This window comes from Falco peregrinus, chromosome 9 (assembly GCF_023634155.1).
Source record: "Falco peregrinus isolate bFalPer1 chromosome 9, bFalPer1.pri, whole genome shotgun sequence".
Classification (NCBI taxonomy): domain Eukaryota; kingdom Metazoa; phylum Chordata; class Aves; order Falconiformes; family Falconidae; genus Falco; species Falco peregrinus.
Genome location: NC_073729.1, coordinates 1,201,969 through 1,712,592, shown reverse-complemented (window position 1 = coordinate 1,712,592; position 510,624 = coordinate 1,201,969). Strand labels below are relative to the sequence as shown.

The following is a 510,624-nucleotide window of genomic DNA, read 5'->3' as shown; positions in this document are numbered from 1 at the left end:
CCGGGGAGCCCGGCCCGCCGCCCCCCGCCGCCCCGCCTCCCGCCCGCCCCCCGGGCCGCGCTCCCCGCCCGCCGGCGCCGGGTGCTGGCGGGGGTCCCCCGGCGGCAAAGGGGGGTGCCGGTGCCGCCCCCCCGGGCGGGCGGCGTGGCCGTGGGGCGGTGGGTGCCTCCCCGAGGGCCCCGCCGCTGCTCCCGCCGTGGGCGGGGGGGACGGCAGCCACCCCGCGGGGGGACCCCGATCCCGCGGCCCCCTCCCCAGCCGCCCCGTGTGTTCCCTCCGCCCAGCCGGGATGACCCCCCCGCGGGGATGGGGCCGCTGTGACCCGCCGCATCGCCCCCCCCCGAGCAGCTCCCCCCGAGCCCTCCCGGCCGTCGCTCGGGCCCGCACCGGCGGCGCACGCTGCCCCCCGGGCCCCGCTCAGCCCGCGGGGGGGGCTGCTGCCATCGCCCCGGGCACCTGGGCTGCGCCCCCGGCCCGCTCACCTCACCCCCACGGCGCAGCCGGGCCCTGGCCGGGCCCGCATCCCGCCGGCTGCGCACCGCGTCAGCCCCTCCTGCACCCTTTCCTAAGGGCACCCCACCTCTCCAGTTCTGCACTAGCACCGCACCCCTTATCTTTTTTGTTGCTCCCTGCAATCACCTGGTTTATCCCATTTTCTTCCCCCCCCAGCTCACTCCCTCCTCCCCAGGAAGGCACCACAGCTGGTTACAGCCCGGCCGGTGCGCAGCACCACAGGCAGATACGTGGGCTGCGGCGGCTGGAGGTGATGTTTAAGCAGCACGTGCAGGCCCACGGTCCCTTCCTCTTGTGCCATTCATTTTGTCACCCTTTTATGACAGTTGACACAAGGCTGAGCCAGCTTCCTAGCTGTTGCCTCGGTGCCGCAGCCAAGGGCAGGGCTGCACGTAACGAATGCACGCGCGCTGTTTCTGAAGCAGTAGTTGCTCAGCTGCGTACGTCGCGCAGCACCCCGCTTTGGTCTTCGAGCCCCATTCCCCCTCCACCATCTTCCTCGAATGACTGACACCTCCGTAGGTGTTTGCAAGCCAAGCCCCAGGGGTGAGCTCACCAAGCCAGGCTCGGCCCCTTTGAAGAGCCTGGCGGGGCTCCCAGGCCCTCGGAAGGGTCAGCAGCCCGTTAACGGACCGGCGCTACCGCCGAGCCGCCTCCGCCGCGGATCACTCGTCAGCTGGAGTACAGGCCACGCTTTGGCCGCTCAGGGCAGTGCGCACATCTGTGGGGAGGGCTGGAACACCGGTGGGCTCCGTGCGCCGCCGGGGGGGTGATGCATGAGCTGGGAATGGCTTCTCAGGCGGGATGGGCTGGGCACCGCTCTGGGACCACGGCACTGGCTGTCACTGCCGGTGGGCTGGGGGTGCGACCACAGGCGTGCGCGGAGCTCTGTCCTGGCATGTGAGGAGCAGCAGGCTTTCCCCGGAAAACCAACACTGTATCTCGCTTTTGAGCGTGATTTAGTCTGTTTTGGTGAGGGATCAGCCCGAATTGACTCACAGTTGGGCTGCACATCCACATTTTCTCGACAAACGCTGGCCTGCTCTGTAAAACGAGTTCCTGCCCAAAAGGCCCTGTAAGAGTAAGGGAGCTGGAGCCAGCCAGGAGCAGAGCTGGATCTTAAGCAAAAATCATTATGATGTTTTTAATTGGGCTCCAAAATACAACAGGGAATTATCTTTGTGCACAGGAAATGGGATACCACTTCAAAAAGAGCAAAAAACAAGGCAGCAAGTCAGGAGCATGCAAGGAACATCTGGAGGAAGGCTCCCGGTGTGGAAAGGCTGCAGGACTTGGCATGTCTGTGCACACCTTGCTTCAAAAGGTCCAGTAAAAAAGACTGAATTTGCTTTCAAATGAAACTCCCATCTGTGGATGCGGGGTCAGCAGCCCACTTTGGTCTCTCTGTCTTTCTGCTTTTGCTTTCATCGGAGTGATTTTTCTTACAAGTTTATCCATCATTTTGAAAAATTCAAAGCCTCCCCCGACTGTCACTGCAGTCAACTTGTTTTAACACTGGCCAAATCAGAAAATTGCTAGAAAAATAAAAGATTATTATTGGGGGGAGTGGGGGGGGTGGGGGGAATAGCAAAAAAAACCTGCTCACGGTGTAAGAAAAGGTAGGTTCTTGCAGAACTGGGACCCTTGTTTCCAATGTATGTCCATTGTAGGAAGACTCGGCTTTTTTACATAGCATGGGCTTGTTAAGTAGATAACCACCTAAAATGACAGTCCAGTGCATTAAAACACCGTGATTTTAGGTCTCTGGCATTGTGACAGTGCAAATATTCTGTAAAGTAGGTTTTAAAACCTGTTTACTGAGACAGAAAGCAAAGGTGACTCTAACTGAACCCAAAGTCGAATCAGGGGCAACCTCTACGGGGACGTGTCTCAGGAAAGAACGGAGAGTTTCAAGGAGCTCAGAGCAATCTGACCTGGGAAGCACATGGCAATCATTTACAAGCAGGTAGCACAGCCCCAAGCCTAGAGCATGCCCTAGTAGCTGGTCACTACTGTTCAGGTATACAGCACTAGCTTTGCTTGGAAAAAGAAAAAATGTGTATACTGCCTTATTTTGTAAATAATAAGGGTTAATAGCTTAGGTGAGAAGCTGACAGCAGAGTGCTGATTTCATCTCCAGCACACTTGAGGAGAGGTGTAGGAGATGCAGTGCGGCCCTACACCATACCCTGGCACCGACGCTTGGGACAAGTATGAGACGAGTGCCACAGGGTGGTTTGAGTACGTGTAGGTAGTGGGTGGCTTTGATAATTAAGGGCCACAACCCAGCTTTAGCTAATATGAGCTCTGGGAGATTGCAGTTTGGGTGACTGCTGCTGTCTCTGTCCAGGCTGGGGCTGGTGGCTGGGAGAAACCTGTTGCCGCCTTTAGTTCAGGTTTAGTTTAGTTTGGTTTAGTTGCGTTACCAGCAAGAGATGTTTTTTTCTTGCAACCCACCACGTCGCTGTGCCTGTGCCTTGGCAGCGCGACAGCTCCCGCACGCAGCCACCATGGCTGCCATCAGGAGGGGTCGTCAGGCACCAGCTTTACATTACCCCCAACACACCGAATACATGAAATCTGCAGGAATTTGAAAATTTTGGAATTTGTCTCTCCTTGCAGAGGGGCGGGTGGGTAGAATAACACAGTGGGGCGCGTTAACCAGGGGCAGGTGATGGGAAGCGCATGCACACTCATGCACTGGAGCCTTGTCCCACGTGGCAGGCTCCCTCTGCCCGCACTCACCAGGGGTGCTGGTACCACCCTCCGCTTCGCCCCAAAGGAATTTCTATGCTAGTAAGGGCATTTTTAAAGGACTACGTGGCAATTTGGCATGGAAGTGTGGCTTCAGCCCTCTCCCCAGTGAAGGTGAAGGGAATTAGGGTTGGATCACTGTGGCAGGGGAGGGATGCGCGTGTGTGTGTGTGTGTCTGTGTGTGCGTGTGTGTGTCTGTGTGTGCGTCCGTGTGTCTCTGTGTCTCTGTGTGTCTCTGTGTCTGTGTGTCCATGTGTCTGTGTGTCTCTGTGTCTGTGTGTCCGTGTCTCTGTGTGTCCGTGTCTCTGTGTGTCTCTGTGTCTGTGTCCATGTGTCTGTGTGTCTCTGTGTCTGTGTGTCCGTGTCTCTGTGTGTCTGTGTCTCTGTGTGTCTCTGTGTGTCTCTGTGTCTCTGTGTGTCTCTGTGTGTCTCTGTGTGTGTCTGTGCGTGTCTCTGTGTGTCTCTGCGTGTGTGTGTATGTGTGTTGTGAACATGGCTTTTTTCCTGGGTGTGGGATGGGGTGGCCACGCTCAGCCTTGACGGATGGGCTGGTGGCGCCAGCTTTGGCAGGCTGGGTTGCTGGCTCTGTCACGGCACATGTCCCTTAAGCAAGTGCCTGCTCCAGAGATGGGATGTGATCATAGTTTCGGAGTCTGAGCTGTCATGTACCCTGCTGCTGGCAGCATCGGGTTGCCTTAGCTACACGAGTCATGGTAACACAGCACAGCAGCCACGCAGGCGCTGCAGGAGGAGCCTGCGGTCTGAGGTCAAGGCTGAGGATGGGTAGGGCTCACGCTGAGGAAAAATGCAAAAAAATGGGGTTTTGGCGATTTACCTCCTCTGGGCTCTCCCTACATGCCCATGTGCAGGACCATCTCCCGGGAGATGTGGAAACTCACACTGCAGCGATCAGCCATTGCAGGGTATCGGTGCTCCTGCTGCCGTGGTGTTCTTATTCCTGTTGTCACTCTGTAAACCCTGAGATGTGCATCTCTTCTCCGAGGGGTCTGTCCCTGGAGAAGGATCCCTAATTTTGCTGGCGTTACACCGGCATCTCAGCAGCAGAGGGAAGGGGAGACTCAAGGCCATATAACATAATGATTTAAACATGACATCTGTAAGGAAAAAAACTGGTTTACAAGATCGACATTGTAATCCTGCCAACTGAGGTTGATTAGCAACAGAGAAGCAAGTACCCTTGCATCGTAATTGTTGCCCTCCAAGTTTATGCAAGGGTGTAGCTGTATCCACAGGCACGTATAGCTACAGCTCTGTATAGTGACCACTGGGTCTCCTAGGAAATTGTACTCAAAAAAATAACCCCAAAGAGCCATAAGTGAAGGGTGTGGGTTGCTACTGCAGAATGGTTGTAAGAAGTAGTAGGAGTTTCATGCTTTTCAAATTTTTTCCCATTTTTTCACATTTTCATACTCCTTAAAAATGTATATATATTTTTTTATTTTTATTTTTTTTAATTAGGCTATTCCAGATTATCTCTGGGAAGTTTTTGGTTCCTTATTATTCTTCTCCTTCAGAAATGTCCTGGGACAAACTGGTGCCGTTGGGTCCCCCCCAGACGCCACTGGCCAGGTGGTGGGCACCAGTGGCTCTGTAGGCAGGACCTCCTGGTGGGACGAGGAGCCCATCCGGGCAGCTGTCCGAGATGAAGATGCCCTGGGGTTGGAGGGGCTCAGTCTCACTTTGGGGGCATTCAGTTCTTTCCACAAGCGCAGAGGGAGCTCAGGTACTTCAAGATGGCCAAGCTCAGGTGAAGAAGCTCTGCTCTTAGGGGCAGTTCGTTTGGAAAGGCCTCAGCCAGGGAGATGAGGGCCCCCAAGGTCGTTTGTTTAATGATTACAGCAAATGAAACACAGCAAGGCTGGAGCTTTTGGGTTAATTTAAACAAAGGCAGCAGCATAAGCATCTTTGCTCACTCCGTGAGAACTTTTTCATACCGTACGCAAGCCGTGCATTAATCAGCAATATCACATAGCCCCGCTTGCTCAATTTACTAATATTTATCTAAGACTTTTCTTCTCCTAAGCAGCTTGAAACACCTCATCCCACTGACTCAGTGTGTTACTATTACATGTTGTAAACTGCTGCAGACAGTCATGGAGGAGGCATGAGGGGCTGGGGAGAACAGATGTCATTTCCAGTAAGCTGGTCCTCGGTTGTGCTCTGAAGACGACAGCCAGATAAGGTGGGTATGTGCCAGCTCAAACCCGCCTGCAAGGACTTCAGGCACTTAGGTTCGATACTGGGATTAAAAATGATGGGGCGGGGGCCGTATCACGCTGTCTCTCCCTAGCAGCCTGGGCATGGCTGTGTGTGTAGTATGTTCCCTACTCCTGGACGTTGTGTAAGTGTTTAGTTTGGTTAGAAAAAAAAAAAAAAAAAAAAAAGGAAAAAAGAGGGCTTGTGTTACCTGGTCTTTTGACCTGTTGGGGTCATGCAGTTCCCTGCTCTGGTCCCCCACCTAATACACATATCTGTGAGCCTCTCAGCCCAATCTCAAGCCCGTAACACAGAATTATAACAGGTGGAAAGTCACTGCATAGCTTAGCACCGTGCTTGGAGGTGTCCGGATGCATCCTCACACAGGCAAGGAGGGGGGTCTGGTTGGGTTTGGTCCAGGACTGCTGTCTAAATGCTGGCAGGCCTGGATATAGCCTGTTCTCATGATTGCCTTTACAATGTGGCTTGCTGAGCATCACGGGGGAGGGTGGGTAGTGGGGGTAGTGGTGATCCATGAACACCTTGAGACTTATGTCAGTAGAGAGGAGAGAGCCACATCACACGGCTGCCGTGGGACCCATGGTGACCCAGTATTTCCCCTTCAATACAGACATCTGCTGAGGGATGGGAAGCCCAGCAGCTTGCCAAGTGCTGCCCCAAACTATATGATTATTTACTGGCCCTTTTGAATGCCGTCAACATTTTTTCATGTCTAATGATCTCAGGAGATGGTTTAAGCTACAGTTCACAACTTTAAAATGATGGGAAATTCCCCCTCCAAAGTGTTCAATTTCCCAAACAAAGTCTGCTGGGATAAATACTTGGGATAAATATCTGTATTTTGCAGCAGCAGTAATAAATGGCTGAGCCCTCAGCCCTGACTGATGCTGGTGAGCTCTTTGCGTATGAAGTCTCCGGTGATTACAGCTCATGCCATTCAGCCTGACATTGCCTGCCTGCTACCAGCCAGCCGTTTATTACCCTGCTGTGTTACAGCAGCAACATTTACCAGAGATTAAGAAGGGCCAGGCTTTGTAGCAACATGCTGACACCACATACCAAACGGAAGGTCACCGCTCCGGATAACCTGCCCTTCGGAAATCTGCAGAGATCAGTAAAGTGGCTTTTAACCATCTTTTCCCCATGTTTATCTCTGTGTGGAGACTCTGGCAGGTCCAGCACTGACAAGCGCATGCAAGCAGGATGTTCTGCATCATGTCTGAGAGCATTGCTGGGCTGCACTGCCCGGCGTTAGTGTGACGTGTGTCCCAGTGTCCCATCCCAGCCATCCCACTGGCAGATGATTGAACTCTCTGTTTGGCACATCCTTCTGGCCCTGCTTTCCGCTGTTCACCATTTTTTGAACTGACAGTGTATAAACTTTAAAAGTAAACACTGAAAGGCGTCACAGGACCACGTAACCAGAAAATCAGCAAACTTGAGGGGGAAATGAGGTCACGGTACTGTCCAGGTTTGGGATGTTTCCTGTCTCCAGGCAGGCTGGAGAGCCATCCACAAGCAAAACCCTCCAGTGCATCATTCCCAGCAGCGGCCAGAGCCTGGTGGTGGGGAAGAGCTGGAGGAGGAAGAGCCTCCTTTCCCCCCTGGGCAGCTGGTGTGCATGGCAGGACAGACAGTAGTGCTGATGTCACCTTTCACACTGTCCTTTGACCACCAAATTTTCTTTCTGAAGCCAGGACACTGCAGTGTGGCAGGAGAGAAGGGAAGTGGCCTGCAGTGCCAGCTGTCCTCTCCTGAGGCTTTCCACCTCCCTGCCAGTGTTCTGGCTGCCGTGACCTTTACCTGCTACCATTACCCTGCTGCTCCCGGCTAAACCCACACCCGTGGGCAGCCCTCCACTGGTGCAGCCAGCGGGAGCTGAGGGTGCCAGGCTGCCTCCCTGGCAGTGCCTGGGAAGGCTGGAGGGAAATGGGTGTCTGACACGGTGGCTTAAAACCCACAAAAATACTCTCCATGCATCAGCCTCAGGTGCTTCCATGAAATCCAAAAACCATGGGAGAGAAAAAAAAAATAATCCTAAAACTATGGCATAAAAAGAAGAAGGGCATTCAGCAACATGTATTTTTCCAGTTTCGATGGACTTTCCCAAGGCTAACCTGTCATTCCCCACTCCAACCACTAAATAAAAGGGCATGGACTGAGTTCAACAGCCCTGAGCCATAAAATTTGGTGTGTATAAACTCCAGGTGCCACCCAATTTGTACCTGTCCTTTGCCTTTTAGGTCATACAGTGGGGGATAGCAGCAGCCCACTTTCTCCGCGTTACCCAAGTAAATATTTGCTGATGGGGCTAATACGTAAAAGCCAAACTTTCTTTTTTCCTGCCGGTTACTCACCCTGTGTCTCATGGTCGAACACCCGGCCCCACCTCGGCAAATATTTGCAATAAGGAGCTGAGGGCACGCCGCAGGCCTGGGTCCCGGGCTGAGCCCAGCTGTGCCGCTGTAGCTCGGGGGGGGGCTGGGGGCTGGGGAAGGGGCGAGCCTCCACCGGCCGCTCCCCTCCTCCCCACAGCCCCCGCGCTGCTTGGCTGAGCCAGGGGGTCCGAAAGGGAACTCTGAAGCCATAAACCGCTGAGGATTTGATTTTCTTCTGCTCTGTTAAAGAAGCCATGGTTCAGCGGCAGGGAGAAACGGGGCTGCAGAAACCTCTGTGCCTTTTGTGCAGGGAGCAAAAGCTGGCACTTCTGGAGATGGAGATGGGAATGAGCCTGGTGGCCTGGTGGTCCAGTGGCCTGGTGGCCCAGGGGCAGCCTGTGCCAGAGCTGCTGGACGCACCACTGACTGCAGCCTTTATGAGTGGAAAAAAAAGATGAAGCGAGAAAGTTTGTGATAAAGCAGGGAGGCAGTTAAGGGGAGGAAATGAGGGCGCCCAGCACGTAACCTTGGCTGGGCTCCGCTGCCCCAGGGACGAGCCAAAAATAAATTTCCCTGGAGCCAGGGCAGCCAGCGCCCAGGTCCAAGTCCCTGTGGGATGAGCTGGGACAGGGAGCAGCCACGGCACGCGTGGGGCATCCAGGGGGGCAGAGATGTGTCGCTCGGCCGAGGGCTTCCCGCTCCTTTACTGGGGGCGGGTTTGTCCTCCCTTCCTAGGGGTTTCTTCGGCAGCCTGGCAGTCCCCTTCCACGAGCCCTGCCTCGGCTCAGTGGGGCTCCAGCCTGGTGCCTGGTACCACTGTGGGGGGAAAACTTCTTTTCACCGAGCTGAAACCACAGGAATCCTCCTAATGCTGTGTAATAGCTTAAACCACAGAAAGCCCCTTACTGTGGAGTAGTCACTGTGCACTCGCTGTAGCTATTAACCCCAAATTACTGGTGTCCTTCAGAAAAGGGGTCCCTTCTGTGAACAAAGACAGGTAGCGCTGGCTGGCATTCACCACCCCGTGGTGGGTTTATCCAAGCTTTTCTGGAGGTGTTGTAACGACAGAGGTTGCTACAAGGGGGGTAAAATGCTTTAAATGCCTTGTTTCCTCAATCTATTTATTGGCTATGGGATATTTAAAGTATTGAGTCCTGCTGGAGCTGAGAAACAACCTCCAAATGGAGCAAAATGAGTTAAATGCCTTGGCAGGCAGCTGGGATGACTAAGTCATTCTTCCAGCCTTACTGGAGCGGGAGTCAATGTCACGGAGCCAGACACATTTCCCATAATTGGAAACCCTCGGCCAGAACCACGAGATCCAGGACTGCAGCAAAAGCTGTGGTGGGCTGCAAGCGGCCGGTGGGGCTGTGGGCAGGGCAGCTCCACAAGGGAGATGGACATCAGTGAGTGTGTGTGCTTTGCAAAAAACGAAACCAATGAACAGTAATAGCAAAACATGCATTTGGCCAAAATAGTGGCAAAAGAGGCTGGAGTCTGGACACTGCCAGCCCAGTTTCATGGCCAAGGGTCTTTCTAAAATTCTCCTCAGGCTTACACAGGCACCTCTCCATCCTTAGCTTTTCTTACGAGACCATGAAGTGTGATCCTATGTGAGGGCAGGACAAATGTTTGCTTTCAGCAAGCCCATCTCCTTCCTTTCTCCTCCTCCTCTGTCCATGGAGGAGGTATGCAGCGGCGCCTGTTGTTTGCCCGGCTGTTGTCAGGATCACTCATTCCCTTCCCTTCCGGATGGGACTTATCTGTGGCCACGCCAGCAATGCATGAAAACAGCCAAGCGTCCCGCAGGGAGCCGCGCAGGTGCTTCGCCACCCACGGCTTATTTGACTGCCCCATCGGCGCCACTTGGCTCGCAGCACCACCAAAAGCCATCATCATCATCATCACACACTGCTGGGAAACCCGCGATGGAAGAAGAAAACCGGGCAGTTGCTGCCAGTATCCCCTGGTGGGCCACCTGGGTGGAGGTCTCCCCGGCGCTGGGATTTTTGGCTCCAGCTGCCCTCTGAGCACATTTCTTCACAGCACGCCCAGCCCGCAGCGCAGCGCAGCGCAGCCTCTCCTGTGGCTGATAAGAGAAGGAGCTTGACCTTTATCTTTGGTGATTCATGGCTGCTCCTGCTTCACTTGCACATTACAGGCTGATTGCCTCCTCTGTGGGAAAGCTCCTAAGTGTTGACCGGGGGCAGGCAGAGCACAACCACACCTGCACCCAGAAATCCCCTTTGGCCACGGTCATTCCATCACTTATCACCCTGCGGTGCCTCGCTCGCTGCTTCTCTCACAGTGTAAAGCAAGGCTATAACAGTGGTATTGCGGGACAGTTTGCTTTACCTCTGCTCAGAACTGAACGGCAAGTGTGCTGGCACAATTATTAACTAAAAATAAAAATCCTCTTATTTATGCCACAGGCCATACCCAGGTGACCAAGGTCTTGGGTGGCCAAAGTCATTGCATTTTTCCCAATTCCCGAAAGGAATCTCCAGGTGTCCCAGTGCTGTGGGCTGCTCCCGGTTCGGAAGTGGGGACACCAGCCCACGCCACCCAGCTCTGTGGCTCTGGGGACTTTGATGTTTTCCAGTGGAGGGAAGGCAGGTCCCCAGGTCGGGATGGGGTGCTCAGAGAGGAGCACCATGGCCCCACAGGAGGTGCAGAGTGTTGTGTTGCCATGGAGGAGAAACACCCTCCCAGGCACAGCGTGTGCCCGGTGTGTCACCACCCCAAGCATGTGTGTCACCGCGATGGGCAGCAGGGATGAACTTTATACTTCACACCAGGTTTCTTAGAAGCATGTCTTCTCCCAAAGGCTATTGCTTCCGAGCACACACACGTTGATATGTGCAGAGACCAGCACCGTGCACACGGGGTACCAAGGCAGGAGCCCGGGACCCCCTTGCCTACACCAGCATGCCAGCCACAGGTGATGGCCATGCATGGAGGAGGATGCGGATGTGGATGAGAATGAGGATGAGGATGGATGAGGATGAGGATGAGGATGAGGATGAGGATGAGGATGGGTGACGAGGGGGCTGCCCTGAGGAAAGGCTGGTTGCTCAGCGCTGCTGACATACAGCACCCTGCTCCCCAGCCTGCAATACAGGAGGGTGGGTTTATTTTCATTCCACAGAAGCAGTTGCTGCAACTCATCTTGAATCATAAGTGATTTCTCATCTGACAGCAACGAGGGAAAAAGAGTGAAAAAGGCCTTCACCTCATGAGAAGTCTGGGAACGGGGATGGGGATGCAGCCGGTCCCACAGGAGCAGGACTGCATTTCCCCGTGAGATCAACAGGTTGAGTCACTGCAAAAAAGTCCCCTCCACAAAGCCAGGCTGGGATTGATGCTTGCTGTGGGCATCGAGGCTGATGAGCTTTTGTCAAGCATCTGGGACCGTGGGGCAAAGGGAGCAGGAAGGCAGGGGGAGGTTTGTGTTTGTGGGGGGCTGGCGGGGAGCCTGGAATGGGGTCTCAGCCCCGACCAAAGGTAGGAGGCTGCTGGCTCGGCACTGACTGATGAACCTGTCCCAGCTCTTGCATGTTGCTCCCATCTGGGTGTTTAAAAAAATCAGGTTTCACTTCTCTTTGGTTAAAGGCAGCTTTGTTCACTCTGGCGCAGGGCTGGGGTGGCCAGCAGCAGCGGGGTGACTCAGCTGTCCAGCTCTAGCTGTATTTGCAGAGCAGGTGAATCAATCATTGCACAGAAAGACTTTGCACCTTGCCTTTTCCCCCCTTCCCCCCATCCCCCGACCTTTCCCTGCCGGGAGTCGCGCTGCCTCAAGCGAGCGAGCGGCTGGCACCGGCCCGGGGCCGGAGCTCTGCGAGGCGGCCGTGCGCTGGCGACCCAGCTGGGGCAGCCTGGCCAGCAGCTTGGGGGTCCTGGGGCCACCTGCCCCTGCAAGCCGAGGGCAAGCTCGAGGAGCTCACCCAGCGCCGGCCAGGGGCGGAGGAAACACCAAGGGTGGAGGAAACACCAAGGGCGCAGCGCAGCCACAAAGCCGCCAAGTTTTTGTCTTAATAATTTTTTTATCTCTGGCAGGAGGAAGTCATAAAGCGATTACGTTTCATTGAAACAGGAGGAGGAAGGACATCCCAGTGCATGGGACTGAGTCAAGGCCAAAGCTCTGGTGTCCCGCCTGCCAGAGAGAGCAATAAAACATAAAGGCATTGTGGAACTAAGCCGGCAGTTCGGCCCCTGTAATTATCACCGTTTCCCAAGGGAGATGTCTACCACGTGCCCCCATTTTTTCCTCCCTGGTCACGCGTTGGGACAGATAGACAAGGTGGTGCCTGCGGGAAAGGTGCCCACGTGGGCTGGGTGGGTGAGTCCCACCTTGGTGCTTGCTGTGCGGGGTCACAGGGAGAGCGTTGCTGTCAGAGGACAGCTGCTCACTGCTTGGCATTGATTAGAATAGAATAAAATAATAAAATAAATATTTTTTGAGCTCCTAATCATGGTTTTGCTTTAGTGTCCTGACACCCATTCCACTCCAGCAGCTCACCCGCTCGCCAGCAACCACCCCATACTTTATCCAGGAGGTGTTTCTGGATGGTGCCGGGTGTTGGGAGGCTTGGTTTGGCTTTGGAGGGCTTTTTGGGTTTGGGGTTTGGTGGTTTTTTTTCAAGCTATTCATGGCCCCTTTGATGTGTTGGCTCCGACACCAAAGCAGCCAATTGCAGCTTGCTTCGGGGTGCTGGGGCAGGATCTGAAAGCGCTGGCAGCGTGGCCGGGAGGCAGCCGGCTTCAATGTGCTCCCCCCAGTCACCCCAGAGCCCCCCACGAAGCCCTGCCAGCCAGGGCCTTGACAGGGGAGCTGCCCCTCCCCCCCAGCCGTACTGCACACCATGCCCAGAGATCTCCCGTGGTGCCACCAACATGCTTGAAGGGGGCTGGTCGTCCCCCCTCCCGCAACTCCCCCCTTTAATTAAAAATTGAAATCATGTAATTGCCTCTTCATTAAAGCCAATTAAAGCCCGGCTGACAAGGGAGGAGGCGGCACATTTTGCAACTTGCCACAGAGATGAGAAAGCACACACCGCAATTACGGTGTCTGTTTGCTTTGCCTTCACCCAACGTCTCCATCAAGGTTGGCTTTGAAATTGGACCCCAGGTGAAATGGCGCTGGCGGCTTCCCACTCCCAGCAAACCCCGCATACTGGTCGGGCCAGCTGCTGGGAGAGGCTGCCGTGCTGCAGTGAGAAAGGGAGGCCAGGCTGCCTCCTCTTCCTCCTCCTCGCCCTGCGTCTGCAGATGGGGCCAAGCGCGGAAGAGGGATGCTCAGGGGGATGAGGGATGGAGAGCAGGACTGGGGGCAGCGCTGCCCATGCCCACCGTGGAGCCCCCCGCGCCGGGGGCTCCCTGCTGCAGCTCTGCCTGCCGGGCCCCTCTCTCAGGGATGCTTCAAAGCTGGTGGCGACTCTGCCTGGGCCAGGAGCAGAGCGGGTGCTCCCCACCCCCTGCTTGGCTTTGGGCACCGCTCTGACCGCGCCCTGGGAGGTGGGGGTACATGGGCAGCGTGTGCCGGAACAGCAGTGGGGTCACAGCGGGTCAGTCCCAAATGAAACGGGGCGTTCGCAGCCTCTTCGGCCTCGCTCGGGGAAAGAGTCTGAAACAGCTGGTTCCCGGGAGGCCAAGACGAAGCTGGGGGCGGCAGGAGGGGCTCCTTCCCCTCTTCTCCCTGGCAGCAGATCCTGAGCCAAGCCGCGCCATCCTGCCACTGCAGGAGCTTCCAGCCGGCACAGCTTTACCGAGCCTACAAGCGCGGAGCGGAGCACACACGCGGTGCTGCAGCACACGATGTCGCCGCCGTCATTTACCCTCCTGCTGCCCTGCTTTGGGTCGCCTGAGCGAGCAGCCCTTGTGAACACTTCGCCGCACACACCGCGTTTGCCTAGATTTTGACCTGAACTGTGCTTTTAAATTTTTTTTTATAATAACAGTCCAGTGTTCTTTGTAGGTGATCTGTCTTCAAAGATCTCCTTTTTGATCTTTTCATAGGCTAAGCAACAATTCATCCTATATAAATCTCAGATTGAAAGTACATAATCTGTTTTTCCCTGCTTTTTTGAAGCGGTAAGAGATGAAACGGCTTAGGGGAATGTCAGCAGTAGTTATATCTTAATTGGTTTTTCTCTGCATCAGAATGTCTTGAACTATTCACTTGTGTGCAGGAGCTCTACGTGACCTTTACGGCAAGTGCTTTAACTCCCCTAACAAGTTATATCCCATCACCGACTTCAGGCATTTGCTTTGGTAGTGGCTCCAATACTGATTTTGTACCCAAACTGCCTCTCTCACGCTCCTTCTGTCCTGGCAATTCAAAGAGTTTGAAATGTGCCTTAGGTCAGGAGCATGAAAAGAAAGAAGGAAGACTAAGTAATTGGCTGGAATAAAAAATAATATAAAGAAGGGGAAAAAAACCCAAACCTAAACCTCTCCTAAGTGTGTGTGACCTTGCCACTGTTGGTCAAGTAGGTGTTAACGCTAAAACACTGAGGTAAGTTCCTCCTTCACCCCTAAAATGTGGATGAACACGGGCTCAACAACCGCAGAGAGAATTTGCTTCGCAAAAAGATCAGTTTAACAGCTCACAAGGAATATTTGCACAGCAACAAGATTTGCATCGGTGATCTATCAATGGTCCTTTTCCAGCACCATCCTATGCTGTTTTGTTTCTGCCCCAAGCAGGGGCAAAACGCTATTGTATGTATATTTTTTTTCCCCTCTTTGGGTCATGCTGCATAATAGGTAAATTCCTCTCCCCACCATTTCCCTTCCCTTTAGCCCTTAAGCTGGGATGGCTCTGGCAGAGGTTACATTTAACCTGCAGATGCTGGGGCAAGCGGCAAGGCAGGGGCTCGTCAGCGAGAAGCCACTGCATCGCTGATGACGGCTCCTTTGGGAAAGGAAAATGAGCTCGGGGCTGGGGGGGGGTGTTGCAGCGCAGGACTGTTACCAGGAAGGCTGGCACAGGCCAGGAGCTGCGCAGAGCCACCCTGGCAGTCGGGGCACACGCGGGCTGGGTTGTGCTAAGCTGGTTCGGCATACCCACGAGGTGTCCGGGTTCCCACGGTAAAAACCAGAGGGTAAGGCGGCTTGTGCAAGAGGCGAGCGCGCTGCTGGGTGGAGCGTGTATTTTTGCTTGTGTAATGGTGAGGTGAACAAGCAGAGAGGAAAGCCGGTCTGGAAACAAAAAGCTGGCACTTGCCAAACAGCTCAGTCGTTATTCACATGATGCTTTATTAACAGTATATGCGCTTGGATATTTTTTTTTTTTTTTCTTTTTGGATGTTTGTCAAACCAGAGTGACTTACAGCATTTATTGGCCTGCAAGAGGTTGGAGGTATTTAGGACAGCAATACGAGCACGTGGAAAAAAAAATAGCTGTGCCTGCAATTAGTGTGATGACTGTGAACTGTCTGGGAAAGGGAGGATGAAGGCTCTTCCATCCGCAGGTCACAGCTGCAGTGACAGAGCTGTTTGCACACTGGTTATGGTGAAAACCACAGGCAACAAATGTAGAAAATTCATAATCTTTCAGGGGAGGAGTCCTGAACAGGTACCATATTGACACAACATCAATGCCTCCCAGGCTTTATGGGGGAAGTAACACAGATACTCGTCCATAGGAAGAGGCAGAGGATTAAGAAGCGTGAATGTAGCACTTAATTTCTTTTCATACATTGCTATTTACAATAGGCTATCAAGAGGCAATTTGCAGGAGCCCAAAGCATACTTCATGATTTCTAAAAGCCACACTGTGGACACGGAAGCCACGGGAGCAGGTGAAGTTGAGCAGTGGCAAGGCTTTGGGGCACATAACACATGCTCAGCAGCAGGAGGCAAGTCTCCCACCTAGCCGCCTAATTCACTGCTCGTGCTTGCAGGCTCGGCTAGGAAGGACATTTCTTCCATTTTCTGGCCGAGTTGTAATTGTTTCCAAAAGGGCTCAAGCCAGGATGCTTCAGAAAAAGTTGCAAATTTCAAGCGCAGGTTCGTAAGGTTACGTGCTACCTCAGTGTAATGTCAGGCAGCTGGGGCACACCTCACATCTTAAACTCACCTCCTGAACTGTCGAGCTCGCAGGGAGCGAGCAATTTTCTTGTGTGGTAACTAGTCTGACCTCCTCTTACACGCTCTCTCCTGCGCAGGCCTCCTCTGGACTGGGCTGTGCTGAGCTGGCCTCCTTGGCCAGACCTCATTTGTTTTAGGAACTACCGTCAAGGCAGCATTTAACCGAGGACGAATTTATTACAAGTCTCTTTTATTTTAAAACAGGAAAAGCCTGTTAGGAAGGAGAGCAGAAACACACACAGACTACTCTAACTTTTCCAGCTACCACAAATCCTGAACAGATAGCAAACCCCAGATAACCGAACATACTGAAATCAGACAGAAAGCTCCCAGTTGCGCCAGATCCCATGCTGCCAGGAAGGTACCCTAATGCCACATGTAAGACACCCGAGAAACCACAGACCATCCCGTCTTCAGCTGGAAGCAAAGTACTTGCCTCTTGTTGCCGTATCAGATAGGGCAGCGGGGCAGTACCTCCAAGGCTGCCTTCCTAGACAACTGAGGCGCTGAGAAGCCATTCATCACACTGCAGCCCAAGCAGGCAACACGCCAAATTAATCTTGCTTACAGCGCTTCCAGCTGCTTCAACTTCCAGACCCAGAAATGAAGCTTCCCCCCCCGAATGAGAAGCTACTGACATGAAGACTGCATCAAAAGAGCGTGTTCCCACAGACGGAACTTCACAGTTCCTTTCATCGGGTTGCCATGATGGTAATCAGGCACATATGCACGTAGACTCACTTTTTGGTATCACCTCACCATTTTTTAAACTTCCCACCTTGGGTTTTGCATAGGGCCCCATGTTTACATGTCTTAAGGCACAGCCTTCAGAAAAAAACAATATAGATTTTAGTTTTCCAACAGTTACTCGCTCACCCCCCTTTTCGCACAACCATCGTGACATTCTGACAACCAAGCCATCAATCCCTCATACTGCTTCACCCTGCTAAAGGAACGAGCTGAGCCATTCACGTACCTGTTTGTTACTTTTCCTGGAGTCTATGAAATGCTCCTTTTTGCCATTATCAGCTAGATCTGTAGTGGCTCAGTTTTGACAAGATCTGTTTGCTATTAGGTTGTATCAACTGGCATTAACTCTGCTTTAAGAATCCCAGCTCAGCTTTCCCATCACTTTCCCCAAGGATGAACATCTTGCTTGGCAGCTTCATTACCAAGCCATCTCATTTGTGCTCCCTGAACGCTGGCACATTTGCTCTATGTGTTCTGGAATTTCCCGTTTTCTCAAAATTAAAGTTAGCCTTTCAGGATTCATGCACATAAATTACTTCAGTGTGTTCACTTGCAGATGTTTATCTCTGAGTAACAGCACTCCCGTTTAACCATGTAGTGGAAAGTACTTGTTTAGGATGGGGGAAACTATAATTCAGTTTCTTTTGATACAAAAAGAAGCAAAGCTGGTAAAATAGCTGGTAAAATAGCAAAGCTATTAGAAAAGCAAATAGAAATATTTCTATTTGCCATGCCAAGCATCACCAGCACTGTCATTAGCCAGTCTGCACATGGGTAAACTCCACTTTGCTATTCCTCCCCTTGTCAGCATGCCTTTACACTGTTCTCTCTGCATGCTCTGGTACACTTACAGTCTAATGACTGGTTACAAAACCTCATGTTTCCCATTTGTTTTTTCAAATAAAAGCCCACAACCTACCCCTATTCTTGCCTTCTTCCCCCCTCCCTCATTCCTGCCTTAACACTGCAGCACATCACCTGAGTGTCTGTGCCCACATCTCTCGACTGCAAGGTACCGATGTGGCATTAACAGGTCATAAACCAGTTTACGTCCCCCAGCATCTCATTTATTCCGTGACCAAACGGCACAGATCACATGGAATCTTTAACAATGATGCTGCCTCCCCAAAGTCTACAGAACATCCCTGACCATTTACTGGCAAATTGAGCAAGTTTGTTCAGATTTACATAAAGAACTCCATAATGCACTACTTACAAGGGCTCCTTTCGTTGGCTTTTGACAACCGAACCTAGCAGGATGCTCAGAAAAGTGGTGTAGGAGGCCAAACAGCTGGTGTGCCCCTCATCAAACAATTCACTGATCACTACTGAAAGTCAAACGGATGTTCATTTAACCTAGGAAGCATTACGGACCAGACAAGCACCAATGATAATGTTTCACAACTTTAATAGAATATTCTATCTATTCTGTACAAATTGAAAACACCGTATTAAGTTACAAATGTGTAAGGTAAGGCTGGAGCACTCTACATGCCTGGTCACAGTGTTGATACAGCTGCTATTCAACTGCTGCCAGAGGTTGGCAATGGATGCTGAAACTAGAAATGTGTACCTGAAGTGCCACACAACAACAAAAGGTAGTTTTGAAGACTTCAGAGCTTTAAATAAAACAAATCGTGGAATGGAATAATTTCAGTGTTGCATGTAAGACACCGAAACTTCAGATTTATTGAGCTGAATTTTGATAAATTTCCGTGTTCATAGTGAAAGGTCCTTCCATGCTAGACACCAAGCAATAAAACTACTGGAAATTTTCTGGTTCTTTGGCTGCAACCCACTTCCATCAACAGCAACAGTTTGGCCTTTGCATTTTGACCTTCACCCAGAAGAGTTGTCATTTTAATGCAAGTTCGTTTCGTCTGTCTGGACTACTACATTGAGACCAACTCAAATTATTTGTTTTACAAGTACCCATATCGTATGCAAAAGAGAAAGATTTTCAAGTATATTAAAAACTATTAAAAAGCACTAATTCTGTCAAAGTACTTACAAACATGAATAAATAAATAGTAAGATGAACAACTAAGTCTCAAATATGACACCCCCTTCAATGAAGTAAAATTACTTCAATTCAGTTGGTTTTACTGAGATAATAAATATGACACTTAAAGCTGCTCAAGCACTAGTTCAATCTGTAGGTTGCAAGAAACATTAAAAAAAGGGGGGCGGGAACTAGCAAAAGTCATATTGCTCTATCCGTTTCAGCTACCATATGTGTAATCCATTTACTTTAGCTTCTCAGCGCATTGCTATTCTGCAGTTTTCAATGTTTAACAAGAAAATGGATAATCCTCACCTGGTAGTCTGGACTACTGCCCTGTGCATAGGGCAAAAAAGGCTCCGAAGGCCTACTGACATACTTAGCTAGTGTACCAACGGCTGTAGAGTGTGCTTTATTTAAACCTCATATTTCCCAAATGCATTGAAGTTGCCACTGTACATGTTAAGCAATAAAGAAAAGTTAGTGAAAATCATGCATTTTAAAACAAATTAATTTTAAGCATTGTTAATAAGATTGTGCTGCAGCAATGGAATATCCTGAACTGCAGGCCAGGTACCCAAATATTTGTTACAAGTTGTTCAAATATCACTTCCAAGTGGTATTTCCTTATTACTGTTGTTTGCATTCAGCAGGTTGGCTGGAATCTTTCTGGATAAAGGGAAAAAGAAAAAAGAACCAGTTAAAAATCAAAATGGTGTGCAAGAAAATACAACAAATAAAAGAAATTTGCTACGCGGTTTTGAATTAGCCAGAGGTATCATTAACGTGTACAAGAAGAGATACAAGTAAACTCAGACTAGATCATAAAGGTCTGAACAGCAGTCACCGTATTTATCGGGTTTCCCCCCTATCCCCAAACTGCTTGGTACCCCATAGTATTTTTAATCTACATTTGTGTTCTTCATGCTCCATCCAGTAGGCCAAGGTTCAAACAAACAAGAAAGCAAACCACCTCCTACTCCCCCTCAACCAGAGGCTCAATTTGACTTTCGGTTCCCATTAAACAGTTTAACAATAAACTGCTGCCACCTCACTAACTGAGGAGGGAGGGAGGGAAGGCAGGCTGCTTATTCTGCAGCACATTTGAGTTTTTCCCTTAGAAGCCTTGCCCTTTCTGCCAAAGTGATAAAAAAGTAATTAATGTGTTGATTTCTTCTAGGTTCTGCATCACCAGCAGGTAACTATTCAACAGTTTAACATGTGGACTTCTTGCCCAGTGTTAATCTGAATATGTAAAAGTAGAAACACCTTCATTAGGTAGTAAAACAACTTCCCCTCTGGCAAAAGGAAGTGTATTTGGGAAGGAGAGCAAGTACTCAGACAGCTAAGAACTTCAGGTTTTACACGGCACTTCTTGCTTTTTTGTTGTAAAATAGGATTCTTAGAAAGCAGGATAATTTATTCAGTGTATTTCCAGTTTGCTTCTCCCTTTAGCATTCTTAATATAGTTTATTACAAACAGCCAGCAGTCACAGACACCTGCTGAATTCTAGCAAAGAAAAATACAGGTATAAACCACGACACCTTGAATGTCACTGACCGCGAAATAAAATCTTAGTAACTTAGTAACAGAAGTAAACATGCAAGAGTTCATTACACATCAAGCAACCAAAAGCTAAGGCAACTTAAGTACTTTTCCTGTAGTGAGGAGAACCAGGTGCAACAAAGATTCCTTATCCTAAGTTTTGTCCTTGACAACCTGCACAGAACCCAGACTATTTTTCCTCTTCCTCACCTAAACTGCTTTAGGGTTACAGCGGTCACTATCATTCCCACTGGATTAAAGCCAAATGCTGCCTCCTCTGCACGGATATGCCAAAGACCTTTCAGCCTTCTTCCTTGTGGTTTTCCTCCCACAGCACACATCTCACTAACATCAACTTTGTACTCTCTCATCTGCCTGGGATTCCACATAACACCGATGTGAATTCATGTTCATTAATTCCCTCTTGGAAAGAAGGATATGTTTACACAAAACACAAAATTAGCTAGCATTCTCTCTCTCAGAAAGCAGAAGTCTGATGGCCCCTGGTAATACCTTGCATGGTACTGCTTTTCATTTAGAGGCAGGCAAAAACTAGCAACGTTTTTATCAAAAAGCTTTCTGAAAGTATCTGTTCTTCTTGTAACTGCTTTGTATCTGAAGGTGGCCACAGAGGAGTACACAGCGTTACTTCTCCTCACTCATGCATTCTGGGTAAGAGCCCTAATCAAGCAACAAACCCATTATTTAGAAAGTACTTTAAATCTTTCCATCTCCCTCCTTCCTTCCTACTCACCTGTTATATTTATATTAGACATACTTAGGCTGACCACTGCAACCATTTCCACTGAATTTTAATGATCAACCAAACCCCTTGTTATATTTTCCAATAAACTTAATTGCCTTTTCTTTGTCTTTATTTCTGTAAAGATTTAAATAATATTATTGCATATAAATCTTTATCCTGTAAAAACTGAGTCACAGGGATTACAAAGTTCCTTCTTAAGGACCTTTCAGTGTTGATTACTGCTCTCAGACAAAGAATACAGTTTAAGGGGTTCCTGGATACGAGTTAGTTGTTGGAGAATTTTGAGAGAAGTACTGCTAGTTTATGCTATTTTTAGCTTATAGTAGAGGGCCTATCTATCTTGACCATACATGTAAAGTGTTTCAGCAGACTATAAGCAACAAGGCAGTATCTCAGATCCAGACTCCAACATAATCAATTTTCTTCCACCATTTCAGTAGTACCTCACTGCTCTTGCTAAGCAGGCCAGCACGCAAGTTCCATACCGCCTTCAGCTATCAGCCAGCCGCCTACAAAGCATCTCTAATCCCAAGATGACAACAACACAGATAGATGACTACAATCTTCTTCACGTTACAGCTGCCCTATCAGGCACATGCATGTTGAGACTTATCTTTGACCTCTAATGGCTCCTGTAAGATCAGAGACCAGACCCTAAACTGCAAGCAAGATACTACATCCATACACCCTCAGACAAGGCTGTTAAGCTTGAGCCTGCTCTTCCTGCAGTGCCCAGACATTTGGTCAGCCAGCCAATGTGGGATACGTTACATAGACAAATGGGGGTCAACCCATTTTTTGGCCCTAGACAGATCTTATGCTATTTATCTTCCTCTTCTAGCAAGATTTCCATTCATGTTGTACTTCGCTAAATTAACTTCCCAAGATACTTAAAAAGGTGGTGAGTGCACTGGCCAGGCAACAAAGACCAAACAGAAAGACTTTAACTGGCGAAGATAAGGAGGAATTGTATCTTAAACAAATTCGGCAGCATCACATGTACTGAAGTTTACTACCAGCACTACACAGACAAGTAAGAATTGTTCTTCTTGTAAAGAGATTCTCTACAGCAGTCATGAGCAATGACTTAAGTTCATAAAAAAATCCTACCACTTTTCATATTTGTACATCTTCAAACTATTTCATAATATGTACAAGGAGTTTAAACTACTGTGGGCCTTTGATTCTTGTTTAAGAGGCTGTTATAATGGAGCTATACAAGCTAAATCAGTGAGACTCCCACCTCTTTTTTCTTTCGCTAAAAAGCATCAATATAAAGCTTTTTTGACCCTGCCTCTTTAGTGCATCACTTGCCCAGAATTAAAAATAAAAATACTCTTGCTACAATGGACATGAAGATTTTTCTTCTGGCATTTGATTACCCAGAACAATGCAAGAAACTTGAGCTAATTAGCTCATGTACAGACCACCTGCTCAAACATCAGCAATCACATCAGGTAAACTGCATCAGCTGCTCAGGGACATAGCAGAGACATCAAATTTAAAGGAAATTTCACTTAAAATCTGCAGGATCGTAGGGCTAACATGGAGAAGAAAAGCACGCTTGAAGTAACACTGTTTTCATGACTTCCATACACACAGCTCACTGCATCTACCCATCCAAATGACCTGGTGTCCTAGAGGATGGGAGTATAAGCCCAAAGTATCCACACCATTTAGGTTAGCAATTTAATCCTTTCAAACCGTATCTTTTTCACACAGTTACTGCTGAAAGACACTGAGTTTTTATTAATCTTCAATGTTTAAACAGATTTAGGCAGGATACATTCCTAGGTGATTCAAAGAGCAACTGAACCTTCACCTCCTTACTTTTACAAATCACTTTTTGGGAAGCTTCCCATCCACTAAAGTAGGTGTGCAGGCACAGGCAGCCCACCAAGACCTCACTGACTCCCAAACTTTGCTGCCAACAGCAGGATCAATGTAGGCAGTAGGCAATAACGCTGATGTCCTTTCTAGCACAGAAGGAAGAAAGCTTTTCACTACTTCAAATGCCTTACCATGAAATAGTTCAGCTAGGGGTCCTAAAGCTAAACCTTATCTTTGTTAATTTTCTAATCTATGTTATGGAATGAGAACAGCAAAGGTATCAAATACATACATGGGAAGTAAACTCAGAGCTAACTGGAGTTAAGCAAGCAAGTGGTCTGAACTGCCTCCTCCACAAATGAACAGAACACTTCAAAGGTTCTGAAAATGAATCTGCTGCTAACAGGCCCTTCCACCACTGTTACTTAAAAGATAGACTAAGCACCCTGAAGCACGTGCAGTCTCTCCCCACAGCAGCTTTTCAGTTCATAATTCAAAACTGCATTCTATATTACTGTGCCAGGTATTTCTCAATTCAAGCACTGTCAGTAATGTGAGATAAAGGCAGCTAAAGGAACAGGGTATGCAAGCACATAGAAACATATACTAGACAAAACAAGCTACATTATCTGCTTCTGTAGCAACTTCTGAAGCTACTTCCAGTCATCCGACTGCTCAGGCTTCCAAAACCACAACTCTTACACCAAGCGCTTATGCTATATATAAAGTTGATAACGATCGGGTTCTAACTGAACAACTCATACTTCAAAACTGACAGAAGCGAGAGGAAGGAAGAAAAGTTAACAAAGCAGAAAGTGTCGATAATTATGTAGCAAACGTAGCACACCAAGGAGGAGGTAACATGGAAATGACTGACGAGGAGAAACTGAATTTAGAAGGAAAACAGACCAAAGAACTATTATTTTTTTTGTGTACATGAAAAGGAAAGCTATTCTAGAACTAAGAAAAGCAGGGGGGGAACTGAAAGGCAAAGAGAGGCACGGGACAGGGAGAAACAGGACGAACAGGAGGAATGGAAAACATGATTAGAGATATGAGTCTCAAAAGACAAAAAACCAGAATTCCAAGTTGACTTGAAAAACTGAAGCTGGCAGCTGACAATTCTTAACTTTATGAAGGGAAGACAGCTGTGTAACAGACTGTAGCAGATACAAGCTGTTGGGACACATGGATGTTGTGCCACTACACATGAGTAAACAGTGCGAGTATGCTGAGGCAGTGTGGCTGGCTTCTGAAAGCATGTCAGATCAGAAAAAAAAACAAAACCCAAAACCACAGCTCAATGTTGAGTTTCACAAAGGCAAAGGGCATTATCTACACACAGAGGGAATGAGTTGGAAAGATTACAGTTTCTCCTAAGTAATTAAAGAAAAAAGAAACAAGCCTAAAATAGAGGGGAGAAAAAAGCATGGAGCCTGTTGGAGGCATTGTTCTCTATGAGGCATGGGATGAAAGGCGAAAGATGACAGCATACAACAGAAGGAACTTCTTTTTCTTCTTTTCAATAGAGACAGGTAAGCAGGAGAGCAGTATCTGTTCAGAAACATGAGAGTGCTCAAAAAAAGTCCTCCAAGAGTGACTGACTGCCTTTTCAGAAAGCATAAATAGTATGTCCTTTCCAGCATTAAGTAAGCTGGTTACAAGAGTTCAAGAAGAGCAGAGGAGATATTTAAGAAACAATCTGCATGTACACAAAAAACAGTAGAGACAACATCAAATCAGAAACAAGGGGAAAAAAGTCTGACAAGTCTCAGTTTCTCCTGTCGTGAATATATGAAGTACAGCTTGATTGCTACAAAGGTAAAGCAGAAGTTGTGCCAGGAAGGCAAGAGAGGTCATTCTGAAAAAATCTGATTTATATGATTTAAAGGCATTCATCTCTATACACATTTCTTTCTATTTTTTGCTGATAAAACCTAAACGCTGAAGTCACAATTCCCCCATTTCTTTTCCCCATACAAGGAAAAAAACAACAAAAAAACCCCAGAAAACCCTAGAAAACACACCACATTGCATGGCTACAAATGGGACTCTTGGAAGTTAGGTATGAATGGAATTCCACCTTACCTAGAAATGTATGAATGATAAACAGACTTAAATTACACCTAAATGGGAAAAAATTGAAAGGAACTGTCAGCATGAATGAAAAGTGAAATGCACAAAATAATACAGGAGGCAACAACCATAACCTTCCAAGATACCTTAAGCTGTTTTTCTACAGAATACCAAATCCTTTAAAAGGGTATTTGATGCTTATCACAAATATACCTCAACTTAGAACTAACATTTTGTTTCTCAGCTGTCCAACTTTTCCCATTACAGGTACCCCACTGCATTTTGATCCTGCAGAGCAGAGTCAGAATACTCATTTCTGCCACTCTAACCCTGTCTGATCAATCTTTCCACAAGACAGACTGTCCTTACTATACAATATTTCCCATTAAAGAAAAACAAGCTCAGTTCTCGATACAGTGACAAATTTCATAGTAACATGATGACGTACATAAAGCTCTACATCAGAAAAGAGATACCTTAAGCTACTGTTAAAGACTTCCATCCAAAGATCAAGTAGTTTTGCATGCCTTTCACTTTTCATCTGTGCCTTTATAAAAAATTTAAAGCCAATGCTTTAAGAACTAAACGAATGCAAGTCTGTCATCACTGTCCCAGCTTCGCTAAATATAAGCATTAACTTTACCATGACTGAAGGATTGAAAAATACCTATCGGAAGAAGCACTAACCCTTAAGGCTGATTTAAAAATCAAGTCTAGTAAAGTTTAAAATTCAAAGTTGGGGACTAACTTTTTTTGATTTCTAGCAGAGTACAGATGTGCGGAGTCTAACCTGCAGGCATGAGGACAGCCAAAAAAAGCACAAAAAACCAAAATAAACAAGCTAGCTGAGATTTTTCAGACTAATCCTAAATTGAAGTCCAGCCACAGAATACTTGAATGTGACCTTTCCAAAGGAAAAGAAATATGTAATTATTATACAGAAATATCATTACGAAGTAAAGGCACACAGTTTGGAAATTATCTTTTTCTTAGTGCAGGTTGAAAGACAAGACCCACGCTTTCTCAATTTATGGAAACACTAAGGGCCACTTGAGTGCTTAAGAAGGCAGAAACACTGCAGTCACAAGCTAGGGTGGTTTTTGTTTGGGTTTTTTTTGTATGTAATTTATTAATATTTTCACAAACGATTATAACCTTAATTACACTGCTCATGATTGCAGTCTGTGATATGACTGCTCACACTAAAATCCTTACCTTAGGATCACTCTCTGCATCTTCCTCTTCTTCTCCCTCCTCTTCCCCCTCCAACTCCTATGACAAAATAGAGATAAACTAACAGAAATTAAAACAGGTTAAAAGTGCAACTTTTTGTAATGGAGAAAAAACAAAACAGCAAATTTAAAAAAATTACAGTGTTTCAGATGTCAACATTAAAACTACTTAGGCTGACTTAAAAGGATTCAGCATCTTCAAAATCTTAGAGCAAAATCTTAAAGCAGAATCTTTAAAAGAAGATTTAAACATTGATCTGGAAGATTCAGCATGGCTTAAGGCAACCCTTCCTATGTAAGTTGCCTATGTAACTTCTACCCAACAAATTACTTGGAATTTTACAGTTCTGGTAAGTATATGTCTAATTTTATTCTTTGTTTTGACCTCTTCCCAAAGAGTCTCCGTTTATTTGGATTACTGTTGACAGGCTATATATTCCTGCACAGGGTTTCGCAGTATTTCCACACGCTGTTGTATACATGCCTACATCTAAGTAGTAACACCTGGCACTGAAAACAGATTAAAAATACATGTCTATTTCTACCAAGACTCAGCTTAAAAAAAAAAGAAAATTTTTTATTTACTCAACAGCCTAACAGTAACAACATTACTCAACATTGCAACTTGTAAGGAGAAAAGAGACTGGTGCTGAAGGCTGCCAGCCCACATCAGAGCACCACCTCAGTAAGTTCTGATGTACTCTGCTATGGTGATCTCAGTGACAGTTAGGTATGCACCTTTAACCAAGCAGCAAAATCACCACAGTAAAATAAAAATGTAAACCTCTGTAAAGGGTATTAGTTCATGTAAGTGTGGTATCATTCGGTGGCTTAGTGCAACGCCTTTCACGATATGTTTGTATACATACAACACTAGTGTAAACTGATCAGACCTCTTGATATACTAGAAATTCTGTCCCAAATTAAGCCTTTATCTTGAGCAGTTGCACTCTCCCTTTTTTACTTTACGTTTAGCACGGCCCAGTCTTCAATCTCACGACAACTAAAAGCTGACAGCCGAATTCCACTATGGCCTAAGTTAGCAGATATTTAAAAATAAGACTGAAGGTTCTTGTCATTCAGCACTCAAGAAAAAAAGAGAGTCAAAAACTAAAGATGAGCTTAGCAGAAAGCAGCTTTCGAAACAGTAGAAAAAACCCAGGATTAATGTTCTTGCAGACAGTAATTTTTTGAAGACTAAACACAGCCACAGATTTTGTAAGCCAGGAATGCCAAATTTTTTTGGAAACAAGCATCATACACAAAAGCATTTATGAACAGGGTTTTTTTTGCTCCCTATAGGACTATTTCTGGAACTGGAATGCAGTAGGTAATTAGTTATCTATAAAAGATACAGTATGCATCTCACCTCCTCTTCACCTTCTTCATCTTCTTCGAACTGAAAAACAAACCCAAGGTTTTATTAGCTCTGCTAATATTTGCATAAAATCTTCTGCAGTAATAGTTCTAGAATATTCAAACACAGTAATTGAAACTAAGCCCCTTCCAGAAGCAAAGATTAAACACCCATAGCAACCTAAATAATTCCTTCCTATTCCTAAGCAACAGGAACCTCTTCAGGTTTGTTGCTGTTCTCATGCAATTAATACTATATACTAAGCCAATCAGAAAAGGAGGTTTCTATCTACATGGTGACTAATAAACAAAATGCTGATAGCATACATACGTTATCATCATCCTCTATAGCTTCCCCAGTGAAATAAAGCACAGCACGAGGGACTATCCTTTCACGGAAGAAGTGTCCAATTTCAAAATCTGCTGCTAAAGTAAACTCTGAATCTTCATCCTGTAAAGTAAGTCAGTTTGATTTTTCTACCAGTAACGTGGTATGCTACAGAGGAGTAAACAAAAGTATTCCAAAGTTACAGGTTTCAGAAACTTCACATTGTCATCAATATCAACCTTCATGTCACACATACTTTCAGTACACTTAACTTTGTAACAATAAAAGTAGTATTGCAAGTCTAAATCCAGGTTTTCAGAATTGAGATTTATTTTAGAAGTTTTCTACTTTCTACACACAAGCTACTGTCCTGCTGAAACACTTTCTATTAAAAAGGCTCATTCTAACACCTGATGTTACAGAATTTTTCAGAATGCTTCAGACTGATTTTTTTAGAAAACCAGACACCAGCCAAGCCATAGTCCTGAGTAGCTAGAACAAATAGCTACTTCTTCCCAACAGTGATCATTGTAGAAGTACTGGATCAGCAAGATATGCAAGAAAGAGCAATATGTCAAGGGATTACTTGGAGAAGTCAAGAGTACATTTCTTTTTATCAGGATGAAGCCCAGCTTTAGTAAAAGCAAGAATAATGATTAAAATACACTGTATTTAATAAAAGAACCAAAAGGGTCACCAGAGATGCTTAGCAAAAAAGATGGCAAAGAGCAATCATGGAATTTCAGAAATGAAACTTACCAATGACTCTCCATCACCAGATACTACAAGAAGAAAAGACAGGAAATTTAAGAAAAGTTCATGTAGCCTAGCCCACCTCAATATTCAAGATGACAAAACACAGTATAAAGACCTCCTCACACCAGAAAACACTGGGGCTATAGTGTCTTCAGAAGCTATTAAAACCTTTAAAGACAATTCAGATTAATCTTAAACCCACAGAAATTGCCTTTTCAAGAATTTTATGTGCAATAAGCACATGAAAGCTGCCCATTTTGATGTCAAAGAGTTTTGCACAAGAAATACTTTCTACACAGATAGGTTCACCAGGTATGCAGATCACATTTCTTCCTTCAAAGAGCAACATATTTTGTTTCTGTATTAATGCTGTGATTACAGTAACTTTATTTTGCTGGAGTGCTACAAACCCTCCCCTCTCCCCAAACACAGATGCTACCAAGTAGATTTAACATTGTCAGGAATTGGCAAAGCATTGTTGACAAAAGGCCTGGTACTGTAACCAGTGAGAAACAGTCTGGGGTTTTTTTTGTTTGTTTGTTTAATTAAAAAACCCAAACCAACAAAAACACAACATAAAACAAACCAAAACCAGATTCCCCTCCTCTACTCCGGTGCCACAGTACTGTGAAATCGGTAATTTGGCTCAGTGTTCTCAAGTGAAAATGCAAGCAACAACTGCCAGCAGATGTCACAGTTACATCTTTCTTACATAGCTACCTCTAGAGTATGTCCTTTAAGTGTTTTAAAAAAAACAACAGAAAACCATCATGAGGCCAACAAATCTCCACCCCTTTCTGAAAGAACAAACTACTTGTAACAACCCCCCCCCCCCCCCCAGAACAATGTTATGTTAAAGAACTTTTTGTACCAAATGAACTCCAACTTTGGAAACACTTATCACTTGTCTCTTATCCCCATGTACACAGGAATTTGCAGTGGTACTCAGAAGGGACAGACAGCTCATAGTAGCCCACAACTGAAACAAGAACCAATGTCCATTCTGTTCAGTACATCTCTGAAGACCAAAAAGTTAACTGTTTCTTCCATCCATGTTTGTGGGTGGAAGAGTACAATGGGAGATGTACCAAGAAGAATGTTTCTGGAATCCATCTAAATTGTTTTAGGTATATGAGTACACATCTACCGTCAGATAAGTAGGGAGATGAGGAAGGTATGTATGGGGCATTACTGATCACTAACTAATCACAGAAGAAACCACAGGAAGTTCCACCACTTAAACAAAGGTTTAAGCGAAACCAATATGCTGTAACTTTTCCAATGTTGGTTAAGATTTTTTTTGCATGTTAAAAACCTCAAAATGATGCATGGAGCCATCCTGTGGTAAAACAAGTTAAATTCTTTAGGGGTTTCTACATAAGACACTTGCCATACTACGAATCCTGTTTACGCAGCACACCTAATAGCCAAATTCTACAGAATAACATCAGAATGAAACGATCTGTTTCAATGGGCTGCAGTTTGCTATCTTCCTCTAGTAAGAAGAAAGTATACGATGCAGCAGCATAAACAGTTTGTATGTTTAAGCTGTATAAATACAAACACATAGAAATAAAACACATTTTAAAGAAACCTAAATTCTTGATTTCCACACTTACCCTTTATTGGGCTGAAGAAGTTAAAAAAAGAATCATTAGGTACTTGTTTAGTAATTGTCCGAACTGTGCCTCGACCCTTGTGTTTCTGTTTTTTCTTGATTGTTTTAACTGTAACATTTTTTCCTTTCATCCAGTCAATAGTACACCTAGAGACAAGATGTGTAAAACAGCATTTTAACATAAGACACCAGTGAAAATAAGGAAATGAGCATTACAGCAACTAACAGCAAAGACTATCATTCTCTAGATCAAGCTAGTTTTAGACACACTGGCAACTCAATCTACTTGACAAGATGTCAAGTAGATGATGCATCGTAGTGCTAGAGACTATGTGGATGCTGGACATATCAAATACTCCCCTAAATGAAAAAGCTGAATAGTTTGTCTTCGCAGAGTAATCGCTACCCTCATCCCCCTGATATTTCAATACCTCTGTGCCCCAGCTACTGGAGTTCCATAACCAAGGTCATGATTAAGCTATTACACAAAAATCTCAATGGTTGAGAACTATTCTTCCAACAGACAGACCAGTCCAAAACCATTCACTGCAGGCCAACGCAGTATCCAGCTACCCTAAAAATAAACGTACAAAGAGTGGCCAGGGAGAGGCACATTTTAGCAGTGCTCAGACTTACCTGGCAGTCAAGTACAGCAAGCTAGAAAGAGCTTATTTTTCAGTTCCTTTCTGCTACTGTGCAAACTGACACTTTTATCTCTATTAAAAATCTCTCTCCATCCACTCATAGTTTTACCCCAAACTGCATGGGGCAAAGACAGAGGTAAACACAGCTAGTTCTCTTCTAAAGGAAACAATGGTGTCACAGTAACCCTGAAGTGCCTCAAAATATCTTGTCCTACAGATAAATGGCCAAAGTCAGCCGCAATGTCTTCCCGCTCTACGTGTTCCAGTATCTATAACCTTCATCACAAGACATGAATTGACATAAAAGTTTTTGACAATTTTAGGAAGCGACTCCTCTAAGACTTTAACAGAAAACATTTTGCTGTAATTAACTAAAGTTTTCTTCAAAACAGACTAGGTTTTACTTAGGTACAGTTTTCACTAAACGTGCAAGTACATGTTTTGCCTCACTGCCGGTGAATACTCAATTCAAAAGCCAGCATGTAGCACTAAAAGACAGAAGGTTTTGAGGTTGTCAGGGTGCCTTCAAGAAAGCAAGTATTTGGCATTTCTTTAGTTTTAGTTTAAAAACAAAAACCAAAATAAAAAGAACCCCCAAAAACCTTCCCACCAGAAGCTAAAAACACACCCTTGGCAGAGGGACTGGAACATAAAAAACACTAAGTAAGCTAAGAAAGCAAAGGTACAAAAACATTTGTCAGTTGTCTCAACTCTGCTCTGGTGTGCCACTGAACACTGGCTATGGAGCAGAGATCAGTGAGGAGAAAAGGTTAGGTTAGACAGAACAATGCTTTATCCAAAGGAAAACTCTAGCGCGCTGTCCAACTCACTAGACTTCCAGAACATGGGTAAGAATTCACCATCCCACAGCCTGTTTCTGAACACATTTTGCTAAAATAATTGCTGCCTTAAGCTATAACTGCCAGAACCAAACTGTGTGGCCAGTATGTTCCCACCTCAAAACAGTCTGAAAGAACAGAGCATACATATGACCAATTCCTATCAGATTCAAAAGCACTGCTGGAATAAAAATTGCCGAGGAGATGAGCAAAAGTCCAAGAGAGTCTAAGGGTACTTATCAGACTGAGAATGGGGGTCTGTGAAATGTAATGGCTAAAATGAGTTTACCCAGTTATCTGGAAATAAAAGGCTTGTTACCTCATTAGTAATCTATTAAGTTTGAAACGTGTAAGATTTAAAGTGCACGCTATATTAAAAAGTATCTTTGTCTACGTTATCTGTTCTTCCTGCATGCTGAAGCAAAGATCATCACCATTATCCCTACAAACATTCCCAGCTTTTAAGTTATCAAACACTGTATTTTACCTTCATTAATCATTATCATAGTAAGAGAAAACAGCATCTAAAAAATACAGACTATTACTTCAGAAGATTTTTTTGAATTTCAAATTTTCCTTACCCCTCACAATCAACTATTTCAGGTCCTTCAAATGAAAAGGGATCTGTCTTGTCCGGCTCCGACTTCATCTTGTACGTTTTTGTCAGGACTGAATTAGAAAAGTAGTCATTGGGCCCAAAGTGGAACTCTAATGAGAAAGACTGGAAGAAATTTCCATTATAATTTTATATTGCCACTTATTTTTATCTTTGAAATAGTGCATTAGCAGAATTACCATTAATCACACTCTAAATACAGGAAAAGCTAGGAATTTGTTGATAAACAAACCTTTCCAAACTACAGCACAAGCAGGAAATTAATGTCAACCAATTCTTAATGGGCAGGAAATCTGGAACAACTGTGGCTACTATTAACATTCAAATTATAGTCAGGTAATTACTGTATTTCCTTCACCTCTACATATAAAACTGTTGTCTTAAAGCAACTTTGATTTTTATGTCAGAGTAACATCAGGTTCCATTACTGCCCCCACTCTGATCACTCAACGTTATAATCTTGAAACTGAAACAGATTATATTTCTAACTAAAAAGAATTCCAAATTACAGCAATCCTGATTTAAACAGTGCACTCCACCACGAAGCAGAGGGATTTTTTTCCATTGGGTAACAGAAGATCCTGCAAAAGAACACTTAATTTCACAAACTGAAACCCAAGATTATACGTCTTAATAGGCTACAGTCTGAAGCAGGTGTTTCTGCTTATGTTTGAGCCTCCTGTAGCACATGAAAATCGTTTGCAGAAATTCAGTTTCTTACATGGAGAATAGAAGGCTCCAATTATGGAAAACTGCCACATACACAATGCACCACTTTTTAAACATGTAAAGACTTCAAAACTGCTTGCACAATGCTGTGTGTACCCACTTTGCACTCAGGATCAACTATGCACTATTTGAAACAAAAAAAAGTCAAAACCTCCAACATCGCCATACCTGCTGCAAGGCCATAGCATGCAGAGCAGTTACTGTAAATATTTTATTCACTCCCCCAGCAACAAGAACTAGACCTAAGGCGCATACAAAACAGGTAACTGCTAAAACCACTACCCTTGAATATACTTCCCCAGGCCCTCTTCAGACTCAGGCCAGAAAATGGTCTGTTATCACTCAAGTCTCCCTTGCCATCTTCTCTTTTTGAAGGCCCACCATGTGCAGACAGGATAAATAACTCTGGGGACCGCAGCCTGTTCACAGATACATATCTGTCACTCACCACCCTAAGGTCCCTTAGTCTTTCTAAGGCCCCATGAATCTCCTCACATGACTGAAATCTAGAAAGACAGTGGCCAAGGAGTGATGAAGACTGGTGCAGCCATCCCAACCTACACACGCAGTTTAAGGAAATGAAACCACTGGGAACTAGATGTGGACTGGAATATCTACACTGGCTTCACATAACCTATTTCAGCTTTACTGCCATTTTACGGCAGTTCAAGACAGCTAGTACAGTTTGGAGGGTGTCTCCAGCCAAGGCAAATCTCCCTCTGGCAAACGTGCAGGGGAAGTTACAAACTTTGCTTATCCACCACCAGCGGCTAAAACTCGTGCCCAAGGAATCCCACAAACCATCACTGGGGCTATGAATAGGTAACCAGTGGCACTACTTAGCATGCAGGGTCCCAAGGACGAGCAAGACAGAAATACCTGCAGAGACTGCATTTCAGTATTTCATTCTGTATGTGCTAATGAGGAGACAATAAGAAGCAGCTTCAAGTTTCACATACTATTAGAAGTGTTGTAATAACCTTTCCAGCAGTCTTTATTTGGACATCTTTGCTTTTGATATCAGCTTACCTTTGTACCATGTATTTTTAGATTTTCCCTGTAGTATGAGGTGTTCTCATGAAGTTGAAAAAAAAAAAAAGATACATCTTCCTGATTTTAAGCTACTTATTTAAGTTATACCCAGATGTATCATGCAGGTGTGAAATGTGCTAGCTAAGTATCCTGATGGTCCAATAGATAATCTAAGCAGAAATCGTATTTATACAAACGGGTAGATTTGTTCATATGATTATAAATACGTAAAAGCAAACAGTAAGGGAATCACTTATGCTTTGTGAAGGTAGAAGCTTATATATACAGGCTATGGCAAACAGAACTTTGAAGCACTATTACTGTAGCCAGGTAAACCTACTTTTGGAGGACTGTAACTACAGTTAATCACTATGGGTCTACGGTAAATCAGAAAACTCCTATCTACCATGTATTTCTTTTAGCACCAAAACCTAATCCCCAGCAGAATTACTGTATTTATTACACAGTGGTTATGTGAACTTTTTACAGTACGAAGCTACCACTGCTGCACCAATTTTCAACTGCCAGAGAATTTCAGACAAGACAGTCACATGCAACTGGGGTAACAGGTTTCACTCAAGTAGTTAGGAATGCATCCTTTTGTCTCCAAATAATGACAGGAGATGGAGTTTGCCAGTCTTCTATTTACTGGTTTTCATGTAGCACTGGAATGCAACCTATTCACAGAAACAGGCTGTCAAGAGATTATGACTAGTGCAAGACAAGATAGTTCCATTGATGTTTTAAAAGCAGTTCTTCAACTTCAGGTACTGTAAAACAGAGGTGAATGAGAGAGAACACAAAAAAAGCTGCAGGGGAAAAAACACAACTATTCCCAAATCACCCAAATGCCACCAAACAGATATGCTTCAAGACAAAAATCAGCAATATCTTAGAATACTTTAATTGTTTAAGCACAGAGTAATTTTCTTCATAAAACTCATATCCTCTCCTTCAGGCCTAGCAATATGTAGGAACTTAATTCCCAGTTTTCCCTCTGTCTGTACTACTTCCCTGGCCTATTATCAGCTCAAGTGTTTTGTACCTAAGAGGAGAAAGACAATGAGGACGGAAAAAACCCCCAACCAACCAAAATTTTGCTTCAGCTGTTATTAACCTTTAAAAGGTATGTTAACAAAGTCCTTCCATTCTTTTTTATGGGAATCTTCAATGAAGTTTTTTCTTTCATTTGTGTTAGACTTTGTCAGAAGACTAATTCCGTAAGACAAAACAAAAAAAGCCAAACATAAGGAAAAAGGCACAAGAATGAAATTTAAAGAAAGGATGCATAGGCTCAGGTTCCATCCTTCTCCCCACACCCCCTCAAAAGGGGTTCAAGGAGTATGTATAGCCTGCACGAATTAAACAAGCAACAGAACAACTTCTTTTCAACAAACACAGTATCCCGTTTCTGTACACTGAACTTAAACAAGAAAATTTCCAAAAACAAGGCAAAATTGTACTTTAAAAACTACTAATTAGGTACACTTCTGAAAGACTAATTAATTTTCCTATCCTTTGATAGGCATAGTATCCATTACCATTTTTTATTAATATTACTAAGTCACATTTCTTCTTTTGATGAAATATTCAATATAAGAAGTAGCACCCAGCATTTTTTCCACAATTCATTTTCAAACCAAAAGCAGCCATGTAACTTTATGAGGAAAAGTACCTAATTTGGAATTTGAGAGAGAAAAAGTAAGTGAAAACTAGACAGAATTGAGCTAGAATTTTAATCTAGAAACTACAATGATATCTGAGATGTCCAGGCCAAGGATGAAAAAGCAAAGGGTCAGAGAAGCTGAAGATAAGTCTTTAAAAGGCAAAGTGTGAAGCTATTAGCTTAGAAAAAAACATCTCACACTTCAGGTGAAGAGTGTGGAATGGAAGTTTTGAAATTCTACAATTTTCATGAGAACCAACAAAAGAAAGCTCACCATAGGCTGTCCGGGTTCAGAAAACTTAACTTTAATATCCTGCAGATGTTTCAAGATTGGTTCATCATATTCCTAAGGGGAAAAGAGTTACTGTTCAGCAGGCAATATTCAGAAGAACAAAATTTTAAACCTAGCTTGCCTGTTCAACCTGTTTGTAAGAAAGAACCAAAGCTTGTAATTATTCAACAATTTCAGCTAAAAGATCAGATTTGGATCCCAATTTCTTCACCATAGTTGCAAATATCACCTACCAAATTCTTGATCATTAGGCCTCATCTTCAGTAAATAAAACTGTTATCACACTAGGTTGCGTGAACATTATTGAAAATAAAGTAACTTCATTCAGGATATTTATTGCTGGTGAGATTCACAGAAGGACATGCTTCAGGGAATTCTTAACAGCATTAAAAGCAATTAATATAACTGAGGGCAAAACTACATAAGCTATTTAACATGAATTCAACCAATCCATTGGCACACTTATAATATCCTTGCAAAAAGAATCCTTTATGGACTAAACTAACAAAACTACAGGGGAACAGCTGTTGTAAGCAGCGTAAAAGCTTGCATTTTAGTATCTACAAAAGTTGTTACAAGATCATATCTTAAACAATCCACAGTGTTTAACAGTTTGGATCAGCTGTTCTGCTTGTCCATCATAAGCCTTTCAAGCACCTTCATGAACAGTATTAGGGATTCTGAAGACTCAAAGGTTTGGTCTCACACACACTCCATAAACATTCACTATCAATTGGAAAAAGTGGCAATTCATTTAACACGACAAAAGGTACTCTCTTCAGTGGAGAAACTTACCTGTACTAATTCACTTAGCATATCTACATTCCTGAAGATAGTAAACCAGAAGTCTGGAATCCCTTTGACATTTGTCTCCCCTGCTTCCGCTTTTTCTTCTATTACCACTGCATTTTTCAGGTCTCCCTATAAAACAAATACAGAAACATTTAAATCCCTACTACTTGAAATATTTGATAAACAGAAGTAGATGTACGAAACATTTGCCATCTTTGAAGCTGTGTTTAAGGAACATTTAAAATTTACACTGTTTTTTCTCTGTAAATAAAGCTAACAGACACAAGGTTTACTTACACAACATATATACGTTTAATTCAGACTTACTAGCAACTCATTTGAAATTCTTCTGTATGAAGACTGAATAGACCGAGTTTCACTAACTTGACAAACAGAAACAATTTAAACACATTTCTACTCTTCTACAAAGAGAAAAAAATATATAAATACACTTCTATTTTTCTATTCACCTCACTCCTGTAGCTTCATGAGCCGTTTGCAGCGTTTCATCTAAAAATATAAAATGTAACTTTGCCTCCTGAAACAGTTTTAGCTTCCCAATTTTGCAGAATACTTGGTAAAGTTCGTTTTAATGGTTATTTTTCATTATTACACTGTCTTCAGTTATTTCTCTTATGCGGTACAGGATTCCCTACACATAACTGATGTCAAATGTTATAAAAAAGAAAGATGACCAAGTCACTTCTCCACCCCAAAAACCCCAGGAAATTGAGTCTGAATTAGCTGCATTGCACCTTTCCTTGTGCACCACTAGAGAGCAGCAAACACGCACGATCTTCGAACAGCGGCTACTTGGGCTGTGAGTAGCCAAGAACACGGAGCAGTTTACGCGCCATGTAACGTTTCTGATCCTGTAACTGCACGCAATATGGCCCGTCAACGCTGTATTTACACAAAGCCTAACAAACCTTTCTTGCTTATGCACATGGAGTTCCGTGTCATGCTCGATCTCATGAGATCAGTAAAACCAAAGAGAACAATAAGCTTTGTATACAGAACAGTGTCCTAAGGAAACTGAGGGAAACAGGCCAAGGAAAAAAACGCAAAGAAAACCTGACAGAATGGTAAACAGCATTGTAAGTAGATAGGTTCTCTGAGAAAAAGCAGCAAGCCATGAGTATACATCTCTAAAAACTATGTTAGGAGAGCAACAGGCAGCCTACAGAATATAAATCTAGGTAGGTCCTACTCAATAGACAAGTAGGAATCCACTAGCCAGCATGCATTCTATTAGGTCAATTCCATTTTATGACTAGGTGACATGTCTAATCTGTTTTTATAGAAAAGAAAGCTAATTATGTCCCCCAAAATAAAGGGGACAGGCAGACAAACAGCCAGCCTTATATTACCTTGGGGTATCATGTAGCACTGGAATGGAACCCATTATCAGAAAGATACTGTTAACAGGTTACGAACAGTGCAAACAAAAGCAACTTTGCAATTCACTCACTACAAACTTGAAAAATGTTAAACTAGAAGTTTAAAAGCTTTCACTGTACACAACAGTATTCATCACAAGCACATTACTGATAAAACTTTATTTCCAAAAAGATGAGTCTTCCAATGGAAAACACTGTACAGGAATTAATTCTGACAATCCAACATATCTGTAGTTCATTATCCAGCTTGTACTCACAGCTAGCTTTTCTTCTTCCTCATTTTCACTGTGCCATTCTGACTCTGCATCTGTGGGTTCAGCTTCCCCATTAATAAACTCTCTTCTCTGTGTTAGAAAAATCAAGAATGTAATTGAAGACGTAAAATTACATATATGTGAACAGAACTGACTCAGCTAGGAGACAAAGATTGCATAGCCTTCCCACCTTATCAAAAAGGGGTTGATAGAGTGCTGCGTATTTTCTCTCTAAATCATGTACTTCTTCATAGAATTTAGCTTCTATATGGGCACATTTCACCTGGAGCTGTTTCAAGGCATCAATTCTTCTTTTCACTGCTTTTGGTAAACTAAAAAGCAAACAATTCTTTAACATTACAAGTTAGTTGCCTCAGCATTACTTAATATATCACTGTGAAACAGGCTGCTCATGACCAAGTGCAATTTTAAAATAAAAGGCTTATGTTAAACATATATATATTTCTTCAAAACGTTTGGAAGAACCCTCTCCTACCCAAGTTGTTCTCAAAGGTGTTCCATTCCCTGGGGCCACTACCCCTCCCGTGTAGTTCAGAGATCTGAAATTAATACCTGTGTTTACACCTAAACTTTTGAGGCTAGAGTTGTACTGATCCATCTATGAAAAATAAGAACTGCGCACTCTAAAGGGAAAGTTTTGATTCATGGGTCATACTCAGAAAAGTATACTCTGCCCATCTGTATTTTAAATTATTAAGCTTTTATAGATATTCAGGTACAAAGAACTTTTTATAACACTTATGTGGTTGTTTGTGGTGTTTTTTTTTAAAAACAGGTCTACCATCTATTCCCCATCAAGAAATAAAAGCATAAATATCTAGTAAAAACAAAATTTTGAAGTTCCAGTGTACAGTTAATATAAAACTAAGCTTCCAGCTAGGGTCCTGAACTTTCTACTACATCCTGGACAGCAATCTTATAGAAATCATCAATCACTGCATGCCCTGACAGAATAAGGGTCACAGAAGGAAACAAACACAGCAGGGGGTGTGTGCATGTGCAGTTATTTCTAACCAAAGTGATAACAGCCAAGGAAAATACTGAATCAGACCAAAATTTGCAATTTTATACAAGTAACCCAAAACTTGGCTCTTCCTTCCACACGTAGGCCACTATGAATCATGGTTTAAGTCAACCATTTTTTTCAGTGAATAATTTGTTCTAATTTCCTACCTTAATTATACAGTAACAACATTCTGTTATGCTTTCAATCTTTCATTAATTTTATTATGCCCTGTTACTTACGTTTCAATGTAACTTGAAGGAGTAAGTGCTGTGTTGTCAAGCCGTTCCTGTAGAGCTGCCAGGACCTGTGGATTTTGCATCACCTGGTCTGCTAGCTTTTCTATGAAGACAGAAAACAACTTTTAAAACAGATTTGAATAAATTTATAGTGCTTTTCTTATGCTGTATGTCTTACAGCATTCACAGCAGAAATACAATTTTCCAGATCTCAAATAGCACCGGTATAGGTAACTAACACCTCGAGCAAAATTACTTCAGGATCAGATTTCAGAAAGGTAACATTGGATAAGGATCGAAAATGCACCTTTCTGTTTGAAAATATATCAAATCTTTGGTTTTAGAAGCAAGCAGTACATTGGTGACATAAAAGGGAAGACAGGGAATTTGCTTATGTAAGAAAGTGCAAAATAGGAGCTTCACTATCCTCCCTATTAGCTGTAGCTTATAAGCCATACATAAATTTGCAAGAGAAGAACCACTGAACTATAATTCCAAGACAAAAGTGAGTGTTTTCCAGCTAGTCTGGCTCCCGACAAAAACAACTGAGGAAAACTTTGTGTACCACACAACAAAGCAGCATAGTACTACAACCATTTCCTTGACAACTACTAATTTTTTACATCAAGATACTTCTACAATCTGTAAGACCCCTCAAACAGTCATCACAACAGTTCACAAAAGGCTATTTTTTCAGGAGGTCAGATCTAAATGCTTCTGGTTAGGAGTTAAAAATCCTTGCTAATAACAACACAGGTGGTCACAGTGGGAAGACACAGGCTTTTCAAATCTCTCCACCCTTTCTCACTGCTCTTCTCCCCAGACATTAAAACCCAGTAAGTTGCATAGCACACGCTAACTTGATGAAGCTTTTATATAGATGAGTGTGTGTTGTTTGTTTGGTTTTGTTGTTAGAGGGAGGCGTGGTGCTTCTTAATCCAGTTTGACTACAAGAATTATTCAATGGTGTCTACCAGTTCATATGTGATTTCCAATTGCTGGTCACACAAGCCTTGTTAAAAAACTGAGACCTAAAATGCATTCAGTGACCACATATGTGAAAGGTATTTCACTAACTTACAAAATTGAACATTCAGGTAAATAACAATGGAATGTAGCTTTTCCACACACAGATGTATTAAATTGAAAAGCATTATTCAGCAATTACCTGAATTACCTGAATAACGCTGACCTTCCAAGCTAAGAATAAAAACCTCAATGACACAACAGAGATGCATTTTCCTACAAACAAGATAGTAAAGAACTAGCGTACATCAAGGACTGCTCATTTTAATAATTATGCTGATAAAGATTACATGTTGTTAAAAGCTAGCCTATGCATGCCTTATTGCAAGCATCTAGTGGGTTCTTTCACGCAGTACTGAAGCATCCTAGTCAAAAAATAAGCAATAATACTTTCACTGTTACAAAAATACAGCCTTTATTTTGCTATTGGCTGCAATAAACATGGAAAACATCAGAAAGTAAACATTCAGCCTAGAAACCATTGCTTTGCTTTCAACAGTAAACACACCTGTAGTTTTGACTAAAGATTTTGTAACTGTAGATAAAGAACCTTCAATACACAGGACAATAAGCTTATTCCACCTTTGTAATGTTACCTACTACTATGTATTTCTTACCTTTTTTGTTGCTTGCATTTTTAGCAGCCTCCACAGAATCTGAAGCAGTTTCTTCTGTTTTACTAGAAAAATTAAAAATGTAGCATATTAAAAAGGCATCACTTCACAAAATATTAACATTTAAGAACAGAAGTATTCTGAATTTGCAGTGTTTACTACAGAAGTTTCATGAACAAGTATTCCAATAAAAATCATGTATTTATGTCTTCAAGTTTTTCAAAACTTAAGTCTGGATATGCAACTAGTTCTCCCAAGATGAACAGAATGCAAAGGAAAAAGGCAATCCCCCTTCCCCCACCAAACCACCCCAAAATAAACTAAAAAGCCCCAAAACAAAAAATACTTGACAGATAAATTCATCTTATTAAGTGAATGGCTGGCTTTTCATCTGTACTGGGTCACTCCGGGCAGGAAAATGTTATTACTCACAAGTGAAAATATAAGACACCCTTTTAGTGTAATGGAAAAAAAACCATGAGAAAGGATACAGGTGAGAAAGGAAGATAAACAACAGGTCAAAGCTTTTTGTTTTGAAAACACTCGCTTCTACTCCAGAGATAACCCTATCCTTGCTATCTCCCTGCTGCAATGTCTTCCATCACACTTCCACTGCTGGAGAAAGACAGGGCCTAGAATGAGTCAACAGCCAGCAAGCACACTCCCTGTGTTCCCTGCCAGTTTATAGGTCACAAGAGTACAGACTGGGTATTGCTGAAATTAACCCTAACTCAGATACAAGAGAAAAGATATCGTATATGCAAATGGGTATTACGAGTTACTGGGTAGACTAGCTTATCCTGCTTATCCTTGTGTACTGCAAGCCTCGAAAGCCCAGTATCACGTATGTCTTTACACCAGTTTAACACTGTTATTTGTTCCAAGAACGCTATAAAAAAATTAGAAAATAAAACAGAGCCTTTTGCAAGCTTAAAACATACACATTGGAGAAATATTGATGATCAGCATTATTTTCAAGTCTTTAGAGCATTTAAATAATGAACACTGAAAACCGAATCACGACAGTGCAAATTATGTTAAATGCCAGAACAGAGTAATTCTGTATCTGACACACAACCTCAGCTTCTCCTGTACCAAATGGGCACTGTATCCTTGCTGTAAGGAAACACAGTCTAGTAACAGAAAATATTACCATCGTATTCTTATCCAAGTTCAGTAATTCATTCTTCATATGTAAAAAGAAGACTCTCCCACATAAAACCAGATTATAGTCGGCTCTCCTTTAATTATTTCAAGAAAACACTTCAACATACCTGTTATCTGCCATCTGTGTGCCTGTATCCACCTGCAAGTTGAAATACCAAGTGTTTAAAAATAATGACAATTTGTTTACCTCAACAGAAATTGAAAATAGAACAGGTGATCATTTAAAACCTCAACAGAAATTAACAGCTGCTGTGTTTTCCAAGATATTCATCATGCATAAGCTCTTACAGTAAGGTGAAGAGCTAATACCCAATACAAACTGGAACCTGCTCATAGTTATAAACAGTCTGTTAGGTGCTTTCCTCTAAATCTTTTAAACTTATTTTTTCTGTGAAGTATGCCAGATGGTAATCCATTTCTACCAGATCGTAAGTCTTTGGCCTGAAGACAAGTATCAAGACTTTCCTAGACTAGCTCTCAATTCTATTAAAAAAAAAAAGGGAAAAAAATCACACCAAAGGGGAAGATGTATTATTTCCTAATTCCTTAACAGTATCATAGTAAATAATGAATTTTTAATCTCCGCATATCCTGTATTACTATGCCTGATCTGAAAGCAATTAAAGTTCAAATTAATTACAGCTTCATAATGACTTTCTTCTTATGTCACCTGAGCAGAAAAATATGCCTCACTTGCCTGTCTAATCAGGGCTATTTTTGTGAACGGCTGCTTCTGCTACACTACACTGAAGGACAACCTAAAACTGCTGCTAGATAAAGAGAAGCAAAACACTGAAGGAAAGAAAATTATTTACCAAGAGAAGGGTTTTTGACAGCAGCTATGAAGGCACAATCCCCTATACAGACGTTTGCCTTGAATTTATTTATTGGGAGTGAAAAAAACAAGAGGAAACATAGAAGTTTAAGTATTGGTATTAGCAATGATTGGAACCAAGTTTAGTGCAGCAACCCCAGCCCCCAAGATCTAAATTAGCTCTCCTGAGAAACCAGAAGGAGCCAGATTACCTAACCTGCCATTATTTCTTTAATGGGGAGAAATATCCAAGCTTATAGATCTATTTTAGTAACAGGTTGGATGCTTCCCCCCCCCCCCCCCCCATTCTAAACAGTTCATCACAAATCCAAGTAATCACTACATACCATACAGAAGCCTAGGTGGTGTTTTCCACTGTCAAGCTTTCAAGAAAGCAGATGTTAGTCTGCAAGTCAAATTTAGAATAAAAAGTACCTTCCATCATTCATGAGTCAACAGGTCTCATTTCTTAGATTTTACAAAAGCCAAGCAGGCCAATCTTTAACCCAGCTTCCAATACAGGCCTATCAGTGAAGAACCTAAGATGTCCTGAGTGGCAGCCAGGGTAGGGCGCCCAGAGATTGTATGCACTCTCCCATCTGGAAGATGCTGACTCCTGCTCCAAGCTGGGAACACCACCTTCACAACCTCTTTAAACGGACTTAAAAAGATTTGTTCATTTACAAAAGTACTAAGAAAATACCTTAGATTATTCTACAGGAAGTAGAACTGCTTAAAATCTACCAAAAAAGCGCATGAGCCCACCCTACAGAGTAAGTCCAGGAACAAAAGGGGCTTCTTGTAGGCTAGGTGTGTTTCAGCAACACAGGTCTATTATTTGGAAACACTTAATTCTTGCCTTAAACATCGTAAGAGAAAACGGCAATGCAAGCAACCATCTGCTAGAGCAAAACAGAAGAATCTTACTATCTCACAGCTGAAGAAATTAAGAAGCATACATGAGTCTTTCCTTTCATAGCAGACAGAAGGCAGGGGAAAAAAAGATACAATTGAAAAGTCAAGACATAGCAAACTGACCTAACAGCCAACACGTCATATGACCCTAGTCATTATTAGAGGAAGCAATAGTAAGAAACTAAAAATGCAGACTTGCATTACTTAAAAATTAGTCTCAAAGATTTGTCTCTTCCAACTGAGGCCCAGTGATAGAGCTAATGGAAAAAATCCACTCCACATACAAATTCTTCTGCTCGGTTTGTGCTTTATTTCCTGCACGGAACTACTTCTCATCCTTGCTGAGGGAAGACAAGATTCTCATTCTATCCTCATTTGTGTTTGGAAAACATAGAATAAAATTCCTATAACCTGAATAATTTTTAAATAGTAGTTGAATTAATTTCCACTGGAACAGAAATGAATTGGGCGTGTTCTGACAAGCGCCATTCACCTAAGTAACAAGAAACAACCACAACAAAAAAGAAAACACCATTCACAGCTGCAAATACATACTTTTAAGTCTTGCTGTGCTCCTCAAGTTGTTCTTTCCGCAACTAAAAAATAAAAAGAATTATATAAATAAGTAATTGGAAGCAGCTTTCTTATAAAACAGCTTGCAATTCCCCGTTGCATTACAGCGGCCTTCCAATGACTAAACTGCTGCAGAATTACTAACAAAACTGTTCGGTAAAAGCTTGTGAGGGCAGGGGAAGGAAGAGAGCAAAGTGATTTTAGAGAGAGAAAGTTAAATGCACAGCTAGTTTAAAAAGTACAGTAGCAAGGCACCATGCCTTCATATTTCTTGCCTTCGTTACCTTCCAAGCAAGTGAGCTCAGTTTAGACAATGAAGACATGAAAAAGCTATCAGAACTCCAAGAAAGCAGTAGTCTAAGGTATTGATATAACTGCTACCACCACCAATAAAAGGCCAAATTCATCTTACTTCTTCTGGACAGCTCACTGTTTTCAAATGACTAACGCAGACATGAAGCTTTGGGAAAGACGGGACTCCATCAACCACTCGTCCCACAAAGCAGGCTGCTGCAACTTGTCTAGTTCAAATGTCATACACCATTAATCACTTAAAACAGCAGGAAACCATAGACTCAATGCACACTAAGACAGCAGAAGTTCACTATAAGAACAAGTAATATCCTGAAGGATGCAACTTTAAAGGAAAAGTGTGTACGTTTAATGGCAAGACATATTCATAAGTAGAAGGGTACACAGAATAAATCTTCTCGGCTAAATAGCCTATGTCTGGTACAAAACTCCTAAATACAACTAGAATATGAAGCAGGAGACTAATGGACTCCTGAACTCACACGAAGACTACTACTGACAACTACTACTGGTTTTCGTAACTACAACAAATCAGAAGGGAAAGTTATGACTTCCATTTTAGAGCTGCTGTGGGAAGCCACAACGCAATAGTCTTACACTTCTCGTAGAGAAAATTAGGAGCAATAAGGAAAAAAACAGTCGAGAGGAAGAAACTCATTACCCTGCTCCAAAAGCCCTAAACACAAGCAATACTTCAGTTCACCTTGGAAGTTTTCTTGAGGGCACACTATTTTGATTCTTGCCTATTGGTTCTGGGTTTACCTGTAACTTACATACTACATTCTTATTTTGAAGCATCATAAACTGACGTTGCAGGAACAGAGCGAGAAAAGCCCCACAAACGCTGGCAGTATCTGCAGTAAATCATCGCAGCAACAGCGAGAGTTTTAAACGGACCCTTACTTGACCGACGGAGACCTCCGAAACGAGAAACCGAGCCCCCAAAATCCCCCACCACGCCGAGGGCACTCAAGATCGCGGATGAGGTCAAATGAAGGAATCCCGCCTGCCCTAAGCGCGAAGGGCCTGACCCAACCCGCGCGGCGCGGGGCGAGCGAGCCGCTGCCGCTCGGCACAAACAACAGCCCTCCCACCCTCTTCCTCCCCCACTTCCCCCGGGGGGAGGGGAAAGGGCGGGCGCGCTGCCAGGCTCCCCGGGGCGGGCGGGAGCGTACATGCAAGCGGCCGCAACGGCTCCCTGCCCCCCCTCCGCCGGACCCAGGCGCAAAGCAGCCTCCCTCTTCCCTCGGTCCAAACTTCTCGAGCCAGCCTTAAAATGGTGCCGGGCCGGGCCCAGCCCGCCCCTCTCCGCCAGGCGGCCCCCGCCGCCACCCAGCTCCACCCCGGAGCAGGCCCTAACGGCGGCCGCAAGCGCCCCGTCCCCGCGGCGGCCGGCCCGGGCCCTCCGCCCGCCCCGCCGGCTGCGTGCCGCCCCCAAGCCGGGGCTCGGCGCCGCGGTCCCGCCGCGCCCTCACCTGCCCCCGCTCCGCGTCCCCTCACGCCCGCAGAGGCAGCAGCGCCAGCCGCCAGGCTCCTCGCAGGCTCACTCGGGCTGCGCCGCCACCAAGAAAGCCCCCTCCCATTGGCCGGAGAACGGGCGCCTCCCTCAGCAAAGGCACCGCCGATTGGCCCCGGCCACGCCGCCACCGCCACGCCGCACGCGGGCCATGTTGACTATCCGACTGCGCGGCGCTCGGCCAATCAGAGGGCGAGCGCCAGCGCGCGGGGGGAGGGGGGGCTGGGGGCGCGTGATGCGGGGCGGGGGGCTGGCGCGTGCCTGCGCCCTTAAAGTGGCAGGGGCCGCGCGTGGTGCCTGCGGGCCGGGGCCCGGGAGCGCCCGTGCTGTGGGGCCGTGGCTGCAGTGGCGGGACCGAGGCGGGCCCCGAGCGGGGGCCCAAAGGCCGGTGCCCGGGAGCGCCGGCGCGGCGCTGTGCGGAGCGGAGCGGGCTGAGTGTTTGCGGGGGCCCGTGCTGAGGCCGGGAGGTGCTGCCCGGGAGGCCCCGGCGCGCCGTGCTGCGGCCCGGCCCCCGCCCGCCGCGGGGCTCGCTGGCTTGGCCGGTGCGCTCGAGGGCCCGCAGCGCTGCGTTCTAGCCAGGTGGGCGATGCGGCCGTGGTTTTAAGAACCCCTCTAGATCATCCGCATCGGTGAGACTATCAGGAGTTTAAAGGTCAACTAAAAATGTGAGTGCTTATTGTTAAAAAAAAAAGCGCCCTTCTCGGTGTTTCAGATCGAGCACCTCTGTGAAAATGCAGCTGTTAGCCTTTCCAGCATTGTTTCCTAGTCTAGATACAGGCATGGTTTTGGCTTCACAGAAAAGAAATCCAACAAAACTTCGGTAACAGCCCGGCGCTGGGCACGGGGCAGTTAGCAAGCAGCAGGTGCTGTGTAGCCTGGTGTTGGGCTCAGTGCAACTTCAGCATCTGAAGCCACTTACAAGTTTTGGTAACCTTTCACTTGACAGGAAAAACCTGTCACCCTTTATTGTGTCAGTGGATTCACTTGTTCCAAAAGAAAAGGTCGTTTTCCAGGTCTGCAATTTAGTCTTGGATTTTGGTAATTAACAGCTAGGGTTTATCATTACAATCCTTCCACAGGCAAAATTAAAATTTGGAAATGGTGAGACCAATGTTAACAACTAATCAAGACATTAATGTTGGAGTAGTTCAGTTATTGTAGGAATAACTAAGGAATTGTTGGCTAAACAGGTGCCAATAGTGTAATTAAATAAAGAGATAATTTTCAACTGCATTCAAACAGGTAAGAAACTGCAGGAGCATTGTAGAATTAATTGCACAAACAAGCAGATGTGATGGGCCAGAGGACATGCTCAGTGCGAAGTTCTTCCACTTTTTTTTCTTTGCTTCCATTGATAATGAATTCACTTTAGGATAGAATAAGCCTTGTAGTTAAAGTATAATGAACATAATATATTCTAATGAAATTAATAGCTGCACAACAAAAGCTGCTATGAAATCCTCTGTACAGCCCTGTACCAAGGCTAAGAACTTATATTTACTCAAAAATGTAGGTATAGTAATTAGGTCATGTAACCATAGTCTGAAAGAAATAATTAATGAAATAACTGATCAGAGAAGGAGTCTGTTTCTTTAACTTTCTCTAACAAGGGGCCTGCTTATAAGTTATCTCGAGGGAGCAATTAAAAGAAGCAGAAGAAACAGATGGTTGACAAAGACATAAATTAGCTCAGACCAATAAGAACACTGCAAACTGGCAAGATCATCACGTACCAGACAAAAGGTGAAAAGTACACCGTGAGGAAGACCTACAGCCTTCCTCCCAGAGACCACTGCCCACAATTCTTGGAAGAATTTGCGCAGGCAAAGGACTGATAATCTAATTAACATACGAAGTGAGAGTAGGCGGGATTAGGTAATGACTATGTATAGGCATTAATTGAATATTCATTGTTTTATTGTATAAATGTAAGATAATTAGTTACTCTAAACATGCACGTTAGGCGGAAGGATCCCCCGTGCATCCAGCGCTGCCAATAAAGGATACTCAGTCACTAAGAAATGTTGACTTAAAATTTAGTTCTTTAAATCAATCTGGCGACCCAGATGGGACACCTCTCTGCCGGGCTGTAGGACCCGCTGGGGATAGGACTCCCTAGGGTACCCCCGGGATTTCCCGGAGGGACTCCTTGACTCAAGGGATCACTGCGGCGGCAGACAAGGACCCCATTGCTGTAAGTGACGGTATTCTTTATTTTGGTTTGTTTGTTTGGTAGACCGGTCATTTGGAACTGCCCGTAAGTCAAAAGTTAAACTTCTGCAGGGTGATGAATACTTTTGTGGCTAGCACCTTAAGTATACGTTTGGTTGGCATTCAGTTGCCGTTTGGTTGGCATTCAGTTGCCGTTTGGTTGGCATTCAGTTGCCGTTTGGTTGGCATTCAATTGCCGTTTGGAGCCTGGCAAGTTCGCCTATAGGGCTCGTTTGGTACGGTCTCGCCTGTTACGGTTGTCCGACTTATTGGGTGTGAAATTTGGCTCTGATTATTGTTATTGTGATTTTGGCTATATTCTTGGTAATCTTGCTTATTAGAGTTTTCTGACATACTGGATGTGGAATTTGATTATCGTTATTGTGATTTTGGCTATACTCTTGGTAATAATAGTGGCTTTTTGATGCTGCTGTAGAAAGGTACCTGCATGTTGCATTTTGTAAGTGTTAAGTGTATTCTGTTAGTGTGAAGTGGAAAATGGGAGGAAAACAAAGCGGTGGGATTTTAAGGAAAAGTCCTTTAGGATGTGTTTTAAGTCATTGGAAGGATATTGGAGGATCTGCTGGTGGGAACGTGAATAAGAAAACATTGATAAAATATTGTAATCAACGGTGGCAGCTTTATAAGCTGGAATGCGGAGAAAAGTGGCCTTTTAATAATTATAAGGTTATTAATAATTGTTATACTCATTTATGCTGGAAATGTGAGAACATTTTTGTATTAAGTATATTGTAAATGTTGGTATGTGGTTATTGTCTTGAACATCCGAGGGATGAACGTGAACCTCTATATGTTATGAAGTGTATATGGTGTAAAGAGTTATTATGTGTATGGTGGGGACAAGAAATGGAATGCCCTAACTGTAAGGTTAGGACGCCTTGGGATAAGAGAGAGAGCTGTAAGTGAAATTAGAGTGGTCTGTGGCTGGGATAGCGATTGAGGTAACAAAGTGGCGGAATAGTAAGAAAGAGTCCGTTGGGATGTGTTTTAAGCCACTGGAAGGAAATGGGGGGGCAGCCTGGGGGAAGCGTGAATAAGAGAACTTTGGTTAAGTACTGCAATCAGTGGTGGCCCCTGTATAAGCTGGGGGACGGAGAGACATGGCCCTTAAATGGGACACTGAATTATAATGTTTTATTACAGTTAATGTTATTCTTGAGGCGAGAGGAAAATGGGATGAAGTAATGTGTGCTGATATGTTTGTGTGACAGAAGGAGTGTGGGATTAACACCACCTGACCTTTGATTATGGCTATAGAAAAGGATAGGGAAAAACAAACAAACAAACCCCCCCCCCAAAAAAAAACCAAAACCAAAAACAAAAAAATCCCCTGAGACCTAAACTAGAAAGATGTTCTTGTTGAAATATTTGTGGGGAAAAAAAAAAAAAAGAAAAAAAAAAAGAGAGCTCAGGTTGTGGTTCCTTCTGTGCAGCAACCAGAATGAAACACGTTGTAAGATAAAAACTTGTGCTAACGTATGTAAGATCTGAAGCGGGGGTGGGGGGGTGGGGTGGAGAGTCAAAGACCCTGTGAAAGTGTTGAAGTATTGGGGTGAGTTTGTACAAACGCCCGTACCCCCTCGAAGGTGCGGCTGAGTCCTGCGGGACGCATGGCAGGGTGTTTGCTGTTTGCCTGCGAAGGCTGATATGTAAGAACACAGACTTAAAGCAACAAGGAGCAGATTTGCATTCAGGGTCAGAAAGAGTTAAAACAGAAGTGCTGTTGCAGAGGCAGGCTTGTGTAACCTGCAGAGCAGGAAGAGCATCTCCTGCCCCGAACCCTTCTGCTGGTGAGGAGGAGGGGGTTGCTGTTGCTGAGGATTGAGCAGAAGGACCTGACAATGTCACCCCAATTGCTGCAGCATTTGCAGCACAACAGGACCCGTAACGGCCCCTCTAGGGCAGGCAGTGGGTCTGAGGAAAATAAAGGTGAATCTTTGATGGGGAAATTTAGGTGTTGGAAAGTTGGTTGTGAATAGGACTGGATAAAGGCTCGAGTTGATTGTTACTAGGTAATTGTGATGTAGAAAAGTTGGTGAATACAAAACCAACTTACTTGGTGTTGAACTTCAGTGAACAGAATTTGTTACAGTTGTGGGAGCTGCTGGCCACCAGGAAAACATCCTGAAACCTTTAAAGTACAAACTAAGAAAACAAATAAGAATGTCAAATTCACCAAAATCTTTGTTGGGAAGAGATTTATTAGAACATCTAGACGTTTAAAGAAGGGGAAATGAAACCAAAAGTTAAAATTAATCAATTTTAAAAGATCAATTAATTAAAATGTTGAGCTTATCTTTAATTCAACAGAAAAGTGGAAGAGAGGACCTCCCTGAAGTAAAAGAAATCTTTAACCAGGTATATCTGGAAGTAAATTCCAGGTAAGGGGAAAAATGCTTTCCCTGTTACAGTAAAAATGATAAGGGGAAGGCCTGCCTAGTTCAGGTAAAACAATATCCCTTGCTCAGCAAGGCTGTGGGGAATACTGGCAGAAAAACTGAAATAAAATACACTCTGTAGTAGTTCTACTAATGTAAATCTGTGTGTTTTACCATGACAGTGACTTGTTATGGGATGCGCAGATGAAACTCTGCATTGACAACGAAGTACAAGGAATAAGGTTGGTCAAGTGCCTCCTACCACAATCAAGGGCAAGACTGGGCTGGCCTCTGTGTTTGCCACCAAGAAGGATCTTGAGCTCTGCTGCTGGCTGCAACCCAGCAGGCGTTGAGCAGTGGGAACATGTGCCATGCCAGACCTTGATGTGAGGAATGGCCCCCTCTGTTATAAGAGGGTCATCCAGGAAGGAAGAACATAAGATGACCCATTGAGGCACTGATTTGGAAATTGGAAACTGCCTGGCCGACCATGAAGCCATACAAGTAGCAGAGGAGGTAGGAAAGGAGGAATTATCCTTAATACCAGACGGTAAAATCCAAACTGTAAGTACAGATCAGGAGCCAAATTATTCTAAAGAAAACTTAAAGGTAATTCAGGACATGAATGATAAAATAAATAAGTGGACTTATTTGAGGGATGGTCGTATAGTGGTACCATCCAATTTAATACGGACCACAGCCGTAACAGAACATAATGAGATGCACTGGGGAGCTGATAATTTATATAAAAGTCTAAATCAGAAATTGATAGGGCAGAACTTGTATACTGTAATAAAACAGGTGACTCAGCAATGTGAAATGTGTTTGAAAATTAGCCAGGGCAACAGTGGCAAGTTGATTTTTCCAGACTCCCAAGAACTGGGGGTACTGATATTTATTAAATGAATGGACACCCCAATGTATCATACAGTATTATGGACCTGCAACTTGGAATCCTAATGAACTCATTAACGGTGCTCGAGAACCTATCTACAATCTGGTTCGTATCATTCGTCTACAGGCTGTCTTGGAAATTATTACTAATCAAACAGCTAAAGCTTTTGATGTGAAATGCAATTTATCAACACAGGATGGTTCTCGATTACCGGCTAGCCGAAGAAGGAAGTGTTTGTGGTAAAGTAAATGTTTCCAATTGTTGTTTGAAAATTGATGACAATGGTGAGGCAGTTAAACAAATCACATCAGAGATAGGGAAGTTAGCCCATGTTCCCGTCCGAACTTGGAAAGACGAATACTGACTTGGACTTGTTTTCCTGGCTTCTCGGGAGCCCCTGGGTAAAACGAATCCTATTTTATTTGTTATGTGGATTAGCCACCTTATTGTTTTTGCCATGTGCTGTTCCATGTTTTATAAGATTAATTCAACACGTTATAACTAACATGCAATTTGCTATTATGGTTTCACCCGATGGCGTTAAACAAATGCGAGTGGTATGACAAAATGTACACACAAAATAACATTTTAATAGCCAACAAGAATTTGGAAACAATTGACTCTTAACAATTCAGATAACAATGTAGGCTGAGTAAGAATAAAAATAGAATAGCAGCAAAAACAACCGCCAGGAACACATAGACGAGGATATGGTAATGCCTTTTATACTTTTCCGCTTCCGCCATAAGTTCTTGACATGAGACAACAGAAAAACGCACCCTCTGCCTAAACAACAACAGGAAGAAAAAAGTTTTGATCTTCTTTCTAATGAACCATATAGGTTAAACGTTTTGAGAACACTCACCTTACAGAATGTTCAGAGGGGGAAATGTACACTCTAGACCCTTCTTCCCTGGCAGGTGACGCGGTGGTCTGGTGGTGAGAAAACATTACATTGAAAACAGGGACCTATTGTTTGGCCATAGTGCCATAAATGTTACCATTAACAGACTTACTGGAGTGGTAAGCTCGGGAAATGGGTTTGGGACTTCATCTGGGCACGCAGTAGCCATTGTTTATCACACGAATGATCCATGTATGCCTTTGAACATGTGCATGCGCGATTTTAAAGCCCCACGGAATGTGTTGGAAAAATCTGGAAAGACCGTGCATGTGAAATCCCTATAGTCTAGCCATGATAGTGATGCATGTAAAAAAAAAAAAAAAAAAAGTGTTAAGTAATAAAAATATTATTTAAATGAACTATAAACACTGTATTTTCTTAAGTGAAACATACAGCTATAAGTGTTACTTTTAGGTTTTGTTTTTGTAGGTTATTATTATATGTATTACCCAACCCTTTGGATTTATTTTGAAAACTGTGTGTTTGATGCAAAGTAACTTCAATGAACCATTTGACAATCAGTAAACAACAAATAACAATTTATTAACAAACATGAACTAGAAATTGAATAACAGAATAACAGTCCAGCAAAGTCTCATGTAACGTGAAAACAGACTTCTTCACTCGTGAATCCAGTATTTCTCTTCACGAAGTGACGAAGATGAACAGAAAAGAACGAGACGCTTGTATCCACTATTCAAGAGTAAAGAAAACTCCTGAGAAATCATGGGCCGTCACTCCGGCAGGACCCACAGGACTACGATTCTTCAGGTCATAATTATAGTCGGATGTTTGCCAAATTTGTACTTAACTCTGTGGAATAAGAATGTACATTTATCCCTGGTACAAGGCATATCTCAGGCTCTGAATAAAACTGATTGTTGGATATGTACACATGTGCCTGAATATGGAGGAAAGGGTATATCATTGATTGGCATTCCATTACCTAGGAATAAATCTTAGGAAAGACTGTGGGAAAATACCTCTTGGAGTATTGAAAATGATGAAATTTTGAAATTAGAGATAAATAGTCCTAAGGCGCAAGAGTCATACTATATGTGTGTTCAGAGATGTAATCCACCCAAAGGATTGGGAAACATGGACTGTAACCCTGTGACCTATGTAGGAAATCAAACTTCTTGTAATACAACTTTAAATATTGGTACCTCGATTTCTGTTAACTCCACAGCTTGGCCAGTACCAGAAGGAAGAGGATGGTACTGGCTGTGTAATGATACAGCCCGAAAGATATTACCAAAAAAAGGGATGGGAACATGTACCTTAGGAGCAGAAGGTCCTAATATGACGTTACATGATTCTTTGTCAAAAGGATACCTGAGAAATCATATCCGGAGAATTAGATGAGAAATAAAAAATCCTTTAATAGAAAAGCCAAGTGCTTTTCATAGCTTTGCCCGATGGTTTATCCCATGGTTAGGAGTAAGTGAACTGAAAAAAACCCCTATAGTCAATATATCAGCAATGATAGAAAACTTAGAAAACAAAACAATCGATGCTATAAAGACACAGCAAATAGAAATATCTAGCTTGTCACAAGTGGTATTACAAAACAGAATGGCTTTGGATTTATTATTGGCTGCTCAAGGAGGAGTATTTACAATTATTAATACCAGTTGTTGTATACGTAGATCAGAGTGGAAGAGTTTCCACTGATGTAGAAGAATTTTGGAAACAGACCAAAGAATTACACGAGATTACAAAAGATGATCTTTCTTGGGGATTTGAGGAATGTGGGAACAAGTTGACTTCTTGGTTACCTAACCTTCAATGGCTGAAGCAGATTTTTGTTGTAATAATCATTTTTTATAATATTTGGAATATTTGTATGTATATTATGTAGATGCATGCTTTGGTGTTTGAATGCAAGTAGATACATATGATGCAAAGGAATTTGCATGTACCTAGAAAAGGGGGGAATGATACTGAATGAATTCACTTTAGGATAGAATAAGCCTTGTAGTTAAAGTATAATGAACATAAGAAATATATTCTAATGAAATTAATAGCTGCACAACAAAAGCTGCTACGAAGTCCTCTGTACAACCCTGTACCAAGGCTAAGAACTTGTATTTACTCAAAAATGTAGGTATAGTAATTAGGTCATGTAACCGTAGTCTGAAAGAAATAATTAATGAAATAACTGATCAGAGGAGGAGTCTGTTTTTCTTTCTTTAACTTTCTCTAACAAGGGGCCTGCTTATAAGTTATCTCGAGGGAGCAATTAAAAGAAGCAGAAGAAACAGATGGTTGACAAGGACATAAATTAGCTCAGACCAATAAGAACACTGCAAACTGGCAAGATCATCACGTACCAGACAAAAGGTGAAAAGTACACCGTGAGGAAGACCTACAGCCTTCCTCCCAGAGACCACTGCCCACAATTCTTGGAAGAATTTGCGCAGGCAAAGGACTGATAATCTAATTAACATACGAAGTGAGAGTAGGCGGGATTAGGTAATGACTATGTATAGGCATTAATTGAATATTCATTGTTTTATTGTATAAATGTAAGATAATTAGTTACTCTAAACATGCACGTTAGGCGGGAGGATCCCTCGTGCATCCAGCGCTGCCAATAAAGGATACTCAGTCACTAAGAAATTTTGACTTCGTTCTTTAAATCACCATCCCTTTCCGTGTTTCCCCAAACCAATCTTTTATTCTAACAACAGCCAGTGAACAGCCTCCTCCTATTTCCATGGATTCTTATTTTGGGACAGCTTTACTCATGGCAGTGGCTACACGTAATTCTCAGTCCTCCAAAGAAGAGCATAATGAACTCTGAAAGAAGGATTTATTGGAAGGTATTCCTGCTCTATGCTTTTGTTCTGGTTGCTGGTTCATAGCTGTCAAATATTCTTTTAAGCTTTTTCTGTCAGTCTCCATTTGGTTAAAAGCCATTTCTCCTTTCCATCCAGAAGATGTTTGAAGTACGTATTCCAAACTTTGTCTCCTGCAAAGAGGAGGTTTTGCCTGAGTGTGTGATGTAGCTGCACTCTGCAGCCCCGTTCAGACTATTTGTTGCAGTACTGCATCTTCAGTGGTATGTGTAGTTTGTCCCTCTGAAGTAGTTGCTATCCATCTGTAAATGCAGTTCTCATAAATGCTGCAAACCCTGAATGAAATTAAAATTAGGATGGTCTTGTAAAAGTAGATTTGGTTTCTTCTGGAACAATTATTAAAGCCTTCGAACAGGCCAGAGTGCTGGAAGTCCCTGGCTGTCTTCCTCCACTGATATGTATTGAAGTAAACACACATTTAAATTGTCTTGTGCCCCTCTCCAAAGACATTAGTCTGCCGTGATCAATGAGGGGGTTTTGCTGACTTCTCTAACCTCTTGTAGCATGGTGGTGGTCTTTAGGACTCTGGATAAGGCACAATCTGTGGAGTCATTTTGCCATCAGGTGCTCCTACCCTGCAGAGAGCTGCAAAAACGTATTTGCTGACTCACCCTGGCTTGATTTAAACAGCCAGCCTAGCATACAAGAGCTTGGAGAACCAACACTGAGAGAAAGGATTGTGGCAGAGCTGCCAAACAGATGCACTAGACACTGGAGAGAAAGGCTGTGCTGAGGTTGTAACCGGCATTAGCATGTCTCCGTCTTCTGCCCTTGGGTGGGTATTAATAGAAGCTGCTGTCACTTGGGGAGATGCCAGCCATTCACAGCCTAATTTGAGAGACAAGACTTAGTTTTGTCAATGACTTTTTCTGGAGGGGGAGGAAGAACTTTGATCGTTGCTAAGTGGAGTCCTAGTACTAAACAGCTAATGTTCTTAATTAATTTGTCTCAGGAGGCATGTTAAGAACTATACATGTGGTGCAGTGTCTTGTATGGAAATTGCCCTGTGAAATCAGGGAGAGGAGTAAAAATTCCCTTCCGTATTTGTGTGGTAGAAATGGTGTCATTAAAGAGGGAGCTAAAGTTGGTCTAGCAAACTACCAGTACCTGAAAATGTTTAAACTTGACTTAAAATGTAGGAAAAGGAGTTGAAGGTATGTAGTGCATGGGCAGAGATTTGCTTATTTGCACGCTTAAAATGCATCAGTGGCTTCCTGGAACAGCAGACAGCAAATACAGGTGTTAGGATAAAGAGGTCACTGAGACTATCGTCAATGTAGTTAGGCACTCAGTTTAAAGTCTTTGAAAAGATTGGTGGCAACAAGACTAGACCGAACAATTCACAGATTTTTCTGCCAGTATCTGAACCAACTGAGGGATGGAACTCGTTCTCTTTAGTGGAGCAGTCTTCATGTTTGATGTTAGTATGAATGTTCACATTAGGAAGGCTGAAAGGCACACTGGGCAAAGTTGCTGCTGCCAAGTTTGGCCTGCAGCCAGGGGTCCAATTAAAAACATAAACCCCACACTTTTACCTTGCCTTGCATGTCCAAATAAAGTCTTTGATAGGTGGGAAATAAAAAGTTCAAATTTGCACAGACCAACACAAGGTCTGTGTCCTAGAAAATTAAAATATTAAACAATTCCAGGAATTTGCTCTGGGGATTTTCATTTTCATAATGCTTAGAAAATCAGTTCCAGGCTGGCTTCCCTGAGCCTGTGTATGCATACACACACATTTTACAATAAATAAATTAAAAATACTGTGGAGTCCTCACCCTTTCCCTTGCTGGGAGGGACAGGTGACAGACACTGAATGCAGGCCATTGCTGTTACATTCCCTTCTGGTTGCCAGGTCGCTCTCACCCAGTGCAGTGGAATTCACTTAAGTGCCACCTTGATGGATTGCCAGGGAAGAGGTACTGTGCTGAGTTTCAGCGATTCCACAGATCAATTGGCACACCTTCACTGAGAAAGTCAGCCTAGAACGTGTGCATCCAAGCCTGGCTGCAGTGATCTTTGTTTGCTAGCAAGCTTTCCTTCACCAGGACTTTATGCATACTGAATTAAGAAAAAAAAATTACTGATGGAGGAAGCAATGTGTGCATGTGGGAAGCATATGAAGAGGCTGGAAGATAACCTTTGGATAATGGAAGTCTGAAATGCTTCGAAGAGCTATTCAAGGAGAGTTGTCCCAGAAACAAAATGAAGCATTTGGGAAGGGAAAAGGACGTGTTTGTTTTTTTTAATTCTTCTACATTGATGTAGTAGATAAATCGTGGAATTGGATGAAGTTCTACTGAAAGTATAGCAGGAGAAAAACCAGTGCATGGGGGTGAAAGCCAGGATGTTATCATGAGATAGATGTCATAACTGACAACCGAGGACAGCAAGGGGTTAACGGTGTCTTCTCCATAGTCATATACTAACTAGCTTTAAGCAAGTGCTAACCTGGATCACCAAAAAAAGATTTTCTGTAAGCAAATGACAGTCGCTATTTGACATCAAATAGCAAGTTCAGAAGCAGCCCAGGCACGTCTGTCCTGGTTTCGGCTGGGATAATTTTTTTCTTGGTGGCTGGTGCAGTGCTGTGTTTTGGATTTAGGAGCAGTGTTGATAACACACTGATGTTTTTAGTTGTTGGTGGGCAGTGTTTGTGCTGGGTTGGGGACTTTTTGGTTTCTCAGGCCTTGCTGGCCGGAGGCGACACAGCCAGGACAGCTGACCTGACTAGCCAAAGGGCTATTCCACACTATGGGACATCATGCTCAGTATGTGAACTGGGGAGGGGGGAGGGGGAGGTGGCCGGGGCCTGGGGATCATTGCTTGGGGACTGGCTGGGCATTAGTCAGCAGGTGGTAAGCAGCTGTGTTCTGCATCACTTGGTTTCTTTTCTCCCTTCCCTTTGGATTTCAGTTATCAAATTGTGCTTACCTTAACCCCCAGTTCTTAAGAATTCCTTTCAGGTTCTCCTCCCCCATCCCTCTAGGTGAGGGGCAATTGAGCGAGTGGCTACGTGACGCTTAGTTACCAGCTGGGGTTAAACCACGACAACATCCCATCCCTTCATGGATATCTTGGGGGAGCATGCCGGGAAGAAAACGATGAGCTGATAATGTTAAAGGGGGTTAGAATACAGAGTGGCGTAAAAATGCCACTGAGCCTCTTCTGTTCATAGGCCAGAGGATGGAGGAGTTGCCCTCGTGGCTGTGGCCGGCTGTCTAAAGTACCACTGTGCAGTTTAAACACGTGTTTATACAATTATTTAGAAATTAGCAGAATAATCAAATACTAAATGCAAAATGAATTAAACTAGTAATAGCAAGCTAAAAGAAAAGTTCTGTAAACCACATTTTTTCAGAAAGATGGTTGTGGGATAAAGATAAGCTCTATATTCTTCCCACTATACAAAGGTCACATACAATTTATACTTTACAACAGATTTTATTTTCTGCATACAAGATGTATGTGCTTTACTGACCTTAACATTACATATGTTTTCAAAGGCAAATACAAACTAGAAAAAAACCCTACTAGACCTTTCTGTTACTTCTCAGAAGGAGTAATATAAATATAAAGATAAAGCAAAGATGTTTTAACTCTTAATTAAGGAAGGGAACACAGCCTAATAGTTATAACATGAACCTAAGAGTCGAGGGAACAGAGGTGTCACAGTATGATCTTCTGCAAGTCACCTTGAGGCTTAAGAATACTTGATGAAAATAGTTCTGCATATTGGGCACTTGGCTGTTAAATGCAGTCGGGAAGTGAGATTTTTTTAGAATTTCACGAACTTTGGTTCATTCAGCAGCTACTGCCAGTGAAACGCATTATTAGGCAACAGAGAACTGTCCTTGCAGACATAATGTGACCATACTACATCAGGAAGATTGTTAACTCAGGGTAAAATCATCACATTAAAAACATCCGGCTTGAATAATGAGCAATGTATAGCTGTATTTCCTAATTGCAAACCAATCCACAAACTGTATCTCAGTTAGAAACCCTGTGTTAAATCCCCATGGCTCTGAACTGGTAATTAGGTACTTTGGCAGCACTGCTGTTCCCTTTGAGGGATAGCTCCAAGAATGCACTACCCTCTGCCATTAGCCCTTCACATTTTTCCCACCACCACAAAGGCAGGTGCATTTGCCTTGTACTTACCCACTTCACTGCAGCTGCAGGTTAAGCAAAGATGATGACGTGCTCCCTTTTGCAACAAAGGGACTGTTAGCTTCTACTATGCAAAGTGTTCTGGGCATACTTACAAGAGGTTTTAATGACAGCAGCTAAAGTAAGTATCCTAGTGGAACTACCCACTTTTCCTGCTTATGTAAAGATACTAAAGTCATCTGGAAAATACTGTTCTTACTGTGGGACAAATTACTCAGCTCCCATTTAGTTGTAAATTTTGCTGACTGTGATATATTCCAGAATGCAAGCTACAGTGGGTCTTAGATAGAAATCAGTATGCAGGGCAAATTAACCAAAGCCTGGACAGCTCTAATAAACAAGAAACCTTACATAAATTTGCTGACTGAGCAGCACCTTGCCAAATAAAACTGGCAACCATTCAACCTGCTACTGTTGTTCTGAAGAAACTTCTTACAGGTTGGCTTTTTTTTTTTTAAGAATGGATTTTTATTGACTTTCCAGATGACATTACTAATCCACGTAAACAGGATTTTTACTTTGCACATAATAGAAAGTGTAAACAGAAATCTGAGCATCAGTATATGCTCACTTCTTCAACGGTGACCCAGCACTCACATTCTAAAAAATTAAAGTCCTGTCATTCTCAATTTGCACTTCCATTCTGAACCATTTGTAGATACTCCTTGTATAGCTTTTCTTGGGTTTCATAAAGTTTCTTTAGCTTCTTAACTTGTCCTTTGCTGAGTTCTTTGCCTTCTGTATCATGGGTGGGAAATCCCTGAAATATTTAAAAAAAACCCAAAAAAACAACACAAGAGAATATTTAAGACAAATTCTTGGACTGCTTTTGCTCCTTATGGAATCGTGTTTTAAGAAGATAGGGGGATAATGTCATCATGACAAGCTGTCAACATGGGGTACATCTTGGCTAAGTTTAGTCACCTAGAAGTTTGACAACTACCTCTCACTATTTGTGTGTGTTCCCTTCCTAGTTAATGACAGGGCAAAGGGTGTATTTATTTTCTGTCCTGTACTAGGTAAGGGGAGGTTAGACAACTAACTTCTAGATGGTTATAACTGTAAGAATAATGAATAATCCCTGAGCAGATGGTTAAGAGACGACTTCTAATCGCACCAGCATACAGAACCCAAGGCTTAAAGCAAAGTCAGTATCAGATTTGTGTTCTCAATGGAGAAAGTATGATGAGTTGTTATGGACATTCTCCTTGGCTTGCAGGGGTATTTTCCAGTATTTACACTCTCCATTCTTACTTGCCCCCAGGGCCTGAATTTGCATGGGTGATGAGAACAGGGAGAAACAGGATCCATGTTCTGGATCAAGCGCTGAACACACACTGCTTTGTGTTTTCTAGGTAACACGTTTTACCATCGAGGGGAGCAATCAAGAGCAAAGTTATCCATACAGCCCCTTCAGAGATCCTTTGCCAGGAGAGAGCAAAACAGTGGGTAGAACCAAAAGGAAGCACAGGACCTCTCTGAAAAACATCAGTTCTAGCAGAGTTGGGGAGTTTGTACTTGCAAGTGAATTCCTTGCCTTGCCACAGGGTAATAAAGCTGTGAACAAACATCATACATGTTCCTACCCACAGTATCTACAGGGAATTTTGCTCTGCAATGAGAGGGGCTAAAGGAGACTGACGTACAATGAAAAGACCCTTGAAATGATGGCTAACAATTACAGAACCTTGGTCCCCAATGCAAGATGTATGCAATAAAATTAATATATCACCATTTCTTTCTCTTCTTCCCTCCTCTTGTTACATAAATAGCACTGCCCTGGAGGTTCTGGAACAAGATCAGCTATGTACATAGACAATTGAGTAAGTGTAACTGGGGAAGGAAAACCACTCCCTATTTAAAGAAGTCTCTTACGTTTTCATCAAACATGGAATATTTGTCGTGCTCTGATTTAAACATTTCATGTGGTGGGATCTTCATTTTTGCCAGTTTTGCTGCCTGTAATATAAAATGTGCATTAACATCACAGTTAATTACCGACAACCTGTCACATATGCAAAAGGAAAAGTAGACTATAATTTGCAAATCAAGGAACATTTAATTTACAATTGTTTCTCATGTGAAAAGAAACTGAGTGAGGAACAACTCAGTAAGTCTTAGCTGTGCTAAGCAGGGAAAAAAACCCCAAACGATAGAGGTATTGCAGGAACTCAAAATAATTCACTTACATACTCCAAAACCTACATCTGATTTTTGCTGATTTGGTTCCTTAGTGCTTTAGGTGCAAACACAAAGGGAATAGTTGCTATGAGTAAAGAACATTCAGCAATTAACTCACTGCAAAGGGAACCACCTTTATCAGGAGTTTCCTGCTGACAAGCACAAGTTTCTGTGCAGGTCACAGCAGGATCAGGATGCAAGTAACTGTACTGAAAATAAACTGAACTGTCACTTATCTGTGAACAAGCACATCTCAGAATCCTTTCCAAGTGATTTATGCCCAATGCAAGGGAATCACCTTTTCGAAAGAATGCAAAAAGCTGCTTGGAATTTGTGGATGATAAATGCTATTTATCTAGTTTTCTCTCTGTACGTGGTGCTCTCTAAAAGTCAGCTTCCTCTTTCAACGTAGGAATGTATTTCCTGTACTGTTAGAGTCATCAGCATGGCAAACTCTTTTTCTTCTTATGAGTTCATCTCCTCTGGCTGTCTACTCCTCATCCAAAGGCTGAAACCATTTGAGCTATCTTAATTCCAATTGCAGAGATAAAATGTGTTTTTAAAAATCACTTCATTGCAGAGCTCAATCATAGGGAACAGGTGGATTCTTAAAGAGAAAAAACTCCATGTTTTCCACACATGCCTACTATATCTGAAAGGGAAGAAAATAAGCTTCTTTTAACAGGTATGTAAGATACTGCTTTGGCAATTGAAGTAATACTGTCTGTAGACTGAAATAAGTGCTACAAGTTTTTCTAAGAAGCTGTTGCAATCTTTAGTTGTGTTTTCAAAGACAGCTTCTCTGTAATAGGAGCTGAAAATTCAAATCTGAACTGCAAGCCAAAGTCATTCTGAGCAGGAAACTGTAGACAAAAAAAAAAAAAAAAAAAAAAAAAGAGGCCCAGTTAAGGCTGGGCAGAGAGCCTGTGTTCTAATGTAATCTTTCCTGCATGTGACTATTGCTGCTAACACTCTTCTTCAAGACCAGATTAAAAGGATCTGAACACTTACTTCCTGCTGTTGTTTTTTCCTGGCCGCTTCTTCTTTCTTCCTTTTTTTCTCTTCTTCAATCTATGAAAGGCAATGTTAATGAGTAAAAGGTAATGAACTATTTAATTTGATTGTTTTCTACAAATCTTTCCTGCATGCTTCCCTGGATATCAAATTACATACAGAACTGGCAGCATAACCTGCAGCAAACCACCATGCCGTATAATTAGGATAGTCTGATACTTCCCACTGTATGACTTTGATTTAATTTGCTTTCATTCACAGTTACACCAGTTTTAACTGAACAGAATCCATTTTGCATGCAAAGTGTATACCTATAAAAGAATACTTACAAAGCCTGCAAAAGAAATGGTCCTGCCATTTCACGGGGAAAAATGTTTTGCAAATGACTTTAAAAAAAGACTGTATTTCACTGATATTTTAAGCTCTAGCCTCAAACTGTGAAGCCATTAGTTTCTCAAGAAGTGGTTGTATCTCTTGATGTTCCTAGGGAAACAACTATCCAAATTTATCCAACCGAAAAAACTTAGAAAAATCTCATCTTGAACTTGCTTAGGAGAGACCCATCAGTTCTCCAAGAGTTCTGCCAGTACTGAACATAATACTGTTTCCAGGGAAAACGTATTCTAGCTGCAGGTTCCACCCAGCAGCTAAATACAAACTGCCCTCAAGTGTCTTTTTGATGAAAACATTTGGAATCAACTGAAACTACATTTTACTTCTCCCCTTTTCTAAAAAAACATTTACATGGAAGAAGAAATGTTGGAAAGTCTGCCAAACATTTCTAGCCATGATGGAATTTTACTATTTGTTAAAACTGAAGACAGACAAAAAAGTGTTACTCTAAATGTTATAAAGTCAGATATTAATGCTAGGATGGTTTCTGTGCAGACCTTGTGCATGTGAATTAGAATTCGCAGTCTTTATATGGTAACATGTGAATTCCTGCCCCCACACCCTGAATATGTCACCCATCCATACTACTTTAATTAAGATTTAGCCAGGGCATTTTGTTCTCGCAAATCAGATAAATATAGTCTAGTTCTATGGAAAGCATCAACTTCGTTTGTACAGAGAAAAGAAGTCTGAATTAGCTTCTCATTGGAATCATTCTTCCAGAGACATTAAGATAGTATGCATGCAATACTCAACATCTTTTAATTATATGAAGATCTTCAACAAAAAACCTTGGAGGTATTCATTAGGTCCTATACAAAATTTTCAGAAGCTGCTGTTTCAAAATTCTTTTCTGGAACACACTCAAATTTTAGTATCAATTCTCATATATTATTTTCCTTGTCGATAGTCTGTTAAGATTCTTCTTACAAGTTATCAAAGAAATGTAAAAGTATCCATAGCTTGCACATTATTTTAAATTTAAAAAATACAGAATGCTTAAAATAATAACCTTTTTCTTTTCTTCTCTTTCTTTCAACAACGTGTCCTTATCCACTAATTTAACCACAGTTGGAAGACCTGAAGAAGCAAAAACAGATGAATGAGTTTCCAGTGCTTGAATAGTCAAAGATAAAGGTGTTTAAGTTTTCTTATTGCAAGCTGAATGCAAATACAACTGAGTAACTACTCAGAAGTGATTAAGAAATTAGGTGCTATACAAAAAGATCAAAAAGATTGCAATGCATGTATTTACATTCTATACATGTATTCCAATATACAGTTCTAGAATATATATTCATACATCAGAAATATGATATGCTATAGCTTTGCAGTCCTTGAGTTTGTTGGATTATTCCAGATTAATCTTGACAGGTTTTTTCCCCACTTAGGAAAAGAGTAAGATTATAAAAACAGCTACCTACAAAGTTGCAAGACATAATTAGGTACCTTCATGATCTTCAAATCGAACTCCGAGTTCAGGAAGGATGTCATCTCGAAGAGCATCGCTCAACTGCAGCACTTCAGTTACTACAGAGAATGAAAGATACTTTTAGTGAAGTAAGATCTGCTGCAAATATACTTGCGTCCTGCTACATAGTTATTTAAATGCAATTAAGAAATTGTCACTCTCTCACATAGGCCAGAGAAAGGTCTTTTGTTTTAAAGTAATAAACCTTTCAAATAAGCTCTCCCTTCTTTCAGCTACCCAGAGAAGCAGCATGTTTCTTTGCAGGGACTTGAAATTAATAAATTTCTTCCAAGATACCCTCATTTTTCCTGAAGGGGAACAGAAAGAAAATCCAAGGCAGTTCAGAAACAATGCAACAATTCTACCAGGGTATAGTGGAAGGGTGTATGACTCAGGAAGATCCTAATGGTTGCTGCAGGATTTCCAGTAAGAAGAGTTAAGAACCCTATTGTAGAAAAAATCACTAATTAACATATCCTGTGCCACATCTAACAGTGCCTTTGGAGGACCACGATTTTGTTGGTTTGATAATGACATTTGTCAGAGCAACTGTAATCCAAACATCCTCTGTTTCTACACGGAGTTATCTTTACCACCTAGTCTGACAAAGCTGGTTTTTGCAAGTAAGCTAGTCGCAGCAGAACATAGAATTTTGATTTGGCTTTCTGGATGGTGATCAGGACATCATGACTAACGTTTTTTCTTTTTTGAGAATTTATCAAAGAGCCTTTGATGACACCAAATGATTAAGAACTCAAGATTTACCGGAAAGAGATGCTATCAGGGCCTAAGGGGAAAATAAATCTTCATACAAGATATTTACTTGGATGAGAAACTGTATCAGCCGAGAAGCAGCAGCCCAGTTAAGAGGAACTACATGCATCAAGAAGACCAGTATGTTGCTGTTGTGAACTTAATTCAGTGGCATTCTTTATGGACAGTGCTGCACTTAGAAGGAAATGCCTACCAAGTGTGACAAGATAGATACCTGGGTTAGATGACACCACATGCTTATAATGTGTTTTCCATTTCAGTAACTCTCAGCTGGTTAAATCTAAGAAGCAATAGGGGTCTCAAGGGCAGTAATTCTAGCAGGGGAAGCTGCCACCCAGACACTGTACTAGACACAGCACCTACCAGTAGATACAGGTACCATCCCTGAACCTTCATCCCTTCCACAATTCTCAGAGCCTCAGAGAGCTGAACAGCAAACAGATCACCAACTGGCCTAATACCATAAAAAGGAACAGCCACCCTATTTCACTGCATGGTAGTGTTCTGCAACTCTCTTTGTACAGGAAAGCATTGCAGTTTATAGAAGCTCTTTAGTCCCTCATGAACTAAGTTGTTATTTTTCTTGATCCAAAGCAGTTACACAGTTAACCACATTCATGTTTGATACAACTCTAAATAAGCCATAAAGATAAACAAGGGCTAAGATTACCTCACTGGCTGTTAACACTAAAAGGTGCTGACTCTAACCCAGGCAAAAGAATTACACATATCGTATCAAGAATGTATCAGGTACACCTAATGCTCATTCAATAAAACAGCATCTTTTCAGTTATAAATATTTACTTATCTGAAATAATGAATAATTGGAAGTTTAAGAAGAAGAAATGTGTTATTTAGGAAAGGACACATCCTCCGATCAATCCTTTGTCATCCAGAGAAGTCCGCACCAGGCTGCTTAAGGCTGAAAAGTAGGTTCTTTTCATGTGGTACCTCCAGAGCAAAGATGTTTTCGGATTGGGTAGGGGTGTGTGTTTATGGGCTGCCCTAAGACGTAAGTCATTATCCTTACTAAGGACAGTGACCAGGAAACCAGTGGATAGATAGAGCCTTATCACCAGTGCCCATGAACACCCGGACAGCTAGGCACACCTTGAGCCTGTGAGCATTGCCCAGACCGCTTTTCACATTTTCTGTGAACTTCAAGCCAAAGAGTCTCGGATGTGAAACAGATGTTGTGCTGTTGTGAATGGGAACACTGTGATGGAGAGGAAAAGGAGGAACTTAAAAAAAACCACCAGCCTGAGAATGCTCGGTGTTAAGACTGGCAGCAAAAGAAAAGAGCAGGCATGGTGACAATGATCAAATTTGTCCCAATCCTGGTCAACTGATGATACATTAGGAAGAGGGCAGAGGGCTTCCCCCGTGTCCCAGAAGCAGCTTAGAGCAAGATACCACATGACACCAGCATCCATGGCAGGAAATGAAGATGCAGGCAGAGTTCAGTCATGGACACCTTCACCACAGGGTAGTCAATTTAAGCAGATGTCCTAAAATAAGTAACCAACAACTGAAGAGACTTGCTCCTCTTTTAACATCTGAAGAATAACTTGCTGCTAATGGGAATTCTTCCCAAGTATTGGGGGCTGCACTAGAGCACGGATCTGCTCCACTGTGCATCCTTGCAGAGACAGCTATGTGGGGTCTTTGCAGTTGGTCAAGTTCTCAAGCAAAATGTTGGGATGTGCAATATAGAGATGCTCTGCCCAACTGATCGTTGATGTCTTTTGCAGAGGGTTTCTGCATTTCTTTCCCTTGTACAGCTAGCACAATGTTTTCCTTTTTCTGTTTACCATCATTGCTAGAGTTGTTCACAAATTAAGTCAAGACTCAACTGCAAGTAATCGGTGCAGGTCTCCAGTTTCAACACTAATAAGGTTATAAAAGACAGAATTTATTTTACTAATAATGTTTGAATGTTAGCCTTTCTGAGTGATGGTAGATTTTTTGTGGAGTGTATACATTTTGATTCTTACTGAAACCCATAGTTTTACAAATGCTTATTCTGTGAAATGTTTTGTAAATATGTATTTTTAAAAGTTCTGTGTATATGGATGGAGACATTTATATTGCTCTGCAGGTTTTACCGAAGCAGCATACTTTTTATTTAACCTGTAGGAAGACTTACAGCAATACAGATCATGTTAATTAATATTTAACACCATCCTGCCAGCATCAGGCTATGATGGGGAAACTCCCTTCATTTACAACCACATAGAGGCAGTATTTCCAGCCATTAATCAGAACAACTTTCACAGTAATTTAACACTTCGTGCAAGTAAGAATTTAATTGGTACAGGGAAATAAATCAGTACCACATCATCGCAGGTCCTGCCAACCACCACTCAGCTTCCATATGTCAAACAGTTTAATGAAAGGTGCCTCCCTGGTCAAACTGCAGTGTTCTGTACCCCAGCCACACCGCAGCTAGATCCAGTTTTATTCTTACTGCCCAATTTATTTCATGCAAAATATCAATACCTTCCAAGTAAGAAACTCAAGTGCCAGTAAGCAGTCTAGTGCTAAGTACGTTCTAAAAATGATCTACAAGAATCCCTGTAATATTTAAACGTTACCACTGTTAAGAGTGAGCAACAGTTTAGCTCAACCATCCAAAAACAAGGAAACCAGAAGCCTCACATAAAATGAATATTTATGTTAAATACCAAAAGACCAAAGGTCCCTTTTTTGCCTGAGGATATACACACAAACTTCTTGAATTAATTCAAATTACAGAAAATATTTGGTGTTGGAACTAACAAGCCTATTTCTCAGCATTAGTTAGGTCTATAGGAGTTTGACAGTAATAGCCGAGTAGTCACATTAACAAATATAGTTTTGTGCTTTTAAGGTAAACTTATTAGCCCTTAAGAAAAACTCAAAACAGTAGCAAAATTAGGGTTTGCATTCTTTGCCAGCTGAATAGGTTATCAACCAGACACTACAAGTAATTTTATATTTCTGCATAATACATGGGTTATTAATATCTATTTTATATAGAAAAAATGACTTATTTTGCCTTCAAGTACAAATCTCAGTGTAAAACAGTTTTAAGAAAACAAGAATCAAATACCTATTAAAGACATGTAAATTCCGCAGGGGACAGCAGAAAATGGTAACAGCTCCATTAGGAACTAATCAGTCGCTAAAATCAAAGATGGCTTAATGAAACAACCTTTTTTAACGCTGTATGGTTCTGCTGCCAACACACACAGCATGATTGATCAAAGCTTTTCAGAGGAAAAAAGAAGCGCCTGAAACAACTTCTAGCAAACTCCCAGATGAATTTTGCGAAGAAAGCACTCAATTACCATCAGCGGAGCTACAATTTCAACTACGCTAACAAATAAGAACAGACATCTCAAGCCAGTTAAACACAGACAGTATCATTGCGTAGCAATCTACACCTTTAAGAGAGCAAGCTCCCTGGGAGAAGAGATCTTGGGTACTTTATACCTACAAAGCAGGGAGTGCCCTAATCTAGAGAAACAACAGCCAGTCCTGTCATTCCAGAACTTTCAAATTCTTTAGGAAATTATAATAAAATTAGTTTAGCAGCCTGTAAAAGATTCCCAAATTAAAGACACAGGTAGCAGGGATGCAAATATTCAAGCTAATTCTGATTTAAAGATTTTATTCTCTAAGCAAAGAGAGCCTGCTGTATCAGCTGGCTCATGCCCCCAGTTTGATTCCTATAACCCGAGTCTCATATGCAACAATACAGGAAAAAGTGAACTCTCACCTTTCTTCTCTCTGGCAATCTGTCGCACTCCTTCTCTGAACTCAGAAAGAACTTGTAGGTATGGCATCACTGTAGATTCAACCTGCAGGATAATTATTTCTACAGTTAGCTAATCATAATTTAGATATAAAACGTGTCCTTACCCACTTCATATATATGTGCTGGTAAATGGAACCTGACCCTCAGGGCTGATGTGCATCGATAAAAATTGTCATTGCTGCATTGATGTCAAAGGACAGATGATCCCTTGCATTAGCTGTCAATTTTCCTTTTGTGCAGGTACTTGTGAAGTTCTGCCTGCCTCTCCCCGTTCCTTTTTTGTCTCCTTTCAGTTACAGATATATCAGTTCCACAGGGTTATGCTATAAAGCAGCTAACTATAATGCAGTACAGGGATAAAAAACACCACCCAGACGAATTTGCTCCTTCACGTTCTGTGTTGCCTGACTTGGGTCACAGTGTTTGTCAGACATAATACCAGGTGAAACTGATGTTAGGACTCATTTTCGTTAGAACACAGATCTGTTCCTCAGATGTTAGCTTATGCTAATTGTGTTTATTCCCAATACAGTGCAGTTGTCTGTATTCCTCACGTGACTCCCTACCCTACAAAACATGGGGAGAGATTACTGTTCAATTATTTCATGTATAAGTAAACGGTAGTTTTAAAAACTCACAGAAAAAATCCTGAGAATCCTGCTTTCGGTGGTAGTGAATAGCAACAGCAAACAGTTAGTGAACAGCAGTGAACAATTACAAGAACAACTACAGATCAGTGCTGTCTGCAGATGCTTTTCTGGAATCCCAAGAGGGGAAGCTAGGCACCCAGGAGACTGATTAAATTAAAAGTTTCATTAGTTTGGAGGGTGGGGGAGAAAAAGAAAAAACACACACTCTTGTCTCCCCTACAGTCTCCCTGAGTCTTTCCAATCTGTTAAATCTCCATGACAAATTCCTTTGCAATTAACAGACAAGATAGTCTGTTATGCTCAAAAAGTGCCCATATGAAAGGAGCTGAGGGGCTCCACTAGAACTTTTCATAAATGTGAATACTATGCAATCACCTTCACAACTGGAACCATTGCTGACAAGTCTGGCAGAAGAAACAGGCTCTGGAAAGTGAGCAAGAGTCATACCTTCACTACCCCCTCTACACTGAAGCTAGCTAAACATCCAGATGAAGCGGTGTCAGGAAAGCATGCGCTGTCCCTACTTTATCAGTCATTTAAGATTAAAAAATTTTATTTCCAAAATAACTAACTTGATAGCAACGCTTAATTCATTTGGAAAATGAGACTATGGAACCTGAGGTTTTCTGAATTAAAATCTCTTCTATCCCCTTTCACGTAAATTACTGAACCGCAGTAATTAAGCTAGTTGTTCTGTCACAGCTTTTGAAGAGGATTATGCATTTTGCTCCAATTTAGACAAATCAAAAACAGGCCTTCTGTAATTAATGAGAAGTTTTTCAACCTTGAATGTTCGCCTGGTAATTTCTCCAAAGAAAAATAAGTATCTGCATGGAAGACTGAAAGAGGGTATAATATTTCATGAAACAGCCCCAACATTTGTGATATTATGCATCTTTATATTATAATGCTTAAACGCAGTAATGTCCTAGGTGATAAAAACAGAAGTTTCTTGTACATAACAGGTGTTAGCACAAGATTCTTCTGACAACTGTGATAACAGGTGTTACCACAGGATTCTTTCTGCACAACATTCTTCTGACTCTACTATCCTTGGCAACGTTACTTTAAAGGAGAAAGGACTTAGCTTCCTGTACCAAGGTACTGCCAATCCTTCCATAAAGGGTTATCTGTTGTAAACACTGCCTGAATTAAGTGCTAAATACTAATTTAGTATTTTTCATTTTCCCTAAAAAGGTAAGTGTTCAGGTGCTGCCTGTCTCGATAATTCAAAATAATTCTGAGCTAAATTAAAATTCGCTATTGATGGGGTTTGGTATGAAATACTGAGTATCTTTCATATTATCTTTCTTTTATCATTACTGGAGATTTCCACAGCACAGTAATATAAGTATTTGCATGGGAAATTATCAGATGAGTGTTCATTCACATTCTTCAACCACAAGCAAGCTTTCCTCTTCCTTTCATTAATAAAAAGTTCAGATTTTTGTTACACTACAGATGTTTTAATTATTCCTTCTAAGAAGGAACAGAAATATATATAGTCACACCTTTGAATGCAGAAAAATACTTGAAAAACAGCACAGGTTTGTCCATGTCAGATTTTCCACATGAACAAAGACAGTAAAGTTGATAGCTTTCATATGGAGTTATTTCTCCTTCCTGCACCATGAAACATGACTGTTATTACAGTGCCCATCAGCACTTTCCTCAGGTATCTCCCAGGTATTTGCAGAAAAATTCTGCATCACATTGGAACTGCTGGGTGACCAAAGCAAAACAGCCTTCAAAAGCCAGATAAAACCTGTGGCTATAAAGGAGATCAGAAAAAAAGAGATTGAAATGCAGATAAAACTCCAGCTGCCTCCAGGTTGGTTTTTGGTGTACCACAAGGAAGTTTAATCGGTATAATTGTATTTTGAAACTACTTAACATACAAATACTTGTAACGAGTCTTTAGATGGTAGCATGTGCTGTCTGTAGTTAACGTGGTTTCTTAAACAGACTCATCATTCAGAAGACACGATAATTCTTTTTCTGGTTGCTATACAATTTGTCTCTCATTCAGTTAAAGAAACCTATAAAAACCCCCAACTCTCATAAAAGAAAAATCCTGCTTCCTAAGCCAGTTAATTATTTTAGATTAAAATGTTAAAAGCAGAAAGGATATAAGTCTGCTACATATCAGTAATGTCATCACTTTACCTAACCTAACCTCTTCACAGGTCACAGAGTGATTTTGTATAGTGTACTTTGTCCTTCACTTACATTTATGTTTTGACTACTCCCTCCAACAGGAAAACCAATTGCGTCATCACTTTCTATGGCACCAAAAATCTGGTGAACAAAAAAACATAAAAAGAAAAAAGAAAAGATTGTATACGTCAGGTCACAGGCACGTGAAAACTAAGCAGAATTAACATGTGCTAGGGTTTTGAAGCCACCTAGTTCTCATTTAACCCACAATTTGCTGCTCTAATAAGTTTTGGGTTTTAATTGATACAGAATACTAAGTATTTGCTTTCAGATTTAGCTTTAATCTGTCCGATTTGACACCCTGACTTCATATTTTTTCTACCATCTAATTTTCCTTGCATGTATTAGGGGTTCTCCACTATTCAACAAAACATTAGCTCAAATTAGAATGTAACATAAAGGACTTCACATTGGTCCTGCTGCAGCACGCACTGCAATCTGGGGTTGTTTTGGATGGGATGTGTGTGGAAGATCTCTAGTTTCCTACAAGATTTAAACAAAGACTGTACAGATCCCTACATACTTGAAAAATACAACAGTTATAATTGCACAGTGCAATAGCAACGTTACTACTTGCTATTACATACCTTTAGCATTTGAGTGAGATAGGAACTGATGTTTTCTAAAAGAAGTCTGTTTGGCATTTGTCTGGAAGATTTCTTTGCAGCAATATAGGAGTTACTCTGACTGACTAATGAACGCATTTCTTCTAAGACAGAGCGAGTGTCAATATTGTCACACAGTGCTTCATGAATTGCTGCCTTCTTGTCGTAAAAACTAAGAAGAAAAAGATTTTTTTTTACTATTGATGTCAGAAGTATCTGCAGCCTACTCTGAAGAATCTCAGAAGAGTAAGGGAACCTAAAAGTGAGATAATCTTTTGTTGGTTCATAATTTTTATTTGAAGGAAAAACAGATGAGTGAGAAAAGGGCATTATGATGCTGCCAATTTGCTGCTATGGACAAAGGCAGGCAGGATAAGCTAACTGGCAACAACTATCCAAACAAAATTACATTAAACACTTTTTCAGCAACCAGCCTTTTCATGCCGTTTTTTTTGAAGCAGTATAAATTGCTTATTTAGTACATTCTTGTGCTTAGTATTTGTTTTACAGTATTGCTCTCCTATCCCTATGTACCAGCCAAGTATTCTGTTTAGTGTCTTTCCATCGACAAGCACCAATTTGGAAGGTAACTTACCACAAAGTGAAGTGTTATGAAGCTGCTACAAGCAGATACAAGGAATAAAGTAATGCAAACCTTTGCAATGTTCGTGAATAGGCATAATAAGTAATACAATATATTAAAGTACCATTTCATCACACTAGGAGTACTACTGTTTCAAACGTACTTTTTTCCAGAGAAAAGAGAATGAAAAGTGGTAGAGAAAGGAAAACAAAATTATCCCTGAAGCATACCTTCTGTTCCTTCCACTTCTTTGTCCCTTTCTTTTGTCCTCTCTATTACTTACTATCTTCCCCCTTTTTTTAAAACAGGGTTATCTCTACCAACCTGAAGTTGAAGATAATATTTTCAGAGGACATCCTTCTACAGTCAACTTCTCTGTCCACAACAGTGAACTGAACTAGGAACAATTTTAGTACTGTAACATGAGATGCTTCTATTTAAATTTCACACATAATAGAAGTCACATAGGAAGCTGTTTGTATTACAAACAATAATGACAGCTTTGTTATAAAAACGAAAGACTGCAATATTGATATCACTGTCTCTCTGAATAACACATTTTCGAACATTGGCACTCTGAGTATTTGTGCTTTTAGTCAGGTTATTTAACTTCTGTTTGTCTTAGTTTGCTCACTGCACTTTGAAATGTGTAAAATACTATTTTCCCAGTTGTAACCACTGTGAATTATTGGTCATTTCTCAGACAGAAGGACAGCATTTCAAGTAGTGAAGAAAATGACAGATATTGAACAAAAAAATTCTCCTTCTCTTCACAGGGCAGTGAGGCATGCTGGTGTACTTAGCCTAAATGAAAGCGAAATTAACAATTTCATCTGTACTTCATAAAGGTGTTGCAAGATTAAATTCACTAGCTTGTATAGAGTTGGGTACTCAGTGGAAATGCTGCACTTACAATATCACTATATACATAGTAAGTCATTTTGCAAGCAAAAAATTAAAACACGTAGCTACACAATAGCTATTCACAGAGAAGTAGGAATGCTCCACTTACTTTTTGTTCAGCTCTGCTTCCTGATTTTCCCATTTCTGAAACTGGTCTGTTACATCAGTGGGAGCTCGAAGAATATCCTTCACATTTAAAAAGAACTCCTATCAAAGAAGAATATGGCTAAAAATCAGTTTATATTAGATACAACCAGCATTTACTACCAAAAAAGAGCATTATTTCTTAATTAGCCTCCAAAAGTTTTTAGTTCCAACACTGTTTCAGCCAGGATCTACTGAATGTCTGTCAAAGCAAGGAAACCCACACATTTTGCATAACTCTAAATCACAGCTGGACTGTAATTCAGCTCTGTCTCTTGGCTCTGCCACTGCATGATACACTACAATACTCTAAACACCATGCTGCTCAAATACAAGACTATTTTTTAAAACTCTAGGCAAGAGTTCTTATGGCAGATTTTAAAGTGTGTTGCTAACAATGGAAGCCGAAGAATAAAAATGGCTTTATAGCAAGGGCATCCATCTTGGTGAAAAGTCATTTTCAGTTATTCCATGGCCTGAACCAAACCATAAATGTTTTACATAAAAAGCAGAATAGCTTCAGCTAGAGAGACCAAGATCAACCATCTCAAAATGCTGTACAGCCTGCTTGTGGGAAACGTGGGTTTAAATCATGGTTCCAAAATAAGCAGGGAGAGGAACTGTGCCTGACCCCTCACATATGCCTACAAGGCACAGAGACAAATGATCGATGTATATGGTGAGGCGACAAGGTAGGAATGATACTCTCTCTTCTCCTTTGGCTATATTTGTATAAAGTCTGATCTGGTAGATGTGTTACAAGAGTGTCTGTTGGACTGAGTCCTATAAGCAAGCTGAACTGAGAAACAAATCTCGCGTGTAAGTGCCAAGCTGCTCAGAGATGTCAAAACCTGGAGAAAGCACCCGGCTGCAGAGGAATGCAGCTGTCTGTGGAATTTACCTAACTTGAACGTTCAATGGCAACTAAACAAATATTGTGACATCCCACCCCACGAATTCAGAAGGCAAACTCAAGTTTCTGGATATGGCCTATATATCCTTGGGTTCTATTCCTTGAAACACATATCACAACACAAAGCTTAGAGAGCTGGAGGAGGAATGGAAAGCTTACTTACATTCATAAACTTCTCATACTGAATAGCTGACTCCATGGTATTATTTGAATAATCCAGTGTATCCTTCCAAGAGTGCATGAGGAAAGCCAACCGTAACTGTCGCGCTATTAGGAGTTTCAAAATAAACAAGGAACATAATCATAATCTAAAGTATTTTTATGGCCTCCAATACTGCAGTGGCTAAGAACGTAATTTTTAATGTTGTTACTGTCAATACGTCTACCAAAAAAGCAAGAACGCTATTATCCATACAGATAATACCAACAAGGAACGGAAGAACAAGGAAGCTGTTCTCAAGTTAGCAAAGAAGACAGACACCTGAGGTGAGCCATTTTTGGAAACTCCACTATGTGCCTGAACAACAAAACTACCACAGTCACCACTCAAACTACATCAAAAGTGTTCAAATTCCGAAGCAATTTTTACCTGTATGTTTCTTCAGTGCATCTTTTATGGTAATGAAATTCTTCAAAGATTTGGACATTTTACAGCCAGCAATTGTTAAGTGGCCAGTATGCAGAAAATACCGAACCCAGTGATCATTTTCAAAGTATGCCTGCAGCAAAAACAAAAACCCTGAAGACCCAACACTGCTTACATATATACCAGCAAGTAGGATAATTCAAGAATAAAATCTGAGAACAAAAAAGCTATGCTTATACAAATCACACAAAGTTTTAAAACTTAATTGATGGATTTGTGTGAGTTGCAGTCAAAGCAAAGTGTGTTACTTTTTCAGCACTGAACTGAAGCCCAGTTTATTCACCTCTGACTGTGCCAGTTCATTGTCATGGTGGGGAAATCGGAGATCAAACCCTCCTCCATGAATATCCATTGACTCTCCTAGAATGGATCCAGCCATAGCAGAACATTCAATGTGCCAACCGGGACGACCCTGTTAAGAAAAAGACATTACTTGGCTCCTAGTTAATTGTCTTTCTCTCCTGCTTATTCATCATTCCCTCATTGGTCTGCTGCTAAGCAGTTACACACCTGAGGAAAGGAGACAGTGTTACCAAGCAAAAAATATTTTTAATCTCACCTTCATAAAAGTATACTGTTGGCTTTAAAGATCAAACATGGTATATACATCTGTGATGCCTCGATTATCCTGCTTATTATTATTTTGAAAATTACATTGATATTTTTGATCACAAGGAGAAAAAGGGATATAGAAATTACTGCAGATAAAGCCTGTAGATACAGGACAAACGACCAGCAACAGCCATCCTGAGCCTGCATGCAGACTTCTGTTTAAGAAGTATCAGACAGATTGATACACTTTCTAATTTATTAAATGACCAGAGCAACAGAATCTATGATTGAATACAAGATCCCCATAATCTATACATTATTAATATGAGGTGAGGCAAAGTATTTGTGTAATGCTGTTTACTAAGGTGGATGCTATTTACTAAGGTGTAGAAGATCTAAATCCTGATTATAATGTCCTTACCTTTCCCCATGGAGAGTCCCATGAGGGCTCTCCTGGTTTGGAGGATTTCCACAAAGCAAAATCATTTGGAGAATGCTTCTCACTTAAGCGATCAGCTGAGATGCTCAGGTCACCTTTCAGAAGAGAAAATGTAAATATATACATTTTGTTTGAACACCAGCATTACTGATTTTTGGCCTTGCTGTACCTCACATACAGTGAAAAAGGAAATAAATAAATAAAAGAAAAGAATTCAGCCCTCAAAATTCCTCATAATTAACCCCGATAGTTCTTCAGGGGTTTGATTAATGTGTTTACTGAGCATTTTGAGCTAATCCTATGCTACAGCTAAAAAACTAAAAAACAAATCTGTATTTGGATTTAGTTCAACGCCACAAGGTTTACAAGTAGGAGGAGTTCTCAGTACGAAAGAGGAACCCAAATATTTGTCATGAAATAGCCACAGCATGGTGTTGGAGAGCTTTCACCTGGCATGTGGAAGACCCAGCTTCAAGTCTTTCTTCCTCCTACTCTGAACCAGATGAACAGCCAAATAACTGAGCTGTAGCCAAATGATTGAGCTATTCACAATTCTGACCAAAAAACTCTCTCAAAGAAACAAACGAACTAAAAAACCCCCAAGCAATCCAAAACCACCCTAGAATTAACAACATTTCTTGGTATTTTCCAATGTAAAAGTTTCAGGAAAGTGTTGGCTCAAGCTACAAAACTTTGGAAAATAAATCTGTTGGTAAAGGAAGTGCAGCAGGTAAACTATTCAACTCTGACAGTGACTTTGATCCAAATGTCATTGAAGTCAGATGAAGAGATCAATACATCATCAGTTTATTCAGCAACTTAAGCAAATGTTATTTCCCCTTTTTACCTTCTCCCTCTTGAAGAGCTTTTTGATCACCTACAGCTTCAGGAACCAACTTGGCATAGGAGTGTTTTTCACTGGAATCAAACTTCATAGTATCAAAGTATACAGATCCATTGGACACATACCTGAGAAGTTAAAGTTCATTATTCAGCTAACTTTCTACCAAGACTTAACTGAATTTTATAACAAAAATCACTTCAGTTCTCTAGTGACACTACATACAGTACGGTACTGCTCAGTATTGTAAAGATGACTTAGGTGAGCCTAAGTTTTAAGGCCTGTCCATAAAGGCTTCAGACAAATTGAAAGTCATAATAAAATTGATCAAAGGGAAAACAACTAACATCTTTTGTTAAACTCTTAAGAGGCGAGACATTAGATAACAGTCCCAGGAGAAGAAATATTTACAGTACCTCTGGACCCTTTCAATATTTTGGAATAATATAATATGAATCATGTCTGTTTCGCAGTCATTTTGTCCCCCTTTACTTTGCTAATTTTGCCCCACTACAGCCATAATAAAAACTCTGACACAAAGGTACGTCCATAATAAAAACTCTGATACAAACGTTAAGTTTCAGGGCTAACAGAAATGCTGATAATTCAGTGCCAACAATTTTGAACTGCTGCCCCCTTTTTTAAAGAGAATTTTAAAATGTAGGTTTAAAAAGAGAAATTATGGCAATCTGAATCACAGGTTTGCTTTTTTTCAAAATAAAAATACATCATGTAGAAAAATTGAGGCAATTAATAGAAAGAGAACTCAAAACTTTCAGATGGGCATCTGTCATGATACTTAAGAACTTCCAGAATATTAGCTTGATATTCACAAATATTAGACAATAGCAGAAAAAAAGTTCATTATTACTTTTTTCCTTTTAAACTTCTGTTACTTAAAACTGATTTCTAGCCTTCTACTCAGGCATCCATTTCTGAAATGCCTTGTTGAAGGCCAGGAGTCAAACACAGTTAAAATGAATGGGACTTTGGCTATTTATTTTAATGAATGAGGATTTAATCCTATAAATTTAATAATTAACTTCTCTCTTTGTAAAGACATCAGAAGTACAGAATAGCACATTTTCATCAGGTGATAAATAACAGGTCTTTTGCAAAGGAACCTGAAGTTCCTTTATTTGATGAAACACTACTTCTGGAAAAGACTAGTACTGCATGTGAAAACAGAGGAAACAGTTCACAGTTAAGTGTTGAAAGCAATCATTCCAGCTCTAGTACAGTACAAGCGGACAACAAAAGCATCCAGTGGCAAACTTACCCGTAACCATTATCCACAATCTTTTTCACAAAATCCACAATTTCTGGCACATATTCACTAACTCGTGTTAAAACATCTGGAGGTAAAACCTATAGATAAAAAGTAGAATTTCATATTTATATAGATATGTATAAATTATGTAAACAAAATATTTATATAAAACGTGTTTTAGATATATACAAGAATAAATATAAATATATATATGCAAATAGACACTAAATATTTATAGTATACACTGGTTTAAAACTGGCTCAAAAGCAAGTGACACTAAGACTCCTGTTTCAAGCTTTCTGAAACAATGTGCTGTGGCCATTCTTCCTCTGCCCTTACGGCAATGTTAATAACAAACCACTGCAGGCGATGTCAGCTCTTCCACCTTCTGCACTTCTGACAGAACAGGCAATAAGCGCCTCTGATTTGCAGGTAAATTAAATAAACCTTCACTGATCTGTACCATTGCATATTACACGGCATTTCATCTGTAACAGACAAATCTGTCCTCGATTGTTATCATCATATAATTTCTTAGTGACTGAAGACCGGTAAGCAGTCGAATCTGAATGCTGAGGCTGGCAGGGCTGTCTTGTGCAGCTAACAGAGTCGATCTCAAACTTCCGGATCAGTTTATGATTATAAGCCTATGCTACACCAAGGGCAAGGGATGGAATGCAGACATCAAATGCAGACATCAAACTTGATCACCAGTTAACTGGCTCTAGTAACACACGCAATGGATTTAAGATTGTTGGGATGGAAACAGAACAGGTGCTAGCTTAACCGCTACACATTCACATTAAAAGAGGTACTTTAGCAGTAAGGCTGTAATATGAGGTTTTTGAAAGCTATTGAAGTAGCTAAATTGTATTCTAGGTATTATGATGCATGGCACGCACACTTGTAGAACAGAAAACAGTTTGTATACTCACGTTGAGTGCTTCCATATCTTTATGAAATTCTCCTTCCCAGAATTTGGGGAGCTTTGAGAATATGGAATTATCAGTCACCTGACTGCCAAATTTTGTGTCCAACCAGTCAGACAGCAAATCTTTGGCTTCTTCCAATAGTATCTATTAAACAATAATGGTAAGTGCAACCAATCAAAGACTTGTGCTGTTTACACTTCAGAAAGATCTTACTCTGACCAGAGAGGTTTGCTTAAGGAAGACAACACTTGGCTATGAATACAGAATAATTTTGCTTCTACCAGGTTTTTACCATACTGCCCTTCAGAAATATGGATGAAACAAACAGAGGAAGGAAGATAAACTGCTAAGTGATATCTGTTTGCATATCAATTACTTAAATAGGCATGTGGGACCTGCAGTTAAATCGCATCATCTCTTCCCCCCATTACTACCAGACAGTCTAGCAAAAGATTTACTGTGTACATTGCTAAAAAGTGTTTGAAAGACAGATTTGAACATCAGCAAGGATACACTTCAGTTAAAAGATGACATTTTTTTACAATAGGATATAGCCCAGGAGGTGCAATTGCTTAGATTTTAGTTGTTTTTAAAATTCTGTTAGGTCAGTATATATTTTTACAGAAGCACTGGAGGGCTTTTGTAAAGATAATTCAGAGAGTCTTCTCACGAAGGAGCACATACTCTATGCTTTCTACAGTAATTATCACAAATATTCTGAAAGCAAGAAAAGATGAAAGTAGAAACCAATTACTAAAAGAGAGTAGTTATACTGGCTGACTTGATTACTGGGACAGTACCAAAGCCCAAAAAAGGCAACAAGATTATTGTCACTAGATGTAATGGTCTTTGGATAAAAATTATCCTTAGCGTAATTTTTTGGGATGTATTTTCTTCTCTGGGCAGAGACAGAAACAACTACGTAGAAAACTCCCACTAGTATTGGAACGTGATAAATGCATGTTCAGTAATTTATACTGAAATTAATTCATCAAGACAAATAAGTCTAAGAGTAAATCTAAATATGTGCAAGAGAAAAAAAACCCATGGGAAAGGAAAAAATAACTGACTTATTATTCACAGTGGAAGGAATAATAATAAAAAAAAAAAAGTAATTGATAAAAACAGCACCTGAAAACTATATAGTTGAATTCAAGGATCAAATTTCCTCTACTGAATGCAAAGTAGTAAAAAGTCCTCAGCCATACAATTCCTCTATTTATGAATACAAAGTTCCATAATGTCTCAGGGAATTACTACAAGCAAAATATTTTTTAAACCCCTAACAATTATAAGCCAGATATATTTAAAAAGGAGCTCAAACTGACCTCATGACATCTCTTGATCTCTTCTGCAGGGTGTTTTGCTTGCACAGCTTCTTGTAGAGGGTCAAAAGCAGACTTCACTGCATTTTGAATTCTTTCTAACATTTGCTTTTTATCTGGGTCTGTTGTCTCATTTAATTTAACTGAAAAAAGCTACAATTAAAAAAAGAATTAGAAAAATTAGAAAGCAACTTGCAGTACAGTAGCACTCTGTTCTATACAAAATACATTATCTTTGCCACATAGTATCTTGCTAGTGACAATACATCATGCCACATAAAAAGCTTTGGTATCAAACTACTGAAACATACTCTTCATCAGAAATAAAGGTGAAGTCAAAAAAATTTAGTTCACATCTGAATTCAGTTTTTCAGAAAGACTTTATGAATTACTACATCATCATTACTGTTGTTTATTAATTTTCATTTTCCATGCAGCTGATCACCTTAATTACACAGCTGATTATCACAAATCTGAAAAGGAGAAGCTTTAATACGAAACTGCTATGCATAGGGAGTATGTCAGGCAATGATAGTTGGACAAGATGTCCAGGCTTCCTATTCCCAGGCCTGTGTTCAATGCATTAGACTGACAATCTTTGTGATCTGTAATCCTAATAATCACCTGCCCCCACCTTCAGTCCAGCATACACAATTTATTAAATCCCTAAAGCTTTGGAGACTTTTTGCTCTTTCCAAGGCCATCAATGCTACGAAAGAGAAATCTTTAAAAGATTATGGACATACCACTGTTTAAAAACTGTTTTTAAGGGTTATTTTTAAAGTTTTAATTTTAACACACAAATGTTGAAATGCTTTTTGAGCTTCTTCCCCAATACCCCAACAACAATTTGATACACGCACTCACAAACAAGTTATATGGATGTAAAAATCGGACATTCTTTTTACATGGATATTTCCTGTCAATTCTAAAACAATGGAAAAATCAAAATGATGTGCAGTTCCAATAATATTTCTGTGTGGTACCAGTTCGATAGAATAACTGAAACAAGCAGAAAGTTTAAGGAGGTAGCAAAGTCAGAGGCATTTTTTAGATGCTTTGTTACATTATTGAGTAAGAACTTAAGACACCAACAGGGATTAAATACCATGCCCACCTCTGAGGCAGTTTTAACATCTTCAAGTAGCTGATCTGGTGCTGATTTGTTTGCTCTATACCGTTCAAAAAGGTAATTCTGTCTTGCTCTCTTGATGATCTACAAAGCAGAAACATGAAAATATTTTTGTGAAGTGACACATAGTTATACAAAGTGCAAATAAAATCTATTACATACCAAAGGCATTTCAGAATCCCGATAAATTTAACAGGCTATAAGAATTTCATGTAGTAATACAAATTAAACACATCGTACACAGTCAATCAGCTACTTCAACAGAGTCAATCTGGTATCTCAACAACAGGCAAATAAAATGTTATCTTTGAAAAATGCTTGGTCTTCATTATTTATGATAACATTCATTTACATACAAGAATACAGGCTTTGCTACCATAGGAACACTAAAAAACTGAGAAACATCAATGACTGTGTACAAAATGTATGTCTAAGTTAATAAGTGTAAGATTTATCTTGGCTTATCAAACAGCAATTACATATGACTCTCTGAATTCCATGCTCAAAGTACAGTATTTTATATCACAATTTTAAAAGACCTTACCTTATCATCAATATCTGTAATATTCATACAATAGAAAATGTCATATTTAAAATAATCCCTCAAGATTCTTCTTAGGATGTCAAATGAGATGTATGACCTAAAATCACAAAAGATATAGGAGTGTTTTTAGCAAACACCTCAAGCCTGTTTCTATTCTATTCGCAAACTACTTTAATCTCAGAGTCAGTTATTTTACAGCAGTTTTAATTTTCCCTCACCTACTAATAAGTTTTTAATCACACAATGACATAATATTACAACATGCTTTTAATCTTACATCTCAAGCATTGAGTCTAACACGACTGTTTTCTAATAATACACTCATCTAAATAAAGTACCTTTTTCTATTAACCTTTTGCTTCCGATAGACACTGTTATTACCTATATCAAAATAAGTACCTGGCATGTCCCATGTGAGAAGCATCATAAACTGTTGGACCACAGCAATACCACAAAACTTTTCTTCCATTCTGAGGCTGAAATATTTCCTTAATTGAAAGGGAAGGTACAATGATCAGAAGAAATTGAAGGCATGATATCAGGCCAGTAACACCACATTTGGAGATTAGGACATGAAAACACGGACTATAATTACAAAAAAGGAATAGTTACTCCACTCCCAGTTTTACTGTAAAAAAAGGTCACCACTAGCTTTGTCATGTAAGAGAGGTAACAGAGTATGGCTGCTTATTTACCTGCACTCTTATCAAGTAAGGTATCAGATTACAAAGATTCAGACTAGGCAAGGTAATATTCAAGCTGTGTTTGTGAAAGGAAAGATCAGCTTTCTTCCGCACTGAAAAAGGTTACAGAGTAACACACACTTTGATACTACATCCCATATAACCTTAGTATTCTTAGTATTTCCTCTCTTTCCCAAAGAAGACCACAAGAAGTTTTACCAGTTTATATTACATAATATAATTGGCAAGATACTATTTTTTTTTTCTTCTACACAGACACCTAAAGAAAGAAACTGTGATTTTATCTGTTCACGTTGCTTGTACTTATGTGTATTACAGTTTAACCCCTGGCTATTTTGCATGATGGTAACTTGCAATTGGGAACTATATATTAGGCAATATCCACATATATACACACATTTGTAGTATATGTATATTTATTGTTTATATTATAACATCTGCCCAGCAAACACACTTGACTGACACAGCATCTCGCATGTGCTTGCTAACATTCCACACCATACAACACAGAAACCTGTCTACTGGTAGGGTAAACACTTCAGAAACAAACATTTGATGACTCCACTATTTGTGTTTCTATGGAAATCTCGGCTTTTCTTTCATTTAGTCACCTTGTTGCGAGTCAGGCTGTTGTAGAGGCAGAGCCTAGAATGTTTTGTCCCTTCAGGGGGAGACCAGGGAGGCTGCACACGCTTGCCTTTACCTAAGGGGAAAAGTAGTTTAAAGAGAATTGAAAAGATGCTTTCCACAAACAGATCTGTAATATAACATTTTCTCCTTATCATGTCATTATTTCCAAAGAAAAAACCCACATACAATTAGACAAAGCAGCTCCAATCCCAGTAGTCCAACTACTTTGTTAGTGCTTCCTACAAAGCCACTAAACCCAAAATAAATTATTCCAATCTAGTTTATTTTCTACTCCCTGAATTGCTACTCCTATTAACTTTCAATCCAAGTAACAGGAAGGAAAAGTCTATAAAAGTAAGCGCATGCAATTCCGTTAAAGCATTAACAAAAGCTTTGAAGTTTAATGAATTATTAATAAAGTGTTATGACAGTCCTGGGCTTTCTGCAACGCCACTGATTTTACCGTGACGGCATATCACAGATCTCATACAGAATTTGCACGAAGTCTCCAGAGAACAGTCTCTAGAGCCAATATTGACAGAGTATGTGTACTCAGCGTGAGAGGGAGGGGAGAGGGAAAGGTTTAGAAAGAACCTCAGCTTTTTATCCTGCATGTTGCTATGTACACAAAGCATTTTTGAACACACTCATTTACCACAAATATGCTCCAATTCAGCAAGAAGCTAAATTTTGCCATTAAAGAGAGCAGATAAAACCCACGGTAATATTAGCGACAATATTCTTGCATTTTTAACTTTTAAATTTTTAAGAAGCAACATAGTTGTTAAACTCATGGTTTTTTCATGAGTATGTCATCTGTTGAAGATCTGCACTTTGCTATACACAAAGCTGCTTGCAGCTGTAGTAATATTAAACTAATTATCACATTAACTAGGAATGAAAGCAAACCAGGAAATTAAAAAATACAGCAGGGTTGCCAGCTTAATAATACACACAGCACTGTCTTTAGGAGTTCTCACGGTATGCATTTTAACTGCAATTAAAATACTATATAAACTATTTGTTTTGACAACAAAATTTGCCTTCTCATCCTGTGTGTCAGGGTGCTCTTCACTTATTCATATGAAGATATTGGGGGAAACGGAGTATTATGGCTGAAAACCTTCAAGTAATGTAAATATTCATGGTATAAAAAAATTTAATCTCTTTATCTTCCTTGTTGGAATAACTGCCTAAACGTGAAAAAAATATATTAACTGCAGTACTTTGTCTCACAAATGGACTCCGCTTAATCTCCCTGTTATGGACCCACGGAAATATGTGTTTATTCTAAACATTTCATTGCATGTGGTACTCCTGGACGGAACACTTAAAGAGCAGTCTATCCATAACACAGACCATACAGTAAGGTATGGATTTGTTTACTCTGATTTACAAAGATTATGCTGCCATGCTTAATTGTGGCTAACATTCCCCTCAGGGAAAGAAGCCTATGTGGGTTAGTCTAATAAAAGATAGATCTGTAAAGCTTTATTTACTTACAACCACACTAAACATAAGAAAAAAACCAGATACTGCACCCTGAAGTTCTCAGCTTGCGAATTAGGTGTCACGTTGTATCTGCTATACAGACACCAAGGGCAAAGTAAAAGACATACTGTTTAGTCTGTTCAAATATGTCTCTGTCAGCTATCCTCTTCCCCCTGGTTGAACTGAAGTTCATTTGCTCCAATCCACCCCTGGAGCTCTCTGACACACCCAAGAAAACACTGATAAAATACCCAAGGTCTAAGATGTGTGGCAGATTCACGTCATTTTCATAGCGAACACTGCAGAATACCATTTCAGGAGTCCTGATTCATATGCACAGATGATGAAGACAATAAGACATAACCCTTCAGAAAAAGAGATTAACATGAAAGGTTTCATGGACCAGAAACCAGAGACAGTTTCTCTTCTTGTTCCACCCTGATCCATGAAAGTCTGCAGACAAAGTGTAGTTAGTGGCATGAATCTGCTCTCAGAGCCAGCAGTACAGCTGAGATCCCTTGGCTGTTGAAGGGCAATCGATAATAACCATCACAAATGCATGCAGGCACACACAGGTATACAGAATCTACTCGCAGCAGTCAGATTTTAACTGCTGGTCTGCTAGGAACTGAGAACACATTTGATGAGAGGTTGTGAGAATGGCACTGGAGTAATATTAGTCAACAACCATCAGCAAAGATGACGGACATTATGCATTCATTTGTAGGTATTGCAAGCACTATACAACAGCTCTGCTGTTTATTATTATTATTATTATTATTATTTCATGACTCCCTGAGCAAGGATCTCACTATAAAGCAATTATATTAGACTAGCTCATTGGAAAACAACTCAGGAGAGTGATGCAGCTCCCAGAAATGCCAACACCCATGCTTACACAATGTCCTAGATTAACTGGTTAGCATTTCCTCAAATCACCAGCAATGCCACGGTTAAAAAAGAAGCCCAAATATTCTTTTTGAAATTCAGCGTTAATAACAATTGTAAGAGGCAGTATTGAGTTTACTTTATTATGAATTTGTATATTATACAACAACTATTTAGTTATCCTTGCAGGAAAAAAAGAAAGCGAACCGAGCCAATCCTGCTATTTTAGGGAAGAAGCCAAAACCCACATAGCCTTTTACAATCCAGCAGCTAGCTTTTGAAAGAAAATACACACAATCGAATTCTGTACACTGAGGAATTTTAAAATCAAAGAAATGTGGAAACAGAGCTTAAACATTCCAATAGGTCATACAATTATACAGTAACTGTACGCAAGAAGAATTTTATGACCTTGAATACAAGTCAATATGGTAAATTTTAAAGCGTGCAAGAAAGTATGAAAGGGAACTTCTAGGAATTCCCAGCAATAAAAACCAATACAATGTCAGCTAGTCTATAACCTGCCCACCAGTTTAATATTACTCACTTGTTTGAAGTTTACAAGGCTCATTTTTTTCACTGCTGCCATCATAGATTGCTTCTATGTGTCTGTACCACCGGACAACATGGATATACTGGTCCACAGGTGGCCCCGAAAACTTTCTGAATACCTCCACATCTGCATGTGAAAATGTGAACCCCTGGATATAACTACGAGTGCTCAGGTACTCGTTCAAAGCCTTCACCCTGGCTTCCTCTTCACTAATGCTCAGAATAAAACTGTAGCTGGAAGCTGTAAAGAGAGGCACAGGATATTTGGTCAGCATTGAAAGAAGGAGGAGATCCCATGACCAAAATATATCCTTACACTATACATCTCCCCCTTTAAATTAGCTCTGACAACTGACAAGAAATTCAGAGAAAAATGTATTTAATACAAGGTACTGAATAAATATGTTTCCTATTAATAGATTATGTTCATGCTGTGGTGATTTTTTTGGAGACATTTTACGAAGAGTAATAAGGACAAAAGCACCGGTCCTTTTCATGAAGAAATACTATCTACTTGAAACCAGAGAAAATTCATACACAGCAAACCTAATCAGTCTGTCTTTTCCACATTTCCAAAACACTCATCCTGCAAATACTTAAATATGATTAATTTTATATGCTATGGATAGGCTGTCAATAGGTCTACTGAAGTTGGGCATAATTAAATCTTTGCAGGACTGGGGCCCACATGCAAGCTCCCAGCGTGATGCTCGGTTACTCCTACTTGCTTTAGCAACTCAAAACTTCAGTTGCTGTACCTTCCCATATTTCTCCTATGCCACTTCCTCTCCTCAGACATATGAACAATATTTAAAATGAGTAAGATCTACACAAATTAACAGAAAGAATATTAGATCATGCTCCTCCGTCACAATGTTTTATTTCCATGATTTATTTGGTAAATCATGGGTTCAATTAGGTCTCATCTTTGCAAATCCAGGGATGTTGAGGAAGCAGTGGAAGAGTTCTGTGACTTGGTGGGGATGCTCACAGGAACTGCAAGCCCTCCTCAAGTCAGTGGGTACAAAGCACTGCAGAGGTTATGGCATCTGGACTAGCGCTGACATTAGATAAACCTAGCATTCATATTTTCCTACAATGATTCAACAATTGTAACTCCGTTCACATTCAAAGTACTGTATAACACAAAGTGTAACAGCTAAGCCAAGACCCCGCTTAGGTAGTCAGCCAAGAAAGTAATTTAAGATGTTGTCAAGGTCATAGTGCAATCAAGTGAGAGAGCCAGTATGAGAACACCTGTTCCTGCTCCCAAACTCTGACAGAGACCACTACCACAACTGTTGTTCTTACACTACTACTAACATCTTCTGCACAAGTAGCTCCCAAAGCATTGGAGGTGCTCACAGACTAACGCTTTTGGAAAGGGAAGGATGAAAGGAGATGGGGAAGTGATGGCTATGAGAGGATGTGAGGGACTGCAGAATTAAGAAGTTTTTCAGAATATTATCGGTTAAGACTTTATGAGCAGCTCATTTCCTATATAAAAATCAGTTACTAAAATGTTCTAAAGGAACACAGGATGACAGGGAAATGGCAGCTAGATACCAAGTGTGGTTGTGTTTGACTCAAGTATAAATGAGACACAGTGGCACACCAGTAGAACTAATAAAAGAGATCAGTGATTTAAAAAATATTAACAAAAGGTCACAAAGATATTTAAAATTCATACACAAAATCAAAGTCAGATTCACATTCTTCACAGATTCAATTCTTCTCCAGGGCTATCCATGTAACTGTTCAGTATAAACAAAGAGTAACAAATAATGGTTTGTAACTAGACCTTAACTGCTCGCCTTACTCAGCTGAATAGGATTCAGCTTCAGCTCACATAGTTGAGTTTACCATAAACTTTTCAGGCTCCTAAATATTTACTGATGTTTATCATCATAGAACTTCATATGTTTATACACATGAATTAGTTTGAAATAGTTATGTTCATTAACTATGGAAACCTAAGACACAAGTCTTCCTTGAATGTGAATTTTGTATCCAGGAATCATATGAGGGAGAAGGCCAAAAGAAAAAAAAAATTTCAAGAATGATCTGAGTAGAAATGAAACTATATCTCAAAGAAAAGATCTTTAAAGATCTATCGCAAGGAAAGCAACATTCAATTTGCTAAGTATTATTAGGGTTATTACAACCATTATTCACACACCAGGCTGCTAATGGGAGGCAAGTCAGTATATCTGAAAAAATGTGCTTTCCAACCACATCTGCAAACCCATCTAAAAGGGGAGGTGCACAAACTTACACATAAATACAACAAAGATGACAGAACTCACACCAGCTAGTTTTGGTAAGGAGAGATGGCAAATACTGCCTGCAAATGTAGGTACCAGCTCAGCCCTGATAAGCAAAGCAACCAAAATTACTTTGAGCAATCTTGGCACACACGTTAATACTTGAAATTACGAAGTTTGACGTTATGTCTAGTTGCAAGAGCAACAGCAGACTTGAAAGTGTAGTACATCAAAGAAACCAGTTAGCCCAGGGGACCTAAGAGGCGGATGTCTTTATGTTGAGACCAGTCACTGACTCAAATTGAGCCCAAACTCATGTCCATGACTGCACACCACAGCAAATGCAGTACAGCATGAACACACCTGAACAGCTGTTGGCAGGATTTCTCAGGGCACAGAAGCAGCCGGGCTGCAGCAGTCTCAAGCTCCCAGCAGGCTCGCTGTACCAGTACAAGTTTCCCACACTGGTTTGACAGGCTGCGTTGAGCTACAAATTTCCTTTCCTAGACTGACAGCTACTTTTCAAACCATGACAGCTAGCTTAAAGCTAGCATGGATGTGTTCTACTCTCTGCTGTGGCCAGATGCAGAGAAACAAGCAAATTTGCTGTGTTTGAGAGAGGACTGAGTGATCAGTGCAATTCTGCAATACCGCTGAGCATCCTATTTCAGTACATACGGGACAAAATCATTCTCACTTCTGGCATTCTTGAGTAGCTCCAAACTGGACTGAATTAACAAAACAAAACCTCTTCTTCTGAAGCGAAGGATGCTCTCCTGGGAAGAAGGAATGAATATGGTAATACTGTCTTTTGGAAAGCGGTATACCAGAGGGCCATCTCTTTTCAAGTAAAAGTTTTTAATCGGTCAAAACTATCTTCACATAAAGTCTGTTCCAATTTAATTTATATCACTACTAAAAATAAGAGTAGTAAATCTACAGTCTTGTTTTCTTGTGAATTATATTCTGCACCCTTAGTCTTGTCATCGTGTCTCACAATGCCTTTAATTCATCACACACTCCCACTGAAATATTTCCTGGTATCTCCCAAGTGCTCCATCTCTTCCTCCCATGCACTTCACTATCCCCATCCTCCTGTACAGCCCCAACACATCTTTGCTCAGTCTGCCAAGTCTATACAAGAGGCAGCCCACTGTCAAACGTAATTAATACCAATCGATGCATTAAAAAACTGTTGAGGGAGAAGTGCCAATGGACGTATATAGGTCTGACCTGTTCTACCCTTGTTGCTTTAGGAAACAAGGCTAAGAAATAGCCCTTCCCTCTGACTGCGATGTTTTTCCCCTCCCAAAACAGAAAAATGACAGTTGCTACTACTCAATTGCATTACTAAGTGTCTTCTTGACAACAGAAGCACATAAAGTATTACAGAGCTGCTGCATAACACTAAATGTTAACTCATGTGAATGGAATGATCCACAGACACCAAATCATATCACTCAAGAGCAACTCTGTTCAGAAAACAAACACCGAGCATGAGTATTGGGAGAGGCAGCAAAATAACCTTGAAAAATCATAGATAATGTAACACTCCGCCCACATTAAAAGGTTGTTTCAAAAAAATTCCACTGTAGACATTATTTAAAACAGTTCTTTCACAATAATTGCCAGTGTATCATCTCTTTGGGCAATATAATTGTCACACATTCTTCTTCCCATGCATTTGGGAATTTGTAAGACTGCAGCAACACACAGACTCAAAGGTATAAGACTGCTTCTACATTTTATTTGCCCATTAAATACCTTTTGAAGTTTAATGTATAACCCACACAGTATCAAATTTGATGTAAATTTTTCACTTTTATTAACTTGAAAAGAAAAACCTCTGTTCCTTGAAGGTGTTAACAGCAAAGTAAATACAGAAAAGCCATAAAGTAGGCAGTAAGCTGACACAAAAATGGATTTACTTTGCTTCGGGGAAAATCAAGTTTCCTGGGCTTCCCTGAACCTGCTAACCTTGTCAGTCATAATTAGATGACAACCGCAATGTTCCAGGATTTCTGCAGATGCATTCTCTGAGGAAAAATCTTAAGATGTTTCTGAATATTTTAAAACGTCATTTCTCTTCCAACTTGGATTTCACAGATTTAAAACTACTCATAAAATATAAGCGTAACGGGTCTCATTATTAACACAGCTCAAAACCGGCCATTTATCATTCTGGCTGGCCACTCTGATAGCTTTGGAAGCAAGTCCAACTGTCTGCTCAGCCAAGAGGAATTATACATTTCCATAAAACATTCAGAAGAACTGAACCAACACAGCTATCCCATCCATGCAAGACACAGCACACACACAGCAAGGCAAAGGACTTTCCAAAACTCACACACGAGGATCAAGAGGCTTTTAGCAGAGCAGGGATTTTTAAGACCGTCATCTCCCACCAAGGAAGAGCTTAACAGTCCCAGTCACTTTAGCCCTGGAAGTTTCACTTCTACTTCTCCTGAACTGAAACTAAATGTAACAGTTTCAGTAAAAAGCAAATACTATTTGCCCAACAATAAATGTAACTAAAAACTGTCTTGAAGGACACCTCAACTGAGCCTTTGGTGGTTCCTCCTCCCAACCTCAACTAAGATACTGAAAATGTCTGAAAAAGTCAGTCCCCTAACAGCAATAAATGTTTCTGGACTCCCTTAGACAGGAATGTTACTTGTGATGGATAAAGAGCAAAGTATCTTTTGGTAACGAAGAAAAAGGTGCAAAATCTTTGAATCTACAGATGTTTAACTGGAATGACAAAAATTTCCAACCCCTTACCTACCATGATGGTATTTCATACCTGTATGACTGGTAATCCAAGTTTCCATTTGCTACAGTAGCGCCAAAAATTATAGGACTACCCTGGCCCTCCTTCCATATGGAAGGGCATAGTCTAACCCATCATTAAAACGTGACCACACAAAAAAATCTGGAAAAGTCAAAAAGTTCAGACGTGAGTTCAAGGGAGGACACCGATGACTAGGAAAGGCAGCAAGGAAGGCAGAGGCTTCTTGTTGCTGTTCTCTGCCCTGCTATCCCCCACTGCCGTGCTCCTTCCCAGAGCGGGGGGCTGCGACCAGCACCGACCGAGCGGGGGTGGCAGCCGCCGCACGCCGCCCTGAGCCCACCAGGCTGGCGAACTGCTGCTTCCTCGCCCCGGGACCGGGAAGCTCCCGGTTTTTTCCGCAGATCGCCGTGTGCCATCGTTAACCTTTACACTGGCGGCGAGGCACGATGCGGGTCGCCTCCCCTGGCCTCGCAGGGCACCGGCGGTCCCCTGATCCGTAGGTACCGGCCTAAGAGGCGCAACCGCCCCCCGCCGCCCCGCGCCCCCGCCGCCCCGCGCGCTGCCTACGTGTCACCCGCCGCCGAGGGACACCGGTGACCTCCCCGGCGGCAGGCGCCGAGCCCACACCTCGCCCCCGCCCCCAGCACGTCGCGGCGGCTGCCGGCCTGGCACCTCGGGGGCTCCCCCCGGCACAGCCTTGCGGGAGCCGCGGGGCGCCTCGCCGCCGCCCGCCCCGGGGAACGCGCAGAGCAGGCCGCCGGGACGACGGCCCCAGGCCCCCCGCCGCCATTTGCCGCTCCGCCGCTTCAGCAGCGGCGACAGGGCGGCGGGCCGGCTGCTCGCCCCTCGCCCACCGCCGCGGCGCCCGCCCGACAGCGTGACAGCGGCAGAGCCGCGGCGCCAGCCACCACCGAGCCGCGCCAGCCCCGGAGGACGCCCCGCCGCGCCCCGCCAGGCCTCCTCGGCGCCGGTCACCGACCTACCCTGCTCGGCGGCGGGCGCTGCCATCCTGCTGCCTCCTCCCCTCGCTCGCGAGCTGATGCAACAGCGCGCCCGGAAGCGGCGCCCCGCCCCGCCCGCCCGACGCTACTTCCGACGGGCGCCCCGCGTCACCGCGGCAACGGCGCAGCGCCGCCGCCGCCCCCCGGGCGGGCCGCCCCCTCAGCGAGGCCCGACAGCCGGCGCCGGTTCTGGCCCAGCCGGGCTTTTATTGCCGTGCTGCAAACGCGACGCCCCCGGCGCGCCCGCGCCACACACGGCGCGGCAGCTCCGCAGTCCGAAGCGCCGCCACCCCCGCCGGAGCGGCCCCGGCCCTCGGGCTGGCGGCACCGCGCGGCTCGGGAGGCCTCAGCGAGTAACACCAGCGGCGGCGGCGCCCCGCGCCAAGGTGAGGAGGGCATCACGTCCGCGCCACCGCCTTTGCCAGCCGCTTGCCGACGTCCTCATTTACAGGAAGGCCGTAGACATACACACATGTACACAGGAGCACTTGTGAAGTTCGTCGTAAATGTTAATCCGTGGCTTCTGACATACTTATAATGTTATTCATTTTCAAAGTGTTCAAGACCTTATCATAAGCCTCAGCATCTACATAATTTAACTCATCCAGTAATTTAACAATACATTGTTTCATTCCCAGTTTGTTTTTCCAGGCCAGAAGCATCTGATAGCATTGCTCTTCACTGTCACTAGGAAAGTCACAAATAATTTTATCAATATCGTTTTCCTGCAGATAACCTCTCATAAACTGCTTCCATTTATTTGGTGGTACTGCATTGATAAAGACCAAAAACGTATCTCTCAGTTCTGAAAAAAAGAAAAAACACCAAACACCACACACATCAGCTTAGATTTTAAAATACAGATATTTTTTTTCTCGTAACTAACATATACGCTTTCCTGTTAATTTTCAGCCAACACATGCACAAAACAAACAGCAGCAGCAAGGCCAGCTTTGGCACCTAAGAAGCTGCAGAACAAACAGGTTTCCTACTGAGTAATCTTGAAAGAAGCTAAAGGTATCAGTCTATGTATCTCAGGAGTAGTCTCTTAAGAGAGACACCATTCAGTAAAAGTAGTTTTGCGGAAGGTTTCATTGGCATTGCACATCGTCACTCACTTAAACTTGATAGGGCTACTCAACAGTAGGCTTTAACCACTTCACTATGCTGCTGGTATAGTTTGCTGCTGGTTTGCCACGCCAAGACCCGCATGAACAAAACCTGTCCCTTAGATATCAGCTTGCTGGGTACGGGTAGGTGTATGGCAATTTGAGGCGGTCTTCCATGTGAGTGGCCATTTGACAGAAAGATCTCCTGCTCTGACCTACACTGCACTCACTAAGGCAGAGTATACTGCTGCCATGCAGACTTGTTTAAAACCTATGAAAAAATTTTGTACCGTTCTTATTCTTAAAAGCATAAGCATGACTGCATTATACTCCTGTGCAGAAAAGCCATGCTTTAAAGTATAACAATTTACCACAGGGATTACAACTTCTCTCAAATGTAGTAATAATCCTGTTTCAGTATATTTTACAATAATCTGAAAGCCTTATAGCTCTAAGCAATATTCAGTAGCCTCCCTACACTATTCCTTAAGTAGACTAAAGTCAACAGGAAAAAAATTTCCAAGTACTTTATGTTTTTGGAATTTATGGAATTTTTGAAATTTATGGAATTATGAAAATTTATGGAATACTTACCTTTCTGAGAGAGATCGTTAACAATTATTTGACACTTTGGTTCTTGTACCTGTAATACAAAGTTGGACCGTTACTCCAACCTATCAGAGCACTTCACTCACGATTATTCCTCAGCTACTTGACAGCTCGCTTCCACAGCACACATACCAATAAGGGGGAAGGGGGCAGATTTTACAGCACAGCTGAAAGTATCTGAGTAAAAAACTTGCATGCTGAAACAGCGACACTGCCAGCTCTGAAGGGAAGCAGCAAGGCAATACATCTGCTGCCCTTGCGAAAGAATAGCTTCTGCGTAAATATTGAACAGGGACATGAGAGAGACAGAGCAGATTAAATGAGGCGTTGAAGTTTGCTTTCCCAAGATATCACTTCCCATACTTTCTATTACATCTTCAAGGCAAAGCCTCCTCTTCACTATCATTCTGCCTGAAAACAGCATCTATCACTCAAGGAATAGTTAAGAACTCAACTGAAATTACACATGTATCAGAGCAAATACAGTAATTTCACACACGTACACTTACCATACAATTTACTGGCATGCTACCACTTGGTACACGAGGTGGGTCATTCTGATGAAAAGCAAGAGTCTGCCCAATTTTTGCTGGTAGTGAAGAGTTAACGATCCTCCTCCAGCACCTTTCCATGCGGTATCGTCTCCAGCCCCTTCGCGGGACAGTGCCCCGCTCAGAAAGCACAATGCTGTTTTCCTCCGGTAATGTATTTTCTACTTCCAAGCTGACACTGGTTTGCACTTGGCCCTCTGGGCTCTCACCGGAGTTCCCACTCTCAGGGCTGGCTGTGTTAGTTGCAGGTGTCTCCACTTCTGGTAAAATGAGGCTTCTAGTACTGCCCTCAAACTCCTGTAAAGAGCGAGAACATATTTTAAGAAATGTTTCATAGGTAGGTCTTCAAGGACAGTCTGGAGAAAGAAAACAGAACACTTGAAGTCACCAGATGTCAGAGAAATAATAGGAGAGCTGCTCATGCAGCAAAGTTACAAACATGCAAAAGTTACAGCCTTTATAGACTTGGACTTAGAATCACAGAATCATTTAGGTTAGATCTTTAGGATCATAGAGTCCACTGCACTTCAAAAGGTTTCAGAGCCTAAACTTCCCACGTTGCTTGTTGCTTTGCTCCCACTGGACCGCAGGGTAAGGCTCACAGGTTACCTCCACAACAAACCCAGGAAATTTTTCCTGGTGTTTTCACCAGCCTGTATTGCTGCTTGCTCCTGTCACAGTACAGAAGGTATGCAGGAGGGAATCAAATGGCCTTGCTGCACCTGAGGTGACTTAACAGCAGCAGGGGCCTCAAGACTACTGCTGTACCAAGGCTGATGTTCTCGAGAGTTTTTGTCAAGCTAATAATAGCCTATCAGCTCTGTGTAAGTGCACTAGCTCAGGCTTTTTTTTTTTTTCCCCCTCCAGTTTTAGTTTTTCTGGCAGATTCACAAACTAGAACTAGCTGAAAGAAGCAGCAGTGCAGACTGTGTAGCTTTTGAGTGGACAGAGTGGGAAGCAAGTGAGGAGGGCTGCATCATTTTCAGCACTGTCAATACATTGAACAAGCACATGCCAGGGAGCGTAGCTCCAACTCATCAAAAACAGTATAAGTACAGCACAGACCAGCATCTATCTAGCTTATCAACTAATGCTAAAACTAGAAAGCTTTAAGATTTTTTTTTTTTATGAGTGGAAAATGAAGGCAAAGAGTGACTTGTTCTAATGAGACTTGTGTTTGTTAATGTGCAGCTCCCCAATGAGCATAAAACAGTGTGATTTCTGTTTGCACAAGGTCAGTGACCCACGTGTGACAGCACCATGTGTAAGTAGGGATGCAAGGGGAACCACCCCACACATCAAACATGTAGTTGTACATCATCCTTACTGAATCCACTTTCTGTCGAAGAGTGCAAACAGGTTAAACAAGTTGACCCTACTTATACAGAATAGTTCTTCAGTAGGTAACCAAGCAACTGAAGGAACACGGCATAGCTGACTAATAGAGCTGCTGCTCTATTGTGGAATGAAATAACTATCAGCAGTAATTTTATTTTATTTTATATTACAACAGTATAAATTCACTGGTTCTTTGGAAAGGACAGCATGTTGGCACTAGAACACCTGTTTTCAGGGCTGCATCAGCATTAACTCTCCTTAGCAAATAAGCTTTTTATTACAGTAGCATAAATGCTCCAAGTACACAGACATTACAATTCAGGTTGTGACAACTCTTACATCAGAGGTGTCACAATGTACTGATTATTCTACTGCCATTTTATTCTAATTAAAGAGATGATTTTTGCCTATTCCTGCGCTACAGCATTTTGACCAGACTGTCTGTCATGCTTCTTCATCAGCTTCTACGAATACACGAAGCGCTGCAAATCTGGCCAGGGCACGGGGGAGACACAACTCAACAAAAACCCACGCATGACTCATGTATTTGTGCCACTTACGAACCTTGAAAAAGAGAAGAGTTTAAAAGTGATGTTTGCAAAAGGTATTTCAGTTCTATTTCTTCAGTCTTCAAGTATTTGTGACATAATTCAGACTCATTTTATTGCTTGAAAAATGTCTAATAGTAAGATTAGCTAAAAGCTCACACACCAGGCAAGTAATGCCTGCACTGGGTGGGGGGGACAAGAAAGGCAGCAGGGAGAAGGTACTGTACATGTGCTACAAGAGGAATCTGGATGCTCATCAAGACAAACATTTGTTTTACAACTTGTGTTACACATCATTAACTATGCTAGTGAAGACTGAGCTCATTTTCACCTTGCTATGCTGTTAGGAGTGTAGCTTCTAAATAGAGAATCTAAAGCTAGACTAGCGAAAGACAAGCTAGCCTTTTATTTATCTTGCAAAAGGCTAGACTAGCAATAATCTTTAGAGTGAAACAGTAAGGTTCTGAAATAGCATTTGACTACAGGAGGCCAGGGTGAACCTAGCTTTAAAGTAGAACATAAGCCATCAGCCAGCCTGCGCTTGGTAAACCCTTTTCCAGGCTGTATTTCTGAACTGGTATGCTCCTGAACCCCTTGACTTACGGGACAGTCTAAGACCAAGGAGTTGAGACTGCCAGGTCCTGGCCTGTAGCTTGTGACATAAGCCCAAAGGCAGGAAGACTCAGTCACTTTGCTGGATGGAGAGTAGTCAGTCTGATGACCAAATAATGTTGTAGTCAAAATGCAAGGAAAGCTAGAACACCACAGTCCAGGCAAGCAGTAGCTGATGCTGCCTGGGAAATACATGCATGAAGCGGCAGACAACTAATTGGATCAAGGCATCACCTGGAGACAGCTTGAAGTGAAAGCTTGCACTTAGCCCAGTTTTTTTTCCCCACTTTCAAAACATCCTGGCCAGAGGTTCTGGAATGTTTCCAAGGGAAGTACTGGAAAGGGCAGCTGCAGTGGACACATACAGCTAATTAACACATCAGGCCCTTGCTAACATCTGGCTCTGTATTAATCAGAACTTGTTGCATCACAGGAACACATCCTACCAGAGGGTCTACAGTGAGACAAAAATTGAGAGCTGTGTATCAGGTACAAATAACCAGTACTGGCACAATTAAGCTGCACAAAACTGAGACAAAACACTTAATGCATCATATACTTACCAGACCTTTCTCTGCACCTTCAACTGAAGCAGCTAGAAAACAAAGATAATTTCTAAGAAGCTTTTAGGAATTGCAACAACTTAAAACACAGCTGAATTCTCACAAGACTGATACACAATAGACACATTCGTAACAAACCAAAACCGTAATACAAGCCATTTAGTTTCCTTGATCTGTCATATGTTTTGTAAGAGTACTACCCTCAGCTTCCACCTCCAGCATTTAGTAAATTAGTAAATTTACTTAGTAAATTAACAGACCACAAGATGCAGTTTGGATTTTAAGCCACTCTTTCACCCCACCCCATCCCCCCCAGCTTATGCTTCTTAGCATTTTTGTGGGCTGCCGCAATAGAAAGAGAAGGCAGAAAATTGTCTTTACTGCAATACAATCAGTAAGACATGATTTGAACAAAGTTAACTTTCAAATTGAAGAGTAATTTTCAACATTATTTTAACTAAACTAGTTGCAAGAAAAACTTTCATATGCAGTGGCAGAAAGAAGAATTCCCCAGGAAGATACCTCTGCTCCCTCTAAATAAAAATATGGAATTAATTCACACAGGACTTATCAACCTAACATTCATGTTAAAAGGTCTCAAGTGATGAAAGGGCAACAATTTGTAGAAAAAATTTCCACAGCCAAACACAGTGAAAGAAAGTAATTGGGGATCTAATTAGTTGCTGCTACTTGCCCCACACATCTGAGCTCATGGAGAGCTTTTTCCTCACCCTTTGCCAATACAATGCAAGTGGATAGGAAAATTCCTTCCAAGGACCTTACACTAATCTTGCTCTGAAGCACAGGCATCTGTCAGCAAAGTAAGGAAGCTCACAGTTAAGCTTTATGCATTTTATTTGCTGAACAAGACTAGCCACCATGATACAGGAGTTACTTAACTGAACCACACACTAAATGAGCCAGAGATTAAACAAGTCCCCCACAAAGTAACAAAAAAAGCCAGAGACAGCCTTAGCGCATGCTTTGCCCAGTTCTGGAAACTTTATGGATAGTAATTAAGCAGTTACCTTTATCACTCTTCAGGTTTCTAAATCTAACCAACAGCACCGAAACAGCCGCCACCACCACAATAATCCCAGTAATCACCATAATATAAGCAAAAGCTGGGCTTCCTGTGAAGGGTAAAGGAATGAAAAATTAGTACTGAGCAGTCCCCAAACAAGATATTCTGAAGCACAACTTGACTCCCTGCTGTCCTAGAGAACAACCTACGCTCCACAGTAGTACAATGACCTGGCTAGCTTGTCCTGGGTCTGTCAGCTGAACTGAATGTGCAAGTGCTCATTTGCACCGCACGTTGTTAGCCCAAAGGCAGCAGGGGATTCTGTACAGCTGCGACACAACTTAGCAAGTCTTTCTGAGGAGACCTTTAAGAAACAGGGGACACAAGTATGCAAAAGGTGACAGCAAGCTTCAGGTGCTGTAGCACTGGTAGTGTCAGTTCCTTCTTTCTCTACTCTGGCAGAAGCTCTCCGCCAGCAGAAGAGAAAGCCACTCTGTACACAGCTTCTCAGACAGAAAACACAGAAGTCTTTGCATTATCTGTAACTTTCAACAGTGTCACTGTTGTGACTTTGACAACCCTGGCAAGACATGCAGCTTTTCACCAGCTGAAATTTAAGATAGTTTGCCACTCCAACCCCTTCAAGAACTTGTCTTTAGCAAGTAATTCCCAGACCAAAATACAGAAGCTCTTAAACATGTTACATTAGTTCAAACCGCTGTTTTACAGACTGCTCCAATGTTATTAGCCTGAAGCCACAGACCCAACAAATCAAGCTGAGTGGTATTTGTGTACCAGACCTTGATCAGGTAGGCCACATCCTAGGTCCATAGTAGCATTGCAGTTCTGCACAATCTCTTTTCCTTCCGGACACCTGAAATAGGTGGCAACATAGGGTTGTATCAGCATCTCCAGAGCAACATGCAGCTCTGCCCAGGCCTTTTTCAGGCAGAGCTTAGAGACATGAACAGATCATGCATAAACAGGTGACTGTTAGTTACCCAAGGCAATACTATGAAACTGAATAGAAGCAAAGCAGATAAAGCTCATGTGTGTCGGCTTCTAAGTGGTGGGGAAAAAACCCACAGAGTAGATGCATTATTCAGGCACAGTTAATTTTCTTCAGCAGGTGGTTCTACCTCCCTGAAATTTTGGGCTAGGTGCTACAAAACTCATTCAAGGTGTGTATGTGGGGGAAGTACTGATCTGAAGACATGAAGAATGTAAGTTTACACCTGTAAGCAACAAGCACAAAACCAAAATCTGTATCTTTTAGGTCTCAACCTCATGTATTTTGACACCTAAAACTTAAATGCATGAATAATGCCATTTGGCTTCAGAGCCATTACTTACAGCCTAATAGCATGTGTTTGTTAGGTACTGGCACAGGTTGGGCCACAGCAATAACACTCCCTGGAAGGAAAACAGTTGCTTACATAGTTATCAAACTTACATTGTACTGCATCTCTGACATATTTCACAGCCCTCAGCAGGGCAGAAATACCCTTGTTTGCACTGGCATTCAGTATCGTGTGTCGGAGTACAGGGTCTCAAAGTTATCTGATCTAAAAATACAAATTACAAAATAAATATAGAAGCTTTGTATAGCTGTAGAGCAGGGGTCCTCAAACTACGGCCCCCCAGGGTCCTCAATCCGGCCCCTGGTATTTACAGAACACCCCTGTCCCCCGTCACCCCCCCCCCCATCAGGGGTTGTTGGTGGGGGGGGTGGGGTGGGAACCAAGCAGCTGCAGATGACTCCCTGCCCCTTCATCTGCGCCGGCCCCCGGTTTAAAAAGTTTGAGGACCCCTGTAGAGAGTCACAAGTTATACTCAGGCCATAAAGGCAATTTATATGTTCAATATTATCAATGACTTAGAAGTGCGGAAAGCCGGAGGATGAGACTTTCCACATTACGGAAGGGGAAAAGGGTTAAGGTTTCATCAAAATTGTGCTCGGTACCATCTTTGCACTGTCTGCATGACAAGCATCCTTCCAAGCCGTTCTCATGGGCAGTATAACTCTCCCCTTCGACGCAAGGGTCACATCTTCCTCTCAAATGCGGGGCACTACAGTGCTGAGCAACAAAAGTACCTGTGGAAGGGGAGAACTGGTAGCAGCAGCAGCCTCAAGCAATCATTTAACAGGCAAAGGACTACAACAGGATGTTACAACACAAGGCCATTTTTGGTGAAAGTTCAACCCCTTCTCATGTGTGGTGTGCCACATGAACCAAGCGGCGCAGCAGGGTCAGGAGGCACGTTTGCAGCTCGCCGCTCAGACAGGGAGCGGCAGCAAACAAGGCATCCAGCCAGGCCCCTGCCAGGACACACTGGGGAGGGTGACTGCAACAGCCCGAGTCACCCATGTGGCCAGTGCCACCTCCTCTGAAGGGACACAGTCGGAACAGGGAGAATTGCTCATAACCCCACTTCTCCTTTGCCCGATTATCTCTAAATGCACCCGACAAGCCCTCCAATACACTTCTTGGCACAAAGCTTGCTAACACCACACACATTGAGCAAGGAGAAGATTGCAAAGGCAGGCCGATGTTCTACCTACAGCTACAGAAATATCAGAATTCCCCTGGGCCCATTCTTTGTGCTAGCTAAAGCATTGCTTTTTGCTTGTTTGTTTTAAGCTGGGGGGGGGGGGGGGGGGGGGGGGGAAGACCAACACCATCCAATTTGGAACACTTCAGCGGCAGGCAGAGGTTTCCCGGCTCACTGCCAAGGCACCTCTCCCAGTCATCACCTATTGCACAAGGGGCTCTCACTTCAAAATGGAGCCCGGCCTTAACAGCACCGACCAGGCTTACACTTTCACTGGATGCAATGTTAAAAAAATAATAGTGACGCAGTAGTCTCCAAGGGATGAAAACCCCATGGCTGTTATCAGCCCTAACAGCCTGCAGCCTTACCAGCTGGACAAGATACGCAGCAGCAGCCTTCGTGTAAGTACTCCCCCTCCCCGCAGTCCTCGGCGCTGGCTCCAGGCATCATCAGCAGCATAACCTACAGCAGAGACAAACAAGCGCGAGTGATTCATCTTCCCGGGACACGATAACCATCTCGGGAAAATGATCCTGCAAAGACTTGAAAACACACTTGGAAGTTGACGGGAAGCCACAAAGGAAACCCAAGCTAATTTCTGCCTAAGTGTGCTGCTCACGGCGGTAGTGGCAATCACAAGGCTGGGGTTAAAGCAGCACTGTGCAGCGGCCGGTGGCTTTTAGGCCAACTATCGCCCCAGCTCCCTGCCTCCCTTTTAAACTTTATTTTCTTTTTACTAATCACTGCAGCCGAACTTCAGAGGCCGCGGCTCCCGCCCCAGGGACGTGGCTCTCCCTCCTCATCTCCCAAGTTGGGAGGGCGACATCCAGCATTCCTCACTGGCTCTGTCATCTTCAGCAGAAGGCAAGTGGCTGAGTCATTAACAAAAATAACGTGCTGCGGCCACAGGAGCTTTAGGAATTTTTATTCTTTTTTCCTGTTAAAGACGCCCGCGGCTACCCCGCCCCGGAGCCCGGGCCGGCCGCCCAGGTGCCTCGCCGGGGCGGGCGGGCCGCGACACGGGGCGGGGCAGCCGCGGGGCTCCGGGCCGCCACTCGCCACCAAGCGGCTGCCGGGGGCCCGCTGCCCCGGCTCCCTCCCCGGCTCCCGGCCCCGCGGAGCTGGCGAGCCCCCCCGCTACACGGCGCGGGCACCGCGAAAGGCCTCGCCCCCCGCGCCGGCTCCTGCGGAGAGGGGGCGCCCCGGGAGCGGCGGCACCTGCCCCCCCGCAGGGGCCCGGCCGCGGCCCGGCTCGGCTCCGCCGGCCGCGCTGCCTCGCCCCCGGCCGGGGGGGGGGGGGGGGCCGCCCGGGCCCCGGGCAGCGCGGAACGGAAGCTGGGGCGAGTTCCCGGAGGGGACGGCGGCCACCCTCGCGGGGCCCGGCCGCGCCGCAAGAGCCCCGCCCCGCCGCGGCAGCGCGGCCAACAGGTGGCGGAGGAGACCCCAGCCAGGGACCCCCGCCCAGCACTCACCAGCAGCAGCCTCACCGCCCCGCCGGCTCCCATAGCAGCGCCCGGCTCGCACCGGCCCCGCTCCGCGCCGCGCAGCACATCCAGGGGGCGGTGCCGCCGCCGCTTTATCCGCCCCGGGGCGGGCCCCCGCCCCCGCCCCCCGGCAGCGGCCGCCGCGGCCCCCCGCCCCCCGCGGGAAGGGAGAGTCTCCCGAGCCCGCACCGCCCGGGTGCGCACCGGGTGTCCCGAGCCCCGAGCGGGCTGCCCCCTTCTTCAGCCCACGTCCCGCCTAGAGAAATAACGCCCTGGTCGCGGCTGGCCTCAGGAATGCCGCTCGTCCTCCACGTGCACGCAACGGCATGTCGGAACATTCACCTCCAGATGCTGAAATTGGATTAAAATCAACGGCACGAGGAATTACAGATTGTTCCTTTTCGGATTATGTTTTTAATCCCCCGCGGCAGCAGCAGTAAACCTTGGAAACTTCTCTACTGCTGACGTATAATTAGTTTATGTAGCTTAATAAGTTTCTTTCATTGAACTGCTGCTCTCGTGCTAACAGCGTTTCTTTTATTTAACTGCAGGAACAAGTCCCAGTGAAATCCCTGTGGACGTGCAGTTTGGCAAAATGGAAACGGCCCAAAGAATGTAAAGCATTTGCTTTTACACCTACCAAAGGCTCCCTGTTCAGCACTGCTTCACCTTGGTTCAGGTGGGTTTGGGGACTTTTTTATTGTTTGGGTGAGGGTTTTTTTTAGTAACTTTTTCTCAAACCCAGAACACATTGGTACCCTAGAGATGGAACTACCCCTACAGAAGAGGAGCAGCTCCCATCAGCGACTCAAATACGTGGTCCCAAAGGGGGACGTGTGTGATGAGGGAGGCTGTGCTGACAGGCCAGAGGTGCACGGACTTGCTGAAGGATTCGAAGGGAGATTTAGGCAGGAAATGAGCAGATGTGTTTGAACGGCACAAGAAGCAAGCATACGGGACTTTGTGTAGCCAGGGAGGCATCATTAGCAGCTGGACATTTTTTCACAGGCAGAGAGGCAGAAGCCAGGGGCACCTCCTCTCACAGGGTTTTACACGGCGAGTGGCACGGGTGAGACCTCCCCAGGAAGGAATAACTAGGGCAACATCCTTTAAAAAAGTACCTAATGTGGATCGGCAATGTTGACATTCTTTAAGGATGATTCCCCAAGGATGAAGAACGGTTTTCTGGAGAGTGATGCCTATAACGAATTCACTCTCACCCTTTATTATTTGTGATCTATTTCTTGACCATCGGCTTCCAGATGCTGGCTCTCACCCCGTCTGTCCACATCAGAGACCTGTGGGTCTCTCCATGGAACTGCCTTACTCTCTGTCACCAAGTTACCTCCTTAATAAAAAGGTTTTCTAAGTCCAAGACAAGTTGGTACATTTACATGTACCACGATGAAAACCAAGGCAATCACTTTTCTTTCTATTTCAAGGGAAGACACAGAGAATTTGAACCAGAAAAGATCAAAATGCTATTGCTGTTCTAACATATGGCCTATGTTTGGGATTCCTGAAGGCCTTTTCCTCTAAAAAGCACAGCCTAAGAGTTGTTTACTTGTAAAGTGCTATAAAACAAACCTGAGTTCAAACACAACAAATGAATTGTCAGATAGACTGCCACTGAAAGTTGTGTGTAGTTTTATTTCAACATATCAAGCACAAACAGATTTCCCCTAACTGGGGAATATGATGAGGAATGTACTTAAAAATTTGGAAACATTTACATTGAAAGATAGCCCAGACTGGCACCACCACTAAGTATTTTAAGGCTGTATATATAGCAGTACTTACCACTTGGAACTACTTCAGGCCAGAAAAGAAAGGCTTAGTATTGTCTGCAGTCTACAGAAAATATTGCAAATCTTTAAAAAATGGTGTAAAATAGGAAGACTATCAATAGAGTTGAACAATGCAGTGGCAAAACCCTTCCTCCTTTCTGACCTTCGACAATAAACATGCCTAAGACCGAACACATGTACACCTATATCGCTCACATCCTTCTCACCTATCCTGGGGCAGTGGTTTTCTCTCTACAATGCTAGTGTGTGGTATTACAAAACAGCCATACAGCAAATAACAACAGTAAGTGACCCGGTTTTACAAACAGGCATGTCTGACATTACGCTGGATGGGCCTGATCCAGGACACCAGTCAGCTCTGTAACCAGACGAGGAGCTTTCACTGAACACTTCCTATTTCCTAAAGAGGAACGGCTCTAGGAAATTGTGCATATTTACAGTTCCCGTGGAATGGAAAATAAAAACACATCCTGACGTCCCATTCTGTGTGTGCTGACAAAACAAATCATGACTTCATATCCAGGGGCGTGGATTTTTTAGACCAAGTGTGCTCCCTCCCATAATTAAAGGCAGACGGACAGGCACTGTGGACATCAGTTCTTTACAGCTCTCCAACTGCACTCCCTCACTCGTAGAGCTATGACCCAGGCTGGTGTGACCTTTCCAGAACGCCAGGGTGTTTACCATTTTGGGGGTACCAATACTGCTGGGTAATTATTAATTGCATCAGAAAATGACAAGACATAGAAAACAAATTGCACAATTAAAGCTACATTTGGCTTCAGCATTAAGGCCCGTACAGGTTAAGAGGTCCTTGAAGATGTACATGTAAAAGGCAAAAATGACATAATCTGCAGGAACAGAGTTTTGCAGGTTCCTAGGTCCCTTTTTAACCTCGTTTCTTCAACTTTCTTCCACCTCTGTTGCGTTGGTTCTAAAGTGCTTTGGTGCCTCGCTGGGCTCCTTGCGCGAGTGGCCCCCCTCCTGCCGCCAGTAATCATTATTGCTGCCAAACGTAGTGATTTTATTTGAAGACATAATTAATGAATAGTTGACATGTAAGAAAGATGCAGAGGACAAACCAACAGCGAGAGTCCAGAAGGAAGCTTTCAGAAGAGACCTTCCTGTGGAAGGATTTTTTGTTCAGAGCACTGAGGTTTCTGGAAAAGAAAGCAGCACGTTTATGTACGTGTGGGAGGGAGGTGCGCTGTCACATGTGCGCACATACCCAGAGCTTCCACACCGGGAGAGATCCCCATACTTCAGAGACACCCTCACAGGTACAGCACTTGCCCCGCAGACTTTACCTCTCCGCTTTTTATCAGGAGGGCAAGTACTTGTGGCTGCTGCCGGACCAGGCAGGGCATGCTGGCTGGCACGAGAAGGTACAAGGGCACAGACCCCAAGAAATCTCTTCATCCAGCACCCACTCACAAACGCAAGCCCCAAACTTCCCAAATATAAGGACTTGCCCTGGACAACCCCAAGAGCAGCAAAGGAAAGCCAGAGCTCTATCACCGACAGCTCTGGCATCCAGAAAACGGTGGGCCTCGTGTGTCACCCCACCCCACCGAAGGCTCGGGGCGGGGGGGGGGCGGCTGGATAGTGCTCCTCATGCAGAGGGGAATCAGAAGGGCTCCCTGGGGCAGGTGTGGCTGTTAGTACCTCCCCTGCCCTCCCCACAGGAGTCGCAGAGCAAAGCCCTTTGCCAGCAGTAGGGTGAGCAGGTATACTCACAGCTTCCCTCAGACAGCAACCAGCAGTTTAAAGAAAAAGTGGGAATTTAGTGCTTCTCACCCATGGATCCCAGTTTTCAGACCACAGGCCTGCATGTCTGCAGCAAACTGAGCCAAGTCCTAACACACTCGATGAGAAAGGAGACCCCACACCTTCTTTTCCAGAGGAGATTTATTTATAGCCAGGACCTGGCCCAGCCCCTCCCAACTTCTGCAGCTGTTCTGGGGTTGGGAGTGCCAGGAGAGGCTTAGCGCACTGAGATGATGCTTTTTGCCCCATAAAGAGAGTCTTAAGAGGAAGAGATTTCCTCACTGTTTCAAACAGAGGGTGGGTTTGTCTCTGCGGTGTGTTAGTGGGCTACCTATTGAAACAGCTGCTGACTGCACCCCTGCGGCTGATAAGGTCGCTCCAAAGGCTGCAGTGGGGGAGTTAAATGCCACAGGGTTTTTTTAGCCCATTAAGATCATTGATTTGATGAGAAAAAATGGTTACCTGTGTATGTCCTGTTGGGCTCTCTGTAGGGATAAGACAGCTGAATGAATTTCCTTCAGGTGATTAATTTCTTTCCCACACTGAGCGCACAGGCTTTCAAACCCTATGGCGAAGCATTGAAAGTATTGAAAGTATCTGGCAGCGGTGATAAAACACAAACCAGGTGCACCCAGAAAGTGGCTGGCTGTGATCAAATTGTCACAGCCGGGGGGCTGGGGGGGGAACACTTTCAGGAGGAAACAGAGGGAGGAGGAGACAGGGGACAGAATCTTCCACCCTGCAGACCCAGCTCAGTGAGTCCTGTGTCACTGGCCTGGGGCCCCTTCTTGGCTCTCAGGAAACAATTTTTGCAGCTTGCTCCCCAGCAGAGGGGAGGGGAACGGAGTGCTCACACCTGCCCCCATCTCTGAAGTGCTCAAGGTCACCTCCAACAAAGGCTGAGAAAAGGGAATAAGAAACAAAGCTCGACTCCTATCTGTTGACTGGAATGTCAGTGTATTTTTCCAAAATGTTTGTGCCAAGAGTTGGGAAGCTCTCGTTGGCATGGGCAGTGCAAGGCAGAAAGAGGAGCAGCATGTACGGAGAACAGGAAAGCAGAATGTTCTCTGTGTCTGTCTGTGGACTATGGGCCCTCCCTATTAACTGGGCCAGGAGATGTCCCAGGGCTGGCTTGAGGAATAAAGTACCGAGGGAAGAACATTAAAGCCTGACCCAGTGACACCCAAATACTTGCCATCATCATCCGAGAGCTCCTGCACCGACTCTGGTGTTGAACAGCTGCTCTCTGTGTTCTGGCTGTGGTTGGACGGCTGATCACTGGCTTTGCGGCGCCTGCAGTCTTTGGTAGACCTCTGCGTAAAACAGGGATTAAAAGAGACTCAGTCACTGTCAGACTGAAGACTCTTACGTTTGGCTTTAAACAAAGCAGTTCAGGGTGCTGGGGAGTATCTGTGAGATTGGAAAGTTTGATTTCTCAGCAACTCCTAGGAGCTGGATTCCTGGCAGCTGCTTAAAGATATTACACGTGTCCCATACAGAAGCATCTCCTTGTATGACAGCATCCTTAAGACACCCATCCAAAGTATTCTTGCTGTAGATTTACCTGACACTTACTATTATGAGCCTTATAGTTCTTTCGTTGAGTTGTGTGCCCACCAACCAGATACATAAGAAAAAGGATGAAAGAGAAAAATTTAGAATGAAATTTCCTGGAGAAAGTTTTTCAAAAGGTGCTTGAAGGATTTAAACATCACAGAACTTTTATGCCTCATTTTGTGATGCACTTTGGAAAGTTTCTCTCTACCTCTCAGATGGGTAAACCAAACACATGGGTTTGAAATTCTCACTGGAGGGTCTGAAAAGCAGTTATGAACCCCAACTTTCCCATTGTTTCAGAGACATTCAGATTTGGGGTATTATAAATAAAAGAAGAGACTATGTACATAATAAGATAGGAGTTCTTCAGTGTAATATGGGTTATATCCACCTGGTTCAGTTCTACATTTACAAAGCATTTTATGAATGACATGTATTACTCCCACGATGAATGCAATAAAGTAAGAAAGCATCATCTCTGTTTAAGGGGAAGAATGGAGAGAGTCTTGTCTAAAAGGAAATGATAAAGGCAGATGGCAGAGACCGAAACTGAAGTTGCAGGGTCTCAGTGGTGCACTCCAAAACCTTGCTCACACACTCACTATGGGAAGTTTTCTGCTTTGGAAACACTGAACAGTGAAGTTCACCTCAGTCATGTGCAAAACTCAGCATAAGAGTCACTGTCACTAACACTGGGTGGAAGAAAAATGCCAAAATGGATAAGATACATCAACCAAGAATTACAGTTATTTGGAGTTTATGATGGTATAATACTGCAGGTCTAGAGTCGTAAGCTGTATTTACCCAAACCAAACATTTCAGCCTATGTTGTGCTTATATGAAAATGCTGCAGTATGTGGCTTGTGTATGTGAAGGGCTGTGTACCTAAACAATTGTAAAGAGTATTATATTCCCCAAAACAGGCTTATTACCTTGTGCCGTATGATTTGATTGTTTATACATGTTGTTTTGTGGTTTGACATCCTTGTGGTTAAGTGTCTTTCCATAGTCTGAAGTATGCCGTTCTTCTCAAATTGGGCAATATCGTTCAAAGGATCCCAGGGCCTTAAACTTTTGAAACCAAAGGAAAAAAACATCAGAAAAGCAAGAATCCCACACCAGGTGTGTTAAGAGCAATACATTAATTCCACATGCATCGGTGCAGGTGTTCGTCCCTGATGGTAACCAGTTTCCACAGGTGCAGTGTGAGGAGTAACAGATACTTCCCTCTATATTCACAGTTCCTAGAAATAACCGAGGGGGGTTCAGTCTCCAAAGGCTTCATGCTTCTTGCCAGGGGAGGAAAGCACAGTTATCAACTCTGCTCGCACAGCGCAGAAAATCTCTGCTAAATGGTTCCACAATTTTCTGCAGTAATAGGGATCTGTACCAAGAGCATGGCAGATTTTCCATTGGCAAGCCCTCATTTCCAGCTATTTCCAATTAGCATCAGGAATATGTATGCTAATAATGACATGGAGCTCAGAAAGAGCAAAAGCAGGGCATAGTTTGGGGAATGGCAGGACCCGAATTAGAGGCCTGTATCCTTGTTTGCATCCCTGGGGACTCAACCAGTGAGGTGTGTTCATCGCCCCCCAGCCCACCACTCACTCCTCGTATTTGTAGTGCCATTCATTAGTCGTGGCGTCATGCTGGAAAAGCAGTGGTTTCCATTCTGTGCCATTCTCTCTCCGCTCCTGGGCAGCATTCCTCTGCTCCTCTTCCAGCACAAATTTTTCCTGCGTTGCCTTGTGTTGATCACCTTTGTTTATTGCACTGGTAACGTGCTGCCAAAGCCTAGAAATAAACAGGGAAGCAAGTTAAACCACCTTAAAACCAACAATGCATTCTGCCACCTGGAATGTAAAAGCAGACGCTTTTCTGGTCTATTGATACTCCAGAGGAACTACAACAGCATTGCTCAGCCTCTGTTTTGGCTTGTAAATAAAAGGAACATTATGAGAATGGCACCCCTGAATGCTGTAAACAATGATCCACTGAAGAACAGGGGAATCTTCCCTTCCCATCACCTTTGCCTTCCCGTCACCTACAATATCCATTAAAATGGTGTCTGACCTCCTTGTGTTCTCCATGCTTTCAACTCAGTTGTTTCAATACTATCATCTTTTCCAACAAATTGTTTACTTATTTAACCGTGCTGAAATCCAGAGGGTCAACCCGCACACTCCAGAATGCTGCCCTGCACCTGCCACGCAGGTCCAGGAGTGCTTGTGGGCACTTTCCCACCTTGGGCCAAAGCAGACGCACAGCTGCTGAGATGCGTGACCCGCCACCCAAGTGTGCGTGCGCTGTCTGAACCCGCAGCCCCCCTCGCTGCACCCCTGCAAGGCGCCTTTCCTCAGGAACCCTGCGCTGCTCGGGGCCGGGATGGGGATTGATAAATATAAATCCCAGAGGAGACTGATATATAACGGAGAAGCTGTTACCTTCCTCACCCTTTCAATCATCTATGTTTAGGAGCCTTTGTGTTAATGTCTATCCCTGAAACAAAGGCTTTATATTTAAAGTTTAGAAGCACTGGAAAATGAACTCATGTGCATGGCTTGCAGCTGCATGTGCAATATTGTACTTCTGTATAGGAACCGCATAGGAACCAGATCTGTATGAAGCTGAACAAATCTGCAAGACATGGACACGTACTCATGCTCACAAACTGCGAGCATCAACACAGGTTTTCACTTGCACTTGTTTTCACCTGCCAAAAGATTCGTGATCCGTCATATAATGTCCCATAAGCCTCTGCCCAGAGGAAAGGATCTGCCTTTTGTGAGAGAAAAAATCATTACCTTTTTTTTTTTTTTACTAGAGCCAAGCTCTGACAGCCAAGCCTCTCCACAGTTCCTCTAATTAGAGCACTCTAATCCTTATTTCAGATGGGAAATACTTCTGAGATCAGCAACTAGCCCTCCCAAAACATTACCGTGTGGTTTAGCAGTTAGACTAGGCACTGGAGATCCAGGCTGTTCCAGTACTCCCAACTTCACAAAACACCAGTCCACCATTTAGAAGATGAATGCATTACTGCATTTAATTTGGACCTTGCTGTGAAGCTCTTTAATTTAAAATGGATACTGATATTTTAATTATATTTCTATCACCATACATTAACGCAAAACTTACAAAAAAGCAGCCTCTTAGATAATCTACTGAAGGCAGAAGAACACTTTCCTGTCCTTTTATACAGGTCACTCCCATTTTCCTGTGTATGAAACTTTTCTCCCAGAAACAATGGAAGGAAACTCCACTGAAACTCAAAGAGATGGGGGTGGGGGAGCGAGAGAGGAGTGAAAATAACAGCCTCAGAAAATACTGCGGTGGTGTAAAATCAGTCCTAAGGAATGCAGCAGTGTAAAGAGAGAGTCCTAATTCTAAGAACCTCAGAGGGACACGCACAGAAATTGTTTGACGAGGGCAAACCGCTCCATCAAGAGCTGCATGCGTCAGACCATGAGACCCTCCCTGGTGAGCTGCATAACAGTACGAGCTTCAGAGACTCTCCAGCGTTTGTGAAAACAGGTGGTTCTCAGCGCTGCAGGAAAGGCTCAGCAATTCAGACAGAACATAACCTGGATTAGATGTAATTTATTCATGCAACTGTCAGCATAATAAGGAGCTGGGTGGAATGTCTGTTAGGGATCTCCAAAATTTTCCTTTTACCTCCTTCCTCTGCACACATGTATCGTTATTAGTCTCTAATGTAGCAAAGGGAGCCAACTCCGGTAGCACCCTGGCAAACAGAGAAATGGAAATTCTTTGTCCACAAGACCAAGATTTCTCGTCTCCTTTAAAAGGATCTTCTCCAGGAGATTAATAGAGAAATGTGCTGCGGTCTGCTCTGTTCCGTGACAACGGCAACTGTGTGACTGTAAATTACAAATACAGACTTTATCGCCCTTCTATAATGTCCGCTGCTGTCCAGAACAAACTAAATGGTCATGTGTTTTTATTTTCATGCAATCCCTTTCTTCACCCATGAAAAGGGGAATCTTCTTAGTGTGATGCGATGCAACACCAAAATTAGGTGCCCACAGGGAAGTGGCCAGCGTACCGCAGACCCAGGCAGCAAACTGTGCTGGCTTGGGATGTTAGCTGGCACTGACTAGCCATACGGGTGAGATGGCAGGACGAGATGGTTCAAAGCCAGTGCCACATGACGTTGCTCTAACTGTTCTTGCTCAAGAACTGGCTTGGGGATGCTCACCGCATCAGGTAGTCATCCCTTCCATTTCCTAAGTCATGTGTCAGGACTGTGTTTTTAGGTAATCCAGATTACCATAAAAAGCCTGGTGCAGACTTCCTTGGAGATCTCAACTGAGATTGCAAGGCAGGGTTAAACACCTTTTAATTACATTCTCCTGAACATTAAGTGGTTCCGTGACTCCTGCATCTAAGTTTAAGAGCCTGCGATTGAAACAACTCTTCCAACCTTGCCAACAACTCAACCAACATCTTGCCCTTCCACAGAATGTTCCGACAGTTACAGAGAGCCTGTTCATGATCTCCGGAGTCCAGGGAGAGTTGTTATTTTAGCAGATGAAATGTATCCTACACTATTTCCCCGCCCGGCTCTCTGGTTATTTCAGAGCAGTACTTCGCGGAAAGACTCCAGAGTTAACAGACTGGAAAAAAACAGGTAAAAGGCTGGATAATATGCGCCACCCAAGTGGGTCACAGCTGTTGCAGGACTGTGCTGAGAAATTAGTCCCTTCTGATCAGAGCCCTGCTGCAGGGGAGCAGCAGTGAGATGTTCCGGAGCAACCTACCTCTCCGACTCAAAGTCCGTCTGCTCCTCAAACAGCACAATATGGCGCTTCAGTCTCTGCCTTCGTACCTCACAGGTTGGGTTCCAGAACATTTCTGTGTTCCCGTTTTTCAACTCGTTTATATGCACTTCTCCATCCTGAGAAGAAAAATCAAGTGAAAAGGTTAACGACAATCAGAAACACAGGCAGAAAATAATCCCAATAAATGGAAGCTGCTTCCAGGTGATGATCAGGCTGCTTTCCTTCTCTATCCCATTAAATCTCAATGAACACTTCCTGGAAGTTTCAAAAATGAATGAGGCAAGGCATTCCCAGAAACACTGGCTGAATTAAAAGGGACCTGGTCCATTTTGTTAGTGTTGTCCCCAGACAAGGGTACCCACAGAAGCCCTAAAATGCTCTTCTTTCCCCACTGTTCCTTCCAGGTACCACCCACCACATATAAACAAGATCCCTAGCTCCTTTTCCAGTCTTTCTTTTATTCCTCAATCTGAACGCTGAAACCTCACGCAGAGCCTACTGAAATACTATCCTCTCTAGAGAGGAGACCTCAAGCTGAGATCTTTCACTTCCCCCCCCCCCCGCCCCCTCCAGTTTAGCCAGGTTTTTCTATTATTGCTCCTGAACTTCATTTAGTATTTCAAAATGCCAGGGGTCTTTCATCCTTATTCCTTGCCAATTTACTTGGCAACCAAATATTAAGCAGCGCTTCTCTCATCTGAGGCTGGTTAGGCGATATCACTGTCTCCCTGCTTAACGAAGCTGCTTCCCAGCCTTGCTCAGAGACGCAGCACTACCAGGGAGCCAGACGGGGTTACAGAGCGGACAGTGAACAGCACAACACTGACTGCAAGCGGAATGAATCAAACTACAGCTGCCGAGCAGCATGTGCACCAGTGCCATTTCGCTGCCTGGACATGGTGTGAGTATCACGCAAACCTTATTTAGGTCACGGCTATCGGCTTTGCCTATCACTGCCCAATTTCTCTGTGACACAGCTGCTGCATTTCTTCCCCTGCCATGGTCCCTGATGCATGTCGCCAAGTTCACTTCCCACATCTTCAGCTGTGAAACTCCTTCAGCCCCAAGGGACTCTCATCCCTCCTCAAAGTTTTCCTTAAGACGTCCTCTGCCATGTGCCACCTGTACCATCCTGAGGTGCCAGTGCCGGGGCAGATCTTGGGTCCCCAGGAGTACCCCAGCTGTGGGCAGGAGGCAGCATGCAGGCATCATCAAACACAATTGTGTGCAACTCAGCTGCTGCTTTGATCCTGGGGCTGAGAAGCATTGGGATTTGCTCCCCTTCTTTATCCAGGTGGGTTTTCAGGTTCTAAGGCAGAGTTCAGCTGCGAGGGTTTCTGTCAGGAGGCCAATACCCCCAGCAGGGAGGGAGGATGGAACAAACCACTCCCCTACTGCTGCACAGCAGCTACTCTGTGCACAACACGCAACTGCAAACAGCGGCTGATGGAGCCACCCTTTCAAGCCATTTTACTTCTTTTATACATCATTCTAGTTTTGTGCACCACAACCAACCAGCATAAAGAACAAGGGAGGAATAAATTATTTTCAGGCTGATAAAACCCAAACACAGAAGGCTGGAAGCTGAGCAGCATGCAAACATGTGGCTCGGCGCCCCAGGGGCACCACTCAATTACATGCTCTCACGGGTGGTGGTCCCAGGACACACGGCAGACGAGGTACACCACAGCTCAGCACCACTCACGACTGCCAAAGCTCACTCTGCAGGAAAGGGAGCTCAGAACAGAAAAGCTACCCAGGCACAGGGAGCAAATCACCTTGTACATGCCTAGAAAGGGCAAATCTCCACATTTCAAAATGGCCATTAGCTTTTTATGTAAAAAGAGAGATCACCTGAGGAGAGGAGTCCAGCAGCAAAGGCTACACTGTGGTTAGGATCTCTCTATAGAAAGGGCTTTGTCCAGGCACATCTTACCTGACCTACTTTATATACCTCCTTTAGGATAAGACAAGTCTTGTCTCAGAAGTGGCAATTTCTGTGGACTGGTAAGGGAGCAGAGGTCAACTATGTGAAGATGTAGATGACTAAATGTAGCTAAATACCTAGAGTGCCCAACCCAAAGCCAGGCCTCGCTGCTTTTGCCTTGGTTACCACGAGTTCTCAGCCAAAGCTCTAGACTACATCCTTCACCATGCCACTTTACTCTTGCTGGATTTTGGCTTGAGGATGTCTCCGAGTGATCCATTTGTGGATACTAGGTGTGCAAAGGTGCTAGCTGCTCTGCTGACTGTTCTGAGCTGCCCATACATACAGACCCTCACCAAATCCACATCTCTGTCCGTCACATCACAAACAGAGGAGTAACCACCTTCTATAAATTTTTTTATAAATAAAAGTTTGTTGTGAAAATAATGGATTCAAAAACCTATGAAGTTCTTTCCTGATACTGCTGTATCTGGGGAAGTCTCAGACACCAGACAAAAGGAAGCCTCATGATTTTCATAATCACACATAGGACACACTGCGTCTCCTGCCATCAGTGCCTGTCCTGAGCCTAGGACCCTAAATACAGAGCCACGGGCTTTGAGGAAGCACTCCTCACTGTTCCCAGCTTTGTCCCAGCTCTGGGAGTGCAAGCGTTACTCACACTGCAGGGAAGTCAGAGGAGTAAATGACCAATGACCTTGAGAGGTGCTGCCAGAAAGCTCTGCTGCCTGCATGCTGCCTGCACTGCCTGGGGACCGCACGAAGCATCGAGGAGCCAGGACACGGGCCCTCGGTGGCCAGCTCCAAGGCAGGGAGCTGCCAAGGGCTGCCAGTCCTCCCACGCACCCTGCTGCCACGCACACTTAAAACTGTCAGCGACTTCGATTGTCGTATGTTACCCAGTGTCCACTGAGACTTGCTAACACTTCTTCTCCCGATTTAATCTTCCCAGAGATTTGATTAATGCTTGTGCTGCCACCGAAGAAGGGCTGTCAGGGGAGAACAGAAATAGAAAACATGATCAGTCTAGCGAGAACTGGAAGGGAGCCAAACGCAGTGATGAAGCAGGAGGGAAGGAAGGTGCAACTTGCTTGATTTCCACTATTTCTGGGGAAAACCAGAATGAATTCTAACATGGATTTTGACTGTCTAGCATTGTGCCCTGCTCCTTTTGTTTGCAATACCAAAATCACTGTAGGAGCTGCAGGAAGGGAGGTAAGCCTTCAGGTGCATTCAGCAGCACAAGGCCTCGCCTTCATTGCAAATACATTCACTGTCAGCTAGACGTTGGGACAAGTGTATGTGGGCAAGTCCTTCCCGTTGTCCAGAATCACATCACAGTTTGCACCCTTAAACTTGCAGCCTTGTCCAAAGAAAAAGGAGCAGCACTAATGCAGTTGGTGACAGTTCCTGCTTACAGGACAGCAACAGCAGTGTGGCACTGCTGATGGCTGCATCTGCGTGAAGCATCCAGTGTGAAGAAACTCTCATCAGCATCATACAAAACAGAAAACAAAAAAAGAAAAAGGGTATTTCCAGAGTCAAGAAAAAGATTTTCAGAACAATGGAAAATTCCCCTCACCTCCTGTCTGCCGAACACAGGAAACAGCAGTGACAGAGTGGCCAGCTCTTCCAGTCGTACTACGCAACATTTCTTCAGACATTTTAGCAGCTACTTTCCAATAACATTTGTGCAGGCGAACGTTTTTGTTTTTTAATAATATAAACCCACATTTCCCACAACACCCACGGGAAAAGAAATCACAAGTATCTCAAGAATCAATGTATGCAATACAGCAGAGAATCGGTACATATCCAAATTAATAACAAAATTATGCGGTTTACCTTTAACTTCTCACAATTCTACAAAAATGGCGGCTAAGAAATATTCAAAGCAGAGCACATAATTAAGCCATGGGGACCTTTCTGAGTCATGTTTGGACTAAGCATATTGTTTTCAAGCCAGAAAAGAATGGTCTGCATTTGAGGCTCTGAAGTGTTTGTAGGTTTGAGATGACACTGATCGAAGTTGGGGAGTTGGCCTCAACACAGTATGTCAGGCCTATGGGAAGAACAGGCTTGAAAGACAAGTATATACAAATGTTAAGGAAGTGCACAGGGCAACAGTTCACTTTGTGAGAGCAAGTAGACAGAAAATTATGATTTCCCCCAGAAAAATGCAGTCTGCAAAAGACTCCCCTAACTCCAGTACTCTCTCGCATTTACGTTGGCTAAGGCTGCAGCAATAAAGTCCCGCAGACTCTCAGTTCTGCCTCTTTCATTTTATGGCCAGGCAAGAAATTGTTTGTTGGAACAGAAGAGAAAGGGATGCTCCTTCAGAAGCAAGCTAACTGTCCAACAACAGTTACAGGTCATCACTTTCCCTCCCAAATTTTAACACGTAACTACAGGAATGCTCCAAGACGTCTCCATTTTATCTGCATACCATAAATTTGCAACACCAGGCTTTCTAGGGGAGGGAACAGCTACATGAAAAAGTCAGTACAAGGCAATGACAGTGTAGCGCATCAGGGTGACAGCTACTCAAAACTGTCTGCCTAGAAATGGGCTCTCACCGGGCCATCCAGGCACAGTTGAGAAACACAAGGTACGTGTAGTTCATTGTAATACCTGCAAAGGTAAGAGTACACATGTGATGGCTGCTGGAGAGCTACACTGCAGATCCACGTCCTAACTTGCCTCACAGTAGTTTGTACACCCTGCTGTATTTTGCAAAAAAAAACCCCTAATTGTACCTTTCTAAACAGAAGCCGCACTGGCATTGCCAAACATTCAGAACAGTTTGGCCAGCAGCCAGCTAGCTGGCTGTGAACAAGTCCTGTGTAAAGCTCAGGCTCCCTGGGTTCAAATCAAGTTGCACCAGGCAGAACTGGCGGCAGGATGATGCCTCCTCCCCAGGCAGGCCACCCCCTGGTGCATGCATACATTGCTGGTACGCAAATGATCTGGTATGTATGGTCAAACTTGCCTGGAGTGGAGGGGCAAGCCTGAGACGCATTCAAAACGGGGGCCACAATGTCTCTCACCTTTAGTTTGAATTCCAGTTCTGCCCTGTGGTTAGTTTTCTCACAGTTGATGGTAACTTTCCCTCCAAGCTCCATTGTCATGGTACCATATAAAAGTCCTGAAAAGGGGGGGGGGGGGGGGGGGGGGGGGGGGGGGGGAAGAGATTTAAGAGAGGTCCCAGTGGAAGCAATCTGCTTTCTCAACTCAAGCTGGTTCTCACTGACATGCTGTGAAATTTGCTGCTTGGCTTACAGTTTTGAAAACACAGAAACCAAAGTTTCTAGGAAATGGCTCTTTAATATAAGCATGAAGAATCCTCCCTAGTCTATATGCCATATTTATTACACCGACTAGGAAACAGCTTGACTCACAGGTGCTGACAGTACATCTGTGGCAAGCTGAAAGCCGGAAAGGAAAAATAAGGAAAGTCGTGCCCAGCAACCTCATTTATACTAGTGCTTAAACAGACCCAGTCACTTCTCACAGGGTGCATGAGGCAGAGAGAAGCTGTAAGAGGATTCAGCAGAATCTGAGAGACTAGCAGTCATGCAGGGGACTCCTTTTTACACACGCTTATCTTTTTCTAAAAAGGTCATTTGCAGAAAAACTGACAAAAAAAAAAAAAAAAAAAGACCTAAGCACAGGAATAGTTCACGGAGGGTATGATTTACAGAAGTTACAGTTTTCAGGTAGCTAGACCCTCCATAAATATTAGCTTAGAGGTCAACATGTCAAAACAAAAAAATATTCAAAACCCCAAATTGGATCAAACTGCTGCAGGAGTGATTTTATCACTGTGCTTGAAACGCCACCAACACTTTGCTTTCTAAGGAGAAATGCAAAGTTTCAGCCACGAATCAGCAGCCATCTCCTGGCCTCAGTTCATATTCAGCTCAACAGAGCAAAGCTACAGGGTAACAGGCATCAGCCTCACTGAGGCAGCTCATACACTGATGAGTATCACGATTAGAGTAACAAAAAAGTCAGAAGTCAGGAATTTCCATTATTCTCAAAACCCCCAAAAATATATTAAACAATTTCCATGTTAACATTAGAAAAGCTTTTTATCTTCAGAAGCTCAGAAATGTACTCTTACTCTTTCCAACTTCACTTTATCTGCAGTGTATACACATAGTACTTTTTCGTTTCTACGTTGTGTTAAAACCAACTTAGATGGGCCTACTAATTCTGTCCTCAGCTCTGCACAGACAAATCAGAACGACTTCAGTGAGGATTATCAGTTCTCTCCTGACCACTATGACTCATGTGGAGCAACGGCTCCCTGGAATTACCAGTCCCTGCAGCACCAGGCATTCCAGTGGGAAGAAGAGAGCCAGTGCAAAACTAGTCAGTAAGATATCATTATATTATTCTTTCTGTTTGCTTCCTATTTGAACAGCCATAACTTACCTTTACAGTGGGCGTATGGCATGGTAATTATATAATCTTCCCCCCTGTTTAGAAACATCAGCTTTGCTTTCCCATCCAACAGTGCAGAAAGTGAGTTACCTGGAATTTAAAAGAACAAATACAAAAGAACAAATATTAAAAAAAGCATGTTATACGTGGTCACTCATCCTACCTTAGAAAAACATTTCCATTTAAATGTAGGTCACTAATGAAAGAAGAGATACAAAATGCTAACAGTTCAGGACCCTGCAAATCATTTACTGTTGGAGGCAGGCAGTTCTAATAAACTCTCTGCTGTACAGCTCGTATTCGCTCTGGCATTCAGCCCCTGTTGCAGAAAGGGTAGTATACTAAATAAGTCATTAGTGGGAGGCAGAAAGCAGTTCCAGTGCTTGGAAGTTTTTCAGGTCCTTCTGTTCTCACAACTTTTCTATTCGTGTATGATCCCAAACAATGAATAAAATTGCCAGGACAGTAATGACAATTCCCAAGTGTTTCAGCAAATACATTTACATGTACAGTAATACATTACTGTAATAAAAAAATACAGGATAGCGCTTGAGAGGTGTTATTCTAAACAAAGAAATATTTCAAATAGCAACATGGTTTCAGAGCTTACAGTTGGGTGGCCTCCACTGAGTTGAAAAGATACGAGGACATTCTGAAGCTCTCTGGTTCAACTCTCAGAAATCTGGGAGCCAGATAAATGGTTACACTTATAGAAAGACTTTTGCAAAAGTCAGTTGGATGACCAGACAGCTATGAAGTGACTCATCTGTGAGCACATGCAAAAAGACAACCAACTGCCCATACGTTCTCATGAACCTTTGCTTTCTGAAAACCAGGTTTTTAAAGCTCTCCCTTTTTCTGTTTAGTTGGCTGGATTTGCTGGGTTTTTTTATTTGGTTGGTTGGTTGGTTTGGGTTTGTTGTTTGGTTTTTTGTAACATCAGTGAAATGGCAGAAATGGGGAAAACCCAGCAGAGCCAAGACAAGGAATTAGGGTGCCCTGGTGATAGATCTCTTAAGCATTTCTTTGTTCCTAACCCTTGACACATTCAGGAGCGATTGAAAAACCAACCAAAACCAATGCCACGATGTTACCTGAAAGATGTCTAGGCTTAATGCCTTACCATAAAACTTAGACCTAGCTAGAATGCTGCCAGTAATGCAGAACCCGTCCTTCCTGTTGCTGACATGAAAAGCCGACACTGGCGGATGATGGGAGACCTAGAAGCAAAACAGGCAGAGGTCATTTACAGCAGTCTTACAGGCTGAGCCGAGCAGGGGGTACATACACAGCCTCACACAGCGCTACACACGCTCTAGGGAAAGAGGCCACAGGACTGAGCTGAGTCCTCTAAGCCCCATCTGTACCATTAACCTCAGTGTTAAAGACGGGAACATTATATGCAAGACCATTCTATATGTAAACTTTCTCCCCTACCCCGTATTTTCTTGTCCTTGTGCGTCTGAAATCACTTTAGGCCAACAAGTACAGTGTCAGATTTTCAACACAATAAAAGTCAGTGCAGAACTTTTTGGCAGCATCTGAATAACCTCCACAGAATGGATGTAGTGGCCAAAATAAAATAAAACAAGACAAAAATTCTCTGATTACATAGGGGAAAAAAGTATGTGAAAGGGGGAGCCCCTGTACCAAAGTCCACGTGGTCCTCAGATCCCTTTATTAACACTGTAAATCTCAAACTAAATTTTTTCAGGCCAGTTTACTTGTGAGTTCTGCCCTTCATTTATCCCCAAAGACACAGAGACCAGCCCTGAATTTATTCCTATTAAAATCATTATAGAAAGTTTAGAAATAAAGTAAGGTAGGATTTGGTCATGTGTTTTATGCCCCTTTTGACAGAGGCAACACAAACCACATTCTATTAACAATAAGAAAATACGGGAGACCTGCTTTTATAATCTTGAATGCCCACCAAGCTCACATAACCTCTGTAAATCTAAGAAAAAAACCCATCAGCAGCTAGTTGACCCCATGTCCCACTCTGGATGTTTACACAAAACTCCCAAGTTCCTCTCTTAGGTGAGACAAGGAGCATGTTACTATGCACAGAGGTGCAAGCAGGCTGCTGTTTGCAACACCTCAGCATCCAAATAAAGCAACTTACCTGTTCTGCTATGTAAAATGTGTGGCTGTTTGTCTGAGGATGAAACCAACAGCAGCGAAATGTCTCTCCCAGAATAGGGTTGTATGGCTTTTTTATTCCCTGAAAAACAAAGTAATCAAAACCTGCTACAAACGAAGACTTGTGATCCAACTCTACAGAGATGGCCACAAAACAACACCGCAATTTCCTCCCTGATGTTTTAAACTAAGTCAATCCCAAGAATAAAAAATGAAGAACTAGTTACTATACCCTCCTAATCTAATCTTTTAATCTGAGCCATGGATTCATCTGCTATTCTCAACAACTTGATCTTTGATACTGTCTGATCAAAGCTTTACAAGATGATCAGACTTTATTATTTCTGCTACTATATGCAGCAGGTGCGTCCTGATGTAGAAACATGGCACTTTGGTACTAACATGCCTGAAAAGAGAAAGGAGATCCGCCTTCAGCAAAGGGACAAATCCTGTCTCTGAGAACATGCTGCTTGCTGACGACATGTTACTTGCTGACGACATGTTACTTGCTGATGACTAGTTTTGCCTTCTAACTGCCCAGTGCAAAGGCTCTGAGGTTGATCAACACTTATTTTGCACTCAGTATCTACTCTGAAACCAAACGCAACTTTAGTTTTAAAAGTAATGGTCAAAGTCTTCTGAACAATAGAAGAGGTAAAGTTTCAAAGGACAGGCAATAAAGAAATACAAAACCATAGCAGGTTTCAATGCCCGTTTGTGGGAAAATTACTTTGGGGAAGGAATTAGAGAAAACTGGGACCTAACAGAAGCGTAGTACTACAGAAAGCTCTTTAGGGTAAAACAAATATTGCTTTCAGGCTGGTTGGTGTGCATGGAATCTACTTGACCGTGGCTCCCTAAGCAACAAACCCTGCAATCTCAGCACCTGCTGACAGGAGTAACAGAGGGGGGAGCGGAGTGGAGACCCCATGGCCAGGCTCTGTTGTGCTCCCTGCAGGAAGGGGGACCTGATGGTCTCATAAACTGCATAGCAGTTATCACATAAAGAATATATGAGTTAATGTCTGCTGCCGAGCTGGTTGTTGAGCAAAATTACTTTCCTCAGATGAAATAATCTCATTGTTAATACTAACACACACCTCCATCCCAGCGTTACCTGCCTCCAAGGTACTACTACATCTCGCTGGGTACATGATACCAATCAGTAACAAAAATATGTATGACTAGAGCCGCTCAAGCTCCACCTAAATGTAAAGAAAATGGACTGGTCCTGAACTGAAATCTAAAGGGGGGGGGGGGGGGGGGGGGCGCGGGCGAGGAACTGTTGTCTAAACTCCAAAAATGCCACACTGATTTAGTGTCACAAAGGTAGGTCAAGCTGACCCACCCCCTAAAGCTGTAAGCTCCAGCTGACAAGTTGGTAAGGCGTCACGAGCCCCATACATCCACAGAAACGTAGCTGAAAGTAGGACAAAGGTAATTGTGGTAGTGGGAGATTGTGACCTCTGACTCAAATAGCCCCCTCAAAAGAGGGCAAACCCCTGCTTGGAGAGCACGCGGAGTTAGTGAAGAACTTCAGCAGTGCTGTCTGAGGCGCATGCTAATTAACATTGGAAGCGAGAAACTTTTAACCTGTCCTGTGTATGATAAATGAATATGCAATGTACTATGAAGTACAAAAAGTGTACAAATGAGGGGAGAAGTCAGGGAAGACTCCATGATAACTTCTGGGATCAGCCGATGGGCTAAACCCATCTTCTTTCCTAAAGGGATGCCTACTGGGCAAGGACTTTATTCTGTGACTAACTCATGCTAGCTGTTATTAAATGTATTGCTTCAAGCTTGTTTTGCTGTCGGTGTATTATCACCCGCAATCTTTGAACCTTACTCTGTCACAAACTTGTACTTTGTATAATAAAAATCTTCAGCTGAAGTTCATTTTGAGTAAGTCTCCAGAGACCTGAGCAGCTGTTATAAGGGATGTGACTCAGCGACGCTGTTAGCGGGGGTCCCCGGACAGGTTGGTTGAATCACCCCCCCGACACAGGGGGCTGTCAAAACGCAGGTAGGAGACGGGCTGGTCACACACGAGGGTCTCGTCTTTCTTGGGAAACTGACAGGCTGACCCACTGTAAAGGGTTCGAGGAAACGCCCCTTGTTAATGTGACACCGCAACGACCCCAACTTCACGCATTCTTTTACCTTTGGCTTCTTATAGAAGCCGGACAGATACCACCGCAAAACTTGCTTCATTCGACTGTATGGATCATCTTCAAGGACGGCCCTGCAGGACAGAACATAAAATGCTCTTCATACTGTTCACACTTCACATTCATTTCATACCAGTATAATAACACTAATTTAAATAGTATTTCCCCACTACTAAAGGGAAGTAAATTCTGTGCTTCTACCAGTGAAAAAGGTGTCTGCCAGCAGAAATAATTTTTTTTTGTAATGTACATCATACAACACACACATAAACTCTTGGAAGTGGCACCCCATACTGTGCACTCCTGCAAAAAGCCTAACAAAATTTCTGGAGTGTATCAAGTTTGATTGGATATTCAAGTATATTAACGTGGGACTGCCACTTACGCTAGCATTTAGTTACAGCTAACAGTACAGTGTGAGTCATAAAAACAGTAATACTAATGCCATCACAATAAAAGACAATTCTATTTCTCTTTTTCTTTGTTTCTCTCTTAAAGATCTTTAAGCTGATGTGCTACATGGCCTCTTTCAGTACTTTGAGATTTCATACAGTTATTTAGGTTGGAAGGGACTTCTCAAGGTCATCTCGTCCAACCCCTCCCCATCCATAGACGAAGCGGGAAGTAAACACATACTTCCTGGTTCCTGGTATTTCCAACCATTCAGTTGTATTTGGAAAACAACCTGGATAAGTTCTTGCAAAATCCATTTAGAAGGATCATCCATACCACAGAGAGGTTTAACAAACCCCCCCAAACCTCTTGAAGTGTTCTTAGACCTCAGCACTGAGGAGAAACATTTCCTTAACTTCAGATGTTACAAATATGACAAACAAGGCTTGAAAATGCCATGATTCTGAAATTACCCAGAGGCAGGGGAATAAACGTGAGTAACTAGTGCTGCTATTGGAATATTGCACACACTGGTTTTGAAATATAGTGGGCATATCTCATTGAGAAGGCTGGTCTTATTCGCAAGGATAACATTTTCTGTCTTCTGTTCTGCTGGTCCCAGCAGGTCTTGCTCATCAAATGCACGTTAAAAAGATGTTTCTTACTTGTTTATCAACCAACATAACTGTATTTCCTTTGGCGGCAGAAGTGCCTGACAATTCTGTCTGCTCTCTGTCCTACTCCCCTCTGTACACAGCTATGCCAGAAGGTGGCACAGCTCTGTTGCGAGATGCTCAAAGGCATGAGCTGAACCCCCATCAGTTCCAGCCAATGCTGGCAAACATGTGCATGTGCCAAGGTAGTTTTGTCTGGAGTTTAACTGTTTTCCTCGCTCCTCACTGGCAGCAGTCCATCTTTAAAAGGTCACTGCAGCTGGCACCTGGCTTAATTTACATTGAATCCAGCAGCCTGGGTATTATTTGGGAGCCTTTCAAGCACACAAACACATCCCAGCCAGCATCAAGCTAACATTTTCAAGTCATACATTTTCAGAAATGTAAGGGAAGCGCCCATGCTGGGCACACTCTGCACGCTGCTTACTGGGAAAGCAGGTCAGCGTGGTAGTAGTAATCAGAGAGTTTGTTAAGGAATGAGCGTGGCTCCAGGATGAAGGTGGGCAGCACCACCCGTGACAGGTCCATGCCGGGCCGCAGCTGCTTCAGCAGGATCCACATCAGGCTTTTGTTCTCCTCAGAGACAGTCTCCGTTTGAGACGATTCACCTGTCTACAACGGGAAAAGGGAAGCTCAGAGCAGAAACAGGAAAACCATTTCTTGCAGGTGCGTTTACCTGCAGGGTCCAAGCTCACCCAGGCACACCTGGCCCTGGCACAAGGGTGAACGCTCAGCTACACCACTGCGGAGACATCAGCTGTCTCAGAAGTGAATCCCCAGAGCACTAAAGCGAGTGGTACAGAAAGCCCCGGGCCTCCGTGAGAGCTGGCATGAGGCAGGGAGCGTGCCTCTGCTGTGCCTTCCCTCAGCCATTGCCTCCACACACCTCAGGACTGCGATGGGCCAACCGGGACCAACATGAACCAAGAGGACCCTGCACCGCAGTCTCTCAGGAGGTGTGGACGCGCTCATGGCTGTTACAGCATCACTGCAGCCTGGTGGGATGTATACAAGAAGCTCCTCTCAGTCCCATTCTCAGCAAATGAGAGACTGTAAGATTTACAGCCTTTACTACATTATTACATTATGATATGTGTAGAAAAATTTAGGAGATAAATGAGTAAACAAAAAATGGAAGCAGTCCTCCAAGTCCAAAATAAGACAAACTGGTAGTGCAAGTACGGTAAAGGCCCCACTGCCAGCCGACATGCACCGATACCCACAGCACCCCCCAACCCTGCTCGGTGCCCTTTGCAGCAGAAGTGCAGGTAACGGTAAAAAAGCCAGGGATTATGTTGTGCTTTCAGTTTCACCACCCGAGCATTCCCAGCATAACCTTTTTGGCTCCCAATCAGCCCTTCCACTAGTCATGCAGAAACACACTAAGTCTAGCTTGCGGGCTGAGGGGAATTTCAGACTGAGGAACAACAAAGCTCTTTTCATTTCATTGCTTTTCCGTTATCATGCCATTCTTCTTGTGACAGTCTGATGCAATACACAGCTTGAATCTCCAAGAAGAAATGGAAACCATTAAAGAATACAATACCACAGCGTCAGCTAGGGCTTGCAATACATACGGGTCTGTCAGAACTTTCATTATTAATCTAGATTCTCAAGTGCACATGTATTGGCAATACAAATTAATGCCATGTTGAAACTGGTGTACAAAGTCTTACTCAGAATGAATCCTTGCAGAAGGGATGAATGAAAAGGGAGGGAGAAGGTGGTGCAGGAGGACAAGAACAACTTCAAGTTGTTTCTGGTTTGCTTTCCCCTAAAATACATCACCCTCAATAATGCTTTTTATAACCTGCTAAAACTAAAAGCTTGGGAAAAATGTTTGGTTTTTTGTTATTAACCTATCTACTGAGGAGGTATCTTTTTTATATTCTAGACCAACTTTTACAATCTCAAAGTCATTCTGACACCTATCTCTGCCTTCACATTCCTACTGCAAACAAGGCAAAGCTGGAACATCAGATGCACATGCACAGACCTTTCAAATGCATACCGGTGCAGAGCTTTCAAACGAGCTTTCCAAGCCAAACTGAAAATTTAACAGTGACAGTTTGCATCTGTGACCTTTGTCATGCCAAATCTGAACCCTACACGCAGACTGAGAGGCAGTAGTTTCAGTTTAAGATGACAGCCGATGTTATTACTTGCATGTGTTTACCTCGATACACCTCTACCTGTTGCTGATAGCAAACCATATCATTGCATACAACGCAGGAGGGGGCCTGGGAAGCAGGACCCCAAGTAACAATCAGTTAGTTGAAAGGAATGTGCTCGAGCTTGTGGGTCACAAGCCCTGGTGATAAGGGACATGAAAAATTACTGAAGGGTATAGAAACAGGGACTAATCATCAAGTTGAGACTATACAAGGAATAAGGCGGTCGGTTTGTCAGATTGCTCAAGGACGTGGTTTAAGAACTGCAGACGTTGTTTTTATTGCTGAATTGCTAAATAGCTAGCGTGAGATCTTCACGCGAGCTTCCACAGTTACAGAATAAGCAAGTTTTTTGAACCGATCAGAATAAGATGTAACAATTGCTTGTGTGTATATAATCATGTTGTTAGGCTAATTAAAGTTACATTTTGCTTGCATCAAGCTGCGTCCCGTCTCTCAATCGCGGCGATACAACCTGCTTTTCCTTACGTTACAGTCACCGATGGGATAAGACCCAACCACCAGTCCTACCTGTGTGTCCCAGGTGATGACAGCCCCATCTCTGGGTCAATGACAGAAATCTAATAAAACACCTAATGGTGTCAAGGCTAAAATGCAATTCTTTAGAAAGCCCACTGGATGTTACCTCTGCCTGATCAGCCACACTACCATTAGCCTTATTTTACCCTACACGAAGTGTCACTCTACAGCAGAAATTTAGTCCTTTCCGTTTGGTTTGTACTGCATTGTTTTTTTATTTTACGTAAAACTGCAGAAATCTCTCACTCTCACCCACCCACATACAGACATCAGTGCTGCCTGTTCATTCAGACACCGAAGTATCAGCCTGCCGTACCAACACTTCTAAGACAAATTTGTCATGTGGCAAAAGGTAATTTCAGAATAAGCAGCTGATAGAAATTCATTTTGCTGTTGCTTAGCTACATTCAGAATCCCCTGTTGGGACCCAGTTACCATTTGCTGTGTGTCTGGGGTGGGATGTGAGGGAAGAGATACTCAAAAAAAGGAGCTGGTACCTTTTTATCTCTGTAGGCAACAGTTCTCTTTGCACGAACCATTTCTACAGCAGGGGCTTGCACCTCACACCTGACATCTGAAATGGCAGCAGACATATGCTACCTGGACTGGTGGCTCCAGACCACAAACTGCTGCGCTTGGGGGTGGCTGAGTTGTGGAAAGGAGGAGGCAAAACTGAACTCCTGTACCTCTGCAAGGTGATACGGCAGAGACATTCTTTTGTGGCCTCTCATGTAGGCTGTCCTGCTATAAGCAGTCTGTGGAGAAATAAGCAGGAGTAATACAATCTGTGTGTGGGACACCTAACCACTCTCAGTGTTTTAAGTTATCACTCAGTGAAACACGGAGTGTAATTAGTACAATTATAAAATTTATTATAATTATAAAAATTACGTTTAACTATATTTGTTTTCTCAATATTAGTAGTACACTTTCAGGAAAACATGGAAAGAGGAGCATAAGAGGCTGGTGAAGGGGCTGGAGCACAAGTCCTACGAGAAGTGGCTGAGGGCACTGGGGGTGTTCAGCCTGGAGAGGAGGGGGCTCAGGGGGGACCTTATTGCCCTCTACAGCTGCCTGAAAGGGGGTTGTAGGCAAGTGGAGTCTGTCTCTTCTCCCAAGCAACAAGTGACAGGATGAGAGGAAGCAGCCTCAAGTTGTGTCAGGGGAGGTTTAGACTGGATATCAGGAAAAACTTCTTCACTGAAAGGGTGGTCAAGCGCTGGAACAGGCTGCCCAGAGCCCTGGCTGCATCACTGTCCCTGGAGGTATTTAAAAGCCGTGTGGTGTAAACCTGGTGCTTAGGGACACGGTTTAGTGGTGGACTTGGCAGTGCTGGGTTTTCGGCTGGACTCGATCTTAAAACTCTTTTCCAGCCTAAATGGTTCTGTGATTCTCAGGAACAGCTTTCTAGCAAAGTGGTTTTCTTTGAAGCACCAACAAGACTTCAGCTTCCTTGTTCGAAGCAACAGGCAAGGGAGTGCTCAGAGCCCTCCCAGCGTGGGAGCAGAGCTCCTCCGCTGCCTGCCCAGACTGAGTCTCACTCAACACACTTGGTTCCCCCAGCTCTCCAGCACTGCCTTCCTCAGTGGTGTCACAGTGACATCCAGCTAACAAAGGCTCTTATATATATGGAACAGAAACGCATCCTCCTGCTGTTAAATGACATGAGAAATGGCTTTCCTACAGGAAACTGTCATTTCGGAATCAAGTGGCTCAAATGCTCCATTAGGTCACAGAAAAAGGATGTTCCATGCATAATGAAAAAAGGAAAGTATCATATTTTGCATCACAGAAGGACTGAGCACCCTAATCGGTCAGGACACAAGCCCAGAATAGTAATTCCCCCGCACTGGCTCCACAAAGCACTGTGCCAATGCTCTGTAGCTCTTTAATGCAATAACTGGTTAAAGCAGTTGCTGATGCAGGAAAACAGTAGCGGAGCTGCTGTTCATAATGCATAATTATTAGAGCACATGATAATTCAACGTAATTTAGCAGAAAGCTGTGCATTGCTTTATCTGTAAAACACCAAAACTCACAAAGCTAGTTCTTAACTGCCGTGCGTCTACAAGGCTGCATGACAAATACTATGAACAGAGACATTTTAACAGAAACAGGCAGCGATTAAATTTTTTTTTTCTGTTACCTCCCCAAATTCCTCATAGATCTGTTCAATGTAAGTTGTCCCTTTCCTTCCTGGAGAGACCTCTCCATGGACTTCTGACTGATCGCTCTCGCTTTCATTTGTCTTCCGACTGTTCTCATGGGTTTCATTCTCCGACTCTTCTACATTGTCTCTCTCTGACTTGTCTGAAAAAGCATCATTTTCCAGGTGGTGGTGGTTCTCCAGGGCTGATTCATTCAAACTGCAACACACAGTTCATTACTTGCTTCAATTTGATTTATGAAACCAGATTACTTAGGGCCTTTTAGATAAGGTAAAAACAACCTCCAGGATTCAAAATGGGGCATACATCCCAGGAGAGTATAAGACATCGACTTCCTGAATAGCAGGGTTTTTACCACGGAAACACTGAGATATTTTTCATCAAAATTCTCCCCTCCAAACTGCACTTTGCAAAATGTGCCACACAGCTCTACTTACCCACCCTTATGCAAAATTGCCCCTGGCTCTGGACAGGAGCCCACACCCCAGAGGGATACAAACACACACAGAACTGTACACTGCTGGTTAAAGAGCTGAAGTGTCAATCAGGAGAGATTTTTCCCCTTACAGAAGCAAGTCAGTGCACTGTAGCATATGGGAAAAATATGACATTATGGAATACATTTTATTTTCAGTGCTACTGCTACTTTATTTCAACAGATGGTGGTCCTAAGTTGGCCCTACACTAGTAAAGGCAAATTTAAAAATCAACAGAAGCAAGTATTTTCACACACACACAACGCCCCAACCGAACCTGGGGAATGTGCTTCCCCCAGACAATGCTTTATGGAAGAACTGAGTTGAAAGTATGGACTGGACAATAACACGTAAGAAGAATACTAGATTATAACAGCATCCAAGGGAAAGCATGGAAGGTGTAGCAAGCTTCATGCTCAGGGATCCACGCTTTAGAGAATGAGGAGAAAGCCAAAAATTCTCTCTCAAGTAGCCTACAGCATCTCCAGTTGAAAAAGCAGATGCAGTTAGTACGACAGATGGCAAACATGATTAGATGGGCCAGAGGTCAGATGCTGAAAAGTATTCATTAAATGCCCATTTTTTCAAGTGATATTTGGCATGGGCTTCAGTGCTCCCTACAAAACATGTCTTCACACACACGCTGCCTCTTTCATGGCCTACCCCAGCTCTCAGGTGCTGACCTTCTCAGCTTGACCTTCCTCTGAAAATGTCTTACCCAAGTTCTCATGCAAAATTGCTCTTGCATAGAGCAGTAAGAAAAGATTTCCAGCTATTCAAGGAGCTTTAGGGGACATAAACAGGCCCTGGATCGTGGAAGAGTTTTGCTACTTCCCATAGTCCGCCTCCCTCTCAGAGCAAGGTTTCTCTCCTCAGAACAGGAGAATGGTCCATCAAGCCTGAAGTCTCTCCATGATCGGCCTTTTCTCAGGCTATTCTGGACATGTTTCAACTTTGATTATAGATTAATGCTGAAAGTTCCCATCCCTTGTTCTCTCTTTTTTAAAAAAGATAATTAGGCACTGCTAGTTAGAGCCAGAATAAAAAAAACAAACAAAAAAACCCAACACAACAGAGGAGTCAGAACACAGAACTGGTAGCAGGTTTTCAGAAGATCTCAACTTGCAACTATGCACTGAAATAAGCTCATGATTTTTAACATGCCAAGCAAGCCACATTCTGACAGTCACAGCTCAGTTTCTGGAGAAGCTCAGTTTCTAGAGTTCTTTTGAAAGTGTTGTCTACAGCTTTCTGTGCCTTTAGAAAAACTTTCTTTTAACTCCATTTATATATGTATGCATATACGTCTATGTGTGTCTGTGTGTGTATATATATAAACTACAAGGTTTTATGATATATCATTTTACTGTAAAATAAACCTAAGATCATAAACCATAGAATCAACACTATACTCCAGCACTAAGAATGTGCTATTAGACGTTACGTGCCCTCATCGTTCTAGTGCTAGGATGTTGCTTCTTTTCTTTAGCTAGCAACCAGCAAGTGTAGTGACTGATAGATAACCAGATCCACTGGAAGTGTAGAGTATAGCACGTCCATGAGTTTAAGATAACAAAGGAGAAAAAAGTTGAGGAGAGAGCTGTCTAGAAGAGATTATCCCATGATTCCTCATTACAGATACTTCCTGGATGGTAGGTCCAGGAAGTTATTAGTTATCAGTTGGTGACCATTTAAATACCTGATTTATTTCTTAATTTTTCAAAGATCTGCTAAATACATGAGTGTTTGTCTGCGGTTGCTTGCTCCCTTACCTAGTGAAAGTTTTCTCAATCGGGTGAAAATGCTTGAAAGAACAGTTCACTATAAGGCTTATGGTTCATGGCTGAGAAGCGGCACTTGTTTCTATTTCACATTTGTAAGAAGAGCAAGTGTTTTTTCGTGTCAGCTGTGTCACATTTGGGAAATATCTGAAGTTGCAGTGGAGCAAATTACTCTTTTCTTAAGTTTTCTCAGCTCCCCCCCCCATTATTTTTTAAGGATTTCAGATTTAGTCCAAGAGGGAATTAAACTCGCAAGAAATCCCACTCAGCTGTGCACTGATTACTCACCAGCCACAGACAAGGCAAGACTTAACACATCCAGAGCCAAGGAGCCACTCTGGGCAACCAAAGGCAAAACAGATGTTCCTCATTCTGAGGAACAAACTTGAGATGTTGAAGTGGAGCCAGGTTCTTCTACCCCTCCAAACAGAACCACCACTGAATACGTACGATACGCTAAAAACAAAAGCCACACTATGAGCTTGAACTAAAATCAATGTAAAGATTTCCCAAGGGCTTCCAATGGGATTTGGACCAGGCTTGAAAAGCTGGGAGGGAATGACTATGCTGGAAGTCAACACTGGATTTCCACTCTGAACATGAGTAACTTGGCATTTTTCAGAGCTAATTTACTGCCTCAGCATACTGGAGCTCTTACACCAGTGCTTTATGCCCAAGGGGCATTCCTGGAAACTGCAGTCAATGACCTTTCGGTCATTGATAAAAGTCAAAACTTTTGGGGGTTTAATACCACTCTTCCACACAAAGCACTAAAAAGCCTTTGGCTCTTGTCAAACAAGTAAACCAGCCAGATTCTCAGCGTTGCTAGAGATAAGACATGGAATTCACAAGAAATACAACTTCATATTAAAAAGAAGAGTGCCTGGTGCCCTGAAGGCCTCTTAGCTAAAATCACAGGTTTACACAGTAGTTTAGCCTTCAATTCACTTGCACAGTTCTCTCCCTCTCATTTTTCTATGCAACTGAAGACATGGATTTTAAAATCACTGTATAATCTTGATTCCTTTCCCAGGGAAGGAGCAAAGCAGCCAGCAGACAAATGCAACTTTGGCTCAACGGATGATTTGCCTTTGCCAATTTCCTTGGGGTTTGTTCTCCCTATAATATTCATCATCTCTCTTTTTCTTTTCTTGACAAAGTAGTTTGGCTAATTTGAAGACAGAGTTAAATGTAATTAACTGCCCCTCTGACAACAGCGTGCCAATTTGGTTGGTAAGATTCCCTGTAGGGAAGGCATTTAATTAGAATGATTAAATCCCTATGAGGAAGCCACTGTCAGTGGCAAACCCAAACCCCTTTACTCAGCACACACAGTTTGGTTTTGCATTCTCTCTTGTTTAACTGTTCTTTATTCATCCAGGAACAACAGCAAGTCACCCCCCTGTTCCCGCAACCATCAAAATCCCCCGGGCTTGAAGCACTGGGGAAAGTCTGGATATTCATTAAAACCAGTGGCAGGACTCGTAAAGGAGAGTGTATTGTCCAGAAGACCAGATGCTAAACACGCAGCCTGAACCAGACTCTGCTAAAAACAGCCTGTCAGAAACATCTGGTTCCAGTTGTGGGTACTCTGAGAACTCTGCCACGTGTGCTGCTGCTGAGCCCCATCATCCAACAGGGTTTTTAGGGCTGAATAACTAAGAGGTGAAACAGAGGCATCGTTTAAGTGTCATTTAGCATCACAGTTTGAAGAATACTAATACAGTTTTAACTACACTTCCTTACAGTAGCCATGAGTCTGCCTGAATGTTCTCAGTGCCACAGGCTCCATTTTAATATTGGACTTCTGTACACATATATCCATTAGCTGAAAAACAAGTCCACTGCACTCCTGGATTCATTATCACAGCGAGCACAGTCCTAAGAGACTCTCTCTTAGGCAGAAAGAAATAAGAAAGTAAAGTGTTATCGAAAAAGCCCAAGAACAACAGAAGTATTTGCACAAGTACTAGGGCACATGCCCTGGTAACACATCAGATTTCCTTCTCTTCTCCCATTACTCTTCATTAAAGCTTTTCCTCAAACTCAGGACTGGAGAACACATGCTGGGAGTACCAGTGGCTTTCAGAGCAAAGGGCAGACTAAAATGGAACCAGAGATACCTCGACACCCTGAAGAGGACTCAGATCTCCGCTGTTGTTATAACAGAGCCTAAGAAAACCACTTAAAGGTGAGGTTCCACTGTGCAAGGCATCATCTTTGCAGATTGCAAGAACTGATACCCTAAAAACTGTGTAAACGACAGTGCATTTCTGTGAGGCCCAAGAGTCAAATTTGTATCGGCAGAACTAGAAATAGACACTACATCTCCCAGGTCCCGCTCCAAGGGCCAAGTGTCTATACCAAAGGGATTTCTGAAGTTGCCTGTTTAGCTATAAGCAATAGGTAAGGCCTAGTTTTTTTAATGCTTTGATGTGAGCTGTTCCACAATGCTGCAGCAATACTAGAAATATGAATAGAAAGAAGGCTGTGGGGACTTTTTTCCCCCCGTTTGTAAAATCTTATCTGGTGTATCAAAGAAGAAATTGGAAACCACTCAAAACCCCTGTAGAGAAAGAAAGTAATTATAAAACTAAGGATGCAGTGTGTGCACTCTGCTGACTATGACACAGTATTATTAGAAAACATTATTAAAAAATAGATCAGACTTGAAGCCATATGTGCTAGTCGACAGACAGACATCGTTAATGGCTGCATCTGTGTAACTACAGGGCTACTCCAGCAGCTCGATTCTGCAAGCTTTACCCAGGCAAGCCATTTTTCACACCAGCACCTCTGGGCAGCGTTTTGGCCCAAGCAGGGGACAGAAGAAAGTTGTTTATGTACACACAAACACAGCTGAGGTTCCCCCCGGTCTGTGCACTCAAGCATTAGGTGGCGATAAACCTCACGTGCACCAAGCCCATACATTAGTGACAGATGCAGCAGGAGAACACAGAGGCTGTTTTTTTTAAACAGGTTTCCTTACTGGACTCTGGCTAGATTATGCTGAAGCTCAAAGAATGACCAAGTGTGAGCCATGCAACACCACTCTGTGCATTAAGCAATAGCTCCATCTTACTGGAAGAACTCGTGGTCTGAGATAGTGCTTGTGTGCAAGAGGTGGCTGAGCCCGGCATGTGCAGAATCGCTCGAGCCGTTCATTTCTCCATCCTTTCCCTGCTTGGAGGCACTGAGCCGGAAGAGGCTGGAGCAACGCAGGGCAAGTTCCAAAGCATCCAGCCAGCATCGGCCTGTGAAAACAAAATGAATTATTTAAGCACAGGAGAGTAAATAAGACAATTCATGCACTGCTTCTCAAAAGCTTCTGGCCCGGGAGTAAGGCTCATTATAATTCAGGAAATGACTGTGTAAAATAATCTATTTCTCATATATAATACCTAGGTCATCTTGCCAGAAATGGCATGCTTTCATGGCTGCACGAGTGATATACTTCCGCACGGGTAATACAGCGGGAAGCTCACCCCAACTCCCCCTTCCCTAACAGCATCTCTTCCTCTCATCTCCCACAACCTGTTCACATCCCCTTTTGCCCCCTTCTGATTTTGTTCAGCATGCAGGAAACACATACAAGTGCTGCGGTGCTTTCAAACCACCTAGCAGCTTATCTCTGCAAGTAATACATCCCAAAACCACGTTCAGCATTTGGCGTTTCCACCACACACACACGCTACCCAACAGGAGGGAGATACGGAGGCACTGCACTAACAGGAGAGGCCCCTGCCTTAGCATGGGATCACTGAACTACAAGCTGGCTCAGGGGTCCCACACAGCGCGTAGGGCTGCAATAACAATCACTCCAAACAAGAGTCAGGATGATCAATACTTGCCAGAGTGATTAAGACTAGAGGGAGCTGCTTGTCGGGCTGATTATTTTTCCTCTTTCTATGTATATTTTTCCCTTTTCTCCATTCCTTCTCCCTGCTTCACCCATCAGATAATCTGGATGGAATCTCAGTTTTTCTTATCTTGCCACAAAAAAATCTTTACCTGAAGGGTCTACTTTGCAAATCCCAGAAGCTATACGCATGGCACAGAGAAAAGACAAACTGCAGTTCCTATGCACAGCCTCACCGGATTTCTTTAAGGCCTCTGTAAGTCCCACAGGCAGGTAGCAAATAAGAAGCATGGGAAACCAAACCGACCCTTGGCCCTTTTTGCAATGATCCATACAAGACTACAAAGCTGTGTGTTAGTGTTAAAGCCTAACCACTGCAATGCTGGAGTCACTGTATTGGAAGCACCTGAAAATAGTCTGCTTCTGTAGAGCAGTCATTAATGAGGCCAAGACACCTGCAAACTGGCTGAACATTCAAGAATTGAAGTATCATGGGAGTTATCCTCTAATTTCAAGCATGTAAAACGCAGCTCTTCATTACACTCCTCAGAATATATTTTGCAATAATTAGAAGTGTGCTTGAGAGGCAGTGAAGAAAACAAAAGGTTTTGCTCTGGCAATGGCAAGTGCTACAAACAGGTTTTCCCTGGACCACTTTCATTCCTAGGTCCCATTCGGGAAATCTTTCCATTACATTCAATTCTATCACACACTTAGCATCAAGCACATGCATAAATCTCACGGGGATCCTGCTGTTCTCTTGGGACAGAATTCCCATCAACTTCAATATAACCAAAATTTGGCTCTGTAAGATGATCAATGAGAGTTAAAAAAAAAAAATCCAGATCATATGTACATAAAGAAATGTTTATAAATTTGAGTAGCTTTCAGTGCTTGCTTTGATACAAAGCTGCAAGCAGTAAAACAGAGAGAGAAAAAATACCAGAGCTTTGAAGAATTGCACTTGAACACTGAGCCACAAACACCACAGAGCCCAGTCATTTACTCTAATTTCCTCCCATAAATTTGTTCAGCGCCAGCTTATGGGTTAACAATAAAACCCACACATAATGGTTAATAAAAGATTAGGAAGGTTGAAGCCTGTTGGAATTGATTTCACCTATTTTGTATTTAGGAAATATTCTTGCATTAAGGCTTTACACGCGGAGATTTATTCCCCTCTCGCCATGTGGAGGATTTGCATGGATAACCTGTTAGAGTTGGTGGCTGCACTAAGCACAAATCCGCTTCCTCCTACGTATCCCTTCTCCCCCAAAATCCACCAAGATGGAAACCTGTTTCAGGCTGTTCCACACAAGGGAGCACACCCCTGCTGAGGCTCACCTCCTCTGGCTCTCTCTTTACCTTTGCTTTTCTATTCCAGTTCTGCAGAGGGAGGACTGCAGGATCTGACATCTGGAAACGCTGCGTATGTCAAGGTACTTTTATATTCAGTGGGCTTGTAGAATCAGGTGCTTTGATAGGCAGCTTGATTTGCAGCAGCAGGAGCACTCTGGAGCGGGAAGGGAGGTCAGCTCCTCAGCGTCCTCAGCACTCGTGTTGTGTGAAAGACATTTTCTTACGATGGTTACAGCAATTCGCTGGCTATGTTTACACTTTCTAACAAGGGAGACAAGGGTGACCCCAAAGTCTCCCTCAGCCGTCTCCCTTCCTGTGCCCCTGCAGTACACCCCTCCCTGGTGCCAGCAGCTCTCCCCTCCCAGCACTCACTGGCACTAACGTGGGCTTACAGGCTTGGTCAGACCCTTGGGGTCCACCACATTACCAGAGGAAATTTCTACGTAACATATCTAGGCTTTTTATCTTTTTATATAACTCACTGGAAGGTGTTCAGAGTAACTTGAATCTTTTTTGAAACCTTATTCAAGAAGTCTAAATTAAAAAAAAAAAATTAAATATTACTTTTATCTATTCCAAGGCAGAGGCATAAAACTCGCTGTACGTTAGTAGTCAGCATTACTTCTCTCCCACAGAACACAGAAATGGCATCAGTGTTTTCATTTCTAACAGAAACTGAATTCAAGGGATGCACAGCATCCCCAAGCTAAGAAATGGGCCTTCAGCCGTCAGGTGGTGCTGTGAATCCAAACAAGTGCGTGCCACAAAACCAGACATAAAGTATGGGATTTCCTCTGGGAATGAAAAGGTTACATTCTGTCCAAGTCAATGGCGTGTTAATTGCAGCATAACACCGTAAAATTATACCCTCTCAATTTCAGGGATTGCACACAAGATAAACCTGTTTCCTTCCTAAAGGCCTCAATAAAATGTTTTTACGTTTGAGTGATCTTGCTATTGAGTGATATTCTTTATCGTGAAAATGATACAAAAATGCTAGAATTTGGATTACTTAATTGCTTACTCAACAAGTCTACTCACTCCCTCAGGAACTGCAGAAGGGGAAAAAAGTGTGTGGTCACATAATTAAAGGCTGTCATCTATAGTCATGGTAGTCTGCATGCAGGCTTCATGGTTACCTTAATTCTTACATTTTCTAATTTTGTGTGGTTGACTGAAGTCAGGGGTTTTTGTATGCAAGGTAATTAGATCAGAGAAGGATGCAAAATGTGGGTTCCTTCAGACAGGCATGGCAGCCTGGTTTGACGCATATAAAGGCAGCAAAAAGGAGCTGTGAAGGAGTTACAACGGTATTCTTTTAGAAGGTTTGAGGTTTTTCAAGCTGCAATGTAAAATACCGCAATCAATTATCCGTTATAATTTCCCACGAATTGTAGCTTAAAACAAGCACATGTTTAAATTCTGAAGGAAAACCCAAGAGCATATTGTCAGCTTATGGAAGAATCTCTCCATATGCTTTTAAGCTCTTCTTATATCAAATGATCTATTACTCTGTTGACCACAATGATCACTTCTGGACAATTTCTGCAGAGATCACGCTGTCTCTAAACCACCTGCATTACCTGTGGGAGAGTTGGATAGAGAATGTCTGAAGAGAGATGTATGAGAGGAGGATGGAGAATGTCTGATCTGGCAGGAGATGAGAGAACAGCTGAGTATTGTGAAGGAAAGTAAGAAAGATAAACAAGGTTTTATCTAGTAGTCAAAAGGTGTTTGCACGCTTGTAGTGATACATGGCTATGTAACTGCATGAATGGTTTCTGCCCTGAGCCTGGCGGTACATACAGCTGGAATTTGTATCCGGGCTCAGAGATATAAATATAAATATGAGCTTCTCTGTACAATAAAGTGTCTCTGGTTGCACCACAACCTGAGTCCATGCCTTCGTATGCCACAATTACCCCCTTCTGCTTGGGAGCTGTGAACTAAGTGTTCCTTTTCAAATGTTATATCTGAGCTTGACCCTTTCTTCATTGTATTTAGTATCTTGTCACTGACTTCCAAGGGACAGCCCACAGAGTAAGCTCTGGCTCTTACCTGGGCTGTTGAGGGAGGGTGAAAGATGGAGAGAGTAAAATAGTCCTTCTCTGGAGACATTCAAAACCCACCTTTTATCCAAGCCAACAGAATTCTCACTGAGGATAGTAACAGAGAGAAGTGACACCCCACCCCAGAAGGTCCCCAACTCAGATGTGAAGTCAAGTCCAGCTAGGTCGCTCGTACTGGCAGCTGGCACAAGGAGGAGGTTTCACATCACCCATCTTTTGGCACCTGAACTGGCCAGGTGGGTGTGTTGCCCAGCCACCTTTGGCTCTCCCCAGCAACAGTGAGGAAAGAGTGAGACTCTTGGACAAAGCTGCTCCTGAAGCACCAAAAGCAGATGTCCTACCGGAGTGCTAGTGCTAGCACTAGCTCTCTTTTGTAGCAGCAGCCTCTCCTCTTGCACTGATCATTGGTTTCAATATCCATTCCCTACATCACTTTAACAAATGATGATCACAGCATTTGGCATGTCACTGACGGCCTGGGAAAGTGGGATGTCAGCAGAACACATCTGCACATCATTCAGCTTCGCTCAATTAAAAATAAAAGAAAAAAAAAAAAAAGAAAAAGAAATGGAGGTGTCTTCCCTCAGTAGGCCTGTAACCCTTTTCTTCTGTTTTATGTGTTTACAATAAAATGACAACAGTCATCAGCAACAATTTGAAAAAGTAAACTCTTTGAAAAGTCAGTTAAACACAGCTGGGTTCCAAAGTTCCTTCCCTCTTCAAAGGTTTGGGAAAGAAAAAGCTACTAAAGGATGTGTGTTGCCTCAATTTCGTAAAAACAAAGCCAAACATGCATCCCACACTTTTTGAAACCTTCTGTATGCTTTCTCCAGGTCTTCTGACTCAGCAGGCTGGAAAAGCACCTTGTGGTCCTTTGAGACGACTCCTGCAGTACAGCTGTGCAAACGGGAATCACTATGGGTCCCTGTAGGATGCTTCCTGGGTCTGCACGTACTGCTGGCACCATGTGGAAACCTGGAGGCTGCAAGGCTGAACAGGAGCAGGCATGCACTCGCACCAACTTTTTTTTTCACAGAACTACTAAAACCAAGTGATGAAAACCACTTCTCCTCCCCCTTGGCAAAAAAAACCCCCAAAACAACTGAAGATTGCCTATGCTGCTAACCTAGGTTCAGTTCAAGGAATAACTTGAGACCGTCATAGTCTTCAGATCCAAATTACAACAATATCACACAGAATTGTATTTGCATTGAACAACAGTATTGAAAACATCCAAGCTATTCAGCTTTGAAATTCTTTACCCACCTAGGACAACTCATAATTTGATGTGCCAAGTCTATCTGCCACATCTTGCAACAGCTGATCCTAGAGGAGTAGCCAGTGTTCTCTCAGGACTCACCAATAAGAAAAATCTGCTCAAGATGGAATCACATTGTTGCACACCAAAATCTCAGTCTGGGACTATACTTTTTTTTCCATTGCATTCCTGTAGCTACAGAAGGTCTGGAATGAATCTCTTGTCAATTAAGACTTCAAAAGCCTCATACCTAGTAACCATACATTCCTCCAGACAGGCATCACTAAGGGAATATTATTCTTCTTGAATTATTAAAGTCATCCAGCTTTTGGCCTCGTGCCTCACACTTGCAAGATAGATGCTTTTAAAAATCAGCCTGAAGTAGACTGTCACCTGGAAACGATGAATATTGCTCAAGTGCACACAAATCACGAATGATGAAGAAGAGGCTGATTTGGTTCAGTCAGTGAACATGAAGGTCATCGTATTCAGCTGACTGCTTATTTTGATGTACAATGCATAATTTTTTACAATTTGGCTGTCAGGATGCAAGGATGCAATCTCTCAGTTAGCTGCAGGTACAGTTTATGCACTGAGCTAAATGAAGTCTGGTTGCAAATGCCTGGATTTTAAACTGCTGTGAAAGGTCTAAGAAATATGAAGGGCAGACATAAAGCTGAGAAGGTAAATTCTATTTTTCCCAGTACTGCCAGGATCCATTGATACATTTCATTGTGAACTTGGTATCAAATTGCAATCTTCCTCCTGGTTCACTGCTTCTGTGTGCGACCCTTATTTCAGTAATCTAATTTCCTCCCTAGATCAGGGCATCAATTCTGGGGGAAGGGCCAGTGCCTAACAATGAAATAACAACACTGTAAGCCAGGCCGTCAGGATTTCCACACAACTCCATCCACATCAGGCAACAGAGACTACCCAAAGCATGCCTGGAGGAGAGGACAGACACAGGGAACAAAATGTAAGTGTGGTTTAGAGTTCCACTGTTAAGCCTTCACCACTTGGTAATCTGCCACTTTGAATTTCTCTAGCAACCCCTTCGGTGGCACTGCCCGTGGCAAGGTGGAGATCCGCACTACGAGATTTAAGCAGGCGACTCAAAATGCTTAGGAGGTCTGGAGCACTGGTTTGGAAATCCCAGGGGCAGCTCTGGAACGGTCCAGTCAGGAAGCTTGGGACAGGTTTAAACTACTAATTCTAAGCCACGAATCAGCACAAACCCGAAATGCATATACAGTCACTGGTTTGGAAAAAGCAATTTTCTTTTCCGAAACTGCCAAGAAAGAAAGACCCTGTGCCTGTACATGTTGAGCCTGTAGGCTGACGTGACCTTCCACGTGTCTTTAAAACACATCATAAAGCAGACTGCTACTGTGGTCTCTGAGTGTGAAATCTCCTGTAGCTTGGCAGCGGTTCTGCAGGCTGTCCAGAAGTCAGGACCTTAAATCCTGCCAACAGTCTGTCACAGATGGTACAGCAGAGGGGGAGAAAGACATTCTGAAATGTTGAGAGAAGAAGTAGGACATGTAGCTGCTGATCATGATATAGCTGCCCGGATAGCAGAACTGTACATCTAACATACGCTGCAACTCAATATTCCCCAGTAAGTCAGAGGCCTCTATGAATTAATGTTAAATTTGCCAGATGCTCTGTGGTTCTTTTTCCACTAACACGGGAAGAAGATGGTCAGGACACCTCCTCAGAGATGCTGTAGATTCACACCATATTGCATCTACGGAGGAGATGTGAACATACTACAAATATACGCTAACATTATGCTAGGGAACAGATTCCACCTGCCCCAGTTGTGTCAGCGAGCTTAGGCTCATTCTGCCTTCAGCTCCTGCCTCTCTTCACCAGAACTGCATCCTGTATGTTTGTTCAGTGCGTTAAAGAAACCAAACAAACTCAGGTACACCTTCTTGGAGACACCTCTTTACAACAGGTAAAGCTATGTAACAGTCTACAGCCATTTCAGTAGTGTCTTCTGAGCTTAAAATCAAATTGTATTAATTGCAAAGTACAAGCCTTAATTTGCTGCAGTTTATACAGATTTCTTTAAATGTAACAGTTTCTATTCCTTGTGTCCTTGGCTGCATATGTTTTATACCACCTACTGACGTTAATAATGTTCCTAAGTCACTCACCTCTGAGTGTGACACCATGTGTTTGGCCATTTGTCAGCCTGTCTACACCGCTCAGTGGAGCAGATACCCCCAAAACTGCCCCCACAAAGGCTAACGAACCAAAGCAGCATGGCACAGTCGCGATGCCAGGACAGCTCTGGTGTTTGGGAGGGAGGCTGTCCTGGATGTATCAGCTGTTTCTCTCTCTTGCCTGCTGATTCACATCCTTCCCTTCCTGCACAAGGCACAGCCACCTCTCACAGCTCACTGACCTCAGCTGTGAAGTCAAATACTCTCATTCAGCTGAAAATTACACCACTTTTCATGCTAGCATTTCTGGTGCAATACTGTATCACATTTTTTTGTGAAGTCCACTGCTAAATGGACACATCCCAAAGCTTCACTTCATGCTGGCTTCCACGTCACCTCCTCAGACTGTGAGGATCTACCAGGCATAATGTGAGTGCTCCAAACCTGTGCAGGTGGCTCCAGGGCGTCACTAGTGCTATTCAAGAGCACATATTATTTCACCCTTAATCAAAGACCTAGTTATTTTCTACATACGTGTTTATGACATTTGATTGACAGGTATCACAGTTCCTCCTCCTTCCCTTGATCACATTAGCTTTCCATCTAACCTGAAGACCCTACTATAGAGAACCAGCACAGTACAGGAAAATCATACTAAATCCTAAACTAACTCTACTTCGATCTGTCTGGCCTCTGCATGCTCTCCAAGAATCTTGGCTTTAAAATATGTTTCAGTAACTCACTATTTTAAGCTTTTATGACACCAGAGACACGTAGTAATTCACTGGGCACAAAGCTTCCCGCAGGCATTTAAATATTGAAAATTCTCATGTCCCATATATGGTCCCTTTTGTGCTTTTTCAGCAGGCGTTGTGTGACCCAGACAGAGAGATTACAGCTAGAAAAGTCTTACCTCTGATGATGTCTTGGGAGCTACTGCTAGCTTGGGAGCCTTTATGGGCAAGGTTCCTTAGAACAAATCTAAAGCTATTCTACTCAACCTAACGTACGGCAGTCGTTGTAAAAGAGAAAGTGGAAGTTCAGCCACAGCTCTCTTTACCAGGCTGGCTTTAAGGTTTGATCATTAGGTCTCCACCAGAATGAAAGTTTTCATTTAGAAGGTAGCTGAAATGCCAGGAAAAAAAAAAGTACTTTATGAGACAGCAGTTTCTCTTGAGTATATACAATGACCACATTGGTCCCTTTGCACACTTTCTAATTAAGTTAATGGAAAGACAAGTTACATGGGTCCCTAAAAAAAAATAATAATTTAGAACGTATGGATTGACAGACAGTAGTTGAAGCTATTTGGTGCCTAAGAACTCTGTGGGACTGTTTCATATATCTATTCTGTGGGATATCTGTACATTCAGGATTTGAAATGCCTGTAACTTAGCAGCTCTACCCCAACAGCACTTTTTATCTCCAAGAGACTATTGTATCAAACTATCCTTTTCTAGACAGGTGGTAATCAGAGCCGGCTTGGAATCCTGTATTTCATTACACAAATAAGCTGTAATGTTCCATAAGCTATGAAAGCATAACACTGAAAGAAACAGACGTGCTTCTACGGCTCTACAAGTTCCACTTATCTTCATATCATTTCACTACACTGGCATCTGCAAGCAGCTTTGAGTGTCCAAATGGTATCCCTCCCTATCAACAGCCCTCTTTGCACAGTACTAGGAAGAAAAGCACACCCAGCCTGTAATGAAAGAAGGTTTCCTCCTACTCTGAGTGCCATGTCAAATGTGCACTTGACATTGTCCCATTTCCAGCCTTCAGGAAAACCTAAAACTTAACCTCTGGATCAGAAGGACACCACTTTCAAAGCCCACTGTGCTCCATAAAAAAAATCCTTGTGTCCTTGAAAGTTACTCTAGATGAGACCCAAAGGAGCACATGGGCTACATGAACACCCTTGGTGAGGTAGGTGAAAAATATCCATAAAATGAACAGCCTGGGTTAATTCACTATGGAAAAAAAAAATAAAATTACACCGAAGGTCAAATGGAATGAGTTTTAATCTTCTTATCTACTTATAAATCACTGATTTTTTAGGTCCACTAAAGTAATTTGTGGAGATTTTCACATAGCAAGCTGGCATGCCCGTTATGTATTGACCTAAATTTACCTTCCATAATTTTGTGAATTCCCAGAATGGTATTTTACATGTGGAGTCACCAGCATCTGGGCCTGCTATACTGTAAACCATGGTACAGCAAGTTGACAGGAAAATTCTGGTGGTTGAGAGAGATCTATCAACAGTTCTTCAGTATTACTGTATTATTTTCCTCCAACAGATCGCTACCTAGCATAAGACATAGGCAGATAACCCACTGAAGTCTCTGCTGAACTGAGGAAACAGTTAAGCCCTTCTCTCATCCCAATTTTGGGATCAACTCCGTTCATCCTTTAGTATACTATATACATACTGACTTAAGTGTTTTTTCCCCAGCTACAAGCCTAAGTCCTTCTTGCACACACATGCCCAGAAAGGTGGCCGTTCACTGAGGAATGCGAACTGTGCCTGTAGTATGCTTGACCTATTCCGACCATTGCTAATGAACGGCATCTCAAGCTGGGTGAGCAGCCACTTTTTCCTTCACATGCCTTTCTGTTTGCATCAACCTATTTTCTTAACTAGCACAGGGTATGCAATCCGGAGAAGGCAAACAAAGACCAAAACTTACCATCCGATTCAGAGGCTGCTCTGAAAATCAGGTAGCTGCTGGGAAGAGGCTGAGTGATCGAACCAACATTTTCTCCCTTTGGGCCCTGGAAATGCACCCAGACAAAAAGATGTAAGGCACAGAAGATGCAATGGCCTGTTCAGCGTCGTTCTACCCTTCCTGGGCAGAGTGTTGATGTTTGTGATAGGAGAGAAGGAAGGAGCAGATGGAGTAATTTATAGACTCATCAGTAATCATGATATTGCTGCTGCAACTCCAAAGCAGTAATGAACTCTGACGTAAATGGGGCTTGGTCTAACCAATGCTCAGTCCAAAACCTACTCTGTTTTATTCAGATCTTCAGGAATGGAAGAATCTCATTTCTGTTGCTTGGGACAAAAACAGTCAAATATTTTCTATTGGCCATCTTTGTGCAACACCTGAACAGAATGTCCCACACAACACGCACCGAGTCTGTCTGCAGCCTGGCAGTGTGGCAGAACCCACACCTTGCGCTGTGAGTGCCTCTAGCAGAGAGGCAATGACAGCTTTTCTGGAAGGAAACAAAGGGGAAACTCCATCCTGCAAACCTGTCTGTGGGAAAGGAGGAGACAGGGAAAACCACAGACTCGGGACCAAACGTCTCCCAGCATGGACACATGCTGCTGGGATGCAGCCCCCTTCACCTGTACGTCCAGACCCTTTGAGAACATTATGTTGTGGTGCCTGGGGTAACGGCCCCTTCAGGCTTTAACAAAAGTAGGCTTTGCTTGTTTATGTTGCCTTTGGTTTAAGAGCTGTAGCAAAAAAAAAGATTACAGTGTCTGGTAAACATCCTGCCACAATCCGTTCAGCGCAACCCTCCAGAAATGACTGCCAGGGAGGTAGAGTCCATCTTGGATTAGGCACTGCTTTGAGCAGAACCACAGGCTCCCACCTTGATCTCCTCCCTGTTTTTCCCCTCTTTCGAGCTCCAGAAGCTGCTAAAAAAGGCAGTTCCTGTACCCAGTGAGCAGAGCTTCATACTCCCATTGTATGGGCTTCATGCCACAACCTGGCTGAAATAAATAGGAGTCACTCCTCCTCCGTTGCATTTCCAAAGTGACCCAGCCTCCTTCAGCTCCTCCTCTTCCTCACTTTGTAACAAACATGAAAGCAGATCCTTTCTCAAATACGCAGACATCATGACAGAAATAAATGCAGAGCAGAAAATGTCACCAATACTCACAGAACCACTATGCCAACTGCAGGGTGGAACTGGGAGTCTGCTCAAATAAATATTTCCCTGAGTTTCTTGAGAATAGCACACAATGCTGAAAATCTGTAGACGTATTTTTGCAGTTTGAGTATGCCTCTCCTCCCTTACACGGGCCTTTGCAGTATTCCATTCTGCTCCCTGCAAGAAGGCCTTCTCCCTAGCGTTAGCTGGTGAGCAAGTAAACTGCTACCGAAAACTGCTCTGGTATACAAGTGTCTGGTAGTTAAATGGTGGTTTCATCTGGATTTTTGTTTCGGAGTTCCACCCAGAAAACCAAAGAGTTTGGTTTGAATGGAAAGAATAGAAGAGTGCAAGCATAGGACAAGCACCAAATTGTCTCTGAGTGTATGCCACAAAGATGTAGTGCTGAGAAGACAACAGTCTCCAGCCTAGCTTCTGGTCTTCACATCTGCAGGGTTCTGCTGCTGCCAGGAGAAACCGGGATCCTTGTTACTCACTTCTTTTCCCCTTCCCCTCTCCCACAAGAGTTTCACAAAATTAAGACTGTTTAAAGGCTTAATAGTGAGGACTGGCAAAGTTGAGATTAGATTAGTAAACCAGAACAGAGCAGCTTAAGACATTACTAGTGACATTAATGCAATCAGGCATCATTCCCAATGGCATTTTCCCTTTCGGTAGCTTGCAGCTGAGCAGGGTGTTTGAGAGCTGTTGACCACACCACTACTTGTGTTTTCAGCGCAGAGGTTGGTATTTGCTCTGTTGGAGGAAAAACCCACAGCCAAACAGTACAGATCCAGAGAACCATTACCAAAAAAAATGGAGCAAAGGGAAGAAAGGGAAGGAGGGAATAACATGAGGTTTTAACAGACATTTAGGCATGTGGATAAACACGAGGAGCAGCCAGGTCACTTTGGAAATATATTCAATAGTAAGGCATGGACATACATGGAGTGGCCTGTTTCCCACAGAAAGAAGAGGAAAAGAAGAGTAGGCCGTAAAAATAAAGTCAACATCTCCACAGAGAAAATGAGGCTCTGCATCTGCACGGCAAAGACGGTAATGCTTTCTGTCTCCCAGCATTTGAGCATCATGCCTGTTTAGAGTCTAAGACCTCCAAGACAATTATCTCTCACTAAAAGTTAATGTTTTCCCTGCTGCACTGGGACCCAGAGCTCAGCTGCAGCCTCTAGACAGCAGAGTGAAGAAAGGATCATCTTGAGATCATTCCCGTCTTTACATTTGATTTGAGACCCAAAAGGCATTATCAAACAGATGCTGATTAGGCTTTGGAAAAAGGAGTGGACTCACACTGTTTTAGATAGCATGACTAGTTTTGGAGAGTCCTAAAACAAAGCTTAAAAAAGGGGAAAGAATCCCTTTCATCAGCGGTACCATGGATAACTGTAAGGACGAAGATGAAACTAACTGTGTTATACTATGGAGTAGAACAAACAACTGTAAAAGTGGCAGCATAAGCCCATTACTAGAACTTTTTCTTTAAAGGAATGACTCAAAAGTTCTTAAAATCAGCAAAATTCAAATTATATATATTCCCAGATTCGGTGGGTCAGACCCCCACTCATTTAGCATTCTAAATAAATGTCAGAACAAGCTGCAGTCAATAAACGCCTTCCCACATCACACTGCTCAGCAGCTTCTGAGCAAGCTCAAAGGGAAAATGCAACTATTCCAGGACATTTCTGGGGGACAGCTGAGCAAACCCTGCCAGCTGATAGCCCTGTACTCCCTCTGCGAAGCAAGAGGACAGGCCCTCACACCCCCACACTGATCACCAGGTGTCCTGCAGTCATCTTGGCAAAAAGTGTCTTCCCTGAAGCAGCGTGGGATCCCGCCGCCTTCACGCAATGGACAAAGGGCCTCTGCGGCAGCACTCGGAGTGTGAGGGGGAAGCTTTTCTATTGCTGCTTGCGCAGCTGACTGATTTTGAGACTTTGGCAGTTTTGGTCTTGGGTTACAAAGGTCCAGGCAGAGCAAACAGGTTAAAGGTGTAATCCATTTGCACTGTGCAGGAGTTTCAGGATAAAACCACTGAAAAGCCAGGGAAGCAGTGTAGAACAAAGGACTCTCTCCCCTTAGCAATGTTTCTAAGATAGCTCTAGACATCTGAGAGTTTTATAGGAAAAACAGTTCCCTGGTGCAAATATTTAGCTTTCAACTATAAGTAGTGGTCTTACAGCTTACCTACCTGCCATTTGAAAGGTACCCCAAAATTTTGCCCTGCTCTAATCGGAGTTAAATGCCTGCCCATCAGACTTACTTGGCTAGCACAACTATAAATGCGCAGGGCAGTGCTTGAACCAGACATTTGTTCCAGGACTGAACCCTGCAGTTAGATCCAAAAACTGCTGAGCAGCCAGGCCAACATGTACAAAGGTGCTCATCAATTACCCTGAGTTAGCTGCAAGTCCACTGATGTGAGTCAAAGCTGGACCATCAACTCCAGTCTGGAAAACACCTGAAAATCTCACAAGCCATTTTAGCCAAAAGGGAAAGCTGTTTAGCCAGATCTTATTTCTATTGTGATGGACAGTAACTTGGGCTTTTTGCTTAAGCTCAGGCTAATCTATATTTCACGAGAAATAGGCTTTCTTTGCACAGTTATACAGAACCAGTGTACATCACTCAATTCTGCTCCAGTTGCTTTAAAAGGTGGCCATGAAATGACATAAAATGAAACAGTATTTTTAGCAGTTTTAGCCTTAAAACTGTTGTCAGAGTGCAGACAGCTTCTCTGACATCAAGCAGTTCACTGGTGGATTTCTTGATGTGTATTTTGGTGTTCACCTTGTGGCTGAAAGCATCTACCACACATAACAACCCACGCTGAGTTCAGGTTTCAGGGAATATCCTACTACGCAGCTCAGATGTTAACTTTCTAAATATTTGTCTCAAATGAGTTAGTGTATTACTTTGACTTTAAAATTAAAATCTCTTGGGACTTCCTCTAGTACACGAATGTTTTCAGAGATATATTCCCTTCATATTTAATACACTAATTCCTATTTCTGTCATATATTTTCTAAAAAGCGACAAGATTTAGATATACATACACACGCTCAGATACATATGCATATTGATAAAAGCTCCTCCTGCTTTTGGATGACTCGTATCAAAGGAAGGGCATTCTAGCACAACACTTCAGATATGTCAGAGACACTACTTTTCCGTACCTGGCTGCACTTTTGATTCTACTTTTTCACCACTTCACCTGACGGTCCTTCTCAGCAGAATTGAGTTGACCTGTCAAGTCACAAGGAATTGTTTTGTTCAGGGACAGCAAATGATCAGCAACTCTCTGGGGTGCATGCTCTGATTTAAAAAAGCATCAGAACTCTCAAAACTGAATAAGCAAGGTAGCAATGAAACCTTTGGGACTTAAAGCAAAAGCACTGCATCTAAGCAGAGATCAGAGCTGAGCTACTGTCAGAAAATAGCAGTTCTTACCCCTGGTTTTTGAGGTTAATTTTAATTCTCTCCTCCTACCTTATTAAAAATTGCAAGACTTTTTACAGTGATTGTACAGTTGTGTTTAGAACTGTTCAATTAACTGCAGGGATGAGCAGGAGTAAGCCTTTTGATCTGCTCCCACAGGGCTTCCCCTCCATTTTGTTAGATCTTCTGATGCCAATGACAAATGCCTTCATCGCTTTCACAGGCGTCTTTCCAAACAGATTTACTCTGCTGACCACCTTGCAGCAAGGCACTAGCTTGTAATGCCTTGCTTACACCGGTGATGTCTCCTAGAGAATTTATGTCTGCAGTAACTCTGCTGAGTCACTGTTTTTAATGGGGAAACAAGAATTCAAGAACATTTGAGTTTTGTCTTCAGGGTATCCAAGAGATGTTGCTCTCATGCTTCTCAGGAGGTACTGGGGTCTTGCTCTTTGCTTATAGGCATTAGATAATATTTTTTTTCATTTTGCCTATTTTTAAAGGAAAGAAAAAAAAAAAAAGAAATGCAGCTCTCTCCAATTTGCAGGGAGTTATTTTAGGAAGTGTGAGAAATTACTAATCATTTGCATTACAGGGAGATCCAGAGGTCACTGCAGGAGTTATTGTGTGTGTATAGGAATAGACTGTTTCAGTCTGTGGGTAACAACACGACTGAAAAACAACTCAAAAGTGAAGGGGAGAAAACCTCACTATTTCCATTTCAAAGAAGAGAAAACTAAGGCAACCTATCCAAAGTCACACTTTTCTGGAACCATCAAGGCTTGAGCAGACCACTGAGTTCCAAGTCCATCACAAACGCACGCAAACCTCAGAGGCACTAGAGAAAAAAGTCACATTATTAATCCGTTTTTTGTCACTTTGCCAGCCCTCTTCCAACGCTGTGCAAAGCATTCGGTGTTTTGTGTATCCTTGTTTCGCAGAAGTCAGTTAATTAAGGTTTATATCTCATCTCTTTTTAAAGATGTTGGCCATGGCTTGATATAGCTTCTAAGTATTGATCCTTTTTCCTGCACTAACGTGTTTCCCCTTTCTTCATTCTATGCATGCATCTATACACCAGGAATGACACATTTGTGTCACTACTCACAATGCACCACATTCCTCTGATGTCATATTATGACCAAGCTTTGGTGTCTTTAATCTTCTGATGCAGTCAATTCACCATCACTAACAGCAACTGAGTTACTGCAAATCTAGGTAATATCAATGCCAGCTAATACTAGTGCTCAGACTCTTTGGTGACCCAGAAGAGGTTGTTTGACGCATCAGGCTTGTTACCTTTACAGCCCAGATTGATTGATCCAAAGGATGAAAAAGTTTAAAACAGAAGCCATCCTTTTTGGAGGGTCTCTCGATCAGCTCACAAGAATGGAGCAAGATTGTCCCAACCCACTGTCCGATCTTTGGCGTCTTATAAATCAGCAGCACTCCTGGTTTCAGAACACACCACAGCTTGGTCCAGCTCTTCAGAGTCCCACGAATCTGGAGGGAAGCAGGGAGGGAACAAAAAATGGCACTTAAGTTGCTCCTTAAAAGAGAAACAGCATTTATTCAGTATTTATACAGTACTGCCAGTATACGTTTCTCCCAAGGCCACACTACGATGCACTTAGGAAAACACAATGCAGTATCTGAGCAGTCCTATGGTTCTCATGGCAAAATCCCAGACCTTGTGAATCTGGCTATCAGAATCTAATCTTCATATTTTTATTACTGGCTTAGTGTGAGCAGCTTGCTTAATATTTTAGACAACCAGCACTGCTGGCTGATGTGAGTGTGATTTGTTAATAATCATGGAAGACACTCCAATTAGAACATTGCACAGAAAAATGTTATAGCTAGTCTAACTTGACTTATAAGTCATTTTAATAGCATTCTGCATAAGAGAGGTGTTAATGGGTTTTGTCAAATACCCCATTTTTAAAAGCACTTTCTCCGGCTGGTTTACTCCATGCACTCTCTCTCCTGTAAGAAAACATTAACTCTGATAGTGTATATTAAAGATAACAGCTTTAAGAATGGGGAAGTTTCTCAGTAAGGTTAGATTTTGCCTAAGGTCTTCATATCTTCAATGTACATAGGCCAAGCTTCAAATTTTATGACACTGTTCTGTTTTTGTGGTCCAGCATTATTTGTTGCTGAACCAGAAATTTCCAGCCACAGCAAACAGGCAATAGGCATTTTATATTAAAAACAAGTATCTCTATATTTATCTATCATCAACACTAAACTCTGGACACATTTTATTGCCAATCTAATTTCTCAAATAAACCACATGCATCTCACTTTTCTGGCCTCTAATACTGCTCATAGAACAATGTTGGAGGTTTTCCACACCGGTCGAATGCGATAGTATTGTTTCATGAAATCCCACATTACTTTTTATTTTTAGAGCTATGTATTTAACGGTGTTTGGAAATTAAGTTTTGTCACGATAAAAGGGGCAATCAATTCACTATTAGTCAAGAAGACTAAATGGCCCCAAACAAGGAGAAAAACAGTGCTCAAAGGTAAGGTCTCTCAACGTCAATCCAAATTTATTTTGCACATACAAAGTTTCAGACTTCAATGAGAAGCTGTCACTAGTTGAGTCTTTGCACAAGAAGAAATTACAGTTGTCATCAGGTCCAATATGTTTCATTTTGTGCTGTGACAACACAAAATCCAACCATATATAGAACAAGCTGTATCTGCCCATTTCCAGGCTGTTAGTCTGTCTATTCCCCCTTCAGTACAAAAACAAATCTATGAGAAGAGGCCAGCAGATTCCAATTTCAGAGAGGGAGAAAGAAAGAAACGTTATCACTTCCTTTTGCACTATGCACTTTTTGAGACCTTTTTGCTACTTAAGAACATGATACAGATGGATTGAATTAGGTTAAGATGGAAAGTAAATATTCCCCATAACTCCACTTTTCTAGCCGTTATTTAAGTACGGCTTTACAGCAACTTCAACTCAAAATTATTCAGTCTTCCTTCAGTGAAAAAAAGTGCCAGTACAAGTCTCAGACACATCGACAACTTCTCACTTATTTTTTCCTACAGCCCTCAGAAGCAATAGTCTGTATTAAATACCTTCAGCCAGTCTGCTGTGATCACTACGCTGGGATCCTTTAGAGCACTGAAGAGTTGTTTGGTAGCTCTTTTCTTCTCCTGTCTGTAATTTTTTTTTTGTACCTGGTTGAGAACAGAGAAAATACAGCAGCTGTAATCATGGCCTCTTTCAGGGAGGAAAGAACGTAATGCATTAAGGACAGCCACATATAACACAGAACTTGACCCAGCACAGGTTCCCCAGAAATAAGCACAAGAAAGAACAAAAGCATAACAGGATAGCAGGTATTTTCTTTGTTCCTGAAGTTCCACTAAATAGAATCTAATCTGTTTTTTCCTTTGGGAGTAATGGAAAGAGATTGAATACCCAATAGTCCCTACCCCTGAAACTAAACAGATTAAATCTAATTTCATCCAAACCAAATTATTTGTACTTTTGGTTTGGTAGACAGGCAAGTGTTCAAGCAATAATTTGCTCAGACTGCCTAGGCGTACCCCTCCTAACAAGACCAATTGAAAGACTACAATCCTCCTGAGGTGCCCAGTAGCTCTGGAACATACAAACAACGTGAAATAATTACACTGATCTGTTCTGTTTGCAGTACATAATCTTACCCATATATAAAGCCTGTGAATGCCCTTGGCCTATAATGACTCCTAGAAGAGTCAGAGGCTTCTCTGAGTCTTGGGAAATGACTCAGAGTAGTTCCCAATGGTTTGTTTGGAAGGTACTACTTGTTTTGCAAAAGAAAGTCAGCTGATGCTGACTTGGCTGCTTTGCACATACCTTCAGTGTTTCCTTCTTTGTGAATTTGGCTGTTGGAGACACACACTCTTTGTCAGACCCATTGCAAAGCTTATATTCAATCTAAAAAAAGAAGAGAGGAAATACAAATGTGTTAACATGAAGATATTCAATTTATGGTCTAACGAAGAGTCATTTATATCTTCCAGGAACCCATGAAAGAGCTGACTGCAGAGTTCAGCAGCCGAACTCTAGGCAGGCACAGAAAATGCGTATTTGCAGTGCAGTCCAAACTTACTTTTTAAAATCCCCACCAAATTTTCTTCATATTTCTCCCATGCAACCATTCATCTTGGTAAAATACAACAAAACCAAACAACCCCCCTATTCTTATTCCTGACTTTGAAAACTGCCCATCTCTTTTCAGATCTGAAAGCATTTCAATTACTGGAATAAAAATTATGGGGAAGCTGGTACAGATCTTTCAGAACTAGACTTGACATTGGCAATGACTGTTGCCCTAGCTGAAATGTCCAGAAACATGAGTGGGCAAGAAATGACCTCATCATGTTACAGATAATACAGGATATCATCATCATCATCATCTTGGCCTTGTGAAGTGAGGTACAAAATATACAGTCACTTCAAATCACATTTGATAGTGGCAGTGCTGTTTAAATTCGTTTTCAGAGGCTACAGACTGATCTCTCGATTGTGCTGACGGGCTGAAAAAATGCTTTACTTTTGTTAGCCACAGTCACAATATTACTGTTGTGAAAATAATGTATGCTTAGAGACTACAGCTCTCTGGAGCCCAACTCACAACGAGGACCCCTACCTGGGTAACTACTGTCAGCAAAACGTCCAAAACCCGGGGAGGGCTAGTGACGTGAGAATTATGGTACGGTCTAGACTCTGCCAGTCTAGACTGTATTTTACATGACCTTGGGAAAGTTACTTTCTCTCTCTGTACCTCTTTTCCTTCCAGTCTTTCATGAGTCTAATGCATTCAGCCTGCGATCTTTTGGGGTCAGGCACTGGCTCTCCTGCTTACACATGACAGTTTGTGAAAAAGCTCAGCCCTTGGCCCCCTTGATCTAATGAGCATGACACAAAAATGAGTTGTACTAAGGAAAAAAAATTATCAAATGTAGTTCCCATCTATAAATTCACTGCCATGTGAAACAAATCCACTAGGCTCTCCAACTCTCTCTCCTTTATGTCATGAGTTGATGCAATCATTTTACAGCACCTTCAGTTTTGAGGGACCGACTTCCTTTTTCCCTTCCAGTGACACAGAAACCTCTTTGGCTGCTACAGCCACAAACCATGCTGAACACCAGGGTGCGCAGGAAAATATTTAATGACATTCAGATCAGTCCTTTTCACACAACTTAGATAAAAACACGCAAATGCATGACCAGATCACAGCAAACAGGTCATCAACTATGCTTTAGAGACCGTGGCCGGAGCAACAATGGGAGATAAGGGTGCATGCTCAGTTGAGCAAAACTCTTTGTGGGTAACGCAGGATTAGAAATCAGGGGCAGAAGGTGCAATTTGCAAAAGAGGCAGAGTCACTGTAGAACCTATTACTTTTTCTCAAATAACCCTTACAGCAGTCTTTCACTACAACCAAAACTACACGATACTTCAGAATAATTAGAGAAATGAAAACTCTACGATGGCACATAAAGACCAGTGAAGTCCCTCATCTGATCATCTGGTCTAAAGTCAACTTAGCAATGAAAGAGAAAATGCAAGCTCCTGGACTCCTGCAAACTATTCGGTATTTGCCATTTTTGGTTTAATAGAAAGCTAAGCCTGCCTCCTCTACCTGTAATGTAGTCTCTGATACATATTCTATATTTCTGTGCATGAGACTTCACTGTAAAAAACCACAAGATTTATGGTGGGGACCGCGGCACAGATATGACATTTCAGCAGAGAATTGTGCCCACAGGGTCTTTGTCACATTTCAAAGGGTAGTAGTAGGCATCTGGGAGGCATACTATAAGCTTTTCTTTATAAGGAAACATTTCTAAGTGCTTAAATGTCTCCGAGCAAGAATCCTTTGGATTTATTAGGGGATTATGCTTTCATGATTTGAGACATGTGCCCTCTGAAACTGGTCAGAAGAATTCTCCCCCTTTCTCCCAATTAGCAGGGAGAATGTCCTGTCCTTGAGACACAACTATGAGCCAACTGTTTATTGGTAATTTCACTCCCTCCAGCAGGAGAGATCAGATGCAGAGAGAAACGCTGTGTGCACTATTCCTAATTGGCCAGCGTGAGAAGCAGAAAAAGCACAGATGTCCCCGAGACTCTAGGAAATCCTGCTCAGGTGTCTGCAAAGCATCAGGACGTAATGAATGCTTTTTGCTCAACTAATTTAAACAAGCTACAGTTACTTGTTGTCTAGACAATTACACCTTAGCATTTATATAAAGAATAAAATTTTGGCCCCTAAGCTCACTTGGCTTGAGGAAATTTACTTGAAGATGAATTCGGAAAAGCTTTCAACAACTGCCACAAACCGTGTGAACCTGAGCCCTTAAACCTGCTGCTTGTGGAGAACCAGCATTAACACAGACAGAGGCACTCTTGACTGCTCTACCAGCCACCCCTGCCTCCTCCTCGGAGTCTCTCTAGGTCATACTAAAAATAGAGTTAAACAACCACAAGACTTCAAACCTGGGATGCTTACACAGAGAGACATTGATTCTGCCTGTTCAGGAGAGGTGACTCGTAGCTCCGTGACCAAGGACACCGCATGCCCGATGCCAGCCCACGCTGCTGTGTGTGTTACAAAGCCACAGCACGCAACAGCGGATGAAGGGATAATCTCCCCTTACACCACCATAGCCTTTAGAAGCTTAATAAATTCAGTGAAATTTGTCCGAAACTGTTACAAACTGGCCTTTCACTTGGTCAAAGCAGCTGGATTAACAGCCCTGGAGGCTGCTGCAGTGGGCTCCTGAACCAGTGTGCTGCTTCCTTCAGGCACTGCCCCCCCCAGCTCCACGAGCTACATCCAGACACGCTGAATTTGTGAACCTTACTTGTAAACGGAAGCATGGCCACAGGGATAGTGCACACTGAGGCAGACTTAAGAACGGATGAGAAAGAAGCAGTAGCAAATGTCCCTCGCTGCCTGCGTAAGAATTTCCAGGCACGGGAGAATCTGTGCTGCCATGTCCCAAGCACTGTGCTGTGCCAGCTGTGTGACAAATGGGGCAGCTCTCTGAGACAGTTGTAAAATGACCAAGCTTTATGAAGAGAGAGAAAAATTTTACTAATACCAAGACATGGCTTTATCTAGGAGCCATGGACAAGCCTTCAGATGTGTCTGACCTGGGGCTTCTGTTTTCAGAATCGTGATGCTGTTCCCCAGTTACTTGTTTAATGAAGCAAACTGATTGTTTCTTCATGCCAACTTTGCTTCTTGTTATGCTTATGAGAGTGCATCATCACAGATCCTAAACAGCAGTTTGCTTGCAGGTGACTTCCAGGTCTACAGAGTGAAAAGCATTGCATTTCTGGATCTGAAGTTCCTGCCTTTCCCCAGGAAAGGTGGGATCGAAAGCCCCAGCACTGCATACCACAGGCCCCTGTGCTGCTGATAGCAATGCACGGTTCTTCCAGATTTAACATGCTAAGTGACTTGAAGTAATATGATTTCAACTTTTTACATGCATCCATCTTAATAGTTTTGATTGTACCTTGTGGCATATGTAAGGGTCAGTAAACCTGGGCCATCACCTCTAAAGATCCCTAAGGTACAGCAGGGCCTTACATTGCTAAGACACATCAAGAGCATTTAATGATGCCCTTCAGTTGCCCTGCCTTTCTCAGCTTGGCAGAAACGAAGAGAAACCATTTGTCATCACAGCAAATCTTTCAAGGACACCGGGATAATGCTTGTGCAGGATATCAGAATCTGGCCCCTTCTCTCTGCAGCAACGGGTGAAGAGTATTAACCAGAGATGAGACTTTGTACAGTGGGAGGGTAGGGAACTGGTATCCTTTTAAATTTTTTTTAAAAAACCCACAACTGGAATATTCTAGTAAGAAAGCAATAGGTGTGTTTTCCATATACTGGTTCTCATAATTATAAGGAGTGAAGACTGTTAATCTGCCAAAACCTTTTACCAGGGCATGCAGCAGCACTTGCAGGGGTAGGAAAAGGTGGTGTCTCTTTAGTTCTCTCACCAGATCTGTCCTGTCCAGGACTGAGTGATGACCTTGCTGGCTGATGATGGGCTGTACTGTATTCAAGAGACATACTTTTTATCCCAGTTACGTTTCTGTTCCCTTCCATCTCAGTCATGTAGCTTTGCAGATCCACTGCTGATTATTAGCAGTCATCACAATACCCCACACTTCTGCTAGGCTTTGTAAGAGAGCACATAGAGTCCTCACAACAGTGCTATGCTGATGCAGTGTCTTTTTGGTGACTTCAGTTCCAAGAGGAACCAAGTCATTTCACAGAAAAACAGTCTGGGATCGACGCTGGTGGGGGATGCCAGCCCATCGGCATGCCGTGCCTTGGAGGACAGCAAGAGGAATATCCTGTTCTTGAGCACAAACAATCCCTGATGCATAGGACGGACACAAAAAATGTGTAATGAAAGAGAGACAGACAGAAATATTCCAAATCAGCAACATTTACAAAAAGTCATTCTCAGGCTGTGGTCAGTATGGTAACAGCAGTGACAGCTGACAAGTTGCTCTTTTTTCTTCTTCGCATCCAAGTGAGAGAAAGATAAAATCAGATGGGAATTTGAAGGCAGAACAAAAGTAGCCGGGGTCATAAGTTATGTTTCGTGAAAGCAAAAATGGTCATCACATGGGAGATTCATCCTTGCTCACAGATAATTTCTCCAGTATCTTTTCCATCATACAATTGCTACAGATCTGTATCACTGCAGAAATAAAAGAAATGAAGCAAAAGTTTCTGAAGTAGTATAAACACTATGGAAATGCCGGCTTCAACATTAGAAGTGAAGAGCTTTTGGTTACTGATGTGAATATTCACAGATACCTCAATTGCATTTAGACAACTTTGTTTTCAATTTACTATGAAAAGATTTTTTAAAAACTTTTTTATTTTGCTGTAAATTAACAGCTCATCCAAAGCAAAGCAGTCAGTGAAATAATTCTTACTGACAAACAAGCTTTGCATTAGGAAAGATTACCCATCAATTAATAGGCTGCTTTACAGCAAGTTGAATAATCGTCACCTAAAAATTTCTAGTCTGAGGTAAAAAAATTAACATACCCCTCTTATTTCAACAATGTGACATAGACATAGCAACTGTGTTTACAACACTGAAACAGCACAACGACTGGCACAAATTGAAAAGCCTGTACAAATAAATGGCTGACGTGACTGCAATATCTGGGGAAAATCATTGGTGAAATTCAGCAATTCCAAAAATCAAGTTATACAACTGTTTGGTGGAATGCTTTGCTCCATTGTGTCAGACTATAGTAAATAAAGGAAAAGTCACAGACCTCCTGAGATTTCTATTTGACCATTTCAGCGCACCTTTCATGGGAAGAACGTTCTGCAAGTTTATAATATTTAAAGAACACTTTAGGTAAGATGGGAAGTTGCACACTGACAAAGTGCTGTTTCACATGGCTGATACAGTTCATAGAATCACAGAACAGTTTGGGTGGGAAGGGACCTTGAAGGCCACCTCGTCCCACCCCCAGCCCCGGGCAGGGACACCCCCCCCCAGCCCAGGCTGCCCCCAGCCCGGTCCAGCCTGGCCTTGGGCACTGCCAGGGATGGGGCACCCACAGCCTCTCCGGGCTGCCCTCACGGGGAAGGATTTCTTCCGGATATTTAATCTAAATCTACATTATTTCACTTTAAAGCTGTTACCCCTTGTCCTACGACTACATGTTCCTGTAAAAAGTCCCTCTCCAGCTTTCTTCTCAGCCCCTTCGGGTACTGGGAGGTATAAGGTCTCCCCAGACCCTCTCTTCTCCAGGCTGAACCACCCCAGCTCTCTTGGCCTGTCCTCACAGCAGAGGTGCTCCAGCCTCTGAGCACCTCTGTGCCCTCCTCTGGACTTGCTCCAACAGGTCCACGTCCTTCTTATGTTGGGGCCCCAGCTGGAAGTCTGAAGCAAAGCTTTGCTTTCCCCTCCAGCTTTAGGGACAGCTTTTGTTCCTAGGCTGAATTTAAACAAACAAAGTGTGCAATAAAAAACAATTGGGACTTTCAGCTCAGAATATCCTTTGCTAAATTGTTTAATAAATCATTTCCATTTTAGCACCTCCCCCATCATAAACACTAGAGTAAGGAATTATGATCACCAGTGACCCAAGGTGACATGACAGGACTGCTGTGGCTTACCAGAAGTTATCAGCTTTGAGACATCACACCTGTGAGCGAACAGTTACTTCTGCCTACGTTCCCCTCTGTGAGGCGCCTGGGAGTTTCAGGGCTCGTATGTACCTACACGAGTTGGGGATGTTTCCTGCCTCTCAGTGCAGAATCCCACCCCTCTCCTATGCCATTTCCCCAGGATACTCCAGGCTACATTTCTGCTCACTTGAGATCAGCTGCAAAGCCCTCTGCGGACAGCAGCGATCACCCTAAAATGCTGCACATGGAATCGAAGCAGCGAGGTGTACCTGAGTCCGGGCACAGGAACCGAGTGTAACAACTAGCTCCAAGGTAATTCCATCCGCAACGACAGCGTGGAATACAGTAATGAAAAGCCAGCAAGGGTCCAGTTAAACATAACACCATCTAGAAGGGCCAGGTCATCCCATAAGCTGTGCTTGGCACGCTCAGGGGATGTTTCACTCTTCAGCCCCTCTGAACCAATTCCTGCGACATCTGGATCTCTCTGACAACTGACTCCTCAGTTTGCTGGCTAAGGGAGAACAGAGGGAAAGGTACCCTTGCAGGTTGCCAGAGTTGTGAATGATCTTTTATGATTGTCCCAAATGTAACCATGGATAGAATTAAGTCAGAGGTTAAGAGCATAATCCACAGATCTAGAAGGATGAGCTTGAGACAGCATGAGAGTCATAGCTTAAATCTCAAGTGATCGGTATGAGGTGTTTCAAACTACAGCTAAATTAAATTTCTAGCAGCCGTTTAGATTCATATTTCAGATTACAAATCACACAATAAAGACTTGAACAATCCAGGCATGTGGAAAAACTCATTTGTGATGAACAAAGCAATCTAATCTTTGCCCTCCCATACGTCATATAACTTGCACGTTAATAGCCATACTCCTGCAATGTGATCATTTTAGACTTCGCTGTGGCATTAGTGGGGGACTGAAAAAAGCAAAGTGCCACTGAATGCCAGCTTCAAGATCTTTCTGACTATCCCTTAAAATATACTTCAATTCTTTGTGGGCTCTGCATGCCTATCAACAGACACACACACACACACCCCCAGCTGCTCTCCAGCCAGTAGAATGATAGATAAGCACAGGACTGGAAGAAAGAGAAAATGCAACATGCATACCACAATAAAAGGTGCCTTAAAGGGCACTAACAGTGCCAAATGAGGCACAAAATGAGAAAGGCATCTCCTGTCACTATCAGGTGTGTGCTAACTGTACTACCTGGCTGCAGAGACAATCCTGAGGCTTAGAGACAGTTCTGTGATACTTTCACACACCCCACTATGAGCACTGGTCCCATAAGACAAGGCTAAAGGGCTCAAAAAAAAAAAAAAAAAGAGAGAGACTAATATGAGAAACAATCTGACATAAATAAACTAGTAACTTTTTTCTTCCTTTGGAAAAGGAGATGAAAGAGACTTCACTTAAAAATTTAAATAGGAGAAAATACGCCGCAGGAAAGTTGCCAATGTAATATGTAGCTGAACTGTGCCTTAAATTTGTTTTAGTAAAATCTGGGGTGAGAAGCCACACTTGAAATCAGAAATAAATACTGCTAAGAACTGCACAAACACACCGGAAACAAATGTCCAGCATCAAAATATTTTACTGTCTCTACAGACAGGGCAATCAGGATGTGTGCACGCCTCAGACACAGACTCGCAGTCCATCCCTGAGCGCAGGGCAGTGTGCTTGCAGTTAAATGGCTTCACAGCTCACAGGTTCACAGACATTTATAGGGGTTTTATGAGATGTTCTGCTTGGTGTCTGCTAACCTAGGAAACCTGCAGCTTGCTCCATCATGCAGTGTAGGTATGGCCTGAGTGAAGGAAATGTGAAACTGTTTCCACCTTGCTGATGAAGATGTGAAACAGAAATGCAATTAATCTGCTTGGGAAAATGCAGGGACTCCAAGTCAGAGCTGGGAATTCAAGGTCCCCTAAACCCTGATCCAGAGATCAGATTACTGGACTGGTTTTCTTTTCCTTCTCATTACTGGGTGAAAAGAGTCAGTGTGGTGAAGTACATCAAAATAGCACTGCTGAAGGGACACTGATGTCCAACAAGGTTTGTTGTATCCACTGTGCCAAAAGAAAGGTAAGTATTCATGGCACAGATCTGTTACCTAGAACTTTTACTTTTTAATCCATTAATTAAACCTACACACCCTACAATTTGGTTTCTAAAAATTATTCCCCCCCTGCTATCAGCAATATAAGCATGACCCAATTAGCACACACTCTTTCCTTTGGTTCAAGTAGGTGGAACTGCTATTTATTTTTAAACTGAAATACTGTGACAGATCCCTAGTTACAGTTCTGGATCCCTTTCATTTTCTAGCTTGAGAGCTGAGTGGATGTGAAAAATGAAATATTAAGCAAAATGACTACCAGTTTGCCTAAACTTCTAAGGTACAAGACATTTCACAATAGGGACTCCCTACTGTCACTGACACAGCAAAGCAAGACGGAAGAAATGTTATGTGGCTGGAGAAGAACAAGGTAGTGTGCAACACGGCAAGGCAAAGCAGAGTGAAGTGAGAACGACAGGTGCTACAGCACAGGTCCAGTGAGGAAGAAGGTCTAAGCAGAACATTCAGGCAGGAAAGAAAAACTAGCTCTGGCCCATCCAGTAATGAAAGCAACTGCCTGCAACACTGCAAATGAGTAGGCAAGTTGAAGTTTGGTGTTTTGGGGCCCTTGTATCTGTTTTGAGCCTATTGGTGTTTCAGAGCAATTTTGACTATTGTAAATATGAAATCTTGGGCTGGTGAAGTCAAAGCTCGTGTCCAGGTTCAGATCCCCAGATTGTTTTGAATCACAGATCTGATGCAGTTGTTTTGTGCTGTGCATTTTCTCTTATCTCCCCTTAACAACTGCTCTTGACACTGTCAAGGAGAGACGCCCCCAACACCTCCCAGGTGCACACAAAGCACGGCAGAAATCTAGTTGGGCACCCAAATCTTCCAAGGGTTCTTCTTCTTTCAAACATACACCTGTAGGAGAGTAAATAGCAAGGCAGGCCCTGAGGCGGGCAAAACACAGATGAGCTATGCTTTCACCCAGATACGTCTCATAAATACATTCCTACCTTTACGTTCACCCTGCACCTCAGAAATCAGACTCCCTTTTGGACCGCATTTCAGTGCTCTGAGTTGTCCTGTCCAGAAAAAGTCCTTCTTCTTCATATTCCTAAGTCAACTGGGAATTTAACACCACTCCTTGTAAGGCACACAAAACATCTGGCTTTAAAACAGCTTGCCAGGTCCCAGCAATAGCAAAGGACACGTACACGAGCCCTTGTGCTGCATACTGCCAACGCTCCTCTCATCACCTTCTCCCTGTGCTGACCTCTGCCAGGGCACCCCAGCAGAACAACCTGCAAGTTCCAGGCAAGCACAGCCAAGCCTATGTGAAGATGCAGAGCCTATTTTCATGTATTATAAGAAATCACTTGTCTGCTGCTGCTTCCTTCATGTTATATTTTCATTTCAGCTGGTGTCATTTGCATTTTATAGCTTCATAGCTGAATAAATTCAGTTAAAAATGTATTAACAGGCCTTGCTTCTATTTCCAGTTACCCTCCAGAAACATGTTAGGGAGCTGCAGCCAAAAAAGGCCTGTATATGAATCTTCAAAGCCAGATCTAATTTATAAAGTTGACTCCATCCCTACAGGAAATCAAACCCAGGCACTCCGTAACTCTAGATAGAGAGCCAGGTTTTGAACACCCAGATCCAGACTCTTTAGATCCAGTTTTACCTCTCCACAACAGGCTGGATGGAAACACTGTGTTGAGGAAATGCTGGTCAGTTCATGTTCCTCTCAAGACTAATTCCCAGTGTTCTCACCCAGAATCTCAATTCGTAGTTTCAGATGTTATGCACTAACTAAATATTACAATTTTCTCTTCCAAAACAATTAAGGTTTATGATTGCCTTGCTGATCAGGAACAGCAGGAGACACCTCTGCTGACAAAATCAACCTTTCAACTGTAATTATTCATATCTAATTACACTACCAAATGAGGCCCAAATAAACAGGGTTCTGCAGTAGGTGCTATCAAGTCAGGGGAAAGTGTGGGCTTATCTGTCATCCCAACCATGCAAAACCACTGATTTTCTTTCTCTCAAAAAATGCGCGCACAGTTACTGCAGGAACAGAGGGAGAGGATTTCTCAATGACTTTAAAAGTAAGACAGTAAGAACGATTAATAACAGCCTGAGAAGAAATGAAAGCAAGTCTAGGGATGGATGCCTATCCCACAGTACCTTGCTAACGGAGTTTGGAGTCTGTGGTGTCTCATCCTTCAGTGCTGATGGGCTGTTTGCTTCCACGTCTTTTCCTGCAACAAATAAATGTGATTCAGAAACAGAGGAATTCTGGGCAGAACCATGGCTACTCATGGCCTTAGAAGGGCTACTGCTAACAGCAAGCAAGAGAAGCTGTCATGAGCAGAAGCAGGCACACAAGGATCACAGAGAGGGATCCTGCAGAGCTTGAAATAACCCACATGTGTGGGCTATGCAACAAGTACTGCTTAAAAGTTAGGTCTCAAAACTTCGTGGTAAACCAACATAGTGTTGCAAAGTCCAGCATATGAAGGCTGGGAAAAAACAGAAATAAAGTTGCTTAATGCATCCTTAATCAGCTCCCTTCTGTGTCTGTATTATGATGCAGTCTTTAATTACGTTACTACAGTCTGTTCTTTTCTTACAAACCCCATGACTTATTCAATGTAAATAATAAATGGAATCCAGTTAATAAGCAGTTATTCAATATATTATCCTCCTTGGTCAGTATCTGGCAACTATACACAGATGCATTTGATAGCATGCTTTGTTTGACAAATCATAACCATGATCATAAAACATTACAGAAGACAGAACATAATCTAGACATAATCAGTAAAACAAAATAAAAAAAGCCCTGCAGAAGTTCAATGTATTCTGACCGTTATTTGTTAAAATAAGAAACATTTTCAATTAACAAGTAGTATTTATGAACACTATGACATTTTCCAATCATTATAGAGAAATATTTCCACTAGCCAAATACGCTGAACCTGCAGTACATTCTACACATTATGTACTAGTATGAGTGTGTGTAGTCCTAGTCCAAGCAATAAAATGTAATGACAGATTCTGTTCTTTTTGCCAACTGTAATCATGTCCTTACAGTACCAGAAGGCATAGAGCTTCTATTAACAAAAAAAGCCAGAAAATGGCATCTGATGAGATTGGATAACAATGACTATCTTGTCACTAAAGAGCTAATTTGCAATGTAGTTTTCTTCTCAAAATTGTTAGCAATCAGAGCTTCAGAATACTGGATGCAGTAAAGAACCACCAAGACAGTGAAATATAATCCATTTGTAGCACACTGCAGGCATGGGAACTGTTAAAAACGCTTTTAGACATTGTGTGGGCCAGTCTTGGAAACATCACCAAATCCAAAACCAGCAAGGGAAAATCCTGATTCTCCTGAAGACAGCAGAAGTTGTCACAGATGTGTCAGAAGCCACAATGTCTCCTGGAGTTTTCAGAGCAGCCATTTAAAAAAACTAAGCATCATTAGAAAAGCCTGCCACAGAAGCTTACTAAAAAATAAAATGTCCTCACGGTCATGTTTCTGTACTTCCATCACGGGACACGTGAGAGAACAAGCATGTCCCATTATAACCGGAGCTGCAACCGTGCTACAAGGTTTCACTGGTTAAGAGACAGGACAAAACCCAAGCCCTTTTCACAGGCATTAACAGGCAGCTTGGTGTATCAGCTCTTAAATGTAAGAAAAGGCTTTGTGGGACACCTGCCTCTAGAAGGTGTCCAGCTTTTCACATGATGACCCAGGATGGTGGAGCTTTCAGATGTCCTTCTCACCCATGGCATAGTGCCGCGCTCTGCCACGTGCATGTAGCCATCTGACACAAAGCAAACGCTTCCAAGGCTGGGAGAAGAGGGACAGCACGAGCATTGCGCACGTGGGGAACTGAGGCAGAGGAAGGACCTACGCAGTCACACAGGAAGGCAGTGTACCAACAGGGAACTTGTATCCTAACCTAGTTTCTTAACTTTCACTCCTCCCCTCGAAACACTGCGCCCTAAATAATGCACTCAGAAACCTAACGCCCACCAGCAGGAGAAAATCGCAAGCCGCTGGGTATCTGACAGTCCTCTCGTACTACCATGACAAGTGAGATGGCCATAAGCACAGCTGCGCGTGGATTAGGACCTGTACCTCCACACTTTTTCTTTCTCTGATGGCACTTTCCTCTCTACAGCCCCCACTCTCCTTGGCAGAAGCAAAGGTTGGAAATAAACTCCCAAAGCCATGGGGCTGCTGCACTGGTTTCCCACAAAGAGCTTTTTCTGCGCATGTATGAGAAATGAAAGTTCGAGTAAAGTTAATGGGAATCAGCTGCTGCTGCCCGCTCCAAGGGAATGGTGCCTATTAATGTAACAGAATTCACATCCATCCTTTATTATGTCTAATTTCTTAAAGAAAGCTTAACTTCAAGCTGGCATCCATACAAAAAGCCTGGATGTAAGAGATTTCTGCCTTTTCTCAGTAAAACACTTAGAAGGGTTTGCCATCTGAACAATGAGATTTTCGCTGTTCCTGAGGCTCTGTACCATCACGCTCACACAGTATTATGAAAAACGGGAACATGCATCTGTTCACTCTTTTACCAGTGTTTGTGAGATGTTTATGGAGCAGCATGTACTAGTTTCTCACTCGTCAAGCCTACTGGCACTTGTAAGGGAAAGGCTGTTTTTTGGAGAAGAGCTAACTTTGCCGTTTGCTGTCTCTCTCAAGCAGACTTGTGGCAGCCATGCAGAAGGACAGTGCCAGCCCTTGTCTGCAAAGCAAACTTCATTGTGCAAGTTTCTCAAAAACCCGCACACATACTTAAGTGCACAGAAAGCCCAAAAGTGGGAGTCCCACCCAGAGAACAACAGACACAGCCACCTCGAGAAAATAAATAGGAAACCACATAAAAACTTAAAAGAAGCTCAATATTAACTGGCTACAGAAGCTGGAGTTTTTATCTCCCTGACCAAGAAAACGTAATGCCCACAACAGAAATAGAGCTGAATCTCTCCTGACTTAAAAGTGCTGGCTGATAGCAGGGCATGCAAAGAAGGGTCCTCCACAAAGTAGCCCAAAAGTTTTGCACCAAACAATGAAAAAGATTTTGGGAAGAGAATCAGTGGTGCTTATGGAAACAGCCTTCATTCACCACATTGTGAAGAAAAGTGCCAAGACTCCAGTCTTATGGTTACAGAGTAGAATTATCAATACCTTCTTTTATCCCATTACTGTCATGCACAGGAAAAGCAAATACTTAGTTCCTTTGCAGAACAGTAACTATTCCTTTTCTTTTGTTTGCTGCTGGGCATCAATCCTACAAGTGCATTTGCTTTTCCCCTTTATAAAGGATGAGACAGCAAGCATGACCAGTAACAATAGGGAGTAAAATTACTGGGTTATTGAGGAAATCATGATTAACTCCATGCAGCATGAACTGTTATTTTGTAGGCTTTCTGACAAAGGAGCTGGATAACTACAAGATGAAAAATAGGCTCTGATGTGTGGCAAAATTATCGCAAATAAAACCTGTCACTGCTGTAAATATCTGCCACATAGCCTAATGTGTACACCAGACTGAAATTTAGTTCCATGAATCTATCACATTAAAATTCCCTTGTTCATGAAAGCACAACTCTTAGGATGTAGACAAGCTAATTTGAATTTTTATTTAAAGACACTGTGTGATCTCACAGCCTAGTCAAAAAGAGAGATTCTCTAGAAGTTCTTTTAGCTACTCCCCCCAAAAATTGCCTACCCTCCTAAAGAGAAAATGGAAAAAGATTCTCTCTCCTTATTGCTAAGTGAAAGACAGATACAGGCAAGGAACATGAATTCATGTCTCTCTAGTTTGTGAACTTCCCTTTATAGAGAAATGTCTTCCTCAAATTTCTTTTAGTTACCAGAATCACTAGCATTTTTTTATGCAAGCAAGAGGCAAAAAGTCTGACATGTTATTCCAGATACTGCCCTCTGCATTTCCCATATGTTCCCTTCAAAAAAATCCTCTCAATGAACTGAATCTTCATAGCATAGCTTGCCTGAGGTGTGAAGTCTGTCACTCACTTCTCACTGAATTATTTACTTGCACACCTTCATTGTTGGAGGGCTCATCCTAAGTGTTGACGTTGTGAGACCTGCAGCTCCAGCCACCTCACAACCCACCACATTTCTGGCAGGAAATCACTGGGCTTTGCTGCCCACAGCACCCATGCAACACCATCAGCCCAGTGCGCTTGTAAAGAAAACTGCTGGGGTCAGGCAGCAAAACACAGACCAACGGAAAAGCCTCAAAAACTGAAAACTCACATAAAATATAACAGAGAGAAATAGGGGACAGAAATATGGGATGCAACTTATGAGTGTAGACCTGTGGCTTATCTGCGGTGACAGCAACGTCCTTAAGAGCGATGGGAGAAGGTGGGGGGGAAGCACATGTGGCTCAGAGGAAAAGGAGCAGAAGCAGCAACAAAGCACTGAAAAGAAAGCCCATCATGGGAGACGGCCACTGAATGTGAAGAATGACAGTTACTTCTTATGGGAAATGTGAGGAAAACAAAGAGACAAGGCAGTTCTGTGGGGAAGAGAAAAGAAATGAAAGGAGTTAAAAAAAATATAAAGGCCAGACTTCTGCAAGAAATTCCCTGGCTGAAGCAGTAGCTTCTGTTTGTTTAAAAGAGATATTCTCTCCTTTACGAACTCTTTTGCCTATGCTCTTTTTTCTTTGCAATAAAGAGGGCTACTGCCCTCACTGATGGCAGTGCTGGAGGTTACTCAGGAGAACTGTGCAGCAGAACAAAAGGTCCAGCGTAGCTCAAGGCATTTGTTCTGCTCAGCCCAGCAAAGGCTGTTTGGTCTGGCTGCCAGCAGGGATCAAGGAGAAACAAGGAGATGGGGGAAGCTGAGGCAGAAACAAACTCTTCCAGCTACCTCCTCCATGCTGAAACTCTCACCTTTTCCTGGTTTGTGAAAGATCACAGCTCTGTGAGGAAGTCAGTAACTTGTTTAGCACTGAAAATGCTGGTAAGAACTCAAGAATGGGCAAACTAAGCTATGGCTCTCCATCTCCCCAAAGCAAGGGGAAGTGACTATAGCCTGAAGAATCTGCTCTCCAGCTCCCAAGGATGGCAGAAGTGAAACAGCTAGTTACTTACCACTCATTTGTACAGACTGTAATTATGGGCAGCTAGCTGTTCAGAAGTCCCTACAGGTTTGAAGTGTATGAGATTTCAGGTGTCCCATTTGAAGTTGCTTTCAAATTGATTACCAAAAGGTTGCTGAAGCTTCCAGTGACCTCAGTGACAGCCGGGATTAGTCACACTGCTGAAAATAGGCTCCCCATTGCCTTGAAGCAGACACTCACAAATAGAAATACCTGCAAAGTCAGAGGCCCTTGAATCCTTTGCACTTAGAGACAATTAGCTCAGGAAACTCAGACCTGGTTTTGCTCTGCATCTGCAAAGCCCAGAGAGTCTGTCAGGTGTTACATCTATATGAACACCGAAACCTTTTGACAGATGCTATGGTCTTTCTCTAGACAGCAGTGTTTTGAGAACTCCCAAAGGTGCTCTGAGGTTTGATTATTTAGCACTGACAATTGCAGCTGCAAATGACAGCTCTACGTATTCGTGACTGCTCCCTGAAGCACTTGTTTACAGGCTGGAATGGAAGCATTGTTTGCAGACTGCAATCAAGGAAAGACTTGAATGTTTATTGTGAGCAACAAATTCTGAAAGAATGAAATGAGCTCTATTTCCCTCAGCAAGGGTGCTAGGAAATTAAAAACAAAAAAGATGCGAAGAGAACGCATAAAGCCAATCTGCCATTCACCACAACCTGCCAAGATTCCTGGTACTTGTTGTGCTTGTAGATATTTACAGACCATTAACCACTGAAAGTCTGGTTTTGTAATATTTATCCTGGGCTTTAAACCTGAACAGGGAAACCTGCCATTAAACATCTGCAACTGGGGCCAGTAAATCTTAAATGAGTCCAATGCTTAGGGTGAAACACATCAAGTGCCTCGAAGTGGAAGCACCGAAAACATTAGTCATTTTTTTAAGCGTGAGGCCACGCAGCGTTCAAACAGTTAGGAACCCTAACTCTACCAGCCGCCGTGCCCAGGAAATGCTATGGCAATGAAAGCCCACAGACAGCGCCACGAAAGCAGCACTGTCTGCGATCCACCTACACTGCAACAGCTCCTCTCTCTCTCACACTAAGGCGTTTCTCTCTGTTTCCCAGCAGCACACTCAAGTACCTACTTGCAGTCAAGCACCCGACACACTACTTTCTGCACTGACACACCGAAACCAACCTGGGCTGAGCGGATAGATGTCATTGTCGGCCCCAAAGAACAGATTGCGTGTCAGCTTGCGAGGATCAACCTTCTGCGGGGTGGACGAGGCTGGACAGAGGGAGAACCTGCGGCGAAGAAAGTTCTCCTCCTTCATGGCATGAGCTGTGGGGGTTTTCTGAAAAGGATAGAAGTAACAGTTCAAGACACAGGAAATCAAAGTTTCACACCCGGATGACTCCACTGCTTCAAAGCTGCCTAATCCTATGTAGCATGCCAGATCTTTTTATAGAGTGCCAGAAGGCTACGCAGGGAAAAAAAGAAAGTGCTATTAGTTTGAAGCTACAATTACTGATTTGCTGACCCCCAGTATTTGCAAACTGCAGGGAAGCAGGACACTGCTCCTTGGTGATTCCAGGCAGTATAACACCCTCCTGCCTACAAGGATCTATCTAGGATAACAGCTACTTACTGTTTGTATCCAGAGCACAGTGGCTAAAATTCACTTTTAACTATTATTATATTGTTTAGGTTTTGGAGTCTCTTTCATACATGTAACTCTGTTGGTGTCAGCAGAGTCACACCATCTCCACAAAAAACTGCACTTAATCTGAGCTGCATAGAGGAAGACCAGCTGCACAGGCCTGCAGAACAGCAAGCAGAGATAACACCGGTGTCACTCCCTCCCTTATTTCCAATTACACATATAAATAATTTTAGTTTTCATTAAAATAGCATTTAGATCAGCCTTGCAGTTTGATGACTAAGATAAACCTTGCTGCTCTGTGAGGGTAAAGAACAGCAGCTGCCTACCCCAAAGCCTCCCTGCACCCCCGCAGAAGAGCCCGGTGGTACTGTGCTCTTTACCACCACGTGGCTAATGCATTAGACTATCCTGGCTGGAATTAAAGGTTTCTTTTATACCCACCCAACAAGCAGTTCTTTCTTACCCATTACAAACAGATATTATGACTGTCTCCTTTCTGAGTAACAAGCGTTACTCTCTCCCCGTGTGCAGCCAGAGGCAGGGCTCTTACGAGCAGCAAGAAGCATTAACCCAGCCTTTGGGTGGGCATTACAGACCACAGCGTCTGCTGCTCCTCTCACTTTACCTACCACAGTAATTGTGGTAAGAAAACCCCTTTAGGATGGCACACGTCTCCTGAAAAGAGACACCAAGTTTTCCCAACTTTTTTTAAGCTACTAGGAAAACAAAGGGAAAGAAGTCGCCCAGAGTCACAGTGTTCAAGAAGGCAGGACCAGCATGCGTGCAAGGTGATCTGTGTGGCACTTGGTTGAAAATGGGCTGATGATGGGCTAGAACACCCTGCCCCGCCCCTCCTGCTCCCAGTACCACCCTGGTGCCTGTGCTGGCCCAAACACCCCAGCGTAACGGGGAACCGTCAGTGGCCTCTTGGAGCTCAGCCTTCACAGCTGAGACACTGCACAGGAGGAAGGACGCAATGACCATGTCCCAGTGTAGAGAAACTCCTCTCGGGTTTTATCTGAGCTCTGCCCCTCCACCTGCCCTGCTAATCCTTGTAGAAGGCAGTCCCAATGTGTCAGGTTTTGACGTTTTTTTTAAATGTATTTACACAGCAGGCTGCATCAACTATATAAACTACCAATGATTTACAAGGCAAGAGGGAATCTGCTCCTTCTTTCCTGCAAGAGATGGCCTCAGTGCCCAAGAGTTTAATTTGATCTAAACGAGTCTGGACTCCAACAATCAGCATGGGTTACCAAAACCACTCTGAGCAGCACGTCTTTCTGAACCCAGCTCACCGTGCTGGGATAGGTGAGCCATCAGATGTGAGGGTCTGTGACACCCAAAAAGGGGCTAATGGCTAGCAGCCAGGGCTAGCCTGAGAATGGGACTCCCCCAGGCCACACACCTGCAAAGTGAAGGTGATACACGTCCCTTGCTGGGCCTGCGTCATCCACGCAGGATGACTTACGGTCTGTGCAGTGCTCTGAGGACAGAATGTTCGCCGAAAGCCCTACGTGTTATCAAGGCCCCCTCAGTGAAGCGGCTGTAAGACTACAGATTCGGCAGCAGCATTTCACCCTAACCTTCACACAGCTCTGGGAGAAAGGCTTTACATTTGAGCACCGAGACACGCCAGGCTGGATGGGGCTGCCACAGCCAAACCCGTCACACAGCACCTCACGCAAGGCTGTTCCAGGTTGATGGCATGTGATGACAGCTGGGTGAACGGGTGGCTGCAGCGCTTTCCACTCGCCGCTGCCCTGCCCCCCCGTCAATTCGACTGCCCAGCAAAATCGCCCTACAAACATACATCCAGGCTCAAAAAGTCCCCAGGTTCCCACCGCAGCCAATGACATCTCTGAAGCAGCAGGTAACTTATGTACCTAACATCTAGCAATGTAAATAACCCCTTTTTTGCATAGATACTCTTGACCGCCTACAGCTGGGTGCAGAGAATTTTTTTTTAAAAAAAAGCTAACTTTAAAAAAAAGAGAAGAGAGAAAGGAGGAAAATGCAAGTAGTTACATGTCTGAAAGCAAAATATTTTAAAATAATCCAGGTCTAAATAGCTCTGTTTGGAATGCTAACACTGAGCTATTTTCTGCCCTTGTTCCCAGAAAGGCCATCTCAATTTTCCGCCTCTGGAACTGCTCGTAAGTGGCTTGGAGCAAAAGCAAATCTGTGGGATACTCTCCCCAAAAAGCAGTGACCCAGCAAGGCCGAGCCAATTGTGCAGGAAGGCGTTCAGAAATCCCAGGTCCATCCAGTGGAAAGCAGGCTGGGGAACAAGTTACAAACATAAAATATCTGTCCATCCAGCTCTTACGCCCTGCTCTCATGGTGGAGACTCTTCTTGACAGGGCAACAGAAAGGGTGCATTTAGCATCATTTCATCTCAGCAATTACACAAGCCACATCAGTGGAGAACTTCCAGCCAGCTTACACTGCTGTTGGTGGCAAACCCCCTCCAGACACTGGAGCAAGAGCAGGCTGTATACCAGATCAGACGTACCAGGACAGAATTTCTTTCAACTGCTGCTATATTTACTATGCAGAGAGCGCCGTGCTCTGATTTCCCTCACCTATTATTGCACACTATTCAACCACGAGATAACTGACAGAGTTATTGTGCTGATGCTCTGTTGTTCTCACGCTTATTTAAGCCATGGCCTTGACAGCAAGAAACCTGGATGCCTTGTTCAATGGGGAACAGCCACTGCGCCATAACAAAGGAAAAAGCCTTTTCTTGAGTCCATAATTTGCTCTCGCTATTCTCTTATAAATCTTAATATAAACTTGTGGCAGCAGCTCACCTCTTTCTGACCACAAAGATCAATTTGAGTAATTTCCTCTTAACTGGATCCTTTTTGTCAGAAGGCCTCCAGTGACCCAAGCTCCCAGAGAAGCAGCAGCAGCGATGTGTCTGTCGGCCACACACACGCAACACACCACGTCACCAACATCCCAGCCTGTTTTTCAAAGGTCACCTAATCTTGCATTGCTCCAGCTCACAGGCATAGATCCTTCCTACATTTGACCCTCATCCAGACAGGCTCTTATGCCATGCGCATTGTCATAGGCTTCACTCCAACTAGAACCTGCTCTGACAGCAGCAGAGCCTCTCATTGAGTGCACTATATGGTATGCACCACTTCAACATACTTCTCCTTTACTCTGGGTAAAAGAGAAGAAATGCTGGCCTGCAGTTCATTCTACAAGATTGTACCATCTTTTAGGTTACCTTGCAATTTTTTCAGAGAAAGACTGAGATGGACAGACTCAGCCTACAAGATTTCACCTTATTCAGTGCAAAGTGCAGCACAAAATCAGAGAAATGAACTTTTTTTGTATTTTGGGGTTTTTCTATACATCACCTTTTTTCTTGGTGGGAGAAAATGTAGTTCACAGTATTAAGATTCTATAATACATGCGAAATATTTGGCTTGGTTTCCAAAGGATATCTCTGTATGTGTCTGCATCCGTATGTATGCTGTTCTATCCTCCCTCCCACCCAATGCCTTTTGTACCATTGGCAAAAGTCAAGGAAACCCAACAGGTGTTAGAAAACCTGAAAATACTAGCTTCTTAAAAGTTACGTGAGAATCAATGCCTAAAGAATGGAGGGAAACTGCATTGTTGCCCTCTGAAAGAAGGGTAGCACTACGAACCCAGCTATTAACAAATACCATCCAATATAAGCCACAAATCCATAAGAAAATGAGGCTTCATTAGCTCATTTATTCAGAGAGCTCCTTGTTCTGTCTGTCCATAAGGGTCTGCCTGCCCAAACTGGCTTCAAATTACACAAAGTTCGTGAGAGTTGTAGGGGATGCTGAACAGAAGACAGCAGGGGCAATTTTCTGAAGGGATGTAACAGGAAGGTGGAAAGTGCGCACAGCGTTTTTCACAACAGGGATTTTTAGACACCTAAATAATCCAGCCTCTGCCCAGAATCACCTGTGTGAGATAGGAGGGTGTGAAGGTTTTGAAGAATATAGCCTTGTACTATATCTACTTTTATACCATTAATGCATAATTATCTAGAAAACACATAAAAACTCACTAGCGATGAAGTACTTGTTAAGAAATATGCAACCATCCAAGAAACACTTCTAGACATAAGTGCCTTTGAGCCTCAAACCTTCCATGGACGATTTGAAGGCAACTTTGCTGTGAAACTCAAATCTACTTCTAAATCAGTATTTTGGAGGCTACTTCAGGACATGGCAGGTGCTTCACAGAAACCAGTTCCGTGGGGGCTTGGGGAATAGAAAGAAGGTAAAAATCAAAACTGGGCCAGAATTGCAGAAGGCCAAAAATTGCCATTATTTTACCAAACCACTTATGTAATACAAAGCAATAAATTTCAACCACTGCTCCTGTGTTCCCTCCAAATCTGGTAGACGAGATGGGGAAATCGCCCTAGAAAGACATCATGTGTTGATGTGGAGATGCCAACATGCAGAATCCATAAGCTCCCTTAGGAAGCTAATCTCATTGCAAAAAATCTTCACTCTAGCATTAATTTACTGCATTAATTTCTCTGGATGTTAGCAATCTTGGTAGATTAAAGTGCCCTTAAGTTTGCAGTACAGGTCATTTCTGGCCTTCTATTCTGTGCTTTTGATCATAAAAATGAAGGAGAGGTAATACAGAGAGTACAGAGCCACTAAACAGTATTTTTCAGGATTGCCCCTTTTGTATTCACAGCTCTCTAAGCACTAGTGGGCTATTAAACATGGGCTGCTAGCCAGAGCTTAAATAGGAATAAATAATTCAGCAGCAAGAAATAAACTTCTTGCTTAACCCTGTCTTTGAGACTACTTTATCTTTTAAAAATGAAAAATACAGGAGAGTATGCATCAAACCCCCATGCAACACAGGGCAGTAAAAGCGGTGGGTGAACTTAACAGGGTGCAATTGCCTAATGGGACTTTCACTTCCAGGCAGCTTCAGGAACAGCCAAGGAAAGAGCAATAGGACAAGAATAAAAATTATTTTATCAGCAAACCTCGTGGCTGCCATTAAACCAAATGGGAAATGCCAGCACCTTCTTCTTCTGGCACTGGACCCATTTTGGGTGAAGGCAGCAACTAATACACTTACAGATGATCAGCGTTGGTGCAGCGATGCCTTCCACATGGCTGCTCTGCATTTTGTGCCTTCTGTGCTTGCTGGGAAGATAGGGCAGCTTTCGGCTTCAGGCTCGAGCCTCTTGGGGATGGAATCTTCCTGGTTCCATCTTTAAATCTGCTAAGTTCCTGATATATAATTACCACACAACTAAACACTGTGCAGACATTACGCTGCCCCTACCCTTTGCAAACTAGTGGGTAGGTTGGTTTGCTTACTCTCACTTCCAGCATTTCAAAATAGATTGGAAATATGCACATTTCTATAAGGAGTTAATTAGGGGTTCCATATCGTCAGAAGGCTGTGCAGGGGAAGGGCGGTGGTGATGTGTGTGCTCTTAATTTATTCAAAGCTTGTCTCAAACAACCTTCTCTTTTTCTGGTCACTAACCATTTCCCAGAAATCAAATTAAACCATATTTTGTATTCACAGCAGTCATTCACTCCAGAATCTGCATCAATAAGGAAAACTAAATCTGAAGATACTGACGCTTCCTGATTCAATTAATCATGAGGAGGTAAAAATTTCATGAATGAAAAGAGAAGGCAAATTGTTAGCAGATACATTTCTAGCTATTACTGCCCTAAGTATTCAACAAGGAAAAACAGCAGCACAGATCCTCAGCAAAGGTAAATTAATAGTCCAGTGGTGCACTGGTGATTTACAACAGCTGAAGAACTACAATCAATTCAGAAATTCTTGTGAAATCTGTTTCTGGAAGCTATTCCTAAAACACCTATTTATAAGACAGGTAATTGGACAACCAACCCCCTACTAACAGGTGAATAAAACCTGATACAGTGAAAAGTGCCTGCGCAGGCAATTTTTTTTCTCTACTCCATCCATGGTTTTGGTTAAGGATATGGCAAAACATACATAGTACAGCTGACACTGAATGTTTTGGGCTCTCATGCTGTCAGCTGGAACCTGAAGCAATGAAGCTTCACAATAACTGTCAGCTATTTCCCAGAACTACTTGGGTCAGCTGTTTCTCTGTGCTGCTGGCAAGGGGACCTTTCCTCACCAGGGGTGGTCCTCAGTATGTTCCCCCTAGACCATGTCCTGCTCTGCTGGAGCCCAAACCAGCTCCAGCAGCACGATGAAGCACCACTCTTTCAATCCTTCACGCACTCCAGATGAAAACACCAAAATACTAGTACTGCGGGAGTGCTCCAAGTTTAAGGAATGCTATGTCCTCTGCTGCATGCCATGTTACTCAGTCCAGGCTCGAAAATCAAATAATACGGGTTTGCCGATGACACCCAACTGCAACAATGGAACGTTATAGAAAGCTAAAGCTACAGACAGCTTTATTAAGATTATATGCAACAGGATGGATTTCTCTCAGCTGCTTTAGCAAGCTCAGGAGTGTGGCCAGTTCATCCTTACAACCTAATTCAAAGCTCACATGCCCTGCAGAGTCCTTAAAGCTGCCTCTCGTGTGCTGGTTTTGTGGAAGTTGCCTACCACAGCCACCCCCAGCAATCTGCTCTTGCTTTCTCTGAGAACAACCATCTCTTTCTACTGCCTTCTGCTTCTCTGCCTGCCTTTTCCTGCACTGGCCAGTAGTAATCAGGAAACAAAAGTATTTCCTCCCTTAATTCTCTGTAAGATGCCTTGATTAACGTTTCCTTTGTATACACGAGAACATTGGCAGCTTTAGGCACACCATCAGCACTTACATGCATAATCTTCTCAGAACAAATCTCTCTCTACGGTAAGCGTTATGTACAAAGACCACAAACAGAACAACTACAGGCAAAACCAGGCACTGCGTGCCTACACTAGGAAAAAAACATCCCAGACCATTTGTTTTGAGGATCCCGAATTAACTCAGGACTAATAAACTTGAAGGTAGGGTCACAAAGGGCAAAACATTTTTATTTGACATGTAGGAAAACCTCATCTTTAGAATAATCTCTGGTTTGGATGAACATCATCTGTGAGCAAACAGCAGCCCATCACTAAAGCCATGTTGTGTTTGGGAAAAGGATCACTGCAAGCTTATGGCTTAGAAATAGCCATTGTAATAAACATTAAATACACAATCCTCGTGTGTTTTTTTGTCTTAAAACACTTGCAATTTACTCTGTAAACATTATGCTAGCGATTTCTTCTGACTAAGAATATTGAGCGGGTCATCAAATGAATGCTTAATGATTTTTACATCCACCTCCTCTGCCCTTTAAGCTGTAAATTGATTGTTATGCAGAAGGCTATTAATTTAACACAGCATATTAAATTTCCTACTACCACCGAGGGGCTTCTCCTGATTTGGCAATTTCACTGGTCTTTCCCCTTGCTAATGGCATAGATCATACCTCACTTGCTGTAATTACAACTAGTACATCAATTATTTCCCCAGTAACAGCAGGTGCATGCAGAATTGATGCTTTTACCCATACTACCAGAAGGATGAGAAAGTCCTCAGCGCTCAGTGAAAGACAGGAACAAGCACCTTACCTGCACACCTTTGTCTTAGTCCCTTCGCTTTACTTTCAGTAAATCGTATTTTGCATAAACTCCTTTAGGCCCTGATTTCTGAAGGCATCTCTACTGAGTAAAGCTCATCAAAGGTATTTTCTTGAAGCACCAATCTATGCAGAAGGGTAAGGTGCTTTCATTGAATCCTCTTCAGCCCTTTAATCCCATGTTCTAATACATTCAACTGAAGATGACCAAAAGGTAAACCACGCCTGTTAAATATACATGAAGCAACTGAACGTTTATCCGCCTTACAGATTTTTTATTTAAAGTTTACCATTATTTGGTACTGATAGCTCTAGTTAGCATTCTTTTAGGTAGGAAAACAAAGCCAAAATGCAGATTAGCAGACTCCCCACCAAAACATAATGTACAAGCACATGTGGAATGTATAGGAAGAAATGTGCCATCACAGATCACCACTGATTTCCTGATGCAGTTTTCGTTAACACATTAGCCAAGAAATTCCAGTAAGGATCCACTTTGAAACAAACTCAGGAACCAGATCTCTGCCTCTAAATTTCTGTTTATCTAGAAATATTTATACTTCTTTAAAAGTTTTATATAGATGACACAAGGATTCATCTGGCTATCATAGCTGCTTCTTGGCAGCGAACTCAAAAGGCTGTTGGAGATATACGTACATCAAAATTAAGGTACAAGCGCAACTTGGGCACACATACATAAATTACCCTTGGGCTACCTAGCTGGAGTGGGGCTAACTGTGTGGGCTACAGTCGTAAGGCATGCAAGGCAGGCTAGAAATCATACCTGAGAAATCAGACAAGCACCACATGGGCAGATCATTCTGAAATCCATGCTGATGTCTGCTACTGAGCAAGCTTGTTCAAGTAAGCAGATACAAGTCATCATCACACCTCACCGGCAATACAGACGCCCCTTGAATCCTTGCTGCTTGTGCTGCAAGTGTGGGCACAGCGTCTGGCCAGCCTGCAGCGGTTTGGCAGCACGTGCCCAAGCCAAAAGGCAATGCTCCCTTTGACCTCCATGGGTGTGAGGCTCGGGCACAGACACGGTATTATGAAATTCAATATAAAGAATATTAGGCCCAAAGGTAAAAACACTGGCTAGATGACTCAAAAAATCCCCACCTGAAAAGCAGATTTGAAGCGCTCTGCATCCTTTTTATTGTAGTTATTAGTACTGATAGCTCATACACCACTGACGTTTTTTGTTTGAGGCACACTGAACACAGTATCTCCAAGCCTGAGCATTTCAGGGACCAAGTCTCTGAGTCCCATGAACAGTATTAATGAGTTGCATAACAGTAAACCACATCCACCTTTGACACATTAAGCCTTCCAGTAATTATCCATAACTCAGTACACACACTACTTGGAGAACGGTTATCCCACAGCCCCCTGTGCCCTGAAGTTTTTACGTATGCTAATTGTTAGTAATAACCTCCGATGTCCTCCCATACAATCCTTTAAACTGTAGCTGACTACATAAGCAAACGACTTTTTAATAACCCAGTTTTTCTAGTGGTACCTTAGGGATTAGAGATGGAATCACTGTGATAGGCCTTGGGAAGAGGGAGCCTGTCCCTGCATGGCACCTGCCATCCCCACTGCCGGCAGGAGGGCTCCAAGGAGCATGGCCCTTTGCAGGGAGCGACAGGATTTGGGATAAGTCCAGGGCAGTGAGGGAAATATGGTATCAGGTACATGGAAATGTAAGTAAGAAATTCACTTAGTTGTTTTAGCTAAAGCCACTGGAGATTTAAAGCCAATGCAAGAACACATTGCTTTGGACAGCTGTGTAGTTACATCATTTGCAAGCAATCCACATCTTCAAGGTCAATTCTTGCCTCGATATTTTTCTTTAAGAAGAACATATTAAAAAGCATCATTACAGCCTCATACCACTATCTAAATCACATAATGAGATCATATTCCCTTTTAATGGAAGGATCTTACTTCAAGCTTTAATGACATTTAAAAAAACCCAGACGACTGCAAGTCTCAATGATGGCCTTCTATGATATCCACCTCTGCCTTTGTATAATTAAATCTAGAAAAGACTGTGCCTTGGGGATACACTCCCACCACACAACTACTAGGAAATACCAAGCTAATTTTAAGACCTGCTTTCATGCTTGATAGCATCCCCCTGACATTATTCCCTTGTTCGTGAAATATTGCCCCCTTGTAACAAAGTAAAACAAAATCAGACCTCTATCTCAAGTCTTGCTGAGCTATTTTCAGACTCAATCTCAACAGAGAACTTCAGCAGTAAGGCAAAGGCAATGGCAAGAAAGGGTGTTTACAAACCATCTTAGAAGTGCAGTTCAATTCCACAAAGATTTTCCACAATCAGTTCCAGATTATTTATGTCATGAGCATCCACCATCCCAAACACAAAGAACCAAAGGGACAATATCCTAAATGCAGAGACTTTTAGATTAGAAGGATATTTCTACCTTGACATCCTGGAAAAGCACAAACTATACTTGCACCCAAAGGCTCTGACCCCAAGACCACTAAATTATAGCTGACCTGGCTCATCTGCTTCTGAAGAACAGCTAAGCAATGGAGAAATGGCCACATCCCACAGTGCTCAAATCATGCTGAATTTTCTGCTCCTCTACTTTCTTGTTTCTTCTGTCGATTCAGACAGTCTGTGTAAACCTCAGGAGCCTTCGCAAGGAAGGCTGAATAAACAAGACCAACAAAATTTAAGGAAGTACATCAATTTTTTAAAAGATACCTCTCGTGTTCAGCTTTTCAGACTCTTGGGTGCTGTAGCACACCAAGATCAGTTGTACAGTTATTTACATTTAGCACCCACCTATACCTCCCCTGCTACAGCCACTCCCCCTGAAATTCTGCAGGAAATTAAAACACCATGTATTTTCACACAAACTTCACTGTTTCTCAGAGACAGGAGCATCAAGCTCTTCCTTCAACAATAGTTAAAAGATAGCGCTGCAGTTATTTTGGTCCTAGATTTTTAATTAAAAATCTCTGTGGGAGGAAGGAAACTAGACAACCCACAAAGAGCATCTAGGGTGGAATTTATGCTGTGTTAAATGAGCCCAAAAGACTCAAACAGCACACAGACTGATGCAGCACACACAACAAAACCCACTCTCAGCCTCAGTTATCAAGTCAAAAAACGTTCATGCCTACGTGAGTCCTTCCTTCTCTCCCAGTTTATCCGTGACTTTGCTGGTGAAAACAAGGAGACAGGATAAACTCTTTATAATCATAGAATCATTTAGGTTGGATAAGACCTTTAAGATCATCAAGTCCAGCCGTAAACGCAGCACTGCCAAGTTCACCACTAAACCGTGTCCCTAAGCACCGCATCTGCCTGTTTTTTTAAACACCTCCAGGGATGGTGACTCCACCACCCTTCCTGGGCAGCCTGTTCCAGTGCTTGACCAGCCTTTCAGTGAAGATATTTTTCCTAATCCCCAATCTCAACCTCCCCTGGCACAACTCGAGGCCGTTTCCTCTTGTCCCATGGCCTGTTCCTTGGGAGAAGAGACTGACCCCCACCTCTCTACAACCTGCTTTCAGGCAGCTGGAGAAAGCAAGAAGGTCCCCCCCAGCCTCCTCCTCTCCAGGCTGAACAGCCCCGGTTCCCTCAGCTGCTCCTCCTAGGACTGGTGCTCCAGCCCCTTCCCCAGCTCCGTTGTCCGTCTCTGGACACGCTCCAGTGTCTTTCTTCTAGTGCGGGGCCCAAACCAGAACACAGGATCCGAGGTGCGGCCTCACCGGTGCTGAGTGCAGGGGGATGATGACTGCCCTGGTCCCGCTGGCCACAGTTTCAGATACGAGCCAGGGTGCTGTTGGCCTTCTTGGCTGTCTGGGCACACTGCTGGCTCCAGCACCGCAGCCGACTGCTGTCAGCCAACACCCCAAGGTCCTTTTCCAGTGGAGGCCCATCAGTCCAGCCTGCCCAGGCCCCTCTGCAGAGCCTCCTGCCCTCCAGCGGATCAACACTCCTCCCTTGCTTGGTGTCATCTGCAAACTGACCGAGGGTGCACTCGATCCCCTTGTCCAGATCGTCGATAAAGATGTTCAACAGAACCGGCCCCAGTACTGAGCCCTGGGGAACACCACTTGTGACTGGCCACCGGTGGGATGTGGCTCCATTCACCGTGTCTCTTTTTTAGCTCCACCGGCCAACCAGTTTTTTACCCAGCTCGGTGTATGCCCACCCAAGCCGTGAGCAGCCAGTTTCTCCAGGGGAATGCTGTGGGAGATGGTGTCAAAGGCTTTGCACTGGTGCCTTCCTTTGATTCAGCTGGAGGGAGCTTTAGGCATGCAGGTGAACGGATACACCTTTGACATACAAATTTAACCGTGCATTTGTCTTTGCTGATCTTCTCCTACCTGTTCAAATACTACTATCCCAATATTTTTGTCACTGACTATTCTGCTACTTGTACAACTGTCCCACTACCAGATGCAGCCGTGTGCGTGCTGGGCATAAGCCAGACAAAAATTCCTTTTTAGTTATCAGCCATAAGCTATGGGCCTGGACAATCCAGGCTCCCAATCTCCTGGGCAGCAAACCTGACAATACAGCTCTTGACAAAAGGCAACAAATCTGAAAGCTGTGGAATTCAGAAGGAGTACCCTTCTTATCACTTTAAAGCTATCCTATACTGACATTGGCTTTTTCTTTTTTTTTTTTTCGTCACTGAATGGAATGATCCAGGCAAAAAAACCCCAAACCTGAACCAAAACAGTACTGCTTGGCTGCAAGCCCTCCTTGCTACAAGCACTGGAAATACAAAGGGGGTCTGAAGCACCCCTGCCTGGAGAGCTGGGAGTTCCCAGCTGGGGAGGGTAAAGAAAGCACTAACCACGCAGCACACCACCAAGGCAAGGATGCCTACACCAGCGCCAGCACTGCACAGAGGAGGGAGGAGATGGAGATAGAGAGAACCAGCGGCACCTGCAGACTCCCGTCTATAGATTTATAGATCACACTGACTTTCAACAGCTCAACATCGAAAGTGTTAAAGGTGGCTTTAAAGCAACAAACAAAAAATCCCTGCTTCCTACACAAACATGAGCTGAGGCCTGGCACAGAAGGAAGATCAGGTCCTCGGTGTCCAGACTGGCCCTGGCTGAAAGGAAGCCAAACACAATGCAGCCAATTCACAGCATTTTCTTTATCGCAGCACTATGAGCAGCCATACAATGCTTTCCAATAAAGAACACAGCAATTTATCACAGAGAGACAGGAGTTAGCAGGAAACACTCCCATTATCTCTGCTATGAAAAGGAAGTGGCAAGGAGAATGGTTAAAAGGTGACATACAGTTTTTATGAGGCTGGACTTCAGGCCCGCTCAGGGCTGACCAGCTCATCTTTTTCACACTAGAAAAAAAGTGATAGGCTTCAGCTGCGTGCGTCTTACAAAACAGGAGTTAGAGCTGCCACACTAGGACTTTTCAAGAGAAACAAACCAAGACAAAGGAAAATTCTTCAATAGCAATTGTGCTGCACCAGATGCCCAGCCTGGGTAAATCGGGGAAGTTCTGTGGCCTCCTTCACAGGGTGATGCTGACCTACAGTGGTGAGCACAGGGCTGGGCATCCAACAGGTAGGAGGGAGGCAATCTCAGAGAGACCTGCAATGCCCTCAGGAGGTGGTGAGGGCCCACAGTGCTTTCTGGCAGCTATCTGGTCTGGATTACAATAGTAGGCTTGAAAGTGGTTGTTGCCTACAAGCTCCATACACGTTTATAAACACAAGAGTCCAGATGGAAAAGGTTTGAAAAGTTTGGGAGGGAAACAAGGGAAGGAATAAACAAATATCTCTGAAATGAAGTAAGAAAACACTTAAAATGGCAGAAGGCTAGATGGTCTGTACAGATTTTGCGGTGCTTCTAAAAGGTACAAAACCTTTAACAGCCCATAGCTGTGTGCACATACCAAATTCCCCTACAGAGCATAAACACAGACTGCTATTACCAGCTGCCAGTAATAAATACTATTGCTCAGCCATTACCAATCCGTTGGCACAGCAACCAAAAGTGCTAGGAGCTGTACAAGCACGTAATGAATAATTGCCCCTGCCTCAAAAAACATATTGGGTTTCTAACTGTCTCAGGCAGTCCTTGGACCCAAACATATTTTCTAAAAGGCAATAGACCACACCAGCTAAGGTCTGAGTGAAGCAGAGAAAACTAAAGAGCGTAACGTTTAATGTCTTCTCCTTGATCAGGTCAGCTCACTCAGTGTCTTTCCCAGCAAAACTGATCTTCCACTGCAGTCATCTCTTCATCTTTAGGGAAATGTAGAAACATGGATATTAATGACTTCTCTCCTGCGCAGCTCACAACGCAACACCACAGACATCAGTGATGCGATTGCTGTAAGGATGACTGGGTGCTTTATAATGAACAATTTCATATGTGGTTAAAAGTGGAGGTGACGAGACAATAAAAAGAATCTTTTTAAAGCTGCTCACCAATGGATTCTGTGGACTCCTGAGGGAGCAGGGCTGACCCGATACTGCTTCTATTTGTCAATCTCACGAAAACCGTCCCAACTGCAAGCTTTGCTGCCAAGAACTGCAGGCAAGGACCTGTCTGATGCCGCTGCCTCTCCTTCCAGGACTGCCAACGTTGCTGGACCTTTTGAGGAGAAAGATCTGCTGTTGACAGCCTGTGGCTCCCACCCGATGCAAACACAGCAGGCAAAACCCACGAGTCGGCTCAGGGAGAGAAGTAATCTAAACCAGCAAGGGGACCAACACAGATCACTTTCCTCCTAGAAGGAAGCAGCAAAGGCCAGGGCAGGCTGGACTCTAGGCTGGGTTACAGCCTAGTGGCAGATTTGTCCAAGGTCAGCTGCTTGCTCTTGACACCAATACACCAGTTTTACTGACTGCTGCCCTGTGCCACCCTGACAGCCCTGGCACCACCCAGCTGCAGCCCCAGCCACAGGCAAGAGCCCCAGCCCAGCTCGGGGAGGGGGCCACCTCGGCCACCATCGTCAGAGTCATGGGAGTCAACGCGCTTGGGGAAAAAAAGGCAAGGAAGTTTTCCTCCCTGCTCTGCGAAACGAGCCCCTTGCAGTCGGGAAAGCTGTTTCCAAAGCAGTGCTCAGTCTGGAGGTAATGGAAGGTACTCCCAGCACTGAAACGGCACTCGCAGTAAGCAAAGGTGGGAATTAAATGAGACGGAGGTGACAGTAACTCATAGGAGGAAACTGTTAGGTTCTGTGAAAATTTATTTCCCTCAACAGCCCGGCAAGATAACTGTGCCAAACACCAGCACAATAAAGTGCGTTCCTCCTAGCAAGCTTTGCAGTCCCCTAATGGCGCCAGCTTCTCCTCCCCACAGACTGCTTCACCTCGCCATCACCTGCCTTAAAATAACTTCCTATCTTGCAGAAGAAAAGGGTCATATCCATTCTTTTACTCTGTGGTAGAAGAAAATCTACAGATTTTAGTTAGGTCCCATGTTTCCAGACACCTGTCAGCCATGCGCAATTTAAGACAGTTCCCCTCCAGGAGACCCCAGTCTGTTGGGGGCTCTGCCCTCCCCCAGCACTCTGAACGTGAAGGGTTTCCCATGACAAACGTGCTTCTCCTTTGCCTGCGAACACCAGGAGTCTTTCCTACACGGTTCTTGCTACAAGACACGTACTGATCACCTCGATTAGCAGCAGTAGTGGGAAAAAAAACATCAATAAACCATGATATCTGGATAATAGTATCTGACTGGAATTTTTTAAAGTTTCTCCCTGTGCCTGTTGCCCCTTGATCTCCGGACTGCTCTGCCCCGCTGAGGACCGAGGTAGATGACCACAAATACAAATACCAAGTATTCCACAGCCACCAGGCACTCACTTTTCACCGGCACAAGCGGCTTTTCAGGACCTAGACTTCCAGCATTGCTGGAACACCTCTGTGTTTCCCTGCCAGCTCAAAGGCACTTCCAAGTAAGCACTACTGGAACTTGCATCTCTGCCACGGCCCTCCTACATTGCCAATATGCTGCAAATAAAAACAAAGGTCAGCAACCAATCTGAAAGTGAATAAAGTCTTACGTACTTTATTTAAAAATAAACTACAGCCATGACTCACAGTCACAACTTTAGAGCCAACACACTGACCAGTTCTTAGTTTCTTAATTGTGAATACATAATGCCAGTAACACTAAGTCTTTTCCACTGTACCTCTAGTTACAAAGACAAGATTATAAATACGTGGCATATTCAGCACTCACTCATGAAGGAGTTATTGAGGCAGTCTGCAGCCCAAGACTTGTTCTATACATGATTTTGTACCAGTTACCCATGTAAAATTGCAAGTATTATTTGCTGGTATATTTCTGCCAATACAATGAAAGCGTGGATGTAGTCAGAGCCAAATAAAAGTGCTCTATACTGGAATAGCTTGTTCTCCTTTCCCACGGGGAAGCAAGCTATGCTGGTATAAGCATGTCCATGCTGGCATACCTGAATTCACATTAGGGGCAGGTTATATCAATGTTACAGAATGGAAGTTGAAAGTAGTGCAATTTGTTTACATAGGCAAAGCCTAATTTTGTAGAGGATTTGCTCCTGATCTTGAAATCTCTACTAAAACTCCTAATTCTACATGCCATCTAGACACAAAATAGAACTGGGCTGATCAGGGGTTGAGCTGAATAAAATACACTACAAATCAATACAGATCACTGAATAATAACAACAACAACAACATAAGGAGGCTGCATGCTTTCATGTGGGCTTGCTCTAATAAAGCCAGTTATATCTAGGGGACTCCATCCCTTTAGGAGGTGAGAAGTTACCAAAGTTGTTCAGCAGCAGAGGGCGGTGAAATGGCCAACATCGTTTTGTCAGACAAAATTCCCAAAAATGTCAGCTGATGAAGCAAATGACAGAATGCCACTGCCATAGCTGCTCCTAGCAGATTTCAAGCCTCAAGGGAGCTGAGTGCTGGTGTTTTTGAGCAGACAGGCAAAAATGCCACTAGGGTCTTCAGGTACTACTAAATCCATTATAGACAATTCCTGCCAGTCAACAGTTCCCAAAACATAAGGCTACACATGTTCAAAGAACCCACTGCATTTGCATGACACTGCGTCCAGCCTCAGAGGCACAGGAAATAAAGACGGGAAGACTGAAAGGAGGGGAATGAGAGGGGAGAATAGGAGGCTAGGTAAAAAAGGAGAGGCTGAAAGGCATAAAGAAAGAGTCTACGCAAAGGGAGGATTTTAGAGAGCTATAGGAAAGTAAGAAGGATGGCTGGGATCAGTCTCAGGGAAGGAGGAGAAAAGGACACTCACCGCAGTGCTCAGTGTTCTCAGACAGCATCCACTCTCCTCTCCCTCATGACACCTGTGTTCAGAGCAACCGCCCCTTCCCCAGATCCTCGCTGCTTGCTACAGGCACAGAAGCTTTCCCGTCCCCTCCTGGATGCCACACTCCTCCAAGCTGCAGATCAGCAGGACCCAGAGAAGACACCTGCACGCAAAGCCTCTGCTCCAGGGGCACATGGGCAATGGAACACACCTCCCACACGCTGCCAGCACGCTGTCTGATCCCAGCTCTCGCTCACAAAACCAGAGCAGCTCTCTAACCCAAAAAAAAACCCTGAAAAGAAGCACAGCATGATTCAACCCAGCAATATATCCTAAGAAAGCCTTAAACAGTAGCCCTGACAGGTGTGATCTGCCACTGTTTGTCAGGGGAAGTTTAAACTGCAATGCCCATCGACAATAATTTGTCAGTGCTGTTAACAGTTTCATTGCTGATCAAAGCAGCTGGGCAGCACCGAGAAAATTAGAGCCAGTTGCAGCCACTTACCAAAGCACACCAGCAATAAATAACGTGCAACTCTGTGACAGGCTCTCTTCCTGTCACACATAATCTCTCACACTCTGTTTCTTTTTAGTAGCTTCTTGGCATACAGAATCACTGTGCGATCGGAAGAAAAAAAACAACAAACAGTTCACTTTTTTCTGTAATTAATCTGTAAGCAATAAAGTAAATCTTTACAACAGTGGGCTGCTGCTGGTGGAAATCACTCGGTGCATTCTGCGCAGGGCTCAGACACGTTTGAGTTTGACAAAGATTTCTCAGCTGATGCAGATGAGCACAGTAAAAGCATCATTTCCTAAGCTGCGCAGAACCTAAACCTGCCATGCAGAGGCAGGTTTGCCAGGCACAGGCATAGACATCAGCCACACTAGCATAGTATCACTGCTTTAGCTTTGAAAACAGTCCAATAGATGTTGCTAGTTATAGTATTCTACAGCAATTGTACACATACTTCAGTACGCAAGCATGTTTAATTACAGCCCTGCTTCTTCCTACATCACTCTGCATCTGCAAAATATCCACAGGTTTTTCCTTCACGGGTTTTCCTGATACTGCTAAATTAAGTGATAAGCACAAAACACACACCTCAGCCAAAGCCAAGGCTATTTGTGTTGCTGCTGTTCTCCCCAGCATGTGTTCTTCCCTGGCCCTCACGCTCTCACAGTGAAGGAAGAGTTTTGCAAATAACATCTGTATCTGCTGGTGCAACCAGCTGCAGTATATCAACCTGTGTCTTTTTGTATACAGTTTTACAGTGACTTGTCTGGGTTTGTTTGAGATCAGATTCCTCCAAGACATCTGGCATGATGTGACCGCAAACAATACGAACTAAAAAGCTTTGGAAGAACTACTAGTTGCACTGATTTCTCATGAATAACTGATATTCAAAATGATGGAACACTAAAATGCCAGTTGTAACAATAAGAAACCAGCATTTCTGTGGTATTTTACACCTTCAAAGTACAGTGCAAATAAGGATTAAAATGTATGCATAAACACCACCTTCGAGACCTGACAGTCCATAGTTTGCTGAAGCCACAGCATCTGCTGAGAAATGAAGATCTTTTACTAGACATTTCAGCTATCAGAGACAGTGTCGCTGTAGGAAACTGTTGAAGTCCTTGTGGGAGGCAGTGCTCATGTGCCAGGCAGCATGAACATTGCTGGATCCTAACACCACCACCTTGGAGGAAGTGATACGCACTCCCATGCAAGGAGTGATGCAGAGGCCAGGAGTCTGCAGCCCCTCTGCCACAGGGGACTGGAAGAACCAGGGCACCCAGAGACACTGCCTACATGTCTTGGGGTAACCCAACAGGGGAGGAACCATATGAGGTGCACACTGTGTGCAGAAAGAAGTCCAGCCTCATTTAAGAGGGCAGAGAAATCCTGCAGTAAATTCTGGCAGTAAATGACAGAGAGTGAGAAGTAACATTTTTTTACTACAGGTACCACAGTTGGTCTAGGCAGGGGACACAGTAAATCCATCCAGTGCATTTGGGGTCTGGGAGCCAGTGTTCAGACAAAAGTGCGTATCTCACTTTCAGACAGTTATTAAAGAGCCCTCTGTGGTTGGGTATTACAAGCCAAAAAAGAAAACTGGGATGAATTTAAGAGAAAGGCTCACAAGCAACTGGCATTGCAAGGGGTCTGGGGTCTCCACTGGGACGAGGGGATGCAGGCAGGCTACTGGCTGGGAAGGACACCCTGAGGCCATGCTAGCTGTGAAGGCACAGGGGATTTTTGTGGGCACGTGAGACAAGGAGCTGCCAGGAACAGTTTTGTCTTGGGAAAGAAACTGGATGTTCTCTGTGGGTCCCTTACAGTCCTGTGTTTCCCTTGTTCATAACTTCTGCATTTTCATCACCTACTGCTACAAAGATAAGTCAGTCTTTCAGCACCTGCTCAGGCTGTTTAGCATTTGCAGCAGCACCAGCAAAGCCAACAGTGCCACGGCCAGCAGTTGCTTCTGAGAGAGGGTGGGGAATTTTTGAACAGGTAGATGCGGAGGCAGCTCTAAGCAACCCCTTCTCTGTACTGAGCCACTAAATGTCACAGCAACCTGGAGGCTCCTCACAGTTTTGGACTGTGGTCTGCCCTTGGTTCCATGCAAGGTATGACAATCCAGAGAGGGGAACTGCTGCTGCTGCATCATTTGTGAGCAAGGGCACATCTACCTCTGCCATCTCCGCCACACCAAAACGAGGAAATCCTCAGATTTCTTTCCAGAAGAAAGCTTTTATACCTCCCTTCTAAGATGTCCTGCCTCTTCCTTACACAGCCTAGTTCAGGATTAAAGCAGTAACAAAACTCACATCTGCAAACTGGTATGTGGTTGCTCCCTTGTGAGCTCATACAACTCGGCTGGACTTGGGTCACTGGTGACTTGCTTGGGGTCAGTGCAGACAGGATCAGCCTTAACACTTCTTGATCTTAAAGAAACTTGCTTGAAAGTTGTTTTCCACATGCCAGGAAATCACATTCCCACTGTCTCTTTCTTGTTTAAGCTCCGTTTCTGCCAAGTAACAGCTTCCTTCCTGTACTTAGAAAAGTACATCTGGGTCCCAAAGCTCATACCAGGTGATTTTCTTTAGAAGTCTGGCTGAACTGTTTGCTTTCCTAAAAAGCAGGCAAAACACCTTAATCTTAAAAAAAAAAAAAAAAAAAAAAAAAAAAAAAGACAACAGTCAAAATGACCACTATAAAATGCTGTTAGAAAAAGGCCACGTAGCCACACAGCTTTGTGTTGCTAAATTAACAATGTAAACCCAGATCTTAGAGCAGACTCTCACACTTAATATCCCTCCAAATTCAGATGCTTGCAACAAATCAACGGCCTGATCCATTTACAATTAGAAAACAACTGAGCTGGCACCTGGATTATGCAAGTAGGTTCAGCTCCCAGCAGCTCGTGGGCCAGCAGCAAAGCTGCTTTCAAAGACACTACAAGTTGGGAAGAGCTTGTTAACCTGCCCAGGAAAATCTCAGCGTGCTCCCGCCTCAAAGTCTCCACTGGCCATCTTCCTCTGGGCATGACTTACTCAGCCAAAGACAATGCCCAAGAAACATAAAAAACTGCTTTTTCCTGTGACCGAAGTAGCAAAGGCCCAAAGGCATCTCCATTTGTGTCTTCTGATTTCCTGCAAAAAAAAAGGCACACCTTTTTCCTTCAAACCTCTCTGGATCACAAAGCAGGCGGGCAGCCCTTAACCCTCTTCTGGCCAGGCAGCAGGACGCAGGCACTGCCGGGGGAGACCCCCTCCATCCCGGCGAGCAGCATTTGGCCATCCCAATGCCAGCCCTGTGCGGAGATGCCATGAGGTCTTCTCCAGTGGCTCTGACAAGGACAGCTTAGCACAGCCGAGCCTACCAGGCCTTCCCGTGATTGCACAGTCTGCACAATGCATTTCTAGTTCTAAAATAAACAAATCAAAGCAAACAAACCAGAAACAACTTATTTTTTTCTTTCTCATTTTAGACCTGGAATCCTCTTGAAACGTTATTGAGGTGAAAGAGATTTGGGCTTTGCATTTTTCTGTGGTTGCAGGGTGCAAATACACACATACTGACACAAAAGAAACATGCTGGGCTCTACAGTGCTGCTTTTCCATTCAGTGAGAAGGAGACAGAGGAAGAATTGCTTTCTGGTGTACACCTAGCCATGCTTTCTCACTGCTTCCAGACTCTGCATTAATTGCACATTTTCACAACTGCCCATTCTGGAATGACACAGGCAAGCCCTTGGTTTCTAGTATGCAGCAGATCAGACCATTTTATATCCAGAACAAAGAAAAAACTTTTCATTCTAAATTGCTGTTCTCAAACAGTCTTACAATATCTTTCATGCTACAACTTCTCATGCCATTCTCAAACTAAAGCTATTTTTTCCAAACAAGTGTAATTAATTCATCTATTATCTTAAAACTGCTTCCAAGATGCTCTGTAAATAAGGCCAAGTTTTAACCAGGTCCCTATCGTGCCATATAAAAAAGAAAGTGTAGAAACTACCATTTACTTCTTTCAGAAAATACCTGCTGTGTTGGTATGGGGTAAGACAATTCTATAGGTTATGTCAGTGGCTTTACCAATACGGCAGCCAAACCAATCTCCTGCTGTTTCCCTAATTCCATACACTCCTCTCAAGCCTCTCCTGTATTTAAAGTGGCTACTGCAGTTTTTATTTGACATTCAGATACATCAAGACAACCACAGATACAAAACAGAGGTCACAGAAATCAAGTAAAGATCTGCCAAAAACTTCAGCAGTAACAGCATTTCACACAAGAAGTATAATTTATCCCAATTCTTTCATTTAGTCCTGTTTCTCTCAGTTGTGTGATAACAGCCTGCTTCTGTGGCTTCACTGAGGTCACTCCTGATTTACACCAGTGACGAGGAAATCAGCATGCAGACGTTGCAGCATGGCACCATCTGGCCACACACTCCTGGCTCCCCTGAGAGCGAGCTCCTCCAGGAAGGGTCTACGGCTCTCACACTGAAACCCTCACAGCTTTGCTTTTGAGGAAGCCACAGGTCAGAGGGAGCAGGCTGGAGATATGCCAACCCTCCTTTATTATGCTAGAAATCCTACATGCTAAAGAGTGTCCTTTGCCTAAATATCACCCTTTTCTGTCTGCAAATTAATAGGGCCACAGCAGGTGAGTTATTGACAGTACTGAGGCATGCTTGCTGCTTTATGCAAAGTACAGCTTTAATGGGATGCTGCTTTTCACTAGCAATGCTGCCACTATCATCAATTTAGCTTGTGTAAAGAAAGTAACCTTTCTAAATTGCAGCAGTTTCATTCTTGAAGCATAATAGAGTTAACAACAGCACCGATCTCATAACCTTGCCTGAAAAGGTGACTGCAGGCTTTTCTGTGTACGCAGTCGCCTGAAAGAACACAAATTCAGAACTTGGCTGATTTGCAGTGTTAACATCTGTTACACAACACAGGAAATTCCCTGCCACTACCATTATCAGTGCATGTGATGCTTCACTATTTTGCTACAGAACCGACTTTCGGAAGAGCCGTATCTTCCTGCCTTCACAGGGCTCCACTGCACCTAAGCAGTAAAATGCTATAGTAACAGGGTAGAAAAGTGAGAAAATGCAAGGCGTTATGCACTAGCAGCAATGGAATCACATCATGAAATCTAATCAGATCAGAGAGGTACCATTTTGGAGATTCACAGAGAGACACTTGAAGATACCTTTTTTTAAGAAAGAGAGAGTGAAAGAATTACATCCAGTATTTCTTGCAGTTCAAAGAATCCAGGATCCCAGAAGTCAGAGGCATGCAAAGACAGCTAGCCAGAAGAGCACATGAAAATAAAAGCTATTAGAAAATAATAGAGAAACCTCAAATGGCAGCAAGCATATGTTCACCACCCATCCCTCTAGGCAAATTACTCTTCTCAGGATGTTTCTGGCTAACAAGCTAACCTTGGAAATACCTTTTTTACATTCTCTGTGCCTGTTTCTGGGATCTCTGCTATGAGAAATAAGCCTGCTAGAAAGTACAGGTAGGTCTGGGCCTTTGGGCCCTAGTTTAGGAGAAAATGTAACCCTTTTTCCAAATATGTGATTAGGTCCCATGATCCAGGAAGAAGCAAGAAGATTGCTAATGTGTGTTTATAAATCTTGCCACATCTGATGGCTGCTTCCAAACTCTCCATTTACAACTTGGTGAGCGTCCAGTAACAGAAGGTTTCCCAGGGCTAGGGCACTGAGGCAGTACCGCTGCGTGAAATGTGCACTATTGTAATGAAATTCCCAAGTGACACTACGTAGTCAAGACAGGATTTGTGCTTCACACCCAGTTTACCTGTATCACTGCTATGCTGTCAATAAATGACAATGCTTTGGTTTTGGGAGGTTGCTCTTTTTCCTCAGTTTAATAAACAAAAGCTGCAAGAAGAAGTCTTGCCGCCTGCCTTCAAGAAAAAATCTGCAGAGAAGAAAAGAATAGGGAAGAGCTTGTCTTTGTAAAGTAAAAGACACCACAGAACTGTGAACCAAGGCACAGTTTCATGTTCACAAAAACCATCAAAGCTCTTCAGCCAAGCTGGAAGGTACTGTGCACCCAGTGAGGACTCACACGCACAGAAACCTCTGCAGCACGGCCCAGGCTGAAGGAATTGCAGCAGGGGAGTTAATTCACAGGGAGCAGGACTGTGCTGCCAGAGCAACGCCGCCCCACAAAGATCAGCCCCATTGGGGGGAAACAGGAAAAGTAGATGGGCAAAACTCCAACTACGCAACTGCTGCCAGCAGGAAAGAGGAGAACTGGTAGCCCCAGGAGCTGCCGGGTTAAGAACCGGAGGAAAATGGCCATGGCTGGACAAGGTCAGCGAGCCACGGCAAACGGGGCACTAAACCAGGCAAACTGAGTGCTCAGCCTGTTGGAAATCAGGGCAAAGGCTACTGGGACCCATTTTGGAGCCCACTGCTCCCCAGCACAGAGTGAAAGCAGGACAAGGGTGCTGCTTACCCACCCAAGCGCCCTCCCTCTGCTCCCAGCAGCTACAAAGCACAACAGGAGGTATAGACTGAAAAGCTCCATATGGTGGAACACGTACAGGCTGCTACAGGGCAAAGTAAACTCTCTGAACACACTGAGCTATTGTTATTACATGCAATCCTGAACTGTTTGTTGTAACTTCAATTATTAAAACAGGTAGGAAAAAAATTCACCCCTTAGTTTTATACTAGTGGAGAAAAAGCCAGTAAAAGGGATGAAAAGGAAATTATTTTTCCTTGTGGCCTAACATGCAAGAGCTGAACCCTGACTGACTCCTGTAATTAAGAAGGGAGAATGAAAAAAAGTGTTGTTTGTTAAGTCGTGACCTTGCCTTCTCAGCAGTATCAGCATCTACTTCCATGAAACAACAAATCTCCCCACCTTTGGAAGGGGTTTGTTTCAAATCCAGTCACTCATTCGCAAAAATTTCAACTGCATCCACAGCTTTGGTCCATTTTCAGATTCACACTTAGTGCTTGGTGCCAATACATTTTGTTCTGAGTATAGTCACATACTACAGAGGACATCTGATAAGAAACCAGGACCACTAAGAATGAAATGGCACAAAAAGGCTTTTCTTGGTAGGACTTACACAGATTTAAAGAATTCCAGCAAAAGACAAATTTATCCAGCCTTTCAGAAACTGTTCAAAGATGAGCTTATTATCTGGAACTACATAAGCATAAGGTGCTTCATTTAACTAGGAAGGAAGGAACACCCAGAAAAAGTAAACAATGTCATTTCTTCCAACACTCTTCTTTTCATTATGACCTTTTACACAAACGTGGTGTATTGTAGCTCAAAATGAAGCCAGAACCATGGGACCACATAAAACATGACCGATGTGTCAGCTTCTTTTGAATCCAGCTATAAGCAACCAGAGGCAGAAACAGTCTATTCTGTTCCCTGTTCATGAACCCTTTTGCTTTAATGCTTCCAGATCTAAAAGGTTTTGCTTTTAAAACAGCTCCCAAGAAGAAAAAGATGTTATAGGAATGGTAAGAAAGCCAATAACAGAGCCAGATGCAGTGAGAAACAGCTGAGTCAAAAACCTCAGTAAAGGTCATTTTAAATACCATTATCTCTGCTGGTAAAGAACATACCAGATGCGTGGAGCCAGATTCGCAAGTGGTGAACTGACTTTGATGCAAGTGAGGCCATTTACACAATGTTTTTTTATGTTTAGCAGAAAGCAAGATCTGTTCAAGAGGACAACCATGAGGCTCCAGGCTGTCTTTGAAGAGCTAACATACCATTTCATGCTACAGATAGCTGAGTATCATGTGTTTCATTGGCTTCTGGTTCTAAACTGTGCTCCTGTGGTTAAGCACAGCAGCTGCACAGCAAGGAGGGAATGACTCACAACCAGGAGAACCACCAGTGTCCAGCCAGGAGAGTGCTGTAACGTGCCGGAGGATCAGGAGTACAACATGTGGCAGCTAACTCTGATAAGAGTGAAGACAATCGGGCTTGAATCCTGTCATTTAGGAAACAGGCTTCCCCTTGAAAGGGTGGACACCCAAAGGAAGGGACTCCATCCCCAAGCCTGCTCCCTGCATCAAAGGGCATATTTCTAAATCTACAGCAAGCAAGAGTTCTTGGAAGAAGTGTTCTGACAGAACAGGCCATTTTAAAATGGCAATGTAATGCCTTGCCAAAGGATTTCTTCTCTGAAACCACACCTGTTACAGCCTCTCCTGCCAAGAAAATCCACTTCTGCAGCTGTGCCATCAGTGACACAGAAATTCCCTGGGGCTGAGTCTCCAGACTTGTCCCATCGATGGCCCAGTTGGCAGCATGGGCAAGAAGGGGAGATCACCCCAAGAGGACAGGGAACCAGAAGCGACACTTACATCCAAGCCAGGTTGGCTTATGGAGTATTCTTGGTTGTATTACGCAGAGTGCTCACCAGCGAATGCAAGAACAGACCATGAGCTGGTTTTGCATTCACAGTTATGTCCCATAGCTGGAACACGGTGGTGAAGGAAGGGTAACACAAATGCCCTTTCTCTGCAGTTCTTAGTGATCTGCAGGTGACCACAGCAAGTGGAATGCAAGACCTGTGCAGTCCTCATGCCTGCTACTCCTGGTCTGGCATTTTATGGCTTTTCCAAGTGGTCTGACTTCACAGACTGCCATTATTCAGTTTAGGGTCTGACAACAGGAGACAGCGCAAGCAAAGTGCTTCCCTGTGGGGAGAGACAAGAAGTTGGCTGACCAAGGACCTGCTGGTGAAATCAATCAAATCAGGCTTCAAATCTTTGAGTTCACAGCTGGTGAACCCCAGGTCAGGATTTCCAGGGATGTTAAATGGGCCTGGGATAGCTAAACATGACCTAGGAGGGCCACATCCGCATTACAAACTTAGGACCAGAGCACGGCAATCGCTGCTTTGCAAGACCATGGCATCGAGACGGTGCTTGGGGAAAGACAAACCTGAAAAAAGCACCAGTGAACACGGCTGAAACGCGTTCAGTGCCATCTGCACCCAGCCTATCCAGATCTGCAGGCAGGACCAGCTGGCCTTACACCATCACAGTCTTCACAGTCGAGGCCTTCATCTCCCACCTAAAGCGCTCTGGGTAACAGCTGACACTGACAGTACAATGAAGGTGTCACACAGTGGAGGAAGTCAGACAAAAAAGTAGGCAGAGACTGGGGTTCTGCTTAGATCTCTATCTGGTAACATCCACCATACCCTAACGGTTCCGCGACAGAAGGATCCATCATAATTAAATACAAGCTCTCCACAACTGCATACATGTATACACGCACACACCCCAACACATGTATATGCATACACACCTGCATGGATTCAACACAATACTGATATCCTCACAGAAAGGCAGCAAAATCTACTGACAATATTAAGCTGCGGTGATGATATCCTGACTGCTATTTCAAGACACTGTCACTGGGAAAGATTTATAACTCTGTAGCTCTGCCTGCCCATGTAATTATTCTATCTGTGCCAATTATATAAATGGACAATGATTGGAAAATTTATATTTTTAAAAAATATCATTCACAGGAAGAAAAAATACCTATGTAGATACATTAACTGTAACAAAGAGAAAGCTCAAGACTGAGAAAGTTTAGTGCTATAGTACCCTGCATAAAAAGCATCAGAAATTTCTAATTACTGCCTCTCAACTCTTGCAAATCAAAATTTTCTGCTTCTAAACAAAAAAGATCACTGCAATTTAATCAGCAAGGAAATAGTACACATTAGCTTATGGCGTGTGGAGAGGCACAGTTAAGCTTATGAACATGCATTAAAAATAACTTTGAAGTGACAGAATCAAATCAGAAAAATCTGTCATGACTGCAAATATTTATCCTTCACAACAGCTTAATGTCAATTGGTAGGTTCCTCCAAGAAACCAAAATAGGAAATTCCCCTGTTGTGCACCTCTCTAGATGGACAAGCACTACTGAGACGCGAAGGAACTGCAGGCACCTTCAGGTGGCCCATGAGAAGCTCTGCAACCAGGCCAGACCCGGTCATGCCCCACCACAAAGGACGCAAAGCAAAAGCGAACATGCAGTCACCTGTGCCTTTCCAAGCGAGCACTCCAACAAAGTTACTCAGCTTGACTGAGGATTTGACCCCACACTCTGACTACTCCATTTTGCACTGCACAGGCTATAAATGAATATTCTTTTATTCATTTCATAGGAATTATGTTACAAAAATTAAAAATACCCGAACTGTGAAAAGCACTAGGTGTTCATTCAATAGCTGAATTTCTGCTGGGTCAAACAGCAGGTGGTTATTAATATTGTGGTCTCTGTCTGGGAGTAATAAACTTCCAGTCACTCAGCTGGCAAAAGCTCCTCTTTGGTCCTGAGTCACCAGTGAGCTACAGCAAGGCACTGAAGAGCAGTATCTGGTCTTTAATTCACTGCTAGGATTTGCACTATGAGAAAAGAGCTTCCCGCTTCTTCCCTCACCTCACCTCACAGTCCTTACATGACATTCACACAAAACAGAGCTCCAGCTTCACAAAATCACGTCGCCTTGACATCCCACCAGCATTGTGCACTGAGCTGACTTACCAAAGCAGAAGAAAATTTCACAGCAACTTTGCTTGATCAGACCACTCAGCTCAATCAAACACAGCAGGAACCAACAAAATGAGGCATCTTCATCAAAGCAAATAAACCAGTAACTATAAATGCAGCTTCTTCCAAAGAGCAGCACATCAGTTATCAGAGCGCCATACTGGCAGATGTAATTTATTTAATCCTTCATCAAATGCAAAGCAGGTACAGCATTTCAGCAAAAGCAGAAAAACATGAATATACGAGTATTTTCACAAAGCATCGGGGTTCAGACCCTGCTTTGGTGAAAGCTGGATGGAACCACAGTGCACTATAAAACCCACCCAGCTTTTTTACCCAGGACAGCTTGAGTCCCTTTACCTATATTAAGAGCAAATCGGTGGTTCCTAAGCTGCCACAAGTGGATGCTGCTCCATTGAATTCACAACGCGTTTACAGCAAGGAGTCTTTTTTACAAATGTTCCCTGAATAAATGAAGTGATCCCATTGGAAACATTCTAGCGCAAGAGAAATCTTTTTTAATAGGGACCAATCTCTGATAATCTCGCACACAGTGAACAATGCTGTACTCCACAAATAGCCTGACTGATCTGAACGGGTGGTTATGGTGAGTAAGGTACTACTCACAGTGAGCAAAGGTGATAAAACATCTGTTTCTCTCAGGTTGTCACAAAGAGGTGGCCTTCTACTGCTGCGTATGAGACAATGGCATGTAGGGAACTGACTCATGTTTTTTAGGTATGTCTTACCTTTAGAAAGACTGTTATGCCAAAAAAAAAGTCAATTTTTACTTTGTATACAGCGTGTATTCAGTGTCTTTAGGTAAGCAGGCAATGCAACTGTGTGTCCTCTGCTTTACACATTTCAAATTATAGATATACACACACAGGTAGGTTGAACACACGTGACGGCCTGCCACAGACGTTTGCTGATGCATATACCGAGTCAGTAAGCTTCAAACATCTAAAATGGGCTTTGGGCATGGAAATAACCCATCCTGCAACTGATCTGATACTTCCTGCTGTCCTTACACCAAATAACGTCCTGGGTCCTGCCCTAAGCAGTCACTTAGCTGTTCCCCCACAGTGCCCTGAAGTGGTCTGAGAGCAAAAAAGTATCCTGTCTAAACGCCCACAACAGCTTTTACAGGACACTGGAGTGATTAACACCATCACTTTACAGAAACATAATGGTTTTGCACATATTGTCCTACATGTATCTATTACTAATCTATTACCATGCAGTACAAAAGCAAGGACCGGAATAAAATGAACTCCCCCAAATCTCTTACCAGCATGATAGGTACCGATATTTCAAGAAATAACGTGAAGTCAAAAATGAGACCACATACTTTGCTTTAACTTTATAATACAAGGAAAAAATATGTCCCGCTTCTGCTTCTCTCACAGCTTCATTCTGAGCACTTCAGCTATGTTTGCTCCAGAACGTTTTAAGTGTGACTGCACTTGGGAGGGGTCAGCTGGTGTACTCAGCACTGATGCTCAATATCCAGATGACCACACACACGTGGCACCTTGCCATACAGATCTGATGGTCTTGTAGATGTAACGTGGGACTGGAAGTTAAAAATAAAAACCCAGACCCAACACTTCCTGCATTTCTGTTTTCTAGTCCATCTTTAACTCTACAAACATGCAGGGTGGGGAATTTCACTCTTCCTGTTGGGCAATGCATGAGCTCATTGAGTTTCTGATCTCATGAGAAGTCTTGATGTAGTCAGGCGTGTTCACAAGGGGTCTTATTCCAAAAATGACAACCCTGTGCAGACGCCTTTAATTTAGAAGAATGACATTTTGAAGATGCGTTCATCACCTAAATGACCAGTCAGGTAGTGACTCCTTGCAATTATTTTCCGAACGTGGTGGGCTTTCCAAGCAAAGACAAGCTAAGGTATGCCAGCAGCTCAGCTCTTCATTTCCCAGCTTTCTTCCTCCTATCTGAAACTCTTACTGACACACAACATAAGGCATTCCCAACAGCCCTTTCTTCACACTCACCCTACTCTTTGGCGGTAAACCACATCCCCAGCTCTCAGGCTGCTCCGTTCACAAATAAAAATATACATCTGAGGCTGTAAAGAGAAAAACTCTTAAACTGGAGAAAGAGTTGAAAATATTAGCAGGTGGAATAGACTGGACTCTGGATGCATCTTATGCAGCATCAACAAGACAACTGATGGAAATCAAGCAGCAACCCAAATCCTGCCCCACTCTTCTTCGCCGGCTCCCTGCTCTGCACACAACTCCAGCAATAGGGGAACTAAGGGGCAAAAAGACTATTGCTCCAGCCTGCGGGGAAACCACAGTTATCAACAAAAATGATATCCAGGCTTTCCAAGCAGACAGCTTCTAGGAGCAGACAGGACCTGGGAAGATAAGCAGTACTAACACACATACACCGAGAACAAACCCAGATACACACCAAAACCCAGGAGCCTAAGTTTGGTAATAGCCAATGGCAAATTCAATGCCAGAGTAGTTATGGCAGCTTTCTGGCTGCTGTGAAGCATGCCCCACCTGCAGCAGGCTCCAGAGAACTGTACATCCAGTCGGTAAGTATTCTAGCAGTGCTCTTTCAGGAGGATCATTGTTGCTGGTATTTACACCTCCCAACTTCTGGTAAACAATTATGGCTCCTAAATTACGAAATTAGTGTCTCTGGTTTTAGTGGAAAGAGAGAGAGTCCTGCCAAGAGTGACTCAAACTCGCAGCCTCCCTTAGCAGGACACCAGTATCCTCTGCACTCTTAGGACAGGCATTTAAGTCAGACACCTAAAAGTAGCAAGTGAAAACACCCACTGAAGCTCCTTTCCATTCCTCACATATACCCTTTTCTGGGAAAGGAGCTCTACTTTTGGCTACACAATTTTGGCTCCTAAACAGCTGTTTAAAGTACCCTTGTACCTTTCTAGGACTGACATACTCGTGCAGGGATGCACCTGGGTCAAGGCTGCATTACTTGCTCTCTCCCCCAAGACTGGCTGCAGCTGCACGTGGAAGCCTCATGCACAAATGGAAATACTGGAGGGGAAAAGGGGAGAATTCGAACTTTGGAGGTTTTCAAGATCTGCAACACATGACTTGGAGCAGAATTTGAAGCAGCAGGCAAGACTACAATGTCTGAGAAATCCCACTGCAGTGACTCTTGATACATGCTGTGCAGCTATAAATGCAAGATGCAATCCAAAAGTGTTACCACTGGGTCTCCCTGTGGCTGCCTAGCACTTGGCTGTGCTTGCTGCCTTTACCCTCAGAAGTACAACCAAAACCAATCCTGAACACAGCAGATAATCATGCAGCTGCAGCTGCCCCAGAAGACTTCGATTTGGTAGGGACACAGCAACAAACACCAGCAGATCTGCTCTCCACCCAAATGCTTCCTTCAAACAGGGTGATCTCTGCTTTGTTCCACAAGAGCTGCCAATACCCGCACAAAGCTACAAGGCCACTCAGAAGAGCACAGCCCATTTGTTCGGCTTCCTGAAGCTGTACACTCGCTGTTGTCCTTAATCCACTGCATCTGGCAGGGAGGGCCAATTAACTATAGTTATGGTGCCTTTTTGATAAAGGACTGCAAGAGAAAGCAAATTACCACTTAAGGCAACATGCATTATGTAGGAGTGAGACACATGTAAGAAAATTATGTGAGATGGTTATTTACTCATGAATGCATTATCCTCCCATCCCAGGCTGAAAAAGATCTCAGGAAGTCCTGTAATGCATTTCTCTGCCAAAAGCAATGCCTTGCAGGTTATTTCTCCAGGATGCTCTTAAAGACCTCCAGTGAGGAAAACTGCACAGCTTTTCCCCTACAGCCTCTTCCAATGACTCTCATCTCTACAGTTACATGTTTTTTCCTAATGCTTCATCTGACTCATTTATTTACACTGAGAACACGAGTGCCATCGACAGTGGCAGACAAACTTATTAACATCACTACAATGGCTCATAATTAAAGTTACCCAAGACTTCTGAGCAGAGGACTTCTACTCAACTGAATTTTAACGATTTGTGTTGAAATTCAGCACCTCAGCCACCTGCCTTAGGGCTGGTTTAAAAGATACTTCAACCAGAGATAATAAGTGATTTCTATGAATGAGCAGAGATACGGTGTATTTTTTTGCTCACTTGCCAGAGACCTTCCCTTTGAAAACTTTAGTACTGAAACCCTCCCCTGACACCACCACCTCATTTGGAAGCAGGAACTTATAAATACAGCCTAGCACTGCTCCTATGGAAAAGTACTGCAATTCAGCCAAGCTCTGTGTTTTGTTTTCAGCCTTCCATCCCCCCACTGAAGGGGCTCAGGAATTAACTGCTGGTGCAGCCACTTCACAAGTCAAAGAAGGTAAAATCAATGGCAGCTGACCCTAGTTCATGGCAGCAGATCCAAACCAAGCCACAAACAGCTCAGAAACAGACACAGGTTGAACAGGGGACATATCTTCCTCACTGAGCCTTTCCAGCTATCAGCCGGGAGCCTGGCCTTGGCACACTGAAGGCTGGAGGTGTACCGAGAACCAAAAATGGAGTAAGATATAGGGGAAGATGCACCCAGAACTAAGTCTCCAAGAACACAGTCTAGGACCTGATGCTATTCACTCTGAGCTTGGTGGCGAACTCCCTAATAATCTCAGTGGAGCAGAAATTGGTCCCTAGTGTTTCGCTCACAATCTGCCCTTCCATCTCTCCTGTAATCCCTCCAGTTCAAAGATGAGGTAACACTGGCAAAGCAAGGAAGTAAAAAAGTGTATGTTCCTACCTGAGTATCGTAACCTGTCTGCAAATAAAATGAAGTACTGCAGCCGTGAGTGCTGTCATGTGTCTCTCTTCATTGGTATAAAGTTTATAAAATTAATAAAACAATCAAGATGAAGGACAATAAACTCCAATACACAGCTGTAAACTCAATCTCACAGATGTCTGATATACCACACTAAATCCCACTCTACCTACCTTTTCCCATTGCTCTCCACCACAAGGTACAGAAAGGTTCCTTACCGGCAGGCTGCCTGGAGGATCGTTCCACCCAAGCATCAAGCTTTCACAGCTGGAGCATGGGAAGGGGCATGAATCACACCAGCAGTTTTCAAAGGGACCACTCAGGAAGAAGTTCTCAATTTGCAGTCACACAGTGAAAGGGAAACAAATAAAACCTTAAATAGGCTAGCAGCAGCTTTGGGGACAGATAACACACCTTTGATCTCTTATGGTGTAATTAACCATAAAGTAAAAACATACAGGTAAAAAGAGGAAGATGAGCAAGGGCAGAACCCCTACAGAAACCCAGTACCTGGAGATACTGTCATCTACCTTGTCTACTGAAATGCTGTGTGACAGTTTGCATGTTAGGAGGATTTTAACAAAGACACAGCATTTCCAGAGGGCACACAGCAATGATTTTATTAAACTTGGACTAATCTCCCAACTCTTTTTCTTCATTCCTGGTTTTATATTGATGAGCATCTTCATTTCTGTGATCATTCCTCTGAGTTCCATCTACACCTGTACGTGAATGCAACATTATGTATGCAGGTCTCTGCATATATGAAGTTCTCTTTTTTTCACTTTGCTCCTGCAGGAATAATATCAAATGACAGAAAAGAATCCTCTTCAGACTGTGTTCGAGACAAAGGAGGGAGTCCCCTCAGTCTGTCTTTCAAACTAAACTGCCCCAAGTTAAAAAAATGAAAATCTTCAAGTGCTTTCCTGCCTAACAGACCTATTCACACCAGTGAAATTACTCAACTGTGAAAACATTTGCAAAAGGGGCCTGTCACCGTAAGCTTCCCACACACATCTGATTACAGAGCACAGGCCAATGAGCACATCCATTTGACAGCTCTCACATACACATAAAAAGCACATCCAGGGGCATTAGAATGTGTGAGGGCTGAAATAAGCACAGCTGTGCCTGGAGTCCAGCATTCCCCTGGAGAAACTGGCTGCTCACGGCTTGGGTGGGCATACACCGAGCTGGGTAAAAAACTGGTTGGCCGGTGGAGCTAAAAAAGAGACACGGTGAATGGAGCCACATCCCACCGGTGGCCAGTCACAAGTGGTGTTCCCCAGGGCTCAGTACTGGGGCCGGTTCTGTTGAACATCTTTATCGACGATCTGGACAAGGGGATCGAGTGCACCCTCGGTCAGTTTGCAGATGACACCAAGCAAGGGAGGAGTGTTGATCCGCTGGAGGGCAGGAGGCTCTGCAGAGGGGCCTGGGCAGGCTGGACTGATGGGCCTCCACTGGAAAAGGACCTTGGGGTGTTGGCTGACAGCAGTCGGCTGCGGTGCTGGAGCCAGCAGTGTGCCCAGACAGCCAAGAAGGCCAACAGCACCCTGGCTCGTATCTGAAACTGTGGCCAGCGGGACCAGGGCAGTCATCATCCCCCTGCACTCAGCACCGGTGAGGCCGCACCTCGGATCCTGTGTTCTGGTTTGGGCCCCGCACTAGAAGAAAGACACTGGAGCGTGTCCAGAGACGGACAACGGAGCTGGGGAAGGGGCTGGAGCACCAGTCCTAGGAGGAGCAGCTGAGGGAACCGGGGCTGTTCAGCCTGGAGAGGAGGAGGCTGGGGGGGACCTTCTTGCTTTCTCCAGCTGCCTGAAAGCAGGTTGTAGAGAGGTGGGGGTCAGTCTCTTCTCCCAAGGAACAGGCCATGGGACAAGAGGAAACGGCCTCGAGTTGTGCCAGGGGAGGCTGAGATTGGGGATTAGGAAAAATATCTTCAACTGAAAGGCTGGTCAAGCACTGGAACAGGCTGCCCAGGAAGGGTGGTGGAGTCACCATCCCTGGAGGTGTTTAAAAGCCATGGGACATGGCTTAAAAATGTAAAAGCTTAGGGACATGGTTTAGTGGTGAACGTGGCAGTGCTGGGTTAATGGTTGGACCAGATGATCTTAAGGGTCTTTTCCAGCCTAAACAATTCTATGATGCTATGACTGCTATGTGCATGTTCCTGATCAGACAGTGCAGGACTCAAAGGTCTATCATCTGGAAGAACATTGCCAATGTGTAAAGAGCAAAAGTGTTGCTGTACTACTGGGGATGTAGCTCATTTAAAAATCACATCTCAAGAACAACTTTCTACATACAGTTCAAGATGCCCGTCCTTGCTGAAGGCCATATTAAGTTTTACAGACAAGTTTTCTCTATTACTCAAATTTCTAAGCACAACAATGGGGAAAAGCATCGTCTGGTCACTCCAAAAACTCCAAAATAATCAAACACTTACTTTATCATGTTTTCTCCAATTAAAAAAACATTTGTATGAGCATGCATGTGAGACCCGGGAAGAGGAGCTTTTTGGTTCTAATCACTGCAGTGCCACTTCAATGCTGGAGAAAAACCTTTATTGAGATCTGTCTATCTTTGTAGGGAAATGGATGTAATCATACAAAAGGCCTTCTTACATTTTTCAACTCTTCAGCATATGCTCCCAATTATAGCACTGGCATTTTGATAACAGCCAGCTATTCAAGTTCTCCATTTCATAAACAAGCATCTTGTCAGCTTGGAACTACACAGAGAGAAAGCTGCAAAGCCAAAACCACACTCTGCACTACACTATTTTTAAGACAAGCAAATCAGAACCCACCACTTCTTCATGAGGGGAACTTGCCCAGTTTCAGAAGACACTATGACTGACCAGAGGGAAACATCTCTTACAGCAAACCATAGGGCAATTTAATGGACTTCAGCAAACACGAATTGTACTTTTGATGTACATCGTGAAAGCTGGCCTTTAAAATGAATGAGCAAGACAAAACCATGCAAAAATTATAAAAGTAGCAGTTTTCCACAAACAGCTGTTAGGTAGGTATTTATTCAAAACTTACTCAAAAATACTCCAAACTTGCAAACATTCCTCAAACATACCAACAGCTCTGAACACAGAGCAAAGTGAGAGCTCTTAGCTGAGAAGGCTGGCATTTCAGAAAATAAGCTGGCATTTCCCCAGCCTTGCCTCACATAGAATGACTAAGCTAAACAAACTGTATCTGCACACTGTCAATGTGAAAAATCACTGCAAAAGGTACTGCCAGTTTATACATGGCAGGGCACCCAGAACAGTAACAAGGAAAAGTTTAGGCTTTTGTTTTTAATGTACTGCCTGAGACAGAGGTTCCTGGCAATAATGAAAGGTACTGAGAGGAAAAGAGCAGCTGAAATGAAAATTAATCTACTTCTTCATAATGTGGTTGATCTGGGTTTTTTTCCCCTTGCAAGCAGTTACGATTACTGTAAAGCAGACAGAGTCCTAAAAATTAAATGGCAATATCTGTCTAAGGGCTGTGACTAACATACAGCAATGCCAGTTTGGGCAGGACCAGCCCAGAAAAGCTTCCTTGTACTTCTCTGGCTTTCATACCAGTTTTCTAGGGCAGCAGCACACGGTGGCACCTAACCAAGAAGCTCAGTCCAGAACACTATTTGGCTGACCATGTAAACTAATTTCCTAAGTAGGTCCCAAGTAGATACTTCGTAAGGCAAGTGAGACCCTAGGTCTTGCGCCTTTTGGTACCTTGAGTCAGGCCTAAGGGGACTTACCAAACAGAGGCAAACATTAGCTCACCTTTGTATTTCAAGTGACCAAGAAAACCTCTGCTGGGACCAGTGCAAGCAATGCTGTTTGCTAACAAAACCCCAGTATAACTGAGCTGGTGACTAGCAGTGGGTTTGCTGCCACACAGCTGGTAAAATTAGTCTGTGCACTGACAGAGCGAAATCTGCAACGTCAGCAGCAGTGTGTGGTACACACTACATTCAAAAATAGTTCTAGGATGTTCAAAGCTCCTAATATACTTCAAATCTAAGTTTCAGTCCAGGAATTCTATGTTTCCACCACAACCACCATTATAAGGATAGTCTCTGGCTATGGAGCTCTCTGGGTGACTGATTTTATGAGCCAGTTATCCTCAGCAGCCTGACATGGCTCTTCAGATGTATTTGGCTGCAAGATGTGATTGTTCCCTCCCTACTGTCACCCCTCAAGTCTCCTGATTGTATTTTTCTGCTTTCTCATTAACCTTCTGCTGCCTATGTTGTATCAGGTCCGGTCTATGACATGAAACTCCCTGTGGCAAGAGCTCTAACTGCATCCCTCAGGTACAAACTAATTTCTCTGCAGGGCAGTCACTAGTAAAAGTTATGACAACAATTACTGTGCAGTCATACTCACACAAGCATTAAAAAACTTTGGCTTATGAAAGCCTTAAAAATGCCTGCTATTGCAAACAACTTGCTTTCTGCTATTTTCCTTTTAGCAACACATGAAAATTATTAAATAGACCCATTTTGGTGCCCTGCTTGCTTCGTGACGGCAAGTGTTTTCTTTATACTTGATGATGTGGCTTTTTGATTTGGTTTGGATGAAGTGCAAAAGGAAGGAGTCATTCACTCAGAAGAGCAGAACATTTGTTTTATGTCTCATGCTGAACTGAAGGCAACATCATGTTGGTCCTGCATCAGGACTAACTCTCTACTTGCTAACAGCAATGAATGAGCAGTATTCTGGGATTGCTGTTTTCTACAAGTTAATTCAGCATCCCCTGCAAAAAAAAGCTTAATGCTGTAAGCCCATCAGCTTTGCTGCAACAGAAAGGCAAACTAGTAACAGAACACACCAGCAACCTCACAGAGTCCATTCCCAAGGCACATGATGAGTGGACAGTCAATCTTCCAGTGATCTTCCCAGAGGTATTAAAATTGTATCTGACTATTTTCACTAGCCTGAAATTGTTTGCATCTAATAACCAACTACACATTCTCCTAGCTCCACGGCAGTGCTCCCAACTCTAATCTTTCCTCTTGCCTCCTCTGAGGCACAACTCTTTCAGACCTGCAAATATGAAATGAGCTAATTGAAGTATATCACGTCTCTTCCCTTTTTCTGTATATAAACATAAATAAATATATGTATGTGTATACACACATATAGAAGAGGACATGAAGAAATACACTAGCACATATTCCTGCTCAAAAAGTTATTTTGTCCCACAGCATCTGTTTGCAAGTTAGCTATGAGTACGCACACCCAGGAGCTGTGACTATCTGCTTTAATGAGCCAGACCTTCAGCTCACACCATCCGCATTGGCTCAAAATGCCTGGCTCCTACAGAACTGCCCTCCATCCACACCAGTTGAGCAGTTTTAAGCACCTTACAGAAGCTTACAGAGACATGTCAAATAATTTTCAACTGCAGTTTAGCCTGGTCTCTTACATCTCCCACTGTTTTTCTCATTCCAAAGGAATCAGGCTGAGTTCAGTCATCCAAGGACCAGATCTATCCAAACACATTCCAAGAGGTGTGTTACATTCCAGATGAGCAGAACTGATGATTACTTGCACTAATTTTATGACAGGTTTTGTCCATTAAATCCAGGAACACTGGTCAAAGTAAATGCGCTTGAGCAGACACTTTTGCAACAGCTAGCGTTGATTAACAGAACTTTATACAGCACCACATCTGTAGCATTGTGTAGTGTCTCAGCGATTAATTTGTGATTTATGCTCCCATTCTGCAAAGACTGATGGTAAATCTCAATGCAGGACACCTGCATGAAGAATGCCCTCAAAAGGAGCAGGAATCTATGGATGCATTGCTCAACAAATGCAGAGATGCTCAAAGTAGCAGGACTCTAAAATTGGGGTGGGGGTGGAAATTGTAAAGTGCGTCATCTTCGCCCATTTGGCAGAAGCCAAAGCAATGTTGCAGCCACCAAGAGACAGCTGCCTATTAGGCTGCGACCAGAAATATCTTCTGCTAAAGCTTGAAATGCACTGTTTATATATATCTTTGGCTGAAATTATCTCTCCCATAGCTCATGCTGTATTTCAATGAACACAGAAAGAACTTTATCTCAGCTAAGACCACCTCTGCATAAATTTTGTGACAAGCTATTTACACAAAAAAGCAGACCCTTCAGTATTCTCCTGGTTACAACTATTTAGAAACAACAAAAAGGCTTTAGTGGTCAAATTTAAATTAATACTTCCTAAATGTGGCTCAGTCTCAGACAGCTATACATCTTTGGAGGTCTCCTCCTCTCTGTAAAAGTAATTAAAGATTTAATATCTCTGCTTCTGCCAGCTGTAGTTCATCTAGTGTAGCCCAGTGGGACTGGTTTACAGAGATTTGGTTTTGTTCTTTTCATTAATGTGTTAGTTATAAAACTGTACTTAGGATGGATCAACATTTCCATGCTAAGGACTCATTTTCTGAAATATGGAACGCGTTTTTACCTGATGCAAATGACATTCTTCCCTGGCTAAAACTTAGCATAGAGATTTTCAGCACCAAAAGACACTTTTTTTTATCCTGCCTGCTTTTGATCAAAAGAGAAACTAATCTTTTTGCTTCCAGTTTGCTCAGTTCATTTTCACATCTTCATTTCTATTACTACAATAAGGACATGCTTTGATGGGAGAACTTTCTCATCTGCTTTCCACATAAACAACAGCAGGGACCATATTCAACAAAACTATTTATATTCCTTATTTTACTATTGATTTCATTAGAATGGGTCTATTTTTTATTGGCTTTCCCATTTCATTTCACCAAGAATTAAGAACCTAAATAGTTTGTTGTATCTGGCCCAAAGTATCTGCTCCATTATCCTTTCCCAAATCATAGCCAGAAAAATCTTTCTCCCAGCTCTTAATTGTTCTCCTCTCCTATTCCTCGTTACTGAATTTCATTTGGAAATAAAACCCGAGCCTACCACTCAACAAGGGTGTCTCTTTACCGAGAGGGAGAGAGAGATATCTACATTAACACTGTTTTAGAAACTTGACAAACACATTTTGAGATTCTTTTCCTGGGATCTGAAGTGTAAGACAAAGAGTTAATTTGCTGCGCATTACTTCATTATTCACAGCAGAGGAATGGGGGGTACTGGCAAAATCCCAAGTCATTACCTGCTTCATATCTGATTGCCAAACAGACAGACATCTGTTATAAAAGCAAAGTTGGTCTTTGCATGAAGTTGTGTTTTTGTTTTTTTTTTTTTTACAATACATATTCTGAGAGCAAAACTCCTTGCTGGCATGTGAAAGGGGCTTCCAGCCAGAAAAATAATATAACAGGAAATGCATAAACAAAAGATGAGACTGAAGGATTATCAGCAGAATCGGAGAGCACGAGTGTTGGACAAAACCCACATCTCTGACATGAAACATGCTGCTGATAGAAGCAATAAGTGAACAATTTGGCTACAATCACTGTCCTCTAGGTCATGATTTGTGCTGCTGTCATAGTCTGCACAGGCCACAGAGTGTTCAACTCGTCTGCCAACATTGTCATGAAGAGAGAGCAACGAGACAATTATTCCTGAGCTCTCTAATTTAAGAAGTGAGATGATGCCCGATTCGTTACAGTGCAACAAATTCTTAATATGGAGCTCTGAAAGCACTCTCCACTCCCAGAATCAATAAGCAGCACAGATTATAGGTGTTGCTACCAGCTTCCTATTGAAAGGGTTAGGATCTGGGTAAGACCCACAGGAGACAGAATGTTTGTTAAGACCAAGCCAAGAAATGGAGCCCTACAACCTGGTGTGCAGGGCATGTGGGAATTCCGCAGAAGAGCTGCTTTGTATTAGGAAACTCCATACCACTTCACAGCAAGCCCAGGTTTGACAGCTCTTCACTGAGATCTTTGGCCCTGACTCTGCTATGTGAAGCAACACGAATTTGCAGGATGGAGCCTCTGTTTAAACAAAACCCCATAAGCATCCTATTCCAGGTGACCAAGATCGTTTGGAGCTTCTGTGCTAAAATGCAGCTCCCACTTCCTGTAGAAGTTCTTCCTAGAGAGAAGTTTCTCCTACTCTGAGGCACAACCAACGTGCTGAGGACAAAGGATATGTGTGTAAACAGTGCTTTTGAAATAGTTGCCATCACCTTCTGCAAGCAGACCAAGCAGCAACATGAGAAACGAAACAACAACCTGTTACAGAGTACCACAGCACTGAGCAAGAGAAATCTGCCCAGAACACGTAGCTCGTTAGCTAACATTATTTTCTGCATTCCAGTTGGAGACGTCAAGACAAGAGGGAGACCATCACAGAAGCTTAGAAACTATGCGGTTCCAGACACTATGGCCTCTTCCTTGGACAGAGACTAGAATTATGAGGTATATTCGTCCTTCGGCATGATGCCCTATGATTGCCAAGAGACTCGTGCACGCTCACAGAACTGCCAAGGCACAGCACTACACACTCATGAGTCAAACCACAGAACTCACAAGGCTAACTAAAACACACCCCAAAAACCATAAGAATTTAAAATATAATTTTTCTGTTCTTTGATTTCCTTCCTGTTTTTCAAGTAGGAGATGCAAGATATTCAAGATGTTTCAACACCGGCTGCGTTTCTAGGCAATCCTCTAGTTCCTAGAATCAGGGCCCAAAGGAAAACATTGGCTACCACAGGTCTAACATGACAGGGAAAGGAAAGCAACAACTTAGCAAGACACTCACCTGAGACAAGAGTATGAGGTTGGTTCTTGGTCTGTTGAAATCAGCTACAATTGTATTGTGCCTTGTAAGAGAAGCCTCCATGCCCCCAAACACCCAGGGGCAGGAAAGCCCCAGCAAGCACCACTGTGCTTTTTCTCCTGTCCTTGTCAAAACAAAACAAAATGCCACTTCAATAAAAACTGATCAACCTTTACAATAGTGTATCTGAGAATGTAACATTCACACAGGAGCTGCGCTCTGCCTTAAACAGGGGCACTAACTGTGCCCTGGCTTTGAAGAATTTCCTTGGGGCTGCTTAAGCAGTGTTTTTAGGCTGAGATACTGGATTTTTCACTGCAGCTGCTAATGCATGTTTCCTTCTGCTGTTTCTGTTATGGGTCCAGTACCCCTTGGAAAGAAACAGGAGCAGGGAGCGGTACCTTTTACAACTGCAGTAGCAAGATTGTCCAGAGCTCATCCACCAACATCCAGAAGATACAGCTCAGCAAAATGCTCGGGAAGATGACTGGACTGTGCAAGAGAAGACACCAATCACTATTTTAACTAGCCCTTAGCTAAACACAACTTAACTATTTTAAGAGGAGTTCAAAAGGTCAGGAGCGATTCATTCTTGCCCATATCCTCACTTAATAGCATTTTCAAGGGCTCATTTCAGAACTATATAAACTACAATTCCAAACTATATGCACAATGACTGGCGGCAATTACTGCACTTTCGTGAAATAGAGGCTGGGTTGGATGTTTACCTCTAAATATCGTATGTCAAAAAGCTAGGATGATCTGGAAGGCTGGTAAGTGAATGCCTGTGGTGGAAGGTTTCAGACAGTGAGATTTCAGAGCACACCTATGAAAGCTGGCTTTAGTTTGGAAATATACTCACCTTGGTCCCTTCTTTATAAATCAGCAATCAACTCCTGCAGATGATGGCTCAGAAAAGACTCCCAGTCCCTGGTCTGACCTGCCTTATAGCAGCAGTCCTCCCTCCTACCCAACTGACTGCAGAGGTGGTAAGAGTGGGTCTGGTGCACTCTCCCGAGCTTTTGGCCATCCATGGGAGCTCCTGTACAAAGCATCCCAAGGTGGGACTGCAAAATCAGTACACAGGCTTTGCCCCTGGGATGCAGGCTTCTTCACCCAACACTATGGTTTTGACTCTGAGCTACTCCCAAGAGGGGTAAACATCTGCTCCTCACTAGGAGGGAAGGAAGCTCTGAGCTCTTGCATCTTTGTTGAGAGGCACAGTGAGCTGATTCAGGGAGTTCAGTGATCCCAAAACAGTTTTATAGGACCTGTTTTTACGTGCACTGGTGCCAGTTCAGAAAAAGAGACAAGAGCAAATAGCAATGTAAAGCAAGGTCAGTGGAGGGGCAGCTGGCCCTCACATCAGCTGAGTGTGATATGAACCTACACCCCAAGTACTGCTACTATTTGGCACCTCTCTACAACAGATGGGATGGACGTATAATAGATTGTTTTATTTCTTTGCCTATGAGTAACAACTCTGTCTGCCACTCATCCATCAGTGCACTACACCAATGATTCCTCCTTTAGATATGGACAAGACAGATCCCACAGACACCTCATTTTACAGACACATACAAGTGGCTAGGTCTTTCAATAGTTTTAAATAAACTGCAAATTTGAAAGAGAAACAGACCTCACACTTCTCCAAATATAGCTAACCGTCTTTCCTAGTTATTTAGGGGTGGCAGTCATATTCCCTAGTTTGAAGAAAAAAAGAACGGGCCTTTTTTGTTTTATCAGTGGTGAAAAGCATCTTGCAACTTGGATGTCCAAGTGGAGAGAATCTAAGAGATCCTAATTTCAAAGAGCTCAGCAGCCACGTTTTGCAAGCCAGGATCTTCTCTGGCACTTCCAAATGGCACATCAAAGATTTAAGATACCCTGAAATCAGGACTGACATTTAAAAAATCTTGACCACTCCACATCTGTGAATCCTTTTCAGCTCATGCCTAAAAATCAATTTGTACGTTGTATTTCCCAGGAGAATATACTTCACTCAGTGAAGGAAAGCCACCTATTTGGAGTGTGGGTTTCAAGATTTCATGATGTAGCAGTAATCAAACTGAAATCCAGAAAAGAGGACATTGAAGGCTTGGGTCTGAGAAGAACAGTTGTGACTCTGCATTTAGACCTAATGAAAAGGAGACAGGGAAATGGGGAAATAGATCTTGAGACCAATAGTTCAAACCAAAATGTCCTCAGCTGAAAATTAACAGATGTCAGTCTAAGGATACATTAGAGTTTTATTTCTCTTAACAGAAGAATACAGTTTCCAAAAGTGTCTCAATTAAGAACTAAAAGAATTAACACAATATAAGAATAATGTGACAGAATGTCTAACTTTGAAAAACAAAATACCAAAATACCCACCACGTAAGTGCTAGCATAAAAGGATCCAGAGAAGCATCCTTCTCTGAAGTATTCACTGCAGTGTTTTAGAAATTATATGAACTCAATTTATACCACCTTTCTAGGTCAGCAGCTCATCAAAATATTCAAGTGCATGCTTAAATATTCCAGCTCAGCAAAACACAAGCATCTAAGCACACAAAGGCATCAGCAGCGTACAGGCTGATGCAGCCTATGCAGACTAAACTGTACATCAGGGGGTTGCAGAGCGTGACTGCTTCCTTGAATCAGGACATAAAAATGCCATCAACATGCCTTCAGCATGTAAAGGACTCTAAGATACCTGAGTTCTGGGATATCATTATTATTAGGCACCTCTTACAGCTTTGAAACATTCTCACCTTCAGTAAATGTTTCTGCAACTTCCCAAACGCTTAATATTTCCAGTCTTCCCATTAGTCTGGAAAGATGGGCTTCAAATGGATCTCAAATGTAGTTTGGGGCTCTTGTACTCAGTGTATTCTGTGTTACAAGGTATAACACTGCATTGAACAGGAAACTTCACAACTTTAAATTAGACTCTATTTTCTTTCAGTTCATACGCCCAAAGAAAGCCTACCTTTCCTCCTGGTACCTCCTGCTAAATTTTAAAAACACAAGTGCATAACCAAAATGAATGCTGGCAACCTCTGCTGCACTAATAAACATCAACACTTACAACCTCTCAGCTAGTACCACACTTATCTAGGTTACAATAATGGAATGATCTCTAAAAGCAAAAGATACTTCAGGAAAGTTATCAGGAATTGCCTTTTCATATAACTTTCCCCAGGCGACAGAAGAGAATCATGAAAGGATATGGTTTAAAATTTTCCAGTCAGTCTTCCTGTTTACCTTACTGGATCTTAGATTAAAGCATGTAGGAGTATACAGCCCAACCACACCATACTGGGCGGGGGCGGGTGGGGGTGGGTGGGGGGGGGGTGTGCGCAGAAAGAGAATTTTGTCAGTGTCTTCAGTTTGGCGCAGGTGAACACAAAGTGGAGAGGCAGACTGGGGAGTAAAGATGATATTGCAGACTTAATTACAGAATGCAATGCCCAAATGTCCATCTAACTCCATCTGCCCACCTGAACAAAACCAGTTTGGTTTTCAAAGGTCTGAGCAGCCACAGATTTTACCAACTCCAACAACTATTGCAAGAGTCAGCATTTCTGAAAACCAACAACTCTTATACAACTGCCTAAGGGACATCTCAACTCCAAGGCACCCAACTCTGAACATCCTAAGCTTCTTTTTTCCTATTGAAAAGTTCAGGCTGGTATTATACAAATACATTCATAAAATAAGGTGTTGGTATTGTACTATCTACTTGGTTCTGAAAACCTGCCATTTCATTTTCAGTTTAAAGGGATTCAGCTTATTTCCTCAAGTCTGTGTTCTTAGGGACACGTGAACATGAATGATATCAATTGTTATTTAAGAAAACATAGGCTCCTAGCTCTCATGATAACAAAAACATGAAAAGTGAAGACGTTTATAAAAAAGCTTTACAACAAACCCAGAGAGCTGATTGTTAAAACAGCTCAGGTGCTGCGGAAGCCTAAAGCATGCTTTTTCACTAGTATTGGCAATCCAGTATTTACTATTCTGCTTGGACTTGCAAAAAACACAACTGAAATACTGTAATTTGAAATCAGCATAGAGGCAAAAGAACTGCCCTGTGTACTGAAGCGTCATTTACCTGCCTGCTAATTGCCTGATTTGGCTACCATTTTCCAGACTCCATGTCACAACAGATGAGATGGAACGAAATTTAGTTCCATACAAAACTCACTGGCTTCAGCTACTTCTAGAAACTGAGGCGCCAGTTTAGCATTTGCATCTCGGCATACCTCCAGGGGGTGAAAACAAGCTGGTAAGATTATAACGGCGCAGAGAATCAATGTGAAAAGCCATAAGGTATCCTCACAGTGCCAGTGTGAGCTGTGAGCCTGTCTGCACAGAGTTCAATCCCATCAAAATCAAAAGATAGATGGTCTATTAAATGGAACTAGGTAAACACAGGAGAGAAATAAGTCATACCTAGATGAGCTGACTTGAATGTGGAAACAGCGGCACTTAATTTTTCTTTAAATGTGACCACTTAGATTTAGAACAACGAAGTGATTTTTACAAACATATTAAATACTATGTATCTGTATTAAAGTATCCTTTGTCTTGCCAGAAGAAAACTATGGGGTGTAATTCTTGATTACAGCAGCAACTGCTTTCCACTGATCTGTCTGTGAAAGAAGACATAAATGCAGTTTTCCAGATCTGAAGATCCCTTTGCCTTGCCAGAGCAACAAAAAACATCCTGAGAAAGATGTTTGCCTGGGCTTTTTTCTCCTTTTAAAGAGAATTAAAATTATGTTAAAATGTGACAAACAGGGAAAGAAACATAGCTAGTTTCTTGATATTCCTTACAGCATGAATTAATCTAAAAGCTGTTTCAATAACTAACAAAAAACGTACCCGTTAAAACCTAAGTAGAACTCATTGCAAGAGAAACACAAACAGAATCTGCAGTGGTCCACGCAGTGGAGCCTCTTCAGGATCTATCTGAAATTTCAATGATCACAGGAGGATTTCTGGTATAAATAGGGAAAAGGAACAGTAACAAATCAGGACTACAACTAGTGTTCACTTGAAAATTTTAAAAACACTCATAATTGAGATAGCTGGATTACTGGAAAATGAAAAACATGAAGCCTTTAGAAAAGATTTTGGGAGGGCCTTGGAAACTAGAGGCCTATATGACAACATTTGTATCTAGCAATGTTGTGAAGCCTGTAATAAAGGATAACAGATACCCACATAAATACAAGCTCATGGCAGTCAACACAGCTGTTGTAAGGGGGAGCCCTGCCTTTCCAGCCTCTTGGAGTTCCTGCAGTAACCAGAGTCTGCAACCATGTGGATAAAAGTGATTTATCTCACTTAATCTGTCACAACTCTTCTTGAAATCCAAACACCTTCATCTACAGCTCATGAAAGCTAAAAGTTGCTGGATAGGAAGGGAAGTCCTTGCATAGAAAAAATGTTTAAAAGTTAGGAAACATAGAACGGGAGTAAGCGTTCAGTTCCCAATGAAAGAAGGTCATCAGTGAAGTTTCATTAGGAGCCTACGCTGCAGTAGGAAAGATGACATTAAAAATCCACAGCTACTTCACACATTGAATACTACATGAAGGTCCAGTCCTGTCATCTGAGGAGACTCAATAGTCTGGAAAACACTTTATTTAGGGGGACAAAACAGAGTTCTGTAAAAGCATGGCTGTCATCAGCATGGATAGCAATTGCTAGCTTGCTGTGTTTTCCACGGCAGAGTCTATTAAAGTGAAGCGAACAGCATGTCTGTTCTTCAGTAAGCGGGATCACCCTACAGTGAAAGGACACTGTGGGTGCAAGAAGTCTACATAGGCTCAGGAGGAGACTGAATCAGGAAACTTGAGTTTTGTTGTTAAACAGAACACTGGATCTGAAAACTGCCGAGTTCAGTAGTTCCCCTGCTCAATCAGGGCTTTACATCTGATCGTGCTGCAGCTGGGCAGGTAAGCTGTTCAGGGGCTACTGCAGCATATGGACCACGCTAATAATGCCTCCTGTAGCGAAGTAAAAGAAGCCCTACACTGAAGCTTCTGCACAACACTGCATTCATCTTTACCTTCAGTTTAGACCTCTCCCTCACACCCATGGATGTACGCAGACATCCACGCTGAAATCTTTCCATATATTGCATTAGGGAACCAGCTGATGTTCGTTCTCCAGTCACTACCTGTAAGATGAGCAAACAGCACAACAGCAACAGCTGCTATTGCAGAATCATTTCACATCTCCTGGTTTATCCCATTTCAACTGCAAGGAAATCATAGCTTTGTCCAGTGTAATTTGAAAGCTGCAGTAGGCACTTCCCATAAATGCTGGTCACACTTCCACAGCTTCATCGAAGGCTCCCCACCGATTTAGAAGCGGAAAGCTCATTAAAAAACGACTTGTAAGTCTAATAGTTAACTTACAGGACAAGGGGAAAAGTCTGCATTAGCTCAGTCCAGAAGGTGGCTGCACTTAATTGCTTCTTTAAAAGACCTGTTTCTTTGTGAAGAATGGTAGAGAATTGCTGATCATTAATACCAATTTGCTTAGATACTTAAAACATCAATCTCCTTACAGAGAAAGCATTTGCTGAAATTATCACCATTTATGTTGTGTGATGAGCTTTTGCTCCTCTTTGCAATTTGGAAGTAGGCCACCCCATTAATAGATTCCTAGACAGGTTTAAGCAGGAAGGCATTAGTGTGTCCCTGCTAGTAATAACAGTATCATGGTGTAAGTACCAGTGAGCCTGCTGAAAGGCAATCACACAAGAGCCCAAAAGCTTCTTGTGCACCAGGGCTTGTGCAAAATTAAATTCCAGCCACAGAAATTAAAGTCAGGACTGGTTTGTTAGCTTAATGAATGGCTGAGGTCTTACAGAATAGTTCTAATTTTAATGAACTGAGGACAAAAACACCAGCAAAGTAGTATTTGACCCTGAAATAGAAAAAAAAGATGGTTCTCTGGTCCCAGCTGAATTAGGCAGGGGATGGAGCCAACAGCATAAAGATGACATATTTCAGTCCAGATTAATGCAATCTTATTCTAGTTGCCCATGCTAAGTATTACCCTCAAGAGATGCTTAGAGACCAGCAACAGCTCCGTACCCTTCGTGCCTCACTGAAGAGCCTGAACTTTAGGGGGAGGACTCTGGGCCTCCGTTCCTTTGCCTGACCTACCCCAAATCCCCCCTCAACCATGGCACTTGCTGATAAAGACAAACCAGCCACATTCCCAGGTCCTTTTCACAACTGTATCCTCAACAGCAATCATTTCAGCACAGGAAAAAGCAGCAGAGAGCAAGTGGTATCAAAACAGAAGAGTGAGATTCTTCACAAAGGGCAGTTCAGGAGTCATTTCTGCCATTCATCACTGCGCTGAAATGCCTCAGAATGCTAGAAGTATCCTTAGATCTTTCCCATGTCCTACTCACTGATGTTAAGGCCATAAGCAGGAACAGCATAATATGAAAACAAGAAAAGAAGGCAGAGGAGGTAATCGTCCGGGTGGCTGTTCTTCCAAATCCTGACTAAGCATTCTTCAGTACCCTGAAATCATTACTACCTTGTTCCTTTGGCAGCAACTCCTTTTGTAGCAGTTTAATTCCACTCAAGACTTACATGCCATGTTGGAAATCATTCAAGTAGCTACAACCACTTTCCTCCCACAGATCCACAGCATGTGAGACAAGATTCAAGGCTTCCTTCATTATTTTCTGGACAAACTTGTGCATTCAAGCAGCCACGTAACTGTCAAAAGACCTGGACCAGGTTCAAATGTAGACATGTCCAGAGCCAGAGGAGTATTTTGGAAATAGAGGAAGGTGGGTGCAGCATGCAGTTAGCTGCTGTGGCACAGGGTGCTACGCACCTGGCACAGCTCTCATGCAACCCAGCAGGCTGTCAGGCTCAAACCCCTTTGACAAAAAAGTGAGGGAGCCTTGAATATTAAATAAAGTGACCAATGATAACACAATACCTTTGCTCAGCTTTTGCTTACTCAAATATTAGCTACTTAAAAATTTAAGAAGAAAGAAACACAATAACCAGACACACAAGTAGACTCCTGGAGTTAATTGCTGTATTACCAAAGAACACTGACAAAGTTAAATAACTGCAAGCTTGCAGGCTACTTTTTAAAATGTGCTTCTAGTCAACTGTGGAGAGCTGTGAATTCCCCTACAGTTTAGATGTTAAACCTGAAGATATAAAGGACTTCATGTAACAAGCAGTTAACTGCCAGCCAATTTTTAAATTAATTAACACACATCCGAGACACCATTTGTCTTGTAATTAGTTATATACCACATTAAGTTTCTCACCAGCCTGTTCATTTTCAGCCCCTTCTCCATCTTGCTTCTCAACTCTATCCAAACAAGCCAGAAATAGTGCTCTCATTTTTAAAATGCCTCAGCTCCTATCTCAAATTATTTTGCAGTCTAAGAGCTACATAATACAGCCCTCCTGACTATAGTCCTTACAAAAGTATACACTAATCCAGTTTGCATTAGGGAAATTATCTCTGCTCCTCCGTTCATGCCATCTTCTGATGAGGAAGTATCTTTCCCTTCCAGGCTACAATAAAAGTTACTGCACCAGCATTTCACTGAAGTATGAAGACGAGAGGAGATGCATCAGGAGACCAGTACGTAAGTCAAGAAAGGAAACACGCCTGGGTGGGATGAGGTGACCCAGAGCTCTGAGAAGTAAAAGTAACTCTAGTCCCACATTAAGCCTGGCTGGAGGCTTCTGCTTCTAACTTCTCCTTGGGTCCACTGTCACCTAGGGTCATCACCATGGCAAGTAATGAGGGCATAAAAGAAGAAAAGCCAAGTGCCCAGCATGGCGGGGTCCAGGGATTCTGTGCGGTCTCATGCACAGCCAATAAGCCTCTGTTATTAGCTACTCTGAATAGCTATCCTAAAAAAATGCTTTCTGTAGACCTTCTGTTCTGTTTAAAGGTGGAGACACCTAAATTTGGATCTCTCTGCTAAACCTGGCACATCTCTGAAATTAAGCTCACCACCAGCAGCAGCAAAAGAAAGCCAAGTATGGGAGCCAGCAGAAAATCAGAAGTGAGGGCTGCACAGTTCCAAGGTGGAAGAGATGTTTGCCTCCTTGCTGGCAGGAGAAACACAACGTTGTTCCAAAAAAGGAAACAAATCAATTCCAAAACAAGACAACAAACCAAACCCGACCCTGCAAGCTTCAGGCACCCTCCTATTGGGGCTGATTATGCAAAAGCTGATTTTTTCCAAGGACGCCACCAGACTTGGGTGGACAAATCCTACTGGTACAGACAGGGTTGCTGAGAAGGCATTTAATACGGGGAAGATGAACATTCAAAGCCTCCATTCCCACAGGAGGGGAGATTTCCAGATTTCGTGCTTGCTGGGACACATTCAGCTTTCACTCTGTGGTACTCTAAAATTGTCTCAAACTCACTGCTGCTGCTTTTCTTACACACCGAATGTGGTCAGCAAGCTTGGGCCCCCTCAAGCTTTGTCATGACCGGGAGGGCACCAAAGGGTAGAAGAAAATACTAATCTCCTTCAATCTTCCGGCAATGCTGCTGCTCATAGTGCAGCCCAGCATGTAGTTTGCCTTGTTGACAATGTCGGCTCATCTCTGACATTGTGTCCGCATGGACTCTACTACAGTCCTTGGTAGGGCTGAACATCAACCAGCCTGTTCCCAACCCAGCTAATCCTACCGTGCAGTTCAGTGTATGACATACCCAGATTTATTCAAAACCTATATCCATTTAACCCTTTTAAGGTCGGTGATGCTGTCCCTTGTAACACAGTTGTAACACGCCATGTAGGAGTAACATGAGCCATGCCAACTGCTTTGCAGAAGTGATCAGAAAATGCCTGCAGTATCTGACCAAGGCAAGGACTTACTAAAAGCTCAGGCTAGGTTTTAATTCAAAGGAGTATATGTTTAACTAACGTTTGTCATACAAACTTCTTACCTGGGATCTTCTAATTTCTGGTTAAAGAAACCTCTTGTGCCCACCGACTGGTGAAGTTGGCTGCAATCCTGTCAACAGCAGCATAACCATTCTGTGCTGAAAAAGCACTGCAAATATTTTGCAGAGGCAACAAAAATGAAAACACACTGATAATTGCTGTTTTGCTGGGGAAAACATTTTCTAGCCATTATATTTTTTTTCAGGCACAAACCTTTGCCACTTCAAAACAAGATAGCTGGTGTGCATTGACCATTGCTTATTACATTGCATGTGAATGCTTTCCTGTTACCTTGTTCTGTCCCTTCTTGATATTATAAGGTAAGCCCATACAATCCTAGGACAGTGAATACTTGCCTTTAATAAACTAGGTCTGTGTGATATCTAGCAGGATGGAGCTTTGATCCCACATCAGAAGCTCTAGGTATTACCATACAAGTAAACAACAACATTCAACCAGGGTAACAACAGAAGCCTAGATAAGCAAGTCCTAGCAAATAGCTGTAGCAGGCAATTGCCTGGCAGAAAAACAAGCACACAAAAATGAAAAAAATCAACCCAAAAGGTTTAGACTGAAATTGCAAACTTCCTCTTGAATATTCTATTAGAACTGACAAAAGACTCAAAACTCTCTGAACAGTCTCTTTGTAAATCATATTTCCTAATATCATCTCCTAATAGCTGATGAGGCCCTCCAGCCCAGCAAGGCACGGCAGCCCGCTATCTGATCTCTGCTTACACAGATATTCAGACTGTTCTCTCAGGTTCGTAGGCTGCCTTGCCAGATAAACCAGAGCATAAATCACAGAAAATAACTGAGCACCACATTCCCTGTCACTTGGCTTTTCAGTCCTATTTGTATAAAACCACAGAGGACAGCAAAATATTTTCCTAAGTAGGAGAGGCATTTAACCATTGCAGAACAAGTGAAGTTGAAAGCCAGAAAACCACCACCCAGCCAAGCTGGCTGCAGAGCAGCACTGCTAAATCAGCAGGCCAGACTTCCTCCAAACAGCGACAAGGAAAAATCCGGGGGTTGGTGCTGTTTCTGAATTACAGCACTTGCTCCCACATTCATGCACAAATTCAGTCATTCCTGCATCATCTTTAAGTAATACAGGCAAGTTATAAAATGAATCAATAATTTCCAGATATTTGCCTAAAACTGGGTGATGCTCAAGCCCCCCTGGACTTTCGCAAGGCTTTTGCTTTCAATTCAGTGAGGAGACCTCAGTGATTCAGTAAGGCTTTGGAGCTATGGAAAACTTGTTGGCCAACATAAATGAGGCAGAAGGGACGAGCTGCCACTCAAGACATACTTATATCTGAATCATTTTGTAGACTTAATTGTGCTTGCTGGGACAAAACCATCTGACCTCATCTCCTTCATCTGTAGTAGGACTTCTGCTATTGATTTTCAAGGGAGGAATCTCAGCGTCTCATTTCACATACCCAGAAGTTCACATTAAATAGCCAGGGCCTTTTCTTGCAACTACTACCAAAGGAAAAATCAAACAAGATTCCTCCTTCCAATTAATTCCACTTCTGAATTGGCTGGAGGAGTCAATACTGAGCAGCACAACACTTCCCCACACTACGGAATATATCAACACAAATGCCAGGGCTTGAGTATGCCATTTACTCACATCAGCAAATACTTGTTCACGTAAGATGAGCCCAATTCTGGGAACACTACTTCTGCAAATACAAGCACTTCAGTGCAAGTGAATGGTGCAACAGGAAGACTGAAAAAGTGAGAGACGAGGGTATAAGCAATTTAAATCACTAAGTCTACACTCGTGGTACCTCGTGTTTCTCCACACAGAGCCTTTCTCCTCCCTCCCATCTCTTTTAGTACTGTTTACTCCCAATCTTAAAGGGCTGCCAAAGTCAGTTCTGAGGAAGACAGTGCCCTGACCACTACTCTCACAAATGGAAAGAAACTCTGCTTTAATTCTGCCAGCTGCTGCTCCAATGAGAAAAGGAAATATCAAACCTGATCCAATTTCTCAGAGCAGCATAATAAGACAAAGTAGTTTGTGAGCTTGCAGGCTAAGCGTTCAAGAAAATTAAGAGTAGCAAGAGAGACGTATTTTGGTCTGGAATCACATGGACAGCTTAGAATTAATATGCTGGCTGGCTCCTATCAACTATGATCAAAAGCGTGTCTTAAAACTCACCATAGCAACACCATGATCCGACCACTCACTATTTCTGAGAAGAACAGAGGAGAAAAAGCAATAAAGAAGCTAAGACACTACTAAATGCATTTAAACATTTCTGCTCCTCAAAGCACATCTCATTTACCTCACAGAGCTGGTGCAGATACAACACAGGGATGCAAGGAAGAACACTGTTTGCTCAGGAATTCTCCAGCTTGTATGTATATTTTGGATCCATCTTGAGATCGGATTGAGCCACGAAGGAGGGGGGAGATTACAGAGGAGAGGCCAAGGCAGCAATGCTATCTCATGCTTCCCACTAGCTTGCAATTGTAGGGATGTCAGACCTCTCAGCTCATACAGTCAACAGGTGCAGCTTTCAGATTTCCAAGGTCCCCATTAATCACTTCCCCCAGAGCTCCACAGTAGAAAGCTTCTTATTTCATGACCTTAGGGGAGTGGTAATTCAATTTTTATGATACATCTTCATGTGGGACCTTTCCCCATTGACACACCAGTATACACCTTGGCAGCTAATCAATAAACCCTACCACCACACAGATTCATTTCAGCCTTGAGAAGCAGCCTGGGTCAGCTGAGAAACGTACCTCTGGATTCCCAGGCTCCCAGAGGTAGCGTCCAGGCTCAGCATTGACCTCAGGTCACCAGTGTGTCTGGGGAAAGGGCTGACAGCTTCACTTTATTTTGTTTGAACTCATACATCTACTAAAAGAGCACTTCGTCTCCCAGGCTCTTCCATCCCCACAGCTCAGGAGAGGCTGTCTTTATTGCCAGCGCTTGGATGGGAGCCCCAACGCCAAGTTAGGGTTGCATTGTGGCCTCCCTGCTCAGCACCACTCCTATCACCATGAGGGGGCTTAAAACCTGGTGCTGTCAAAAACACAGAGGAGGAGAAGAGCCTTTGTTCCACAGTAATTACAGTTTGCAGATTTGTGTGTGTGGAGGGGTCCAGAGAAAACAGAAATGCAGAGACATAACAAGAGAGCTTCCTTTTATAATGCAGATTGAGAAAAAGCAGATTTACTTTCCAGCAAGTCCCAGAGATACAGAACAAAGGAAGGCAAATTCACAAAGCTAAGTAGCCTCATCCCACACCTACCTTGAAGCTGTTTGGTAGGTAGATATGCTGGCAACACTCAGATCCTGATTTTCTGAATTTTAATTCTCAAAAGTAAGCCAAGATCTCCAAGAATCCCTGCTGCTAATTCAGGCACCAGAATAATACGTGGAAGTATTTATTACCAGGCAAGTCTACCCCGGACACGGGCTATGTTGACATTCCAAAGCTGGCACTGAAGATGAGAAAAATAAACACTACTTTCAACCTTAAGGTACCTCTTTCTAGCGCCTATTTGTACTTGACATGAAATCAGCTTTGGGATCCATGTTTAAAATGGTTTTTAACAGTGTCTGACTGAGTAGCAACAGCCAGACTGTAGAAAATAGCTTTGTTTCTTAATTCAATTTGTGCCTCACAGAGGATGGGGCATTCAGCCAGCTGGAGCAAAGCCTACAGTACATTTTGCTGGGAGTTGTGCAAGGATAAGTCAACAAGCAACAACTTAAGACTACACCAGCCTGTTCCAGCCCAGCAGGAACAACTTTCTACTTGCTAACTGCCAAAATTAAAAAAAAAAAAAAACCCACACAAAAAAAAACCCAAAAAGACCCCAAACCAAAAAAACCCCCCAACCATTTAAAAGAAGAAGAAAAAAGAACATATTAAAGAAAAAAGGATCAGAGTGTTTCCTCACAGCAACCTATTTCTTGCAGCATTGTTTGCATTAATACATGGAGTGCTGAAGAGCAGCTCCATCATTACTCCTCAGGAGTTCAGCGACAAGCCTTGCTGCTTTCATTAATTGTAAATCTGCTCGTATAGATTCAACCTCAGAGCATCCTGTAGCTATCAGTCAGTGTTCCTGCTTGTCCCAATTTAAAACAGGTTCACCCAACATGAAAATAAGAAAATTCAAGCTGTTGATAAAAATGTAACCTTTTGCAGCTCACAGCTGCTTCTGGTCCATATGACATTTTACACCAATAAGGACTTTATCAGCAGAGAGCTGCAGCATAAAAAGATGATTTTGGGATTGAGGTCAGCTGGAGCTGTTCCACTAACACCTATGCACCTCACTGCAACCAAAAGGACCTTATCCCACATGAGATACAGGATACTAACATCCTTCCCCATGTCCTGGTGTCTTGGAAGTCTGACTGTGCAGCTCCTGTGTAACCAGAAACCGCAATAGGCCAAACCTATATAAATACGTGGGGGGTGGAGTGGGGGTGGAATCCTCTTTTATTCTACTAAAGTTATGCCTGGATGTGGGGCTTTTACTTACTTAACGTCTTCACAGAAATACACTCTTCCCTTCACGAGTCTCATCCTGGAAGCAAAAGCTGCTGGGTTTTCCTTTAACTTACTGGAAAGGGATGCTGGCACATGAAAAGGGGCCTTGCATAACATTTCTGAGAAGGGCATGGCAGCCTTGCTCAGAAAAGGCTACTCTCGTGTGCCCCTCAGTGCTGGATAGCCTGCCATTAACAGTGACACATCCACTTCCCTCTGGCACTCACCGGGAGTTACACAGTGCTCTTGCCCCCGATCGTGGTAAAGGAGGAAGAAGCATTTGTGTTCATACCTTAAAAAAAAAAAAAAGTGGAGGGTGGAGGTGGTTCGGTTGGTACACCTTCTTCCACAGAAGCGACTTGTGCACATGAAGCTAATCCAGAAGGGTAGAAGAATGATAAGATAAGAAAAAAACCTAAAACACATCAACCCACGCTTTCTTACCTGAAATTAATTGATTCAGGAAAGATTCCAAATCTAAGAGGAAAAAAAGCATATTTAGAGATTAAATTTACAAATTAATGTCTGCTCTTCATGCACTTTGCTGCCAAAATAACTTTCAGTATCCTGTGTTTCTTCTGTGATATTTGTTACTAATAATTACACTGAAACAGCACAAGAAATACTCTGACAAAGCATAAATACTGAACTCCAGGTTTGAGCAGGTTAAAAGCCCTCCAGTTTGCCCTGGAGCACAGAAAACCCATGAGAACAAAACTGAGCTCTGACATTTGTAGGTCAGAACTCAACAACATCAGTGACCACATTAAAAATGTCCCGCTCAGCTGGGGCTGGACTTAGAAGCAAGACGATAACCCACAATACTTCAACCCTACCTATTAATCTTCCACCACGTTGTGAAAGGCCCTCGGACAACCTGTCTCCCCCAGGCTCCCACACAGCACATGGGCCAATGACTTTAACACAAGGCTGATTTCTCCAAGACTGCTGATGGGCTGATGTCTTTCGCAAACATGAAGATCCAAACTCATGAACTGTAATTACTGAGACTGCAGATGAATCCCGATTAGGGAACCATGTTACAGGACAGGTTTTACTCTGGGCTGTCTCTTTTGGTTATCATCAGCACGATTTAGTTTCATCTGAAGGTAATCCAGTGTGCATAGTCCAGGACTGCTCCACAACATGAAACAGAGCAAGGAAGCAGAGATTACTCCGCAAGTGGAGACTGTATCTGCAAAGCACAACCGTTATCTGAACAAAAATCCTACTGGAAAAACCCTGAATCCACACCTACTGCACCATGCACAACACAGCCCTCAACCTCAAAACTAGATGAGAACTTATGTATGTATTACACTTGGTACGCGCTATATTCCTGGTGGTACAAGCATGTGCGTAAAAATAGTGACTTGAGTTTTCTTTCCTTTCTGAGACTTGTAACGCACACGTGGACCACACCTCATGTAATCAAGACTCAGAAAAACCACCACAACAGAGATCTCAGGGGGGATTGCAGCTCCCTCTTACTAACGCTGCATACTGTGGTTTTGCACAAGATCTATACATGCCTAATTCATGCAGGTAAACTGGAGGGACAGCACTCACTCTCCTAATCCAGTCACTGAAAAAGCAAATGTGACAGCCTGGGCCATGACTCAAGGCACTAAAAAGGGGAATTTAGGTTTTGGGCTTAGACACAACTGCTCAGTAGTGGCTCTCCCAGACCCTACATTCACAGCACTGCAGTGGGCAGAGAGGGGAGAGCATCTTAACACCCTCCTGGGAGTCCCAAAAGCTGCCTCAATCACAACTCAACTGTGCCTGCATGTCTTTGGCCAGCGACCTACTATGAAGGAGCCTTTCTTCCTAGCTGAGCTTCTCAGTGTGAACTGCCCAGACTCTTCTCCAATTATACTGCATAACACAAAGCAAAAAAGAAAAAATTCCATGTATCGTGTATGGAAAAAGAAGACAAAAGCCTATTTGGGGTGACAAATGCCTGACATTTCAAAGTGATGGATCTGTGGTCTTTGTGAGGAGTCAGCCTTGCAATTTGCAGCCCACATTACAGCACTCCAAAACTATTCATGCTGATTTGCCAATGCCAGTATTGTGCTTGCATGCTTGGCACTTCTGGACTATTCTGGGATTTCCCCCCATGCTGACTGGACACATTCTTCACCAAGCTAAGAAGGGGTGACCCATCGCCTCAGGCTGGGGGGAAATGTGGATAACTGCTTTTGAGAAGAACCACCACCACATTTCTAGCTCGTGTGGGGACATCTCAACCCTGCTCTCCCACCCAACAGACCACAGCAACTACAGTAGCTCAATGCAGCTGCACACTGCCTGGTATTTATAAGGAATTTGACATTTATGTTCTGATTTAGTAAAGCATTGAGCTCAATCTGTTCAAGAACCTGCTTTATCTGATTTGCATTGCCCTTCTGCCCAGTTGGCTTTGGTGCATGCGACCCAGCACTGGTGCTTGCCATGGCATGAGCACCGGTGTCCACCAGCAGCAAAGGGAGCCCCAAGCCTCCTCCTCAAACCTGCCCAGGCCCATCCCCTCTCAGGGACACTCACACAAGGCTTCTCAGAGCAATAGCAGATTTTCTGTTCACAAACAGTTAAAAAAACCCCAAACCTCAAAACCCTAACAACAATCCTACCTTCCAAAATATAACTTTAATAGACTTTGTCCCCTTTAGATCCATTCTGCATTTATGCAATTACAGGGTGCATCTGTACTCACACCTCTCCAGCACTGGCAGATCCCTGTCCAAGTGAGACGCTCCAAAAAAGCCTGGTTTCAATTATGTGTGAACAGTGGGCTATTTCCACTTTAAAAAAACCTACTGTTTGACAACAGTATTTTACCCCTGACCAAACACAGCCCTCCAGTGAATTTGGTACATATTAATTAAGCTCACAGTGCCTCAGTGGCAGAATGGGGTATCATCCCAAAGATGCAAGGGAAAAAAGGTACAAGACTGAGACAGACAGAAATTACTTAGAGATAGGTTAGAAAAGAGTCAAGCGGTAGCGACTTTCACTGGGATGGATCAGCAATAAGGAAAGAAGCTGCTGGGAGCGATTTCCCACAACAAATTAACTTGGAAGGACTAATTTATCAGGTTGCGCTGGAGAGCTCAGGGAAGAGCGAAGGAGAGAAGAGGCTGGCAGCCAGAGCACCCACGCTGCAAAGGGTGGATGACCCTGAGGCTGGTGGAGGGACCGGCCAGCGAGGCTGCCTAGAACACAGTAATCCTGTTTTGCAAAGGAATTCAGAGCTTCAATGTTTGCTTTCAGACTGCACTAGAAGTACTGATGGTGCCGAGCTCCAGCAATACTTCATATTTAAAGGAGCAATCCGTCCAACTTGTTCTTTGTAATGAACAAGCCCCTAACGCTTGCAGGTAACTATCTTTAAGGCCATCAACTCCCTTCCATACACACTTTCCAGGAGAGGCAAGTGTAAACTATACAAAGGCATTATATATACTGAGGCCTCATTCATTCAAGCACACCAATGCAAGTGGATAATGAAGTCAGCGACATTCCACATACATCCAAGACCTTACATGCTCATCTGTACAGGCAAGTGAACACATGGCAGTCTCTGCATGAAAACAGTACCATTTATATCAAGTGACTAAAAAGCTATATATAGAAAGCACTGTATTTATACTCTGCTATGGATATTAAAATACACGGTACTAATATGTACTAACATGGGTGTGATTATATATCGGCAATGCCAACATAATGAAATAAAGGGGCATCTCCTTGGTTAGCATCACAGACCACATGTCCTACAAACTGCGGTCTATCATGGAATTTATAGCATTATTTTTCAGAGACTAAAATGAAATGTCAGTTTCTGGATAGCCTATATAATACAACTGCCAATAACGGGGGGCAAGGAGGGATGACGACACACGACACAGACAGACACATATAACCCAAATATGAACTGAACTGAAAATGATTTCACAGATATTGAACAAAATGTCGACGAGATGGTGCCTGATTAGATAGAAGGTAGAGACAAAGAGCAAAATGACCTTGTTTTGCACAATAGAGTGATTCATATGGATGAACCAGATACCCCGAATTACCAGCTACCAGGAGAACTGTATTGAAATTAGCTGAACCTCCAGCATATCAAGTGCTGACTCAATCCTATCTGCAAAATGAGAAAACATGGACAAAGTAAAGTCAGTCACCTTTCTGAACTTGACCATTTTCCACCTGGTAAAAATGTAGCAGCATACTGAGCAGGAGCTCCAGGTGGTATAAATCAGTACAGCTCTGTTGTCGCCATGGACGGCAAAGGACAATGTATTTTTGCAGTAGTTGCTCTCCCACAAGATCAAGTGCACACATTACTTGATCTTCTCTGGCTGCCTGTGCGCATACACATGCACATGGGCATACCCACACTAAGACAAGTCTCACAAACCCCCTCTGTTACACCCCTGCAATGCTGAACCCTTCATCTGAGGGGGTCTTAGCTCTACTCTGCTACAGTCCTTTTCTGGGCATCAAGGGGAGACTATTACATGGATGACAGAGTTGGAAAAGCTCTGCACAATTTATGCAATAAAGATGTTTTCTTCTAAGGAGCTTTAATCTGCAAGACTGTAACTTTCACTCTCGAAATAGAGTTCAAATTCCTGACCTTGGCACAGCATCACAGAGGACTTATTTTCACTCACATGGATTAACTGTCACTGAACAACTCATCCAAGATAATTGGCATCGCCACTCCTCTTCTTCAAAGCTAGCGTTTCCTCACCTATTTTCCCTTCTTCCTCCAATGAGTACATAATGTACAACAGGAGTACATAATGTGTAACAGTGACTTTAATTACCACCACATCAATTGGCAAGAGTGTTATCCTGAATGAAGTCGGCAGATGGATTATATTAATTGAACAAAAGCATACACAACGCTGTATAAAAGACACCTGCAAGCACGCTGCTCTAAGTACCAGATGCAGTTATGCACATTGCTACGTACTCTGCCTGCCTCCTGAGGAAGGAGATGCTGCAGCCCAGGAGGACCACCCGCATGCACAGCTACCTCGCTTCCAGACCACAGGTAAGTGTGCTGGTAGACCTCTTCCTATGGACAAACCTATACCCATGCCCTTATCTGCATGTATCCACACGGTTTACATGCCAACAGAGAGGTCTACAATCCATTCATAATATTATGTTGGAGTTAAGTCCAATATATTTTGTTCTCCTACTGAGTAAATGGCTTTCTCTGACATTAAAGCTACTCTATTCGCAAACTTGAATGGTTTCGGGATTGTAAAAGAGGATACTAAAGAGATGTTGGCTCTATTTTGTGTTTTAACTAGGGCTGCTATGATTTGCCATTTTGTAATCAATTTCACAGTACTTTTTTTTCTTTTAAACCTCAGGGGATTGCTTTGAAAAAATGTCTGTTTGTTAGTAAAAGCCAGGGGGAAAAAAACCTCTTCTGGTTGGAGAGAAAAGCTTGGAAGTCTGCGTGGAACATAAGCTAGAATTTTTTAAAAATAACAGTAAAGAATGTTCCTTAGCACCCCTCCTTCCCCCATCTTGAGAAGTTTGTATTTTTAAAATGAGCGTCATAATTTCTAACAACTTCGGGATCTCCGAAATTGACAATATTTTCCTGGATATATAATATTATCCCTAACAAATGGATGAGCAAAAAACTTTTTGGGAAGCACTGTCCCAGCTATTTTGACTGCCCCTGCATACCAGAGCTTTGATTTTGAACATCTAGTTGCACGCAATCTGCCTCTCCAGCTTTGAGCTGTCTGTCTCATTTAAATTTAGAAAAAAAAAAAGCTGGAAGAACGGCTAGAAGCTCTGAAATAGGGCAGTCTTGTCTACACTCCCACCAGCAATTTTCCCAGGGCTGCAGTTCAATGCCCCACCCAGCCGCGCAAACCTAGGCTTCCCCCTCTCCCTCCAGCTGCACCCTCTCCCCTCCTGCCTTACATCCAGCAATCATGCGGCCCCCAGGGATGTCTCTTGGTTTATGCAACAGAAAGGAGGTGGGCCAGCTCTCCCGCAGATCAGCTCAAGCAGTTGTTGGATTTTATACATGGGATGCAGTGGGCTTGCACAACTGAGTGTGCAGAGAAGCCAGATTACTCTGGTGTAGGGGGAACATCAAATCACCTCCAGGAGAGTTAGGAACCCAGTGTCCACACCCTTTCAAGGGATCTATATAGCTCAGGAAGCCTCCCTTGGTAAATCCCAGCCCAGACCAATTAAAAAGCAAGCAGATCACAGAAATAAGTTAAATGCTGCTATTCTAAAGCACCTTCTTAATTTTGAGCACACCTCTGAAGCAAGTAGCAGCAATTAAAACACCAGTCTGTAATTACATTACAGCACAGGAGCCTGTCTGCCCTCACAGCTAGCTGCAACTGCTCTCACTTCTGGAGAGCTTCTTCAGCAGCCACACTCATCCACAATGATGCTCCAGCTCTCCATCCAGCTTATTAACATCCTCCACCCCCAGCTCTCGGGACCTGTTTGAGCAGCATCTTGCCCTGATCAAGGATAAGGACTTTGGCACACTACTGCAACACCAAACCTCAGCAGCAGCGTAACACGCCAAGCATCCTGTTTCAGATGAACTGAGGCAGCTCTAACAGGAAGGGAAGGAGCTGGGGGAGGTGTTCGTCACCACACAATGGAATCTTCCCTCACTTCATCCACCCAAGACAAAATGCTAATATGGCCTGCTCAGGGCCCTGCAATTATTTAGGTGCCAACCTGATTTATCTACAGAGATTTCTTTTCCTGCACCAACTGTTCAAGTCTCTGCTGGCCAACTTGATTAGGAATTTTGGGCCATTTCAACCACTGTATATTACTAGCTTCTCACAAATACCTCTCTGCTTGAGAGAGGAATGCTTATCCATCAAACACCTTGGTGCCTTCGCTGCTTGCCACATGCCGCAATTATTTGCTTTGGCGCAGCAGATCTCTGGACGTTGAGCAGGCACGCTGTTATTTTCCCCAGGGACAGCATGAAAAAAGGAAAGCATACAAATTATAGCAGTCTTGGGGCTGCCTTCATTTATCCTGCAAGGAACAGGATTTTTCTGTGTGTCTAGCGCTATTTTTTTTTGAAAACGGATGTTGCATCGCTGCTCCCAGCCGTCCTTGCCCAGAGAAGGGACAGTGCTGAATACATACCCAGCCAGCGCTGTCCAGTGTGCAAATAAAACTTCACGGAAGAAAACCTTTCCAGCACAAGGTACCTTACCTGAACTCTGTGTGTCCTGGGGAGGCAGGGGAAGGTTCTCTGCCCCAATTTTACACACACTTTGCATTATTTTTCACTTCCGGAGCAGCTGCTCTCTTGCACACTGGAAAATTCATAAATACCTAGTAAAGGTACTACAAACACCTAGAAACATGGCAGGTCCCCAACATTCTGCAGCTCCATTGCACCACACTGTCCATGACGCATGCACAGCTCAGAGAAAGCAAGACCAGAATGAAAGCTCAAATGTGTACGAAGATAATGCCTTTACATAGTCAAGCCATGAGTACAACCCATGGGCTTGATTTACTTCTTGTTCCCATTGTTTGTTTTGTGTGTCCCCCTCCTCCTGATGATTTCAATGGGATTTAGATTGGGGCCTAAATGGATAAACAGAATAAAAAAAAATCCATTTTAAGGCAAGGAGAGATTGGAAACAATTTACCACTTACTTGAAAGTATTTAGACCACCTCTCCTGGGAAGGACTGCACCAAACCAAGGAAAGTAACATACGCGTCGACCCAAGTGGGGTGTCTGAAGCAGCAGAAAGGTAGCTGTGGAAATAAAGGCTCCAGACTACTGCAAGTCGAATTAAACCTTGATTTAAATGAGGCTGCAATTTTTAATCTGGATTTTATTACTACTAATAAGAAGAGCTGCTGAAGCATTCCTTATGTTTCCTTCACATCATTTTATCTGGCAGTCCCTGGAATGTATTCAATGTCAACTGCTACCTTTTCCCTGGGACAGACATCTACACTGGCAGCTTCTAGCACTGACAAAACACATCAACTCAAAGGAAAAAATCACCATTAGCTAAAAATATCTGAATGAAAACAAAAAAAAAAGTGTTTTGAATGCCATGGTATTACCCTGCCTTCCTTTCTTTGGCTCCATCTTTCTTTTCTGTGACCAATGAGATGGCTTCTGACATTTGCATAACTGCCTGATTTATTATTAGGTTTTAAATAAAGTGGAAGACATTTCCTTTAATTACATTTTTGAAAAAAATGCAACTGATAATTGTTTTTTTTGCTAACGATCCATCCAAAGTCTATGAATACCCGGTGAAAATAGAAAGAAAAGGCCCAGTAAATCAATCGTGAATGTAAACAGTGGCAGACCATGACATACTTTTTTCCCCACTTTCCAGAAGCTGCTCATTAAGGCCAATTTTAAACCCGGGTGGAGACAAGCCGCAGAAATTCCCAGGATGAGATAACACTGGTATCTGATTAACAAGAAATGTAACATCAGACTCACTGGTACAAAAGATATCCCAGCCATGTGTACGCAGGCGCCAGCACTACACAGTGTGTCTGCCCCAGAGCGCCCTGCCCACCTGCTCCCTTCCTGTTCAGCTTGGACCTTCCTGAAAACAGGACCATTTCTCCAGTCTCATTCAAAGTTGCCACCTTTCTCCTTCAGCCTGCCTCAAGACACTGCTGGCTAAATAAAGACTTCAGGAGTAGAAATGACTGCATTTTGCGACAGGCATACGCCAGAAAGCAGGAGGACCAGCACGCAAACCCAAACAGAGCAGCGCTGGATGCTTTCACAAGGGAAATTGCTTATAGTAGAAATGGCCTTGGAGAGGACAGAATGACCTCCAGATGTAAGTCAACCCAGGAAAGAGACACTTTAACTTTAAAGCTTAAGGTTTTTGTACTTCGTGTGCTAAATGTAAATCCTTAGGTGTTTTCCAAGAAGTCTGTTTAGGTACCCTGCACGCATTTGCTGAAGAGCAATGTGTTTGGCAGAAAGGAAGTATAGAAACACCTTGTGTTGAACTGCGTAAGCACAATAAGCTTTTAAAACATTTAAATACAAAAGGCTAGAAAAGCAGGCATGAATGTGACTTCCCATATCCCTTGGGATGGCAGGAAGCTGGGAATCCTCCTTCAATCCTTGCAGAGCCAGCAGCTCACTCCAGCTCCAGCACATTTCAGCATTTTACTACGCAACAGCCATTGCCAAGACCAATACATGCAGAGTCCCAACACATACAATGCTCTCTATAAAAGTAAAACCTACTGAGCTGCCCAAGAGGACACTGGCTGAAGTAATTTAAATGGCAAAATAGCACTTTTTGAAATAAATCCATTTCAGGTGGACCTGGCTTGTTTCCAGAGCCAATTAATAGCAATATTGAATCCTTGGGCAGCTAAATATGCACCTTCTGCCCACTGGACGTTCATGTAATGACATTGTAGGATGCTAAAAAACCTGGCTCAGCCAGAGACTATACATGCTGTTTCCCCCAATCCAGACCTTTCAATACTCCCTTTTTTGAAAGCATTTACATTCAAATTCATTTTGAGGGTGGTTTGGTAGTAAGAACTGCAACACACAGTTCCTCTGCCCACTGTAGCTATATAATTGTTATAATTCAGCTCCCTAGGCATGCATTCTCAGATGTCTACAGAGATGCTTTCAGGAGGGATAGCAGCAAATGCCCAGTTACAAGAGAAACAAGCCAGCACTCCCTGGAAGACACTTTTGTTCATTTCCTTTAACAAAAATACACCAGCTGTGCTACCTCTTTGTACAAAATAACAAACTAGCCTAATTCACAGCACTAAAACCCATCAGCCTGCCACAAGTGCTTGCTGCCCCCACAAATAGTAACCCTGCAAGAAGCCAGCACCTTTCCCTTTGAGCTCCTGCAGACCTACCCAAGCTCCCGGTCGTGGCTGGTGTTACAGAACCTCCAACTTGACTGCCGACGCTCATCCGCTGCCCAACCACTACTGCTATATTTATGCCACAGCCTTGCCTCCAACAGTATGACTTCTGTATCAGTAAGGGCCATTTGGGGTTACAGGAAAAACAGCATTGCCATCTCAAACTGAGGCATCTCAGAGACAAAAATCAGTAAGTTTGGAAGCAAAGAAAAAAATAAGATGTAATGTTGTATTTCAGTGAATTACTATACTTGGGAAGTAACAGAGGATTCTTAATAGGTAACATGGAAAACCACTGCTAAAAAATAAGCATATATAAGATCTTGTGAGCCTGAGAGCAGAGAGATGACTCTAGAAGCCTTTTAAATCAACTTAATGTTTAATTTTCCAAGTATCGACTTCCCATCATTTCTTTTCGCTATTGTATTCAATGTTCAAGGCACATTTTTTCTTTCATCTTCCCTATACCCTACTTCACAAAAGGACAAGTCACTGGAACAGGGACCAGTGGCATACAAAGGATGGCTGGGAAAGCTGCTCTATCTTTTATTCCCATGTATTTGTACCAGCCGATAATTCACCTTTAACAAAGCTGTGGATCGCTGAAATTTCGTTGCAAGGAAACCATGGTCTGTTTAATAATAAGAACAATCAAATGCCATGATTTGTAGGAAGCAACTTTTTTCCTTGACCTTTTTATTACTGGCAAAACATCTGCAGATTATTAAGAGTGCAGAGAGCACAATGTGTGATAAATAACCTTGTGTTGATACATACCAGACCAAAACACCCCCTCCTCTCTTTCCAGACACATACCTTAGTTTTCCAAAATGGCTCTGGTTTACAAAGAATTACAGATAACCAACAGAGCCTGGATGTCAAGTGCAACACCATGGGTGAACAGGGCTTGCTCAGTTCCTGGAAGCATTAACAAGGGGGGCAAGGGGGAGGTGTGTGTGAACCAAAGCCAGCAAGAGCCAGCATAGAGCCTTACTTCTGCATGTGGCAGCTGCAAAATCACTGCTGGCATAACACATGCAATCTTTACCTTTACCTGAAATACTGTATAATGAAAAATTGGAAAGGACCCAGCAAAAAAACCACAACACTGTCTCCAGGTCTTAAATCAACTGCAATGTGAGATTTAAGGTGTTCAACCTACTTAACCAAACAAAGATACTTAAAGGATCATCTGATCATAGACTGCAATTACAGGGAAAAGATGTCAGAAAGCTGGAAAAAAATGAAGCTAAAAAAAAGCCAGATTAGAGGGAAAGTACACATCTTTTATTGTAAAGATAATTACCCTTTCCACACATTGCTGAAGAACACAAAAGAATCACCAACAAAAATCAAAATGCACTGCATGCCTAAGATATATGCTGAATTTAACCAGAAATCACTAGACATGAGGTAAGAACCCCAGGCTAAAATCCTGTGGCTTGCAGATGCGAAGTCAAGTAAGATCAACACGACTGATACTTTTGCCTTTAAAAATCCAGGATGCAAAAAAACCCTGAACTGTTCAAAAAAGCAGACTCCAGCCTTCCTGCCTGAGCCCACTTACTCACCACATAAGCACCTTACAAGATCACCACGCCAAGTGCTGCAGAGCCTTTTCTCTAGGCTGCCCGAGTGCTGCACATCACTGCACTACAAGCAGACAGCAGGGCAGCCCACAATGGGCAGCTTGCGTTGATTGTTAAAACTTTTCTAGCACCTAAACACTGCATTTAATCCCCACGTAATTCTTCTAAGGTCCATTTCCAAATTAGCCTGAAGAAAAAATTGTTTTACTGACTTCAGTAAAATAAAACTTTTTTTATTATTTCGTATGCTGTTTCATTTTCTGGTACTCAAAACTAAACAGTACAGGTATTTACAGTACTGGGCGTCTCATCTATGGCTCATCTAGGATGGACTCACTGAGCCAACAGCTTAGAGCACAGCAGGACTGCATATTAAACATACTACAGTACCATTCCAGGCTTCCTACGGGCACCATCTATGTATGCAGCTCAGCTCATTTTCAAGACATTATTAAGAGCTACACTATTTAACTCACCATTTAATTTTGACGTTAAATGAAAGCAAAGGGCAGGACAGAAAAGTGGCAGTGAAAAAAAAAAAAAAAAAAAAAGATAGGGGCGTGAAGGTTTCCCACTAGCTTTATTCAGAGAGTACGTAGGCATGCTCTGGCTGAGACAGGACAGGCAGACAAGGCCAAATGACACAGAGAAGAGATCAGACCCTCTCCCTACCCTCATAACAGTCTTGTAGGCCAGCAACACAAGAAAATAAATAAAAACGCAACCCCAGAACTTACTTTCTGCTCATTATTTTCCCAATGCAGACAGAGGTGCAGGGGTGTGAGCCATCTCCCCACAGCTACACAAGGCCTGCGATGGCAGCAGGAACCAACATCGGTCTCCTGGATACAAAGCCAAAGGCCTTAACCACAAAATCATCCTACTTTCATTGCCTCAACCTGTCTGAATCCAGAAATACCAAATTAACGGGGGGATGGAAGGAGAGAGGGAAGACAAGAAAACAGAACATTTATTGGGAATATTTCTGACCCACTGAGAAGCACACACCGCTTACAATGGTGTAAGTTTCCCATATTGCAATAGAAATCTGGAACAAGGTTATGAACTTTTAAAAATTTCAAAATACTCAGCTTTCTGAAGTTCAAGTAAGGCTGACACAGACCCTCTATAAAATCAAGCAAAAAGCCCCGTATTGCTTAATGCTTTTTAGGTAGGGGACTGGAACACTCAAGAGATTAAGTAATTCACACACTGCCTTTCCCCAGAGGTTCACATCCAGCCCAGACCACAAGTGTCAAGTACAATCACACACACTCTGATACACTTTAAGAGGTAAGAGAACGGCTCAAGTGTAATTCCCAGAAGACAAATGTTTGTACGGGACAAGCCCCTGGGGATCAGCTTGGCAGCAGCCCTAGCACGACAGCAAGAGAAGCCAGTGGATGACTTCTGCAGAGAAGTGGTGTCTCGGACCCCAAAGTACAGAGGTGAAAAACCAAGGAAATGCTCTGGTTTCCCCTTGACAGCTTTGACTTCTGAAAACCCAGTGAAATCCTGTCCCAAATAAATCACTTTTATGCACACGGAGAGCGAGAGCGTGCTTACAGCAGCTCCACATTAAAAGCATAAAGATGCCATTCTCATTTGCACCAAACATGCCAAAACAAAGAGCTGGTGAGTTTTCAGCCGATACACAACTCCGTGCACCTCATGACTTGCTCAGGGCCTCAAAGAGGAGGGAAGCGGCCTGCAGCCCGGCCAGCCCGAGCTGCTCCAGCTTGCCACAAGCACAACACAGCAGCAACCTACACCTTGCTCTGCAGCGTGGGCGAAGCGTGGAGGGAGCAGCAGCCTCTGGAGAGCCATGCTACAGCCCAGTGCTTTCAGAGCTGACTCCTGCAATAGCACTTCCCATGCAGTTCCCCTGCTTATGGAGCTCCAGGCTCGGCTTCAAGGTGCAATCTGCTCCTTCACTCGATTCCCACAGACATTTTCATTTGGAGCGCCTACTGTTTCCTTTCAAATATCTGCTACGTCCCTGAGGTACAAAGGGCAGAAAGCTATTCTAGCAAAACTTGGGAGTCAGCAATAGAGAGGGGAAAATAAATTATTAAGGACCACACTCAGGCAGACTACTTTCTCTCTGAAGCAAAACTTAAATCTCTTCTTTCTTCCCTCATTGTGGCTATGCTAATAATGCACAACTACTCATTATCCTCATATTAACTAGAAAAGCCTCTTTCAATTTAGCACTTAATATAATTATGGTAAATTACATAGTGTCTAGAAAAAAAAGTCTTACTTTTTCAGAGCTATTATCTTACCTTTATAAAACTCTATACAGTTAAAAGTGAATCTAGCCCTTAAACAATAAGGGTTTGTATCTATTCAGCAAGCATAAAAGTGAGATGTTCAGCTGAAAATTGTTCAAATTCTATTTCCAAATTCAATACCACATCTCCAAGAAAAAACAGGAGAATCTCAATGATAGCACAATGTTCCTTTCGCATTGGGGAGACAGTACTTGAACACCAATTCCCTGTTCACTTCATTCACCTCAACAAAGTTTCTTTTTTTGCATGAGGAAAGAATTTGCATTTTACAGAATAACAAGGCAAATGATTGCCTTTGTGTGCTTTCAGGAGAAGTTCTCGCAGGCTAGCGATGTATTATTAATGTGATTTCTCTGAAAGAGACAGGCGATAAAAAGCACTTGGTCGCCATGAAATCGACAGGAAAACACACAGACTTCAAGAGGGTCAGGATATCAAACACAAAACAGGAGGCCAAGAGGAAATCAGGTAAGAAGCCATGTACATTTACATATCTTCTAATAAATATACGGTCTAAGTGGTAAAAGCTTAGAAGATTCATTTCAGCAAACACTGACTCACACAAGTCCCTGTTTAGAGCAATCTCATTGCAGGCAAAGTAATTTCATTTGTGAGGACAAAGTGCAGACGTGGATTCCATGCCTACTCACATCTGTGCCACGGAAGGATGTGAAAATCTTAAACACCGATCTTCCCTAGAAGTTCAGTCTGTTTTAAAGCAATTAATTTCTACAATGCTACTCAGAGGGGAAAAAAAAAAAAAACCACAACAAAAAAACCGAAACCAAAGCATCTACAAGAAGTATCCAATGCAGGCTCTTCATAAATGGTCATTCTATGTTCTTATAAATAAATCAAACACTGGTTTGGTAATATTTGAACTGATAGTAGAAGCATTATTTTTAACACAATGTGAGCACACCAGACATCAGGAATAAAATACTAACCAGGAAATATCTTTATTATATTGTTGTTCAACAATCGGGAGAACATTAGCAAAAATTAGCAGCCAGCATAGAACTGCTCTCTAACTGTGTATCTTGTGGATAACAGCAAGGCTTATATTAACACAATGATGTCAGCTGACAACAGCTTTACAGCAGAGCGCAGCATATTATGCATTTCTGGGAAAAGGAATCTTTAGCACTGTAGGAATTATTGTGGTTAAATTGCTTCTGAATCACAGTTGGTTGTTGCTCAATGTTTCTCACTTGGTCCCTACCTACCTTTTATCTCCTCACGAGGATGCACCTGTTCAGAGGAGAGAATAAAACTGGCACTGTTGCACCCACTTTCTCAGATAATTTAGAGAAGTTACTCAGTATCTTGCTTACACAATGGGATTACTTATAATCACAGAAAGGCCCAGCAGAAGCCAAGGCCACATTGTACTAGATATTCTGTGAACCTACCACAAAAGATAGACCTTGACACCATAGAACATATAATCCAAGCAGACAGAAGATGAAAAAGGCATGGGAAGCTGATGCTAACACACCCTGGCCACGTACCTTCTTGGGGCACTCAGGAACAGGAGACCCTACACCACACTTCTCACATACGCTAATGGCTAGGGGATCCTCCCAGCTTCTCAGCACACTTCACCCTCTTGGAAAAGAATGCTTTCAGTACCTATACCGAGTTTCCACAAGCCAGAACTTGAATACCAGCTTGGAAAAATTAGTTTAGATGCCTGATAGTCTGGGCTTGGTTTACACAGCCTCCAGCCCTGTCCACAACTAGACCTCCCCAAGTCGACTGTAATGCATACATGTACGAATAAATGAGTATGTCAATGTGCCCCCCATGACCTGGAGTCCAGAGAGAAATTTGGGAAAAGCAAACAGCAGTTTGATTTCAGGCAACAAAGCCTGGGTGGATCATCAGCCAAAAAAATATGGGGCCTGGTTTGCATCCACTGAACCTGAATTAAAACAAAACAAAACAAAAAAAATCCATTTCTCTCTATTCTTATCAAATTACATCTCCCCTGTTACAAAGGCAGAGCAAGACAAGGAGGTTGGGCCAAATTAACAGATGTTAAAACAGAAAGAAGAAAATCTATTTTAAACCAAACTCAAAAATACAAAGACAGTGTATTTCATGCCTTACATACTTGTGTCCTGCTCTAGATTGACAATAACAGAGTCTATGGTCCATGGAAGGCAGCTTAAATTACTGCCTTGCCCACTAGTGTTGCAATTTGTATAGTGCATTCAGTGTTCACAGAAAGCCTTCGTAATCCAGGTAAGGATTTACAACTTTATAGGAAAAAAAATATATATATTGCTCAGACCTGAACTGTCTTTGATCTACATATGAAAGAAAAGGTCATTAAATGACCTGCAAACATAGATTTCTTTCCTTAGTAAGGTAAGGGGAAAAAAATTATTCACTGTATCAGCAACTGTCAAGCTTGCAGCATTGCACGAAGTTCTTTTCAAAGCAACACAGCAAAAGGCTGAAAGATTCATCTTATAACATGGAAATTTCATCTATTTGTATCCATTCCAGAAGGTTACCAGAATAATCCCCCCACTCCCCCTCTGCCCAGCATTAATCCAGTGGTTATTTCACATTCAGCTTCCAGGGATTTTACAGAAGAGCCAGCAGCAGCTCCCTGAGCCAACAGTACAGTGTTTGATAAAGTGTCAAAAATCCTTGGTCACCTCCTACTAGTACATAAAAGTGATTCTCTCCTGATGCATGCCAAAAAAAACCAAAGAAAAAAAAAGGCAAAAAGAAAAGTTTTTTTTTAAATTAAGTTGTTCTTTTCATTGTGCCAGGATTACCCACAGTGAGTAACAGTTACCGACACCATGCAATACAGTAGAGTTCCCTGCGCCTCCTCACTGGGACATGGCAATTGTTTGCTGTGAGGACAGAATTCCCTGTCATTATAATCTGAGAAAAGAACAAAGCAATTGAATAGTGCAATGTTAGTGTAGGCTTTGCACTCTTAAGCAGCATCAAACAACAAAACTAACAAAAGCCAAACTTTCTGCAGCACTGAAGGTGGGAAGAGGCAACAGAATGCAAACATTTGTCTGGAGCAAACTACATCAGCATGGAAGTTAAAGTGCCTTTTAGCACAATCTCATGTTTTTGCAGTGAGAAAACTGAAGGAGCACTAGCAGGATACTGCTTTTGCGCTTGAAGTGCTGGGATGCAGAAAGACCAAGTTTACGTTCAAGCTTTCCACTCAACACAGAACTAGACATTTCATCACTTAATGCCTCTCCTCTGCATCTTACAGATAAGCAGCAAGTCTGCTTTCATTTAGCCTCTGCTGATCAATTTAGACAGCACACCCTTCAGGACTCTACTACAGTAGTACCATTTTGGGATTACACACAAAACAGCTATTACATTATTCCTTGGGGGTACAATTTCACATTGATTGATTCACTAAAAGATTAGATAGGATGAAGCAGGCAGACTCGATGTTGAGGCTCCCCCCACCCCCCCAAGGATAGCTACACATGGCCCAGTTTATTGAGGATGTGTGTATTTCTCTTTTGCCTTTAGTTGGTTAATTTTACACTGATACTATAATCATGCCTAAGGTAACTGGCCTGCCAGAACACCCAAATTCACACAACCGTACAGCTGATCACCAAAAAAATCACAGCTTGGCTTGCAGTTTAACAAAACACATATAAAAACTCAAAAACTATTATCAAGAAGGCTGCCAGCATAAGGTTATTGATACTAGCCCATAGCACAGACCTCAGTGACAAATTTCAAAAAGCAAGCCCAGGTGTACACCTAGAACCAAGGAGGAGAAAAGAGCCTTTTCAATCGAGAGTTTGATTTACATTTCTATAAATCCTTCAGTCCAAAAGGAATATAAAGAAAATAATGGCACAAGTTGAACTGCAGCTCTACAAACACAACACAAAATTATCTGAGACTAGAGAACAAGGGATATGCCCATATTTTTTGAGGATTTTTTTGTCTGTTCCCATTCCCTGAGCTGCTGCTTGTGTTTCCTTTACCTTAGTAACCATAGCAGGCATGCACAAACACCTACAATGTGCTGCCAGAGACATCGCACATTGAGGAGCGGAGGCGTAAGGAGCAGCATTTCTGGCTGAGAAAACACTGCTATTAACGCTCAAAAGGCAGGGAGGTCAGGAGAAGAAACACTAAATGCAGCTTTTTCCCCAAATAAGAGACGAGATCAAATAGCACAACTCTGTGCAGTTCCAGAGGGACGTCTGGGCTCCATAGCTCAGAAGCTGCAGGATCCTACTGACACAGTTCTAGGCCGTCTCATTTTTGCCTCTTAAGCCCCTGATCCAGCCCTAAAAGACCTTTGCCACTGGCAACACCAACAGTCTCAGAGCTGCCTCCAGCAGGTAACAGGTCCCTTGGACATGAAGTGACTCTAACCCAATTCACATCAGATTCACTAACACGTTTATGATGTATGAACACAAGATGAATTATGTTGAGTCTGAGTTTTGCCCTAAACACAGCACACTGACTTCAAACACTGCCCATTACAGACCACAGGAATGGCCTTTCCCTAAAGAAATCCCAGATTGCAAACCGCAGCACCATGTTGGACACAGAGCCATTTCTTCCCTGCTGTAGTCAAGAAAGCACCTTGCTAAATACCTAACCCAGCAATGGAAACTGAACCACCTGCACTGTACAAGCCTCCCTCCCACTGACCTGATGAATCAGTCTAGCGATAAAGCACATGAAAATTAAATTAAGTACCGTGAAATGATTACAGCAGTAAATCCACCTTTCAGTTACATTCATGTCGCACCATGATTAAATCGTTCCTTAGGTTCACATTGTCCTCTTCAGACTAAACCAGGCTGCAGGCAGGACCAAGGCCTGCATTTTTCCCCTTGAACGGCTGAATTGTTGCCACCTCGATCAACAGTGGCACAAAGTAACCCCTGACGCTGGACCAGACTCCCTCACAGCCCTCACACCTTTTTGGCCCAGCTCATCCATCACTCTCCTCGCCAGGCTGGAGCAAGCACACTCTGAGGGCCACCTACCATCCCATCATGAGCTGCCCTGTGGAGAACACCCGTTCTGCACTCCTGGAAGAAAACTTACCATGCACAGAGGGGAAGATGCTGCTGAGTGTGACTTCAGGCTTCTCTCCCTCCCTCCCCACTCACACCTCTTTGGAAACTTGCTGCCAGGGAGGGAAGGTGGCAGCTAGGGACACATCCAATGCAGCGGCTGCTCTCTGTTGTACAGATGTTGCTGAATACTATTATTTTGTGCATCAGTGCAAAGAGAGGGAGGGAATATTTTGACAACAAAGATACTGCTGCAGCTGGATGAAGTTGAGCAGGTGACTACACAGCTTCAAGAAGTTTCCTCCCCACTTAAGTTAAACAATTGTTTCACACTACAGCACTTCAGGTTTGCATAGCACTCAGAAAACATGGTTTCTGATCCAGCGGACAGTTGTATACGCGTATATATTCATCTCTCCAGGAACGCTGCCTCGCTTCACTTATTGCAAGCTAAAAGCATTTCCAAACTCAGGTCTACCCAAGTTGGCTCACAATGCAAATGGTCTCCAGTATAGTATCTGTACAAGTGCCTATAGGAAAGACAATTACTATCCTCACTTACACGTAGACAGCATCAGTGCAGTCTCCTTACTATTTCCTCACCGTCCTTGAAGTACATTAAAAATGGGTTCCACCGACCAGGTACGTCCACACGTGTAAAGAAATGATGTCACCTTGACAGCCTGCAGCCCCCCCCCCACCAGCCGGCCAAGCCCTGGCACGCAGGGGTGCCAGGGGGACGGGGGGGCATCCCACAGCTCCCACCGCAAACCCCAAACTGCAACAGGCACCCACAGAAACGGCAAAGCTGCCTCGCTACCCGCAAACCGGGCACAAAGCACGGGCAGGGGCCGCGGGGTTGCCTTCCCAGTGCTGCCAACGCTCAGCCTCCAAACTGGAATCACTCTTCTCCTAAGATGAATCTGGGGGCGCAACGTTATGCTTAAAAATCGGCAGCCGGACTGCGCGGGGGGGCGAGAAGAAGGGCTGGCTTTGCGGGAAGAACGGATGGGGGGGGGGGGGGGGGGGGCGGGGGCGAGTACGGACACACGTCTTTGGTTTTAGAAGGTATTTTGGAGAGGATGGCGCGGGGGAAGAAGCGGCTTCTGGGGCTGAAGGGCTCCGAGACCGCCGACCCGGCGGCTGGAGGAGGGGGCGCCCGGCGTGGCTTACCTGCTCGGGGCGACCAAGCCCCCGCGGCGCCGCCTTCAGCACGGCGCGCCCCGCCGCCGCCGCGCCGCCCGCATAGCCGGGGCAGCGTGGGCCCCGCGGAGCCGCCGCACGGGAAGCGCGGAGCGGCGGGAGCGGCCGGGCAGCTGCGCGGGGGAGGCGGCGGCGGCAGGAAATACCAAAAGACTGATCCAACCGCGCCGGGGAGGGAGGGAAGGGAGCGGGGAATAGAGGGAAAAATAGAAGGCGGGGGGGGGGGGGAGGAAAAAAAGAAAGGAAACGTGCAAAATCCGGGCGGGATCGGCGCGGAGCGGGCGCGGTACTCGGCTGCAGGGGCCCGCAGGAGCGCCCCCCTCTCACCCCGCCGACCCGGCTGGAGCCCGGCTCGGTTTGGTTTATTTTCCCCCTGGAGTTTCCTTCTTTCCCTCTTCTCGACACAGGGAGAGGCTGAAGCCGAGACAAGAGTAAATAAAGCAAAAAAGCCAAACGCCCCAAAAAATTATGCAGACACCCCCACCCCCCACCCCAAGCAAGCAACTAGCCATCCTTGGGGTTCGCTGACGCCGTGTGCAAGGCAATGAAAGTCAACCTGGGGAAATCGCCGCGCTGAAGCCCTCCAGCTGCAGGAGCACTTTGTCTCAGCATCCAGCCATAAGCCGCCGCCGCCGTGACTCAAAGGCGCCCATGCAATATACAGCCCTGACACGCAGCCGGGCACGCTCGCAGCTTCGCCTGTGCATCCAGAGCGAAAAATCCATCCCACGGCAAGCAGGGACCCCTCAGCTCCTCCAGACGAGAGGACAGTCCAATCACCGCATCCCTGGCCGCAGCCTGCCTGCCCCTCGGGGGAGGCAGGACTCTACAGGCAGCACAGTATCTGGTAGAACATCAGACACAGAAAACGGCCCAGCCACACACGTTTAACTGATGCTTCCTCTCCCTCCACCCCGCGGGTCCCACGGGTTGATGCTGGACCAAGAACAGGAAGCCAAACAGGGCTTCACGCCTCCGCCATTGCCCAGGGAAAAGGTAATGCCAAAAGTCCACCCAGACTCGGAGCGGCAGCATTAAAAGGCACCCACACTTTATGAAACTACAGTCATATGACAGGAGATAACATGACCAACATGTGTGTCTGACTTCCATCACCAAGTCTGAATCACCCGTGTGCAGCTGAGCCCTTGGTGCTAAACACAGCACGCAGCTCAGAACCCAGAAGCGTTTAACCAGCTGCCTGAAGTGCTCTGCTACCCCACCCTTCACAGAAAAGGCTAGATCCTTTTTCACTGCAGGGTGTGCAGCCTCTAAACCAAGACAAAGACCCACCAGCTCTGATGTTCCTCATGCTACCCAGGAAGCCAGCTTCCAACTCTAAAAAGCAATAACTCATTAATTAAAGAGGTTTCCCAGATGTAAGAGAAAAATCCTGAATTCAACTAAAGCTGCAAGCTCAGTGTGGACCCCGACACACTTTCTTTCACTACCTCCAGCCAACTACAGCCCATCCACGGACAACATGGCTACACCCTGCATCACTTAAGTCCACGTACCTAATACTAGCTAGTAGAGGTAGCTGATTTTCTCCTAGTCAGCTCAGTAGGACATGGAACAATAGGCACTACACCTAGCTAGGAGTACAGCGTGGTACTGGAGAGAAAATTCACCATCTATTTTCGCTCTTTCCTAGAAGTTCTAGTACAAAACAGGGCTATAAACAGATTATAAACTAAATTATGAAGAGATCCCACAGCCTAAGCTATTCCTGCTACTCAAGAGGCACTATGGCCCTTCTCTGCCCATTAAATAAGCCCTTGAATTACTTACCTGCATAGGCAGGTAATTATTAAATTCACCTGTATTTGTAGTGATTTCTGCCATCCAACTGCAAGGCATGGAGAGTTGCCATGATTCCAGCTGCCTTCAAGTCAATTGGGATTTTGACTTAACCGTCCCCAAAATTTTACCCTGAGGGCAAGCCTGTACTGTGCCATGGTGCAGGGCACTGCACGAAGATGCCAGAACGAGCGTGAGCCAAGGCTTCTCGTCACCCTGGCTCAGGGCATCGCCATGCAGAGCCGTCCTGTCGGAGGCTGAAGCAGCTTACCTGGCTCATACTGCCTCTCCCTGCTGCCTCCTGCCCTGTTTGGTCTCAGCCATACCACGCTCCTCTCTGTACCTCACGCTCCCTTCACGCTGCCTGCTTTTAGGGTTGGCTCACTCAAATGCAGCTGGTAGTTTGCCAACACCTTGCCTGGTCCAAATGGCTTTTTTTTTTGAAACCATGGGCTTGACATTGATCCTGCTACCTGCATCTAGATTGGCTTTGTCCAGCCATAACAACAGAAGGGGCTCCTCGGCTACTTTGGTACAGAGATAGGGTGTCTAACATCCCTGCAGAAATCACAGTGGGACTCAGAGTCCATTTCCCAAGGATTTCTGTTTTAAAAGTTTTTAAAATCCTTTTAAAAGTGTTTTGACTGAAGTTTTCCACTAGATTATTTTCTTCTCAGGCAATCATTCTGTGATTATTAATATTTCATCTGTTCACTGCCACACAGAGCTCATTTGACTAAAAAACTGCGCATTCAAAAACTTTCTGTCAAAACAGTTAGAGATCCTTGTAAAGAATACTTTGTTTTCCGATGTGCTCTAAGGCAGTGCATGTGGCATTAGTGACATGTGTGGATACACAGAGCGAAAGGCTTACCAGTTAAACTGTCAGTATTTTGGGAAAATTTATATCAGAATGATGCTTTGCATCATGTAGCCATGGCATTTCTGACATGGTTCAGGGAGCCCCGAAACTGGATTTGCTGTGGCTTCAGACCTTGCACCAGATGGTCCTCTGACACTGACTTAGACAAGAAGAGCAACATCCATTACTACCCTGCCTGTCAAAGACAGGACCTGGACCCGTTCTCCCTCTTACAAATCTGCTACAGAAAGTGGGGAAACCGAACCATGCAAACACTAATATTTGTAAGGACTATTGTCCACAGCCCTCTAGTGTCTGTTCTGTTAACAGCCATTCAGAAGACAACATGGGTGCTCAGGCTCTGCTGGTTACGATTTCCTTGCCTGTGCCGCCTGCACTTTATGTGGATGTACCTACCCAACGGGGTAGGCTGTGCAGTACAAAGCTCATGACCCAGCTTCTGCATTTGGGGTGAGGTGTGCTGTGTGCACCAGCTTCCGTCCTAACACCACCTGAGCTCTCAAGCTAATTCATCAGTGACCCCCAGATATGACACATCCCTTTGATAAAAGCTCTCTGACGGATGTACCTAGCAGTTAGGGCTGAGGTCCCTTCTGGCTTCAATTCTCCTTTGCAAGAAAGCAGCCTTCCTTTTAGGTCTGCAGCTGTGATATTTTCTTTGGGCATTTGCCAGCGTTCGCAACACTTACCTTTCTCACCACAGCAATATAACTCTGTCCTAAGAGGGCTTGTAAACTGCTGTGAACTCTATCATAAGCAAGGGTAACAAAAACAGCAAAGCACAATATCCTGTAATTGTAGTGTTGGGAGGCTGAAGTCAAAGTGATTCAGTTGTGTTGCTCCAGTCCTTACAATCCAATAATGCAACCCAGAGAACTTAATAGTCAGGGAACTTAAAAACAGTATCTAACATCTTTTTATGACAACCCTAGCAGATGTGCAACAACACAGTGTAAGTGCTGTTTAAAAATTATGATAAAGGCAGATGGGGAGATGAGCTGCAGCAACAGACAGATCACTCAGTTCTTTCAGGTCAGCAGCCTGCTTTTTGCTCTAACAAATAACTGAAACTTTCCCCTGCATCTTCCTTTTTGAGTCCTTCACCTTTTGCTAACTGCTGAGTTCTTCTTCCCCGCAACAGAGATCAGATCCCACCTATGTGAAATGCAAATATATGCTCATTCTGCATTGTCCAGAAGACTTGCATTTTATGCTTCCCTGTATCTCACGACATATCTACAATAGTTCTACAAGCCCCCATTTATGACTGTAAAGGTTATTAAATACCATAAAAGCCATCAGATATATTTATTGGCCTCTATTAAAATAGAAATTGAGAGGAACAATCATATTCATATTGTCATAATTAGTACAATGTCTCTACAACCATAACCACATTAATCAGACATCATATGAACGATTCTTAGGTTGTTAGCATTTCAAGAAGCTCACTTGCCCTTAAGCTCATGGACACATAGCAAGACAAGAAGCGGGAAGCTTTAAAACAAATTAGTTAAAAAAGAAGTTACTGAACACAGGTCTTTATCATTATCCATAAGCTTCAACACAACTGTACACGATTAATGATAAGAAAAAGATCACTTTTACCCGCATGCATTTTCCACTGCAAAGTTCCTTAGCAAAAAGTTTTTAATACCATAGCTGGATAGAGCAGGAGTTTCTTGTTAAGAAATGGTAGTTCGTCTGTTTAGAGCTCTGGAAAATTAAGTCCACAGCTAAACATGTTTGCTCATTTTACATTTTGAAAAACAGAGCTGCTGCTAAACCAGGTTCCTAATTGCAAGTTTGCTAGAATGGGTCTCTGGGGAAGTTAGAAAAAACACAAATATCTCCCTGGGAGCCACTGGAGATTGAGGTACTCTTGTGGCAAAAGGTGAAGGAAAATTTTCAGCAACTGATGACTGCTGAAAGTTGGGACTCTACACAGGGGGCTGCACGCTGAGTAACAGATTCAGAGGGAGTATGGGCTTTGCATCAAGTTTCACAGCACATTGCAGAGCATAGAAGCAGCAGCATGAAGACTTTACATCTGGCCGTGGGCAAGCATCAAGAGGAGCACAACATCACTGTGTTTTGATACTGCAGACTGTGCTTCTGTTTACTTTAGCAGCTCCTGAACGTTAGTGTGTGTTCCCTGCTGAGATAATGTTTCTGGCTGAGTCTTTTTTTCCTCTGTTAGAAGAGGTAATTTTTCCTGCATGTTTTGCTAGCAAGAACTTACCTCCTAGCTAATATATTCACCATCCACTAACACAGGCCAGCTCCTTCCTTCTTGCCTGTCTGCTGCTGAGATGGGTAGATAACATAATTCTAAGATCTTGTTTAGATCCTGCTGCTTTGTATTTCATCTCCTTTTCTGCTGTCTTGTTTTCTCCCTGCAATAGTCCTTATGGACTTCCTTGAGTGCAGCTTAGGAGACATTTCTGTGAATGATGGATGTTGGCCATTGCAGCACCGTGCTCCCTGCCTAGAGCAGTACTAAAGAAGATGGAGTAAGTAAACAATCTGAAGGTCTTTCTTTATCCACACACTGTGGTCAGAAGATTTTCAAATGTCCACATCTGGGCTTTGGGTTACAAAGCAAATAAGTCTGGCTAGGAATTTCACCCAGTGGGCTAAGCCTCCAAAGGGCTCACTAGGCACTCACGGCTGTGATGGTCCTGTAAAAAAGGGTTTGAGCTTTCAGGAAGGAATCTCCAGCAATAGGTTGTAGTAGAGACTTCAGGAGGCAATTTTGAAGACCTGCCGGTAACAAGAAAAAAGATCACAGATGTTCTTACCTGCTTTGTTTTCTCTGTATGACCTGTCATATGCTTGGATGGTGCCCTGCTTTCTACAGCCTTAACCCCAAGGCTGTTTTTCAGGAGTCTAAACAGTGTCATTTCAACTACTGCTACCCAGACCTCATTCCAGAGAGGTCAATTGTGATCTTAGGTATCTCGTATTAAACAAGACTTCTTGGGCAGATCTCACTTTTCCTACCCTGCACCCGCGCTAAAAAAACCTTCTCTCTCAAGGGGGCTCACGTGCAGGAGTCCTAGATTAAGGTCTGTGCTGGGAGGTAGGACTGTTCTTCCATACACCTTGGTCTTGCTAAAATTGGAGTCAAATCAAGTTGAGTTGTGACTACCCAAGGTCCTAATTTCTTATGGCTTATCTGAAGGCTGTTCACATCAAGCACCATGAACCTATTTTATTCTCCTCTCAATGTCTAACATAGCAAATTAAGCCAAATGCTGCAATTATGGCTTTGGTGTGAAAACTAGATCAGTTCGGTTGCTATTGGTTTGTTCCTGCAGGCCTGGCTAGTAACTAACTGCAAATCTCCTCTCAGAGGGAAGCCCAACACGCTGACCTGATCTGGTGAGCCAGGTTCCTCCTGCAGCTAGCAGCAGGCTGGAAAGCAGCCGAGATATCCAGGATCTGACAAACTGTCCAGTGAAATCTGGGCTAGATTTCAAAACCTTTGATAAGACATGACATTAAACCCATTCGCTATTCAAAAACATTCCAACAGCCCTTGTTCTTGATCACATTTCAAGCTCATTGCAAAGCAAGTTAGCTGTTAGCCTTGAAGGATAAAATGAAAACTTATATGTATGTGTAAATATATGCATACATGCCTAGAAATATATATGTAAATGAACTTTTTGCATGGCTGGATAAGTTTGCAACATCCACATCAGGATGTGTAGCTGACATGATTTCCTCAACAGCTAATGGGAAATGTCCATATGAAGTCAAACTTCATAAACAGCCAGGGTTTTTTTATTTTATTTTTCATCCTGCCCCAGATAAACTTTTGAACAGATGACAACAATTTTAATCTGCCTGGACCGAGTGCTGTTCTCTTACAGGAAATATTACAATGGGAAGAAACATAAACATGTCTTTAAAAGATTTGATTATCAGACTTATATAGACAGATAGATCTTCATATAAGCCAGTACCAATCTCTCTACAGGTATCTATTTATTGACTGATTGATACTCTGTCCGGAGATAGATCTGGATCTGGGCAGACAGAAAGTTACAGCTTAGTTCTGCTTTGTTCATAACATCATCCTCTCCAGAGAGGGGCATTTTGACTGACAAATGATTGAATCTAGTTCCTGATACTCAGTGTATGCTATTGATCTGGAAGTCAGGCCAGAGAGTCACAAATCTGATCTATTAGCAGCTTTGTAATAACACTGTATCATATTTCCAAGCTTGCAGCTGCTTCCAAACATTACAGGATGTGTTTGTTTTCGTACTTGACCCCTTTTATTTTGCCCAACTCTTGACTCACTCTTGCAGCCAGCTCATTTCTGATAAATTACGGAACCTCTCACAGCTTCTTTCTTGCTCTGCTCTCTGAAATCCATCTTCTGTCTTCATCCATGATCAAGCAAAAATAAGTCTCCTTGACTGTTGCAATTCATTTTAAGGATTCTTTGTTACTGCTGATGCCTCCTATGAACAGGACACCTGCAGTTGCCACAAGGGCTTGAAGGAGATCAGGAAGAGAAAGTACAATAACATTTTCTGCTACTGCTGAAGGCCAGCTGTCTAACTGGTTTCTCTGCACAGAGGGATGCCAGTATTTTGTCCTTTTGCTTCAAACAAGGAGATCTGTCCAGTGTTCCTGTTGCAAATTACAACTGTAGAAGTAAAACACAAAAGTGAAGCCTAGAAGAAAAGAAATGTTTCCCCAGAACAGATAAAACACTATCAAAGACCATGCTCTGACTTACAGCCTCAATGGGCAACACACAAAGGTTTGTTCCAGAGCAAAACATCCATCTCTTTTATACCACAGAGGACCTGGATTTAGATCTGTGCTATTGAAGTCCACACAAGGTCTCACAGAGGATGGCTGGATTTAGCTACTATTTCAATCTTGAAATAGTGGAATAATACCCTGGGAATTATGATGGTGACCACAGCAAACTGTAGGCATTTGCTCCATCATTTTGCAAATAGAATTATTAATATCCTGGGTGTTTTCAGCCCTGACGAACTTGATCCACTGCCACTGTCTCCTGATCCCCATGAACAGTTAAATCAGGCTTGCTGTCAGTGTGTGGCTTTCTCGTGCTAATCCTACACCACCAAGCAGGAGCACATCCGTAGGGTGAACAAACTGTTAGTGAGGATGCAACATCTACAGTATTTGAATTCAGAGAGATGGTTTTAGACTAGCGTTCGTTTGGACCCATCAAATCAGCATCCATCAGCAGCTACAGTGAATTAGGATGTGCTCTTAGAGTAAGTACATCTTCCCATGTAGTTTCACTGAAAGGGAACCCAGGTGCATGAGACTGCTCTGGTTATGAATCAAAGAGCAGTAAATAAAGATGAACTGGAAATTTACCTCAAAACTACATTGCTGATGTGTCTCAAAAAAAAGAAAAAGAGTGACACATCTGAGATATGAGCAGGCTGCTGACTGAGGAAAGAGATATTGGTGGAAAAAAATACTGTGGAATGCAGAGACAGGTTTTTAGGATAACATATCACTTTACCTACTGACTGATAATAGCTCCCTAGGTTTGTACAAGCCCTGGAGCACATTGCTTAGCCCTTCTACCTTACGCTCCCTCAATGACTATCTGGCAGTGAGGGTTAGGCTACTCCTCCCCATTTCACACCTAGTGGGGGACGGCTGTGCCACAAATGGGGCAGCTAGCCTGCATGGGGCACCACGGCAAGCAGAACCCTCAGCCTCATATGCCACCCACGCCTCCACTGGGTGCAAGCCTTCCAGCGGGGCCAAAGGCTGCTTTCTTCAATCAGACACTGTCATGTGGTGGTTTCATGCTACTGTTTTGAAGACAAACCATGTTAAATGTAGCAGCCGTTCGCTTTGAACTGTCATGGCAAAGACACAGGGATTAAAAATAAGACCAAATTCTAAGAACAGATGCCTTTTTTAAAAAAGGTAGTCAGTGAAAAACATACCATAGTTTTGAACACAAATTGCTACTGAGAAATTGTAATAAATATACAAATATATGAAATGCATTAGTTTAAAGTGTTATTACTTGTATTTATATTTGCATGACCACAGGATTAGAGGAGTAATGCTGATGATGCATATTTGAATGAAACCAGAGTTCAAGACCATCAATGATTTCTTGCTACCCAGAACAGGAAACCCCCTGGGACTCTATGACATGCAATTAATCCTTGTCCTGCTTCCCATCAGATCCTTGGGCACAAAGGAGAGTAGAATAAAGAGCAGAATAAAATATTCTCTGTAGCTGATCTCTGGGGGACACAAATAATTGCATTTGGATATGGAGAGCTAAATTTGTATCACTTTCCGAAAGTACCTTAAATAACCCTGGGCAAAAGAGTTTTTTAAAGCAGAGCAGAATCCAAACGAAGCTTCATGGGTGTGGGGTCATATTAAAACCTTAAAATTCAGCCTATTTTCATCAGACCTGTGCCAAGCATCTCAGCCAACTGAGATGGTTCTGCAGCAAAACTGTGCTCCTCACAACTCTGTCAAACTTTCTAGTGAAACCAGATGAAACTCCATAGTTCTGGACTCAATCAGAAAGCTTATAGGGGGGCCTGTATCAGCAGCAGCACAGATATAAGGCTCTGCTAGTTAAAGCCAGAGTGTAGTCTAGCATATAGATTGGTTTTCAAAAATTCCACTTGCCAGTGGCAGGAAGTTCTTTTCATCAGGCAGCAAAAACATAACGGATTAGATCTGCAATCAAGAAATACCATTTGATGTCAGCTGGGGCTTGGAGATCAGTATGTATTCTTTTTCTTTGCCTGAGAAGGTTGCTCTGAGGTTGTGTCACTGGATTATTTTGAATAGGCGGGCAAGTTTTAGCTCTATTTGAGCAAAACTGTTTTCTCTTCTTCTCTCAAATACATGTCTTAGAAACCTGCTTATACATGTACACACTATTTCTCCCTGAACAGATGTTACTTTTCACAAAATTACGAGGCTATCATCTGTGATGAATACTAAATAGTTTCAAAGAGACTATTCTGTGAGCTGGTACAAAGCATAGAGCCCAAAGGAAAGAAAGGAGGGTCTGGTGAGGAAAACAACAGCCTCATCAGACCGGGTCCCAGTTCTGGCCTCTGCTATTGAATTTCTCTGTGCAAAACTTTAACCTACTCACAGTTGTTCATCTGCAGGATAGAGCCTGTGTCAAAGACTTTGTTTACTTACATTTAACATTCTTGACATAAGTGAATGTTTTACCTACCATGTCTAGAACTGCAGTTACTGCTATTCTGATATAAACAACAATATTTTTATTTCAGTTCAGTATTTCCATCACTTGTAGAGATAAACACATCACTGACTTGTTCTTCTCTATTGTTTTCTTGTGGATTCATTAGATTTTCCCTTAAAAAACCCAAGGAGTTTCTAAAAGTACCAATGAGTTTTTAGAACAGAAGATATTATCTTCCAAAACCAAAGAGACAAATCAGTCAGAAATGTTGTCTCCATTTCTGCGTTTAGGCTATTGCCTTCCTAAAAAAACCAACCTAATAAAGGTCTTTCTATGCTTCTTTTATAAGAAGGCCAGTAAGATACACCCTAAATAACATAATCCTAAAAGTATAAGGCCAAGAACTGGCAGTAATTTCTCTTCCCATCTCCTCTCTCTCCTTTTTTGGGTTTTTTTGGTTGGTTGGTTGTTGTTTTTTTTTAAACAGAAAGAAAAGCTGTCTTGGTATGGGAGCACTATGCTTAGTGGAGGAATGCTGGGGCTGGAAAGGTAGGGGAGTGCTCTCTGCGGAGGGAAGAGACTCGGTTCTTACTGACAGCACAAGTAAATGGCATCAGCTCCAGAAAACACAAAGGATTTCAACGTCTGGCTGTTGCTTGGCACACTCTCAGCTCACTTGTAAAAGGAAATTCAGTTCTGTTAAAATGGGAAGAGACAAAGTGAATATAAATAGATACCTGTGAGCTTGTCTATGCAGACATTTTTTTCCTGGTTATTATACTGGTCTAATTAAATGGTTCACGTTAGACCAGAGTAGACGTTCTGATTTTAGGTGAAGACTCTATTTTGTCAGGATAGCTTCAAGAATTCATGCAGCAACATGAAGTAAAAAGGGCAGGTCTTGATTTTAGACACGAAGTGTCCTCCTGGGAACTACTGGTTTAATTACAGAGGTTCAAAGTCTCTCCCTTTCCTTTTCTGCTATAGCTATCCCACATTGACAAGCCAAGTCTGAAGAGAGACTGAACTGATTGCCCTGCTGCCTGATATTCGCCTTCACTTGAACGGATGCCAACTCAGCTGACAAGTGTTGTAACTGTAATGCCAGTAAATATTAACTATTTCACTTCTCAACATAGCACCAAAGGAAATCAAAGGACCAAAGGATGTGGGACTGCAGAAACACTTCCCAGAAAACAGAGCTTGAAGAATACAGTAGTTTGGCTGCTGGGATGCGTAAGACTAATATATTTAAGTCTACCTACAGTGAAAGACTTCTGGCAAGGAAGTCAGGGGGAGGACACCAAATGAAGTAATTCTTCTGGAAGAGGTTAGAGGTGGGCTCAGCTTTCAAAAGCTAGAGAAGTAATACTTGTTAACATGGTTCCCTCTTGTTCCTAGAGAGACACCTCTCTTAGGCTCTGGAAAACAGGGCACTTCCACTGACCTGATGGGTGGGCAAGAGTTGTCATGGTGTTTTTAATGAGCCGCAATGACTTTCTTCAGAGACTTCTAGAGTTGTAGATGCTGAGAACAGTTTATCTCAAGGGGTAGGAGTGATAAAGGAAACAGGGACGGGTAATCTGCTGAATTCATTGCACTGTGCAGAAATCACACCTTGATGAACTATATTAACTGTCTCTTGATGAAAAAAGAGGTTTTAAAATGACAGAAGTAGGTAGTATTGACTGCTCTGGATGAATTATACTCCATGGTTTTGGAGGAATTCTGTGAGAAGCCTTCTCTGAAGGCTTCAGAGAATAATAATAAACTGCCAGTTTTCTGAGCATCTCACAATGTAAGAAGCAAAGCTGGAAATCACCTCTACAAAAGGGCATACATACAAAACACATATCACCAGCTAGGTCTGAATATAAGCTGTCTTCCACCTCCAGCTTTCCAAAGCCAGCACAACACCCAACATGTTCTCCAATGCAGAGAGGATACCTGTCACAAAGCAGAGCAAATTCAGCCCATTGTGCTGTAAAAAATTCCCCATGCAACTATCAGAGAAGTACACACAGTCAGCCACAAGCCCTACTAACCATCCAAAGTGTGGGTCTTAACTCTACAAAAACATGCTTACAGGAAATCTTCTGTCCCATAACAAACCTCCTTGAAGAAACAGGACAGCCCTCTGCAGTAGCTGTTTGACTCGCACCACACAAACACTGATTTACCGACTATACATTCCCCCCAACAGTGCTGCTTTTTGAGACTCATATTTCTAGCTAGGAAGGCAAATCTTAACGAGACAAAAGGAGAAAGTGTGATGGAAGGGCCAACTAGAGAGAGATGAATGGCAAACTAGAGATAGATGAATTTCACTAAAAAAGATTTAAATGTACAATAGCAAATGAATTTGGAGAGAAAATTAAGCAGTCATGGTATCTTATGCCTAATTGCTCCCATGAAGGCAGGGCTGGTGATTGTTCTTAAAGTGACTTAAAAATTAAGAGTCCAGATACCATGAGGCATGCCAGACCAGTAAAAAAAAAAATCAGCATAGTTCCCTACCACATCTTGCCAAGATCTGTGAAAATCTAGAAACTCTGTATGGAAACGGCCTGTTAAGCCAGCCCATTGTGTCTTGGTCAAAGATTGTTCCTAGTCCTTGATATATTCCCTTGGCCCCCCTGCTCCAGGAAAGCCTGGCCACAGCTACTCACTTGCAGCACGGGGCTGCAGTGGCTCAGGGCTGGAGACAGCGACTGGGGCACAGAAAGCCTGGAAAGAGAAGCTTTATTTTCTCCACACTGACAACCACAACCAAATTGAACTGAACAGATGCACTGTTCTGGGGTTAATTGTTTTTTAACATTTTTTTTTAAATAGACAGGACAAGGTTTTATTGTGTCTTTAAAACAAACTGAAAGAAGCAGAATTTCTGTCAGATAATACGACCAGCTTTTCATGCAAGCTGCGCTGGCAACCCTAGCTATGGCGCAGCAAAGCTCTCCCTCTGGTCAGATCCCAAAAGACATTTTCTCTGAAAGCGTTCAGAATCAAATGTGCATTTAACTCTTCTTTCCATTTCACACTCCATTTCTAGTGATTAATGCTTGTGTTCTAGATGGATGAAAGCTGAAACAGATGTTATCCACTCACAATGCCATTCTGCTAACCCTGAGCTAAAGGCTGAAATCCTTAGCAGATTAGTGGCTGACATAAAAAATGGATAAATAAAGTGGGGAGTACAGGTGAACAAACTCTTGTAGGTTTTACTTCTGTGGGTAACAATGCACACAGGCTATGTAATATCCATGCTAATCTGCCAGAGGAAGGATTAAATGGCAAAATTCCAGCACTGAGACCTGCCGCTCTCCTCTGCTGCAATGCCTCAGTATGACCACATACCTTTCCACTAGAATGTCACTGTGTAGACTCTACTACATTTTTTTAAGTGGGTTTTTTTCAGCTTGTTTTCTGTTTATTGAAACAACAGTAGCAGGTTTTCTTATACATTCCCAGGAGTTTATGCTATTTCTGCCATTAAATGTACTTGCAGCATTGTATGATTCAACCAGTGCTGAGGAGGTTAGGAAAATGATTTGAATTTTCACTTAAATGAAATTTCAAGTGGCTTTTATCAAGTAAGGCAGCACACGTTCTAGCGAATTTTGGACTTCTTTTTATATTCCTTCATTCAGACCTTGGAAGTCCTTCGGAGCAACGAACCTGGTGTAGCTCTGTCAGTCAGAGAAAAACTTAAGAGTCCTTTGTTCTGCATCTCAGAAAGCCAACAAACTGTCAAAAAGCTGTGGTGTATATTACAAATTAAATTACAGTTTAATAATGTACATTAAAACTGTAGGCAAGATAAACAAACTTGGCTGAGGGCATGCTATTGGATATTAAGAGAAAGGGACAAGATCTGCAGCGTCAGTACCCTGAAGAACAGAGAGCTGGCTAGGTATGTACCAGCTATATAGCTTGACATATCAACTAAACATCTTCCCCCCCCCCCCCCCCCTACATTTTTTATTAAAGACCCTCCAATTACTCTTTTTAAAACACAGGAATAGCAACATGGATGCAATAATCTAGTCCATTATCCTGCCTCAGACAGTAGCAGATGTTTCTGGGGACGGAAATAACAACCTTTAGTAGGCTGGTGTAAGGATAATCTTACCCTCACATCAGATCACAGCCTGGTCTTCAGTAGTTCAGAGACTGGCTTAAGTCAGGCTATTTAATATCCTTTTGAGAAGGTTTTCTACTCTGGCTACATCAATGACGAATTTCTTTGCAACATGCATCATGGAGGCAGGTACCCTAAATGCCCCTGCTTCATATATCAGATCAAATTTATAAGACAGTTAAAATTCGAGAAAAGACTATTAAAACAGTAACTCAAACTACTTTTTCCAAATGGAGAGGACATTCACCTTGCCATGTGTAAATTGTTGTTCTTGGTTGAATTCACATTGCAAGCTCCTTGAGGCCTCTTACATCACTGACAACTCCGTGCTAGTTCTGCATCTATCAATAATGCATAAGTCATAGCAAAGCAATCAAAGTCCCAGCTCTTCCTCCCATCCATAAGAATAAGCCTAAAGACCTAAACTTTGCAAAAAAAGGCTGCAAAAAAGCATTTATACTTTATAATGTAATGTTAACACAACAGGTATGAAATGAAGAGCAAGAAGGAAAACTATTCCTTCAAAGCTGTGCTATAAAAAAGGACTTCCAAGCTCGTGAACCTCTTCCCACCACCTACCAAGAATCATTTTGTTACAGCCCGTAAGATGACTTAGCTGATGAATAGCACAGCATTTCAAATGTGAGTATTCATTCTCTGATGCAAAAATCTTCAGATCTTCAGAACCAGGTAGCCACAGGGATCTCTGGCTACGTTAACCCTCCCCAGGCTCCACTTCACCAGGCAGCAGTTAAGACCCCAGTTAAGACTATTACTAAACCTGCACCTTTCCTAGCTCTTCAGTGACACCTTCCGGGACAAAAATAGACTGAGCCAATCTTATTTTTTCTGCAGCTTTTGCCTACGTGTAGGAGTCAAGTGAGATATTTGGAAGGTAGTTCTCAAAAAATAGTGAGCACACAAGAAACGCTACCCAAGTACAGTGCAGCTGCCTGTACGCAGCACCCTGAAAAGTGCGATCTCTGGAGACTGGGCAGGAGATGAGTCCCAGATGGCCACAAATCTGCAAGCTTTCACTTCTCCCAATGTATTTTGATTTCCTGAGATTGCTAACTGGGGGGGAAAGAAGTCACACTTGAACAGCTAGATCCTCCCTGTAAGAGCAGTAAAGATGAAGGTGGAAGTTTATATTAAAATATTTTATTGTTAGCCAGAGCAATCTCATCTTTGCTTGAGGGCAAGTTTTAGATGCAGCTGTGGTGTGACGTGAGGGCACAACACTTGCATTTCACTGCGGCAGAAGCAGCGTAAAGAGCTGGACCGCAATTCCCACTCCCATGCAACCCCAGTACTAGAGCACAGAGCACACAAAGGTTCCCCCAAACACAGGGGGAAAGATACCTCTTCATTCACTCTCCGGGGAACATGCTGGAAAGACGAACAGGCTGTGCTAGGCAGAGCATTAACTCACTGAATAGCCTGGAGCTTAGCTGAGAAAGACACCACGTTGAGCACTCGTGCATGTACAACCCCAGACTTCGGTGATACTGTGCAAATTTACTGCCAGTCAGACAAGTAGAAACATCTGAAATTCCTATGTGCACACTCCATCTCAAACAAGCTTACCTTTCATCACACTGTGCTCCACCAATGATCTCTCTGGTATATTTGGCATTTTCGGTCTGCCTGTCCCTAGCCTGTTTATTAATTTATTGATCTGTAACTTTTTAATGTCAAAACAGGCACCCTGGGCAACAGTTTTTCATGTCTTGTGCAGCTACTGTTTTGCAAAGAGAACACACAGTGGGTGAAAAAAAATCTGTCGTGCTCTTCAAGTCTGACACACAGTATGCTTTCACCTGACCTGAGCACAAGGCGAGCCAGGAGAAGGGCATCTTCTCCACCGAGGGCAGTCAGCAGTGCTGCAACACTGACATAAATACTGTGCTCCATACCCAAAGGCAGAAGGTCAGCACTAGCAATTACATTAGTGTGACCTGCTCTAGCGTGCCAACAAGCTTAGCTACCCTGTGTAACTCTTTCCACACGCCGGCCCAATGCTGACTGCTTTCATCAGTACACATTTTCCTGAAGCATTAGGGTTTCCTTGTAAAGGAGGTGTAACTAACATGACACACTGGAGCCTGGAGAATTTATTTGTAAATGGGGAGTGCTGCACAGACGAGAGCCACAGGAAAGGTTGGCAGTATGCAACATAAACAATGTGACTAGTAATCAAAGCAGAAGGCCGTCACTCATGTCTCCTCTGGACTGGCGCATTAATGATCCATGTCCTTCTGTTGGAGAGATGCTAATGTCACCCATGAATCATGCATAGCTTAAAAAGAAGAGGACTGAAGAATAGCTGCTATAGTCTTTCCCTTCATTTCTGCTCTGCAGTGGCCAAAGGCTGAGCTCTTTGTCTAGATGCTAAGAGCTGCTAGGTACACAGCCGCAAAGTTGAAAATAAAGGACAAGTCCAGATCTCCATATGCTTCCTCCCTGTCCTCCCCTTGAAGATACATCTAGTCCCAAACTCATCCTAAACAGATGAGTTCTTGCTGAATAGATAGGGCCAGATCTGGGAGTCGTCCTCTTGCTGTGATTCTTGGTTTGGACACTGAAGAAAATATTGTCCCTCAAAATTTCCCTATTTCCCATCCAAACCCAGAGTATTTTCTCCCTTGTATAAATCCCCAAATAGGTATTTGGGGCACAAGCCTGATTTTTCCTAGGCAAGATTATGTATTGGAAGCCACAGAGAGCTTTTCCTGAGTATTGGGGGGTGGGGGTGGGGGGGTTGGTGTATCAGAGCTTATCTGCACATCTGAACACAGTCTGCTGACACCCATTTTTTTCAGGGTTAAAAGACAAATACCACATAAATTGTAAACCTCTGTTATAACAAGAATGCTCAGCAAGAATATTTTCTGGCTTTTCTACTTTAAGGAGACAGGATCTCCTGATTATTCTTCACTCATGATACGGAGACGGCCTGACCCAAACTGAGGCCCCATCATGCTGGCTTGTTTCTATACATAAGCAGAATGAAAGCAGCTCATGAGAGTACAAGGCTTCCAAGGCAAAACATTAAGATTCATGTCTGACATCTTTAAAAATCGCTCTCAGCTGTCCTCAAGGACTTGCACATTTCTTTTTAGAGTTCTTTTACTAGCAACCTTTGCCACAGGCTGCATTCTGCTTCATTCCCCTGGAAGCATTGGTTCACTGGGAGCTGCACAGCTATGATTAGTGCTCCCAAGAAAGGGCTGGGGAGCACCTTCCCAGCCCACCGTGCTCCAACCTCAGAAGCCCCTTGTCGTGGACTTTGCTGTCTCTACCCTCAAAACCAGGTTATGCTTTCTTTTTACAAATAACTTAGAAGGGACACCCTTTCTGGTGTCTGATATACCTGTGCAAGAAGTAAGCATGCTTCCGTCCCCAAGTATAAATGTACTAAAGGGGTTGCAGCCTCTCTCCTGTGAACACTGCATTGGCTGCCCCGGCTGCAATGTGCTTCTCTGCCCCACTTGCGGGGACACGTCTGCCTTGGGAAGGCAAAAAATGTGATCAGACAAAGCTGACTGAGCTGCCTATGCCCACTCAGGGTCCAGTGAAGTGTGTGCTACCGGTGCATGTCATTTGGCTATCAACACATATTCTGGTGTGCTCATATTTCAGGCATCCTTTGCACAGATATGAATGAGTAGTTCGAGGGCACGGCAGCAAAGCACAAAGGCTTAGGGTAGATTTAGAACCACACTCAGCATGTCGTATTAAGCAGTGTGCCAGAGGACCTGTTACGGATTTATACCTTTTGCGTTGATATTTGCCATCGACTGTCACTGCTCAACAGGAAAGGCAGTGTGTTCTTAATAAATGTCAGGATAAGGGGTGGTTGAATTGCCCTGATTGCAGCAGTCCAGTGACTTCTGGGCAATGGTTATCTTTGTTTTCTCCACAATTGTAGATTGTGAGGGACTGTAAGCTGACCTGGCACAGGGAAAGACTTCCCGTATCTTACAATTAATCATTATTTACTAGCCTGGAATAGCCACAAAGTCAGTTCAATCCTCAGCAAAGTACCACGCCTGGAGATGAACGGAAAAGTTGTTTTCTGGGCTTTGTTCAGGTGCTCTACTGGAACTGCCAGCAAGAGGGCCTCTTCCCACCAGCAGGAACGGTGACTGCAGAACAGCGATTCGGCTGGAAGTACCATCTGATTTTACACCAGTTAACCACGGCTAAGCTGATCTCCCAGTCTGCCCACACTGGGTCCCTATGCTTTGGAAAACATCGGAGCAGTGGAGAACAGGTAAAGTGCTCCAATACTAGTGTGCTGTGAAAGCCCAGAGGCTTTGGCCTCCTCTCCTTACTCCACGTCTTTGAAGCAGAGGAGGTGGCTGCACTCACAAAGGCGTAAGCAGAGAGTTTGCCAAGTTCAGGCAGGCTTGGTATCCCTGTAGAGGCTCTGTGACAGTAAGTGCCCCATTGTCACTGATTATGAGGCTGAAGAAACCCAAAGAGTTAAAGCTTAACAGTCTCTGCAGACATCAATCTTTCCAAAAGGCATAACAAAAAAAAGAAAAGCTAAATAGAAGTTTTAGCAGTAAAACTGCTTTAACAGCTACTGTAGGTCTAGTAAGACTGATAAGGAAAGATAGAAAGCATATGGATTAAATTTATTGGCATTGGCATAAATCTGGGGACATTAACATAGCTGCAGAAAACGCCATCATCAAGTCTTTGGAAATCCAAAAAAAGATAGTCTTTCAGTGCACAGAAATGAAATAGAAAAAAAAAAAAAAAAAAAAAAAAGAGGAGATAGGATATGGTATCTCAAAAGAAACAGATACCTGTCTTATTTCATATGTATTTTTGGGCTCAATTTTCTCCTTGCATGAATTAGTGGGAAAGTCATCTTCAGCACCATATTTAAGTACATAATTAGCTTGAAGTACAGGCTTCATCCTGATTGAAATCAATGTGTGTTTAATCATATTTCTGCATTTGGGCCTAAATCAAAAGTCTACTAAGGCTCTTAAAGCTACACTGGTATAAAAGAGATGCAAGAGGTCAGAGTCAGGCGCTCTAGGGTGGAAGGTAAATTGCTACTGCCGATCGTCTGTTAAAACAAATGGTGTTATCTTCTACCAAGAAATTACACTGTGCTGTGTTATGACAAAGAGAATTTATCTTTTCAGTCATTTCCTACTCTGGTACTCATCAGCTGATGATGACTCTGCATGAGTCAGAGGCAAAAATATAACCCAAATTCTTGGGACAAAAGCTAAAATGCAGCAAACTTTGTTCATAACATTAAAAGATACATAATGAATGACAAGAACTGATTCCACAGATAAATGCACTAGCTGGTAATTGCTAAGAGTTATTCAGGCTGACCAGATATTCTTAGACTCTTATTACCGTAGAACATCAGAACGGATATTACACATATAAATCATAACTACCACAATTCAGCAAAATAGTTCAACTTGTTTTTCACTCTCATGGAAGTGGAGCTGAGATTAAACAACACCCCATTACGAGGTGGGTTATACCTTAACATTGCCCATTTCAGTGAACAATAACACACCAACTTCTTGAACTTACAAGAACTGGAGCAACAGCTAAGAAATCTGCCTTAAAAAAAAAAAAAAGAAGAAAACTACAATTTCACTACTTTTACCCATTACAAAAACCAGCACACATTCATATCAATGTCACGGATAGCAGAATAGATAATCATTCGACATTTAAATTGCCCTGTAAGTCAAGAACGTAAAAGGATCCACAACTTGTTTCAGAGCTAGTTTCTAATGGGCTGCTTACAGAATTGGCATGCCAGAAAGTTTCTTGGCAACCAGTGTTACTGTATCTTCACCTTGTTTTCCCTTCGTCATTCTTCAGTCAAGAGAGTCAACTTCCAATTTGCGAAAAGAGAAAATCCTCTTTGAATTCTACAGGAAAAAAGTAACAAGCCACACACCCCAAAACCCTTCCCATATACAGGATCTCCCCTCTTCTGAAAGCCAGACAAAAGTCTCCTTTCCCTTGACACCATTCAGGGAGGACAGAAGGCTAATATAAGCACCTCAGGTGTAGATTATTTGAAAAGTGACGTCAGCATCACACATCTGGCCAATGCCACACTGGCTGAAGACCCATGTTGACCACAGTCTCTTCAAATCCCTGTCTGTCAAACCCATGCTCTGGGAAGGACCTCCTTTTTGTTCTCTGTGCTAGACTAAATGCCATGGAGCTACTTGATGTTAAGTAGCCCAGCAGAATCACACAGCCAAGACCTCCCAGAGCAGCATGGTGATACTCCCCACTGTTACATACACCCGTGGCAAGCACCTAGAGGAGGGCCTAGGACCAAAGTGCAGGAGCAAGAGTGTGAGAGGAAGACAGCTGTGTGAGATGAAGAGGTGAGAAAGTGTTGTGGGTGGGGGAAGCCAGCCTTGGGTGTGTATGGAGGATGCACACACCTTAGTAAGTCTGGGTGGTATGTGCAAGCAGGTAATAGTAGAAAACATAATTGTTAACAATTAACAGAAAGAAGATAGTGATTAGCCCATGGCATTGGTCATTAAGCCTTGATGAAACTCAGCATGCACAGCTATCTTGGTTAATAGGTTACCGTTAATAGTGCATGAGTACCACTAATGTATTTAGGCACTAAACCACTCCAGAACACCACTGACACGGGAAAACATCCCTTAGTTTTGTCACACCCTTCATTCTAGGAAAGAAAAATCATGATAGGTATGGCATTGCACTGTAACTTTAAGAGTACAGATGGAAAGCCTGCCTCTTCCCAGGAGCTGTAATCTTTCACGTAGTAAAAAGTCTTTGAAATAATCACTCAGTACTTACATATTCAGGGTTTTGGACTGGCGTGTACTGCCCTGCAGCATAAAGTCTGCTTCAGCACTACTTGATCCCCAGCTAGCTAGAATAAACTTTTCTCAGGAGCATCTGTGCTTTGCACTCATTTATTCTACCTCACTTTCTTACACAGGACAAGGGCCTTAGCTCAAGCTAGTATGTTAAAAACGTGGGTTGCAATAAATTGGGCACATGTGCAAACACTCAACCACCTCATTTGTCCACCTGTAAAAAATTAGTTTGGCACTTCTGGTTCAGCACAGGCACATGTGGAGCTGTTGAAGCTTAGAGATCTCAACAAATGCTGAGGAAAACTGCCTGAAGGCTGCTGGCCTGTCTCCCCATCCCAAAAGGGGTGGGGAAATGCTGTACTTAATGTCTTCTGGATCCTGTATAGTCTAGTAGAAAGCTCTGCAGAGAAACAGAATTAAAAAAAAAAATAGGAAGGAAGCCATCAGAAACACTCCAGAAATGCCTAGCACAAAGTCTGGACAAAGCTTTGCTCTCTGAAACCTGCAATGCACTGGAGGACATCTTTCCTAGGAAGGCACTCTGGGGGCTATCGCTCACCCTGAGCTCAGTGCTCACTGAGTGCAAAGTGGAAGAAAATCCCATCTCTTGGCTGCCACCTGAGGGCTGCTCAAGTGCTGGAAATAAAAGAGAATAATGCTTTCAGTTTAAGGTGCTGCCTTCTACCTGTAGACTTTGTGCCTTTCTTATCTTTATTAGACATTTCTCTTGGGCATCAGGCTTGCCATGGTCACCACCACAGCTCTTTGCGTGACCTACTTCATAGTGATTTTGGCTGTCTCATGTTTAGAGATCACACCTGACTTCTAGAAAATGTTTGGGGTGAGACTAAAAAAAAAGTGAACAGGGAGGGTGCTACTCTTGCACATGAATGCTTCTGATTCTTCTTCTAAGCACATCTAGAAATGTCCTATGTAGTGAAACACAGCCCTGCACAGGGAACCCACACCTAGAAGCATTCAGAGTCAGAGCTCTGTTGGGAAGGCTTAAAGGGAGGGCTTAGGAGATTTGTAAGCTTTGTGCCAACCTTAGGACTGAGATAAATGTCTTTCCAGAATACAGAGCTCTCTCATTTTCCCTATGGCCCTTTTCTCCCTTAAAGAGCTTTTTAGAGAGGGAATATTATTCCAGCCCCAAAGAGACTGACTAGTACAAGTAGAAGCTAGTGTAACTAAACCTTGGAATTGCTAAAAAAAAAGAAAAGATAAATGAGACCCCAGTGCTACCAATTACCATACAATTAGATAGTTGTCACATGGGACTGTTAACAATAGATGCTTTTCAAGAATAAATCCTTATGCTTTCAAGAGATATGTCTTTTCAATCACCAGCTCTTTTAAGAGGCTTCAAGATAAATGAATGTAAAGCAATTTAACGGAGAACATAATGTAGTCACTTAACATTCCTGATATTGATTCCCTTTCATTAGCTGGTAAGCACTTTATACTCCCTCAGAGAGTTTCCTGCCTTCCTCAGGTATCTGATTATAAGAATAAAAATAACCTTAAAGAATCTTCCCCTTGGAGCCTACCTCTAGATGTATTTCCAGGACTACACCTTCATGTATTTTTTTTCTCAGTCAAGTAGAGATTTTAGTACTGAGAAGGGGATGTGACTAGTTTTTCTGCAGGCTTGAAGCATTTGATTTGCCTGTTAGAAACGCTGTCCATTAAACCTGCTTTGCAGTCCTTTTGTCCTTCAGTATGAGTGGCAGAGAAAGCCAATATATGTGTGTCAGGAGAATATTTACTGTGCCAAAATTAGCAATGGGTGTGTGCACATCAGTGTGTGTCTTCGAAGGTTGGCTTCCTGTTTGTGGAAGTCGTTCCAGGACAAAGCTTGAGCCTTTCAGTCATGTTGGCCATTTCACAAGGACTTCAGGTTTACTGAGTCAGGGGCCTGCATGTTAGCCAGAAGATGGCAAATTTGTCTTGCAGTGCAACATATACCAGCAACACAGCTTTTCTGCTGACCCAGCTGAAAAATGGAATGCACTGGCATCATTCACCACGGCTGTAGGACTTCTCTAGCATTCAGCATACCCTGTGCAAAACAAGCTTGCTATCTTTACACAGCCCAGTGCCGTATCATCTGTTGGTAGCATTAGCTTTTAAAAAGTCATAATGGGTCTCCCATGCAGAGCAGATGAATAAAAGAGGCCTGAAAAACATGTCCCTGACCAGAGAAAATTACTCAGATCTAGAGATGACTTAAGGTTAATAAGGCCTGATAAGAAAGGCTATATTGTTCAAGAGGATTTGGGGCATATTGAGATAAAACTTTTTTTTTCCTATTCCCTGAATTATTTGCAGAATCAACACAAATTTGCCAAGTGTTTTGCTGATTTTCAATTTGCATTTTTTGCTGAACAAGATTCACCCACTTCTAGCCCTGACTAGAATCAAAATGACAGAATAACTACAGGAAATTGCTTCTTTCTGCTGCTTTCCACAGCAAGTGGTTTAAATGCACAAAAATCAGCACATTGTTCAGAAATGGAAATCATCCAAGAAACAAAGGAAGTAAAATATGCCTTAAAAGACTAAATCTGTTCCATTATTTTCAAAATGGCGTGCAAGACTTGAGGTGCCTGACTCTCACTAGCAACAGAGAGAGTCACAACACTGCAGTACAGGTCTTTGAGATGAACATGTCTGAGATGTGATTTCACTAAGCTTTAAACCAACACTGCCTTGCAAGAGCTTACAGCTTTGTGGGAGTATAGATGAGAAAGCAAACAAACAAAAACAATGAGGAAGAAAATACTTGAGTAGCGAAGGCAATGTGTAAGGGAAAGGTAAGCAGAAATAACAGTATTATTTGCATTCATTACCTAGAAAATTGGCCACAATCAAGGTGATCAAGGTTAAGGCTTTTAAAGAATGGGTAATCTGACTTATATTCACCACTGTTATGAACGGCAGCTACACATACACCTTTTTTTTTAAAAGCACATTTTACCAGAGACAGACTGATTAAGCTGAACACTTTTTATAAGCACTTAAGCATACATGGTAAAGAATAAACATTTGGAGCGAACTACAGGCAACTATAGCCATCTAGTTGATGGTAGTTGTCCCAGTTAGTGCACAGTGACCCAGATCTTCACGGTGTACTTAATCCTATTTTAAAAAGGGCATCACTGGTGAGTAGAAAGATTTGCCTTCTGGAAATGTTCACTCTCCACTGACAATTAGGAGATTCCTACTAACCAGGAGTCTAACTAAACTCAGACAAAAACGTCTCTCAGCTAGTCTGACAAGGTAATTTAACTTCTGTAGAGTTAAAATTTGCCTGGAAGGCTTTTCTGACATGCTATTTTGGATTTGTTTTCATTGAAATGAAGATAATTTTATTATTTACTTCAATGGGAGAGCATTCATATTAATGCCAAAAATTTTGAGAATGTTGTGTTTGTTGTATTCAAGTGTAAAATCAACAGTCTTTAAGGGAGCACTATCAGAAAAAGAGCTGGACTTCCTCCAGTGATTTAATTTGGTCTGCCACAAACCACACTAAAAGACTCCGTTATATCCTGGATCTTCAGGCTTTTATGCAGAGGTTCATCAGATTTCACATCTCCACAAGAAAACCTTGGTTAACTGAAGGGGCTTAAAGCAGCTCCTCAAAAGGGGAACACTCGGAAACTTGTTTGATTGCCTTTTTTACTAGCAGGACACTAGACAACACTGCCTGGTACCTTGCTGCACAGTCTGACAGCCAGCTATGAAGAAGTCGGGTGTATCACCTGACTTTGAATTTCATGGGAAAATCATCCTTCTTACGCCAAATGCTTCTTCACCATCCTAAAACTATCACAGAAAGCAGATAAAGCTGGCTTTTCCCATAACACACTGAAAAAGAGATAAATAAATTAATTCTTACCCCAGTGTTGACCCACACATACAGCAAAATTCAGTCTCTCAAAAAAAAAGTCTGAGGTGAGGACTGCCCAGGTATTGCTGAAGAGGGTCATGGTAGAGTTTTTCCCTCTTCCATATCCTACCTGCTCTAGGACCTTCCCCCACAGCCAGCTCTTCAATCCTGAACAAGGGAAGGCACCAAGAACAATCAGCAATAAAACCTCCATGGCAGGGTCCTCTCTTTTGTGAGTAGCCAGTATCTCAGTTGCAATCTCAAGACTGCTGCAAACTGGGACTAGCTATCCTTGCATTCCCTCCCTAGGCTCTGCGCAAGGCCATGAAACACACACTGTCATGCTAGAGTTGAGACGGTAGTCTACCAAAATGATGTTTGTAAACTATGACGCTGCCAAATATTATCTAATAAAAATATTTCTACTATGAGGCCAGAGAAGAGGGTTGCAAGTTTAAAACTCAAGGCTAAGGGTACATTGTTCTTCAAACTAGAGGGAATATGAGGTGAGAAGAAGCTAAAAATCAAGCTGCAGAAATATTAGTGCCCCTGGGCATGTCCAGAAACAACTAAAGAGTGGATTGTCTTTTGTTCAATAGAAGGACTCTGTTGCTCAAATTAAAAACAACTGAATTGCATTTCTCTGAATTTACTTCAATACATTCAATATCTATGTCTGGCATAAATCCTGAAGTCATTGGAAATCACAGGTAGAGTAATTCATGTTTATAGCACTTGACAACTCAGCTCATTAAGTTTATAAGAGTTTTTGCAAAAAAGTTTATAGTAGACCTGAATTTGCATATTTGGACTTTTACTGGGACCAGTATCAGAGCACAACAGAGTGGTCTGTTCCCTCTGGGGATACACCAGGAAACCACAAGGCAAGAAATTAATGTGTGAGAGCTGATGTTTGACATTCTTAGGCCAGGAGCCAACCTGGCAAGCATAGCACCTGCAATGCCCAGGCAGAAAAGGTTTAAACTATACCTTAGCAGCTGCAAAGGCTTTTGTAATCCTGTCCTCCAGAAACCAATAACCTATTTCTTCTCGGCTGCTGGCAGAGCAGACACTCCTCTTGTTAATAAAGCAAAGCAACTCCAAGGAATTCACAACCACTGGTAAAAAGTCTAACCTTAAGTGTTAAGTTAACTTGCAGATCTCCTGATAAAGGTATTTCACTTTGGGATACAACTGGCCCCAGTTCCATGAGGCAGTCACTAACAAGACAATACACTTAACCGCTAACAAGGTATTTATACATTTCCTTGACTACAAACACAGCAGAGCCAAGGCTGTGCAGAAGTGCGCTCCTGACTGGTGGCACCTTGCTCAGTCCTGAAGTTTGATGCCTTTGGCCCTCCTACTTCTTTTGCAGGAGTGCTGGCACTGCGAGCTGTCCTACTTCCAGTGTCAGTCCCTCCAAAGTGGAGGCTGGTCCCAATCCCACATCTGCTGAGGCATTTGGGAAAGCAGCAGCTGGGCACATCAGAGGGCCAGAAACCCCAGATCCAACTCTGCTCTGACCAGCCTCCTTGAAATCACTAGTAACCTACACATAGATACATCCTAGCAAAACACAGCCTAGCATCTTCAAAAATAACTATTTTCACTGATTGCCGCAGTGGGGAGCAATGAGCAGATACACGGAAAAGAAGCAAGAGACCTAATGGGTCTGAAACATGGTAAACCCTTTTCCAGGGAAGTTAATCCACTCTGTTTAGTGGATTTGGGCTCCATATTCAAAGACCCCTAATTTACATAACTCCAGATTTTACTGAAATTCATGCTTGGTCATGCTCAACTCTGCTAACATTAAGGAGAATTTTTTTCACATTGGAACCTCAGTTCTTCAGTGGTTCTGTACTCTGAGACTCCACTTTAGCTTTCCATACTTAATACTGCAAAGGAGATTATGAAATACGTGGAAAAATGTTAGCTGTTTTATGCCATAATAAATGAAGGTCACATTAACTAGTTATTAAGAACTAATTTGTTATTAAATGTAGTTGAGTGTCAGAAGAAGGATCCAGACATAAGTAGACATATTGCAAGAGAAAATTAATAATATGCTTCTAATATTAATTATAACTCTATATATTATGTATCAAGTCATTTTTATAAGTCGAGAAAAGATCACTGTCATCATAGTCTGGCTTCACTTGGAACAAGGCAGAAGATGTCACTGAACTCACTCATACATATGGATTTTATATTTTAAAAACATAAATCATCTTGGTTTAGCAATTGTAAGTGGTGAGGTGTCCACAACAAGCACTGTTCCAGTGATTAATACCCTCTTTCATGTAAAGATTATGTTTATCTGCTTCTCCTCCACTCCCAGTGCTGACTGCCAGACAGCAGAGCCTCTGATGTGCTGTTGTCTCTGATAAGAGGTCCCAGCAGCAGGATGCACTGTTGGCCAGAGACAACCAGGGTAAGTCAAGCACGATCAGCAGCACAGCCTCCAGATACCGCTCCCCACCTAACTGAATCAGCCTCGTTGCGAGGCAGGCTAACTTAGCCCATATTTTGGGCTGAGCTAAGGCAGTTATGCTGCTTCTGGTACCCAGAAAAAGCCACAGGAAGCAGTTCAGGTGTACCTGCATGGCATCCTCTCATGTTGCCAATGTCCACGGGCTGCAGTCAGTGTCATGGGAAAGGAGCCCTCATGGGAAAGGAGGAGGCAAGATGGACAGGTCCTTCCCAAACCGAAGCCTTTGGTAACAAGACTCCAAAAACCAGCTGCACCTGACTTCCCTCCCTGTGCTTCAGCTTGCCTGGTTCAAAGCCCTGAGGAGACTCCTTTGTTCCCCTCCTCTTACATTCATAGCGCAAAGATGTGGCCACATACAAACACACAGAGTTTGCTTCCTGCACCCACCTCCAGCTAAGCCACACAGCCCTGGCGCAGCAACCGTCTTCTCTTTTGCGCTGCCTCTGACCCACATGTCATCTGCTGCCAGTGTCGGGCACCGCTTTTGCTGCTTCCTTCCAGGTCATTGCCCTGGCTCTAAAAGCACATTCCCTCCACTTGCAAAACCTTGACACAGTCTGGTTTAAAACAGCCACTCTTAGCATTTGCTGCTGGCAGGCCTGACTCTCAGCTGACAGCAAAGCGGGTAGATCCTTCCCCCTCCCAATTCCTGCCACATGCATGTGTTTGCAGTAACAATAAAAGCTCAGGTACCTTCCTCATCACCACTCAAGAACATTATAGCAGCCACTGGAAAAAGCCTTTTCCTCCTTGTTTCTGCTGCTCACTGAATGTGTGCTCCCTGCCCATCCTTGCCGCTGCCCAAATAGACTTCTTAACAAAAACAAATCAACTTCAGGTAGTTACTGGAGGAGTAAAAGAAGAGACTGATTGGTTAGGTCACAGTCTGATTGCTGCCCTGAATCTGCCTAGGCCCATCAAAACTCCTAATGAAGTCTAGTTCCCACCTATTTAGTGGATTACAATAGCAGATGTGTTTCCAGCCAAGCATTTTCAGAGGGGTATTTCTCTACAGAGCCTTTGAAAGGAAGAACCCTCTGACATCTCATTGCTCATGAAGGTCTGAACAACCACTGCGCGAGTCTTCTTGTGTTGCACCTTGCTGATCCTTGTGCATGCAAAACCTGTCAGCTTGTCTCCAGAGGTGTGCCATTTCCCTTTCCATCCCAGAGATTTTGGGGATGTGGTCCAGCTGACACAGTATATGGAACTCTCCCTGAAGATGCACAAATCCATTTCCAGTCATTTCAGCTCTGGCAATGCTCAGATATATCTTATTCTGCATCCAGCCACGGCCAGGCCAGAAATGCCTTTTACAGAGGAAGGTGATGAACTTGGCAAACCACACCCTGCTGCACTGGGAGCGGCAGAGGGAAGGGCAAATTCTTGGCTGGCAGAGCAAGGAGCATCAAAGCAGAAACCTTCAATGTACCCTGACAGTGATTTTTTGATGGGGGACCCAGGGCCAAGCCAAACAGGCTTGCCTCTGCCTTCCGCTGCAGGCTGGGAAGCCTGTCACACCTCCAGACTGGTAGTATATTCTCAGCAGTTGGCCCTTGATCAGACTTCCCCCCTTATTTTCTTGGGCCAGTGCTCTAACATCTGACCAGCAATGCTTCCTTTCCCAGACGGAAATGGCTATTGAGATTATATAGAGTTACTCTTGAAGATTTGCTATTTATGGTTTAGGGAAATTATGAAAAAAATTACAGGGTTTTACATATATTGTCAGATAAATGTATTTTGTTTCTTAAGGGGAGGCAAGGGACAATCCATACTTAATGCTACATCATTTCCATTATGAAGCCCTATTTTATTCTCCTGTAATTTTGTGCAAGAAAATTGGTTAAAGTTCCAAATTGCCTCATTCTGTATTGGAGGAAAATGGTAACTAACTTCTCTGGGAGCACCATGTATTTACTTAACAGTTAAACGAAACTTGAATGGCACTTGTCTTTGTAAGCAATCAACCAATGTCATTGATAGCTGCCCGCAAGGGCTGGGTACCTGCTGGGTGGTGAACTCAGATGGCTTCAGCAGCACCCCACCAAATGGTCTCAGGCAAAATTCTGCCCAAAGTCTGAGGTTGCTTTTTTTCAAAGGTTTAGCTGTCGGTCTTGTTTTGAGGGTGTACTCCAGAAAGGATAGCTTGTCTCAGAGGTAACAGGTCAGACTCATCTTAAGAGTTTCTTTTCTTTTAAGTGATGTGGCCCCGCAAATGACTTACTAAATTGGCATCGCTTTAGCAGACATTTTTGGAGTAGAATTTTGGGATTTCAGTTTCCCACGTGGCATTTTGCATTTCTGTATGCGCTCAAGGAGGAGGAGACAGAGGTTAAAAAGAAAAAGCAGTGAACTGAAGATGCACAAGCAGGATAAAGTAACATCCTGCTATTGAGGCAATGCAAGCAAGCAGTTCTTAATGGGATTTGACTTAATCTCATATAATCTCAATAACCTACTATACAGTGATATTTTCTCAAAAAAATGCAAGATATTTAACTTAGAAAAAAAACCCCAAACCTTTTCTTAGTATTTCCTGAATTTGTTTTACTCTTTCTGGTAGCCAAATAAATTCACTTCAATAAACCAGTAATGTTTTCTTAGTTATTAAGAAATACCAGTTTTGGGCAAAAAAAAATATTTTTTTTGAGAAGATTCCATTTATTAAAAAGAGAATTCCGCCCTAAGAAAGTTGCCAGCCTATCTTACATATGAATAGAGGAATTACTATACTACAGACTGTGTTTGTTTTGCTGGCCACAAAAGGGACCACGATCCTTCTCTGGTTAGCTGCCGTAGCCACATCCACATCTTCTCTCTAAATACTGCAGAGCTGTCCTGCCAGTGGAAGTAATCAAGTCTAGAAACATCCTGTGCATTAAGGCACCATCTCCTTATCTCCCCACAGACCCCTAATAGGTCTTATATTTCCATGTGTCTCCTCTCCAGTGTATCCCCTTACTCCTTTCTGTATCTGCTAACCACCAGTGGCTCTGGGGGATCATGAATACTTGGTGATTCCCAAGCATACCTGTGCCAATCAAGATAACCAACCGTCCCATCCATGCTGCAGCCTTCCCCTCCGTGCAGACACCTGTCATAACTTGTTTGCCTTTGAGAGCTCTACCCCTCTGCTGAATTCTGCTGAAAAGCTAGTACTACATGGACACAGAAGCACAGAATGGTTGAGATTGGAAGGGACCTCTGGAGGTCACCCAGAGCCCCAGTCTGTACCCTGCCGTGGTCCTACAAGCAGCTGTAGGGTCCCTGCGGCTATGGACAGAGAGAGCTCCACACCACCCACCTTCTTCTGTGTGAAAGAATCCAAAATACGTTTTCTGATTCATGAACTCATTGGCTGGTTTGTACTGTTGTTTTTTTTTTTTAACCTTTTGGGGCTTTTCCTTTTGCAGAAGGATTGCATAAGCCTCAGCTTCTTAGGAAACTGGGCTAAAAAAAAATTCAAAGCATATTAAGTGTCATATTTAATATTTGAGTCTGCAGGAAGGGATATGTAAACCAAACGTGCATTATAAAGGAAACAGTAGGCCCTTCAGCAGTGTAGCTGAACTCAACTGGCACCTTGTGAGCTCGTGAGAATCTCTTTCATACCTAGACTTTAAACCTCTGATGGGCTCTCTGTGATGCAGGAATGAACATACCTTAGGTTCCACATCAGAACAGACAGTCCCTGAGCACAGCAGAAAAGCTGAAGGATTTGCTTTGATTTACAGGCACCAACTGTCACACCTTATAATCATTAATTTCATTAATAGGGTTGAGATCAGTGTCTTCTTACCAAAAAAGTGGCAGGAAAACCCTCAGTGAAACAGCAGAAAGTACTCTCATTAATATGTCTACAACACCCAGACTGAAAAATATTTTTGCTACCGTGCTGGCAGGACTCTTCATCATAGAATCATAGAATCATTCAGGCTTGAAAAGACCTCTGAGATCATCACGTTCAACTGTTAACCCTGTACTGCCAAGCCCACCACTAAACCATATTGCCAAGCACCGCATCTACGCATTTTCTAAATACCCTCGGGGTATTTTCCTGAGGTATATTCCACACCCTCCCTGGGCAGCCTGTTCCAATGCTTGACCTCCCCTTCAGTAAAAAATTTTTTCTTAATATCCAATCTAAACCTCCCCTGGTGTAACTTGAGGCAGCTTCCTCTTGTCCTGTCACTAGTTATCTGGGAGAACGGACCTACCCCCACCCGTCTACAAGCTCCTATCAGCCAGCTGTAGAGAGCAGTAAGATCCCCCGAGTCTCCTCCTCTCCAGACTGAACAACCCCAGTTCCCTCAGCCACTTTTCATAAGACTTACATTCCAGACCCTTCACAAGAGCAGCTGAACCACTCACTACACTAGCAAAATGAACTTTCTTACAGGACAAGCAAGTGCAATGTACTGTGAAGTTGCATGTGAGGACCTGTGCTTTTAAGGATAAGGAACATACTGCACAGCAGCCAGCTGACCTACATTTACAGCTGAAGACGTAAAGCTGACCCATAGGGAATTCTGTCTAACCTACAAACACAGAAGGAGTGCTATGTCTTTTAAAATGATAAACTGAGCAGGAGCAGCAGCATGGGGACAGGCTTTTCCTGCTGCCATATATAAGAAGCAAACCAGTTCAACACAGTACAATGAACCACTGCTGGCAGGGAAGCCCATCTCAGAGTAACTTACTTCCTCGATATCCCGTGCTCCAGTGAGGAAAGCATACTTTTGGTATGTGGAGGCAAACCAAGTGAGCAGCAAGTGATATGGCAGCATGGGCTGAACTGGAAAAAGCAGGTCCTGGGGCCTTGCTGCAGGTAGCGAGGCTGCAGCAAAACCAGTGCTGCTGTGCTTTCACTGCTACCAAGCCCATGGCATCAAAGCTCACACAAGCAGCAGCACTCAGCCACAAACACAGCTCGCCACATGAGCATGGATAACCTTTAAAAAATCAAGGGGGTAAACAGTGTGTTGTAGGGTTATGAGGCAATAAAGAGAGGAGAGGAGGAGACAGAGGCAAAACCTTCCCCAGGCACAGTGGTAATCATCGCAAGAGCATGAGAAGAGAATCACACACACTTGGGATCGGATTTTTAACCCCCACAGAGCCAAGTAGCTCTGTTGAGATGAGCCTAGTGCTGCTTCACACTGTGTGAGGATCTCCCTGTTGGCATAAATCAGCCTTTAGAAAAACAGGCTCCCAGCTAATTTGCTGAATCCTGCCCCAAATACATTGACTTTTCTTGAACAGAGCCTTCCCTGTCCCTCTGTGGAGCTGCATGGTCATATGACTAAAGAGCACATGAGCTCTTTTTCCACTGCTAAAGTGCAAAAGGAAAAATGTAAAAGAAAAATTGAAAGTTAGTACAAAACAAAATTGCATATCCTAAACCTGCCTGTTAAACTGTAAATGTTAATTAAACCTCCTTGCCTATAGTTAAATTACATCACACCAACATTTCATCCCTGGCAAGCATAAGTGACAGCTCCATACTTCGGAATTTTATGAAACAAAAGGGAACAAGCAAGGGAAATAGCTCTGCTGGGCTTGGTAAATGTATACAAATAACCATAGTAGGAAACAATTATTAATAAAACCTAGATAGAAAAACATTTCCTAGATTACTCAGTGTTACTTCCTCTTTATTTGGTTTTTCAGAAATCTAGTCATCTTTTACTAAAACTTCACAGGGACAAGACTTTTCCTGGGACAAAGAAACCTGGGTGGTTTGTTTCTATGCATCTGGGGAAAGCCTGAAACACAGCCATTGCACCAATGCAAATGCCTGGTGCAGATGCAATAACCTCCCAGAAGCCAGTACAGTCTAACCGCAGTAGGAAGTAGGGATGAACTGCTGAGACATAGCCGCGTGGCTTACCTGCGACCTACAGCTTGTGTGGGTGCAAGTTGCTGCAGTAAGTGTCTGTATACGTCACAAACTTGACTGGGTCAAGTTTGTTACCTTTACTCTCATACTGAAATCACCATCCATATAGGTTCTTTATGGCATTTCTGTGAAACTGATGAAAGTGTGATGCCCCTATATTGGAGCTGACGTATGACATAAACTTGAAAACAAATCAGTCATGTTTACATGTGTCATATCTTTGTCCTTGCAGCCAGAGAGAGCCTTGTACCACAGAAGGGGAGTAAGAGAAATTGAATAAATACTTCCTTTTTTATATTAAACTTTGACATCCACCTAAAAGCAAGAGGAATGAGATTTGGTTTGCAGCCCAGGTGGGAATATTTAATATCAAAATCTAATCTGCTGTGACAGAACTGCTTAAGGGTATTCCTTTTTCTGTCATGGATTCTGGAAGAAGGAAAAGTAATTCTTGTGCTCACTATTCCTTTCCTGGGACAAGTGCATTTCCTCCCCATGCTTAGTTTCAAATGTAATCATTTATATTACAAAGGTTGAGGCATTTACCCATTACTGTCCCTGACAATCTTATCAGTTCAGCAAGTTACTTCCAAATTTTACTCCTCACAGGTAACATTTCAGCAAGTTTATGATCAGCAATGCTTTGTGGCCAAAGTCAGGCATTTACCGAAAGTAAATAAAGAACTTTCTATTAATTCAAAGAAGATGGACTATAAAAACATTTCAAAGGAGATTACAGGATTCAACAGCATAAGCCCCTACCTAAACAACTTTTACAAGTTAAAAAGACAGTGACTTTAAAGCTACTTTTTATAACTTTAAACATTTTAACCCACCTTGAGCTACAGTGACTTACAAGAAACTGAGGATAGGGACAGACCATTCCACGCAGTCTGAAAACAGCCTGTCAGACATCATTTTTGTTAGCTTCCATCTTCTCTAAGAACAGAGGTAGGACCAGCGTGTATTCCATGTGGCAAATTACATATTCCCTAAAACATGTACCAGTCACCTGGGCTTAGGAATTTTCCTCAAAAATCCTTCCTATAAAGTCAGCTGAAAGGAGAAATCAGGTATATTGGGGAAGCATTTTATATATTAGCACTGGAGTATTGGCTGAAAGTTCACAACACTCCTTGTTTTCAGAGTGTTTTAAGTGCCTTATATTTGAGTTCTGTGAAGCAGTAACTTAAATGATTATGCAATCTTTTAAAGGTGTCCGTGTCCCCGCCCCCCCCTTTAGTTACATATGTGGAGAATGATTTTTTTCAACCTTGTGCCTTTACTAACTCTCCATGTGAGAGCTTATTTTAGCCTAGATTCCCACAAATCACCACATTTTAATGATTTCTTCATCAAAGGAGCAATGCCCATCTGGACACACTTAGCCAGCCACATTTCATCACACGTACAAAATGATGCATGGTATGGAAATGCACCATCTGCCTTGGGTTTTAAGCTATCATGTTGTATCCATCATTTCCAAAAGGTTAAGGGGACACAAGTCTTTGCTTATATGGAGTAATGGGTGAGTGTGCAGTTTGGTCATTTGCTACTGTCAGACCAGAAGTTCAAAGTATTCTAGGGGCGCTGACAGTGCTGCAGCAGGTGATGAGAGGTTATGGGTTGCTATGGCACTGATGAAGCTTTCCCAAAGCAAGACCAATAGGCTTTCCTCCGCTCCTTCTTCCTGCCTCCTTTCTGCATCTCCTTGCCCCTGGAAGGATCAGATGAAAACTGTGAAGGAGGAAACATCTTGTGTTCAGGGAAACAGGAGCTACATACATGTATGCTTTGCAAACACTTAAGATTACATTAAAGGTATGAGTTGTGTATAATCAGTATCATTTTCTGATAGAAACACCCCAGGAAGATCCCAGGCACTGGCTGTCCACTCAGATCAAAGTGGCTACAAGAGCTACACTGTAAGGGAGGACATGAGCTGCTCTGGAGAGATCCTATCACCCATCCATCTGTTGTGACAGTGGGTGTAGAAAACAGGGAGATGAGTAGTTGCCTAGCTCCTGTTTTCTCCCCGGCAGCAATGCTCTGAAGATAATAATGAGTAAACTTCAGCAAGCTTTGCTTTCCAAGATGGTATTTCCATGGAGATATTCCTGAATGTCTCCAGCTGGTGTCCTGGCTGTGGATTTCAGTTTTGTTTCTAAAAGGTATGATAAATACTGTGATTAAAAGCAAATAGGTTGTCTTTACTCTGAGGTGTGCAGGAGAGAGGGAAGGGAAGGTGGAGGGGAGACTTGGGTTGTTGGTGGTTTTTGTGATGCGTATTTCTCAGACACAAAGAAATTCTAATTTTGCTTTGCTTTCTAAATAAAGCCCCCTTCTCTGGTTAGTTTTTATCCATCCCTGCATGCCAGGCATCCTGGAATCTGGATTGTGCACCATGAAAAAATCAATCTCACACATCCTGTGAAAGAATGAAATTTGCTTGTGGGGAAAAACCCTTTCTGGTTTTACCCAGTTTGATTTGGAACATGAGGACGTTGCTGGCTGTGCTGCTGAGGTGCATGCAACATGCACTAAGCCTTCAGACTGGAAAACTCTGAGCTACCTAAGGTACTTTCTCCTGGTAGGGTCCATTTTCTTACCTAACACAATCTTCTGCTCAGAAAGCCCGAATTAAATCTTATGTTCTGTATTTCCTGAAGATAAGTGCCTTACTGTTGCAGAAGCTGCAGAGCATGTGATCAAGGGATGCCATATGGGCCATTTATTAACAATGAAAAATGAATGCATGATTTGTCAGTCTGTAATTAAAACTGAAAAACAATATTCCAGTTTGCACTCCCATTGTTGATCTGGCTATTTGTATCACAGAGCATAAACAGTTTCTTGCCTTATTACTCCTAGCATGAATTCATAGCACATCAGGATTATAAATGGACATTGGTAGTAAATATTTCATATTATGGTTCAATAATATGGTGATACATATGTAAGCACATTGCCTACCACTTTCCTACTTACATACATGTTAATAAGATTATGTTTATATACACATACAGAAATACAAATTCACATCCAAACTAACACAAAACCAGCCAAGATGGAAATAAAATCACTGCAGTCAGTTTACATGTCGTTCTGAATTTTAAGTGCTTTAAAATACTACTGTAATTTGCAAGTCCACATTCTAAACTAACATATTGTAAAAGCATTGCACAAAAGATATTTTAAACCATCAAAATACAAATCAATGCATTTCCACTTTCTTTGCTCACATCTTAATTTAAAAACAAAACATTTCCAAAGAAATGCTTTTTTAAAGTCTTAAGAATCATAATTTTCTCTCAGATCCATTTCTACAGAATTGCCAAATATAACCATTAACAAAGATCACAAGCTTTATGATATTTTTAGTTGCCTCCTCTTCTGAGATTTTTCCACTTTTCTCTGTTTTCCCTCCTCAAGGCAAAAGGGCTAGAAATGCCCTTATCTTTTATCTACTGCAAGAAAAAAACCAAAGATCAGGACCCAGGCACATTTACAAGGCTGGGGGAGGCAGCCGGAGCGCAGAGCACCACACCAGACAACTGATGGCAGAACAGCAAAAATCTGCCATGCTGTTTTGAGGCTGGCTGCAGTCATGCCCTTCGCACTCCTACAAGTTGTGTGTGGGGCAGGCCAGCAAAGGGTAAAGCATCTGATGTGACCTGTCCTTCTCCCCTGCCCTGCCACAGGGCCCTGAGCCACTCTCCCTTCCCAGGGAGTGCTCGCAGAGGCCACTGGCACAGCTCAGGCACAAGGAATTTTCCTTGGGTACCCATTCCACGGGTACCTGAAGTGAGGCTACTTCTACCTTTGGCTTGACAGTGACAGAAGTCACAGGTATTTCTACCTAGACTGATTGCAAATGCTCAAAGAATAAATGAGTAGCTTCTCTGTAGCTTTTGCAGGATTGCTGTCTTGCAGAAACATATCAGCAGCATACCAGTAACAGGGTATCGAAGAGCCCTTTGGAGAATCAAGAGGACCATGCGTCTCGCCCCCAAGTAAGTTGCATCCTGCTTAGCAGTAAAGCTCCATTTCTACCACAGGTTGCTTTTAAATGGTTCTCATTTAAACTAGCAGAATTCACATCTTCACAGTTGCTTCCTCTTTTCCTTCCTTTTTAGTATTACAACAACCACAAATTGCAACTTCACAGGTGCATGATTGACATTAATATAAAAAACTTTTCCAGAAGGGTGAAAAGATACCAAGCTGGTATGTCAGTACTATGTTTTCCACTTACTTACTTATATCTTAACCTGAAAGAAGCCCTAATTTAAAATCCACAACAGAACCTCAGGAAATCACAAACACACCTACAAACTAGATAATTCTGTTCTGCAGATACTGCCTTCCATATAATGCCAGTGCCTGTGATTTCTAGAAGGGATGTTTGAAATCCAATGAGTATGAATGTCAACTTCCCATGGCTCCCTTACAAGCCTCAACCAGCAACAGGAGCAGGAGTAGTGTAGAAACACAGGAACAAGCGAAAAAGTAGTTCAGACTATTTACAGCGTCAACAAAATGAATGTTTCGAAAACACAGCACCAAAGTTTGTCAGTGCTACCTGGCACAATTGCACCAAAGTCACATTAAAACACATTTGCTGCATCATTTCCCATTAAGGTCCTATTTCACTCTTATATCCGCAGGTGATAACAGAGCCACACAACTTCGTATACTGCCATTCCACTTGTCATGGGAGCCATGGGAGTTCAACAGGATTATTTCCTTCTGCAGCTGAAATACAGCTAGGAATTGCACCAAGTGAGGCCTCCCCTCCTCCTCACTTGGACATAATAGGGAAAATCTTCCTACAACCACAGCTGCAAATCAATGCACATGTCTCCTCCACCTGCAAAACTTGGCCCTCCTACTCCAACCTCTTCCCACAGTTCTCAAAACATAACAGCATGGCTTGGAAAGGCAGCTGCGGTGGAGGCAATTTTAAGAAGCTATAGCCAGAACTACGCTGTCCATTCTGGCTCCTCAAGGAACCCATTGCATCCCAGGCCAGTGTGGTACTGCAAAGCTATTCCAGCCAAGGCAAATCATGAAGCTGCTCAGGTTCCGCCTTGACCCTCAGGAAGAATGAAGAAAAGCATTGTTGCCATCAACACAGTTGTGCTAAGCACAGCCCAAGAATTCAGCAAGTTCTAGCTCAGGAAGTGTTTGAGGACTGTATATAGCTTTACTTACCTTTAATTTAATACTTTGTCTTAGCTCTGAGGATGCTGTATCGTCCCTGCACTATCATCAGTAGCGATCTGTTGGCAGAAAACACTGCCACCTCACTTCTCCTAACAAGGAATGACGAAACATTAGGGAGAGGTATTTTGAAAAAATACGGTGATAAAAGGTGGTTTCTCAAAGCTGTTAAAACTTTACAGCTTCCAGATCAATGCTGGCTATCAGAGGCACTGCAGGTTGTTAGACTGAAACTTAAAATATTCGGCATCACTTCTGAAGCAGCAGGTATGCTGTGCTATCAGGATTAGCTGCATCTTTAAATATTATAGAGCTGCTGCAGTCTAAAAAGCTGCGTTCCTTCAATCTGTTCTAGTGCTGTGGGTCAACCATGAATTCCTTAGGTAGCAATAGTTTTGGAGGCTCTTCCAGAAATGTTTATCTGTTTCCAGCTGATGTAGGTGCAATGCAGTATCCTGCCACTTTGAGCACCACACACTTTGGTGGCTACATTAGAAACATTCTCTTTCTTAGCTCTGCCCTATTTTTGCTCTGTTGCAAAGCACAACTTGCAAAACAACCCATAGCATCAAACTTTACAGAAGTTACCCTTAAAAAAATGAAAGGGCAAGATTAATCAGCAATTTTTAGACTTAAGCAAATATTAACAAGCAGCTCTGGTATTTTGAATTTTCACTAGCAAAAGAATAAAGCTGAAGAAAACAATTTAATGTCAGCATCTTGCAGCTGTATTTTGTTCTCTCATAGCAAAAAGCTTAAATCAATGTCTCGCAGCACAGGAAATAATCAGAGGGGAAGACAAATGCAGTGTTTCCACTTAGATCATTGCAAGAGTTAATGGAGCATTTTGTGACAGCAAGCAATTTACCAAGTACATTTTCACATCATTAACCAGCAAACGAGACACAGTCCACAGCAGCTGCACATTTAATTGTGTCAGCAATTACATTATAAAGCACTTAATGCGTATATATATGTGTGTATACAGACCCATCTTTATATACTTACCGTGCAGCAAGGCATGGGTGTTACGTTGGTCTTGAAACAATTGCTTTACAGCCCCAGGCAGAGCAACCTTCTTCTCACTCTTGTCTCGGGCAAGTCAGTGTTTCTGGAAAGTGGCCAGGCAAGATCAGATTCATCAGCCAATAAAATTGTCTAAAGCTGCCGTTCCACAGGAGACCGTTCCTCTGGTTGCAGGCTCAGGAGCAGCCAATAAAGGAGAAAATCAGCATCAGAGTGCGGGCGAGCATTTTGCCCCATACGAAGGGTCTGCTTTCCAAAAATCCAGCTTCCCCCTGCCTGTGCTTCTGTACACAGTCATCCTGCATAAAAAACAATTTGCACTTGCCTTGCCTGGCTAAAATAGATGCATAATTATTTTGAACACTGACAAGGGTAAAATATCAGTCAAGCAGGTGCCTTGTGCTGAGAAGCAATATAGTGACATCCGGAGCTGTGAATTCACGCTGCTGGGGCAGGGGTACCATATCAGACCTAGCTTTGTAGGGAGTGGTGGGAATTACTGCTCAAACAACTTAGCATTCACTGGAGGACAGAGATGCTGTTCATGGTGGGCAGTGTGGAGACCATTGCAATCTTACCTCTATTTTATCTTCCAGAGCTGGACCTGCTGCAGTGGCTGCATGAAGCCATCCCGTCCTCAGGCCCACATGTTCATCCTGGACTTCACTGCTGTTTGGAAGAGCCCTTGATTTCACCCTGCCAGTCCTACAGCAGCAGCATAATTTCCCAGTGTGCAATAAGACCTCACAGAGGTGACAACCAGGAGCTGGCTGACATCCAGGGACATCCAGGAAATGTTAGTTTTCCTTACTAAGAAACCAAAACTAAGTCAGTCTTAGTATGTGGTAGCTAACCTATGGTAAATCCTAAAGATGACAAGGCATTTGTTGCAGTTATGCATGTTAGCAGGTCAGGAAAGGACTTTGGAGGCGTTTACTTCTACAATTAACACGACGAGGAAGACCAGACCTATATGTCACGAGCCTGAAAAAGTGGGTTTTGACAGCAGATGACCCATGCTATGAAATCCTAATAGAGAAAAGGCATAGGTAGTCTCTGCACACTGTTTTGCTCCCTTGCTTGCATTTACGTCTCCTAACTTCTTTCAGGTAAAACCTATTCAGATTTGTTTCCACAGAGGTTTTGCACCAAGGTGCTCCATCTGCAAACCTGACTGGCCACCCGATATAAGGACAGTCCAGGCCATGGCCCACGTTTCCACCGACATTTATTTCAGTCTTCTGACACAAATGAAAAGCAAACACCATCCAATCTTCAGCAGTAACATTACAGACTGTCATCTACACATATTAGAGGACAAAGTTGTCTGTAGTGCAGACAACCCCTTGGGAAGTTATTACTTTGCAAAAAGCTACACTGCACCTTAAAATGGGAAGGCTTTTTTAATGAAAAAGCAAATGGTAAGGAAAAGAACAGTTATATTTGAATAGGGTCAGCAAGACTGTCATTAACAATAACCACTTTTTCTTTATCTCCTGTTTTGGTATGGATGCTTCTTCACTTATTTACACAAGACAGCGCTACCACTGCTCCCTTTACATGATGACACTGCAGCCTTTTGGAGAACCACAATCCAAAAATGTTGCCCCAGAGCGCTGAAGGCGGTGTTACACTTGAGCTGGAAAAGAGGCTTCTGAAGAGCCACAGTACGCTAAAATCAGGCAGCACAGAGGCACAGCCTAACTGAATACAGCAGCCTGGACTTTGATCTTGGAAAGCTACATGTGCAAGCATTTATGATCTGGATTTTCCTTTGATGTAAATTGGCATAGACCCGGGCTAATTCACACAGGCTTTTCTTCCAGCTGAGGATCTTCTGCTATCTTTAAAAATGTGAGGTTTCATTTGAAGCCACTTTACACTTCCATATTGTCCATTCAGTGGCAGTGCTGGGCAGAGAGCACACACCACTGAAGGCAATTACGCACTGTGTGTTCCCTCAGAGGTGGTCTTGGTGCTGCAGAAAGAAGCTTGTCAAGTAGTAGCTTAGTAAAACAGTGTCTTGGCTGCAAAGACAATAAGGACATATACTTACTGGAAGCAGCTGTCTTAAGGAAACCAAGGAAAACATGCCAAGCAAGTGAGGAGCCCCCCTACCTCTGGGAGTAGAAGAGCTCAAAGCCAGCAGCAGGCCAGGGGCCACTGCAGTGGCATACCAAAGAGAGGGACGCCAAGTAGGTTACCACCGCAGCCTGCCTCCAGGAAGTTCTGAATTTTCATATAGCTGATGAAAGAAAAATCAGTCAGCCAGGCAGCTGTGCTGGTATCCCATGCCACTGACAAGCACTGGGTTGATTTATTTTGTAAGTTGTGCACATTGCACTAGAAAACCAGTAAATACTTACGTTTTCTCCTCCTGTGTATCTGGAGTGTGGTCAAACTGCACAGAGAGCAGCTGATGCAGGATTTGGTTAATCATTCATTGTAAACTCTAGTTTCAGCATTTAAATGGAGAGCATTTTCTAAGCTGCTTTCTACACATATTTGAGGTGGGTTTGGCTCTAATTAATTTGGAACAGGGCAATGAGTTCAGAAATTTTCCTTTTCTCTCTCACATCCCTGTGTCCCACTTTACTTTTAAAGTGGTAAGGCCCATCTAGATTAAGACTCTAGGAGGAGAAGGGAGAGAGAAAAATATCTAGCTGAATTAGGGATGGCTGACAGGGGCTTTAATCATCACAATCATACGCTCAAAGCTTTTCAGAGACCGTAACACGAGTGGCCATGCAAATCAGTGAGTCATTGCAACAGCTGAACAGGAAAAACCCTACACACAAAAAGAAGAAAAAAAGCAGAGCTCTGCTTACCTGCCGAACCTGCTCACTGAGGAGTTTCCATAGTATGCTTCTGTTCTGCCTGGCTATAGCACATTTTTATTCTCTTTAGTGCATTTATCCTTAGGATGTCTTTGTGAAGTAGAACATTACTTGTGGGAAAGTTACATTACTTTCTTACTACTGGGAAAGCCCAGCAGCATGCAGGAAGCCTGTGATACTTCAAGAAACTGAAGCATATCTTCACTAGTTAGAGCTAAGGCTGTTAAAACTGCATTGGCTTCTTGGTAATTCGAGATCAAAAGCTGCTTCCCTCTTCCCCATCCCTTCCAGCACCTGGATATGCAACTGCATCTGTGTGCCTTTAGTGAGGGGGTTGTGTAATTTTAGCCTTTTAATAGCAGTCTTCTATTCTTGCATATCTTATGGGCTCAATATTTACATGTTTTTTCAATACTTTTTTTTTTTTTTATATATAGGTGACTTCAATGTTTAAAGAGAACATACTGATTTTGGGGGGACAGCTAGTCTATACTCAACCCTTCACACTTTGTGCACACATGACAGCAAGACACTTTCCATAGTTTTACCCTTTCTAGCAAGGAAAGATGAAAGCCCACATACAGGAAAAAACAGTAAAATAATCAGAACTCAGACTGTTTTTTCCCTCACCTCAAGCCTAAGCAGTCCCTGCTTGAGGGTACTGTCCTGTCAGCTCCAGAAACACGGAAAAATCCAAGTGCAATCCTAGGCAAAGAACTGCAATATGCACCAGAAAACTTGCATCTGTCCTAGAGTGGAAAAATGCAGCCTGCAGTTAGTAACAAAAATATTTCCCTGTGTATTGCTTACACCTGCGAGAAGTAAGATACCCTCTTCGGAGTAGGCAGATTAGCAAGCATGACATCCAGTGCCCCCTGCTTTTAAGGGGGAAGGCAGTTTTCAAGCAGACAGAGCTTGGGAGAAGAGACAAGATTAAAGGAGTGGTGTTTCAGCAAGCCCTCATGTGAAGGGTGCAGGAGTGGTAGGAAAGGCTCAGTGCTCAGTGCTCAGCTCCTGGTGGCTTCACACAATCCTACTCCAAGTGCAGCCCATGATGAGCAAAAGGAGCTCCGTCAAAGCTGGATTTTTGTGTCAGGGTAGCTGTACCAGCTACCTGTAATAAACATCTTCTGTGTATGGTGTTCTGTGATCTATCATGACAAATACCTAGCTTATTCATTAACACAGGAAAGGAGACCTTAAGTGATTCACAGTGGGAAATAAAAAAAAAAAGGCATGCTGCTCAGAACTCACTTTGATTCAGATGAAGCAACTTTGCAAGTCTAATAATGCAGCTTTTGGCCTTTGGTGTTGTTTACAGGAAAACTCATCAGATCTGCCAGGTTTGTTCAAAAAAAGGAAAGGAATGGGGTTTTATTTACATCCCACCCCCCACCTAAATCAGTTTGACACTGCAGCATAGAGTGGATGCCCTCTGGCTGGCAGCCTCATTACCATCTGTAATGAATGTAACATCTTAAAATATAAATAATTTGTGTTGTAATAGCAAATACAGTTTGGAAGGAGAAAGACATTTGGGGAAACTGGGATCAGAAAAGGCTACAGTGAGTCAACATGGGCCTCTGTTTCCATGGAATTACAAGCACAACCCTGCCCGCCTTAACTGCAATCAAACTGCCGCCCAAACCACTGGGATGACTCTCAGCACAGGAAATATTGCATCAGATTATCAAATAGGAAAGTCTAGTACTAAGCAAAGAGGGAGATCTCCCAGATGGGGAGCTTGCTGGACCAGGACCTGACAGGAAACGACTTTATTTTCCAGCTTAGTTGCCGATTTCTGTCCCACTCTAGGCAGAACCCCTAACTGTGAGGGGGAGGAAATCTGTATAAATAAATGAAAAAAAATAGCAAACAGCTGTTATTACCTTGTCACATCCTATTTTATATTTTTTGAAACAAACTTCACCCATGCTTCCTCTGCTGTGCTTGGACTAATTTATCATGCATTATGTATGTTGCTCTGTCTCAGTGTTTAATTATTGATGAACCCCTCCACCCTTGCCCCCTTTCCTCTTCCACTTGTGCCAGGATCCATCCAGCACAACTCAAGCCCTTCCTTGCCACCAGCTCTCAAGGGTGTGAGCCTGCAGCCTGGCCCAGCTCTGGGCATTGCTAACTTCTGCCAGAGAAACCAAACCCCTGCATGTTTGCCAGACAGCTTGGTTCAGACCTTCGGAAGGCACAGGAGCACTGTGTCAGATCAGGGGACTGATGCATGGAAATGTCAGCCCCTCTGTGGGCTCCCCAACAGCCCTCCTGTCCCTTGATGAGGTGCCGTGGGCTGGGGAGACCCCAGTGCACCCCATAAAAGTGTGGTGCAGCCCACATGCACCCCAGAACCCTGACGTGAGGCCCGACACAACCTCCCCTAGCCCCCAGAATGGCGGGCCCCGAGGAGCTGCCTCAGCACCTTCTCTTGCCCACCGCAGGGTGCGCCTGCCTTGGATGGCCCTAAGGTCGCTCTCACCTGCCATGGGACTCCTTGTTTCTCTCAGCAACATTTTCACTTCATTTCTATTTAGAGGGAAACATCTGAAGAAGGGAGACCCACCCGCTGGGTGACACAAGGGCTGGGCGCGCCTCAGGGCTGGCTGGCAGCTGCGGGGTGACAGCTCTTCTCTGCCGGCAGCGGGGGGTGGCTGCTGTGAGGAGAGCTGGCGGGGGCTGCCCCGTGCCGGCCACGGCCGGTTCCAGCCAGTTCCTGCCACAGCACGGCGCCCAGCCTCTCAGGCGAAGCTGTGGAGCCTCCGGGAGGAGGTACCGCGACCTGAGCGCAGCGCGCCCATGGTGAGGAATGAGGGGGCAAGGTGTGAGGGGGAATAGTGTGACGGGAATGAGTGGAAGAGTGTGAGGAGGAAAAGTGTGAAGGGGAAAGTGAGAGGAAGAGTGTGAGGGGGCAAAGTGTGATGGCCAGCACTGCCGGGCCAGACGCAGGAGAGGGCTGAGGGCTGCTTGAGCCGCCAGAGCCACGATTGCCCTTCCCACTGCCCAGGCAGGCGTGAGGAGGAGGAGGAGGAGGAGGGAGGGCAGAAGGGATCATGGTAGACACAGCCCTGCCTGGCTGTAGGGATTGGGAGTGAAGGAGCAAAGCTGAGCCTGAGGAAAAGGGGACAGGGGTGTCTGTGTGTGCTTTAATTTGTCTTTGTTTCTTGCTATCCAAACTTATTTTAATTGGAAATACATTAATTTTCCCCAAGTCCATTTTGCCCATGATGGTAATTGATAGGTAGTCTGCCTGTCTGTATTTCGGCCCACGAGCTCTTTTATCTTACTTTCTCCCCTGTCCTGCTGGGGACGGGGCTGAGAGAGCAGCTGGGCAAGGGGGCTCCAGCCAGCCAGAGTCAACTCACTGCATATTACTATTAATCAAACTATTAACTTTGCACTTGCTCTTTTCTCTCCTGTTAGCTTTATGATTGTCTGTTCACTATTTATTTGTCTTTAGATTTGCTGTACATGTTCTTGTGGGCAACATAGACTATTCCCCTGTGTGTTTTGCTCTCTCCAGGGTTTCTCCATGTCTCTGCGTTTCAAGGTACATACCCTCAGGGTGGCAGGCACATCTTTGCTTCCACAGTAGTAGCACCTTTGTGTTTAGTCCACTCTTTTTCAGGGCAGTCTTATCTATCAACCCATGCAATAAGGTATTATGTACAGCACAGCAGCTTTTCCTGTAAGCCAGTAGTGTCTTAAAAGCTGTTCTCAGCTGCCAGTGCCAAACGAACCTTACTTTAACTCATGCTCAAAAAGGTCATGCATGGGAGCTATGAAGCCTTCCCTAGAAGAAAGCCTTTGATGCCAGCCTGGTCTGTCCGAGTCAGTTCCTCAGCATGCAAATCCATAGGCAACGCCAAGAGTAAGGAAAAGTAAGAAATTACTACTGCTTCTGTAATTTAAGTACCAGATACCATCGCTTGCATTTTATTCCAGCCCCCATTTCCAAACAGCCACAAATAGATTTGTGTTTAAAACCCCCAGCTTTCTCCTCCTTTTAGTGACGGTGATGTGCTGCAGTGTAGGAGAGGTGTAAATCTGTTGTTGCCACTGTTCTGCTGGCCCAGCATCCTCACCTGTGCTGTACTGCAATTTCAGTTAGCACAGAATGCCTCTGTCAGCATCACAGGCAAATGCATCAAGTATAATGTGCTTTTTTTTAACTTTAAAGTCTTCACCTCCAGCTTGCATAATATCACTGTCATGGTTTAACCCCAGCTGGTAACTAAGTACGATGCAGCCGCTACCTCACTCCTCTCTCACCCAGAGGGATGGGGAGGAGAATTGGAAAGGAATGTAAAACTCTAGGGTTGAGATAAGAATATTTTAATAATTGAAATAAAATAAAACAAACACAATAATAGTAACAGTTATAATGAAAAGGAGGGGAAGAGGAATGAAATGCAAAGGGAAGGGAGAAAAGAAAAAAGTCGATGCACAATACAATTGCTCACCGCTCACCACTCTCTGACTGATGCCCAACCAGTTCCTGGGCAGCAGTCCCCCAGCCCTGGCCAATCTCCCCCCCAGTTTACATACCGAGAATGGTGTTCCATGGCACGCAGTACCCCTTTGGCTAATTCAGGTCAGCTGTCCTGGCTGTACTCCCTCCCAATTTCTTGTGCCTCTCTAGCCTTCTGGCTGGCAGGGCCTGAGAAACTTAAAAAAAGTCCTTGACTTAGTATAAACATTACCTAGCAACAACTGAAAACATCAGTGTGTTATCAACATTTCTCTCACACTAAATCCAAAACACAGTACTATACCAGCTACTAAGAAGAAAATTAACTCTATCCCAGCCTAAACCAGGCAAATTACTCAGCTGATCTCTTAATTTTCTACATGCAAAACCAAGCTCTTTGTTCTGAAACCACACGGCTTTCATCTGCTGCCAAAGGGGAATCCATCTAGCTGCTGTGACTTCCCCCTTTGAAATGAGTCCTCCCCACAACCGTTAGCAGCCAGCAGGCCTGTGGCCTCATTGGAAAGCCTACCTGGTTTTGGTTTACCAGCAGAGTAGGGAGGGCTGGAGACAGCAGGCTGCTCACAAACCCCTCCTTGCAGCTACAACAGTCAGCTTCCAGGGCAGGGGGATTTGCCCAGGTGTAGCAAGACCCTAATCACCACTGTGTTTTCTGTTTGCTTTCTGCCTTTGCTGTGAAGTTACTTAGGAGTAGTTGGCATTTCATTTAACCATATGAGTTATTTTGGGGTTTCCTATCCATTGCAGCCCTATTGTATCTCCTGGTTTCCTGTGCTGTGGCTCTGTTTGGTGCGGAAGGCCGTGGGCTGCTCTTGGGGACCAGCTGTGATGGGGAGACAGAGCCCTGCCAGCTCCTTTGCAAGGCTGGCAATGCACCACAGTGAAACACTGTGCTGTCCACTGTGACTTCATGGGCTAGTCCCTCAACTGCTTTTGCATAGCAAGAGCGAGATCAAAAATCCAGGCACATCCTCAGATGACTGGTTCACCCCAAATGTCTCTTTCCTCACCCACAGCCTTAAACATCAGCAAGTCCCCCTAGCCTGGCCACCCTCACACCTGCTGCCTGTGACTTTGTGCAGCTCCGACCCCCACCTTATGTTTCATTGTTGAGGTTATTTATTGCTGTAATTAGTCAGTTGATTCCCCCATATGTGAATACTGTGCCATCCTGAGACTGTCACTTCAAAGGATTTTTGTCAGATTTATCACCAATAATTAAACTGTCTCCACCCAAGCAGACTGTGCTTTTGATCAGGAATAGGCAGTTTGCTCCTGACTGTGGGCCAAGGAAAGCCATGATTTGATCACTGGCAGATGTCCTAGTGAGCAGGGGAAGCTCACTTTGTTATGCTTAGCAGCTCCTGTCTTTCAGTCATGGGAAATCATAATTTGCCTGTTAGCATGTAAGAATTTTCCTTATGCATCAGCAAAGTTGAAAGGCCATTGTCAGCTTGGAGCACGAAGCCTGCTCTATATGGAGGCTGGTGAGAAACTCCACACTAATCTTACCCTGCTGTTTGCCCGCTGGTTTCTGGTCCAGTCCCAGGTTATTAAGATGCAATTAGTTGCAATGAAATTATTCAACTATGTGGAAATGCTTTATTTTTTCCCTTCTCTGTTGTGTGAAATAAGAAGAAAAGGCACCGCAGCTTCACATCTGCAAACATTTGCAGCACATACCTGCAGCGAAACATGCAGGTTTTCCCCTCCACAGCCCCTTGGCTCCGGCGCAGCGAGAGTGCATTCTGCTTCCTCCAGCTCATGGGAAAGCGATTCAGCCCCACAATGCAGCTGCTGGCAAAGATGTCAATTTGTTTTGCCGGTCCTTTTTGTGGTATTTCATAGCTGATTTGGTGTCTGTGTTAATGCTACCAACATTCATTGTCCAGGCTTTGAATTGCCCATAAACCCCTCTGATTTTATTCCGACACCACCCACTTTACTGAAAGGAACTACTTCTCAACAAAACCACAAAAAATGCCTTCAAATGTCTCCTAAAAATTTTGTATCTAAGAAGTCCAGAAAATGATAGACAATTGTAGATGCTGTCTATTAGAGTGACCATGGTCATCACACTGCTGTTTTGTGCCTTGTTCAGCTGCTGGTTATATTTATCTCCTGCATCTGGTTGTATCGACTGCAAATTCTCATCAGGAGATGAACCTTCCCTCCTCAGCAGCTCTGTCCTCAGTCCAGAAAGCAGCCAGCTTGACTCCTCCAGAACCATCCTGCCTTCGCCAAAATAAACTAAATAGCAAAGTCCTTTAAAGTTGAAATGTTTGCTGATTGAAAGCCCAATCCAAGGAAAAATTGTGGTGTGGTGTTTTCTCCAAGTGCAGAGAGAGCAGCCTCTGCAGACGGTGGTGCTGCTGGTTGTGTTTTCACATAGATTCTGGCTTTACCTAGTAAAAGCACTTACAACATATTGATCACTTTATGTAATAAATTGCAACTATAATAATATTTCATCTGGAACCAACTGACCGTGTTCTACAGAATAATACTTCCACATACCTCTAATATCATTTAAAGCCAGTGACCTTGAAAGAGTCTTAAGGCCCTGGTTTGGTAATAACATTTTGGCTTCCTCAGACTGACTTTTAAAATTTCAGCCTACCCAGCCATGCATGCTTACATGGCATTGGAATAACATAAGAGGAAAAAAAATATTTTAAAAGATATTTAACTTGTGTCTGTGAAATGGAAAGTCGAGTACCTAAATACACATAATGGATGGCTCAGTGCAACACTCTTCAGGAAAAAGCACATACTTTCCACAGCTGCTTAGAATAAGGCACTAACAAACCTATACGTCGCATAAGAGAATACCGTGGAAAAAAGTACGTGTCCTATACGTGATATGTGTTGACCTACTTCAATATCAAAATCTACATATAGGAGAGCTGTCAGTGTTCGGGTAATTCGTCTTCAGTTCTAGATGACTCAGGTTACCATCTGCAGAAAGTTTAAGCAGCTGTTACTGATTGACATCCATATATATTCAGATTCCCTATTCTCTGTACCACTGTTTTCTAACTGGGTGCTTAATTTTGCTCAAAAAAATCAGCTTGGTTTGCCAAAGCTCTATGCAAGCTGTTTGCTCTGTGTATGCCTTCACTCCCTCTCTCCTCTGACCAAGGGTTGTCGAGCAGAGATAAGGGCATGCTCCACATGTGAGTGAAACTGGTGCTTTCTTTGCATTTCTCAGTATTTCAGTCCCCTTGACTACAAAACACATTTTAGAGAAACAAAACTGGAATATATTCTTAAATCCTGATTGAAACAGTCAACCATTCATCTTTACTTTAAATTGCTTTTAAAAAATGTCCAAATTGTGAAGAAATAAAATGGAAAGCAATTCCCAAGAAAGATTTTTTTTCAGTTAATGTGGAACTGTTCAGATCTTTGTTTGGAAGCATTTTTTAAAGGCAATGCTTTCTGAAACCCTAAAAAGTTCATTCTCAAAATACCAAATGGCAATATCAAGTGTCTTAACAGAAATAGTGTCACTGGTACTAATGTGCTGGCAGTGAGCTTGACAAATAAAAATATTGATGGTCTCACTTTGAAATCTATTGGCTGCCATTTCAGTCACATTTTAGGACATCATCAGGTGGAAGAAAACCAATCCAATAGCTTTAGACATGACTTATTATTAAATTACAATGGTTTTAAAGGTTTGATTGATCCTGATTGTCCAGAAATTTTTCTCAGCAATTCGGTAACTGGACTCCAGAGCTCAGCCTTCCTCCAGCACGTGCCAACCTGCCCTGCCAGTGCCAGCGCTGGGAACATCGATCTGGCCTGGAGACAATAGCTGAGAGCAGTTCAGCTCAGTCAGACCCTGCACAGAGCAGATCTTCCATGGGACCGGTGCTGATATACAAGCATGGGAAGTTTGGAGGTGAGGTGTTACTTCTAGTTTTGATTTATTCCTCACTCATTGCAAGCAGCCGAGTAGGTGTAGACACACTTTCCAGTAGATTTAGGGCATTTGCTGAAGGTCCCTCACACACTCATCTCCATTATAGCTGTGCTCGTGAAAAATCGCGTGCTTTGCATTGAAATCTTTCTGTATTTCAGGCTGGAGAAGGAAGAAGCCAAAGTAACTCACCAGATGTTGCCAGATGCTTTAAAAGGTGCATTTAAAACCTCCCTAAAGACTTGTAAAAAAAGGTGTGGAAGAAACTTCGTTAGTGTTACACACACATACACAGATTCATTAACTGAAATAGCCTTTTTACTGTTTTTTATGTTGAGCAGTATGAGTAAGGACGTCTTGCTGTCTTTATTGATGTATCTGCACTGCGTTCGGCAATCCTATAAATCCATCACTGCTGAGAAAAGCTGTGGAGCAGACAAACTGGGAAACGACCGCACAGCCGACAATACTGAATAACCAGCTTCAGGCTGGTCCAAGCCAGTCCTCACCTTGGACTACATGCACCATCAGAAAACACCTAGCAATGCTCAGGTGTTAAAAGCCAAGGATTATTTGGCATTGTCAGGCTATTGCTGAACTTAAGAGCTTTTTCAAAAAGTTACCTGATCAGGTATACAACACTCCACAGGTGAGCATGAGGTACCTAGCACCTGTGGAGCAGGCAGACAGCCTTAAACGGGCATGGTGACCTGGGTGGCATTGACGTGAGCCAGGGCTGGAGGGGACAGGCTTTGTACCCATAGCGTGGGGAGAAGAAAGGTGAAACAGCACATGGGGTGGTGGGAGGTTATCAGAGTCTGGGAAGGAAGTGAAAAAGCGAGCAGCCTCGCAGGAAAAGCGTTCCCTGGAAAGAACAGAGGTATCATGTGCCATCTGGAGGCTTACAGCAGAAATGAACAGGCTGTATTTCCTTTCTGGAGAGACAGCGATCACCTTTTAGGTAGGCACATATCTTAATCAAGAACAGATGTTAGATCAGCCTTTACCAAAGAGCCTGTTTTCCTTCTGATAGTACATTCCCAGCACTAGAAGCACCACATCAGAAAACTGCCAACTAAAAAACCAAAACAAATGAGTCTAAGAAGTATCTTAAGGGAATACCAGTTGCCTTGCCCATCCTGCCCTGCACAGAAACAAGGGCAGAGACACAGCACAGTGTGCAAGGAGTGCTTTTGTCCCTAGCACACTGAGCACACAGCTTTTGTGTCCCTAGCAGTTTTCTTGTAAGCATTATTAATACACTAGGGGCGTCTATGAAACACTAGCATTACATCCAGAACATTGTTCCACACAAGCTGGCTTTTCCCTAGTCACTTGGAAAGTTGACGGTAAAACATGAGTTAAAGTAACTCATTTTGGATCAAACTAGACTACCTTTTCTTGGTGTGAGGGGCTGATTTGCTAGGTTTGCTTCTGGCTGTCAGGAGATGATGTCTGTTAACAAAAATGGAACCATTTAAAGCCAGAGTTTTCAGTGACACGAGGTCTTATGGGAAGAGCTGAAAGGGCCTCCCTGAAGCAGTGCCACAGTAACTGGGAAAAGGAAGCACAGTAACTTCTCTGGTGGGTGTGAGGAGAACACTGTACCTACCTGGCTCAGAAACAAACTGTTGATCCTTGCTTGCCCCTCATTCTGCCCCTGGACGAAAGTGATTGCATCTGCATTTCTTAATTAACTTTTACTCAGAACACCCAGGAACTGTTAACACCTAGCATCTTTGCCATAGCTAAGAGACTTTTCCTTTTTTGCTTGAAAAAAGCAAAGTGTGTGAAGTTTTCAGGTGTTTTTCCCTTCCAAGCTCCCATTTCTGTCCCTCTTCTGCAAGAACATCCACATCTGTTCATCTCCAAAATCCATTTGCTGCCTGATAGCACCCAGCCAGGAAGGGCATGCAAGGGAGCAGTATTCCAGACTACACACCATTTATCAAGCAAAGAACAGGACAGGAAGATTACATCCTTTCCTGTCTGAACTCCACCTTTTTATTCTCAAAGTCAGTAAACCTAATACATGGCACCACCAGGTACAGAATGAGACTTCCAGATACACAGGATCTGTTCTGCCCACCCCAACAGACTAACACTCCATATGACATCCAGAACACTTGGCTTTACTGAAGTTCTAATATTTCAAATCTGATTTAAGGAAAACAAAAAAGTGAGGGATTTTGCTCCCTAAAAGTGTCCCCGAGGCTGATTGGCCCTGGTAGTGGTGGTCACCTGCTGCAGGTCCTACGCTGGGAAGTTCCTTGTCACAGCTTCTCTTCTGCAGAAAGTCTCATGCAGCGCACTCTAACAACCATCATGTGGCTGGCACGTTCTCCCACTGGAAGATGATGAGACAATCACGCTTTGCTCTTCCCCTCTCACCATGTGGTTGTTTCAGAAAACGCACCAGAGTTATGATGGAGGATCACAAGATTTTACAGTAAGTGTCAGCACCCCGTGATAAATTGCAGAGCTATTGAGTGCCAGTATCACCCTCCAGGCATGTGATCCTCCTTGGGAGTGATTCAGATGGCAACCAGGAATGGAAACCAAGAATTTTAGAAGACACAAGATTTATATGGTAATTTTATATCCATCTGCAGTCAGGTAATCTGTAATCAAGAAGCCAGCTATAACACAACATTACCAAGATATTTCTGCACCCGCTTCTGTCATCACCCCCTGACAACAGGACACCTCTTTCAAGGGATGAAAAAGCCATCACTCTTGGTTTTGTGGAAGTAAAGGAGTCCTAGAAACACTGGTCCTCCCTCAAGGCTGTTTCAGTTAGCGGAAATCTTTTGACTGACCTTGGATGAAGTTATTGTTCCTTTAACCGGTACCAAGCTCTTCATTTAGAGAGACCACCAACTGCCAGAACAGAACAGCATCAGGCCCTGTTCCACCAGGCAAGGCTCAATGACAGATTAACACCCTCGCGGGGAGCCCTAGTGACCGTAATACGTACCCAACTCATGTGCCACCCTACAGGATGGGAGCCCACTCTCCTTACCCATTATAAAGCTCCTCAAATTAAATGGGTATTCTAGAAAATTAATTTTATTCAAAAGGAACTGAGAAGAAAACCCCAAGAAAGGAAACACAAGTCAGAAAGTGCTCTAGGATGATGCTTTTTAATTGTTATTTTTATATCTTTAAAAACAAATGAAACCATTAAAACCATTATAGACATGTGCTGAAATTTCCTGTACAACAAATATGAAAACAATTAAGATTTATACATAATTTCAAGATATTCAGCAGTCACTTATTTGACACACATCAACTTTTCCCTTCTTAAGCAGGCCCCAAATGGAAAGAAAGAATTGAACAGAAATGCAGATGTAGTTGCCACACAGTGGAGCTTTCAGCCTGAAAAGCAGGTATCTTTACATAAGCAACAGCAAGAGAAAACATTGGCCAAAGAGACAGACCTCAGCGACTGTAACACACAGAACATCAGAAGGCAGTGAAAAAAGTATTTGCAGGAACTCACATCATCTTGACCAAGACAGATCAACAAGGTAGTAGAGCATTGCCTTTAATCCTCCTCTTCCTGCAGAGATATTCTATGAGGCATGTTCTACTTCCTCTCATCAATACTACGGCCAACTTTGTGTTTACCACATTTTAAGCCTTACCAACTTTTTCCACCTATACCTGCTATCAGCAGGTCATTTCCTTCCAACTTCTGTCTCTTCTCACAATGGGTCAGATTTGGGAATACACGTGTATTAAAAACAGATACTCATTAGATGGCAACACAAGGGAGAATTTGGCACCTGCTTCCAACATCAAAACAACAGGACAGATAGGTTTGCTTTCTCTAACAGTATCTGGGCAGTGACCAGGCAGAAACACATACCATTATAAGCTCGTTTTCTGATGTTCTGCTGCAATACAATGCAAACGTGATCTAGCATAGAAGATTAGTCTCCCTCTCTTCTGTGCTATACAAAACAAGGGCCTTCTGAAGCAAGAGAGCATTCAGCACCCTAAGGCAGCAAGTTCTTGGGAGACCTGCCGTAATCAATACTGTCTCTGCGCTCTGCACAGATGTGCAGTAATTGAAAGCTTAAGAGAGAAAAATATAACATGACTAAGGGGCAGACTTCCTTCCCTCCCAGTTCCTTTGGAATGGTTCTGTTTGGTCCAAGTGGTTTATCTTTGTCATCTGACAGCAGCTTAGAAAGAATGCCAGGTGAGAGATCCACTACGTGGAATGCCAGTTTGGATGGAGTTAGGCAGGATCATTAACCTCGTGGGGTTTTTTGGGATTTTTTTTATGTGTGTGGGGTTTTTTTTTTTTGTTTTTTTCTTTCTAAGTATTTCAGAGAAAGAAAAAAAATATTCAAGAACCCAGAAGTGGCTGCTACAAAAAACCCCAAAAAACACTCCCCAAAACCCTGAAAGCTGAAGCACACTGTGGTTTGTCCTCCAGTTTTGTTCACACATTGCACACCACAATTTCACTCCAGGTTGTAAAAAATTCCACGGTATACCTGTAAAGTTACAGCTGTGCACCAGGAATTGCTACATTTTCCTTCAGCTGACAGTGGACTCTGAGGTCGCCAGGTTCCACTGTACTGTCACATACACTCCTAGCATCTGTAGCTTCTTCTGACAACTCTGCTATAACAAACAAAAACCCAAAACAACACAAAACAAAGCAGCAGAATACCAGGGACTCTGGTTATTAAACCTTCATAAGACTTTCACCACTTTATAGCTATTCTATAGCATTATTCATAAACTTTGTATTCCTCTGCAATGCAACCAGTGCAATGATCCAAAGACCAAAAACTACACCCCCCCACCCCCCACCCCCACCTAATTAAAATTAAGAAGTCCTTCATTGGTAATGCCTTCATAAGTCTAGCAGTTATGTACCAGCAAAATAATTCCAATCTGATCCTTGACTTGTAAAATCAGCAGCTAGGGGGTTTCTGCTTGTTTGTTCCATTTTTAAAAGGACCAGTTAAAACAACAGCAGCAGTATATTGCAGGTAATTATAAAACCATTACATTAGGTCAATGAGATGCAGGCAGGTAAGATGCGTCTCAGTTTTGAATGGCTAAAACAACTGAGAAATTGGTCTTTACAGGAGAATTTTGTGCAATTTGTTCTGGTAGAAACAATAAAGCCTGTCAATCTGGGAGTGCTTGGACACATGGAACCTTCGTTTCGACATTTTCACAGATTTATATATTTGAGAAAAAACAACAACAATGATAAAAAGACACCAACCTGAGTAAAACTCTATTAGAATAGAGTGATCATTATTCAGTAAATTATATATTGCACCTTTAAATAAATCATTATAAATTGTATAAAAACAGGAATATCAGCCAGGAACAGGGAGAAGCTATTCTGTCCTTCATACACACCCACACATACCCGCACACACATTCACATACTCACTTGCTCAGTTTTTTTTACTATAGTTAAAGCTTGGAGTGACAGACCACACTCCTTTTGCTCTAGCAGAGGCACCGAAACATTAAGGCAGGGGCTATTTGTGGTGAAATGCAAAAACAAAGCTCACCTCCAAACTTCTGGAGAGTCCTGCCAACAGTGCAACTACAGTTAAGTTTGACATAAGCCTTATTTAAAAATCTGTGTTCTCATTAGGAGTTTCAGTACAAAAATAGAATCTCTGCTGGTTTTTTTCTAGAGTAGCAACTGGAAAAGGCACAATTTCCAAATATAAATGTCCATTTGAAGGAGCTGTTTGTACTCCTTTTTTAAATAAACAGGAACACAGAAAAAAAAAACCCCAAACTCACAGAGGCACATATCTATTAGCTAAGTAATCAGATACAGTAGATAAAATATGTTCCTGAAACTTATAATTAAATATATTAAAACAGCCCACAAGCCTGGTGTCTGTAAATAAAATCATATAAAATTGTAATAAAAAGCTTGTGTTATTATTTTAATATTAAATACTAGCTCACCGTTCATACTGCAAATGCTATTTTCACTTATCAGTACTGTTAAATTCCCAAGAAAATGCAAGATTCTTCTGTTAACTTTAAATAGTTTTGCTTGGTTTGTTTTTTGTTTTGTTTTTCTTTTATATCAATCTGCAGCTCCTGACAGAATTGGTTTTCCTTCCGCAGATCACATCGTCAAATGCAGACAGAACTGGAGAAGCCAGACACTCCACACAATCCTGGAAAACTTGAGCAGAACATCTCCCTTTCCTATGTGCAGGTAACGCCTCCTGGAGACATGGCATTCCTTCCAGGCTATGCGTGGTAGCCATTTGCCTTCCCGAAGCCTGGCCCAGGTGTGAAATTCTCATAGATTGCCATTGCTGTCATGTTTTGGTAAATAAGATCTGTTTTCTTGTCTTTCTGGGATTTAATAATATCCATAACACACTGGTTTAGGAAGACGTACTGGTCCTGATGAAAGAAAGAGAGGGTAATACATTTCTAGAAAATAACTCAATTTTGGAAGTAATTCTGCTCCTAAATACAGATTCTGGGGTTCGGATGCACTGCGCTGAATGCTATCGGGGAGTATATTTTAGAAGTTGTACGTATAGTTCATGGGAAACAGGACTGGAAAGGACCTCATGACATCATCTGATCAACCCTCCGTAAAGAACTAGGATCAAGTTTTCCGTCATGCCTAACTCCCTCTTAAAAGACCTTCATGATGGACAGTTTACAGCCTTTTTCAGATCAGCTTGAGTTAATCCACACACCTGTCCAGACTGATGTCATAATTTCAACAGGAACATGGGTGTTCCTGCAGAACAGAACTGAGACGACTTGACTGAAGATAATTCTGGCTCACAGCTGTAAGGATAAAACTATAAAACTCACATGGGTGAAAGAAGCTGCAAAAAAGCCCCCCAAAACCAAAACAAACCAACTTTTTCAGGATTTGATTCTTTCCAGCTGCAAATGCCACTCCTACGAAGTACTCTGTAAAGAGATTGCTCGGATGTACTATGGCCCCTGGCTGCAACTACTTTCGTGGGAAGAGATGAGGCAGGAAGGAGGGAAGATAAATAAATATCAAATAAAAAGCAATTTCAGATTGCTTCTTAGTATCTAATCTTCCTATAATTTTGAAGTACACCTTGAGCCTACCCTTCCTGGATTATTACGCATATTTGAAAAACATGCTGCTGGACGAAAGACAGCCTTACCTCAGTTTGCACCATTAAAGGTCGGTGCATGCGAAGATCATACACCACTCCATAGACATCCACAGTGTTCTCCATTTCAATCTGCTGAATCAGGCGGTCAATGGCAATGAATGTTCCTGTCCTCCCAACACCAGCACTGCAGTGACATGGGGAAAGCTATTTACTGCTTTCTCTCAACCACCTGCTCACCAGTGGCCTGCCAAAACACCAGTGAGTCTAGCAAAATGCTTTCTCTTATTGCAGTGGCACGGGTACTAAAAGCCTCTGCAGCCCAGTGGGTGGTTCTTACTACCACCAACAGGGAGGGAGGACATGCTTTTGGGCTTCCCAGTCTTGCACTGGCACAAGGTTACCTGTAAAAGTACTGGAAAAGGCAGCTTCTTGAGCTAAGTTTTCCAGGCTAGGACACAGGGTCTATTCTAATGAAATTTTGTGTCATGTACTTTGCTACCTATATAGCATTGCTACCCTTCTGAGGCATGGGGCAAAGGTTTTAATTTGGCAGGATGATTAGCCCATGGCCTTAAGCAAAGAGACTTACTTTTTTTTTTTCTTTTTCTAAATCACATTGAAAAGAATTGTTTTTAAAAAAGCCAGAAGATAAAAATGTGTCTAACACAAATATGTTCTTCCTACCTGCAGTGCACCAGAGTAGGAGAGTCGATTGGATTTTGACTGCTGTACTCATGAACAAGGTGTCTGAAGTTGATGAGAAGGTCTGTTGTCTCCGGCACTCCATGATCTGGCCAGGAGGTGAAATGGAACTGGCGCACCGTGTGGCTCTCTGGCGTGTTAGACTAGGGGAATACACATCAGGGGAAAAACAAACAAACAAATAAAGAAACCGGCTCCAGAGGAGCAACAGTAGGGCTTCCAGACATATGTACTGGGCAAAGCTCAGCTTCACTAGGTGCCTGTTACAAACCGTGCAGTAATTTGATCAATGATATTTCAGTTTCCCTCCTCCTGCTCTGGTAGAGAATACTTCGAAATAATTTCCTTTTACTTTTCACTTTACTCCAAGATCATCTCTGCTGCATTTCATTTGCTGACAGAAACAGCTAATTGTTCAGTCTAGCAGACAGGACAAGTATCTGCGTAAGCAGAAGTTCTGCGTAAGGTGCGAGTCTCAGAGAAACACCAGCTCAGGACCACTGACAGGGCAACCAGCAATTCCCATTAGCAGGCCAGATTTTGCTGGCAGACCCCTTTATGCCACAGGGAGGCTCTTACTGACAACTCACTCCCACCACTGGATATGTTGCTAAAACAGCTGTGAGAAGCCAGGGCTTCCAAACATACACACAAGTACCACAGGAATCTCGTCGTCAGCAAATAGTGTGAAAGATTTTAAATCAGACTTCTGGCAGAAAGCAGTCCAATATGCTCCAAGCCTCAAATAAAAATAAACAACTTTTATCCTTCTCCCTCAGATAACTCTGAATTTCATTAAGTTTTAGTGAAATTATTATATATTATCACATCAGTGTTGCTTAACATGTGAAGTCATAGTGATGCAATAAATCACTTCTACAGATACACTAACAACTGGGGGGGGACTCACCTTTTCTACAGTGAAGTCCCTTATTGTCCATTCTGGAAGGACAACCTCCGAGACCATTGTCACAGTAATGTCACCGTAGCTCTTGGATTGTTTGTCTGGCCAGTATTGCTCACATTTGGTCTAAGAAGAGAGTTGCAAGATGAGGCACATCATACACAGCAGCTGACTCTAGTTTTAAGTAACACCCCACCTGAAGCAGGGCTAGAAAGCACGTCGCCCTTCCCAACAGCCCATTCCTGGGCAGAAGCTCTACCAAAACCATTCCTCAGGGAGAAGAACCCACCCTTAAAGGCAGCAATTCCACAACCCTCCTGAGATTATCTTTTCTAGTAGTCAGCAGATATAAAATGGGGAAAAGCTAAAAAAATGGGGCTTACTTAATTTAGAAAACAGTCTTCCAGTAAGTGGATGGTTTTTAAAAGAAAGAAGGTCTCCAGCCTACTAGGGTAACACCAAAATTAGAAGAGACGCAACAGTCTTCAAGAGATGGTTCAGTTTTAATAGAAACATACCCGGGCTTGTTCAACACATTTTGTCAACATCACAATAGAGTAAATATTCTTTTCCCAAATCATGCGCCAGAAGTCTTCTATAGTACTGGGTAAAGGGCCCTGTGCGGCAATAAAGGCCTTCTTTGAGTTATAGCCCTAAGACAGAAAGCCCAAAATAAATATATATATACACACACGCACACATGCATTAATGAGACAAAAAGCCGATTTTAAACATCATCATGAGCTGTTAAGCCTACATCATAAAAACACGCATTATATTTCATTTCAACTAATGAAGCAACTTACAGGCATATAGTTTGCATTAATATAATCGTCAGTTGCAGAGGTTTGATCTGAAAGTTTCACACGAGAAATATCATCTGCAGAAAGAAAAAACGAAAAGAAAATGAGGAATTTCAGAACCTGAACCTTTCAGCAAAATACTGCTCATCTAACACATGATTTCTAAATAAAAGGTGTTTTATAACAGTGTGCGTTTTAAGAATAAGAATATAACTTCAGTGATCACAAATAGCAGCAGTTTAGAACTTTTGTAATGAAAGCCTTCAGAAAACCGAGTTGTTAGGATAAAGACTCAGAATACTGAACAGATATTTTATTTTTAAAAAAATATGGTATGTTTTTGCATAGATATGTATTTTTAATCCAACAAGAAATTTACTATAGTTTTAACTACTAGAGAAAAATGTAATTTGTCTCCTGCTGCCACCGCAGCTGTTTTTCCTCCAAAGCACCCATAAGTACCCGTCACTGTTTGCCTTCCAACTCCTCCTTACATGCTGCTGCGCTGGGGTGCCCACAGCCAGCTTGGCCGGGTGCGGAACTCGGGTTCAGTGGCACGGCTGCCCAGCTGGGCCACAGCTCTGCGCATCTGTGTGGCCACAGCAGCTCTTACCCTCTTGGGTTTGCCGCCTGGGCTGCAAGTTTCTCACGAACAGAAAATTACAATTATTTAATTAAGGGAAAGCTCTTTAAGGAGCTTCCTTGAGGGAAGCTTGGGAAATTTAGGGAACATTCTTGAGGGAAAACTCCTGAGGTTTGCTTCTACAGTGATTTTGGGAACGCAGCAGCCCAAATTCATTCATTTGGCAATTAATGACATTAGCCCCTCTTTGAAACCTCTGGTTACTATTGAAGCCAGGTTAACTGAACCCAAGTGTTTTCATGTAAAAACTTGACCAGTAGAAGATGCAAAACCGAAGAGTAACTCACATGGTAGGACATTGTTGTATCTGTTTTTTCCCCTGTTCTCGGCAAGTTCAGCAGCAAATTTGGGCTGATGAACACCAGCAGACTTGAGTTCCTACAATAAAAGAGGGCCTTACCAGCACATGGTCCTGGTCTGGGAACCACACACAACTGAAACAGACAAATGCTCCAAACACCTTCGGCCTTTGCTGTAACAGCAGGCACATTGAACTGGGATAAATGACAGAAAGAATCATCTTTTTACATAGCAGGAGCGTGACTGCGGCAGAGCAGACGGAGAAGGGATGAATAAGGAATGCAGGCACAGCAGCATGTTTAAAACCCAGAGGGGGGTTGTAAAGCCCAGAACCAGTTTTGCAGAAATAGACAACATGGACATCAATGACACTGACAGCAAGGGTGCACCCGTTCTGACCCCTGGGCAGCGACCTCCCTCGCATAAGCTCTGCATCACAGGGAGGAAGGGAGCAAGTACATCATGAAAGGACAGAAGGAAGCACAATCTCAGAGGAAGGCAAGGCAGAGCACAAGCCTGAAAAATGCAATCAAAGGGACAGAATTTCATCTGGAAAGAAGAAGAAAGTCAGTTAATAGCTTCAAGGAGATGAAAAAAATTGAGATTTTTTAACAGCAGACATGGCAACACAGAATCCTTACTGACGCTTGATTTGCGTTTTGTACCCTGCTAACAGCTAAGCTTTAGCACATTTCACAGAAAACCATTTATGGTCCCTACTAATCACAATTGCTGTTTCTCTGACTGCTCCGTCCAGCTATGCACAGGTGTGGTTTGCAAATCACACCTACACACTGAAGAAGTCAGTGCTGTTAGCAAGAGACCTGTCTTGCTGTGTAGAAAAACAAAAGATAAAAAAACCCCAAAGTGCAGAGAAGTGAAATAGCTCTCCTGAGGCTGACTCTATAGTGCAACTCAGGCAAGGACTGAGGAGACGCTGCCTCTGATGAGAGCTCTGCCCAGCAGGCCATGCTGTAAGCTCACAGGGTGAGAGAATAGTTCAGGATGTGAAGTATTTATCATGCACTTTGGAGCTGAATCCGAGAAGGGAAGGCTACACACGTGGCGTAATAATCTCTGTTATAAAGATCCCTTCCCTCCCACTCCAGTCAGCCTCCTGTATGCTCCGTAGGAAAGCTAATTTGCCTTTCCAAAAACATTTGTCATGAAGCTCTCTCCACTGAGGGCACATACCTCATACTCTTCAGCAAAACCACAGTTGGAGTCAGCTTGCTGCTTCTTAAAGTAGGACTCGAAGTTCTCCACTTTAATGATTTTTGATCTGAAATGAGAAAAGCCATGTACTGGTAACTGAGATTACGTAAATAAACCATGAATTCAGTTAATGTGTTAGAAAGTATGCTTTACTTACTTCTTGATTCTTCAAGGGAGGGTGGGGGGGAAGAAAAAAAGGCTGATTAGACACATGCAGCTTATTTTTCACTATGTGAATCTAAGAATGAAAGCACGACTGTTAGTAGCAGCTACAAAACCGTGCATTTACAGGGGACAGGTTACCAAGCACAGGATTTAACTGATCTGTTAAACCAAGGTGAGAATAGCGCATCCTTCAGGAGAAGGGTATCACAGATGCCATCAGTCAGCTGCTTCTGCACTCCCCTCAGACTTGCCTCATTCCCTGGTGCATTTTATGTAAACTATCAAAGTCTGCACAGGTGGGACTTCATGGGCTGCTCTGGCCAAGACTTCCCACCAGCACAAAAATTCGATAATGTGATTCAATTGCACTGTCTGTGACTTCCAATATATTGTGGTTACCCTCCCACGGCAAAGCTTGTACAGTATCAGGATTGTCCGAGTTCATGGCTCAGCACAAAGTAATCATAAAGCAAAGGAAAATCCAGGACACAGTGCAGAACTGTGCCTATGTGCACTTTATCAACAATTTGGATTGTTCCCTCGATGTGCACGGAAGCCCACGTTTCATTCAAACATCCTCTTTTTTCAAAACTCCGTGGAGCATCTGTGCGTCTAATAACAGCTCACAAAGTGAGCGCTCCAAATCCCTGCGGCAGCTCAAGAAGTGTCAATCAATGTCATTATTTTTAGTCAGCAGGCTAGAGTCTTTAAATTCCACGAGGAATTAATATTGAAAAATTCTATATAAAACTGCACAGAAAACCAGGATCAGGGTTCACATTAAGTTTTGCAAATATCACTTGAGCTCAGAAAACAATGTGTGAAAGGATATGGACTTACTTAATGGGAGAAAAGGACACTTCAGTATTTCTTTTATCTTTCCTATATGGTGAAAGAAAACAACACAATACACAGCAGAATTTAGTGGGATGCATATTAAATTTGTGACAACAGCTATTTCCTGTGCAAAACAATTTCTTTTAAAGCATCTTATCCTGTGCAAAAAAAACCTTCTCAGGCAAACCCTATGCCTGAAGCGAGAACAAAATACTCCATTCTTCATTCAGTGGTGCTGTGCAATGGGACCGTTTCTTTCTGTCAGACCCAGAGTACAACACCTGGACACAAAGCATATGGTTTGGTGGAACAAGCACATCCGAGGGATCCACGCTGTTAGCTAGCATCTCGGGAGAATCGCTGCTAACCCCAGAATGCCCACACTAACTGCTCAGCAGCCATGTGTCAGTGGTGCAGAAAGTGGCAGCTGAATGAAAGTAAGTGCTCCTAGCTTCAGAGGAAGCTCTTCTCAGTATTGTCCACAGCTACTGGACATGCCTGTAAATATAACAGCAGTTAATCAGAAAAACTAAGAAAACTGGACTAAGGGCCCTACAGCCAATTCTTTAGAAAGGATGTACCGCACAACCAGAAGCAGGAAAAGGACTCTGAAGTCCCAGATCATTTGGAAAACACTGGAAACAGGAACCAGCTCAATTCCTAGGCAACTCACCAGCTTCTAGAAACTCCGGAATAGAGATTTCACGTAACAGGCCATCAAGCAAGTAAAAAGTGTGATTAATGGTTCATTTAAAATAAAACCATCCAAGATATAATTACATATGTCTTTTAGCACAATAGTTTGTGATGTTTTCTCACTTCTGACTGAATGACTTCATCAGCATGCATGAATTCAGAAGAGCTAAACAAAACAAATCTAAACTTGTCAGTTTGTAACTATGGGGTTGAAAAAAATAATTTAACTAGTTTGGCACATCCACTCTAATCTGTGACATACAAACAAGGCTTTTAACAGAACGTATTTTAAAACCTCATGACAGAAGCGCATAAAACAAAGAGAGGCCTTTATAGGAGAAAGATACAGAAGTGAAATACTTGTGGTTCCTCATCACAGCAAATGCATAATGAACACACATTACCTTCTCCTTCTCCAGAATATGAAACCCCCTATAGAAACTACAGCCAATATAGCTAAAAGGCATCCAATAACAGCTCCAGCAATAACACCTGGTAAAAGAGAACCAGTATTACTCATTACTGATTTACCTCCTTGGTAATGATTTAGCTCAATCAACACGCTACAAGAGAACCTCAGAAGTGACAGAGCACACTCCGCTCTACTAAACATCTATTCTCTACTGTGTCCTTTGTCAGTACCAGTATTGAAAGCTCATCAAGAATAATAAACCAAGCATGATAAATTAATACAAAATTGGCATCAAAGGACCAGTATTTGCATTCTAATACATCCGCTTCTAATTTACCAGAACTGTTAGTACATCAGCTGCTTTTTGCTACTTGTTTCTGTACCAAAGTCTCACTGTGCCATCCAATCCCTTTTAGTGTGTCATGAATAGCACAGCTTTCTGTTACTTCTGCAGGGGAAAGCACACATGGGAAAAAGAGGTCACCTGCAGGGCTATATGCAAGCTATGAATTTACAGAGCGGTTCACTGCAAAGCTAGAAAGAAACAATTCAATACAGAAAAAACAGAACAGCGTGTGTTTTGCTGTTATGAAACTTGCCACACACTGTATATGTGCCAAGCCACCAGTCCTGTAATTGACATTTCCATACCTGGATCCTGGGGTAGCAAAACTGCCTCAGAACAGGGTGAAAATGATACGTAACTATCTTCCCCCACAATGATGTTGGCCATAGTAAAGGTTATGTTAGTGAAACCTGCAATGCTTGCCCTGTTGGTAAGGGAGAAGAAAAAAAACCCAAAGACAGAGAGACAGGTACATTACATGGTTTTAACAGACATAAGCAAAATCTGTAATAAGCAAAATCTGTAATCTTTTAATCAGACAATCTTTTAGCTTTCAACTCCAGAAAAATTACCCAAACAGTGGTTTGAGATAAATACCTGTATGAATGAAGAGGAATCAATGGTCCGTTTTCGTAGGCATACATTGTGTTTCCCTTGCCGACATTAATGATGTTTGTACCATTCTGAGAACGGAAAGAAGGTGATTTTGCCTGCTCTATATCTATGACGTATGTTACATAGGTGACTGTCGTCCTCTTCTTGAAATCTTTGTATGTGTTGTTCAATTTAGACTTCAAAGACCCACAACCTTCAGGGAAAAACAAGGCCATATGTAGTATACATCACGCACTGATTTTTGTATTGCTTGGTGCGATGCCCGAGACTGTCACATTAACCACAGCTGCCATTACTCTGTAAGAGCTGCCTGAAATGAAAGCCTGAGCGCACCAGACAATCTCAGAAACCTCTTCTGCTGCAGTGCAATCTACTGAACTACCTCCCTACTCCCCAACGCTGTTTGTTTTAATCTCACTGGTTTTACCTCCACGATGTATAGCAGAGCTTCTCTGTAAAGCGGTGTTAAGTAGTAGACTCCAGCGTCCTCGTGGACACCCTTCGCGAGACAAGCCAGCCATACCCATATGTGCTCTGTCAACTATCATATATAGCCGAGTACAATGCAAACAGTGTAGAAAAAGTCAATTGGTATTTGCTAACACTGTGCTACCGAAACAGCATCAAGCCTCATTCAGGGTGACACCAAACTTGTCCTGAGCTATAGGTCCTTGCTACATCTTACAAGAAGTCTCACACCTAAACCCTAAAGAGACAAGAGTTAATTTCTGCCTTTTCTTGACACAGACAAGCACTGGCCAAAGCAGTATGTCTTCCAGAAGACAAAGAAGAATAGGCTACTGTAGTCAAACAGTGGCCAACAGGATACCACCTGCAGAACAGCATCCCTTTACAGTGTCTGTTGTTAGAAGATGAACCCTAGAAACTTGAGGCAGATTATACAGCTGATGCCCATGTGATTTAAGAGGTAATAAACAAGCTCAAAATAACAGTTGTCCAACAACTCAAGCGCAAACTGATGTAAATACTCAAAGCGTTGCAGGAGGAAGAATCTTGCTCATTTGACTGCAGTTTGCATACGCTGCTCCCTACCAACTGCCTTACAAAGCCAAAAGCTCCTTCTAAAAGCAGATATAGTATCAAATTCACCTTTAAAAAGGAGAAGCCTTGCAGGAGCTCTGAAAGGTGGAAAAGCTCCAGTAGCTTTTCTATAGTTGTGTAGACATGGTCTGACCTGCCACCAGCAGCAAAGCTCTCACCAACTATAACTGCAGGAACAGGGGGCAAGACAGCTCTTCTAAAGCAGTGGCTTGGTTACATTAAAAGCAGCTGAGGTTGCAATTAACTCAGTTGCCTAGAAATGGGTGTTCAATCTGCGTGAGATACGTTATATGCCCTGCCCAGTCCCTAGTTTCCATTCCAAAAAGATGTACATCTTGGGCTGTATCTGCAGCTCCTTGGGGATGTCTTGGCCATCACCTTAGGACGCCTCAAACAGCCACAGACACCATTGCTTACACAACCGAAAAAAGTCCCCTCTATCCAGCCTAAAGGTAATGAATGATGTCTGTTTTAAGACAGGGAAATACATCTCAAGCATATTAATGCTATTTCAACACTAAAAAGCTGAAGCTATGCTTGGCTGTAAGGATAGTTTTCTGCTCCTATCAAAGCACTCAGATTCTAAATTATAAACACGGGTGATCTTCCTTATTTCAATCACATCTTGAAAGTCCTCTTTCTTGAATAACTTGCAATCAAAATCACACAGAAGAACATGCTGAATCTCATCAAGACTAAACAGGACTGGGTGAAGGTACAAGCAGAGCTGTTGCTGCATGCAAGAGATCCGACATTCAAATCAGCAACTCTGGGGCAGCTACATAGGCATGTGAAAAGTAAGAATTTTCTACATATGTTGGACATATGTTGTATGGAAACCACAGAAGACCGACCTACAGTCAAATTGCTGCAAGATGAACTTCCACAGTGTTAAGACAAAGGTTAAGCATGAATGTGAAATCCCACTTGGGGGGAACAATCTCCAGCAGCTGCTTTATTCCTCCAGCGCACTGGCAGAGATGAAAAGAAGTTCAACTGGAACCTATGCTGCAAAGTTCGTTCCTTAATTTTACGATTTATCACTGGACATCCACCAAAGACACTTCTCTATTTTGATTCTTTAAAGAGGTGAGTTTGAAAGAGTACCCTCTAGCTTTCCATGGCATTCAGCCTCCCACAGCGCGTAATGCTGACAATGCTATTCAAAAGTGTTCCACTTGCACTGCCTCTCAGTTAATGAAGTATTTTAAGTAACATCAGAAGGAAAGTTCTCTTTTTTTTTTTTTTTTTTTTAATTTTTATTTTTAAAAGATCTCACTGCAGACATCTTCCAGCTAAAGAAGGGAGGGGGAAAAACATCCCACATTCCAAAGCTGCTTATTATTAGTAGCCCTGAAAATTACTCTGTGGGAGAAAAAAAAAGGATACCACACACTCTTGTGGCAGGAATCACCTGCAGATCAAGTTGGCGACAGCACAGTGGCAATACATATGACACTTACATACAAGGATAATTCAGGCTGGAAAAGGCTGAGTTAAAACAGTGGCTTTCTGAAAACAAGGAGTGATCTGACTTCAAGTAACCAAAGTATGTGCCTTGTGATTTTTGAAAGGTGATTGAAAATAATGAGTCAGCTTTTTCTCTATCCATTTAACTCCTCTTTAGAGTTTAAAACACAATGCTGTCTCGTAATTGTTTCACACAGCTACAAGATACTATCATAGTATCTTACCTTGTTCTTCTGTTGTGATCATCACTGCATAGGCTTTCAACGGTCCATTCACTGACTCAAAATCAGAGAATTCAACAGATAATGAGCTGTGACTGACTGCCTTGACTAAAGGAGCTTTGCTTGGAGCAGGTGGGTCTATAAACAGAAATTTTTTTAGTACCTTAACAACTGATAAAGAAAAGTTTTCCGATCATGAAAACGCTGTAATACTGGTGCTGTTCATATAATGCGTATTTACTGTGAGTCACATTAGACTTTGCATGAATGTAGTGTTTTATTCATAATCTGTAGGCTGATAATGTACTGCACATCAAGTCTGGTATTCTGTAATCATTAAGTTAATATTTCGGTTCTACAAATATCTTTCATTCTCAAATGTTAATGCTCACCAGTAATGCTTGTATTACACATTTGCTGCACTGGACGGCTTTCAGAACTATTTGAAAGAGTTGCAATAGTAACAACATAGGTCCTGAAATAATCCAAAGACAATGTTCTGAAGGTTTCCTCTGAGCCTTCTCTCATACAGGATGGAGCCCATTCTTCTTTTTCCCATGTATCATTAAAGATTTTAATTTTGAAGCCGGAATTGTTACCAGAAGGACATTCCCATTTCAGCATCAGGGAAGACTGCTTGGCCACTGGTTCACAATGAAATGAATTCACTACTGCAGGAACTGGGAAAAAAAAAAAAAAAAAAAAAAGAGAAGAAATCAAGTAACATCGTAAATAGAAAAAGATGTCTATTTATAAGTTCTGTGTATACATGTCTGTAAAACTTGAGTACTCCTTTCCACTTTTAAAAAGGTGAAGCTACTGCCTAGAAGGACTTACTACCCTACAGGGGAGAGAAGTATTTAGCACACTAAGAACACAAACCTCTTCCGTGTCCTCTGACTCCGCTGCAGACAGGTTTACTGAGAAAATTTAGGTTGAGTATCTGACAGGATGAGCAAAGTTTCCAAAATACTGTTCAACCATTGAACATACTACTCCAAGAACATTTTTAGAGTAGTATGTAGATTGACACTAACTCCATGTATAATTACATAAAACTCTTAGTGGCCAACAAATTGGAAAACATAACCTCTGTGCGCTTTAGAGCACAGCAGCAGCCATCCTCAAGAGCAGCAGCAACATCATCTCAGCTTCTGTGAGTGTCCTATAGGACACAATATAAAAATTCCAACCTTATGATCAGATACAAAAAGACATTTTAAAAGTTAACATAGCAGTAACACTGAGGAAAGGTCCCTCTAAACTAAAAATCTCCTAAAACTTGGCCTTCAAGACCAAAACTCCTGTAACGTTTACTATTCTAACACACGGTAAAGTTATCCATGACTTTGATGAAGTATTTAATACTTCCAAATAAAGGGGTAAAAAACCCTCATGGATTAAGTTATTTTGTTATTAAAAATGGGGATTACTTTAAGAAACTAAGGAGAATCAGAACTGTGTACCAGAAGAAACAGATTTAGTTAAAACATAGCTGTGAGTGACTGGGACTTATTTCTACTGCATTTTATAAAGATTTCTTTTCCTCTAGTGACACTGTCAGCTACTCCTACAAATACGGTGAAATTATAGAAGGTTCCAGGGTTTATGTCTGTAATAACAGCTCTGGTGACGCTGGCTGTCTGGTTTCTAGAGGAGGAACCATGACTTTGTATCTCTCTCCTGTACGCGTAGTTAGAAGTATCATCTGTGCTCCATGGGAAAAATCAAAGAACAGCAAACTCTAGCTGGGTATGGAACACAGGGCTGGGGTCCATGAAGTCAAGGGGAGACTCCATCAATGCTCACAAATACTTACTGACACACACAGACAGAAAAAGCAGAAGCACAGCCACACTTGCACATTTTGGAAAGACTGAGAATTACAAATAGCCAAGCAGCACTTTCACAGTACCAGACTCTCTAAAACAGGTTGATTCTGGGGCACCTCTGGAAACCCCACCGAGGAGCTCTGGGGCAGATTCACTTCATCTCAGACAAAACAGGACAAAACTAAGGAAAGGAACAGCAGCATATATTCACAAGGGGGGAAAACGGTCACGATGCCCAGCATGAGGATCACAGGAATACCTCAACCTTCTCTCTGCTGCCGAGCTGAGCAGAGCAGCGTGGCTGAGCGCCACACAGCACAGTACTGCTGACAGCCCAGCTGCAAGCCCGGGCCCCTCCAAAGGGGGAATTTCCCAAGACACAATTCACGTTCTGTGGAAGCCCTTCAAAATAAGAGCCTGAGGGCCTGCTCCACAAGGAGAAGGCAACAATTCCCCCACGCACATATTATAAAATCACTGACTGCAGGTAGGCTGTGTACAGCAATTCCCCCTGAAAAAATACTGCACTTCAAGCCTCAGGCAGGTAGGCAGAACCCTGTGCTGCACAGGAACACACATCCCAACAGCAACTGCAAGAAACTGTGACTTACTTGTATACAGGCTGATGGACATCGCTTCTCCTTCCGTCTGACCATCAGCCGCTACTGCAAATACTGTGAAACTGTACATCGTCCCAGGGAATAACTCAGTAATTTCAACTTCAGTGACATTGGATGACAGGCTCCTAACAGAGGTACCACTTACAACCTCTATCCTGTACGTGTAGGAGCTGGAAGCAGTGGTGTTCACTGCCCATCTTAAGCTGACTTTCTCAGCACCAACATACTCCGCCTTGAGATCCTGGACTGGGCTGGGCTCTGTGAAAGGCAAGACAACAATCTGTTACCCTGCAGCAACACCTGCTCACACACACGGACAGAGGGAACACAGCACACCGCCACCTCACCCTCTTCACATCACTCACTGCTCAGAGTGCAGGGGCACCCCAACAGCATCACCACATGCTCCTGGATGCTTCTGCATCAATGGGCAGCTAAGAGAGACTGAAGAAAAGTCATTCTGAGTCATTCTGAGTGCACATCATCTCCCTTCGACACTCCAAAGGAGAAGCACAGGCCATCACTGACACTGCTCCCAGGGCTTCCCTTGGGAATCCAGAGAGGTGGACAGGAAAGGAATCAGTATGGTGGGAAGGGAAGGGGTGCTTTTGTATGTTTGTTGTTTGGGGTTTTTTTTGGTTAGTTGGATTTTGGGCTGCTTGTTGTGTGGATTTTTTGTTTCAGGGCAGGCAGTGGGGTTAGAGGTGTATGGTGGTGGTTTATTGTTTGTTTGTTGGGGTTTTTTTTTCTTTAAATAAAATACAGTTGGAGCTATGCTTCCTCTACATATTCACACCTTATTCTTAGTAGGTAGGCCAGGTAAGCCTTGTATTATATTTCAACCCTTTCACAGGTAGGCATAGCCCTGTGCTGCACAGGAAAACACAGTCCACTAGAAATGGGGATCCAAACAACCGTGACTTACTTGTATACAGGCTGATGGACATCGCTTCTCCTTCTGTCTGACCACCAGCCGCTACTGCAAATACTGTGAAATTGTACATCGTCCCAGGGAATAACTCAGTAATTTCAACTTCAGTGACATTGGATGACAGGCTCCTAACAGAGGTACCACTTACAACCTCTATCCTGTACGTGTAGGAGCTGGAAGCAGTGGTGTTCACTGCCCATCTTAAGCTGACTTTCTCAGCACCAACATACTCCGCCTTGAGATCCTGGACTGGGCTGGGCTCTGTGAAAGGCAAGACAACAATCTGTTACCCTGCAGCAACACCTGCTCACACACACGGACAGAGGGAACACAGCACACCGCCACCTCACCCTCTTCACATCACTCACTGCTCAGAGTGCAGGGGCACCCCAACAGCATCACCACATGCTCCTGGATGCTTCTGCATTAGTGGCTGGTAACAGCAAAGCAAAAAAAGAGGCAACTCAAATACAATCTTCCTTTCTTGTTCAAAAGCAGCAGGACAGGTCACAATGGTGCCAGCACTCCCAGGGTTTCCCCTGGCAATCCAGAGAGGTGAGCAAGGACAAAAGAGTAGGCGGGAAAGACAATGGTGCCACATCTCTGCACAGCAAAAACTAAGGAAGATCAAATATCACTGGAAGAGGAACAGAGGTGATGGCCCAGGCTCCCTGTTTTTCTGCAACTCTTGTGCCCCGCACTCACTCCCGTGGCAGAGAGACCATCTCCAAAACCCCTCTTTCCAGCACCCTATTCTCTGCATCTTCAAAACAGGGCTACTAGCCATCAGGCAGCACAGGAGAAAATTTTGGGACTTTACTGGAAAGGTAGGGGCACACATGCAGGTACATTTCAGGACAACACAAATGACAAGAACAGGCATGTTTTCTTTCAAATACACCCTGTGGAATGACCAAGCTGGGCTACAGCCTTGCAGGACAGCTCTAAAATTGTCTTTCCAACACCATGTGTCAAGACTTGATATTCAACATGGCAAGGTACTGGATGGCCAAAGCAGTTCTCCTGAACTAGCGTGGCCTAAATCCCACTCTCCTGCTGCAGCCTGATAGCAGCTACAGAACCTCAACTCACAAAAGTTCCCCTGGCACAATACGCTTTCTGCGGGAGCCCCTTAAAACAAGAATTTCAGGCCCCCATCCTCTTGGAAATGAATGCAACCTCCTTTTCCAAATTTAAAGAGAGAGGTCCCTGGGGAAAAACGTCTTCTCTGTATTGCCAGGCTTGGGGACGAACTTCACCAACAGCTTTCTATCATAGCAATGCTTCTGATGTACTTTAACACCCCAAGGTTGGCAGATCGGCCATCTCCAGCTCTAGGATCAAAACATCACCCCTGCCTGCAGCAGTACCCAATTACACCCCTCGGGCAGGTAGGCAAGGGCCTGTGCTACACAAATACAGTCCACCTGAAACAGAGCTGCAAGAAACTGTGACTTACTTGTGTACAGGCTTACGGACATCGCTTCTCCTTCCGTCTGACCATCAGCCGCTACTGCAAATACTGTGAAACTGTACATCGTCCCAGGGAATAACTCAGTAATTTTAGTTGTGGTGACAGTGGACGTCAGGTTCCTATCAAAGGTACCACTTACAACCTCTATCCTGTACGTGTAGGAGCTGGAAGCAGTGGTGTTCACTGCCCATCTTAAGCTGACTTTCTCAGCACCAACATACTCCACCTTGAGATCCTGGACTGGGCTGGGCTCTGTGAAAGGCAAGACAACAATCTGGCAAGACAGAGAAATAAAGAAAGAAGAGCCACAGCCACATTTCCTTATTCCATATAAAACGAACATTATTTGCAGCCAAGCAGCACTCCTACAGTATCAATGACCAGTTTCAGACATTCATGCTGGGGCATTTCTAGAAAAGCCACAGAAGTTCTGGGGGGTATTCTCTTCAGTTAATTTCACATGCTAAAATTATTTGTTTCCACAGTGGGTTTCTAGACAGATGGAAATCAGGGAAGGAAGCAAAGTGCAGGGTAGTCTTGGTCTGTTAACTCAGAATTGTGCCCGTCCGTGTTAATCTGAGCCCTTCAGCCCAGAGTCACCTCAAGATCAGCATAAGGAAATGGGCTCCTTGAGCAGGCCCAAGAGCTGACCCACCCGGGGGGCTGTGTGTGCAAGGCTGGTTCGGCACCAACACCAGGCAGGCAAAACCCACCCCAGGCAGCTTAGACAAGCTCATCTACTCAGCAGCAGCTCCAGCAGACACTGCTTCCAATTGCTTTGTTCCCTTTCTACCCTTGAGCTAGACACAAAAGAAAGATCTTACCCTCCCATCCGTCCCTCTGATCTGGGGAAAAAGGTGCCATGGCACAAAGCCAACAAAAATGGCACCACACTGAGTGCAGCCCTAGGCACCGTCACAGCAATGGGAGCTCCAGTCCAGGGACTCCATCAAGAGCTCAAACCAATCTTCAGGAACAAAAAGCTTCTGTGATCTTGGCCACCACATTGCTGCACACTATGTCCTTTGATATGAGCTGTAATAACCTGCTCCCAGAAACACTGTAGGGGGCCTATTCAGCCCTCAAGTCTAGAAAACATCATGCTTTTGTGGCAGCCAGATCTCTACGTACTCTTGAGCAGACAAGCTGATGAAATAACTGCTTTACAGGCAACACGGGCACACACAGATACACATAAAATCACAGTTATTTTCCGTTTTACCAAAGACCACTTGCATTCCTGTTCACAGGAGCGAAGCAACATCGCAATGATAAATAGTAAAAAGTTGCACACCGAAGGTAAAAAAGCAGGACAATTCGGTACAAGCTGAATGTTTACAGGCAATGGGGAGGCACTGCTTCCTTACTTGTATACAGGCTGATGGACATCGCTTCTCCTTCCGTCTGACCATCAGCCGCTACTGCAAATACTGTGAAACTGTACATCGTCCCAGGGAATAACTCAGTAATTTCAACTTCAGTGACATTGGATGACAGGCTCCTAACAGAGGTACCACTTACAACCTCTATCCTGTACGTGTAGGAGCTGGAAGCAGTGGTGTTCACTGCCCATCTTAAGCTGACTTTCTCAGCACCAACATACTCCGCCTTGAGATCCTGGACTGGGCTGGGCTCTGTGAAAGGCAAGACAACAATCTGTTACCCTGCAGCAACACCTGCTCACACACACGGACAGAGGGAACACAGCACACCGCCACCTCACCCTCTTCACATCACTCACTGCTCAGAGTGCAGGGGCACCCCAACAGCATCACCACATGCTCCTGGATGCTTCTGCATCAATGGGCAGCTAAGAGAGACTGAAGAAAAGTCATTCTGAGTGCACATCATCTCCCTTCGACACTCCAAAGGAGAAGCACAGGCCATCACTGACCACTGCTCCCAGGGCTTCCCTTGGGAATCCAGAGGTGGTCAGGAAAGAGACAGACTAACTATTTCAGTCAGAGGGGCCCTACAAGGATCACCTAGTCCAGCTGCCTGATCACTTCAGAGCTGACCAAAAGTTAAAGCATATTATTGAGGCCATTGTCCAAAGGCCTCTTAAACACTGACAGGCTTGGGGCATCGACCACCACTCTAGGAAGCCTGTTCTGATGTTTGACCGCCCTCTCGGTAAAGAAATGCTTTTTATTGTCCAGTCTAAACCTCCCCTGCCACAGCTTTGGACCATTCCCACAAGTCCTGTCACCGGATCCCAGGGAGAAGAGCTCAGCATCTCCTTCTCTGGAAGCTGGGAGAGCAATGAGGTTGCCCCTCAGCCTCCTTTACTCCAAACTAGACAAGCCCAAAGTCCTTAGCGGCTGCCCATAGGACACGCCTTCAAGCCCTGTCACTGGTGTTGTTGCTCTCCTCTGGATGCCTTTCAAGGACCTTCACATCCTTCTGCAATGGCAGGGCCCAGAACTGCACGCTGTACTCAGCGAGGCCACACCAGCGCTGAACGCAGAGGGATAACCACCACTTTTCACCGGCTGGTTCTACTGTGCTTGCTGCCCCACGGGGCACGGTTTGCCTCCTGGCTGCCAGGGCACGCTGCTGGCTCATAGTGAGCCTGCTGCCAGCCAGCACCCCCAAGGCCCTCCCTGCAGGGCTGTTCTCCAGCCACTCCTCTCTCAATTCATACTTGTGCCTGGCATTACTCCGTCCCATGTGCAGCATCTGACATTTGGTCTTATTAAATTTCATCCTATTAATCATAGCCCAGTGCTCCAATCTACCTAGATGCCTCTGCAAGGCCTCCTGTCCCTTAAGCAAGTCAACAGCACCTCCCAGTTTGGGAGCAACACCAGAAAATTTGCTAATGGTGTGTTCAACCCCTGCCTCCACGTAGCTGATAAATACGTTGAACAGGACTGGCCCTAGAACTGAGCCCCGAGGAACACCGCGGGAGACTGGTTGCCAGCCAGATGCAGCCCCATTCACTGCAACCCTTCGAGCTCTGCCATCCAGCCAGTTCTTCCCTCAGCACACCGTGAACCCAGCTTATCCCACAGTTGGACAACTTGTCCAGAAGGATGCTGTAAGGGACAGGACCAAAAGCCTTACTAAAATCCAGAAAAACTACATTACTGCCTTCATCCACTAGGTAGGTGACCTTATCTTAGAAGGATATCAAATTAATTAAACAGGACTTCCCCTGTGTGAACCCATGCTGACTGTCCCTGATGATTGCGTTATTCCTTAAATGCTTTCCAGCAGTATCTAGTATGATCTTCTCCATAATACTTAGAGAAACTGAGTTTACACTAACATAGTTCCATGGATCTTTCCTCATGCCCTTCTTGTAAACTGGAATAACAATGGCTAGCTTCCAGGCAGCAAGGTCCTCCCCAGACTCCCAAGACCTTTGGTAGATGATCCAAAAGGGGTCCTGCTGTTACATCCGCTAGCTCCTTCAGAACGCTGGGATGAATCCCATTGTGCCCCAGGGACTTGTGGACATTCAGCTGATACAGCTGGTCCCTTACAATTTCAGTGTCCACAAATGGAAAGTCACTGGTCCCGCACACATGGTCCTCTAGCTCAGGGGACCAGCAAGCCAAGGTCTATCAGTATTATGAAAGACAGAGGCAAAAAAAAAAAAAAAGCATTGAATGCCTCTGCTTTTCCTTCATCCTTATTACTAAGGTGACCATCTTCAGCAAGTATCAGTCCAATGTTTTATCTAGACCTCCTCTTGTCATTAACATACTTAAAAAAACCTTTCTTGTTGTCTGACACAACATCAACCAGTTTCAACTCTAACTGAGCTTTGGCCTACATTCTTCTCCCTGCATATACGAACAACAGCTCTGTAGTATTTCCGAGAAGCCTGACCTCACTTCCAGAGATCAAACACTTCCTTTTACCTCCTGAGCTCCACGAGGAGTTCCCTGTTCAGCCAAGCTGGTCTTCTGCCTTGCTTGCTTGACATATGACACGGCAGAATTGCCTGTTCTTGTGCTTCTAAAAGGTGGTTAAAAAATCAGCAGTACTCGTGGACTGCTAAGCCCTCAAAAGAAGATCCCCATGGTAGTCTGGCTAAGTAGCTCCCTGAATAGCTCAAGGTTTGCTCTCTTGAAGCCCAGGGTAGCAAGCCTGCTGTCTTCCCCCCCTTATTACACTGAAAATGTTAAACTCGACCATTTCACGATCATTATGGCCAAGACAGCCACCTAGCACCACACCTCCCACAAGTCCTTCTCTATTAACAAACAGCAAGTCTAGGAGGGAATCTCTCATAGTTGTGTGAATCACACAGTTGAGTGTGAATCACTCAGTACTTGTGACAAGAAATTATCTCCTATATGAGGGGATATGAGGAGATCATGACGGAAGGGAAGGAAGGTGGGTTTTGTTTCATTTCTTTTTAAAGCAGGGATGTGTTTCTTCCACACATTAAGACCCCATTTTTAGGAGACAGCTCAAATTAGGCTCCAGGATTAAAACATCACATCTACACACAACACTTTTATATTTCAGCTGTCAGACAGGTAGGTAGAGCTCTGAGCTGCACAGCGGAACAGGGCTGCAAGAAACTGTGACTTACTTGTATACAGGCTGATGGACATCGCTTCTCCTTCCGTCTGACCATCAGCCGCTACTGCAAATACTGTGAAACTGTACATCGTCCCAGGGAATAACTCAGTAATTTCAACTTCAGTGACATTGGATGACAGGCTCCTAACAGAGGTACCACTTACAACCTCTATCCTGTACGTGTAGGAGCTGGAAGCAGTGGTGTTCACTGCCCATCTTAAGCTGACTTTCTCAGCACCAACATACTCCGCCTTGAGATCCTGGACTGGGCTGGGCTCTGTGAAAGGCAAGACAACAATCTGTTACCCTGCAGCAACACCTGCTCACACACACGGACAGAGGGAACACAGCACACCGCCACCTCACCCTCTTCACATCACTCACTGCTCAGAGTGCAGGGGCACCCCAACAGCATCACCACATGCTCCTGGATGCTTCTGCATCAATGGGCAGCTAAGAGAGACTGAAGAAAAGTCATTCTGAGTCATTCTGAGTGCACATCATCTCCCTTCGACACTCCAAAGGAGAAGCACAGGCCATCACTGACACTGCTCCCAGGGCTTCCCTTGGGAATCCAGAGAGGCAGGTAGGAAATTGATGAGGATGGAGGTGAAAGCGGGGAAAGAAGGTAATTAAAAACAAAACAAAAACATCTGGGCTGTTTCCGCTGCACACTAACATCCCACCCTTTGCATACAGCCCAGATTAGGCTCCAGGACTAATATATCACACCTACATACAGTAGTACTGAATTATAATCTTCACATAGGTAGGTAGAGCCCTGAGGTGCACAAAAAAATTACAAACCACCAGAAACAGGGCTGCAAGAAACTGTGACTTACTTGTATACAGGCCTATTGACAGTCCTTCTCCTTCTGTCTCATCATCATTCACTACTGCAATTACTGTGAAATTATACAACGTCCCAGGCATTAAGTCAGTAATATTAGTTGTGGTGACAGTGGATGTCAGGTTCCTAATAGAAGTACCATTTACAACCTCTATCCTGTAGGTGTAGGAGTTCGAAGCAGTGTCATTTACTTCCCATGTTAAGCTAATGTAAGTCATACCAACATATTCTGCTTTGATATCAAGAACAGGGACGGGCTCTGTGAAAGGCAAGAGAAGAAAAAAAATAATCTTTTCACCTGCAAGAATATTTGTTGACAAACACAAAGCACTCTTCTCCCCACCCTACCCAAATAACAGGTCTCTGTAAAACAGTAATCAGTCTGGGAAAATGATCAAGCCACCCTTACATGTTGGACGCACTTCAAGTATCACTTCATCTCAAGGAGTAAAACTGTCTAGGTGCAGCAGTGACTACCATCCTATCCTGCCTCAGCGGTCAACTTCACGCAGGGAGCTGAGAAAGACTTGAAACACACAACTTGCTGTTATGTTTCCTAATCTGACTACTCCAAAGGGAAAAGCCTTTCTAGCTGCAAAAATCACACACCTGTCCTCCAGACAGATGATACAGCACCCTCCACACCAGGTAGAGTACTTCAGCTGTGGTCTGTTATGCATGTATTCCAAATCTGTATGTCAGAGTATGTTTGAACTGTTGCAGCTGTAACCTAAAAAGCTAACATAAGGAGAGAAGGAAGCCCAAACCTAACAGTGATAAAACTGTTTCAAGGCTACACACTAATCACAGCATTAAATTGCACTCCCAGTCAGCTGTGCAGATACAATTCTTTGGCTCATTCTCTACTCCAGTAAAGGAGCTGGATCTGCACCCCTGCAAGGCTCTTTGCACTCTGGGCTGGAGTTCAGGCTTAAAATGCTAATGCAGTATAAAAGCACATCTAAAACCACCTTGAAAATTCACATCCCAGTCACATTCCAAGTGACTTACGTGTTACATTGTTCCGATCACTTATTGCTCTGTTGGATAGTGACATATCCCTGGTGGATCTTCCACCTCCGTAGGCTTTGTTCCCACTTGTAGAGTTTACTGATAAATTGTCATTACTACTGGCTCCTGTTTCTGCAGTTACATTTCTTGAGCTGCAATCCTCAGTGCCTGAAAGAAAGAATAAAAAGCACTAAGTATCATTACAAAACTTTGGGTTTCCCATTGGCAAAAGCATAGTCATTTTTACAGATACCATGCACAGACCCACTCACTTCTGTTTTCCCAGTTGTTCTCCTACAGGTATTTCACTGCACATGCCCTGGTTTTACCACGTTTAACTCTTCTGAGATTATTTGTATTAGATTAAGAGATTGCCACATTGTTTTGGTCATATACTGACTCTGCTCATGGCTTGAATGAAAGCTACCATGATCTGATCTTTTTTTCTGTGCAGTTTTGCTTGAAAGGAATTGAACAAACTTGCATCCACATTCAGGGTGTGTATTTTCCTCATATATTATCAGAAACTAGCTGCTTTATTTAACCTGGCATACCAATTTTGTCTCTTCCCCTCAGTGTATGAGCAAAAATTTTCATACCCTTGCAATGTGTTCCCCCAAGTAAGGAAGAGACATGGTATACCTACGAAAACAACTTCAGGTTGATGCAGCACAGCCCAGAGTATGCAGAGAGTTGATTCTGAAATTTAAAAGCTAACTCACTCAAGTCTGACATTTGATATTAAGGTAGAACTCATCTGCAAGTACTTTTGGAAATTTCTGCCACATGAAAATCTGCCATCTTAGCAAGTACAGCAGTTGCTATCCTCACTTCAGAAAATCGTCAAGGCATCAACTTCGGGTGTCTTTTTTTGTTTTGGGGTTTGTTTGTTTTGTAATGCCTTTAAGTATATTTTCCATCTTTCTAAGCACATTAAATCCGTACTAGATTTTACCAGAACTCTTTGCAAACTGAAAAGCAAAGGGATCAAAGTACACACTCGTATCTTTAAAAATCCTTAAATGCATTCCACGAAATGTCACACAGTTTTGAATACTATTTCTAAAAATTCTTTTCAGGAAGTTTTTTTAAATACTTAGCTGATACAGCTGTATCTTTCTTAAAATAAATTAAAAGAAATAAGAGGTATATGAAAAAAAATTAAAAATTGAGAAACAGAATGATACTTACAGGCAATTGTACATCTGACCTGGAAAACAAAAATAGCCATAGAGATTAGAAATTCAAAACTACCAGAAGTTCAAATAAAATAAGGACTGGTTTAATTAACACATGACAGGGGAGGTGGGGAGAAATCAGTTTAAGATCAAGACTTTTCAACCTGCAAAAGAGATACCTAAAAATCTACTGACATAAAAATAAAAACAAAATTATACCAAACTACTAGATAAGAAACCCAAACATGACGGTAAAATGTCAGTTTCAATGTTGGGTTTGTTTTTGTTTTTTTTAACTGGTTTATTTTGTTACAAAACCAGCTTGCATAACATGTTCTGATTATTTTGCACATACACCTTTAAAAACAAACCCCATAAGATCTTAGTCAAAGGATAATTTAGTACCTTTGACACCACCCCACAAAAAATGGCAGATGCCAATTAGGTCTTTTTTATTCATAAGATTTTTCCTTTCATCCTATTGCTATATAAACTTTCTTCTCACAAAAGAATATTTTGCGTTTTCTGAAACAAACCCATTGTAGTCAAAGTTCAAAACACTTAGTATGTGTTCTGAAATCTAGTTTATATGTATGTGCATCCATAAAGTACCCACAGTAGCCATTTAACTGCAGCCCAAAATGACTTTGCTAGTAATACTGACAAGCACAGCAGAATTTTGCTTTGAAAATGTTTTTTAGTATTTCAGCTTCATGCTTTTACTTCTGAATAAGCCATTTCCCTTCCTGTTAGTGTGTAAATTGGCCTATAAATTGCCATCTTCATCTCCCTCGGGTGGCAGCACAAAATGCTCCCAAATGAGTGTAGTAAAAGCCCCAGACTGAGGTCTGCAGGTTCCCGAGAGGAAAAAAGTGATTTCCGAGGACTCCTGTAGCCAGCTGATACCACCAACTGCAGCAGCCACTTCGGTAGTGTAACAGAGGTACCGCTCCAGCAATTGTATCAAGGCTTAAATACAGCTGTTCACCATGCAAAGCTACACGTGACCAGGCAAAAACGAGCACACAGAGAGAGACCGGCGTCCAAAGGACACACAGATCCCCTGTGTCGTGCTGGAGATCCGCAGGTTGCAGTGCCTTGTGCCAGGGAGGCTCGCGGGCATGGGAGGTTTCTGCCCACGCTCCGCTGTGTCTGGTTTTGGCATCGCAGTGGGTGCAGGTGGAGGCAGCCCCCAGCCCCAGCAGCTCCAACATCACCTGCAGAAGGGCTGGTCTTCTAGCTGGACCTTATACTGTATCGCTCCTAGGAAATCCAGTTTAGCTTTATGTCAAATGGCGTGCTACCCACACAAAGCACCACTCCTTCTAACTGCAGAGGTTGACACACTTATCTAAAGCACTTGAAACTGTCTCGTTTCCTTTTTCCACCCTGTTTTCTTAGGCAGTTTCTTAGCTGTTTCTGCAATCCCATGAGCTAACTCAAAATAAGCAGCTGTATCACCTCTATATATCACACTAATGCAATGCAAAGCTTCAATCCCAAATTACTTGCCTCGCAGCTCTCATGTTGCTGAGGCCACAAGTAGCTCCATCAGCAGTAGCTCCCTGCATCACAGTCATGGGCCCAAGCAGATGCACCCTCAAAAAGTAGTCAGGAGATACCGTTAAATCTTGTTCTCTGTATGAGTATGAGACTACAAAAAGCACTCTCCACAAAGATGAGGCAGGACAGCCGTCCAGAAGCAACATCAGAAGCAATGTCTCCAGCTTTACAGTAAGGAGAAACGCAGCAGAAGCAAGCTTCACGTGGAGACAACACACACTCGCCCCCCTCCAGCCTCTTGGTGCCACAGGAAGAAGTTTGGGCACACTTTCTAGGGAAAAGAGCATTTACAAGCATCAAAGAACTAACGCCTGGTCTTCTCTAGCACAGTCCTACTGACAACTCAGCACACCAAGGACATTACCTGGGACACAGATGTCCTATGTACAAGTGTGAGGCTCCTCCTCAACCTTTCTGAATATTTGAGAGCTCAGCCAAACTGCAAGGTTATTAGAAAGCAAGGAAACATTCATCAGCACTCAGGTCAAGAGCCTTTCTGTATTCTTGCACAAGGTGGCCAAGGAAGAAGAGACTAAAAGGAAAAGCCACTCACTCTTAAGGCAGGAAAACACCACTGTGCAGCACTCAGAGAAGTACTAAGCAATGTGGAAACAGCCACTGAATGATGAGCAAGAGGTGAGATTCACTGAAAAGCAGGGCAATCTAAAAGCAAAGCCAGAAAGATACTATGTTTACTAAGAAAGGGAAATCACAAAATGAAGAGAACAACAACAAGAAACACCACAGGACTGAGTAAGTTACAGTGATTTCCGCAGCCCTCTACAGACAAAACAGCAAAAGCCTGACATCACTCACAACCAGGCCTTCAGTTACTTTCTCATCTGCCTGAAGATGATTAAGTTTCTCATCTCCCTCTCCCCATATTTTGGGTTCAGGGACACAGCATCCTTCCTGAGCAACAAAAACAGACATCACATGACTGAGAAACAGGTATGCCACTATCAAGTCCCCTGCACCCCTGCTTCTCACCTCCCCATTTCTTCCCTGCTAGCTCACAACAAGAAGCATGTTGATTCCTGTTTTACCCCCTGCCACAGCCATCTGATTCAACGGCAAATTATGATCAAGCTGCTAGAAACTTGGTTGTAATGTCATGCCTGGGTTTTATTAATGATGGCCAAACAGCAAAAGGAAAGTTATGCTACAGCTCCTGTCACATGGCACACAAACAGCTTCCCATCACTTTACTTGCTTTTGTGTATCACATACTTTGGCAATACCCCCTCACAATACCCCTCTGACTTTCCAGAACCCTATTGTGCAAACCAAATTCAAAAAAAGCACATCCCGTTGGCAGCAGGCAGGCCTCCTTCTGAAACCCAAAACTGCGCAAAACAAATGATCCCATTCCCAAGCATCAGCCTGCTTGACTCAGTCATTCCGTGCCATATTTTTCAACATAAGCCATATAAACTGAACTGTTCTGTAGCCTTATGTTTTTACTGAATGAGATGCTATTTATACAAAACATTTGTTTATTATTTCAGAGGATATTTGTGCTGAACACCTGATTCTCCTTGTGTTTGCATCTAATATATCAGGAGCCCTGCCATCTCTACTTTTTCATTCTATGTCACAAATCCATATGATTCATGTATAGAGTTGGGTATTTTTTTCAACAAAAAAACTGGAACTTGGGGTAAGTGTGGAACATCCCTCCCCAAGAAAATAAAAGCCAGCACAATGCTGAACACTGAACATTTCAACTGAACAGGAGATGTGTGTACACATACTCATTCCTGTCATGGGCTATGGCAAATGAATTTTTTCCACGTGTCACACAGCCATGATCAAAGGCTGCACATCCCAGAGGAGCTGAATAATCCATCTGCGCTCACGCAAGGTCTGTCCTGCGCTCCTTATGTGTGCAGTTTTTTATTGACCAGGAGTTGGTGGTATGTAATAAGATGCAGGATTCACCTCCATCCTCCTCAGCTATCCAGTGGGTCACCTAACTGAGGAATTATTATTCGTAGTCTCACAGATAATCTTATTGAGGAAGAAATAAGATGTGTTGCAGGAAAACATCTTCAAAAATATTAAGTGACTGAGAAGCCCAAGTTCCACAAATATCTGGTAAGACTTAGACTAATACTATGATATTCTCAGGAGCGGGATTTAAAACATACCTGCTCTACACATGCATTGGGGGAGGCATAGAAGCTGGTCAGCAGTGGAGAAGACAGCAGTGCCTCCCCTCCTGTTGGCCACAAGACTTCAGATCAGCTTGGCTCTGCTGCTGAACTGCACCCTCAAATGAAGTTAGGTTTCGGGGGGAAAGCCCTTGTCACCAGCAGCCCATCTGCCTGGGGTGCTCCAGTTTCCAAGACAAACAATGTGGTTTGGGTCATGTAAACACAAGGTTAAGCAGCTGGCTGAACAGTCACAGTGAGCAAACCAAAAAATGCTAAGTAAAAAAAAAACCCTTAGCCACAAATTCTTTTTGAGAACGCTGCCTGAGGCCCTGCTTACTAGTATTTTTTGTGCTCACCAGTGTGTGCCTTATGACTCAGATGCAAAAATCCAGGAAACTAATCACAACCCTTCTCACAGCTAACAGTGTTTCACATGTGTACCTTCAGATCTTCTCTCCTCCACCTACCCATCCTCTTGGGTTTGGAGGAGCTCCACAAAAATACTGCCAAGCTATCACAGTGGTCTCCAAATTCTTTCTCAACACCCTTTCACGAAAACAAGAGCATAGTTTACTGCTCCAGTAACCCTGGTCTCACCTCCTTTTTTCTTCCTGCTGTGCACACCTACCATTAGCCATCCCACATCCATAACTATGGGCTTTCGAGCAAGCCACCACAGTGCAATCACCACCACGGTTTTAAGACTCCAGGCTTCACTTCGGTGATGTTATCAGTCATCACGCTCAGCCAACAAACGTTAACTAGTGAAGATGCAGTAACTCAGCCACTCACAGACTGCTCTGCCACCTCTCGTATTTCATACTTTTTCAGAAAGCATTCCCACAGAAAGGTTTTATACAAGGTCAGTGAAGTGAAAATTAAACCCTGGCATGCCATTGGGAAGCCCCACGATAATGGAAGTGGGATTGCTCAGATACTGCACATGCAGACTGATACAGCTTTCCAGTACTTGCTGATTTTCTAGGATTTGTAAGGCACTGACTGCTATTCCAGCTGGGACATCTTCCCACTTCATTGGGAGTGTAAAGTTTAAACCAGTAGGGAGCGACACCTTCCTGCAGGAGACAACAGTCTCAGAGACGGGATGAAGTTCGGAAAGACGTAATGTTTCTGTCTCTTGCAACCAGTCTCAAGGCTGTTTCACCCCATTCATTTCAATATTATATCCAAACTAATGAAGTTTGTAGGCTTACCACACCAGGCAAGAAAAATGAGATCACCTGAACTGGGGCATAAAACTATGTGCCTAAACATGTATGAACCTAGTTCAAGTTAACATGCCTTACTTTGGCAATTTCTGGGGTTTAGAGTGAAAAAAAACCCCAAACAATACTTGAAAATGAGCTAAAATAAACTTGTGTAATATTTTGCCCTATTTCTAATTTCTTCCTAAAACATCTTAAGTCTTCAACTGCAAAGCATTTCTCTGCATTTGAGCAGACAACTTCTAAGCACAAATTGTTACACTGTTATACTATTGTAAAATGCATAGAAATTCATATGCAATTCATATGTCAAGCCAAGAAAAGCAAGTGTTTTCCCCTGTACTTAATGTACAGAAAGAAAAAAAGACAATGTAGATTAAGTCTGTGTGCTGTAGATTCACTCCAAGCTACCCTAACAATTCAGTTACCAATTTCAGCGGCATTTGTGAATACTTGGTCCTCCTGTATCAGGTCCTTACTAAGGAGGAAATAGTCAACAGGTGGCTAAGTCAGAAGCTAACATTTAATTTTGTTAGATAGTTTCAATTAAAATTGATTACTTTCTGGATTTGGTGCTAGGGTTTGGGCGTTTGTGGGCTTTTCCCTTTTCCAGTGTATATTTACTGTGCTAAATTCATTTTAACTGTAACCCACAACAGTTTCTTTGATTCAGATTAACACTAGATGATCTCAATAATACGACACATTCACTTCCAATGAAAAACTGAAAACACACTGTGGCAAGTGTCATCTCCACATATCTTCCCTCTGGTATCTTAAGCAGGCACTCACAGCCCATCCAGAAAACACCATTTCACAGAAAGCTTGGTTTAAGTGAGTTTCTCCTGGGGGAGGAAAAAAAAAAGCTCTAATACTAGCAGCAGCAGTGCACCAAGTTTTTGCAACATTTTTGAAGGCCTCTCTTCTTTTAAACCTAAATGAGCAGCTCTGCTGAGACTGCATGAGACCAGATGGACATCCAGAAGAAAGAAACATTAGTTCATGTTCGTTATTAATTGGATAGGGCTGGACCCTCACAGGACACCGTGTTGTATTAGGAAGCTGTGCAAAGTTCTAAAGCAGTCGACAGCCATACAAACTATGCACAGGCTATTTTGAGCTGTTATGCAGTTACGTGAAAGAGGAGAGACTATTTCCACTTTGCATGTATTAATCTTTTACCCCTGACATTTCTAAATTTTGCCTTCCCTGAAGCAAGCTTTTCTCCAAAGACAGACCAAATATCATTTTTTCCACTGGCTTTTACAAAAACAGATGAGGAGATTCTGGTTTGTGCAGAAACTGCAGTGAACTAAAAATGTTGTGAAAGACAAAGCCTTGTAGGAAAGCCAAGATGAGACACCGAATGAAGATTTGTGGTGAAACATACTGGAGAAAGTTCTTTGTTCCTGTCCTGATTTCTCTCCAAATTTTACCTCTATCTGCTTCTCAGATAACCAGCCTAGGTGTGAGGAGTCTTCTGGGCAACGGCAACGTATCCAAAATAAACAGAAAAATATAGAATGGATCTCATCTGAACTGTACCTGTTAGATCTGTTTCCCCTTCCTCAGTCCTACCTTCAAGAAAAGGTTTCTCGCGTAAGTTATCCTGCAGTTTGGTACAAGGAAGCAGTTCACCTACCTGTGCACATATAAAACAAACAAGCAACAGAAATACCTAAAAACGAGCAGCACAGATTTTGGTAGGAACAGGCTGACGATAGGCCCAGACACCAAACACAGCTGCATTGCAACTGACAGCACTCTCACCACCGACCCAGAAGCACCATTAAGACTTCTTCCCAATGGCTTCCAGGTCAACCATCAGCTTAAAACTTTCCGTGCAACCCAGTGACTGCTGTCTGTTTCCCCCAAACCTGCAGGTTCTGATGAACTACAGGCAGAAGGTGTTGCAAACCACCTCACAGCTCAGTAGCATCCCCCCCAACATCCTGCAGTCTTTCAACTGAGAAAACAACAACAAAATTTCATTCCAGAGAAAGGCTGAGAAGTTTCAACAAGTTTAAACTATTCGCATAACCCAGTAAGCCCTACATGTAATGTCTCTTCAGAAACGATCTTGCTGAAGGAGTTTACAAAGGTAACTGTTTATTTGACAACGGCAGTGAGTAATATAAATTATACATATATATAAAATATATATAAAAATAAAAAAAATAAAAAATAAAACAACTACCTACTGAAACACAAACTGTTACCCTACTTGAGCTGCACATCATACCAGTGTCGGTGGAACTGCAGCTGGGTGTGCAATGAGCAATGCCTGAATCAAAAAACCTCCTCTTTTAATAGGAATTTTCAGTTAACAGTGCCAGTCATTTTCTTTCAAAACTAGGAAAGCGTCAACCTCTATTTTATGTGAACAAGGCGCATTCCTGCATGTAGCCTAACAGCACAATTTTTTCACTCTGAGTCATTACTCAGGCACACCCTGGAAGGAGGAGGATACAATGAAAAAAAGAAGGGAAAAATTAAAAAAGAAGAAAGAAAAAAAAAAAAAAAAAAAAAAAAAGACTCCTGTGGCAATGACACAATGCTAACTGTCCCCAGGTCAGCAGGGCTGGCCACTCGGGAAACACACAGCAGAGCCAGCAGCCACGTGGCCCTGCAGCACAGCCATGGAAATGAGGGGTGCTCCCTGGCAGGGCCCGATTTCAGATCTGCTTTGCTGACAGCAATTGAGACGCTCAAGTTTCTCTCTTACGACAAGTGGATTTCACTCTCCAGAGCCAGCCACTTTAGAGTCTGCACAGTCGCTGCTCGAGGAAGTGTTAAAAGACACTTTACAAGGAAACAACATTGAGCTGGATTTGGTTTGAGAGTTTTCCAAGTAAAACTAGCTGTAAAGGGATTTTAAAACTCACAAAAAACTCAAATGTATCATCAAGAAAGATGATTTATATTGAAAATAAAGATCAAATTTTTGATCTTTCAAGCCTTGTCTGGCGTGTGAAATCAGCTCGCTCACACAGAACTCAAAACTCTCTTGCTAGACAGAAACCCCTTTTTTTGTGGCAGCCTTGATGCTGGCACATGAAGGGCTTGTTGTTTCCTGCCTTACTTCTATACTTTTCTTCAGACAGTTTATCTTTTTGCCCTTACCAGGATCCTGAAAGGCTCCTAATTTAAAAAAGCAACGAGGCATGCAGCTGGCAGAAACCAGCCTGTGACCACTGCCCCACATCCAGACCTTTCAGGCTAACTTTCATCTCCTCCTTCATGCTCTGTTACCGTTTATCACCATTTATTTATGCTCCTTCAGCACGTTCAGTTCTAGCACCATGTAAAATGCTCCACTAGAATCCAAGTACGTACCTGCACGGCATGCCCCGCAGCCGGCAAATCTGTGCCAAGCGGGGAAGGCGATCCTTCCTCCCAGCCTGGCTTGGTAATGCAGTCTTGAGACCACTAGAGGCCCCGATAAAACCATCAAACTTCAGCCCGAGTGACTAACCGCAGAGAAACATGCCTAAATTCCCATAAAAGTGACATATTCTGGAAAGTGCAAGGCTACGGATGACCATGCCAGAGCGTGAAGTGTGGATGTAGATAAAACCGCCAGCTCAGATGCAGATGGTGGGAGCTAATTACACCATGCTGAGCTGGCTAAGGCAGGCTCAGTGCATCCTCAAGCATCACAAACCTGTCAGGAGGGAAGTAATTTTATACAATAAATTACTGGCTGGACCTCAGAATTTCTTCACAGTGCTTATTTACTACATCTCACATCTTCAGCTGCACTGTTTTGTACTAAATCAACATTTTTTGATGGGCCCTAAAACTAAAGTAGCATCTGATCAACTTCTTAAAAACAAGTGCAGATTGCCCCATAGCAAAAAATGTGACACTAACCCTTTCCAGTTCTAAAGTAAGTCAGAGATCTGGCTGATCTACAAGGATCAGATTATCACAAACAATTCGATTAAACAAACGATGTCTTCCCATATGCTGTTTTCACATGCAGCAACATGGGGCTAGGGGGACACCCCGGAGGTTTGCCTTCAACTGTCAGCCCGTGTAATCCTTTAATGAATTTCAACTGTAGCAGAAGACAAATGGACTGCAAGCGTTCAAACATGTAGTAGTAGTCCTGGGAGGGAACAAAAGATCTCATTGTATGGCTCCAGCAAGTTCATCTAGGGCTCTGGTAGAGTCTCTCTTTTCCTCCTCTTTGAACAGAAGCTGAATAGAAACAGAAATGAGAACTGGCTCTGCCATCACCCCATCACCAGACTTGCCTCTATGAATACACTGAGGCTGCATGAGAAGTTATTCACTGACAACAACGTGGGCTCTCTCTCACTTAGCAGTCAATAGTCATGTCTATCAAAGGTCAACTTCATGGCCATCTGGGAAGACCAGCTATGGTGGAAAAGGGCTGGATGATGCAGGGTCAGAACTGGAGATCAAACCTGACACTGCAGCCTGACCAGCTGCAAACTTTTTGTTCTAGAAAAATAATACCCATGGCTTCTTTCTCTGTCCGAGATACATAAAGGAGTCCCTGCTGATCTGTATGTTTGGCTTAGCTCTGATACAGATCAAATAGCTAGTAGCTCATTTCAAACTCTTATAGTTAAGGGGAAGATATGTTTATGTAATCTATGATGAGTCTTGAAACAGTCCTTGCAAATAAATCGCATATTGTATCATCACTGTGCAGTGTTTGCTTACACTTGGGCATCACTTAGAAACAGAGGAAGCTTTAAAACTAAGATTCAATTTTTATAATATTCTGGTCAATGTTTGCTTAGAGTAATAACACCACTGATAGGGTTTCCCATAGCCTCTGCTATTTCCTTACAGTTAGGGATTTTCTGCTACCTGTATCTCCAGAACACAAAAGCATGCCTCTTTCCATTGCATAGCTTTAAGAGACAAATACAAAGTTTTCATAACAGATTACAGAAAATAAACTTTTTAAAAAATGCAATTAAGTGAAATTTACCAAATTCCATCCAAACTAGCTGTCTTATCACTAAATGAATATCCACTACCAGCAAGTTTAATGATGAAGCACAATTTTTTCAATCATAAATTCACTTTCCACTTGATAATGGTTCAGGCAAATTTTAAAAACGCAAGATTAAAAAAAGATAATTTCTGTAAAAGTTATGTTTCTGAAGGCACATATATAAATATATATTATACAGGCAGCCTTCCATTTAACAGATTGCCTTGGGAAAATATTTTAAAAGCACTTTGAAGATTTATTAGAAATAGTGGTCTGCTATTTTGTGTGTGAATAATTTTGTCACACAGGCCCTCCACAGCATTTGACAGTGTTACCCCTAATGCAAAACCAGAAAGGGGCAGCAACAAGTCCAATACCATCCTCCAAGCATTCTGGCAGTGTCTCACGTTGGCAAAGTCTGTCATAGCAGCCATTGCCTCAGCTGTGGCAAAAAAACCAAACAAACCAAAAACAAAAACAAAACACTGAGATATTAAAAAGAACTGATACTATCAGGCACCAACACTGCAGGAAGAGACTGGGGGTAGGGGAGGGCTTCATCAGTATCTCTCTTTTTCCTACCTATGTTATTAACCCATTTAGTCAAATTATTTTTTTTTTTTTAAGTATACCTGGGACAGTTAGAAATTCAGGTCGAGGGATATCCCCCAGATATACTCAATGTATTTTATACAAGCCTCTCAATACTTACGTACAAAATGGAAGGATGAAAGTAGAAGCTACTAGAATCAATCGCAACTCCTCATCCTCGGGCCTCATTTTTGTTACACCTTCAACAACACCTAAACAGCTCCTTCAATTAACGATTCTTTGACTCGAACTGAAAGTCACAAGAGTAGACTTGGTTTTATTTCACCCAGATTATATGTTCAACATCTTTGAAACTTTAGATGTTATTCTCTTTTGCTCCCATGTCCTCAAACAAACCACAAACATGGAAACTGAAAAATATCACTTCTTCTCTAGAAGTTTTCTAACCTTGAGTTAAACCTAGACAGTTTCCCTGCACCACCACAAAACACCTTGGAAGCCTAGCAGGACAAGAACTTCATGATTTATATACATACAGGTTTATATGGATTTCACATGTTAAAGATGAAACAATGCCTACAATAAATAGTAGCAAAGCATTTCCAACCAAGAGAGTAATAAACGGTAGTAAAACATTTCCATTTTTGAGACATTTCTTTCTGGTCTGACATTCAGTGTTTCGTTTTTTATACTTTTTAGTATTGCATTAAAATATACCTAGGCCAGAAATGGGATTATGAGTGATCTGTTAAAAATACACTTCTGAACTTTCTTATCTGCATGTTTAAGGCCTGACAAGTTACCAAAACTTTGAACAGAAACCCCACATAAGTATGTATGTTTGGAGCAAGAGCTATGGAGAAGGGTAGATCCCTTCTCACTGTAGTGCATTTCACCGTGCACACGTGGGACAAAGCTTCATCTTCCCACTCAAATACTAAAGCCACATTAAACTAGCATTTTGACAAAGATGAAACTAAGTCCTCCATGCCTGCATTATATTTTATGTGCATGTCACAGAACACTAGGCCATTTACTGTATTTGCTCATGTAATAGCCAGACTTCCTCCACATTAGAGGGATAACGTACATCTTTGTAACTAACTATAAACTGCTGCTTGCCAACAGTAAAGCCTGTAAAGCAGCAATATAAAACAAGAGTCACGCAAACCTTAAGCGCTTTGTACCACACTGCTGGGTGGGATCTTCTTAAGCCTTTAAAGTTTAGCACATTAAAAAAATACGTGAGAAGTCAGGGTGCTGAGTCAGAAGTCAAAGTCTTGTATCAGATGACATAAATAATCAACGTTTGCTACCCACTGGGTGACTGTTCAACTGCATTAAATGTGCAGGTACAGGAGAGAGATAAGAGTGAAGAGGAAGTCAATTGCATTCCAGCTGCTAAAACCTCATAATCTTATACCTTTTAATTGATGTGGTTGTGCAGACTTCCACACCGCCTTCCCTGAACTGCTCCCTTAGTGGCCTCATGCTCTTCCGCCACCTTCCAGTGAGGGTTAAACCAAGAGTGATTCACAAGCTGGATTCCTTTGCACCTCTCCTGTTTCTAACAGAGATAGTCAAAATGTCACAGAGTTATGTAATGCTGACAGAAATGTGACTACCTGAAAAACAGGTTTGAATAAAGAATGTAAAACTTCTGTAAGTATGATTACACACCAGAACAAAGGATTGCAAGCTTCATAGGCTATGGCAGCCTCTCATCACCTCTAGCAGATACTACTTCATCACTGCTTATAGCAACTACCTTACAGCAGTTCAACTGAGGATAACAAACTAACAAGAAAAAGCACTTTGGACCAACCTGCCTTATCGGCAAGAGGTGCTAGCAGTTTGATCCACACCCAGCAGGGTTTTATCCTTCGCCTGCATGGCAGGACCCCCACCCTGTGCTTCAGCACCAGTGAGGAGGCATCCTTCAGACACCAACTGGGAACAGTTTTATCAAGATGAAAGACTCAGCTCAGACGACACATACAAATGAGGCCAAAGGCATACCAAGCCAAGTAGAACTAAGGACCACTGTTCACTGCACCCAGACTGCCCAGTGCTAAAAGACTTTTCAAATGAATGAGGAACACATTAGCTTGAATACACTAGGACAGACAAGGCCCTAGTTTAGAAAGATGCCTCATCTATCACCTGACTCAAGCTATGAAAATGGAAATGTACCTGCAAGGCTTTTTTTTATTTCAAGCGAGTATCATGTATTGGGACACACAAATCTCCAGATACTGAAAAGCATGAAGGCAGATGTCCAGACAAACCCTACGGGTTGAACATCTTTATAAAGACATTTTCTCATTTTCTTTTCTAGTGATATACCCTGTCCACACAACTCATAACCATTTAAAATCCTCCCTTATAACACTTTCTCCCCTGCACCATACAGAGGTGTTTATGTCTATGTTTCTTCTAACAGCAACTGCATGTTGTGAAGGCTGTGTTGAGAACCCACTTTAAATCCAGACTTTAAGATTTAGAGCCTAGCCCGTGCTCTGTCTCTCAAAGACACTGACCAAAGCACATTCCTTACAAGTAAGCCAAGCAAACAGAGACGTGTTTGGATAACTAAGGGGTTTCCTTCTTGTTTTAAAATGGAGAAGAGACCAGCAAGTGTGTGTCCCTGCACTGTTACCCAGGACACAGGCTGCCAAAAAGATGAGCTCTGATCATATACGGTGTGGCTGCGCATAACAGGGAAGACTTAGCATCACCCATCTCTCTGTAACATAGTTTTAAAAAAAACCCAAACCCAAACAAACACAAAAACAAAAACACCTAAAAAAAAAAAATCAGCCATCAACTAGAATGTCTTATCAGGGGATAGCTCTAGCACTGCAGGTACTTCAAACCACCATGTTTCATTACAGACTGCAAGAACATGAAGTTACCTACTTTCATTCATTCACACACTACTACTCTGGAGACAGGAATACAACACCACAGAGACAACCCAAGCACAGAAGAAACCAAACACAAAAGAATTACCTTTTTCCTCACAGAAGTAAATGGCACAATCAGTCATTAAGACCAGGAACGATCCTGCACTAAAAGTTGCAAGTACTACAATAAAAGGTAGTAATTAAATAGGAAAGTCTCCGGTAGCGTCTTCCATGGTTTTTGATCCAATATCTACCACTGAATACTTCCTAGCCAATTTCTCAAAACCTGAAGTCAGAGGATATGACTTAATGGAATTTAACCTTCATATTTAAATGAAAGAAAATGAATTGCACTTGTGGTGGTGTTAACTCTCACTCAAAGCACTTATACTGCAGGTTTACCGAAACTTTCTCATTTGAATAATGTCCTTTGTACCCTACATTTAAACTACCCACACCGGAGACGGCAGTCAAACAACTGAAGAAGGGGATAGTATGTTATTCTTTCTACTCTTTTTTCCCTATTTAACTAGAATTTAATCCCAAAAGAGATTGCCTGTTTTCCTTACACCCCTCTTATCCCATTTCAACATATGCTGAAGCTCCCCACACCACTGAGTACTAGGACAGTAGTGTTTTAAGCTCTTACACTGTTCTTTCACATAACTCTCCCACATCATATGAACACTTCATGTACCTATCCAGTCTTAGCACCTATTATATGCAGACTGTGCAGTTTCTTCCATTAATTTCATTAACATAAATTTTATTGCAATTCCATCAACAGAATACATCAGAGTCTACTTATAGCAACTGTCAGAAAAGCTGGGTGTAAATGGTGGCTCAGTCATCCCAGATACACGGTGCCTGCAAAGCTGCACAACCCAAACCAGACAAAAACATCATCTTTTAACCAAGCTGATCTGCAGAAACAACCTTTCCAATAAAGCACCAGAGCTTCCTCCTTTATTTCAAACACTGAACAGACATCCAAGAGCCAGAACAGCTTTGAATAAGGATGAGTTTAACGTGACTAATCATTTCCTCTATTATTATAGGGAGCTTATGTTGCCTCTTAGATATCTTGTTTGTGTTACCACATGAGCTAGTTCCTTCTGCTGCAACACCACAGCTTTTGGTGCAAAGCTCTCTTTTTAAAACAAACAGAACAAAAAAAAACCCCACTTGTCTGAGGGGGTCAGGTTTGCTTATCGGCTAAACCGGATCCACACACTGCTCATGACAAGCCTGAAGACTATGTAACAATAAAGAAACAGGCCTATCAGATTTTAATATTACTATTTCTGGAACTCCCCTTCCCCCACCCCACCCCCTTGCTGAATCATTTATTCATTAAAAAACACAGTTTCAGGGAAAACCAAACTATTCATGAATTTGGGCTGAACTTACAGAAGGGTTCACTCAAGGACAACCCCCTCTGACTTGTATTGAAGCCAACGCAGGAGACTGGAATGAACTATTCCGATCATGACAAAAACGTTCAGATGCTGGGCATGGGGAATAAAAGCCAAGGCCACAGGAGCCACATTCAGTCATAATACGGCACAAGTAGCTCCCAGCAGCCGAGTGGTTACAGCACTCGGCTGGCACGAGTAGATGCAGGTTGAAGTCTCCTCGCTGCGGGGCCAAGAGGCTAATCCTTCTTTAGGCAGGGTGAGGCTTCAGAGTGGCACGCCGAGCTGCCTGCCAGGACCCTTCGAGCTGCCTGCCAGGACCCCTCGAGCTGCCTGCCAGGACCCCTCGCTGCGGGCAATGGGGGATGCAGAGCGCACGGCTCCTGCCCCAGGAGCCATCATCCTGGCTCTGACCTGTCCTCCACCGTGTGCCCTGCTGCCCTGAATACTGCCAGGCTCGAAACACATTCCTGCTGCAAGGGAGACCTGTGGTCAAGCCCCAGAGAAGAAAATGGGCTTCAACAAAAGGCACAGAGGGACGCGCTGCTGGGGCAGAGCATGGGCTGCCCTCCCCTCCCACTGCATTCCCCCCAACTCCTTCCCCTGTGGCTCTTGGTTTCAAAAACACAAGCCACACAGGCAAGAAGCCCAAGCTAAACCACTCAAACATGAGGTCACACCAAACAGTCAAATTAATTTGAAACTAGCCAGACTCGGGTTTTCTGTGTTTCTGTAGGACTTCCCCCTGTCCCCATCTCCCCCCTGCAATACTTAGTTGAATTGTCACAATTTTTTCTCCTTGAATTTTTTTTTTTTTTGCGGTGGGGTGTGTTGTTTTCCCATATCTATGCCACCAAATGCAAAAATAAAGATAGATGTAGATTTTTGTTTTTCTTTTTATGTCATACCAAAAAAATATCTGGCCACTGCAGAACTGCATGCACTTAGGAGAGGTTGAGTCTGGGACACATTCACATGTTACTAGCACCTACAGGCCAACAGTGCTGGGAGCAGAAAATACTGTAAAAATAATAAATAGATGTTAAAAAGAAGTACTAGGGAAAGGCATCTGTTTGCACGCTGGGGTGGAGTAGCAGCACAGTACAAACGACAGGCATAAATTGTTCTTTTTCCTTTCTTTTTAGCTTTCTGCGTAATCCCAACAAATGGCAGTAATTTGGGGAACAGCATTAAGTTCCTCTATCAGAGGCCACTCAGTACATTCCCCTCATTCAAAAGCAGCTGGAGCACAATGGTAAGAATGTTATTCATTATTTCCTATTACTCAGGGTGGGACTAAATGCTACTCAACAAGCCTGTATATCAGATAGAGACAGCTATAATAAGTTCACTGAAATAAATATCCTGGGAGGGAGAGGTCTGAACCATTTAATACCAATTTTGTTTATAGTCAAAAACAGTAAGAAGTTAGACCCAAAAGTCATCTAATTAATCAACGTTATGGGCAGGACAACACTATGAAATAACAGGAGTGAGATCATAATGCAATGCTCTGATTAACACTAGTAAAGGCGAGTCAGTGTACGCACAGCAAAGCAAGATTCTCCAGCCCATGGTATTTTGGGAATCTGTGTTCTAATACATGCTCAAACTGCAGCATTCCCAGCTCTCACAACTAGATGTAAACAGCCCCTTTTATTACGTTATCTTTATGGGAAAGAAAATACTGTGGCAGGTGTAGTTTCTTACCTTGAAAGTAGTCATTCATACACAAAACTACTCTTTCAGTATCCACACAGCTTTCATGAGGCATTATATCCAATTATGTACCACCAGGGATGCTGTTAGTGATTACTCAAGAGACTGGATGTTTTCAGCTCTATGGCTTCGGACACAAACTTCCAATTAGCTGAAAACACTGCCCCATTTACCCATGCTTGCCCATCTCTCGCATCTTCATGATTGATCTCCAAATTTAGACCTCTGATGACAATGAAAACTAAACAGATAAATACAAAAAAAGGGGGCAGCCACTAAGGTTGAGCAGAGTTTTGCATTTCTCCCGTATCTGACAGCTTCTGTGAACTGCTTTTCCTAACTGCTGCTCTGACACCTGGCCAAGCTGGCAGGACTCCCAGCCCCATCTCCCAGTCCTGAGCAGGTGCATCAGCAGCCGCTTTGCACCAGAGACCAGGCAGAAGCAAAGGACAGCCTCACCCTGTGGCACAGCTTTATCAATCACCGGTCAGCAGCAAGGCTTCTAAAAACAAGATCAAGACAACGAGAGATCTTAGTGATATGACGGAAGCCAAAACGGCCTGGGTTTTTTGGTGTGTTGCGTGTGCCTGTGCACGTGTGTTGTGTACGTACGTACCACACAAATGAACCCAAGGTGTCTCTGGCAATGCCTTCCAGCACGCAACGCGCAGCCAGCGGCACACGCCACGCTGGGGTGCGGAGCTGCAGGCATTCATGGCTCTCACTGGAAGGACACTCAGTGCTTGTCAGGATCAGAGTTCTCAACTTCCACTCTAGCAACTGCCACTGCAGAAAGAGGTGGGGAGTTACATATATATATGTTTATTGTTTAAGAAAAGTTTGTATGGTTTAATAAAAATAATCAGTATTTGAGACATCTTTTCTGCTACTGATTCCGGATTAATGCTCTGCCCAAGCAGCAAACCTCTGATTTTTGCAGGCATTGGGATCTCTCGTTCTTCCGTACACACATACACAAAAAAAGCTGTTTTAAAATAATAGGGAAAGAAAAAATGATGACTTTCAGCATTTTTTCCCACAGTCCGCCCCCCCCAGTAAGAGCAAGGCTCTAAATATATAAATAGCCTGGCAAAACGTGTAGTATAAACCACACCCCATTTCAGGGCCACTGTCTTAAAGGAAACCGTTAATGTTAAAAAGCCAGGGATGTGGAGAACGTGGTAAGGCTTGCACTTGGTGTATTTCTGTACTTACCTTTGAAGGACACCAAATACCTCTCACAAAAATGCCAGGTCCTGTCCCCCTGCCCTCGTTCTATTTTTCATCACACAGAGACTTTTCAGCAGCTCTCCCAGCCCCTGTGAAGCCACGACCGCTTTTAATTAAGAACAGTGGCTTAACAGGACATACACCCTGGGGCTTGGAGGAGGGAGGGTTCCCCCAGAAAACCCCATACACAGAGTTTCAGGATGTTAAGGCAAGAAGACACACAAAGTCCATCTTTTTGCACAACCAAGGTCCCATTCCACTGCTGAGGGGTTCACTCCAAACCAAGGGAGATGCGACTGCCCCAGCCCCGAGCTTGCTCAAGGTTTCCAGAGCAATTGCACCAGCAGGAGCTGCAGTCTCCCCTTGTGCAAGTGAACACTTGACACCCAGAAAGCGTATTTCCCAGCAACGCACGCTATTTCTGTGGAGCTCACTTATTATAGTTATAGGAAGTTGCTGAGAAGTAAGATCTCAGGAAGCTGAGAAGAGGAACCAGAGCTTTGTAGGACTAACAAGAAATCAGGAGAGTTGTAATAACATTGCTAAAAAACAGAAAGAAAAAAAATACCTTAAGGGTAGGATTAAACCTTGCACTTCAGTTATAAAGGCAATCGCTGTGTTCAAAGGAGACGGGGGACTAATACGGAGTTTCTCTCCACAGCTGAATGTTAAGTTCCTTTGTTCTACCAGAGCTGGACATATCTACCTTTCACCAGCACCTTCCCCTCTTGCTACACAGTTTAAGTGATGGGTGAATGCCAGCCTCCACGCCCCCCATAAAAGCCAGTTAGCATTTTGCTGTGCATCGAGTCAATACCAGGACTCCCCAAGACACCAAGACTTCACTAGCTCTGCCGAAACTGGAAACTACAACCTCAGCCTGTGCTGTTCTGTGTCTGCCAAAAGGCTTTGAAGTAAGTTCTTTGAAGCTGGCCAGAAGCGGCTCTGAACTGGAGAGAGCGAGGAGCTGGGGGGCTGGGGGGGGCTTTGATTCCCACACAGTCAAGTCCAAGTCAAGCCTGGTTTCAGCAGATAAATGTGCATTTTTTAAAAGCCATCATTCCTTTCACAGGTAAAAGGAGACTTACATTCTAACTTACTTTCACAAGATAACCAGTGGGTGAACATTAAGTTTCAAGGGTAACAAGATACGGAAGTGTGAGCTCAGTTCAGTCTCGCCCACTACTGCAAATACCATCCCCTGAAAAGCAACATCTATGATGGGACTGGACTAGGCACCAAAACAGTTCACTATACATATTTCTGCAGAAATGACTGAAAATTCCCCCAAAACTCCCTGCAGCATTTCTGCTACAGGGACAAAAGGAGCACTTAGTGCAGGCTTGATTTTCTTAGGTACAAGTAAAGAGTGGGAGCCATTTAAAACTGGCCTTTTCTGGAATGTGTCTGCAAAGGACATCTCTGACCCTCACTTTCAGTACATAACCTAGTATCACTCAGCCTGTAGTTTTAAGGGTTACAACTTTGGAGAGCAGTAATAAGAAGTCTGGCTTAAAGTAACCGCCTGCATGAAAACAACCCTGATCCGCTGGCCCCAAGTATACATTATCCCTCAAAGCAAGGAGCAAGGGAACGCAGTAATAAAAACCCAGCTGAAAGTATTACACATTAGAAACATTTCATCCTCCTTATGATGGCTAAGGACCAAGGGAACAGAGGCAGTAACTACAGTGCTGAACGCACACAGGCAGACGATCTTTTAGCAAACCGATGGGAATTAGCCAAGTTTCTGTTGCACTGAGTAAGGAATCAGGCACAGCAGGCAGACCGGCTTTGGCCAACAGAATTATGAAAGTGTTAGACATGTTTTGATTCTTTAAAAAAGAATATCAATAAATAAAGTAGTTAAAATGAAACCGGTTGCACGTAGAAGACTGCACCAGAAACAAAGTGCCTGAAATTTTGGGACACTGGGTTTAGTCATATTCAAGTATTGGTTCTGTTTTTCCTTTCCCAAAAGCTGTATATTCTTTAATACAACTAATTTCCCTCATAATTTAGGGCTTAATTGTAGAAGTGTTTTCCATTCAGTCCCTGACCAACTGCACATAACAAGAGGACAGATGAAGATTTTCTTTCACTGTTAAGGTTCTCTTGCTGTGTTTTATAACCATTACTCACAGGCCTTTCTACAAGCCAGTATTTTTAATAATCATAAGGCAAAGGAACCTGTCAACACTATCTCCTCTTTATTTGCTCTGCTAACTTTGTGGCTTTCCACAACAATCTAAATCAAGTCATTCGTAATTTTGAAATCTGAAAATATTTTGGTTCTTTTTTTGGGGGTTGGGTTTTTTTTTCCCTTTGAAAGTTTTAGTGTAGACAACTATTCAAAACAACATCAGAGCACACAAAGTGGCAGTCTTGTACTGAAAGGAAAGCATCTCCCTGTGATAAAAACAATGCCATATTTATTGTACAGCCCTGAGTGTAAAGTTCTTGTAAGGCTGCTACAAACGGTGCAACAGGTTTCTACTTTATCGTGTCCCGGTGATTTGTACATTCAATTTGCAGAGTTTGCAAGACAAGTTGCCAGTGTTACTCCACTCAACCTCACTGTTTTGTTGTTGCTGCTGGTTTGTTTTTTAATTACTTAAGGTGTGCAATTTGAAATCACTTAACCGTTCCATTGAGCTGCTTCTAGGAATGATTCTTACCTACTTGCGTACCATGGCTTGCGAAAAATGACATGAAGAAATATTACAGTTACATGGCAGGAAGAAGAGATTACTCAAAATACGTACGACAGCATATGAGTTCAGTAAATATATATATTTAACTAGCCTGCTGCCTGTGGCCAGATACTAAGGCCATGCAAAGTAACTCCAGTTAACATCGCATTAAAATCACCTAGTGCTATTTTAACAGCTTTCAGTTTCAACAGTACTTAACCAGATAAAGCACGGGTCTTAGCACTAAAGTCTCTAAGACAGCCTCCAGACATAACAATTTATTTTCCTTAAGGACACCTTAACACGTGTCCTTAATGAAAGGACTTTGAACTAGACCCTGAGCTAAGCCCTCTCAAGTCACTTGCTGTGTGCTTGTGCATTTAGCGTGTCATCAACACAATGAGCCAATAAATTGCTGCCCCTTCCTTCCATGCTTTGTTTTTAAAGGCTTCATTGTATTTTATTTAGTTTATTTAAGCAAGATTTCTATCGCTGCTGGTACAGAAACAGGCAAATCTTGTTATCTTTGCAAATATTTAAAAAGACTCTGAAAAAATATGCATGTGTATTAATTGCTCCGACCTTTACAATTTAACAACTTAAAACTTGTTTGTTCAATCAGCAACCACAAACCCATAAGCCTTTAAACTTCGACAAGTTATGGAAATTAATGACATCAGGAGCAGCACTTTTTACATTTTCAGGTTTTTTCCATGACAATCTCAGAGATCAGCCACAAAGCCAGGCAAAACATCAGCTGTAGAACTATTACTGAGCATGCAGTGCTCTCCTGAACATGCAACCTTTGGGAAAACCTTCACACAGAAGAAAAAAAACTTTCACATCAATGAAAAAGTTGAAGGCTAATCACTGCAAATTGTGGGGGCTTCCTGCAAACCCACAGACACCGTATCTGAAGAACGGATCTGACAGTGGCTTCCAAACATTTTTTCAGATCAGCTGCTCAGGTTGTGATGCTTACATGAGGGTCAGCAGTTCTGAGGGTCAGCAAGAACTGCTGACCATGGCATATGCTTGCTGAATCACCCCAGACATTCAAAATAAAGACACGTGACTTATTTTCCCAACCAACTGCTTACAAGGATTATTGCTGTCATGGGTCATTAGACACGTTTCTGCCCTTTTTCATTGTTTCTGCTGCAGAGTGGGGATGGTAGTTCAGCGCTTCCAAATTAATTTGGAATTTAAGAGCAGCAATGACAGAGATGCCGGGGGGTGGGGGGGGTGGGCCGGGACAACAGTACATTTAACATAAGAATGCCCAAAATACACCGAGGAATGCCAAGCCATCTCTTTCTTCCCAAAGCGCCATAAGGCAACAACAAAACAACAAACAAGAGGAGGAGTTGGGCTCACTAAGGAAAGAGCTGCAGCAGAGCTGGGAACTGTTTGCTTCCCTGGATGTGGGTAAACAGACAAACGTTTGTATGACTAACTGATCCTCATCATTAGATTTGTGTGTAAACCTCCCTATATATATATATTTTGTCTGCATATATTTAGAAGAGAGGTTTTTGCTGCCTTTTTTTTTTTTTTCATAAGCATAGAAGAAATGGGGCACAGATTACCCTTATCCTGTGATTACTTTTTTTTTTCAAGTGGAAACTCATAATTGAAACATGGTCAACAATACCTCAAATAGATGAATATAGGTAACCTACATCCAACTACATACAAGAAGGCTTGCTTATGTTATGAACAATAGTATATAGTACTTCTCTGCATCAGCTACGGCTGGATGCTTAGCACAGGAAGCGATGGCAAGTGGCAATGGGAGAAAAGAACTTCAGTTTAGCTTTGTTCTTCCCACTCCAACCTGTCATTATTATTTTGGTCCTTTTTAAAGGACCAAGTCTGCATTTTGAGGTCTGTCCTGTGTGAATGGACCAAGCACCTCTCTCCGTAGGAGAATACAGACAAGCGGCAGGCTTGCCTCCCATTCCTGATTACCCGTAATACTCCTACAACCGCTGTCCCTGCAGACAGCCTGGTGCTCTGTCAGCCAAACCACTGCTCTGCTCCCCTGCCACCCTGCTTCAGGTGCAGGATACAGGGCAAGCTGAGAAGTGCCAAGTTTCACTGTGTAAGTTTGAAATGTCACTGAGCCCAGCTACCAACTCAGCCTGTGCTGGGCATGGCAGGTAATAAATTACCAGGACAAATTTTGTCAAAGGACCTTCCAAATCCTTAGAATGCCTTCCGCTTGGCCCCTCTGACCCATGTAGTCCAAACACAAGTCCCAGCTTAGGAGCCACCTGCAACAGCAGCCTGGGAGAGGAAAATGCACCACAAAAAGAGCCCCAGGTTCACCTCACCTAATTGCTCCCTTTAACCACCTCCCACCAAACCAAGATCCAAAAGCCAAGATGGGTTCTTCCTACCATTTTTATTTAAAAAGTTACTTAGCATCATGTTGCAAATGGAGCTGTTCACACAAAGAAAGATCCAAGGCTACAAAACCCATAAATTTTTAGAATATTTCTATCTATTTTCACAGTGGACCCATATGGACATAACATTTACACGTGAAACTATCTGGCAACAGTAGCTTAAGACTGTCAGAGCTGGAGAGAGGACTTCAGCCTGATCCACAGCTTTTATTAACTGGTTAAAACTAATAGGGTCTTCAAACCCGGTCTCCTAACCAGAAATAATTCCTTGCCAGCAGGACTACAAGAAAAGTCTAAAAAAAAAAAAAAAAAAAAAAAAAAAAGAAATCACGTTTTTTTGTTACAATGTGTACTAAAGGCCTCAGACGACATGAACATTAAGCCTCAAAAGCAACAAAATGTGTTTGGGGAAACAGATACGAGCCTTTGGATAAAATAAACAACAAAGAGACAGAAATTAATGCCCTAATGTAAACTGCAGGAAGAAGAAAAAGGATTTTGCTAGTAGATTCACATGTTTTGACCTCTGCATGAACTCTAAGTAAGCAGTCCGCGATTTCTAACAGCAACAAGAATGGAAAGTGCATAGGAAGATACTGAACAAGGATCCCAGTCCTTCCAACTTTCGATAAGCAGTTAAGGCAATAATCAACTGAAGAAAAACCACAAACTGCACAAAGTTGCAACACTGTTGCAAATCTCCAAAATGCTTCACTGCCAAGTATTATAGGCAGAGCAGTGCAAGTCACAGACCTTTATATACCTTAGAGCCTATGGCTTCGACTCCTTCTGCAAAGGCTTTATGCACAAAATCTCTGCCTTGGGGTTTAGTTAAATTATCAGTTCACGGAAAAAAATGTTTGATTTAAAAGTAGCAAGTCCTGGAGAATCTACCACATCCCCATGTTAATGATTCCACAGTTTAATTAGTTTTAGCATAATTACTTGTATCTACTCCCCCCCCAAAAAATGTGTTTAGACACAAATATTCAAACTATTTATTACTTGAATGTTGGGACTTTTTCCAGCTCATGCTAAAATCTGTACCTACTGAATGTATCAGAAAAATGACACCAGACCTTTAGCAAAGTAGGTGTTTTGCCCCCATATCATGTTAACAAGCAATAACTCAAGTTAATGGGGACAAGCTGGTGTTAGAAGTGGCACAAATATCAAAATAAGGTTAAGGTCAAGACTACAGTGTCTAGATTACACTACACATTTTCATTAAAAGAGAGTTATCTCTAAACAATTAAGAAATTAACCTTTGCCGCTAATCTCAGGTTCAACAAGGCACAAACATACTAAAACTTGCCTTCTCAGTAACACATGGCCAGTAGCAGAATCTCCAAAAAAAGCTGGTAAGTTCATTTTGGTTTGGCTGTCGGGAAATACTAGCTTCTGCTACAGAGGTGTGCAAGATTGTCACCACGTTATTTCTGTTTTTCTCCAAAAGACAGGTGCAGAAATTATCTTTAAAAGGAAAATTTATTTTTATGCTCGAAAGAGCTTCTAGTCTTTGGAGCTGTAAAGAAAAATTTGAAGTCTGAAACAGACTCATTGATCCTCAGCATATTGTCATTACCAATATGCTGGGCTTTGGTTTGCTCTATTAAAATAGTTCAGGCATTTGGCTCTGAAATTGGTATTTGATTCTGGGTTTATGGAGATGGATGATAAGACACTGCATAAGAAACTAAAGTACCACAAATATAACTTTTACTACTACTATTACAGAATGTAGCTCTCCCTACGCAACTTTGGTTGTTGGTGAAAGGGGCGAGCCATGCCTCCACCCCTCCGGCTGCCCCCCCAGCTGCCCTCACTCACCTGCCTGCTCACAGAATTTGTTTAAGGAGCCAACTCGGCAGAAAACCTTGCTGACAGGATAATGGGAACAGCTTTCTGCTAGTTCAGCTATCCACCCAGCCCAACGCGGGGTCAGGCGCGGGCCAGCGGGGTGAGAGGGGGCAGCCCAGGTCACTGCAGGGCAGCAGGGCGGTAGATGGCCGTTAGATTGGCTCAGCTGCCTTGTGAGGCCTCACCTTCTTGCAAACATAAAGGAAGAGATCTAGAGCTTGTCCGTCTCAATGGCAGCTGAGGCAGGAAAACGTTCACCTTCTGCCAGCAACAGACACCTCTCAGAGGTCACAAATATTTCAGTAAGGTAAAGGAAGCACACAGAGTCATTTGCCTATCTTTCTGTCTGGTGAAAGCTCTACCAGCTGCTTACCAAATGAAGGCATGTCCTTCACTGACCAGGAATCTCAGAAGGATTGCCTCTGCAATCCACTCATTCCCCACCTGCCTGCCTGTCTCTTCTTTCTTCTGTCTGTGGGAGCCAGTTGAAGGCTGCAAGAGGGGCCACTGACTTCTTCACAAGTCACACAGACCAGGGTCCTTTTGCCATAACTACATTTCTGGACATGAGCACATGCTTTTAGACAGACTGTTTTCAAAAGCACTTACTATTCCAGGTAAACTAGTTTATTGTCATTACTGAGATGCACAAGGCACTTGCAGAGGGATCATTCTCACAGTGCAGGGATAAATCATCTTTCAGCCAGCAACAACAGTGAAATGAATGAACCAGCTGGGAACCACATGATGCAAAATATTTCATTAGATAAACTGCACTACTCCTTAGTAGAACTCAGTACAGTTTTTATTCACAACAGAAATGGTACCATGTGTTCTTCAACTAATTGCTATAAATACTGCACAAATTAACTGCTATGAAATACTTTTTTTAAATAAACTGTCCTCCTTCCTCTGCACAATAATATTAGCAGAGAAGACAAATACAGCAGCTCAAAACAGAAGAGCTTGAAGAAAGCAGGAGGAAATTTAGCACCCTTTATTTTTGCCTCTTCATGCAAATTGCATATATCTGCACTTCAATAACACCTAGAAGAATAAACTGGGGCAGTGTTCTGCTGAAAACCGTGCTCACATCTGGCAAAAATGGCTCCTGCTCATTGTCCTTCCAACGTAACTACAGTAATACCGTAGGGTCTTTCAGGTAGTGGGCATTTGCAAAGGATTTCCCCCTTTCCTTCAGAGGAAAACATTAATTCTATTTCCCACAACATATTTTTGAAAGTGAATTAGCATTTGCTACACAGAAACACTTCATGATCCAGCAAGTGCTCAGCAAGGAATTCACAGTTTGTGGTGCACATGGAGGGTCCAAAATGTAGGAATGACAAAGTGGGATAACCTACCCTCCCCTGTTTTAGAGGTCACTTCCAGACTACTGCTTCTTTGGCAAGGAGACACCAGAAAGTTACCAAGATTCGGCGGACCATGCTTAAGAATTAAGGACAACCCAGTTTTGCAAAAAAAGATGATTAAGCCATATGTAGAAATGCAAAACTAGCCTCAGGAAAAAAAAAAAAAGTAAAAATCTCATTTCCTTTAACATAGAAAGGGAACAGGCAAGGGAGATGTCAGAAGAGCTGAGTGGTCACAGCCTGCAATTCCACTTCCCATCATCAACAACCAAAAGATGTAAGGGTTCACTTCACTACATAACCAGACCTTTAGTCTTCCATTAGGAAAGGGAGGAAATTTCACCCAGGGTAGGTGGTGATGCTGAAAATAAAATATAAATTCTAAGAGGAAAGACACAGTGAATGACTAAAGCCCTCCTGAGACAAATGAGGGAGTCAGAAAAAGAGGGCAGGAGAAATAATGACCCTGGAGCTCTTCACAGCTGTGTGAGCCATTTTATGAAATGGTAATTGCACTGTACACAGCCAAAAATGCATAACAGGCTTTCTTAAGTTATTTACTAAGAATATCTTCCCTATCATTTTAATAAAGTTTTAAATTTAAAATTTAAATTTTAAAATTTAAAAATACAAAGAAGTCACACAAGAAAAAGAGAGGCTGCATAAAAGTCACGATGTTAAAAAAAAAATGCAATGGCAGAACCAGTATTAAGTGCGATTCTTGCATATAATAGAACCTTATTATGTATAATCACAGAATACATTAAAGCAACACAAAACGCCACATATGCATCTAAAGATTACACAAAGTTCAGTGCAAAGCAATACACCACCTTGTACACTGAGCCCTTCTGGTGAGCAGCAGAGGAGCAGCAGAATTTCTGTGGCTGCCCACGCCAGACAAATCATGCTACTGTAATCTTTTTTCTAGCATATTCTTAAGTTCTCTCTATTGACAGAGGGAAAATACAAGCTGGCCCTCCTTTCACTGAACTCAGCATAATTTTAGCTTAGAAGTTGCACTACTATTTACTTTTTTTTTTTTTTTCCTTCTCATTTTAATCAGTTAAGAATATTTTCAGGTACTGTGCTTATTCCTGATAATCTACAAAGACTTTTGGGTTTACAGATGTATCTTACTGTTCTCTACAGTACTTCTGTCTTCTCCATTTTGACCTTGACACATGCGATACAACTAAATACACAGAGCAAATGTGACACTGACTTGGTCACAGTGCTGCCAGAAGCTCCAGGAGAAGGACGTACATGTTTTGGGGTGGTTTTTGTTTTTTAAAAAACTTCCAGTAATCATCATGTTACAGGTCACAGCAGTAGAAAAGTATCATAAAAAATATAAAATGAGAAGAGGCGCTGCTTCATGACTTCATAATGTTTTCTGGATGAGGTGCTAGAGAAATCTAGGCTAAGTTACTGCTTAAACTTTCCCCAGAAGATCTCCCAACAGACCACACCATGTGGCAATTTTTAACCCCTAGAAGCTGTAACTGTTCTGGGATGGATCCAAAACTTCTGTGAAAACATGAAGGCTACAGTTACAACAGTCACCTACACCTTCATTTCTTTTTCTATATGCGCACTGGTAATTAAACTAACCTCTCCAGACCAGGGTGGAAAACTGAAGTGAAAAAGTGAAATATACACTCGGATGTTCTCTATTCACGTATCTGAAAGGAAGAAAAGTTTACTAAATGTTCATAAGCAATACTGAAAGCTAGAGCACATACCCCAAGCTGAATGACACACTAAGAGCACAGTATGCCTTACTCTGCAGTTTAGGTTTTATTTCATAAAGATTTGTAAGGAAAACATGTACCTTAACATTTAAGATTTCCTTAATATTTAAAAAACTAAGAAGCAGATTTAGCCAGTTATACGATTGCAGAGCTCTGTGCGTACAGGCAGCTCCGGTGAAATGAAGGAGAAGTAACCCCACATTAACACTGCTGAGGGGACGGGAAACGATAGGGCATTGCCTAAGTTTACACCATAGAATTGTGATTTTAGCTGAGTGGATTCTCACTGTCATTTACATCAGGGTTGTTTGCCATAAGGTCAGCTGGGCTGCCCTTGGAAGTAAGTGTTGGTGACACATGAAGAGGCTGCAGAATTAGGAGAACAATGAAGCATACAAAACAAAGCCTCCAAATTCAGAATAATCTTATTTCTCTGTGTTTGGTATGACAAGAGCTTCTTTGTGGTTCATGTGGTATGTACTCATAGCAATCCCTGGTTATTAATTCATATTAGAGAGTACTGCATGACAGGTGCTACTTTTGAGGAGTAAGGTGGGGGGCAGCTGGTTACGTGGGGGAAATGCGGGGGGCTGTTGAGAACTTCTTCTGTTAATGAGTAATAGGCTCTCCTCATCCCCTCCACAACTGAAAAGTCAAGGAAGAAATGTAAACACCGAGTAAGGTTACTGTTTTCCAATTCGCCTGTGCTTCTTCTAGTTACTCATTACCTTTCACACATATTAACCAAAGAATAAAAGAGAGACAGAAACCCTCCCCACCAAGAAGCAAATGAAGCAAACAGGCAGCAGGTTTAGAAGAACCAGAACTGCTCAGGCGAGATGCATCCTCCCACGGACAACAGCAGTGTAGCCCAATCCCAGCTGAAAACTCGATGATGGATCCTTACTAGCACCACGGGGCCACAGTGACAGCAAACGCACAGTCCCTGAGCCAGTTTTATCTGAAAATTCCCAGTCTGTAAGACAACCAAATAAAACACAATCAAGCAATGCCCAGAGAAAAATAAAAAAACCAAAACACCTCAAAAAAAAATAAAATCAGGCATTGCTGACCATCCATTCTAATAATGTCATAGCCAAAGTTCCTGTCACATCTGCTTGATATGCTGGATTACAAACAAACCCCAACCCAAACAAAAAACTCAACAGACACCACAAAACACCAGTTAACTGTAATTTCAAGCATCTGACCTCTGAAAGTATTCTTGCTGTTTGTAATACAACCCACCACATCCAAAGCAAGACCTCAAAAGCAGGTTTAAGGGAGACTATGTCAACGCACAGATTTTTACATTAGACAGATACTGACTTCAGCAGCTCTCAGGATTTAAATTTTGCCCTAGGCAGTATGTGAGGCTCTAGGGACAGCTCAGGGGAAATTCCAAGAGCAGTCCCACAGGTAAGGAGCCGGCTAACAGAGAAGAGCAGTACTGTGATGAGCTCCTGACATCAGGTAGCAAAAGAAGAGGTACCCCTCCACGAGGACACCAAGCTGGTACAGGGTCAGCACCCACCTGAGAGAGATGCCAGTACTGCCGCCATCCAACAACACTGGCATCCCTACAACTGCAATCAAGCGAAATCACAGCAGGTGCTAAAAGATTTGTCCCCTTAAAGGGCTTCTGTCTATTAGCAAAAAAAGATGCCAAGACCACGAAGCACAAACCCCACTGTTGTGACCCCTAAAATGATGCACAGTCTACAAAAGACAAACTAAAACGGACAGAGCAATGGACCTTTCAGTCCCCTTAATTTAATTCTCTCCTTTAAGTCAGTGCACTATTATTACCCTTGCAATGAGACTGTAACATTGAAATTTTTCAGCTTGATGGTAAAATCACGTAGTGTCCATCCATCTCCAATAATAGCAATATTGAGACAATGAGCTCTATTGAGGCATTTAATAAGGCAGATAGTCATTTGCATAGTACATTTTCTGTGACTCTCTGTAATACAACATCTCAAAGACTCAATTCAGAGTATTCTCCTTTCCCACAGACGTTTTAAAAAAAGGATTCTTTTACTAGAAAAAGAAACAATGACCCCTCCCATAATAGAAGAAAGCAACAGAAAGGATTTTCCTGCCTATGATGGGTGCACACTTTTGTCTGTGTATTTTTATTTGGTTGGGCTTGCCTTATTTTTGGTTTGGTTTTGTTTTTTTTTTTAACTCTATGTGCTTTTCATCTCCGTTGTGGATTGAATACTCAGAAGTACATTTCTGAATTTGTTCTAACGGACTTCTGAGCAGGAAGCACTTTGGGATCCCCACCCACCAGCACAGGCAAATTTGATCTTAAACTCCCCTGCCACAGTCTCTTCCTTCATCTCTCCACATACTCCTCTCCTACATGACTCACTGAATTATTATTTGCTGGACATACCATGGTTATGTAGATACACTAGCCTGCCTATGAGTCCTGAGTGAAAGGACGAGCTCTGCAACGTAGTACTTGGGTAAACTTAACAAATCACTTCCTCTTCAGCAGGCTGCAACAGCCTTGACGACAACGTACATGCACGTGGCGTATGCTGCGCCTCGAAGTTCAGCTCCAATAACATCTCCAAGTACGGCCACATAGAAGCAGTAATGATTATGTCCTTCCTCTTCATAATCCTTCTGTCTTCTCTGCTTTCAGTAAATAGTCCTGGACTTTGTCAGTGTTTTATTTAGCATGAGGCGGCACATATTCCTGGAGGCAACTAAGCTACCTCTGCAGGAAGGACACACGCAGAATACCCAAAGCAGCTCGGGTCTGCTCTGCCCTCTGTCCCTCAGCACAGTCACAGGCAAGCTCCAGCAGGTTTTGCTAAATCCTCCGTCCCGTTTCCTCTGCCAGAGGCCACAAAAGGAGCCCCGGGAGGGAACACATCCCCACAAGTCACCACCCCAGCCCCCACCTGCGACAGCGAACGTTAATCCACCTTCAGCCGCGAACACAACCCCTGCAGCCGCCCCTGGCCAGGGCGCAGAGGGGACGGCTGCCAGGAGGCCCCCGGAGCCCCCCTGCAGGACCACCGCGGCTCTTCAGAGGGGTCTGGCACGGAAGCCCCCCGGCAGAAGGCTGAGCCACAGCACTGCCCTTAGGTTAGCCCCGGGCAACCCGGTGTCAGGCCCCGCGGAAAAGAAACTAGCTGGCACTTCTGGCAAGGCAGGGGAGGTCAGCGGAAAGGGAGAAAAAGCTGCCGCACAACAGTCCCATCGAGGAACAGTGCTGCACTCTTCGTCCAAGTTTCTGATTTTATCAGATTATGCCACAGTGTTAACATTGTTTACGGCCCTATTTTGTATCTGTGAATCACCCACTCCCAGAGAATCTTCCTCCACCCCAGTTTATAAATAGCAGCACATACAGAACAGTTTGTGAAGCAAAGGAGAATTGCTGAAACAAAATAATGTATATCGAACTGACAAAAAGTCTTTCAAAAGCCTTTCTCATTTATTTATAGTGCTGGCTAGATAGGCAGATTCCCATTTTGTAAACCCTGTAGGTCACTAACTCCATTGCTCACTCACAAGCAATTCTGCTAATAAAAAAAATAATCCCTACAGTTATAACTGAACTTATTCCTCATTACACTGCTTCTTGGCACATACCTTCTGAGAAGAAAAAAAAATTAAATAAGCAACATTATGTATTTTTCCTATTTGAAGGCAACATACAACTAGACCGTGATAAGATAATATTGACATTATTTACATACCTGGAGACATTCAGACTTTGAAACCAACCCCTTGGGGCTCTATCAGTACGAGGCAAGTTATTTTCTACCATGTCATAGCAAACTGTGACATAAGTTTCCATAGACTGTATTTTCACAGGAAAATACATTCTTGATTGCAAGCATAAAACCCATCAAGGGCTTTTTAATTCCCTCTTTTCTTCAGGAACCATTTGCTTGCACTGGGAAGTTCACAGCGCTATCATCCAGATAACAAAGCAGACAGACATACGCGACCAAAAGCTTCAGAAACAGTTTCCTGGAGCCTGCCTGAATGCACATGACACCTTGTTGAGCCCACACGTAACCTGCTGTAGCCTCTGGGACCCAAACAAGCAGAGCCTGGGTATTAGAGAAACCCAAATTCCCCATCAGATGGGCTGGATGGAAAGGGAGCTACCAGACTCCATTCTGGCAAGGAAAACCTTCAGTGCTGGTGCTGAATCCCAGGCAACTCATCCCATCCTTCCATCCTCCCCCCTCAGATGTATTTGCAACGCATCAACGTGACACCAGAGAATGATCTGGACTGGATACGTGCCAGCCTAGCAAGGGACTGCTGAGCTCATTAACACCCACGTCAAGCCCACGCTTGCAAATATACACCACCACAATGTCCCCACCAGTTCCCCAGCCCTGTTTTGCCAGGCAGCCACATCAACACCAGTGATGCTGGGGCCGGAAGAAGCCCTTAATTTTTCCACCAGTTGCAAAGATGTGGGTACACAAGATGCCGGTGAAAAGACATCCTGCCCAGATTGATTTAGCAGAAACCAAAGAGCCACTGAAACAACACTGGCATGTTCTATTGACAAAATTCTTTCTAAGGTGAAAGCAGTAAAGTACTTCTCTATTCAGTCACCATTTTTTTTCCCCTGCAATTAATCACATGGTTATTTGTCAAGCTAATGGTTCCTTAATCAGTCATAGAAGCTAAAACTTGCTATAACAAGGCTCCTCTTTAAACACAAAAGATGTATAAAACTATGCACTCAAATGCATATTTTGGGAACAGTTAAATGTATTAACTGTGGTTCTTTTTTGTTATTTTGTGGACAACAAAAATCAACTGTTTATAATCTTAATAAAAAAGGAAAATAACAGTGCTTGGAAAATATCACAGTAAGACTGGACATCACTTAAGCCAAGCACATGTCTGTCTGTTTTGGTTTTTTTTTTCCTCTTTTAATTCTTCTACTGCTTATCTCAACACACAGTTCCTTTTCCTTTAGCCTCTTTCAAACAACACTCGATCCTAAACACATAAAACTAAATACTAAAATAAATGATTTCTCACCAAAGCCTCGTTTCTTCTATCCTGATATACATTCACAAATACATACATGTATGTGAGTATACACAGTTACACAGAAACATATACGCACATGTATATACTTGAACTGGGTAATGCTACTAAAAGTATTATTACCTTATACAAAAGCTGCCTAGCATCAAACATGACTTTCTGGCAGAAAGAAAAAATAAGAGCAGGGTCCTCTTGGAATGAGATAGCAGCACTGAAATTCAGGAAGTCCACGCTGTGTGTCATCAGTTCATTGTGTTACTTCCCACCCTCAGCCCTAGTTCTCCATATTTATGAACAGAAGCCCGCTCGGGAGTGGGGGGGCTCAGTCTTATCATTCTGAAATACTCACCAAAGAACTCACAGAGGTAATATTTAACCTACCATAAACTCTTTCCATATAAAGAATGTGTTTGTAATCACAGTCTTTGGTAACATGTCTGATCAACACAGAAGGAAAACAGGACTATGGCATGATAATGACGATGGGGATCTCCCACGCACAGAGGGGAAACCACTCAAAATCAGGGAGGAACAAGAATTTTAATTAGAGCTGACTGAAAAGTGAAGCATATGGTCCACAGGAATTTTTACTTTCAATTAAAACACCTTCCTCCCCCTAGGCAAACTAAATAAATACAAATTAAAACAAACTATTCTGTGACATGTACATGCACAAACAAAGACAAGTGTGACAGAAAATTTGGGTGGAGCTGCTCCATATACCATGTACAATTACAATCCAAGTCCTGCCACACTCACTGTTTTGTCACTATACTACACAGGCATTACTCCTCCCCATCATCACTGCATGAAACTATCCGTTTCCCCCACATTATTAAAAGACATTCCACCCACATACCTAAAATTTGACTCGAGGTGTAGGCTGAAAAGCAAAGGGGGAGAGATAAAGGTGTAAAGAACAGGACTGAATTTTAGAAATAAGACTTATAAAATATGGAAACAGCCAAGTTTCTACAATAATATATTAACAGGGAACAGTATAAAAGATGAGGCCATTAGGGAAGTATTTACAATCAAAATGACTGACATTGCACCTACAAAGATACAGAGAAGACTTCAGTAAACTGGATACATTCAATTCAGAAAGAAGTAGACTGCCGTGAGAAACAACATCCTTACTTGCCTTAACAAAACTCAAAGATTTTACAGAATGGGTAGGACTTTCACCTACTTTTAAGTTCTAACAGGATTCTTTGGCCCACAGAAGGGAATTTAGGGAGGAAAGGTTGCAACACCAGGCTGTGGCACAGCTCTGCAGGGGCAGTCCCCACCAGGTATGCTCAGAGATCTCGCCAAAGCATCGCCACAGTGACTGCTGTAACTGAGGACGCCCATGCACACTGTGCATCCAAAACCACAAAGCTCAGCTGGGGACAAATGCCTACAGCGAGACCAGAGGAAGAAGTAGGAAGAGTAGTTTTGTATGAAAGGGAGGAAGGCGCAGATGCTCTGAAGTCAAAGGTAACTAGTTAAATGAGAAGTTTGAATGGTAATAGCAGAGGGTGTAATGTGACCTTGCCCAGGGTTTCCTAACAGAAGACCCTTTTTCGTTTGCTCACAACTTACCCCAAGTGCTTCAACTTGGAGGGAAATTTTTAAGACTACATGCCAGCATCTGGCTAATTATATGCACTTAATTATGAAATGTTGCGGCCAAAAGGCTTCAAAACATTTGAGAAAATGAGAAGAGAAGGAAAACACGTTGCTGCACCATTACTAAACACCACAGTGACGTTTCTCCTTCTTATGGTCCAGCAAGAAATTACCTTCCCCAACCCTTTTAGAGCTCCCTTCACTAAGGTAGCCCTTGCTATCACTGGGAAGAACAAACTTACATCAGAAACACCTGGGATATCCAAAAAGTCCTGACTTGTGCCTACTGAAGCCTTTCCAGAACTGGCACAGAGGGGAATAAACACAGCATAAAGCTAAACCAAGCACTGAAAGATGCTCTGTAAGCAACCCTAATCATCCTATACATGGAAGGAGAGGGAGACTGAGGAAGAACAGGGAAAAATTAGGTGAAATAACCAGAAGACATATGTCAGGAAGGTGCATGAGAAGGCAGGGAAAGGGGAGGAGGGAGCTGAGCAGGACAGCACAGCAGGAAGCGGAGGCTCTACCAGTCAGCAGTGCATTGCCATCACACACGAGTATGGCAGGCCCTGCAATGAGTGGTATCCAGGGTTAGGATCACCAGCCGTATCTGCAGCGATGAGCTAGGTCCAAGGTCAAGCCAGGAAGTTCATCCCATGCTCCAGGACCCAGGTCAGCAGGGCACCCAGTGGGTCACCCTACCAGGCACCCGCTCAGCTGCCATGTGCCCACAACCCAGCTGGGCACTCTCCCCTCAGCTTGAAAACCGCTCCAAAATGAAAGCAGGGGGAACACACTTCTTGGCAAGGCTGTAATAGGGGGAGCTGCACAGGTACATCATCCATCTTAATTGCAAAATGCATCCAGGCAAGCTGAAGCTTCCCCAGCAGCACCCCTGATGAAGGGGCTGGCACGGAACAAAGGCAGCTAAACACGGCAAGAGGGGAGAAGAGTGCACACTCTGGGCCCTGCCTCCAGCCTTCGGAAAGGGTAAGATTAAAGTCAAATGGGCAGCTTTAATTCCAACACTTCCTAGCTTTTCAGAGACTAATTTTGCAGCCATAGAAATGTTTCCTAAATACAGACTGTGTGTTTGCACATGTGCATGCTTAAAATAACACACATTCAGCCATCTCAGAACACAGACTGCCTTCCCTATGCATTTTCACAACAACAAGCAAGTTAACCCCACTCTTAGCTAGGGAGGTTGAGTAATACCCTGATGTATACCTATATAAGCAAACAGTAATACCTATCACATCCTCCCCTCAACAGCGGCAACTGTAGAGACTGGAGACTCTGCTACTGCGTAGTGCAGCAGATGAATCAGAGGCTCACTCCTACTTAAGCTCTCAGATGATCTTAGTTTTGACCATCAGCAGACAACAATTATCATCACCTTATTGTAAGCAGCGTGCAGCTGGTAACCTCACGTAGCAAGAGCCTGCAAGTCCAACACTAACTGTCTAGAAATGTCTTCTATCACTTCTAAGCAGTATCCAAATTACAGGGGATAGTGTCTGTCATCACAGCTGTCAAGTGTGCGAAGGTTTGGGGGGGGGGGGGGGTTGAATCCTACCTTCCTCCCGTTTCAGGAAGGGATGTCTCATCTCAACAGGATCTAATTAAAAAGGAGACAGCAGACTGGTCAGTATTATTTCAGAGATGAACACAGTCCAGCTCTATGTAATACAACAGCACATACTTGGGCACTGCTGTAACAGCCGATAGCACTGTTAACTTACACGGGCTGCGGCGTTCTTGCCTCTCATGTACACCCCGTGTTTATTCATCACCTCCCTCAACAACCTACCTCCTTTTCTTCAGAAACTTCCGTCTTTGCTTTTAGTTTGAACACGATGAAAGTGCTTACACCCCGAACCCAATTAGCCTCTCATATTCTTGCTTTTCCATGTCCTCCTCAGCTGCACCCACACATGGTTCTTGTTTAGCTCCCTTCAGTGCATTAAAGCAGCGATAGGAACATTTCAAATTAGAGTCCTTCAAACACCACCCAATGCATACAAACCACAGACTGCCCACAAGACCAGTCACTGCACTATGGGACATCCAGAAACAAACTATGGGTTTTCCTCCTCAGCTAAAAGAAGTATTTGCTGCCCAAAGGCAACAATCACATTTGTTTCAGTTATGCACAATACACACAGTTTGAACAGCCTGATGGTAGCCATTACTAGCGCACTGATTTTTGCACCATTTCAATATAACGGGTGTTACCTCTAGCCTTGATTTCTCAACAGGATCTGCACAGCCATGCACCATCCCTTCATAGGGTCGGAGGCAACGTTTGCTTCCTACCACCCCAATCCCCCTCGCTGCTCCTGCTTGCTTTGAATAGCTGTTTCACAACTCAGGACTTGCTCTATGACACACTGAGCATCCAGGATAAAATTTGCTGTCCCACTAAATGCCTGCCAAGGTTTTGTACTGCCTCAGTCACAGTCCTACCCCTTTTTCCCCGAGCACTTGTGTGGTTTACCACAGGCTACCCTGTGTCTAGAGGTGAATGTCTGTCTCACAGCATAAGAAACCCTTCCCCCATCTGTGCCTGATGTAAGGAATGCCTTTCCTATCTACAGATCGACCAAGAATTAACCAATTCACTTAGAGAAGAAAGGGACAAGACCCCACAACCCAGCGTTTGTCTGATTTATAACCCATTCATGGCCAAAAAGGAATACTGTATTCACAAAATACAGGAAGTTGTGTGAGGGAAGCTTTTTTCCCATCCACTTCTCATTTTTAACACAGTTTGTGAGCAGAAGCAAATCCTGGTGGATACAGATGTGGTGCGGCACTATGCTGACTTCCTACATGCACCTGGCAATTAAGAAAGATTTCTTTTTTGAAGTCATCGCCAGAGGTCCTAACCCCGATCAAGATTGCTTAGTATTAGCCATATACAAATGCACAATGTCCCATGATATTTACAACCTCCAGGTCACAAAATACAACTGGTGCAACAAGGGGGAAGAAAATGTGGAGAGAAGATATGAGGGGCAGCAGGTGACCAGCTCTGGTGCCCTCTGACAGATCTTGACAGCACAACTTACTGCAGGTCCTAAAACTTTGCAGTCATTTTGAGTAACCTTCAAAACTCTAGCAGGATTTCAGAAGTCCTAGAGACTTCCTGGAAGGTGGAGCAGCAAACGTCCAGCTTCAGGACAGCACAAAGTAAGAGGCCTTTGTTCAAAAGGGGAACTGAAGTTTTGCAGTATCTTAGCTCCTATCTTTTCCACACATTTCTACAGGAGAAGACAAAATGTTCAGCTGACCAGTTTTCACTGCAAATCTCAGATTAACATAGCTGGAATGAACTTTGATGCAAACTTAAAACAGCAGTGACAAATACCACATGTAGCAATGAATCTGACTGAATAAATGTCTGGACACGAGACATCAGTTTTCTTACTCACCTACCCTTTTTTTTTTTAAAAAAAAAAATTATTCAGAAGAGAACAGAAGCAGCTAGGGTAGCCAATTTGCAGGAACAGGAGTGCAGGGGACTCACATAGTCTGCAGCAACTGGTCTTTGGCATAGATGGGCATTACAACTTATTATTCTTCTTACCTTGAAGAGGAGCTGGAAAATAAATAAAAATGAACTATTGTGTCAGTTGTCATAAATAGCCTTAAACTGAGGCTCAGGAGGATTCACTGCACACACTGCTTACAAGTCAAACCACAAATGCACTGCACAGAATTCTGCATGTAAGCATAACCTACGGGGCACAGTAGAAGGTTATCATAATAAATGACCTTCTGCCTGATAACTGCACAGCAAGCCAGCAATGGGTTTGATAGGGTGGCACAGGGGCTGCTCCGTGAATCACCAAGAACTGCTGCTACAGAAACAGCAGTCCGTTCCTGCAAATCAAGTAACACTGCAAGTGAATGAAAAGGAAAATTGTTGTACTTTTTTTTTTTATAAGCTGTTTAAACTTTCAGAAATTTAGAAAAGAACTATTTATTTGCACCTCTTCCATGAAGTCCTAACCAATTTTACCATATAGAGAACTGGGGTCCATTACCAGGAGGTCGCTGGGGTGGAGAAGTGGGAGAAGTACGCTTTGCAGTAAGTAATTAGCAGCTCTGGCCTTCTGCTCGCTCCTCCTGCAGCATTATGCTTCACACTGAACCAGGAAATGGTTGAACAGATACATTTAAAAGCATAAAAACTGAGTCAGAAGACAATAGTTAAATAAACACAAGTTAAACCACATACTGTAGGTCTGTCTTGTAGTATTTGGAAATTAATACCACTAAAGACTGTTCCAGATACTGCTTCCACCTGCAAAGACTTGCTGCTGGCTAGCAGTCAGCACATAGACGTTCACTAGCAGTGCCAGTACTTTCCAAAACATTGCAGACAAGAAAGAAAAATAAAATTAGCTTAATATGAAGTACAATAAACTAATTATATGCTTTAATTATCAAGCACATATAACACCTGGTTGAGGGGATATATTTTTTTTAAAGCAGGTTGCGCAATTATAAAGTTACTTAAGGATATCGCTGCTTTTTTCCACATTTTAAGCTTTCAATTCCATGAATACAGAGAGCTGATTGTTATCTTCTTAAACGTGGAACTTTTAATACGAGTGTATAGCAGAGATCAGAAATTACAATGTCACAGAGGAATCGGGCACACACTCACAATAAAGGCACTGAAGCAACCACACTTTAATTACATAGTCTCAAATGCACATATTTTAGATCAACTACTTCTCAGCAATAATGAAAAATCATTACAGCTGGAGGAAGAGACAAGAAGATTAAAATGCACTGACATGGTGCTGGAGGACATTGGCCATTAATGTCTTGCCTTATGAAGAAACAGCCCAACACCTTACAACAGTATTTCATCTGTAACTGTTAAGCTGGAAGAGATACCCGTTTCTGAGTGGATTCAACACAATTTTTTTTTTTTTTAATTTGCTTATGCTGGCTAGCTTTTTTGTCTACAACTATCTCCCACAAATTTTAACATCTCCAAATGCAAGTCCTTGCTAAGTTACACAGAAATGAAAGTTTTCTTCCCTTTAACAGGGACAAAGGAGAGTACTGTTGAGATTTATTATATACATACAATTACCTGCATTGTTATGGAGATTAAAGGACAAAGGGCCAACAGATCTAATTCCAGGTCTTACAGCCTTGTCCCTTCCCATAATTAAGTCTTAAAAATGAGTTTCAGCTAACAAATTCACAATACTAATATCTACCAATGTCTTGCCTGTAGTTAGAGGTAATTTCAATAATTTTAATGTGGATGCAGTAATACATTTAATTTATCATTGAACATTCAAGTGAACACACTCAATTTAATAGTACTAATAAACTTTTATTTCAGTTGGTTCTAAGAAAAGTCATAAAACTAGTACAAACTTCAAAGAAATAACTGGCTGGGCTGTTAGTCACTTCAAGAAAAAGAGGCAAAACAAACTTTCACAAAAAATCTTCCCTTTTTTTCTTCTGTCTCAGAAATATTTGCAGAAATATGATTTTGAACTGCAGAGAGATACTGAAAAAAGACAAAGTAAGTATTTTTATTTGGCAGATATTAATACTGCCCCTTTATCTCATGTCAGAATATGTCTGTCTCCTTTCTTCAGCTGGCAGATACAACAGCTATTGGAAACCGAGTTTAAAATACCAGGGCTGTGTCTGTGGCATCCACAGTATGCCAGCTAAAAAGGCTAGACCCTGACCTCAAAGCTGCCCTGCTTATTTCTCCCTGGTACCCAGCTGCACGAAACTAGACCCTAGAGGTGAATTCCCCTCAAAAAATTATGCAAACTGAACCAAAGATAATGGACTTCCCCAAAGAAAGAACTTCGATTTTTTTGCCCCTCTCTGCCTGCCTACCCCCCTTTTTTTTTTTTTCAGTTTTGTTGAAGATACACATTTACAAAAACCGTGGGAAGGAAACTGTGGCTACGCTCTTTATTTCTCCTTTACAAAAAAAAAAAAAAAAAAAAAAAAGTGTAAATGCATAGAAGGTGAAACCATCAAAGACCTGTTAACCAGGCACAACCCACTCTGAAAGAAAAAAAAAAAAAATTGCGCTGGAATTGACCAGATAAGTACGTTTGTATTGGTATTGAACTCCAAGCTGTTAGAAGAAGTGGCTGATCCTGCAAGGAGACTGAAAGAACACCAGAATTTAGAAAGCATAATTCATATAGCAGGAAAGCCATGAGCTATCCATTCCCCAAATCCAAATCTGATTATAAATGGGTGTTTATAATATGTGCAGCATCAAGACGACATTAGAAGTCCTGTACCTACTTTCGCTGGAGAAAAATAATTAAAGAAAACAAAATCTGATGACTAAAAGGACCCTACCAACTTATCACCATTCCTCTCCCTCCCCCGGTTTAAGGCATTTATAAGCATATAAAGTTCCTCCAGAATCAGAGAAAACAACTAAGCATGACCACAAAAAGAAGAAACCCCTGAATTCCCTTATTAATATAATACAATTTTGCATAGGTAAATTTGATGCCAGATACAGGCACCCACTTTTTCCCTTCAGACTGGTTTTCGTAACAAGTCACATTTTAATGTTTAAAAAGTACACTGAGTCCATGGTATTCCTAATATTGTAATAAAACCATTGGCAAGGGTGACTCAATCTCTTTTGATGGTTCCACATTGCTACTTTCTGCTATGGTAAAACTACTAACACGTTTCTTTCACCTGCAACCCACAGGTTAACAGTGGAAAGCCTTCTCTTTCTCAGCCAAAGCTACATCTTGGTCTCAGAGAGAGGTCACTTGCCCCAAATCCCTGCCAGCACAGAAAACTGGTCCCCTTTTCAACTGGGACTATTCTTTTTTCTAGATGTTGCTAGTGGTGGAAGCCTCTTCTATTTTCAGCTGGACACCACCTACCACCAGTATCCTCCCTGCCCCTTCCACTTCAAAATGCATAGGCCACCTTGCACAAAGACAAGCAGCAGAGCAAGTCAGATAGCATCTAACAGGTCATCTGGCCTTGAGCTGATACAGGCTGCGGCCAGATGAAGCTAATTAAATGAACTCTCTCCATTTCTCCCTTTGTCCCTCTGTATCGTGATATCTATTGCAAAATCAAGTTCGAAGTTTCAAGGGAATGCTCTGGGAATCACTTGGCTGAGCTGCTTTGGGCACAAGGAAACCCTGGGGAAGACAGGTAGCAAAAAGAAGCAACCTCCATTTATCTACAGGGACTATTGACACTGCAGGCACAACAAGCACTAGCAGGAGGCAGCAGGAAGCTTTCACAGTCTGTAGCATCACAGAAGGTTCCATGTTTTGCTGCATATGTAGGCTGGCCTATCCCAAAATGAAGCCACAGCCTTCTCTGGCCATGGCCTGATGCCCCATCCTTCGCAGCATCCTCCTTCTCGTGAGGCAATATAGCTCTCCCAAGCCAACCCTCCGGCTGGCACCCACCTGCCCTTCGCATGGCTCTCTCCTTATTTCCATGGTCAGAGTTGGCAGAAATCGTAATTTGAAAATGAGGACTCAAAAGCAGGTATGTAGAAATAGACTTGCCAGCAGTGACCTGTTCAGGTGTGTATGTAAGAAAACAAATAAGGAAACATTAAAAACGCTCTTAGTCGAACCCAAGTGCACAAGAGGAAATAATGAAAGAAAGCCCAGTCTAAGCTCCACCATGATGGGGAATGTAGAAACAAAAGTCACTGGCATTCTACTGAGAAACGCCCTCCAGGGCCATCTCCCACTGCAGAGAGGAACCATCGGCGAAGCAAGACACATAATGTCATAACCTTTGCCTAGCAGCCTTCACAGAAGTGTGTGGAGTCCCCTGTCTTACCAGCCACTTACCAAGACATCCTAAACCCGCAAATAATTCATCTTGATAGCCTCCATTAAAAAAAAAAAAAAAATTCCCACAGAACTAGTAAAAGCAGAGGCTTTCAAACACGCATGTAAACCCATCAGAACATGCCAAGCTACACCCCCCCAATGATCAGGGACAGGCTGGGCTTCTACAAAGCCGGCCCACACAAATAACCCCTCTTTAGGGAGCACGCCCATTCAGGCTTGGTTCAACCCCATTCCTTGCAAGCTGGCAGACAAAAAAACCCTATCAAAATATTGCCAAATATCAAAAAAGAAGTAAAGAATTAATCTAAGAATGCACCTCATCACAGAGCCAGCTGTGTTTTAGATACAAACTATAAAATTCTAACAAGGAAAAGCTTCCAAGTTCTTTAAGTCCCTCCTCTCACTGGATTGTGAGAGGAGAGGGGGCTCCAGCACCTTCAGGCTCAGAACAGACCCACTCACAAGGCCAGGACCAGATGTCACTCTTACCCTTTCTCAAACACCCAGAGCCTCCAACACAGATACGCTGAGAGACTGTATCTGCCTACCAGGCTACAATAGCCAGACTGTAGTTTACAAAAAAGCTCCAGACCTGATGTTCAAGTCTTTACTCAATGCTTTCGTAGTCTCAGGAGCAGAAATTTCTTACCTTCAATGGGGGAAATAGGGATGAAGTTCCCACAAATTGTTCTTTATACTCGATCACTGGCCCATATGTTGCACCGTAAATGGAAAACAGTACTACAGCATGTAGATGCCATTCTCCTGCACACCACAAAGCCAAACCAATCAACCAAAAAACCATTAAGTCTTTCCAATAAACAAAGCACCCAACTCAACATTTAAAAATCCCCATAGTCTAAAGCCGAAAGTAGAACTCCAGATGCAGTACACAACAAAAACCTCTGCCTGCATTAGGAAGTCATCAATGACATACTAGGTATTGCATTTACTCAGTTTGGCTAGAATTGTACTAAACAATGAGGAAAGTCAGAAGCATACCAAACAAGTGGGAGGCACAAGACAAATAGGAAAAGGAAACCAAGAACAAGCAGATGTGCAGTGCTGGAGACAAAGGGATTTCTAGGCATCAGCTAGGAGAGCTCAAAGGTAATCCTTCCAGTGACCCTTTCTCCTCCCAATAGGCCTTACATCAAACACAGGCCTTAGTCCTCTTGCCCACATGTACCAGCTGGGTTTGAAGCACCACATAAAGCCACGATCAGTTACAGTCCCCACAGGTCCAGTACCACAGCAGATGACATCGTTCCTTCCCCCATTTGTAGCTGAAGGTGCAACTGCCTCTATTCTGAGACGCAGTTAACAGCACAGATTCCTTTTCTCCCATTACATTTCTACAGGTGGAGAAAGAGTCTTTCATATGTGGCCCTAGGTGTCTCAGATACATCACAGAGAGAAAAAAGTGATGGCTGGATTGCATGGTTTCTAATACCAAGGGATTCTTCCAATTTCCTGGTGATGGTAGGAAAATAACCTTAGTAACATTCAGTGATGTGCCAAATACCAACAACATTTATGGGAAGATATGGACATTACCCTGTGCTGCCCTGCCTTTTCCACTGAATGCCCATGAATGGCACAGAAGATAACTAAATGAGGCCACAAGTATATCAGTCCAGCTCTGGGTGGACCACATGTACGTGTCCATTGTTTACTGGATTACAGAAATACCTTTCCCACTTAATCCTGGATTTTCTCCTGGAATTTTGGATTAATAGCCCCAGGAGGCCTGTTTATGTGCAGATACATTTGGGAACAGCTGGAAAGCACTTAAGAGAAAAGCCTTAGTGCAGACTTCCAGAGCAGTGCATCTGTTTTGTTCTTCTCTTCCTGCACATGCCTGATTGCCCTTTCCTCCCCTGACATGTTGCTTTCTAACATTTCATACTAGCACATGCTCACCTACGCTTAGCTGTCTTTTTCCCCCACAATTAAAAGTCCTGCTCTGCAGAGTCATCCCCTGCAGAAAGTTAATTTCCTACTGACGGCTCCATTTAAGGCAAGGTTCTCTTTCACCTTCCCCTTTCTGCATAGCAGTAAGCTGCTAGAGAAAATTCAGTTAGCTCCTCCTACACTTCCAGCGACACCTTCAATCATGTTCAAGGTACTATTTACATTCAAATTCTGGAGTCTAGCTACAAGCAATCACATCAGGCTAACCCAGATGTGCAGTCACTGACTGTTCTAATAGCTTTTCTCTCATTTGCTCCTGTTGTGGATCTTCCTTCAAGCAAGCAAAATACCCAAATAAGTGACATGAGACAGGCTTCATACCTGCAAACATCAAATGCCCAGTCCCCAACCACTCTCTAATATTGTTGAAACACCCACTCTATGACACACTGTAATTCGAGCAGGAAGAAGGAAATGTGCAAATTAAAATTATCTGGACGACACCCTATACAATAAACAACCAAAGATTTTCATACAGTAGCGATCTCTCTCTCTCATATTTAGAAACTCCAATCAAAAAAATTTACATGCCATGAAAATCCTCAACAAAGACTTGCATGTAGCTCACATAACTGAGGAAGTACTAATAATAGTGTCGCTGTTTGCACAGAGATTTCCACTGTGGGCCTAAATTCTGATCTCAAACACACAGAAGAAGATATTTTGTTGTGTGTTGCTGGCTGCAGACTAAAATCAAAGTACTGGAAACCATTTGAGTGTGCTACAACGTGCAGTCAGCCTGCACAGCTAAGGAAGCGCAACATGCAGCCATGCCACACTGAAAACAAAGCATCTGTTGAGTATGACAGAAGGTGTGCATGTAACGAACATAGAGAAGTATGTGAAATTAACCTGTTGCAGTTTCAAACAGAAATTAAAGCCTTTGCATTTCAGTGTCAACCGTCAGTCACCACAGAAAACAGTTTGTCCCAACATGTGAGAATTGTATTTCTAAGCTCCACCAACACAAGCAAACTCACCTCACAGCCACAGCTTCCCTTTCTGGCCTATGCTGCATACATCCAGGCCTGCTCAGGTCTCGAGATGAATGATGCCCATACCTGTGTTTCTAAAGGCAATCATTAAAGGTCACAAAATACACAAAGGGTGTTTACAGTAGCAGCAAGGCAGCCTCACAGTTCTCAAGCTTTATTCTTTTTAAAAGCACTAAACGAGCTATATATAGACCTACGTCACAAAGTACTTGCAAAATATTTTTGCAAAACTTACTTTTAACTTTTTTCTTTCATATGCTGAATATTACCCTGAATAATTTCACAAACTAAAATATAGAGCATCGTACAAGAAAAGACTCAACAGGATGATGATTAGCAGTGATCAATATACAGCAGAAATTAACCAACATGCAACATACAAACACTGCAAGCCCATATTAGGTATGATGGTGCTTCATTTAAACTCCTCAGCTAGATATTCCTCAGCCATAATCCTATATAATCGACTCACGCAGTATCAGTAGGAGTTCTGTGCGTGGAATAAACTGTAAGAACAAGTTATTAGGTCCACATAAAAGGCATTTAGAACTGTAAGCACCAAAACATGCACACAAAGACTGAAGCTTAAAAATCCATTGTTCTTGAGTAGTAGATGTTATGTTGTTGCATCACTAATATGACATTCTCATTCTCAGGTCACTAGCTCCCATAAGAAACACACCGCAAGGTGTGGTTTTTTTTTAACAACCCCAGCCTTGCCCACTATGTTGTAATTCATTAAAAATAAGGAAGATGCTTATCCTTGACTGAAAGATGCCACAGAAAGATCATATGCCTGTCACACCGCCCAGGAACTGCCATGACACAGCCATTCCACAGCTCAAGATGCTTCCTAGCCCTTGGATGCATTCAGGCGACAATGCTGTCTGTGTTAAGCGCACTGTCCCCTTACCAACCCCACAGACATCTGAAAGGCAATGTGGAGAGCAGATCCTGCCAAGAGCCACGCCTACCAGACTCGCTGACTTTCCTCTCGTGACCCAGCACGGAGACTGTAGACAAGGGGCAATAGCTCTTGCTGGCAACGCACAAAGTCCAGCTCATGCCATGTGCCTGACAGTCTTGCCAGCTGCTGTCATCTTCTTATACCAGCTAAACACCTTACCAGGTAGTCCCATGCCATGTCCCCATACCTGCACACATGCCACACCACAAACAACGCTGGCCAAGCCTGACATCTCCCTCAACCTGTGCAAAGAACCCACCACAAACAGCGAAACTGTTCCCTTATAAGAAACCATCCTGAATTTTAGAGTGCAAGACCATGTGAACACTACTTGCAAGAGCCAATAAGACTACTGTGCTCTGAGCAAGCAATAGCTCCAAGCGAGGCTTTATTCTGCATCCTTATTGCTGGCAGTAATGGGCCATATAAACATAAAGTTTTCTCACATGAGTTATACCTCCCTACCTGCCATAAGTGGCTGAAATTTAGTGATTTCAAATGAGAGCGACTGTTCAAATTAACAATTTGCAGACTCACACCAGCAGCTAGGACTTGGTTTACATTCCGGTCCTCCAAGGGGCCTCTTCCCCCACCTCCCTCTAGATCAAGCAAGTGCTCCCGATGTTCAAAGGTGCTGATCAGCACAAGTTAAGAGGTCTGGTGAACACCGACTTCCTTGCACTGGCCTTCACATTCCCCAGGGTAAAAGTCACAACTGAGACTGTCAAAAACTGTAGTCTTCTGAACTTTCAGATCATGACACCATGAGCTGGGAAGCTTCCACATAAAATTATGAGCCACACCAAAATCTGCAGATCTGACCCACATCCTGTAGCACATTGACGGGAACTCTGATACTGTCAGGGGATGACAGGACCTACTTGAGGGTCCCACAGGATGTCAGTGGGGTGCACAGATGGGCCCAAAGATGATGAATGCATACATGTAACTACATGTGATTGAGGAGAGGAACCATTTCATTATTATTATTAATCACACTAGACACCAATTAAGAGCCAGACTTAAGAAGACAAGTAGATCATTATGTCACAAGATTTTATTTCATGCTTGAGAAGAAAAACTACAAACCATAGCAATCATGGCTGGCAAATCTTCACACAAAGGCTGCTCTGGTTCAAGGGAAAGCAAACACAAGCTATATGCCCACACAAAGCTCCTCTTGCCTGGGGAAGCCTGCAAGGCTACAGCCAAGGACAATGCAGGCCTATCCATAGCTTTTCCAAAATGCTGGAATACTTTGATTCCCAAGTCAGTCTTAGCCCTTACTCAGAAGATTTTTTTCAAACCCAGGCTTGGTACAACAGCAGAGGTGGAATGTCTAAACACTCCAAGGTACCCCAAACTGAAGGAGACACAAAAGGAGGAGGAAGCAAAGGTTTACAGTAGCCACTGGCTGTAACTGCAAGCTGGTGCTGGTGTAAGATAAGGAAAAAACAGTTAAAAATCTAGACCAGTGGTATAGTCCTGCTCTGCAGCTCTCAGGGTAGGATGGAAACACAGCCCAGGCAGAACCCTCACTGCAGATTACTGAGCATCGTGGTCCATACCAACACATGTTCACACTTCTGCTGCAGAAAGCACTGAGGCAGACACCAAGCAGGTACACCTGGAAGCAAAAGTTCAGCATGCCCCAAAACATTAGAGTTCACAGCAGCCGTAACGCGTTCCTACGGGAATGCTAGGTAGCTATCAGCCCGGAGAAGCACGGGGTGAAAGTCTGTGCCAGCCTGCGACGAGTGAGTCACCTGGCAAACGACTTTCATTTACATCACTGAGAGGTGTTCCTGGCACACCACCCTGCAGCCCTGCCGCCCCGGCGGAGGCCTCCCGCTGCCCCGCGGCCCAGTGCCGCCGGCGCCGCACCCCCCGCGCCGCAGACCGATCTTTCCGTAGACGCTCCACGCCGCCCCCGAAGGGGCGACCCGGCGGCTGATACGCGCCAGCGGCGCGGCCGACGGGCACAGAACGAGCTACCGATTAAACAGCAGCGACACGGCGCGGGCGGCACTGCGCTCCGCCACGGGGAAGGCGCCGTGCCGCTCCGCCCGGGGCAGCCTGGCGCCCGCACGGGGCCACCAGCCGCGCCAAGGGCCGCCCCCCACGGCCGGCGGCGCCCCCCACGCTGCGGGCGGGCGGGCAGGGAGCGGCGCGGGAGGCCGCGGGGAGCCCGCCCCAGGTGAGCGCCGCCGCCGCGCCGGCCGCAGCCCCCCCCGCCTCCCCCTCCCTTCCCGGGCGGCACCGGCGCAGCCGCCGCAGGACAAAGCCCGAGCCGCGGCGCGCACCTGCCCCGCCACGGAGCGAAGCGGCTCCCAGCGGGGGCAGGTGCGGTGGCCGCAGCAAGGCACCCCGCCGCCGCGCCCGCCCCGGCCCCGCGCCGCGGTCTCACCTCGGCCGGCGGCAGCAGCAGCAGCAGCGGCGGCAGCAGGCAGGGCAGGGGCAGCGGCAGCCGCCTCATGGTGGCGGAGAGCGCTCCCCGCCGCGCGCACGGCCGCTCAGCCCGACGCCGCCTCCCCCGGAGACATGGCCGGGCCGCGCGCCCCGCACCGCCCGGCGTCCCACCCCTGCACCGCCCCCGCAGGCGGCGCCGCGCCCTCCCGCCGCTGCCCCGCCGCTGCCCCTAGCGCTGCCTGCCTGGAAAGGCGGCCGCGGGGCAGGGCCCGCGTGGGGCGGCGAGCCGGGGGGCCGGGGCCGTCACCGTCCGCCGGCGCTCCCCCGCCCGGGGCTGAAACGCCCCTTGCAGCGGGCGGGGGGGGCTGCGGCTGGCGCTTCCCCGCCTCCCCTCGCCGGGCCAGGGAGCGGCTCCCTCCGACAGCGCCCCGCGCACCCGCGGGGGGAACGGCACGGCGGACCGTGCCGCCCGGGCCGGCCTCGGGACAGAGCTCGGGGCGGGCCGCGGTAAAACGCCGCCGGGGACGGGAGGGGCAGCGCTGCGGCGGCCCGGGCGGCTCCAAGGGGCTGCCGAGCCCGGCGCGGGGGCCGCGGCCTTGCCGCAGCGAGTGGCTCCACTTGCGGCGCCGCCGTCGCCCCCAGGCCGGCCCCCCGGAGCCCGGTCCCTCGCCAGGCGCTGGTCAGGGCACGTGCTGTCCCTGCCATCGAAGGGGACGTGGCATCACCAAACGCAATCACTTTGATAACCTTAACTTACTTCCCAGCCTTAACGCACCGTTTCACCTCTGGATGAGGCAAAAGGAGAGAGGGTCCGTTTACAGCGCGGATCTTTAATTATGGGAACACTGGCAGTCTTCATTTTCTCAAAAGTTTTGAGCTCACATGTTTGTAATTTCCCTGTCTTCCCCAAGCCCTCAGAGCACATGCCTGACATTATGGAAGCAACTATTTCCACAGTTCATGGGAAGACTCACAAGAATAAGGGCGTTGGGGTGGTTTAGCCTGCAGAAGAGAAGGCTCCAGGGAGACCTTATGGCACCTCCCAGTAGCTGAAGTTACAAGAAGGAAGAGGACAGGCTTTTTGGCAGGGCCTGTAACAACAGGACAAGGGGTGATGGTTTTAAACCGACAGAGGGTAGATTCAGGTGAGATATAAGGAAGAAAAGTTCTGCGATGAGGGTGGTGAGACACCGGTGCAGCTTGCCCCGAGATGTGGTAGATGCCCCACCCCTGGAAACATCTGGAAACATCAGAGGTCAGTTTGGACGGGGCTCTGAGCAACCTGATCTAGCTGAAGATGTCCCTGCTCATTGCAGGGGGTTGGGCTAGATGGCCTTTGAAGGTCCCTTCCAACCCAAACTTTTATAATTCTGTAGGGGCATGCACATATCTCAGTGTTTGGGAGGCTGAGACTTACAGCTGGAGTTAGATAAACGGGGCGGGGGGGGGGGGCATCCCTTCATATCAGTAAGATTTGTAGAAAATATATAATTACTTAGGAAAAGCACTTAAAAAATGTTAGGGAGTATTCAAACAAGGAAATAAACACTATACAAACCCCATTTTAATAAACCCACCTTTCCCACACTTTCTATTCAGTGCAAAGCACCTGATGATTCTTTTGCAGCTATAGACTCCTGGCAAGCTACACACCTGCCAGAAGTCTCACTGGCTGCAGTGAAGTTGTTATGCTGAGATAACTTCTGCAGATCATACCCTACCATTTGGAAATTACAGCTCCGGCTCTTAAAAGGAATTCTTTGTCGCAGCTCCCAGTGCCTGGCCAGAGCCCCGATGGGTCTAAGTTGCCAAACTGCAGCTTCTGGCCAGGCCAGGTTTCACTTGCATCTAAAATGCAATCAACTGCCTTCATGGTGGCAGATCAGGGCTACGCTGCACGGCTGCACTTGAGCTATCATACCTGGTCATCTTCGGCTCCAACTTGGTGAGAACAACATGGCTTTTTTAATTGCATGCCTTTCCAGTACAACAGCCTAGTAATTAATCCAGTTACCCCTGAAAGTTACTGGGAATCTCTCCACTGATTTAAGCAGTAATTGCAGCCAGCCCTGAGAGAAAATAATTCTAAAAAACCAAATGCACTGAAACAGCAAGAAGTGGGATTCTGACCTGTTCAGTTATAAGAATCCTCAAATCGATGTTGCCAACCCCGGACTCTGTAAGTCTCTGGACCCTCAACTCAAGTTCACTCATTCTTCTTCCCTTAATGGGCCACGTAACCCAACTCAGAAGCAAGGGGCATTGTGTTTCTTAGGCTATGTCAATTTCTTGCCCCAGAGAGCAACTCGGCAGCTACATCACTATTAGAGGAAGCTAAACTTCCTCCACCATATACCATGTCTGCCTGGATCTGGTATAACTGGTGGGGCTTTTCACACACAAGCTACATGGCATCTGTGATTGATTAACTGATTACTTTCTTATATAACACTTGTGGCTGAGTCCTCACAACTACTCGTTGTCAAATACCTGAACCAGGAGGTCTATGAAGTGTTGAGAGACAGGCTCATTTCTGGAGCATCCAAAATAGTAGAGGACTGCATTAAACTTGCTTGTGAAGGTATCTAAGCAGAGTATTTCTAGGACTGTAGTATAAAGTTACCTTAATGCATATTTTCAATTATAAGCATAACTACTGCCAATCATCAGTAGGATTTACACGCAGTCAGTTAAACTGGCACAAAGAGAACATAGGAGGTTTGTTACTGGTTTAGAATACATCTCTCACAGACTGTTACCGGACACCAAGGAAAGGACTAACTCCTTCCCCGAGACATTTCTTGGATGCGGGAAGTATGCTATCAGGGACACAGCTCTGTCTGCACCAAAACAGTAATCTACCAAGATTCACAGACATTTGAATAGGCTCAGACACGCTGAAGATGGCCACAAAAAGTAAAAAAAAAATGTGTCAAGAAACATAGGGCACCAAAAAGTGTGATTATTTTGTAACATAAAACAGAAGTGCAATTTCCATTTGATTAATTGGGGAAAAAAATCCCAACTGGTAGCAATCAAACTTTTTTTTGTATGTACAAATTCTGATTAAATGTTTGTCTCCTCCAGGTTGTTTAAAATTCTGTGAGGAACCTTCCAAAAAAGCTTTTCTGATTAGATTTTGAGAGCTCTGTGGAAAAAGAATCACATGTATAACCTGATTGCTTCTTTGGATCAATGCCTCTGCTTTTTATAGCATGCTATGGTTGACTGCTTAGCCATGCAGACCTCAGGGAAGAACTGGATAGCAATGAGCTGTGATTCATGCTAGAATCAGACACTTCACGTGCTGAAAATGGAAAAGAGAATTTAAAAGCCAAATTTTTTAAAGTGTTCCAGGTGTTAATGGTTCAGCAGCAATAACCATCACAACACAAATAATTTCCTAGGAATTAAGAGGCTCAAGGTTGCATTTCAGGCCACAGGCTCTTCACAGTGTGTTACTAATCTGCTGGAAATAGTCTGAATTACAACTGCTGTTGCCTAGGTGTTTCTATAGGTAAGTTTTGTTTATTCTACAGGCTTTTATTAAAGCTGTATGTGTGACAGGATTATAAAACTGGGTAGGTGTTGCTCCTGGGCTAAAGCTTCTACTATACCTTCATCTGAAAGTTAATTTGTGCATCTGAGTCATAAAACCTCTTCAAAAAGAAGTGTCAGAAAGAAGTGTTTCCACATCCTTATAATCAAGTTTTTGAACAAGAGACCCAAGTTTAAAAGTCACCTTGGGCTCTCACACACAAATCCAGGAAGAATGTGCAGGCATATTATATATGGGTGCTCTAGTTTATACGGTAAGGTACACTACTTATTCTCTGGGCAGAGAGAGAGACTGCAAAAATATAGCGACCCAAAGCTGTTCAGTTTGGAGCAGTTGCCCTGACTGATAATATTTGTCTTTCACTGATACTGGCGATTAAATACAACTTCTTTTAAAAAATATATATAAAACCATTATGGCTATATTTAACTGCATAGCACAGCCAGCCTTGATCACAATAGCATATTCTCCTTAGTTCTTCACAATTTCATTCATCAGCTCAATGTGCAGTGTCAGCTGAAAGAGGCATCAAATTGCTGAGCATCATCAGGAAGGGCGTTGAGAACAATGCAGAGCACATCATTTCGCCCATGCATAAAACCCAGGTGCACCCACATCCTGACTAACACACACCATTGCTCTCAGCATTGCAAGGAACACAATGGACTGAGAGCAAGTCCGAGAAGGGCAGTTAAAATTATGTGGATGATGGTGCAGCTGTCTTACCTGGGGAGACTTAAAAAGCTGAGAGAGAAGGCAGCTACCTGGAAATAAAATAAATTAAAGACTTGGTCACTGAATCCCACCTAGAAATAGGGATCACTAACGCTAATAAGAGATTTGTTTAACAGATAGAATATAGTGCTTTCTTACATGGCAGGCTGAACTTAGGGAATATGTAGTCAAGAGCAGGTTTTAAAGGCAAACAGTACAAAAAACAGGGCAGACAAATTCATGGACAACATGTCCATAAACAGAAAAAAGGCAGAGGTGAGTCTGTAACATCCCTAATTGATGACCGTGGATGCTGGGAACAGACCTCAGATATCAGTCAGGTTTGTTTGCTCTTCAACAGAATCTCCTAATGTTGCTGCGGGAAACAGGATACTGGTTGGATGGATTCATCACTGGTCTGACCAGGTAGGGCATTTCTTAGTTGCTTACAGTAGCAATGTCCAAAACAGACCCTCACTGGACAAAGTACTCTATAAGCACATAGCCAGAAATGAGACTGCTGGCATTAGCTTGCTATTTCAGTAAGACAGGTAAAATGGCAAAGAAAGTATACGTTACTATTGTCATTCGTAAGAGAGGAAGCACTATTATGATTTCAGACCGAGAGCCAGTAAGTGCTGTGCTGTTGCAAGTCCTTAGATTCAAACAAGATGGCACCTACATGGCATAGGGACTTCTGTCCTGTCTGTCACTGCTCCGCGCCCTGAAGCTATGCAAGCCCAAAGTACTCTTTCTGGTTGACATTGCTCTTACTCTTATTTACACTACTTCTTCTGACCCCAAAAGGGCCCTTCAGGTTTCCACGTACCGCTGAACTCGGATGAGTCTCTTGAGAACAACTCAAAGCTGGGCCACAAGTCCCTTTTACATTGTAACAGAGGAATAAGGGGAGAGTAAACTGAACTGTACACAAACACAATGTACAGTGTTGTCCCAGGAACAAATGCAGTTCTAGTTCTTTTAAAATTACTTTGAAATTGAAGAGACGGACTAAAGTTCTTGATCGTGGAAGGGATTTTTTTTTTTTTTTAAACATATGGACAAAAGTAGTAACACAAGAAACATAAATTGTTACAGATGTGTTTTGGTTCATATGTTCTTAGTTCAAATGTAAGATCACAGCACCCAGTTCAGTCTTTTTGCCTGAGCTTATGAGGGACATATCAAATACTGGACATTAAATTAGAAATCCTCCTTGAAAGCAGAGCAGTCCATGGGAAAGATGTTGCACTCGTAGGAAGATTATCGAGATGAACATCTTCATGAGTGCTGAGAACCTTCCTGGGGTGTCAACCTGCAGGCAGAAATTACAGAATTTACAGCAAACGCTACACTAGCCTCAGCAGCAGCTTTGGTGGAAAAGCAGAAAGTGGCTAAATACTGCACCCAGGGATGGTCCTATTGATCAGAAGTGATTCAGAAAGGTTTCAGATGGTGGATGTGGCTCTAACCTGGTTTCTGCTGGTACAAGCTCTCCACAGCCTGTAGCTGCAGGAGGTACTGGCTGGGGACTGCGATGTAGTATTTTAACTCCTAAACAGTATGCTTTTTTTTTTTTTTTTCCTTTTTTAAAAGTTATTTTTCTTATGTTCCTCACAAGGAATTAAAGGTGTACTGAGCTGCTGGCAGAGCCATCTTTCAGATGGAGAGTAAAACACAAACAGACAGGATATTCAAAGGCAACATTTCACTTTTTACAACAACGAGAAAGTTAACTTGAGTTCTGGTTAGGCCAGGTTTGGGAAGATTTTGTCTTGAATGATAGGGAGGAGAAAGACAGTTTTTGTTGTGGTGGGGGCTAGGAAAGAGAACAAATTAAAAACAAGCTTTCGGGTTTTTTTCATCCAACTTTCAACATGACTTCAAAGTGCATTAACTGAAAACGACTTCTGGAGGTGGCTAACACCTTCTATCTATTACATTCATCCGCTGCTCTGCGTGGGAAGGCAGGTGGGCAGGAGAATATATTTTACATAATAATTGAATGGAAAATATGCATTAAAACCCCACAGACTAGCACACTCCAAAGCATCTGCAGCACCTGAACTACTTCCAACACAACTTCTTTACTTTTTTTTTTTTTTTTTTTAGGTGACTCGGGTTCAAACAGACACAAGCCTTTTAAATAAGTCACCTTCTACCCAGCAACAAATGGACTCTGTTTCCACGGGAGCAGGGAAGAGGTTCATAGTCCTATAGCTTGTCTCACAAATGCAAGGTCCCATGTAATCACTAGGCTTCAGCCAGGAGTAATGTCATGGGTTGCAAAGGGCTCTAGCACAATAAATATACACCACAGTTTTACTCAGACATGTAGAAAGGGCAGGAGGAAAGTGATGTTTGTGATAGGCAGTCTCTGCAGGGGATATCGAAAGGCACAGCCATAGCTCAGCTGTCCCACACAGGAGAGAGAGGTCTGAGGCCGCATATGGAGCAAGAGGAAGGCGTGACTGGTAGGATTCTGGCAAACACCAGAAGCTAGCAGCCTGTGTAGCTGGCAGAAAGATTTCCCCTTCACCACCCGCCTATTTTTTTGTTCTTGCCTTCCTGCTTGCTAAAGAAATACATAGATGTTTTCCAGTGCTTTCAATTACTGTTTAAGTCCCCAAAATGACACCATATAATCCAAATGGAATAACACCAACTCATTTCTCAACTCATACTACAAAACATTACAATAGCTGAGTCTGCTCTAGTGAATGAGTGAAATCACCTGTCTAGTGTAAACTAGCAGGTGTGTATGTGACTAGGAACCTCTATCAAGGGCAGTAGAAAAGGGAGTGGCTGAACAGCTCATGCTGTCCTGAAGTCCCATCTACCGTGATCTCCTACAACACATCCTGCCACCTCTAAGAACTGAAACCTTAAGAAACTTGTCAGCAAAAGCATGGTTCTGCAACACCACTTGCAAAACTACTGATACTTTTAACAGCACCGAGATTTCCACATCAGAGGATTGTCATCTCTAGAGTCACAGATGACTCAAATCCAGAGTGATGGATACCAAATTAAAGAAGGAACAAATGAAAATATTAAAAATTAAATGTGTTGAAGTTGAAAAAATAATTGAGCTTTTTCCACCCACAAATTGGGTGGTGGGCATAGTCTGAATGCTGGGCTGTTCAATGTCTTTTGCTTATCTCTCTCAAGAAATACAAATAATAATGTGTAGAAATGATGCAAAATTGCATGAGTCTTCCAAGAATGATGTATATCAACTGTATCGGGAAAAGACCATTTGTGGACATCCTAGGAGATCAGAGTCTTCAGGGTCATTTAATTCCTGTTCCATGGCAGAGATTGCCCCTAAAAGTGATGTAGATACATCTTCTTGAACTCATTTCACACATGGTACTGAAGCATGGACTGTTTTCATAGCAATCTACATTTGGCAATACTGTAATAAAGTGGGAGAAGCAGTTATCTGAGCAATAAAACAACTGTCTGGAGCACAACTGGCTTGTTTACATACAGCCAGTATTATCCTGCACAAATACCTGCTTTACGCTAAACACCTTTACTTTTTACAAAGGTATGCAAAAAATGTCAGGAAGCAGAAAGGCAAAAAGGAAGAGGTGAGACTGAATCCCCGGAGTGTTCATATCCGGCACTGAGAGACCAAGATCAGCAAGATATCCTAAGACTCCTCTTGGTTGATAACAGGTCCTATTTACTGTGCTCATACCACTGTGATTGAATTGGGATGGTTTCAAGCATCTTGGCAGTAACGCTTAGCAACTGAGCTTGAAAAGCAAGATGGAAAGAAGGCCAGGAAGACATCTGCCTTGGAAGAAAACAAAAGCTGACATAAAAAAAAAAATCATCAGTTCACGTCACAGCATGGCTGAGCTCCCCGGATTTGAATTTGCATCTCTGCACTTGCAATTCTAATGCCTGGTGATGCCCTCTGATCTTTGCTCGTTTACTTGTCCTGTCTGACTGGAAATGATGTTTTGGCAACAGCCTGCTATTTACTGTGACACCACAGCCCTAAACAGCTTTTAAGACATGCTGAGGCTTAGCTGGCCAAGTTCTTATGCTGGCCTTTCAACTCTCAGTGAGAACTGAGTGCCTAGCTTGCTTACATCCTTTTCCAAAATCCCAAGTTCTGTTTTTCAATAACATTTTTAAAAATATATCTATTTTTTAAAAACTCCCTGCTATTTACCACTTGAACAGTCAGTATTATACAGCTTCTTGATGCTACTGGAAAAAGTTCTTATGCTCACTAAACTCTTGTAAATTAAATAATAAGCTACATATCAAATAATGAAGTATTGATATTGCGGTTCCTCCGTGTTCTAATACTATGCACTTGCATAAGAACAAAAATGACGCACCAAAGATTGCTCTTTGGATTAGCAGTTTCCACATGCAATGCTTCCACCTTCAATCCCTCAGTTAACAGGCGGTTCTGAACAGTACTTCTGCCTCCCCAAGAAAACAAGGGTTCAAAAGGCGAGCAAGCAACATCAACAACTAATAATAAATCCTGTGGGAGGTATACACCCTTACAAAAACTGATGGATTCAATTCAGCTTGCTTCAATAGGTACTCACCAGCAATAGTTGAAGTTAATATTACAGCTGACAGCTTAAAAAGGTTGGGTGAATAATCTCTTCTCTTAAAATGGAAAACTTCCATTTTTCTAAAGATCTTGAACTTCCCAAAGTGCATCTATACAGCTACATGCTGTTGCAACAGCTTTGCAGGATATGAAAGCAAGCAATCACTTGTTACTTCCTATACTTGTCCTCCTTGCTAATTGCTGTAGAGCAAGGTAACCCCAAAGAAAGCTAGTACGGAGGGCAATGACTGCACAGGCCATACTCTCTGCCACAGGTGATCTGAATTTCTTCTCTCTTTTAGGCCTCGTGAGTGACTGCTTAAGGAGCTGTGCCTGTCACCTCTGTTGCTAGTTAAGAGACTAAGCATGTAACTCCCTTCAAGTATAGACTATACATGGTTCTACAGCAGTACAGTTACTCAAATTAACTATGTCACCGTCACTGTAAAAACACTCGTTTTTGGCAAGAAATAACTTAACCGTGCCCATGGAGAGAGGACATGGGAAGAGAATAGGGTGAGGGGGAAACAGATACCAAGGGCATGGCAGAAAATTACTGCCTAAACAGAACTCATACCTCCAAGTGATACCAAAGCAAGGAGATAAAGATTTGAAGCAGCTGATCAGGAACAAATCAAACTTTCTCGAGCTTCAAAATGAAAGCAGCAAGTCAAAAGCAGGGAAAGACTGAAACTAGTTTTTTTCTTGTTGAAGGAGCACTGCTGCTGAACCATCAGCCTAAGTAAATACTCAATCTGTGGCTGCAAGCACTGCAGAAGTGGCCGTAAACACATTGCATGGGGTTTCTGTCAGACCGTGCAGTCATCTTCCACAAACCAGAGAGTGCTGAGGCCCTCTGCTAGGTCTAAACTCTTCATTCTTAGCCACTGGCTTCTTTGCTCTAATGCACTCCAAGAGGGTCACTTAACAACGGATACAGGGAAAAAATCATAGTCACGAGAACACTCTCCATGCCTATCTACCACAACGATTTGACCAGACTTGGCTGGGTCCCAGGCAGGTGGATGTCTTGGAGTTTCAAGGTGGTATGTTCTTTTGAGAGATTTCTAATCCTTACAGCTCAGGAAAGCAGCAGATAATGGAGAATGTGCTTGTGCTTCTTAGTGATTATCAGAGGGAATCATAATGGAACATTCCCACAATTAATTCATTTCCTATATTCAGCATAATTAATTAATCTAGGGAATAAACCTGATTATGTTTCTCTTCTACAAAGCATATTTTTTCTGCACGAGAATTCAATCTTGCCTTTACTATTAATACATGGCTTGGTGAGATAAATACGATCCAATTTAAAAAAAAAAGTATTTGTCCCAGCATCCATTTTACCTAGTCTATTAGTCAGTCCTGATTCTACAGGAAGTACCTATCTCCAGGATGCAGCAGTTCTTTCTTTAAAGGTAGAAGATTCAAAATTAAAATTAAAACCAGAAATATGTTGATTTCAGTAACCAAGAGATTCTGATTAACAAACAAACTTCTACTTACTGTTCTCCTTCTGAAGAGATTGTCAGACTTTGGGTTGTCCAGGTCTTTGAGAGACATGAGGATTCATCTTGATTGCTGTCGAAGTGCTAATTGAAAGGTTTTATTTCCTAAACAAGTCTTAGATTTAAGAGAGATAATCTTGATTTTTATTTACAGGATTTAAGACAGGAAAGTAAATAATCTACTTAGTTTAGTGCAGTAATCTATCCCTTTCTGGTAGGAACTGACCTTTCTGGTGCGTCTTACTGGAGTTCGAGACACTGCATACAAGCATGGGCTGTGATAGAGGTTAAGGCATGCATAGGCAAAAGAAAAGCAGTAGCAGCAGTAGAAAAACAGAATAAATAAATTTCCCAGTTAGCGGTGGTGCTATTCCTTTCTAGAGGGTAGTTGCCAAGCAGGTTGCCCAATTTCCTTCCCCTTGTTCCTCAGCCCTCATTTTCTGGACACAGAAGACTGCTGTACATGGGCCATTACTTCTGTAACTTGTTTATCCACAAATACGGGCCATTTCTCATCCTGGTATCCCACTAGCTATGGACATGCTTTAGCCATGCAAGCTTTACTGCCTTGTCTAGGCTCTGGTAGAATAAGCTGGAAGGCAGCTGTTAACCAACAGATAACCCTCCTCTCGGGATACTCTGCCAGTCCCCATTCCCTCCCCAGACAGTATCAGGTAGACACAAGTATATTTTCTAAGAGATACCTATTGCCAAGTAAAGCTAGTAAGGAAGTAGAAGCTACCTAAATGCAATGCAAAGACTGATGTTGCTTCCATCCAGCTATAAATAATTATAGTCATCTCAGTTTCTTTGATTTGATTTCACTTTAACTATAGCACCACCATCTTTAACAGTTTGACTGCTAACCTCATGACAGTTGTTTTTCCCTTGCAGAAGGACCTGCATTTCTGCATTTGCATCAGAAGCAGGAAAGACTTCCAGCTTTTCTTTAAAATGAAATATGACTGGATCCCTTGTGATCACAGGAATAAGCTCCACCTCCCTAACGGTTCATAACCCAGAAGGCAGTGCTGGGGAGGGATGGGGGCGGGGAGCAAGAACATGTGATTTCATGATTTTTAAGTTCATCTCTGAACAACTGGCAGAGCCAGTATGGAAGTCTGAATGGAAGTCTGGCTTTTGAGGAGCTTTTGACACTTTAGAGGTTGCAGACTTTCATTCAGTCCCTTGTCATCTCTACCTTGGATTGCAAACAGACATTCAAGATGCACAAGGTAAAGAAGGACCAACTTGAATTCCTATGTTCCTGCCACTGCTAAAGCCATTCAGTGTCTGAATCTCTGACCCTAAAGGCTTGGCCTGGCTAGACAGTGCTGTTTGGACAAGGAAAGTCTGCCCAGGTGCTTTTAATTATTAGGAAAGTAGTTTTCCAGAAATAGCTGGCTGGCTCTTTGCCAGATCTATTTCTTCCGTCAGGAAAAGCAAAATGTAAACATCCAGCACTTCGTAAGAGACCATAGAAGTCTCCTTCCAACTAGAGCAGAACTTTGGAAAGACTGTGCTATCCTCTCATCTCTTTTACAGAATGCTGGGCTAGCTCATCAGCAGAATTATCCCACATATAGGGAGGTTCTGAGAGCTACTTCACACTGCAGGAGACATGGCAGCGCTGAAGAATCTCCTCAGTCTTGATACAGAAATGTTTCTTGTGGGCTTGTGAGAGTACAGCAAACAAGGAGCTACTGCCATGCAAATACTTAGAAAGCTCTCAGGTACTGCCAAAAGAGACCATTTCCACCCAGTTGCCTACCAGTGGCAAAACAGGGCCCACCTGCAACTTACTAATATGGCTCCTGTCAGATTTGCCCGAACTTCAGAAGAACTACTTTTTAGTTACATTGCAGCGTGCTTACTGATGACACAGGTATAGAAGTATCTCCTGTGTTGTAACCTCTCCCAGGCTCCAAAGACAACTCTTTAGGGAGTATTTCACCTTTCCCTTCCTTGATCTGTACCTGGAGATGTCTTACAGGAGGCAGAATCTCAGCTGCAAATCCAATAAGAAAAAAAATCCCCTAATAACTCTAAGCATGACACACATGGGGAGGCAAGAAAGCATGTTTTCTGGGTTCTCCCGCCTATGCACAATATTCTGGTAGGAAGAAAATGAGACAGAGAATGTTACAGTGAGTAAACAGAATTTCGCTCTTTGCAGTAACTGCCAGGCAACTCACGGCTCCAATTCTCCCTTTGCAGCCTTGTGCCCCACAGGCATGGCATCTGTGCTCAGCATTTCAGCATTGAAAGTCCCCTGCTTCTGGAACCTGTAGCCAAACAGCATGACAGGAGATACATTCTTATTAGTGCTTTAGTTTTTAGTTTGGCAATACTTGGAGGACGTCCAGAGGACATGTTAAAGAACTGTAGGTTGAAATAAGGAAATGGTATGGTTTGATAGCTCAGATATTACTGCTTTATTCTTAATTCCAGCAATGCTCTAGGGATTACCAGAAGCAAAGTTCCTTTGTTGGTAACTGCTATACAAATATGTAGGATGACATTTGTAATAAAGAGGTGATAGATAAAATAGGAGACACAGAAAAGGGAAGTTTTTTACAGATGGCACAGTGAATGATTAAGTAGCTTGCCCAAGGCTACAGAAAGAGATCGTGTGAGAGCCAGAAACTATGTCTGCTGAGTCATAAAATGTGAGTTTACTCATCTGAATTTTTTCCCATTATATAAATGCCAAGGAGCTTGACTGTGATATAATATACATAAAGTTGCTTAAATGCAACTGAACTCAGTAAACAGAGAGTGGTTTCATTAGCTTAAAGAAAAGAAGGCCTTTATGTTACAGAGGGTGGAAAATAAACTACTTATTTGCCAGAAAGGCAGTGGCCTGGTCTTCTGGGTCACTGCTGGGCAGTGTCACCATTGTAGTTAGTTTCAACAGGGAAATAACTCGCTAGTGTTGACACTGTGGCACTGCTTTTGGTCTCTCTTGCACGTCTGACTTCCTTGCTTTGGACAATTTTTACGACTCTTAGGTCAGGAGGGAGCTATGTGAAAATATTGCCTATCTGCTACAGGTACAGGTAGATGCCAAGGGAAGCTTGAAGCTAAATGATGAAGTCCTTGCAATTTACAGCAAAGAGAGGAGGGAAGAGGGCATCAGGAGGGAATTGCATTGCAGAGCACCGCAGATTGAATCAGGGATTTCTTCTCTGAAGACCAGTTGTTAAAAAAATAAAGAATCATCTTGCTTCCTCTTCACAGGAGGTGGGGAAAGGCAGAGAGCTGACGTGAGCCCCAGCCAGCTGAAATTAACAAGAATTAGCAAGAAACACAGTGTCCAAAAGTAACCTTTATAAAAACTAAGACCCTTATATGGCACCAAAATAATGGAATGGAGAACTTCCCAGGAGGACTGTGGAAACATTAGGACTGTCCCATTAGACAGTCCCTCTTGTCTGCCTACAAGGCAAACAAATAGCTAATTCAGTCACTAAAGAGACTTGACACTTTCTGTGGGGGCTTTGGAAATTGAAGAGGTGGTATGACACAGGATGGTAAAGTAAGAAACAAAGCTGGGGCAGAGGGTCCCACTGTGTATGAAAAAGCCTCCAGCTGGCAGGTGTTTGTTTGCTCTGTCTGTCAGCCTCTGATCTGGCAGAGCACTCACAGCTATTTAACTTGCAGCATTTAAGCAGTTCATTGAAGGCAATATGACTGCATCTGGGCTCTACTGTGCTGCTGTCTTGAAGTACTTCCCAAAACTGCAGGAATCAGCCTCTCTGGCATTGCCTAGGCTAGATTTTTGCTAAACGTTTCCCACCAGTCCACATCAGCTCTGATGGGGAGACAGCAGCGGTGTGGACTCTTGAGCAGAACAGACTTTGAACTTGAATGTTAAAGGTCTGAGTCCTTGAGGAAGGATTTTCAGAAGGCCTATTTGCACAGTCTAGAAAGAAAATCTGTACCTCAGAATCCATTTATGTTTCTAGAAAAGTAATTTGACTCTCAAATTAGCACCTATTGTCATCTTCAATGGGATTTCCACCTGTCCAGAAATTATGAAAAAGCAATATAATCCTCTATAGGAGGCTAAACCTAAATATTTATTAACATAACTGTAGACATTCGCATTTGTAAAATGTTGGCCTTGCTCTAAAATATTGTTTTACTAACGGATTTTTCTCATTATCTAAAAGTTGTACATGTGTGGCTTTCTAATTACACCAATAGGTTGAGTGTGAAAATGAAGACTATTAAAACAACCCTAAAAAAAATTTCTTGAAAATTTGGGTCTGTTTGGGTGGTTTCTGCTTTTTCATAAAACGGCCTCCTTCGTCTGGGTAAAAATGCTCTTAGTTTTTGAATGTTGTGCAATGAAAATTTCTGAATGTTATTTTTTTCCATTTGAGAACAGAAACATGTCCACTCCATGCTCCCCTGCCCACAGCTGTTAAAAGATATGTAAAAGCACAGAAAAAAGCCCAACCCAAAATGTTAGTTATTAAACTTCCCCCTTCCTCTTATTGTGCAATAACAGTTCAGAAGCATGCACAGTTAACTTTCCATCATGAAAAATATTCTCATCTAAGTTGCTAATACACCCATAGAACTGATAAGCTAAGAATATTCCCTGAAACTTTTTTTTTTTTAATTTTCACTTAGTATATATTTCCATGGCATGCAGAAGTGTGCTCTCTACCCACTCTGAAATTCATACCCAAAGACACATTGCCTGCAGAAAGGCATACTTGAAAAGGCTATTTTTGTGTATTTTTTCCTATCTAATGCTTTTGATGGTTATGGAAAGTTGTTGAAGACTGATCACTCACAGTGCTCTGAAAGAACTTTTATTAGTAACAACCAAGGCTAATATGCCAAGGCAGCATGTAAACAAGAGGTTTCTTCTTTTAACATCAGGGTCCCTAAACAAAGTGTTCTATTGATCTTCTAAACTATAATGCAGAGCACTCAGCTTTCTATATTTTGCCTACAAAAGCTGCTCTAACTTCCTGCCAGGAAAATGATGCCAGGCTAACTTCGTAAAGCACCCTGGAAAAGGTTTGAGCTCTTACTAGAACTCAAAATTCCATGGCTATTCTTAATACTCTTAAAAATATTATTCATATTCTCTGATTAATATTATGTTAATATTCTATATTATCTTACTCTATGAGTTTTTATACAAGTAGTGTTATACTGAACCTTACTAAATAAGCACACTTTGTTAGCGGCAAGAGGGGAATTTGAGCACCTGAGCACATACACCCACAACACTTGTCACAGGACCCTGACAGGACCTCAGCAAGTGGAAGCTCTGTTTCTGCTCAAGGGGCAATTTCAGTCTCATGAGCATTGTTAGCGTTGGCCTTGCTTGAGTAAACTGTCTACCAGCTGACTCCCCACATTTAGGCGTCAAGCCAGCTAGCCTTGCTATCCCAGGCACCATGTTCTGCCACCTCGGTGCTGTGTTGGTTTGGGATTTGAGAAGTTTGGTAGGACTGTTCACACTGGAACTCAGCCAGGCGAATAGTGACAGCTCTGCTGCCATGGCAGGTGTTTGTGTTATTCAGGAAGTGAGACCTGACAGATGATACAAAAATCTCCTGTTAGCCCACTATCCTGTAAATGACAGTGGCCAACAGCAGAAGCCTAGGAAATAAAAGGACAACAGAATAACAGCATGATAAGCATGTAGTAATGCTTTCCCAGTTCTCTCCATCAGGTTTTCTCCAGCATCTAATAATCTGCGGCCCACAGCTCTGGGATGTAAAGATACAGGAATCAGTAGCAAATCTTCATGGTTAGACCAAATAAATGCTTTTTTTGTGTGATAGAACACAATTCATTAGGAAAGTACAGGTGTTTCATTCTTCAAAAGTTAATTCAGACTTATAAATACCAGAATCATTTGACAAAAGCCTGGAGAATATACAGAAAAATAAAGAAAAAGCAAGAAAGAGGGAACTTCTCAGCCTGTCTCATGGTCTCATATTCCCTTGATACCAATTAAGCTAAATTGGTATCAGTGATACGGTAAACTGCAAACTAGGTGAGGTTATGCCAGTAGTATAGCCAGTCATTCTGTCTCAGCTAAACCATTTTCAGAGGAACAAGAGGAAGGACTAGGAAGACCTTTGTAAATGTGCACAAGTATATCAGTGCTTTTATGGCCTGGTGACTTGAAGCCCTACACAGTTTCAGTTGATAAGACAATTACAAGGCTTTCATTCTCATCTGAGTAAGAATATTTAATCCTTGCAGCATTAAGTCCCATGTGCTAAATTAAATTTCCTGCCAGCTCAGCAAACAGTTTTGATAGTTTGAACTGTATTGTACAGGCTTTCCTTTCATCACAGGATGCATTCTATCTCAGCATCAACAGCCAAGAGGGGAAACACCACTCAGGCCGGGGAACTACATCTGCTTCAGCATAAGCATCAATACAACGCAGTCAGTGAGCTGTGGTGTTCAGAGACACCATCAAACAGCAGACAACCACAGTGGGATTCAGATGACCAAGCAGAGGTACCTGCAGTGGGGGCAGCTATGTCTGAACAAGCCGCTGCAGGCTTCTTTAACTGTCCATGGAGGTAACAGGCTACTTGGCTGGCACAGGGCAACATCTGATGCAAGCAGCTGGGAAGGCAGCGTCCTAAAATTGCCTCTTTCTCTGCATTGATTTTTAAGGCTGCATAGAGAATTAGCTCAGGTGTAAACAGCCAAATTGCAAATCTCTGTGGTCAGGAAGGAAGAATCTGACTTTCAGTTCCCTCCCAGTTCTAGACAAATAGAAGTCTTTGCCACAGTAAGTTTGGGGAGGCTTCTCTATTCCCCCTGCTGCAACTCACTCATCTACAAGTTTATTTCAAAATGCTTCATTACTTACAGGCTAAATTTTGCATCTTCATTCAAGAGTTGCCTAAAAACGTAAAGCAGAGAAAGCTGGCCATATTTTTCTTCCAAGGGAAGGGAAGGAAGAGGGCAAGCAACTGATGGCATTATCAAAAAAGCAAGGGATTTTTCACATCATAAATTCTTAACAAGTTTAAAACATTCCATCTTGGTAAAGTTCACCAAACGCTCATGCTTATTTTGTAAACAATGTTTTAACTGTTTTAAATCTTTGTTAAATTTCCCTTATTTAAATTCTTACTAAGTAAGAGTGGGTAATAGTTGTGATTAAGAAGATTTTAAAGAAACAAAAGTTCTATGGATGCTACAGTACAAAATAAAAGGTTAGATTGGGGAAAAAATACACACTGGGGAAAAAATTGTCAGGGGACAGAAATTCAGTTGTCTTTTGGTCAGCTCTATTCACAGATCAGTCCCTTCCCAACTTTTCTTGCATAATCTGGAGTTCATAGCATTTTAGAGATTTGCTGGCACTGGTTCAGAAGTATAGGGGGTTTAAAAATCAACTCGGAAATGCACTTTTCTTTGTTACACCAGTGAAACATCACAGGAAGATGAGTTTGTCCTGCAAGCGTCAGTTTCTCAGTATCCCAAACTCTAGCCTTACTTGATCAGAGTAACTGAAGATGCCTGAAGATGAAAAGCTTAATTTACTATAAGAAGGAATTAAATATGTATAAACAGAAACTAGGTTTTGGCAGGCTCTTTTCCTAATCCTTCAGTATTTCCCCAATTACTACACAGCACAATCATTCTACACAGGTTGTTTTTATTAACACTACAAGAGGCCATCTGTCTACAAATACCCAGGCAAATAATAGAAGCCAACACAAGAATAATCAAATTCAGCTACTGAAAAATCTAAAAGTTTTGTGTGCAGAATAAATACTTATTTTTTAGGCACTTCAATAACATTTGGAAGTTTTCCAAGCATTTATCATTTCAGGGTGGCAGGGAACTGTAATAATTCTTTCTCCACCCATTTCAAGAATTTTACTTTTAATCACCAAAGATGTTGTAACGTGAGGCCTTTCCAATTTGCATCACCCACCCTGTTATCACACCCCCAAAACACTGTGCATGCTGTGAATTTTACAAGCTTATAGAAAACATAACAGCACACTCTGATCCCCAAAACACTGTAGCAATGGGCTGGTCCCCTGAATCAGTTTAAATGCATGGAGTTTAGTAATCTAAACTACAATACTTGAATTAGTTGAACAGTTTCTGTTAAGAACTATTTTAGATTTGTTTTTAAACACACCAAGCGTAGAAGCTTCCTTTAAAAGCTTCAGTGTGAAATCAGCATTGTTTATCATATTCAGTATTCCTGCTAAAAGGAGGGAAAAGAGGAAGAAAAATGGGGAGGCTGTAAAGAACTAACCTGCTGGGCCGTGCTAGCAAATATAGCGACTTGATTCATATTGTGCTGTTATTTTCTGCTATCCAAAGTTTCCATGGGGACAGAAGAGACTGAAAAGATTAACTATGAGCTGCAATACGTCCCCGAGCAATGAACATAACAAAATGCATGCAAGTGTGGAAGAGGGTGGTTTCCCTTCCTGTTCAACAGTTTAAGAAATGATAGTGATCCAGTAGTGTGTAGCTAATTTTCAGCTACTCCTCAGCTTCCATGTTTCACCGCTGCTCAGCCAGATGCCTGACAGAGAGGAATGCCCACTTGCCCTATGAGAGAAGTACCCTGGCAGTCACAGCATCTCCCAGAGCAGGCTGTTGCTCCACTGTACACAGAGAGTTGTACAAGTGTGCACTTCCCACTTTGCCACATGTAAGCTACAGCCCCCCAGCCTGTCAGTTGAGCAGTAACGTATGTCTGGCCCTGGTGTTGGGAGGTAAAAATTCAGAAATGTTGCAAGCACCTATAATCACTCTGTTAGATAGATTTTCACTGACTTGCCTCTGAACTGAATTTGCCTCGGTGGCCATGATTCTAACCTATAATTGTAAGTTTAAAATTAAGTGTCAAAATATATTAAAAGCAGTTGATCACAATGAAAGCAAATTTAAATATGATGAAGAAAGATCAGAAGAGTTTAACGGAAATTGACTAGATTACCTCTTGAATTACTATCTCTGCTTGAATATGCAGATAATTTAAATAAGAGCCTGTCTTTCTTAGAAAATCCTGCCTTCAAAATATATCTTGGGATTTATGGCTCTTAAGAGAATGAAATATACAGGAGGGCTATCTTTTCATAACTTATGCTATAGAGTTATGATATACTGAGAACAATGACGACAGTAACAAAAAAGGTACACATACAGGAGGTTTGTATAAAAAAATTACATAAATGTTTGTAGTGTGGTCCAAAGTATTATTATCACTGCTTAGGGAACTAAAACATTTCACCATAGATAACTACAGCAGCCAAAAATCAACTATTATGTAATAGCTGGGGGGAAAAAAAAGAGGGAAAGGAAAAAACCAAACCCACTCTGTATCTCTTCATGGTCCCTGGGCTATCTATCCAGACCAGATGTTAGGAGGGAAGGATGTGCTCGTACAGCCTGCTGCACAACAAATGACACAAGGACTATGCTTCTTGCAGTAGTGCAAGTAAAGACGTGTCAGAAATGCTGAGGAACTCACGCTTGTGGAAGGCAATAGGTAGAAGGAAACTCCTGTGCTTACTTGTAGGTCTCACCTTCAGAAGATGAGGGGCCAGTTCCTGGCTGTGATATTTGGTAAATCAGCTCATCTCTTTTTCTGCCTCAGCTGCCTCAGTATGATGGTTTAAGCCAAATAGCAATTTTATATTATTCAGGGCAATGTTAAAGAAAGGAATAATTAATTTTAGAATCAAATAGTCATACTAATAGATACAAGTTATTGTATGTTGCCATACAATAATATAGTTGTTATAAACTCTATTTCTATCTGCTTTGCAGATGAAACAGTGCATTTGGAAAACAGTTCTTCAGTCATGAAAACTACACTAATAAAACATGTTCCCCTTCCTGCATAAGCTAGTTGTAAGGCACTTACCACCCACGTAACTGTGGCCACATTCAGGAGTTGTTCCTTTTTTTACTAACTCAGTAGAGTGAATGCAGTATGACTTCAGAGTGCAGAGAGAGACCAGCCATAAAAAATGCTCTTCAGCTGTTAAACCCACACACCATTTTGCTGGGCCTGAGAAAAGGATGGACAAGTAGCAGGAGAGTTAATGTCAGGAAATAATAATAACACTAATACTTCACTAATTACTCTTTTCCTCTGCACTCGATCAAAAGTGAGATTAGGGCTTCAGATAACCAAAAAATAACCCCCCCAAAATTATGCTAAGAATAAGAGGATACATCTGTTTCCTGCCTTAGCCCGATCTGCTACTCTTGTCATCAGAATAGCTGCACTGAGACGCGAAGTTCTGAAGATTAAAGCTGAGGGTCACTATTTTTACCCAGAAGAGCTCAAGAATATGCGTAAGAGTAGTTCATTATGTCATCCCTGCCTGTGACAACGCAGAAGTATTGCCAATCAGGGAAACTCCTAATTGTAAAAAGCTCATCTGAGTGAATGCAAGCAAGAGATTAAGGAAATATCTGGCCCAAAAGAGTTCTTTACTCCATCTCTGGAAGTCAAAAATACAAGTTTACCATGGATTTAACTAAGCATAGCACTGACATTTGGCTTCAGCAGGAATTTGTCAGTATGTTAAATGTGTCTTAGTTCCTACAGTAGGAAGTCCTTTCCTGTTACTTTAGAGCTAGGAAAGAGGTATTTTGAAAATGGAGCCCGTCACTTAATTTTTCTTTTACTCACCTACAGTTTGGGCCTGTTGGCAGGGTTTTTTAAAAGATGAAATTTGCCACAAAAGCTATCAGAATGGGAATACCTAGTCACACTGACAACTTACTACCATCTGTTCACTGGTTACTCATGAGTGATTGGAGTCCCCTTTGTGCTAAACACTGCATATATGCATAGCAAATGAGAAAGTGCCTGCCCCAAATAGCTCAGAACAGACAGAGCTAAGATTTGCCCAAGACTGCAAGATGTACATGGCAGAGCTGGGAAACAAGCCCAGGTTCTCTCATTTCAAATCTAACTCAAATTCATTTTTCTTTCTGAAATGGCCTGGAAACTGTCCTATATCTCTAGGGAAAAAAGGTCCATATCACTGACTAATACGCACAGGTTAGTAGTCTGTAACTAAGCACAGGAAGATGTGGAAAGGCTATATTATTATTTAAGCTGAATAAAGGTGAAGTGCTACAGCCTGCACTTGTTCAGAGTGACAGCAGCAGAAGTAATCACTTCGTTTCACACAGACATCTGTCCCCCTGTGAAGTCTCCTGTCCTAGAGGAAATAATGGCTTGGGTTTTGCCATCCTTTCTCTCCCTTCTCTAATATAAACCCCAAATTATTGCTATTCTAGCAACTTTCTATCTTCAAAATGCCCAAACCAGGTGAGATTTACAAAAGAAATATACCTTTGGAACCCCCTGTTAGTTTTCTTTGTCTTTTTTTGTCCAGTATCTGAGGAACTGGTTGGGCAGTGGGAAGATCTGAGCAGGGAGGGAGAAAATATTCCTACTCAGACAAAACAGCCTGTTCCTGGCTCCTCACTGGTCCCTTGCCCAAAAGATCTGCTAACATTACAGAATCTATGTTGTACAAGGTTTTCACGACATCTTGAACCATTAATGTACAGCGCCTGGTGTTACTGCACTCCTAACTCAGTCATTCAGCTAGATGGAACAAATCCCAGTCCAATTTATGCCTGGATTACTGGTATATTGAAGCCCCAGGGCCGGGGAGGTGCAGAAGGTCCAGAGAAGCAATGTGCAGGAATTGCATGCATGAACGCAGCAATTCGTTCTGTAGTGGGCAAACAGCAAGAGCTGTCGTGTGCCCAAGGAAACGGGTCTCTGTTTATCCTACTGATCTGCAGTCTGGTCCATTTCTCAAAGTCCCTCTACAGAGAAACGTGGAGGAGGTCAAAGCTGCTACTGCGGTCCAGGAGCTGTGGTGATGACCGTGAAGCTAGTCTATGCTATGTCTGCAATAACATTGTATCACCACCGATTCCTGAGCCCGGGAGGTCCTCACGCAGAGGTCTTTTACCCTAGCTTTGCAAGGCATTAGTTTCTGAACTAGGGAAGGTGCTGCCTAGTTTTTTGACAGCATGATTCACAGTGGTTACTTTTGTCCTTTCAATGAAAGCAGTATCATTAAGGAAAGCACAGTCAGGTCAAGTTTGCCTTGCAAAAGGAGACAAAACTACAGGTGACTGAAGCACAAAACAGAGCGATGTAAAGTCAGCATCCCTTCATAGCTCATGCAATGAAGCACTCACAGTGTCAGCTTTGAACTATTCTGCAGTGTGTTTTGAATAACACATCACTTATATGCCTGGAATAAAACTTAGGAATCTTAACACTACATTGATTAGACTTTGTTAACTCATAAATCCTCTTCATCAAGCGTCCAGGTTGAATATTAAGATTGAGTTAAGGATTTTTTTTTAAAGTCACCACTGCAAACTTTCAACTGTAAGGGAAGGTGTTATATGTGCAGTTTCTAATGGTACTGCTCAGCCTGCAATGAGATTATGGTATTGTTAAATTGAAGGAATTCCTGTTCTGTGGTGTTGGTTTTGGCTGATCCAGTATTTTGGGTTAACTTCATGCGATGTATTTTCTTTAGAACAAATTTCCTTCAATTCATCAGAGGAGGTTCAAGCTGCTGCGCTAAGAGTTTGTGACATTTTTTTGGAATAGTTACAAACACACCAATGAAAAATTAACAGATTTTCAGAAACACTCCCTTGGGAATGACGTTTCTAATTATTTTTTTTTTATTCTTTATCTTTTGTTTATCCTCTTTTCTCTTTCAAGGCTATCTATTTCCAGCCCAGCAAAACTGCTGCGTGGAGCTTCCTACTTATGACACAATCCTAGAAAGCTGCAGAAGAATGCAGACCAGGGAAGAAGAATCTAATTATCCACTAGAACAGAGGCCTTTCGCAACAGAGATTCAAGGGCAAACCTGCAGTTAGTGGTTACTGTAGACTCTTGTACCTGACTCTGTCACAGGCTCATTGGATATACATTGCTGATTGATAACAAATCAGGTTATTTCAGACCCAGCCACAAACATCAACAAATTATCAGTGGAGCAATTGGTGCAGAACAATCAGCACGTCACCTGTAGAACTGTCTCTAAACAAAAATAGGTGTGTTCCTATGTGTCCTTGGTTCACAAAGGACAGAAGGAGCCAACACACACAGTAAAACTGAAATGAGCTCTCTGACAGAGTCCTCTGGATCATGTCAAGAGTATGCCATTAAGTGTTTAGTCAGTGGGAAGAGGCATGTGATCCTAAATAGCATACCTAAGTCATCAGTCTTGGTAATTACAGGTAAGAAAACAGTATACTCAGCCAAGCAGTGAAGAAAGGTGGATTAAAATAATATGGTGTCAGTAGGGACAAGTTTGCTTGAAAGCAAAAGAATGCTTGCTACTTATTTTCCTCTGCAGTTCTCTATATTTTATAGAAACAGACCATTTTGAAAAATTCTAATTGCCCACTTAATACAAATGCCTGTCCAAGCCTCTTCAAATCCACTGAGAGGGGCAGAAAGGACAATTAAGAAGAAAAAACCTAATGGAAACAGACAGTGGATGACCCTTGTCATATAGTCCTGTTCAAACATATACTTTCCTCAACAAGTGCAGTAAACTGCAGCTTTTTGGATACGGAAAGAAATACCCCCCAGAAAAGTTAGATGTATCTCAGCCTTGAAAGCTGCTCTCTTTAATGTGGCAACGACAGGAATACATGAGTTTCACATTCCCCTTTTATATGTTTAACCTTTGACAAAAAGGTTAAACACTTCCCTCATAACTGACTCACATCAGGAAATGCAAGAACTATACTCTCCAGATGAAGCCTGGCTAGCTGCAAAATGCAATGTCAGCGTCTGAAGTGTAGTAAAACAAGGATTCCTTGTGCAGTTCCTAGTATTGCTACAGGGGCAGGAAGTGGGTCAGCAAGAGGGTCTTTTCCAGATGGGAGAGAGCTGAAATGGTAACAGGAACAATGAGGAAGTTCAGGGCAGAGGGAGAATTGGCTTCAAACATCTCACTGAGATCTATTTTAATTGCGTTGATGTATTAAAATTCCCCTAGCAACATAACAGGAAAGTTTACAAAACATTAAATGGAATACCTGTCAAAGGTTTCCATGTTTTCCATTCTTTGCCTTACAGATAACTTAGGGCCAGATTCTCATCTGGTGTCAATACACCTAATTCCCTTCACTTGCCTAATCCCCTTCAATTGGTTTCACTAAGCTCAGGTTTGGCTGGAGTGTTGGTTTATTCGTTGGAAGACTGGTGGCCAAACTCCTGAACCGCAGCAGCTCCAAATAAAGTCAATCAAATCTGCAAGTACTTAGTATCTCTGAAATTCAGGTCTGGGATATTCACTTAGTGCCCTAACGGGCTACATATATACTCCAGTTATTAAACTGAGTTAAACACAGGCCCTGTGAGGTGGGACAGAGCTGCTTGTAGAGTGCTGAGGAACAACAGCTGCAGGAAACAAAGAAGTGCTGAGCACCAACCTCTACCCAGGATAAAGCATAAAGGAATGATCAGAGTTGAGTCCAGGTGTGACTCCCCTCCTCAGCTTAGTATCTGGAGGGGACCACCTACGTGGATATGAGTGAGCCTACAGGACATGGCATAGGAAGACCCAGGAGTGCAGTTCCTCCACATGGAGTATGTTGGGGAATGGGAAGAGAAGAGAAATTGTGATGAACGTGGCAATCAACATCTGGAAGTAATGTCTGCTGGCATCTGTTGACAGACCATAGCTAGTATGACAGCCAGGCAACAAAGATCCTGAAAAGGTCCTGATGGGGGTAGATGTCACTACTCCCCTTGCCCACAGCATACTCTGGGAGGGGAAGAGGAATGTAGGATGTTAAGAATCAAGCACTGTTTTCAGGAGCAGATCCTCTCTGAGGTGACTCCTGAGCAGTGAACTTGCCATCAGCCCCAACTTAATCCCTCTGCTCCAGCCCCCACTGCTCTGATCAGCCTTCTTACTTCTGCATTTTGATTTGACTCATTGTTCCCTGGCAGGAGAAAGCCCACTAGAAAAAGTCATAGGGCTCCAGGACTTCTTGCTCTTCCATGCTTAAGCTGCCCCACCTTTCCCTGCTACTACCAACCAGCCCTCCTCTTGTGACATCACATAGCCTCATGCTACCCATACTTGTGGTGGTGGCAGCAGGCAGCAAGACACGGGGGAACACTTCTCTTGCCTGAAGCACGCATTTTAGGGTAGAGGGGTGAGCTGGCACTTCCGCTTGGCCCAAAACACAAAAGCTCTTGAAAACCACAACATAGTGCAGGGAGCTTAGGAAGTGGTTGTGGCCAAGTTCCCTACTCCCTTCTGCACAGTAAGGCAATTGTGAAACTCTCTGTAGCACAGCACAGCATGGGATGGCGTACGGGTGTTGCCCAAACGTATTCCCTTCAAGACAATGCGCAGAGAGGATGTGAGGAAGAGGCCATTCCAGGACTCTCTTGACTCAGGCAACAGAGCTGCTTGTCACCACAGCACAGACCCCTTCAGCCAAGTTGGTGTGGATGCAGGCTTCATGGCATGTTAGGGTATGGAAATAGACTCTCTTCTGTATTGAGCCTATAAGGTGGTGATCCTAAACCATGAAATAAAATATAGGATAAAACCAGATCTGTAAGTGTGATCTGTCCAGCATATCTAGAGTGACAACACTCTACTATCTGCTGTCCTGATGGTGTATCTCCTGCTTCCTTCATCATATGTGCAGTATAGCAAAGGGTAAATCCTAGCTCTGGAACCTTGTGAGACCTCCCTCACGATCAAGAACAAATTCACTTTAAGGGAAGCAGAAACTGGCTCTTAACTACTGATTCAATTTCCCTTCAACACCAAAGCAAAATAAACAAAAATAAACTCTTCTGCATTTGAAGAGTATTCAAAAATCAGTTTTCTTGGACACTGGGATGAAGAAAGTAAAGAGGTACTGCCGACAGACTGATCTGCCACACATGTTGTACTTGCACAGTGCTAACAGGGGATGCAGCCACCACCTCAGGAGATCCACCACTGCAGTAAACTACAGGGTTATACTAGATTTACAAACAGCAGTGAGGTCTGTGACAACCAGCACATTCCAAAATCATCAGACACCTGAGCTACGGCATTTTGGTATCGACCATGCCTATCCTGCCCCTCTTACAAGAAACCTTTCAAGCCCAATATTTTACATTAATCCCACTGCATTTGCTACAGCAATTGTCATAGAAACACTGCATTTTCTGCAGATTGGTATATGATGCAAGCAGGCACCAGGTGGCGATGTAATTACAAGATTAGCAGTGATATCACAAAATCATATTCTAGTAGAAATCTTAAAATTATTATCTAGACACTTTCATATATCATTATTGCTATATTGATCATATAAAATGAAAATTTTCTCACTACAGCAGTTGCCTCATCTGACACGCACTGACTTTTTGATCCTCTGTAACAGGATAGATACGACCCTTAAAAGGCTAAAAGGAAGGTTACCCCAGTGTGGGATAATAGACAGCTTTCAGCAGGAGTTTTTGAGAACAGATTCTGGGTGGGTTTGCTCATTTTTTTGTGTGCATGTGTGTTTATGAGTAGATAAATCTTTTGTATGGGCAGCACGAACTCTTGCCCGGCTCATGTAAATGGCGTCCTATGCATCACTGTACTTTGCAGCGATTCTCCACTAGGGAAGAAAGGGGGGAGAAAGGAGTAAGTAAGGCATGTAAGGGCTGACTCAGCAAACAAATGTTCACTTAGTGGAAAAAACACAAGAAAGTAATAAGACAGTAACAAACATCCCAGCTTGCTGACAGGAATAGCTGGCATAAAGTGCTCAGACCTGTAGCACTAATGGGCTCTCCAATTCAGGATCAGGAGCAAACAGACCTCAGGCCTGTTTCTCCTCTCATCAGGAGCAGAACATTAAAGTCAGCAGAGCTATTCTGACATACATTCCCATATCTGGATGCCAGATGGGAAATAAGGAACACATTTTTAAGAGTGAGAGTGACTAACCATTGGAACAGACTAGCAGGGGAAGCAGCAGATTCTCAGTTTTCTGAGCCCAAACTGGATGCCTGCTTTGTGCAGGCTGTGTTTTAGTGAAACACACAAAGCTCACAGCAAGGACAGCAGACTATGGACCGTGATTAGAGAACACATTATTCAATCTGGCTCTTAATTCTATTAATCTTTAACAGTCAGAGCAAATGGAGGGAAAATCAGGCCCTGTATTATTGTTTCCCAAGTGGGTGCATGAACCAAACTTCTGGCGTAAATATTTGCAATGCAGGATTCAAAGTTCAATTTTTTCATAATTCATTTTTTGGTATAATCACATAATTGGAAATTCACATTAGCTCATCTAAACTGGTTATAATACAAATGAATTAATTTCCTTTGTGGACTGAGTAGCTTTGCTCTGCATTGTGATTTTGGATAACCAAGATCAAACCTAATTTACAGGCAAAATCTGTGACCCAAACACTTTGGTTTTACTATTGCATTTCTGCTGGATAATCCCACATAAGATTCCAACCCACTTGCAACAGATGAGCACAAATCATTCAGGTAGAAACTGCCTCTCTCTACAATAAAGTATGACCTTGGAAGTTCAAAATAAATAATAGCCATATCAAAGATTCATTTGCACATAATCTCTTCCAGACAGCAAAGCCTGTGAGCAAGTTTAAAATTATTTCTCATTAAAAAACACATGTATTTCTCTCCAAACAACTGATATAGTTTGTAAATGTTTGTCTATGTGTACTCGGACACACACATTTACCTCTAATGAACTGTGGTACAATGAAGATGGTTCCACGCTACTGTAACTGGCAACTGGGAAAACTGATTCTGAAAACTTCATCAGCTGAGTTTTATAACAAGTTCTAGATGAACCAGTCATTGATAAACGGACTAGATTGTGCCTGCGTATCCATTCCTTTCAACAACAATGAACATACCACCAGCCATAAAGTACTGTACTGGTTCAATTAATTCTGACAGTCTAGTACATGGAAGAGCTAAGGCATATCTCTATGTGGCATTTTATTCTTGGTGTTTCATTATCATTCATTCAGTATTCATTACAATGCATCTCGTCTTGGTTAATGCAGTGGATATTGATGTGGATCTTCCTTTACTTCAATTAAAACTGTTGTAATTCATGATTGGCATAACTAATCGAAATAATGCTTCCTTTCTCAACCACATAATCTACACATTACAAAGGTATATAACAGCTTTTTTGTCTATTCATTAGTAAGTTGCATAAAAAGAATAGAACAGAACTCTGTTTCTTGAGATAAAAGAGATTAAAAGCTTACTTTCTTCTGCCGTTTAAATATGTAGATGGCTACGAATAATATGTGAATTTCCTGTACGTGTATGTGCCCATCACCATCTCCAAGTACCACTGCGCATAAAGGAACTATCCTGTTCAGAAAGCAGTGGTCCCGAATAGTCCCAAGACACCTTGCTGGACTGTTTGCAAGGGCACACAGTGAATTAGCCTTTGTGGCTGTTCATCACCAACCTCCGTTTTCAGTCACTGTGCCATTCTGCCGCCCTCTGTGAAAAACCACTGAAAGTATTTGGGATGTCTGCTGCCTTGCACTTTCAGAGTTCAACATAAAAGACAACTTCTTTGCTGCTCCCATGCAGAAAAGCCTGAATCGCAAAAGGACTGACAGCAGCGGGGCAGGCCAAGAAGTCTCCCCTGACACCGCAGGACCCAACCTGTCAGTACTTCAGCTTTGAGTCTCAAGGTATTAGTGTTCTTTAAATGTTGAGATCAGACATAAACCTACGTAACAGATGTCTTTCAGGAATTAAGTTGTGTGTCACGGTCAATATGGTGAATGAGCCTATTTTTTTGGTCCCTATTTCACACAGTGCTGCAGAAAATGGACTCTTCTTCTGTTCTCATGATTTCTAATTTTGCCTGCACATTTGCAGTCTCTTGGGTCATTGCCCCTTCTCTTGAACAGTGTGTTTTGTTCTGCATCAAACAATAAACTAATTAAGCACTTCCTCACAGTACTCTTCCAGTCTTTCATCTCCTTTCCATTGAACAGGATTTTAAAACGCTGTTTCAAACCCATTTCTGACACAGTCTTGCACTGCACCGAAGTTAAATTGCGCATTCCCTGGGGTAGGCAGACACTTGTTCTCTCTTCAGTTAGTGGTGCACTTTATAAAGCACAAACAACAGCCAGATATTTCAGTAGAGCTGAGCTTAAGCTGTATTCTCCTGGAAAAAATATATTAACAAGCAGTAACAAACACAGCTGTCTGGTTTTTGTTTTGGGTCAGGTGGTAGGAGATCTGAAATTAATTCAATCTCCAGGATCCAAATCCTGAATAAATGCAGATAATATGAAAATCTACCACTTGGGGAATTATATACTAATTTTTCACTGCCTCTCTTTTAAGGACAAATTCTGCTTCCTATTATACAAACTTAAATTCATAGCAATAGAATTGGCATTGGTAGTCTTCCACTGAAATACACCCTTGTATATCAAACTAGGGTATGGCACTGCCTCCAAAGGTGAAAGGCATGATACAAAAAATGCCGGTTACTTATTAACAGTGGAGTGCCTGCAGTGTCATTACCAGCTGGGCTAGTATGCATTTTCACGTTTTTGAGGATCATTTACTAACAAAGCTTTTAAATATATTTTGAGATGCAAGCTTAAAAAATGGAAATCCTGAAGAAAGCATGCGTTGTTTTTTAGTATTTCTCCTTACAACTCTGAGAAATTTAATCAAAATCCCAGAGAAAAGCACTGCCCTGCACTGTATCCCCTTAGATGCACTACTGTGGGCTAGCCCACGCTAGTGTGATCTCATGGTCAAACCACTGGCCTGAGGATCCCAGCAGCCAGACCCTACTGCCTGCCGTGCCATGACCTGCACCTCTCCTAATCTCAGCCTCTGATCTCTCCATCCTGTTCCCTGTGCCTTACTTAAATGTCAAGCTGGGAAAATACTGCTGTTTGGGGCAGTCTCAAAAAAAGAGTCCTGAGTAGGGATCAAACGAAGCCTATGTCGAAACACTTTCCTGGGACAGATGAGTGTACGTTTCCTAAGTGCAGTCTGTTTGGCCAGGGCTTGCCTCCCGGAATCATGGCCAAGCTATAGCTGTGCTGGCAAAGCCCCTTGCAGATACTTGTCTAAAGGACTAAAGGAGTTTCTCTGAAAGCATGCTACATTGGGGTGCCTTCCTCCCCTCCTCCCCATGCCTCCAGCTGGCAGCTACTCTAGCCAAATACTGTAGTACAAACCTGTCCTCAATCTATCTGATGCTTTCCAAGAACACAACAGCAATCAGTTACAGCTTTTCCTCATTGATGCAACAGAGATCAGTTGTGCTCAGAGTCCTAAGCAGGGGTCTGATTACAGGAGGTAATAGCCACCCAGTGCCACCAGGTATGTATGGTGGGACAGTGGCACAGACAAGCACAGCCACCCACTCCAGTGCAGCTGCAACTGCTCCACTTGGGAGTCAAACCTGAAATCTCTGTGGTGTTGCTGTAGAGCATTCAAACAGAGTTGTTAATTAATTAGTTAACTAGGCTACATTATGCTCCAAAAACCTCACCTCAACAAGCAAACCCACCTCCTTGTTCTCTGTTCCCCTCCCACCTTGCCCTATCTTCACACCTTTGGCTCCTTTTGCCAAAAATGATGACTTAGCACCTAAGTCATCCTCTGCAAGGATGTAAGGAGTCATTTCCCTTCTGTACTTTTTTTTTTTTTTTCCTTCCCTTTTTGGAACTGCCCTTGCCATTTTGCAGACAAGTTCCCAGCTCCAAGAGAACACTGCATGCCTGCTGTGGGTGTTATGTGAACGGAAATTATGTGGTTTGGATTTTTACAGGACAAGGCAAAATGTTGCAAATAACCTCCATAAATCATTTTAAACAAAGCTCAGGAAATGCCATAATGATTTAGACCGCAATATCTAAAAAGAAGTTTACACTGTTCTCTGACTCCTGGTGTATGCTTGCTTAAGATGTAATTGAAAAAGTATTGTGTTACTGTTTACATTTTCCATTTTCTATCTCCTGTCCAGGCACAGCTCATTGCTGGCAGCTCTTAATTTGTACTATGCAGTATTTCATCACCCAAACAACAGTTTCTCTAGGCCTACCAAAAAAATGGCCGGAGGGAGATAGGTACCAACCATAACAGTCGACTGAGGAATGCTGTAGTGAAAGGCTGGTGACATCTGTAGAGCTGTGGAGTTACTGCAGTTTCCATTGCCCTTCACTTTCCTCTGTCATTCAGGCTGAGAAACGACAACCCTCTACTCAGTGTGGGATTCCACACTTAAAACACCAATCTGGTTATTTGCTGTCCTGTACTGCCTCACACACTGAAAATCGTGCCTAACCAGGTTACTGTTTTTTAAGAAATGCTCTTTGCAGGTGGATAGCCAGTGAAAACCCAGGTTTGTTTAGTCCAAATCAGTGATGACTATTGGTTGGGAAGGAGATATATTCTCTACTGTAAAATACCAGTTTTAGTAAGCAAGTTTAAGGAAACAATATTACCAACCAGAGACGTAGTTTCAGGACAGCAGTATATGTCTTGTTGCCTTCAACCTTTGACACCCAAAGTCATGCTGCAATGAGCTGTGGAAAGAAAAAGGACAAACTGGAGCACAACAGTAAAATCTGATTGTTTGTGATCATTCCTCTTACTGATCTTCCACCAGGCTTAAAGACAGGATAGTGCATGAGCTGTTTTGGGAGCATATGCAGTTATAAATTTTTCTCTTGCCTCATTGGTATTATATGAAGAAAATAGCTGTCTACAGTCAAATCTATTTACTTGCTTGTCTCTCAGGTAAATTTTATACCATTCAATAAAAATTCACTTGTCTTCATAAACAGATAATTCTTACTTACTTAGTATATAAAATGAATATCAGAATATCCCACATTAATTCCAAGGTATTAGAAATCACTTATTTACCTTCTTACTACTATTTTTAGTTCTACTTTTACTGCTTAGCTGCCTCAGGAGGGCTGGGGTTCAAATACATCTATTGAGTGAGAAATGGCCTCAGTCTAATTCTCTGATACAAGACAAAGTCAGAGAGAAGAAAAATTATCATCCTTTTTTTTTTTTTTTTTTTAATCAATAGGAACTGAGGCACATCGTAATTTGTTCATACACTCCAAAAGTCTGTGTCAAGAGCTGGAATTTTAATTTAGATCTCTTGAGTCTCTGCAGTGCCATTTCTAATGTCTCAGTAAAAGCAGACCTGAATTTGTCACATTTCTGATGGCAGCAGGCCTCAGACAGGCCTGCCTCAGAGTTGCTCTGAGTGACAGGAGGCACTTTGTTTCCCTGCTGGCAAGATAAGTGTGTCTATTATTTTCCCAGCTTCCACATGTCCATTGCTGTGGTGCCTCATGTGAAGTGCAGTACAGCTGCCTTGTGCTTCTTTCCCCTTCAGTCCCAGCTATCTGAGATCTCCTGTTGATCATGAATGGGCACAAAGCAGGGCAACTAACACAGCATGCCCTGGGACTCACCTGACCCTAGGCAATTTAGAGAAACCCACTGGGTTGGCATGACAAACTGAAATCATTTAGGTGACACAGAGACAAGTCAAACTGAATCCAAATCAAAATGTTCCTTTTCTGTTAAGGAAACATAATACAACCAATTCACTTTGGGACTACAGAAAGATCTGAGCCTCCATTTCCTAACCAGCATTCATTGAAACTTTTCAACCCACAGGAAGGAAAACATATCGATATTACTGTGTTCGGCCCAATTCCTGATAAAGACAAATTCTCAAATACCAGCATTTCACATGGGACGATATGCTTACATTTATTTGCTCTTTTACTGCAGAGAGTGGGGAAAGAATCCTAAGCATAAATGTATCAACCTCCAGATTATTTCTGCTTTCAGGTGGAAAGACGGAGGCATTAAAGAGACTGAACTCTGACTGATCCAAGGACAAAAAAACCAGTAAATCACCCAAACTACTCTCAGCAGCCAGGAATTCTGACTCTTTGTTCACTGCTCTAATGATTAAATGATGATGACAGTCATGACAAAAACCATGTAACAGGGGAAGGTGAGCATTAGACCACCTGTAATTGGCAACAAGTAGGCTAATCATATATAGTCTGTGAAATCCGAATACTTCAAAAAACACTTTCTCCAACCCACACAGGAAAACTATCACTCCATACTCCTACGATGCATTGTGCTATATTTCTTCTTGTTAAAACTGTATCAACAGTTTGTGTTATACTCTTACTAACACATTCTTAAGTTAGAAATAGGAAGTGTATAATAAGGCAAGCAAGAGCATCTCGAATTTGTGTATGCATGCAATATGTTAGTGATATGTGTCACTACTCTAAATCAACAAGAGGTATTAGATTTCTTGATTCCTGTGTGGCATTAAATTTAAACTGAAGGTCACCTTTTTGTTGCTCTTCTGCTCTTAGGGAAATTGCATCAATAAATATAAACAAGGCTTCCATGTTGTGAGTTAATGTCCAGAGAATCGACATTTTAATAAATGGATTAAAATGCTGTAAATTTAACATGCAAAATGGATATTAGACAGAAGGGAGCTTTCAGTTGATACTTCAGCAAATAAACAAAAACTCACTCTTAACTCTTTTGTTTCCCAGCTGTTGAACTGTTAAATAGCTACTTGAATTCCTCTAACCAGTCACAGGAAGAACACGGAAAGAGGAAAATCAGCTTTAGGCCTTTTAAGACTTAGTCCACTCTGGATATAAGGTGACAGAACTTGCATCAGCTTCAAAAAGAATTGCCCTGGCTCATGTCATGGACAAGTGTGATCTTAGAGCATATTTGTTTTATATATCAAGTCAAATATATGCAGATATGAGCTCAGAATAGCACCTTTGCAGTTAGGGCCTGGGGGCAAGAGGTTAAGGAGGCTATAAGGCAGGCTTTGTCCACAGCTGTACCATCTCAGTAAATTACAAAAGTTCAAAGTCAAGTCAGCTCTGAAGAATTCAAGAAACTCCAGTACATAACAGCTTTGACTCATTTAGTTCTAGAAGGTATTTTCCTATTACTTCAGGAGGATTGCTGATATATCTGAATCTTCAATGACACTAATACACAAAATAGCACTGCAGCCTCATCACACAATGCCCTACCTTGACCCTCCAGACCAGGAATGAGACAGTCTCCAGGCTGAGAGAACTTTTTCTTCCCTCATATACTATTCACTCTACAGAGAATTATCTGGCTGGAAGTTGAAATCTCCTCACCCAGGACTTCAGCACAATGACCACATTGGAGCTCCTGCTCCCTTAGATGTTGTGCTTCACCACAACCCTCGACCCTTCCTTCATTCATGATACCCTGGCATCCACAGGTAGCCGCTGCCCCAAGAGGTCTGGACCTTCACTAAGAAGATGGAGCCACATTACAAGAAAAAGAGCCATTTCCAGTTCCTTCACCACCTTGTTGCTAGAGCTGAGAGGCCAAATGGCTCTCTTGGATGGTCCAGAGCATGACCTAAGCTCTGGAGAGATGCAATTCTGAGGAGGTAGAAGCAAGAGAATCACTAAAGGTTCAGTCAGAGTAGGATCAATCTGTGTCATGCAGAACACAACACAAGGATACTACTTAAGAAGTGCTGTCACCTTGGCCTTTTGGTACTGTGTTAAATCACATACATTTAGATTCAGATACTGAATTCCCACCATGTACTGTTGACTACCTCACATACCTCCTCTTGCTTCTGCTATTACACCTTATCCAGACTAGAGGATCCATGGGTAAATGCTGCTATTTGTTACAGCCATGGAATCCTACTGAAGTTAGCAGGATTGAAAGCATTCAATTAAAAGAAGAGTTAGCCCAACTTATGCTAAACAATGACAGTCGCATCTGATGTTGGTTTGGGGGTTTTTTTGTCCTACTTCAGTTTTGGTCTCATATTCCACTGCAGCAAAGCAATACAAAACCATGACAATGGCAGAAAAAAACCCCACTAACCATTTAAAATCATGAACTGTGGTTCTTTTTGTTCTTTTTCTGGGTTTTGGTCCCTGAAGACTCAGACCAGGAGAAAAATCTATTTTTACTTTAAAAGTTAAGATTCTTATAATGTAGCTATATTTAGCCATAACAGCATCAAGTGCTGCCAGACCTGTGGCAAACTGTTGCAGTTTCTTGTCTTGACACTATCTTTGAACTCTGTCATTACACAAGGATTGACTCACGGAAATGCCTTTCTCCCCATCAGTTCCGTAGGGCAACAACCTCTGTACAAAGATTCCTCTCACATCATCAGCTAATCAACACAACACTTTCTGAGGTAAAGCTTCACCAGTATTCCATAGATAAAGGAATGACATGCTGAGAGATTAAGATTCAAGATCATTCCCCTTCTCCACACTCCAGATGCAAAGTTTGGCAATCTCCCAGCTCCAAGCTGAGTTGTTACCTAGGCAGGTGCTGTTTCCCCACTATCTTCTTTACCTGATAACCTGATTTATGTGGAGGAAAAAAACAGGCAGTCAAGCCTGAAGAATGACAGTCCTCTGTCTGGGGCCCTCACTGTTGAAGTCTGAGAGCACACTGAGTCATTAAGCACCCTTTGCTATTCTTCTAAGTCTTCATAGGGATTTGGTGGCACAACGGGGAAGTCAATCTGCAGCTTGTCCCTTTGACAACTCCAGTCAAAGGGAGACTTGATTCTCAACAAGTAATAGCTAAGAGGTACAGTGCTGAAATTAGTCCCTCCCTCTTTTGCAGTACCAAGCTATGAGGTGGGTATTAACAAGCCAGGTAAAACCAAAACAGTTTTTAGCAGCCCACTTTCAATTAACCGCACTCCATTTGCCTGACAAAGCAGCACTTTGTGATAAGCCCTAATGATCACTGCTCCTGGTTCTCAAGCTTGTCTATTGCTTTGTTCTTACAACACTTTTATTTAGGAAATAGATGGAAAGACGAAATGTAAATATTGCCATTCAGGAACAGAGCAATAGTCCAGTTTGATCTGAATCCTGCTCTGTATTTGGCTTACACAGAATGCTTTAAAAGAGGACATGAAAGAAGGCGTGTGTGTACGTGTGTGTGTAATCCACCTTCTTACCCTCTTTGCCATGCCTTAGCCAGTTTTCTTAGAAAACTCTACCTGACCCCACCCTGTCATGAGCTGCTATCATGAAACATGAAGACCAGTGTTGTTATTTAACCCCAGCTGGCAATTAAGCACCACACAGCTGCTTGCTCACTCCCCCTCCAGTAGGACAGGGGAAGAGAATCAGAAGTGTGAAAACTTGTGGGTTGAGATAAAGACAGTTTAATAGGTAAAGCAAAAGCTGTGCACACAAGCAAAGCAAAACAAGGAATTCTTTCACTACCTCCCATCAGCAGGAAGGTGTTCAGCCATCTCCGGGAAAGCAGGGCTTAACCACACTAATGTGTGGTGCCTTTGGGAAAGCAAAAGCCATCATTCCTTACGTTCCCTGCTTTCTTCTTCCTTTCCTGGCTTTATATGCTAAGCACAACATCATATGACACAGAATATCCCTTGGGTCAGTTGGGGTCAGCTGTCCCAGCAGTGTCCCCTCCCAGCTCCTTGTGCCTCCCAACCTACGCACTGGTAGGGTGGGATGAGCAGCAGAAAATCCCTTGGCTCTGTGTAAACACTGCTCAGCAATAACTAAAACATCCCTGTACTATCAACATTGTCTCCAGTGTCTCCACACTAGCTACTGTGAAGAAAATTAACTCTGCTCCAGCCAAAACCAGCACAACCAGTAAGCATCAGGCTGTATAGCTCGGAGCAAGTGCACCTTCCTTCTTTAATAACACCTGTATACTTCTTACCTCCTCCTCTGAAGGCCTCTTGACAGTTCACCTCCTGCTTCATTTTAGGAAGACACAGCAACAGGGTAGGGATATAGATGTTGTATCACTATGTATAGTGATACAACAATTGGCCACAGGTAAGTAATTTTTTTTTCTTAAGATAAAGCTCACCCTCCAGTTTAAGTTTGGATGGCCTTTCAGTTTCTCTTGCTGAATCCTATACTTGAGTGCCACATGGCTCCTACGTCAGTTACTCCTACTGTAAGTATCATACACCTCAACCGGTGTGCATTACCCAACCACTAAATAATGGAAATTGTTACTTTCTCAAATGGTTATTACATAAAATTAAAATTCTATGTTTCTCGCAGTATATAAACTTTAGCAGCATTGATGTTTTTCATGTAGAGAGGTACTAAATTACATAGCAGCCAGTACTGTTAAGCAATAGCTTTATGACTTTTCAAAAACAGTTACTTGCAGTTCCTAAGTTTTAGTAAAGGAGGCGCAAATCAAGTGTTCTTGAGATTGTATATTTAGACCCACCATATATTTTCCAATCAAAAGCAAGCCAGACTATATGATGGCTATTTGTGGAGAAACAGTTTGTGTAACAACAAAAACACGCTAAGAATTAAAGATACTTGTATGCATTAAGAAGACTGTTTCGTGCATTCCATATTCTGTAAATAGCATTCTAGGAAAAGTTAGCTTCATCTACTGCAAAAGGAGTATCTATGCAAGAAAAATGCCAAAGTTGCACCAGAAAACTTTCACCTGACATAGGCTATTGCTATTCAGGTTCTTTTATTGTCATTCTGCATTACTAGTATTTTTCAAATGGGAAAAACTTAATTCATAAGCTCCCATACGTCACAATTTGAAGTAACTTCTGAGCACTGCCTGATAAACTAGGCTCTGCCGTAACAGGCAGAAAGAAAGGGAGCTACTGCTGCTGCTGGCAGCTCAGTAATGCTAAGTGATGAGACTGGGAACAAATACCAACTAGAAGAATTCAAAGAAAAAGCCTAAAAACAGCTTCAGGGGCCAGACAAACCAGTCTTGCAGAGCATGTGCCAACTTCTGATGACTACATACAATGTGTAGGTCCTTGGTTTCTTAATCAAGTTATTTTCAGCAAAGGAATATATATCTTTATGTTACCTTTCATAACATACAAGTTAAAATTCTTAGCTGATTATATGCCCTGAAACCTAATTAAAACCAGAGACAAATCGCATATTTTTCCACTATACTGAAGGCATTCTTTAAGACATCAAGATACTGTTAAAACCAAAAAAGTTGTTTTCTAGCAATCTCTTAGAAATACAATTCCAAACTTAATTCTGCTCAAGGTATTGATCATAAGGCCCTAATCCAGCTTGACTCCCCTGGTTCAGTATTTTGGCTTCCATATGTTGAACTCTTGGGGTCACAATTATTCATATAAATATGTATATATATGCATCTGCACAGCCATAATTCCTGGCACATACTGACAATGAATGAACAACAGTAGCAAAGGATACTTATTTATTCCAGACACCTGGAAATCTTAAGAAGTATCACTGAAATTATTATTTTCTGAATGAGTTCTGAAATCCTATGTTTTCAAATATTCCTGACCTTGGTAGGACTATCCCAAGTCAGAAGATACTTTCTATGTAACATTTTCCTATGTGACTCTTGGACCATGTGGTCTCTTGCTACTAGAGCTTGTATTTCTCTTCCCAAGGATGAATTTTAACATTCATTTTCTTCAATCTGGAGCAAGAGGACTATTAAATCAGAGAGATAAACAGTTACAAGTCTTTAGCCATACCCAGTTATACAGACTTCAGCTATCTCAAGTGTCTATCAATTCCGCTTAGCAGCAACACTTGCTGTGAAATGCTTGTTTACTAATATTTGCAACACTGCAACAGATGTACAAAATCAGATAGGCTACAGTGAACATTAAGAAAGGGCAGATGATTGTTTAGAGAGAGAGAATATGTTCTCTCTAATATATATTATATATATAATATATATAATATGAGGAAACACCACTAGTTGTTTCCTGGCATGTAAATTTTTATAGTCAAGAGGCAATATTCTCTATAGCGACAGCTCTTCCCTTCAGATTTGTGCTTTTGCCTCCCTTCATTCCCCCTGAAATCAGCAGCTGAAGCTAGACTGGATTTTTATGTATAGGGAGATCTGGCTGGTGATTGCTGTTGTTTTTGCCAAAATTTCTGTGATTTGACTATTTTTATGTAAAATATGCAACAGCAAGAATGCAAAAACCATGCAGAGCCAATGTTCTGAATGCTAGATTTGAACAGAAGAGATCCTGCAGAAGCTGAAGAAATTAATCTGGTGATAACTGGGGTATTGTAATGCTTTGGGAAGCTTGACATGTATTGAAGGACACCATTTCAGAGCCAACTGTATACATCTCATTGATTTCTTTATGGTTGTTTCCTCAGAAGCCATTAGTCTTTTTTCTTGTTGGCTAATACATTTTTTCATGGGCTGTGAGTGTGAGTATAGATATATATCTGTCTGCAAAAATAGACGTCTTTTAGCACCTAAAATCCAGCCTGTGTAGTTACATGCTTTTGTAAGAGTCTCACCCGCTTTGTTATGATTGAACTCTGTTGAGTTGGTATAGAAAAGTACAATCCTGGCCTTGGGAATTTACTATCCAATTTAGAAAAGCAGTGATAACAAATATTGGGAAAATGGGGGAAGAACAATACAGGTGATAAGACCAAGCAATTACAGATGCTAATAAAATTACTTTGATTTTAGAATTTCCCCATCAATTCTTAATACATACTATTTTGTTACCTTTTTTCTACCATTTCAAAACCAGCCCTGCACAAACTGAGCAATCCTGAAATCATGAGTTCCAAAAGTGCATTTGAAATTTTAAATACACTGCATTTGTGGATTCTGTCTTGAACTATCTCCCAAGACCTGGTACTGACAATGTACAGAATGCCCACCAATTTCCTTAAGCAGTCTTACACTGAGCAGTTACTAATAACAAAGGTCCCACAAACACCAGCTGCCTTTGAAAAGAGTTGCATTGCCCGTTTTATTTCTGTTCCTTCTCATATCCATGCATAAAATGGTCTAAAACTCTTCCACTTCTCATTATCAGACCATTTTCAAAACCGTACATTCTCACAGTATCTGAGCAGGTGTTCTCTCCTTCAGCAAAGGTATCTTTCATGCTGTAGCCACAGAGGTCTGCAGGCATGATCCCCTGAAAGCACACTGCCATCAGCATGCTTTTTGTCCCCAGACAAGGAATAGCAGGCTGCCATTCTGATTTCCTCCGAGCCATATGCTTCAGCATCTTGAAAGCATCCAAGCCAAGACTTCTTTCGCTTTTCTTGAACCTCTAACGTGTGATACCCTCACAGTCCTGGTCTTTTGATTTTTTTTTATTTCTGGGTTTTATGCAAATTGAGTTTTTTACCCCAAGCAGAAACTATGCTTCCAAAGTTTTGAATATGACCATGTTAGCCTTCTGTAGGTGTGCGTTTATCAAAATAGCTGCTGGTGACACAAGCTGAGAGAGGGGAAACCCCAGGACATGCACCATATGGTGACAGGAACAGCAGAAGAAACAGCAAATACTAATTAAAACAGTTCTCATGGTTTCAAAATGGCTTTTCCATGAAGTATTAACAACTGCTGTTTAATCCTTCCTTATGACTACTTAATTCTGAATGAACACATCTCTCAACTTTGGGAAAAGTTTGGGGTTTTTTCCTCATTCTGCCTTTTTTAACATCTGAAATATAAGGAGAATTATAGTAACCATGGTATCCTGATGACATAATGGTTACCATGAGAACAAAGCCGAAACAGTGTCATCAGAGCCCCTTCTCTCTGCTGTGTGTTGAGTTTTATATTTAATAGAGGTGGCCAAACTGCTGCCACCCAGCCTGGCCAATTCTATTCTGCTTCACTTGAGTTTCAAAGCTTGTAAAAGCAAAGCTGCCCTGCACTGCTGCCTTACCTTAGCCCAGTTAGTTTTGCTTCAGGGCAGCAGTGCCACTGGCTTAAAAATCTGCATAGCAGCCAGGTAAGAAGATAACTGTGTTGTAGCAGATTCCCCTAAGACAGTGGCATTTGTCATGTCCCTAGGACACACTGCAGTATAGCCTTTGGCTATGTATGAATAGCAGTTCTTGGTCTTCACTTGCGAAACAAAGCAGATTTTAAATCACATTTGCTTAACTGTACTAGATTTCTTTGCTAACCTGTGCAGGGTCTCTCAATGCATGACGGTCTGTGGTCCAGGCCTGCAATAAGCTCTGCCCAGAGAGGGATCTGCTAGCTTCAGGGGGTACTAGCTGAGTGCAGAGATGCACCACACCCAGTCTGTTATAGGACGAGAGTGCTGAAGCAGACACCAAGACTCAAGACAACACTGTACTCAAGTTGCACATGATTCGTCTTTATGAGTGCTCCCCAGTGACGGGAACACAGAAATTAGTTCAGATTCTCTGTTACCATCTGACTGCTGTGAACACAAAGTACTATCCTCCCCTGGGGCCAGCACACAACGTTGCTACAGGACAAACTGGCACTGCCAAAATGCTGTACCTAGAGGGCAGCTCCAGCTTCAGATGAGCAAAAGCTATTCCCAGTTTGTTTCCTTAGAGAAGTTCCACTTTTATTGCAGGAACCGATGGACACAACTCACTGCATATTGTTTGTTCATTTTGTTATATATATTTCCCAAATGCTATTTTAAATCACATTTCTCCCTTATGCTCCTACCAAGTTTACTGCATGAAAATAACCCTCTGATTTTAATTTCATATTTAACCAAAACAAATGTGTCGTGGCTCTGTTCACTTCAATAAATCTATCTTGATTTATATCATGCATACAGATACAAGAAAAGTGGTCAGAGGGGAAGACCTGGAGGATACTACAAAACAAAGGGGCCAGCTAAGCAGGCAGCATTTCACACAAAACTCCCTGCATTCTGCCTGTTTAACAAAATGTTTCCACACCAACCCAAGTCAGTTCCTGCAGATGGTTCACATACATTTCCTTCCTCTTCTAATTGGAGCCCACTGCACAGGCCCTTGCTAAAGCTTCTGGCCACAAAGTTTCTATTGTAGCCCCTTTTTAGTATGTGCTACCTAACTTTTTTACCACACTTCCACACAGTTCTTCGTGTTTCCTTGCCTTAACCTTACAACCCCTTCTTGGAAAACCAGGATAGAGAGTCATTGACAAAGACTAACTGCAAAGTACCCTCTAAAACCACGGCCTCTAAATTCAGGCTGGAAGGGACCTCTGGAGGTCATCTGGTCTGATTCCTACTAAAAGCAGGACCAACTTGGAAGTTAAATGAGGTTGCTTAGGGTTCAGTTAGACGTCAGTCCAGCTGACTTCCGAGTACCACCAAGTATGAAGATACCACAAACTCTCCGGGCAGTCTGTGCCAGTTTTTAACCATGCTCACAGTGCAAGAGAAAGTAGTCACAATTCCCTTATGTCTGGTCAGAATGCAGTTCTTGCTACAACTTAAAGAGCACTTGCCTCCTGTTCTTTTGCTATGCAGAATCTGATTCTGTCATTATTACTCACCGTTAGGTAGATGAAGACAGCACTATGATCCTCCCTTTGCCTTCTCTTATCCAAGTTAAAACAAAGAAAACCTCAGTGCTCTCAACCCCTCTTTTACAGCAGCACACTCCAGATCCTAACCATCTTAAAGACCCCTCCACTAAACACTCTCCAGTTTGTTAGTCTCTCCTTTGCATAGGGAGACTCAGAACTCCAGATGCAGCCTCACAAGCCCCTCACAGAGGGGAGAAATCAATTCCCCCAGCTGCTGCCTATGCTTTTGCTAATATAACCTGGAATGCAGTTAGCCTTTCACTGCTGCAAGGGCACACTGCTGATTGAGGTTCAACTTACACACTGGGATTCCCACTTTCTTTCCTGCAAAACTGCTCTCTGGCCAGATGGTCCCCAGCTTGTACTGTCACATGGGATTACTCTATCAATACAAAAATATGGTACAAAAATACAAGACTGCACAAATTCACAAAACTTTACGTTTGCCTCAGAACATCATGAAGTTTCTATTGGCCCATTTCCTCAGCTTCTTGACAACCCGCTTGAACAGCAGCCCCAATTTGGTTTAATTTGTGAAATGAAGGTATAGTCTGTCCTCTCATGTAGGTCATTGATAATGATGTTAAACAGCATCAGCCCCAGAGGAACATCACTACTAACCAGTCACCAGATAAATTTTGAATTGTTGACCATTACCTTCAGGCCTTGGGCTCAGTCAATTTTTCACCCACCTTGCAGCTCACCTATCATTCCATACCTCCCCAACTGTATACAAAGATGCTATAGGAGACTAAGTCAGAAGCCTTGCTAATGTCAAGGTAAACAACATCAATTGCCTTCCTCTTGTTCCCTGAACTAAACATTTCATCACACAAGACAATCAGACTGGTCAGGTATGGTTTGCCTTTGGTAAACCCATTCTTAATGTTCCCCAACCACCTCTTCTGCACATGCCTAGAAACTGTTTCCAGGCGAGTCTCCTTCATAACCTCCCCTGGGATTGAGGTGGGAATGACCAGCCTGCAGTGCCACAAATCTTCCTCCTTGCCTTTTTTGAAGATGGGCACTGCATATGCCTTTATCCAGTCACCAGGGACCTCCTCCACTTGCCACAACCTTTCAAAGACAGCAGAAAGCAGCTTTCTACTGACATAAACCACTACGTTTGCACCCTCAGATACATTTTGTCTGGTCCCATGGACATTTATTTATAGATTTTTTTTTTATATGAAAGCTAAACTTGTAAAAAAAAATCAACAGACACAGTAGGGCATAGCTCCAAGTCAAAATAAACATAACTATATGCAATAGTTCAGCATATTTGGAATAACCTAGAAAACCCCCACAACTACTAACCCTCCGTTACTGAAGGACCTGCTTTTGCTAGTTGGAGATGGACTTACTCTGTCCAAGGGTCCTCAATCACTTTTTCTTTGCTTTACCTCAAGACAGGAAAGAGATGGACAGATATGTCTGGACTTTGAGGCCAAATGTAAGATGGCCCTTATATGGTTTGGAGAAGCCTCAAGGAAGTGTGGTTATATACATTTTGTATGACCTCACATATATGATGCAGAACTACTGAGCTGGACTGGAAATGTTTCTCCCATCAGTGCACAATGGACTTTATCAGCTCTCTCTGCTGTCTCTGGTTAGCCCTGTGGCTCTTTTATTCAACCATCTCTCCATAAGGTCTGTCCTGTTTGAAAGAAGACATAGGCTGAAGTAACCAAGAGAGGAAAAAGAAATAGAAGCGCCTGCCAGGTTCCACTGGACTCTTCCCACTGGAGGCAAGATTCATCCTTTCCTTACACTGCAAAGCGAAGGGTACAAAAAGAAGGATGCAGCTCATATGTATTAATGTGGCCAGATAAATACAGCAGGTTTGGCTCATTTGAAAGAACTGAGCCATTTGGGAGCAAGGCCCAGAGCTGTTGCATTATTTATTAACTGCTACTTTGCTACATTCCCCCAAGACAACACAAGTCCATTGGAGACTGCATTGTTTTCTCTGCTGTCAATGGGACCCTCCTTCTCTTTTTAAAAAGAGAAGAAGTGGCAACAAGAAGCGTGAAAGCTACACCTGAACAGCTCATCGTTCTGAGGGTGTCACCTTGGTGTTTGGAGAGGGCTTTCACTGGAGAAAGCTGCTCCTGCTCTCTCAGACACAGATCCTCAAAAAAACCCACAAAGATTACTCTCAATGGTACCTGTGATTATACAGGGTTTGCTCTTACATCTAAGGAGAACTAGGCTGATGTTCAGTCCTGGTTGCTAGTGGAGGTCAGCTGTTTTGCTGCAGATGAAATGCTGAGAAAGGAAGCAACCTCACCAGTGCATCCCAGGTAACATTTTGACCTCAGTGTGCCTATCTTGTCATAAAACTAAAACCTTCACTGATTTTTTAACTCCAGAAGGCTGATTTGCATTTATGAACATAAGGTTTAAAAATATATATGTATATATCTGTGTCAAAGACAGTCCCAACTCCCATCCCCCATTCACTAACAGGAATTTCACCAAAAGAAGCATGTTGTGAGGGCCTGACTGCTTTTTGCTGCAAGCAGTTGGAAGGTCAAAAGGGAAATAAACCAAAGTAATTCATAAACCTGCTGGACTAGATTTTCTAATGACTTCCTAAGCCACAAAATCAAAAAGACTTACAGCATTAACCAGGACACAAATACAGCAGCATACCAATTTCAAATGTTACAAATTCCAGCTATTCCCACCTTAACCCTTATCAAAGATCCTTTACCTGCTCCAATAGCTGCCTCAGACCCATCACAGTTTAAGTGCTTCACTCTCAGCAAGATCAAACTTTAACCCAAATTTCAGCTATAGCTCTACTCCACAATCACATCAGTGGATGTCCCAAAATTATTTAGGTAGCACTACTTCAAACCTGGCTCATCAGCTGTGCTTCACCCAAAGTTCAACGCTGATCCCAGCTGTAACCTTAAGGCAGCAACCTCTGCCTGCCTAGCAGCAAGCTGCTGCCAGGGTCAACGCTTAAGTCCCTAGCATAGCTAGCAATAAACCCAGCTGAGTGGTCACTGAATCACTAACCTTCACCCTCATATCATTACGTTAACCTCACCTCAACCTCACACTTAAACCCTTCCTAATTGTGGCAGGCTAGTGACTTCTGTCTTCCCCAGCAATGATTCCTTCCCATTGGCCTCCACAGACTCAAGCCAGGCACTAATCCTGCTAGACCCTGACCGGCAGGGTGACAAAACACCAGAGCAAAGTCTAATGCCAGATTACAACCAGCCTCAGTTTAAACTCATCACGCACTCATGGCTCAGCCATATACCCAACCCTAAATGTTGGCTCCTTTCCTTCTGGCATAATTTTAACAGAGGAGCTGGTTCGCTGATTCCAACATGTTCTCTGCAGCAAGCAGTTGGCAGAGTACAGGGTACCCAAATTTTGCTATTCAAAATCAGCTGGGGCAGATTTGGACTGTTTTTCAGCACACAAAAAAAAAAAAAAAGCAGAGACCTACATGTAGCAGCACATGTAATTTTAATGTCTTACCTCTTGCACTTTGGTAAGCCTAGGAAGCAAAATGGCTCTCAGAGTAAAGCAAAGAAACCCTGCTGCCTCTCAACTACTTACTTCTGCTAGGCCCAACCCCCTGAAAAGCTACTGTGCACCCCACAGCAACAAGCAGCAGATGGCTGGTAAAGTAGCTAGGAGCATTTGGGAGCAAGGAGCTAATTCCCTGCTCCACTGCAGTCTTTCTGAACTCCAAGAGGAGTTCCCATCACAGGCTCATTCCAGGTTTTCAGGCCACTGACTTTTGGAAGGGAAGAGGATACTGAGCTAGTCCAGTAGTAACTGATGAGTCCAGTTTTGCCTCTTACATCAAACTGACTCACCCTGCACTGATACCAACTTGCAATTCTCTTTTAATTGGGAAAATCACTAGGATAGTACTCACCACCAGAATTCTGGGTCATAAAGTCAGTCTCTGACTCAGAAGGAGGTTTACAACAGCTGTGGCAACGATACGTACTGTAGGTGAGTCATGTTGAACTACAGCACAAACGTAATAAAACAAATACATAAAGAATTGCACTGACCCTTCTAAATTATGTTACTTTTGTTATTCTGTAGCAAAGGACAATATTTTATTTTGCACTCAGTTTTCAGGAATACAAAATCTAAAAAAATAAACTTACTAAGACACTTATCATATGAGTCCCAAGCAGCTTTTTTAAATTCAGAGACTAACATTTCAGCTGATATAAATTTTCTGGCAGGCATTAAATTTGTGGAGGCATACAGAATTAAACCAGCTCAGAATCCGATTCTAGATTCATGGGATGAAAACCCATGTTTATTGATTATGTAACTGCAAATGCAGATACCTCTCAAATGCAGTATGCAATGTACCTAACAGCACATAACAAATGATTTGTGCATTTTCGGAAGTGGAAAATGCCCCATTCAATTTAAATCGTAGGACAGATTTAGATAAATACTATTGGGTTTTCCAATCAAGGATTTCAATAAATCAAATTAAGAAAATATATAAAACATTATGTAACTTAGAGGAATTACTGCCCTTCAGTGAATAGATACTGAGGTAGTTCCGCTGACTTAGTAGGCCCCCACCGCCTGAACAATTAATCCTTTAATTCTCCAGTAAATTAAGCTAGTAAAACTAAAGTCACAAATCAAACTCAACAATATTCATGACAAAGCACTGGGAAAAACCTCTGTTCTCCAGTCAGAGGTTGTGAATTATGTGTTTAACAAGTTACAACTTTTTTAAGGACCACTGACGTGGGGAACAGGATTACCCCGAACAGGCCACCCCACAGTACAAAGTAACCACTGTAAAAAACAAGTGGGTTTAAAGCAGTCTTTGAGATGCTTTCCTCTCTCCTATTACTTCTGGACAAGTCTTAATTCAGGTATTAGGTGCTGGGGTTTTATCAGTATAAAATGGTTTGCCTTCAGTGAAGCAAAGTAGGTTTACTGGAGATGAGGAATCAGCCACGCTGTTTACATGTAAAGACTATGGTCATGGCTCTGGTTTGAGAAGTCAGCCTCCTGCCCCGAGATTCTTCACCCAAACGTGAGTTGACAAGAGGCATGCTCTTCATCCACTTCAGCACAAAGTCAACCACACTAACTAAAGCATTTGCACTAATCCCCAAGGGCCCACCGCCGCCGCTCTACCCAAAGTTCAGATGCGGCCCCGGGAACCTGGGGCCTAAATGGCAGGAAGAAACCCCTGAGGAACAGTAGCAGCGTCTCAGAGCGGCCTCTCGTCCCCCTCCTCAGGGGGGAGCGTGGACAGTCTGCGGCCGCCGGCTCCTCTTCACTCGGACTCGGGAACTAGCAGCCCACGGAGGCGAGGGCCACGGACGGCCCGCTGTCCTACCCGCCTGGGCCTGCCGGCGGAGCCCCGCCGCCACCGGGGGCCTCACTGCGGCAGCGGCCGCTCCGTCGCCCCCGGGGTCCGGGGCCGGCTTCTCTGCGGGCGCTCCCGCTCGCTGCCCAGCTCTTCCATTCATGCTTTCGCCGTCTCCCTCTTCGGCTGAGGGGAAACGGGAGCGCGCGTGGGCGGCCGCTGGAAGGCTCGCTGTCAGTCAAGCGGCCGAGCTGAAAAGAAGGCGAGCGAGGGAGAAGGAGGGAGAACAGCTTTCCCGGGGGAGGGGGGTGGCTGTTGTCGCTGCCAGCCTCGCAGCCCTTCCCGGGGGCATCTGCAGCGACGGGGCGGGGGGAGGGCGGGAGCGGTTTCACCACAGACCTTTCCCGCCTCAGGGAGAAGCGGGGGCGGCTTCTCTCCCGCCCGCTCGTTACCTGTCTCCTCTCCACACACACCCACTCGGCGGCGACGCGGGGGGGGAGGCCTGGCGGCCGCTCTGTCTGGCGAAAACGCCGAGCGGAGGGGCCCGTGCCGCCGGCAGCGGGGAGGCAGGGCGCTGTGGCGGCCTGCGCGTACGTATCTACCGGGGGCGGCGGGCGAGGCGTGGGGGAGGGCCGCCCGCCCCCGCCGCTTTCCGGGGGGAGCACGGTGCGTGTCCGCGGCGGGGCGGTACGTGGGGCGGCCGGCCCCCTTGAGCTCTCCCCGGGGCTGGGGAACTTCTGAGGCTGAATGGCACCTCGCAGTCCCGGCGCCAGCCGCCCTACTCGGGGGGGGGTGCGTGAGCAGAGGCGCCGGGCAAGTTACAACGGTTTTAACGGTCGCAGTGGTTTGGGGCGGGGGGCGGCCGGCGCGCGCGCGCCGCAGCGGGTGAGGCGGGAAGGGCGCGCGCCGCGGGGAGGGGCGCGAGCGGCGGTGCAGTGCGCAGCAGGGCCGGGGGTTCGGCGGGGGGAGGCGCGGCGTGCTGGGGCCCGCTGTCCCCGCCGCAGCGGGCCGCTGCCGCCGTGCGCCCCCGCACCTGAGCGCGGCGCTGGGAGGGACGGCGCAGGTGAGGCGGGCGCGGCGGGCAGCGGCGGCCCCCAGAGCCGGGGAGCGGAGGTAAGGCTGTGCCGGCGGCGGCCGCTCCCGGGCTTCCGGTGGGTAGAGCAGGTCCCTTTCCCGGCTTTTCCTGCAGCCGCTTCCCGCCTCGTCCCGCCGCATAGAGACGCGGCGGCAGCATCCCGGCGCCCGGGGAGGGGGATGGCCCCGGGGACCGGGCGAGGGGCTGGGGGAGCCGCCGGCGCGCGCCTGCTCCCGCGCAGCAGCCGGGGGGGGGGGCCGGGCCCGGACGGGGATCGTCCCTGTGCCCCGCCGGGGCGGGCGGAGCAGGCGCCCGTGTCCGCGCGTAGCGGGCGTCGCTGGGGAGGGCTGGGCGTTGCGGGAGGCTGCTCTCGCACCGCTGTCGCCGGGAGTTGGCTGCGGGCTGCTGTCGCCGGGAGTTGGCTGCGGGCTGCAGCCGCCTTGCGCGGCTTCCCGGGCGCCCCGCTGCCTGCGAGCCGGCCTGGCGAGCAGCCCGCGGTGCGCTGCCGCGCCCTGCCGCACGGCGGCGCTGCAGGCGGGGAGGGGCCGCGGGCGGGGTGCGGGGCGGGCTTGGCGGAGTTACTGACGGGTGGAACAGAAGGGGCTTCGCGTGGGCCCGGTCAGCTCCTTTGCAATTAAGGGGATTTTTTTCGAGCTTTACGTACGGCTGTCCTGTTGACGCTTTAGTGACACTGTAATTCTTACGTCGTGTGTGGAAAGGAAAAACTAATTTAGTTGGTTAAGCCTTTGTATTGCAACGTTATTTACGGGCTTTCTGAGGTTTGGCTCGAGCTCCACTGGCTGCCACCTGATCGGCAAAGCTAGGGTCAGGTTCTGTGCCTGAGTTAGGGCAGTAAATTACTGACTCAAAAGAAAAGTGGCTGCATTACCCTCTTTTTATTTAATGAGTGTTGCATATACTGAGGAATCAGTATTTGGGTTTGATCACAGTGTTTTGCTAGGTAGTTTGAGATAACTTCTTGGTTGTATAAAATACACAGTTAATAGATCAGGTTCAAATCTTGGATAGACCCAGAGCTCCTGTTGATTTAGCAGAAGTTGTGTGACGTTACAGAATCCTGAATGTTACTGTGTGGAACACTTGCAGTAGAAAAATTTTCTCTCTGCTTGCCCTACGCTTGTTTTCCAGTTTGTTCCTTTGGAATAGCAAAAGGTAGTGCTTTTGCCAATCTTTTCACTGATAACAAATTTGACAGTTGAATTAGGGTTGTATGTCTAAAGCCAGGGGTTGTTCTGGGGCTCAGTATGTGCCCATTGAGAGACAAAATATTTAGCCTGTTGACTTGAATGTGAATAAAATGGACATGAGAACTCTTATTTTACATTTGCGTATAACAAGTTCCCAGCATTTCCAGCAGGTATGTGCAGGAAGGCAGGCACATCACATTTGCCTGTTTAATTGGTTTTGTTATCCTCAAATAGGCATTATTCTTCGTAGTATTTTGTTGGGTTGTGGATTTTTTTTGTTTCTTTGTTTTTTTACTTCTAATTTAGCATTATTGTTTTGGTTTAAGGACTAAATATTAAAATACTTGTAACTCAGCTGCAAAGAGAGTTGCCAGCTGGATGTCATGCATGTAAAACTAGAACAAGAGCCTTTAAATAGCAAGACCATCAATTTAGTAACAATTCAGTGTGGTAAATGATAGAATACACAAGAATACAATTCTGAATGATTATAACATGCATCTTTTGATATTAATATTGATAAAGTACAAGGCAGAAAAGCAAATAAACACACCCAGCTTTTAAGTACTGAAACTGGTTTGAAGTGGGAGAGCTGTATTCTGTTATGTAGCTTATGCTTGAAAGAAAAGCAGGGAGGGAGGGCAGAAAAGTTAGTTATGAGCATTTGTTTTGTTTTCTGGATCTTGAAATTCTGTTATGTAGTAGGTTGCTTTCCAGTCTCTGCTTTCTCAGTGTCTGGAAAGGCAGATGTTGCTGCAACAGGAGTAATTACACTGGTTTGCAGCACAGGAGGAAAAAAAATAATTTCTGTTCCAACTTTTTGCATCTGCCTAGAAAGATCAGCCATTCAGCTCTGTTTTGGGCTTGTCAACAGAAAAGGTGAGATAGGGAAGTTAAGTTTGTTCAACAAAGGTTGTGTAGTTGATGTACAAATTAGGAAATTTCTGTTTCTAGAATAAAATGAGTAAATTTGCCTAATAGACTTATGTTGAACAATTCCACTTGCTTGTCCACAAACAGAACCTCACCGAAAATCAGGAAATTTTCCTAGGTTTTGTTGATTCCTGGTTGCTTAACCAGATCACACTGTTCCATGGGATGTTGAGTCAAAGGGCACAAGAGACAGCGGAGGCTAGAGCCCTGTAGGCTTTTGTAGGATAGGCTTTCTGAATTGTATCTTTTTAAAAGGTGCATCTTCATTACAATCAATGAGAATTTTTCTATCGTGGTTCTCTTTCAGTTCGCTTCTTACCCTATGCAGACCATAGCAAAGTGTGACTGAGGAGACCCAAGATTCAGCCTATGACAGGACATGGGTTCTTGACTTAAGCTGATGCTTTGAGGAATTTTAGTTTTCAGATGTAAAGTGTTTCTGCTGTAGAGGATATTTGAGACTGTCTGCAAATGAGAGTTAAGAACTGAAGAGCTGATTTGAACTAAAACGTCTTTAGCAGAATAAGGCCAGAAGAGATGCAGAATACGTGTATGCTAGATGTATGTGTGCTACCACATAGTGAGTGAGCTGTGATATTCAAGAAGGGCAAGGGTCTTGAATGTCTCTGGAAGGCAGCAGGATTTTTTTTTTATCTCGCCATGTTCTCAGACACAGTAATTCTTTTCCCGCTTTTTTCAGACTCCTCCCTTAATGGTACGGAACCAACTTGACCTGTGATTTTGAGAAACACTTTAAAGAGCTAGTATGGTAATAATTCATGTTAGAAGTCAGATTCAAGCTCCTGCATTGTAAGACTCCTGATTTGTCACCAGCTAGAATTACAGTAAGTCGTTCTGTATGTTCTTGGTTTGTGTTTTATTTTTTTCCTCTTAGCCCTTCCTTGCTTAGTGATCTGCTGCATGTAACCTGACTCCTAACCTGTTTGGGGCCGGAGCAGCTTTTCATAACTTTTTTCAGTGTGGCTTAAAACCCTGTTTGCAGTTCTAGTAAGAGACTGGTGTAATAGAAAGTAACAGTCTGACCCTGATTTAAGGTCAAGGGTAGCTGCCCAAAATTTTTAGTATTTTTAAGACACGGACCCCTAGCATAAAAAAATTAATAATAATTGTTTCTTGTTTTCATTGTGATTCCATATCATAACTAGTTTCATTCTGTGTTTTACTGCTGTGCTTATGGGTATAACAGCTAGATAGTGTGACCTGTGTTTTTATAGCAGTGCTGACCTGTGGACACAACTGCACATGTTAACACAGGAACTCTTTATTTTTGACACAAACTTACCCTTAAGCGACTTGCTTAAGTTATGGGGAAATTGTGATCTCCCTTATCTATCATCAGATAAACACCTTTAGACTAGCCTTGTCAATCTCTGCAGTACAATAAAGTCATTCAGACCATCTTTTCTAGAAGAGTTGAAAATGCAATGTTGGATTCAAATAGCAGTAAGTGCTAGAAATATTGACAACTGCATGTAATATCTTTTATGTGGATGGACTTGTTTAGGATGATACTCATCTTTATAATCCTCTGTGTGCAGACTTGGTACTTCTGTGTGTGCCAGAGGTTCAGACAGATTTTGAAAGTTGCAGTGAAGAGTTAGTCATAGCTGCAGTATGCAGAGCCTGCTCACTAGTTTGGCCTGCTGTCACACACAGAGCTGACATGTCACTATCCAAACTCTTGTCTGTGTGCATATGCCACTTCATTAAACTTCATAAGCTATGACACAACTAGTCTTAATTGCACTTGTTTTTTAAATAATTCAAATGTTGTAATTCATGTATCACTAGAACTGTTCTACTGCTCGTTTGTCCACAGATAATGTTTCATTAAAAGTGCTGGTGAGCACTCAGGACTCTGAAGACAGCAGTTTTGTGCAACATAAGAATGTTCCTTAAAGAAGCTGATGGAGGATAGAGCTCCAGAGTTCCTGAGAGACACTGACAGCATAAGATGGCACCATAGTCTAGTCTGAAATTGTAAGTCTTAAGGAAGACTAGATGTCCTTGACTTTACAATAAAAGTTATTGCTCTAAAGAAACTTAATAGCGGTCTAGAGTCTGCTTTCAGGACCTGTATAGGTGTTTGTTACTGTTCAGTTACACTAATGTGACTATGAAGCAACTAGGTTCTCTCAACATCTGAGTGTGAGTCGAATCCCTCTGTGTTAGAGGAAGTAATTTTACTTACCCAGATCTACATTCAGAAATCAGTCATTTCTGAATGGCTTTGTTTCTAGAACTGCTAGGAAATCTAGGAAATGGATGGTGTAAGCTTTACAGCATGACTGAAACTACTGGTTCCAAAGGAGGCTCCATTTTGAAAGATGTGTGTTCTAAAGTTGTTAGTTCATTTGTAGAAGGCTTATTTGAAACCAGCAGTTGACAAAGGTCATAAAATCATTGATAACATGAAATGTGCAAACTTTTCATATGGGTGATGTCCATACCCTTGCAAGGTTTGGTTTATTTGTTGTTTTTTTTTTTTAATCACTGAGGCTTTTTGTAGTATGGGCCCCTGTCAGTGGGGAACAGGTTACATGTGGGGAGGCTAGGACACTAACACTGCATATTATACATATTATAGCTTGAAATACATTACACAGTTGTAACTCCAATATTAAATAAAGAATAACACTATACTTGGCAGATTCAAGATTGATAACTGCTCCGGGGGGGGGGGGGGGGGGGGAATCTGTATTAGTGAATATTTTAGTGGGCAAGTCCAGTGGACTTAGATTTTTCCATTTCAAAAAGTGGAGGAATCTTATCTCTGGCTTCCACATCTTTTTACCTTCATTGCAGAGTTCTTATAAGAAACACTAAATGCAGAAAGCAACCTTGCACAGTAACGTTTCTGTTTGTAAGTGGGCAGTGATCAAATCCTGTCTTTCATTCCTATGTGACCCTGAGAGTTGCAGGACATGGATGTATTTCATTGAGAAATGGAGGGCTAATTTAGATATGGAAATTCATGATCATTAGTGTACCAAGCTTATTTTCCACATGTGCACGCTTCCTACAGAAGCAGACTGTGAATGTGGAAATGTCTATGCCTAAATATTTAGAATGGCTATTCGTAGCCCTGTGTAGACAGACTCTTCTTAAATGTGAATTGCTATTCAGAAGTTGGTGAAATCTCATCTAAACCTGAAGGAGGATAAAACAACAAAAGGAGCACAATAAAAATGCAAATTGAAGTGTAACAAAAGAGAGATCTTCAAAGTACATGTGCTTTGGTAAAGATAGGAATTTTCATTTGTAAACCCGATATGAGAAGTTACAGTTAAATGTCAGCTTAGATATGCACTCCTTTGTTTGTTCTATGTCTGTATAGAAAAAAGAATACTTCCTATTTACAGTTGTAGCTGTTTAAACAGGTAATGATGCATCTTGTATTACTAGTGCAGCAGAGAAGTGACTCTTGTGATGTTTGTTACTTCTTGAAATGCACGTTTACTGATACGAGAATTACACCTAGAAATCACGGTCTCCCTAGATCTTGCGAGTTCTCTGTGTCTGGGAATGTATACCCTTTACTCAAATGCAAGGGGTAAAGGTAAAGATAACTTATGTTATGTGTCATTAAGAATTAAGTGTTGAAAATTGGTGTAAGAACACCACTAGTCTGTAAACTTAAGTCAGTAAAGTATAAAATTGTTTGCAATAAATGGAAAGGGAGCAGACATGGGACAGTGGGGGCTGTTGATGCATGTAAAACAGCAAACAAGATGCTTGAAGGAAATTGTTTTCAAAAAAATAGTAAATTATTTTTAGGAATTTTGGTAAAACTCATTAAGTATTTCAGGGGTTTTTTTTGCAATACATGAATTGTAAGTTATGTTTTTCATGTCAGGCTCCTAAGTACTTGTTAGTGGAGTGTTTGTACTGTAGGACCACACCAGCCTGTGAAATCATCACAGATGAGAGTCAAAAGAAGCATTAAAACTAATTCAGTGTTGACCTGTGAGTTAAAACACATTCTAAAATTGTGATTGCACTTAAATTTAAATTGAAAGCTTTTAGGAAAGAATATTTTTGTTGAGGAGATACAATTTGGGATGTTTCGGTTACCTTCAGTTATTTCATCTACACTTCCTTCTGCTGGGTCATTGGTGGTTTTTTTTTTTCATAGCCTACCTGTATTGTTTCTGACATTCTTAGAAGCAGAAACTTGAAACTTTCCAGTCCTTAAAGACTCAAACAAAGCTTACAGGACCATTTGTATTAACCAGCACTAAGTTTGTGTGTACCTTCTTCCATTATTGAAACTATAGCATACTACTTATGTTACTGTTTAATAATTCTCTGCAGATTTCACCTCTTCGCAGGGGTGGCTTAGATTAATTTAGATGCTGAAATCATTTGGATTAATGTATACTTCACTTCCAAAATGAGGCTGTATCTCATTTTTTCCTTAATTCCACATGCTGGTGGTTTCTACCCTGAGAAAGAAGCATTTCCTTTTTCCTTGGAGATAGTTGCTACTCCTTTTCAGTGGGAGAATATACTCTATTTGTAACACCAGTGATTTCATGAGCCTCTGATGGTATCTTAGTGTTTGTTAGGAAGTAATGCTGGGATTTTATAAAGATGCGGAGAGTTTTTTCAGGTATCATTGAATAACCAAAACTACTAAAAAATACTAAAGAATTCTGCATGGTGAGGATATCTGTTCTGAACTGTACCTCTCAGGTGCTACAAATAGTTACTATTTTCGTAACGGATAATTTGCAGTCTGTAAAAGCAGGTTGTTCCAATTACTACCTTCTTCCTGCTGCCTCAGTAGTGGGAGATTTTTAGCAACCAACAATGCTACAGACTTTGTTTAGGTGGAGGTGTATACTTTGTAGGTGTGGGTAAGGGGAAGGCTCATTGGAGTGTAACAAATTTTAGATCATTTGGAAAGCAGCATTAAAGAAACTGAGGTGGGGTAAACGGTAACTAGCTGGTTTTGGGTTTTTGGGGGGGGGGGTTCAGGGTTTTTTTTGGCAGGTAGATACTTAACTACTTTCAGTCTTAAAGAAGGATTTTTTTTGGTAGGCCCATTCCTGCCTCTGACCAGCTTGCCAGGACCACAGCTATACTTCACATGTAGAATGACCTTGGAGGGGAAGGGAGAGGAGTTGAGAAGTTCCTTCTTCGGTTGAGGGAAGTGGAATAGTCTATTGAACCTGCTCGCTGATCCCAGCTCGTTGTTGAAAGTTGGGTTGTCACAAGCAGTCCATGGGTTGTAGGTTGGCAGTTGTCATGTGCAGCTGTGGTGACAACACACAAACACTGAAAACTTTTCCACACAGCTGCTCTGGAGACCTGTTCTTACAGTTCTTACTCAAAAGGCAGGCAGCTCAGTCTCCCTGGATGCATTCCATGTGTTTCTCAATCAGTAATGAAATTTTGCATATCATAGTGCTGTCTTGGATTTGACCAACATTTGGGTTATTTAAAATACAGGCATATACTCCCATAAAATAATAAGGCAGGCAGACTTATTGTAGGCTGCTAGTGGCAGTGAGAATCCTTATGGGCTTGAGGTTTCATTTTTCTCCACTCCTGCAAGATTTAGGTCATGCTGGTTAGGTCAGAACACTTAGAAGCAAGCTAGGCATCTTGATTCAGCCTCCAAGATGGTACTTGTTTTGCCAGGGATGTTATTTGAAGCATTCCCTTGGATGTATGTTACCACTTAAAAATTTACTGGCAGTTCACTGAATTACACTTGCTTGTTCACTTTTTGGGGTTGTTTTTTTATTGTGTTTTTTTTTTTTTTTTTAAATACAGGTAAGATAAATATACTTAATATGTTTTTTTTTTTTCTAGCATCATCCAGAGATTCTGGGAAAGGCAATCCATTTTATTCAACAGTACATTTTTTTTCTGATGGTTCTGCAGAGCTCTTTTTATTCCTAAGAACAGAGACTTGGCGCTTCATTCCTGTACCTTGACTTGTTGAGTATGGCTAATTTGTTTATTTTCGTTTCTAGAACATCTTCCATTTCATACTCCAACAGCATCTGTTCCCTCATTTTCAGTCTCAGTAACAGTGCATATTACCAGCCCGAGGCTTGGCTGTAACTGCCTCCTTTAGGAGCAGAGCCTCCCTTGCCAGTACAGATCACTGCCACCAAAGCATTTGCTCCTTAAGTTTGAGAACAGCAACACAGAGAGGTGGGATCATTTAAGTAGCTGGCTTGTTTCAGTCTTCCTCTAAACAAGGAAATCAGAGCCTGCAAACATTCATAACCTGAAACACTGGTACAGACATGATCATTTCTGTGAAATTGCCTATGTGATTACTTTGTTATGAAACTGCTGGGAGCTTCATGAATTACTATAACAAATCCTGTGACTAAAAAGCATGTAACGGCTATTGTATTCTGCTGGTGATTGTTTCTGCCCTTCAGAGCATGTTTAGAATGGCCACGTTATTGAAATAGTTAACAGATTCTTTTAAATTAGAGGGAGACTTCTCCCATACTTAAATGATGCCTAACTTGCTCTGACATACAGAAGGAGTTGAGTGCCCAAATGCTGTGTGTATTTTAGCATAAACCATGTTTTCAGACCCTTAAGTGCTCTGTTCTTTCTGGTAAATTCCTGCAAGCATGTGTAACATTCTCCATGATATATATGTTTTATAAAATCTCTAGTTTCTTAATTATTTTTTCCCTGAAGCAGGCACTGCTATTTTTTCTTAACTTTTATCTCTTTTGAGCTTTAAGCATCGTGTATAACAGTGTATGTCATGATTTTTTTTAGGAAAAAACATTGTCTTTGCAAACCCTTTGAGTTTCTTATGCACTCTGGTACCCTTACCTCTCAAACTCCTGATTGGAAACACTACAGACCTTACTATTGAATGTAGTTTTGGCCATTTGCTGCAATTCTGTGTGTTGGCAATGGGCAGCAGTTCACAAATGGGGAATCAGTGCTCTAAAGTTTTGTAGTGATGACAGATAATGAGAGAGCCAGCAATTAAGCCACAGTGTTTTATCTGCAGTGTATTCTGTGCAGCTCAGAACATGAGTTTTCAGTCTGTTACCCTTCAGGATTAGGTTACATTATAGTAATTTGTTTTAGATTAAATTGAGAATTGTTGCATTGTGTTAGTGCTGGGCATGACTTTAATGCTACATAGAGGTTTTTTTAAGCCCCCAAATTGTGCCAGTGGCAAGATACTGATTCAGGCACGGTGCTGGTTCCTGTGTTTGGATAGAGGAGACCTGTGTACCCAGCTGCTTGGCAAGCTTTCTTAGAAGTCAGGTCCTGCTGACACTGTCTCTGGCTTTACTGTGTTCTGTCACAGCCTACTGGCATTTATTTGGTGTCCTGGGATTTGTAAAGCTGTGTCTGTGAGTTTGCTGATTACACTGAGAAGAGAAGGCAGTCCAAAGCTAGCTGGCATAGTGTCTGCTGTCATTTGGGAATTTACTTTATTAAGGCATCCCACTTCCTTGGTTGTTGATACCGAACAGAAGTAGAAATTGAGAGCAGATCTCTAAGCTGATTTACTATCTTTGAAACAGGATATTTATTCCAGTTTGGAATATTGTCTCCTATCTGTGTTTAGCAAGCTTTTCCTCCTTCATTTTTTTCAGCTGATACCAGTCTCTGCTGTTCTGTGCATGGCTCTCATCCTTTCCATCTGTCTGTCACCTCTCCAGCCCATGTGTCACCTCTAGCTATGTATTTCTTTCTTTCACAAAGACCTGAGTATCCTTCTGCTGCAAAAGCTTCAAACCAAGGAAGTGCAAGCTGCCCTCTTTATCCACTACATCCTCTCAGATTAGCAGCTTCTATCTGATGTTGTCTAAGTACTAAAGAAGCAGCTTTTCCCTAGAAGCTATAGAATCCCTTGTTTGTAAGGGACATTGTCATGAACTGAAATGCGCTGATGGCTACCACTACAGGATACGTAAAAGAATCATTTGCTTCTGGTCTGTGTTCTTCTTTTGCAGCTGATTGCTATGGACAGCTTGCTCTTCGATTCTGAGAACACAGTGGGTATTTGGAGGTACCATCTTGAAACCAGTATTGGTCCTCGAAATTGCCACATTAATCCAGCCAGCCATTTGTAGGCCATTTCCTGAGATACTGAACATTGCGTCTATCTATTTGTGATTACCAACTTTCTTCTTGGGTTGCTGCATGACTTTAGGAGCTAATGCTTCCTAAATTACCAGAGCTAGAGATTAACATAAATCTGAGATTTTGCTAACATGTCAGGTAGATAAAGCCTTGCTTGCTAATCATAGTGATTTGCATTATATTGGTCCTTTGTTCTAGAGAAGCATTTTTTTCCTGTTCAAGAACTGGTCTCAGTCCTTATATCAGTGTGAATGTTAAAGCTCCTCTGCTGTACTAATCCCTTACTGCATCATTTGGAGGCTGTTAATTGATGATAATTCTGAATGCTTAACCAACTTTATTTGAGGGTTTCTAAACTTTTCTCTGCACAGACTATTTCTCAGTGACACTGGTTAATGTGAGGAATGGTTTTAGGGAAGCAAATGGACTGGAAGGCAAAAGAAACTGTTTCTGTTTTGCATCTTTTGTGTGCAGTCGTGCCATGAAAAGCAAGGTCTGGAAAAGATGAGAGTGATTGTTCTTATCCCCCTCTGCACTATCTCCCTCTGCCTGTGCCAGGCATTCACATTTGAAGAATATGATGCAGAAGCAGAGCCCCACCTGCTGATGTTCCCCTTTGTGTGAGAGAGTTCATTAAAGAAGGGGCCTTACATAAATTATTTTGCTGACCTGTGTTTCTGTGTATATGCTGTATCGCATCTGTGGGTGTTAACTGATGCACAGGAAAAGAAAAGTGTGAAATCAAGTCAGTGGTAGAGCTGGAGAAACTAAACACCCCCTTTAGTTGTATGCGGGTCATTTCTAAGCAAGGTTTAGCATCTTCGCAAAACTTGGACCAAGATAACTTCAGAAGTTACCCCAAAATGAAGCTTAATTTCTCTTTGTGTTGAACTTGATGGCAGAAATCATCTGGATGGTGGAGGGAACAAGATCAAACTACATGGTGATGGCTTGCAAGCTGTCCACACAGCCATAGGTATTTTTTTTCTGTCTGAAAGGATCCTGCTGCTCCGCTGGGGGACCAAAGCTGCTGTTCTGTTTTGACTTTAAGTGGTGTCTAGGGAGAAGAAAACAGTATTGGCAGAAGCTTCTTTTGCTTTGAGCATTATGCCTCTATACTCCCTAGAGAACTCATTAATTTTTAAGGCTGTGGCAGCAATAGGCTAAACGGATACAGCAGCGATACACTGGTGGTTTGAGGTGCTGTATTCATCCTTTTGAGATAACCAGTTCAGCTCCTTTCAGCAACGTGTAGCACCCCAAGGTCAATGGGGCAATTTGACCTGAGAAGGTGGCCGTTCAGCAGGCAGGAAGATGCCATTTGGTACAATGATGGAAACCAGAAAACTGCTCTCTTTCTAGAGCATTGTCTGTTTTCTGATTGAGTCGTTCTTAAGATCAACGTACCATGCTAGTAAACTCAACCTGTTTGTAGAAAGGGAGGAATAATGGAAGGAGGCCAGGCTCACCGTGGTTTATGCAGGGAAGATGACAGTGTGTGAAAGACACAGTTCTGAGTTACAGTGTGATTTCTGATTAGTAATTGCTAGTCAGGATGAGCGTCTTGATTGTTGACTTATGGGGTCTTAATGTTGTGAATGACTAAGATTTCAAATGGGTGTGTTTTGAGGGTGGTTGTATTTAATGTACTTGTGTATGTGGCCCATTTGTAGCTTGTAGTGTCCAAATACTTAATACAATTAAGGTAAAATTAAGACATTGCTGTCTTAACAGTGGGAAGTCTTATATTGGACAGGGTGGGGAGCTCCTGAGTCCCCACATAGAACCTGAGTTATACCCAGCTTCCTCTAAGAAAAGTCGTAACAGACTGCCACTGCATTTTGAGCTGCAGCCCTGGACTTCGGAAGAAACCTACTGTTTTTGCCATGGGTAGATGCTTTGAAGCGGTAGTAATCAAAGCTGAGTTGGCAAAACCCAAGCAGCGAAGTTGTGGCATGGCCCCGGGGGCCTTGATACTATTTTGCTTTCACCTGAGGACACAGCCAGAATGCAGGGGGCAGGATAAAAGGGGGATTCTCCCATGCCCCGCTGCCTGTTTGCTGGGGTTCACAAGTGGGACAGACCTGGTGTAGCCAAGGGCTGAGGCACTCCGAAAGCTATTCTTGGGCACATGTGCACCTCTGTGAAGGTAACAACTACTGAAGGATACAACATGGGGTATCACAGGACATTTAGGGGCACCAGTGCATGGACCTCAGGAGGATGAAGGATGGAAGCAGTTGGCAGATAGGCCTCTATTTGGTACTGAAACCACTTACTGGCCTTACTTTAATACTGAGATCACTTACTGCAGACTTGGATCGTCATGAAATGCCTCTGTCTGCTCTTAACACTAATGCTGCTTCCCCCTCCCCACTACTGCAATCGATTTCCAAGAATTAGGAGTTAGAGGCATGTAGTCTGCTCTGGCTGATGGGGTTGGAAGCTATAGGGACCGCAAATTTGATACTAAGTATTTTCTAATTAAAGAAACAATGCCAAGATACTGTGAAATACACCACATGTAAACATCAAAGGGAGAGTAATGCTCCATCTAATGCAAAGTATATTCTGCACATAAAGCTCTTAGTATATACTGTATGTTTCATCAGGTTTGGTAGTTCATAGTGCTTATCTTCCTGACCCTGGACTGTAGACATCATCAGCCCTGTGATGGAAGCAGGATCAAGCTCTCTAAACCCCAAATAACAGAGCAAGTACAGATGGACTATGATCCAGACCCCATAAGCAGCTACACGCTTTAATGCCCATTGATATAATCGAGTGCTTAGACAAGGGGTCCCTGATTATTTAAGGGGATGCTAACCAGCCATAATGCCCCACTGAGATTTGAGTCAAGGGCATTTACTACCTCGAGGATTCAGCCTTAAATACTTGCGAAAATGCTCTCTGGTCTTGGAACTTGAAATTATTCCAAGCTTCTCTCTTTTTTTTTTTTTTTTTTTTTTTTTCTATTTTCAAATTAAAATGTGAAATCCAGTCTACTCTAGTACTATGTTTTTCTCCCCACCTCCCTCCCAGTTTCTGTCTTTCTGGACTGGATCCCTATATATCATGTTGCAGTAAGATTTAGGATTGTTGTGATAACATATAATTAGGGATTTATAATATAAATGCTGGCATAACCTCAACTAGCCTATTGCAAATGTGAGGCTATTCATTAAGGACTCTCTAGGGTGCAGTATACTCCTTGGTGGGTTAGCTTCCTGGAAATGTAATCGCAGGTTGCAGATTGGCATCCAGTTTGGGTTTTAGTCTCTCTCTTGCTACTGTACAAAGCAGTTTTGATTCTGATAATGTAGAGATTTTGGTTTACTTTCATGCTGTTTTTTAGGCAGGAGGATGAGTCATCTGGGGAGATCCTGGAGAAACAGTGCAAAGATACATTGCTTTGTGTCCAGTTAGTCTTCTAGAAATTAAGCAGGATATTCATGCCCAGCCTTCAGTAACCAGTTTAATTCCTATGTCACCCGTTAGTGAGCTCAGCTAAGTTCAGAAGAGGCACCTGAGATTTATGTGTAATTCTAGCTTATTTCGGGCCAGTAATTTTATGGAGGTTGAGATAAGCATTATAGGTTGCTGTGGAATTTACTTAGTTCTTGGTACATCTGGAAGCTAGATTGATTTCCTTCAACTCAGAAAAACGTTGAATTGTTTTTATTGTGGGATGCTACAATATTGTGTACTACTTACAGGCTATCCATATAAAATCACTGTGCAATAACCTTCTAAACAATTATATGTACGGAATATTCATTTGGGAATAGCTATTCTTAAAATACTCATCCTACTATATTGTGACATAACTTGTATCTGTAGACAAATTCATAAAAGTTTAATAGTTTTGTGGAGGTCTAATTGTAAGAACCAAACTGGCCTATGCAGAAGAAATTCTTTTGTGTAGAATTACTTAGATAAACTGTCATCTTTTATAAAGATCCACATTTATTTAGCTGTTGTATACTACCTTTCAGGGTGTGCCACCTTAAAAATTACCATTTTGTTTTCAAATTATTTGTTGCTAAATACTTTCCAGCCAGTTCGTTTAAATACTTAAGTGAGAACTAATCCTTCTTGTAACACCACCCACCCCCACCCCCCGCCTCCCAGTCCTTTAAAATGCTTCACTCTCAAACAACTATCCCTTTTCAGGCATTTTCATAGATTCAAAATACACACACATACACCCAATCTAGCTTTAACCATGAAAATAGCTTAATTTTTTTGAAATTTTAGAATACTACTGAAGAGAAAAAACTTATCTAGGGATGACATCTATTCTTCTGTGTATTCTACTGTGGGTTGACTGGCTTGTGAGTGTACTTGACTGACACTGTTTGAAACTGTATGAGTGCTGGGAACCCTGAAAATTTTGGCTGCCTTTACCCATGCCATATGCTTTGCTAGCATGATGCTTGCTCATAAGCTGATCAGGCTGTTTTGATAGAGACTCAGATGCAGAGAGATCGTGAATCCACATGAATATCTAATGGTAAAATAGTCTTCAGAGTTATGTTGCACATGAGAGCAAAAATAATATTCCAAAATGAAATACCGCTCTGAAACATTCTTATGAATGCATGTAGTCTGTGTTCTGAGTTGGCCTGATCATCCTGAGTAACCCTATCAACCCCACTTGATGGCATGACACAAAGGAAGAGCAAGCGGATTCTGGGCTTCTTCAGATAGCCAGTTCCCGCAAAGGATAAAACTTGGTGAGGCAGTTATGATCTGCACTGTGAACGTAACTGTCAGTGGAAGGCAGGTAGCAATGTGTCCAATTCTTTTAAAGTTAGGCTGGTATGGAGAGGTCTTATAGTTTGCTTAAAAAGAGTCCCCACATCAATAAGTTTGATGCAAGTCCTTAATGTGAACTTAAACCATCTAGCAAAAGTGGCTCCAAGTATTTCTCTCTGATGTTTCCACAAACGATTTGTCAAGCTCTCTGAACATATGTTGGCTTCAGAATTTACAGCACTTGCATTTGTATGTTGCCTGTGATCTGTTTCTGGTCTTTGTTAGTTTATAACCTGTACTCTGGCTCACCCAGAAGCATGCAAACACTTCCTTACCTGAATCAAGTTAGAATTTCGTGAGCAGTGCTGCACTACTTGAACTGAGATTCATGTGGGTTCATTTTAACCCAGTGGTTAGCTTAAGGAGTAAAAGAATGGGGAAGTGCTGGCTGTGCAGAGATGGAGAGGCAGAGCTAAGTAGAGCTGGTAGAAGGGTGAAGGGTTGCGTGACAGGACGGTAACTCCTTTTTCATATAAAATTTCTTTGACACAGCTGCAGTGCATATCACATGGGTCAGTGCTAACGGCCAGAAGGTGTTTACTCCCTCTTTACCCTCTTAGAAAGATGGTCATGAAAGACTTACGTGGATTTTGGTAGGGTTGTAGGACTACTCAATACTGTGCACTCTGTGGATCTAGCATTCTTAATACTCTTAAGAGTCCTAGGCAGAAGAATAGTAATTTTGATGATTGCTGTTCTGTTTTGTGAAATCCAGTGAGAGGGAATTACCCTTACTGCCTAAAGACTGGGAGCTGGGGAGAGGATATTGTGACCACTTGTAGTGACTGGCTCTGTAGCAGGGTTTTTGCTTGTTATGTGGGAGGCTTAGGTTTCATCGGAGCATATAATTTTTAATTTCCCCATTTCACTGAGGCTGGATTTTTACAGAAATGTAACTCTGTGTACCTTGCGAATCTACAGGAGAGCAGAGCTGATTTGTGTTGAGACAGATCTCCCACATGGCTGTGAAAACAAGTGCACAAATTCAGAGTAGCTGGTTGTAAATCTGAAGTAACTGTCATGGAGATTCATGTTCTTTCTAGGAGTTAATCTAGATTTTGCATCAGGGTAACTGTGACCAGAATCTCTCAAGATGTATCTTTGCTAGACTTTAGTTGTTCACAAAATTAATTGCTAATTAACTTGAAATGGTTGATTATTGTGAATGCTTCACACATATTTCTTCTGTCTTACCATGATAGAATTTAAAGACAGAACTCCACTAGATCAGACCAGATCTTACCTGTTTGGAACTCCTGCTTGTCAAAAGCTGTTCCTTCCAGCTAGATACTAACACACTGAGCGCAGTGAGCAGACATTACAGCAAAGTGCTGCACTCCTCAGGAATCCAAACTTTTGCACATCTGGGGGAAAAAGAGCAGAGACATGGCAGCCTGTATTGCCAAAGGTCCTTAAAGTAAGGAAGGGGGTAGGGGAGGTCCTGCAAGGCAGTCCCAGGCTGCCTGTGAAGACTGGCATTGCCAGTTTCCACAGTGGAGTGGGGCAGTGTGAGATGATTTCTTGACATAAATACAGTAGGTGGTGTTACGTGGATTCACTGCTGAGATACCTTAGAAGCAGCGTGAGCTACTTCCCCTCAAAACACTTCTTCCCTTGTGTCAGAAAGCAATTGAATTGGTGCTTTGCTAATTCAAACAAAGCAGGTTGTAACATGAAGTAAGCATCCAGGGCCATTGGGAAGGGAAATGTCGCTCCTTCAAGGTCTGACAACACTGAGGCACCTGGAAATTCTATCTCCCTCTGTTCCTCTGTATACTGTTTCACAGTCAACATTACACTAAAAAGACACACTTTTCTTTTATGTGTTTTGTATGGTTTAAATGAAATTGGGATGCCAGAAGGATGGGATCTAAGTGATCCTGCTGTAGTCTGGGTAAAGAGGTATTATGACAGCTACACTTGAAAACTAAATTCAGGTTTCCAGCTTGCCTCCATTCTGGAGGAGAGGACAGTTAAAGCAATCCAACTGAGACCTTCTAATGCCCTTGAAGATAATAAAAGGATCAGTGCCAGAGCTGAAAGCAAAACTAGATTAGACTTCGATTCAATGAAATGCCTTTATTTGTAAAACAAACATTTTGTTAGGGCCCACCAAAAAAACGTGTTTAAGTAGCATAAAGCTAAAAGTCACCCTTGTCTACAGATGTGCTTAACAACCTCCAGTCCCTGGGCTTCACTTTGAACTGGTCTGTCCTCTAACAGCTTGTAGTTTGAATTGGGAAAGCCTGGTCATACTGACTGAAGAGCATGCAATGAAGATGTAAGAATACAATAAACAGGCGATCATCTTTCTTGCCTGCATAAGAAAGTAAAGGCATTGTGCCAAGCAAATATGCGCATTAGATGACTAACAGAGCTCCCACACTGTCAGTGTAGGCAGGGAATATGCAATGCAGCCACATACGTGTCTCAGAACCATACTGAGTGCTTTTTTAATTCTTAATGTTTGGTTTTGCTTTTAAATAGGAGTTCAGATCCTTGAGCAGGATGTTTATCTCTATGCACAGAAAACAATATTGGTCACAGTTTTTAATATACATTAAGTTTTTATAACTACCAGCTGATAATCTCTGTTGCGAGTGACATGAGAATTTCAAATAATTGCTGTAAATGTCCACTAGGACAGCTGTGCGTGTCATATGTAATTCTCTGAGTTTACCTTTTAATTTTTTTTAATGGCTGGAAAAACCCTTCTGTTTTTTCCAGTGGGAATGTTGTTGGAAAGTTTTGTATTTATCTACCCTGATTAAGATTTGATCTTTCTTTTTTTGACAAAATGGGTGTGAGGTTTTCACAAAGATTAGTATGCTGTAACAGAGGAGTTGAATTGCATTTGATACTTGCTTAGCCATAGTTTGTAAAACATACATGCAGATACTACTGAGCTGAACACCCAGGGAAATTCTGTAAATCACTGTAAGCAGAGTGCAGTTCAACGTGGCATTTAATCTAGCACTGAGCTTCCACTGAAGATGGTCCCCTTTTCACTCCCCCAATGATGACTAATCCACCCCCCAAATTAATTAGTTTTCCATCAGTTCTGCAAGCTGAAGCAGCAGCCTCGTTGCTGCATAGTTAGGTAAGATGGATGGATATGATGCAATAAGAGGAGAGTGAACAGGAGGGAACAAACCCCTCTTCTTCTGCAGCAGTGTAATGTTAGATCATCTTAACTGCAACATGAAGCTAACCTTAAGTGTTTGCAGTGTCATTTAAATTCCCCAAGAAATATTAAGGACACACTGAGCTAAGAACTCTGCAAACACAGAATGGGAGACAGTCTTTTGAGCTGAATCTCCAAAAATGGGGATGCTGGAAACCAAAGACAGAATCCCAAACCACCAAATTACAGTTCTGTGGCCTGACAAGTAGATAATCAGGTATTCAATGGACAGACCTCTGTTATTCCCAGAGCTAAATTTTTTCCAAATTTATTATGCTTTTCACTGGCTTATCTCATTCATACAAGAATCTCTCTTTGTAGCACTGAATAACTCTCTATCTAATGACAAACTGATTTCTAGGAGTTCAAGAAGCAACAAAGCCGTATTTCCTTTACAGAACTATGTAGTAGCTTGTGTCATTTGGATTTGTTTCTATTTCCTCTGTTTTAAAAACCTGTCTCTTCTTTCTTGATCTCTGTGAAAGCTGGCATCTAGATCCCTCATCCCAGTTACTTTAATTTTACCAGCAAAAATTGCTGTTACGTGGACTAGCGGTTACAAGGGGCTGTGCAGAATGACGGGGGTGAGAGTCCACAGATAGTCTGCGTTATATAAGCTACACTTTGCTTTCCACTCAGGTGGTTAATTAAACTTTGTTTTCAGATTCCAAGACAGAAAACATTTCTGTGCAGACTTTATTTTAATAACATGTTTCTGTTCCTGTGCCCCAGGAGACTTGGCCCTGTCTTCAGGGTCATCCATTCTTGACATGGAGAAAAGGGAGTATAAGGACAGAAGGAGAATGTATGGCTCTGTGCAGTCCCTTCTTGGGCAAGTAATCTTGTCTCATTTGGGGTCATAGATGGAATGAGGGAACATCTCACAACATAATGTTGCTACAGATTGCCTGAATGTGTTCTTTGGAATATATTCTACATCCTTCCCAGAACAGTGAAAAAGTAAACAGTAGCAATAAACAGTTTTACTGGTTTGGGTTTTGTGATGATGTTCCTGCCCACTGACCTGCTTTGCCACTCTGTCAGTGCTAGGGTGTGCATCCAGGTAATTGTGTGCACAATTTCTGCTTGTGTCTAGGCTTTGCCAGTGTTTTCAGCAAAAATTAACCTGGTAGCTTAAAACCACAGAGTTTTGCTTATGCAGAGCACAAGATAAAGTCACTCTTGCTTCCATGAAGTAGTCTGAATGTGCTGCTGAGTACTTGCTACCAGAAGTTCTGCAACTGCTTATCAGTCCTCTGTGACACATCCTTTAGAGCTTCATAGGGAGCAAAATGAAGTGCTGAAATCTCTTAACTCAGAGCCTGATTTTGCTGGCACTTACACACATGAGTAAGTGCTCCTATGACTAGTGTTCACTGTCAGCATAACAAAGGACACACGGGAGGTTTAAAAGGAAGGTCATGCAGTTGTATTGCCTGTATTGTTTAAGGTGACTGACTTCCTCTAAAAGTACTCTGACTTCAAGGTTTTCCTAGTAGTCATGGGCACATTGCAGCATGTTTCTTCTACATCAGACTAAAGTAGGTGTAAAACGCTACCAAAGCTGAATATTGTTTTCACATCAGTTTTGCATTGATGATAACTGCAAGATGTAAGGTAATTGAGAATAAGGCTGTATGCATTTTCAGAGATAGGAGTGATTCCAAACTGTCCTTGCTTTAGTGGTGTTTTCTTCTGATCATTCACATGCTGTTGGAGGGACAGAAAGATGAGGTGTGTTAGGCCATAGACGGGAATATTTCCTTCAACAGTTTAAAATTATGTTTGTCCCTAAGTTACTTGGTGGAAGAAAGAGGAAGAAGAGGAGGAATGCTTGAATTTAGAGGCAGTGTAGAGAGAGGGATTAATTGTGAAGTCTGGCAAGGCACCTGTACTGAAGGCAGACTAAAACGGTTGCATGTAGCTTAAGAGGTAACTCTAGAAGCTCCAAGGACCTAGAGGTACAGGCCTTGTGCCTGCAGGTTCAGCATTAATTCTTACTTGGCCTCCCTGGAAATGTCACAATACCAAGTTCCTTGCACAGCAGTGTGTGTAAAGAAAACACTTCTATATCAGCATTTGGGTATTGGTGGATGGCAGGCACTAAGAAAGGCCAAAGAACAGCATTTGGGGCTACTGTCATTGCGAACAGCTTTATGTTAAAAATTAAGATATGTGTGTGATCAAGTTACCTTGTGTCAGCTGAACCCCTGTAACTACATGTACACCTTCTTAGTCTGCTATTGTAAAAGCACTGAGCGCTTCTTGCTTGAATCTCATCAATCTTGTCTTCTGTTCGCATTGGACTTGAGAGCATGCAGAGTCCATTACACTTCCACTTAACAGAAATAATAACTCTATGTACTGGGGTAACTCATTCAGATACTGGAGCCCTTTGTGTCAAGGTAGCATAAGGAGAACTATATAGAGATGTATAGCATATTTTGTTAGACCATTTGATGTAGTTTGGGGATATAATTTGTCCTTCAGTAGTGAGTGAAGAGGTACGATTTCCTTTTTTCCAGTGGCAATCACTTGGGAAATACGGTTACTTCTTAGTTCTGCACCTCGTGGACATGCTGCTGGAGTGGAATGGGTGCAGTGAAGCCTGCTTCTCAGGAGCTGTTGCACACAGCTAGCGATTATGCTGTGAGCAGAAGTTTCAGAGGAGCAGTGGGGGTGCTGATGGTGGGCTTGGAACTATCCACAGTCTTTTCATGGTGCTTGTTACTTGTTTTGAATTGTACCTGCTCTGTAAGAGAAGGATGACTCCCCTTGGGACTTGCCAGCAAGACATCTTTTCTGTTTTTAAGCTTTGACTTAAGAAAATGGATCAGAAAACAAACTTAATAAAAACATATAGCTTACTTGATCTTTATAGTCATAGACTATATTAATTTTAAAGCAAGATGTAAATGCAGTTCTGCTTGTTATATAAAACAATGAATTCAGAAATCACTTAGCAGAGTTTATCAAATTTATCACTGCACTGAAATTTGTAGTAAAATGTAGTTAAAAGGATGGAGCTAAACCATCAGTGAATCTGCTCCATCCACCAACACAGAAACCACACATACATCCTATTTTTAACTGGGTAGTTAAAAAAAATAGATTACATTTGTGTGCTTTAAATCCTCCATGTATGGTTCTTCCAGATACTGAATATATGCAGAGGTCTTTCATGTTTCCTTTCCTATTTCCTGCCCACCAATATGGCTGCTTTGGAGGGAAATAAATGTGTGAGTGATTCTGGTACAGTAATGCTCCCACCTTCCCCCTCCTGGTTTTTTGTTCCTTGTGGTTTATATATGGGGCTACACTTCTTCCCATTGTGTTTTTACTTAGGCTTTGAAACTGCCCTAAGAGAAGCGTTCCCTTCTTTATTTGCTTCTCCTCATCTCCATTGAATTCTGCTTGGCCAAAATATCATATGTTCATGCTCATAGCCTACAGGTTGTTCATTAAAAACATCTTAAATTCAGCGGTGATACTGACTTACTCTTTATATGTGAGCAATACAAAGGGTAAGTTTTTCCAGCAGTTTTGTTTTTGTTGCAGAATGAGATGTGGGTAGTTCTGCCTTGCAGAAAAGCTTAGCCTGGGAAAACCTGATGTGGGAGGGAAGAAAGAAAAGATCACACATAATTTATCATGTGACATAAAGTGGAATAGTTCCAAAAAACCCCTGTGTTAAATCTTTCCAGCTGAGTGTGAGCTTGAATGTCGTGCACTTACATTTGTGTTAATGTAATAATGTCAGCATGGAAACATCCATAAAGTACTGTGGAAGAAACTGTGTGTGTATAGGCTGTCTCTGGCAGGTATGCTTGCTGAAAAGGTACCCTGGAAAGGCCTTATTCTGAGGTGGCTGAATGGACACAAGAGGCAAAGACAATTAGAAATTATCAGTGATACTAATTTGAGTGAAGGCTCAGGAAATAGTGCATGAAATGCAAATCTATGTCTTTGAAGTTGATGGGAGGTGCTCCAGTAGATGTTTGAAGTAGAAGACATTGTCCAGGCATTGTCATAGGACTGTAGTCTGGTCTTTGTTTCAAATTTGGCTAAGAAAAGGGTATCATTCTGTTCAGCTGTCACAAACATGCTAAACTTCAGTATTGCAGAAAATGCTGTGTAGATTGTGGTTGAGGGTTTCCAGTGTTTTAGTGCCCAAGTTGAGTAGTCAGTAAAACACATGCAAAGAAAATATTGTCATTTTCATTGCAGGGCACGTGAGCTAGTGAGAAACATTTAATGCATTGCTTGGTTATGGTAGGTTGGAGGGCAAATGTTAAACTAGTGTTAACTTTCAAATTCTGAAAAATACCTTGGGAAACTTAGGATGTGTTTGTGCCAGTCAGTGAAGAGGGATGGTGAAACCATAAAATGATGGACTACATTGAAAAACTGTCCTTTTAGGTAACCAGAAGGCTATTTTTTCACAGAACTGCCTCGTGTTAGGTTTTGTAGATGCTTGCATCTGAGACAGAGCATGAAGCAGAAAATGTGGTGAACTAGAACTGTATGGTGTTCCTGGAGACTTGAAAAGTTTTGTTGTAGCTGTGTGACAATAGGCCATGAGCTGCTGTGGTGCGGGTGGATAACATGATACAGATAAAAGAGGTCGCATGAGTCTGTGGGGATGAGCAAAATGAAAATGCTGTTTTTGAAGGAGTGTGTACTTGGGTTGACAGTTTGAAGTTGAAGTCTTTCAGTTAAATCTATGTTAAAGCAAGTTTCTTCTGCAGTGTGTACACAAAACACTGTAGAAAATTAAACTGATTAAAATCTCAGTCCCTCTCTGAGCAGCATCAAAGAATCGGAGAGAGGATGAAAATGAGGCATTTTGCAGTGCTAAGGTGCACTATGTCTACAGGTCTGCATCCACAAGGACCGTGATTTCAACAGAGTTAAATTAAAAATCAGTCTCTTCTTTTTGACAGGTATCTGTTTGGTAAATTATCATGTGCCAGTTTTAGTTCTGCAGTCCTTACTGCTTTAGTAGTTTCTTTCAGGATTATATAAGACAGTTTGCCTCCAAGGAACTTTAAAAAAGGTATTGGCTATCTGCAGTACGTGAGAGAGTAAATGTTTCTTGTGAGCCAGTTTGTAATCCCTGTTTCATTTGGTGGTGTTGCACAAATAATCCTGATGACTTCGTGAAGATTACATACAAAAAGAAAAGAAAAGCAGTGAATAAGGAAGCCTTAGTCGGCTCTGTGTGGTTTATACTGCTTCTGTTTGAGAAATAAAATAGAGCAATATACACTCAGTGGAAAGAATCTCTGTGAACATCGTGGAAGAAGAGCTTGTTTTCTTTATTTAATGGTTTGACAAATATAAGTTGAGAAACCGTTCATTTAATGTTAAGCTTTCATTACATGGATATTCCAAGATTTCACTGTAGTTTTTATAAACAGTAGTCGGCATTTCTAACAAATGCTTGATTCAGAAAGAGATTTGTGCTTACGAAATGTTTGTATAGTAACATGAGCAGAGTTTGGCTAACCGTATGTTTGCATGTGGAATGCAAATAGCACCACAGAAAAAGCCACTCTGGCATGAAATAACCTACCCATTTTCTTGGAAGGTTGTTTTTTTTCCCTGTTCCATTACAAATCATGAAGAAGTGGTATTCACAGCACACTAGATAAAAGTGGTGAAAATTTAAATTGCAACAACGAGGAGAATCAAAAGAAATGTGATTGTGACTGGGAAGTTTAGCATTTACCAATGGATTAGATATGTGAGTAACATGTATTTGCCATCTTATATGCTATATGGGTAGCATGGGTAAATGCTTATAGCAAAATTTTGACTTTGTCAGGACCCTAAAGAAAAAGGAATGACTTGGAATATGTTTGGAAGATATTTTTTTTTGGGTGTGGCATGCCTTTATGAAGGGCTGGACAAGTTCTTAAGCATTTTTTTCTTTTAATTCTTCTTGTACTTCATCCTTTCTCAAGCTGGACAGATGGCAAGTGTGTTGACTTGATGGACTTCCTTCTCCTATCCTGTGCATAAAATGGTTTTCTTGCCTCCTACCAAGTAAGGGGTGTAACTCTGGTAAACCACCATTTGTAACTTAGAGAAGCTTAAACCTGTTGATGCTGCCCCCAGGTGTATGTTTGTTCGTCTGCCAGCTCCCTTAGCCTAGCATAGCCGTATCAAGGATATATTTTTGTTTAATACCAAAGATTATTTATTTAATTAATCATTAATGCCAAAGATCTGTTATTCAGACTGGGATTTTGTGAGGCATTTAAGGAAACTAGTTACTTCTTTTCTGCTGAAGTTCTAGTGGAAGTTGGAATCCTGGAATCCTTTGGTTGCCTTTCAGGTTCCCATGTAAAACACAATAGAATCCATTAGTGTGGTGATACTTTCCCATGTGGGACTTTCTCAGGTTTTGTGCAGATGCAAATATCATAATCGTTGCTGGAGTTTAAGATTTGGAATGCTGGGCTGTCCTCAGACTGCCCAGTTTGTAGTATTTGATGTTCTCACAGCTGCAGCTATGCTTTAGTTGTGAGTGACAAGTAGACACGCATTTGTGTGCTGTATCTGTAGACACAATTAAAGGAAGCAAAAGCATATGGTAGGTAGCATTATGAAAAGCATGCCAGTCTCAGTTTCAAAAGCAACTGTGTGGTATTGTCTGTATTGTCTCATTGTCTTTCAGTATGAAATAGACTCCATATCTTTAAGCCACCTTTGAAAATGGAAGTTAGGCCCATCTACTGAAAAATTATTGAAGTTGTTTCAGTAGAAGTGAAACAGTCCAGTCCTACCTGGTTGGATTGGTAATTTTGAAAATCTGGCATCTGGTACCTCTGTAGGTACCCACCAGCATGTTCCCCGATAGAAAAATGGATCACAAACAGTGTTTAGTTTCTGCAACTTTGCCTTTGAAAATTTCCATTAAGAGCTCACAGTGGGAAATGGGAAATTACAATCACAGAAAAGTTTGACTGGATTTTTTCCTGCTTCGGAGTTTAAAGCAAGATATTCCAGAGGAGATGGAGGGAAGACTCTCTACCCTAACTCTGAGGTTACTTAATCCCCAAGAGGAAGGAAGTTTTCAATGTACTGCACTTCTTGCATATGCTGCCTTGTTTGATTTGAGCTGCTGCCAGATGCTGTTTTTAGTCTCTGCGCAGTCCTTCTGCCAGGCTTTTACACTCCCACTCCTCCTGTGGGCTTCTCTTCTATGGCCTTGTATTTATTTTCTGTCTTTCATCTCTTCTCTCATCAGATACTGTAATTTCCATTAGTCTTAAACATACCTGCACTTTTATGATCTTTATTTTATCTTCTCCTTTCTCTGCTTGTTGCTGCTAGTCTGTTGTCTAGCTTAATCTCATCTTTCATGTTAGCATATGAGAGTGGTTTTGTAGGATGTGATTTAAGGCCACAGAACAGACATTTTAGAGGTCAGAAATACCAAAGGGCCTGTTTCAGGGATGTGGGATCCAGAACGGTACAGTGATTTCAATTTGGCGCATAGTTACCTACCAAATGTTATGCATGCCTCATGGTCACTCGTTGGGTTGGTGGATTTGGTGGTTGATTAATGGACAAATTATTCATATTACTGCATGCTAAAATATGCTGAAAATCAGCCTGGTAAAAATGCTAGTTCTTTTTGAGAACAAAACCTTGCTGACATGTGTCTTCAACAGTCTTGCAAACTTTATTTTAGCTGAAGCAAACCGCCCTTTAGAAGTCTGTTGTCACAGTATCTTAAACTTGTACTGCCTTTGCAAATCATGCTTTCTAGACCTCTGCCTTACCAGTCTGCAGATTGAGGTTTCATACTTTACTTATGCATGCTGGTGACATATCTGTCACCATGGGAAAATACCAGAAACCTCAGTAAGAAAAATATTTCAAGAAGCAAAGCATTTAGAAGAGAATGGGAGAGGAATACCATCCACAAGAAATAAGAGGTTTTAACAATGTAATATTCTCTTCATTGTATCAGAGCTCTTTCTCAGAAAGCAAGTCTTAAGAACCTGACACTTGCTTTATCTTTGTGCATCTTCTTATCTCTTTCCACCTACTCATGGTCTCTGATCTTTGTTAATCTAGATTTGCTCTGCATGTTCACAGGGAAAAGTTCTTGAAAAGAGGAGGGACTGCAAGGACTGAAAAGTCAGCAAAGCTGATGGAGAGCCAGCATTGAGTCATGCTCAACTGTCCAAAAGCAGTGAGGAGCTGTCTCCCAACCCTGCTGCCTGAGAAGAGTTGTCAAAGCAGAAGTGATCATGGCATGGTCTCATCTAGTTGTTAGATTTCCAGCTGCAGTGTGTTGCAGTAGGAAATCTGGTTGAATGCAACCCAGGAGTTATGGCTCTTTCACCACAAAATGCACCTTCCAATTGATATCTGGCTCAGTTGCACAGAAGAGCCATATTCAAGCATGTTATTGAAGGAAAGACCAGGAAGGGGAGTGTGTATTGACGAAGCTTCCTTAGGAGCATTCAGTGTGGAACTGAGGAGCTTAAACTCCCAGATTTAGTGGAAAAAGGGAAGATTCTGGTACTCCATGAGAAGAGCTTTTGGGAGGACAAAAGATGAGTGGAGTAAGTATTGACAAGTTTGACTTTTTTGGGGTGCATTTTAGCAACATCTGTCAAGCTTCCTTTAAAAATAGCCTGGCAGCTGGGGCTTGACTGTATATTGTCAATACTTACTTCCCAGCATAAGGAATTGGCCTTTAAATTTCACAAAAATATCTACCAGCTTATTGGATCCATCTACCTGCTCATGGAAGTGGAAACCCAGTAGATTGAGTTTGTTGTCATGTGCTTTGCCATCGTAGCTTTCTGGTTGTCATCTGAGCTTTACATAGTCTATTCTGTTCAGGTTTTGTGTTGCACCATATGTGACTTCATCCCTGAAACTGCGCCCACCACTAGGCTATGTGCTAGCACGGGGTTGTTAGACTGTTCTCACCATGGGATCTGAATGCCTCTTCACTGTAGTCTATTTGGCTTACGCGTGCTGCACCTCATGCTGTGGTAGCAAGCTGCCTGCATATAACTACACTGTGGTTCTTTGCACCTACCAAAGAGCATGAACGCTTATCAGGTGTCCTTAATAACATGAATCTGGCATTGCTTTATTTTCAACTCAGCTGTTTAGCTAAACGAGTGTGTTATTTAAAAGAAAGAAAGCAATTTCACCTGAAAGTAAATGGGTGAATGGAATGTTATTCAGTCCCAACAATAGAGGCCATTTGCTGTTGATGATTGCCATCATGGCACACTTTAAGTGAGAACAAACATACTACCCCACTCCAATACACGCAGGCCTTTTTTCTTAACAGATTTGTTCATTAAGCATATGTTCAAAGACTACAGCTATTACCACTTTTAAATAGAACCATTTTTTCATTGCTTTTCATAGATGCAGTACCACAGTGTTATGAAAAACCCATTAATGTTCCAGATTTGATTAACCAACATATTCTATTAAAACTCCTTTCTGCTCCAGCAGTTGTTTGACAATAAGCAGATAAATACTGTGTGTTGGAGGCTGACCTTCAAATGACAGTCCAAAGTTGCTACTTTGCAAAGTCTTTAGCAGTTTGAATGCCTTTGTCTTCCCTATGTGTATATTAAAAAGGTCTCTTCTGAGCCCAGAAATAGGACTGGAGGTGGTTAGACTGCAAGGCTGAGTCCCAGCTTCCTTGTACAGGCAACATTCCTGCTGAAGTAGGTAGAAGTTTCATCTGACCAATTTTGCAGGCTTTTGGGAAGAGGGATGGCACTCCTGGAAGACACAAAATGTTGTATGGCTTTTGTGGGAGGCAAAGGTAAATACAGAAGGCTTTTTCAGAATAGGTAATTTTTATTCTTGTCACATTTTGTGCAGGGGCTCTGAAAATGGCCCGTTTTAGCACCCTGTGTGCTCACTGGTACCGGCAGGTTTGAATGTCCTTTGCTAGGACATTGAAGGAGTCTGTGCTATTTTCCATAAGGGAAAATGCTCTTAGGTGAAGCTTCCTTTGTTATTGAGGTTTTTCTGCATGCTACGGAAGTGCTGCTTCTATTGGATGCATGTGTGGATTCAGTCTTTTCAGTTGGTAAGACCATTTCAAGACCTGTAGAAGTGAAAGGATGGACTATAATATAATTATCCCCCCAAAGCAGGACTTTTTTATTTCCTTGATTCATCTTTTGTGTCCCTGCTCAGCATACCTGAAAGAGATAACAGTGCTTCTACTTGGGCCATGCATAAAACGTAGCTCTTTCTTGCCCATTCTGCTTATGATCTTCCCAGCATAATTAAGGCTATCTTCAGGAAAAAGGACCAAGAGAGTGGATTGCACGCAGTTGTCACTGGGAATTGAGGGGTGAAAGGAGAAAAATCTTCCAGTACAGTCTGGCTGCTGTGGAGGAAAGGCAGAGGTGGGATAAGTTTGAAAGTCTGTATTGGTCCTTAGAAGCTAAGAATGAGATTTACAAGATTATTCAGTGCAGGTTTAACTTTTTTATATCAAAGTGAAGCGTATACCTCAGTGCGGGAAGAGAGTTGGTATGAGGTGTTTGGCATCTCCTGTTAATGCCAATGAAGTATTCTGGATAGCATTGCAGGAATACAACTGTGGATGAAATCTTGCTTCCCATTGACACCTGCTGTAACATACTTCATAAAGAATGCACTATGGAAGGCAATTGACTACCAGTGTTTCAAAATATGTTATATACACAGCAGCATTTCAATATGGAAACAGAACAGTGGGACAACTATATAACATATATATGAGTATATAAAGATATGTTTGGTGCCTTTGCGGTGACCTGCATTGTAGATGTTACAATATCCGGAGCACCTGAAAAGGAAGAAATTAATCGAGGCCTGAGAAAACCATGTTTTTTAATAGCTCCCATCTGTGTTGCATAGATGAGGTGGTAAAATAACTTGCTGTCTTTTCATCCTCAGAATAGGAGATACTGTCAGACCTTTTATACCTGTAGCAATGGGATGTTTTAAGTGTGCCTCCCACAAATACAGCATACCTGCCACCTGCTTCCGTGTAACATCAGATCATATTCAAGTCCTCTCCAGAATGGTCTCAGTGTAAGGTATTGAAGAGCATTTCTGCACTGTAGGGAATGAAAATTTCAGAGCTAGCTGATACCAGGCTGGCCCTGGAGCTAGAATTAGAAATGCTATGCTGATGCAGTATCCAAAATGGTGTTTCCACTGAACTTTGCTTACCACCTTGCAGACCTGTTGATTAATGTCAGCTCTTGCTAAGGTAACTCAGTACAAGGCTGTGTGGAGTGAGGTACAGCTGCTTTATATCAAGCAGAGCCTCGAGATGTATGCGTCCATGGGAGGTTTGCTGCTTTGGATTGTTTTGTAGAGTGCTCACGACTGCAGGCAAGTGGTGCAAAATCTTCCCAGTATAATTGCAGAGCTCATCATCAGCATGTGCTTTTTTTGTCACACCTTCTCTGACATAGATCTGTAACAACTTGTGTGTGCATGTCTGCTTATCTGTCTAGGCAAAACATTGCTCTGTGCATGTTCCCTCACTGGGAAGAGGATGAGAAGGCAAGCTGTTGTATTTTTTTAGTTCACTACTTAAGGCTGTGTATCCGTGTTGATGAGTGCAGTATAGGAACCCATATAGATGAGACATGAGGAAACAAAGTGGACTGTTACCACCTTCTTCATTCACTGTTCGCTTTTTGTGCTGCTATGTGGTTAGCTAGGGGGAAGGAGGGTTTAATGAGGCTGTTATACTTAGCACATTTTAATAATTTAAGCATGCCCCTAACATGAAGAGACTGCAGTTAGAGGTAGTGGGGCACTGAACTGGAAGCAGTGATGCTTAATTTTGCAGGCTTTGCATTTGGGCCCATGATGGAGTAGCCCTGGGTGGAAATAGCACTCTAGTACAAAGATAAAACTGAGTGTGCGTGTCCTGTTTCTAGGTGTCTGTGCCTTTATCTATACAGGTGCTTATTCTGGAGCCTAAATTATAGTACCTGAATGACACCGTTGCTTTCTGAGGAAGTAGTGCAAGCATAGCCTTTTTAAATGCACGAAAGAAAGTTAAATGCTTATACTTGGCATAGTACCCTTGAGGCATGGTGTCGGGTTTGTAGCTGAAGATGATTGTTGAGACTGGTCTTGATGTAATTTACTTTGCTCAGGGAAGAAAGTGTCTTTGAAATAAATGTGGAATGTAATAGTGGCTTTCCAAAATGTTTTTTGCTGAAGTCTCTGGGGCATAAGATTTTAGTCACTTAGTAAAGTAGGCTATCCTTAAATGAATGACATAAAAATGTTCACATTTGAACCTGGCAGGAAGCCAGCATATCACTTGTCTGTTTCAAGGTGCAAACCCTCTTATTCACCAGAGCAGAAAGCAGATTCAATACCTACAGGATACCATGCTAGTAAGTCACTGAAGATGAATTGGGAACACACAATGGTATTAACATTAAAACTGTAGACATTGAGCAGAAATATGCTTTTCTGCTTGAAAAATCTTTCAAGCAATGCAAGCATACTAACACCAATTCAGGTGATAGTAGTATGAATAATGAGTACTTTCAGAAGTGCATGAAACCAGAATGTGCTTGTTTCTTTTGTCAGATTTACTCTTGTATCACAGGGGCCGTTTGACCAGTTTTAAATAACTGCTGCGATTTGTTAATTATGTATTCAGGCACATTTAAGTATATCCTGTAGTTAAAAGGCTAAAGTCACAAAAACTGTTATTTGGGTTTGGGAAGGGAGAGTTGGTTATTCTGTTTCAGAAAGAGAATTCAGTCCTGTACGTCTGAATCTGCATTGTTATTGTGCTGCTGACAGTTTTCCCTAGCTATGTTGTCTGTGCAAGGCTGATTCATGAGCAAAGCCATACCTCTTTAAGTGTGGAATTACAGAGCTGCTTTGTGGGTTTCCATTTTCAGTGTTAAAGGGAGTTTGCAGGCTGGAAATAATTTGGGACAACCACCTCCACTGAAAGCCAACTTGCAAGTCTGTTTACAAAAGCTCAAGGCACCTCCCAGAATTATCACCAGGCACTTGATAACTTTCACTGAAGAAAACAGCATAACAAAGAAATGTTTGGGGTTTTTTGGTGGGTTTCTTTTTGGGGGGAATTGCATCTAATTGTTAAGTGGCAATCGGACAGACCTTCTGTAAGGGGTTTAATGGAAAAGGTGGAAAGAGCTTTATGCAAAAAAACCTAAAGATTTGAACAGAGCCCTGATTGAAAGATGGCAAATGCTAATAATGTGTGGGTGTGATAGAAGTTAATATTCACTGTCTCTGCCCGCTGAGGGTCTACATTACTTCAGGGCTGTAATTTGACACTATATTAAATATTTTACTTGTTTTGAAGCAAACACTGCTCTAGGGGCCCCTAGCTGCTGTGAGAAATAGCTTATCCTTTAACTTGACATGTTTTGCACGAGAGAAGGGAAAAGTACAGTGCTTAACCACACATCTTGTGTTGAAGACCTGTAAGCATTATTATAGCCCGTTAAGATGAATAAACCTCTTGTTGTTTGATGTAGTAGTGGAAATACAATTTAGATGTGGACAAGGGCATAAGTAATCTTGTGTCAGAAATTAAGAGGAACTCCCCCATTATTAGTAGATACAGCAGTGTATAATGTACTCATTACTCACTGGAGGAGAATCAGACCGCAGCAGGTGGTACAGTACCTCTCGTATACTTCCCATATGGGTGCTTTATCTGACAGTTCCTTACTGCTTCTGCTGGCTCCCAGCAGTTCATTGTTGCTGAACTGGGAGGCCTCCCCTTTTTAGAGCAGAGAGCCTGATGATTTTGTTTTCTTCTTGCTCCTGTGTAAGTGAGGCTTACACCTGATTCAGAGTAGTGTCAGCCAAGCATGTTGTGAGCTGCTTTGCCCTTACAACTCTGTTTCCTATGAATTATTATGAACTTGATGTGATGATCAAGTAAGTTACTTTCTCTCTTACTAGGTGGGCTAGGTATATTAAGCAAGCAATAGCACTGTCTAGGACTCCGGGTCTGCAAGGAGTGCTGGCTTGAGCATCTGGTTTCTTCCAGGAAGGGTTTGATGGCAGCTCAGATGGAATCTCCCAGTCTGACTCTTCAGTGAAACAAATTCTCTGCTGGCAGGCTGCATCCTTCCCTCTTCAGGGATGACTTGATAGACCAGAGTCCTGTCTTGTAAATACGTGTTTTGCAAATTCTTTTGATTATTTAGAACAAACTGTACGGAGGCAGGGAAATTTGAGAAGGTTTTGAGTTTTGTTTTTATCTTTCCTGTATTTACTTTCCCCTCCAGTTACATTTTTTTTTTTTTCATGAACTGTTTCTTGAGCAGCATGATGATGAGCCAGCCACTCTAGGGGGTGGGAAGTAGAAGTTAATATAGAAAAGCATGTTAGTGTGATGTCATTAAACTCTTCTGAGACTGGATTTTGTCTCTATACTTCAGGCCTGTACAGCACAAGCATGTTTCAAGCAGACTTGCACCAGAAGAATTACTGGGAAGCAAGGCTGAACATTACTTAAGAACAGGCTTTCTCACAGGGAAAAACAGGCTTACTTTTTGAAGCGCTAATTCTGCTTAATGAAACAAAATCCTTATTTAGTTCCTAACAAGCCCTCAGTTTTTCTTCTGAAAAACTACAGTAGCAGTAGGTTAAGAATTGGTCTGTAAATAAATCACAGTTGTCCCGGTTTAGTCTGAAAGTCAGTTTCAGAAGTGTTTTTCTAGATGCTGATTTAATAAACTAGGAAGCTTCTGGGCACTGTCTTTTTTCAATATGTGTACTGTCCAGAAATCTAGTTACAGAAAAGATTACTACCTTGATAATTCAGTGAAATGTATGTTTCTATATGTACAGTCCAACCTACATAAGAATTTGACAGGTAGGAGGAGAGTTGGCTCCTGCTATGTGTGGTTTTTACAGAAGCTGCAAGAAAATGGCTGAGACTTTCTCTTCATCTTCTTGAATGATGAAAGTTGGGGCTGGTGGACATTTCCACTGCAGCAACTCAGATGAAGATGCCCTTAGGAACTGGAATCTATCCAAATGGTATTGTCACTTACCACGATGGCACTTCCCTTGGCAGCCAGTCATTTACTACACTGTACCGGTTGGACTGTTGAAAAAATCACAGCACCTTGAAAGCTCTTCTAAATCACAGAAAAGAAGGAAAACCTCGAGGCCTGATCTGAAGCCTGGAATTTGCAGAACATACCAGCAAGCACGTAACATCAGTGACTGATTGGGAATTGAATGAGGTTTGCAACTTGTTCACTGGCCAGTCTCATCTTGTTGAAGAAGAGGGGGAGGCAGTTTGTCTTGCAAGCTGATATTTTTCTCTATCCCTCTCTAGCAGCTTGCAGGCTTGCTTTTATATGCGACCCTGCAGTATCGTGATAATGGTCCCGGGTGAACATGAATTTTTTTTCTGACTTCACCTCTCTTTCTTTCCTCCCACCCATCCCAGATGAAGTGGCAGGTGGACTGAGTGGGAGCAGTGTGAAAATGAATGCAGAGAAAACGTGTGACTCAGCAGTTCAGCAGGGAGCTGCCGAGTGGAAAGGCAGCTATTCTCCTCGCACACTGGCATCAGCTTCCTGCTCCCTCAGAGATGAGAATAGGCTGGGTGCGGATGGAGCTGTGCAGCCCACCAGCAGGGAGAAGGGGCAGCATATTCTTTTCAGCAGAACTTGAATTTCAAGTAGAGAGGAAAGTTTCTTCTCCCAAGTTTAAAAATGTTGCCAGTGAAAGGGGAGAGGCATTGAACTAGAAATGCGTGCGCAGACCTCAGTTCACTGCCTGGCTTGCTCACGGATTTTCTGCATGACTTTCCTCTTTCCTTTCTTTTTCTGTTGATATGTCTTTCCATTTTGGTAATCATTTGGCTTAGGCAGCAGACACTAGTTTTCAAGCTACTAGTTGAGCTTGAAAAGTGCAAGCCTCCAGCACTTTTCCTGGCTGGTAGATTACACCCATTTCCCTCTGCACTGTTGTTCGCAGAACTCCGCTGAGAACATTTCCCTTTCTCAGAATGAAGCTGCTGGCTTTAAGCATGCTAGCTGATACTCATAATCAAGCAAGTGCAAAGGAAAATGGATGTTATTTGCTGGTTTTCCTCTGTCACACAAGGGTAAATTAAATTAACCTTTCTCTCAGTCAGTATTAAGGAGGGGCCATTGCAGTGTCTTTCTAAGCAGTTTTGTAATGATGTGGTATTTTACTGTTTCTGTGGTTTTCCTTCAGAAGGGAGGGTTTGAAGCAGGTTTTTACCTGTAGACTAAGCAACAGCAGGTAGACGTTTTATATCAGTGGTTGCACTTACTTTTAGCTTTTAGCTCAGTTTTAAAGCTGTGGTGTGCATTGTTGTCACTGAATTTTCCAGACTTCTGTTCCAGAGTTGGATCTTTCAGATTAACTTCTTCCCTTTCAGCTAACGTAGATAATGTGCAAACCCACCTCACACACCCCATCCCTGCCAAAAAAAAAGAGGGGGCAGAAAGCATGGGGAGGTGTTCTCTTGAATCTTCAGAAAGCCTGAAACAGTGTCACTTTGAGAGCTCCTGAGCAGCTGAATTCCTTTTGAGGGGCGTATCAACCCAGGAATCAGAGTGAATTAAATACTAATATTCTTAGCTACTTCCAGTGTGATCATTTCAGTAAAAACATTCCGCTTTCCCAAGTAGAATCCCTGAATGTTATAAATATCAGCTGTTCCTCACAGCTGTGAATACGTGTAGCTTGGCCCAGCTAATTCTGGTGCACTTAGTGTGAACTGAAAGCACCAGAAACCGTAAGCTGAACTTAATCTCAGAATAAGTAAAGTAGGAGACTGACAGCCAGGTTGCTATTACGTAGACGTGAGTCTTGGTGAAGAGTTTTCCATTCCTCTGTAATGTGTTGAGAGATGGTGTAGTTACAGTTGCTTGGACCTCTTGCCTGGATTAATGATATGTCAGGCTTATTTTTTCGTTAACCTCTGTTACAGAGAGGAGGATGAAACCTGCAATTACAGTTTTCAGTGCTACGAAGAACCGCTGGATCAATCTAACTGGCTTCCAGTTAGATACAAAAGTGATTTAAAAATTTCTTTGGTGCTTTGCAGTGTTTAGTGGTAAACTTCATGGGATATGTGGATCTGTCTCAGTTGTTGCTAGTGTTTGAATTAAGCTGTCTGATGTCTTCTGAAGTAGCTCTCTATGTGGTTTTGCATTACAAATGCAAGATCTACCAACCACAAGTTCTTGGCAGCTAAAACTGAGGACTTTTTCCGGAGCGGAATTGGAGGTATTGAGGCAGTTACATTGTTGTAAATCTCTCCTATCTCCAGTCAGGCAGTAGTGTAGGTAGCTGTAGGGTGCATTTGGGAATGTTTTTCTTTTACTGGATACTTTCGGGGACTGGATGCTCTCTTCCCAGTCAGTGTTTTATTAAGCCGTTTGGGAGAGGTAAATGTATTGTAACTCTTGTAAACACAGCACGTTAAGGATCAAGTAGAATAGAAGCAGTCAATACTGTATCATGACTGAGGAAGTAAAAATAATAATAATGGAGAAGCCAGAGAGAGGTGTGTTCTTGCAGTAACAGCAAGTGTTGGAAATTGCATGCCCAGCTTTCAACACAGCTCATTAGATCTCGAGTGTGATTTTAATATAACTTGTCAGGTGAGTTAGGAGTGTAGAGAGCATCAAGAAAAAAACCGACTTCCTAGGTGGTGAATTGTACCCATCTGTAAACAGTAATGATGCAGCTTCTGTGGGCTGGTTATAAAGAAGTTCAGTAAAAGTTTCTGAGTTGTGGAATAGTGACCCACCAGTTGGTTTCCCGTGGAGAGAGGAATGTGAAGTACACAAGTTGTGTTTGCTATGCAAGCATGAAAGGTCCCCATCCTCTTAACTCACTTCTTCGCATACCACTGCAGTTCTAAAGAAAGATTGACTTTTGGTCCAAAAGCTAATTATTCTGTTTCCATCCTTCTCGCACTGTAGTGGCAATCAAAAAAGAAAATGTCTGCTTGGCCAACACCTTCCTTCTAAAGCTCCGGTCTTTGATTAGATGAGCTGTATTTTTACCATTCAGCACAAGCTACCTTTCATTCATGTGTACTCTGAGGCAGCTCATTCAGCTTTGATGTGTCTTGCTGGCATCTGCACTTGCCTGCAATCAGCGTGTCTTACAACCTGCAGATTTTATAAGGTCTTGAGCAGATACATGAAGTACCATGAGAGGGCTGTGTCCTGCATATGCGGTTTAGGTGCATGTGAAAATAAGCAATTCGTTTGCAAACCTGTATCAGTAGTATACATTCATCTGCTGTTCTCTAATCAATAGCAGGTCTCACTAGCAGTTAAATAGAAATTGGAGGTAATGATTTGAGTAGGCAGTTGCATTTTGAAGTCTGAAGATGCAGAGGCTATACATGGATTTAGGACTCTGGCGTGAAGTGTTGGTAGTCTTGGTAGATGTGAAGTATTGCGGACTTGTTCACACTTCGCAATGCTTCCACACTGTGGTCCCTTCTTATAAAGTAAACCCTTGCTGTGCACAGCTGTCATGAAGATACAGACAGGTTCAGAGGAATACGGATCTCCACACGTGTAAAACAAATATGGGACAATGCAGCTGAGCTGCTGTGGTGTGTTGACTGCTGCAGCTTGAGAACTGACAGAACAGGTGAGGCCCATTTTTCCCTTGTCTTGTGTGTCTGGCAGGCAGTTCCGCAGAGCTTGAGGATTCCACCACAAATGAAGAAGCCACCATTAACAAAACCTGTATTTTCCATTGAAAAGGCAGTACCACACAATCCCCCAGAAGCATGATTCCTACAGGCACAGTGTGATGGATGTAAGTAAAAGTCTAATAACAGTATGAGCACTGTATTTTCATTGCTGGGGTATGTTTTATTTATATTGTAAAAATCCTTTTGATAAGGAACAAGTAGTCTTTGATCTCAAAAATACATCGTTAAATTAAGTCTGCCAACAGAGGTGTCTCAGTTCCCGGAGCATTAGCACCCATGCACAAGAGGGGACACAAGTTCCTTTTAAAGTGCTATGTTCATTAGGAAATGCAGCCAGGATATGTGGTCCTGGGGGCTTGTTCCTTGATTTGTTTTGTGTTTCTCTGAAGGCTCTGAGTATGAATCAGTTCAGTTACAGAGCTGCTGATGCCTCACCTACCCCACAGCAGCATTCGACTTGGATCATGGCATGTTTGTTACTCCAAGGCATTGTTGACTAACTTACCATTACTACAGTGCCTTTTAGTGTTTCAGTGAAGTCTAGTACTCTAGGCACATGTTTTTCTGAGAGTGTATATAGGTGTTGTTTCTTCTGCCTTTTATGTACCCACATGTGAAGTCAGAAAAAGAAAGAGATGGAGGCACAGGGGATTTAAAATGGGCATTGTCTGAGTTACGGAAGCCAGCTGTTACCTTGTGCGTGGACAGAGATGTTTCCCTGTATAGATTATCCCATAGCAGTGTTGTGCCATTTATTTTTGGCAGCTTGTACTGGTGGCTACAATTCAAGAAATGATGCAGGATGAACGGGTTACTGGCTTGATCCAGAAAGCTCCTCACCTCATCCTTTTTCAGAGAAAGTTTATGGTGCTGTTCTGAAATTTCAAGTTGCTTTAACAAGCTTATGGCTGCTACAGATGTCGGAGACCTTTTATTTCTTCTGCCAGAGGGTTTTTTCTAGCAAGTATAGTCCTCCGTCAAAGCAGAAGTACTTGTGGAACTTGAATCCCAATCTCTGTGGTGCAGGAATTCAGGAGAATATCACATGGATGTTGGATGTCATGTCAGTCAAGTCATTAGCAGAGGAGAGGCTTAACTAGCTCCTCCTTGGATGTAAGTTACCCTTGTCAGCTGTCTCAAGACCTTCAGACTGACCTTGACACAAGAAAATTTTACTGATACCTCACTCATTTATTACCTAATCTGTGCACTGAAAGAATCCAAGGCCCATTAGGGCATATAATACAGGAATATAGGGTCACAAGTTGAAGTGTGAATGGCAATTGAAGTATTGTTTAAGGATGACATAGTTAAATCAATACAGAACCCTAGGTGGGCATCATGTTTGTTAGAATCTAATAATTTGTGATTGAGTAGCAAGTTTTTGAATGGACTTTAATTAATCCAAGGCACTTTCTTTGTATACCCAAGACATGAATCTTAATCTATATATTTATACATACGCATTCAGACAGATGTCCATTATTTTAGTTCTTACCCCTGTTGTCTTTTACTGTATTAGTGAAAATACCTGTTGATAACCGTATCAATTCAGCAAAGCTGGAATCCTGGGTTCCTAGGTCCATAGACCAGATCTCTGCTGTATACAGTGAAAATAATTGAAACTAGTAGTAGTCTATTGTCCTTCCTATAGGGCAGTTTATAAGAAGGAGAATGTGATTCCTACAATTGTACAGCTGGTGCTAGACAACACTGGAATACTGGGAACTGGGCTTCTGGGCTGTGGAGAGGCATAGATCCCCATGGTTACAGGTACAGTGCAGTCCCCTGACTTTGACATCTTTGTTCCAGGAGGCATGTGGTTAAGTGGCCTTCACATTGTCATACTGGAGTCACAGTTCTGTTTCCAGCCTATACAGAAGTGACTTTGTAAAGTCTCAGGCTGTTACCGATACAAAATTCTGTTTGCCTGCTGCATAAGGCAGCTGAAAGAGCTTTTGGTCAATTAAAAAAAAAGGTCTTCTGAAGTATGTAATATTATGACTTACAAAAAATAGTTGAAGGCTGAGCTTGAAATCTGTTATTACCTGGCTCCTTGTTCTGGTTGTCTTCCCAAAGATTTTGGGGTTTTTTTTAAAAAAAAATTTAATTCTGCTTTGTCTGTATTTTATCTTGAACTGTGGGGAAGAGTATCCAAGAAAGGAAGTTGTTAGGATTTGGAAAAACAGTAAATGGGTTCATTGACCATTCTTAGGGACATAGGTGCATTGTTTAATGCAGGTAAAGGAAAAGTAACACTTAAAATGTGCATAGTGAAAACAGAGGGTTAGAGACCTTAGAAGCAAGCCATAATAAACTATATGTAAATAGATATTTTTGAAGGTTTACATCTCAGTCACAGGTGCATGTCTCTTTTCATGGATGGCAAAAATGATTTCTGACATCAAGATTCTCTCCCTGCTAAATTTCAAATTTCTGTTCCAAAATACAGACCATAAACATCCCACAAAAATAGCAGGGAAAAATTGACAATTGTTAGCAAGGGTTTTGACCTGAATTCTTGTCCAAATCCAGTGAGACATGAAGCAGTTTGCAATCTTGAAAATTTTCAGCTTTTAAGTGTTAGGTTTTAGCACATCATAGAAAATGAAGGCCAGCATGGAAAGTATTTAGGCAGCCTTAACTGTGGCTGTTTACTGTGGCTTCTGTGTTGTCCTTCTGGAGAACATTGAGTCCAGCTCTGTGTAGCATGGTATGAGAAGTCAGGTGTTAAGTATATGGTCACTGTCCCTGTACACTGAGGACTGCATGTGGGCTCTCTGTGTTTCTTGAAGGGGTTTGTCACAGACTGTAGATTACTGGCTGGAGCCTGAACGACAGTGGTAGAACTCCCAAGAGCTCTTGAGCTAAGTTCCAGAAACTACTTGCTTTTCTTTGAAAAGTGATTATTTTCGAGTGGTTGACTTCCAGCATTAAAGATATACAGATGAAAGTGAAGGGAGTTTTACCACTGTGAGAAATACGAGCAGGGAATGATGACACTTCTGATTTGGCCTCTTTAGTTCCATATTTTATCCACGTGCTGTTGACCTGTATTTAATATGAAATTTTGATAGTGTCTATGCAGATCACTGTACTGAGTCCTTCCGGGCAAACAGTGAATTTTAGCATATACCTATGGTATGACATACATGGGTGTATGTCTGTCTAGATGCGTGTTCTCTATGCTTCCTCAGAAACACCCGTGTAAAGACAGTGAAAAGAGCTACATATAACCAGTTATACCAAGCATACCCTGCTGAGGCCACTACCCATTGTAACCTGACTGGAGACATCTTGAAAATGAGAAACCAGTAACTGAGCTGCTGGGGAGTACTTCCCCAAGGTAGCACCTTGCAGGTGCTCCTTCTTGTACCTCTGGGTCTCCCCAGTCATTAGGCAGTGGTGACCCTCTTGCTGCTGGGCGGCTGGGGAATGGGGAACCTTGCTGAGGGAGCAGGCAGTATTTCCTGAACACCTTATTCTCTTGTGCAGGGATGGATGCCCTAAGATCTGTTTCAGTGACAGGAGGGAGAATAATCACAGAGTGGGGACAAACATGTCATGTTTCTGTCCACTCTCACATTTTGGTACTTTAGAAGTCAGAGTGGGATATTTTCATGACTTCTTAGTGTATCAATGGCCGGACCCTCAGCTGATACACTGATCCTATGTTGTATTTGCCTAATTAGAGCGGTGGCTAGCTTATGGTGGTTTAGCTGACTTAGAGTTACTGTTGTGAGACATGTAGAGAAGTGTCTGATAAGAGGAACATTTGTAGAAATCTGACCTCAGCAAACCATGGAACTGCTGATGATGTGGCCCTTCCCTGGGGCACAGGTGGCTGGGTCAGGCTTAAGGCTATAGTCTTGTTTGTAGGGCAGCCTTTAGGCTTTCCATCATGTAGAAAGATACAAATCAGTAGCATTTACATCAAACAGGCCTGATCTTTCACGCCTTTTAGCTTGTAAATGAATTTATCTACACAGACTCTGTTCAAAATACTGTTACTGAGGGACTAGCCACTCCAGTGCGTATTTCCACTGAATAGAATAGCATTGCAACTTTATTAAATAGCTCTTGAGTATGAATTAATCCAAGAAGTAGGTTTAGTATAAAGGCTATTTTATTAGTACCTTAAGACACTCTGCCAAAACCCAGAGCCCGTGAGCGCTATTCAGACGCATAACATGAACCAGTCTCTGCCTCAGAAATATATAGTCAAATTAGACAAAGCAAACAAATACTGGGAAATAGAGGCAGGAGGGACAAAATGGGTTCTTTGCCAACTTGTAGCCAGGAAGTGTGGAGCTAGAAAATAGCACAGATGGTTCCTTTTAAAAAGTAAAAACGAAAAGGTGCAGCGATGTAAATGAGATTTTATTAACAACAGTAATCTGCAGAATCTGCACCTCCGGAAAGAAAGGGAAAATAATTTATCCACCCACACTCACTTTTTTCTGACGAAGGCAGGTGAATACAGCTGCACTAATAGAGTGTGACGCTCACAATCCTGAGCCGCGCTTACCGATGCAGAACTGAGAGGTAACCATCGCCTCTAAGAAAACAATAGCCCTTGCAGCCTCTGCTGTGGCTGCAGGGTTACATACTGTTCATTCCCTGCACATGTCATTTTCACGTGAAGGTCCTTCCAATCCAGCTGTTATGGAGTCAATGGATGAAGCTGAAGGACATCAAGGAAAGCTGAATAAGAAGGAGCAGTCCCTGAAAACCTCCCAGAAAACAGCACTGCTTGGTTGGGCTGCCCAGTGGAATGGATTAATGCCTGGAGACAGCATGTATCTGTTTGTCCTTTCACAGATACTGGTAAGACGGCTTGTCATCACTTTAAAATGCTGGGACTCTTCTTTTAAGCTTTGTTGGTTTGGGAGGCTTCCTCCTCATGCATTGCAGATGTAGCAGCGGACATAGCTGCGGTCCTCTCGTTTCTGCAGCCATTGTCTCACAGCCTTGCTTTGCAAACAGCCTCTGCTTTTTGATGTCCCAGGCTCCCAACCCTATTCCCTGCCCCCCTGCTAATGCCTCCTTTGCCAAGTGACCCATCTCCCAACAAATCCATTTTCTGTAGCTGGTATGTCTGGGGGTAAATAACAGTCTTGTTAACAAGTGGATTGGGAATTGTATACTTTAAAGTTGCCACGTGCCCTTCATGGTTGGGGATAAGTGTATACGGGGATGAGTATACCTCTCTGTGAGGGTGTTAAATACAGCATCGTTGCTTTTGTAGCTTTATGTTAACTGTTGTGTGTGCAGGAACCTTAAGCAGTTCAAATTAAATGTTTCAACATGTGTGTGTTTGTGTGTGTATATCTGTTTACAGAGATGCCTATGTGAACATGGCTATTTGCAAGAACTTTACATAGTATGAATATGTCTTTTAATAGCATACCAAGTTCACTGAATTACCAATTTTGATCTAAAAGTAATAATGCTGAAAGTTCAGAAGTCAGAGGAACCTGTTGCTCTTTCGATGTACAGGCTGCCATGAGCCGTCCTTTTGCTAGTTTAGATCAGAGTAAGCTTGCTTAACTCACTGATACACATCTAGTTAATAATAGCTGAACATTTAGCCTTCGGTCTTTTTATTCTTGTTAAGCTACAGTCTAGAAAATACCTGACTTAGTACAGCAAAAATGATCAACATGAAATCAAGGAGAAATAAATTAGTTAATAGTTAATTATGCAGTCTTGAAATGAAAATGAATGTTTGTGTAATGAGAGATGCTCATTATGTATTTTCTGATTGATTGCACAGCTTCTCTGCATGATGCTGTGGTGCAGCACTTACGGGACCATCCCAGCAGCTCAGAATGCCTTTGACTTGCTGTCTTACCTGTTTACCCCATTTAAACATTTTTTGTCAGATCAAGGGGAGGTAAGTCCCATTACTACCCTGATTTATATAGGTGTTGTCAGTAGCCTTTGTGTGGTGCTTCTGATATCTTTTCTGATTAAAAGTATTATATACATGTACTTCATGTAATATAGTGATGTCTGCATTGTGCATGTGTCCTGAAACAGAGAAAAGAGTTTTCTGAAAACAGATCCGTATTTTATCTTCAAGATACAGGGCTGAATTTTTGGCTGTGACGTTAGATCAACACAGCAGATTTTTCATACTGTACAAATGAAAAAAAGCAGTAAGAAATCAGCCCACTAGGGTTTAGTCCACAGTAATGGGAGAGCTGGAACTTAATTTATTAGGATGGATAGAAGCTTAAATTCTGGACAAATGAATCAACCCTCATAAAGGGTGCAAATCACAAGATACCCAGTCACAAAATTCTAATATTGTTGAGTGTTTAGAGCGCATCTGTGTGCAGTAAAAGTATTTCAGGTGTACTAGGTGTACCGATTCAGTTATATCTACAAAGCTACCCTAGTAAAATTGCTTAGCTTCTCACTGCGACGTAATGACCAGTATGATTCATCTGATAAATTACTGGTTTAATTATACCCAGTGCAGTTTTCTCTAGTGTGGACAGAACCTTAATTAAATGGTAAGCAGCTACTTTCAAAAATCAGACGAAATAATTTTGCTATCAGAATGCTTATGTTCATTGTACGTATCTTTGTAGCAGAGGCTATGCAGTACAAATAGGAAATCTGACTCGGTGCCTCTTGTGGCTGAAGTACGGTGTACAGTACACACTAAACACAGTGGCTGTTTTCTGTGTTCTCTTAACGGTGTTTGAGCTGCATGTCAGATGCTCTTTTGTTTATTTGAAAGAAGCACTTTTTCTTTGCCCTTTTCCAGTTGGATTTATTATGTGCAATCAGAGCTCTTCATTGAGTATTGTCTGTACCTTATTTGCAGTGGGTCAATCATTAAAAAATTGCTTCTTACAGAAAATCCCTGATCTATAAGATTTTGACTTAAAATAAATGTTCAGTATGGAGGAAGCTGATTCCTAGAATGCACCACAAGAACACCCCAACTATGACTCTGTGCAGATGTTCAAGCGTATCTTTGAGGACTGTTTATTGTAGCACTATTTACTGTGCAAATTTACACTTGAAAACAGTAAAGGCGAAGAAATCTTCTGACATTAAAATAAGCGAATGAAAGCTCTTAACTCTGAATTTCTCTTTAGCTGTACAAATGGGTCAGAAACAGAGTAAAATTCCTTGCCCACTGAAGCCCATTAGAACCGAATTTTGCACCTTCTACTGAGAATAGGCTGAAATCTGAACTACTTAAATATGACTAAGTCATCAGAGTAAATTTCACTATCAGTGATGTGAATTATCTTGATGGTATTTCACAGAATGTGTAGAAAATGTAGAAAAGTCCTCTATGGCTGTGTTCTATGTAAGGACCCACAAACATGGGAACACTACTCAGCTTTCTTCAAAGTCCTTTGCCACAGAATAAAATTACACTGACTCAGGCCATGAAACATTGGTGCAGGCTGCAAAACTGAGTGGTGGGTCCAGATCTCAGTTTTGACAATGCATGAGGCTAGGAAGCAGATTTTCTTGTTTGCCTTCACAACGAAATCTAGTTTTAGACCTTCTGAGATGCTGAGACTTAGCAATGGTTTCAAATTCAGTCTTTTTTTCGTTGTTGATGGTGGCTGTTCCACAGATTGGGAGCATGGTATGACTGAATCTGCATGGGAAATCCAAGAATGAATACAGAAGCTTGCCAAGAACATGCATGCACATGCTATACCGTGCCCCTAAATACTTTATGAATCATTGTCAATTCTGTCATTTCGTAGGACCTGACTAGAATCGGGAGCATTGTGGTATTATACATCCTGCTGTCTTTAGCTTCTCTAGGACTGTTATTTGTAGGATCTCTGGTAAGTTATGCTACTGTACAAACTATATTCATGATCTTTTTCAGTGAGTTTTTATAAGATGTCTAATTCACCTGAAGTTGTTGGTGATGTCCAAGCTGATTGTAAAGCAACGTCTTTGGGGCTATTTCTATAGAATTACCTGCTTGCTTTATGTAGAGGAGTTAAGACTACACTTAACCTTACTCAGTTTTATGATGAATTGGGGATTACCGTGATGGATGGGTTTTATTCTTTCCATCCACAGGTGGGCCAACAATTTTCACTTAAATAGAAGGGATGTGGTCCAGTAACAGGACCATCTAATATTGCTGCTTTATGAATTGCCTGAAGAGCATCCATTGATTTAAGTGGCAGAAAGAGCTGTTCCAAAGCACCAGTGCACTTATGAATGTAACACCAAGGCACCAGCTGCAGAGCAAGATTAGTGGCACAACTGCGATTAATCTAGTTAGCTGTCAGCTCTTTGGGAGCAGGAGTGTGTGGTGTTTCTCCATTGATTGGGTAGCTGGTACAAAGTTGTGTCATAGATGGGAAAGCTATGGAGAATTCTTTCTTTTTAGGAGGAAGTATTTGATCATGGCTTTTCATACCCCTGTGTACCGTTCTGGGAACAGTGGGAATGCAGCTACTGAACATGCAGGTGGATCGGATCGCCTCCTGTCCTTAGAGCAGTGTACCCTCAGGGTAGCTGAGGAAGCTGAAGCTGTACTGTGTGCATGCCATTTGCATGCACAGTATAATGAAGTACATCATAGATTCATGGGACTGTTGGTGGCAAGGGACCTGTAGAGATTGCTAGTCAACATCCTGCTTGAAGCAGGACTGCTGCCAACACCTGATAAGGCCAGCCATGCATTATTTTTCTACACAGGTTTTGAAAACCTTCAAGGACGGAGATGTATCATCTCTCTGGGTACCTGTGTCACAACTGCATGGTGCTCTTGGGTAGAGTTTTTTTTCCAAATGTCTGATCTGAATTTCCCAAAGCTGAGCGTCTGAGCTGAGATGTCTGCAGCTTGTGGCCATTGTCCCTTGTGGTATCAGCTGCCACTACCAAGAAGAGTCTGGCAGCATCATCTCTGGAGCTGCCCTTCAAGTAGTTGCAGGCTGCTGTTAGATTACCTCACCTTCCTCTTCGCCAGGTTGAACAAGCCCGATTCCCTCCACCTTTTTCAAAAGTCATGTGGTCCAGACCCCAGACCTCCTTTGTAGCCCTCCTCTGGCCCCACTCCAGTTTGTCTGCATCTCTCTGGAACTGGTGGGCCTAAAATAGGACACGGTATTCAAGGTACAGGTGCATCAGTGCCAAGGAGAGGGGAATGCCTCCTTTGATTTGCTGATCACACTCCCTGGTAGGAAGTTTATCATACTATATACCATGGTTAAGTTCACTCAGATGCAGCACTTCTGTTTAATGTATCAGGTGAATGTACCTCTTAAAACCAGTCACAAGGCAAAATAATTAGTGTTAATGCTTCCATTATTGTGATCATTGATGTAGACAAGGAAGTCAGCCAGGTTTACACAGTTTTCTGCTTTTTTGATGCTTCTGTTCCTTATCCAGATGAATTCCCTGCTCAAAAAATAAACTTCCGGTGTTTTTTGTGTTTGAAAATACCAAAGAATAAAAATGAGACATCTAAGAATTGTGATGAACTGTGTGAATTCCAGGTAACTTTGCAGCAAAATGTTCAGAGCTGGAAATCAGAATAGCACAGGTGTGATTTTTCTGCATATCCAACCTATTTCTTGGTGGATGGAAACACTTTATTGCTGATCTATTCTTAGCACAGAAAGTAACATTAAATAAAAACTTTCTGTGCCCAAAAATTTTGATCTCATTTTGAAATGCTTTGCATATGTGGTAACTTCTTGTAATTGAATGTTTATACCAGTGTAGATGAGAGCAAACTTGGCCCATTTTTAAGTGTTGGTTAAAACTTTTGTACAGAAGACATTTTTATAACAATTTCCATGTAGTCAAGTTTGCTCTGTTTTGTATTCCTTTGGTTTGTGCTAACAGTCTTCTAGCTGGAGTGGAGGCACAAATGTCAGTGTGTGACCGCCTGTTCTGTGAACAAGTCACAAAGCATCAGAATATAAGAAACATCCTGTGAGTTCAGAGCAATGGTCCCTGCCCAGTAAGTTCCCTGCAACAGTGGTATTAGGAAGAAGAGGCTCTTCAGAGAAAGCGCGTGAGCCTTGTCCCTCCCACCTCCCTGTTACCTTACTCTCTGACATCTCAGGTCATGCTGCTTGGCAATTTGAAAACATCTGCTTCTACCAGTATTTAGGGGATAATTATAAAATAATAATAAGCATAAAATAGTCATTGGCAGAACGTTGAAAATAATGTAGTGATGGAGCTAAGCAGGGATTCTAGAATCCCAGCCTGGTGGACAACAGATAGTTGCATGAAGACAGTTTATTTTCCCCTCTGTCTCAGTGGAGTGATCTCCCTCACAATGGGTTTTATGTGATGTGCTGCCTAGAAGGGACCTTGAGGGGGTCTTTGATGTTGCAGGGTGCCTTTTATATTGTAGCGTGCCTTTATGATGAAATCTTTCTTTCCCAAATGCGCCCTTCTCTCTAAAGATGGACCTGATACATCAGGCCCACACTGATGTATGTACTAGGTGACATACCAGTGAAAAGCAGCTTAAGCATTTTTTTTTAGTTCATCAACTGTGGTAACTTAACAGTAATGCTTTAGTAGTTCCTTGGAAAGGTAGAAAATGTGCCTGTTGATGCAGGTGCTTTGTTGCTGTAATGTAGAGCAATAACTGTTGAGCTATGTAACAAGGCTGAGAAATGGTGGTCAAGCAGATTCTGAGAAGTGATACCGAGAGAACAGAGGCCCTGTCTGGTCTGTGCACATGCTAAAGTCCAGCTCATTCCTGTATCGGGATATTGTGACTCTAATACATGTAGAGTGAATTTTTCAGGAGAGCAGACCTCAGCCGACATTTGAAGCACTTCTCTGAGAACACCCAGGTACCAGACTGCATTGGGAAGCTGGCGGTCACAGTGAAAGCAAAAGGCTGGATAGGGTGCTTGAGGCTTGTATTAGCACTGCTGTCTGTTTTCTGTCTCATAAAACACTGTGTTAAGACCCAGGCAGCTGCAGAAAATCAGCATTGAGCTGCCCAGTCCTCCTGAACAGGTTTTCAGAGCTGACAATCTTTCCATTATTTAGTTTAACCCCATCACTTTCAACTATAACTTAATTTCTTTTGGTGTTTTGGGCAGCTCCTTATTTACCACACGCTTCCTTCAACCTAAAGAAAAGCTGTTTTGTTTCTTGGGTGAACTTTTTGTTCCTTTGGATTTATGGTGTGTTAAATCACCCGAAAAAATCAGCCCTGTGTCACCGTACAAGCTCTAGGATCTGTAACATATAACGGGTACCTAGATGTTACACTTGGCTCTCTGCCCAAGCGCCGATTTTAGTAACAGCAGCACTGTCCAGCAGTCCAGAGTTGTTGAGCGAATACTTCACACTGTGAACTGCTCAGCTATTACAGTTTTGCGGTACGTGAAAGAAGCATGGCTAGTCCTGTGGGACTGCCCAGCTCTAGAAGTCATCTTGGGGAGTGAAAATAGAATGATGTCTTGGAGCTTCTTGCTTGCCCTCCGGTAGCCCAAGCATGTAGGACAGACTTGGTTCAGACTCAGCCCCAAAGCTGTGTAAAACAGAAGTCTAGTATATGTTTGCTTTTGTAATTACTATGTACTCTGATTAACTGAAACAAAAAAACATTTTGAAGTAACTGTCAAATGAATACTGCGGCTTTGTGAGAGTCTTAACATTTCACTAAAGCTGACTGTGGACAGAAATTAAAATTGGCTTCACTTCTTTCATTCTTTACACTCAGAGAAATGAAAGTGCATGAAGACACACAGGCACAAGAAAATTGTCATTTAAAATCCAATACCAGACAACATGCTTTAGTAGCCTAGGAAGAGGTTTGACCTTTTTAATGACACATTTTCTAAATTCAACTGACCATTTAAAAGCCAGTTATAAGAAAAGTTTGGAAGAGGCTTTACTTTGGAAAATAAGACCTGTTCTTCTTAGTCTCAAAAAAAATGTATGACAGTCCAATATAGTTTGTATAACAATCAGCCTGAGTGATATTGCTCCTAGTTCAATGCTAGAGGGATGAAGTTGGCCTAGGGTTCCAGAATTTAGACGTGGCCTTGAAATTTTTAACTGAGGCCTGTGTGGAGGATTAAACAGTCTATCAATACAATCTCCAAATCAATCTAGTCTGCCGCAGCATCCGTGCAAACCAATATGATACAGCAATTTTTTAGATTCATGCTATTTCAAACCTTTCACTATTTTATATTATAAACTTTAATATTACATGTATGTCCTAGAACTTCACAAGATGAATTATTTAATGTCTATATCATGTTTAAATGAATTAATTAGATCACAGAACAGTCTGTGCCACAGGCCAAAAACTGGTAGGGGCATTCTGAGCCTCAAAACCAGATACATCAAAATCATGGCCTCTTTAAAAAATGATTGATTTATACGTGAATTTGAGGTACAGTGCCAGATTATCAAAGATGTGCAGTTCAGGAAAATTTATATTTACTTAACCCAGCTATATCTAAATTTTAGATGGAAAACAATTAAGTCAGGAGAAGTATGATTTGTAGAATAGTATAGTAGATTTTTATTTTGTAAACAAGCTTAGGAAGGGGAAGAAACTGAACAGTGATATCACATTGGCTTGCACATGGTGTGTCACAAGCACAATCTGCTTCCACTGTATCACTGAGTTAAGCCTGGCCAGCTCTGTGGAAACCTCTGTGGCTGAAAGCAGGTTTGAATGGGTAGATGTAAATCCATGTAACGTATCACAAAGCTACTCCTGCATGGAACATTCCTGTCCTCTTCAGTACTCTGCAATTCTAATACGTTATAGTGAGCTGCGATGTTGCCCTACAAACCCATCCTCTAGGCTGCATGGAAGGCCTGGCAGCAAGCAGAAAGCTTTTTCAAATGTTTGTTTCCTCCAGTTCTGGCATCTGCTCAGAGCCCGTCCAGACCCCCCCTTTCCACTACAAGAGGACAGACGCCAATCTGTGAGCCGGCAGCCTTCATTCACGTACTCAGAGTGGACAGAGGATAAAAATGAGGATGACTTCCTAGATTTGGATCCTGTACCGGAGACTCCGGTCTTTGACTGCATAATGGACATTAAAGCGGAGACAGATCCAGCTACTCTAACAGTTAAATCCATGGGCTTGCAAGAAAGGTAGGGTAGACATGACTAATAGGGGAAAGTCTGGTCCCAGATTTTGTGGATTTAGGAGTTCTGTACCTAGTAGGAAACTTGAATGCCTTCATGAATGTCACTTTAAAATGTGGTTTTAAAGCCAAGCACCTGCTTTATTTCCTGTCTTATTTTCAGTCCAGTCATAAATGTATTAGCCAAAAAAAATACACAATTTTTAGACAGCTGTCAACAAGTGTGATTCAAAAGCATCATTTCTTTCCTTTGAAATATCCATCTGTGTTTGATGAATCTCTTGCCATTCCCTATGACGGCAGCTGCACAGCATGAAATCCACTATAGGGTGGTGAAAACTTTTACCTATGAAAGTGGTGTGGGTCTTGTTAATTTTTTTTCTGTCACTCATGCTGGAGGATTAGTCCTTTCTCCAAAAGCAAACCATAGGACAAGTGGTAATGTACAATGATTCTCATAAAAAATGGGTTAGCCCAAAAGTAAATTAATTCCTTTGAAATTAACCCAGTAATGAAACTTTGGGGTAAGCTGGTATTCACTGCTTGAACCATCAGGGCAATAGAGCTTCTCAGAGATTCACAGCTGAGAAAAGGCAAATTTAAAATAAAAGGAAGATATTTTTCTGTTTTGTTTTCTTTCAGTTGTCTTAGTGAAATAGAACAAAATCTTGATGGTAGAAATCCAGTGAGGATACTCTGCTGCAGGTGATGATGTTATGAATAAGAATGACATTACTGAAGGACCCAACATAGCAAAGTATCACCTCTCTTTATTTCTAGGTTTTCGACCTTAATTGAAGTGCTAACCATAGTTAATTCTCGTATCACAAACTTAAAACCAAAGGCAGAACTTGGATTTTAAAAAGTATGATGCTGTTTCCAAAGCTCTTCGTGACACAGTGAAAGGGGAATGTTACAGAAGAGGCTTTTCATTTGCACTCCATGAGCTTAGACATTTTTTTCTCACTTTATTCATGGTTGCATTTGCTATAAAATTTCCTAGCTTTTCTTATGATATTCTTTAAATATGAGATTGCAGTAACCTCTGGGGCTTATCCCTGCACCTGCTGCTATCAGTGAGTTTTGCTGCTGTTTTTCATTACGGGCAAGATTGGGCTTGAAATGCAATAGTCATTTGTGGTTTTGCCTATCCCTGATTTCATTCCTTCCCTCTCATTTTAAAGATGCTGATGCTTCTTCTCAGGTAACTGCTAGCCTGCAGGAAAGATACTCACTGTTTCAAGGGAATTGGGGAATAAAAATTTGGGAATATCAGTTAGGGAATATCAATTGGTTCAAGTAATGAATTACAATTAAAATGTCAAAGAAGTAAAGATGGGAAAAAGAAAGCAGTTCCTTGAAGTTCTCATATCAGGTAGAAGGTGTATACTTTTTCAACCATACACGTGCGCTTGAGAAGCCAGACATCATTTCAGGTTTGAACTGTGCTTGGGCGGATTTCACTTACATCAAGCACGGGTTGCTCTTCCTTTGAGTGTTGTGTTGATTTGCCTACTTGTCCGTCTTTTGCATCCATTCTGCTTCTCCATCTCTCCATTTTACTTCCTTCTCATTCTTAACCACCTACACCATTAGAAGGGTAGTCACTAGCTAAATTCAAACAGCACTCTTAAGAAGAAACCCTCTCATTTCCTCGTGCTGCAGAACTATTAATATCTTTATGTGTGTAGCTCTTCTACCTTAAAGAACCCAAAGCATTCGTTGTCAAACGCAGCTGTTTCTGGGGAAGGAACATAGTAGCTATTTAACAGCACACAGGAGGGGAGGGTCAAAATCTTTTGAAAGGTGTCACTAAAGATTCAGTGTCTACCACTACTGGTCATGTTTCATCCAAAATTATTTTCCCATGACTGTGAATCATAGCAGGAGGCTGGCTGTCGATTCTTTTGGAAGAACTCCTGAATCCAAAAAAAGGCTCTGATCCAAGTAACAACTTCTACTGTCTTTTCTGTGAGCTGGTTGTGCTTGCATGTTTATGTGATTTTTTCAACAGCTCCTGCAAACATCTCCTCACTAGATTTTCCCAGTTGAGAGTCATAAAAAAGAAGTTTACTGTGTGGTTGCATAGAACATTACCCCTAGTAATAATCATATGATTTTATCATTTATAATGATTTTATTATGTTAAAGATACTTAAATACAGATCAACTGATGATATTTGAATCTTTTGTCTGTGGTATTTGAGATTGACAGAAGATCAGAAATGATGTAAAACTGCATTCAATAAACAATACAGACATTTTGACTTTGTTTTGTGGTATGGCTAACTGACAGTAAAGCCACTACAAATTCTACCCTCAGCAGCATCTCTGTTTTTACTCTAACTGTTAAAAATGTTGGGACCTTCATTTTACCCTTCTTATGATGTACTGTTGTGGAAAGAAAGAATTTCAGATAGAAAAATTATTCGCTGTAATGGTTGGCTTCTCATGTCTTTATTAATGTTGAGCTGGTAATGTTTATCCCAAGGTCTTACTCTACCGATGTTTTCTGTGCTACTAATAAATGGTTATTCAGTAGGATCTGGCCTGATGAAAATGAAGACCAAGACTTTCACCTGTGGTGCCTAAAATGTCAGTCCATATTTAGGCAATCAAAAATGTGGTGTGGTTTGCAAAAGTGCAACAACAATTGTTGGCCTTCGTATTCCAGTGTACAACATAATCTTCTGGTCTCGTCTACCCAAGAAGCGTCGCCCATTGTCCACAGTTAGCAATCAAAACGTAAACAGCAGAACCAGCTGGGTGCTTTTCTAAAGTTGCTGTTTATCTGTCACTGGGACTGTGTCCATTGCTGACAATTATGGGTCAGTCTGTTCTGTTGTAAGCAAACTTCGATTGCTCTGTTTTGCAGGAGAGGTTCAAATGTTTCACTCACACTGGATATGTGTACCCCAGGCTGTTCTGAGCAAGGTTTTGGCTATGTTATGTCACCACGGGAACAGTCAGCCCGAGAGTACCTCCAGACGGCATCAAACATCCTTACTGAAGAGGAACTACACAAAAAAGCACTGGATCCTTTCATACTCCAGGCAGAGTTCTTTGTGAGTATCTGTCCTGTCTCTTCTAGGAGCATCAGGAAAATAGGGTGTTGTCTCTCTTCTGTGAACCTTGCTATTCTCTGCAAGTCTAAAATTAGTACATACAAACTCCACTTCCATCAATGAAGCATTTAATGGAATTCCCAAACTCATCATCCCTTGAAATGACAATGTCGGAAAGCTTTCAGTCATATTGTCACTTAAAAACTAGAGAATTTGTTCTGGCAACAAAAAACCCCCTTTGTTTTCACAAATCTTTTTTTTCTTTTTTTTTTTTTTTTCTGTTGGCATGCTACTTTTTAACAAAAAAAATCAAACTTTTTCATTGGACTACTGAAGAAAAGCCAGATTTACTATAGGCATAACTTCTTGAAATGTGTCTGGAGTTGCCCTGGGGGATGAAATTACTCAAGTGCATACTCTTTGCTGTTGAGTACTTGGCATGGAGCTACTTCCCAAGCTTGAATGTCCTCCAGTTAACCAAAGCAGAGAATGGTTATGTCACTCAGCAGGAGCCGTAGGAAGTATGTATTACTGGGTTTTTTTCTGCACAAAAATTATTTATTGCCTTTAGGATTCTGCAGTATGTTTCCTTGGCTCACTGTATCCACTGTTCTTTGAAAGAATTGTTCACCTCATTTTGAGAAAAAAAATTATGTACACAAATGAAGCAAACAGTTGAAAATTTGGTTTCTACATAGTTTAGGATAAAGGCCAGATACATTTCAGTGTGGTGAGTAGACTGGCTTTTTAGATCTTTGCATTCAGTGAGTGTCTTCCCTAATTGCTTGAGTGTCCGTGTCTGTTATACCAGGGTGTGGGGGGGGTGCAGATTGCTGTAGCGGCTGTGAGTATTATGCCTGCTAGGCAGGGTTGTAAATTCCTGCACAAGATGGGAGGTAACCAGGGCACAGTCTTTGCGTGCTGGGATATTTCAGAACACGTGATCAAGAGCTACAGAAGTTAATGCTACCAAGTCAAATACTCTCTTAAACACGTAACCTCAGCAGAACGAGAGGAAGATGATGTTTTGCAACACAACAGCCCTTTCAGCCAGTCCTCTTTATGACCTGTAAGGATCTGAAAGGGTGGAAGAAACACTTTATGGCTTGCTGTCCTCCCTTCTTGTGCAGTTTCAGGGTTTTTTTCACTTTACAAGTACAAGGGGAGATGAGATAGTCTGGACTTTTAAAACAGACCACCAGATATCTGTGGTCCTTAGTTCACTTAGTGCTGTGCAAGTTGAAGAAAAGCAGCTTTTGTGTAGACAAGCCCTGATTCTTTTGAAGTAAAGCATCCATTTCTGTTATAGGGAGGAAGTAAGTGTTCACTTAGTGAGCATCTCAATTGACTGCTGAAAAGTTCACATACAGTTTCGTCAGTCTCTGAGGTGCACTGTGGCTTTCAAGCACAGAAAATAATGTTAGAAGTAGGAAAAAATATGCTTCATTTCTCTGAGAGTTTTTGAATTAGTCTTCCTGTTGTTCAGAAAATCATTCAACAGCCAAACTATCCAAGCCATTTCCATTCTTTAATGAAGGCTGAAAAAGCATGGATAAAAATAGCTGTGTAATCACAGTGTCATTTCTGTAATTAAAAATTGTAAGCTAGTTGTTTTGGGTTTTTTTTGAAACAGTTACTGTGAGCTAGCTCTGCATCATGTAGTTTCAGTCTGTCTAACCTACTTGATTTTCAAAGTTCAGATCCATGAGAAAGGAAGCAGTGTGTTTCATTTTGGAAGAAAAGTCAGCGGGGATCTCAATCGCAGAGCTGAGTCCTGAAATTCTTACAAGATTTAGAGTTTTCACTCAGGCGAAAGTCCTGTCAATTTTGCTTAGAATTTGCTTGAGCAGTGAATAAGTGAGTCCCCAAAACAGACCATACCTCTTGGCTCAAGAAGATTTTTGGGTGACTAAATACCAAGTAGGAATTGAGGAAAACATGAAGGTTTTGTTGCCATGCCATTCCCCAGATTGATAGGAGATTACTTCAACAAAATATTTTTATTATCAATTGCCTCTGCTGAAGTCCAGCAGTACACTCAGTGCTGTACAAGAATGCAGGTGGTCAAGTCTTCTAAAGCTCCAGAATTTAACATAGTCCATAGCTCTGCTCATCTTAGTTTCTTCCCAGAGTGAAGCATGTCTTACTCAACCCTGACTGCTGTTACCAGAACGTGCATTATGGGCCTCTCATGTCCGCTGTGCAGCAGCTGGGATGACCAGCTCTGGTCCCAAGCTCCCATGAGCCCTTTCTCTGCCGAGCCTGGTTAGCACATCCCGTCTCATTGCATGCCTGCCGACTCCGGTTGGTGGAAGGCTCCTGTTTGTTCCTGTTGCGCATTGGCCGTTTGCTTGCAGGAGACAAGTAGTGGAGAATAAGAAGCCCCTCCATCTTTGTGTGTTCTTTGTGTCAGCAGTGTAGAGAGCAGGTAATCCCTGAACACCTGTTTGCTGTCCTTGCCTGTGGAGCTTTAAGTGCAGTGCACAAAGAGTGACTCCCCCCCAGCTCCATAGAGTCAGGTCAGTACGCCAGCCCATCATAATGTGTGTCGTAATTTGTTGCTGTCAGAGGGTCACTAGCATATTATTTCATTCCATCCTCAGAGGAAGAAGGAATGTGTATCAGAAAGAATGGTATCTGAGGTCCATTGCTTTTTGGAGCAGAGTATCTTACATACCACCTTTTGTTCGGTTCCGTGCCCACACTTGCAATTCAGTTCTAATAATACTAGAAACTAATGTTAATGCTGTTGCATATATTACTCCAAGAATTAGTCACTATGAGCATTTTCATATTAAGGACTTCAGAAAAGAAAGCCAGTGATAGTAAAAGGAAACATCAATCACATTGTGGTGGTAAATTGCTAGAAGTAGTGTACCACGTGTCTTGGTTGATTTCATCACTTTGTCTCCCTCACAGGCAGGACATAATGGGCTTGGGTTTCTTATTCTTTCTGTGAACCTAATAGTAGTATCTACTGTGTTTTGTGGGTTTTGTTTTTTCTTTTGTTTTTACAGGAAATTCCAATGAACTTTGTTGATCCAAAGGAATATGATATTCCAGGCTTAGTGCGTAAGAATCGCTACAAAACAATTCTCCCAAGTAAGTTTCTGCTTTTTAAGTCACTGAGGCAAGGTGATTTATTCTATATGCCATAGATCTTTGCACTTTCCTTTCCAGAATGCATGAAGTGTGTTGTCACTACAACGTATTGTCCAAAGGCCATATTTATGAAGCAGAAAGATGGCTTCAAAGCATAAACCAGATTTACAAAGAGTTACAGAGCGTGAAGAACCTAAGATTCACTGAACATCAGCAATAGTTGGTGTTGCTTTTAAAAATTCCACCCATGAACTTGGTCTGTTCATTCAGGTGTTACTTAGTGGTTTGTTTGATGAAACTCCTTTAGAAGAACTGAATTCTAGCCATGTTATTTTCCTGGCTGATGTTTTTCTCGGAATCATGCCTCAAATGCAAACTGAGAATATTGGGAACTGACCTGATGGCATTAAGATTATGTAGAAAATCAAAATCTTTTTCTGTTCTATTACGCTATTTTATATGTAGCCAGGAGTAGAGTTTTGAGAAAAATTTTGGTACAGATTTTTACAAGTGTCATTTTCAGTTCTGTAATACTAAAAGTTACTTTGAAAAGTGATGTGATTAGATGTCATGTCTCTTTTTTTACTCTAAGCCATTGTTGGAATATGCCACTGCTGGCCACAGTAAGCCTGCAAAGCCTTAAAGGTTCTGTGTCAGGTTAGCAAAGATAAGTGCAGAGAAGTAAAAAATGTCCTCAGCTATACCTACCATTTTAGTCAGCAAACCTGGATTGGAAACGGTTCCAGAAGAGATTTTTTTTTTACCTAGACTTACAACTCTTGGCAGCTGCAGCCAATGATCCAGTGTGTGCGACCCTCCTGATGACTTTGTACTCCACCTTGGACCAGAAGTGTAAAAACATTCAGCCACATTTCACTATTGATGTGCTAATGACTGAAGTGAATTGTTCGCATATGAATTCACTAGTTTTGCTGGAAAGGGAAGATTGCAAAAGTGGCTAGTGATTTCAGGTACCTAAACTGCTAGGTTTTGAAGTAATCTATATATTCTGAATTGGGTATCTAATGTGTACTTTGAGAACTGGGACCATTTTAAGTATCTCATATTGGATGTTTAAAATGAGACGTCAGAATTGCTGCCATTTTGAACACCCTGTTCCAGAGTTGTGAACAGATGCCAGCTGGCCCACTACCATGTATTTTTTAAGAATGATCACTCAATGGGCTAATTATTTGTTGCAAACTTCATCTCAGCTGTATGGATATCTGCTAGCAGCCATGCTGTCCCTTTGACCTCTCCAGATAAGGTAACTGGTTCCTACCCTACCATGCCTCCAAGGATTAACAAACTTACATGAAATAAGTTTGCAACTATTCACTAACACACTAACTTTAAAAATGTAAACACTACGTTAATAGAAAAATCACAAGGCAAGTATTATAATTTAAAGTAAAAGCATATTCTGAGTAATGTTTAAATATTAGTGGATGCAGAAGTGAAAAGTAACTCAAATTCTACTGCCGCTGAAGAATACTAAAGGAAGCCTCTGCTTAAAAATATGTGGTACCTGTTGATAGAGTTCTTCAGATCCGTTTTATTTTTCCCTAAAGAGCCTCCATGAGATGGGCAGCCTAGGATTATTGGTATTATTAATAGGAGAAAATCACATAATTGTTACTTATTCAGCAGACTCCACAGATGACTGCATAAAACCCAGGCAAAGGGACTTCATGCAAGGGGTCTAACTACCCAGTGCAGTGACATTTGAACAAACATCTGGCAACCAATGTCACCGTTTGAAGTGTGACCTGTTTCAGGCTATCAAAATTACTGATGAAAAAGCAGATTTTATCTTTTGTCTCACCATCTCCCCAGCACTAGAGATGTGAGCAAATTTGAGCAGGAGGGAACTGTGCTAAAGAAACTCGCTGGTTTCACTACTTCTGTGCTATAAAACAGTATCTTTGGTAATGTCTTTGCTTTGCTGATTATGATCATACTGTCACATAATAGATAACATGAATCTGTTCTGTCTGGGAACAGCATTTCATGCTGTGTCTGTGTGTCTAGTACTGTAGAAGTTACTGTGTAACTAGTCCTTAGTGTGAGATGGGGTAAAGTACAATTTTTGGGGGTTTGGGGTTTTTTTTTTCTGGTTTCTAAGCAGGCTGAACCTTTCTATTAAGAAGTCATCTGTGGTTTGTTTTTAATATTCTCTTGGTGATACATGCTGTTGCTGTTTGCTGAGGCCTCTGTCAGGAGGATGTTTCTTGTCAGTGATAAGAAACTGTAGTACTGGTGAAGGTGGATGTGTGTCAGCTCACAGTAAAATCAGTGGAACAGCTCCTATTGACTTCAGTGGAATTGAACTGAACTTCTCAGGTGGAATGTTTTCATCTGTTAACTTACTAAAACAAGAATAATGCTTCATAAACAGCCCTAATGACGGTCACTGTAGTGAAGAGACTTAAGCAGAGTACAAGAGACTGTTAATACTCTTTAATTTCTCTAACCATTGTATTTGTTAGTAGTGTATCTTGGCATTTAGTGTCACTGCAAGACAAGACAGGGAAAGAGTTACTGTCATCTGGCTTGCCTGTGTGCAAGAAATGTTTTTATGGTTTGGGAGAAAAGCTGTTTGCTGTCATTTCACAAACAATGTTCTAATGTCTTACAAGCCAGAATGAGTCTGTTCACCTAACAAATTGAGAAATAATTTCCTGGAGCGGAAAACTGTCCAGAGTCACTCTGGGACACTGACTCTGCAACAGGAACAATTTAAGTAGGCTTCAGAGAGCAGGTAAAGCTATCAGAAGCAGCCAAATTACCCCAGCCATCCTTTCTGGGGTTTTTGTGGTAACATTTTAACATGGGAACTCTCCAAGGCCACTCACATCTTTTGTGATGGCCATGAATGCATGTAAATGTCTTGCTGTACAAAAGAATCTTGTGTGCTTTTTTCTGTCCTCTGAGCAGCTTATCTCTTTACACCTTTCAGATCCTCACAGCAGAGTGTGCCTTACCTCAGCTGATCAGGATGACCCCCTCAGCTCTTACATCAATGCTAACTACATCAGGGTAAGAGCTTAATAGTCTGATGCGTCTGCCTAGCCTCTCTCAGCCCTTGTTAATGTAAACAGAGTTGCAACATCCACTGGCTTTAAAAGGCATCCTAGCTGAACTGATTGCTCGTCTCTCCTGCTTATGTTAACTGAAAATCAAGCCCCAAAGTGCAACTCCACAGATTCAGACTAGACAAAACCACACTTCTGCCCTTCTTGATGCAAATTGCTTGTCAGCTGGCCTGACCACGTGGTAAGACTGAATAAGGCTCTTGACTTAGCCAGAGTCACCTCAAGGCTGTTGGACTCAAGTGAAACGAGTGTCCATGTTGTGCTTTTGCTCTGTGTACACATGCAGGAGACAGAAAGGAGAAGAACTGATGCCACAGAGTCACTATTTCAACCAGTGATAGCTCTGTTTTAAAGACTGAACCATCAAGGTTGTGGTGGACATCCCTGTTAAAATTCATCTCTTGTTGTTTTGTTGGCAGGGCTATGGAGGAGAGGAAAAGGTATATATTGCTACTCAGGGACCGATAGTTAATACTGTCAGTGATTTCTGGAGAATGGTGTGGCAGGAGCGTTCTCCCATCATTGTCATGATTACCAATATAGAAGAGATGAATGAGGTAATGGTGTTACATATAGTCTGTATTTTTGTCTGTACTCTAGCAGATACTTCCAGCATAAATGCTCAGCCAGTAACCAGAAGTTAGTTCAGTGGCCTTGAGCCATCGGAGCCAGCATTAAATTCTTCAGGCTCAGAGAAGATGTGGGCTGCTCTTTCAGTTCAGTTTACTGTAAGTCTTGTTTTACCGTCTGACCTAGCCTACTGCTGGTTTTGCCATTTTTCCTCTCCCAGCTGATGCAAAACCTCCTCAAACCCAGCTCTCTCTGCAGACACTCTTAAATTCTCTCTAAAGGAATAAAAACAATAGTACCCTGTAACTATTAAGGTTGAATATCTTTAATCAAAAGAGTTGGTGCAGCTTTATCTTGCATTTATTATGATTCAGTGTCTATAGCCCCATTTCATTGAGGCTGTTTCTGACTTGCAAAAGATGCTAGTTAACGATAATCAGCAACCAGAGCTGCTGTCCACCTAGCGTGATGTGGGGTTTTTTGCAGTTTAAAATACTGCTGCCCTCCGGCTGTTCATTACTTACCTGCTGAAACAGTTGCCCCATAGCAGAGTTGCAAGAACCATGTGTCTGGGCTTCAGTTCACAGACAGGTAGTTGCACTTACGTCTGCCTTTATTGGCAGTGTAAGATGTGAGACAGTGATCTGAGCATGTGTGGGGCTCTGCATCCCCACTCACCACTGGCAGCAAGTGGAAAGGTCCAAATGGTGTTTCTTAAGCTGCAGCAGCAGTATTTGTTTAAAGCTTGTCCCTGAGAAGCCATTAGTAAGAAGCCCAAGAATATGGGCATACTTCTGTCATGCACACAGAGTTATAATGGCTTAACTGCTAGCTGGAAGCTTAGTGTCCACAATTATGCATGTGCACAAACCTTTAACACAAACCTTTAGCTTTTCCCCAGTTGCGAAGTAAATAAATTTAACCTTGAACTTCAGAGAAAAAAGACATGACACAAGACAGAGAATTACCATCCTTAGCAAGTTACCAGTGGTCGGTTATTACAGCTGGCTGACTGGACACATACTGTCAAGGCATTGCTGATGCAAAATACAGTATTTTTGGTTTGCACTTTTTACACTTTTTCTTTGCACTAACATTTTAAACTTGCATCTGCCTCTGTCTGAGAGGCAGCACTGAAGTAATAACTTACGTGTTGATCAGAGTTGCCAGTTTATGGCAAATGAGATGTTAAAATGTCACGACATAGTACACCAGAATTATTTAAGGACCTCAAGGTTTAAAGATGATGATGCAGAGGAAATATTGGTCCTGAATGACATGTCCAGTGATAAGTTCTTCCGCTATAGTTTTCATAGCAAGATTGTGTAACAGGAATGTAAAATAATGTAGAATTCCTCTTATCCATACTGAGCAACTATTTCACTCATCATATGAGTCTTGAGATGCAGTGCACTGCAATGCTGATATACTATATAACTGACCCTTGCTGTAGCCCATTTGTCGTAACAGAGCTGCTGAGTATTTTCTGATACCTTTTGTGTCAAAAATTAAGTGGTGTCAGGAATCTCAGCCATAAATATAGGGTAAGTCCTTTCATATAAATGTCTTCTATATTCATCCCCTTTCTTCTATAACACATGTATTAATGAATAGCAGGACTCAGAAGTACATAGATTCAAAACCAAAACCTTTGTTCAGCAATGATGCTAGTGACAGAGGCTTTGTGTTCCTCCTCAGTGCAATGACTTTGCTAATGTGAGTATTAAAAGCTCTTATCTCAGCCCTCTGTAACATCTAATCTGAACTGACAGACAGCCCACAGAAATGAGTGGGCAATCGTACTCCACTCCTTTAAGCAAAGCAACGTCTGTGCTATTGATAGCTGCTAGTGCTCTTGACAGTCTTTACAATGGATTCAGCAGTTTAAGAGTACAGGAAGAAAAAATGCAATCTGCATAAATAATTTTAGAGAGACACAGTGGGCCACACTCCCAGTGGGTTATTAACTGATGCACTGTGCAGATAGAACAACACTGATTCTCCCCCACACAAATTTTGACTCTGTAAATTTGCAAGATACTTCTCTGTTGTTAGTCTTTCTCCTGAAATAGAGTTATTTTTGGTGGGGAAGAGCAAAATGATTTAACTCACTTCCTTCATTGTTGTGTACAGCCATATAAAAGAGGAAGCTTACAAGCATAATCTTTAACTGGATTTGTCTGATAGCAGATTCTTATTCCTCTGTGATAACAAGATTGCTGCTTCTGTTATCACAAGGGACCCTTTTTCTCAGTCCCTGCCTTGTTCATGTCATTCCTTGTCCATGAACTAGTTCATGCACCATGTTGAAGTCCCTGTCTCTTCCTTTCCATATTGATCTGTTTAAAGAGAAACCACATACAACCAACCCCAATCATTTTCAGTCCTCCTTCCAGGATAGGAGTGCTTACAAATTCTCACCTATTCATCTCTAGCGTGTCAATACCACAGTGTGGATTTGGAAATGGATTATGGTTTCTGCTTTTCTAATTGCCAGGTTGTGCTGGCTGCATCTCTGACTGTTTTTTGGCAAAATCAAATGTAGTAGTGTAATAGCTGTCACAGCAGTTGCTTCCTTTCAGTTCCTTAGCTTTGAAAGTTTCTCAGTGTCCATTTGAAGTGGATTTTGGTACATAATCTAATTCCCAGTCATGTTCTTTTGTACAAAAAAACCTATGCAAATGATTATCTTATATTCAGAGGGCATTGACCCTTTATAAAAAATAGGAAAGACCTATTTTGTGTTTCTATGTCAGTGTATACATACCACAGAAATATTGGTAACTAATGCGTATTATATTAACAATTATTACCTTAAGAAAATGATTAACCTCAAAACACAAGCACATTGCTACTGGCCTTTCTAATGAACCTTCAGTATGCACATCAGTTGCATAAAGATAAATAAGGGTGTCTGTATTTAAAAGCAGTGGTTAGTCATTCCTTGATTTGCGCATTTTTAATCATGCAATCAGGCTGTTATGAACGCAGCAGAAATCACCTGAAATGTGGTCCCTGTTTAGAAAGTGAAAACTTGTACTTATAGAAACAAAGTTTATTCACATTCATCTGTGCATGTGCTAGATCCAATTTCAGGAGTAAAAATGAACCTCCCTTGATACCTGCTTAACTAGATTTATTTTGTATTGCACACAGAAATGCACAGAATATTGGCCAGAGGAACAGGTCACCTACGAAGGAATAGAAATCACAGTTAACAGAGTCATACAAGCAGACGATTACCGTTTAAGGCTCATCACCCTAAAGGTAAATCATTCCAACATACTGACAGTGGTTTAGCTGTCTAAACCCTTAATGGAGATGTTAGTGGAGAGTTGTGTAGAAGTCTTCTGCACAGTATACTGCTGTACAAATACCACTTTTCATTACTGAAGTCATTATAGCTTCGCCCAGTTCACTGACATACAAAGACCTACAGTAAAATAAGCAGTCAGAGATTTAGACTGCGTATGTACAATCTGAAAGCTACAGGGCCCATTGCAGTAGTATGGGGTTTGCTCAGTGGAAGAAACCAGTGACTCATTCTGTGCCTGTGTCCTCTGTGTTCACTGGTCATTTAGAGTGACACGTTAGCTCATGGGTAGCTGCTTACCAGTCCTCACAAGTCATACTACAGACAGCACTTTGGGCCATGGGCTTAGGCAAAGGGTTACTCGATTACAAGCGGAACTTGTACCCGCATGGTGTCTTACAGATTCTTTAGGATGGGGAGAGACCTAGGAAATATTTAGATTGTGCTTCTTCTCTTCTTACGATCATTATTAGGATGCTGCCAGACTGCTGGATGCCCACCCGCTGTTTATACCTAAGATGACTTGTGCTACTAGTAAGAAGTAAGGGAGTTGAGAACTGAGCAAAAGGCATTTTAATTTTGCTTACCTGTTTTCAGTTTCTCTCGGCAGTGGGACTACTGGTCTGCTTGGCATTTGGTCAGTGGTGTGGTAGCACCACTTCTGTTCACCTTTTCTGAAACCCTTTTAGTAGGTACTGTGCTAATTTATTCTTTGAGCCATTTGGCCAACTTGACTTCGAGATACTTTAAGGGACCATTCCATTCCAAGACATTAAAACTGTTGACAGCCTTTACAAACACTTCCACCACAGCATGTTTCCAGCTAACTGTGTATGTAGTTTTACATACCAGTGACCATTCTATCAACTTCTGGCTAGAGAGCTTAAACACAGGTTTAAGAGTCTACAGTACTAGAGTTTACAACTGCTTTCATTGCTGCGTTCTAGTATCTCGAGCTACATGTTTTAATAAGAACAGTCTTACTTACATAAGCTCCATACATCTTTCATCTACCAGATCTACCCTGACCTCAGTATACCATCACAATTTCTTTACAAGCTGAAAAAACTCTCCTTTTATCCAAGCAGTTTTAATTTTTTTTCAGCCATATGCTAACAGGCAGAAAGCCAGCATATAAAATCCCATGTCTGGATTGAGAGTGTGGAAAGTCTGTCACTCGTGCTTTTGGCAAAGGTGGCAAGGAGAAAATCACACTCCCTGACAAGTGGGAAGTAAAGAATATTTACAAGTATGTTGTAGACTTGCAGCTCATCCCAGTTTGTTTTTCCAGTTAAACAATGGTTTTGTTTTCAGTACTAGTGGGGCAGTTTCTCTTTCCCCCCAGTCCCAAATGTTAGGAGGTGAACTGCTGAGTTCTAGAGCCAGAAATAAAGATTCCATTTGTTAAGTTACCATTGCCTAAAGGTGTACATCTATCATTTAACAGCAGTAGTGGAGTAGCAGCTCTGGACCATACATATGCTAAATTGACTTGATAGTAAAAACTAGAGAAGCCATGAAGTGACCAGTTTTCCCTTAAACAGGAGTGGTCAGAAACATGTGATGCCACCACCAGCAATACGTGATTACTGCATGTGTTACAGGGTGGGCTGTCATACTTCTTTCAGAATAGGGACAGGATTTGGGAAGTTTTAGGAATTTAGAAAATGCGGAGGCAATAGGGCAAGGCTTGTTTTCCTTTCTCAAAGGAACTTGCTGGTGTCCAGCCACTGATCTATGATCTCAGCTTCAACTACAGTGTGTATGTTGGTAAACTTCAAGCCATCAAATCTTGCTTCCTCCTAGGTGTTCCTAAATCTTATCAGTCTCAGGGAAGCACCAATAGAGAATATTTTGTTGAAGTCAAAGCAGAAGTGTATAGAACCACAGGAGTCAGGGTTCTCTATGCTGAAGCGTGAAACTCTATGAAGCATAGACAAAACTAAAGACATCCAGAGTTCATCATTAGAACTTTGGCTTTTTTCTGTTTCCATCAAATGAGTGACTTTATTGATTGATGTTTTTCTTAGATAAATTATACTTTTCTCTCAGTATTATTTACAATGTTTTCATTACAATTTTTCACAACCCACTTAAGAATCCAGTGTTCATAACTTCTGTGGCTCACAAATAGTCACACATTCAGAAACTGTGTAACTGTGTATGTTCATGTTTCAGAGCAGTGTTGATTTGATTTACTGTAGCAAGCTCAAATTCATGACAACTGGTTATGCTCTCTTAACCAGAATATCTTCTCACTAGGGTGAGTAAATGGTCTGAAGCCAGGCTCTGTGTTATGATAGTAAGACTCTCTTTCCCTAAACTGAGCCTTAATGTTCCTATGTACCCTTAATGTTCCTATGGCTGTGCTTCAGTGAGCACTTTAAACCCAGTATTAGCTGGAACTTACAAGCAACTCAGTGAAGCCCAGCCTCCCTTTGTGCCAGCCTCTTTTTGTGCAGCTCTCTTGTTCCTGCGCTTGTGCCATCTCCCATGTGCCCACACAAGCATTTATGTGACTGCGTAAGCCAAAGGGGGAAATGGATTGATCCATCTGAAAATTAATCCAGCATGAGAAGGAAAAAAGATTTAACTAGATCGCTTCCCCAGTCTATTTCACTGTGAAACTATGCAAAAGCTTTGTCAACCATAAAGAGGGATGGAAAGTGGCACAACTACAGAGCACTTGTAACATCCAAGCAACTGACAGTTAGAGGGATTTAGGAATACAGATAAAATAAACTATTTCTAGATTTTTGTGCCTGGTTCTTTAGAAGGAGACAAATTTGTTCTGATTTTTCCTCCACTCCTAAACTCAGCCAGCTATGTGTTTAAGGGAAGATTGTGGAAGCTAACACTTCTGTTCCCGGACCTTTTGAAGACATTTGCTTAGCCAGCTCGCTTATGTAGTGGCTGAAAGGGTAAGGCCAGTTCCCTGAGCTTCATGTTACTGTTTGGCACCTTTAGAAATCATGCAGAAGGATGTCACTTTGAACACACAAAATTGGAAGCACACAGTGCTACTTGGCACTCAGAAAAGTAACAGCACATTTGCTATATCGTAGCCATGCTGAGACAGAGATTTGGAGTTTGTCTCTCAAAAAGCCCGGGGCTGCAGCTGGATACAATTCCCACCTTCCTGTCTCTGAATTTCTCACCTTGTTTAAGAGTAGAATTGACAGGAAACTTACATGAGTCTGTCTGTCAGAAGAGACAGAAAAATAAGCTGTCATCTCTCTCCCTCATCTAGGTAGCTAGCTATCGGAGACAGACATACGGCTCCTGGCTCTTTGTCTGTCAGATACATTATGAAAGCAGTTATGTCACAAGCACAGCTCTGGGTTTGCTGAATGAATCTGTCAAGAGGGAACAGACTGCCTGGAGTGTTTTGCACACAGCTCTTGGCACTAAAAGAGCAGAATACTTTGAGGGGTGGGGGAAGGGGGAGGAGGGTTTTTTTTTGTTCCAAAGGCAGTTTACTGAAGTGCAGACATGATATTTGAAATCCAGATTTGTGTGTTGTGTAGCTTGCCGTTTGGATCTCCTGTTCCATTTAGCATTGATTTACTCATCTCATTCATAAAGGGAAGACCAGGTTTTAGTATCAATTTAGAACCGGAAGTTCTTTTAAAATTTTGTGTTTGTCTCAACTGGATTGCAGAAGGGAGAAGAAGTCAGAAACCTGAAACATTACTGGTACACGTCTTGGCCAGACCAGAAGACACCAGATCAAGCTCCCCCTCTGTTGCAGCTAGTTCTGGAGGTGGAAGAAGCCATGCAGAGCGCAGAAGAGAAGAATGCCCCAGTGATTGTTCACTGCAGGTAAATAAGATCTGGCTTCTGAGGGCTTCTTCACATACAGTGGCATATGGCAGATACAGTCGTACTGCCCATCAGTCAGACGTGGGAGGTCTTGTCCAACTGCTTCTGTGAAATATGCTTGGAACTTCTAAAATTTAGTGACAATAATTTTCTATTACCAGGCATTGCATTCAGATACAGACTGAGCTGAACACAGAAGCTGGTGGTGGCTCAGTTACTTGTAAGAACAGTCTCATTTCACTTGCCTTACTATTAGAATATGCTTTTAATGATCATAAAAGGGCCAGGTTACCAAAGGTTAATGTACTGTGAGTGAAACTGAATAGGAAGACACATGTAAGCACAAAAATGAGAACATCCAACTTTAAGCCTCAAACCCCCCTGTTTTGTAGATTTCTTTGATTTTTTTTTTTTTTTTTTTTTGTAAATGCTTATTAGGCCAAAGGCAATAATTTAAGTGTAACACAAAACAAATAAAACAGGTGGCAAAACTGATTGCAGCAAGTAATTGTCAAGAAATGTACGCAAATGATGGTAAAACTGAAGTATCTATGAAAAGTCCCTGGCAAAGGTGAAAACTTCTTATCTGGAAGAAGCAAAATCTTCACAGTGGTTTGAATTGTGATGAGAAAATTATAATTATGAATCACAGAGCAAAAAAAAAAAAAGGTGACGATGGATACTTCTGTCTTCAGAAAGAAGTAGAATGATGTACTTATCACTTGTAGACATTGAGTACGTTCTTTTGCACTGATAACTAGGGAGCATGTTAAGCAACAACTAACCATTTTTAAATCAGCTATACTGGATGATTTCCACCCAAGAGTGTTCAAAAAAATTGGACCACAGCCTCTAATCCATTAAAATTTACTATAGCTGAATTCTAGTTCTTCAAAAATTTGAGAAATTCCAGAGGTCTAAAAGCAAGTCCTGTTTTGCCAGTGTTTAGAAAGGTTAAATGTGATTACTTGAAAACTACAAGTCAGTTCTCAAAACACTTATTCCAGGTAAATAGTAGAAAGCCTTGTAAGTGATGCAGTAACCTTGTCAGGGTAATCTTCCATAATTTCAATAAAATATGTTTTGCCAAATTGACCTTTGGGATTTCCGTAAGGAATTTTACTTATTTTTGCACAACATCTTCTAGGAAATGGCAGGTGGGTGCTATCCAAAAGCCATGCTAAACAGGCTGTTATCATACAGTGGGAATGTCTTGGCATGAATGGTTGGTAGCCCAGTGTCATCAAAGATCCACCTATAAGCTAATACGGAGTAATCACTAGTAAAACGTTCATATGATGCCACATGTCCAGTTTTTCTGCCTGTGTTTTAAAACAGATTTTGACAGATTGGGGAGAGTTAAGACAAAAGTAAGAAATGGTTTGTAAGAAGGTCCCCTTTGCCCTTGGAAATCTGTGACTCTCTTAAGAGCTTCTTGAAGTATTATGGTATTTGCTGCAGGTAAAGATTCTGGTCACCGTGTCCCTCTTGCTTTGCATACGTGTTTCATTCCTCTTGTATGGTGTCATTCCCATGACCCAGTAATAATTTGGGGGGAAATGGGGCATTTTAATTTGAAATAACTACTAAGAGACATGGTGATAGGATTATGAAGTATTTTATGTGGTAACTGCTAGACCAGAGCCCTTCCAGATTATCCTCCGTTGCAGTCACTTTGTCTGAAGAAGGAATTTAATACATTGCTTCTATTTGAGAGTGCTTTATGCAGCAAGCCGTTAGCCAAGGCCTGTGTTACATCGAGTACTGTAGCTCCTTTGACACTTTGGGAGATCCTCAGTAGAGCATAATCACTGTGAGTTTGGCCTTCATTGGTGTAAAGTAATGCATCTTCTGAAAATGGGTGGTGTTCCCTCCCTTTGCAAAACATGCTGAGGTCTGTGGATAGGAAACAGTATACAAGAGCTGTGTACTGTGGCCTGTTTGGTTACGGCATCAATTGGATGATGAAGGCCCTTTTTTTTTCTTTTTCTTTTTTTTTTTTTCTAAATCACTGATGTACATTCATATGCAGCCGAGTCATCTGAAACCCTGAAATATTTGAAGTCGTGATGAACAAACTAGATACAGTAAAGAAAAGAGAAGTCAGGACATGTGGTACAGAGCTTCAGGGACAAAAATTTCAAGTTGGGTGGGTACCGCCATCACAATTATGTGAAGACTGAGATAAGTTCTTAAGTGAGTAAGACCATCCTCCAAACTTCCCTTAAATTGTTTTTATTGATCAGTAATAGAAGTTAAAACGATTCCAGTGTACCCAGCAAGCATAAACTCAGAATAAAAAAACCTGTTTATACAGTCAGAGAAGCAGTATTAAGACTTTCAAGCAGCACCTGGCTGCAAACTCCATTGTTGCTTGTACATTTGTTGCCAGTGTTTTTGTATTACAGCTTGAGCACAATTTAAATGGAAGCAGGATTTCTTGCAGTTGTGTCAAGTAATTATTCCTGAGTATACTCACTTAATAATTTAACGCATAAGAAGGGCTTTTAGCTTTTGGTGCTAGTTTTTTATTAGGTGATAAGAAGAATTCACAGCTTCGGTAGCAGTGTGCCCTTGAAAAAAAAATATCAATTCTGGTCATTAAGCAAGGACTGAATCAGATAAAGATGTTCAGGAAAGACAAAGAAATTGCTTTAATAGTGAATTTGTTTTATCTTACACTAATTCAGAGAATTACTAGATTGTCAATCTGATCAGCAAATGGCATTGCACTTACCATACTGCTGCTAGCTCTAATTATTTAAGCTCTGATATTTTAGTTCTAATAATAAGAAAGGTTTTAGGTTTTTTTACTGTACCTATGAATGAAAATGGCTTTCAAAGAAACCGTTGGGATTCAGACTCTGAAAGCAAGTGTTGCTCAAACCAAGTCTAAGAAAGAAATACTGTTTAACTGCTTATTTTCAAAGGTTAAATGACAGCTTCAAGGACATATTGGGTCAAATGGTACCTAATAGTCCATTTTTAGCACTGTATGTGAGATATTCACTCGTTTGCTGTGAGTGGCTTTCGCTTAATTGTGTTTTCCCATTGAAGTTAGTATCTTTTCCTAGTTACGACTTTATATTCACAAGCACCCACATGGCAAAGGTTGGAGGGACGAAAGGGATAATGGAGTTTGATTGTGGATTTAATGGTGCTTGTTTAACAAGAAAGTTCCAAAGCCATTCTGACATCTCTGCTGCCTCTCTCTGCTTTTCCCTCCCTTAGTGCAGGCATCGGGAGGACTGGCTGCTTTATTGCAACTAGTGTCTGCTGTAAACAGCTGAAGAGCGAGGGCATAGTTGACATATTGAGAACTGCCTGCCAGTTACGGTTAGACAGGTAAGAAAGCCTGTTTCCTTTCCAGAAAAATGAAAAATGGTAATCTTCCCCGTTATTTTAAGGAGAAACAAATGGGAAAAGGGAAAGAACAAAGGCAAACGGAGGCCAAGAGAGAATGTTCCTTGAGGGAAGTTGTCATGTTCTAAGCAGTTCTGACTTATAATCTGCCTATTTTATGAGCAGTAAACCTAATGAACAGCTCTAGAACTGAGCTAGACTCACAGCTGGCACCAACATCTGCATTAGCTGCACAGCTCAGTGCAGCAAGGGATTACCTTTCACCAGCTGAGGAGCTGGCCCCATGTTCATACAGAAGCAAAGTCTCATTTAAGCTCAGCGTCACAGATCAGCACTTGGCTCCCAGGAGGGGTGAAGAAGTCTAGCCTTGTATACTGGGAGCTGGGAGCACTGTTGGAAGGGCATGTCTGCTTGGGATGCTGTGGGGAGAGGGAGAGTATGCAGTCTAGAGTGTTTGCAGACGTATGAAGGAGCTGTGAAAATCTCCAGAAATTCAGTAGTTTCCAGTTAAGCATTTCTTAACACACTACCTTGAGTTTGATTATGAGGTAAACAGACTTGAATTTTGCACCAGAGATGTTATTTTTCCTCTTCCACTGGTTTCAAGTGCCATCAAAACATGTCTCAGTGCTCTCTGTAATGATGATAAATGTAGTCGGGGGAAGAGATGTCACGAAAAACATACCAAAGATTTTTCTGAGGGAAAAAAAAGAACCTCAGCCCCACACTGAACTTCTATTTCAGAGGAGAAATTATGCTCAGTGGGAGGCAGAAAATGACATGCTTGCTGCCCTGCTGAGGCTCCGATAGATAGGGACCTGCAGGGGCTTGGAGGTTTGGCTACTTCAGTGGATTTCAGGCCAAGCAAGGAAAGGCTTCTTGAGGAAAAGAAAACCAGAATAGAAATAGTGACTGCTGATTATCTGTGGCCTTCTGAAATATCTGTCTGGATCTGAAATATCTTGTCACTGTGACTAATGTTACATAGGAAAATAACCATACAAATGAAGGTTGAAGACACCTGCTTACAAATGTGCATGATACAGAAAGCCAATTAAAAATACTAGCTTTGCAGGGAGAGGGGAGCTGGCAGTCATTTTCAGAGGCTGAAGAAGAGAGATCACTTTAGGGATGCCATGGAGGGAAAGGAAGGCTGCAGAGACCTGTGTAGCAGCCATGTACCTCTTAAGAGTGGGATGGCATAGGAAAAAGCCATTTAAATGTCATTGGAGAAGATACTCAGGATGGAAAATCAGTCAGATCACCGTCCTTGCTACAGAAGAGCATGGTTTCCTGATGTGCTGAAAAACGGGGCTTGTAGGCTCTTGGAAGTCATGCTGCCATCCACTGTCATTTTCACTAAACCCCCACAAAAGCTCTGGGTGACTTCAAAAGCGGCGTGAGAGGATGAGATGGTGTGCAAGCAGCTATAGGAAGGAAGACCCTCTCTGTCTTCTCCTTGTCTGGTCATTACTGGCTAGAGAAAATAGGATGGATGGGAAGGAGTCACCAGAGACTGAGGGAAAGATGGTTGGATGCAAGCCAGAGCAGACGTAAAGGAATGCACCTCACAATGCACCTCACTGCTTCACAGCAGTAGAGGGGTTGACATTAGCCCTGAGAACCACCTTTGAGGTTACTCTGGACGTGAAGGGAAGAAATTTTTCTTTCCCTTTATTCCCTCACATATCCCTTGGAAAAATCCTGTGCACTGGGCTTTGCAGCAGTGGCCAACAACTAACTGGTCTTAAAATAACTTAGTATTACTATGACTAAGGAGGGGAAGTGATCGCTCCTGCATCCTTCCCACAGTGTTGAGAGACATTTGCTGTCCTTTCCCACAATGCAACTCAGATTTGAAAGGTTTCTGTGGCAAATAGGGATGAAAACATAATTTCTCTATTCTGTGCCCAAGCCTGGACAGTGAGCACATGTCACAGTGTGCATGTGTGTGGGAGGGGAAGGAAGCCACCACATAGCAGGGAATCAGATAAATTCTTGTTAAATTTCTCCTGTGGTCTGAAACTTGATGGCCACGCTACTGCTTCTGTTGCTACAACTTCAGGGTTCAACCTCACCATTAATGGAGTTGCATGGGGAGTAATTGCCAGATATGACTAATGTTTCCTGTGTGTTGTGGACTGACATAAATACATTTCAGTGCTGTGTGCAGCACAAAAGGACTCAGAAACAGATTAGCTGTGAGCTTATATTAAGTAGAGCAGTTGGGGAGATGCTCAGCTAGGGATAGTTTCTTTAGAAACACAGTGCGTGTTTCCTACCTTTGCTTATTGATGGGAGGCTGTAGCATGGATCCCTGCCCTTCGCTACTCATTGTTAAGTGTTATTTCAAGCAGCTGCTTAACAAAGTAACTGCAAGAGGCAGGAGGAGGAGGTTGTCTTTCCCACTCATCTACTTCTTGCTGGTATGGTTACTGTGTGACCCACAATTGTTAAGGTGGACCCCATCGAAGAGGGAGGTCCCCAAGGAGGGTGCTAGCAGTCTGCTGTCCATTTGGCTCAGAGGAAGCAACTTTTCATTAGTTTCCTCTGGTGAAAGTTTCTGAGGAAATGCACCACGTATGCTTTTCCTCAGGCTGACACAGTGTGGTTGCCTCTGGCCGCCTGCAGGTTCCCGTGTTCCTCACCCCCACTTGTTGCAGCCGCCTTTTGGCACTGTGTGCCTGGGATCTGTGCACCAGCACCGGTGCTGGCACAGTTCTGCATACACCTTCTGGGAGTCTGAGCCACAGATACAATTATTTTCATAATGGATTATCAAGAGATTGTATCGCTGTTGATGAGGCGCTCTTAGCAGAATTTTGAATGTTAGTAAAATCTGCTTCAAATGGACAACTTAATCCTTCTTCTTTTTTTTTTCATTTCTGTCTCCCACTGTAGTACTCGTGTTGATGAATATGCTACTTGCAGAAATACACAGGCTAACGATACATGAAAAAGCAAACTGTTTCTGCTCCTGCTTGCATTTCCTTTTAGGTTTGCAGTTTTAAAGAGAACAGCAAAAGCTGGAATAAAAGCTGAACCAAAAAGATTTCTGTGCTGGGAGTCTGTTACTGGTCAAGGTGTGCATGGTAGTCAGTTCAGTTAGAAATCTGAGTCGTCTTTTGTTAAAGTTCCATTGTCTGTTCCAAAATCCTGCTGGTCATCCCCTAGTTCCCTGGTGAACTTGCCAAAAGCACAGCGTGGAATGGCACACTTTTCCAGCATGGGAAAGTTGCGCGCTCCATCAGTTGTCTGGCCTGGCCCTCTTTAGTCTGCAATTCAGCTGAGAAGTCTTAGATGAGCCACTTTCCCTCTTTGTTCCCCCTGCTCCCATCTATTTGTCTAGAGCTTTGCTTTTCATGGCATTTAAAATGGTGCTTGGAGTATGTATAGGTGCTCCAGTAGCACGAAGGTAAATGATGATGGTGGTGCCTTACTGGCTGAGGGCCTCTGCCAAGAAAAATGAAGCCCTTTCCTGCTCTGCCTACCTTCTGTTCCTTGGTTAGCAAAGACTTTCAAAATGGAGCTTGAGGTCAGGCTGAGAGCTGGTTGCAATCAGGGGGCACTTTTCACTCATTTCAGGAAGCTTTGGAATGGATCTTTTGTGTGTAACAAGCTTCATGCTAGCTGTGCCATTTCTCATATGTTTGCATGTAATAAGGCTGCTGTTTCCCTCCCCTTTTTTTCTTTCCGTTTCAGGGGAGGAATGATCCAGACTTGTGAACAGTATCAATTTGTCCATCATGTCATGAGCTTGTACGGAAAACAGCTTTCTAGAGCAGCCGAAGAATAAGTGTTCATGATATTCCTAAAGGCTAAAACCAAGAGAACTTTTGACTTCATTCAGATATATTTCAGATCTGATAAGAGACACATGATAACCTGGCTGTCTTAGCTGGAAAGAAAGACATACTATTTTACTTTGATATTGCTTTTATGCTCTTGTTTGCATTGACATTTAAGAGCGGAGGTACACCTTGTCTTAAATATATGTGACGGGACATGATCTTCACCAAAAAAGCTTATTTATACTGTAAATAAGTATAGTAGCTTCATTTGTTACAAAAGCAAGAAAAAAACCAGGAAAAAATAGTCTTCAGTTTGCTATTTTTAAAAGAACATTGCTAATATATCTAAATACAGTGTGAAACTTTTTGGATTGTCATGCTGAAATGTGCCGTGTGTTGACTGAGCTTGAAAGTAACTTTTTGCTTCTTTCTGATTGTTTTTACATATAAAATTACCGAATACTGTGTATATCGTAAACCTTCTGAGCCCCTCTGCATTGAAAGATTCAAGTAGATTAACATTGAAATGACATTTCACACATGGTTTGCTTGTTTATTTTTTCTAAAGCAGTCCACCAGCAGTGTTACCCAGAACTAAAGGGGAAAAAGTATTTAACTGATATGAATCAAATTCTTACTTCCAACTCTTACCAGCAGTGTACCCCAGTACCGTGACAGCTGGCTGAATGAGGTGAATAGCAGAAGTTAATCTGAACGTAAGTTCTTCACACTTTAGCTTTTCTTTGTCAATATTTTGCCATCTCAAGGCTGAAACCAGATTTGATTTTTGCAAATAGTTTCTTTTTTTATGTAGTCAAACCACAATCCGAATACAATTTCCCCATAAATTTGAAGTTTGAAATCAGTTGAGGAATTTTGTGAGTTGAATTCATCCTTATTAAAAATATAATAATAAAATCACTTGTATTCTATGAATTTAAACTTGCTTCAAAGCTTTGAGAGTGACCGAGTGCCCAGCACTCATTAAAACTAACACAGACCCTACAGGCAGCTTTAAAAAAAATCAGTCTGAGCATGATGGCTGCTTTTTGATAAATTTACCCTCAAAACATCTTTAAATAATCGCTAGCCCATTCTAATCACTAGTCCAGGCAGCAGTGTTTCCTTTTCAATAATACAGTTGCTGCCCATGCTTTTCTTTCTAGACCTCAATAAGGCTGTAGTTTGTTTAATGCTTAGAGGTAAGCACATGTGTAAGTCCTGTATTAAGCAGAGAAAAATGGATGTACACAGGACGCCTAACATGAAAGATGAGTATTTGGTGAATAGAAGCTGTAATGACCTACTAAAAATATTTTTGCTTCTCTTTATTTGTAACAATAACCAAAACCCACTACTTCTGTCAGTGCAGGAGATTCTGAGAATTTACTGCACTTCCTGATCAGGGGAAGGTAAAGCAGCTCTTGGAATGATAAGGGCTGATCCTGTTCCCACTGAGGTTTTGCTATCGATGTCAGCAGGTGCAGGGTAGGGCCTGAAATGTTATGCCTACAACTTCATCACTGTGGGGAAAGTTTCCCAATATTTCAGTACACATCCTTTGTGTTTATTCTGTATCCATGATCCTCTAAAAATCCTGTCAGCAGGTTTTGCATGAATGTGCGGCAAAATGTGTTATCTTTAAACCACTTGATTTTATTGCTGTATTTAAAATATTTCCTTCAGTGAGAAGCTAACAGGAAGAACTGGCATTCTTTTTAAAAATACTGGTGGTAGTCATTAAATAGAGCAATAAACTTAAGCTTTTGAGCATAATGTGACTGTTAGTTTTATGTAAACCTTGCTAGCTGTATTCTCCCCTCTGCTACTGATTCTTTCGAAGGGGTAACACTATTCCATCTAAGCACTTCTTAAAAATAACAGAAGCATCACTGATACTCTGAATAACATTGTAAGTGGAACTCCCTATGAATGTTTTCAGCTGTTCAGTGCCCTTCAGTGTCAAGACTGACTCAGTGAATAAAATTACTTCTTCTGTCATCAGCTTTCTGTGCATCTGCTAAAGAATTTTGTTGATGATTGATAGGAGCGGGCATATAGGAGCGAAGTTCATTGTGTACATTGCCTCCTGTGCAAGGAGACTGTCTAGAGGAGAATTGCTTTATGGAGAACAATGTATAAAGGGTTCTGAAATACTGACTTTGAGGTCCTTGTGCAGATCCTCAGCAGGTATTAGTTGGCAGTGCTTCACTGAATTGGGTAGGAGTGAACAATTGATACTGATGAAGGAAATCTAGCCCACTGTCCACTCCCATTTTACATATGTGGAATGTCCTGAGAGAGTGGTCATGATAAAATCAGGCTGCTTTGCTTCAGTTCACTAATATAAAGCAAATGTCAGCCTAGTTGCACAGTCTGGTTATGAGGGCTGCACTGCTGCCATCTCGCACCAAGGCAAGAGCATGCCTCTCAGTCAGGATCAGAATATTCAAATGCTTTTTGAAGCTTTATTTTGTCTTAACAGATTTGGAGCTAATCCTCCTATTTACTCTTTGGCCTTACCATAATTAACATATTTCTCTCTCTCTCTTCCTTTTTTTAAAATAGAATTTGAGGTCTGAAGTACCTTATATCAACTGTTCTATCTCTTCTGACGGCAGAGGTAGTGTTAAGAAGTGCTTAAGATCAGCAGAAAGGAGCTCTGGCCATGCAGAAGCACTTGAGATGAGTAGGGCTGCTCTTTCTGTAATCAGTAGGTTTGAAAAGCCGACAATAGGAACTAAACTAAGCTCTCTGTCTGACTAGTCTCCCCTTTTTACTGGGCACTCTCTCTCTATTAAAAGAAAATTCCTAGGTCAGTTCATCCACTGCCTCCAGCTCACGGCCCAGACCTCTTTGTACCACAGACTACAGCATTAATATCTACAATGCAGTTGTTTCCTGGAGGACTGCATTCCCCTTTTCAGGTGAGTTAGCATGTTACAAATTTGAGATTATTTTATTTAGAACCAAGTGTGATGTCTTCTGTTTCATAAGCTTTTGCGCGCTTTATGAATAGGGCAGAGCCCAGCTCAGTGCCTCTCGTTTGCTGGTCATTTGGTCACTGGCCATCCCACTTAAGCAGGCTTATCCTGTTTATGTTTCTGTCATGGTAACAGACTAATGACACACTCTGTCCTTTTGTAGGTACTCTGAGATCAGCAGATACACAAAGTTGTGTAAAAACAAAAACTAAGATTGCACTTGAGAATAAGAGCTGTCCCCAGTTAAAGCACATGTCTGTCTCTGAAGGGTCAAGATGAAGATGACTTGGTCAAATTACCCTGAAATTAGGTCAGCTACCTAGCAGTCGTGTACAGTAGAGTGTTGCATTTATTTGCAAGACTTTCAAAGGTAGCTAATGATTCTGGATGTTTCCTCTACAACTAGTCTACTTCGGAAAATCTTATCCTCAACCTGTGAATTTGCAGTTGCGAAAGGGCTTAAGACTGAAGAGATCACTAGATAGACCTTGGTTCCTGACACTTCCCTGCTGTCTGCAGTGGAGGAACCATGCAGCTTGCACGCAGGTGGTCTAAGAAGGTGTTTATCTGTTGTTTGGTGAGTTGGCAGGTTTTAGAAGTGGACCTGCACTATTATTTTTGATGTGCTCTTTCACCAGAAACTATTTTAAACAAAGGGAAATGGTAAGTTTACGGTTTGTTAATCATAACTCTGTGTGTCTATTTTTGACATGAAACATGCTTTATATGTTTGCCAGGGAGAAAAAACAAAAACACTTTTTCTGAGGTGCATTGGGGTTAATCTTGTTTCTTCTGCCAAGTCTGTAGATACATATTTGCTGATGTCTGCAAGAGCAGCTATCAGCTTAGGATAATGTAGGACAGCTCAAGAGTCCTGCAAGAAAAAAAATTGCTCCATTCAAAAACACGGAAGGAATAAAATGAATGAAAGCAGCGTTTGCAGATTTGTGCATAAGGGACAGGCAGCCAAAGAGCAGCATGCTCTAGACAACACAAGCATTGATTTATGATGTCTCAAGGTGAGTTTCGTATATTCATGAAGAGGTGAATTCCCTCTGTTAGAAGGAAAGTCTACTGTCCTCTGAGTAGTGATACAGATCAGGCTCCAGCACCCAAGTACCACAGGTGCCACATTCTTGTGGAGCAGTGTGAAAGTCACAAAAGGTGGTATGATTAAGTGGTGCAGAAGACCTGCCCCAAGTTTGTGTGCCATGTAATCCCCAGCAGGGCAGCAGTGTCAGGTTTATTCAGTTGATAGCAAAGCTGAATGCAGAGAAAGTCTAAATTATTTACTCGGGATTAAAAGCTGTGTTGGCACTAGAGCTAGCAATATGGCTCAAAGCATTTAAGAAAATAAAGATTAAACACTCTGGCAAAAGACTTGGGTATTGCAGTTCCCGGCCCTTTCTCCACTGCACTGTGCTACTTGTGTTCCCTGTCACTTCTTTATCTCTTAGCTGCCTTTTGCCTCTCAGGGTTAAAATAGAGTTAAATCAGTCACTGTATTGCACTAGTTTTAATCCAATATGCTGATAGCCAGTGTTCTCCAGGGATCATCTCTTCCCTTGGAGAGAGCCTGTCTTGCTAGACACTCTTCAGAGGGCTCAGCGTCTCCTGCATACATTTTGATCTCAATACATCTCAGAATTTTGGAGAAAGAGAAGCCTGCAGTCCTGTGTATCTTACTAAAGGTATTTCTCCTTTGGGAAATGGTAGTGTTTGCCTGAGTCAAAGTCATCTTGTTATGTCTGACCTTAACTCCCCTAGCACCAGTAGCAGCTGTAAGGTGTCTGCTTTCCTCTGGAAGGGCAAAGACAACACTTCTCCCCAGGGATCAGAGGGAAAAAATCCTATATAGATCCTTTTGCTCTTTCTGCTTTGCTTGCTTAGCTTGTTTGCCTCTGGGGTGGACACAAGGAAGACTGTCAGGAATTCAGTCAAAACAAATCCTATTGTAAATTTGCTTTGACTCTTTTTGTCTTGAAAGAAAACCAGATGTAATTGGTTTCACTACATCATCCACTGTAATCTTCTTGGTCTTTAGGCTGTTATAAGGAATATGGAGAGCAAACGCTCAAGCATCACAAAGGCCAGGCCAATGGACAGATCATTCAGAGTCACTCCTCCGCATTTTGAGGCTCATGTCTGGCAGTGTGGCCAGACTTAACAATCCGAACTGAAAGATCTTCTCATTCCATTCATGCACATAGGTTTTCCCCCATGGGCTGTGTGTGCATGTGTGCACATACGTACGTGCCCACTCAATGTGCCACAGTAGCTGGTGTAAGAACAGAAATGCAAGGGGGGATGAATATTGAAAGGGGTTGCCTGGTTTTTGGGTCAGTTTGGATAGGTGGGAGGAATTGGGTTGGGCTCGCAGCGTTTCGGTTTTGTTGGGGAAGATGTGACTTCCAGCCCAGATACCAGGTTTCTGTGTGTCTACGTTGGGCTTTTGTTCATGAATTAGAATACTGAGGAGGTAATTGAAGGTTGGTTCCTTGGTAGATTTATTAGACAAGCAATAAATAATACCTTATCCACTTCACAGCATGACCGATCCCATTTCCACGCGCTTCTGATTTGATAAATGCATCTGTGTTAATAAGAACGCTGACCTCTCGAGAAGGGAGCACAGAAGCATTCTGTCTTGTTGGAATCCTTCTTTAGCCTGCGAACTACAGCACGTGTTTGTTTTTGCTGTCTGTATATGGTATTTTTTGCTCACTGGTTTCAACCTCTTCACATTTTTTCTTAAATTTTTTTACTTTCCTCTTTCTTTCCTAGACTAGCAGAAGTAATCTTAAAATCATAAGGAAAGGTGGTATATTCCCAGGGGGTTTTGCCATTGCTTTTCCAGAGTTTACTCCTAGAATTATTCCTGTCAGCCTCTGGAGGTTAGCGAGATTTTGATGTTCTTTGGTTTTCCAAGTTCCTGTGGTTTTGCAAAGCATAACCCAGGTGCCTCCTGCACTAGACTCCCTTTTCGTTTGAATTAAACGTAAGTGCAGAATAGGTAACAGCAGTCTGCTCCAAACAGAAATCAAATGCCCTCAGTTAAGAGAAGCAATTTATTGCCACTAGGTCAGCCTTTGTTGCAAGCAGGATGTGTAGCTGGTGTCCTTCAGAATGGATAGACCCCTATACACATAAACCAGCTTCTTGTACCTGCACTATTTCAGCACTGCTGCTATTAATGCTAGCAAAGTAAAAGAGAGCTAATTAATGCAGGCTGAGATCTGTAATTCATTCTCTTGAGAAGTACCTTACTTATTGGGAATGAAGTCGTCCTCCATATGAAGAAGGGTGACATAATCTCAGACTTATTAAGAAGTAGAAGAGAACTGATGAAAGGACAATTTCAGTAATCTAAAGTTATGAACTGATTTTCTAAAGAGCTTAGTTCCTGTTTGAGTAGCTGAATAAACTGGCTGGACTTGGAAACAGTGGAAACTGCTGTCTGTATAGCTTAAAAATAAAGTTAAAGCCTGGCGATTTCACTGAGGTGTGAAAGGAGCACCAGGTACTGATTTAAATGCCAAAGCAGGATTTGTTGAATGTTTAATTGTTTGAAACCTGGACCCACAATAATTTTTTTTAACATGCAAAACAAGACTGGTAAATTGTTTAATAGTCTGCTTTTGGTCAAAGTTTTGAGATGGAGTCACAATCAATCATAAGAAAATCTGGGATTGGGGAGGTAATAATTATTTTTAATTAAAAGGTATCCTTTTGGCCTGTAGAAAATTTACCACTTTTAGCCTCATACTTGAAGTTTTATTTTCCTGTTATTCCAGGAATGAGAAACTGCTGAAGCCAGTGTAAAGGATGTAGCAACATGCCCCACAGGAGGCCAGCATGTATTTAGATTCTGAATTACTCAAAGCCATATTTGTCCAGTGTACAGGGACCCAGGCATCTTCCTGGGAATACAAGAGTCTACAGAATGTCATGCGAGCTGAGGGACACAGAAGGATCAGTAATGGTCTTGAAAGTTCCTGTCTATTTAGTAGGAACAATCAAGACCTTAGCAGCTGGGGAGAAAAAAGGTAAAATATACATAAACGTATATTCTCAAGAATGCCCTGATATTTTGTATTCCATAGCTGTGGGCAGGCGGGGTGGAAATAGGCTGTGTGAGATCAGTAACTTTTGTCTCACAGCTGCTTTGCTTTTTCTTTTCTTTCCTCCCCCTCCAAGAAAGGCACCTTGTGAAGTACCACTCTGAATTATAACTCCTTGAGACACTTAAAACCAGGAGTAAAAGAGCTGCAGAGAGCATGTTGTAAGGAAGAGTCTGTCACGTACAAAAGATATAGTCAAACTTGTCCAAACTCTGTCTTCTGTAACTGAAACTAAAATTACTATTCACTTGCACCCAGTCTTTGTTGTGTGCACTTCAGAGGTACTGTCAAGTCTTGAGAGCTGGTTTGTCTTGTAAATATGCGCTGATGCTGTTAGCAGCAGCCATAGTAAGCACAGAGGGATAGCCACACTGTGTGATGAGTGAAGTTAATCTCTGTGCAGAGTGGCGTGGGTTGACTCATGGTGTATCTGTGTTCCTCTAAGCACAGAGGGTTGTCTGCATTATTGTTCTGTTTTCTTTCTTGCCCACAGTCGAGGTATAGGCAAGTTGAGTTCCCTGTTACTACCATCACTACAATCTCACATCCTTCAAGTGCAACCTTTTGGGCTCAGGAAGTCGGTTCCAGGTTCATCAATTAACAGGAAATCTTGTAATCTGGTGAGGCTTCCAAAAGCTCATTGTTTACTGTTAAGGGCAGTTTTTCTCACAAAGTGCTTGCTCTCCCGACTGAAAGATAAGAAAATGTAATACCCCCAGCAGTTTAGAAAAAATCTGATTCTTACCAGCCACTTCTGCTTCTTAGCTGGCACAAGCACTGGATCTTAACCTGTAATATTTTCATTTTCAGAAAATCTGTGGCCAAGGATAAAAATTTTGATCAGGCAAAAGAAAGTAAAAAAAGTAAAGGGAATTCCATTTTTAAGGTGAAACAAGGAACTACTAAAATGGTAGGCTGGCTTTTAAACTGTGTCACTATGAGCTTTGCAGGATTTGAAAATCCAAATAAATCTGAAGTTATGCAGAGAGTTGTGCAGTGGAGCAAGTGAGTAAATTAGCAGGCTGTGTGCCTTCCCCTTTTAGCACTTGGTGCTACAGGTGTGGATTTGCCCCACAATGACTGAGGGCAAAATATGCTCTTTTCTAGGGCATTTGGGATTATAGAGTGACATCTTTTCCCAACCAGCCCCAGTCGTTGCTGTCATCAACACCAATGACCACTGGTCTGCAAGAGTGAAAGGGTGAGAACAGAACAGGGAAGGGGGGAGGGGATGAGACCACCTTTGGGCAGACCAGGTGAAAGCAGGAGTGATCTTTCTCTTCGTTTTGTGGTTTGTAGGAAAGATTTCAAAAATTATGTCTCTGTGAGAAAACCTCTGAGCAAAAAGACGTAACAGGGTCTAGAGGTGCATCATATATACCCCTGTACAACTTTAGAGCGTGTATGGAGATAGATAGTCTTCACTTGTCTTCTGTGCATAAGGAGCCAGAGAACATTGCTGTTACACAGGCAGGCTGGGAAAGAAAGGCCAGTTCAGCAGGGAGACCAGGGTGTGTATATTCTGATAAGGAAAAGTATCTCCTTGGGAGGATGGCCAAAACAGAGCACTTATGCCATAGCTATAATTTCTGCTGATAACAAAGCAAAGTCTCAAGGTCAGATGGTCTTGATACTGTCTTCCCTGTGGACTGTGTCTTCTAGGTTGTAATGCATAAGTTGCAGCTCTATAATTTGTGCTCTCAAGTCTTGGAAAGGCTTGTGGTTTGGCTTGATTTCCTTCTGCCCCAAGATCCTTCAGCAGCACACAGCTGAGTCAGAGACTTACCAGTCCTTCCATATCTGTCTTGCTAAGGAACACTTTTTAGGAGCTACAGTTTCTAGATGACTAGTCCTCATCCCTCAAGTACTAGAATCAGATAGTCCCTTTTCTTCAAACTGCCTTTCATACTGGGACCAGTCTTGGCATAGCTATAGGCAGCAGAGGCCCCACTGTAAATGGGCTATATGATGACAGCTTTTTCCCACAGTATGATGGCATGGCCTCCCAAAGTGATGCACACCAAGCTGACAAAACGTGGGCAGTATCTGTGCAGTGGGGTTTGCCTTCTGCTGAGGGGGAACCGAGTATTTTTGTTTGTCTCAAATGCCAGCACATGGTCTATGTGCTATTGCAAGACTACAGGTATTGCCCCTGAACCAGCCATTGCCTTTGATTAGAAACATTTTTGTCTTGTTTTGATTATCTTGGCTTAAAGCAGCCTCCTTACTGTCTCGGCACTGCAGTGAGGATGATGAGACAGTTCCCAGCCACATCCACTGAAAGCAGGGTGTGCACAGGCCCTTGTAGCATTCACATATCCTAACGCAGGTGATGTACTTGGGAGAGCTGGGGAGGTCCTTGATTAAAGAAAAGCACAATGCAATAGTCTAAATGAATA

At 42.8% G+C, this 510,624-nt stretch overlaps 6 protein-coding genes, 3 long non-coding RNA genes and 1 other non-coding gene across 39 annotated transcripts; 3 read left to right on the top strand and 7 right to left on the bottom strand.

The window, feature by feature from the left end:
- Window positions 1-18,116: 18,116 nt before the first annotated feature.
- Window positions 18,117-46,756, bottom strand: NAP1L4 (nucleosome assembly protein 1 like 4). Of its 8 annotated transcripts, none has more exons than XM_055813594.1 (17): window positions 46,659-46,710; window positions 44,854-44,894; window positions 43,385-43,442; window positions 42,677-42,708; window positions 41,407-41,467; window positions 39,766-39,867; window positions 38,690-38,831; window positions 38,503-38,589; window positions 36,849-36,974; window positions 36,036-36,107; window positions 32,300-32,439; window positions 30,237-30,382; window positions 28,621-28,643; window positions 27,865-27,984; window positions 27,547-27,576; window positions 26,161-26,217; window positions 18,117-19,396 (listed from the first exon to the last, which is right to left on the bottom strand). In XM_055813594.1, the coding sequence occupies exons 5-17, from the start codon at window positions 41,421-41,423 to the stop codon at window positions 19,358-19,360; spliced, it is 1,101 nt and encodes a 366-aa protein (XP_055669569.1). In that variant the 5' UTR covers window positions 41,424-41,467; window positions 42,677-42,708; window positions 43,385-43,442; window positions 44,854-44,894; window positions 46,659-46,710; the 3' UTR covers window positions 18,117-19,357. The 8 variants fall into 8 exon arrangements, 6 of the variants coding, with proteins under 6 accessions (XP_055669569.1, XP_027642425.1, XP_055669567.1 ...); XM_027786624.2 differs by lacking the exon at window positions 46,659-46,710 and adding an exon at window positions 46,087-46,453; XM_055813592.1 differs by lacking the exon at window positions 43,385-43,442 and having other exon boundaries at window positions 39,766-39,865; window positions 41,406-41,467; window positions 46,659-46,756.
- LOC114012147 (small nucleolar RNA SNORA54) lies at window positions 38,162-38,289 on the bottom strand. The gene has a single exon (XR_003554449.1). It is a non-coding gene; the product is annotated as a small nucleolar RNA SNORA54 (small nucleolar RNA).
- Window positions 46,757-51,423: 4,667 nt separating the features above from the next.
- On the top strand, window positions 51,424-52,831 carry LOC129785210 (uncharacterized). The gene is made up of 2 exons (XR_008748888.1): window positions 51,424-51,474; window positions 51,838-52,831. It is a non-coding gene; the product is annotated as an uncharacterized LOC129785210 (long non-coding RNA).
- On the bottom strand, window positions 52,730-53,440 carry LOC129785209 (uncharacterized). Its single transcript, XR_008748887.1, has 2 exons — window positions 53,070-53,440; window positions 52,730-52,990 (listed from the first exon to the last, which is right to left on the bottom strand). It is a non-coding gene; the product is annotated as an uncharacterized LOC129785209 (long non-coding RNA).
- Window positions 53,441-59,393: 5,953 nt separating this feature from the next.
- CARS1 (cysteinyl-tRNA synthetase 1) lies at window positions 59,394-93,887 on the bottom strand. Of its 2 annotated transcripts, XM_055813693.1 has the most exons (23): window positions 93,774-93,876; window positions 87,731-87,976; window positions 84,786-84,877; window positions 83,870-83,958; window positions 83,471-83,567; window positions 82,912-83,010; window positions 81,798-81,947; window positions 80,473-80,613; window positions 79,547-79,635; window positions 78,274-78,395; window positions 77,409-77,521; window positions 76,719-76,847; window positions 76,379-76,508; window positions 75,953-76,056; window positions 74,842-74,939; window positions 73,229-73,418; window positions 72,654-72,722; window positions 69,736-69,817; window positions 65,180-65,260; window positions 64,743-64,810; window positions 63,335-63,394; window positions 62,018-62,101; window positions 59,394-60,902 (listed from the first exon to the last, which is right to left on the bottom strand). In XM_055813693.1, the coding sequence occupies exons 1-23, from the start codon at window positions 93,796-93,798 to the stop codon at window positions 60,768-60,770; spliced, it is 2,493 nt and encodes an 830-aa protein (XP_055669668.1). In that variant the 5' UTR covers window positions 93,799-93,876; the 3' UTR covers window positions 59,394-60,767. The 2 variants fall into 2 exon arrangements, with proteins under 2 accessions (XP_055669668.1, XP_055669669.1); XM_055813694.1 differs by lacking the exon at window positions 87,731-87,976 and having other exon boundaries at window positions 93,774-93,887.
- A 392-nt stretch (window positions 93,888-94,279) lies between these two features.
- On the bottom strand, window positions 94,280-104,280 carry LOC114012139 (tumor necrosis factor receptor superfamily member 6-like). Of its 3 annotated transcripts, none has more exons than XM_055813695.1 (10): window positions 104,171-104,280; window positions 103,067-103,160; window positions 102,109-102,240; window positions 101,599-101,710; window positions 100,946-101,019; window positions 100,150-100,254; window positions 99,122-99,153; window positions 96,019-96,357; window positions 95,495-95,543; window positions 94,280-94,596 (listed from the first exon to the last, which is right to left on the bottom strand). In XM_055813695.1, exons 1-10 carry the CDS (start codon window positions 104,201-104,203, stop codon window positions 94,301-94,303), a joined length of 1,266 nt encoding a protein of 421 aa, XP_055669670.1. In that variant the 5' UTR covers window positions 104,204-104,280; the 3' UTR covers window positions 94,280-94,300. The 3 variants fall into 3 exon arrangements, with proteins under 3 accessions (XP_055669670.1, XP_027642379.2, XP_027642380.2); XM_027786578.2 differs by lacking the exon at window positions 104,171-104,280 and adding an exon at window positions 103,539-103,683; XM_027786579.2 differs by lacking the exon at window positions 104,171-104,280 and adding an exon at window positions 103,254-103,521.
- Window positions 104,281-104,358: 78 nt separating this feature from the next.
- On the top strand, window positions 104,359-106,157 carry LOC129785145 (uncharacterized). Its single transcript, XR_008748779.1, has 2 exons — window positions 104,359-104,648; window positions 104,734-106,157. It is a non-coding gene; the product is annotated as an uncharacterized LOC129785145 (long non-coding RNA).
- Window positions 105,813-287,802, bottom strand: OSBPL5 (oxysterol binding protein like 5). Of its 3 annotated transcripts, none has more exons than XM_055814115.1 (22): window positions 287,706-287,802; window positions 171,703-171,859; window positions 165,566-165,639; window positions 154,955-155,035; window positions 154,189-154,290; window positions 152,392-152,595; window positions 146,442-146,526; window positions 136,112-136,283; window positions 130,751-130,970; window positions 126,321-126,505; window positions 124,819-124,900; window positions 122,639-122,737; window positions 121,637-121,733; window positions 120,505-120,603; window positions 119,115-119,212; window positions 116,967-117,056; window positions 114,099-114,235; window positions 110,926-111,111; window positions 110,247-110,385; window positions 108,953-109,070; window positions 108,220-108,322; window positions 105,813-107,150 (listed from the first exon to the last, which is right to left on the bottom strand). In XM_055814115.1, the coding sequence occupies exons 1-22, from the start codon at window positions 287,718-287,720 to the stop codon at window positions 107,015-107,017; spliced, it is 2,679 nt and encodes an 892-aa protein (XP_055670090.1). In that variant the 5' UTR covers window positions 287,721-287,802; the 3' UTR covers window positions 105,813-107,014. The 3 variants fall into 3 exon arrangements, with proteins under 3 accessions (XP_055670090.1, XP_055670091.1, XP_055670092.1); XM_055814116.1 differs by lacking the exon at window positions 287,706-287,802 and adding an exon at window positions 248,843-249,097; XM_055814117.1 differs by lacking the exon at window positions 287,706-287,802 and adding an exon at window positions 248,257-248,458.
- Window positions 287,803-302,113: 14,311 nt separating this feature from the next.
- On the bottom strand, window positions 302,114-377,801 carry PTPRJ (protein tyrosine phosphatase receptor type J). 3 transcript variants are annotated; one of them, XM_055813703.1, is made up of 23 exons: window positions 377,641-377,801; window positions 328,953-328,971; window positions 327,762-327,929; window positions 326,743-327,009; window positions 325,911-326,177; window positions 322,729-322,995; window positions 321,347-321,613; window positions 319,882-320,148; window positions 318,948-319,214; window positions 316,897-317,184; window positions 316,508-316,642; window positions 313,734-313,944; window positions 313,442-313,560; window positions 312,783-312,870; window positions 311,686-311,727; window positions 310,660-310,747; window positions 309,453-309,543; window positions 308,526-308,599; window positions 308,238-308,372; window positions 307,726-307,845; window positions 306,798-306,958; window positions 306,162-306,297; window positions 302,114-305,406 (listed from the first exon to the last, which is right to left on the bottom strand). In XM_055813703.1, exons 1-23 carry the CDS (start codon window positions 377,707-377,709, stop codon window positions 305,248-305,250), a joined length of 3,705 nt encoding a protein of 1,234 aa, XP_055669678.1. In that variant the 5' UTR covers window positions 377,710-377,801; the 3' UTR covers window positions 302,114-305,247. The 3 variants fall into 3 exon arrangements, with proteins under 3 accessions (XP_055669678.1, XP_055669679.1, XP_055669680.1); XM_055813704.1 differs by lacking the exon at window positions 377,641-377,801 and adding an exon at window positions 365,018-365,034; XM_055813705.1 differs by lacking the exons at window positions 318,948-319,214; window positions 319,882-320,148.
- A 47,800-nt stretch (window positions 377,802-425,601) lies between these two features.
- On the top strand, window positions 425,602-502,896 carry PTPN5 (protein tyrosine phosphatase non-receptor type 5). Of its 16 annotated transcripts, none has more exons than XM_055813928.1 (16): window positions 425,602-426,413; window positions 429,740-429,884; window positions 430,880-431,040; window positions 463,876-464,008; window positions 468,550-468,731; window positions 469,681-469,800; window positions 471,650-471,733; window positions 476,768-477,006; window positions 479,875-480,064; window positions 483,082-483,166; window positions 486,126-486,205; window positions 486,681-486,818; window positions 489,988-490,098; window positions 493,806-493,966; window positions 497,198-497,311; window positions 501,032-502,896. In XM_055813928.1, exons 5-16 carry the CDS (start codon window positions 468,570-468,572, stop codon window positions 501,123-501,125), a joined length of 1,578 nt encoding a protein of 525 aa, XP_055669903.1. In that variant the 5' UTR covers window positions 425,602-426,413; window positions 429,740-429,884; window positions 430,880-431,040; window positions 463,876-464,008; window positions 468,550-468,569; the 3' UTR covers window positions 501,126-502,896. The 16 variants fall into 16 exon arrangements, with proteins under 16 accessions (XP_055669903.1, XP_055669911.1, XP_055669904.1 ...); XM_055813929.1 differs by lacking the exon at window positions 425,602-426,413 and adding an exon at window positions 426,450-426,615; XM_055813930.1 differs by lacking the exon at window positions 425,602-426,413 and adding an exon at window positions 426,686-426,708.
- Window positions 502,897-510,624: the final 7,728 nt, after the last annotated feature.

Bases quoted from the DNA above. Each gene is read 5' to 3' on its own strand.
- PTPN5 (XM_055813936.1), top strand. From the start codon at position 468,570: ATGGAGTCAATGGATGAAGCTGAAGGACATCAAGGAAAGCTGAATAAG. The intron at 480,065-483,081 runs GTGAGTATCTGT...TTGTTTTTACAG, and splicing joins TACTCCAGGCAGAGTTCTTT to GAAATTCCAATGAACTTTGT. The intron at 493,967-497,197 runs GTAAATAAGATC...TCCCTCCCTTAG, and splicing joins CCAGTGATTGTTCACTGCAG to TGCAGGCATCGGGAGGACTG.
- NAP1L4 (XM_027786619.2), bottom strand. The intron at 38,590-38,689 runs GTGGGAAGGCTA...TTTCTAACACAG, and splicing joins ATCAACCCCTTTTTGATAAG to AGAAGAGAGTTTATTAATGG. The intron at 19,397-26,160 runs GTAAGGATTTTA...CCCTTTATCCAG, and splicing joins ATGCAGAGAGTGATCCTAAG to AAAGATTCCAGCCAACCTGC.
- PTPRJ (XM_055813703.1), bottom strand. From the start codon at position 377,709: ATGAGGCGGCTGCCGCTGCCCCTGCCCTGCCTGCTGCCGCCGCTGCTG. The intron at 316,643-316,896 runs GTGAGCATTAAC...TTCTGTTTATAG, and splicing joins GTGTAATACAAGCATTACTG to ACCCACCTGCTCCAAGCAAA. The intron at 305,407-306,161 runs GTAAGGCTGTCT...TTCTTTCATCAG, and splicing joins CTTTAATGGTGCAAACTGAG to GACCAGTACGTCTTCCTAAA.
- CARS1 (XM_055813693.1), bottom strand. From the start codon at position 93,798: ATGGCAGCGCCCGCCGCCGAGCAGG. The intron at 87,977-93,773 runs GTAGGTCGGTGA...CTCTCTTTACAG, and splicing joins AGCGCCCGCCGCCGAGCAGG to CTTCCAGCTACAGTTTTATT. The intron at 83,568-83,869 runs GTACTTATTTTG...TTGTGATTTTAG, and splicing joins TCTCACATGGGACATGCCAG to GTCATACATCTCATTTGACA.
- OSBPL5 (XM_055814115.1), bottom strand. The intron at 136,284-146,441 runs GTAAGTTTTGGT...TTGTTTTCACAG, and splicing joins AGCAGCCTCTGAATCGGATG to GCCGATGCTGGCTGGATGCT. The intron at 119,213-120,504 runs GTAAGTTATGGC...CCCCCTTTTCAG, and splicing joins GCCATACGCCCACTGTAAAG to GACTTTTATATGGTACCATG.
- LOC114012139 (XM_055813695.1), bottom strand. From the start codon at position 104,203: ATGGGAGCCGGCGGGGCGGTGAGGCTGCTGCTG. The intron at 101,711-102,108 runs GTACCGAGCACA...TTGTATTTTTAG, and splicing joins ATGCAGACAGTGCAAAGATG to ATCAGATAACTTTGAGACCC. The intron at 101,020-101,598 runs GTAAGTTTGATA...CACCTATTTCAG, and splicing joins TGTCAGAGATGCAGTACAAT to GTGTCCGGAAGGAAAAGAGA.